The sequence below is a fragment of the Pelobates fuscus genome, chromosome 2, assembly GCF_036172605.1.
Source record: "Pelobates fuscus isolate aPelFus1 chromosome 2, aPelFus1.pri, whole genome shotgun sequence".
NCBI classification, from domain to species: Eukaryota; Metazoa; Chordata; class Amphibia; order Anura; family Pelobatidae; genus Pelobates; species Pelobates fuscus.
The window spans coordinates 250,052,992-250,502,410 of NC_086318.1; the positions used below are offsets into that span (position 1 = coordinate 250,052,992).

General features: G+C 42.9%; 1 protein-coding gene across 1 annotated transcript; it reads left to right on the plus strand.

Annotated features, from left to right (window-relative positions):
* Positions 1 to 38,907: 38,907 nt before the first annotated feature.
* On the plus strand, positions 38,908 to 402,188 carry SLC22A3 (solute carrier family 22 member 3). Its single transcript, XM_063443336.1, has 11 exons — positions 38,908 to 39,741; positions 174,510 to 174,613; positions 239,885 to 240,039; positions 308,507 to 308,675; positions 313,452 to 313,569; positions 355,175 to 355,272; positions 367,181 to 367,395; positions 383,751 to 383,859; positions 388,496 to 388,608; positions 389,653 to 389,752; positions 401,101 to 402,188. Exons 1-11 carry the CDS (start codon positions 39,316 to 39,318, stop codon positions 401,150 to 401,152), a joined length of 1,659 nt encoding a protein of 552 aa, XP_063299406.1. The 5' UTR covers positions 38,908 to 39,315; the 3' UTR covers positions 401,153 to 402,188.
* Positions 402,189 to 449,419: the final 47,231 nt, after the last annotated feature.

A 449,419-nucleotide genomic window follows, 5' to 3' on the forward strand; every position in this document is an offset into this window, starting at 1 on the left:
TCTGGCTGAAAAAGACTTATGATAGTCATAGAACGCATAATCACCATACTTGTAGGCTAGATCCACCAGTTTGTGCAAATATAGATCCAGCTCTTCTCTACGATGTGGGAAAGAAGAGCAAATTACATCCCTATACAACCCAAAAGCTAATACGAATTCGGGAATATTTAGCTTTTTATTGAGTCTAGGGTCTCTGGCTTTCATTACCACAGATATATCTTCAAAAGTATTAGATCTGTTCTCGATAATATCCTGTGAGGCAATGAGGAGGGAAGCTAAATTAACATCTTTCCTTTCTAGTATGTCCCGTTTTAGATTTTGCGGAATTACATAAACCGGATTAACAATATTAGATTTTTTTGGCAGGAATAGGAGTGGAGTTACCTCCTGAGCCTGTTTCTGGTTGTCCTAGTGGAATTTGAACTTCTGGAATGCTGGACTGACCAGTGGCTTCCAGGTTATCTAACCTGTTGTTAATGGTAGCTACGGAAGCTACCAGAGAGGTCATCATACTCCGTAGTTCTGCCAAACTGTTCTGTATAACACAATCAGAACTAGGTCCTGGTAATTCCTCCGCATTTTGGGTGTTAAGTAAGCGGAAGAGTTCGGATTTCCTGGCTGTAGCTGGAAAGGGAATGTTTCTTCTATTCAGCTCGGCCGTGATCTTTGGAATAGTCCAGGATCTGTAGCTGGATGAGGTACTGGGCTGTCTTGGCTAGGTGCTAGATCTGGACGGAGTGCTTGCAAGTGACAGTTCATCGTCCGGTACTGAAGCGTTAGACATGCTATGGGCATGAGAGGAAACGTACTGGTTAGGTTTTTTTTGTGTGTGTGCTGGCTGACTAGCTAGTGCCACTGTGGCGAAGCAATTACGCTAGGTTGGTGACTGGTGAGGTCCTGCTAAGTGCCAAGCAGCTTGAAAGGCTCTACCTATGAGTTGGCGCGAGGGGATTTGTGGCCACCGAGCGTTGTGGCGGGGTGTTGGCCTCTCGGTGAATAGTAATCATAAGATAGAAAGGGGTGACAGGTGAGGCCCTCTCTGTACCAAATGCGAGGCGGCTAACTATGATTTGGCCCGAGGGGCGTAGTACCTCCGAATTGAGGATGGGTGTTGGCCTCGCGGGACCACTGACCTAAGGCGAAGAAGCTGGGAGAAGACTACTGCTATTGGGCTCCTAATACCCTGACAACCAGCGACGTCTAAACTGGAGGGGAGAAAAAATGCGAGACTGAACGTATTTGTTTGCGATGTTTATTTTGTTTTGTTTGTTTGTTATCCTTACCTGAACGTGAATTAGTGACGAGTATTTTTTTTTAAGATGACCTAAAGAGTTATTTATTCTCTGTTGGCTTTACACTGTTGATGCCCCGATATGCAGAGAATGGACCCAGGAGAAGTTAGATAGAAAATAGAAAAGAAACAAGCAGTTTAGTTTATAAATTTTTTTTATACTATTTAAATTATAATGTTATTGACTAAATTGTGCTTATTTTAGGATTAATAAGTTTACCGACTTCTACTAGTTTAGGAATGTGGCAGAGAGGAATGAAATAGAGTTTTGTAGGAAGGAAGTATTACTAACCTAACCGTAATTAAGTAATTCAGCCTTAATTGAAAGCAATATAGCCTGGAAGTATATCCCTAGAAATGGAAAGAAAAGTGATTACAAAGGAGATCCATGAATTTGACATCTTATTATCAAATGAAATAACTTAATTGACTTGCAAATTGAAATTCAACTTTTACCTAGATTAACCCGTGAATTCCAGTGAATTTTTTTTTTTGTGACAAAAAAGCTTTAACATGGCTTGCTGCATATTGTTTTACACGAAATGTAACTTTAAACAAATGATTAGTCGAACAAAGTATGTGCCTATATACCCAAGACCATGTATGCAGCAAAAATAAAACATGCGAAACTGAGGAGGCGTATGAGTAGATTTTTTTAAACAAATTAAATTTACACGAATGATTACCGATCATTATTATGTTATTTTAAGCTAATTAACCGAACAGCGTGCAAGAAGAATTTCCCCTTTGTGACATATGAACTGATTAACAATATTGCCGAACAGTGAATTGAGACGAACTGGCTGTAAAGAGTGTTTTATACCGTCGAATGATGTATGCGTACGGAACGTATATTTATAACGAAGATTATTCGAATGGACTTACAGTTTGGATGTAACTGACGAATGGCTTCCGTGCGTGTGAAAATACTCACGAAAAAACTGGCGGGCTGTGTACGAGCGTCGCGGCAGATTGACGTCAGAGGTCTGTGAAGCAGAAATGAAGGCGGGAATTTCCGGAATCGACGAAGACAGGTAAGCAAGCGTTTGCTGGGTTTATTTTGGGCCTTAAATCCCTCCCACAACTTCAGGCATACGCCTTCTATATATATATATATATATATATGTATATATATATATATATATATATATAGTGGCAAGGTCAGAGAGGCTTTCTATGTTAGTAATAGATTGGAGCGCTCTCTATTCCCAGCATGATGGGGTTAATTGGGGGGAGTCACCCCTTGAATGTTATCAACCAGGTGAATGTAATTAGCCAGCACTAGGGTTTTTAAAAGGTTAGCCTCTGAAGACATCAGGGAGTATAACAGCTGGGAGAGAGGAGGTAGTTAAGCCTGAGACTCTGAGAAAAAGGTACTGTGTGAAACCTGCTTAAAGTGCTGTATTTCATTTTGTTTAAAACTGGGAACCAGATTAGCTGGCCAGTTGGATAGTTAGTAACACTGTTTGTGGGAGAGTACAACCTTGTATAAATTGTGGAAAGTGACAATTAACTGCAGTACTATTTTATCCTGACTGTTGTATTTGAAGTTTATTGTGAAGACCCTGGCCATCCTGCCACAAAATATATATATATATGTTTGTTTTGATCATATATACAGTCATAGGAAAAGGGAAGTACACCCTCTTCGAATTCTATGGTGTTATATAACAATCATCTGTTCCTTAGCAGGTCTTAAAATTAGGTAAATACAACATCATATGTACAACACATGACATTACACCGTGTCATTATTTATTTAACAAAAATAAAGCCAAACTTAAAAAAGCTGTGTGTGAAAATGTCATGTGTTGTTGTTCATCTGAGGTTGCATTTACCTAATTTTAACCCCTTAAGGACCAAACTTCTGGAATAAAAGGGAATTATGACATGTCACACATGTCATGTGTCCTTAAGGGGTTAAGACCTAATTTTAAGGAACAGATGATTGTCATGTCCTGCTATGTAACGCCATAGAATTTAAAGAGGGTATACTTTCTTTATCCCATAACTGTATATTATCATTGTGAAAAAACATATTCCATATTCAATATATATTTTTTTTTTTTAAATTTGACAATGTTTATTGTTTTGTGATTTATCAGAAACTTGGGGGGTACATAAAGAAGAAAAGGATGAGGGGTGTTGCAAGTATGTTACATGGTAATTTGAGTTATACAGTCATTGATCACATATCAAAGTATTACACAGCAATCACTTTTCATTGTTGTACAGTATCGGTAATTGCACAATATATTGCTGTATGAGTTGGTGTAGTAAAGCAAATCTTTAGCAATGCCGTGATCACGAACCTTTATCTAATCGCCTTAGAGCTGTGCGATATATAAGGTGGGATGGGTCATAGACATTTCACAGTGCTGTGGACATTTCTGTTTATCTAGTCTCTTTCTAACCGCCTAATATGGATAAGACATTCTTCAAAGTGGCATTGGTCTTATGCTTGGTCACAGATCTACTATATTGGGTATGAAGGGTAGCCTTGTTCTCCTATCCTAGTTCAGTGCTTCCTTGCTCCTGCGCTCTAACAGATAGGGCCATAAATTAGGTTTCCTGGCGTGCTGGGGTCTTGGTTGAGGGGTTGCCGTTAGTACCATCAGTACTCTGGTGTGTCACTTTGTACTTTTCCCAGTTTTCCCAGGCTATTTCCCAGTATCGTCTATACTCTTTATGGTGTTTGTTGGGAGGTGTATTTTGTCTCCTCATGGTTGTTTCAAAGTAGCTTGACTGGCTTATGTGGTGTATACACAGTGGAATAGGGGGTATTGTTTGTGATAGCCAATTCCGCGCCAATGCGCCTAAAGCTACTATGTTTATGTGAAACATAAGATATCTATCTGGTTTGGGTATCGACCCTGGGAGATCAAAGAGTACGAAGTGTTCCAGTTTGTGCGGCAAAACGTTCCCTGTGCTGTCCTTAATGAGTTTGGCTATGTCTTTCCAGTACTGTTCTAGAAGTGGGCACGTCCACCATATATGAGCCATTGTTCCTATTCCCACTTTACACCTCCAGCATTGTGTGGGGATGGCCGGGTTATATTTGTGTAGCTGCACCGGGGTTAGGTACCACCTATATAGCAATTTTTTGGCTAACTCTATGTGCTTGGAGCACAGTGAGAAATTTTTGGGGGTTAAGAACATGTGTTCCCATTCCAGGACAGTGAATGTCTTGTGGAGCTCATCTTCCCATGCTCTAGTGAAACAATGTTCATTCAGTGCATGTTTCGTGGGGATTGCTGCATAAATAAAGGATATGGTTTTCAGGGGTGGCTTGGTGTCAGGATCGGGACAGGGATCCAACACGCAAAGTACAAACAGGTACAGGGTACGTATACCGGTCCTTAGAATGGCCGGGCTAACGTACAGAGAGTAGAGAGAATGGTCAGAGACAAGCCGAGGTCGAGGGAACGAGAAGACAGGTAAGCGAGGAACAAGCCGGGTCAAGGATAACGGAAGTAAACAGAGTAAGGAAACAAGCCGGGTCGAAACCAAAAGGATAACTGAGAAACACCAGAGCACTGTGTGACTAGACAGGCTAGAACCACGACAGGGCAATGAGCAACAGGGCGAAGTATGTTTAAATACCCTGGCTAGAGAGGATAGACACGCCTCCGACGAAACCTGATTAGTCTGTCTCGGACTGAGTGACAGGTCGTTCCGGATTGGCGTGATGACGTCGGCCTCCGGGTACCATGCTACAAAAGGAAGAGACTCCCTCGCGGCCGGCGTTTGTGTGACCGGGTCGACCGCGAGGAACAGAGGAAACATGGCGTCCGGACGGATGAACGTCTAAGTCTCTACCTCTCTCGGAGGTAGAGACTTCAGGTACCCTGACAGTACCCCCCCCCTCAGATACGCCCACCGGGCGGAAGGAACCGGGACGAGATGGAAAGCGAGAGTGATACGCCCTGCGGAGACGAGGAGCATGAACATCCTCCTGAGGTACCCAACTCCTCTCCTCAGGACCGTATCCCTTCCAATCGACCAGATATTGTACTTTCCCCCGGGAGATACGAGAATCAATAATAGAGTTAACCTCATACTCCTCCTGACCCTCCACCTGAACAGGACAAGGAGGGGCTGTTGTGGAGGAGAACCTGTTACAAATAAGAGGTTTCAGCAACGACACATGAAACGAGTTAGGGATGCGTAAGGTATCAGGAAGAGCTAGACGATACGCAACTGGATTGATACGAGACAACACCCTGTAAGGTCCAATATAACGGGGAGCGAACTTCATGGAGGGCACCTTTAAACGGATGTTCCTCGTGCTCAACCATACCCTATCACCCGGAACAAAGAGCGGAGCCGCCCTTCTACGTTTATCAGCATGTTTCTTAACCAGCATAGAATTGTGCGTAAGGATTTGCCGAGTTTGATCCCACAACTTCCTCAGATTAGCAACATGAACATCAACCGACGGCACCCCCTGGGAAGGAGAAGCCGAAGGAAGAATAGACGGGTGAAAGCCATAATTCATGAAGAAGGGGCTTGAATGAGTAGAATCGCAAACGAGATTGTTGTGTGCAAACTCTGCCCAAGGAATCAAACCGACCCAATCATCCTGGTGTTCGGAAACAAAACATCGCAAATATTGTTCAATTTTCTGGTTGGTACGTTCAGCAGCTCCATTAGACTGAGGGTGATAGGCAGAAGAAAAGTTCAATTTGATACCAAGTTGCGAACAGAAGGACCTCCAAAAACGGGAAATAAATTGGGAACCTCTGTCAGACACAATTTGAGAGGGTATCCCATGTAGGCGAAAAATCTCCCTAGCGAATATCTCGGCCAATTCGGGAGAAGATGGAAGTTTAGGCAGAGGAATGAAGTGTGCCATCTTAGTGAATCTGTCAACCACGGTGAGGATAACCGTCTGTTTTTTAGAGATAGGTAGATCGACAATAAAGTCCATGGCCAAGCAGGACCATGGCTTCTCTGGAACTTCTAAGGGGTGCAGGAATCCACAAGGAAGCGTATGAGGTTGTTTGGTCTTAGTACAAACCTCACATGCAGCGATGAAATCCTTAGTATCCCTACGTAAAGCAGGCCACCAGAAATCCTTAGAGATCAACGCAAAAGTCTTGCGAATACCAGGATGTCCCGCCATCTTGCTGTTATGGAAACACTGCAACAGTTCCAGTTGAAGAGCAGGGGGAACGAAATGTCGACCCACAGGAGTCTGACTAGGTGCTAAATGTTGTAGCTTAACGATCTCGGCCAGTAACGGAGAATGAATCCTGAGATTCGTATTAGCAACAATATTGCATTTCGGAACTATAGAGGAAAGAACCGGCTCAGGTACAGTAGAAGGTTCATACTGGCGAGATAAGGCATCGGCTTTAGAATTTTTTGAACCAGGTCTATAAGTCAGCACATAGTTGAAGTGAGTCAGGAATAAGGACCAACGAGCCTGCCTAGAGGACAGACGCTTAGCCTCCCCAATGTAGGACAAGTTCTTGTGGTCCGTCAGGATAGTAATAGGGTGTAAGGTTCCCTCTAATAAATGTCTCCATTCCTTTAAGGCTTTAATGACTGCTAAGAGTTCTCTGTCGCCGATGTCATATCTGCTCTCAGGACCCGAAAGTTTCCTAGAAAAAAAACCACATGGGTGCAATGGTTTATCTACCCCCAATCTTTGTGACAGAACCGCCCCAACTCCTGTCTCAGAGGCATCGACCTCGAGCAGGAACGGTAAGGTCGTATCCGGATGGACTAGTATTGGAGCAGAAGCAAAAAGTTCTTTGAGACTCTTGAAAGCAGCTAGAGCCTCAGTAGACCATGTCTTAGTATCCGCCCCTTGTTTGGTCATATTGGTGATGGGCGCAATAATAGACGAGTAGCCCTTAATGAAGCGTCTATAATAATTAGAGAAGCCAATAAATCTCTGAATAGCTTTGAGTCCCTGAGGCAATGGCCAATCTAAAATAGACTGGAGTTTGTCAGGATCCATCTTAAAGCCCTCCCCAGAAATCACGTATCCAAGAAAGTCTATCTGGGTCTGGTCAAAACTGCATTTCTCAAGTTTGCAGTACAAACCATGTTGTAAAAGTTTGTGTAATACCTGTCTGACTTGTCGATGGTGGGTCTCAATCTCTTTAGAGTGTATGAGTATGTCATCCAGGTAGACAATAACACAATCATGTTGAAATTCCCTAAGAACTTCGTTAATCAAATCTTGGAAAACTGCAGGTGCGTTACAGAGACCAAAAGGCATGACCGTATACTCATAATGACCATAGCGGGTATTAAACGCTGTCTTCCACTCATGGCCTTGCTGAATTCTCACCAAGTTGTACGCCCCTCTGAGGTCCAACTTGGTGAAAATCTTAGAGCCCTTTAACCGATCAAAGAGTTCTGTAATCAGGGGGATAGGATAGGCATTCCTGATGGTTATTTTATTCAACCCTCGATAATCGATACAAGGTCTGAGTGACCCATCCTTCTTCTTAACAAAAAAGAACCCAGCCCCGGCAGGAGATGAGGATCTCCTGATAAATCCCTTCTCTAAATTCTCCTGAATATACTCCTCTAAAACAGCATTCTCTTTAGTGGATAGAGGGTATACATTGCCCCTAGGAGGCATGGTACCAGGTAATAGGTTAATTTTACAATCAAAGGACCTGTGTGGAGGTAGAGTATCAGCGTTCTTTTTATCGAATACTGCCTTTAAGTCCATGTACAAAGGAGGTATCTGTCTCTCTTTAGGTTGGGTAGTAGTGTCAGGTGTGTAAATTACAGCCAAAGGGGATACCTTCTGTAAACACCTCTCCTGACAACCCTGACCCCACGAGAGTATCTCCCCTAACTCCCAATCGATAGTAGGGTTATGTCTCTTTAACCATGGATACCCCAGGACTATGGGAACGGAAGGGGACGAAATAAGCATAAGAGATATACTCTCCTCGTGTAAGATACCAACAGACAGGCTCATGGATATAGTCTCACGAGTAATAACAGGCTCGAGTAGTGGTCTACCATCAATGGCCTCAACGGCCAAGGGGGTCTCTCTTAACTGGGAAGGAATAGTGTGCTTAGTGGCAAAGGCTTGATCGATAAAATTCTCAGCAGCGCCGGAATCTATCAATGCCACGGTCTTAAGCACTTCCTTCTTCCATGTTAAAGAAACTGGTAGTAAAAGCCTGTGATTTTTGTAATTATGCGTAGAGGACAAAATAGAAACACCCAAGGCCTGTCCTCTAGAGAAACTTAGGTGCGGGCGTTTCCCGAGCGAACAGGACAATTCAGGCGTAAATGACCTCTGACTCCACAATACATACACAATCCCTCCCTTCTCCTGTACAGTCTCTCCTCTTCTGAGAGACGAGTATTGCCTATCTGCATAGGTTCAGGAATCGGTGAGGTATTGGACTCAGGACTTAGAAATGCGGGTGCTAATTTAAAGGCAGGTCTTAGGTTCCTCTCTCGAGTGTTCTGTCTTTCTCTTATACGTTCATCAATACGAGAAATGAACGAAATTAAGTCCTCTAAATTCTCTGGTAGCTCCCTAGTAGCAATTTCGTCAAGGATAACATCTGATAACCCGTTCAAGAATACATCCATATAAGCCTGTTCATTCCACTTAACTTCTGACGCCAGAGACCTGAACTCTAGTGCATAATCCACTAATGTTCGGTTCTCCTGTCTCAGGCGCAACAGTAATCTGGCTGCATTGACCTTTCTACCAGGGGGGTCAAAAGTTCTTCTAAAAGCAGCTACAAAGGCAGTATAATTGTATACCAACGGGTTATCGTTCTCCCATAATGGGTTAGCCCATCTCAGAGCTTTCTCAATGAGTAAGGTGATAATAAACCCAACCTTTGCCCTATCGGTAGGATAGGAGCGAGGTTGCAATTCAAAGTGAATGCTGATCTGGTTTAAAAAACCACGACACTTCTCAGGTGACCCACCATAACGTACAGGTGGAGTAACACGGGAAGAGGCACCTACAGTAGCTACCTCTAGGCCTGAACCTACAGAGGAAATAGGAGTAGGACGCGTCTCCTCTGGAGGATTATTAGCACGAGACAACAATGCCTGTAGTGCTAAGGCCATTTGGTCCATTCTGTGTTCCATGGCGTCAAACCTGGAATCAGAGGAACCAACCTGACTGTTTGTACCTGCAGGATCCATTGGCCCTGTCGTAATGTCAGGATCGGGACAGGGATCCAACACGCAAAGTACAAACAGGTACAGGGTACGTATACCGGTCCTTAGAATGGCCGGGCTAACGTACAGAGAGTAGAGAGAATGGTCAGAGACAAGCCGAGGTCGAGGGAACGAGAAGACAGGTAAGCGAGGAACAAGCCGGGTCAAGGATAACGGAAGTAAACAGAGTAAGGAAACAAGCCGGGTCGAAACCAAAAGGATAACTGAGAAACACCAGAGCACTGTGTGACTAGACAGGCTAGAACCACGACAGGGCAATGAGCAACAGGGCGAAGTATGTTTAAATACCCTGGCTAGAGAGGATAGACACGCCTCCGACGAAACCTGATTAGTCTGTCTCGGACTGAGTGACAGGTCGTTCCGGATTGGCGTGATGACGTCGGCCTCCGGGTACCATGCTACAAAAGGAAGAGACTCCCTCGCGGCCGGCGTTTGTGTGACCGGGTCGACCGCGAGGAACAGAGGAAACATGGCGTCCGGACGGATGAACGTCTAAGTCTCTACCTCTCTCGGAGGTAGAGACTTCAGGTACCCTGACACTTGGTTCCCATGTACATTTTTTCGAATTCTGTCATCTGTTTGTCTTTGGTATCGATTGTGTTCTCTTGGTACTGGGTATGTAGCCACGAGGCCAGTTGGCGATACGAGTAGTGTGCTATCGTTGGTAAGTTATGAGATTCTCTTAATCTGGGGAATGTTGTTAAATTCTTATTGGCAATCATCTGGTGTAGGAATCGTATACCGTGTCTTTCCCATATTCTGTAGTTAAAATCTGGGATGATATGCGCTAGCGATTTAAGTGGCATGGCTTTAGAGATCAGTGGGCCGTTTGTGAGGGCAGTTCGGGTCGAGTCCCAGGTTTTGAGAGATAGCGTGGTGGTCGGTAGACAGTTCGGTATGTTTGGTCTTTTGTGTGGCGGGATCCACACTAAGGTGTCGGTGCTAGTGTTATCAGCCCATTCTGCTTCTAGTTGTTTCCATTGTGGTTCATGCGTCCCTGGTCTTGCCTGAATGACACTACTAAGTATTGTTGCGTGGTAGTATTGTTTAAAATTAGGCATATTCATGCCCCCTCCTTTCAGTGGCATTTGCATGACTTTTAGGGCTATGCGTGCCCTCCTGTCATTCCATACAAATCTAGTGACATAACGTTGGATTGTGCTAAAATAGGCAGGGGGTACACGGATCATTAGGGATCTGAATAAATATAATAATTTAGGGAGGATTATCATTTTAACTGCCGCTATACGACCAGACCAGGATATGAAAGATGTTTTCCAGTCTTGTAGCTGTTTTTTTATTTCTGTGCTTAATCTGCCATAATTAGCCTGGAATAATTCAGAGCGCCATTTTGTGAAACGTATGCCTAGAAATGTGAAGTGGTCATTTCTCCAGTCATATGTGTATGTGTTTTTCAGCCTATGTGTTACTTCTGGTGGGAGCCCTTTGCTCAGAGCTTGTGTTTTGGATATGTTCAGTTTATAGTAGGACATTTTGCTATATGTTTCTAGTATTGAGTGGAAGTGTGGCAAGGATGTCTCTGGATTTTGGATCGTCAATAAGATGTCATCCGCGAATAATGTGAGTTTATGTTCCTTACTTTGTGTTTTGACTCCTGTAATTAATGGGTGCCGTCTAATGAGAGTTGTAAGAGGTTCTAAGGCTAAAACATATAAAAGGGGCGAGAGGGGGCACCCCTGTCTGGTTCCATTGGTGATAGTAAAGGGGTCTGAGAGAAATCCTGCATTGGTTATTCTTGCGGTAGGGTTACTATAGAATGCTTGCAGGGCGTTCATGAATACTGTTGGGAACTCAAATTTTTTTAGTGTCTCCCTAAGGAAGTCCCAGTTCAACCGATCAAATGCTTTTTCTGCATCTAGTGACATGAATAAGCATCCTGCCTTTTGTTTTTGTAGGCAATATGTGAGATCTAAGACTTTCCTGGTGCCATCCGTGCCTTGTCTCCCTTTCACAAACCCGACCTGGTCGTCATGCACTAGCGTGGGGAGTATTGTGGCTAGTCTGTTAGAATAAATTTTTGCTAATAATTTAACATCCGTGTAACGGACCGTTTCACTTACAAGAGGATAAAACCCAGTTTAGGCGATATCCCCCTTTCCAGATGCACAGGCAGCTACTGCAAACACCATTCTCCCGACTGGAGACACCCGAACACTGGATCCGAGAAACCTTTTAAATTCTCCCAAGCATATGAACCTTCTCAAGCATAGGAATGCTGTAGACCATTGAATAGGAACCATACGAATAGGCTTGTACTCCTAGCAGTCAACTGGAACAGCATGCAATAAATCCTTCCCCCCAATAATGAGACGACACATCACTTTGAGGGTAAAACAGGAACTGAGGACTGGCTCATCCAGCCTGGCTTTTATTTCCAACTCACACATACAGGCCACACCCAGGGGGAGGCATAAAAGAACCAATGACATAGATGTTACCTCCCACACATCCCCTCCCCTTAGTGTGACACATAATCCCATTATACTTTTACACAACTTTCATAACTTTAAAACCATACATCACATTCACATAAAAATACATATCCACAATCAATCCATTCAGGGGAACATATTAAAAAATGGCATGAATCCGACCAGGGGTTCAAAAGTTACTAAAAGTATCTTTTGTTCCTTTCTGGCTGGCAGAAAACATCCCCACAATGCACCCTGGTTTCCTCCCTTCTGCCCTGGAGTTAATTGGAGAAGTAATCCAATTATCCAGGACTAAAGGCAGACTCCATTAACCACATGGTTGCAAAACGACATAAAACACTTTAAAATACATAAAGTCACATTTACACATAACACACAGACATTTCACCTATCCCCAGATAGCTGGGATCTGCACGCACAAAACTACCGAATAGCGCGCAGATCATACTCACACAGTACAATTGCCATGGAGCTAAAGTCTTTCCCATAGTCTTTCATTATATGAATAGGCTCCATGGTATGGCTATCTGGGGTATCACATTCCCATAAAGTCTGGTCCATAGTCCAAAGGCAAGAGGCGGGCAATCAGCCCCCTCCAAGGACACGTGGCGAGGTCGGTTTCGCCACAGTCACCTTTAAGGTTATATAGGGCATTGTAAAAGGTCACTAGTTCCCCATTCATGTCTTGTGGGTTCCAGAGTTTGTGGTTATCTTTGGAGAGGATATATGGGATTTTAGTATTAGATTGTTTCCTGCGTAGCAGGTTGGCCAATAATGAGCTGGCCTTGTTTCCATGCGCATAATGAGTCATTTTAAATTTTTTGTAGGGTGTATGCTGTTTTTTTTAAATTGGTGTTCGTTAATTTTGGTGGTTATGGTTTGGATTTTCGTCAGGAGGTCCGGTTGTTTTGTTTGATAATAGGTTTGGGTGGTGTCTCTTAACTCTTTGAGCAGTGTCATAAGTGCTGCTCGTTTTTTCTTGTTAAGGTATGATGCTCTGCGGATCAGTAGTCCCCGTATGACCAGTTTGTGTGCTTGCCACAAGATCGGGCTGTGATTTGGGGGTGATTATTGGTGGTGAAGTAATGTTCGAGTTCCTGGTTCAATTCGGAGGTGAAGTCTTGGTTATGAAGAAGTGAATTGTTTAATCTCCAAGACCCTCTACCTTTATATGAGAAAGCGTCTGAGAGTGTCAGAGTCACTGGGGCATGGTCAGACCATGTTATATCACCATGTGTGCATAGGTGTATTTGTGGTAGCCCTGTGCTAGTTATGAAAAAGTAATCTATTCTGGAATGGATTTTGTGTACATGGGAATAGTAGGTGTAGTCCTTATCTCTGGGGTGCAGCGTGCGCCATACATCGTATAAGTTAAATTGGGTTAAGAGTTTATTTAGTAGTGTGCAGGCAGGTATGAGAGATCTCGATCTAGGTTTGGATGTATTTAGCGTTGTGTCCATCTCGGGGTCTAGGATATGATTCAAATCTCCGCATTATATTAAAGTACCTTGCTGTACATTGCTTGCCTTGATTAGCAGGCTCTGCAGGAACTGTCTCTGGTTGTCGTTTGGTGCATATATGTTGACTATGGTGTACGTGACATTGTTGAGATTGCATATTAGTATGAGATAACGCCCATTACTGTCCGTGATTATTTTAATTGGTTCAAATGCCACTGATTTGTGCACTAGGATGCTGACGCCCCTGGATTTATGATCATGTATGAAGTGGTATTGGTGTGGGAATTGTTTAAAGCGGCACTGTCATGCCGAACTTACCTTTCCTCAATCTCTTCCTCTTCTCCCCCTCTCTCAGGATCTGTTATTCTTTTCTTCCTGTCTTCTTTAGTTTTCTTTAAAACCATAAGACAAAGTAGGGACTCTTTGTCTTATGGGATTCCTCCGCTTGACCAGCTCTGACCAGCGGAGGAGCAAAGTGTGCTTCATTTCCGCTGGTCAGAGCAATTTTCCCATGATCCCTAGCTTTCCTCCCAGTTCCCACAATACTTCCTGTCAGTATTGCCGAAAGTCCTGTCACTTAGACAGAACGCCGGCAAAACTGCCGAATTGCATCCTAACAGAATGAGCACTGTTTCTCCATTGGTGTTAGGATGCAATTCGGTACTTTGTTCGTATCGGAATTTCATTCTAATGAATGAAACTCCGATCCTATTCATTGCTGTGGCTGCATCTTGCAGCCGCTTAGTAGATAACTCCCTAATTCCCACGGTATCAGGGAGCTATCTACTAAAAGGCTGAAAGACCTGAATTGGTCTTTCAGCCAAATTTACTAACACCAAGTAAAAATGACTTGGTATTAGTAAATAATATGCCCCTACTCGCTATACCGCGAGTAGGGGCATGTCTAGTAAGCAGTGAGCAGCCTGTGGCTGCTCACTGTAGAAAAAAAATAAAAAAAATATTGCCCCCCACCCCTAAATGACGGGTGGGGGCCGTAAAGTAAAATAAGGGAGGGAGACCTATTGTCGTCCCCCCCCGGCCCCCACCCCTGAGCGGTGGGTGGGGGCCATAAAGATAATGAGGGGGGGGGACCTACTGTCCTCCCCCCCGGCCCCCACCCCTGGGCGGCGGGTGGGGGCCATAATAGTAGTAGGGGGGGGACCTACTGTCCTCCCCCCAGGCCCCCACCCCTGGCCGGCGGGTGGGGGCCATAATAGTAATAAAGGGGGGGGGAGACCTACTGTCCTCCCCCCCGGCCCCCACCCCTGGGCGGCGGGTGGGGGCCATAATAGTAATAAGGGGGGGGGGCCTACTGTCCTCCACCCCCCGGCCCCCACCCCTGGGCGGCGGGTGGGGGCCATAATAGTAATAGGGGGGGGGACCTACTGTCCTCCCCCCCCCGGCCCCCACCCCTGGGCGGCGGGTGGGGGCCATAATAGTAATAAGGGGGGGGGACCTACTGTCCTCCAGCCCCCGGCCCCCACCCCTGGGCGGCGGGTGGGGGCCATAATAGTAATAAGGGGGGGGGATCTACTGTCCTCCCCCCCCCCCCCGGCCCCCACCCCTGGGCGGCGGGTGGGGGCCATAATGATAATGGGGGGGGGGACCTACTGTCCTCCCCCCGCCCCCACCCCTGGGCGGCGGGTGGGGGCACTAAGTAAATTCCCCCCCCCCCCCCCATCAAGGTGACTAGGGGTGCCCAAGTCCCAAGTCCCTAGTCACCCACCCCCCACCCAAATAAAAAATGCCCCTACCTACCCCCCTCACCCTAAAAAATAGTGAGGGGGGAATAAAATTGCTAACCTGTAAAGTAAAATTAAACTTACCATTCGACGTCTTCTTTTTTCTAAAATCTTCATTTTTCAGCCCCAAAAAAGGCCAAATAAAAAACCATCATAGCCGTCGAACTAAAAATAAAATAAAAAACCAGAGCGCAAAAAAAAAAAAACCCGACGAAAAAGAAAAAACCCGAGCGCACAAAAAAATAATCCATCTTCACCCATGGAGGGCTCCGCGCAGACTGAGCTCCGCAGGGCGGGGCAAGGCTTATAAAGCCTTGCCCGCCCTGCAATTAGCCTAAGAACACTCTGATTGGTGGGTTTAAGCCAATCAGAGTGCTCTTTGTCATTTTACAAGCGTGGGAAAGTTCTTTGGAATTTTCCCACGCTTGTAAAATGACACAGAGCACTGTGATTGGATGGCTTGAAATCCATCCAATCACAGTGCTCTGTGTCATTTTACAAGCGTGGGAAAATTCCAAAGAACTTTCCCACGCTTGTAAAATGACACAGAGCACTGTGATTGGATGGCTTGAAATCCATCCAATCACTGTGCTCTGTGTCATTTTACAAGCGTGGGAAAATTCCAAAGAACTTTCCCACGCTTGTAAAATGACACAGAGCACTGTGATTGGATGGATTTCAAGCCATCCAATCACAGTGCTCTGTGTCATTTTACAAGCGTGGGAAAATTCCAAAGAACTTTCCCACGCTTGTAAAATGACAAAGAGCACTCTGATTGGCTTAAACCCACCAATCAGAGTGTTCTTAGGCTAATTGCAGGGCGGGGCAAGGCTTTATAAGCCTTGCCCCGCCCTGCGGAGCTCAGTCTGCGCGGAGCCCTCCATGGGTGAAGATGGATTATTTTTTTGTGCGCTCGGGTTTTTTCTTTTTCGTCGGGTTTTTTTTTTTGCGCTCGGGTTTTTTATTTTATTTTTAGTTCGACGGCTATGATGGTTTTTTATTTGGCCTTTTTTGGGGCTGAAAAATGAAGATTTTAGAAAAAAGAAGACGTCGAATGGTAAGTTTAATTTTACTTTACAGGTTAGCAATTTTATTCCCCCCTCACTATTTTTTAGGGTGAGGGGGGTAGGTAGGGGCATTTTTTATTTGGGTGGGGGGTGGGTGACTAGGGGCTTGGGCACCCCTAGTCACCTTGATGGGGGGGGGGGGAATTTACTTAGTGCCCCCACCCGCCGCCCAGGGGTGGGGGCGGGGGGAGGACAGTAGGTCCCCCCCCATTATCGTTATGGCCCCCACCCGCCGCCCAGGGGTGGGGGCCGGGGGGGGGAAGGACAGTAGATCCCCCCCCCCCCTTATTACTATTATGGCCCCCACCCGCCGCCCAGGGGTGGGGGCCGGGGGGAGGACAGTAGGTCCCCCCCCCTTTTTTCCATTAGGGCCCCCACCCGCCGCCCAGGGGTGGGGGCCGGGGGCTGGAGGACAGTAGGTCCCCCCCCCTTATTACTATTATGGCCCCCACCCGCCGCCCAGGGGTGGGGGCCGGGGGGGAGGACAGTAGGTCCCCCCCCCCCTTTTTTTCCATTAGGGCCCCCACCCGCCGCCCAGGGGTGGGGGCCGGGGGCTGGAGGACAGTAGGTCCCCCTCCCTTATTACTATTATGGCCCCCACCCGCCGCCCAGGGGTGGGGGCCGGGGGGGGGACGACAGTAGGTCCCCCCCCCCTATTACTATTATGGCCCCCACCCGCCGCCCAGGGGTGGGGGCCGGGGGGTGGAGGACAGTAGGTCCCCCCCCCTTATTACTATTATGGCCCCCACCCGCCGCCCAGGGGTGGGGGCCTGAGGGGAGGACAGTAGGTCCCCCCTCATTCCCATTATGGCCCCCACCCGCCGTCCAGGGGTGGGGGCCGGCGGGGGAGGACAGTAGGCCCCCCGTCCCCCCCTTATTACCCTTTTTTTTTTTTTTTTTTTTTTTTTACAGTGAGCAGCCACAGGCTGCTCACTGTTTAGTGGACCTGCCCCTACTCGCGATATAGCGAGTAGGGGCATTGGGGAGATTTTAATCTCCCTTGTGCTATTATGGGGGTCATATTGACCCCCATAGAGTGAGGGGGGGACCTGGGGGGCTTATGAAGTGGTGGGGAGCTCTGCTCCCTGCCGCTTCTATAGTTACATATTACAAGGAGGGAGCTGCACGCCGGTAGCTCCCTCCTTGTAATAAACTGAACGAACAAACTAACACTGATACACAGTGTTAGTTTGTTCGTCTGATTTTTTCTATTCATTCATTCGTCTGTCTGATGAATGAATGAATAGGTGAAATTCCCGTTCGCATGTCCAGGTGTTTCACTGGGCATGTGCGGGAATCTCAGGGCTATCTAGTGTGGGTAGATGACGTTTCCCACAGGGACTTCACCTACCCACACAAAGATGGCGGCGCCCTGAATAAAGATCGGGCAGAAAATAAAGAATAAAAAATAGGTAATGTGGGGGGCATAGGGGCATTTGGGGATGACTAGGGGGTCGAGTGGATGTAGTTGAGGCGGGAGGGGGGTTAAAAAAAAAACGGAATTCGGCATGACAGTGCCGCTTTAAGGCCCAGAGACGGCACTTTTGTTCGTTGGAAGTGAGTCTCTTGGAGGCATACCACATCTGCATCATGCTTTTTTAGTTCCGTTAGCAGTAGTTGCCGTTTTTGGGGGGTGTTTAAACCCCGGACATTATGTGAGTAAATTTTCATTAAGGGATTTGTTTGAGGTTGGTTCTGTGTCGGTCGTTGGGTGACATAGTTTAATGCTTTTTAAGACTTGGATTCGGCTGTGGCGTGCCAGTTGTAGTACATATTGGTTGTCGGCTGGTAAGTAGGTTCTTGGACTTTTGTGCATATGGGGCCTTGTGGCTGTTCAGGTGGCTTGCAACCGGGGTTGGGGATGGGTGTGGGGGAAACACGAGTCTCTGTGAGAACTCAACTATATACAACGTTGCCCTGATGTGGGGCTTGGTACTCCTTAGTAGTACCTGGGGTATGGTGAGCATGCGTATTGCGCTCACAAAAGAGGCTACTTGGGCTCCTTCATTGTTTAAGCTTTTTGAGGGACCCCGGGGTGTACGCCAGAGTAGTCACCCCTGTAATGTGTTTGCGTAGTTTGCCTTGGGCGTTAGTGGCGTGTTCTAGTGTGGGCATTGGCTGGGGAAAGCTGCAGGTTCAGGGGTTCGGTGGTGCAACCAATATAGGGGTGTGCATAAGTCACAATATGTACTTTCATACATCTGCTTAAAACATTATCATACATTAACATACTTTGATAAGGTGCGGCAAAATTGGTTCTGGTACCCCTGCTTAATCTATGCTGTCCAGACACGGCTGCTTCCAGCTTGTGGGGCACCAGCTTACTAGGTATGTATAGGTACATTTCCCCCCCCCCCCCTTTTTTTTAAATTTATTTATTTAATTATTTATTTCTTATTTTATTTTTATTTTATTTATTTATTTTTGTATTTATTTATTTTTTATTATTTTTTATTTTTTATTTTTTTTAATTTTATTTTATATATACCCCCTTCCCTAGCGGGCTTTTGGCTCTGCTGCTTATAGTTGCCGAGTGGCCCTTCATTTTCGTCATGGTGTGCAGAAAAAAATGGGAAATGAACTCAGTAATTTTTCCCGCCCAGGCATTGTAGGGTTAAGTGTAAGGTCATAACCCTCGTTTTCTAGATGATGAGTGTTGCACTCATTATTCCAGATGAGGAAATTGTACTCATGCTAGTTGGGGTGTAAGTTGTGGCGTTCCGGGGTATAGGTATACAGTGGCATTCTATGGGTATGGTTTGTGGGGTATTAAGGTTGTAGGTCAGATCGCATAAAACCATATTAATTAAACATTAAATAACATAACAGACAAAACATTTTGGTGTGTAAGTACATTACCAGCCAGTACATGCTGAGGCCTACTAGTTGTGCAACTTGGCTGGTATGAGTCCATAATATTTATGCCTTTCGCCACTCTTGTTGTAGCATGGCAGCTTCTCTCTGTGGCTTGCTCGGTAGAGGGAGATTCTATTCCCAGAGGAGCTTCTCTCCATCTTCCGGGGAGTGCAAGGCTGTCTTTACGCCATTTTTCGAAATGAGAAGTTTGAGGGGATATCCCCACCTATAGGCTATTTGGTGTTGCCTGAGGATGATGGTGATGGGCTGGAAATTCTTCCTCCTTCTCAGGGCTGCTGCTGAAAGGTCTGGGAATATTTTTATGTCGGCGTATTTGCTGGGGATGTTCTTATTGCACCTGCTTTGTTTCAATAGAAGCTCTTTTATGTGGTGATAGTGGGCACACAGGATAACATCCCTGGGTATGGACTCTGATAGGTGTCGAGGCTTTGGTATCCTGTGAGCTCTGTCCAAGAGCAGCATATCTGACGGTATATCTGGGGACAGTGCTCGGAAGAATTCATGCAGGTAGGCCTGGAGATCTGCGGGAGTTACCGTTTCGGGTATGCCCCGTAGCCTTATATTGTTCCTCCTCGCCCGGTCCTCGATATCCATAAGTTTGTTCTCCATCGTGTTTATTGTGGATTGTAGCGCATTTACTTGGTGCGATAGTTGATTGTGTGCGCCCTGAGTCTCGTCCATGCGTTCTTCCACGCGGGATGTTCTGGCCCCCAGGTCTCCTATGTCTTTTTTCAGACTCGACAGGCCTTCCGTCCAGCCTGCCATCATCTTGCAGGACAAGGCTTCCAGTTGTTCCAAAAAGAACTGTTTAGTAACCGGCTCCTGCATTGTGGGGTCTGTGGGGTCGGTGAAGGAGTTGCTGTCGTGCTGTTCTTCCCTGCCATCTTGTTGGTGCGGCTGGGACGCTTGTTTGGCTGATGCCGTGTTTTGGCTAAAAAAGTTTTGTCTTTCAGCCTTTGTGGCTTGTCTCTTTTGCTTTGGCTGTGACATAGTGGTTGTCTGTTCGTCTAGGTCGTCTGTTTTGAGTATTAATCGCCTTTTTTCGGAGCCCATGTGCAGGAGCTAAGAATCACACGTCCATCTTGCTCCGCTGGTAGCCACGCCCCCCATATTCAATATTTTAACATTTTTCTCAGCAAAACATGTCTTACGAAAAAACAACAGAAATAAATAGTTTTTCTATAAAAAAAATTTTCTAGGTGTTCCCATCTCTAATCTGGACACATTTCACCTTTGGGCACCATCCTGAGGTCCTACTGGCATTGTTGTCAGGCCTGCACTGGGAAGAAAAAGCAGCTCTGGAAAAAATCTATACCTGTGTTGTGCCAGCATAATGTGCAGCTATAGAGGTACTATATATATATATATATATATATATATATATATATATATATATATATAGTAAAGAACCTAAAATTGAAAACTATTACTCCAATGCAAAGAAAATAATCATAGGACTTCAAAATAAACCAAAAAGTGGATTCATTTGCATATAATCAATATTTCAGTTTTACTACCTTGACATATTAAAAGGACACTGTAGCCACTCAGACCACTTCAGCTCTTTGAAGTAGTCTGGGTGCTGTGTCCCTTTTGCACTTAGTGCTGCAATGTTAAACATTGTAGTTCCAGAGAACTGCAATATTTACATTGCAGCTATAAGTCTACTCTCAGTGGCTGTATCCAAAAGGAGCTTTGGTCCCTTATCTGACGCTGGATGTCCTCACGCTGTGCATGAGGACCTCCAGCCTCAGATTTTGCCATGCATTGCCGCTGGAATAAAATAACGGCCATGCTAATTTGCATAATTAATTATGTAAGCGTGATGTCACTGGACACAACGTCAACGGGATGTTGTGTAACATTTCGAAGAGGAAAGTTACATACAGACATACAGTGATATACAAACACAGACATACAGACAGTGTCATACACAGTCATACAAAGACACACAGACACTGTCATAAACAGTCGCACAGACATTCAGATACATTCATACAGACACTGTCATACATAGATATACAGACAGGGCCGGATTAACATAGGGGCTGATGGAGCTGCAGCTCCAGGCCCAGGCCCATGGAATAGGACCATTTAAAAAAAAAAAAAAACATTTTTTTTTTTTTTACACACTACTCTTAGGTTTACCACCTGACTGTTTTTTTTTACTGGCACAGCTGGTACTTGAGGCTGCCTGGCTGTGCTGGTATTGCAGTAATACCGGCAATACAAATACAGGTAATTTTCTCAGAATAAATGGAGATTACTCTGCAATACCAGCACCGGCCAGTAGGGGTCACTGTGTGTGGAGAGAGGCAGGGATAGGAAGTTAAAACATATCCCTGCCTCTCTCTACTACTCACTGACCATGGTCCAGACAGTCCAGACAGCAGCTCTACAGCTCAGGTAAGTGAGGAATGGGGGGAAAGGCAGCAGGGACATATGGGGACACTGAGACACATGGGGACACTGAGACACATGGGGACACTGAGACACATGGGGACACTGAGACACATGGGGACACTGAGACACATGGGGACACAGACACTAGGGGACACTGAGACATTAGGGGACATATGGGGACATATGGGGACACTAGGGGACACAGACACTAGGGGACAGATGGGGACACAGACACTAGGGGACACTGAGACACTAGGACACAGACACTGGGAGACCTGGGAACACTGAGGCACTTGGGGACACTGGAAAACATGGGGACACTGAGACCCTAGGGGACACATAGGGACACTGAGACACTAGGGGACACTGAGACACTAGGGGACACATAGGGACACTGAGACACTAGGACACACGGGGACACTGAGACACTAGGGGACACTGAGACACTAGGGGACACTGAGACACTAGGGGACACTGAGACACTAGGACACACATGGGGACACAGACACTAGGACACATGGGGACACAGACACTAGGACACATGGGGACACAGACACTGGGAGACCTGGGGACACTGACACTTGAGGACACTGGAAAACATGGGGACACTGGGACACATGGGGATGCTGAGACACATGGGGATGCTGTGAGACATAGTGACATTGGGAGACATTGGGAGACATTGGGACACGGATACACTATGTTCCCATGTCCCCCAGCCAGTGTCCATATTGTCTCAATGTCCCCAAGTCTCTGTGTCTGTGTCCCATGTCTCTCAGTGTGCCTAGTGTCCCTATATGTTCCAGTGTCCCCATGTCTATGTCCCCATGTCTCCAAGTGTCTGTCTCCCAGCCAGTGTCCCCTAGTCTCCCAGTGTCCCTAGTGTCTTAGTGTCCCCAAATGTTTTAGTGTCCCCATGTCTCCCAGTGTCTGTGTTCCTAGTGTCTCAGTGTGCCTGGTGTCCCCATGTCTCCCAGTGTCCCTATATGTCCCAGTGTCCCCATGTCTATGTCCACAACTGTCCCCATGTCTCCCAGTGTTCCCAAGTGTCTGTCTCCCAACCAGTGTCCCCATGTCTCCCAGTGTCTGTGTCCCTAGTGTCTGAGTGTCCCCGTTTCTCCCAGTTTTCCTAAATATCTGTGTCCCCATGTCTCCCAGTGTCCCTGGGTCTCTCAGTGTCCCCATGTCTCTCAGTGTCCCCAGTATCCTAGTGACATGGGGATACACTGAGACATTGGGACACTGGGAGAAATGGGGACACAGACACTGGGAGACTAGGGGACTGGGCAACATGGGGACACTGACACTGTGATACATAGAGACACTGAGACACTGGGTGACTTGCAAGACTGAGACACTGGGAGACAGGGAGACACTGGGAGCAATCCATCTATACAGCAGAATCAAACTGTGAGTAGTTTGTTGGTGATTTTACTGGATTTTCTCTGATGTCACTCCTTGTGATTTACATCATGTGATGTCACGCATAACTAATTAATTATACAAATGATTAAGGCTGGTATTTTTTTCCAAGAAATGTGGCAACCTTAACTACTCTTCACATACTCTTGCTTAACCCCTTAAGGACCAAACTTCTGGAATAAAAGGGAATCATGACATGTCACACATGTCATGTGTCCTTAAGGGGTTAAAGGAGCACTATAGGGTCAGGAACACAATCATGTATCATGTATTTCTGACCCTATTATGTTAAAACCACCACCCTGGCCCCTTCTTGCCTCCCTAATATAGTAAAATATTACTTGTATTTAAGTTTGCAGCTGCTGGCTCAGAAGTGGTGGTCTGAGCAAATTACAATACTTCCCCATAGGATTGGCTGAGACTGTCAACTAGGCAGATCAGAGGCAGAGCCAGCACAAGTCCAACGTAGCCCTGGCCAATCAACATCTCCTCATAAAGATAAATTGAATCAATGCATCTCTATGAGGAAAGTTCAGCGTCATTAGACAGATTTATGTCAAGCTCAAGGTGCTGCCTGCATAGTATGCCCTTAGTTGGACAGCCTGCAGGATTGGCAGGCAGCCTGACATGAATTCATGCCAGACTGACCTTCCAATTCTTTGGACAAACATGCTCCCTTTTTGGGCATGTTCACCACATTTGGCAGGTCTTGTCACGTGATTCGCGCCAGTGGCACACCCTTTTACCCCGCCCATTGACTTCCTGCTTCACTGGACACTGCTGTTAGGGGTTATGGATTTCCTTGAAAGATGAAAGCATAAATTAGAGAGAAATTAGCATAGAGTATGTGTTTGTTTCCCTCCAGCACCATCTCCATCAGATACATGACGCTTGGGAGGTATGACTGTTTTAGTGTTGTATGACTGTTTAGGCCCATCATAATTGTCAGCACCAGGCCCACTATGCTCTTAATCCGGCCCTGTATACAGATACAGTCATACAGGCACTGAAATACAAAGATATACAGGAACAGTCATACACAGATATTCAGCCTCGGCCATACAATTAAGAAATAAATATAAATATGCAACAAACATTTATTTCTATGTCCCTAAGTGCTCCCATCTTTATTACTGGCAGGTCTGCTCTCCCTCTATAAACCCTCCCTGCAGAGACCTGGCTACTTACAAATTGTATCTCTGTGTCCTATGGAGGGGTGCAGGGGTGAACACTGCAGAGCTGTAAAAATGTGCTCTGCATATACATAAATACCACACATACTGATGCATATACACACACATACGTATACACTGACACACATCCGGATACACAGACACACTGACACACATACAAATACACAGAAACACACACTTGCATGCATGCAGATAAACACAATGACACTCGTATAAATAATGACACACAGGTACAGAAACACAAAGATACACAAGGGTACACATTGACAAACAGATACACATACAGGCACACAGATGCACACATTCAGACGCATAAACACAGATACACAGACACACATACTCATACAAAAATAATAGATTCACAGAGACACAGATACATATACAGACATGGATGCAAAATGTACAAATTTTTTGTTAAAGCAAAGGTTCTATGTAATGTGACCATTATGCAAGTCAAAATAGACAAGAAAGAGGCTGCAGAGCTTACCAGGCCATCAGGTGGCCCTAATTCCATGGGCCACCCGATGGGTCCCCAGTGTGTGCATGCCCAGGTGCAGCCATGCTGCCATCCATTTCCGGCCAGTGCTCTTCTGCCCGAAGCTGATGTCACTGCTGAAGCGATAGGAGCTGATGTCACTGCTGTGATCTCACAAGATCAGGGGATCCTCCATATATAGAGCCAATTTCCTGCAACTTTCACTGATGATGGCTGGGGGAATGACACATCTTGATGATGGTAGCTGCACCCAGTGTCAAGAAGTGTCAAGTGGAGCAAAATTACTGAGAGAAAGATGTCTGTACTTTCTCTTGGTACATCTTTTGACTAGTTTGGAATTTAAGGGAAATTCCAACACAGTCAACATGAGTATTTTATAAATATCATATCTTTATGAATTACTAATTTTGTGTGTGTGAAGGGAGGGCGGGGAAGGAGGGGTTTATAGTGCTGTTTTAACAATAGAAATTTGGCAATCTGTACTGGATTGTTTATAAGTCTACCTTTGCTATATGTGTGCCCAATCTCTTTTGCAGTCATTGGACTCTTACAGTATTTAGAGGCAGTGGTGTATTTTGGATCTGTGCTGTCCTAGGCATGACAAAATCAGGCACCCACTAATTAAAATTTGCCCCACCCCTTCCTGTCAAGACAACACCTTTTCCTGTTAAATAACTAACACTTGGATTGACAGACACATACGGACAAACCCACTCAGTGACAGTCACAAACTCTCAAATACACTGACATACACACACACTCACTGATTTGATAAAATCTGAAAGACACACACACACACACAATCATTCACTCACAGACAAACTGACATACACACACACTTACTGACAGATACACTCACTGATAGACATGCACGCACTGACTGACATACATACATATAATATATAATCACTCAGACACACACACCCACTCACATTCACTGACACACACACTCACTCACAAACACACACTGACATACATACACACATTCCCTCAGACACACACTGACAGACACACACAATCACTCTCTCACAGACACACGACAGACATACACACACTCACAGACAGATGCTCACTCACAGACACATACTGACAGACATACACACAATCACTTATTTACAGACACACGCTCACTCACAGACACACTGTCACAGTCTGACAGACACACACATACTCACATACACACTGACAGCTTCACACACACGCATTCACTGAAAGACACACACTCACTCACAGACACGCTGACACAGACTGATAGACACACACTCACTCACTCACAGACACACTGACCGCTATACACACACACATTCACTGGCATACATATACACACACACTGACAGACATACACACAAACACACACACACACACACAGTAACTGGCATGTGTATACACACACACACACACACTGACAGACATATACACACACACATTCACTGACAGACACAGACACACAAATATTAGGGATGTGCATGGGAAAAATATTCAGTTTCGTTCGGCATTCCTAAATTCAGGACTTTGGAACTTCGGCACTTCGGTTTGGTACTTCGGACCTTCAGCACTTTGACACTTCCGAACTTTGACACTTCGGGTAAGTGTATGGTTAGGGTAGGGTTAGGGTTATGGATAGAGTAGGGTTAGGATTGGTTTAGGGTTAGGGGTAGGGTTGGGGTAGGGTTAGGGTTAAGGGTAGGGTTTTCGTATGGTAGGGTTTTCGTATGGTAGGGTTTTCGTTGGTTTAGGAGTAGGGTGAGGGGTAGGTTTAGGTGTAGGGTTAGAGGTAGGATTAGGGTAGGGTTAGGGGTATGGTTAGGGTTAGCATAGGGTTATGGATAAGGTTAGGAAAAGGGTTAAGGTTACCCTACCCCTACCCTAACCTTAATTCTCAGTTTGGTGAATAACCCTGTATGCATAGGTGTGCGCACGGGGTGTGCCGGGTGTGCCTGGGCACACCCTACTCCCCGCTGCCCGCACTATGTGCCTCCCTTCGTGGGCCGGTGAGGCAGATCAAAGATCTCCCTCACAGACCCACAGCAGCATGGAGGGAGGCAGGAGAGGACCCGGGGAGCTCTTGTCAGATCTCGCAAGAGTGGACTCTAGCCCCTTTCGGAGCTAGAGTTCACTCACCACTGGACCACCAGGGATGGCAGCAGCATGGTCCCCCCTCCCTACAAAAGGTAAGAAGGGAGGGGGATATTAACTACCCCACACACACACAATACACACATACAGCACACACACTTACAGCACCCACACGCATACATCACCCTTACACTAACAGCACCCACACACTAACAGCACCCACACACACAGAGCCTACATACACACAGCGCTCACACACACACACACACAGCAGTGTGTGTATGTATGTATGTATGTGTGTGTGTGTGTGTGTGTGTGTATATATATACGAGGCGTGTGTGTTTGTGCTTTAAGGTGCACACCCTTATGCAATAGGCTGCGCATGCCTATGCCTGTATGAATCACTGTGTGCAGCTGGAACAATATACAGGTGGTTATGCAAGATATGACAGTGACATCATATCTCCAATGGCTTTCCTGTTAATAGTCTAACTACTGACTGCAGAGTAGCACTGCACAGCATGAGAAGGGGAATTAGTGCATATGCTACTATATTGACAAACACCCATAGGGATATTCGCTAAAGTGATACTTGCCAGGAAGTTAAAGTGTGTTCAAAGAGAATTTCAAAATGTGAGTCAAAATAGACATCTTAGAAAAATTCTCCAAGTCAACTCTCAGATTGGATATTTTGGCCTTACCGTTTGCATTTACTTTTATTTCCCAGCAATTCTCACTTTAGTTAAAAGGACACTATAAGCAGCTAGACCACTTCATAGAAACATAGAAACATAGAATGTGACGGCAGATAAGAACCATTCGGCCCATCTAGTCTGCCCAGTTTTCTAAATACTTTCATTAGTCCCTGGCCTTATCTTATAGTTAGGATAGCCTTATGCCTATCCCACGCATGCTTAAACTCCTTTACTGTGTTAACCTCTACCACTTCAGCTGGAAGGCTATTCCATGCATCCACTACCCTCTCAGTAAAGTAATACTTCCGAATATTATATTTAAACCTTTGTCCCTCTAATTTAAGACTATGTCCTCTTGTTGTGGTAGTTTTTCTTCTTTTAAATATAGTCTCCTCCTTTACTGTGTTGATTCCCTTTATGTATTTAAATGTTTCTATCATATCCCCCCCTGTCTCGTCTTTCCTCCAAGCTATACATGTTAAGATTCTTTAACCTTTCCTGGTAAGTTTTATCCTGCAATCCATGAACCAGTTTAGTAGCCCTTCTTTGAACTCTCTCTAAGGTATCAATATCCTTCTGAAGATAGGGTCTCCAGTACTGTGTACAGTACTCCAAGTGAGGTCTCACCAGTGTTCTGTACAATGGCATGAGCACTTCCCTCTTTCTACTGCTAATACCTCTCCCTATACAACCAAGCATTCTGCTAGCATTTCCTGCTGCTCTATTACATTGTCTGCCTACCTTTAAGTCATCAGAAATAATCACCCCTAAATCCCTTTCCTCAGATGTTGAGGTTAGGACTCTATCAAATATTCTGTACTCTGCCCTTGGGTTTTTACGTCCAAGATGCATTATCTTGCACTTATCCACATTAAATGTCAGTTGCCACAACTCTGACCATTTTTCTGGTTTACCTAAATCATTTTCCATTTGGCTTGTCCCTCCTGGAACATCAACCCTGTTACATATCTTAGTATCATCCGCAAAAAGACACACCTTACCATCAAGACCTTCTGCAATATCACTAATAAAAATATTAAAGAGAATGGGTCCAAGTACAGATCCCTGAGGTACCCCACTGGTGACAAGCCCAAGCTTCGAATATACTCCATTGACTACAACCCTCTGTTGCCTGTCACTCAGCCACTGCCTTACCCATTCAACAATATTGGAATCCAAACTCAAAGATTGTAGTTTATTGATAAGCCTTCTATGTGCAACAGTGTCAAAAGCCTTACTGAAAGCTAGGTAAGCAATGTCTACTGCACCACCCTGATCTATAATTTTAGTTACCCAATCAAAAAAATCAATAAGATTAGTTTGGCATGATCTCCCTGAAGTAAACCCATGTTGTCTCTGATCTTGAAATCCATGTGTTTTTAGATGTTCAACAATCCTATCCTTTAACATGGTTTCCATCACTTTCCCCACTACTGAAGTAAGGCTTACTGGCCTATAGTTGCCCGACTCCTCCCTATTACCTTTCTTGTGAATGGGCACAACATTCGCTAACTTCCAATCTTCTGGGACTACTCCTGTTATCAATGATTGGTTAAATAAATCTGTTAATGTTTTTGCTAGTACACCACTAAGCTCTTTTAATAGCTTTGGGTGTATTCCATCAGGTCCCATTGACTTATTTGTCTTTACTTTTGGCAGTTGAAATAGAACCTCTTCCTCTGTAAACTCACGTGTAATAAATGACTCATTTATCCTTTTTCTTAACTGAGGTCCCTTTCCTTCATTTTCATCTGTAAATACTGAACAAAAATATTCATTGAGGCAGTCAGCTAGACCTTTATCCTCATCTACATACCTTCCTTCTTTTGTTTTTAATCTAACTAATCCTTGTTTTACTTTTCTTTTCTCATTTATGTATCTAAAAAAAGTTTTGTCCCCCTTTTTTACTGACTGTGCTATTTTCTCTTCTGTGTGTGATTTGGAAGCTCTTATAACTTGCTTAGCCTCTTTCTGCCTAATCTTATAGGTCATTCTGTCTTCCTCACTCTGGGTTTTTTTATAATTACTAAATGCTAACTTTTAGTTTTTTACTATTTTGGCCACATCTGCGGAGTACCACAGTGGTTTCTTGAATTTTTTGCTTTTACTGACAAGCCTAATGCAATTTTCTGTTGCCTTCAGTAGTGCAACTTTTAAATAATCCCATTTCTTTTGGACTCCATTTAAATTGCTCCAGTCTGATAATGACTCCTTTACACATATTCTAATTTTAGAAAAGTCTGTTTTTCTAAAGTCTAAAACTTTTGTTTTTGTGTGGTGTGACTCAGTCACTGTTCTTATATTAAACCACACTGACTGATGATCACTGGATCCTAAACTTTCATCTACAGTAATATCTGATACCAAATCTCCATTTGTTAACACTAAATCTAGTATGGCCTCTTTACGAGTTGGCTCCTCAACGACTTGTTTTAGAGACAATCCCAGTAGGGAGTTTAGAATATGTGTGCTCCTGGCACAAGTAGCTATTTTTGTTTTCCAATTCACATCAGGAAGATTAAAGTCACCCATGATGATAACTTCCCCCTTCATTGTCATTTTAGCTATTTCTTCAACTAGTAGATTATCTAACTCTTCAATTTGTCCTGGGGGCCTATAAATCACACCTACATGAGTTACTGTGTGATTACCAAATTCTAACGTAACGGACTCTATGTTCGCCTCACTAACCTTTATTAGGCTAGATTTTATGCTATCCTTTACATACAGGGCCACCCCTCCCCTTTCTTGCCTTCCCTGTCTTTTCTATATAAAGAGTACCCTGGTATTGCTATGTCCCAGTCATTTTTCTCATTATATGATGTCTCAGTAACAGCGACTAAATCTACACTATCAGTTGCCATTATTGCCACAAGTTCATGGATCTTATTCCCTAAACTGCGAGCATTTGTAGACATGACTCTAAGCTTATCATTTTTTAACACACTTGCTACAGGCACCTTCTGTCCTTGTTTTGGGGGACAATTGGATTGATGTTTTATCACCCTTTTGCCCCCCCCCCCTCCTAGTTTAAATACATCCTAGCAAACCCTCTGAACTGCTCACTGAGAACGTTTGTTCCCTTTTGAGAAAGATGCAAACCATCTTTTTTGTACAGTTTATTTCCATTCCAAACAGAGCTACCATGAGCAATAAAGCCAAATCCTTGCTCCCAACACCATTCACCAAGCCACAAGTTAAAGTCCCTAATACGCATCCGCCTGTCGTTCTGAGTGTTATGCACAGGCAGAACTTCAGAGAATGACAGTGTGGAAGCAACCTGCCGTATATCATTGGCAAAAACACTAAAAACGTCCTTAACCTCTGAAACCTCATTGCAAGCCAAGTCATTTGTCCCTAAATGGACAAGTACATCCAATTCCCCTTCCTGCTTTGCTTGCTTAACAATATTACAGATACGTCTCCTGTCTCTGTGTGCAGTAGCTCCGGGAAGACACCTCACAAGACCACCATTGTCCATCTCCACACCTCTTATGATGGAATCCCCCAACAACAACTGCTTTCTATTAGGCCTCACCATAGTCTTCGTGCTTCTCTGCACAACACCACTAGCCTCAGTGCCTCTCTGCACAACACCACTAGCCTCAGTGCCTCTCTGCACGACACCACTAGCCTCAGTGCCTCTCTGCACGACACCACTAGCCTCAGTGCCTCTCTGCACAACACCACTAGCCTCAGTGCCTCTCTGCACAACACCACTAGCCTCAGTGCCTCTCTGCACGACACCACTAGCCTCAGTGCCTCTCTGCACGACACCACTAGCCTCAGTGCCTCTCTGCACGACACCACTAGCCTCAGTGCCTCTCTGCACGACACCACTAGCCTCAGTGCCTCTCTGCACGACACCACTAGCCTCAGTGCCTCTCTGCACGACACCACTAGCCTCAGTGCCTCTCTGCACGACACCACTAGCCTCAGTGCCTCTCTGCACGACACCACTAGCCTCAGTGCCTCTCTGCACGACACCACTAGCCTCAGTGCCTCTCTGCACGACACCACTAGCCTCAGTGCCTCTCTGCACGACACCACTAGCCTCAGTGCCTCTCTGCACGACACCACTAGCCTCAGTGCCTCTCTGCACGACACCACTAGCCTCAGTGCCTCTCTGCACGACACCACTAGCCTCAGTGCCTCTCTGCACGACACCACTAGCCTCAGTGCCTCTCTGCACGACACCACTAGCCTCAGTGCCTCTCTGCACGACACCACTAGCCTCAGTGCCTCTCTGCACGACACCACTAGCCTCAGTGCCTCTCTGCACGACACCACTAGCCTCAGTGCCTCTCTGCACGACAACACTAGCCTCAGTGCCTCTCTGCACGACAACACTACACTCTGAAAGTGCAGAAAATAAATTATGTAGAGCAACAGACTGTGCAATATGCCTTTTATCCACAACTCCAAGTCTACCAGATCCTACAGTAATCCATCTGCCATTCCTAGTATGTCTCTGTGGCAGTGGCTTTGCAGCAGTTCCAGCCTGAGTTTGTTTACCAGATAATTTACAAATCTCAGACTTCAAAAATACAATCTCCTGCCGCAAGATAGAGAACTGTCTACAGATTAGACAACAACCAAACCTCCAAAAAGTGGAACGTGAAACAAATGCAAAGCAACTATTACACTGAACTAAGTCTGCCATTCCAATGAGGTGAATAATTTAAATCAAACAAACCTTAACTTTTTATTTATCCTCCTGAATACCTCAGATTACCTCCAGGTTATCTCCAGAATATCTCCAACCACACACACACTTAGAAGCAACACTTAGATGACGCAACCAAGCTCTATTCATGACGCATAGATGACGCAACCAAGCTCTTCATTTCATTGAATTGGTCTGGGTGCAGTGCCCGTTCCATTAACCCTGCAGTGTTAAGACTGTCTCCCAGACAGCCACTAGGAGCACGTCCTGGTGTTTCACAAAGTTTGACTCTGTAAAATAATGCTGTACGTACTCACACTCTGAATGAGAACATCCAGCTTCAGAGAATACCACATAGTATAGCATTGAGTCAATGCTTTCCTATGTGGAAGGCTTATGTGCTCTCAGGGCATGTGCTGTAGGTTCACCACATCAGTTGACGTCGGAGGAGGAGCCCAACACAGAGGGACCTCAGCACTTGAATCAGGTAAGTGTTTAAAGGGTTATTTAACCCTTTACATGTCTGAGGTGCTTGGGGCAGAGGGACACTATACTATTAGGAATACAGGTTTGTATTCCTTTAAGCATCCCGGTCACTGTATACAATCCAAAGTGCAGTGTAAAACAAAAGAAAGACAAGAAAATAAATTAACCATTAACATTTGTAAATATTGCTGGCAAAATTACTTAAATTAACTATTACTTAAAAGTATCCTAGAGCAGCCCCCGGGGGCCATGTGATCGCTCTCAAAGAGCGATCACATGGCCCCCTATAGCTGGCTGTAGATCTGCCAGCAGGGGGACTGTCTGAAATGTCAGACAGTACCCCTGCTGTTGGGAAGTTTTAAAAAAAATATTAAACATGTTTTAAAATAAAATAAATATATTTTTATATATATATATATATATATAACGTCATACAAAGTGTATTTTAATACTAAAATAAGTACATATTCATATGTAATTTCATTCTAATTGTATTTTGTTATTAATATATATCTATTGGTAACAAAATACACTTAGAATGACATTCTATATCTATCTATCTATATATCTATCTACTTTTAAGTAAAAGTGATGTTTTGTGCATTTTTTTTAAAAACGAACAGCACTTTTATGGACTATATTATTGTTGTAATATGTTTTACTGTTTTAAAACACTAATATTTGTGTTTAGTGAAGTCTCCCGAGAATAACAGTACACCCCATGTACTGGTTTTATGGTGTTTTGGAGAGTTAGAGAGTCACATATAAGTCTTTTTTATTTTTTTTACATCGAAATTTGCCAGATTGGTTATGTTGCCTTTGAGAGCGTATGTTAGCCCAGGAATGAGAATTACCTCCAAACACTGGCCAAAGTTAGCGTTCATATTTGTTTTTGTGTTAAAAAAGCAAAAAACGACTATTTGGACAGTGTTTGTGACTAAGTGGCTACTAAGAAAGACTGGACATACCCCACTCTGCAATACCTTGGGTTGTCTACTTTTGCAAATGGTATGCCATCATGGGGGTAATTCTCATTCCTGGGCTACCATACGCTCTCAAAGGCAACATAACCAATCTGGCAAATTTCAATGTCAAAAAAATGAAATGCAAGCCTTATATGTGACTCTCTAACTTTCCAAAACACCATGAAACCTGTACATGGGGGGTACTGTTATTCTCGGGAGACTTCACTAAACACAAATATTAGTGTTTTAAAACAGTAAAAGATATTACAACAATAATATAGTCCATAAAAGTGCCGTTCGTTGGTAAAAAATGCAAAAAACGTCAATACAATTTACCAGTTTGAAACACTAATATTTGAGTTCAGCGAAGTCTCCCGAGTAAAAAAGTACCCCCCATGTACAGGTTTTATGGTGTCTTGGAGAGTTACAGGGTCAAATATAGTGCTTGCGAATTAAATTCTTTGCACTTTCTCCCTGTGTTGTCAGGTATGTTAATCAAATTTGAATTAATCAAATCACCTAATTATGTTAAAAGATTACTTAAATATACACGTAGAATTTTAATATATATGCATTTATAGGTATTTAAATTCTACGTGTATACTAATGTAATCTTTTATGTAATTATATGTATTTATATATATATATATATATATATGTATATATGCGGTTATTTGCATTTTATATATAGATAGAAATATATAAAATGTCATTCTAAGTGTTTTTTGTTACCAATATATATATATTAATAACAAAATACAGTTAGAATTAAATTACATATGTATATATAATTTATATTTTGTTTCAATATTTTATTTATTTTATTATTTATTATTGTAATTATAGGTGTATATATATATATATATATATATATATGTGTTTGTATGTATATATCTATTATATATATATATATATAATATATGTATATTATATATGTAACGACATTCTAAGTGTATTTTAATACTAATATATGTACTTATATTAGTATTAAAATACACTATGTATGACGTTAAATATATATAATATGTATATATTTTATATATATATATATATATATATATATATTTATACTTATCTTTATCTTCTGTTCCCTGCACACACACTTTCAATCATATAAGTGCCTGGTGCATAACAGCCATAGCCAAAAAATAACACAAAAAATATTGAACAAAGGCTTGCACTCACGGTCTTTTGTAAAAGTTTTCTCTTTCTTTATTCCATAAATTCGTTAAAAGATCAACGTTTCAGCCATCGTCCGTGGCTTTCATCAGGATCAAATACAACAATAATACATATACTAACTAATGCTCTTATATAGCTAAACTAACTAACTAAATAATCATAAAACCACTCACCACCTGTACCGCTACTTTCTGGCGTCCCTCTGCTGTCTCCGCGCATGCGCGAACACATCGCGGTCCGGACGCGGCTTGATGACATCATTAGCCGTAACCAGGAATGTAACGTATTTCTTTCACCGTTCGTTGCCAGGGTTACTCAGTATGTGTACCGGTTCCCTGGCAACTAGGTGTATCTACTACTGTCAATTGTAACGTACAGGGGTGCAAACAAAACGGATAAACATTAAAACCAATCAAAGCTACTTCAATACTTAATCTCTCTTTATATTATATCATTCAAACACCTTTATTTCTCTAGTAGTGTTAAGATTTGGATCCATAAACTTAGTATTTAAATTTTTACTTTTTACATCCATCCTATTTAATACATATTTAAATAGGGAAATATCATAGGGATTCCTAATTATATCATAGGGATTCCTAATTATTATTATAATTACTCAATCATGGGTAATTTTTCCCTTTTAAATTTGTTCATATATTATTCTGATATATTATGTATTCTATTGGTAATATACAAAATAATATCCTATTGGGCACTTGCTTCTACTCATATAAATGAAGAATATGATATCATTTCATTTAGTCCACGTGGTGCAACTGTATCTAACTCCTGAATCCAAAATGTTTCTCTTCTGAGCAACATGACTCCTCTATTGCACTTTAATGTACATAGAGGCACATGTATCACTTTAATGTACATAATCAACACAATGCACTTTAGTGTATATAAAGGCACATGTATCACTTTAAGAAAGATTATAGAGTAAATATGCAATAACAGCAAGACCATAATGGAAGAAAAAATAATAGGAATGGTACATAGTAAAAATAGCAATGTAAATATCACTTTAAAAGAGATTAATCACTTATGATATTTCCCTATTTAAATATGTATTAACCCCTTAAGGACCAAACTTCTGGAATAAAAGGGAATCATGACATGTCACACATGTCATGTGTCCTTAAGGGGTTAAATAGGATGGATGTAAAAAGTAAAAATTTAAATACTAAGTTTATGGATCCAAATCTTAACACTACTAGAGAAATAAAGGTGTTTGAATGATATAATATAGAGAGAGATTAAGTATTGAAGTAGCTTTGATTGGTTTTAATGTTTATCCGTTTTGTTTGCACCCCTGTACGTTACAATTGACAGTAGTAGATACACCTAGTTGCCAGGGAACCGGTACACATACTGAGTAACCCTGGCAACGAACGGTGAAAGAAATACGTTACTTCCTGGTTGCGGCTAATGATGTCATCAAGCCGCGTCCGGACCGCGATGTGCTCGCGCATGCGCGGAGACGGCAGAGGGACGCCGGAAAGTAGCGGTACAGGTGGTGAGTGGTTTTATGATTATTTAATTAGTTAGTTTAGCTATATAATAGCATTAGTTAGTATATGTATTATTGTTGTATTTGATCCTGATGAAAGCCACGGACGATGGCTGAAACGTTGATCTTTTAACGAATTTATGGAATAAAGAAAGAGAGAACTTTTACAAAAGACCATGAGTGCAAGCCTTTGTTCAATATTTTATATATATATATATATATATAAATTTATTTTAATTTTACACATGTCTAATATTTATTTATTTTTTTTTACAGATCCCACCAGCAGGGGGGACTGTCTGACATTTTAGACAGTCCCCCTGCTGGCAGATCCACAGCCAGCTATAGGGGGCCATGTGATCGCTCTTTGAGAGCGATCACATGGCCCCCGGGGGCTTCTTTTGCCGTGGGGGGGGGCTGGCTGGGCTGTGAGGCAGTCCTCCCGAAGCGGAGCGCCGGTAAGGTAAGTATACCGGGCGCTCCAGGGCTTAAAGCCGTTACGGCGTTCTATGCCGCCGCAACGGCTTTAAAGCCCACTTAAAGCGGGACGGCATAGAACGCCGTTACGACGGGAAGGGGTTGAAGAAAAACCTTATTTTCTCACATTTTTTAAAATTGTATTCATATTAAATTATGTTCCATATATAATTAGTTAAAGGAACACTATATAGTCACCTAAATTACTTTAGCTAAATAAAGCAGTTTTAGTGTATAGATCATTCCCCTGCAATTTCACTGCTCAATTCACTGTCATTTAGGAGTTAAATCACTTTGTTTCTGTTTATGCAGCCCTAGCCACACCTCCCCTGGCTATGATTGACAGAGCCTGCATGAAAAAAAAAACGGTTTCACTTTCAAACAGATGTAAGTTACCTTAAATAATTGTATCTCAATCTCTAAATTGAACTTTAATCCCATACAGGAGGCTCTATCCTATTTTTTTCTCTTTCCCAGGAGCTCCATCTTCTTGATGATGATAATAAAATAAATAAAAACCACAGTTTGTAAGTCCCCACCTTCTTCACCAGCCCAGACTTATGTGGCTGTCCAATCACAGGCTTCCCAATGCAGCTCAATAAGAAATGTTTGTAAGGCAGGTGTTCTGGGCAATTGCTGTCTCTTGAGTTTAGCTCCTCTGGGAAAAGCAATCCATGAATTAACAGGACCTGGTGTCTACTTGACACCCAGGGGTATTAAAAAGGTTAATTTATGAATGTGCCATTTTTTTAAAAAAAAAAGAGGACACACTCTTCACACATAAAGCATTTCAGCAAGCTTGTTTACTTTAGTAGTCCAGAGTGTCCCTTTAAACTACAATAAGCATGTTCAGAAATCAGCCAGTATAAATAAGATAGTTTGTTCTAGTTATAACTTACATATTGGTTGCCTCAATTATTATTAGTAAGTCAAATAAAATGTACATCATTGCAGTTGCAGAGAAACTGCAATGTTTAAATTTTGCAGGATTAAGACTGCCTCTAGTGGCTGAATTCCAGACAGCCACTAGAGGTGCTTCCTGGATTCTAATGGAGTTTAACACTGTGAAATGACCTTGGACATCCTCACTCTTTGCATGAGGATGTCTAACATCTGCAAAGTTCACATGTGACCATTGATTCAATGCTTTCATATAGGGAAACGCCGTGCGGTGCTTGCAGTGCATGCACATTAGGTTCCCCCATCAGTATAACATCGCTGGAGGAGAAGACTGATCCAGTGCTGGGGGACGTTGGCACCGGAAACAGGATAGTGTAAAAAGTGTTTGACCCCTGCAATTGCTGAATGGTGGGAGGGGGAACCTAAAGAAATAGGCAGAGGGACACCTCAGTAATGGATCTGTAGTGCTATAATGTTCCTTTAAGCTTCCTCATTAATCAAGCTTTGTCAAGCATTGGAAAAATGCATTAGACAAAGTAGTCCATCTGTCTTTTGTATTTTAGGAGAAAAAGAACAGAAACAAAGAAGAATGGATTTGGCAAGAGAAAAAACTGAGGAAACAATAGAGGAAAGATACATTTGGATTGACAGGGTCACTTTAAATCCACAGTAATTGAGTCTATTGTGCATGTGTGTAGGGGTTCTGAAAATGCGAAGAAATTACTACAATTGAGTGTGGTTTTGCCAATTACTATAGTCTTGCAAACTAAATTATGAACGTTTGGCTTTGGATCAGTAATTTTGACCTGTAACTGCTGTAAATTATGGAAATTCTAGGCATATATGGAATTCTCAGATTCAGAGGTAAATAACTGAATAACTGTAATCCTGGGGTAAATTCCCTAGTTGCTTTTGTTTATTATCACGGGCAAAGTTGTGATAAAAAGTGTATTTAAAATGTATTTTTTATATTCTTCTACTTTATTCATGCTAATAGAAACCCTTATAAGTAATTTAAAATACATTTGTGGAAAAGGTGGGATTACAGATAAAAAACAGAGTTGAAAAACATTACTAATAAAAAACACAAAAAAAGCCAACGTTACCCTGATCTTTAGTACTAAAATGCAACTCACTAAAACAAATCTAAGTTGCATCGCTGTTAAGTAAATGTTGGTCAAGCAAGAAAACAAATTAATCTCTCTTTCCTAATGAGCCCTCATCTTCTGCTGGAGTTGTGATCAACAGAATTCCCTCCCCTCTCCCTTTCCCTGTACAGTCAGCTGCATCTGTTGGAACCTCCTCCTTCTCCACTTTCACTTTTTTATGCGAGAAGCCAGACGCACAGCTGCTTTGCTTTGGACCACAGCAGCACTCTTTCACTAACTACAAGGTGCTCCAAAACAGTTCCTAAAACTACTTTAACACTACATTTCGGAGGAAAACAAAGTAGCAAAGACACAGAAACAACAACTACGTGTTCACATCACTACCTTTGGTTTATTTGCTGGTAACGTTGAACCAATCTATATTTTTGTGTTTGTTTGTTTTTTTTGGAAACTCTTGGCAAGGCTCTCTGTAAAGCTCCTGTCCCGAATACCTTTTATAAAACGTCAGAGGAGTTTTCAGCACAAAGGCAAAGTTCTATTAAATCTTCAGGTAGCTCCAACATTCTGTTTCTTACAAGTTTGTAAGGAACTTATTGTAAGACTGTCTTTGATTGACTGCACCATCTCCACAAATTAGCTACTTATCACAGAGACCATGCCAACCTTCGATGAAGTTCTGAAGGAGGCTGGTGAGTTTGGACGCTACCAGAAGAGAGTGTTTATTTTACTCTGCATGACAGGAATAACTTTTGCTTTCTCGTTTGTGAGCGTGGTCTTTCTCGGACAATTACCGGAGAGCTATTGGTGCAAGACCCCTGAAGTGGAACGAATTAGCAAACTCTGTGCCTGGAGTCCACAAGAAGAAAGAAACTTCACGACACCTTGGAAGCATGTAGAAAAGTTAGACCAAAGTCAAAGCCAGTGTAATATGTATGATGTCAAATGGAACCTCAGTACATCACCTTTAAGCTGCGTTGATCCCCTAGCCTCCTTCACAAACCAGAGTCTCAATCAACTTCCTCTCAAACCATGCAACGGTGGATGGGTTTATGAGGAGTACAGTACCTCCATCATAAGTCAGGTAGGCATTGCATTTTAATAACTTGCATGGACATTTTGAACCAGGGGCCTATATCCGGGTCAGGCTTGGATGCAGCTAGTTGAATTAAAAAAATAAATAATAATAATAATTAAAATAAATAAATATATATATATCTCTCATGGAAACACATGTTGTGCCATGTGAGTGATATAGGTTAATAACAATGGAGAGAGGATGCGGTTAGAACATTGTAATTACTGCACGGCGTTCTATGAAACACTGCATGCCTTAAAAAGTTAATGCCTTTGGTGTGGTCAATTTCCATGACTTCCCCAGTCGACAACCTCCAGATATTTAATGCCCGCTCTTATGCCCTGCACTCATTTTCTCAGAAACCCTGGGATATCAGCAAGTAAATCACTTTCGTCTTCTAGGAAATAACGTTTTTTCTCTTCCCCTCGTTTCTCACTGCTTCCCCCACTTGTCGTCCACCCAAAGAGTTTATTTACTAGGGGATTGCGACATGACAAGGCAAGAAAAGGTTTATTCACTTAAAACTGGTTTATGTTAACTTCAAAAGGTTTATTCCCTAAATAGCATATGAAGGCGCTTTATAATATAGTTTATTAAATATATGCTGCATTCTGATTGTATTACAATTTTAATTGTGTTTTCTGTTCCATACTATTCACAATTTAGTGAACAATCAAATCAGTATATTATTAGAGAATGCAGGTACAATATGAAGGTGAGTTATGTACACAAAGGAGACGTATACCTTTCCATACTGTTTTTAATATGACTTGAATGTCTAATATACAAGATATGTGCGTGTTCACGGCAATAACATTCTGCTTTGTGGGGCTGAGACTCTCTACAAGCTCCGAGGGCCACATAAACATTAATCTCTCCAATTATTATAGATTTACATTTTATGGGGGATGAATTATAAGCATGGGGGTGCATTTTATTTATGGCCATATAGCTCTCCCCTCAGAAGTTGGACTGAGCCTGGTGCCTATCGGTGCCTCGTCCGTCTGTGCCCACAGGCCCCTCAAATGTTCAGGGTTCACGTATTGATGGGGTAAGGTTATAAAGAATGGCTGAGGTGCAGGATAAACAGCGTGGAAGTTGGAGAACAGAGAAACTATTAAATATTTCCTGGACGATGGATCCTCTTTTCTTGCTTACGTTCAGTGTTACAAAGAAAAGGGAGGAAAGTGATTATAGTGTGTATCGATATGCTGGGGGCTGGAGTAACAGAAGTTTTTTTTATAGAATATCAACAGCATAAAGCATTCACTGACAGGGAGAGGCGGTAGAAGATTGATTACCCGTCATGAGTTAATGTTACATTCATTGAGAACTTGTACCATAGGAGGTATCTTGAGTGACTGCGCATTGAACAGTGATACTAGTGTACGAGAATCTCTGACTATATAGCAAAACTTCCACAACACATGCCCTGTCAGTGAACCATCAACCACCCAGAGGTTCAGCAGGATCAGGGATCCCATTTTCAGGAGTTGTTTCAATAATATACTGCTTGTTTGTTTTTCTTCCCAGCATACTCAGACAGCATAGGCATGCACATTACATTGCATTAATGTGTACATCCAGAGAGAATTATTTTCTAAATTTTACTCACAAAATGCTAATTTAAAAATGAAGTGTAAACTATACATTTGGTCTAATAATGAATAGGTGTATATAGAGATAATGTTTTTTTTTCTTCCAAAACATTAATAAGCTCATCCAAAATAATGCAAAAGTGCCCAAATAGATCTAAACCTGGTACAACCTGTGAGGACAGCTATGTCAGCTAGGCTTTAATAGTAACATGTATTATCTCTAAATTAAATAAAAATGTATCAAACAAAGATTCCTTTGTCCATGTGTTCTTGCAATGAGATATACATTTCTATTTCCCTTGTATATAAAGTTTAGGGTTTATCATTTACTGTATCTTCCTTCAAATTCTGTTATCGTGATTTAAAAGATTTATCAAGTCATCTGTAATAGTTTGAAATTTCAAAGACCTCTTCCTGGCATTAACCTCTGTTTCTCCTTAAATGGAGCAATGGGTTGTTTAATCATTCCTCTGTGCTTGATTTTGAGTAAGTCTTTTAAAGCTGTTTCGTCACAAGCACGTATGTAGGTTTGGTTTGTAATTTTATTCTCTGTTCTTTCACATGATGCTGGTATGATGATTATTACCCTTTCAAGCTTATAATACCTAAAATAGCCTACCATTGTGAGCTATAATGCATTTATTGCAAAGTATACTGTAACAGAACTAAACACATGTTGAATCCATGAATTATGAACTGTTACTCAGATAATGGAAACACGGATATAATGTAAAATGTTCAGCTTTGGTAGAATCATTCATGGTTATTCCCTAAAGTGAGAATTGCTGGGAATTCCAAAGTGAATTTCATATTTTTAGGCCAAAATGACCAAATTGAGCACAGGATTCACTAGGAGGAGTTGTCTGTTATGCCTATTTTGACCTAACGTCAAAAATTCACTTTGAAATCCCAGAAATTATCACTTGTATAACCCTGAATGTAGTTCTGCTGTATCCAGCGTTCTACAAGAATGCACGATAACCAAAGAATGATGCCTATTTTATGCAGATTCAGTGTCCAGCATTGAAACCTAGTCAAAAGAAAGCTATTTTGAGGCACACATAGCAATGAATTGCTATTTTGTTCTTTTTCTTAAATGTGACCTGGCTTTATCCTGAGTAAATTGTTACTTGTGACATAAATTCAAATTGGTCAAGAAGGGGAATGAACAATGAACCTGCCCTTTAAGGGGACATATTTCACATTTATTTGTTTAGTTATGGTTTCTTAAAGTGTATGTCATGTGTTTTAAGGTACATTAAAGTAAGTGCACGTGCATTTGTTTGATTAATCTCTAATGTATAATTTTAGGACATAAAAATGTATTTCATTTACATCTATGTTTTTTGGTTTCTATACTACTCTTTAAAATAGTTATGGCCTGCAGGCCAAATCCAGCCCTCTAATTTATTTCTGTTGTCCAGCCAGAAAATTACTACAACTACTACTCATATCAGCTGGTTTGGGCAATGGTAACTTCAAATATCCCCTTTCTATAAATGTAAAGTGTTGCAGAATATGTTCAAATTAAAATACATGTTTTTAATGTCTTTGTAAGTCTTCACACCATGTGAGTAAATCTGGACTGGATGCTTTGGAACACTGAGTATCACAGTGCTGAAGGGTGAAAATAATATGTTGGGTATAACAAACGCTTGGTATTTAGTATACCCGTTCTTTGGTATGCCCCCAAAAGGCTAGGGACTCAGGGATTATAGCCCGTTCACCTGGAGCGCTGATTCGTACATTCCCGAAAACCAAAGTGCATAAAAGTAAATCCACCGGTTCGTCAGTCACATACCCAAACATCAGTCGAAACTTGATGAAAGGTACAACAAGAATGTTTTATTCTGGCCAGATGGCCTGCTTTTATACACATCAGGGTTACAGTAATATACGCCCATAACACTCCCACAACACGCCCCTGAATTTCTTAGTCACAATGACTGTGCATAAAAACATGAAATATTAAAAATACATAAAAACACATATACAACATAGAGGAACCCCCAGAAATATTATAACCCTGGATAGCTTGGATCTGAGCGCTCAAGTTGGTCAAATAGTGCTTAGATCCCACGAATACAGCCGAATCGCCACCGTAGTAAGGTTTTAACCGACCGCTCATGAAGCGTCTGCCCAAATCAGTTCCAGAGTTTCGGTGGTAGCAGTCGGGCATTTTTGGGAGTTCCAAACCGAACAAAAAGACGAACAGTGCTCTCCTGGTTTGTCGTGAAGTTTGACCGGTGTTCGCACGGTCGAGTGTCCAACTTAGGGTTCCAGACACTCGACGACCAAGTCCCGCTGCCTGCTCTCGTGTGACAAGATGGCCACACAGGGAGAGCACTTGACTATGTGGTTTCTTTGAACTTAATGAACCAGGGGGTGGTCAGTGTTCAGTAGTTTTATCTCCCGAACACAGAGAAAGTAACTTGGATAATCCAGCATACAGTTTTGTTACATTGCTCCTCCCCGGTTCAGGGCCGGACTGAGAATGAGAAGCAGCCCTGTAAAAAAAATTCTATACCAGCCCCATAATGCATCGCACCAGCATAGAGTGCAGATATGGAAGCGGAAAAACTGAAATCTATCACTCAAACATGACAGAAAGCACTCATAGGGCTTCAAAATAAACAAAAGAGCGGATTTATTGTAAGCAGACGTGCAATTGCATATAATCAATGTTTCAGTCCATTTTCTTGATATATTAAGTTTGGTCATTTGGACTGAAATTGTGAATGTATGGTATTGCACAGCTGTAAAATAAATTATGTTATCTTTTTGTTTTTAAGTAACAAGAGTGTACTCTTCACTTTGGCTTACAACTGGATACATTTCAGTCAATGCCAATTCAATTCCCATAGGAAAGCATTGAGGGCTATTGTGCATGTGTGGCAAAATGCTGTGCTTCACCGCATAAAGTAGCATCTCCTCATAGAGATGCATTGCATCAATGCAGCTCTATAGGGAGCGATCAGCGCCTCCATGCAGAGTGTGCAGCAGTGGACTAGGAAGCATCTCTAGTGGCAATCTGAGTGACTGTCACTAGAGATGTGCCAAGGCAGCAATGTAGACACGGCCTTTTCTCTGAAAATGTAGCATTTACAGTGCTCAGCCTACAGGGACAGGCTATAGACACCAGAACCACTACATTAAACTGTAGTAGTTCTGGTGACTATTGTGTCCCTTTAATACAACTTCTTTCTCTCACCGGTCGACTCTGAGTTACAGGGAGAGCAGGAAACACAAATGAAGATGCATTTTGTTTGTGTCTTTCTTCCCCAAGCCCCTTTCATGTGTCTCTTAGCCTCAGCCCCATTGTCTCTTTCTCCCTTTACCCAGCCCTTCTGCGAGTCTCTTTCGCAGGCCCCAGCACCTCTACGTGTGTCTTTCCCACAGCTTCTCTGTGTGTCTCATTCTCCCCTTTCCCAGGCCCTCTGTGTGTCTCTTGTTAGTCTTCGTCAGCTCCTCTGTGTGTCTCCTGTTTCCCTTTCCCAAACCCTCTTTCTCATTCTCCCCACACACCTCCGTGTGTCTTTTTACTTCCCAGGCCCTCCATGTGTCTCATTACCCCACAGCCCTCCATGTGTCTCATTCCATGCTTTCCAGTCTTCCATGTGTCTCAGTAGCCCCAAAATGTGTCCCATTATCCCCCAGCCCTCCGTGTGTCCTATTAGCCCCCCCAGCCCTCCATGTGTCCCACTAGCCCTCCCTCCCAGCCCTCCATGTGTTCCTATGCCCCATTCCAGCCCTCCATGAGTCCCTATACCCCTCCCAGCCCTGTATGTGTCTCATTAGTACCCCCATGTCTCCCATAGCCCCCTCCCATCACTCAATGTGTCCCATTAGGCCCCCTCCCAGGGGACAATCCATCAGCATTGCCGTTTTGTTTGCCTGGCCTGTACTGTATGGTGAAGTTGTAGGGTTGCAGGGCCAGGCTCCAGCGCAGCTAACGGGGGTTATCTCCAGCAACTCTGTTCAGCCAGATGAGAGGGTTGTGGTCTGTCATCAAAGTGAAAAGATGAACATAGAGATAGGGCTTCAATTTCTTTAATGCCAATACAAGAGCCAGGCATTCTCCATGTGGAGGTATTCTCCACGGTGGCATAGCTGACCTCCCTGGGTAGTAGTTTCCGGCTGAGATATGCCCCTGGGTGCTCCATCCTGTCGTCCCCCACTTTGCTTAACACGGCTCCCAGCCCAAACATGGAGGCATCTGTGTGTACAAGAGATTTTTTAGTATGGTTTGGGGCGGCCAACACAGGTGCCTCGTTCTGCGCTGTCTTGAGTCTCTGGAAAGCGGCCTCACACTCCAGGGACCACACTACCTGTTTAGGAAGGGATGTTTTGGTCAGGTCAGTGAGGGGCTTGGCACGGGCGCTATATTTTGGGACAAACTTGTGGTAATATCCTGCGGTCCCTAGGAAAGCAAGTACCTTCAAAGTGAGCCCTGCTGCCTGAATTCTCTCAAGTACCATAGATAGGTGCCTTAGATGATCCTCCCATGTGCGGCTGTAGATGGCGATATCATCTAAATACACACATGCGATGTCCCGAAATCCCTCTAGGAGCCCTCTAGAAGCTGCTGAAACGTAGCTGGGGCATTCTTCATCCCAAAAGGCATAACCTTAAACTGGTATACCCCAAATGGGGTGACGAATGCCGACTTAGGGATGGCCGACGGCTCCAAGGAGATTTGCTAATAACCTTTGCTCTGATCTATGGTAGTTAAGTAATTCCCAATTTCCCCCCAGCCATACGATCTATCCTCATCTATCTTGGGCATGGGGTAGGCATCAGTGACTGTCTGGTCATTAAGCTTCCGGTAGTCGATACAGAAGCGAGTCGTACCGTTTCGCTTAGGTACCAGCACTACCGGAGAAGCCCAGGGGCTCTGGGATGGCTCTATGACGACCCCTAACTTTACCATATACTGAATCTTGTTCAGCATGTTCTCTCTGACTGCTTCAGGGATACAATAAAGTTGTTGCCGTAGGGGAGTTTATCTCTGGGTCTCTACTCAGTGGACTGCAGCGGAGGTGTACCCAGGCAACGAGAAAAGCATTTCCCAGTATCCCTAGAGCAGCTGGGTGGCCTCTGCCTTTTCTAAGGGGTGCAGTTTTTCCCCTAAGCTGACCTGCTCTACACTACCCTGAGATGGAGCGAGCAGATCAGGCAGGGGAAGGCTCTCACTATCTTCGAAAGAGGGGGGCACATACCGCAACCACATCCTCTGTCCTCTCCCAGTAGGGTTTTAACATATTCACATGAAAGGATCAACATTTCCTTTCATCTGAACATTTCCCAACAATGTAGGTAGTGTCGCTTATGCGCTCCAATATCCAGAAGGGTCCCTGCCAGGCGGTCTGAAGCTTGTCTTTCTTAGTCGGCTTCAGAGCTAACACCTTCTGTCCTATTTCTAGGACCGTATCACGGGCACCTCTATCATACCACCTCTTCTGGCGTCGCTTGGGCCGCCTGCAGATTCTCCCTAACAGAGTCAGTGAGAGCATGCAGGCGATCCCTCAACTTCAGAACATAGGTACAATAGGCATTCCTCCATCTCCTGTGTTACCCTCCCAGTGTTCCCATATGAGGTTTAGGTGTCCCGGTACTTGTCTCCTGTATAGGAGTTCGAAGGGGGAGAACCCTGTTTTTTTTTTTGCGGTAGGCAAACAGGAGATGGGGAAGGAAACTTTCCCAGTGCCGACAGGAGGCTGTGCACATCTTAAGTATCTGCTTAAGAGTGCCATTAAAACGTCCACAGAATCAGTTCATCTGGTGGTTGTGAGAGAGAGCTAAACAGGGGCTTTACTCTGCAACTCTGCCATAATTGTTGGGTCATATTGTTGCCGTAAATTGGGTCCTCTGGTCAGACAAAATCTCCCTAGGAAAACCTACCCTAGTAACAATCTTAACTAGGGCCTCTGCCATAGTTTCTGCCTCTATATTTGAAAGGGCTATTGCCTTCGGATACCTGGTAGCATAGTCCCACCACCGTGAGGATATAGCTCTTTCCTGAAGTACTGGGCTTACTGAGGGAGCCTGTCAAGTCCACCGCTACTCGGTGGAAGGGTTCTTCTGTTATGGCCAAGGGGTGTAGCTTGGCCCTTGGGTGGTCACCCTTCCCTACCTTTTAGCAGGTGTCACACATCCTGCAGTAATCCTGCAGGTCCCGTGTGATCCCTGGCCAAAAGAAGTCTTGGTTAACCGGTCTTTAGTTTTCCGGATACGCAGATGTCTGGCTAGGGGAATGTTGTGGCTGAGCTTGAGTATCTCAGCTCTTTATTTACGTGGCACGATCAACTGTCTTGTTGCTATCTGTGTAGCCCCACTTTCCATTCCCCCTGTCACCCTGTATAACAAACACTTTCCCCACTCAAACCTTCCCTGGGCTATATCTCCTAGGAGGGACGCTGCCTCCTTCCTATACCCTTCTAATGTGGGGTCTACCCTCTGCTCTTGTTCAAAACCTTGGGGGTACCCCAAAACGTGAGGGTAACTTCAGCTATGGAGGTGACATAGGGTCCTACCTGAGAGTCCTCGGATTGCGACAGCTCCCCCAGGCGTGCTTGCAATCTGGTGGTCACCGGTATGTCTCCTCTGGGTAGGGATTTGTGAGCTAGGATGTCAGACAGCCCAGGTCATTTCCTAGCAATACTTCGGCTGGTAATTCCCTCATAATGCCCACTTCCAAATGTTTGGCTCACGAGCACCACTTGAGCTATACTCGGGCAATGGGAAGCTTATGGATGGCTCCTCCTGCCACCCTCACAGCAACGTCTTGTTGGTGCGGGCTTGGGCACTTATCTTGTGTGGCTGCACTAGGGTGAGGGTGGCACCATTGTCTCTCAGGCCCCTTGCCTCCTGTCCGTTGATGGTGACTCATTGCCGGTGATGCTCCCTGTTGTTGCCTGCAGCTACACCGGGACCGGGTTCGCCTCATTCAAACCACACAAAGACAAAACGAGGGGCAGTAGACTTACTGCCCCTCGTTTTGTCCTTGTGTGGTTTGAAACTCGTGGTGATAACAGTGAGTGGAGGCCCTGGCTGGTTATGTATCTGGCCATTCCCAGCTCCCTCTGTTTCTGCTTGGGCAATTATTTTTAAAATGCCCAGGTTGTTGGCATGTATGGCACAGAAATGCAGGGCATCGGATGGGTGTTGGAGTGGGTACTGGAGTGCAGGTAGAGGGTCTGGGTGGTTTTGGAGTACTTTGCACTGGATAAGATGGCCTGAAGGTAAGTCAACATCCCCTGGTTTCTACATTCCTCCCATCATGGTACTCATCGGCTAACCGGGCTGCCTCCTCCACAGTGTCCGGTTTCCGATCTCTCACCCAGTCTCTGGTTTCCGTTGGTGTGTGGTCGAAAAATTGTTCTAGTAGCAACAATTGTATAGCATCCTCCAATGTTGTTGCTTAGCTGCCTTGCATCCAATTCTTGGCTGCCCGGTGCATCCGGAAAGCCCATTCTGCAAATGAGTCTCTACCCCTTTTTCTTAATCCCCCAAATTTCCTCCTGTAGGCTTCGGGGGTTACAGTGTACCTTGCCAATAATACATCCTTTACCCCCTCATATTTATGGATATCCGAGTTGGGTACTGCCTGGTAAGCCTCAGCTGCTCTGCTGGACAACTTGCTACTCAGGATAGCAGTCCAATTGTCTCTGTGGAGTTCCTCTAGAGCACACTGCCTTTCAAAGTCCTGTAGATAGGCATCTATATCCATCTCCCCATCTCCAAAGCTATTATTACGGCTCTCTTTTTGTTACTTGCCGACCCACCCCTAGCTTCCAGTAAATCCTTTAGCGTTGTTCGTTTCAGCCTTTCATATTGCTGGGCCTTTCGCTAGTTTTCCTTATTCGGGAGTTCCATTCGAACGTTCAAATCCCGTTGCTTGCCACCAATTGTAACAAACACTTAGTATTTCATATATCTGTTCGTTCATTTGCTCCCAAAAGGCTAGGGACTTAGTGATTATAGCCCGTTCGGCGTTCTTCCGATTGTTGCATGACACCTAGAGCCTACCTTCCCCCCCACAGGGCGGTTTAAGTGATGATTCACAGTAGAGGGGGTGGGTTTCTCTACCTCAGCTGGACTGGGTGGGAACCTTGACCCTACTCAGTCCAATGTTATGGTCTACGGCCTCACGGTATTTACCCGTCCATGCACTTTGACAGACCCAAGTTCCCAAGCTTATATTTGCATTACATCTTTTGTTTTTTATCTTTAGCATGCCCTGTGGTGCCCCTCTCTTCTTCTAACTCCTGACTATGCTTAGCCGGTGACCCGGGTCAGCTTAGTATACCTTAGCTATAGCTATACTTAGTAAACTTACCAACCACATTTACTTGATGGGCTTTTATGGGAATAACTTCAATTGCAAATCTTGGGGAACTGCTAACCTCATTTACAAGTCAATCCCGTATCTACATGGCGCATACTTGTTGGGGCTGGAGGGTCAATACGTTTTCATAAAATACTAGACCAGAAATACAGTTTTGCCAACATCTATGCACCTAACTCACAATCAGGCAGGTTTCTGAGGGCCATGCTGCAGACCTTAATGGCCTTCATGGAGGGCTATCAGATATTGGGGGAGGGGATTTTAATATAGCCTTAAACCCAAAAGTAGATACCTCGACAGGCACATCAGCTATCTCTGACCACACATTATGGATGATTAGAAACGTACTCCACACTCACCGCTTAACTGACTGCTGGCGGGCAATGCACCCCGACGGTAGGGACTACTCACATTACTCTGTTTCCATATAGATTATTTTTTTTGTCCCCTACTACTACCTACATACTGTTACCCAAGCCACCCTCGGTGTGACCACTTGGTCTGACCCTGCTCCTCTCATACTAAGTCTGACCAGCCCACTTTATAATCCCAAGACGGTTAACTGGAGACTAAACAAGACTCTTCTTAGCGAACCGCTAGTCCTGTCGAATGCAAACACACTGACAAACTATTTTGCAGAAAACACGACGTCCGAGATATCTGCTCAGACCATTTGGGAAGCACACAAGTGCATAGTTAGGGGTTTCTTTATGGCCTGGGGCGCCCAGATAAAATGGGTGAGCGATGCAGGAGTATGACAGCTCACAGAGGATATTCTCAAACTAGAACAGGCCCATAAATTTAGGCCCACCTTGACCACCTTTCAGGAACTGGCAGCCCTGAGAAGGGACTTAGCTACCATCCTCCACAACCGATATCAATGATCCCTCATCCATACCAAGGCACACCTTTATCTAAATAGCGACAAATGCGGCAGACTGCTATCCCGCATCATCAACAAATGGAAAAACAAATTCACATATGCATTTGCGAGATCCCAAGGGCCGGGGACAACGCATGCCGGACTCCATCGCATGGGTAGCATGCTCCTTTTACGAAACCCTATACGCGTCATGTGGGGCACTAACTGGGTCCCAGACGAAGGGGAGAGGGTAAGCCATCCGACAATACCTGGAGACGAATGTCCATGCCACACTGGAGACGGAGGTACTCCAGGCTCCCTTATCCATTGAGGAGCTGGCAGAGGCAGTGAAGACCACGGAAACTGGTAAATGCCCAGGACCGGACGGATTGCCCATAAGTTATTATAAAAAGTTTGCAGACGTTCTATACCTTGGCTGTCCGCCTAAGTGTGTCGGTGGTGGGGGGGTGGGTATTCTCACTGTTTGCTTCTTCCTTGGTTGTATGTGGGGGTGTTTGAATGTGTAGTCGGGGGGGGCCTAGGGTGGAGGCCTAGTGTCTTTGGGGTTCATCCCGTCGTTGTGCGGTGCGGGATCCCGCCTCTGGCCTCGGTATCTGGTCTTTGTGGACCATTGCCGTGCCTGTTGTAATGGTTGGGGCCGTGGAGCTGTGCCGTGTTGGGTCCTACCTGTCTGGTGCTTAGGCTCTGGGCGGGTGTTCATCTTGGTTGGGATTCCCACCTTTGTCCCGTGTCGGCCCGTGGGGTGGCAGTAGTTCGATTGTTGTGGTCAGGGGCGGGTATGGGATCTGTCCCGGGGTGCCCCCTTTATTTCCTGGGCTTCCTCCTCCTCTAACAACTGGGGAGTCCTGTGGTGGGGTCGTGGGTATAGTCCCCCCCCGGCCGCCCGCGCCCGCCGGGGCCCCCCCTGGGGGTGGGGGGGTGGGTGAGGGGAGTGGGTTTGTGGGGTAGGGGTGCAGACGTTGATGGGTCCGCTGTGCGGGGTATGGACGTGCCGCGAGGTCCGCCAGGTGGTGGGGCTGGTGGGGCCACTGGAGCGCGCGGCGGGCTGGGGGGCTGTCGCTGTAATTGGGGCGGGGGGGGGTAACTGGGCTTATCAATCTGGCCAGTCGTCTGGTTGGCGGGAGGGCTCGGTCTCCTATCCACTTAGTGGGATTAGAAGGTGCAAGTCCTGAGGGAGGGTTTTGGCGGGTCGTGGCAGTTCCTGCTTTCGGCCTGCCTAGTACGAGGCTGTGTTGGCTGAGCTCTGAATGAGGACTAGGGGAGGGGTGCGGGGTTGTGTGTGAGTCCATGGTATCCGTGGCTGCCCTGAGTGGTGGGGGTAGCGTGCTCGGGGGCGGTAGCCCCTCGTCCTTGCCGTGGTGGGTGTCCCCGCCTAAGTTCCTGTGATGCCCGTGTTGTAGCTGTTGGTGCCTCTGCATTTATTGGTAGTGTAGTGGGTTATAATGTGTGGGGGGGTGTTGTTCGGGGCAGCTCGGTACCCGGTGTCTTCCTGTGTTTCTTGTTTTATGGGGAGGGAGGGAGGGAGGGGAGGAAGAGGGGGGGAGCACGGGTAGGGAGGAAAAGGTTGTGGCCTGTGGCCATAGTAGCTGGCCAACTGCTCTTCCCTAAGGTTTGGGAGGTGTTGGCGCCTCTTGTGGTAGTGCTGAGCTTAGAGGCCTGTCAGTGACAACTTTTCAACATAGTTTATGCAACATTTTCATAACATCATTAAAACATATTAGTTGTAGCTTTGGTAATATAAACAAGCAAACAAAGAACCTGGTCATTGCAATAATAAGCCTTGTAATATGCATGAGCAACCATCTCGTCACCTGATGTGTCGTGTGGTTTCCTGCGTGTGCCCAGGGCCGGATTAAGAGCATAGTGGGCCTGGTGCTGACAATTATGATGGGCCTAATTACGTAATCTTATCAACCAAAAACACTAAAACAGTCATACCTCCCAAGCGTCATGTATCTGATGGAGATGGTGCTGGAGGGAAACAAACACATACTCTATGCTAATTTCTCTCTAATTTATGCTTTCATCTTTCAAGGAAATCCATAACCCCTAACAGCAGTGTCCAGTGAAGCAGGAAGTCAATGGGCGGGGTAAAAGGGTGTGCCACTGGCGCGAATCACGTGACAAGACCTGCCAAATGTGGTGAACATGCCCAAAAAGGGAGCATGTTTGTCCAAAGAATTGGAAGGTCAGTCTGGCATGAATTCATGTCAGGCTGCCTGCCAATCCTGCAGGCTGTCCAACTAAGGGCATACTATGCAGGCAGCACCTTGAGCTTGACATAAATCTGTCTAATGATGCGCTCACTCCATGCTTTCTAAGGACTGCCCCCTAGCACTCGCTGGTCCACTTGTCTCCTTACCTTCTTACTAGCAGGCAGAAGTTCCTGATATATAGTCTGAGACAGAGAGAAGGTGTATGTAGTGAGTGTAGAAGAAAGGGGACATGCCACAGTGTTAGAGAGACCAACGTCTGCATTACCTAAACTAATTTTAATGTCAGCCAGTCCACACAAGTTTTGTTCCCATACATCGCTCTTAAGCTTCCAAACTTAAAGGGACACTATAGTCACCAGAAAAACTACAGCTTATTGTATTTGTTCGGGTAAGTAGAATCATTCCATTCAGGATTTTTGCAGTAAACACTGTCTTTTCAGAGAAAATAACTCCACTGGCCGCTCCTTAGATGGCTGCTAGAGGTGCTTCCTGGGGCAGTACTGCCTAGTGTGCAGCACTGCCATTCAGTGTCTCCACCCTCTGCATGCAGACGCTGCATTGATTCAATTTATCTTTATGAGGAGATGTTGATTGGCCAGGGCTACGTTGGACTTGTGCTGGCTCTGCCTCTGATCTGCCTAGTTGACAGTCTCAGCCAATCCTATGGGGAAGTATTGTAATTTGCTCAGACCACCACTTCTGAGCCAGCAGCTGCAAACTTAAATACAAGTAATATTTTACTATATTAGGGAGGCAAGAAGGGGCCAGGGTGGTGGTTTTAACATAATAGGGTCAGAAATACATGATTGTGTTCCTGACCCTATAGTGCTCCTTTAACCCCTTAAGGACACATGACATGTGTGACATGTCATGATTCCCTTTTATTCCAGAAGTTTGGTCCTTAAGGGGTTAAGCAAGAGTATGTGAAGAGTAGTTAAGGTTGCCACATTTCTTGGAAAAAAATACCAGCCTTAATCATTTGTATAATTAATTAGTTATGCGTGACATCACATGATGTAAATCACAAGGAGTGACATCAGAGAAAATCCAGTAAAATCACCAACAAACTACTCACAGTTTGATTCTGCTGTATAGATGGATTGCTCCCAGTGTCTCCCTGTCTCCCAGTGTCTCAGTCTTGCAAGTCACCCAGTGTCTCAGTGTCTCTATGTATCACAGTGTCAGTGTCCCCATGTTGCCCAGTCCCCTAGTCTCCCAGTGTCTGTGTCCCCATTTCTCCCAGTGTCCCAATGTCTCAGTGTATCCCCATGTCACTAGGATACTGGGGACACTGAGAGACATGGGGACACAGATATTTAGGAAAACTGGGAGAAACGGGGACACTCAGACACTAGGGACACAGACACTGGGAGACATGGGGACACTGGTTGGGAGACAGACACTTGGGAACACTGGGAGACATGGGGACAGTTGTGGACATAGACATGGGGACACTGGGACATATAGGGACACTGGGAGACATGGGGACACCAGGCACACTGAGACACTAGGAACACAGACACTGGGAGACATGGGGACACTGAAACATTTGGGGACACTAAGACACTAGGGACACTGGGAGACTAGGGGACACTGGCTGGGAGACAGACACTTGGAGACATGGGGACATAGACATGGGGACACTGGAACATATAGGGACACTAGGCACACTGAGAGACATGGGACACAGACACTGAGAGACTTGGGGACACTGAGACAATGTGGACACTGGCTGGGGGACATGGGAACATAGTGTATCCGTGTCCCAATGTCTCCCAATGTCTCCCAATGCCACTATGTCTCACAGCATCCCCATGTGTCTCAGCATCCCCATGTGTCCCAGTGTCCCCAAGTGTCAGTGTCCCCAGGTCTCCCAGTGTCTGTGTCCCTAGGTCTCCCAGTGTCTGTGTCCCCATGTGTCCTAGTGTCTGTGTCCCCATGTGTCCCCTAGTGTCTCAGTGTCCCCTAGTGTCTCAGTGTCCCCATGTGTCCCCTAGTGTCTCAGTGTCCCCTAGTGTCTCAGTGTCCCCTAGTGTCTCAGTGTCCCTATGTGTCCCCTAGGGTCTCAGTGTCCCCATGTTTTCCAGTGTCCCCAAGTGCCTCAGTGTTCCCAGGTCTCCCAGTGTCTGTGTCCTAGTGTCTCAGTGTCCCCTAGTGTCTGTGTCCCCATCTGTCCCCTAGTGTCTGTGTCCCCTAGTGTCCCCATATGTCCCCATATGTCCCCTAATGTCTCAGTGTCCCCTAGTGTCTGTGTCCCCATGTGTCTCAGTGTCCCCATGTGTCTCAGTGTCCCCATGTGTCTCAGTGTCCCCATATGTCCCTGCTGCCTTTCCCCCCATTCCTCACTTACCTGAGCTGTAGAGCTGCTGTCTGGACTGTCTGGACCATGGTCAGTGAGTAGTAGAGAGAGGCAGGGATATGTTTTAACTTCCTACTGGCCGGTGCTGGTATTGCAGAGTAATCTCCATTTATTCTGAGAAAATTCCCTGTATTTGTATTGCCGGTATTACTGCAATACCAGCACAGCCAGGCAGCCTCAAGTACCAGCTGTGCCAGTAAAAAAAACAGTCAGGTGGTAAACCTAAGAGTAGTGTGTAAAAAAAAAAAAAAAATTTTTTTTTTTTTTTTTTTTTTTTTAAATGGGCCTATTCCATGGGCCTGGGCCTGGAGCTGCAGCTCCATCAGCCCCTATGTTAATCCGGCCCTGCGTGTGCCATGTGGTGTTGGGTGGTACTGAGGTGCCTGTGGCATGACGTGGTGTTCGTCCGGCCCTGCCGTGTTTGTTTTCGTATGTGTATGTCAGCGGTGTTCTGCTACTGTTTGGGTTTGTTGCTTTGTGGTTCCCTTTGTCGGTCACCTGCCGTATTGATATCTGGGCTGAGGGTGCAGGTCAGTTAGCGTGGGTGCTAGGTTTGGTGTGTGCGTCTAGGTTGCTTTAGCAGTCGTGCCCCCCGCGTGGTGTTCCTGGTCTGTTGCTGGCGTCAAGCGCCTCGTCTCGCTGGTGGCCATGTGTGGGTAGGGCCTGAGCTCCCCATCTGTGTGTCTCCCCATGTGTTGTCACCCGGGTCCCGTATTGTCCTGTCGTGGTCTCTCTGGTTGGAGGTCAGGGGCCCCTAGTGGTGTCTTGTTGGGACGGCGGCCGTGGTTGTGGGTTCCGCCGGTGGTTGTCTGGGCTCCCCCGTCTAGGTGCTCAAGGTCCCCTGTCGTGTGTGCCCGTCTGGTGGGCGTGGGGTGGGGGTGTAGCGGGTGTTAGTTTGGCCCGTCAGCTGGTCTCTCGGTCGTGCTGTCTGTGGGGGTCGTGGTGTGTGTCTCCGGCCTTGTTGAGCCTGGGTGCCCATCCCGGAGCCGTCTGGTGACTCCGGTCCGCTGGCCCCCCTAAGACGTGCCTGTGGGTACCGCGTGAGCGGCTGGGTGTGTCCGGTCAGCTGGTGTCTGGGCTGGGCCCGTCTCTACGGGTTCCGTGGGTTGCATAGCGTATGAGGGGGGCCCCTGCTCTACGGTCCAGGGGGTAGTGGGCTATAGTGGCCGTCCGGTCCCTTCCGTCTGGTTGTGGCCCCCCGGGGAGCCTAGCTGTCTCGATGCCCATTGTGCTCCGTGAGGGGGGTCCCCTAGTCTCCCAGTTGCCTTCCGTATGTTCCCATGGTGGTAGGGGCCTGTCCATACTCCGGTGTTGTGGCGTCAGTGTTCCCCCCCAAGGTCTGGGTCTGTCTGGCGCGGCCAGAGGTGTTTGGTGACAGCCCACCGAGCCTGCGGAAGGGTGCTGGGCTCCCCTGTCGGGTGTGGGTGGCTGCCCCGGCTGTGGGGGGCCTGGCGTGGGGTTCCTCGTCTCCCAGTGCATGTGTGGCCTTGTTCACCCGGTATGCTTTGGCCCCTGTGAGCCCGTTCGTCCCCCCCATCCGCCCACCCGCTCCACATGTACTCCCGCCTCCCCCCCCCACCCCGGATGTCCCCCCCCTCCCCCCCAGAGAGTTCAATTACTGTCCCTGGTATCTTGCATGTATGTATGTATGTCTGCCCAGTTATACTTGCAGCCCAGAGTCCAGAGTCCAGTGTCCGTCTATGAAGGGCTTCAGAGGAAGCTGTCCATGTGGGTGCATGGTCGTCTGTTGCTGGCTTGAGCTTCAGGGGGCTGCGAGTGGGCAAAATGAGTGCGGTCTTCGTCGTGGCATCAGCTTCTGTATCCCAAGGGTGGCCACTGATGGCGGCTCTTTTGTGCCACGTGGGGCCGGCCTGTGTAGGTGGGTGGTTCAAGTCCTGGTGTCCGGTTGGTGCTCATGCTGCGTCTGTGGCCTGGTTCCTAGGTGCGTGCGATGCGTGGTCGTGGGATCCATCCCTGCGTCTGGGCGGCAGATTGCGGCTGGCTGCTGGTAGTGGTGCTGGGGGGCCTGAGGCCAGGTTGAGTGGCTCTGGGAGCTGTGGCAGGCCTAAGTGTTCCAGGAGGGCAGGGGCTTCTGCGGCGTGTGAGATTGAGTGGAACCTGCCCTCCCTGCGGACGATAAGTTTAAACGGGTGGCCCCAAGCATACCTGAGGCCGTGCTGAGTGAGGTGCTGCGTGAGGGGGCGCAGGTCTCGGCGCCTTTTCAGGGTGGTTGGCGCCAGGTCTTGATATAGCTGGACCTGGACGCCTTCCACCTCTATGGGAGTGTCTCTGGCGGCCCTCATTATGCGCTCCTTAACATGATAGAAATGGAGCCTCACGATCACGTCCCTTGGGGTGGCAGTGTTATTGCTGGGGGCTCTCAGTGCCCTGTGTGCGCGATCCATTAGCAGATCCGCATTGGAGGCTTCAGGCAAAAGGTTCCTGAATTTGTCTGTGAGGGTGTCAGTCAGGAGCTCAGTGGAGACTGTCTCTGGTATGCCTCTCACCCTTATGTTGTTTCTCCTTGTCCTGTTGTTCAAATCCTCATTCGATTCTTCCAGGGAACGCAGCTGTTCGCGGAGGTCCTGCAGCTCTCCTCCATGCGCCTGCACAGTCTCCATAGCCTCCGCCATTTTGGTCTCTGTGGCCTGCGTGCGGGCGGTTAGATCCGCCATTCCCGCCATGATTGGGCCCAGCTTCTTTTCCAGCTCCTCTGCTACTGACCTCCGGAAGTCGGCGAGAAACCCTCGCATGTCCCGCCGGGTTAGTGGTGCCTCTGCCCGGTCCGGGATTGCCTGACTGCTCATCTCAGAGTCAGAGTCCGTTGGTGAGTGCTCTAAAGATGGCGCCTGGGCCTTCTCGGCCTTTTGCCGGAAGATCGGCGCCACCGCGGATCCTCGCGATTTTCTGTTTCCTCCCATTGGGGGGTGAGTGGGGATGGTGAGGTGGGTGTCCGGGGTGTTTTTTAGGGGGGTTTGGGGGCTCAGGTGCTCTCGATGGCGTGTGATTGCGGCGAGGCCTTGGCAGAGCTCGGGGATTATGCCACCATTTCCCTGCTCGGTCAGGCTCCGCCTCCGTTCCTGACAGCTTTTAACTCCCTCATGGAAGGACAGTGGCTTGACACTCAAATGCAGGCTGCCAACATCACCCTGATCCCCATATATCTTCTGATACCGACCCATATATCTTATGAACTGTGACCTGAAGCTGTTCGCAAAGATATTGGCCACCAGACTGAACCCATATCTGCCCGACTTGGTGAAACCGGACCAGGTGGGATTTGTCCCTCACCGTGAAGCCAGGGACAACACCACGTGTGTGTTGTCATTGATACATCAGGCACAGATAACCGGCGAGGGCCTCCTCCTGCTGTCCACAGATGCGGAGAAGGCCTTCGACAGGGTGAGCTGGGATTGTCTCTTCGAAACTCTACAAGCCCTTGGTCTGTGTGCCAGAATAGCGGCCCTGTATGATAATCTGACAGCTATTGTTTGCATCAATGGGGCATACACAGAACCCTTTCAAATCCGAAATGGCACACGCTGTCGCCACTGCTCTTCATCCTTGTCCTCGAACCGTTCCTACAGGTCGTGAGGAGGAATCTGGATATTCTCGGTATTCGGGGGGGGACCGAGATGCACAAGGTAGCTGCTTACGCGGATGATCTCCTGTTCTTTGTGGCATCCCCGGAGATTACACTGCTGAACATCATGCATGAGTTTGTGTTTACAGAGACCTATCTGACTTCAAAATCAATTTAAACCATTGCCAGAGTTAACTAAAGAGGCTTTATTGATAGATTGTGACATATCAGCAGGATAACTTATAGAATGAAAAAATAAGGAGAAGGAAAAGGAGAAATAAACGCTAAGGCAATATGCCCTATATAGATGATAAACGGGTTTGCAAATAAGAAAACTAGATAAAAAAGGATAGAATAGTAAGACAGGTATAAGGAACAATAAGGTTTCAGGGTATGAAAATAACACCTTGTAAATTAGACTAAGCAGCAAAGTCCAGATAGCGGTTATGCAGGTTTGTATAATCCAAGTAAGCAGGATAAAGCAGAGTTGCAGGCAGTCCAGGTTGGCATGAAGCAGGGTTGGTATGGAGCAGGGTTGTAAGTAAACCAGGTTGGCAGGATAAAGCAGGGTTGTAAGCAATCAAAGTTGGTAAGGAGCATGGTTGGTAGCAAATCAGGTTGGAAGCAATAAAGGTAAGTCACAGGTTGTTTCACAGGAGCCAGGATCTGATCTTTTCAGTATGAACATCAGCTTCAATGTAAAGGCCACTTGCTTTGTTGGGTGTGGCCTTTTATAGCAGAACTTGATTTCGTGTTATACAGGTGCAATTCGGAGGAGACTAGTGGCTAGGAAGGCCACTAGAGGTAAGAAACAGGTACTGTATTTAAAGGAACAGTATTACATGGAAAAAGTCTTGCTAGTCAGGATAGGAACCTGACACACAAGGAGAGAGTTGGGAATTAATGGGTCGCCAACCAAGGGGTTAAGGCCACTCTTGAGATCTGACACAGGTTGGCCCCAAAATTGGGCCTTTTCTCTTTCCTGTCACCCCTGTACCCCCTCACCAATAACCCTGACTTCCCACCGAGCTTGGGGGGCAGACCCAATGTCTGCTTCAACATGCACAAGTCCAGGTCCGCCAAATGACTAAGGGGAATGGACTCAAGACCCTGGACGACTTATTGGGGTTTAAGTACGAACAGCTTAAAAGGTTTCTCGCCCACATACCTCAACAACACAATTATATAGACCCTGCCCCGCAACCTCACGCAGTCTCTTTTCTATACTCCCTACTCAAAACACAAGGGAACTCACCGGCACCTAGCTACATGGGGAAATGGGAAGTAGCCCTAGGGGAATCCTTCACAGACAACCATTGGGGGAAGATTTGGGATCTAGTGCATCACTGCACGCTAGCTAGCATAACTCAGGAGATGGCCTATAAAGTCTTATCACAATGGTATAAAACACAGCTCCTCCTCCAGAAGATTAACCATACCTTAGACGTGACTGTTGGCACTGTCGGGCAGCATTGGGCACAATCCTGCATGTATGGTGGGATTGCCCTAAAATCCAACCTTTCTGGATGGCAATTAGTGCCATCCTCAGGATGTTCTCAGACAACCCACCACCTTTCACACCGGCGCCATTCCTCCTACATCACACCACCACTCCAACCGCCAAATACATAGTTACATCCCCTGCCGAATGACAGTTGCGTGTTAAGGATGGGTCTACCCAGCCCCGCTTAATTGCACATAGTTAGGGTTTGTGGTGACGAATAAAACTTGTATTCACAAAAAAAAAAACACACACATATACAACATAGAGGAACACCCAAAAATATTAGTATATCCCCGGATAACTTGGATCTGAGCGCCCAAGTTGACCAAATAGCGCTCAGATCCCACTAATACAGCTGAATTGTCACCGGGGTAAGGTTTTAACCGGGAGTTCTAAACTGAACAAAAAGACAAACAGTTCCCCTGGCTCATAGGTAGGGTTTGTTCGCCTTGTTCATGCGAACAAACCTACCAAACAGTGCTCTCCTGGCTTGTCGTGGAACGAAGCAGGCGTATGTGAAGTTTGACCGGTGTTCGAGTGATCGAGTGTTAGACTTACAGTTCCAGACACTCGACGACCAAGTCCCGCTGCCTGCTTTCGTGTGACAAGATGGCCGCCATTTTCTCCAGCACGTGTTGTTCGGTTATACGAACAGGGAGAGCACTTAACTATGTGGTTCTTTGAACTTAATGAGCCATGGGGTGGTCGGTGTTTGGTAGTTTTATCTCCCGAACTCAGGGAAAGTAACTTGGATAATCGAGCATACAGTTTTGTCACATTGGGTAAGAGGTAGAAACAAATATGTGGACAATTAATTATAAATGTGTGAAAAAAAGAGAGAAATCGAAATAAGCATTGTAGTAATTCCATCTATATCTATGAATGGTGACATCATCCGTGCAATTATTCCACCTATTGATTGAAAAATAATTAACAATTTACCTCCCTACTGTTTAGGAGCTCTAATCTCAGGAAGACTCAGAGCATCCATGCCCTTGTCTTCCTTAGATTAGTGGGATTTACCCTCCCAAGCATCAGCTGCCATCATTTATTTTAAAGCAGCACTGTCACCGTCTAGGGAATTTGCAGAATTCGCAAAGACCACCGACTGTGACATCACCACTGGGGGTCCGGTGGCCAGGGGGCAGGTGAAGGTGAGTTCTAATTATCTTAAACTGTCCCTTGTTGGCCCTCTTTAGCTGCTGGCACTTCAGTGGTTGCACAATAGTATAGTATGGAAGTCTATGGACTTCTGCAGGATCTATTGTAGGCAAAGCCAATTCCTTGCAGCCATCACTGATGACAGCTCGGGGGATTGACACTTCTAGATGACCGAAGCTCAACCAAAGGTCTATACGTGTTGGGCATAGGTAATATAAAGAGTCAAAGTAGCCTCCACTTTATGTTTTATGGTTTTGAACAGTTTGACTTCCCCACCCCCACTGCAGTTGTCAGAGAGCTGGAAGCTCTCTGCCTGAGCTAAGCCAGAATTTTGCATTTTGTGAACAGATGACACTCTCAGGCAATGACTAACCTTATACTTCAGGATACATGGCAGCAGCTTCTAAGCAGGTGTTTCTGGTTCTGTGTTAGCTGTAGTAAAAGTGGTGAGTGGCCCCTGGTGGACAACATTTAGAAGTCAAACCATTCTTTAAGTGTTATGACTTTTTACAATGGGGGATCAGAGCACTCCTGGCATTATAATCCCTACAGATTGTTAAGGTGTTTGTAATATTCCTATCCCAACTATTAAGACATATATAGTAAGTAGTAGCACTATCCTAACTATTAAGACATACACTACCCCAACTTGTTACCCCATCCCTAAAACTAACCTAGCCCTAATAGTAACCCAAGCTTTAACCCTTAAACACGTTAATTCTAGCCTAAAATAAAATGTGAACTGTGGTTTCTATATACATTCTAGGGCAGGGATAGGCAGCCTTCGGCACTCCAGATGTTGTGGACTAAATCTCCCACAATGCTGTTACACCCATGATGCTGTCAAAACATCCAGGAAGGTGTAGTCCAAAACATCTGGAGTCCCGAAGGTCGCCTATGCCTGTTCTAGGGTATCATGCAAATGGGGCTCTGGAGACATTCATAAACCACTCAAATTTCCAGTATTGTGGTTATTATGATGTCTCCAGAACCAATATATATTATTGGCACTATTACATATCATATACATTTATACAATTACCAATGTGAATCTAGCTTGTTGTCATTAACTAGTAAGCTTTTTTATGGGACAAACTGTGTTGATATGAATACAAACAGAGTTTCTTTAGTAAATTGTATGCCAGCTATTTTGGACATACGTGGGAACTGTCTTTGACTTCACTTCAAACGTCTCTTCAAACAATACAGATTTCTTTGGTTAGTCCAGTGCATTATTTAGGTAAAATTGGGAAGACGAAAGTTGGTAAGACTAGTAAAAACTAGTGAGTTTTATTGGGCATGAACTGATTTTTGTGCTTTGTTATACTGAATATTTTACTGCTGAGCATTGTGCCATGATGCTGTCAACAACATGTCAAAATTTGTGACAGGTTTCTATAGAGTCAGTTGGTCAGATGCAAGTTCAAAGCATGTCACAATTAGGGCATGTTTTAAATCTGACTCTATAACTTCCGCCAAAAAGAGCTAAAGTATGTGTTGAGGTATTAGTGTACTCAGAGGATGTAACAGAATACAAAGTGGGAGGAACTGGTAAAAAAAAAAAAAAAGTGAACTATTTAAACAATATTGAAATTCACATTTTTAAATGTGATATGATCACAGAAATTTCCTGGAAAAAAAAAAATATTACCACAGCAACATACACAAAAACAGCTGGATGTTTTTGTAGATGTTAATGATGCAATAGTTAAATGCTGTCAAACATACAGTCTAAACAAATACACTTTTATATTTTAAACAGTATTTCCCTTTTTATACTGTTTAACCTATAACTTAAAAAAAATTCTTGGAAATCCAAGATGGATATGGTATTTTGAAGATCATGAAAACTATATTAAAGGACCACTATAGTGCCAGGAAAACAAACTCGTTTTCCTGGCACTATAGGGTCTTTGGGTCCCCCCCCACCCTCAGGGTCCTACTACCGCCGGGCTGAAGGGGGAGGGAGGAGTTAATTACTTACCTTACTCCAGGAAATCACCTCCCTCTTCTGACGTTAGCGCTGAACGTGCATGCGCGGCAAGACCCGTGCACGCATTCAATCAGTCCATAGGAAAGCATTACTCAATGCTTTCCTATGGACGGCAGCGTCTTCTCACTGTGATTTTCACAGTGAAAAGCGCGGAAGCGCCTCTAGCGGCTGTCAATGAGACAGCCACCAGAGCCTGGATTAACCCTACTGTAAACATAGCAGTTTCTCTGAATCTGCTATGTCTACAGCTGCAGGGTTAACCCTAGATGGACCTGGCACCCAGACCACTTCATTGAGCTGAAGTGGTCTGGGTGCCTATAGTGGTCCTTTAATCAATTTGAGGTAGCTTTCCTTAGTTGTGAAGAAACTATTACAAGCAAATTTACACTTTTTCTAACAATTTTAAAAATGTTTTATTAGATAGTCTATAAATATTTAATAGTTTTGGGAATTTTTTTTTTAGACAGGACAACTACAAAAAAACAACAACATATATATTGCTTTTCTCCTGAAGTGCATAGAAAAAAAACGTGTCAAGAAAAGGTCAATGACTTCATACCATTTATTAACAAGGGAGGTGTAATATAATGTTCCATATTTCCTAGGTATGGAATTTTTTTGGGGGGGAATTTTATTTCTTTAATTTTATTTTTCGTATACAAGTACATTAGTTAATACTAGTAGACTACATTATCCCTGATGCTTTGCCTAAATTATGGATGTACAGTGGGACCTCGGTTTACAAACGCCTCTGTTAACATAATTTTCGGTTTACAAATGAAAATCCATTGAAAATAATGCCTCAGCTTACAAAAATATTTCGCAATACAAAGCAAGTTTCCCCAGGATGCATTGCACCTGGGAGGTTTATAGCACCGCCCCCTGCATGCTGGAGCCCGTGAGTGGCACATGGCGTTGAGGGTGGAGGTTTTGGAGCGGCTTTTGCATCGAGTTCTGGAGCCATTCTGGAAATTGTTTGCAGTTGCTTTGGGACTTTTTGGTGCATTTTTGGTGCATTATATATATGTGTGTGTGTGTGTGTGTGTATATATGTGTGTGTGTGTATCTATATCTATATATATATATATATATATATATTTGTGTGTGTGTATATATATGTTAAAAGGCCTGAACTTGTGGAGGCCTGATTTTGTGGGAGGAGTAAGTCCCCTACTTAAACCTACTTGTCCCCATAGCAACCAGCACTTCCGGTCCAGCTTCCCGCCAGAATTTCTCCTGTTGCCAGCAGACAGACGTCCAGAAACAGTCCTCCGTCCGTTCGAGGCCTCCAATCCGTTTTCCGGTCGAGGTACCCGGCTTCCGGTCACGAGACCGGCACGTACACGTGAGTTAGGCGAATGAAATAGCGTCCCGCTATTTCCCGCCGTTCGGGCCTAAAAACGTGGGGGTAGGCTCCCGCTAAACTTACTCGTACTATTACATGCTCGTTTAAACGAATTCAGCGTTCGCACATAAACAGACGAACGCCCGTTACTTTTTCACCTCTTTTACATATTCGTACGTTATTTACCGAACTAGCTTTGAAGTATATACATAATATTATTACCGGTATTCTCTTATTCCGTTCGGTCACCCAGGACCACTATATTTCGTATGTTTTAAGTACGAACACTATGCTCTAACACATATTCAGTTATATCTTATTGAAATAGGCTACAGTATGCACTTAGGCCTATTTTACACGAATTCTACCTGCTTTTATGTATATTCCCTGTTCGGTTACTATTTGATGCCTACTCATACGTTTGGTGTTATATTTAACTTGTTTAAATACCAGCCTTTTGATTTTCTATCAATGTTAACCAGCTATATTTTTAGTAAACTAAAAAACGTCCACTGCTATTATTAACATACGGTTCTATACATATATTTATATACATATATTTAACTTATAAACCACATCATTTTTTAAAACACTGCCATACGTCACATATACAAATAAATAATTTGCCTAAACATAACACCCGGTACATTAAACACCTGTACTAAGCATTTCTCATATAATCACGCCGCCACATATTTTTGACTTTTACAGAGTGCTTCGGTTTCTCGCTTTCTGAACTAAAGTTGTTAGTTTCAAGGTCTTTCATTACAGGAACAGGTACGGTATTTCATCACTTGAGTCATCATGGTCTAAGCCAAAAAATTCATTTAAACTATTAAGTTTGATTACATACCATCATATCTGTTGTTAACTATGAAAATTTTCTTCGGTTAATCCTTAAGCTCCAGTATTAACCTAGGCTTCCACCGGTTCAACACTGTTAAAACCTACTACGTCTAAACAAAATTTCTGTACGTCTAACCAAGGTATAGTTCACTATTTCTACTTACAACTGTTCATACAAGACCTCACGTGGTCTCATTGTTTCATTACTACTTTTTCAAAGGCTTACGCCCACGGTACGTTAACTCTTTATTTTCTTCTACCCAGACATACGGTCATACGGCCTTCAGGCTCTGGAATAACACCAAATCCTGACCCGGTACTCAGCCATACCTTCAGGTACTTACGCCCTTCCCAAATACGTCCATTGTCCAACCCAAGGCCTCATTCAGCCTTCTCTAAAATATCTAAATCATCCCATTCACACACCATAAACCTTCCAGATCCCTCAACGCAGGATCACACGTGGCGCCCCTAACACAATACAAATCATACGCCACCACGATACGCATAAATACATCAACATCTGTCTTAAATCCCCAGGATTTTTCCTCGAGGACAACAAGAAGGCAAGACTCACTACATTTAAACTACCAAAAGGTTCCAGAGACCATTTGCGACCAGTCAAGGTTAGTATCCACACACCACTCCAGTCCACACATTATACCCTTTAGTATACAATCGAACTGGCGACAGGGTCTAGGCCAATGCCTTAGCTCACCCTATTAGGAAATCCTATCCCGCGAGGCCATCCATCCCCACCCCACCTCAACACGGAGGTACGGCCCCATGCCCAAATCATAGTTAGAAGCCTCGCATGCCCTACTATAGGGCTCTAGTCAGGGCCTCACCTGTCACGGCCACACGCTTTGATCTCTTTACTGTCACCGAGAGGCCAACATCCCGCCACCACGTCTGTGGCAACTACGTCATAAACCAAATCATAGGTAGAGCCTCTCACCGCCACTTGGCATTAGCAGGGCCTCACCTACCCGAAAAGTCAACAGTTAAACTCTTCGCTTCGGCATCTAGCATTACAGTCCAGTTCTTCCATTTACTCCACCCCCCACACACCCCCAACTTCCTTATTCCCTTACTAATATATCTTCACATAATAATTCATTTTTAGAATGTCCCAAGAACCAATGCCAACCGAAGAACTGACAGAAGATATACCGTTCACGCCAACCAGACCCGAGTCTCCAGGCGATCCACTCACCCTTTCAACCCCCACGTCCTTGAGAGCATGGACTATTCCCAAAATTACGGCCGAACTTAGGCTCAGGGGAATCCCCTTTCTGGCCACAGCCAGAAAAGCTGAGCTTTATAGGCTACTGACCCACCAAGCCCCCAAGCCTAGGCCAGGCACTAGCTCTCAAGGACAACCACCAAGCTACAGCACGTCCAACCAGGATACCCTGGCAGAGATCTTGGCCAATCTACAGACCCTCAATAACAGACTATCTAAGGTGGAGAGCGCCATCTCCTCCCCAGGTACTACCACGGTAGTCCCAGCCCCTATCACGGTAGTCCCAGTCCCTATCACGGCTGTACCCGACATACCAACATGCCCTCCCATACCCCCCCCAGCACCAGGCACAGCAATTACACCATTTGAGTCACCAGCACACTCCGTCCCTGACTCTATCAATAAAGATATCCTAGACGGGAAGGATGTGTGTCTGGTGTCTCTGCTCATAGCCTCTCAGGATGTTCTTGAGAACAAGGCTTTCAACTATGGTGACATTTTTGTGGTGCTCAAGACAAGGGATCCCAGGCTTAATAAAAAATTGTCAATACCCCAGTTTGTGATAGCCTTCGGGATATATCGAGACGTTATTTGCACGGTGTACCCCCACAGGAGAGAAGAATTAGACCTTTATCTGCACAAGGTGGTGGATCTAGGCATCAAGTACGGGGGCTCCTCTTTCTATGACTACCACAAGTCAGTGTCAGTGAAGGCGGCAACCCATCTGAAGCAGTTCAATATTAACATGAACTGGGGTCAGATGGACACAGAACTGTTCTGTCGCCACTTCGCTGGACTCAGGCCCCCGGCTTGTGCCATAGCAACTTGACATCCCACATGGCGGACTTATGTCCAGTCGAAGCAGATCCCACCACCTCCACCCCCACCTCTCACTCTACTTTCACACCTCACTCCACTTTCACCCCCTACAACAAGTCATCGGGTGGTCTTCGGGATAAGCTAGGTAGGCTCATCTCCTTTTTAGGGAAGGCGCAGGTGTGCAATAACTTCAACGCAGGCTCCTGCAGTTTCAGCGCCTGTAGATTATTGCACATCTGCTCCATATGTTTCAGGGCACATACAAAGACCATGTGCCCAGCCAGGTTGTCACCAAACAAATGACTAACCGACATAAACATCGACAACCTGTTTTTTTATCTAAGGTCTCACCCTAGCAGGCATGGTGGATTATCTCACCACAGGGTTCACTAAAGGTTTTCTCACGGGTATAGTAGCCATTCCACCAGGTACACTAGAATGCCCTAATCTCCAGTCAGCACGTTTAGACCCAGTCTCCACAGACACCCTCATTGCCTCGGAGATCACCAACGGGTTCATGATAGGCCCCTCTTCACCATTCTCCTCCTGGCGCACTAACCCCATTGGTATTGCTATTCACAAATATTCTAATAAAAAACGTCTAATTATTGATTTATCGGCACCGCACTCCTCTTTTGTTCCTAGCATAAACGCACTCATTCCAGCAGACGAATTTTCACTTCAATACGTAACCATCGACGACGCCATACAGTCCATCATATCATCTGGTAACCGACCCTGGCTTAACAAAAAGGACATTACAAATGCTTTTAAATTACTACCCATGCACCCCTCACTCTGGCACTTACACGGTATTAAATGGCGTGGGAAATACTAATTCTCTACACGACTCACTTTCGGTTCTCGTAGCAGCCCCAAACTGTTCGACATTTTCGCAGAGTCATTATGCTGGCTGCTTCTGAACATCACCAGTTATCACTCCGTTATCCACTACCTCGACGACTTTTTACTTATAGAGCCAGGGTCACCATCACCCACAGCAATCAAAAGCACTACTGCACTATTTGCTACACTTGGAGTCCCTTTGTTCCCAGCCAAAACTATAGGCCCCACAACTAAATTGACCTTTCTGGGGATAGAACTGGACTCGGTTAACCTCAGAGCTAGCCTCCCTCACGACAAACTGGCACGTTTGAGAGGGGAGATAGACTTGTTCCTGCGGAATGATGTTTGCACTAGGAAGGAAATTCAGTCCCTTCTCGGATCCCTGAACTTTGCCATGCGCATCATTCCGCAGGGAAGATCTTTCATATCCAGACTTCTTTGCCTGATGCACGGAGTTCCGGACTCTGGCACAGTTTCTTTGGACCACCACGCCAAGGCTGACTTAGCTATGTGGGGGAAGTTTTTGAAGGACTGGAATGGAATCTCCATGTTTATCCCCCCTCTCTCCACCTCTTCACCCATCATCCACACAGACGCAGCAGCCAATACCGGTTTTGCAGCCATTTTCGGGAACCACTGGTTCAGGGGCCATTGTCCCACTGATACGGATGCCTTGCCAGGATTCAGAGAGACCTCAGCACTATTTGAAATTTATCCCATTGTGGCGGCCGCACACACCTGGGGTCATCTCTGGTCTGGCAAGGCAGTCAAATGATACTCAGATAACTCGGCAGCTTGAGAAATCGTTAACAAAGGGCGATCATCTTCCCTGACCATCATGCGGCTGATTCACAAGCTGACCTGGTTGGCAGCATCCGGCTAGTTTCACTTAGTTTGTTTTCACATCCCGGGTATTCACAACACGCCGCTGACGCTCTTTCTCGTTCTCAATTTCAGGCATTCTCTCAGGCACTCCCAACGGCTCACCTACAACCATCCAGGACACCACGGTTCCACAAACTAATCCTGGATTAAGCACACTCTTGAACCACGCTAGAGCACTCACTCACCAAGCATTATCACCAAACACGGCTATCACTTACAATAGGGCACTTAATATATTTAATAAATTCACTGCAGAGTTCGGTTTACAAGGTGACTTCTCTATTCAAACCATGGTGGCTTTTGCCTCTTTTTGCCACCTACACCTTAAACTATCTCACAACACCATTAAACTTTATATCACGGGGGTCCAGCACCACAGCCTCACCTATTTTCCTAACAACACTCATTTCCTGTCTTCATACCCCATCAAAAAGGTTTTGAAAGGCATATCAAAGGTTTCACCTCCACTCACTTCCATTAGATTACCTATAGATGGGCCTATCTTCAGGTCACTTAGCAATCTCCTTGACACAGCCCCATTCGACATCAGCACAAATACGGTGATCAAATCTGCCATATATCTCGCTTTCTACGGTTTTCTCAGACCTAGAGAGTTCACCGTAATTTGTCAAGGAGATATTAAGCTAAGCCTTAAAATATCACATCTCACTAAAATAGAGGATCACTACCTACTTTCGATCCCTACAACTAAAACCAACCGGTCACAACACCCTACTATAATTCCTCTCTTCCCTACTGATAATGCCTGGTGTCCGGTAAAAGTACTAGACCACCTACGGTCAACTCTGCACGGTCACCTACCGGACTCTCCGCTCTTAACACTACAAGGGCACCCGTTAACCACAGCAAAATTGAGGGTTCATATCAGAACTCTGTTATCTAAGCTCGGACACAACCCGACTGCATTCTCCGGGCACTCCTTCCGTATAGGAGCCGCCTCTGCAGCCTCCAGCACTAACACACCAGTCCATATCATCAAGAGACTGGGGCGGTGGAAATCCTCCATATATACTGCATATATTCCACAGCCGGAGAAAGAGCTTCGCCAAGCTTTCAGGAACTTGGTCTTGTAAAATGCAATAAAGTGTGTATTTCTCTAATTTATCTTTTGCCCTCTTTTATTTACAGGCCCACTCGTACGTTGGTTTCAGCACACCACAACCAACTTTGCTCACAGTTACTATCCATTACGTATTTAAATTCCGAACACAAGTTAAAAGGCCTGAACTTGTGGAGGCCTGAATTTGTGGGAGGAGTAAGTCCCCTACTTAAACTCCCAGCCCCTACTCACCTCTGCCGTTCAGCTGATTGTCCCCACCCACCTACACCCTGTTATAATTACATTCTCCTTGGTGGGCCCTCTTTTATTTACAGGCCCACTCGTACGTTGGTTTCGGCACACCACAACCAACTTTGCTCACAGTTACTATCCATTACGTATTTAAATTCTGAGCACAAATATATATATATATATATATGTGTGTGTGTGTGTGTGTATATATATATATATATATATATATATATAATGTGTGTGTGTGTGTATATATATATATATATATATGTATTAAGGCCGTTTGGCCTGTATTTGTGGGAGGGGCTTAAATTAATTCACTCCCCTATATAAGGGACACCCCTTACCTGACTCATATCACTTGAGGTCAGCATCAGAATGATTTCCACTTCCGGGTCATCCAGACGCCATTTTACCTGATTACTCCATGAGGTTTTCTAAGCAGAGCTGTGTCAGGAATCCAGCCACAGGCTTTTCCGGCCTACCACCTTCTTTCTTCAATCCATCACCGTGGATGGTGTCCAAGTGACTCACAAACCGTAAGTCGACCTACCCGTTACGCCAGGCATCAGTCACACGGCACCATGCACGGGTCAGGTCCTCACTTTACGGCTGCATTTTGTCTAAGTCTGTTCTAAAACCATTGCAAGTTCATGCATATCATTCGTTTAAACCCCCTACCGGTCATTCGGTGTACTACAGGCTTTTCAGACATTATTGCATTTCATGTACAAACCAACTAACCACGGCATTTTCGCCTACACACTGACCCCTACCGGTCATTCAGTGTACTACAGGCTTCTCAGACATTATTGCATTTCATGTAAAAACCAACCAACCACCGCATTTTTCACCTACACACTGACCCCTATCGGTCATTTGGTGTACTACAGGCGTCTTAGACGTTTTTTGCATTTTCATGTACAAACCAATAAACCACTGCATTTTCACCTACACACTGACCCCTGCCGGTTTTTGGTATACTACAGGCTTCTTAGACATTATCACATTTCATGTATAAATCAGTGAACCACTGCATTTGCGCCTACACACTGACCCCTACTGGTCATTTGGTGTACTACATGCTTCTCAGACATTATTGCATTTCATGTACAAATCAACGAACAACTGCATTTTCGCCTACACACTGACCCCTACTGGTCTTTTGGTGTACTACAGGCTTCTTGGATATTATCGCATTTCATGTACAAATCAACGAACCACTGCATTTGCGCCTACACACTGATCCCTACCGGTTATTCGGTGTACTACAGGCTTCTCAAGACATTATTGCATTTTATGTACAAACCAACAAACCACTGCATTTTTCACCTACACACTGACCTCTATCAGTCATTTGGTGTACTACAGGCTTCTCAGACATTATTGCATTTCATGTACAAACTAACAAACCACTGCATTTTTCACCTACACACTGACCCCTATCAGTCATTCGGTGTACTACAGGCTTCTAGGACGTTTTTGCTTTTCATGTACAAACTAACCACTGCATTTTTCACCTACACACTGACCCCTACCAGTCATTCAGTGTACTACAGGCTTCTCAGACATTATTGCATTTCATGTACAAACCAACTAACCACGGCATTTTCGCCTACATGCTGACCCCTACCGGTCAATCGGTATACTACAGGCTTCTCAGACTTTATTTCACTTCATAAGCAAACAAACTAACTACAGCATTTTCGCTTTTATACTGACTCCTATCTGTCAAACGGTAGGATTAACTCCTTAAGGACATATGACATGTGTGACATGTAATGATCCCCTTTTATTTCAGAAGATGGGTCCTTAAGGGGTTAAAGGGTATTTTAACATACAATCAGCATTTCTGACCCCTACTGGTCAACAGCAAAAGCTGTCTTCACATGTCATATACAATTTACCAACCAATATAAATTATGCATAAGATTGTTTTAAACATAACCATAAACCATAAATTAAACTCCAGCACGGGCTCAACTTCAGGTTTAATTCACAATAATTTACATTTCACATCAAGACCAACAGTGGTTCTATCAACACTGCCACCTACAGGTCTGTCAAGTACGTTGACAATTTTCATGGGGTTTTACAAACACCAAAACACTGACACCTATAGGTCAACAGACAAAAAACATTTCACATACCAATCAGTATCCAACTACACTGCCACCTATAGGGCACTCGGCAGATCTCCAGTGCACTTGCATTTTGCAACACCATGTTCACTGACCCCTACCATTCAATAAGACATACAACAATTCACATAGCAAACACTATATCAACATCTGGTATAAATACATATATTATTACACAGTAGCAGACGCATCTGTATATACGTAAATAGTAATATAGTTCACATACATTTTTCACAGCACGCTGCTCACACAACAGACTTTCCCCTAGCAAGGGGACATACAACTTACAAGGTGGGGACAGACCACATTTTCACTTGTACATACGGCACTTAATGGGTTAAGATGGATACATATTTAACCAGTATGGCTACGATGTTTAATATTTACACATCACGGCACTTTACTTTTCACATATACTGTACGTTTAAGATAAGCTTGGTCTATGCCACATTTCCTTATGCCATACGGTTTTATCCATTCAGGTTACAGTTACTACTAAAAACCTATATGGATTGTCAGGTTCAATACCATACTACAAGGTACATACACCTGCTCACGTAGTTATTCATCTCTTACCTTCCCTTGAATAGTAATAGTGTACTGGCAATTAGGGCTATAGGGCCCAATAGGTATTACCCCCTTTTTTCTCTGCATTATGGTTCGGTTATTTGTCCCGCGAGGCCAACACCCCGCCTCACACTCGGAGGCATACACCCCTCGGGCCACTCATGAGCTAGCCGCCTCGCATTGTATCATAGAGAGGGCCTCACCTGTCACTCCCCTTCCTATTTTCTGGTTACTGTCACCGAGAGGCCAACATCCTGCCACAACATTCAGTGGCCACACAAAATCCCCTCGCGCCAACATCCTGCCTCTCAAGCCACTTGGCAACTAGCAGGGCCTCACCAGTCACCAAAAAACACCAAGCCTAATCGTTTCGCCTTACGGCTTAGCTAGCAAGCCAGTACAAGAACCCTGGGTACAAATAATAATTGCAATCTTTATTGTTATTTAAGTATTTCTTCAAAAGATGGTGAAGAATCACCTCTTCCTAGCACCCCGGCTAGAATTGATACACCTTCAAGCAGAGGAGATGTTGCTAGTCCAGCAGCAATCAGATCCTGGATGATCCCACACATTACCACCGACCTAAGGAGGTGACAAATCCCCTACCCTGCTACAGCAAGGAAAGCAGTTATTCAAACTCCTCCATACATCAACGGACAACACGGAGGCAGGGGAAGGCCCAGCTACATCAACTCAGGTGACACCCAGGCTATGCTAGCCTCACTCATAAACTCATGAGCCAAAAAAAATTAAAAGAAAATTATGATAGACTGGCAATCTCGAGTTGGTCACCACAGCCCTCACAAGGCTGGGCCTCACGCTACTCTACAACCAGCACCAACCGAAACTCGGTTACCTGCTACAATCAATTCTTATGACACACAAGACGTTAACCCTGCACGTATGATCCCAGCACATTGGGGAAGCAAGGCATATATATGTATGATGATGAATCGGTGATGGTCAGATCCAGGGATTCCAGGTAAATCGGGAACTGACCATCCCTTGGCTGGGTTGGCATTTGCAATATGTAGAGATGTTTATTTGTGCAGGTACCCATACAGAAGGGAGTTTGTCCCAAACAAATGGACGAGCACTCTCAGGCTCCAGGTACCAGCACCTCTGAACTACCAGAGACCATTGATATGAGTAGTTGCATTGCATATAGACTGTTGCATATATGTTCAAATGGTTCAGGGCACATGACAAACCATGTGTCCCAATACAACTTACAAATAACGTACTCACCATCTGTACACACTAATGCACACTAATGCACTACTGACTAATCACCCTTCCAGACTTGTAGTAGATTTACTAAAGCTCTGGAGCTTCAAAGGGCTCCCATACAGGTATCATAAACACACCTTCAAGGAATATAGCATGCCCTCACTTACAGTCAGCACAACAAAACCATTGGCTGTAAACACACTCATAGCCAAGATTTGCAGAGGGGTCTTCCAATCTCCACCATTTACAGCATGGCACCAAACACAAACACATTGGTATTGTCACAAGGAATCTTCCCTTAAACAAAGACTAACCATAGACTTATTGGCACCACACACCTCCGCTACCCCAAGTCTCAACTCCCTCATACCCTCCGAGGAGTTTTCTTACTATACAACACCTTGATCTATGTTTACAGCTACCACTCAAGCATGGGTTGAAGCTTGGTTAAGTAAGACCAATATCATCAACGCAGTAAACGGCTACCATCTACCCTACACACTGGCACTTACATGGCATAAATTGGGCAATCCTTTCCCTGCTCAACTTTCGAGCTACAGATTAGCCTACTATCGATATTCGCAGATACTCTGTGCTGGTTATGATAACATATCCAGAGGCCTTAGTCATACACTATCTAGAAGACTTCTTGTTGATCAAAGATAACATATTTTTCACTAGAAGCCTCACGGCAGCTTAGTCTGGTTGACCACTTGGGCGTCCCAGTACCCCATAAGAAACAGAAGGCTCAGACACTATCACATTACTGTGCATATGACTTGAGTCGGCATCCATACACGCAAGTTACCACAAGACAAATAGGGAACATTCTCAACTACATCAATCACTACCTCCTGCTTAGTACTTACAACTGCAAGGAACTACAATCCCTACCAGGTTCCTTAATTTTGCCATGCCAATCATACCACAAGACCACGCTTTCACATCCAGAGTACTTTCCCCTTTTTTCCACACTTCCAACATGACGATCAGAGGATGTCTCTAGACACCTCAGCAACAGCGGGCCTGCACATGGGGGGGAATTTCTTAACCACTTGGCATGGTAAAAGCATGTTCCTTCCAGAATTGTCTGACACTTCTCCAACCAGATGGTCAGATGCGGCGTCTACCACGGGTTTGGCAGCGATCTACCGGGAACAATTGCTTTGGAGCTGTTGGCCATGGCATCCAGGTTTGGAAATTTTTCCACCACCTCAGCCCCTTTGGGAGATCTACCCCCTTGTAGCAGCTGCTGTGGCATGGGGTAAATCAGGGTCATCAATCCGTTGTTACTCAGACAACTAGGCACATGTCATATCATCAACAAACGCCACTACTCATCCATAAGGTCATGATATTTCTGTACCAGACAGGGGTATACATCCCTGCCGACAATTGTCTAATTTATATTCCAGGCATGTTCATCATACGCTTCCTACAGCCGCCCATACAGTCACGGCCACTCTTTTGTTCCAGAGACAAAATCATGGATTAGACATACTCATGCAGCATAGCATGCACTATGCCATCTAGCACTTTCATCCCATACTTGTAGAACACATAACACAGCTTTTTACCTGGCTTAAAGAATCTCATTGGAACACAACATAGCTCAACCTGTGTCATAACATTTCTCCTAGGTTTTGCTTCTTTTTGCCACCTTAAACTATCTCACACACCATTAATTATATATTTTACAGGCATTCAACAACACAGGATAACCTATGGCCAAAACTACCATAACTTCATGCTATCATACCAGACAAGAATATACTCAGAGGTTTTCATAAATCCATTCCCCCACGATACTCTCAGAGATTACCAATAGCCATCCAACTTTTCATCCTTATCCGACCTATTAGATCTACAACCATTCAATTATACTACCAAGTCGGCCATTACCAGCCATGCACATTGCCTTTTATGCCTTTCTCGGGCCAGAGGTACCATCGGGCCAGAGGTACCATCGGGCCAGAGGTACCATCACTACCACTCAGACAGATCATTTTCTTCAACGATCCCACGTACCTATTGGCTCTACCACATTCCGAAACGAGTCAACACGGACCAACAGTAGAGATAACATACTATCCTACCCACAACAAATGGTGTCCACTTTCGGTCCTAGATTCCTACCTTCAAAGTTCTTCCAGGAATTAAATACTGTAATGCATTTAAGGAAATGTCTGGTTTATTGGTATATATTTGTTGACTGTATTAAATCTTTGGTTATTCATTTTTGCCCTCTTTATTTACAGGCCTACCGTATCGTCGGTCTCGGCACACCACAACCGACTTGCTCCCTTTATACTATCCTACGCTTATGCTGGATCCTTACTCCATATACGGCTATTTGCCCCTTACACAAGTATTAAGGCCGTTTGGCCTGTATTTGTGGGAGGGGCTTAAATTAATTCACTCCCCTATATAAGGGACACCCCTTACCTGACTCATATCACTTGAGGTCAGCATCAGAATGATTTCCACTTCCGGGTCATCCAGACGCCATTTTACCTGATTACTCCATGAGGTTTTCTAAGCAGAGCTGTGTCAGGAATCCAGCCACAGGCTTTTCCGGCCTACCACCTTCTTTCTTCAATCCATCACCGTGGATGGTGTCCAAGTGACTCACAAACCGTAAGTCGACCTACCCGTTACGCCAGGCATCAGTCACACGGCACCATGCACGGGTCAGGTCCTCACTTTACGGCTGCATTTTGTCTAAGTCTGTTCTAAAACCATTGCAAGTTCATGCATATCATTCGTTTAAACCCCCTACCGGTCATTCGGTGTACTACAGGCTTTTCAGACATTATTGCATTTCATGTACAAACCAACTAACCACGGCATTTTCGCCTACACACTGACCCCTACCGGTCATTCAGTGTACTACAGGCTTCTCAGACATTATTGCATTTCATGTAAAAACCAACCAACCACCGCATTTTTCACCTACACACTGACCCCTATCGGTCATTTGGTGTACTACAGGCGTCTTAGACGTTTTTTGCATTTTCATGTACAAACCAATAAACCACTGCATTTTCACCTACACACTGACCCCTGCCGGTTTTTGGTATACTACAGGCTTCTTAGACATTATCACATTTCATGTATAAATCAGTGAACCACTGCATTTGCGCCTACACACTGACCCCTACTGGTCATTTGGTGTACTACATGCTTCTCAGACATTATTGCATTTCATGTACAAATCAACGAACAACTGCATTTTCACTACACACTGACCCCTACTGGTCTTTTGGTGTACTACAGGCTTCTTGGATATTATCGCATTTCATGTACAAATCAACGAACCACTGCATTTGCGCCTACACACTGATCCCTACCGGTTATTCGGTGTACTACAGGCTTCTCAAGACATTATTGCATTTTATGTACAAACCAACAAACCACTGCATTTTTCACCTACACACTGACCTCTATCAGTCATTTGGTGTACTACAGGCTTCTCAGACATTATTGCATTTCATGTACAAACTAACAAACCACTGCATTTTTCACCTACACACTGACCCCTATCAGTCATTCGGTGTACTACAGGCTTCTAGGACGTTTTTGCTTTTCATGTACAAACTAACCACTGCATTTTTCACCTACACACTGACCCCTACCAGTCATTCAGTGTACTACAGGCTTCTCAGACATTATTGCATTTCATGTACAAACCAACTAACCACGGCATTTTCGCCTACATGCTGACCCCTACCGGTCAATCGGTATACTACAGGCTTCTCAGACTTTATTTCACTTCATAAGCAAACAAACTAACTACAGCATTTTCGCTTTTATACTGACTCCTATCTGTCAAACGGTAGGATTAACTCCTTAAGGACATATGACATGTGTGACATGTAATGATCCCCTTTTATTTCAGAAGATGGGTCCTTAAGGGGTTAAAGGGTATTTTAACATACAATCAGCATTTCTGACCCCTACTGGTCAACAGCAAAAGCTGTCTTCACATGTCATATACAATTTACCAGCCAATATAAATTATGCATAAGATTGTTTTAAACATAACCATAAACCATAAATTAAACTCCAGCACGGGCTCAACTTCAGGTTTAATTCACAATAATTTACATTTCACATCAAGACCAACAGTGGTTCTATCAACACTGCCACCTACAGGTCTGTCAAGTACGTTGACAATTTTCATGGGGTTTTACAAACACCAAAACACTGACACCATATCACTTGAGGTCAGCATCAGAATGACCCTCCCACCCACTCCTCATTTCAACACTTTCTCTTTTCTTTCCATTTACTTTACTTTCTTACTCCTTGGTGGGCCCTCTTTATTTAAAGGCCTACCGTATCGTCGGTCTCGGCACACCACAACCGACTTGCTCCCTTTATACTATCCTACGCTATGCTGGATCCTTACTCCATATACGGCTATTTGCCCCTTACACAAATATATATATATATAAACAAATGGAAACCTCTTGCACTCCAACTATAACAAATAATACCAAGTGCCAAATCCCAAATGTATAAAATATCAAATAAATACCGGCACTCGTGTGTTTCTTTCATCCAATTTATTGTAGGTAAGTTCTGCTAGGTCGACGTTTCAGCTCCCGGTCGGAACTTTCATCAGGACACCAAAGGCATATAACATGACAAAAAGCAAACACATATAGGACATATAGAACATGTAAACCAATAGACACTCACCTTATCAGCTGTATTCTGTTCACCCTGATGTTCGGCATGCACTCGGCGCAACTGCGCATGTCTGTCATCGGTATGAACTTCTGCAGCATGTGATCGAGAGGTCGGGTTTGCATCTAGGAAGCGTCACAGTATCTTAGCAACCGCTGATACATTCAGCTTAGGTTTCTACTGTGTTTCCAGCCATCGTCAGGAGAACATCTCCCTTCTAAAACAAAACCAGCCTCTCGGTGACATCGGGTTCTAGTATTATAATAACGAGTGCCTGCCAAAAATCCTGATAAACAGGAGAACTATCAGATACACCTATAAAATATGAATACAATTAATTACAAACACCTCCTGTCTATACAATGTAAAGCAACTATCATAAAAAATGATTGATAATAATAAAAAAATGACATAAAGGTGTAGACAATAAAGTGTAAAATCTGTGAAAAATACACAATGTGAAAATATATGTAAAGATGTGAAAAAATGTGTCTCTATTATGTCAAAAGGGTATACAGATACATATACAAGGGTATCTAAGTGCCTATATTTTATAATGATCCTAGGTAATATATAATCAATATTTACATGTGTAACATATAATAAAGGGGTATTCCCTCATTAATCAATAGTGATATTTTAAGAGGAAAAAAAATATATGAGACGTAAATACGTGCCAATAAGTGTATAAATATACTAAATATAAGTGCCAAAGAATTATTATTATGCCCCAAAAGGACAGACAGGTAGATAAGGGAAGGATGTTCATCAGGACATACAGATTCCACACAATCATGATTCAGATATGTAGATAGTTCTAGGTGAGTGTCTACAGTCATAGTTATCAACATTATTAGATGCATTTAATATTTTATAAAGTTAAAAATAAATTTTCTAATTTTTCCAAGTTTAAAAAAAAAAAAAAAAATGTTTTTAAGGAATTATTTCCAAAGGTCGCTCCCAAGAGTGACCCTCGGAAATACTCCTTCTTCCATATGATTGGAAAGAAAGGACATATATATCCAAAAAAGGAGGATAATATTGAACCTAAGAGTAGAAGATTAATTATAAAAAAGAAATAAAAGAACATTTTTCATTTAAGCCTTTAGGGAAAATGGTGTCAAGTTACATTATCCAGTAGGTTTCTCTTTGTAAGAGGAGGCTCCCTCTATCCCCACCTCTAGCTGCTATAGGCACATGATCAAATGCCACACAGCGCAAAGCAGACAGTGGATGTTGTTTTTCCAAGAAATGTCGGGCCACAGGTTTGTCCGACCTGCCATCACGATAGGCAAGTCGGATACTCGATCTGTGGCCCCTAATTCTCTCGCACAGTGCTGTCTCTGTCTTCTCTATATAACTCAGTCCACAAGGACATGTGAGTTTATATATAACAAATTCTGTGCGACAACATTTTTATAAAATATAGGCACTTAGATACCCTTGTATACGTATCTGTATACCCTTTTGACATAATAGAGACACATTTTTTCACATCTTTACATATATTTTCACATTGTGTATTTTTCACAGATTTTACACTTTATTGTCTACACCTTTATGTCATTTTTTATTATCAATAATTTTTTATGATAGTTGCTTTACATTGTATAGACAGGAGGTGTTTGTAATTAATTGTATTCATATTTTATATGTGTATCTGATAGTTCTCCTGTTTATCAGGATTTTTGGCAGGCACTTGTTATTATAATACTAGAACCCGATGTCACCGAGAGGCTGGTTTTGTTTTAGAAGGGAGATGTTCTCCTGACGGTGGCTGGAAACACAGTAGCAACCTAAGCTGACTGTATCAGCGGTTGCTAAGATACTGTGACGCTTCCTAGATGCAAACCCGACCTCCCGATCACATGACGCGGAAGTTCATACCGATGACAGACATGCGCAGTTGCGCCGAGTGCACGCCGAACATCAGGGTGAACAGAATACAGCTGATAAGGTGAGTGTCTATTGGTTTACATGTTCTATATGTCCTATATATGTTTGCTTTTTGTCATGTTATATGCCTTTGGTGTCCTGATAAAAGCTCCGACCGGGAGCTGAAACGTCGACCTAGCAGAACTTACCTACAATAACTTGGATGAAAGAAACCCACGAGTGCCGGTATTTTTTTGATATTTTATATATATATATATATATATATATATATATATATAGGCAATTGAAATAGTTGTCTGCACTCTCGTATTTCCTTAAAACGTAACTTTTATTGAAATATTTAAGAGAAGATCAATGTTTCATCCCCTCTTATGGACTTTCATCAGGATCATGATGAAAGTCCACAAGAGGGACTGAAACGTTGATCTTCTCTTAAATATTTCAATAAAAGTTACGTTTTAAGGAAATCTGAGAGTGCAGCCAACTGTTTCAATTGCCTGGATACTGGAGCCCTGGTAATGCACCCGGTCACACAACTTTGAAGCCTGAGTGCAAGGTACAACAGCTTTTATTTATATATTTATATATTTATATATATATATATATATATATATTGATACATTTCTTCTTCTAATTAAAAATATTAGTTCTTTCAGGGTAATTAAATTATACAGTAAAGCATACGCACATGCAGACACAGACAATCTTACTGATGCACACAAATAGGCTCATTGACAGACACTCTCAACGACACACACAGGCAAGGTTACTGGCACACACACAAATTTAGTACAGACAAACTCTGATACACACACAAGCTTACTACAGACAAGCTCACTGTTACACACACACACTCTCACTACAGACAAGCTCACTGATGCGCACACACTCTCCCTACAGACAAGCCCATTGACACACACATGCTCCCTACAGAAGAGCTCACTAACACACAGATTCACTACAGACAAGCTCACTGACACACACAAACTCACTAGCAGGCGCACACACACACAGAGGCTCCCTCACTAGCAGATGCGCGCGCACACACACACACACACATGCTCGCTCACTCACTCACTAGCATATGCACACACACAAAGGCAGACAGTCACTGACACCGAGGCAAACATCCACACATACAGAGACAGGCAGACAGTGACTGACACTGAGGCAAACATCCACACATACAGAGACAGGCAGACCGTCACACACACAGGCAGACCGTCACACACATAGGCAGACAGTCACACGCACAGGCAGACAGTCACACACACGCAGACAGTCACGCACGCAGACAGTCACGCACGCAGACAGTCACGCACGCAGACAGTCACGCACGCAGACAGTCACGCACGCAGACAGTCACGCACGCAGGCAGACAGTCACACGCACACAGACAGTCACACGCACAGGCAGACAGAGTCACACACACAGGCAGACAGAGTCACACACACAGGCAGACAGAGTCACACACACAGGCAGACAGAGTCACACACACAGGCAGACAGTCACTCACACAGGCAGTCACACAGACAGTCACACGCAGACAGTCACACACACATGCAGGCAGTCACACACACACAGACAGTCACTCACACACACAGTCACACACACAGAGGCAGATAGTCACACACACACAGTCACACACACAGAGGCAGACAGTCACACACACACAGAGGCAGACAGTCACACACACAGAGGCAGACAGTCACACACACAGAGGCAGACAGTCACACACACACAGTCACACACACAGAGGCAGACAGTCACACACACACAGTCACACACACAGTCACACACACAGAGGCAGACAGTCACACACAGACAGTCACACACACAGACAGTCATACTTACCTCCACATCCCTTGGAGCTCCTGGAAGCAGGTTGTTGGGGAAGCAGGGACTCCTTCCTGCTTCCCATGCTGCAGTCAGCCAGGCCCCTGCCGCACCACAAGCCCCGCCCCTGCGCATGCTAAGCCCTGCCCCCGCTGCACACTAGGCTCCGCCCCCGCCGGACACATTATTTTAAAAAAATTTTTTTTAATGATGTGTGAGCTGTGCCGGCCGCCTGGCTCCCCCTGCTCCCATGGGACCCTGTGCGGCCGCACAGCTCACACATGGCCGGCCGGGATCTCAAGAGCCTAATCACTGAATGGGGCTGTCAGCCCAGCCCCAGGTGCCTTGGCCCACCAGGAAATTTCTCGGTATCCCGGAGGGCCAGTCCGACCCTGCGGGGACCTAAACCGTTAACAGTGCATTATTGCATTAGGAATATACATTTGTATTCTTAACAATGTAGTGTTCCTTCAAGTCATTTTAAAAGTTTATCTAGAAATGTTAAATCATTTGGAAAGCTTATTGAGCAATATTAAATCAAGGACTTAGGGTGACATTAGCACAGTCTAGGATAACATCTAGGATAACTGATATTGTTGATGCAAAATGTTCTAGGCATGCCTTTGCACTCTTTTGACTAATGGCTCTTATTGGGTATTAGCACATATTTTTGAAGGGGGAAGAAAGTTTCTGACCTAGCTCACCTGCTAGATTATATTGAGCCAAATAACTGCACAAATTAAATATATGTGAATGATGGCAACTGACAAACCCCTACACCAATTAATAGGTTCTAATTGGAAACTTATGCCCAATTAGGCATTGAGAATATGGGAAATATTGTGTAAGTTTGTAAGTTTGCCTGAATTAATGCGACACTATTCTGGGAACTATAACAACTTAATTGCAAATACGTTTTTATGGTGTGAGGAGAATTCCAAACACTTACCTATAGGGTTTAAACCGCTAGTGAATGGTTTAACCACAAAGTCTCCAAGCAGCACGTGAAGCAGCTTCATCAGGAAGCCTCAAACATTGAGCAGAAGTGCAGGCACAGAGCGATCCTCACACCATAACAACTTTATTGTGATGAAGTTGTTATGGAGCCTGTGAACCCCTTTAAATCATGATTCTGTGGAACTGTTATTTAATAAAATTACTTTATAATCCAGTGACATTATGGAGTATACAGATATGATGTGGTAGCTCTACCTATTCAGAATCATTAATGGAACACTCAAAAAGAGAAAAATATATATTTTCTACAATTTAGTAGATATTCCACCAGTAAAAACATTTAGTTATGTATTTAGTTATGTATTGTTTTAATTGGGATATATGTAGAAACCGCTTGCAAAAGCCTTTGCAAGTCCTCCACTTCTTCCCCAGCACATATTTTCTGTGCATTTCAAGAAGCTAAAGTGCTTTAGGTGTGTGAAGTGTCCCTTAAATATTCAACCACTGCAGGGTAAGGGTAAGCCCTCAATATTGATGTTTTTATTTCTTATCATTATGGGTAAATCATATTATTTGGTTAAATATCCTAATAGTTGACATTCATAAAGTTTACTCAATGCACATTAATTATTAGTTTTATAGGTTTCTAATGAGAACCTCATCTGGTAAGTATATGCTATATGTTGAGCAATAAAATAAAAATAACAATGTGTTTTATTAGACAATGAGCATGGTTTAACCATGAAGGCTGTATTTTATCCACTAGCTACTACCTATTTCATTGATTATTTTCCATTTAAGTCTCCATTCATTCACAAAGTAAACAAACGTTAAGCCATTTAAATGCAATCACACTTTATCTTTTGTACTCTAGTTATAAGTAATATTCCTATTATAACAGGATATGGGGAAAATCGGCACTTAACCATGAGCTAGTTACAGTTTATTTAAAAGTTGAGCTGTAAAGTGCCTAATGATGTTTTAACTAGTGATGTCCCGAACGGTTCGCTGGCGAATAGTTCCTGGCGTACATAGCATGTTCGCGTTCGCCGCCGCGGGCGAACACTTGCAATGTTCGGTCCGCCCCCTATTCTTTATCATTGAGTAAACTTTGACCCTGTACCTCACAGTCAGCAGACACATTACAGCCAATCAGCAGCACACCCTCCCTAGCAAACCCTCCCACCTACTGGACAGCATCCATTTTAGATTCATTCGGAAGCTGCAAGCATTTTTTTTTTATTTATTATTTAAAAAAAAAAAAAATTGTGTGCATATAAATGTTACAAGCAGATACTCCCCCCAGACCCTCTGTGTTACTGCAGATACTCCCTCCAGACACTCTGTGTTACTGCAGATACTCCCTCCAGACACCCTGTGTTACTGCAGATACTCCCTCCAGACACTCTGTGTTACTGCAGATACTCCCACCAGACACTCTGTGTTACTGCAGATACTCCCTCCAGACACCCTGTGTTACTGCAGATACTCCCTCCAAACACTCTGTATTACTGCAGATACTCCCTCCAGACACTCTGTATTACTGCAGATACTCCCTCCAGACACTCTGTGTTACTGCAGATACTCCCACCAGACACTCTGTGTTACTGCAGATACTCCCTCCAGACACCCTGTGTTACTGCAGATACTCCCCCCAGACACCCTGTGTTACTGCAGATACTCCCTCCAAACACTCTGTATTACTGCAGATACTCCCTCCAGACACTCTGTATTACTGCAGATACTCCCTCCAGACACCCTGTGTTACTGCAGATACTCCCTCCAGACACTCTGTATTACTGCAGATACTCCCTCCAGACACTCTGTGTTACTGCAGATACTCCCACCAGACACTCTGTGTTACTGCAGATACTCCCTCCAGACACCCTGTGTTACTGCAGATACTCCCTCCAGACACCCTGTGTTACTGCAGATACTCCCTCCAAACACTCTGTATTACTGCAGATACTCCCTCCAGACACTCTGTATTACTGCAGATACTCCCTCCAGACACCCTGTGTTACTGCAGATACTCCCTCCAGACACTCTGTGTTACTGCAGATACTCCCTCCAGACACCCTGTGTTACTGCAGATACTCCCCCCAGACACCCTGTGTTACTGCAGATACTCCCTCCAGACACCCTGTGTTACTGCAGATACTCCCTCCAGACACCCTGTGTTACTGCAGATACTCCCTCCAGACACTGACACAGAGCAGAGCAGAAAGCCATAATTCATGAAAAAGGGGCTAGAACGAGTAGAATCGCAAACGAGATTGTTGTGCGCAAACTCCGCCCAAGGAATCAGATCGACCCAATCGTCCTGGTGTTCAGAAACAAAACAACGCAAAAATTGTTCAACCTTTTGGTTGGTGCGTTCGGCAGCTCCGTTGGACTGGGGATGATAGGCAGAAGAAAAATTCAATTTGATGCCAAATTGAGAACAGAAGGACCTCCAAAACCGGGAAACAAATTGGGGCCCTCTATCAGAAACAATTTCAGAAGGAATACCATGTAAACTAAAAATCTCCCTCGCGAAAATCTCAGCCAATTCGGGAGAAGAGGGCAATTTAGGCAGGGGTACAAAATTAGCCATTTTAGTAAACCTGTCAATCACCGTGAGGATAACCGTATGTTTTTTAGAAACAGGCAAATCGACAATGAAGTCCATAGCCAAACAAGACCATGGTTTCTCGGGAATTTCTAGGGGGTGCAAAAGCCCACATGGAAGCGTATGAGGTTGTTTAGTCCTCATACAGACATCACATGCCCCGACGAAGTCCTTAACATCCTTACGAACGAAGGCCACCAGAAATCTTTAGAAATCAGAGAACACGACTTGCGTATGCCAGGGTGTCCGGCAAATTTACTGTTATGAAAACACTGCATCAGTTCCAGTTGGAGTTCAGGAGGAACGAAGTACCGATCCCCAGGAACAAGTCTGGGAGCCGGATGCTGTACTTTCTTGATCTCAGCAAGCAACGGGGAGTGAATCTTGATGCTTGTGTTGGCAACAATATTACACTTGGGAACTACAGAAGAAAAAACCATATCAGGCATAGTAGAAGGTTCATGTTGGCGGGACAATGCATCAGCCTTAGAGTTCTTAGAACCAGGTCTATAAGTGAGCATGTAGTTGAAATGAGTAAGAACAAAGACCAACGAGCCTGCCTGGCGGACAAGCGCTTGGCTTCCCCTATATAGGACAAATTCTTGTGATCCGTCAAAATAGTAACCGGGTGTAAAGTCCCTTCCAACAAATGTCTCCACTCCTTTAAAGCCATAATGACCGCTAATAGTTCCCTGTCACCAATATCATATCTGCTTTCAGGCCCAGACAATTTCTTGGAAAAAAAACCACATGGGTGCAGCGGTTTATTCAAACCTAGCCTTTGGGACAAGATAGCGCCTATACCTGTCTCTGAGGCATCTACCTCGAGTAAAAAGGGCAAAGAGGTGTCAGGATGAACTAATATCGGTGCTGAGGCAAACTGTTCCTTGAGAGTTCTGAAAGCAACAAGCGCCTCAGGAGACCAGGTCTTGGTATCAGCACCCTGTCTAGTCATATTGGTAACAGGAGCAATAATAGAAGAGTACCCCTTAATGAAGCGCCTATAATAATTGGAGAATCCGATAAACCTCTGAATGGCCTTGAGTCCCTTGGGCAATGGCCAATCTAAAATTGATTGGAGTTTAACCGGGTCCATCCTAAACCCGTCTCCAGAAATAACGTAACCAAGAAAGTTTATTTGAGATTGGTCAAAGCTACACTTCTCCAATTTGCAGTACAACCCATGTTGTAGAAGCTTGCGCAATACCCTTCTGACTTGTTTGTGGTGAGTCTCAGGCTCTCTAGAGTGTATTAGTATATCATCCAAATAAACTATAACACATTCATGTTGAAATTCCCTAAGAACCTCATTAATTAGGTCCTGGAATACAGCAGGGGCATTGCAAAGCCCGAAGGGCATTACCGTATACTCATAGTGGCCATACCGGGTATTCAAAGCCGTTTTCCATTCGTCTCCCTGCTGAATTCTCACCAAGTTATAAGCTCCCCTGAGATCTAACTTGGTAAAAATCTTGGAGCCTTTCAGACGATCAAATAGCTCAGTAATCAAGGGAATAGGATAAGCATTTCTGATCGTTATCTTATTCAAGCCCCGATAATCAATGCAAGGCCGTAGAGTGCCGTCTTTCTTATCTACAAAAAAGAAACCGGCCCCGGCTGGAGAAGAGGATCTCCTAATAAATCCCTTGTCTAGGTTCTCCCGTATGTACTCCTCTAAGACTAAGTTCTCCTTAGTGGATAGAGGATATACTGTACCCCTCGGAGGCATAGTACCAGGCAGGAGTCTAATCTTACAGTCAAAGGACCTGTGTGGGGGTAAAGTATCAGCCCTCTTTTTATCAAAGACTGCCTTTAAATCCAGGTACTGAGATGGTATCCGTAAATCTGTGGACTGGTTAGAGTTACTTGGTGCGACAGAGTCACACACACAGGCAGACAGAGTCACACACACAGGCAGACAGAGTCACACACACAGGCAGACAGTCACTCACACAGGCAGTCACACAGACAGTCACACGCAGACAGTCACACACACATGCAGGCAGTCACACACACACAGACAGTCACTCACACACACACAGTCACACACACAGAGGCAGATAGTCACACACACACACAGAGGCAGACAGTCACACACACACAGAGGCAGACAGTCACACACACACAGAGGCAGACAGTCACACACACACAGTCACACACACAGAGGCAGACAGTCACACACACACAGTCACACACACAGAGGCAGACAGTCACACACACACAGTCACACACACAGTCACACACACAGAGGCAGACAGTCACACACAGACAGTCACACACACAGACAGTCATACTTACCTCCACATCCCTTGGAGCTCCTGGAAGCAGGTTGTTGGGGAAGCAGGGACTCCTTCCTGCTTCCCATGCTGCAGTCAGCCAGGCCCCTGCCGCACCGCAAGCCCCGCCCCTGCGCATGCTAAGCCCTGCCCCCGCTGCACACTAGGCTCCGCCCCCGCCGGACACATTATTTTAAAAAAAAATTTTTTAATGATGTGTGAGCTGTGCCGGCCGCCTGGCTCCCCCTGCTCCCATGGGACCCTGTGCGGCCGCACAGCTCACACATGGCCGGCCGGGATCTCAAGAGCCTAATCACTGAATGGGGCTGTCAGCCCAGCCCCAGGTGCCTTGGCCCACCAGGAAATTTCTCGGTATCCCGGAGGGCCAGTCCGACCCTGCGGGGACCTAAACCGTTAACAGTGCATTATTGCATTAGGAATATACATTTGTATTCTTAACAATGTAGTGTTCCTTCAAGTCATTTTAAAAGTTTATCTAGAAATGTTAAATCATTTGGAAAGCTTATTGAGCAATATTAAATCAAGGACTTAGGGTGACATTAGCACAGTCTAGGATAACATCTAGGATAACTGATATTGTTGATGCAAAATGTTCTAGGCATGCCTTTGCACTCTTTTGACTAATGGCTCTTATTGGGTATTAGCACATATTTTTGAAGGGGGAAGAAAGTTTCTGACCTAGCTCACCTGCTAGATTATATTGAGCCAAATAACTGCACAAATTAAATATATGTGAATGATGGCAACTGACAAACCCCTACACCAATTAATAGGTTCTAATTGGAAACTTATGCCCAATTAGGCATTGAGAATATGGGAAATATTGTGTAAGTTTGTAAGTTTGCCTGAATTAATGCGACACTATTCTGGGAACTATAACAACTTAATTGCAAATACGTTTTTATGGTGTGAGGAGAATTCCAAACACTTACCTATAGGGTTTAAACCGCTAGTGAATGGTTTAACCACAAAGTCTCCAAGCAGCACGTGAAGCAGCTTCATCAGGAAGCCTCAAACATTGAGCAGAAGTGCAGGCACAGAGCGATCCTCACACCATAACAACTTTATTGTGATGAAGTTGTTATGGAGCCTGTGAACCCCTTTAAATCATGATTCTGTGGAACTGTTATTTAATAAAATTACTTTATAATCCAGTGACATTATGGAGTATACAGATATGATGTGGTAGCTCTACCTATTCAGAATCATTAATTGAACACTCAAAAAGAGAAAAATATATATTTTCTACAATTTAGTAGATATTCCACCAGTAAAAACATTTAGTTATGTATTTAGTTATGTATTGTTTTAATTGGGATATATGTAGAAACCGCTTGCAAAAGCCTTTGCAAGTCCTCCACTTCTTCCCCAGCACATATTTTCTGTGCATTTCAAGAAGCTAAAGTGCTTTAGGTGTGTGAAGTGTCCCTTAAATATTCAACCACTGCAGGGTAAGGGTAAGCCCTCAATATTGATGTTTTTATTTCTTATCATTATGGGTAAATCATATTATTTGGTTAAATATCCTAATAGTTGACATTCATAAAGTTTACTCAATGCACATTAATTATTAGTTTTATAGGTTTCTAATGAGAACCTCATCTGGTAAGTATATGCTATATGTTGAGCAATAAAATAAAAATAACAATGTGTTTTATTAGACAATGAGCATGGTTTAACCATGAAGGCTGTATTTTATCCACTAGCTACTACCTATTTCATTGATTATTTTCCATTTAAGTCTCCATTCATTCACAAAGTAAACAAACGTTAAGCCATTTAAATGCAATCACACTTTATCTTTTGTACTCTAGTTATAAGTAATATTCCTATTATAACAGGATATGGGGAAAATCGGCACTTAACCATGAGCTAGTTACAGTTTATTTAAAAGTTGAGCTGTAAAGTGCCTAATGATGTTTTAACTAGTGATGTCCCGAACGGTTCGCTGGCGAATAGTTCCTGGCGTACATAGCATGTTCGCGTTCGCCGCCGCGGGCGAACACTTGCAATGTTCGGTCCGCCCCCTATTCTTTATCATTGAGTAAACTTTGACCCTGTACCTCACAGTCAGCAGACACATTACAGCCAATCAGCAGCACACCCTCCCTAGCAAACCCTCCCACCTACTGGACAGCATCCATTTTAGATTCATTCGGAAGCTGCAAGCATTTTTTTTTTATTTATTATTTAAAAAAAAAATAAAAATTGTGTGCATATAAATGTTACAAGAAGATACTCCCCCCAGACCCTCTGTGTTACTGCAGATACTCCCTCCAGACACCCTGTGTTACTGCAGATACTCCCTCCAGACACTCTGTGTTACTGCAGATACTCCCACCAGACACTCTGTGTTACTGCAGATACTCCCTCCAGACACCCTGTGTTACTGCAGATACTCCCTCCAGACACTCTGTATTACTGCAGATACTCCCTCCAGACACTCTGTGTTACTGCAGATACTCCCTCCAGACACCCTGTGTTACTGCAGATACTCCCTCCAGACACTCTGTGTTACTGCAGATACTCCCTCCAGACACCCTGTGTTACTGCAGATACTCCCCCCAGACACCCTGTGTTACTGCAGATACTCCCTCCAGACACCCTGTGTTACTGCAGATACTCCCTCCAGACACCCTGTGTTACTGCAGATACTCCCTCCAGACACTGACACAGAGCAGAGCAGAAAGCCATAATTCATGAAAAAGGGGCTAGAACGAGTAGAATCGCAAACGAGATTGTTGTGCGCAAACTCCGCCCAAGGAATCAGATCGACCCAATCGTCCTGGTGTTCAGAAACAAAACAACGCAAAAATTGTTCAACCTTTTGGTTGGTGCGTTCGGCAGCTCCGTTGGACTGGGGATGATAGGCAGAAGAAAAATTCAATTTGATGCCAAATTGAGAACAGAAGGACCTCCAAAACCGGGAAACAAATTGGGGCCCTCTATCAGAAACAATTTCAGAAGGAATACCATGTAAACTAAAAATCTCCCTCGCGAAAATCTCAGCCAATTCGGGAGAAGAGGGCAATTTAGGCAGGGGTACAAAATTAGCCATTTTAGTAAACCTGTCAATCACCGTGAGGATAACCGTATGTTTTTTAGAAACAGGCAAATCGACAATGAAGTCCATAGCCAAACAAGACCATGGTTTCTCGGGAATTTCTAGGGGGTGCAAAAGCCCACATGGAAGCGTATGAGGTTGTTTAGTCCTCATACAGACATCACATGCCCCGACGAAGTCCTTAACATCCTTACGAACGAAGGCCACCAGAAATCTTTAGAAATCAGAGAACACGACTTGCGTATGCCAGGGTGTCCGGCAAATTTACTGTTATGAAAACACTGCATCAGTTCCAGTTGGAGTTCAGGAGGAACGAAGTACCGATCCCCAGGAACAAGTCTGGGAGCCGGATGCTGTACTTTCTTGATCTCAGCAAGCAACGGGGAGTGAATCTTGATGCTTGTGTTGGCAACAATATTACACTTGGGAACTACAGAAGAAAAAACCATATCAGGCATAGTAGAAGGTTCATGTTGGCGGGACAATGCATCAGCCTTAGAGTTCTTAGAACCAGGTCTATAAGTGAGCATGTAGTTGAAATGAGTAAGAACAAAGACCAACGAGCCTGCCTGGCGGACAAGCGCTTGGCTTCCCCTCTATAGGACAAATTCTTGTGATCCGTCAAAATAGTAACCGGGTGTAAAGTCCCTTCCAACAAATGTCTCCACTCCTTTAAAGCCATAATGACCGCTAATAGTTCCCTGTCACCAATATCATATCTGCTTTCAGGCCCAGACAATTTCTTGGAAAAAAAACCACATGGGTGCAGCGGTTTATTCAAACCTAGCCTTTGGGACAAGATAGCGCCTATACCTGTCTCTGAGGCATCTACCTCGAGTAAAAAGGGCAAAGAGGTGTCAGGATGAACTAATATCGGTGCTGAGGCAAACTGTTCCTTGAGAGTTCTGAAAGCAACAAGCGCCTCAGGAGACCAGGTCTTGGTATCAGCACCCTGTCTAGTCATATTGGTAACAGGAGCAATAATAGAAGAGTACCCCTTAATGAAGCGCCTATAATAATTGGAGAATCCGATAAACCTCTGAATGGCCTTGAGTCCCTTGGGCAATGGCCAATCTAAAATTGATTGGAGTTTAACCGGGTCCATCCTAAACCCGTCTCCAGAAATAACGTAACCAAGAAAGTTTATTTGAGATTGGTCAAAGCTACACTTCTCCAATTTGCAGTACAACCCATGTTGTAGAAGCTTGCGCAATACCCTTCTGACTTGTTTGTGGTGAGTCTCAGGCTCTCTAGAGTGTATTAGTATATCATCCAAATAAACTATAACACATTCATGTTGAAATTCCCTAAGAACCTCATTAATTAGGTCCTGGAATACAGCAGGGGCATTGCAAAGCCCGAAGGGCATTACCGTATACTCATAGTGGCCATACCGGGTATTCAAAGCCGTTTTCCATTCGTCTCCCTGCTGAATTCTCACCAAGTTATAAGCTCCCCTGAGATCTAACTTGGTAAAAATCTTGGAGCCTTTCAGACGATCAAATAGCTCAGTAATCAAGGGAATAGGATAAGCATTTCTGATCGTTATCTTATTCAAGCCCCGATAATCAATGCAAGGCCGTAGAGTGCCGTCTTTCTTATCTACAAAAAAGAAACCGGCCCCGGCTGGAGAAGAGGATCTCCTAATAAATCCCTTGTCTAGGTTCTCCCGTATGTACTCCTCTAAGACTAAGTTCTCCTTAGTGGATAGAGGATATACTGTACCCCTCGGAGGCATAGTACCAGGCAGGAGTCTAATCTTACAGTCAAAGGACCTGTGTGGGGGTAAAGTATCAGCCCTCTTTTTATCAAAGACTGCCTTTAAATCCAGGTACTGAGATGGTATCCGTAAATCTTTGGACTGGTTAGAGTTACTTGGTGCGTCAACTACGCAAACCGGTGAGATTTTCTGTAAACAACCTCTCTGGCAACCCTGACCCCAGGAGACTATCTCACCTTGTTCCCAATCAATAATAGGGTTATGCTTCTTAAGCCAGGGATACCCCAAGACTATTGGAACTGAAGGAGATGAGATAAGCATGAGGGATATTCCCTCCTCGTGTAAAATACCAATGGTTAACTTAACTGGTATAGTCTCACGAGAAATAACAGGGTCTGATAATGGTCTACCATCTATGGCCTCAACGGCCAAGGGTGTATCCCTTAGCTGAGATGGGATAGAGTGGTTCGTGACAAAGGCTTGGTCAATAAAGCTTTCAGCTGCTCCGGAATCTATCAATGCCATAGCATTAAGTACTCCCTTTTCCCAAGCTAAAGAAACAGGTAACAGAAGCCTATGATCCTTGTAATCATATATAGAGGACAAGATAGAAACACCCAAGGCCTGTCCTCTTGAGAAACTTAGGTGCGAGCGTTTCCCGGACGGTTAGGGCAATTTAGGCGTAGGTGACCTCTTACTCCACAATACATACACAGATCCTGTATTGTCTTTCACTTTCTGAGAGACGAGTGTTACCTATTTGCATAGGTTCTGGGAGAGCTAGAGTTGTAGATTCAGAATTCTGAAATGCGGGAGCTAGTCTTAAGGAAGGTCTATGAGTTCTATCTCGAGTGTTCTGCCTCTGTCTCATGCGTTCATCTATTCGAGAAATAAATGAAATTAATTCTTCCAAATTTTCAGGAAGATCTCTTGTGGCAACCTCGTCTAGGATCTCATCTGATAAGCCGTTCAGAAATACGTCCATATAGGCCTGTTCATTCCACTTGACCTCTGCCGCCAAGGATCTGAACTCTAACGCATAATCCACAAGGGTTTGGCTATGCTATGCTGTCTAAGACGTAATAGTAAATAGCTGCATTGGCCTTTCTTCCTGGAGGGTCAAAAGTCCTCCTAAAAGCAGCGAGAAATGCATTATAATTATAGACTAACGGATTATCATTTTCCCACAGAGGGTTAGCCCATCTAAGAGCTTTGTCAATGAGTAACGAGATTATGAATCCAACCTTCGCCCTGTCTGTAGGGTAGGCGCGGGGTTGTAATTCAAAATGAATCCCTATCTGGTTTAGGAAACCTCAACAGGTTTCCGGAGAACCGCCATAGCGTAAAGGGGAAGTAACACGGGAAGAGGCTCCCACTGTGGCTACCTCTAGGCCTGTATTAACAAGAGAGATGGATGGTGTACGCATCTCCTCTGATTGATTACTGAGATGGGATAGCAATGCTTGCAGCGCCAGAGCCATCTGGTCCATTCTATGGTCCATGGCTTCAAATCTCGAGTCAGGAGAACCAATCTGAGCGTTTGTACCTGCAGGATCCATTGGCCCTGTCGTAATGTCAGGATCGGGACAGGGATCCAACACGCAGAATACAAACAGGAGCTAGGTACGTATACCGGACCTTAGAATGGCCGGACTAACGTAAGGAGAAAGCAAAGAATGGTCAGAGACAAGCCGAGGTCGAGGGAACGAGAGAACAGGTAAGCGAGAGACGAGCCGAGGTCAAAGGACACGAGAGGTAAGCAGGAACGAAAATACAAGCCGAGTCAGAACCAAAAAGACAAACCGTAATAAGAGCACTGAGTGACCAGACAAGCTAGAACCACGACAGGGCAATGAACCATTACACACATCCCTATTTTATACCTTGGCTCTTTAATTGATGACTCCGCCCCTGCCGAGCCCTGATTCGTTGTTCGGAACTAGATTGACAGGTCGGGACGTGATTGCCGTCATGACGTCGGCTCCTGAGCGCCGCGTCATAAAAGGAGGTGGGGCTATCGCGGCCGGCGTGTAAACGGCTATGAGAGCTGTGAGGATTGGGTGAGTCAGCCCCCCTGAGAGGACGGCCGTCTGAAAGTCTAACCTCCTCCGAGGTAGAGACTTCAGGTACCCTGACACAAGGTCCCTATCAAAGTGCCTAAAATGGCTGACAGGGTGGTGGGCTGGCTGAGCTCCAAAATGGCTGAATGGCCGGCCTATGGAAAATCTGGATAGATTTTGCATTGAAGGATTGCCTTGAGTTGATACTTTTATTTTTGACAGTTTTGTCTGGCAGTATGTAAAAGCCTATTTAATTGGCTCCTACTTTCCCACTCTCTTATAAAATGATACTGTGTTTCCAGTACCACCTGTCAGGGAAGCATGATGATTCATGAGCCCAAGAAACTAAGCAAAAGCAATGCATTGCATTTGCAATGTCATTCGACATGCGAATGACTATAGTAAGTGGTGTTCGGTAGTTTACTGATAGTGCCAATACATTTTCATGCGATTGGCAGCGTTCGCGCATTTGACGGTTCGGGAGTGAGTTCGGGAGTTTTAGGCGTAAATTAAACGACATACAACATTCAATGCCATGCTGTTAGATCAATGTACAAAATTTGGAACAAATGGTTATACTGAGTTCGGTTGAAGCTATTCGGTATTTAGGGATTAGTTAGGGAACATAGTTTAATGTATTCAATTCATTTGGTTCAATTAAATCGTGCCGAATGAACAAATGAGTTTATCCGAAACGAAAATATTAACGAATATCGTACGAAAACTAATGGAAGAATTGACGAATTTCAGGTTCTGACTAAACTAATTTGTTTTTTGTACGAATACATTCATACGAAACAAATATTTCTGAAGTGCCCAAGTCTAATGAGTAGTTTGGTTCGTTTTAGAGGTTTGTAGAGGAAGTATATAGTGATCATGATTTTTAGCGATATCCAATATTTTTAAGGTGGTCTCAAACAACCATAAAATGCTATATAAAATTTGTGGGAATATCGAATAGTCGTGTACAGTAAATCAGAGAGGGCTCAGAATATCGAACCATCGATCGGTAACCTGGATGAAGTAGGGGGTCTATCTGTTTTATTAAATACGTGGTAATATGCTTTTAATGGGATAGGACGTTAGGAAAGGTGTGTGATTGGGAAAAGTGGTTGTGGCTGTATTTACCTTATCCTGGGACCGACCTGGCTCCTAAGCTTAAGGATCACTCCTGCCTCCACACGAGCCACATGCGGCTTGATCTCCTCTTCTGACTTAGCCGCGTGCACTGACCGCAGTGATAGGTCACGTGGCCCGCCTGGCACTAGGAGCACGGCTCGAGTCACAAGCTCGCTCTAAAAGTGGCAGTGGGAGCCAAAAGTTTAATCAGTCTCCCATTGGCCCACGTCATTCCAGCACCCCCACACACGAACGTTTTGGGGGCGTAGGCATGACGTGGGCCAATCACTGGTGTTACAGTAGTGTACATTACAAAAAAAAACTAGAAATTTGACTGTGAAATAATAGCAGTCAGTTTCCTTCACACGTGTGCGTTTCAGGGCCTGCCAGGGCACAGTGTCACACCAGTGCAACTCATATCTGGTGTAACAGTAGTGTACATTTAAAAAAAAAAATACAGGGGGCTTGTTGTCACCTTTCGGGGACACTTGGTGTTGTACGTGGCTGGGTGGAGGAAGAGACCTTCAATGACATCAGTGAGGACAAGGAACGGGACATGGCTAGCTTGGTATCTAACCTTGTGCAAATGGGGAGTTTGCAGTTGTGCAAATGGACTGTTTGCGGTTGTTTGCGGTGCGTTAAACAGGGAGTTTGGTCTGTCACTGTGAAGCGGGCGTAACCCTTACACTACCTGATCGATACAACATCATACCTGATGTTTTAAAGCACGTTATTCCAAACAATTTTGGAATGTTAGGTGATTTATGCCCTTTATGGATTAAAACCAGACTCTGCATCAACTATGTAATTTTCCATGGGAGTTTTGCCATGGATCCCCCTCCGGCATGCCACAGTCCAGGTGTTAGTCCCCTTGAAACAACTTTTCCATCACTATTGTGGACAGAAAGAGTCCCTGTGGGTTTTAAAATTCGCCTGCCCATTGAAGTCTATGGCGGTTTGCGCGGTTCGCCCGTTCGCGAACATTTGCGGAAGTTCCCGTCCGCCATTCGCGAACCGAAAATTTAGTGTTCGCGACATCACTAGTTTTAACTAAGCTTTTTGTTTGGAATGGAAATTCTTTTAAATCCTATTCTTTTAAATATTGAGGTCTGCAAGGCTAACTAATCAACATTGATTTATTTAAAAAATAAAAATAAAACATTCAATCAAGCTGGGGTAATAGATATTACTTATCATTACTTATTATTACTTATGTAACAGCCAATAGTTACCGCTGCACTGTACATTCAGACAGTATCAAAAACAAAACAGAGAAGCATTACATAAATAGATAGGCATTGATGTAGCTAGGAGGTTATTTAAAAATTATCTGCCTGCCTCCTGTGAAACATAGTGGTTTAGTAATATGATAAATGGCAACTGGTCAGTTTCATAATTGAGCTAAACTGATTCAATTTTTTTTTTATATTTTTTTCCAGTGTTACTTTATTATTTAGTGTGTCTTTATTTTTCTTAAATCTACATTTAAAATCATGGGTATGTTAACAATTATTTGTGGAGATTTGTAAAAACTATTTTCCTGCTTCATGGGAATTTTCTCACAAACAATTGGTTTTTCCACAGAAAATTCCTTAAAAAGTTTGGTGACTGCATTTCCGCATGACTGACATTTGTAGACATGGGATTTACTTTTTCCTTTGTAGAACGCCCTTCAGGCTTTTCTTCAATTATTGTTTTTAATCTCAAAACCTTTGTGTAAAGACTTTGCTTTTGTTATAGTAGTATATTATTACGTTTGAAGAAATTGAGACATGTACAGCCCACTATTGGATGATTTTTGTAAAAAAAAAAATTGGTATTTTATAAGCCATGAGCTGGAATACATAACATTTGTCACGTTAATATTGGATGATTCTATTGTTTGTTCCACTTTAAATTTAAAAGAAAGAAATGTAAACTATAGGAATATTCACTCATAACTAGGTTTTTGTTTTCCTTGTAAGGATTATAGAATGTGTTTACAGTCAGAACTGTGTGATTTCTGAGTTAAAGAGGGATGCTGATGACTTGTGCCAAGATTAAAACTTTTCCTTTCACTAAATGACCTTGAAACTATTTCCCTGTCATGACCCCTTTCCTGGGTAGTGGCTTTAAAACCTTCATTGCTTGTACCAAGCACATAATCCTATTTTCTTTTTAAGACAAGATCATTATTTCTTTCTGCTCATGGACATTGGCTCTGTGTCATACATTGATTACAGTATATTATAAATTGGCTATTGTCGTGAAAATTATCATCTTATAATTGTAAATGTGCTGCCAAAATGCCTCCAAAAATAAATATAACTTCTAGAAAAAGTACTGCACATAGAATCTTCATAAACTAGCATATCTAGTTTCTCTTAGTAAATCAAAAATAGTCATTCTGTTAATCCATCTAGATGTGAAAGTTAAAATATCCAGTAAACAACTAAAATGTTAAAGCTTTCCTGGCAGATGTGCATTCTCCTTGATATAATGGTTATTCCACAAACTAGTTTGACAGCTGGTTAGGCTACTTTTCGCTTGATATGTCTCTCAATATAGTGTTGCTTGACGATTTTCTTTTTCATGTATAATTAATAGTAAAACCAAGGTATATTTCTGCTTACTTTGTAAACCCTGAACCTTAAAGTTTAAATTCACTTTGCATTTTCTTTGAATAGTGTCTGCATGGGTGCTGGGGGGAGGCATCATGGGGATAGATCATCCTAGATAACTTTGTAGGGGGTAGGAAAGACAGATTTCCCTAGTCATTATGGTCTAGCTCTAGCTTGTTTTCAACCAGCAGAGAGCCCCTTTCTAATCCGATCATCATCTCCTCCCCTGATCCTTCAAACAGGCATGTCAGCATGAGGCTGTGTCATATCAGATGTAGCTTCACGTTGACTGCACATGAATTAAGTTGTGGCAGAGAGCAGAAGAAAAACACCAACAAGGTTATTCATTAAATACTGAATGGTCCTGTAATTTTAACAATGTCCAGATTTTGCATTGCAGGCTCTGAACGGAACTGGGTTTCAGATAGACTGGACGGAGATGGATGGCTGAAATCTTTACCCAGATTTTAAAAATCTGGACATGGATTATCCATAACCTCCCATATGCCAACACATGCCATGAGACACATGGGGGCATATCTATTGAATGTTGAAAATAAGCAACTGGGCAGCCAGTCGTTAGTTAAAAATACAACAAATTAAAAATAAAGGTCCTCAGCACTCAGCAATAAGTAACATTTGGAATTAGTCTTGGGCAACAGCACCAAAATTTAGAATTTGCTCTGGAGTGCCTGCCACACACTGTTCACTTATTACTATAAACTTGGTCAGCTTGCATTGTCAGGCATACCTCTCAGGTAGGTGTAGTCAGATGGCTTATCCAATTTTAAGAGTAACTTCATCCCTTCCCTTATGAGTAGCTCCAATCCTTTTTAGCTTTAAACCATATGCACCCCCTTTTTGGCAAGAGTTTTTGAGGTGAAAGAGAAAGAAAGGAGCAGAACAACACTGTGGAAGGATGAAGATCAGTTTTTGCTAAGAGACAAGTATTATAATACTATCCAAAAGGAAGACTTTACCGGCTCTTGCCTTCCGAGTAGAGATGGCTGTGGGGGTGGTGTTAGAAAAACAGATCATTAGAGAAGACAAAATGTCTAAATACAGACACAGGCAACTTCTCCATAGACGGTTAAGAGGGGATCCTGCAGCTAAGACTTTTAAACAATTCCCATGGGTTCAGAAACTCAACATTTGCTGAGGTGATGGAGGAGGTACGGGTGATCGAGAGACATTATGCCTGCCAATCTTTGAATGGAGCTCCAACAAAGCAACTTTTCGAAGGACATGATAAGATCTCAAATGCTAGTGGCCCCACCTCCATAGAAACACAGGAAAAATCTCTGCACAAATGTCAAGAGGGACATCCGAAGGGCTCACCAGTTATTGATGCAAGCAGCCTGAGCACTACAGCAAAATTATCCAAATAAATGTGATACCATGGATATAGAGATGTTGGTGATAGACTTGCCTGGCAGCACCTCCGAGCCCGAGGAAGAGAAGCAACAACACAGGTCCCGGAAGGGTAAGAAAACCTTGCCGAAACCTGAGGGTTCATCATTGTCCTCGAAGGACTCCAAGGATAAGTGCACAATTTATAGTGACTGTCATTGTAGAAGGGGTCCCTGCTACAGCTTTACCAGACATGGATCCTAAGTGACTATTATATATCGCTCCTTCTATGAGGCCCACCTCAACTATGTCCCGATACTACCAGCTGATGTGGTTAAGCATTGAAGCCTTAGCACTAGTGAATACCCTGTGGAAGGAGTGATCCTAGTGCAAATCATAATTTAATGCTGGGAAAATTCACTGTATGAAAGTTAAAGCACTGGTTTGCCCTAACCATGGTAGAACATCTTCCTCTATTAATTTGGGCACTACAACAAGTGTGATGCAGGAAGTGTTCTGCAGTTATCTAGAAGAGATTGAATAGGCTTCATTTGTCTGTATAGTGGAGTTACCTCATATCTTAAGGAAAGAATGCTACAGATTGGCCCTTAAAGCTCATGTCTAACTCCTGGAGATACCGATAAGACAGGCCTCTGTAAAGATTCTCCCTGAACAGGACCATGTCAGAGGTTGGACTGTCATCACTGAAGTAAAGAATTGGCAAAGGAAGAAGACATCTTCAATGACTGTGTTAGTACAGAATGTATCACCTATACCATGGGTAGTTGTTTCAAATTAACAGCATGGAGTAGTTTATCCACTAAAAAAAGATTACCCCTTACACAAGCTTACTGGTTGAAACTACAGGTCAGCCCTCAGGAGGTTCTACACTACCAGATAAATGGAAGAATCATCTACTACACATTGTTTCTCCAGAAGGTATATCCACAGACCCAGCCATGAATGAGACTGTAGTTAGCTGACCTTCACCAACTAATGTAGAGGACTTATGTTATTTTCTTGGGTTCTGTTCTACTCTAAGATTTCTAGAAGCCTTCATGACCTCCTAAAAGTAAACCATACCCCACAAGAGAAGAAGTTAAACTCTTGTGAACATTTTGGGCAGATGTGGATGCCCACGTGTGAAGATGCCTTCCTGTTTCTAAAGAATAAACTAACGAGGCTCCAGTATTGACATATGCTGATCCAGAACAGAAGTACATCCTCCATGTAGATGTCAGCATGGGTGGTGGAGTTCTTCACCATGAGTATCCAGAAGGCTTAAGGCCTGTGCCTTTTTTTATCAGTCGTTTGAGATAGATGACAAACTACATAATTATCTGTATGGGGTACAATTTGAAGTGAGAACTAACAGTAATCCCCTAACATTCATCTTGATGACGGCCAAACTAGACTCCATAGGACATAGATGGCTAGCTGCTTTGTCTAATTACACGTTCTCCCTGAAGTATAAGCCAGGACCCAAAAATGTGGGTGCAGATGCCTTATCTAGAAGGACTGAACTTCCCCAGGCTCCAAAGTTGATGAGTGGGAGGAAAATCCAGGTCCTAGAGGTAAAGCCCCCTGTAAGACACTGTAAGATGAGACTGACACTGTAACTGTTCTCAGACTTACGCTGTATAGACTCCATGGGTTGCACCACTGAGGCCATACACAACACTGCTCTGTGATTAAACATTCAGAGTCACTGCAATGTCTTGATCATTACTGACCATTTCATTCGATGGCCTCAAGCCTATCCTGCCAAAGACCAAAAAGCTACCACTGTGGCTAAGATACCATGGCAGAAATTCTTTGCTTATTATGGCCTCCCAAAGTGCTTGCATTAAGATGAAGGGAGAGATGTTGAAAGCAAACTGATAAAGGAGATGCACTCCAAGAGGAGACAGAGGCAACACAGAGCACCAAGGAGGTTCACCTATATCCAGGCAGGAGAATGTTTTTATTCACAAGAGCCACACAAGGGTCGGCATCTCACCGGGCCCTGCTTAGTAAGTATGAGTGAGGGGTGGGCTCATATCCTGTATAATATCCTGGAAACCAACACACACAATCTGATATACATTGTATGTCAGGTTGTGTGTGTGATTTCCGGGATGTTCTACATGATATATGGATGTCAGGGAGCCAAATACAAAATGTGTGAGTCTCCCGTAACTACCAAGGGACTTGGGATATCTGGTGTGCAAATATAAATATATTTTTCAAAATTCAGATACATTGGTTTTTTTTTCAGTTTCATTCTTTTTTTTTTTTTTTTTTTTTTTTTTAATAAGCTCTATAATTTTTCCATTTAAAGGAACACTATGGTTTCAGGGATACCATCATGTAATTGTGACACTGTAGTCCTGAAGTGGCTGTTTAGGTAACTGGCCTCACTCTGAGCTCAGTAAAAAAGTGATTTTACTTACTTGTTCTCCAAAGCCACGCAAAACTTGCCACAGCTGGCCTCGCCTGGCTCTGCCTCTGAGATCTTAATACTTGACAGTCTCAGCCAATTCAATGTTTTCCCACAGGAAAACATTGGGAGGTTATTGGGCATGCATGGCAAAATGCCTCTCTGCACCAATCAGAATCTACTCATAGACATGCATTAAATCAATGCATTTCTATGGGGAACGCTCAGCATCTCCATGCAAAAGGTAGCATTTCCCGAGACTCCAAAACCATGATATTAAGTTGTAGTGGTTATGGTGACTATAGTGTCTCTTTAACTAAGCCCATTTGTTTACATCCATAACAGCTGTTTTATGCTGTATTTCCAGGGACATTACTTAATTTTGTCTCCCTTGTGTCAATACTGGCATTATCCCAGATTTTAATCACGCACTCTGTTTAAGCAATTTAAAGGATGTTTTCTACCCTAAAGTTAGAATGGAAAATAGGTAAAACTATGCCATTTAAAATAACACTTTAGTGAGATAATTGTTTCTTGCATGTGTAGTTCTTGGTATGTTTGCCAGTGTTAGCTGTAACTGGGGGTTTCATGATGTTGATACACTATGTCAAAGGGTTCCACAGGAAAAATTACTTGGGAAACCCCTAAACACTCCTCTTTTTTTCTTTTACAAAGAGAGCAGATTCAATAGAAATTGACACATTTATACATTAGTCTCGTTGCATCCCACTTGCTGCAAATCAGACAACCAGTCGTGTGGTAATCTAGTAGTACTGCTCAATTGAGCTAAACACAAGAGGCAGCAATTGCCCCCGAGCACATGTCTTGCAAAGACTTCTCATTGAGCTGCATTGAAAAGTCTGTGATTGGAAAGCCTCAGAAAGGCTGGGCTGGGGAAGAAGGGATGGGCTTGAAAATGCTTCAGACAAGAGATCTGTGGCTTTTGCAAGCTGTTTTTATATATACCCCCAGATGAAAATGCATAATCAACTGACTACATGTTTCATTGGGGTTCATTGTATTAAATAATGATTTTGTTGTGTGTATATGTATAGTAACATCCAGGATATTGCTATACCTGCTACTCTCTGACTGTCCAATCTCATGTGTGGAAGGTTTAGTAACCAATCAGTGAACATTATCACACATCATCTCCTCTGATTTAGTTTTGCAGATGGGATTATTGAAAATGTACAGCTGTATTTTTATCTTAAGTTTTCTCACACTTTTTTTTTAAAACATAGTTTTTAACAATATAAAAAAAATAAAAAAGAGTGATTTTACTTGATGTGCATACATTTATTCTCTTTGGATACCTGTTGTGTCCTTTTAATATTCCGCTACATCAAAGCGAGAATAAGGTTGACATTTAGGGACAGTTAGTGACAGTTTTAATGAATGTTCAGCTTTCATAAAAATTTTCCTTGCTCACTAAGAAGACCAGAATTACTTGCTGTAATTTAATTGTTCAGTTTGTGAGAAATATAATTCCCTTTTATCTTTATGTTGATGAATTTTTACAAAGTTATATTGATTATTTAATTTCTATTTTCAGGAACTTGCTTTAGAAAAAAAAACACCTGATTTTTTACCTTCTCCTACATATGCTTTGCTGTGTATCAAATCTAGTGATACACACAGACCTGTGAATAATATGTCTGTCAAATTGTAGTCTTTTACTTGGAACCAACTACTACATTTTTTTACAATATGATATTAAAGTGGCATTATAGGCACCAAGACCACCTGAAGTGGTGTGGGTGCAAAGTTCCTGTCCCCTTAATCCTACAATGTAAAACATTTCTGTTACAGAGAAACAGCACTGCTTACATTGCAGGGTTAATACAGCCTCTAGTGGCACGTCCTGACTTTTCACAGAGTTTAACACCATTAAACAACATTGGATGGCTTCATGCTTTGTGTAGTGGACCGCCTGGGCAGGGTCGGATTAACATAGGGGCTGATGGAGCTGCAGCTCCAGGCCCAGGCACATGCAATAGGCCCATTTAAAAAAACAACAAAAAAAAACATATATTTTTACACACTACTCTTAGGTTTGCCACCTGACTGGTATTTTACTGGCACAGCCGGTATTTAAGCCTGCCTGGCCGTGCCGGTATTGCAGTAATACCGGCAGATATTTTTCTCAGTATAAATGGAGATTACTCTGCAATACCAGCACCGGCCAGTAGGGGTCACTGTATGTGGAGAAAGGCAGGGATAGGCACATGGGGGGAGCAGCTACACAGCACAGAGAGTCCAGACAGCAGCTCTACAGCTCAGGTAAGAGACGGATGGGGGGGAAAGGCAGCAGGGAGACATGGGGACACTGAGACACTAGGGAACACATGGGGACACAGACACTAGGGGACACTGGGATACCTGGGGACACTGGGATACCTGGGGACACTGGGATACCTGGGGACACTGAGACACTTGGGGACACTGGGAGACATGGGGACACTGAGACACTTGGGAACACTGAGACACTAGGGGACGCTGTGAGACATAGGGACATTGAGAGACATTGGGACACGTAGACACTAGGGACACAGTGACCCCATTTCTCCCAGTGTCTATGCCGCCCAGCCAGTGTCCCTAGTATTTAAGTGTCCCCATTTCTCTCAGTGTCCCCATGTCTCTCAGTGTTCCCAAGTCTCTCAGTGTACCTAATGTCCCCATGTCTTCCAGTTTCCCCAAATGTCTCAGTGTCCCCATGTCTCCCAGTGTCCCCATTTCTTTGTCCACAAGTGTCTCCAAGTGTCTGTCTCCCAACCAGTGTCCCTAGTGACCCTCAGTGTCCCCATGTCTTCCAGTGTATGTGTCCCCATGTCTCAGTGTCCCTAGTGTCTCAGTGTCCCCATTTCTCCCAGTGTCCCCAAATGTCTGTGTCCCCATTTCTCACAGTGTCCCCATGTCTCCCAATGTTCCCAAGTGTCTGTGTCCCCAGGTCTCTGTGTCCCCATGTCTCACTGTGTCCCCTAGTATCCTAGTGACATGGGGACACACTGAGACATGGGGACACTGGGACACTGGGAGAAATAGGGACACAGACACTGGGAGACTAGGGGCTTGGGCGATATGGGGACACTGACACTGTGATACATAGGGACACTGAGACACTGGGTGACCTGCAATACTGAGACACTGGGAGACAGGGAGACACTGGGAGCAATCCATCTATACAGCAGAATCAAACTGTGTTTGTTGGTGATTTTACAGAATTATCTCTTATGTCACTCCTTGTGATTTACATTGTGTAAAATTATGCAAATTATTTAAGGCTGGTATTTTTTTTCCAATAAAGGTGGCAACCCTAACTACTCTTCACATACTCTTGCTTAACCCCTTAAGGACCAAAATTCTGGAATAAAAGGGAATCGTGACATGTCACACATGTCATGTGTCCTTAAGGGGTTAAAGGAACACTATAGGAGCAAAATCATGTATTTCTGACCCTATTATGTTAAAACCACCATCTAGCCTTCCTGGCCTCCTCTTGCCTCTCTAAATATAGTAAACTCTTACTTGTATTAAAGTCTGCAGCTGTTGGCTCTGCCTCTGAACTGACTATGTCTGCTGATATCATCAGAAGTGGTGGTCTGAGCAAATTACAATACTTCCCCATAGGATATTCTATCAACTTTTACAGCTGCCCTTTCCATCTGTTCTACCAATCTACCAATTTACCATGACATGTTCCTTTTTGTGTTCAAGCGCGCACTCTTTATACTTATTCTAAATATACCTGTCTTAATCCTTCAGAGATTTCCTTGAATTTTAATACCAAATTGATGTTGAGAACAAACTGATCTATTTCTCTTCCTTACTTGTATTGTTTATTTACAATCTCGTTAATAATGGCACCATACTACTTCCAACATCTGAAAAATTGAGCTGTTTGTGATTCACCACTCATTTTCACCACATTACGTACAAATTCTTGAAAAGTCAATCACACCTTCCCAACCAACCACGCAAGTCTACCTTTTTGGGGTTATATTAAACTCTGTTCATCAAGATTGACCTGAAGATGGAAATCAATGTCCCATACCCAACAGAGTGGTAAACTGCAGTGTGCTAGCAGGTTTCAGCTTGGGAGCAGTTTGGGTATATCCTAGAACTACTTCATATTATTCCATTATTCTAAATTGGCATCCATACAAATTACAATAACGTACATTTCCTAGGAATTATGTGGAGTATTCCCATACATTTACAGGAATATTCCCTGAATTTGGAATTGGACTTTGAAATAACATTCCCCAACCAAAATTAGCTTTCCTGCACAGCTATTTTGCATAAACGTGTAAATGCCTACTACAGGGAATAAGCCGGTGAATGCTCACTTACACTGAGTTGAGTATAAACACAGTCCAGTGGGTTTAATTAATTATAAAGGAGAGGATGCTAATGAAAACATTTGAGAAATATAAGTGGGGTAAGATATATAGCAGTTTAGCACATTTATTAGAGAGGGGACTGGGATGAGGGTGAAAATAGGGTTGTACTAAGAATGTATGTTTGTATAAATGTATGTGTGTGTGTGTATTGGTATATATGTATAAGTAGGCAAGTAGTCAATATTTATATATTGATAAGTATCCAGAAGCAAAAAACAAAAAAGGTATGGTGGGGGGAAATTGTGATTGGAAACCCTTTCCACCTTAAGTCTGTGGAGAGTTAATACAATGTTAAACAAAAATCTGCACACCAGTCAATTCATAAGACTTGCTTTTCCAACAGGAATCACAAATTTGCAGTAATGTTACTACCACAAAGGATTCTGGGTGGAAATATGCAAATTAGTTCATTTTTGCCTCATTCCATTTTAAACATGGATTCCTTTGAGTCTGTGTTTGCTGTATACAACAGCTTTGAAACACAACTTAGGAAAAGATGCAAAGCCAGTGAACCTCTCATGGACAGCTGTTTCATTATTAGTGCAAATAAAGATATATATTATATATATGATCTAAGTATATATACAGTTGCAAGAAAAAGTATGTGAACCCTTTGGAATGATATGGATTTCTGCACAAATTGGTCATAAAATGTGATCTGATCATCATCTAAGTCACAACAATAGACAATCACAGTAGCTTAAACTAATAACACACAAAGAATGTGTCACGGTAATATACCCCAACACGCAAGAATAGTCCAGATAGTCTAGAGGCAGAAAACAAGATACGTCTTACCGGACCTTAGAATGGCCGGACTTTGACGAGGACAAGAAAAGACAGAGTCCAGAACGAGCCGAGGTCAAGGGGATAGAGAGACAGCGAAAACTAGAACAAGCCAAGGACTGGTACACGGGTGAGCAAACCGGCGGACAAGACAAGCAAGGATAAAGAGAAAACGGAGTCAGGAACAAAGCCAAGGTCTAGCACCAATAAACACAACTGAACGATACAAGCACTAAAGGGAACTGAATCAGAAACCATGATAGGGCAAGGTACTAAGGGAAAAGGTGAGTATAAATACCCTAGATATCAATTTGATTGGCCCCTGTCATATCCACACCCCCAAAACGTGAGAGTATGGGGAATGTGACATGCCAGGGGCCAATGGGAGACCGTTTCATTTTTCGGCTCCCACTGTCCCTTTAAGAGCGCGCCCAAGACACGCGGTCACTGCCCATCTGTCTGAGATTGCCGTCGAATGAGCCGCGTGCGGCTCGTGCAGCAGCAGGACCGGGCGCGGCAAGAACAGAGTACCCCGGCCGGCCCCTGGAGAGGGTAAGTACCGCTACAGAATGAAATGTTGCCATGTTTTTATTGAACACACCATGTAAACATTTACAGTGCAAGTGGAAAAAGTATGTGAACCCCTAGACTAATGACATCTCCAAGAGCTAATTGGAGTGAGATGTCAGCCAACTGGAGTCCAATCAATGAGATGAGATTGGAGGTGTTGGTTACATGCTATATTTAACCCTGTAACTTCCCAAAACACCATAAAACCTGTACATAGGGGGTACTGTTTTACACGTGAGACATCGCTGAATACAAATATGTGTATTTTATTGCATTAAAAGCAAACAGTATTATGACATTCGCAGTTAAAATGTCACGTAGAACTAAAAAAAATAACACAATTTCTTATTTTCTCCCACTGTTTTCTATTTTATTCATATTAAATAATGTTTCATAGTTAAATACTTGATGCTTTCCCTGAATAAAATGATATATAATAAGTGTGGGTGCACTTAATATGAAAGAGGTGAATTACGGTTGAACAGACATATAGTCATATTCCGGGTTTTGTTTACGTTTTGTTTTGATCACAATGTGTACATTTGGCTCAGTTCTTAAGGGGTTAACATCTGGTACTAACCTTGTTAAAGCATTATAGGCTGCCTCCATAAAACATGCCAACTGTATTTCATGTACAAACTATAACTTGCTTGACAGCATCCTATTTGCTAACGACTTTTGTCATGCCAACAACCCAATAGGCAGCATTCCTAAACATTGCACCTTCTTTTTCAAAAAGGCTCTTTTACAATAGAGAAACACTAACATAAATGTGCAGGCATATATTTTCATATATTTTCCACCTTACATTCTATATCTAAAAGGAAATATTTTACTTCTCTAGAAATTACACCATTGATTAAAACAATTAAACATCACTTGTGCTGAACTTTTTTCAAATGATGCTCCAATTTTTTTAAATGTATATTAAAGATTATGGTATTCCAGTCCAGTTAATCCCAAGCACTTCCAGGGAACACATTACAATTCAGGAGTATCTCTTTGATTCATTTTATTTATACAATATGCTTATTTCTGTCACAGTTTAACATTTATTAGGTTATTATGAACATAAATTTCATGTGTGTGTATATATGTTTCATACATGATAAATCATGTATTGTCTTTATTTTAAATCAAGCATTTATTTGTTTTATTTATTATTTGTATATTGTTTATAAAATAAATAATAAAGAACAAATCCTCCAGATCACATTACAGTCATAAAACAACTTAAAAAGCCATAGTATATGATTTCTGCTACATTTGAAAGCGAACTATAGAGCAACAATGAAAAATGCAAGTCAGGAGTAAGGATAAAAGTAACCAATATAAAAAAATGCAAATAGCAAAGTGTAGTTGGCCTAGCTGGTGAGATGTAAAATTGTATAATCGATATGAAAGCATACATTTTTTTATGAGTGCATCAAATGTTGATATTGCTACAGCTACAGTGAATCAACAACTAGAGTCTGCAGAGTGTGAAAATTGGATTTGATAAGTTGTACATCTGTTACCTTACTTCCTCCAAGTACATGGCCTTTTACACACATCTACATTTCCTCACTCTAAGCTAAATTATGATCCCTTTAATGGATCTTCCTGTCAGTCACCTTTTGTTGACGTGCGTATACTCATTCAATGATATCTTTTGAGATAGTATTGATCCCACAAGCATGTTCTTCATGTAGTTGGCAATATGCATTTGCAGTCAGTGAAATCTAAAACAGGATCTGTGTGCATAGATTGTGGTTTACTATTACTGTAGATTGATGTGTGCTTCATTATATATCAGTATTGACGTATTCATAACAACTTGCACAATTACTGCAGTTATTGTTTGTGTCTCAACATGTTCCTGACATTCTGTAACACACGTTCTTTATTATTCTTTGCTACTTGTACACTGCTTAAGTCAGGTGACTCTAATTATTGGTTACCATTAAAAACACCATTTTGAATATTTAAAATTGGAATAGAACTAATTTTTTTTTTTTTTTTTTTTAAATTCTTTATTTTTACGTGCATAGTGATAACAGACACGCCGGCCCTACCACAACAGCAGGTGCCAGCCATTAAACGACCAGGGTTACATCTGCACATTTTTTGTTGTAAGTGTCATGCTCGATTCAGGATTAAACTGCAGCTTATGTAACAGACAAAATAAAGCATTGATGTTCTGGACAGATACTGACATTGAGATTAAGTAGTTAAACAATACAAGTACTTGGATTTTTAAACTGAAAAATAACTTGCTGTACAACATTAGCAGGTAGAGACATAGGAGAGACACAGATTCGGAGTACTGCAATTATGCACACAATAGCATGGGGTTTTCAACGTTATGTTTTTTACCTGACTACAGGAGAGACAAAGCAGCGAGTTAACCTGTGTTGCTCTCTACACTAGCCCCTTTCTAGGCACTGGAATGTCACAAGCTAATATTCGGTTAAGCTCATATTGAGTACTAAACTGTGCATGTTTATTTACGTCCGATGTTCCAGGCTGCACTATATATAACCGAAGCTGTTTAGCTAGATGGCAGGCATAGCTCTAGTCTGGCTAGGTATAGATTAAATGAATGTTATCCTCAGCGTATAAATCCATCCCATGCAGAACATGCGTATTAAGTTTGCATCGCTAGATAATGCTACTTTTGTTCAATGAAGTTAAGTAACAGGCTAATGGACTAAAATATTATAAGATTATAACATTATTACAGGAGCACAAAAGAATAAACGTTCAAGATATATCGTAAGTTGCTACCGTGAGGCCTTTGCCATAGGGGTTGTGCATTAAGTAAGGGTTGGCTTGCTATCTACGTGCTATATAAAGACATTAGTACAGGCTAGGTACAGGTCATGTTAAACAGCAGATAGACCAGTTACGAGTAATAATAATATTTTCGCTGTGATCTAAGGTCTTGGGTGGCATGCCGCCCTGTAAACTGAGTAGTCCCAGTTGTGTGTCCCGGTTGTTGTAAAGTCCCTTCATCCTATGCCTTCCTTCAGGCTGCGTCGGTCCCCTTGCTGTGGGTCTTTCGGAATCTGCACCTCAGTGGGCCGCGGAGGGGATTTCCACCCGCGCCGCACACCGGTATCCAGCCTCTCTGTCCCCCGGTCAGCGTCGCGGTTGCTGTTACATGCTGGTGAGGAGGAAGAAGCGCTCGGTTTAAGGAGGGTGGTTGGGGCTCCTGAGGAGTGGGCAGGTGGGGTATGCTGGTGAGAACTTCCCCTTGGCATTGGGGCGCTTGTGCCGGTGCCCCGGGTACCTGTTACTGCTTTTCGTTGTGCCAGCTCATTGGAGGTACGTGAGGGGCATCCGCCCAGACGGCGCCTTAGTGCCAGGCGAATCCAAGCCGCCACAGCTTTAATTGCCACCAGAAAGGGTCTCCTCTGGGCATGAAGCTTCGTCCAGAGTATAGAGCTGATCCACTCGTAAAACTCCTGTGTTTGTTTAGGAGGTTTAATTAATGCGTGGTTAGTAGCTTGCCGCTGCCGTGTCGCCATTTTGTTTGGGCCCAAGCAGTCTCGTGGTGCCTTAGGTGTTGGCGTTATAAGCCTGCTGTACGGGTTCGTCGCTTGTCTCCTGGGCGACCAGGTTTGGATCGGGATAACCCCCACTGATCCGGGGGGGGGGGGGGACATCATGCCACCGGTGCTGTTGACGAGAGAACGGGGAGATCGGCCGCCTCTCCCCTGTTCCCGCACCTGAAGGCCGCATTCCTGCATCCTTGAATTTTGTGAACCGATTCTCCCGAGACGGATATCTCCGTGTTCAGTGGGGCATACCGAGCTCAGGCAGGTTTGTCTCGGGGTGATGGGAGTGGAATAGAACTAAATTTAACAAAATGCAATTTAATAATTAGTGGAATCAGCATACAGTTAAACAAACCTTTATCTTTCGCACAGGTTGTTTTGGCAGAACCTTAATTAAAAAAAAATAAAAAAATTAAATTAGCAATTTATTTTCATGTCCGTATACTGTCGTGCACCCAAATGATCAGAATAATTTTAGATCATCACCATAAATCCTCATGTTCTATATCAATGTTTGAGTGAACAAGATTATTACCTTGGGTATATTTTAATATGACTGGTATGATGTCATGTAGTCCCACTACATATTCTTTCCTCCCACAGATCTGCAACTCTTAGGCAGGCATGATATCAATGCCAGACACAATGGCGACTATAGTCAAATCAGTGGAAAGTAAGGAATCCAAAATTAATATCTAATATAAATATTTTGCTGACACCTCCCTCTGCTGACACCTCCCTCTGCAGCTGACACCTCCCTCTGCAGCTCCAAGCAGGGTAATGTAATCCACAAAAATAGACAAAATGAGGGCAGCGCAAACAATTGGAAATGTGCACATGTGCAAATGTGCGTGTCTTTGCATTGATAAAGGGGATAACCCGAAAGGTTTGTACCTTATGTCTTTGAAAAAAAAATCTTTTTTTAGGACTTGGTGTGCACATTTGCAATTGTTTGTGCTGCCCTCATTTTTTCTATTTTTGTGGATAGCCCAGATTGAGATACTTGTGGCCCACTAGTGGAGTTGGCGTGTGAGAGATAGCCGCTCTATTGGCGTGTTACCTGGTTGATTGTATCTAGTTTTTCTGCTTCCTCCTTCCCTTTGCACTGGCATGGGTTATCCCAGTCCCAGGAGTCCATCCATGCCTAGCAGATGGCAACCGTGCTGATGGGCCCTCATGGTTCCGAAGATGGAGGAGGTTGAGTTTGGTACTCCAAGCACAGCACCTTTTGCGACTATACTGTCCAAGCTGTGCCACATCTTTGCAAAAATCCTGTCCCGTATAGTGGTAAGGTAATGGATATTACAATCTCCTTCACGCAGTCACTGAAAAGTAGAGAAGCAACCTACCTATGAACTTTATTATGGGGACTTTTGCTAGATATATTAAACCACTGGACTCTCTCCCCTACTTTTGGGTGCAGTGTTCAACTTCTGCAAGTACTTCTATAGCTGATATGCATGACACAGAGTCTGATACGGTTGGATACCCAGCATTCTCTCATATAGCATTCCAAGAGGGCGACTGCTGCAAGGGGTAGGCCACATTGCACTTGTGCGCCGTGTTACAGCCTGCTTAATTGTGCTACGTGTCTCACTTGCTCTGGTTTACAACTAACTAGTTGCCATCCCACGGATTGGGCATCAGACGATTTCATGCTGTATGCCTAGGTGTCGCTATTTATCCTCTTGCATCGTTAATCTGCTCAACATCTTACCTATTATAAAATGAGATGTTTTCGTCTACCAAATTGACCTGTACCATATAATGTGTTACTAGTCACTTTAATATTTTGCCATATGCTAGCACTATCTGTTGAGTTTTATATTATTATTTATATTCTAACATCTCAATAAAAAATGGATGGACAAGTAAATATTTTAGTCAGTGGTGTGCATATTTATATTATTGGTCTGATCCTCATCTATATTAAAACAGAATCAGAAGCCTGAAATACAATGAACAGTAGTTCAGACACAATAGACTCAAGTGCCTTACTGAAGGATAGGTCATACTAAAAACATTTTAGGGATTACTTTAATCCACTTTTTGCTGTGATTACTATAATAATAATACTCAGTGTGGCCCCTGCATCATTAGCCCATCAGTAGCTTAATGTACACAATAGATGCTTTGACCAGACAGATGTTATAGTATATCCACTAAATGTTAACTTCGAACAATTGCCATATTTTTAGCAATAACAAGTAAAATTACCACTTTTGTTAGTCATGAAGCTCTCTCTCATGAATGCAATCATCTTCTTTCTTCAGCTCTTCTTCAGTTTCGTCTGCAGGAACGCTCATCACTGTTGAACTCTTACACATTTGCAAGGGTGCAACACTGAAGTCTAGGGAGGAGACAGCAAGGCTGCAGTATCCTTCATAGAACCACCCTTAAGATGGGTCATAAGATGACCATTATCTACATATTTTGCTAGCAATGGCTACGGAAATCTTCAAAACCTGAAAGCAGAAGATATGCATTTTGGCAAGTTTTTCATTTTCAGGCTTGACCACTAGACAAAGCCTCACTTTGACTTTTGATATCTTTAGACTCCATTCAAAATTAAGTTAAATTGTAGTGCAGTCAATATGAGTAGATGATAAAGATTTTATCATTATCAAATACTCAAAAGTGAACTGGATGTGACAGAGACGCTTTAAATATAACTTAAAAATCAGTCATTATCTTATGAAATTGAATATTAGCTTCTACTGTCTCTTGCAATTGACCTGAACGCACAAAATAATAAAAGCCTCTGAAAAAATACTTTTAGAAAATCTCACAGCTCTTTTATTGATGTATTTTAAATTAATATATTTAATGAGATACTTGAAGCACAGAGATACTCTGAATCAGACAAGAGACTGAATGTGAAGGAGACTAGCTTGAACGACAAGAGCAAGCTGGGCATGCAGGCTATATTGTAAACAGACACTCTAAGTATGGTAACCTCTTCATCTAATTTACCATAACCACTACATTATGATATAGATATATAGCGTTATTGATCATGCTCCTGCAGTTTCACTGCAAAATTTTCTGCCATTAAGGAGTTAAAACTTATGTTTCTGTTTATTAAGCCCTAGCCTCACCTTTCCTAGTTGTGAATCACCTAGCCTCCATGGGAAATAGTTTTGTTTTCAATTAGATCTTACAGCACAGTGTGTTTAATTTACAATTTTCTATATTATACTCTGTTAATTGAACTTTAATCAGATACAGGACATTTGCATACTCTAGCATGTTTTAATGAAACAAGATAAGAAATTCTAAATTAAACACACTGTGCAATAAGGGAAGCTAAAATCGTTACAGTATTTTCCAGGAATTCTCAAAAAGGGGAGGTGTGGCTATTACTGCATAAACAAAGTAATTTAGCTCCTAAAAGGCAGTGAATTGAGCAGTGAACCAGAAGGGGCATGAGCTATACACCAAAACTACTTCATTAAGCTGCTTTTTTTTTTAGCCATTTAGAGTTACACTTATAAATTATTTTTGTAACATAATAATCCTTTCATCAAAATTTTAAATGAAACAGATTTGTTTTTAAATTAAGTATGTTGAAAAAAAAAGAGAAAAGAAAACATCCCTACCTTTAGTATATGACAAGATTCTTCAGCTATATACAAGCACATTGGGTCATAAAGTGTTAAAGGACCACTATAGTGTCAGGAAAGCAACCTTGTTTTCCTGACACTATATAGTCCTTAGGTCCCCCCACCCTCAGGGCCTCCCTCCCGCGGGGCTGAAGGGGTTAAAACCCCTTCAGCCATTTGCCTTCATCCAGCGCCGGGCTCCCTCGGCGCTGGTGACCTCTCCTCCCCCTCAGACGTCAGCTCCCGAGTGGAGCCGAATGCGCAAGCGCGGCCAGAGCAGTTTCTCAATGTTTTCCTATGGACGTTCTGCGTGCTCAATGCGATTTTCACATTGGGCATGGGGAAAGAGCCTCTAGCGGCTGTCAGGTAGACAGCCACTAGAGGCTGGATTAACCCTGCAATGTAAACATAGCAGTTTCTCTATGTTTACAGCTGCAGGGTTAAAACCTGGGGGACCTGGCATCCAGACCACTTCATTGAGCTGAAGTGGTCTGGGTGACTATAGTGCTCCTTTAAAAAACAGACTGTTAGTCTCTCTGGGCTTCCCTGCTTTGGTGCAGGGAGAGAAGCAGGGAAGACTATTGAGACTTAACTGTCTGTTTGCACTGTCCGACCAAAAGTGCATTTATATGGCTAAAGGATCCTGTTATATACTAAATGTAGGGATGACTTATTCTCTCTCTCTCTCTCTCTTTTTTAACATATACTTTACTAAAAAAATATTTCCTTTTAAAACTTAATGAAATGATTATTACATTAAAAAAAAATAGTTTTGAGGTGACAGTTATTACATTAGAAAAATTGTTTTGAGGTGACGGTTGTACCTTAACTGCTATTCTGTGTGCTAACAGCTCAGTGCTTCTAGCTGCCCCTCTTCCTATTTTACTGTGTTTCCACACAGCACTGTTACTGTGTTTCTTGATGCTGAATGGCATTGGCAGTTCCTTAACTGCCAGTTTGTTTTAGTGTCGTCTGTCAAGGGCAATTACTTAAGTGCCAATCAGCAACAAGAGGGCTATTTCGGTTTGTGGATGGGTTAATTTGTCTCTTCAAGTTTTCTTAGAAATCTGGATTGTTAATGAACTGACCTGAAATAACTTTTTCTGCTGACTTTAAAAAAAAAAAAAAAAAATGTAAAAAGAGATATTTAAGTGATCAGGCCTCTTGGGTCAGGTTTGAGGCAATACTCACCTGATCCTTTTGCCCGGCCTACATGCTTGGTTGGCGTGTGGGCGACGGCAAGTACCGTGCCGGCACACATAAGACCACCTTCCCTCCAACCTGGAAATTAATGCCCACCTTCATGTGGACTGACTAACACGAGCTGCTGCCCACCAGTGCAGGACTGTTTTCTGCCCACACACGGCGTTGGCTGACTGGCAACATGGGAGACAGTCTCCCGAGCATTGTGCTCCTTTGTTGCCTGCAGACACAGTTTGGACAGTTGCTTTCCATATACACAGCTCCCTCCTTATAGGGCCCAGTCTAGATGGCAGAATTGTTTTCCTCACCAGCTGATTACATCTCTTGGGTTGCCCTGCATTACTCTACATTATATAGCCTTCAGGGGGCCTCCTGGGATCTAAAACCCTGTTGTCTCCTGCTACATGACGTAGCCGGATCAATAATAATATACAGTGCATTTAACAAAGTCTAGTATTACCTTAGACTATACTCTAACTCTTATGTTTGTTTCACCTATGCATAGTCAATCAGTAGTATTTTAGTTTACTTAACAAGTTCAATATAGCATAGCATCATGTCGCAATCACAAATGTCTAGAAGTTCTTATTATTGAACAGGAGTTTTTTCACCCGTCAGAGCGAGACATATGTACCAGGCTTATGTTCACTCATACATAAACAACTATACCCTCTTGACAGTTATCATCCTGTCTAGCTTGTCAAAAATACTGACCAGATTAGAATGTAACTTGTGTCTAGACAGATTAGTCTAACCTAACCAAAATATAAAAAATGTGCAAGTTGTCACCATGCCTTACAACTGTATTATCTTGAACAATGTTTATCTTGCAGGCACTGCGAGACCGTATGCTTCTTTTTTTGTGCACAGAAAAATAAAGAATTAAAAAAAAAAAGCATTCAATCTTTAGAACTGGCCATCACGAAATCTGGCTAAATGTGTCTGACATTCTTTGCTGTTTTTGTGAAGGTGTTGTGTAAACACAAGACCCATGTCACATGTCCCCAAATCTCTCTGCCTGTAAGTAGAACAGAAGTAAAGTGATATAATTGGACTAACAAAACAACCTTTCTGTTGCTAGAGCAACACCGTATGCTGGTCATGGAAACACTCTTTTAAAAAGAACACTTAAAAACCTAGAAAATACAACAGCAAATTAGTAAAAAAAAAAAAAATACAAAATGTAAACACTGTATACAATCAAACTATTTACATTTGACAAAATACATTCCCTTCCAAGTAATAATGAAACGACCTTACAGTGTTTGCTTTTAGTATTTTTAATTATTGTGGTAGTGCCATTACATACTGAACCCGTTATATTTAATTTGTTCATTGGAATGTCTCATTGAGCTCACAGAAAGAATATTATAAATAAAATAAAGACTATACTCTCTTACCACTATATTCAGCTGTATACCTCCCTGAAGTTTCAAATTGTATGCGTGTGCATGTTAAAGGACCACTATAGTGCCAGGAAAACATACTCGTTTATATAGTGCCCTGAGGGTGCCCCCACCCTCAGGGTCCCCCTCCCGCCCGGCTCTGGAAAGGGGAAAAGGGGTAAAACTTACCTTTTTCCAGCGCTGGGCGGGGAGCTCTCTGCCTCCGATCCTCCTCCGTTCCGCCCCGTCGGCTGAATGCGCACGCGCGGCAAGAGCTGCGCGCGCATTCAGCCGGTTGCATAGGAAAGCATTTACAATGCTTTCCTATGGACGCTTGCGTGCTCTCACTGTGATTTTCACAGTGAGAATCATGCAAGCGCCTCTAGCGGCTGTCAATGAGACAGCCACTAGAGGATTTGGGGGAAGGCTTAACCCAATTATAAACATAGCAGTTTCTCTGAAACTGCTATGTTTATAAAAAAAATGGGTTAACCCTAGCTGGACCTGGCACCCAGACCACTTCATTAAGCTGATGTGGTCTGGGTGCCTAGAGTGGTCCTTTAAGCCTGCAATCATTTTGACTTACCAAATGGTCAGACTGTGTATTTACAAGGCAAGTGCTCTCTAATAAACAGTGGCAGGATTATTTACTTTATCTGGAATTGCACATTTCAGGCCAAAATAACTTAGTTTGAGATTTCTTTTTCAAATTCTGATATTTTGACCTATAATTTGCAATTCTTTTAAATAGCTTAAAAAAAAATTAGACCATGGGCTTGACAGTTTACAGTAATAGGCAAACAATACAAAAGGTAGTGTGGTTGACTCAGAAGAATAAATGGGTGACAGACAAAGTATTTACATTGGTTTCTAGTTCATTCATCACGGCCCAGCAACAGAATTTTTATATTTCTCTTTTCTATTCCAATGGTTAGAAAAGACAAAACCTGGAAAATTGCTGGCCCATGAGGACTGGTTTGGGAACCAATGCTGTAAATCCTTTAAACAAAATTAATTAGTCCATGTATATCAAGCAAATTAAGTAGCAGAACCACCTTCAGGATGTCTTTTTATAGAAGGACGAAACGCGTTGGACCTGTTTACTTAGTTCATATGAACTTTTGATTTTATTCATTTATTTTATTTTGACTGCTGCTATTTGTCTGTTATTTCCTGCTGTGATCCGATTGGCTGTTCTGCATGGAGACCACCTTGGTGTGGAGACAAGCTGTTTTTTATCTGCAACATTGTAAGTGCAATATTTGTAATAAATTGTAACACTTTTTATACAATCTGCACCATCATTTCTCCTCTTTTACTTTGAGTGAACCAAGAATACCGATTATTCTACATCTGAAGTTACATCGCTGGAAGCTCATTCCATTGCTATTATTCCCTATTAGGGGAGATACGCCTGAATCCATCTTAATTTTATATCTATATCCGAATACATCTTAGATATCCAGTTTGTATTAATTTTTATTATCACTTTAGGGTGAATCACACGGTATTTTTCCTTTTGGGTTTTTTTCTTTTCTTTCATTATTATACTGTGAGTGTTTATAAGGGAACACTTTAAAGACCCTAGGAATTTCTGTGGAATACAGCACTACAGTTAACTCTCCGTTCTTTCTATATTGACTGTTTTTTCCCAGCAGGGGGAATGCCTGTAATGACAGGTACTCCCCCTGCTGCCTGAAAAAAAAAAATTAAAGCCATTTAAAACAGTTTAAAATTAAATAATATATACTTAGATCATATATATTTCAAAGTCTAAGTGTATTTTAATATTAATATATATATATATATATATATATATTAATATCATAATACACACAGAATGATATTGATTAAATATATATATAATAAATAAATATGTAAATATGTAAAAAAATAAAATAAAAAAATTATAAAAAAGAAATAAAAAAACTATATATATGTGTAATTTCCTTCTAACTATTTTAAAATTAATATACATATATTGATATCAAAATACACGTAGAACAAAAAATATATATATATCTATATACATAAGTATATACGTATATATCACTATATATATATCTATACCGTATATACTCGAGTTTAAGCCGACCCGAATATAAGCCGAGGCCGCTAATTTTACCCCCAAAAAATGGGAAAACGTATTGACTCGAGTATAAGACTAGGGTGGGAAATGCAGCAGCTACTGGTAAATTTCTAAATAAAATTAGATCCTAAAAAAATTATATTAATTAAATATTTATGTACAGTGTGTATATAATGAATACAGTGTGTGTATGAGTGCAGTGTGTATATGAGTGCAGTGTGTGTATGAGTGCAGTGTGTGTGTATGAATGCAGTGTGTAAATGAGTGCAGTGTTTGTATGAGTGCAGTGTGTGTGAATGAGTGCAGTGTGTGTGTGTGTGTGTGTGTGTTGCAGAGCCTTGTTGGGGGGTGGGCATTTTTATTATTATTTTTTTTTAGTTATTTTAATAATTTTTGGGTTGTATTATTATTTTTTATTTTATTATTTTTTATTTAATTAATATTTTATTTTATTATTATTTTCTTTTTTTCGGCCCCCCTCCCTGCTTGATACATGGCAGGGAGGGGGGCTCTCACTCCCTGGTGGTCCAGTGGCATTGGCAGTTCAGTGGAGGGGGCTGGCAGGAAGCACTTACCTCTCCTGCAGTTCCTGTCAGCTCCCTTCTCCTCCGCGCCGGTCCGGTCAGCTCCCCTCTCAGCTCCCAGTGTAAGTCTTGCGAGAGCCGCGGGATCATAGCGCGGCTCTCGCGAGACTTACACTGGGGCTTGCAGAGGGAGCTGACCTGACCGGCGCGGAGGAGAAGGGAGCTGACAGGAGCTGCAGGAGAGGTAAGCGCTCTCTGCCAGCCCCCAGTCTGTATTATGGCAATGTAAATTGCCATAATACAGACATTGACTCGAGTATAAGTCAAGTTGGGGTTTTTCAGCACAAAAAATGTGCTGAAAAACTCGACTTATACTCGAGTATATACAGTATATAAATAAACATAATTTAAAAAAATTATATACATATATATATATATTTTGTTATTCACTTTTTGCCCTCTTTATTTACAGGCCTACCGTATCGTCGGTATCGGCACACCACAACCGACTTGCTCTTTTATACTATTCCAGTCTTACTGAAGCCTAACTCCTTATACGATTACTTTGCCCCTTACACAAGTAGTAAGGCCGTTTGGCCTGTATTTGTGGGAGGGGCTTAAGTTAACTTACTCCCCTATATAAGCTACACCTCTTACCTGACTCCTTACCGATCAAGGTCAGCATCTGAATGCCCCTCCCACCCACTCCTCATACTTACACAACCTTATTACTTTTCTTCTTCTTTTACTTTCTACTCCTTGGTGGGCCCTCTTTATTTACAGGCCTACCGTATCGTCGGTATCGGCACACCACAACCGACTTGCTCTTTTATACTATTCCAGTCCTACTGAAGCCTAACTCCTTATACGATTACTTTGCCCCTTACACAAATATATATATAGTACAAAAAATTATAATTTAGGCACTCACCCCTGAAAGGTTCCAATAAATCTTGCCTTAGGTGCATCCAACGTCCCAAATATACAACAAGCAATAAATAAGACCCTGAGGGGTCGAAACGTCGATTGAGATGTTTTACACATTGTTGTAAAATTGTTTGCACAATAAATACACTACAGAGAAGTCCTTTTGAGTGCTCCTATTTATCGCTTGTTATATATATATATATATATATATATATATATATATACATGTATATATATAATAATTCTATATATATATTTATGTAATAATTTTACATAATTAGGTCATTTTATTAATTACAATTTGCGGGACCTGCCTGACAACCCAGGCCGAAAGTCCAGGGAATTTTATTTACTAGCACTATATCTAACCCTGTAACTTTCCAAGACACCATAAAACCTGTACATGGGGGGTACTGTTTTACTCGGAAGACTTTGATGAACACAAATATTAGTGTTTCAAAACAGTAAAATGTATTACAAAGATGATATTGTCAGTGAAAGTTAAATTTTTTGCATTTTTCACACACAAATGGCACTTACACTGACAATATAATTGTTGTGACGTTTTACTATTTTGAAACACTAATATTTGTATTCAGCGAAGTCTCCTGAGTATAACAGTACCACTCATGTACAGGTTTTATGGTGTTTTCAAAAGTTACAGAGTCAATATAAGACTTGCATTTCAGTTTTTTCACATTGAAATTTGCCAGATTGGTTACGTTGCCTTTGAGATCTTATGGTAGCCCAGGAATGAGAATTACCCCCATGATGGCATACCATTTGCAAAAGTAGACAACCCAAGGTATTGCAAATGGGGTATGTCCAGTCTTTTTTAGTAGCCACTTAGTCACAAATACTGGCCAAAATTGGCATTCAAATTAGCTTTTTGCATTTTCACACACAAACAAATATTAACACTAACTTTGGCCAGTGTTTGTGACCAAGTGGCTACTAAAAAAGACTGGACATACCGCATTTGCAATACCTTGGGTTGTCTACTTTTGCAAAGGGTATGCCATCATGGGGGTAATATTCATTCCTGGGCTACCATACGATCTCAAAGGCAACGTAACCAATCTTGCGAATTTCAATGTGAAAAAACTGAAAAATGTAACTTGCTATATTTGACCCTGTAACTTCCCAAAACACCATAAAACCTGAACATAGGGGGTACTGTTTGATACGTGAGACATCACTGAATACAAATATGTGTATTTTATTGCAGTAAAAGCAAACAGTATTATGACAATCACAGTTAGAATGTCACGTAGAACTAAACAAATACTTATTTTCTCCCATTTTTTCTATATTTTATTTATATTAAATTATGTTATATACCTAAATATTTGATGTTAAATGAAAGCCCTGTTTCCCCTGAATAAAATGATATATAATAAGTGTGGGTGCACATAATAAGAAAGAGGTAAATTACGCCTGAACAGACATATAGCGCAAATTCAAGTTTTTGTTTACGTTTTGTTTTGTGTACATTTGGCTCAGTCCTTAAGGGGTTAAGGAGTTTCCTGTTACTGTTTTGTTTCTGAGGAAGTCTTATTTACAAAAATAAATGTGTCAAACATTTAAGAAACTTTATTGAAACTAACAACATCTGGACAATAGTATAGTGTGAAAAGAAACAAAGAAAGTACATTTTTTGAAATGGTGAATTTTCATGGAAAAAAGGAAAAAGACAAGACTACGGAAATAAAGGAAAGCATGATAATAGTAGGAGTAAAGGGAGGGGCAGTATTGCTAACCTATAGAACTAGATGACGAAATGAATGTCAAATGAAATGTGGAAGCAGGAGAGTTAGTCAGAAGGAGCATAATCATACGCTAAGTAGTAAGGGAAGTGGAAGAATATGAAAAAGAAAGTTTGGGGTTAGCACTGAAGGCAATAAAAGAACTTTTAGCCAAGGGATTAATCTAAATAAGTAAGTTGCTGGACATTCCCTCGAAAGGCTTATACCAAGTGCTCCATTTGCATGATCTCTGTGATTCCAGAGATCCACTGTAAGAGGGAGCAATATACATGGAACTACATCTTTCAAAATCTGGTTCTTCCAGACTACAGGAAAAACACATTTTGTTCATAAAACAAGAACATCAAACAATACACTGGTTGAATATCCCTTTACATTGATGTCAGAGGAATTAAGGAACCAAAGATGCTTTAAGAAGCATTAATCCAGTCTGTATGAGATGAGTAATACTGAAATCTACTTCAGTAGATAAGTGTAATTTCCAATCTTAAGCATGGATTTACTTAACTTTTACAGGTCAAACTACATCAATTATTTGACTTACTGCAAACCTGTAATTAATTTTGAGTTTGTTAGAATTTAATTTTACTTTTATTTAACTTCTTCACAGTCTGAGCTAAAAGCAGTGCTGAAAATGACCATGTTAAGCCTCATTTACATTTCGTGCTGCTCTAAAAGAAGTCTTCAGTTAGTTTTGATCTGGTTAGTCCCTCTGCACTCAGACACTCAGGAGTTACTCACAAGGCAGTTTTAATGGAGTATTGTATATTAAACAAGCGGCAACATTTTAACCTCTAGCTGAGATCATTCTGAGAACGTTGCTGCTTGCATTATACGCAATACTTCATTAAAACCGCCTTGTGATTAACCCCTAAGAGCCATTAAGGGTGTGCGCGCTGTGCCGCTGCACAGGGCGCCATGGCAGCAGGGGGCTCCATATGGTCAACACAGCTTACACACTCCCTGGGTGATAGGTGTAAGCAGGGACTTGTCTTCCGTGAGGCAAACAAGGCATCTGCCTTGGGCGGCCCTTTGCAGGCAGATCCCTTGCTTGCCTCGCTTCCTGGGGGGCTCAAGAGCCGGCCGGCTGGCTGGCCATTTTTGAGCCCACGGGCGGCGAGGGAGTATATGTGTGTGTGTGTGTCTGCATGAGTGTGTCTGTGAGTGTGTGTCTGTAAGTGTATGTGTGTGTCTCTGAGTGTGTGTCTTAGTGTATGTGGGTGTGTCTGTGAGTGTGTGTGTCTGTGAGTGTATGTGTCTGAATGTGTGTGTGTCCGTGAGTGTATGTGTCTGTGAGTGTGTTTGTGTGTATGTGTCTATGAATGTACATGTGTATATGTCTGAGTGTGTGTATATGAGTGTATGTGTGTGTCTGTCTGTGTGTCACTACATGTCTGTGTGTGTGTGTGTGTGTGTGTGTGTGTGTATCTATGTATGTCTGTATGTATGGGTCTCTGTGTGTATGTGTGTGTCTGCATGTGTATCGGTTTGTCTGCATGTGTGGAGGGGCGGGGATGTTTAGGGGGGGGCGAGGACGTATGGGGTGGGAGGTAGATGTATGGGGGGCCCCAGGGCAATTTCATAGAGAAGCATATGGTTGAACTGTTTGATCAGCTTGCACTGAGCTGGTAATTATCAGAGTTAAAGTGGGGTGTACAGAGGGAGGCAGGGTAAATTGCAGTTTAAAAAAAAAACCTGTATGGAAGCAGAGGGACTTAAAGCAAGAGGGGAGTGAGGTACTGCCTGCAAGGGAAAGGCTGCTTGCAAGAGATAGGCAACTTACATCTGTTGCCAGCGCACTATGCGTGATGACGACAGACGTACATTTTGCACAGAACTGACATTAACCGAGTTCAGGGCTGCCTAAGTCACGTGTGTTGGGGTGCAACTAACTCTGGTTTAAAAGTGCAAGTATCTTAGTATGTGCATCATTTCAAACAGAAACAAAGCACACACAGACTCCTACCACCATAAAAGGCAGTGGTCATGATGGTTGGAGTAACCCTTTCAATTGGAGTAACCCCTTTCCATATTTCCATCCCTATATACACACTAAACCCAACTATACCCTATTGCCAGGGGGCTTTGTGAGTTATCAGTCCACCCCTGCATGAAACTTTTTTTCACTATTTGTAAGATCTGCATTTACTTTACTATTGCTTTTGTTGCAAATGCTGTATGTGTGCTCATGTACCTGCTATTATAGTAGCATAAATTAAATAAAGTATAATACAGAGCTATTTACTACACTAGGTGTTTGAGAGAATTGTAAATATTAGTATAAAGAAGCCATATAAAAGTTACACAGTTTGATCATTATTTTAAATCAGCTCCTAGAAACAACCCCAATTCAGTTCTGGGGAAAGTATCCAATTTTTAGAGCATTGCAGAATTTAATAGATTCACTTGCCAGGCTTTTGACTAAAGTGAGAATTGTTAGAAATTCTTAAGTGAATTTCCAATTTCAAGCCAAAATTACCAAACTGAAAACATAAATGACAGAGGATTTTTCTAATTCCGCTATATTTACCTACATTTTGAAATTCACCAACATGATTGTTCGTGAATGGCCCAAATGGATCCCCCTTGATGAAGGCTGAGTGCTGAAACGTCGGGGCGTTGTGATCTCCAGCTCTATGTCAGTATACCTTATGTTAGATTGGTATGTGGGTTCATATTGATAGCACGTTATGTCTAGAGCACTTTATTGGTATCTATGCAGTTATGTGTATATTTGCATTTTCTTGCATTCTTGTTTTGCACATTTGCACTTTGTTGTTATGCATTTACTAAATTAAAAAAAAAACGTATTATGTGCAATACTTCTTGGTGTGCTTGGGATTTATTTTATTCTATGCCTTATGCCTGTGCTGAATCAGCCTAGCCTGGTGATATTTACTACAACGAACCAGACAAAAAAAAGATATTTTGTCAAATTATTTTTTTTAATGGAAATAAATACAATTTAAATTTGCTTTTATTATGCGTTTTATCAAAGTGCTTTAAATCAGTCCCATTACATTTAACACAACAGAAACTTGGATGACAACCTGTAGATGCGGTACTGACAAAATTGCAAGGCAAGGTGGTGTGCGGCATTTGGATTCCTGATGCTTTAGTATTTCGTTAAGTACTACGTTGTAAGGAGACAGTGCTATAAAAGAACTTAACGAGTGATTGCTATTTTTTTCATGTATCAGTACAGATATGGATCTCTTTAATATGTAGTGAATGTAGCAGAGCTCAGCTAAGTCATTTAAAACTTATTTGTGGCTACTCTGCATTTATAAGAGAACAAAGATAAAATGCTCAATGATGGAGTACGAAGAAACTAGAAATCTTGGTAACGATAATATGAACATTATTTCCTTTGATGTTTGTATGAGAGTAAGTGCTTCAAATGTAATCATCAGTGTGTTTTAATGGATACTGATAAGACTGACATAATATCTAATTTCTTGATTTTTAAAGTTGCTATTTTTAATTTTTTCCTCTGCCCAGAATGTGCTTCGGGGTATAACACTGTGAAACATTGGGTGACTCTCCAAATCTGTCATGCTTCATTTCTTGTGAAATCCTCCGATCTTTTGGTCACTAAATGAAAACAAAATCACCATGTACCATAATGAATCAGTCGCACAGGACAAAAGATTTTAATTAGGCACTGGATACAACTATTGTTACCTTTACTTTCTTTCAAAAGCCATTTTGTTCTCTATTTGTCGTGTTCCCATGGAAACGCATAGAAAGGAGTGCTCCTTTTAGACTGTGTGTAATGTTTTAAGGCATTTCCATGAATTCTAAAGAACGCATTCCTACTGCCCGTAGAGTTGCATGAGTATCTCTGGTATAATAACCACTTCATTAATGGAAGTGTAGTCATTAAAGATCTGTGTGTTTTTGTTCTGAGGTTTGATTGCAATTCACATATATAGCATAGAAATTGCACTGTTCATTGTTGCTGTGTGGTCTGGCCAAAGTATGGTTAAAAGTGTAGGTGATGAGGTAAATTCATTCTATTGCCGTGAATCTACTGACTTTTTTCTCTCCTTTTTGCATGCTAGTCCTTTATCTACCTTTTCTTTTATTTCAGGCCATTCATTTATCACCCTTAAATCCCTCCATGTTAACACCATCAATCCTCTTCTGTATGTCAGTTTCTTAAAGCGACACTGTCACCATTTGGGTGTTTGCAAAGACCCACGCTGCTGAGGCCATCTCCCTGAGCCTGTCCCTCGCAAGTGCCGCTATCTTCTTAACTGTCTAAATGAGTATTACCAAAAGATTGTTCTATCTTTATTAAATACATTTCAGAGGGGAGGAGGAGGGGGATAGTGCCGCTTTAACATCTTCTTTAAATAAAGAATAAAAGTGTTTTTTTTTCTTCTTTATGCTGGATGATGGGGCACCTAACCGAAATATGGAGATGCTTAGACCATATGTGTTTTAAGCGCATGGAGTTCAAGAACTATAAAAAGATGTGATTATTTTGGTGATTACCTTTAAGAGGATCCCTGTTTAGTCACAATTAAAGTACATCATATAACCTTTTGAGAAAAACTAGATCTGGTATACCTAATGAAACACACAGGGGAGAGGGAATAAGATTAGTACAAGGTAGCTGCAAACAATAGGCATTCACCAAAACCTATATGAAAAAATGACAGGGAGAAACACTCAGAAGGATAGTGCAGATAATCCAGGAGCTAACTAATATTAATGGCTCACAATAGAGGTAGAACTATCTGCTACCCTGTATCATATCAGGGAAAGTTTGTAATTGCACCTTCCAGTTATTTGTTGCACTTTGATCCACTGTTTTATACTCCATTTTTTTACTTCTTTAATTATTATTATTTTTATTTTTACTCTGTAATTTATCCATTATTTACTTATAAGACTCAGCTCAGACTTGCACGATTGTGTATTCACATCTCTTAAAGGTACAGTACCTATTTGAACAGCACCTCACCAATACTTATTTCATTATCTACCTCTATTCTGAGCCATTAATATTAGTTAGCTCCTAGATTATCTGCACTATCCTTCAGAGTGTTTCTCCCTGTCATATAACCATTTGAATTTAAGGAAACCCTATGGTCGCCTTGCATTGATTACTTAGGTTAAAAGAAAAACTCTGGGCACTCTTCATCAGAGTGAAGTTTGTTATGGTGCCAGGAGATCCATGGTGCTGGCTTACCTTTAGGGGTTAAACCGTTTGTGATGTTCTAAGCCAAATCAGTGGCTTCTCATTTGTAAAAAATGACTTGAGAAAAAAATTTAAGTTTATCAATCTATTCTGTGAATGGGGAGCTACTGACTGGCACAAAGCATAAGCTGACACTCTTAGACAATCAAGAGCGTGGAAGGATAGGGGCAGAGCTAAACAGTGCTGAAGAGATTTAGGGTTAAATATGTTTGTGAAAAATAACCAAACCAATACATCAAGTCCACTTTATTTAAGCTCCAGTGCCCAATTTTATTATCCCGAGGCAAAATGTCCACGTGTATCCAGGTAAAAGCAGAATAAAAAAATAAAAGGACTACAAAAAACAAAAATCTAAATTAAAAAAGTAAAAAAAAGATGTGTCTATCCATCCAGATTTCCAGCCTGCTGCAGATGTGAGATACTATTATCCAAAGGCACATAATGATGAGGGATTGGGATCACTTCTCATGTGTATTATCATACAATCGTATCATACTTAGTATTATCATACAATCTTGAATGATTACTATAGGTTCAGAAACACAAACATGTATTCCTGACCCTATAGTGTTAAAACCACCATCTAGACCCTCATGCCTCCATAAATATAGCAAAATCTTACTGTATTCAAGCCTGACGCTGTAAATCTGCATGCTGTTTGCTTCAGAAAAACAAGCTGTCTGCTAACATCATCAGAAGTGGTAGCCTGATCGAATCACAATGCATCCCCATAGGATTGGCTGAGACTGACAAAGAGGCAGATCAGGGGCAGAGCGAGCATAATCCAATCAGCATCTCCTCATAGAGATGAATTGAATCAATGAATCTCTATGAGGAAAGTTCAGTGTCTGCATGCAGAGGGAGGAGACGCTGAATGTTTGGATGCATTTTAGGCAGCCATGACCCAGGAAGGATCTCTAACAGCTATCTGAGGAGTGGCCAGTGAAGTTATCACTAGGCTGTAATGTAAACACTGCATTTTCTCTGAAAAGACAGGGTTTACAGCAAAAAGCCTGAAGGTAATGATTCTACTCACCAGAACAAATTCAATAAGCTGTAGTTGTTCTGGGGACTATAGTATCCCATTAATTTTTCTCTTTGTCATATGTGTTGTTGGAAAGCTCCATTCTGGCAAAAGTATGTATTTTGCTGTACAAATATAAACTAATAATAAGCACATATTACACAACCAGTATAAGATAGTATTTAAATGTACAGTAACAATCCAATGTGTACAAGCTGTCAGATGATTGCTAATAATGATAATAATAATAATAATAATAATAATAATAAAATTACATCATCATATAATTGCCATTATTTTAATTACAACAAATTCTGCTGCTGTGCAATAGGAGGGATAACAAACAAAAAGTTGCAACAAAACAAATTGACCTACAAGAGCAGTAAGTGTTATTGTTAAAAAGAATTAAAGTGTGTTGGAGAACTGCATAAAGCTATTGTAAAGAGCTAATACGTAATAAGGTTTTAAAATAGGTTGATTAGGCCAATCACTTCACATGGCATTTATGTCACAATCTATGTTTCTATTTAAAAAAACAAAACTCTTAGTTGAACAGGTAATTTGGAAATATTAACTGTTATAGTATGTGTCTGCTCAAAACTCAGGGCTGAGTTTACACTCCAGGCTGAGTTGACTCACCTTCAAAAGTAGAAATATATATAGTAATTCTTCTTATTATTATTTACAAAGTGCCAACAACTTCTGGGTGGACTAACAGCCACATATTTGTAAACAGACAAGTTGGACGCACAGGAACAGGGTCCTGCTCAAAGTAGGGCCCTGCTCAAATGAGCTGACGTGCTAGGGGGAGTAGTGTATAGTAACACAAAAGGTAAAGGCAAGGTAGATAATTTAGTTGCTAAAATAGTATTCACTGAGTATTCACTGAGGGCTTAGTGTTTTGTATTTTTTGGTTTTTGTGACAGTTGCAGGAGAGGAATTCAGGTGAGGGAGGAAAAGCTACTAACAGTTTCATTGATATGCTTTCTTGAAGAAGTCAGTTTTCAATTATTTTGTGAAGGAATGGAGAGTGGATGAGATTTCAATGGATAATAGAAGGGAACTCCACAGGAACGCTGCAGCCCTAGAGAAGTCTTGAAGTTGAGCATCAGAGGTGGAAATATGACAAGGATACACGTAAGTCTTTGGCAGAGCATAACTACCAAACAAGACATACTTGTATATTAGGGAGCATAGGTATTCTGGTACTTGCTAACAAATCTCTACATAAAGCTGTAGAGGTTTGTTAGTTAAACTATCTAACCTTTAAAAAAAATTCAATTTAATGCAGAAATTGAAAAACTCTCTAAATAAGCTATGTGTCCAGTTTTTCCCCTTTATTCCAGTCTAAATAGGGGACATTGTGTCCTATGTATAGTCCTGTTTATGAATATATTTCCAGACAATGGTTTGTATTGACCACAAATTAATTTGTGTAATACTATTATATCCCCTATGCTGGTGGTGCTGTTTTTTAAAACTACATTTTTTGAATATGGGAACCACATGTGTCTTTCTCCATTTCTGCGGTACAATTTCTGAATGAAAAGAACCCTGAATACACTTATTTCCACATTTAGGCCTCAATGTAATTTTTTTGCATAATTTTTTAAATGATTTAATATTTTTTGGATAAACTATTAAAACATTTTTTAACCATATATTGAAGAATCAAAAATATATCATATATATATATATATAAAAATGTAAAAGTATTATAACATTTTAATATTTTTCATCATATTATTTCATTTTAAATGTTTATCGAACAATATGAAATTGAGGACTTAACTCAGTGAATACAATCTTGAACTGCCTTTTCCTGATCTTCATTTACTAACACACACATCTCTGATTTCTTTATGTACTAAAATATTTTTTTGGGTCTTGCTCTCTTTAGCAATCAATTTATCATTTCTAGTTTAGCCCATCAAATCACTTTTTTTTTACAGGCATTATTGCCTACCTTATAACTTGTAAAAGGATGCCTCTGATTTGTCTGATTTTAATGCTTTAAAAGTCCTTTTCATATTTCCCATCTTAAATTTCTTGGCTTACCTTCCTACTCAACCACATTAGTTTCAATTTGCTTCTTTAATATTTGATACCAACTGGTATATACTTAGAAGTGTACCTTTCTAATATTTGTCTGAAAATATTCAATTTATCCTCGCTTTTGAATTCACTTAAGAGTTTATGCCTGTCAATGAGCTGTAATGCTGCCCTTATTTTACTGAATTTGTCCTTTTTTAAAACGATACGGTTTAGTATACCCATGTGCATTTGCTTTTTAGCGTTCATTTCAAAACACACCATATTGTGATCACAATTTCCCAAGTGCACCCTTACTTGAATGTTTGACAAAATATCAACATTTTAACCACAGTTAGACAAGTATCCTTTCTAGTTGGTGCTTCTAACAACTGTGAAATTAAGTTAATATGTTAAAAACTGATTCCCCTGGCTGAACTACTAGTCCCTCTATCCCAATTTATGTCCGGGACAATTAAAATCTCTAATAATGAAAGCGTGCAGATTCCCTAGAACAGCTGTTCTTTTTCATCAATATCAACATAAGGTGGTTTACATCATATTCTAACCAATAACTGATCTCCCCTCTTTTGCCTTAACTAGTTATCAACCAATAAGGCTTCCACATTTTCCTTATCACATACCACTTGCTTAGTATTTGGCTTTAACTCATGGTTGACATACCACCTTTTCTATTTTTTTCCATCCTACCTAAATCATGTATAACCATTTAAGTGCCCAGTCATGTGTCTAATCCGATCATGTTTCTGTTCTGCCGAAGACCTACGTCTATCCTCTGTCCGTACACATCTAGTGCTCGCCTCCAAGACTTCTCCAGGGCTGCACCTTTTCTGTGGAACTCCCTTCCTTTATCCATTAGACTTTTACCCAGTCTCCACTCCTTCAAAAAAATCTTTCAAAACACACTTCTTCAGCAACGCATATCATTTAAACTGTTAGCGGATTTTCATCCCCCCCCAATAACTCCTCTCCTGCAACAGTAAAAAATAACCTACTAAGTTCTCAGTGATTACTTTTCTAGCAACCTATTTCATTACTTCTACTTATACCCTTTGTGTTACTATACCCCACTCCCTCTAGCACGTAAGCTCATTGAGCAGGGCCCTCATTCCCTCTGTTCTTGTGCATCCATTTGTCTGGTTACAATTGTCTATTAGTCCACCAATTGTACAGTGCTACGGAATTTTGGCGCTATATAATAAAATAAAATAATAATAAAAATGAGCCACTTACATACCTATTCTGTTCTAATCTTGCCCCTTCCCTAATCTACTCTCCCTGTGTATCTAAGAGGCAGATCAGCACAATGCTCTAGAAAGCCAAAACCCTCCACACTAGCCACACATTAGTTACATAGCTGATATTAGACATTCGTCCATCAAGTTCAGCCTTTCTCACATCTGTTTTTTCTGTTGATCCAAGAGAAGGCAAAAAAAAAAACAAATACACTGTTTGAAATGCTCCTAATTTTGCAACAAATTAGGAAAAAATAGCTTGTTGACCCCAGAATGGCAGTCAGATATCTTCTTGGATCCAGAACCTATTACTCCACTAATTACAAATTATATCCCTGAATATTAGGTTTTCGCTTTTCTACTGTAGCACATGGCACAGGTAATATCTCTGTATATACTACCATGGAGGTCCTTTTCTTCAGCTCAAAGCAATTTCTTTATACATATGACTCCAAGTAAAGTAATGTTCCATTAAAAGAAAAAAAAAAAATACAGCACACATGGATATGGATAACTCACATTTAAAATAAAATAATACTCTAAAGTAAATTGTAGACTTTGAAAAACAGAAATCAATGAAATTATTATTGGCAAACAGTAAATGGAGTTTGCAAGACCACCATAATAGAAGTTTCCAGTATATGCCGAATTCATGAAAAACCTTGACCGGTGTATCGTCGCCATATGGGCATCCGGAACCTTGGACAAACCCCCCACATACCTAACCCCACTAGGACACTAGGGTATATGGGTAAAATTGTCCACAGCTTTATTAAATATGGAACTAATAATAACTTAACATAGAAACTTTGGGGTCATTGCCCTAGGCCCTGCCCTTACTTCCGTATCCTTCCGTTAGGTATAAAAGGCAATGACGTCCTTAATAAATAACATATATATATAAAACATTATACCAACATAACATCACTTAAAGTGCCAACCATTTATTATAATTTAACCATGGTAGGGGTATACCCGGATACCCCTACCCCACCAGGTTCTGAGCCTCCGACAGGACTCGAAACCTACCAACATACAAACAACCATTAACATAACCTGCCTACTGGGGAGCATATTTCCTCTCCTATAGCTCCCTATCCTGCCGCTGTGACAAAACGGGAACCACACTATTGCCAAAACCGAGGGAGGGAGGGTGGCACAAACTCAACCAGGCAGGCAAGTTAAAAGTGATTTTTCCTAAGATGTCTGCCTACTTATATAGCCCAGCCACTTAACCGTCCATTAACCAATCCCACTAGCTTCCTCCTATGCCTGCCTCCTAACCCTTGTCAAGGCCCCTTTCCACTAAGCTGTGCTTTTGTTACATGGGGCTACATGCTTGCAGATGGAAAAACCTGCATAATGTCTGTTAATGAAACTCTTAGTTAAAAAGTGTTATCCTGTTTTGCTTTTATCTGAGAACAAATGTGGATTACATAGGCTTTGCAGGAGGTGGGGGACAGATGTTCAGTGGTGAAATCTCAGATGCGGGGCTTTTTAACCTGGGATTGTTCTACAGATGGTGAACAGGATCAGGAGCATGTTAGTGTTTTTTTTATTTTTTTTTATTTTACATCAGGTAAATTCTTCTCAAAGTAGCTGCCTAGTATAAAAAGAAAGATCAGTAGTATAATGCTCTGCCAGACTACGTAGGGGGAGGGGATGGTGCTATCCAGATTACTGCCATGATGGTGTGCTGGGGAACCGAATTTTGCGGTGCACCTCTCTATTAAGCATGTGTTTGTTTCCAGCTATGCTTACAACGATCTCCCTGAGAGCATGCTGTTCATAGGTAGAGAGGAACAGATATAACGTAGAAAGGGAAGTACATATCTCTTTTAGAAAAGGGATGTTCAATTTTTTATTTGGGCTTCAGCCCAAGGTGTTTCTGGAAGCTAGCAATACCCATGGTATATTTTAATATAACGTTTAAAAGAACACTAAGGAGTTAGGAATACAAACCTAATGCGATCACATGGGATTTGGAGATGCTGTCAGGCAGTCCCCCTGCTGCTGTAAAATAAAAAAATTAAAATAACATACTTAGTGTATTTTTATATTAATATATAGATATTTATTTATTTATAAAATATTTTCGAGGATGGATACATTGAGATTTCTCTCGTTTTCATGTACCGTATATACTCAAGTATAAGCCGAGTTTTTCAGCACATTTTTTGTGCTGAAAAACCCCAACTCGGCTTATACTCGAGTCAATAGTCTGTATTATCGCAATTTGCATTGCCATAATACAGACTGGGGCTGTGGGGGCTGCAGAGATCTTACTTACCTCTCCTGCAGCTCCTGTCAGCTTCCTCCTCCTCCGCGCCGTCCGGTCAGCACCTCGGTCAGCTCCCAGTGTAAGTCTCGCGAGAGCCGCGGCTCTCGCGAGACTTACAGTGGGAGCTGACAGAAGAGCTGACCGGACGGCGCGGAGGAGGAGGAAGCTGACAGGAGCTGCAGGAGAGGTAAGTAAGATCTCTGCAGCCCCCACAGCCCCCCCCCCCCCCACTGAACTGCCAATGCCACTGGGGCACCAGGGAAGGAGAGCCCCCCTCCCTGGCCAGCTAGCAAGCAGGGAGGGGGGACTGGGCTCTATGAGTTGGTGCATGGGTGATCATGCACAGTGTACAAGCATTTGTAAGGGCAAAGTAACAAGTACAACTGCCTCCTCTGACAACTGCATTCATTTTGGGAGAAATGGGGTACCCTCTTTTTTTTTTTTAACCAAAATCTAAGCAATGAGTATATGATCAGCAGCTCTGTAGAGTCCCACAGAACAATCAACCCAGATATCTTTCTGGAAATTGGATCTGGATGTTTTGCATTGATTGATAGATATATATATAGATATATAGATACATATAAGTTCCTTTAACAAACCAACAGATCTTGCCACCATTCCACACGGCAGGCATAGTACTCTCCCAAACACCAGCATATTCAGTATTTACTAATGAAGAATAGAATATTGAAAAAGGTATCGATACAGTCTACGTTCTAATATACAGGACATGTTGCAATAAGTTCTGCTCAAAGCACAACATTAAACACCAATACTGGATAAGGGTAGCTAGAATACCAAGCAGCTTGCTAAGGGGTAAAACACAATGAGTAGATGTTGGCAAAATGTTAGAATTGAACCAATTCCTGTATAGAGTCAAACTGCCAGCATGAGCACACACTATGCTATGACTATATCCAACATTCATATACACACACACACACACACTGTAAATAAATATTCAATTAATATAATTTTTTTAGGATCTAATTTTATTTAGAAATTTACCAGTAGCTGCTGCATTTCCCACCCTAGTCTTATACTCGAGTCAATAAGTTTTCCCAGTTTTTTTGGGTAAAATTAGGGTCCTCGGCTTATATTCGGGTCGGCTTATACTCGAGTATATACGGTATGTCCTGGGTACACAAAACATTGCATTGTTACAATAGGATACAATATTACAAAATACAATATACAAACGTGTGTGTATATATTATATATATATATATATATATATATATATATATATATATACATACATATATAAATTAAATACATATCAGGTAATAAATATATTCAACCATGACAGATGCATTCTTTATTGAGGTATATTGCCATATATCTCTTAAAAGATTTTAGACTGAATGAAGAGTTGACTGTGTCCAGGGCCGGCCTTAGGTGTTCAGGCGCCCTGTGCGAGCTAATTTTGCCCCCCCCCCCCCCCCACGCCATCTTTGTTTGACACCCTCTAGACAATTTCAGGCACATTCACAATCGGTCGCCTGCACCCTCTATCACCAGCCCCCTCCCCCCTTATATCACCAGCCCCCTTCCCCCTTATATCACTAGCTCCCTGCCCCCCTTTATCACTAGCCCCCTGCCCCCTTTATCACTAGCCACCTGCCCCCTTTATTACTAGCCACCTGCGCACTTCAATTAAACGCAATCGTTTTATATTTATATCTATATAGATATATATATATATATATATATATATATATATAAAACAAAAAAGACAATCACTTACATTAGAGGCTGCTGCTCCCTGGATCCAGCTGTCATTTTTTCCTACTCTGCCTGACGTTGCGACTGAAGAGCACCTGCCGCCCTGACACCCACTGAGCGGATCCTTCCGACGGCGGGCCCCCACGCTTCTCCACGCTCCTCCTGCATTCTAATTTGGGCCGGTTTGTCAGTGACTGACTGCGAGCTGTGTTGGCCACCTGGCGCCCTGTGCGGCCGCACAGCACACACACCCCAAAGGCCAGCCCTGGTTACAGTCACACAAAAAGGCAGACAGTCAGGCACAGTTACAATCAGGTACAGTCTCACACACACAGACAGTCATACACAGAGTACAGTCTCACACACACACACACACACACACACAGGCAGACAGTCAGACACTGCTACAGACAGTCACACAAAGAGTACAGTCTCTCACACACAGGCAGACACTCACACACAGAGTACAGTAACACAGAGTACAGTCTCTCTCACACACACAGACAGTCAGACACTGCTGCAGACAGTCACACACACACACACACACACACACACACACAGGCAGACAGTCACACACAGAGTACAGTCTCTCTCTCTCTCACACACACACACACAGGCAGACACTGTTACAGACACTCACACACAGAGTACAGTCTCACATACAGACAGTCAGTCACACACAGAGTACAGTCTCACACACAGTCAGTCAGTCACACACAGAGTACAGTCTCTCACACACAGGCAGACACTCACACACAGAGTACAGTAACACAGAGTACAGTCTCTCACACACACACAGACAGTCAGACACTGCTGCAGACAGTCACACACACACACACAGGCAGACAGTCACACACAGAGTACAGTCTCTCTCTCTCTCTCACACACACACACACACACACAGGCAGACACTGTTACAGACACTCACACACAGAGTACAGTCTCACATACAGACAGTCAGTCACACACAGAGTACAGTCTCTCTCACACACACATACACACACACACACACACACACACACAGGCAGACAGTCAGACACTGCTACAGACAGTCACACACAGAGTACAGTCACACACACATACACACAGACACTGTTACAGTCACACACAGAGTACAGCTTCACACACACACACACACTACAGTCACACACACAGTTACCTGGAAGGGAGGAGTGGAAGCAGGGATTATTTTCTCTGCAGCAAGTACTTGGAGCTTCAGTTAGCTGCAAGCTCCGCCCCGGCTGCTTTTTAGCCCCGCCTCCTCCATGCGGTAAGCTCCGCCCCGCCGTCCGGTAAGCCCCACCCCTTTACTTTCATAGTCCCCAGTGGGAAATTATGAACTCTCCAACCAGGGACTTGCTTCAGCTCCCCCTGCACTCACCCGGCCATGTGCGAGCTGTGTCGGCCACATGGCGCCCCCTGCTCCATGGCGCCCTGTGCGGTCGCACAGCTCGCACACCCCTAAGGCCGGCCCTGACTGTGTCCCTGAGGTTATTCCATAATTGTGCTCTGTAGGAAAATGAGGATCATGCTAAATATCATGCTAGTACTGGATTGGAGGTTATAGGAGGTGGGAACAGCTGGGGCGAGCATGCTACTCAGGTAGGGTGGGAGCTTCCCAGAAATGCTCTTATGCACAAATAAAAATAACCACTATTGAACAAATAAATTATAATAGTGAAAAGTGTGTAGCACTAGAAAAATGATGACACTTACCCCTAAAGGTTATGGGATGAAAAAGTAGTTGAAAATAACTGGAGGGGATAATATAAACAGAATATAGTGAAATACAGTAGGAACAAGTAGCGACAATAATTCGTAATAGGAAGCACTCACATGGTTTAGAGCCTATTTAGGACCAGCTCTATTCACATCCGCTGTTGTGTACTTTAGGTGATACCCACCCTATACGTCCATCTTAGGAGAGACAGGGAAGCTTGCCCTGGTGTACAAATCCACAGTGAAACCATAAAATAATAAAATATAGGTTGCTTCTCACCTTATCAAGAGCCTATGACTAGGCTCTGAGTATACAGATTAATGTGTCTTATTCAGGGTGACACTACCCTTCTTTTCAGCAGCATAGATGATCCACCATATTTTATGGTAAAGTATAATTACCATTTATTTATATTCCAAAATAAAAACAATTTAAATACATACACAATAATGCTGGTGTTGTAGTCCAAAATGCGTTTAGCCGATTCTGCTCAGCTTTCTCAATTGGTGATGTTCATCCTGCTGATTCAAGTTTAAATAACCCTAACAGTGCGGTAATAGGTGGATGCAGTTCATGATACATCCAATCACGAGCGCTCCTATGTGGGGGAGTGTGGGGTACTGGCTGTTAGTAATCTATCCCTTAATAGTGATGTCTTTGCGCACTCCTGAACGTGATGAAATCTGCAGATTGGTCTAGTGAATCTATATTTAATGAATTCTATTTTAACTCATTCAGCATATATCTTCATCCGTTCTTTTTTAAATTCCTAGATTTGACTAAGTATGACGTTAAGTAATAATTGTATTAAAGATAGAGAGGCGAGCATTATCCCTCCCAAATGATAATTATTTCATAATTTTTGTTGGTTTATTTCCCTTTGTATTATTCAATTTTAGTTAAATTTTCTATTTACTATAATATTTAACATATTACACATGCATCTGAGCCACTTGAACTTTCTTCCATTGCTCCATGGTCCAGTTCTGACACTCACGTCCCCATTGAAGGGCTTTCAATGTTGAACAGTGGTCATCATAGGCACTATGACAGTCTGCAGCAATGAAGCCCCATATGCAGAAAATTGTGATGCAATGGGTGTTCTGACACCTTTCCATCATTGCCAGCATTAACTTTTTCAGCAATTTGAGCTACAGTAGCTCTTCTAAATGATCAGACCAGGTGAGCTAGCCTTCACTCTCCACATGTGAGCCTTGGGTACCCATGACCAGGGCCGCCACCAGAAATTTTGGGGCCCCTAACTCAGCTCAGGGTCTGGGCCCCCTGGGGCCTGCCTCCAAATATGCCCACTGGGTCAGTGGCGGATCAAGAGCCTGATCTCGGGAGGGGCACTTGTAGATTATTTAACTAAATAATCCAGACACAATAACCACTACAGCTCAGTGTAGTGGTTATGGTGCCAATAGTGCCGGGACTCTCTCCCAGAGTAAGTAGTCAAACCGTTTAAGAACAGTTTGACAACTTACCTGAGGTCTGTTGGGAAATGGGGCTGTCATAGGGCATAGGAGCAGTGGTGTGTGTGAGTGGTGCAATGTGTGAGGGGTGCAGTGTGTGTGTGTGAGGAGGACAGTGTGTGAAGGTTGCAGTGTGTGAGTGAGGGCGGCAGTGTATGTCAGGGGTGCAGTGTGTGTGTTAGGGGGGCAGTGTATGTGTGTGTCAGTATGTGTGTGTGACAGTTGCAGTGTATGTGTGTAGGGGGGGCAATGTGTGTATGGGGCAGTGTATGTGTGTCTGGGGCAGTGTGTGTGTATGGGGGCAGTGTATGTGTGTATGGGGGGCAGTGTGTGTATAGGGGCAGTGTGTGTGTATGGGGGGGCAGTGTGTGTGTATGAGGGGCAGTGTGTGTGTATGGGGCAGTGTGTGTGTATGGGGGCAGTATGTGTGTATAGGGGCAGTATGTGTGTATAGGGGCAGTGTATGTGTATGGGGGCAGTATGTGTGTATAGGGGGCAGTGTATGTGTATGGGGGGCAGTGTGTGTGTGAATGGGAGGGCAGTATATGTGTGGGAGGGGCAATGTGTGTGTAGGTAGATTCTTACCTTTACTGGGAGGAGGGGGGACATTTCTTGATCCCTGGTGGTCCCAGTGGGATTCATTGGTGGTTCCAGTGGGGAGAGTGAACTCTAGCCCGTAGCTCCAGGGCTAGAGTTCACTCTCGCGAGATTTGGAGCGTTGCCGTGGTAACCGCGGTAACGCTCCAAGCTCGCAAGAGGAGGACCCGGAGGAGCTGCAGGCAGAGCTCCCGGGTCCTCTCTCCCTTACCCCGCCGGCTGCCAGCATAGTGCCTGCGGACCGGGGAGAGAGATCTCTGATCTCCCCTCCGGTCCGCAGGCACATTGCAGGGCTAGCACCTGCATGTGCTGGCAGGGGAGAGGGAGACCGTCGGTTTTCTTGGGGGGGGGGGCAATTGCCCCGTTGCCCCCCCTCTGAATCCGCCACTGCACTGGGTCGGCCTCAAAATACCGCCCACAGGAATACACACACAGACACAAACACCCACACTGATACAAAAGGACACAGATACATATACTGAAACAGACATACACACATACAGGCATACATACTGACACACACATACTGGGACATACACACAGGCATACATAGTGACAGACAGACGCATACTAACATACATACAGACACACATGCACGAGGACATAAAGACACATACATACAGACACCGACATACATACATACACACACACATACATTCATACATGCAGACATACTGACAGACATACAGACACTGACATCCATACACACATACATTCATAATGGCAAACAGACATACACAGACATACATTCATAAGGGCATTCAGACTGACATACATGCATATATACAGACATACTGACAGACATACATGCATACAGACATCCATATACACATACACACAGACATACGTTCATAATAATATGTAGACATACATTCATACTGACTTACAGACATACATATATACATATATAATGACATACAGACATACATATATACATACATAGACATACCTACAGACAGACATACTTGCATACAGACATACATACATACATCCATAGACATACATTCACACACACAGACATACATACAGACATACATGCATGCATACAGTCAGACAGACATACATACAGACATACATGCATACATACATACATACACAGACATACATACACAGACAGACATACATGCATACATACACAGACATACATTCAGACAGACATACAGACAGCCATACACATACAGACAGACATACATACATACACATACATACACATACAGACACACACAGCTCATTTTCCAGCCACCCTCCTGTATCTTACCTTTTCTTTGCAGGAGGGTGGCTGGGGATGATGGGAGTCGGTGCGGCTGCCTTTTCAAAGGCGCGCGCGCGCTCCTCCCGCGCGGATCGTGCTGGGAGGAAGTGACCACTTCCTCCCAGCAGCACTTGCGGCTGCTTTTTTTTTTTTTTAAAGGGGCCCGGTCGCGCTATACAATGGCCACAGCGCTGACCGGGCCCCTGAAGATAAAGGGCCCATCGGGTGGCCCTAAGTGTGTGGGCCACCCAATGGGCCCCACATGTGGGGCTCGGGCGGCCGCGCCCCCAGGCCCGCCGGGCCCGTGACAACCGTTATGGTTGTCACCCCCTGATGGCGGCCCTGCCCATGACCCTTATGCCATTTCACCTGTTGTCATTCCTTGAGCCACTTTTGGTAGGTATTAACCACTGCATACCAGGAACACCCCACAACTGACTGTTCACTTGTTGCCTAATATAATCCTGATGAGTGTATGCTGAAAGGGTCAGCAAGGGGGACATATGTGTGTATGGTTCTTCATTCCAGAGGGCTGTTCCTGTTTTTTTTTGGGGGGGGGGGGGGAGGAGGGGGGGGATGGGCCAATTATGCAACTTAGTTTCCCATGATGGACAAGAGGTCTGAATTATGTGGGCTTGATCTGTTTTCCAATCAAGAGGTATCAAAAAAATAATGATTGATGATGAGGGGACATGTTAATGTTATTTACACTTCAAGTGAAAATAGACACATAGAAGGATAAAAAGGAAAAGCACTAAAATAATCTATACTTCCAAGCTGGATTTTTCCAGACCCTTTGACTACAGCTACTGAGGGAGACAGACCAGCAGTGATACAGTATGTTTTATCCTTGCTGTGCCTATGTGGGAGTAAGAAATAGCCTGGGTCTCTGAGGTCAGTTACTAAAGTGAGAATTTAAAGTGAATTTCAAATTTAAAGGGACACTCCACTGCCCAAATTAATTTAAAAAAAAATACTCTTGAGTAGATATGCATATTCATTTTGGATTCATCTTGAATTCTTACTTTATTGAGTAACCTTGATAGGCTACTGCCAGGACAAATTGAAACAACTTTGAGTGGGAGATACGACATTTACATTTTGTCATAGTTCCTAGTGTGAGACTAGGTTAACAATATACAGTTATTATTATTAATATTTTTGTTAACCTATGAAATTAAATACTTTTTTAGGGAAATGTGCTGTATTCAGTAACAATTAGAAATCATTTTGCCTTTCCTGGGCCATTGTTTCTAGTGTAAGAATATGCTTATCTTGCAACTGGATCAAACTATAGCTACTCCTGTGGGCACTTGAAACAACTTTGAGTGGGAGATATGAGATTAACAGTATTCCATTGTTCCTAGTGTGAGGTTACCAATAAACAGTTGTTGGAAGTCTCTTTTTTTGTAAATTGGGAAATTAAGTATTATTTTAATTTTTGTTTTCCTGAGTATGTTCAGTCCAATGTGTGTACTGCAAGTGTGTAAGGACTATACAGCATTTCTTGTATTGCTAAGCTTTGGTGTGATAAAAATAAAGAAAATATAAGTTTTACTTGCCCCTTTACTTGACAAATCCAATGCTCCTTTTAGAGGAGAATTCAGGACCTGACTCTCATACTTCCGCATCATGTGATTTCATGTAACTATGTAACTATGTGATTTCAGTATGACTTAACCCTGCAAAGTAAACATTGCAGTTTCTAAAAAAACTGCATTGTTTTACATTGCAGGGTTAAAAGTAAAGGACCACTGCTCACAGACCACTTAAATGAGATGAAGTGGCTTGGGTGACTTTAGTGGTATGTTAATGTCAAACACAATAATGTTACAATAGTAAATCCACCAAACACCAATCCATCTTGCATTTTTTGCCGCCTCCTTAAAGTGCCGCCCAAGGCAAATGCCTTGTTAGCCTTGTGGAAAATACACCACTGGTTTTGTTATTATGTTGCTTTCATTTTCTTGATGTAGTATGTGGTGTGTACTTCCCCAACATAAGCATTTCATTTTCTAACACAGTATCTTACTGATCAACGTACAGAAACCTTACAGATTGTGTCCATCTTTTACTGAATGATCACACATGAACCTGAAAGCAATATTTAGTATACATCTGCATTGCACAGATATAGCTGTCTAACCTTTTAAACTACAGTTGGGTAGGTAATGTGAGAACTGATTGTAGCAAGTGTCTTGTCTTCAAATGTGTTTGTAAACTGATCCGGACAAAACCTTTCTCAAATACACTATTAATAAAGGTCCATGCCACCTTTGCTCTGTCATTTTATTCTTCCTTCTTGATCATATAGTGTGAATGTGTGTTTTAATTGTTATGCATTACAAAATCAAATAACTTGCCCCAAGCACCCAGGGCCAGATTAACATAGGGGCTGATGGAACTGCAGCTCCAGGCCCATGGAATAGGCCCATTGATTTTGGGGGAAAAAAAAAATAACTTTTTTTTTTTTTTTTTTTTACACATTACTCTTAGGGTTGCCATCTGGCTGGTATTTTGTGGTATTTGAGGCTGTCTGGCCAGTGCCAGTAATGCAGTAAAACCAGCAATACAAATGCTGGCATATTTCTATGTATAAACAGAGGTTACTCTGCAATACCTGCGCTGGCCAGAAGGGGTCACTGTGTGTGGAGAGAGCCAGGGAGTTACAGCATATCCCTGCCTCTCTCTACTCACTGATTCGCGAGGGAGCAGCTACACAGCACAGAGAGTTCAGACAGCAGCTCCCAGCCTCAGGGAAGTGAGGGATGGGGTAAAAGCTGCAGGGAGACATGGGGACACTGGGTGACATTGGGACACTGAGACACTAGGGGACACTGAGACACTAGGGGACGCTGTGAGACACTTGGCACTTGGGGACATTGGGAGACATGGGGACACTGAGACACTGTGTCCCTAGTGTCTGTGTCCCCAAGTCTCTGTGTCTCCATATCTCCCAGTCAGTGTCCCTAGTGTCTCAGTGTCCACATGTCTACCAGTGTCCCTATGTCTCAGTGTCTCCCAGTGTCCCAATGTCTCCCAGTGTTCGCATGTCTCTTAAGTGTCCCCTAGTGTCCAAGTGACACTGGGCAACATGGGGACATGAGGGGACACTGGGAGACATGGGGCACTGAGACTTTGTGATACATAGGGACACTGTGATACATAGGAGACACTGAGACATGGGGACATGAGAGGACACTGAAACACTGTGATACATAGGGGACACAGACACTAGAGGATACTGGGAGACATGAGGACACTGTAAGACTAGGGGACACTAAGACATTGGGAGACAGGGAGACACTGGGAACAATCCATCTTTTATTCAGCAGAATAAATGTAAGTAGTTTTTTGGTGATTTTACAGAATTATCTCTCAGCTCACTCCTTGTGATTTACAAGCATACATAATTAATTATGCAAATTAGTAAGGCCAGTATTTTTTTTCCAAGAAAGGTGGCAACACTAACTATCCTTCACATACTCTTGCTTAAGTATGGAAACTTGTATGTATGGAAACAAAACTTGTTTGGACTGACTGACCATGAAATTAGTTAAGGTAAAGCTGACTTTGTGCACAATGCAAATGATCTTGCTGCTTCAGTCTCTCTAACACTATGGCATGTTCCCGTTCTTCTACACTCACAGCTTTTCTTTGTCCCAGATTGTATACCAGGAGCTTCTGCCTGCTCGTAAGAAGGTTAGGAGAGGAATGGACCAGCGAGTGCTGGGGGCAGTCCTTAGAATGTGTGGAGCGAACTCATCATTAGACGCATTTATGCCACGATCAGGGTGCTGTCTGCATAGTATGCCCTTAGTTGGCCAGCTTGCATGATTGGCAGGCAGCCTGACATGCATTCATGCCAGGTTGGCCTTCCAATTCTTTAGGCAGACTTGCCCCCTTTTTAAGGCATGTTCGCCTCTTTCGGCAGTTCTGATTACATAATTTGCGTCGGTGGCCCACCCTTTTACCCCACCCATTGACTGCCTGCTTCACTGGACACTACTGTTAGGGGTATGGATTTACTTGAAAGATGAAAGCATAAATTAGAGAGAGATTAGCATAGAGTGTTTTTTTCTCATAGCTGCATCCTATGAGTTTCCCTTCAGCACCACTTCCGCCAGATACATGACGATTGGTAGGTATGGATGTTTTCGTGTTTTTGGTCGATATGACTCTGTAATTAGGCCCGTCATAATGGTCAGCACCAGGCCCACTGGGCTCTTAATCTGGCCCTGCAAGCACCACAGTAAATGGTCACACGCCAGGATGGATCTGAATTCTTTCTATTTTCCCACTGCACTAGAAAATATTTATTCCCCACACTCCACCACCATATTCTATTGAGGAGTGTTTTCTGTTATTTGTTGAGGAATCTGAATCTATATTGTAAATTTAAACAGGTCAAGATTTTATGACCAGCTCTGCTTTTTCTTTATCTGTCCACTTCTTTGATCCTTGACATTGTTCCTTGGCTTCCAGAACAATTGTTAATTTCTCTTACCTGGATCACTGTTGCTGATTTTAGTTTGTGCACTTTGTACTCCTCTGTGATCATTGCTACTCAGCAACCTGGTTACAAACAGCATGTGTTCATCTGTGTTAAGGGATCTGTTTACATGTTGCCAAATTCACTTCTACCTTTCCCTATGTTTTAAGTGCATAATCCAAACATTCCAGTCCGGTGTGTTCCTGCCTCTACTGACCTGACTTCAGTAACTTAATCTTCCAAAGCTAATAATTCCTACAGTCCAGTGTCTATCAATAACCCAGACTAGGGTTACTATGGGTTACTGAAAATTCAAAATACAACACTACAGATAGGTTCTCACAACCTGCAAATTCCACTCCTTGTTTAATTTATTAACGTGCAATGTTAAGCTAGGAGGGATGGATTTGTCTTACAGAGGGATGAATCTTTATATGAGAGTGTAAATGGACTGTCCAATGATATGGTATAGCAACAACATGCAAGTTCCAACAGATTAGCTGTAGGGGTTCATTTCAGGTAATAATGGGCTGGCTAGCCATTGGTTTCTCTTCTGAGCAAACTCATATCGTGATTGGCAGAAAGGTGCACGAGATGCAGATAACAGTTTGTATCTGCCCTATAAATAGGGATAAACATGCTGGCTAAAATCATGACAGAATTCCAGTGGTGTTCAGTCGTGAATGCAAATGAGCTGCTATAATCGCACAACTTACTGTTATGTATTAATAGTAAGTGTTGGACTTGTGCATTTGTTTTTGGACAAATGCAAATTCATCCACATTTTCTGTGATATATTAATTCATCTGAAAGGTGAATGAAACAATCTCTTAAATAACATATTGATTCATGGCCAAAAGTTGCCATTTCTGATCTGTTTCTCTCATATAAAATTTAAGACAAAGTAGGGACTAAATACTTATGTAATTTTCCTATGCTTGACGATTGTAACAAAAGGGTGCAGTTTAAGGCAAGCTCCACTTCCTTTTTTTTAAGCTAACAAAGGGTGAAGCTTACCTTAAGCTCCCCCCATTGTCAAGATTACCAAATGGATGAAAAATACACAAGACAAACTAGTCCCTAATTTGTCTTATGTTTTAATAATAAATAGATCAGAAATGAAGAAAAGAAGAATTCAAAGGGTCTCCTGTTTTATTCCATGTATCAGTTATATATTTTACATATAGTGATTTTCTTTATTATACCCACACTCCCACAAGCAGGACCCCATCTAGCAGGGTGGCTGCAAATAAACAATGTGTCAATGTGTGTATATCTGTGTGTCAGGGTGAGTGTATGTGTCAGTGTGTTTATCTGTCAGTGTGTGTGTGTCAATGTGTGCATCTGTGTATCAATGTGTGTATGTTTGTGACAGGGTGTGTTTATATGTCAGTGTGTGTGTGTGTGTATCTGTGTGTCATGGTATCTGTGTGTGTCTGTGTGACAGGGTGTGTGTATGTGCCAGTTTGAGTATCTGTTTGTATCTGAATGTGCGTATATGTGTCAGTGTTTTTATGTGTGTATGCATATCTGTGTCAGTATGCATGCATGCATGCATGTTGCAGTGTATATGTGTGTGCATGCATCCTATCAATCCAACACCAACACAACATGCAAACACACACTTGGATTCAAACACAAACATTACATACAAACACTCCCCTTTATTCAAACAACAATACTACACACAACATTATAATGATATTTAAAAGCCAACACCACATACGAACACACCACAGCAAATAAATGCAAACATTACATACAAACACCCCCTGTATTAAACAACTAAAATTATATACAAACAGACCCTCAGTCAAAGATCAAAACTACACACAAAAACACACCTGCATTTAAAAGCCAACAGTACATACAAACACACAAATGCATTTAAACGCAAACATTACACACAAGTACACAACTGCATTCCAATGGCAACACATGCTCTATACAAAAATATGCTTACAAACACAGCTCGCAAATACAAACCTGCAAGAATGGGAAAATGGTAGATCCCCAGCAGGCATAGCATTGTGGAAGTTGTAAGAGGACCGATGGCGATTTAACTTTTAGCCACACTTGTGTTACAGGGAGGGGGAGCAAAATAATTTATTTCACAAGGGCCCTCTACATTAGTTCTGCCACTGTGAACAAGTGTCTGTGATTTAAGTGATTCTTCATTCTGCTTCTAGTTGCTGGACTGAATGAATCTTGCAGTTTCTTTCTGGTTTCTGAACATACTTTGGGAGAGGGCTGCTCACCTATGGGAACAAACAAATAAATTACGATATATATACACTTTTAATAATAGTGTAGTGCACAGCTATTACATTTATATGTTAAAATGTATCTTTTTACTGTTAATTCTGTTAACTTTAACATCACTGACTAACTGCAGCTATTTAAGATATGTGTCTATTTGTTATGTATGCTGTATAAATGTACAAAAATGTGTCTATAAACACACTGGGCAATTGTTGCATACTAGGAAAGTACTCACACATCTAGTGTACCCAACTAACTGACTGTGTTTGTAGATCAGTACACTGCTTTTATCCAGCATGCTCTTAGCATTGCATAGGTCTGTGCCTAGGTTGAAACATGAGTCAATGTAACTGTTGCTTGTTTGACGTTTGTCCGTTACACCTGTCAAAGTATGTGCGACTTGGCCTCAAGTTCCCAAACGAACAGAAAGGTCCACGCCAGATAAATAAATTCTATACTTGAAAGTACCTAGATTTCCAAAAAAAAAAAAAAAAAGGATATGTGAAGGTTTAATTAAATTTTTACAAACTAATGTTCATCAGATGTTTCAGAAAAAAATTTTTCACAGATTTTTTCACTGATAATGAGTATGGTAAAGAATACACTAGTGTGCACAGTGGTCTATTTTAGCTTTGCGCTGCCCTAGGCATGACTAAACCTGGGCACCCCCTAATCTAAATTTGCCACACCCCGTCCTCTTCCCTTTTAAACTACACCTTTTCCTACTACTTTAAACTTCCCCTTTAAACTACACCTTTTCCCACTACTTTTAGAGGGAAACTATAGTGCCAGGGAAGCAAAGCTGTTTTCCTGGCACTATAGTTCCCTATAGTGCCCCCCTCGTTAAAAACCCATTTGGTCACTTACCTGAATCCAGTGCCGATGTCCCTCGGCACTGGTTCAAGCTCCTCCTCTGTGCTTGCATTAGAATTCCCCAAAGGAAAGCATTGTATCAATTCTTTCCTATGGGGATTTAGCAGACACCTGATGTCCTCATACACAGCGTGAGGACGTCCAGCATCAGTTAGGCGACTTTTGGTAGCATAACCACCCTGAAGTCCCTCTGGTGGCTATTTGGTAGACCGTCACTAGAGGTGGAGTTCTCAGAAACTGCAATAATTACACTTGCAGGGTTAAAGAGATTGGGACACTGCACCCAGAACACTTCAATGAGCTGGGCTCCTATAGTGTCCCTTTAAGCACACACATTCACTGACACACACTGGCAGATACACACAATGACAGACACACAGATGTCACTGACAATCAGACACACTGATTTGACACACATTTATTGACAGACACACATTGGCAGATACACACTTACAGTCACACACATACACTCAATAATAAACACAGACTCACTGATTTGACACACACATACATTCACACATTCACTGACACACTCATTCATTGACAGACACACACACGCACACTGACAGACACACACTGACACTCATTATCAGACACACATGCACTCACAGACATACACACACACTCACATACATACAGACATACACACACTCACTCACTGACATACATACACACACACATACACTTAGACACACACTGTAATGATATTGATGTTACAAAGTTTTGGAGTCCAGTAGCCAGATCAGCAATGTTTTCTGCCAGAGGTAGCCACTCGTTACCCAGGTGGTTGAGCCCCTGAGCCTTGAGTGGCCTTCTGGTCTTAAGCAGAGATGGGAGACTGGAACAGAGAAATGATAATCGTAGTGAGGCAAGCCGAGGTCAGTGGGAAGGAGAAGCAGCAAAGTCAAAACGGTCCAAAATCAGCAACAGGTAGGAGAAACAGGAACAAGCTTGATTAGAGAGTTCAGGAACCACAATAATCTGGCAAAGGTACAGAGACAGGAAGTGGCTTTTATAGGCCAAGAGCCTATAAGGTTACCAGATCTCAGGTACATTTGCAAAAGGCAGGCTGGTGTAGTGGTAAGGAAGAGGTTTAGCAGCATGTAAACCAGGGTTCGAAACCCAGCAGAGTCAGTTCCTCACATTACTCCCACCTCTACAGGCGCAGCCTCTGGATGCCCTATTTCCTGGTTTAGCAAGGTACTGTGCATGGAAAGACTGAAGAAGATCAGGAGCATGAATATTGTCCACTGGTTCCCATGATCTATCCTCTTCACCATAGCCTTTCCAAAGAACCAAATATTGAAGCTTGTTGTGGAATATCCTGGAGTCAAGAATTTTTTCCACCTCGTATTCATTTTCACCATCAACGAGGAGTGGTGGTGGGGCAGGCAGGGCTCGACCAGGGAAAGTATTTTCATGAAAAGGTTTAAGCAGTGCAACGTGAAACACCGGGTGTATTTTCATGGGATCTGGAAGTTGCAGACGGAAGGTGACAGCATTGATCTGAGCGATGATCTCAAAAGGTCCCATGAACTTTTGACCCAATTTATGCGAAGGAATCCTAAGCTTAAGATTCTTTGTTGACAGCCAAACCTTGTCACCAACATGATAAACTGGGGCCTCCTTTCTATGCCTATCAGCAGCTCTTTTGTAACATTCCTGAGCCTCCGAAAGAGTCTTCTTCAACAGTTCTTGGGAATCTCGTAAGGCGGTTAGCCGGTCAGTGACTGCAGGAATGGAAGTAGTAATTGGGAGACTCACTAGAAAGGTTGGATGGTAACCATAATTAGCAAAAAATGGGCTCAGAGAAGTGGAGCAGTGTTGGGCATTGTTATAGGCAAATTCCGCCGTGGGTAGAAAATCCAGCCAGTCATCCTGCAGGTAACTAATATAGCACCGCAAATATTGTTCTAACGTCTGGTTGGTTCGCTCAGTCTGTCCATTACTTTGTGGATGAAAAGCTGACGACAGATTTACATTAATACCTAGAATAGAACAAAAATATTTCCAAAAATGAGATGTAAACTGCACTCCCCTGTCAGAAATGACTTCATCAGGCACTCCATGCAAGCGAAATATTTCCCGAATAACTAGGTCAGCAGTCTGTTTAGCTGAAGGGAGACCACGAGCTGGTATGAAATGACTCATCTTAGTTAACCGGTCCACAACAACAAGAATGGTAGTGTGTTCCTTAGAGGGAGGTAGTTGTACAATAAAGTCCATGGATATAGATCCCCAGGGACGATGAGGAATAGGAAGAGGCTGAAGCATGCCAACAGGGGATGAGCGAGGAGTCTTATGTCTGGCACATACATCACAAGAGGACACATACTTCTTAACATCCTCATAATATTTAGGCCACCAAAAGGATCGGGTAAGTAGTTCTTGTGTCTTTCGGATTCCTGGATGACCTGCTGGTTTTGAGTCATGGTAGAGACGTAAAACGTCCAGTCGCACTGATTCTGGAACAAACAGACGTTGTTGAAAAATCCAAAACCCATTAAGCATGGTCATATGAAGATCACGAGGAGGATCACGAAAAACTGGATCATCAGCGTAGCCCTTTTTAATGCGAGACATTAGATCAGAAGGAAAGGTAACTCCTAAAAATCTACTCTCAGGCAAGATGGTGGCTTTGGTTACTGTAGTATGGAGGGGGTCAGCTATCCTAGACAAGGCATCTGCCTTGCCATTTCTGGAACCAGGGCGGTATGAAATCAAAAAATTAAACCTTGAGAAAAATAGGGACCAGCGCGCTTGTCTGGCTGACAGTCTCTTAGCTGATTGAATACATTCCAGATTTTTGTGATCTGTGAGGACAGTAATTGGATGGGTGGCTCCCTCCAAGAGATGTCTCCATTCGGCAAAGGCAGCTTTTATAGCCAAAAGTTCTTTATTCCCTATGTCATAATTTCTTTCTGCTGGTAACATCTGGCGGGAATAGAAGGCACATGGATGTAACAACATCTTAGGTCCAGTCCTTTGAGACAGTATAGCCCCAACAGCTGAATCAGAAGCATCTACCTCTACAGTAAATGGCAATTCTGGCTGAGGATGTACCAGGATAGGGGCAGATGTAAACAGAGTCTTTAATCTGGAAAATGCAGTGTCAGCCTTATTGGACCACTGAAAAGGAGTCAGCAACAGGTAGGAGAAACAGGAACAAGCTTGATTAGAGAGTACAGGAACCACAATAATCTGGCAAAGGTACAGAGACAGGAAGTGGCTTTTATAAGCCAAGAACCAGACACATGACCAGACACAGCTGAAGAGACTTGTCACTGATACCAATGCTTATAGAGTCAAGGTTACCAGATCTCAGGTACATTTGCAAAAGGCAGGCTGGTGTAGTGGTAAGGAAGAGGTTTAGCAGCATGTAAACCAGGGTTTGAAACCCAGCAGAGTCAGTTCCTCACACACACAAGGACAGGCACTCAGACACACACACACACAACTTAATGTAATTAAGAATTTTCCACCCAGCCTCCCTATCTGGAGAGCTGGCATGGATCCGTCCTTGGGGTCCAGTGGGGCTTCAGTGCGGAGGGCAGCTTCCCATCGGAGGCGGCGAGGGAGCTGTGATCTCTCTGCTCCGCTCCCTCGCAGGCTGTCTACTAATGCCGGAAGCAAGAATATGATGTCATATTCCGGCTCCCACGGCATGCTAAGACCAATGATGTTGTGCCCATGGGAGAGGTGTAAAATCTATTTATTCTTTACAGTTCCATCTTACGATTTAGCAGTCAGGAGCCACATCATTGATATACTCTCACACATTCACAAAAGTACAAAATAGAGGATAATGAAAGAGTTCAAGAAGATGCCGTTACTTATCAGCCCTTGTGAGTGGAAAGCAGTTGAAGCACATTTTACTTTTATATCAAAGGACCACTCCACACCACAAGAACATTGCAGCTTCAGTTTAACCCACGTTTATAAAAGTCCCAATTTATTTAAGAAATCAGCACTTTTATAAATTAGCTATGAGTCACCGCCTGGCCATCAATCAAACAGCGAGAGGGGATTTCAGCCTACTTCTGTTAGCTCCCCTAAGCTAACAGAAGTGGCAGGCACACTCTACTGAGCATGCCTGCCTCCTCCCACACAGACCTCAGACCAGCTCCCACCGACCAAACATGCTTGCATGCACGAGTCGGCGCTAGCGTGCACATAGGCACTAAATTAGAGGTTCTCCTCTTTCAGAAAAAAAGGAGAGGACGTGCTAAGGCTGAAGTTCATAAGCTCTGCAACCTTTGCAAGCTCTTTTAAAATATACCCCCCAATGAATACATACATGAAACAATCATGCATTTATTTATTGGGGCATATCTATAGACAGTGATTTGTTTTTGCCCATTTGAGCAGTAGCGTGTTCCTTTAAATCATTTGCACTCTTCTGTGTTTTTCATAAAGGTGAAATAGTTCAGGAAAATGTATAAGTGACAGTGCTGCTTTATTTTTATTTTTTTCACTGGCTCCCTGTGACATAAAAATAGAATAATATCTATTCTTATGAATAATAATACAACTATCAAGAATGGAAAAGCAAAGCAAAAAGAAGATCAATCTAGTTCTAGCTGCATGATTATTTTTTGTAAGTAACCCCTTAAGGACCAAACTTCTGGAATAAAAGGGAATCATGACATGTCACACGTGTCATGTGTCCTTAAGGGGTTAAAGCCTTTGCTGACCAAGACATTCTCCAGGATGGTGCCCTACCTGACCCATTTATTTAACCATAGCTAGTAACGTAGCCTGAGATGCTCCTCACCCATATAGTTACTTTGCCCAAAGCTGGCAAGCTTCCCACTACTGCCAAACATTCAGGCCACTATCACTCTCAACCACGAAACTGTATGCCAAATTATTGGCTACCTGATACCTAATATAGCTCATTGCGACCAATCTGGTGTTATTCAGCCACACTAAGACACAGACAATACCAATGAAGCCCTTAATTTAATATACCATGTAAAAACTAATAGAGTTGGGGGCCTCCTGAATACAGAGAAGGCCATTGCCATGCTAAACTGGACTTACATGCAACAAGTTTGATTTCCCACAAAGGGGATTATGGTTTTGTATAGTTCCCCAGTTGGCCAAGTGTTCAGTGCTGGTTTCACCTCTGACATATTTTGATATTGCTATTGGGTCAAGACAGGGATGTCCGTTAACTCCTTTGCTATTGTTCTATCTCTAGAGCCCCTTGCCCATCGAATCAAGTATTTGCAGAACATTAAAGGAGTCTCCATTAACAACTCAGAAAACAAAATACCTTTGTTTGCAGACAACATCCTCCTCTCACTCACAGGACCACAGCTTTCATTGCCCAATTTATTATGTCTCTTACAAGAATATGGGGAAGGGAAGGGTAGGATATCTTCCTCTGTTATTGCCATTGTCAACTATATTACAATGGATATTTATATGTGATTTTGCACTCTGGAACAAATGGAAATCATACCCCAAGTGCCAAATTGTTTCATAAATGTTTGATACAAGTAAGGATTAAAAAAAAAAGAAAACAACAACAACAAAAAAACAAACAAAAAAAACAAAAACAATGCTCCTCATTGACCAGGAGCCCAGTCGGGAACTGCAGCCCTTTAATAGCGCACTGGACATAGCCGCTATTCAAACTGCAGTTTGGTGGGAGGGAGTGAGGTGACTTGTGAAATGAGCTGAGCACATATATGTCAGTGTCTAGTGGATTCTGGCAGAATACTTTGTTCCTTTACAGGTAATCCTAACTAGAATATAAATATGGATGAGTGAGGATTTATGGACTGGATTTCATACATCTAAAGACATGAAAACTATAAACTTTATACTTGATTTACGTGTTGAAGGGGTAAACCGCTCCATGCATTTTTGCCATTGAATGCTTCTATAATTTCAATTATATTTATAAAGCCAACATATTCCACAGTGCTGTACAATAGATGAAACAAAACAAACAATGCTAACAAACTCCATTTGACTAACTGGTATAGAGGGGAGAGAGCCAGGTGCATCTTGCAGCAACTCCACATGAATAATCCGCTAACTGCTGATTTCTGGCTACAAAAGCACGCTTACCAAGCCTCAAATATCTCCCCGAGTGCCTTACGTCATGGGGAAGACGGCAAAGAAATATCGAGCAGACCCGAGCTCAGGATCCAGAGATACTAGTACTTTTATGCGCACATGTGGTTCAAACAGCCACAGATGCTGCCCTGGGTTCGCTACAGTGGCAATGCAGTTGCCTTTTGGCACAATTAGCTAACATGGAAGATAGGGATAGGGAAGGCATGAAACAGGAGTGCCTGAATCAGTTACCAGTGCTGAATTGCCTGACTGTTGCTGGAGGCTCATAGCCACTCTATTACTGCTATAAAAAAAAAGTGAAGCAGCTGGGAGTCTATTCCTGTTTTCGCCTCCCCAGGTCTGCCAAAGCACCCAAGGATGCTCCTCATGATGTGCTCATCAAGTTTGTTCGGGACTCTGATCGGAGGCCTTCCGGCAGGAGCTATCCCAGCAGAAGCTTGTACATCATGGACTGTTGCCAACATCAATCACTTCGTACCTAGGGGATTGGGACCAAGTACATTTACCTACCTGAAATCAACAGCTGTTGATATCTGTGCTGTAATTCAATGTTTTATTTAGCTATGTTTTGTTTTTGTTTTCATTTTTTTTTTATTCTTATGACTAGTTAACAATATAACTCGCACCCTCTCGTCTGGCTCTGTAAGCTGATAGCCAGACACCTTGCCTAGTTAATATCCCCCCCCCACACACACACCTTTATCGGGGCGTGCACTACTCCCTTTCAATTCCACGAGCAATATACTGCACGTTCAGAAGCTGACCTAGCCGGGTCCACCATTTACCAGCTAACCACTGAGAGGGTCCCAAGTTATTGACAGCACTACTGGCCAAGCTTTATTCTTAAACTACCCGGGCTTTAAGCTTAGATATTTTCTGACATATCCCTTATTGTTAACAATGTGGGCGCATATCGTTATTGGCAAGCAACCTCTAGCCCAAAACCTAACTACGCATGGCTCAGATATGAGGGATTTAAGCTAGACTAAAATTAAAAAATGGGTTTACACATTACCTGTGTTGTTGTTCATGCTAACATGTATACTTTTTGTCTGATAGCTTATCATCACAAGATGTAATGCAATGTTTTTGCTTACCCGCAAAAATAAGGAATTTAAAAAAAAAAAAAATTGGACTGCTTTTTTAAGGCAATTCTACAAATAAAGCACGCACTTTATCTTGTTTTTGACATTTGCGATTTAAATATATTAGCAATTAAAGCCTGAGGAATTATGTTGTATGATATGTCCCCAAACACAGGAAGATCTCTCAATTCATAATTAAGTACAGTCAGTGACTGAAAAGGAAATATTGCCATAAATGTAGATTATAATATGTTAATTAATTGAAGATTAGACATGGAGTGTATTCATTATGCGTCTTTAAGCTCCTTCCCTGGGATCACTTGTCACAACATTCTTCATTCACCTGCTGCACTGGTCATACTGGGAAAGTAGCCCAGTTTAAATCTTAGCAGGCTCTCACTGCCTGGCATTCCGTTCCAACTACTACATAACCAAATAGCTGAACTGTGTTGCTTTATACTGCTGCCAAGCTACCCTTTACTGATGTGTCATCTTTATGCTTTCCTTTGATTATTCTTGGCCCCTCAAAGCTACAGTTCTAATGGTAGAGGTTAAAAGATCTTACTCCTATTTGTTCCTTTCCCCAGTTGTTTTAAAACCAGTGTTGCGGTTCTCTGATAAAAAAAAAATGTCTCAAGTAATTTAACTGTTTTACTGTAGCGTTGTAAATCCGTATACTCAATGTTTCCAAGTTTAAACAGATTTGTATAATTCTTTGAGCCATGCAAATGTAATTCAGAACTTGGAAAAGGAACTATTCACATACAGAATGATGATTAAAAAGAGAATTAAAGTGCTATTCATATTCATAATTTATTATTTTGGAAGAAAAGAGAAATTTAACAGTTTATAAATCAAATTCACTGCACAAAATAGACAATGTAGCAAGTCCCATTGTATGCACATATCTGTCAACATTTTTATCGATTTATTTAAAGCATAACCAGAACATGCCCTGCATATAAGCACTTTGTAGGTTATGATAATTTTAAATTTGTCTGAAATCATGTCTCCTGGTCATGCAAATAACAATGTATTAGTTTACAACCAAAACATTTATTATACCCCCCCCCAAAAAAAATAAATAAATAAATAAATAAATATCCAGCAATCCTTTTGCTGACTAGAAGCTGCACTGGCCAGCCCTTCTCAGGGTTTGCATGTTCAATGGTCTCGAATTGTACTAGAGCTGCACTTTTTAGGGAGCTATATCTGTTATCTTCAGAAGTGGAAAACCAGAGAACAAAGTTGGGATGTTAGGACAGTACCCCAAAGCTCAGTGGTCTATAGCTGTATCTGAGAATGTTACAACGTTTAGATTATAATCTCATTGATGATTTTGTTATGCACTTTGTGTACACAACATGTTAGTACAAGCTGGAAACATTAACCCCTTAGTGACCAGACCGCTTTTCAATTTTCTTACCGTTTGGGACCAGAGCTATTTTTAAATTTCTGCGGTGTTTGTGTTCAGCTGTAGTTTTCCTCTTACTCATTTAATGTACCTACACCAACTTGGAGTTTTCACAGCTGGTCATCATGAACCCATGTCCAATTAGGGAAATTTTTGAAGCCGGCCAATGTAATTTACCCCCATCAAACCATATATTTTTGAAAAGTAGACACCCTAGGGCAGTGATGGCGAATCTATGGCACGCGTGCCACAGGTGGCACACCAGGCCCTCTCTGTGGGCACACGGCCCACAGGTCACCAGGGGAGGGGGCCGTATTCAGCAGACTGTGCGTGTGTGTGTATTCAGTGGACTGTGTGTATGTATTTAGCAGTCTGTCTGTGTGTGTGTATTTAGCAGTCTGTCTGTGTGTCGGTGTGTGTATGTATTAAGCATAGTGTTGTCGCGAACCCGAAATTTTCGGTTCGCGAACGGCGAACGCGAACTTCCGCAAATGTTCGCGAACCGGCGAACCGCACGAACCGCCATTGACTTCAATGGGCAGGCGAATTTTAAAAACAACAGGGACTCTTTCTGGCCACAATAGTGATGGAAAAGTTGTTTCAAGGGGACTAACACCTGGACTGTGGCATGCCAGAGGGGGATCCATGGCAAAACTCCCATGGAAAATTGCACAGTTGATGCAGAGTCTGCTTTTAATCCATAAAGGGCAGAAATCACCTAACATTGACACCTGTCCTCAAAGCCCAGCCCTGATACACACTGACACAGAGCAGAATAGAGACTGTTCCCCCTACATAGGGTCACTTGGCAGATATGGATTGACACCTGTCCTCAAAACCCCTGATACACACTGACACAGAGCAGAATAGGGACTGTTCCCCCTAAACATAGGGTCACTTGACACCTGTCCTCAAAACCCCTGATACACACTGACACAGAGCAGAATAGGGACTGTTCCCCCTACATAGGGTCACTTGGCAGATATGGATTGACACCTGTCCTCAAAACCCCTGATACACACTGACACAGAGCAGAATAGAGACTGTTCACCGTCCACAGAGACCATGATACACACTGACACAGAGCAGAATAGAGACTGTCCCCCCTACATAGGGTCACTTGGCAGGTATGGATTGACACCTGTCCTCAAAACCCCTGATACACACTGACACAGAGCAGAATAGAGACTGTTCCCTGTCCACAGAGACCATGATACACACTGACACAGAGCAGAATAGTGACTGTTCACCGTCCACAGAGACCATGATACACACTGACACAGAGCAGAATAGGGACTGTTCCCCCTACATAGGGTCACTTGGCAGATATGGATTGACACCTGTCCTCAAAACCCCTGATACACACTGACACAGAGCAGAATAGAGACTGTTCCCTGTCCACAGAGACCATGATACACACTGACACAGAGCAGAATAGAGACTGTTCACCGTCCACAGAGACCATGATACACACTGACACAGAGCAGAATAGGGACTGTTCCCCCTACATAGGGTCACTTGGCAGATATGGATTGACACCTGTCCTCAGAGCCCCTGATACACACGGACACAGAGCAGAATAGAGACTGTTCCCTGTCCACAGAGACCATGATACACACTGACACAGAGCAGAATAGAGACTGTTCACCGTCCACAGAGACCATGATACACACTGACACAGAGCAGAATAGAGACTGTTCCCTGTCCACAGACACCATGATACACACTGACACAGAGTGTCCGTGTGAAATAGGGCCGTGAGTAATGACGTCACGGGTAGCCTGCCCATAGTATCGCATAGGGTGGAAGAGCTGATAGGACATCTGAAACGTATTGGGATGGAGATGCTTAATTGTTCTCCAAAATGCTTGACACCACCCCATAGTGAATCTCTGCAAACTTTAATACCATCAGAGGAGGAAGAATGTGGCAGCCCATGGGATTATTCGAAAAAATTCAAATTGATGATTTTCCAGACCCTGGGGTTGACATTAGTCCAGATTTACATCTAGTGACCCATGAGGATGTTCCAGGCACTACTTGTGAAATAAAGACAGATAATAAAGTGAATGATCCTTCTCCTTGGGACTTGCACCCTGTCGTTGAAGGTGGAGTAGGCAATGGCAAGAGCATGCTGTGGGTAGTCAGTGCAAACACTCTCTTCCCGGTGAATAATGAGGAGACTAACTATGATGACGTTATTTGCGTTGAAAGTAATGATGCCAGAGATCTTTTGAAACCATATGGAAGGAACAAATTGGTTAAAAGAAAGGCAAGAGACCACCTGCATATAGACAAGAATACGCATAAGAGAAAGAAGAGAACAGGTGAAAAAGAGAAGCTGCAGACTGCCTATTTGCAAATAGTTGAGTTATGTCCTGAAGATGTCCGTGTTACCACAGTGCAGACTCTGTTTGATACACTACTGAGGAGAGTCAGAGAAACCCCAGATCTTCACGTATTGGATGAGTCGGTGCGTGGAGTTGCAGAGAACGTAGAACAAGAAATATTTAAACTTTTCCTGTGTACTGACAGCAGATATAAGAATAAATACCGGATCCTCCTTTTCAATTTGAAGGACCCTAAAAATCAGATCCTGTTCCGTCGTGTGGTCCTTGGTGAAATCACCCCACAGTGTTTGGTTCTAATGAGTGCAACGTAAATGGCTGCACAGGAGCTGGCCAACTGGAGAATTCAAAAGAGAAAACATGCACTGGAACTAATCGAGAAAGAGGAAAGACAGCCATACCAGATTCAGATGACAAAGCTGACACACAAGGGGTTAATTGAAATTGATACCGTGCCCGATCAGAACTTGACCCTAGAGGATCTGTCTGATTCTGTGTGGCAGCCTCAGGATTCTCAGCAGGATTGCATCTCAGAGAAAAGGGACACAACATCCCAACACAAGAGCCACCTTTTAGATCAGGACTGCCTTATATGCAAAGGGCTGATAAACCCCCCAGGTGATGCTGACTTAAGCCAATGGGTAATTACCAAGAAACCAGAGAAAATATGGAAACACCATATAACTAATGGCAATCAACATTCTTTATGCATTGAAAAGAAGAACAAGAAATTGTATGATCCAGATACTAGACTCACAGATCCAGCAGACTCAAGTGTGTGGAAGGGATTCCTTCACATGTTCTCTATAAAGCAGTTTAAAGTTACAGCCACGCCAGAGTCTGGTTATAGCAGTCATCTTTGCCAGGATTTACCAAAAGTGTAAACATCCGAAGGATGCATTTTGCAAGAGTCTGTTTGGGAATATGTGGATCGTATCTGGCCAGAGTGCACCAAGGACATGTGTGTGATCCGACTGAATCAAAGAACGTCAAGTGATGCAGTTTCATATGCTCGGCTGTATTCTTATCTTAATCGGAAGCTGAGATATGCAATCATCAGAAGTCATGGCATGGAGGCGTTCCTAGTGCCTCTACCTGCCGGCCAACCCATCCCTCAAAGATTGCGTCCTTTGGGAGGTCCAGGTTTGGAAGACAACCATCCTATTCTGCTTCTGATCTTGCTTCTTCCAAGCCATCCTTCCTGGACAGCTTATCCCAAAAAATCTTCCAAGAAACATAAAGAAGGTTTGGATATCCCAGATGATATTTTCTCTGACATATTAGCAGATGTTGAACGAGAGGAGAGACAAATGGCCGAGCAAGGGCTCCCTCCTCCAGGTTTCCCAAATTTTGAGCAGTGGAATCAGAATTCTGAGGATACAGGAGAGGAAGTTGGCATGCCTGAGATCATGAATATGCTCCAAAATTTGAGCAATGGCCTTCAGTTCCCAGGAGAATTCTCTGTAATTATAGGAGAGAGTCAGGGTGCTAATATTATGCCACCTCTCCATGTGCCAAATACTGTTCCAGCAGGTCTCCCATATCCATCTTTTCCATTGTATCCAGAAGCAGCCTACCCTGGCTGGCATGGTATGTTGCCCCCTACTCATGCAGTAAATCCATTGTCCATTGACCCAGCCAATCTCTTCTCTTACCCGCTTTCACAAATAATACCACCTAACTTCTTATCTGATCAACATTTTACTGCAGGACCTCAACCTTTTGCATAAATGTTGTAGTTTTGTTATATTTACGTTTTTTTTTTTTTTTTTTAATTCTTTATTTTTGTAGTCCACGTATATATTACAGGCATGCCTGAGGTGCCCCGAAAGCAGTCCTCCGGCTTTTCCCACGCTTAACATGCGGGGTGAACGTTTAACTAGCACAATTTTTATATTTTATCAAGCTTAGGCAACATAGCATTAAAGCTTCGGTTCACATGAAAGTATTTATATTATGCAGACAGGTTTGGTTCATGCGTTTACTGTGGAGGTATCAGTATGTGTATTGCAGGTAATACAGTGCGACACTAAGGATATCCTTTAGCTTATAACCGGGTCCCTATTTAAAGTGAGGCGGTCCGCTTAAATTTTAAGACCTGCTGGACTAGGGTCGCTTATTGTACTAGTGTATGTATTTTGCGCTTAATGTGCCATATTCGCTTCTTAGGTATAGCGGTGAGATTAATCGGTTGACAGGTCAGTGTGGGTAGCTGTGTGCGATGCCTTTCAATCTAGTGTATTAGGGTACATGCCCGTCTTGCGCCTTAAATATAAATTAATGAGTGAACAAAACATAACAATGCATATGAGTGAGCAAAATAGAGAATAAAGCAAAAACAAAAATACATAGCACCCCAAGCCTGCCCGTCTCCAGTGCCTAATTAGATAAGGGGCAGATTTGTAAATACATGGCATAGTCACCCCTACTGATGTAGTAAAGTACTTGCAGTTGATCTGAACGTGAAATGAAAGTCACAAGTAACGAAACAAGTACTCAGCAGGTGTTGGAGTCAAATATGATAGTCAGGCACCATGCCAGGGACAAAGTCCCGTTCTCCCTTCATCTGACGCCATGCATGGGTAGAGCAAGGTTCCCGGGTTGATGGACTCTTCGTTAGGCTGGGAGGATACCTGGGATCCCTGGATGTTGCAGTTTAAGCCCTGCAGAATCTGCCCGGACCAGCCCTCCACACTTGTTGTAAGTCGATGTTTACATGCTTTATCCGGCAGGTCTCGCCGGACTTGCTTTGCGGTCGTTCATCGCGGTGGGTGGCGTGATTGCACATAGCTTGACGTTGCCGCCAACTTGTAGGGTAGGCCTTGGGGGTCTCGCGCTGCCTGCTCTATTTCTTCTATTCTCGGCCAGGGTGATGCGTGATGTAAGCAGATGGGCATGTAATTCTCCTGGTTCCTTCCTCTCTCTAGCTGGGCAAATAGAGCGGCTCTAATTTGCAGGCAAGTTGGGTTAGGTATTATGCGCCGCCGCCATCTTGAATTGAAGGCCTTTAACGTTCGGCACCACCAGTTTATTTCGCAGCCAACTCGGGTCTGTCACAGTGGGGACCGGGATGACCCCCCCGGTCCAGAGGGGGGGGAAACGGGACCGGCAAGCCCCCAACCTTTTAGCGTGTGGTAGTGTGGTAAGGAGACAGGGCAGCGGCCGTCCACCCCGCTCCCTCCAAAGTAGGCCGCAGCCTCCGAAGTCTCGTGCTTCCCGTGGGGGGTCCGAAACTCCCGATCTCGGGGTCCGCTACCTCTCCCACAGCTAGGTGAGTGTTTTTAAGCTCCGTTCCGGTAAGAGTAGGTGCCTGTTGTGGCTCAAAGGCCCGGTTTTGCCGGAGCCCCTCCGACATGCGACCGGTCAGCATGGCGGCCCGGCCCCGCCCCCTTTTGTTTTTTTTTTAACTGTTATGTTTTAGCGAAATATTGAAAAAAATACATGTAATGTGCTGAACATCAAAGCTGAAATTTTAATTTGTCTCAGTAAGTTGAAAGCCATGCTTTCTATGGGAGTTTCAAATGTTCAATAATTGTTTTCTGAAGAAAGCATAACTGTCTGTTTTTAGCAAGCAACAACCCCATATTAAGCTGTTTATTCACTGAACATCTATTTGTACTGAATTGAAAACTGAATGACAAAATGTAGGCAGAAAACGAATGATTTGAATATATTCTTCAAATACCAGAATTTTTTAATTTGTTTTTTAGTTCACTACTATTCTGTGTTTAGTAATGTATAAGTGTGCCAGATGTGACAAGTTTACATAGGTTAATTATAGCCACTGTTATATCTGGGCTACAAATACATGCATTTTGGCAAACACCTCAAAGCCCATGTAAGCTTTGTGTTGTTGAATTTCAGTGATTTCTTTTATGTTGCATGTGTACAGTTGTACTGTAAAATGGGTAAAGCATGGGATATGTTTTTACATTTGTATACTAAAAATGTTAATATACGTTGAAAAAAAAAAAAAAAGGACGCATGAGCCTACAGGCATTGAGCATGAGCGTCCAGTAACGTGGCAAAAAAATTCCCAGCTCCCCAGAGGCTGTCCTAGCACCCCGGTCATACAAATATTCATTAACAGCTTTTTCTTGTTGGAGCAGGCGGTCGAACATTAGGAGTGTTGAATTCCAACGTGGAGGGCTGTCGCAAATCAAGCGCCTCACTGGCATGTTGTTTCGCCGCTGGATATCGGCAAAGTGAGCCATGGCCGTGTAGGAACGCCTGAAATGGCCACACACCTTCCTGGCCTGCTTCAGGACATCCTGTAAGCCTGTGTACTTATGCACAAAGCGTTGTACGATCAGATTACACACATGTGCCATGCACGGCACATGTGTCAACTTGCCCAACTTCAATGCCGCTATCAAATTTTTTCCGTTGTCACACACCACTTTGCCGATATCCAGTTGCTGCGGAGTCAGCCACTTTTCCACCTGTGCGTTCAGGGCGGACAGGAGTGCTTGTCCGGTGTGACTCTCTGCTTTCAAGCAAGTCAAACCCAAGACGGCGTGACACAGCCGTATCCGGGATGTGGAATAGTACCTGGGGAGCTGGGGGGTGCCGTTGATGTGGAGCAAGAAGCAGCGGCACAAGAGGACTCAGCCGAGGAGGTTATGGAAGAGGATGGAGTAGGAGGAGTAGAGGAGGTGGCAGCAGGACTGCCTGCAATTCGTGGCGGTGTCACCAACTCCTCTGCAATGCCACGCATTCCTTGCTTGTCAGCCGTCAGCAGGTTTACCCAATGCACAGGGTAGGTGATATACCTGCCCTGACCATGCTTTGCAGACCAGGTATCAGTGGTCAGATAGACCCTTGCCCCAACACTGTGTGCCAGACATGCCATGACTTCCTTTTGCACAATCGAGCACAAGTTGGGGATTGCCTTTTGTGAAAAGAAATTCCGGCCGGGTACCTTCCACTGCGGTGTCCCAATAGCTACAAATTTTTTGAACGCCTCAGACTCAACCAGATTGTATGGTAAAAGCTGGCGGGCTAATAGTTCGGACAAGCCAGCTGTCAGACGCTGGGCAAGGGGGTGACTTGGTGACATTGGCTTCTTACGCTCAAACATGTCCTTGACAGACACATGACTGTGGGCAGATGAGCGGGAACTGCTCAAGGCGGGAGACGGAGTGGCGGATGGTTGAGAGGGGGCAAGAAGGACAGCAGTGGTTGACGTGGCTGAAGATGCTGGACCAGGAGGAGGATGGCGGCTTAGAGTAGGCGTGCTGCTTGTACTCATGTGTTGATCCCATAGGCGTTTGTGATGTGAGATCATGTGCCTACGCAAAGCAGTTGTACCTAGGTGGGTGTTGGACCTCCCACGACTCAGTTTCCTTTGGCACAGGTTGCAAATGGCATCGCTGTTGTCAGAGGCAGACACACAAAAAAAATGCCACACTGCTGAGCTCTGCAATGACGGCATTCTGGTGGTGGACACAGCATGCGTTGATTGGCGTGCTGTCGGGCTGACCCCGGGTGCCGATGCATGCTGTCTGACTGTGCCACTAGCTCCTTGCGACGACCCCCCCCTGCTTCCAACTCGTCTCCTCCTCCTCTCTGTCTCCCCATCTGAACTTTCATCCTGTTCTTCTTCTTGCCGAGCGGGCACCCACGTGACATCCATGGACGCATCGTCATCATCAACCGCTTCGCTTGTATCTGACAACTCAGAAAAGGAAGCAGCAGCGGGTACAACATCATCATCATCACACCGTACCTCCATGTGTTTAATGCTGCCTGCCTGAGACATATCCCTGTTATCTACATCCTCTAGCAATAATGGTTGCGCATCACTCATTTCTTCAAACGGGTGTGTGAATAACTCCTCTGACATACCAAGTAAAGCGGCTGTGATGCTAGTTTTGGTGGTGGCGGCAGGCAGGTGAGTGCTATCTTGAGAGGTGCCTGAAGCTAAGCTGGAGGAGGATGGTGCGTCAAGGTTCCGAGCGGAGGCTGTACAAGATTGGGTGTCCTGTGTTAGCCAGTCAACTAAGTCCTCAGAACTTTTCAAGTTCAGGGTACGTGGCTTCTGAAAACTGGGCATTATTCTAGGGCAAAAGGGAATCACAGCACCACGACCACGACGGCCCCTGCGGGGTGGCCTGCCTCTGCCTGTCATTTTTTGGGGGATTAGTGGTACTATGCGTGCAAGCTACTGTGAGACCAGATATGATTGGCAATGTGAACTGTAACAGTTCTGCAGAGCACACACTGTAGGCCTGAGACACCCGCTTGAAGACAAGTAACTGCTATTCAATCTATAACAGTGAAAAACAAATTTTGGTTTTAAAAGCACGCTATAGAGACACCAAATATGATTGGCAACTGTCAAAGCACGCTGGAACAGGTCTACAGAGCACACGCTGAAGTAGGCCTGACACCCAGACGCTTGCAGACAACTAACTGCTCTTCTATTACAGTGAAAAAAAATGAGTTCTTTAAAATCTAAAGCTTAAGCTATTGTTAAAACAGATATGAGTGGTGGCACTGACTGTGCAAATGGGCAAGGCATCCAACCTGACACAGAAGCTGGCAGGCAGGCAACTGCTCTTCTATTACAGTGAAAACAAATTATTTATTTTAAATGTAAAGCTTAACCAATTGTTAAAACAGATATGAGTGGTGGCACTGGGCAAGTAGGCACAGTATCCAATGTGAACCTCACACAGAAGCTGGCAGGCAGGCAACTGCTCTTCTATTACAGTGGAAACAAAATTTTGGTTGTAAAAGCACGCTATAGAGACACCAGATATGAGTGGCAACTGTCAAAGTACGCTGGCAGGGTTGTGCAGGGCACACGCTGAAGGAAGGCCTGACAGAGCCGCTTGAAGGACACTGACTGGCTGCTATTAGCTTACACTGGAAACCTTTTTTCTTTGTAAAAGCACGCTAAAGAGACACCAGATATGATTGGCAACTGTCAAAGCACGCTGGCACAGGTCTGCAGAGCACACGCTGAAGTAGGCCTGACACCCAGACGCTTGCAGACAACTAACTGCTCTTCTATTACAGTGAAAAAAAAATATTTATTTTAAATGTAAAGCTTAACCAATTGTTAAAACAGATATGAGTGGTGGCACTGGGCAAGTAGGCACAGTATCCAATGTGAACCTCACACAGAAGCTGGCAGGCAGGCAACTGCTCTTCTATTACAGTGGAAACAAAATTTTGGTTGTAAAAGCACGCTATAGAGACACCAGATATGAGTGGCAACTGTCAAAGTACGCTGGCAGGGTTGTGCAGGGCACACGCTGAAGGAAGGCCTGACAGAGCCGCTTGAAGGACACTGACTGGCTGCTATTAGCTTACACTGGAAACCTTTTTTCTTTGTAAAAGCACGCTAAAGAGACACCAGATATGATTGGCAACTGTCAAAGCACGCTGGCACAGGTCTGCAGAGCACACGCTGAAGTAGGCCTGACACCCAGACGCTTGCAGACAACTAACTGCTCTTCTATTACAGTGAAAAAAAAATATTTATTTTAAATGTAAAGCTTAACCAATTGTTAAAACCGATATGAGTGGTGGCACTGGGCAAGTAGGCACAGTATCCAATGTGAACCTCACACAGAAGCTGGCAGGCAGGCAACTGCTCTTCTATTACAGTGGAAACAAAATTTTGGTTGTAAAAGCACGCTATAGAGACACCAGATATGAGTGGCAACTGTCAAAGTACGCTGGCAGGGTTGTGCAGGGCACACGCTGAAGGAAGGCCTGACAGAGCTGCTTGAAGGACACTGACTGTCTGCTATTAGCTTACACTGGAAACCTTTTTTCTTTGTAAAAGCACGCTAAAGAGACACCAGATATGATTGGCAACTGTCAAAGCACACTGGCACAGGTCTGCAGAGCACACGCTGAAGTAGGCCTGACACCCAGACGCTTGCAGACAACTAACTGCTCTTCTATTACAGTGAAAAAAAAATATTTATTTTAAATGTAAAGCTTAACCAATTGTTAAAACAGATATGAGTGGTGGCACTGGGCAAGTAGGCACAGTATCCAATGTGAACCTCACACAGAAGCTGGCAGGCAGGCAACTGCTCTTCTATTACAGTGGAAACAAAATTTTGGTTGTAAAAGCACGCTATAGAGACACCAGATATGAGTGGCAACTGTCAAAGTACGTTGGCAGGGTTGTGCAGGGCACACGCTGAAGGAAGGCCTGACAGAGCCGCTTGAAGGACACTGACTGTCTGCTATTAGCTTACACTGGAAACCTTTTTTCTTTGTAAAAGCACGCTAAAGAGACACCAGATAGGATTGGCAACTGTCAAAGCACGCTGGCACAGGTCTGCAGAGCACACGCTGAAGTAGGCCTGACACCCAGATGCTTGCAGACAACTAACTGATCTTCTATTACAGTGAAAAAAATGTATTTATTTTAAATCTAAAGCTTAACCAATTGTTAAAACAGATATGAGTGGTGGCACTGGGCAAGTGGGCACAGTATCCAATGTGAACCTCACACAGAAGCTGGCAGGCAGGCAACTGCTCTTCTATTACAGTGAAAAAAATTATTTATTTAAAATCTAAAGCTTAACCAATTGTTAAAACAGATATGAGTGGTGGCACTGACTGTGCAAATGGGCAAGGCATCCAACCTGACACAGAAGCTGGCAGGCAGGCAACTGCTCTTCTATTACAGTGAAAACAAATTATTTATTTTAAATGTAAAGCTTAACCAATTGTTAAAACAGATATGAGTGGTGGCACTGGGAAAGTAGGCACAGTATCCAATGTGAACCTCACACAGAAGCTGGCAGGCAGGCAACTGCTCTTCTATTACAGTGAAAAAAAATATTTATTTTAAATGTAAAGCTTAACCTATTGTTAAAACAGATATGAGTGGTGGCACTGGGCAAGTAGGCACAGTATCCAATGTGAACCTCACACAGAAGCTGGCAGGCAGGCACCTGCAATTACATTACACAGGAAAAAAAAAAAAAGCAGCCTGATGTTATAGCCCTAAAAAGGGCTTTTTGGGGTGCTGTCCTTACAGCAGAGATCAGATGAGTCCTTCAGGATTGTAGTGGACACTGAATACCCTAGCCTAGCTATCAATTTCCCTATCTAATCAGCAGCAGCTAAACTCCTCTCACTAAGCATGCATCTTCCGAATGAATCGAAAATGGATGCTGGAAGGGAGGTTGGAGGGTGTGGAAGGGAGGGAGTGCTGCTGATTGGCTGGAATGTGTCTGCTGACTGAGAGGCACAGGGTCAAAGTTTGACCAATGATGACGAATAGGGGGCGGATCGAACTGCGCATGTGTCCGCCCGCCGTGGCGAACGCGAACACGCTAATTTCGCCGGGAACTGTTCGCCGGCGGACAGTTCGGTACATCACTAATTAAGCATATCGTGTGTGAATGTGTTCAGCAGTCTGTGTGTATGTATTGCATTTGTTGGAGATACTAATAAATATAAGCTTAATTTTATCTATTTATATCATTATTTAAAATTTGTATCATTGGACTCTGCTGTGTTCTTTTAAAACAGAAGATGTTAATTAGCTCGGACAACTGTTTTTTTCTAAACTTAAATCTCAGTATTCAGGTTTAATTGCCGTGTTGGCAATTTGATAAAAAAAAAGATGGCATGTATTGCGGTTTGGGCACTCGGGCTCAAAAAGGTTTGCCATCACTGCCCTTGGGTATTTCAAATGGTGGTATTTTAACACTTTCCATGCACTAATTCTACCACCAGTATTTGTCAAACTTTTAGGTAGTCATTTTTTTGTGTTATTTTCCTCTCACATTGAACTTTAGGCATGTATTCTCAGTTCCTGTTATGTGTTACTGACAAAGAACACCCCAATATGTGTTCAGCAACATCTCCTGAGTACAACAGTGCCCCAAATCTACATGTTTTATGGGTTTTTGCAAACTTACAGGGGTCAAACGTAGGGCTTCCTCCTTTTCCATGTTTGCACATTGAAATTTGCCAGATTGGTTTGCTGGGCCTATGTTGCCTTTGAGACCGAATAGCAGCCCAGGAATGAAAATTACCATTTGTAAAAGTAGACAACCCACAGTATTCAAAATGGGGTATGTACAGTCTTTTTTAGTAGCCACTTAGTCACAAACCATGGCCAAAATTAGCATTTGTATTAGTTTTTTTGCGTTTTTCACACATAAACTGCCATTTCACCGATGATATTATCAGTTTAATACAGTTTACTGCTCTAAAACACTCATATTTGTGTATAGTAATGTCTCATGAGTCAAGTACAGGTTTTATGGTGATTTAGTGAGCAAGTAGCTGACATAGGACATGACGACTTAACGGATGACACGAACGAATGAAAATAGCGAGAAACCTTAAGTCAAGACCGTGATGGATGAGGATGATGTTAGTAAGTTGTATCTTTGGATCCAAAGATCAAATCAAGCACAGCTACTGCCAGTCAGGATTTGGTCGCAAGCACTCGTATTCACTTCTGATTCCAGACCCGCTAAAATCACCATCCCGTGAGACCAGGGCTTCCCCTCGATGTGAGGTCTGAGGTGGAACGCACTGTGACACACATGCCATCCTCACCGGCTGTCAGGAAACAGAAGACAGACTTACTAACATCATCCTCATCCATCACGCAGTGGTGTATCTTGGTTTTGTGCTGCCCTAGGCAGGACAAAACTCAGACACGTGCCCCACCCCCACTCAACCCTTCCCCCCTGCCCCGCCTTCTATATACACACACATTCAATGACAGACACACACACACTAACAGACACACACAGTCAGACACACACTAACAGACACACACTAATAGACACACACAGTCGGACACACAGTCAGACACACACACACACTAACAGACACACACACAGTCAGACACACACACACACACACACTAACAGACACACACCCAGTCAGACACACACACACACTAACAGACACACACAGTCAGACACATACACACACTAACAGACACACACAGTCAGACACACACACACACACACACACACACACACACACACACTAACAGACACACACAGTCAGACACACACACACACACACTAACAGACACACACAGTCAGACACACACACACTAACAGACACACACAGTCAGACACACATATACACACTAACAGACACACACAGTCAGACACACACACACACACACACACACTAACAGACACACACAGTCAGACACACACTAACAGACACACACACTATCAGACACACACACACAGTCGCACACACACACAGTCACACACACTCACTCACATTAATACTCACTTCTCTCTTTTTTTTACCCCCCTCCCCAGCCTCCTTACCTTTGGGAATGCTGGGGGGGGGGGTTCTTCCATTCCCTGGTGGTCCAGTGGCTGCTGGGCGGCACTGGCGGGCGGGCGGCTGACGAGGGAGCACTTCCCCTGAGCTCTCTGCTCAGCTCCCTCGCGTGCCGCCCGCAGAGTGAGGCTGAGAGGTGGAACCGGAATATGACGTCATATTCCGGCTGCCAACCTCACTCTGCAGGCGGCGCGCGAGGGAGCTGAGCAGAGAGCTCAGGGGAAGTGCTCCCTCGCCAGCTGCCCGCCCGCCCAGCAGCCCGACCGGCATGTCGGTTAGCCGCAAGGCTAACAAGGCATTTGCCCTGGGCATTTGGGGGACGCTTTTTTGCCGCCCCCTGGAAAATGCCGCCCAATGCAAATGCCTTGTTTGCCTCGCGGCTAATACGTCCCTGCCATCACGGTCTGGACTTAAGGTTTTCTTGCTATTTTCATCTCCATTGTACTATGCTTTTATTTTTATCTCCATTTTTTATATTTTAATAAATATACTGGTTTTATTGATATTTCCAGTTGTTCTCTCACTTTTTAGTGTTTTTGCGATATTGCTACTATTGCTTTCAGCAACCAGTTTCATATACTGGTATGCTGTATTACATAAAGATATTATCCTGATCTTTTATATCCTTACAAAAGTATATTACTGGGGGATCTGGGGGAAACGGGAAGCAGCTCCATATTTTGGGGCCCCTTACACAGCTCAAGGTCTGGGCCCCAGGGCCTGACGGTAAGTATGCCCATAAGGCCCACCCATAAGTCCACCTACATGTTCCACCATGTTTGCTCACAGGGAGTTGAGTGTGTAGGGGGTGTGTTATGTGTTATTGTAGAGGGTCTAACGTGTGTGCTTATGGAATGTAGTGTATAGGGATACCAGTTAGTGTAGGTGATGCAGTGTGTATGTGTGTAGTGGATGGAGTGTGTTTTTGTGTAAGATATAGAAAGCAGTGTGTGTTTGTGTGTAAGGGATGTATTGTGTTTTTCTGGTTGTGTGTAAGGGGTGCATTGTGTGAATCTGTGTTTGTATGTGTAAGGGATGCAATGTGTGTTTCTGTGTATGTAAAGGATGCAGTGTGTGTGTCTGTAAGGGGTGCATTGAGTGTGTGTAAGGGGTGCATTGAGTGTGTGTAAGGGGTGCATTGTGTTTCTGTGTGTGTGTAAGAGAAGCAGTGTGTGTTTCTATGTATGTATGCAAGGGATGCATTGTCTTTCTGTGTAAGGGTTGCATTGTGTGTGGTTATTATTGCAGTTTATAAAAAAAACTGCAATAATTACACTTGCAGGATTAAGGGTAGTGGGAGTTGGCACCCAGACCACTCCAATGGGCAGAAGTGGTCTGAGTGCCTGGAGTGTCCCTTTAATCACTTTCATTGAATGAATTGTAATTAATTTGAAACTGCCAATGTTATTTTTCACTTAAAGTAACACTCCAAATAAATAAAGTACTTTAGCTTCCTGAAGTGCTTTATGTGTGAAGAGTGGTTTTATTTTAATTTTGTATTTTTCATTTTACAAAAAGTGTACATTTCAATAGAAATTGGCACATTTTTAAATTAACCTTGTTACACTCTCCTGGCTGTCAATCAGACAATAAGCCCAGTTACATCCTGAGTTTTTAGCTCAGTAAGCTAAACTCAACAGGTAGGTAATTGCCCAGAGCACCTTCCTTGGATATACTTCTCATTGAACTGTATTAGGAAGTCTGTGATTGGACAGACAAAGAAAGTCTGGGGTTGCGAAGAAGGGGTGGGCTTGCAAATGATTCAAATGATTGCAAGCTGTATATAGATAAACCTCAATAATTAAATGCATGGATATTTTCATTGGTGGTAAATTTACTAAATAATGGGTTTTATTTTTTGTATTTGGACATTTGAGTGTCTCTTCAAGCTATGTGATAGATGGCAGGCACAATTCCATATTTATCCACCCTTGTAAACTTAATACTTTATTACATACTGTAGAGAAAAAACAAAAACAAAAGCATCTCATTTACTTTTTAAGATTAATTCATGGTTTCTTTATTCCCTAACAGTACAATCTTGTCTGCTCTGATGCCTGGAAACTTGACCTAACTCAAGCCTCTCTCAACCTGGGATTTTTGATGGGAGCTCTCACTTTGGGTTATGCTGCAGACAGGTAAATTATACTTTTTGTTCACACTTAGCTAATATTTTTACAATTCAACTGTTATTGGTGAAGCAAATAGAAACTAAATAAACAATGTGGTAAAAGCGTAGAAAGGGAGCAATAACATTGTTTAGTGAATAGAATAAAACGGTAAATAACATGGATATTAAATTCAACAGGGTAGTGGTCAGCAGCCCAATTGTTCTATATTTTACAATACAGGCAGGGGATGAAGAATTGATGTTAAGAGAAGTTGGGAAGGAAAAGAAAGAGAGAGAGAAATGATTTAAAGGTGAGAAAAATGAGCAAGAAAAGGGGGAGAAAATGGAGAGAAAATAAATCAACACACGTATTGAGGAAACAAGACAGAATGTGGATCCATGTCCTCCAAGAATGCATGCAACCAGGGGTTTCAAATTTTATAAAATTGGATAAAAGGCCCTGTCATACCAAAATTAAAAATTAATGTATCCAGGAACAATACATTAGAGGGGAAAATTAACTCAGAAATCAAAATACACAAACCATATTAACATTCAGGAAGGTGAAGGAAAAGTAGACCCACCTCTGTTTTTCCATTTTAGTTTCATAGTGCTGTATGCTGTGCTGAATTCCTCTAAAAATGCCCCAACTGACAGAGGGGAGCACCAGCTATCTATTAAAGGGAAACTATAGGCTAGGAATACAGCATTTGCATGGTTAAACTGACAGGTACAGCGCACCTAGACCACTTCAATGAGCTGAAGTAAGGTAGGTGCCTATAGTGTCCCTTTAATACCTGGGTTGACTGGTTTGAGCTGAGATTTAACATTGCACACACTACATTGCTGTTCATCAGGATTTAAATCCTCATTGAAAGAGCTGCATGCCCTTTATGCCCTTATCCCCTTTATTGTATATTTTGTCGCTGGAACCCCTTGCTATTCATATTAGAAATAATTCTATGATTAAGGGTGTTTCAATAAAAGACAAAGACCTAAAAATTTCTTTATACGCGGATGATTCACTTATTACTCCTACCTCCCCAGAACTTTCATTACAACATTTAATGCAAGAAATAGTTAAATACTCAGGCGTTTCTAATTTTAAGTTAAACATATCTAAATCTACTGCGTTATATATGAATATGGATAACTACACTATAGAAACTTTATCCCATAATTTTAATTTTATTTGGACTAATAAAGAATTGAATTATCTAGGTTTAATTATTCCATGGAGAAACATTTCTTACATTTAATGAAACATACAAACTCTAAACTAAAAATATGGAAAAACCTGGAAATTTCATGGTTGGGCCGAATAAATATTATTAATTCATATATTTTATCAAAGTGGTCTTATCTTTTTTCTATGATTCCACTTAAAGTCTCCAATTTTTGGCTTACAATGATTCAAGTTGGTTTTCCCAAATTTATTTGGAAGAACAAAACCCCTAGGATTAGTCGAAAAGTTCTGTCAAAAAAACTCTCCAAAGGTGGTTTAAATTTCCCAAATATTACCTATAATTATTACGCCAATATGATTAGACATATACATTTATTACAAGATCCCTTGATGACCGAAGAACCTTGGTTTATTATAGAATCCGCTGCTACCCTTACCTCGAACTTGCAATACATTATGTGGACGGAGTATAATAACAAAGTTAATAGTTCTCAAATTAATTCCACTATTTTGTTACAATCTATAGAGGTTTGGGAGGAAATTTTTGGGGTTTTGGTCAACGTATCCTCAGATCGTCCAGACTTAGGTTACTAGTGTTAAATATTGAAGATCTTTCATTAAGCCATTAGGCAGACACGGATAAGATGAGAATTTCTGATATTATGCTAGCTGATAACATATTACCATTCCAACAGATTGTGGACACTTTACATATCTCTCCGAGGGAATTTTTTACTTACCTTCGAATAAAAAAATTACATCGATAAAAATGTCCTAAAGAGTTCCTCTCCACTCTCAATCCAAATAGAACATATTTTTAATTATAAATCTTTAAATAAGGTTACTTCAATTGCCAATAAGGTGATGGATTCTTTGAATGTCATTCCTTATAAGATTATTAAAACTTGGGAACAGGAGCTACAAATGGTTATTTCCGAAACGGACTGGTGTATTTCATTGACTCATGTGGCGAAACATGTCCACTGTTTGAATCTGGTGGAATGCCATTTCAAACTTCTTTTTAAATGGTATTTCACCCCAGTAAGAATTGCTAAGATGTATGAGAACTATTACCCCACATGTTGGAGATGTGGAACCCATATAGGGTCCTATATACACATGTGGTGGTCTTGCCCGATGGTTCGTCCTTTATGGTCCTGGGCATTTTCCATTTTTAGTACTTTGTCTTATACATCTATAGATCAAAATCCGGCAGCTGCCCTTTTGCATTTGAATTGGAACCTTAAATCAAAGGATGTTTCAATTGCTACCCATTGTTTTATGGCCGTAAAAATTTTAATTGCGAGGAACTGGAGATTATCTATCCCTTTTCTAAAAACTCTTCTAATTAAACAAATTTGGTTTCAGGTATCAATGGAAAAAGGCCTAATAAACAATACAGGTCATTCCTCCAAGAAGAAGGAACAATTGTTTTCTGAACTATTAATAAAGCTCTCTTAAAGTTAAGATAATTTGTTCTCAGGTATCATGTGTTTATTAGAGCTGACTGAAAATCAACAGAATATAAATACATCATCCCTTGGTTATATATAGATATATTTAACGGTATATAGGTATTAGGGCAAGGGTATTTTTGTGACATCCAAGTTAAGGTACTGCTCTGGACGTAATTGTTTTTTTTTTTTTTTTTTTTAAGACAGTATTCTGACACAATATGGCTATTTATCCTCTCCTGCTCTGATGGGGTTGGGTGTACTTTGTTTGTTTTTATTTTTTAATTTTTGTATCTCTGCTTACTTCTTAAAATTTATATAATATTACTGCTATTGGATAAACTAGAATATCAGATTTATTGTTAATGGAATGTGTATAATATACGTACTGCTGAGTTACCTATGATGAATTTTTTGTATATGTTATATGTAAAACACAAAAGAACAAAATTCTTAATAAATATTTATTACCAAAGAAAAAGAGAAAAACAAAGAAAAGGAAAAACAAAACAAAAACATTATCATTAGGTGTTATAGACTATTTAAAACAATGGTGTGTTGCAATTTGTATCTGACATTTCAAGAGGATGTGGATTTGAGTAAACACGTTTTTATTAGGGGAGAAAAAAAAACTGCACTAAATATAAAAAAAAATACAAGCAAATGGATTCACAATAAAATGGTTTATTAGATTGAGAAAAAAAAAAAAAAAGAAAGAGCTGCATGCCAATCTCACTTTTTCCTCTGCATGCAGCTCACCTGTCAATTTGGGGCAAATCAAAATGACCCCAGCTGACAGAAGGGACCCACGGGTATTGATACCTGGATTTTCTGGTGTGAGCAACCCTGCTTACACCGCATTGTAACCATGAGGATTTCAATCCCAATTTAAAGGGATCCTATAGTGCCAGGAAAACAAATCAGTTTTCCTGGCACCATAGGTTTAATAGGTCCCCCCCTTCCTCGCGCCCCCCCTCTCGCGAAGCTGGAGGGGTTAAAACCCCTTCAGCCACTTACCTGATTCAAGCGCCGATGTCCCTCCGCGTTGGGTCAGCCACTGCCCCTGCCGACGTAAGACCAAACCCTGCAACTTCCCTTAGATGTGGCAAATGCCTTTAACAATTATTTTGTCAGATGCTCTACTGCCCTGATTGCCAAGTTAATAAATGACACGCATACAAATGTGGATCAGGCACCACTAAATTTGCCTAGGCCCAATTTAGACAAGTTCCTTTTTAGACCTGTACTCATTAGCAGGGCTGCCATCAGAAATTTTGACAAAGCACAAGGTCTGCCCCCCCCCCCCTCCCTCCCGGGCCCGCCCACGCCCTACCTAGTCCGCTGACAACGATGCAGGACTGAATGTGGTGTGTATGGTGGAAGTAAATTAGAATGTGTGTAATGGATGTAGTGTTTGTGTGTATTAGATACTGTTTGTGCAGTGAATGCAGAGTGTGTGTTTGTGTAGCGGATGCAGTGTGTATAGTGAACATAGAGTGTGTTTGAGTAGTGGATGTAGTGTGTGTACAGTGATGTAGTGTGTGTTTGTGTAGTGGATGTAGTGTTTGTATGTACTATATGAAATGTGTTTAGTGGATGCAGTGTCTGTAGTGGATGTAGTGTGTGTATTAGACGCAGTGTTTGTGTATAGTGAATGCAGAGTGTTTCAATTTATGGTGGATGTAGTGTGTGTACTGTGAATACAGGATGTTTGTGTAGTGGATGCTGTGTGTACAGTTAATGCAGAGTGTATGTTAGTGTAGTGAATGCAGAGTGTGTGTCAGTATAGTGAATCCAGAGTGTGTGCATAGTTTAGTGAATGCAGAGTGTGTGTTACGGTAGTGTGTAATAAATGCAGAGTGTGTGTTAGGGTGTAATAAATGCAGAGCGTGTGTTAGTGTGTAATAAATGCAGAGTGTGTGTTAGTGTGTAATAAATGCAGAGTGTGTGTTAGGGTGTAATAAATGCAGAGTGTGTGTTAGGGTGTAGTGAATGCAGAGTGTGTAAGTGTAATGAATGTAGTGTGTGTAAATTTGTAGTGAATGCAGAGTGTGTGTTAATGTGTAGCGGATGCAGAGTGTGTGTTAGTGTAGTGAATGCAGAGTGTTAATGTGTAGTGAATGCAGAGAGTGTGTTAGTGTGTAGCGGATGCAGAGTGTGTGTTAGTGTAGTGAATGCAGAGTGTGTGTCAGTATAGTGGATGCAGTGAGTGTGTTAGTGTGTAGTGTATGCAGAGTGCATGTTGTATTAGTGAATGCAGTGTGTGTATTGTATAAGTGTATGCAGTGTGTGTATTGTATTAGTGTATGCAGTGTGTGTGTGTTAGTGTATGCAGTGTGTGTTGTATTTGTGTATGCAGTGTGTGTTGTGTCAGTGTTTTCAGAGTGTGTGTTGTGTCAGTGTTTGCAGAGTGTGTCTTGTGTCAGTGTATGCAGAGTGTGTTGTGTCAGTGTATGCAGAGTGTGTTGTGTTAGTGTATGCAATGTGTGTTGTGTTAGTGTATGCAATGTGTGTTGTGTTAGTGTATGCAGAGTGTGTGTTGTGTCAGTGTATGCAGTGTGTGTGTTGTGTCAGTGTATGCAGTGTGTGTGTGCAGGGCCGTCTTTAATAACGACTGTACCCTGGGCAAGCGCTTGCTTGGGCCCCCTGGGCCCTGCCGCCGTCGCCCCTCACTCCCTGGTATGCAATCACGGCATCCATCCCAATGCAGTGGCGGCACTAAAATAGAATTAATTTTATTGGGACACCCAATTGCAAGATTGGACTAAAGGTAGAACCCCATCTGTCGTGCAACTCCAACAATGCTTTGACAGCTGGAGCTCTACCAATTACCCATGCTTGCAGGGTTGTATTTAGCACTGTTTTGTGTGTTTGTATGTAAGCATGTGTTTGTATGAAGTATGTTTGTGTTAATGTGTTTGTATGTGGTACTGGAGTTTGAATGCAAGTGTGCATTTATGTGTAGTGTTTGTTTTTGAATGTAGGAAAGTACTTGTATGCAGTGTTGAAGTTTGAATGGAGGGGTGTATTTGTATATAAAGTTGCGGCTCGGATGCACAGGTACATACTCTGACACACAAGCAGATACACAGATACATACACTGACTACATACAGATAAGCAGGCACATACACTGACAGACATACTGACACACAGGTACATATATTGACACACACACACACATACACTGGTAGACGTACTGACAGACACACACAGGCTCATATACAGACATACTGACACACAGGCACATATACAGACATACTGACACACACACTGATCAACATACTGACACACATACACTGACAGAAATACTGACACCCACACACAGGCACATACATTGACCGAGATACTAACACACACACACACACACACTGACAGACACACTGACACCCATATACACTGAGAAATACTGACACACATCCAGGCACATATACTGACACACACAGACACATACAGAGACTGACACACACAGACACATACAGAGACTGACACATGCATGCACATGCACTGACAGACATACTGACACACACACATAGACATACTGACACACACACAAATATATTGACACACAGACAGACCTACTGACACACACAGATATATTGACACACAGACACACAGACAAACAGACATACTGACACACAGACAAACAGACATATACAGACACACAGACAGATATATTGACACACAGACAAATAGACATACTGACACACACACAGATATATTGACACACAGACAAACAGACATACTGACACACAGACATACTGACACACATGTAAAATGTACATTTTTAAACCCACCCTCCAGTTTCCTACCTTTTGCTGGAGGGTGGATTCCCTGGGGTCCAGTGTGGTGCCTGAGGATGATGGGAGTGAGGATCCCCCATCCTCACTCCCTCCCAGCCGGCTGCCGGAAAGCAAGGGGCCCGGTCGCGGTGTTAAAGGGAAAGAGCGCCCGACCGGGCCCCTGCTGATACAAGCCCTCCGGGTGGCCCTAAGTGCATGGAATTTTTTTTACATATTTTTTTTTTTTTATTTAATTAAATGGTTTCTCCCCCCTCCCTGCTTACCTTTGTCCAGGGAGGGGGGAGATTCCATGATCCCTGGTGATCCGGTGGGGGGGGCCCCCGGCTCCCTGTTACCGCAGAGGGGGCCCAGGCAGCACACAGCTTCTCTTCTCTCCTCTGTTCCAATAACTCTCGCAAGACCCGCGGAGCGTTGCCATGGCAACCGGGTCTCGCGAGAGTTATTACAAGAGAGAAGAAGCTGTGTGCTGCCTGGGCCCCCTCTGCGGTAACAGGGAGCCGGGGGCCCGCGGCTGCACACATAGATAGCGATATTCGCTATCTATGTGTGCAGGGAGGGAAAGTGGGGCCCAGGACTGCCAGAGCAGTCCGGGCCCCCCAGGGCCGCCGGGCCCGTGACAACCGTCATGGTTGTCACCCCCTGATGGCGGCCCTGCTCATTAGTGTCGTTAAAAAACACCTAAATAATCTAAAAATGAAAAACCAGTCGGGACCTGATCAAATCCCAGCAATGCTGTTGAAGCTCAGTGCGCCGGCAATTGCTAAACCCATCGCAACCCTAATTAACGAATCCTTGGTGTCTGGATACATACCCAAACGTTGGAAGACTGCGAGAGTAGTGCCTATCCATAAAAGTGGTGACACTACTTTGGTTTCTAACTATCGCCCAATATCATTGCTCCCGGTATTGTCAAAAATCTTAGAAAAATGTGTCCATATGCAACTATGTGAGTATTACCAACAATCAAACTATCTGACCTCTGATCAATCGGGCTTTCGCCAGAATCACTCCACTACAACTGCCCTCTTAAAAGTTTGCAATGACATCCAAACTGGCATGGGACAAGGAAACCTAACTAAAGCTATTTTCCTTGATTTTGCCAAGGCCTTTGACACAGTAGACCACGACATTCTACTGCACAAACTCAAAAACTCAGGTATTGTTGATTGTTCTCTAACCTGGTTTCAATCGTATGTATCGGATCGCTCGCAATATGTGTCCATATCTGACAGCGACTCCCTCCCTCTCCCAGTCACGTGTGGTGTTCCCCAAGGTTCCATTCTCGCCCCCCCTACCATTTACATTATTTATAAATGATCTCCCTAATGTCTGCAAATCCTCAAATGTACACATGTATGCAGACGACACAGTGATCTATGTGAGCAAATGCGAGCTACCGCAGCTTGAGGCTGTGCTCCAAGACCAAACTCTTCCTAAACACTGACAAAACTGTCACAATGATCTTTGGAACAGTACCTAAATTACACAAATTATACAATTCCCACCTATCCACCAAAACGAATTCAAATGGCACACTGACCGCAGTCCACTCTTTCAAATACTTGGGTATGTTGTTAGACCCCAATCTATCTTTTGGCCTCCACATAGAAAAACTTGAATCTAAACTTTATAAAAAACTAGGTGCCCTGTACAGAAACAAATCCTGCCTAAGCCCTACAGTAAAGGAAAAGATTGTACAGCAAATGCTGATGCCAATCATTGATTATGGGGATGTAGTATATGCATCTGCACCGCAATCCCACATTAATAAACTCAATACATTGTATAACTCGTTCTGCCGATTTGTGCTACAATTTAATTACAGTACCCACCATTGTGACATGCTAAAAGAACTAAACTGGCTGTCACTGGAATCCAGACGCACCCTTCATCTTTCCAGCCTTGTGTTTAAGAGCTTTGCTGGGAAACTCCCACCCTACCCGAGCAAAATGCTCTCCTCAGCTTTTCCCACGTCCTATAACCTCCGATCCAGTACCAGCACTTTATTTAGTCTACCTCAATACAAAAAGAAAGCGGCCCGATCCTCCTTCTCCTACAGAGCACCGCAATTGTGGAACAACCTCCCGCACACTTTAAAATCTTCCCCAAGCCTAGAGTCCTTTAAGAGATCCCTCTCTACTTACCACAAAACAGAATGCACATGTCATGGGTGATTATATACTTCCTACCTGTTCTATGGTAAATTTTGTATATATTGTGTATTAATATTGTTTTTGTATTTTGTATTTGTATTGTATTTGTATTTTATTGTACCCTAATGGAACAATGCAATGTTTTGTGGACCCAGGACATACTTGAAAACGAGAGAAATCTCAATGTATCTTTCCTGGTAAAATATTTTATAAATAAATAAATAAATGTGTATGCGTGGCAATGGGCATGCACGCATTAGACCACCCTATAGGAAAGCAATATTCAATGCTTTCCTATGGGGAAAATCTGACGCTGGAGGTCTTCATGCAGAGCGTGACGACGTTCAGCGTCAGGTAATGGACCAAAGGTCCGTTTGGATTCCAGAAGTGCCCCCAGTGGCTGCCTGGTAGACCGCCACTGATGGTAGACGTAAAGCTGCAATCTAAACTTGCCATTCTCTGGAACTGCAGTGTTTTACATTGCAGCACTAAGTTCAATAGGGACAAGGCACCCAGACCACGTCAATTAGCTGAAGTGGTCTGGGTGCCTACAGTGTCCCTTTAAATCCCTGATGGCAGCTCTCAATTTGAGCTCTGTGTTATGGATGTTATGTTTAGTTTACATGCAACTAACTCTATGGTTTATTCACTATTACACGTGTTTCCTGTTGGGGTGTGTACTTCCTTCCTGTATCTCCTGAAACATGGCTGCTATACACTAATACCTGGCAGTGTCTTTATTTATATCTCCTGAAACATGGTGTCAGAAGTATCTGAACCTGGTCTGCAGTGAGAGACTTTTTGGAAGTGATTGTGCCTCCTGTAGCAATTAAAGCTACTACTGTCCTGCAAGCTGAGCATTGGAAGCAAGAAAACCAGCATCATGGCAGCTGCTAATAGCATTCCACTACCTGAGGCAATGAGGGTGAGTGGGGATTGCAGCAGTAACTGCGATAACTTCAGAGCTGAGCTTGAGGATTACTCCCTAGCTACAGGGCTGAATGAGAAGCCTGCAGCAGTGCAAGTAGCCACACTGATGAGGGTGATGGGCAGTGAGTGCTACCATGTTTACAAGTATAATTTGAACCTCACAGTGGAGCAAATGAATGACACTAAAGCCACCCTTGATACATTAGAAGCTTTCTTCAGAGCTGCAAAAAAAATAATATATGAAAGATATATATTTGGCAGCTGCAATCAAGAAGAAGGTGAATCAATAGACAACTTTGTCACAAGGCGAAGAGAAAAAGCTGCAAGCTGTGAGTATGGCTCCTTGAGAGATGAACTTATTTGTGACAAAATAGTTATAGGTATTAATACTGAGAGTACCCGCCGCCGTCTATTGAAGGAACATGATTTAAACCTACATGCAGCAATTGAGATATGTCGCACTGCAGAAGTTACTGACAAACATTTGAGAGCTATGGAGCAGGATAAACAGACTGACAGCATCCATGCAGCCTTTAAGCAACAGCCAAGCTTGAAGAACCATCAGCACAAGCATCAGCACCAAAGCACCTCACCTGTGAGCAAGACTATATCATGCAAGTACTGTGGCAGGATACATGTGAGAGAGAAAGAACAGTGTCCTGCATATGGGAAAACCTGTAGATCATGTGGGAGGCTAAATCATTTTGCCTCAGTATGTCTGTCAAGAAGAAACACAATTGAACACAATTCTGATTCTGAGGAAGCACACCTGCTTAGCAATGATGTGATTTACCCATAGGAATGCATTGGTGCTGTAAAGTCTAAGGGCAAAAAATGGTTTGTAAATTTCAGACTGAATAATATATGCCAACCCTGCCAGCTGGATTCTGGTGCAAAATGTCATGTCATGAGTTTGAAAGACAAGATGAAACTGGCACCTAGGGCACCACTTCAGCCCAGCAGCACCAAGCTGAAGCTATATTCAGGGGCACTAATGGAATCATTGGGACTTTTCCAAACAGAGTGCAGCATATGTGAAAATATACACAAACTTGAATTTGATATTGTTGAAGCCAATCAGAAACCGCTATTGTCTGGTTAAACATGTGAGCGCCTGGAACTGATGCAATTCACAATTCCTGCGGAGCTGCACAATGTTGTTAATCAGCTTGCAAAGCCCTTGACTAGGCCACTGACAAAACTGCAAATCCTCAATGTCTATAATGATGTGTTTACTGGCCCAGTAGTATCTGTAACAGGAGTGGTTCATTTTGAACTGGATCCTACCATTCCACCAGTACAATGTGCCCCACGCAATGTGCCTATAGCCATTAAGCCACAAGTAAAAGCACAACTGGATAAGTATAAAGCTGACGGACATCTTACATCAGTATCAGAGCCAACTGACTGGATAAGCAACATGGTAGTTATTAGAAAGCCTGAAAAGATTAGAATTTGCATTGATCTGAAGTTTCTTAACATGGCACTGAGAAGGTCACACTACATAATGCCAACACTTGAGGATATTTTGCACAAACTGCCTAAAGCACTGGTTTTTACACTTGTTGATGCAAGAGATGCCTTTCTACAGTGCAAACTGGATGAAAAGAGTAGCTACATGGCCACTTTCTGGACTCCCTGGGGCTGAAACAGATGGCTCAAGCTGCCTTTTGGAGTCTCCGTAACCCCAGAAGTATATCAGCGAAAGCAATATGAACTGTTAAGTGGGCTCCACGGTACTGAACCAATAGCAGATGACATTCTTATAATTGGCTGTGGTTATACAGATGAGGAAGCTGAGCATGACCAAGATGAGAAGCTAGTAGCATTATTGGATCGCTGGAGGCAGGTAATGCTGAGACTCAGCGTAAAGAAATTACAATTCAAGGTACAAGAAGTCCGCTTCCATGGACATATCCTGTCTCAACAAGGCTTGAAAGCTGACCCAGATAATATTAGAGCCATTGTGGACATGCCACATCCTGGTGACACCAAAGCAGTGCAGCGTTTTATTGGCTTTGTCACATACTGTTATGTATTGAGGTTTATGCAGTCCACCTTCCAGTAGATGGCAGCATAGTGAAGTTATGCACTTGTTCTGTTGTGTTTAGTCTCTTTGGTGTTATGTCATTATGTGTGTGTACTGAAGTAAAGAGAAGTTCTATTTTACTACAATGTCTGAGAGCCATTTGTGAATATATAACATGCTAATACACTAAACTGGCGACGAGGATGGGATTATAATAAATGGACACTGCAGAATATATATAAAGGAAATGAAATCAGCCTGAGTGAGGAAGTAAAACTTTTATTTTGGAATTCTTTTATCTACAAATATTTCCAGCATGGCTTCTCTGGGACACATGGAGGAATTTGATCTGGCTAATCCAGCCTCATGGGACTCATATGCTGACAGGTTAGTGTTTTTCCTGGAAGCTAATAAGGTGGTGGATGCTATTCAGAAGAGAGCTGTGTTACTGAGTGTTATTGGATCCAAAACATTTGATATTGTACGCTCACTGATATCTCCTGCTAAACCACAAGACTACTCATTTGAAGAAATACTGGCACTGTTAAAACATCATTTAGCACCCACCCCATCTGAAACAGTGAGGCGTTTCCATTTCAATAGAAGAAATCAGAAACCAGGTGAAAGCATTGCAGCATACATTGCAGAACTGCGCAGGCTGTCTGAAAATTGCAATTTTGGTACCAGCTTAGAATCCTTGTTAAGGGACAGGCTTGTGTGTGGGGTGCAAGATGAAGCACTGCAGAGGAGACTGCTTGCAAGACAGAATTTAACTTTTATTATTGCACAAGAGGAAGCGCTCGCAAATGAGGCTGCATATGTCCATTCAAAAGAGATACAATCCTCCTCCAGCAAAGATAACTCACCTGAAGTAAATCTAGTGAAGAAGACTGATGTTAAATCAAAACACTGTTCACCACACACTGATGTCACAGCTCCATTTAAAGGAACTTGTTATAGTTGCGGTGGAAAACACAGGCGTAATACATGTCGTTTTCGAAATGCAGTTTGCCACACATGTAAACGTACAGGTCACATACAGACAGTTTGCCAAAGTCAAGCCAGTGGAATTCAGACCAAATATAAGAATGTGAATAAAATACAAACCACAGCGCACTCTTTTAATACTCCACAAACCGTTTCAGATAGTGAAATGACTGCAGGTGTTTACTCAAATGACTATATGAATAAAGTGGAAAATTCACTATCAGGACTGAAGATTTACACTGAAATTGTGCTTCAAGATGTTCCGTGCAAAATGGAAGTAGATTCTGGGTGCGCATATTCTTTGATTTCAGAAGAGACATTTACATTGTTATGGCCTCATAATTCTCCTTCAATAGTACCTTGTGATATTCATCTCGTGGACTACAACAAACAGGCTGTAGATGTTAAAGGGGTTTGTTTTATACCAGTAAAATATGGTAAATTCAGAGGACATTTACGTTTAATAATTACTAAGGGACAAAGAGCAAGTTTGCTAGGTAGAGAGTGGTTTGAACCCTTAGGAATTTCATTTACTGGAGTTAATAATGTATCCACAGATATTCTACAGAATGTGATTGATAAATTTAGTGCAGTCTTTGAAGAAGGTCTTGGCATGTTTAAAGGCCCTCCTGTTTATTTTGTATTAGATTCAAAAGTACCCCCAATTCGTATGAAGCCTCGCAAAATTGCATTAGCTCTCAGACCAAAAATAGATGCTGAGATTACACGTCTTGTGGAACAAGGCATACTTGAACCCATAACACACCCAAAGTGGTGTACACCCATAGTTCCGGTCATGAAACCAAATGGGGATGTCAGAATCTGTGCTGACTACAAATGTACAATAAATAAAGTGTTGCAAGAGCATCCCTATCAAATTCCAGCTGTTAATCAAATTCTTACTACTTTGGCAAAAGGAAAAGTATTTGCCAAGTTGGATATGGCTCAAGCCTACCAGCAGTTACCTGTGGATGATGAGGCTGCTGATGCACAAACGATAATAACAGACAAAGGAGCTTTCCGAGCAAGACGTTTGCAGTTTGGAGTTTCCATTGCTCCTGGCATATTCCAGAATTTAATGGAGGACCTCTTATCTGGACTTCCAGGTGTAGTGCCTTATTTTGATGACGTTCTTATTGGAGCAGATTCTATACAGTCATTGGCTGCACAGCTACAACTTGTTTTACAACGTTTTCTTGATGCTAGTCTAAAACTTAAAAAGGAAAAGTGTGTTTTTGGTGTAAGCAGCGTGGATTTCCTTGGTTACCGAGTTGACGCACAGGGCATTCATCCAACTGATTCTAAGGTTGAAGCTATCCATAGAGCTCCGGTTCCAACAAACAAACAAGAACTGCAAGCTTTCCTAGGGTTGCTTAATTTTTACCATTCTTTTCTGCCTGATAAAGCCACTGTTGCTGAACCTCTGCATCGTCTACTAGATAAAGATGCTCCATGGAAGTGGACTGACGTTCACACTACCGCTTTCAGCGCTGCTAAAAAACTGTTGTCTTCTGACAGTTTGCTTGTACACTATGATTTGGAGAAACCGCTCAACCTCACCTGCGATGCTTCTCCGTATGGCATAGGGGCTGTATTGAGCCACACTTTGAGAAATGGGGTTGAGGCTCCTATTGCATTTTATTCACGGACTTTATCTACTACAGAGAGGAATTACGCCCAAATTGACAAGGAGGCTTTAGCTATTGTGTCCGGTGTAAAAAAGTTTCATGACTATTTGTATGGGCGGAGGTTTACTATTATAACAGATCATAAACCTTTACTGGGTCTGTTCACCAGCAATACTCCCACTCCTCAAATAATTTCACCACGCATGCTCAGGTGGTCCTATGATTGTGAGTTCAAGTATCGTCCTGGCAAGGATATCACACATGCTGATGGATTAAGCCGATTACCTTTGCCTTCTCCTGACTTCCTTGTTCCTCCTATGTCTGAGGTCCTCATGTTGGAATCCATTCCAAACCCTCCGTTACATGCAAGTGACATTGCTTGTATGTCTGCCAAGGATCCTTTGCTGTCCCGTGTGCTCAACTGGGTTTGAAGGGGGTGGCCAAAATCAAAAGTGGAAGACAAGTTCAAACCATTTGTAGTGCGCCAACATGAACTATCTGCCTATAAAGGGTGCCTATTATGGGGAAACAGAGTGGTAATTCCAAATGCAGGACAAGCTCGAGTATTGCATGCTCTTCATGAAGGACATCCTGGAATAGTTCGCATGAAAGCTTTAGCCAGAAGTTATGTTTGGTGGCCTAAAATGGATGAAGTTATTGAAAAGTGGGTGAAGAACTGTGTACCATGCCAATCTACTCGTCATGCTCCACCTAAAGCCTCAGTACATCCTTAGGAAGTGACTAGGTCACCTTGGTCCCGTTTACATATAGATTTTGCTGGCCCTTTTCACGGACAGATGTTTTTTTTAGTTGTTGACTCCTTTTCAAAATGGTTAGAAGTTGTTCCAGTTACATCTGCTACCTCAGTCAAAGTCATAAAGATTCTAAGGAGGTTGTTTGCTACACATGGGTTGCCAGATACAATTGTGTCTGATAATGGAACACAATTTACCTCATCAGAATTCAAAATATTCATGGCAAGTAATCTTATTCGACATGTTACTATTGCACCATTTCACCCATCATCAAATGGTCAAGCTGAGCGTATGGTTCAGACTACCAAAGACTCATTAAAGAGAAATATTGAAGGAGATTGGAATCGTAGACTTGCAAATTTCCTTCTGCAACAACATGTGACACCTTGCTCAAGCACCGGTAGTAGTCCAGCAGAGCTCCTTATGAACCGGCGTCTTAAAACTTGTTTGGATCGTTTACATCCTGATTTGACAACTGAGTTACAAGAGAAGCAAGAATTGCAATTCAATAAGAACTATAATGCTTCTACTGTCAGAGTATTTGCACCTGACAGTGATGTCTATGTCAGGAACTATGTTTCTGGGCCTAAATGGATACCTGCAAAAGTACTTATGGCCACAGGACCTTTGTCATACAAAGTACGAATTCCTGATGGTAGAATATTACGAAGGCATGTCGATCAGATTCGGGAACGGAGTGATGAGATTGTGCCTGCTGCCAGTCCCAGTCATACTGGGTTTTCTGTGATACCAAATGATGTGGAACCACTGGATGATACAGGTCTCAGTTCTCCAGGAGTTGTTATTGAAGAACCAGTTCTGTGTGGTCCATCTGACAGAGCACAGGAAGAAGGGATGGGCACAACTGAAGGTCCAGGTGAAGTAGTTCCAAACACGGTTTTGGGGCGCCCAAGACGAAATATTAAACCTCCCAGTTATCTCAAAGACTTTGAGGTCTAGGGGGGAGGAGTGTTATGTATTGAGGTTTATGCAGTCCACCTTCCAGTAGATGGCAGCATAGTGAAGTTATGCACTTGTTCTGTTGTGTTTAGTCTCTTTGGTGTTATGTCATTATGTGTGTGTACTGAAGTAAAGAGAAGTTCTATTTTACTACAATGTCTGAGAGCCATTTGTGAATATATAACATGCTAATACACTAAACATACCTAGCAAAATTCATGCCACATTTGTCTGAGGTGTGTGAGCCATTGAGAAGGCTTCTAGTGAAAGATGCAGTTTGGATTCCCAAGCATGGCCAGGCAGTGGAGGAAATAAAACGCTTGATCACAGCTGCCCCAGTGCTAAAATATTATGATGTAAAAAAGCCTGTTACAATACAAAGTGACTCAAGCAAAAATGGCCTAGGATGTTGTCTATTGCAAGAAGGTCAGCCAGTTGCATTTGAAAAAATATGCTCAAATTTAAAAGGAATGTTTAAGCATTGTTTTTGCCTGTCAGCGTTTCCATCATTATCTCTATGGCTGGGATGCAATCATAGCTAAAACTGATGACAAATCGCTAATAGCCATATTCAATAAACCACTTTTATGTGCTCCAAAGCGTTTGCAGAGCATGATGCTTACATTGCAGAATCACAATCTCAATGTTGTGTACAAGCCAGGACTTGAAATGTACATCAGAGACACCCTAAGCAGAGCTACAACAGAACATGTGGTACCTGGAGGTGAGCATGAGCATCTTGCAGTTTGTTTGTTGCAGCAGGAACAGAATTTCTTTGCAGAAGTCAATCAAGCAGACTATCTTAATGTCACAGATCAGTGGCTACATCAGCTCATACAGCACACAGAAAGTGATGTAACTTTGCAAGCACTGAAGTCTATAGTTCTGATGGGGTGGCCAGATGAAAGGATGGAGCACCTGCAATTGTGAACGAATATTGGTCCTTCAGAGATGAGATCAGCATACAAAATGGTATCTTGTACAAAGGTCCAAGGGTCATAGTGCCGAAGTCACTAAGGGCAGAGATGTTAACGTGCATACACTCAAGCCACATTGGAGGTGAGGCTTGCTACAGACAAGCTTGTGATAATCTTTACTGGCCTAACATGCAAGGTGAAATCAAAGACTTTGTCAGCAATTGTCCCACTTGCAATGAATATGCACACTCGCAACAAAAAGAAACCATGATGTCACGTGAGATACCTACACACCCTTGGCAGACGGTCAGCATGGACTTATTCAACTATGCTGGAAAAGAGTACCTGCTCTTAGTCGATCATTACTCAGACTTCTGGGAAATTGAACTGCTTCCTGACTTGTCCACTGAAACGACAATTAAGCGATGCAAGGCACAATTTGCACGTCATGGACAACCAACTAAAGTAAATTCTGATAATGGTCCTCAGTTTGCAAGCTTACAGTTCAGGAAATTTGCTACTGAATGGGAGTTTGAGCACGTGACTTCTTCACCACGTCATCCACAAGCTAATGGCAAAGCTGAATCTGCTGTGAAAATAGTAAAGAATTTATGCAAAAAAGCAAAAGGTGATGGAAAGCCATCTTACATTGGAGAAACACTCCAACAGAGGGTATGGATTGTAGTCCGGCACAAAGACTGATGTCAAGGAGATTAAAGACCTCCTTACCAGTAGCCAATAAACTACTTGAACCCTCTGTGATGTAAGGTATACCAGAAAAGTTACAACAGAGGCAAATGTTCAAGGCTAGATGTGACTCATCTGCTAGGGATTTACCTGAACTTAATATAGGTGAACAAATCAGTATGAAACCGCTTCCTGGAGATCGAACAGGTCGCTGGAGAATGGGAACCTGTCTGCAAAAGGCTGCACCACGCTCTTACCTTGTGGATATCGAAGGAACTCTCTACCGACGCAATTGTGTGGATCTGCGAGTGGCCGAGAAGCCCGATTCTCAATATCCAGTTAACAAGCCAGAGACATCTGCTATTCCAAGCACACACTCACATGTCGGCAGTGAAGAGTGTACAGAAGTGATATGACAGACTAGTACTAATGACAGCCCTGAGCAAGCAGGACCTGACAGCAGTCAAGTTCAAAGCATGCCAGTAAGTGGTGGGAAGAGTCCAGTAACCTCAGAAAGGGCTAAAAGACTATTTGCACAACCTGGACCAGTCTTCACTCGCAGTGGCAGACATTCACAACCACCTAAGAGACTTAACCTCTAGAATGTTATTACAAGGACAGTGTTTCACAATGTTGATGTATTAATACTAAAAGAGGGAGATGTTATGGATGTTATGTTTGGTTTACATGCAACTAACTCTATGGTTTATTCTCTATTACACGTGTTTCCTGTTGGGGTGTGTACTTCCTTCCTGAAATATGGCTGCTATACACTAATAACTGGCAGTGCCTTTATTTATACCTCCTGAAATACTCTGCTTGTAGAGCATAGGTCAGGCTGGGGTCACTAATTCTAACCACAGCTGAGAGACAGGACTCCCAGGTATCTTTTAATACCAGCAGTGATTTAACCCCTTCTGGTACATTTACTGCATGACAGTCTATGCCTCACTGGACATATAAGCCCTGCACTGCATGACAGCATAAAACATAATGTAACTCAGAAGTCATTCATTGTTTATTTTTTACACTGTGCCTATAGACAAATGTGACAAAAATAGACTTTAATGTGTCACATTGCACAAGATGCAGAACCTCCCTCCATGCTGAGATATCTGCCTGGCAGTTGCTGTTTCAAAATAAAGGTTGTTGCTGTTTGTACCAATATAGAAGCTGGTTGTCTCTTTCCTTGCTTTAACTATCCAAGATCTGCTTTAATGTGAATGCTGGTGGATAAAGGGACTCCAAGCCCACGTCATAGCACTTGGTATAGTGATCAGCTGTGCAAGTTAATGGAAGTACCCACGGACGATATTAGTCTGTATCGTCACAACAGAGCATGCAGTTTGTAGGCCTATTTATAAAGAGAAGGTTGAGAAACCTCAATAGCTTGCCATTCAGTAGATCCACACTCAGATCTCAAACTTGTTTTGGTCACTTGAGAACTTATACCATTTACTTATCAGACTGATCCTTCCCATAAGTGCAGTCCAGATATGAAATGCCCTGACTACAAGAGGTACAGCTAAAGGCAGACATGGGCCCCATGCTCGCTGTGACTTTGATATATAAATAAACAAATATTTTTATTTTTGTCTGAGCACATTTTAAAGGGATAGTTTAGGCACCATAACAGCTTCAGCTAAATTAAGTTATTATGGGGACAGCAGGCCCAAAGGTGCACTCTACCCAAAGGCATTAAACCATTCTCAAATGGTAAAAGTTGCCTCTAGCACCGATTTCTACTCCCCCCAGGCAGCATCTGAAAAGTGGGTAGGTGCGCCGCTCACTGGCTGAGAGCAGTCAGCTGATGCTTTCAGTCTCCACTCCTTCAAAAAATCTTTGAAAACGTACTTCTTCAGGAAAGCATATCAATTAAACTGTCACCAGCTTTCCCTCGCCGCACCCTGATTCCTCTCCTGCAACTGTCATCAACCTACTTTGATACCCTACCCTTACCTTTTGTGTCACTATACCCCACTCCCTCTAGCATGTAAACTCATTGAGCAGGGCCCTCAATCCTCCCTGTTCCTGTGTGTCCAATGTGTCTGTTAGTCCACCCATTGTACAGCGCTGCGGAATTTGTTGGCACTTTATAAATAATAATTATCAGTGACTCCCTATTCATAAAACTTTCCAAACCAGTTTTATGAATGGAGAGTCACTGATAGAGTAAGAGTGTCAGCTGGCAGGTGCCCCTTCACTGTGTCGCTCTGCGCTTTCTGAAACCGAAATTTCAGTAGTCAAATGCCATCTGGGGAGAGTTAAGATTGGCGCTTACGGCACATTTTGGGTTATACTGTTCATTTAAATGAAGTTGTTATGATGCCTGGAGTGTTCCTTTGATTGTTTTGGGTGAGCAAGGTTTTAGTGTGGCGGGGGGGAGGGGGAGGATAGGGGCAGTTGTATGGGGCATTAAGGCATTAGTGTGGGGGGATAGGGTCAGTATTATGGCTGTTCAAGGCTTTAGTGTTGGGGGATAGAGGCAGTATTATGTGGCATGGAGGTTTAGTGTGGGGTAATAGAGGCATCATTATGGGAATGGAGGATTTAGTGTGGGGGTTAGGGGCAATATTTTGGGGGATTGATTCTTCTGTGGGGGGATAGGAACAGCATTGTAGGGGATTGGGCTTTTGTTTATTGTGATAGGTAGGGATACCATATCTACTGTGTTTTCTGGGATACATATCATTTATACAAATTGATGGGCGACATACAGAAAATGCAGCCCTGCAGTATGTAGAAGATAAATGCTGCAGGTAGTACATCAGGTGATATCAAAATAGTAAGTGAATAAAAATTGTATAAAACTATACGTGAATGCAATATCTCAAGTGTACCTCAAAAGAAACACCCACAAATACAAAATAAAGAATGTGTGAAAAACAAAACACATAAAATATTGATACAACCTGGAAAACTCTGGAAATAATCCAATAAGGGATATATGAATATCTACAAAATAATCACAAAAAAATACAAAGCGTAATATAATAAAAGAAAAAGACACCCCAGTGAGTAGGAGGTAGAACACTCACAAACACAGGTAGTTCAGGCTCACCACCCTTCCAGGGTACTGGAATTCAAGAATGAAGCATTAAAATATATTTGTCCAAAGAGTGCACAGTGAAAAAAAATAAATGGGTAGATTTTCAAGAACTCTGATATATTTTTCTTTTTGTCTAAGCACATTTTAATTATATTAAATTAAGGGTAAGTGGATGGATGAACACTTGTGTTTTGCATGTAAAGTATTTCCTCCCCATGACCTTTAAATATTGACTTTTTTGTAGGATGTTAATACAGATGTTTACTTAGTTAATGGTTGCTTAAGTGTAATGACTGAATGCCAGAGGTTACAAGAATGAAACTAATACAATTTAACTACATACTTTGGAGTAGCCATATTGGTTAAGTGATGCAAGAGCAAAATAATGGTTTATATCAATTTCTTGTAATTACTTTTAGTGGACTACCATTTATTAGTACACTTAAAAAAATAAGCAACTTCCTGAAATGCACGCTTTTAAAATAGAAATAGGCCTCAATTTAATATTTTTGTATAAGATTTTGGAATGATTTAATAGTTTTGGATAAATGTTTAAAATCATATAATATTTTGAAGATATTAATATTTTGATATTAATATTTTTTTTAATATACTGATATAATTTTATAGTTTTGCCAATGTGGCATTCAGGTTCAAGCAACTTTTGTCCATGCAAATGTTTCATAAAAATTGATTCGGACAAACCAAAAGGTCATGAGGATTTGCCACAGTGTACCGCAAAATACGTATATGATATACATTTTACTGCATTTTTTGTGCTTTTTGGTATGGTTCACAGATCAAGTGGAAAGAGGTATTAAATAGAGGGGAAATATATATATATATATATATATATATATATATATATATATATATATATAATTTTATTGGTTGTCCCCAATGTTTCATTTTTTCCACTCAATAATCTTTTTTTTTTTAATTCGTTTGTTCATTTTTGGTTCCACAGTGATCCCAAAACAAACAAAATAGTTCATCATCCATGTGCTGTTTTGCTTACTTTGTGATTAATTTCTATAGCATCACATAGTTCAGAATTTCAAATGAACTGCCCAAAATGTGATTTAATCACAATTAAGTACAGTATATATAAACTAGATGGCCACAGGTAAGTGTAAACATTGCTGACAAATATATATATATATATACATCAAGCACAATTTGTATAAATAAACATTGCTAGTAGAATTGCCTGTTCTGTGCTGCAGATCTGAGTGACTGAGTCAAAAAAGTACTGTTATAGAATAACATTTGAAGCACTGCAAAATAAGTTGGTGCTATAGAGAAGCTAATAATAATAATAATAATAATAATAGAATGCAATATTTTCAACAGTAGAAAAGTCCATCCATTCCTTCTCCTTTAAACACTGGTGTTTCTTGTTGAGCGGTAATGTCTAGGAGCAAATGTGTAATAGAAAAAAAATATAGGGTCGCACTCAGTCACAACATTAAACACAGGGTGCTACTGAGCATAGGTCAGCAAAGAACCCCACGGAATATATGCAAATAGAAAAAATCCCAGGCACTCACTTTGATTGTTCTCCAGGCAGATTTATTGCAACGTTTCGACCTATTCAGGTCTTTATCAAGCTAACACCACAGTGACAAAATTGCACTTATATACACACACAAGTTATGAACAGACAATCCATTAATTAAGTAAACAATTAGAAATTTCAATAAACAAACATATGTTAAAAATAATTCAATCAATATATCAAATTAATACATAAAAGTGAAAAAAGACATGATATGGAATAAGTAAATAAATGGCTGAAGTAAATAGTCAAAAAGAATAAAAGCAGTCCAGGTTTTACAAACAACCACATAAACAATTATCTATGCACATATCTTTCAAATAGAATGTATTACTAAACTTAAGTTATACAATTAATCATATTAGATTATACCTGGGAATCAATTAAGAGTGACACACATCTCGGAAAGACTGGAACGCCTCTCACACGTGACTGGACGCAATAGCGTCATAAGCCACATTAGAAAGTACGGTGGCCGCAGAGGGTATATGGCGTCTGAGATTCGACCCAGTCGCGCATGCGCGAAAAGAGATTCAGTCGCATTACACGATCATATATATATCCCCAGGCTAAACTAGCAGTTTAGTGTCATAAATGAAAACACCAGGACAGAAAGAAAAGAGAAAAACAAAAAACAAAAAATAAAGAATATATAAACAAAATATATAAATAAATAAGAAAAATAAATGAATAAAAAATGTAATTAAAAATAAAATGGAAAATAAATAAATAAAATAAAATTAATTAAATAATAAAAAATAAAAAAATAAAAAAAGAATAATAAATAAATAATAAAAGATAAAAAATAAATAGAAAATACAAAATAAATAAATAATAAAATATAAGTAAAAATAATAAATAAATAATAAATAATGAATAAAAGAATAAATAAAAAGTACAAATAAATATAAAAATAAAATAAAAATAAATGAGAATATGAATAAAAATAAAAGTAGTAGAAATGATACAAAAACCAGCCAAATACTACAATGTACACCAAAAGAAACAAATTTACTAAAGCTCAATCTTAAATATATATACACGCAAAAACATATATGTGTATATGTCCACAGAAACATACACATAGGTTTTTGAACATGTAGCATTGAAAGAAAGAAAGAAATATAAGACATAGTGTATATCAAAAAGTATAAGGTGAACACGAAAGATAGGAGACCTAAGATACATAAATATATCTGATAGAAGTATAGCCAGGGATCCACAGAGAAATCTTTATTGCAAAATCCAATATTATTTCCATATATCCAAAAGAAGATGTACATTGTAGTATTTGGCTGATTTTTGTATCATTTCTACTACTTTTATTTTTATTCATATTCTCATTTATTTTTATATTTATTTGTACTTTTTATTTATTCTTTTATTCATTTATTCTATTTATTTTATTTATTTTTATTCTATTTATTTTTTATGTTTTATTATTTATTTATTTTTTTATTTTTTATTTATTTTTTATTTTAGATTATTATTATTTTTATTTATTTTATTTTATTTATTTATTTTCCATTTTATTTTTATTTACAATTTTTTTTGGAATTCTTTATTTTTGCGTGCATGAAAGATACAAGACAGCTTACCACGCCACAACAGCGTTTGTAAGTCTAAACATATCACAGTTATCGTATAGTTATGGCATTGAAACAGTGCACAATTTTTATTTTTTTTGAAAAGACACAAGCTTATTCGTTTTAAGGCAGTATATAAACAATAAAGCGGTTAAGACATGCAAATTGCCAATTGAGTAAGCTAGAGGTACATAAAAGTAAGTCTGACAATGTTATAGAACTCATTTAAACTCTTAGAGTGATTAATACCGTTTAATTCTTAGCAGTTATCTCTTGTATTAGATTGGGTTATGCTTGTTTAGTTTGGGCTGTTAACAGGAGACATATACCAGGATACAAGTTGTAAGCCACTCGTAGCATAGTAGTATTAAATAAAATAAAATGAAGATGCTTGACAGGTTGGCTGTGTCAGAGTAAATATAAGGTAGGAACATTCACTTAGCTTTAAGTGGACTAAATTATGCTGGTACAATATACACATCTGATAGGTGAACTGAAGCTTGGTGAGTATTTAGTTTGTGTGGCGTAGGCTTAGATTAGTCGCTATGCATAAGTAAGTTAGGTAAGCGCGGCATAGGCTAGGTTACCATTTTTAAAGTAAAAGTTATAAATGTGTGCGTTTTACACCGGTGGATCCTGTCAACATTTACTGTGTCCACCTAGAAGACCACAATCTATTAGGCATTCCCAAAGCATAAGTAGGCTAAGCACATGTGCTGATTGTACATGGGGCTATATGGATAAGCGCACATTTTTAAAAGGAAAAAAGGTATATCTATCAAATCTGATTGACTAAAAATTTAGACATAGCTCGTGGATCCTAACTGTTAAGTGACATATTAATAAGAGTGCATTAACGTAAGGAAAATTAAGAAAAAATACAAGTAAAAATAACAAGGAACATGAGAGTATAGCACTCGCTGAAAGCTGGACTAGTCTAAGCATGAGTAGACTCAACATGCAGTCTATGGGCTACGGATAAAACATATGAGTATAATAACTTTTTTAAGTGCTTCATCCGGCTGGCTTACGAGTCTCGTAATATAGAGTTAGCAGCCGCTAATCTCTGTGTCCCATGCTCAGGTAGATGCAGCTTGATGGCCCCTTATCAGAACTCAGCCGATTCCTGCGTTTAGTCTCTGCGCGACCCGTTCCGGTCGGTCTGCGATGGGGGCTTGGCGGTTGCCCTGAGGACAACGGTGGGATAGTTGCTGCTGTAGGGCTCCGTCCTCCCTTCGTTTCGGGGAGGCTTTCCGCAGATGTCTGTCGCTGGCTTGAGTCTGGAGCGCTCGGATCTCTGTCTGTGGGGGCGCCTCTCGCCGGTGAACGGTTTCGGTCGCTGCGGAGTGGTGAGTGGACTTGGTGGTCCCGCTGTGTTGCGTGCGAGACTGTGTAACAGGGAAGGATGGCTTTTTCTTTGTTTCCCGCCACTTTGTCTCCCGGCTCCGTTTCTGGCTGGAGGTCGGCCCGGAGGCCCGTGTTGTGTTGCTGCACAGGCGCCGCCGTGTGCATGGCCGAATCCATGCTTTGTCCATAGGCTGTGGCATAGCCGGGCATAAAACTCCTGGGTGTGCTTGGGTGGCTGAATGAGGGTGCCTCGCGGCGTCGGGCGCGCTCTTGCCGCCATTTTGATTGTGCTTCCGTTGACTCTGTGGGGTGCAATCATATTTGCTTGAGTAGACTGCTTTTTGGGGGTAACCGTCCCCAGCGAGGACCGGGATATCCCCCGCCGGTCCAGAGGGGGGGTAGCAGGGCTGTAGTCATTGCTCGGTTGTCGGGAGTCGTGCCAGGGGGTCGGCCGCCTCCTCCAGGCCTCAATCTCCGCTCGTTTGTAGGCCGCGTGGCCGGTCCGTGTGCCCATTGTTTGCCGTGGGACATGACGGGTATCAGTATGCTCCTTGTGCAGTCCTGCTCCTTTTGTGGGGCTTTTTGTACAGCTATCATGGGTAGGTTTTGCAGTATTCGCCGTTAGTCACCCGTTGATGCAGGAGCTCTCAGGAAACACGTCCGGCCATGTTGGCTGTCAGGCCCCGCCCCCTTTATTTACAATTTTTATTCATTTATTTATCTTATTTATTTATATATTTTGTTTATATATTCTTTATTTTTCTTTTTTGCTTTTTCTCTTTTCTTTCTGTCCTGGTGTTTTCATTTATGAAACTAAACTGCTCGTTTAGCCTGGGGATATATATATGATCGTGTAATGCATTGCCTGTTGTTTTGGATATACGCGCTGTTTTATGTGCGCGTGCGCGACTGAATCTCTTTTCGCGCATGCACGACTGGGTCTCTCTCCGCGTATGCGCCCCGAATCTCAGATGCCGTATACCCTCTGTGGCCACCGTACTTTCTAACGTGGCTGATGACGCTATTGCGTCCAGTCACGTGTGAGAGGCGTTCCGGTCTTTCCGAGATGTTTGGCACTCTTAATTGATTCCCAGGTATAATCTAATATGATTAATTGTATAACTTAAGTTTAGTAATACATTCTATTTGAAAGATCTGTGCATAGATAATTGTTTATGTGGTTGTTTGTAAAACCTGGACTGCTTTTATTCTTTTTGACTATCTACTTCAGCCATTTATTTACTTATTCCACATCATGTCTTTTTTCACTTTTATGTATTAATTTGATATATTGATTGAATTATTTTAACATATGTTTGTTTAATTAAATTTCTTATTGTTTACTTAATTAATGGATTGTCTGTTCATAACTTGTGTGTGTATATAAGTGCAATTTTGTCACGGTGGTGTTAGCTTGATAAAGATCTGAATAGGTTGAAATGTTGCAATAAATCTGCCTGGAGAACAATCACAGTGAGTGCCTGGGATTTTTTCTAGGAGCAAATGTGTGGTATTAACACAGATAAGCATGTTTCAGTGTTATGGTAAGCTAGTGACTATTATGTTATTTAGATAGATGTTTCTGTAAGATGATCTACCAGGTAGGTAGAATATGTAAGAATATACTATTGGACAAGCTAGAGCATGAGAAGGATGACTAATGTGGGTCCGCAAGATTTGCGTCACCTGGTGCAGCCTTATTGTGTAAAGTACCTTCTCCAGTCCAGTCTTAGTAATAGGCACAAGGCAGTAATGTTATATTAAAAAAAATTAATGGAACACTCCAGGCACCATAACTAATCAAAATAAAGTTGGTATGGTGCCAGAAGATACCTGTCACTTTTGTGCATGAAAGGATTAAACTGTTCTCAAATAATTTAACCCAAAAGGTTGCCTCCAGTGCTGGATCTCCTTTCTCCCAGTGCCAAACGGCTTCTGCAATTGCAATCAGGAAGCGTGGAGTACCACCAGGCAGGGGTGCCACTGTTTGACTAGTGCGGTCAGTTGATGATTTAAGCCAATCAGTAGCTCCCCATTCATACAAGAAGGGTATGGACAGCCCATATGTACCTTGGTAAGGCTAAATTACATATAGTTTGTTAACATACTAAATTACATCTAGTATATTTTAAATCCAGTATTGCAGACTAACAATATATTAGCACTATCTGTGGGTAAAAAATGCAACAGTTTATATTTTTATTCATAGGAACAAATAAGAGTTTTACAGCTCACAATGTATCCCATGGGGTTTCATTGAAATATTGAAATATTATATAAAAAACTGGTATATTACAAGCTAGTGCTGTTTTAGTTCTCTATTTATTACAAGCTGGTGCTGATTTAGTTCACTTGTAAATTTCATCACACCTAAGAAACTGAGCCATAGTGAACTATAACAGTAAATATCCCCTTAAGAATGTGTGACCGAATTATTTTGTTATGATTGTCCTTCCCTCAAGGACCCATGACAGAATTATTCCTTCATGTGGTATTTTACCAGCAATGGACAGTGAACCCCTCCCATGGCAACCTTGGTTTAATACCTGCACACAACATGTAAAACAGTTCAGTTGATACCTGCGTCTCCCCTATGTGAGCTGGGGCCACAGTGTTGCATTGATTCTAGGCCAGCAAGAAAAGGCCATGACATGCCTCCTTTGGACAGCTTGCACGCCTTTCTTTTGACTTTGGTTGGTAATAGTGTGATCGGCAAAGAAGCCTCTCCCTGCCGATCACAGGGATGGAAAAAAAATGAAATCAGCAGAGCTATTTCAAAGATTAGGGTTAGAGTTAGAATGAAGGTTAGTTTACTATTAGGGCTAGGTATATGATTAGTGTTAGAGTTAGGATTAGGATTGATAGTTAGCAAAGTTATACACAGAGGGTATTGTTGTACTCAAGTGATATTGCCGAGTACATTTTAGGAAATGTTATAACAGTGACACACATGAGATTTTGAAAAAAGTAGCAAAAATACTTGCCAAAAAAATAGTAAAATGGTAAAAAAATGGTACTTCAATAAAACTCAAAATGTGTTACAAATTTGGAAATGGTATACAAAATTGCAATGTGCAAGTAAAAAAACACAAAAATCAAAAATAAGTACTAATAAAACTTTGAAAGAAATTGGTGCAAAAATGGCTTTACAATAAGACTTAGAATGTACTATATGACATACCCTGTGGGGTTTAATTTTGCAAATGGTATGCATTTATAGGGTAATTTGAACAGTCTTACTTCTTGAATGTTCCAAATTATGATATGGACCCATTAAATTCATTCATATTTTAACTTTAAAAACTGAAATAGTTAGGACTCTTACATGGCATTGTAACTTTACAGGACAGTGGTAAAGGCATATATAGTTATAGTTTTATGCAGAAGATTTTGCTGGCATAATTGGGAGGTGAAAGGGGGGTTGTCATAGTGTTGCATATCAGATTTACAAAATTTCCAGCAAAAATGTAATGTGTATGTAATAAAAAATGCAAAACTATTTTTTTGTCACAAGCCTTGACACAAACGGGTGGAAATGTAGTGGCATGTTAAAGCAAAATATACACTTCATGAGATACCCTGGAGTTTCTACTGTCACAAATGGTTGGCATTTGCAAGGTGATTTGAACAGTAAACATTCTATAATACCCCAGAATGAGACATAGCTTCATCAAAATTCTATCTATAAAAACTGAAATGACCAGGTCTGTTATGTGACGCTGTAGCTTTACAAGATAGTGGCAACGGCATACATGGACTGCATTGTTCTACTCAGAAGATGTAGAAGAACGCCGTATTTGGGTTTGTGCAGGAGTAGCACACATTAGGGTTACATATTACATGCAATAATGTGTGTACACAATACACATTAAATAAACTTACTGTGTATATAAAAAAAAAAGAAACAGCAAAAAACACAATCTTAAGCAGATTGTCTGCCATGTCTAGTTAATAAATTCATGAAACTCAATATATTTGCCTTTTTTGAATGGGAGGGTGGTGGGAGCCTTAAAATTCTATGCCTACAGGCACCTGATGTATAAGTCCTGTCCTAAGGTTCATCAACACCTCCCACCAGTTAAGTAAGTAAATAAAGAAATGCAAAATATGGGCTGAGTGGCATAAATACATGCACAATTGTGACTTTTGTTCACAGCAGCTTCACAGTATTTATACAACAATAATTATACAGCAAAATAAAGACAAGTTCCAACCTATCCAAATTCTCTCTGTAATGGCACAAGTTGAGCTAAAACTATCTTGAAAGCTGAACACGGACTGACCAAAGGGCAAGCTATTTGAATTTTGATCCTTCTCTGTATCCACTTGTTCTCTCTTTTGTTTTGTTTGCAAATGCTTAGGGTATCCATGAGGTAATTCAAGAATAGATCGATTTGCATTCTGTTCCTAGAAGAATATTAGCCACCACTTACTGACAAAACCTACCACTAGAGATTTTGGATCTGGATTGTCCAATTTAAGTAGAATCAATCTGATATGCATGTTATATAACCTCTCTGTAATGGCTAAAACTAGCTTGAAAACAGAAAGGGGAAGGCAAGTTATTTGAATAGTTTTCTTTCTGTTTTGATTAGATTGTAAATGCATGAGGTCATTTTAAGGGAATTTAACTTGTCGCTTGGTGAATGGTGCATGGAGCAAGTATTTGGCTTTGTTTCTCATGGTAGCTCTATTTGGAATAGAAATGAACTGTAAAAAAAATGGTTTGCATCTTTCTCAAAAGGGAACAAATGTTCTCAGTGAGCAGTTCAGAGGTATTGTTAGGAAGTATTTGTTACGGCCCCCCCAGTATGAGAGGGGTTACTGCCATACAGGACGTTCCCTTACCGAATGCAGAGGTAACCACTGAGCGCTCCAAACTGATATGCATGATCATACGTTTCCCTTATTCCCGTAAGCAGCCGAACAGCAATCATACGAATCCGTTATTCTCCCAATACTGACGAACAAGCATACTCCATACGAATAACCCCCCCAATGACGAGACAAAGCTCCGTGTTGAGGGTCAGCAGGAATCTGGTTTAATGAGGGCTACCTGCCCGGCTTTTATGCAGGTCTCCCACCTGGTGGACACTACCCTAGGGGACCAGATGGAAGATTGTGACAAGGATATTACAGTAGCCAATCACAGGGTATACATGTAGCCATTCCCCTTTTGTTACCCAGCGCCCTCTGCTTTGCTCAGGGAGATAATTGTTAAGTAATTAAATTATCTCCCAGGACAGAGCCTAACCGCCATTTTATATGCACAAAACAAAAAGACATAAAAATACATAACTGCAATATTTTCCAACATAATACCGGCATTCCACAGATCCCCAGATAGCTAAGATCTGAGCGCACAAAAGTACCGAATAGCGCTCAGATCCTATGCATATTCCTGAACAAAATGCCGAACACCGGGCTGTTCGTGACTTTTCTACTGAAAAAGAAGGGAGGTCGTCGGCTGCAGCGGTGTTCGTGCCAAAAAGTGTCCGTTGAATTAGGCGTCGAACACCGCTGTGTGTTCGTGGATTTAAAATGGCCGCAACCTCGTGGTCAGTATACGAATGGCGACCACCCAACTACCGTATCAATTAAGAGGTGTCTGCGGTTAACCTCAACGTTCTAATGGGGCCAAGAGGTTAACCAGCAGCACACATCTCTACTGGGTGGTCGGCCATTTGGTAGTTTTATTCGGTACATAAAAAGGGAACAGCATAGAGTCCACAGGAACGGAGAACCACGAATATAACTGACAAATGAATAAAAGGGTTACTCCAGTCCAGGACAGAGGGATCTGTCACAGTATTTAAACTAGGAGGGGGGAAAAAAAGGGCGATAAAACATCAATCAAATTGCCCCCCAAAACAAGGACAGAAAGTAACTGTAATGAGTGTGTTAAAAAATGATAAGCTTAGAGTATGATCCATGAACTTGTGGCAATAATGGCAACTCATAATGTAGATTTAGTGGTTGTTACTGAGACATGGTATAATGAGAAGAATTACTGGGATATAGCAATACCAGGGTACTCTTTATATAGAAAGACAGGGAAGGCACTAAAGGGTGAGGGATGGCCCTGTATGTGAAGGATAGCATAAAATCTAGCCTAATATAAGTTAGTGAGAGTCAATTTGGGCTATGTTAGAATTTGGTAATCACACAGAAACACGTGTAAGTGTTATTTACAGACCCCCTGGACAAATAGAAGAGTAAGATCATTTTCTAGTTGAGGAACTAGCTAAAATGACAATGAAGGGCGACGTTATTATCATGGGTGACTTTAATCTTCCGGATGTAAACTGGAAAACCAAACAGGAGCACACATATTCTAATCTCTCTACTGCGATTATCTCTAAAACAAGTCGTTGAGGAACCAACTCGTAAGGAGGCCATACTAGATTTAGTTCTAACAAATAGAGATTTAGTATCAGATATTACTGTAGGTGAAAATTTAGGATCTAGCGATCATCAGTCAGTGTGGTTTAATGTAAGAAAAGTGACTCACACCACACAAAAACAAAAGTGTTAAAGTTTAGAAAAACAGACTTTTCTAATATTAGAATATCCATAAAGCAGTCCTTATCAGACTGGAGTCCAGGAGAAATGGGATTATTTAAAAGTTGCACTACTGAAAGCAACAGAAAATTCCATTAGGGTTGTAAGGAAGAGCAGAAAAATTAAGAAACTACTGTGGTACTCTGCAGAAGTGGCCAAAATAGTAAAAACCTAAAAGTTAGTGTAGCGGGACGGCTTCCAAGTATCTCGCTCCCAGGCAGAGACAAGACTGAGCCCTGGAAGCTCTTAGTCCTTGCAAGGGCTTTTTCCCGTTGCATCCCCTGCAAGCTGGAACAGCAGACACAGGGGTTAAATCTTCCTTCCCTCCAATAACAGGACAACACACAGTTTTGGAGGTTTAAGCACTGCACTCTGCCAGACTATCACACACTTTATTGAACAAAGGCTTTGTATATGCACAGACCCCTGCAGCGGGTCTCTATTCCACACAATACACTTCCCTTAGTCCTAGGCTTGAGGGGGCTGGGTTACAGATAGCAATCTCCCGCCCTGGGAGATACCAAACAGTACACAGGGATACACATTAAACCACATTACATTCAGGGGTGTTACACTTTGGGGCTTGGCACCCCTAGAACGGAAGGGGTTACAGGGTTAAAACTTACATGGCTAGATAGCCCCGGGTTCCATCTGAGATCCCTGTCAAAAGCGGAGCAATCAGATGTACAGAGCCGGAGATATCTGTGTCGAACGTCTGGGGCTCAAGGCTCTGTACATCCCCGAAATTATTTCCATGGTGTTGCTTGGTTTAGTCGCGCCTAAATCAAGCAATAACCAATCAGCATTCAGAGAAGGAAGAAGTTTCACTGCCCAATCCGAAGAAAGGGAGCGAAACACGGCTGCAACAATCAGTGCTTGGGGAGGAGAGGGGTTCCGCCACCCAATCCGCTGAAAGGCGCAAAACTAATTTGCGCCAATCTGCGCCCTGTGTCGAGAGGGGTTTCGTTGCCCAATCAGATGGAAGGGCGTGAAACCCCGTTTGAACAAGCGCTCTTTCTCTGATTGGTCGCCCGCTTCCTGCGGCGACCAATCAGCTCTTGCTTGTGCTGACCAACCAGGAGAATGGCGCAAACCCAGTTTGAATGGGCGCTCCTTCTCCCATTGGTCGGAACGGACTTCCATGCAGCCTGCGGGACTCTGAGGGAGTGAGACCGACTCACAGCCCCAGAGATTCCCTGCTGGCGCACGTCCCTCTCTCTGGTGGACATCCCCACGCAGGTATCCACCAGAGAGAGCGCTCTCCTGGGAAGCCCCGAGCCTAGCCTCGTAGCTCCCATGTAGGGGAAAGGGATTTGTGATTAAGGCTCCTTTCAGAGTGGGTAGGGCTGTCCCCGACATGAGGACCGAAGACAGGGTGCGCAGGATGGTTCGGGATACGAATGCTGCCCCCTGGTGACGTTCGGCTATACGAACCGGCGGCCACCCAGGGGAAGCACGCGCCGCTTGTTCCCTTGCGGTCTGCGGTTTTCAAACCTCCGTGCGCCCCCAGGTGACTGAAACGTAAAATACAAGGGGAAATACATATTCAACAAGGGAAAATCATGCAATACACATTGGGGACACAACACATAGGCATATACAGTGGGCGTGGTACTTAGTGACAGTGTCCCGCCACACATCTCCCCCTTGTCCACTCCCGGTAGCCGCATCATGACTCACACGGATCAGCTGGCTGCTGCCCAGAGTGGACACAGTCCTTTAGTCCCCTGCCCTCTCCCCAACAGTACTTGTAACCGACCAGCCCCCTTTGAGTCCTAGACCTGGCCGGCATTGCACCCTGCAATGGTACAGGCTGACTTAAACATAAAGTCCTTTTAGCCTGGGGAGCCATCTGACCCAGGCTCCATCCCAAAGATGGCTATGCACCCGTGCAACCCCCCACCCAAACAAATGTGCCCACCCAGTCCTTCTGTCACCGGGGTCTTCTGGGTTTCTCCGACTGGCCGAGGATGATGGGAGTTGTCCGCTGGGCCCATCTTGGCTCAGCGTCTTGGGAGGAGAGCCGGCTGTGCTCTCCCCCTGGATCTCATGCAGCTTCTGGGGAGCTGTACCCTCTGCCCGGAGGCTCGCGCCTCCACACTTAAGGGATGCGAGGATATCAGGGGTGGATAGAGGCTGGCTGCTCTCTGTCCGGAGGCCTCCACACTCATCTGCTCCTGGCGCAATAGGGGTGTGCAGGGGATACCTGCACTGGGAAAGGAGTGAGAAGAGGCTGGCTGCGCTCTACTCAGGTGCCGGAGCATCCTTAAGGGAAGGGGTAGTGGCGGTAGCTTTGCCCGCTACCTGCTGACCCGACCATACCAGGTCTCTGGGCTCAGCTCCAGGGAGAGTCGGAGGAGCCGACTCTTTTACCTGCCGGGTGCCCATGGCGACCGGAGTCCCATCCACGGCACCCCCTTGGGGTGGGCAGAGGCTCCCTGTTCTCTGTCCGGAGGCCCGCGCCTCCACACTCATCTGTTCCTGGGGTTATAGAGGTGGGCAGAGGCTGCCTGCACTCTGCATGGAGGCCCATGCCTCCACACCAACATGCTCCTGGGGAATGAGCGAGCAGCTTTGCTTGGTGACTGCTGACCCGACCATACCAGGTCTCTGGGCTCAGCTCCAGAGAGAATCGGAGGAGCCAACTCTTCTACCTGCTGGGTGCCTGTGGCTCACAGTGCCACTGGGGAACGAGACCGGTTGTCTCTGTTCCCTGGACCTCACACTGCCACTGGGGAGGAAGGACGGAGCACTTCTCTCCCTGGACCTCACACTGCCGCTGGGGAGGAAGGATGGAACACTTCTCTCCCTGGACCTCACACTGCTGCTGGGGAGGGAGGATGGTGCTCCTGGGGTTGCATTGTCCAAAAGGGCAATTACTCTCGAGCCAGGCGGTGCTATTCTGTAGAGCAGGAATACATTGTCCTGTCTGATATCCCACTCCCGGCTAGCCCAAAATAGTATTGTTGAACATCTAAAATCACAGGGATTTTAAGATCAGAGACAACATGGGTTTACTTCAGGGAGATCATGCCAAACTAATCGTATTGATTTATTTGATTGGGTAACTAAAATAATAGATTAGGGTGGTGCAGTAGACCTTGCTTACCTAGATTTCAGTAAGGATTTTGACACTGTTCCACATAGAAGGCTCATTAATAAACTGCAATCTTTAAGTTTGGATTCCAATATTGTTGAATAGGTTAGGCAGTGACTGAATGACAACAGAGGGTTGTAGTCAATGGAGTATATTCGAAGCAAGGTCTAGTTACCAGTGGGGTACCTCAGGGATCTGTACTTGGACCCATTCTCTTTAATATTTTTTTAGTGATATTGCAGAAGGTCTTGATGATAAGGTATGTCTTTTTGCTGATGATACTAAAATTTGCAACAGGGTTGATGTTCCAAGAGGGATACGCCAAATGGCAAATGATTTAGGTAAATTAGAAAAATGGTCAGTGCTGTGGCAACTAAGCAGAGTAAATGGTGAGAACCACACTCATTCCCATCGGCCAAGGGTGCTCCAGAGCAGGACCAGCAATCCCAGAACAATAGGCAGAGAAGAAAAACTCACAGGCACTCCAAATGCCTGTGAGTTTTTCTTCAGTGCTGTGGCAACTGATATTTAATGTGGATAAGTGCAAGATAAAGGAAAGGAGTGTGGAGGCCTCCGGGCAGAGAGCAGCCAGCCTCTATCCACCCCTGATATCCTCGCATCCCTCGCAAAAACCCAAAGGCAGTGTATAGAATATTTGATACCCTACTAACCTCAACATCTGAGGAAAGGAATTTAGAAGTAATTATTTCAGATGACTTAAAGGTAGGAAGACAATGTAATAGAGCATCATGAAATGCTAGCAGAATGCTTGGTTGTATAGGGAGAGGCATTTGCAGTAGAAAGAGACCAGTGCTCATGCCATTGTACAGAACACTAGGAGTATTGTACGCAGTACTGGAGACCATATCTTCAGAAGAATATTGATACTTTGGAAAAAGTTCAGAGAATAGCTACTAAACTGGTTCATGGATTGCGAGATAAAACTTACCAGGAAAGGTTACCAGGAAAGGTTAAAGGATCTTAACATGTATAGCTTGGAGGAAAGACGAGACAGGGGGGATATGATAGAAACATTTAAATACATAAAGGGAATCAACACAGTAAAGGAGGAGACTATCTTTAAAAGAAGAAAAGCTACCACAAGAGGACATAGTCTTAAATTAGAGGGGCAAAGGTTTAAAAATAATTTCAGGAAGTATTACTTTACAGAGAGGGTACTGAACACATGGCATAGCCTTCCAGCTGAAGTGGTAGATGTTAACACATTGAGGGAGTTTAACCCCTTAAGGAAACATGACATGTGTGGCATGTCATGATTCCCTTTTATTCCAGAAGTTTGGTCCTTAAGGGGTTAAGCATGCGTGGGATAGGCATAAGGCTATCCTAACTATAAGATAAGGCGAGGCTCTAATTAAAAGTATTTTGAAAATTGGGCAGACTAGATGGGCCGAATGGTTCTTATCTGCCGTCACATTCTATGTTTCTATGTAAAGAGTAATTTAGTTGTTTAAGCCTTTTCAACTGTGCGTAGAGGGATATCAGCCACAGCTCACTGACAAGGCTCTCCAAGTCCAAATGATCATCTGATGTTGCTTTATCTTTTATGCTAAGAAAGCTTGTCAGCATTTTGGTTGGGATCAGTCAGATATTGGTTTGTTTGGTTTGCAAGTAAAATATATGTTTAGGAAATCAGCCCCCCTTTTTGGAAGGAGCACTGATAATGCAGGTTATTACTCTTTGCAATATTAGTTAGTATCGTAGTTCAGGTTGGTAACATGCAGGTTGGTAATAAAGCAGGTTGGTTGTGTAGATCAGGTTGGAATAAAGCAGGTTGGAATCATAAAGCAGGTTGATTGCGGAGCTCAGGTTGGTATGAAGCATGTTGTGAATAAAGCAGGTTAGTAACAAAGGTTGGTTTGTAGAGTAGTTAAGGTTGATATAAAGAAGCTTGGTAGCAAAGAAGGTTTGTTGTGTAGATCAGTTTGGAAGCTTGGTAGTGTAGATAATAAAGCAGGTAAGTTCATGGGAGCCAGGAATAGAAGTCTTTTCAGATTGACCATAAACTTCAATCTAAAGGCCCTGTATTGAGCAGGTGTAGCCTTTGTAGGATCTGTAATTAATCCTACGAAGGTGAGAATGAGTGAAAAAAAAGTTCAGAGCTAGTGGTTACAGAGGCCACTAGTGGCAAAACAGTTTTTGCAGGTACAAAATTGAGTGGAATAAAGTTCAGAAATTAAGGTTTGAATCCTGACAGTATTGGTATGCTAAGCACAAAGATGTCACTATTAACATTTTTAGGGACAGGGGTCCCAGATGGCAGCATAACGAGAGTGCTCCTGCGCATCCACCTGTAATCCTGCACTTGTAAGCAGCATCGCAACGCCAAACTCACCCCTAAATGTCCCACGCAGGACCTGGAGCCACCATGCGCTGAAAAAAGCGAGGAGAACCCAAGGATCCATCTCCCACAGTGGCCGACATGTTCGCCGTCTCACGCTCCTCACAGGCCGCACAAGATGGCTGCTGGGCGGGCTCCCGTGGCTCACAGTCTCCAGCTTCCAACGCAGATGGAGAGATGACAGACCTGCCAACTGGCAACACAACGCAGATCCTACAAAAATTGGTCATTCCTGGCTGGTGAAATCACCCGCAGTTCACAAGAGGTTAAGGCTGAAATACAGGCCCTGGGAGCATGTACCTCAGACCTAGAACAATGGGTCAAAATGATGGTACAGGCCCATAACTCCGTAGTTCAGCACTCCACCTCCATGGAACAACAAATCACTAACCTGGAGATGCAAGTGGAAGACCTCTCTAATCGCTCAAGGCAAAATAACTTAAGGATCAGAGGGCTGTCGGAGACACCAAACCCTCTCATACCAACCATGGAGGCCTTTAGCAACCTACTACCAGACATCCCTAAGCAACCTTTAGCAACCTACTACCAGACATCCCTAAGGACCGATGGGCGATGGATTGGGCACACAGGGCCAGCCAGACGGATATGCGGTGCTGTGTCCAGCAGCGGACAGAAGCTCAAAACCAGGCACCATGAGGTCACAAGGGAGGGGAGGACAGGATGAATTATTACACACTTTCCTGACACACACTGGACTCCTAGACGCGTGGCGGCTACAGCGCCCAGACACTACTGACTACACATTCTACTCAGCACCTACTTAATTGTCAGGGTCTTACCTGAGTTGGGAGTCTGTAGCGCAGATATGTTGCTCACCCTTGCAGATAGCCACAGGCCGAGGTGGTCAGGTAAGAATTCACCTGGCCTGTGGGTCTGTGCACGGGGGCTGTGCAGGATGCAGTACCAAATACGCAGGACAGGCAAGGACAGAACCAGCAGGATAGTCGAGGGATAGCCGAGGTCAAAGGATGCCAGAGGTCAGGAACAACGAGGAGTAGCCGAAGTCAAGGGATGCCAGAGGTCAGAATAAACGTAGTCAGAAGCCGAGGTCAAATATACGAAGCAGATAAACTGGAACACTGGTACGACACAGGAACACTAGATCAAAGACTTGACACTGAGGACAGGGCGAGGCTGGGTTTAAATACCCTGCTGATGATCGATCAGAGTCAGGTGAGACACAGACAAGTCAAGGTGCAGCTCCCGGTGTAGTAGCCATGCCAGGATGAACAAGACCGGAATCAGTAGTCTCTGTGTAAAGCTGCTGTGGCTCAGAGGCAGAAAGCAGGACTAGGATTGATAAGTTCCCTGGTTCAAGTCCCCTGTTGGGAATTCCAGGAGCGACCACGTCTGGCCGTCTGTCTCACAGGTGAGAACCCTGACAGTACCCCCCCCTTTAAAAATGACCTCTGGGCGTAAGTAGGTTCTCCATCGAAATAATCCGCATCTCCAGAGTCACTATCAGAATCCATTGAGTCCCCATAGTGAAAGTCCTCAGTATGGAATCCCTTATTAGCTCGGGATTTCCCAGTACCAGCTTCTGGTACGGCTGACGATCTGTCCAGGTTTTTTAGGTTCCGGGTACAGGTGGCAAGAACTTCCACAACTTCGGCAGGAACAGTGCTCGTAGCTAGCAGTGCTTTTTCGAACACTTCTAGGTCTTTTTTACAGACCATAATGCCATTAGAAGCAATGACACAATCCATAGGTAAATCCTTTTCAAGTGGGCAGGAAGTAGTGGTGGTACTACAGGAAGTAACTTTGGTAGTAGATGCAGACGACTCTGGAGCAGGAGGTGTAGTATTTTCCATGGAAGCCAAGCCTGGGCAGGAATAACGGCTCCCTTGTAGCTCTTTAGGCTGATATGCGGTGTACACTGGACGAAGGATATTATTACCCAGTCGGAGAGCTGGAGGTCTAGGAGGGCGAACAGGACAAAGCGTGATGAAGTGCCCTCTTTCTCCACAGTAGAAACACAGACCATGGCTTCTCCTTCGGTCCCTCTCCCTAGGTGTGACTTTGCAGTGGACAAGTCCAATTTGCATAGGTTCCTCAGGGTCAAGTGGAACACAGGATACCTCTGGAGTTTTCCTGGGAACTGGATCATAAGAGGGCATCACTGGGGTGTGGTGATAGTACTCGGTTCCTTGGTTACGTAGACTCCGCGATTTTTTAGTAGGTGGAGCTGGCTTGGGCTTAGTGGTCCTGCACTGTGAGTCCATAGCAATAATAAAGGATTCCCAGCTGACAAGGACAGGACTCTTCCTCTGCAACATTTGGTAAGACCAAACTTTGATGCGTCCAGACAACAGGTTGATAGCCGCTCTGACCCTGATGAAATCCGTGGCGTAAGTTCGAGGCTTTAAAGAAAACAATACCTCGCAATCCATCCTGAATGACTGAAAGAACGTGTAGTTACCATCAAATCTGTCGGGCATGATGACAAAGGGTTCCGGAGCTGGATGTACTGCGCCTTTAAGAGAAAAAATTTCTTGCTGCAACTCCGAAACAGTCTGGGCCAGGCTGGACACTTGCTGGAGTGAGGGTGAGCACATTTCTGCGGACTCCATATTGGTCAAGTCTTTTGTCAGGGTCTTACCTGAGTTGGGAGTCTGTAGCGCAGATATGTTGCTCACCCTTGCAGATAGCCACAGGCCGAGGTGGTCAGGTAAGAATTCACCTGGCCTGTGGGTCTGTGCACGGGGGCTGTGCAGGATGCAGTACCAAATACGCAGGACAGGCAAGGACAGAACCAGCAGGATAGTCGAGGGATAGCCGAGGTCAAAGGATGCCAGAGGTCAGGAACAACGAGGAGTAGCCGAAGTCAAGGGATGCCAGAGGTCAGAATAAACGTAGTCAGAAGCCGAGGTCAAATATACGAAGCAGATAAACTGGAACACTGGTACGACACAGGAACACTAGATCAAAGACTTGACACTGAGCACAGGGCGAGGCTGGGTTTAAATACCCTGCTGATGATCGATCAGAGTCAGGTGAGACACAGACAAGTCAAGGTGCAGCCCCCGGTGTAGTAGCCATGCCAGGATGAACAAGACCGGAATCAGTAGTCTCTGTGTAAAGCTGCTGTGGCTCAGAGGCAGAAAGCAGGACTAGGATTGATAAGTTCCCCGGTTCAAGTCCCCTGTTGGGAATTCCAGGAGCGACCACGTCTGGCCGTCTGTCTCACAGGTGAGAACCCTGACAATAATACATACTCCAGAATAGATAACATATTTCTTAATGGATCAGGGATGGATAAGGCCCTCCACACGGACATTAACAGCATCACATGGTCAGATCACGCAGACATAACAGTCACCTTAGGCAAACTACACTATCAATCCAACTGGACATGGAAACTTAACACTAACCTCCTAAACAATGACACCGTACAGGAAACGACCTGACTAGCTATCAAAGAGCATTTTGAGCTCAATGTGACCCCTGACACTAGCACCACTATGATCCTTCGTGGACACTTTATAAAATTAGCCACACATAAAAAACACACTAAAATTAAACTATTACTAGAATTACAATCAGCTCTCCGGAAAGCGGAGCAACAACATAAAACCAACTCGAAATGAAGAGATCTTAACGCCCTTAGACATTCAATAAAGGAACTGTCATTGGAAGCAGTTTCACGCTTCCTACTATGGTCTAAGAGACTATTCTATGAGAAAGCAAACAAAACAGACACCCTCATGAGCAAAGCATTACAGCCGAGAACAGGACGCAAAACCATAAAAAAAAATACGCACCGAAACAAATACTATCGCCACGACACCAGATGCTATTAATGAAATCTTCACCACATATTTCTCAGACCTATACAATCATTCCCCACACCTTACGACCAACAACAAAACAAATGGGGGGAAATCTATTCACAAACCAGACTTTACATAGGTTATAGGTTATAGGTCATGCGTTTAGACTGGACGAAAGAAGATTTTGTCTAAGGCAAAGGAAAGGTTTTTTTACTGTAAGAACAATAAGGATGTGGAATTCTCTGCCTGAAGAAGTGTTTTTTTCAGAGTCCATACATGTTCAAACAGCTACTAGATGCATACTTGCAAAAACAAAATATTCAAGGATATAATCTTTCAATGTAGGGTAATAACTGCTTGATCCAAGGATAAATCTGACTGCTATTCTGGGGTCAAGAAGGAATTTTTTTCCTAGCTTGTTGCAAAATTGGAAGTGCTTCAAACTGGGTTTTTTGCCTTCTTTTGGATCAACAGCAAAAAACAAATGTGAGGAAGGCTGAACTTGATGGACGCAAGTCTCTTTTCAGCTATGTAACTATGTAACACAACCTATATCGACGACATACAGAGGTTCCAATAGGAACTGGCCATTCCAGAAGTGAATGGAGAAGAGGCAGCGTTGCTGCGGGACCTGATTACACATTCTGAAGTGGAAACGGCCATCTCTCAAGGGTAACAAAGCCCCAGAGTCAGACGGTTATGACATCAGTTACTACAAGCAATTTAGAGACATATTAGCTCCTCATCTCACGACCCTCAGTAATCACTTTATGCAGGGAGGGAAGCCTGATGCAGACATGGCTATGGCAAATATAATACTCCTACCAAAACCGGACAAGGACGACACATTAGCCCCTAGTTATAAGCCAATATCACTCATTATCACTGATCTTAAAATTGTCGCCAAAATACTAGCCTCCAGATTCACACCCATCCTTCCACATCTGATCCACCCTGGCAATACCCGGGCGACAAGAATATGAGAACACCAGACAGGAGGGTAGACATTTTATGGTACATGGTGGAATCCAAAACGCCTTCTCTGGCGCTCTCTTTAGACGCAGAGAAGGAATTCGACAGGGTACTGTGGTCTTACCTGTTAAACTTATTCCAGGGGTTCCCTGAGCCTTTTGTGACAGCCATACAGGCGCTACATATGTACATACACGCACAAACGCTCATAACAGGAGCAAAGAGAACACCGTTCTCCCTTGTCCCCCTTACTATTTGCCTTGACACTGGAACCACTCTTACAAGCTATAAAGCAGCACCCGTACATCCAGGGAGTGGAGGTCATGGGTAAACCATTTACGGTGTCCGCCTATGCTGACGATGTCCTGTTAACCCTCAGAAACCCACTGGACTCCCTTCAACACTTAACGCTCCTACTGGAACAGTTTGGGTGTGTAGCAGGTTACAAGATAATCTTTACCAAATCAGTGGCAATACTTTTTATTTAGCAGCTCCGGATGTGGCGTTAATACGCAGCTGACATCATTTAACGATAAACCCGGAAGAATTCATGTATCTGGGCATCCATCTGACAGCAAACCCCTCATCACTCTTCACCCGTAACCACACGCCCCTGTTCCAAACCCTTACTAAAGAGTTAGACCAATGGACGGACAGACCTATTTCTTGGTTGGGACGCATACACTCCATTAAAATGAACATACTACCTAGGCTTTTATTCCTATTTCAAGCACTTCCGGTGAGAGTTACTCGAGGAGACATAGCAGGCATACAACGAGCGATAGATTAATTCATTTGGCACAATAAGCACCCGAGGCTAGCACGCCCTCTCTTATAACGGCCCAAACCGAGGGGGGTTTAGGTCTGCCTAATATATATATAATTATTATTTAGCAGCACAATTAACCCAGATTATACAATAGCACACACCCCCGGACAGGACGCACTGGGTTGATCTTGAGTCCCTGGTGACAGGGATGGATCTTCTGCAGTTCTTCATATGGGTACCCAGGACCCAGAGAGCTATCCTAAGAACCGCCAACCCAGCCATTCTTAACTCCATACAAATATGGGACCAGACTAAAAATAAATACTCCCTAAGCACCCCATAACCATCTGACTCTGGGGCTTTGTTACCCTTGAGAGATGCTATGGCCGTTTCCACCTCAGATTGTGTAATCAGGTCCCGCAGCGACGCTGCCTCTTCTCCATTCACTTCTGGAATGGCCAGTTCCTATTGGAACCTCTGTATGTCGTCGATATAGGTTGTGTTACATAGTTACAGAGCTGATTGTAATTCTAGTAATAGGGGTCACATTGGACTATGAAGGGATAGAGACCATGGGGCTACAGAGCTCAAAATGCTCTTTGATAGCTAGTCGGGTTGTTTCCTGTACGGTGTCATTGTTTAGGAGGCTAGTGTTAAGTTTCCATGTTCAGAACACCTGTACTCAGGAACAGAGCGTTCCAGCCGGGGCTGAGGGCATGGGACTATGGAGGGATAGAGACCATGGGGCTACAGAGATATGTCCACCTATATGTCGATCAAGACATAATCACGTATGCTCATCTGAACACTAAAGCCAGCGTTCCAGCCAGGGCTGAGGGCATGGGACTATGGAGGGTGTGATAAAGTGAAGGTAGAGAGGCCATTTAACTGCAGGGGGAGTATATGTAGTTTGTGTGTTGCACAACACAAAGCTATGTTTAGTTATGGGCCCCTGGGGTGGAGCATTTGGAGAGAAGGGTGGGCCAATGCTCCACTCCACAGTTTAGTGTTTTTTTTGGGAGACATAGATCCAGGCCAGGGTTTTTTGGACTGTCTCCAACCCACTGCTCAGCTGCAGATAATCAGCTGTAGACGTGGGAATAAACCCCTCCCTGCTAGGCAGGTAAAAGGGGGGATTGCTGACTTCCTCCCAGGAAGCAGGTAGGAGAGAGGCTGTTCTCTCCAGTGAGAGAGTCAAGGAGACTAGGCACTGGGAGTGCAGAACGGAAGCAGTCAAGGCTGGCTTGGAGCACTGGGAGTGCAGAAAGAAAAGCAGCAGGCTAGCTTAGAGCACTGGAGTGCAGAAAGGAGAGCAAAGTGTTGCTATCTAATAAGGTTGGTGCAACCCAATGATATGCTTTTGTTAGTTTAACCCTGATAGGGTTATCAAAAGTGAGTCAGTGCTCAGACGAGCTAGATTTTTGTTTAAAGGGGAAACCTGTTATATTTATGTTTTTGTTGTGCTGCTGTGTGGACTTGCCAATAAAATTGCCTGGATTATATGAAAACCAAAGGACTGTGCCTGTTGTTTACCCTAGAGGACCGTGCTATCTGCAAAAGAATATCACAAGGGATAGAGACCATGGGGCTACAGAGATATGTCCACCTATATGTCGATCAAGACATAGTCACGTATGCTAATCTGAACACTAAAGCCACTCTCAGAACGCGAGACTACTTTAGATACTTACAAATCCGAGACTTCGCACAGAGAGCTGAAGTCAAGGAAGCAGCCAACGACCTTCTTTGAAAAACTATGCTATAACGAAACCACACAAACCAAACTCATCACGCTACTATACAATCACCTACAGTACAGCTACTGACAAAGAGGGCACACTACAATACACTGACCAATGGGAGGCCGACCTGGGGGGGGGTATTGGAGGGAACAGAGTGGCAAGACATTTGGGAAGCCTGCACCAAAACTACAATATGTGTAACGCTCCAGGAGCAATTATACAAAACATTATTAAGATGGTACACAACCCCGGTGTCAGGGTACCTGAGGTCTCTACCTCCGAGAGAGGTAGAGACTTAGTCGTTCATCCATCCGGACGGCCTGATTTCCCTCTTCCTCGCGGTCCATCCGGTCATGCAAAGCCGGCCGCGAGGGAGTGACTCCCTTTTATAGCATGACGCCCGGAGGTCGACGTCAGGACGTCAACCCGGAACGACCTGTCACTCAATTGGTTCAGGACCAATCAGGACTCGTCGGAGGTGTGTCTACTTATCTGAACAGGGCATTTAACAGTGCTTCTTTCATTAGCTAATTGCCCTGTCGTGGTTCTAGCTTGTTCTAGTCACTCAGTGCTCGTGTTTTCTAGTTATCCCTTTTAGTTTTGACCCGGCTTGTTTGCTCTATTCTGCTTATCTCTGTTACCCTTGATTCGGCTTGTCTATCGCTTACCTGTCTTCTGTTACCCTCGACCTCGGCTTGTCTTTGACTATTCTCTACTGTACTACTTACGTTAGTCCGGCCATTCTAAGGTCCGGTATACGTATCTGGCTACTGTTTGTACTCTGCGTGTTGGATCCCTGTCCCGATCCTGACACCCGGTCAAACAGAAACATATGAAACTGAACCCTTCAGACAATTGCTGGCACATATGCAGTGGAAGGGGCACTTTATACACATGTGGTGAGAGTTCCCACAGGTGATGAGATACTGGCACAAAATAGTAGATTTAAGCTCGCAGATCCAACAGAGGAAAATGGCCCCAGACCCCTGAGCATGCCTGTTATCACGGCCCACAGAGGACCTCACCAAACACGAACAAAAGCTCCTAAATATGATTAATCAAGCAGCCCGTAGCGCGTTGGCACAGAAGTGGTCATGCCCAGATCTCCCCCAAATATCCCTGGTTAAAGCTAAGCTGAGAGATAATTACCTGATGGACAAACTCACCGCCCAAGTCAGGAACACGCTGAATACTTTCAATAGGGTATGGGATCTTTGGGAACAATACAATAGGTAAGGGACTCAGGCCCGCAACGCAAGGTGGCATCCACGCTAGCAACTAACGGCAGGAACAGTTGGGATACAATCACACTGACGTAGACACACCAGAACCCCGATGTGTGGTAGCGGCACCACTAACGGAAGGGTATCTGGCCAACGCTAAGACCCAGGACACAGGCCACTAAGACTCACACGAAAGATCGATACGTTCCTGGACTTGGCCAACTAAGAGATCACATATCTCTCTTCTTTCTTGTTTCTTTTTCTGAAGTTCTATCCTTTTTTCTCGCAAGTGCTCTAGACTTGCAATCCAGCAGCAGGGGGGGACTGGCAGGAATCCAGCTAATATATACAAATGGCTCCAACTAACTGTCATAAGCTGGTAAAAGCTCCATAGAATGACTGATGTAATCATTACGTAATGAAGGATTGTACCATGATCACTTGTAATCGTGTAATATCTGTCTTCAAGTACACGCCTGTTAAATGTAACTAGTCAACACAGCCAGCTCCTCAAAGTACTGCCACTGTATATAGTTAATGTAGAATGGAAAAACAAACAGCCTGATGACATTGCAAACAATTGTTGTTCATTGCATGTAAGATGACTACTGGACTAACTACACAACTTTCCTTTCTGTAACCCACAAGATAACGTGACTCTGTCATGGCTTTTGCATGAGCCTGTCTTGTCATACTATTGCATGTCTATCAGTGCAAAAATAAAGAATGTAAAAAAAAAAAAATAATATTTTTTTAGGGACAAAGCTGGCACTGTAGGAAGTGCACCCACATGGTTACCTGGTGAAGCTGTGGTGGAGTGGCTTCTATAGAAAATGGGTGTGGTTAAAAGTATTATTTTTGTGAAGTGGAAGAGTTAGTGATATAGCCACACCCACCTTGGAGGCGCCAACAACATTCTTGCTGCCAGGTGTCATTAACCATAGGATCGGCCAAGACCAGAAACCCCACTAATCTTATACCGATCCTATGTTACTCTTCCTGTAAGTCCTCTTTCCTCACTGTTCTGTGGAATACAAGCTCTGGGTGCAGTATCACTAAATCAACTGCTGTTCATCTCACATTCCCTAGATTCACTGGTATTAACAGAAACATATCTCTCTCCTTCTGACACTGCTACACATTCCTCTTTATCCTTTGGCTTCTTCGTTTAACTCACACCCCATGACAAGGTGACAGAAAGGGTGGCGAGGTAGGGTTTCTGCTTTCACCCCACTGCTCCTTAAATCTCTACCTCCCCACCCCCTTCTCTCTCTTTCTCCTCATTTGAAGTTCACTCAATAAGCCTGTTCAAACCAATTCCTGCAAACATTGCCGTTCTCCCTCCCCATTCTCCCCGGTTCCCCTCTTCTCTTCCTTGACCCTTTTGCTTCCTAACTTCCCTACTTCCTTTTAAGTAATATTCCATCTATAACTCTTGGGAACTTCAACATTCCAATTAACCTATTCCTGACCTCAGTAACCTCGAAACATATTATAATTACCTTTTACTTCCCAATGGGATAAATATCCCACACATGTAGCTGGCAATATATTCAATCTTATTTTTTCAGATACATGCCCAGTCTCTAATCTCTGTAACAATCCATTTTCTCTCTCAGATTACCACCTCTTACCTGAGCCTCAACTCAACAGAAACCTGAAACCTCCATCAACAACTCTCATCCATCCCTATCTTCGCCTGTCCCTCTCCTTCATTCTCTCCAAACTCTTCAATTCATTGCCCTCAAGTGGTTGTCATCCTATCTCTTCTAATGTTCATTCAGTGTTTCCTTTTTTAATGACACCTTCACATTCGTCTTGTCTCAGTTGGAGTTCCCCAAGGCACTGTTCTGGTCCCCCTTTTGTTTTCTCTTTATACTGCCTCTCTTAGCAAACTTATTATTTCTATCAAATTCTGCTACCACCTGTATGCTGATGACATACACACACTCCTAGAGTGCATTACCTGGTGCCTTTCTTCCATCTGTGATTGGATGTCCTCCCGCTTTCTGAAAACTCATTCTCTCTAAAAGGAAAATCTTATTTTAACTCCTCATAATGATGATCCTCCTCTTTTGCTCTCCCTGCAAATTCTGGCCTAAACTTTGCTCGTCACATCCAGTCTGTTGCCAAATCCTGCCTTTTACACCTTAAAATATTTTCCCATGTCCACCCCTTTCTTACACTGTCCACTGCTCATACCCCTACTGCAAACTCACTTTTGCAATACTTCTTGAGGGCGGCTCCATTCCTTTGGAACAGCTGGCCTCCCCCATCAGACTCTCCCTAGTTTTTAATCATTTAGTCAAGCAAAATCTATTTCTTCATAAAAGCGCATGGCCTCCCAGAGTAACTTCTATTTCACAAACTGTCTGTTGCACTCTCTTAACCCCTTAAGGACACATGACATGTGTGACATGTCATGATTCCCTTTTATTCCAGAAGTTTGGTCCTTAAGGGGTTAAAGGGCTACACTCTACTCCGGTTCCACTTAACAGAAATAATCTTAAATAGTGGCTCCAAAAGGGAGAGAAATATATATCTATGGACAAAATCAGTCACCCATAATTCATGAAATGTTAACGCTCTAAGTAAGGACCAAACTGACTCTTTACCCTTGCTCTAACATCCCTATGTAAGGCATCTCCTGATTTTAGCATTAGGAATATTCAGCCCAAGAGTTAATTCTAAGAGTAAGTTTCAGTTTTAGACATATTTAAAATATGGATAAAAGAAAAAAAAAAAAGGATAACATATAGAACTATTCCAGACATATGTTACAAAATGTTACAGTTGTTAAAGGTGGCTAGTACAATCTCAAACATTTCTCGTACCATCCGTGATAATTAATAGGCATTTGAGTTTGTTTCCTCATTACTTTGCAAAAGGTTGAATTCCTTGTTGCAACTAGTGATGTACCGAACTGTCCGCCGGCGAACAGTTCCCGGCGAACTTAGCGTGTTCGCGTTCGCCGCCGCGGGCGAACACATGGGCGGTTCGATCCGCCCCCTATTCATCATCATTGGGCAAACTTTGACCCTGTGCCTATCGGTCAGCAGACACATTCCAGCCAATCAGCAGCACTCCCTCCCTTCCACACCCTCCAACCTCCCTCCCAGCATCCATTTTCGATTCATTCTGAAGCTGCATGCTTAGTGAGAGGAGGGAAAGTTTAGCTGCTGCTGATTAGATAGGGAAATTGATAGCTAGGCTAGGGTATTCAGTGTCCACTACAATCCTGAAGGACTCATCTGATCTCCGCTGTAAGGACAGCACCCCAAAAAGCCCTTTTTAGGGCTATAACATCAGGCTGCTTTTTTTTTTTTTTTTTCCTGTGTAATGTAATTGCAGGTGCCTGCCTGCCAGCTTCTGTGTTCACATTGGATACTGTGCCTACTTGCCCAGTGCCACCACTCATATCTGTTTTAACAATTGGTTAAGCTTTAGATTTAAAATAAATATTTTTTTTCACTGTAATAGAAGAGCAGTTGCCTGCCTGCCAGCTTCTGTGTCAGGTTGGATGCCTTGCCCATTTGCACAGTCAGTGCCACCACTCATATCTGTTTTAACAATTGGTTAGGCTTTAGATTTTAAATAAATAATTTGTTTTCACTGTAATAGAAGAGCAGTTGCCTGCCTGCCAGCTTCTGTGTCAGGTTGGATGCCTTGCCCATTTGCACAGTCAGTGCCACCACTCATATCTGTTTTAACAATAGCTTAAGCTTTAGATTTTAAAGAAATCATTTTTTTTCACTGTAATAGAAGAGCAGTTGCCTGCCTGCCAGCTTCTGTGTCAGGTTGGATGCCTTGCCCATTTGCACAGTCAGTGCCACCACTTATATCTGTTTTAACAATAGCTTAAGCTTTAGATTTTAAAGAAATCATTTTTTTTCACTGTAATAGAAGAGCAGTTGCCTGCCTGCCAGCTTCTGTGTCAGGTTGGATGCCTTGCCCATTTGCACAGTCAGTGCCACCACTCATATCTGTTTTAACAATAGCTTAAGCTTTAGATTTTAAAGAAATCATTTTTTTTCACTGTAATAGAAGAGCAGTTGCCTGCCTGCCAGCTTCTGTGTCAGGTTGGATGCCTTGCCCATTTGCACAGTCAGTGCCACCACTCATATCTGTTTTAACAATAGCTTAAGCTTTAGATTTTAAAGAAATCATTTTTTTTCACTGTAATAGAAGATCAGTTAGTTGTCTGCAAGCGTCTGGGTGTCAGGCCTACTTCAGCGTGTGCTCTGCAGACCTGTGCCAGCGTGCTTTGACAGTTGCCAATCATATCTGGTGTCTCTTTAGCGTGCTTTTACAAAGAAAAAAGGTTTCCAGTGTAAGCTAATAGCAGCCAGTCAGTGTCCTTCAAGCGGCTCTGTCAGGCCTTCCTTCAGCGTGTGCCCTGCACAACCCTGCCAGCGTACTTTGACAATTGCCACTCATATCTGGTGTCTCTATAGCGTGCTTTTACAAAGAAAAAAGGTTTCCAGTGTAAGCTAATAGCAGCCAGTCAGTGTCCTTCAAGCGGCTCTGTCAGGCCTTCCTTCAGCGTGTGCCCTGCACAACCCTGCCAGCGTACTTTGACAATTGCCACTCATATCTGGTGTCTCTATAGCGTGCTTTTTCAAAGAAAAAAGGTTTCCAGTGTAAGCTAATAGCAGCCAGTCAGTGTCCTTCAAGCGGCTCTGTCAGTCCTTCCTTCAGCGTGTGCCCTGCACAACCCTGCCAGCGTACTTTGACAGTTGCCACTCATATCTGGTGTCTCTATAGCGTGCTTTTACAATCAAAATTTTGTTTCCACTGTAATAGAAGAGCAGTTGCCTGCCTGCCAGCTTCTGTGTGAGGTTCACAGTGGATACTGTGCCCTCTTGCCCAGTGCCACCACTCATATCTGTTTTTACAATAGCTTAAGCTTTAGATTTAAAAGAAATAATTTTTTTTCACTGTAATAGAAGAGCAGTTGCCTGCCTGCCAGCTTCTGTGTCAGGTTGGATGCCTTGCCCATTTGCACAGTCAGTGCCACCACTCATATCTGTTTTAACAATAGCTTAAGCTTTAGATTTTAAAGAAATCATTTTTTTTCACTGTAATAGAAGATCAGTTAGTTGTCTGCAAGCGTCTGGGTGTCAGGCCTACTTCAGCGTGTGCTCTGCAGACCTGTGCCAGCGTGCTTTGACAGTTGCCAATCATATCTGGTGTCTCTTTAGCGTGCTTTTACAAAGAAAAAAGGTTTCCAGTGTAAGCTAATAGCAGCCAGTCAGTGTCCTTCAAGCGGCTCTGTCAGGCCTTCCTTCAGCGTGTGCCCTGCACAACCCTGCCAGCGTACTTTGACAATTGCCACTCATATCTGGTGTCTCTATAGCGTGCTTTTTCAAAGAAAAAAGGTTTCCAGTGTAAGCTAATAGCAGCCAGTCAGTGTCCTTCAAGCGGCTCTGTCAGGCCTTCCTTCAGCGTGTGCCCTGCACAACCCTGCCAGCGTACTTTGACAGTTGCCACTCATATCTGGTGTCTCTATAGCGTGCTTTTACAACCAAAATTTTGTTTCCACTGTAATAGAAGAGCAGTTGCCTGCCTGCCAGCTTCTGTGTGAGGTTCACAGTGGATACTGTGCCCTCTTGCCCAGTGCCACCACTCATATCTGTTTTTACAATAGCTTAAGCTTTAGATTTAAAAGAAATAATTTTTTTCACTGTAATAGAAGAGCAGTTGCCTGCCTGCCAGCTTCTGTGTCAGGTTGGATGCCTTGCCCATTTGCACAGTCAGTGCCACCACTCATATCTGTTTTAACAATAGCTTAAGCTTTAGATTTTAAAGAAATCATTTTTTTTCACTGTAATAGAAGATCAGTTAGTTGTCTGCAAGCGTCTGGGTGTCAGGCCTACTTCAGCATGTGCTCTGCAGACCTGTGCCAGCGTGCTTTGACAGTTGCCAATCATATCTGGTGTCTCTTTAGCGTGCTTTTACAAAGAAAAAAGGTTTCCAGTGTAAGCTAATAGCAGCCAGTCAGTGTCCTTCAAGCGGCTCTGTCAGGCCTTCCTTCAGCGTGTGCCCCGCACAACCCTGCCAGCGTACTTTGACAATTGCCACTCATATCTGGTGTCTCTATAGCGTGCTTTTACAAAGAAAAAAGGTTTCCAGTGTAAGCTAATAGCAGCCAGTCAGTGTCCTTCAAGCGGCTCTGTCAGGCCTTCCTTCAGCGTGTGCCCTGCACAACCCTGCCAGCGTACTTTGACAGTTGCCACTCATATCTGGTGTCTCTATAGCGTGCTTTACAACCAAAATTTTGTTTCCACTGTAATAGAAGAGCAGTTGCCTGCCTGCCAGCTTCTGTGTGAGATTCACAGTGGATAATGTGCCCTCTTGCCCAGTGCCACCACTCATATCTGTTTTTACAATAGCTTAAGCTTTAGATTTAAAAGAAATAATTTTTTTTCACTGTAATAGAAGAGCAGTTAGTTGTATGCAAGCGTCTGGGTGTCAGGCCTACTTCAGCGTGTGCTCTGTAGACCTGTTCCAGCGTGCTTTGACAGTTGCCAATCATATTTGGTGTCTCTTTATCGTGCTTTTACAAAGAAAAAAGGGTTCTAGTGTAAGCTCATAGCAGCCAGTCAGTGTCCTTCAAGCGGCTCTGTCAGTCCTTCCTTCAGCGTGTGCTCTCCAGAACTGTTCCAGTGCACATTGCCAATCATATCTGGTGTCTCTATAGCGTGCTTTTAAAACAAAAATTTATTTTTCACTGTTATAGATTGAATAGCAGTTACTTGTCTTCAAGCGGGTGTGTCAGGCCTACAGTGTGTGCTCTGCAGAACTGTTCCAGTGCACATTGCCAATCATATCTGGTGTCTCTATAGCGTGCTTTTAAAACCAAAATTTGTTTTTCACTGTTATAGATTGAATAGCAGTTACTTGTCTTCAAGCGGGTGTCTCAGGCCTACAGTGTGTGCTCTGCAGAACTGTTCCAGTGCACATTGCCAATCATATCTGGTGTCTCTATAGCGTGCTTTTAAAACCAAAATTTTTTTTTCACTGTTATAGATGGAGTAACAGTTACTTGTCTTCAAGCGGGTGTCTCAGGCCTACAGTGTGTGCTCTGCAGAACTGTTCCAGTGCACATTGCCAATCATATCTGGTGTCTCTATAGCGTGCTTTTAAAACCAAAATTTGTTTTTCACTGTTATAGATTGAATAGCAGTTACTTGTCTTCAAGCGGGTGTCTCAGGCCTACAGTGTGTGCTCTGCAGAACTGTTCCAGTGCACATTGCCAATCATATCTGGTGTCTCTATAGCGTGCTTTTAAAACCAAAATTTGTTTTTCACTGTTATAGATTGAATAGCAGTTACTTGTCTTCAAGCGGGTGTCTCAGGCCTACAGTGTGTGCTCTGCAGAACTCTTACAGTTCACATTGCCAATCATATCTGGTCTCACAGTAGCTTGCACTTATAGTACCACTAATCCCCCAAAAAATGACAGGCAGAGGCAGGCCACCCCGCAGGGGCCGTTGTGGTCGTGGTGCTGTGATTCCCTTTTGCCCTAGAATAATGCCCAGTTTTCAGAAGCCTTGTACCCTGAACTTGAAAAGTTCTGAGGACATAGTTGACTGGCTAACACAGGACACCCAATCTTGTACAGCCTCCGCTCGGAACCTTGACGCACCATCCTCCTCCAGCTTAGCTTCAGGCACCTCTCAAGATACCACTCACCCGCCTGCCGCCACCACCAAAACTAGCACCACAGCCGCTTTACTTGGTATGTCAGAGGAGTTATTCACACACCCGTTTGAAGAAATGAGTGATGCGCAACCATTATTGCTAGAGGATGTAGATAACAGGGATATGTATCAGGCAGGCAGCATTAAACACATGGAGGTACGGTGTGATGATGATGATGTTGTACCCGCTGCTGCTTCCTTTTCTGAGTTGTCAGATACAAGCGAAGCGGTTGATGATGACGATGCGTCCATGGACGGCACGTGGGTGCCCGCTCGGCAAGAAGAAGAACAGGGCGAAAGTTCAGATGGGGAGACAGAGAGGAGGAGGAGACGAGTTGGAAGCAGGGGGGGTCGTCGCAAGGAGCTAGTGGCACAGTCAGACAGCATGCATTGGCACCCGGGGTCAGCCCGACAGCACGCCAATCAACGCATGCTGTGTCCACCACCAGAATGCCGTCATTGCAGAGCTCAGCAGTGTGGTGTGTCTGCCTCGGACAACAGCGATGCCATTTGCAACCTGTGCCAAAGGAAACTGAGTCGTGGGAGGTCCAACACCCACCTAGGTACAACTGCTTTGCGTAGGCACATGATCTCACATCACAAACGCCTATGGGATCAACACATGAGTACAAGCAGCACGCCTACTCTAAGCCGCCATCCTCCTCCTGGTCTAGCATCTTCAGCCACGTCAACCACTGCTGTCCTTCTTGCCCCCTCTCAACCATCAGCCACTCCGTCTCCCGCCTTGAGCAGTTCCCGCTCATCTGCCCACAGTCATGTGTCTGTCAAGGACATGTTTGAGCGTAAGAAGCCAATGTCACCAAGTCACCCCCTTGCCCAGTGTCTGACAGCTGGCTTGTCCGAACTATTAGCCCGCCAGCTTTTACCATACAATCTGGTTGAGTCTGAGGCGTTCAAAAAATTTTTAGCTATTGGGACACCGCAGTGGAAGGTACCCGGCCAGAATTTCTTTTCACAAAAGGCAATCCCCAACTTGTACTCGATTGTGCAAAAGGAAGTCATGGCATGTCTGGCACACAGTGTTGGGGCAAGGGTCCATCTGACCACTGATACCTGGTCTGCAAAGCATGGTCAGGGCAGGTATATCACCTACACTGCGCATTGGGTAAACCTGCTGACGGCTGACAAGCAAGGAATGCGTGGCATTGCAGAGGAGTTGGTGACACCGCCACGAATTGCAGGCAGTCCTGCTGCCACCTCCTCTACTCCTCCTACTCCATCCTCTTCCATAACCTCCTCGGCTGAGTCCTCTTGTGCTGCTGCGTCTTGCTCCACATCAACGGCACCCTCCCAGCTCCCCAGGTACTATTCCACATCCCGGATACGGCAGTGTCACGCCGTCTTGGGTTTGACTTGCTTGAAAGCAGAGAGTCACACCGGACAAGCACTCCTGTCCGCCCTGAACGCACAGGTGGAAAAGTGGCTGACTCCGCAACTGGATATCGGCAAAGTTGTGTGTGACAACGGAAAGAATTTGATAGCGGCATTGAAGTTGGGCAAGTTGACACATGTGCCGTGCATGGCACATGTGTGTAATCTGATCGTACAACGCTTTGTGCATAAGTACACAGGCTTACAGGACGTCCTGAAGCAGGCCAGGAAGGTGTGTGGCCATTTCAGGCGTTCCTACACGGCCATGGCTCACTTTGCCGATATCTAGCGGTGAAACAATATGCCAGTGAGGCGCTTGATTTGCGACAGCCCTACACGTTGGAATTCCACACTCCTAATGTTCGACCGCCTGCTCCAACAAGAAAAAGCTGTTAATGAATATTTGTATGACCGGGGTGCTAGGACAGCCTCTGGGGAGCTGGGAATTTTTTGCCACGTTACTGGACGCTCATGCGCAATGCCTGTAGGCTCATGCGTCCTTTTGAGGAGGTGACAAACCTAGTCAGTCGCAACGAAGGCACCATCAGCGACATCATACCATTTGTTTTCTTCCTGGAGCGTGCCCTGCGAAGAGTGCTGGATCAGGCTGTAGATGAGCGTGAAGAGGAAGAGGAAGAGTTGTGGTCACCATCACCACCAGAAACAGCCTTATCAGCATCGCTTGCTGGACCTGCGGCAACGCTGGAAGAGGATTGTGAGGAAGAGGAGTCAGAGGAGGAATGTAGCTTTGAGGAGGAGGAGGAGGAGGAGCAAGACCAAACACAACAGGCATCCCAGGGTGCTCGTTGTCACCTATCTGGTACCCGTGGTGTTGTACGTGGCTGGGGGGAAGAACATACCTTCAATGACATCAGTGAGGAGGAGGAACGGGAAATGAGTAGCTCGGCATCCAACCTTGTGCAAATGGGGTCTTTCATGCTGTCCTGCCTGTTGAGGGACCCTCGTATAAAAAGGCTGAGGGAGAACGACCTGTACTGGGTGTCCACGCTACTAGACCCCCGGTATAAGCAGAAAGTGGCGGAAATGTTACCGAATTACAACAAGTCGGAAAGGATGCAGCATTTGCAAAATAAATTAAAAAGTATGCTTTACACAGCGTATAAGGGTGATGTCACAGCACAACGGGAATCTAACAGGGGGAGAGGTGGAAGTCATCCTCCTCCTCCTCCCACGACCACGCCGGCAAGGACAGGACGCTTTAAAGACGTGTTGTTGATGGAGGACATGCGGACCTTTTTAAGTCCTATGCATCGCCACAGCCCTTCGGGATCCACCCTCAGAGAGCGACTCGACCGACAGGTAGCAGACTACCTCGCCTTAACTGCAGATATCGACACTCTGAGGAGCGATGAACCCCTTGACTACTGGGTGTGCAGGCTTGACCTGTGGCCTGAGCTAATTCAATTTGCGATAGAACTTCTGGCCTGCCCCGCTTCAAGTGTCCTGTCAGAAAGGACCTTCAGTGCAGCAGGAGGTATTGTCACTGAGAAGAGAAGTCGCCTAGGTCAAAAAAGTCTAGATTACCTCACCTTTATTAAGATGAATGAGGGATTGATCCCGAAGGGACTGACACTGGGCGATACATTCGATTAAAAAAGGCCTGATGAGATGAGCTGCCTTGGGCTAAAAATGGTCCACACGCTGCTGTATTTTTGCTCTGAATGACGTTTGACTTGCGTGACTTATCCGCCACCAACTAGGGTTCAAGTCGCCATGTTTTAGGGCACTTTCTGCCTGTGAAACAAACATCAATTTTTCTGGCCGCTGCTACAGCTGCAACAATACCAAATTTTTCAGGCATGTGTACATGCCTAATTTTTAGGCCCACTGGTGCAGCACTGTGGCTTCAAAAACCAAACCAAAAAAAAATCCTCCAAGATGGCACCAATATACCAGTGGTCTAAGCATCTTCCCACCTTGGCCTAAAAAGGGGAGGTGATTCAACAATTAAAAATCTCTGCCATTTACACGTCCACTGATAGGAGACATGGAAGGTATTAAACTGATATGAACAATACTAAACTCACCACTCCTATCTGGTGGCACATTAGCTTGCCCGCGCAGTGCCACAAATTTCAAGTAAGAGGACCGACCAAGCATCTTCTTCCATCTCCCTGTTACATAAATCAATGCCATATCCATAGAACTTGTAGAGAATATCCAGGATAGTTTTACAGGGCCAAATCATGTCGCCTGTTGAAAGAGGTGACCTTGCTCGGGTCCCAGGTGTGCGGTTCCTAAAATGGCTGCCATATACACGTCCACTGATAGGAGACGCGGAAGGTATTAAACTGATATGAACATTTACTAAACTCACCACTCCGAGTGCTGTTATTTATTAAATTTTTTTGTGGTGAGGCTTTACAGGACAGAGTGCTTCTCCACGGGACATGTTAACTCACGGGCAGCTGGCTCATCAAGGAACCAGAGCAGCTTGAACGAGGTGAACTTGCTCGGGTCCCAGGTGTGCGGTTCCTAAAATGGCTGCCATATACACGTCCACTGATAGGAGACGCGGAAGGTATTAAACTGATATGAACAATACTCCACTCCTATCTGTAGGTCCGTCCCATTGTGATTTATGCCCCCCACCCACTGCGCAGGGATGGGGGCCGGGGGGGAGGAAAGTAGGCCCCCCCATTGTGATTTATGGCCCCCACCCAACGCGCAGGGGTGGGGGCCGAGGGGGGGAGGACAATAGGTCCCCCCATTGTGATTTATGGCCCCCACCCACCGCGCAGTGGTTGGGGAGGACAGTAGCTCCCCCCAGTGTGTATCATGGGCTTTGAGGACAGGTGTCAATCCATACCTGCCAAGTGACCCTATGTAGGGGGAACAGTCCCTATTCTGCTCTGTGTCAGTGTGTATCATGGTCTCTGTGGACGGTGAACAGTCTCTATTCTGCTCTGTGTCAGTGTGTATCATGGTCTCTGTGGACGGGGAACAGTCTCTATTCTGCTCTGTGTCAGTGTGTATCATGGACTCTGTGGACAGGGAACAGTCTCTATTCTGCTCTGTGTCAGTGTGTATCTTGGTCTCTGTGGACGGGGAACAGTCTCTATTCTGCTCTGTGTCACTGTGTATCATGGACTCTGTGGACAGGGAACAGTCTCTATTCTGCTCTGTGTCAGTGTGTATCAGGGGCTTTGAGGACAGGTGTCAATCCATACCTGCCAAGTGACCCTATGTAGGGGGAACAGTCCCTATTCTGCTCTGTGCCAGTGTGTATCCTGGTCTCTGTGGATGGGGAACAGTCTCTATTCTGCTCTGTGTCATTGTGTATCATGGTCTCTGTGGACGGTGAACAGTCTCTATTCTGCTCTGTGTCAGTGTGTATCATGGTCTCTGTGGACAGGGAACAGTCTCTATTCTGCTCTGTGTCAGTGTGTATCAGGGGCTTTGAGGACAGGTGTCAATCCATACCTGCCAAGTGACCCTATGTAGGGGGGACAGTCTCTATTCTGCTCTGTGTCAGTGTGTATCATGGTCTCTGTGGACGGGGAACAGTCTCTATTCTGCTCTGTGTCAGTGTGTATCATGGTCTCTGAGGACAGGTGTCAATCCATATCTGCCAAGTGACCCTATGTAGGGGGAACAGTCTCTATTCTGCTCTGTGTCAGTGTGTATCAGGGGTTTTGAGGACAGGTGTCAATCCATATCTGCCAAGTGACCCTATGTAGGGGGAACAGTCTCTATTCCGCTCTGTGTCAGTGTGTATCAGGGATTTGACTATCTTTATTCAGATTCAAAAATTACAATTCCAGGAAAAATTTAACAAACATTTACAAGAACATGTTATGCACATCATAGAAACAACGTGAACCTCTTTAAAGCCACAAACTTAAGACAAAAAGTATGTACACACAATGTGTAAGGGTTTGAAAGAATATTCTGAATCCTTACATGTTTACTTTATCGTTTGTTTGATTTTTGTGAACCATATATAAACTACAAGCAGCGTGAAAACTATAAAAACTCAAGTGGCCATGCTGATCAAATTAAATAGTATGCTTTACACAGCGGATTAGGGTGATGTCACAGCACAACGGGAATCTAACAGGGGAAGAGGTGAAAGTCATCCTCCCCCTCCCACGACCCCGCCATATCTGCCAAGTGACCCTATGTATGGGGTAACAGTCTCTATTCTGCTCTGTGTCAGTGTGTATCAGGGGCTTTGAGGACAGGTGTCAATGTTAGGTGATTTCTGCCCTTTATGGATTAAAAGCAGACTCTGCATCAACTGTGTAATTTTCCATGGGAGTTTTGCCATGGATCCCCCTCCGGCATGCCACAGTCCAGGTGTTAGTCCCCTTGAAACAACTTTTCCATCACTTTTGTGGCCAGAAAGAGTCCCTGTTGGTTTTAAAATTCGCCTGCCCATTGAAGTCAAATTTCGGGTTCGCGACAACACTAGTTGCAACTTACTGTTGTTTACTCATGTATTTATTCAAAGGCTCCAAAACTTCAAATATGTTTTTTGTGCTATCTGTGTTGTGGACATAAATTCATATTTGTGATGTAGATTATTTTTTTCTATAACCTGGGTTAGCCTGGGACTAATTGCTTCCAATTAAACACTATGAGTCTCCTTATAGCTAAAGCAATTTGAGAAACTAAAACGTTTGTGTAATATGACATATCAGGAAATTTCAGAAGAATATATACCACTAGGTTAAAAGAGATATATCTTTTACACCAATATTGGTCAACAACTGGGCAATCTGTTTCCAAAGTGGTTCAAATTTCACATCAAGTACACCAGATATGTAACTACTTAATTTGTGTTGCTCATTCCCTCAGTAATTAAAACCTGAAGCATCAAAAGTGTAGTCTAATTGGATTCACCGGTACTGCATGTCATTCTGCATGTCTTGGGCTCACTAAATTAAAGGAAGACATAAAAAAAATCATATACAGAACAGTTAAGCTTCCTAAACTGTCACAAGATAAAATAAAGAAAATGTGCAAAGAAGGACATTGTGTATAACATGTGTTTAGTACATATGGTTGCAATATTGTACTCCCATGATGCTTAAAACAATGTGTATCAGTCTAGAATTTCAACCCCATGCTGACTTGAGGTATGCTACATTTATGACTGAAACTTGAAAAAAAAAAAAACTGTGATGGCTAACCCTGGCACTGCAGTTGTGTGCTAGAGTCCCTGTGCTCGTTAATTATCATGAGTATAGTGCCTTTAGTCATTTCTGATATAGCCCCCTTTTATATGTTCACATGATACTAAAATAATATCAGGATTTATCCAGATGTACAAAGAAATACTTTGTTTCCCATATTAAATAAAAACAAAGACAACATCTATCATGAGCTCTGCTTCATGATGACTTCATAAGATAAAATTATAACATTAAATATTTTTCTCAACCTTTTCTGGAAAATGATTCTTCTTTGCACTGAATCCCAGCATCTCATCAAAAAGGAAAAGCTGTTCCAATTTTTTCCAAGATGTCACTAGGTGACAAAGCAAAACAAATGACGTGTTTTCTAAAGCATTTTTTCTGGATTCATGAGTAAAATACTTTACATGAAGACTCTCACTGGTCATTGGTCAAATCTGGGAAATGCCTGCTCCCATCTTCGTTCACACAAAGACATTGCATGCTGGAACTCAAGTTATGAGGCTGTCGGAAAATACACAGACAATCCTTCACATGACCTATTATGATGTCAACAAAGGTAAAGGAGTGGACCTCTTAAACTAGAGGCTTCGCTCTTCTTGTTACTTTTACAAACATGAAAATCTATTAAGAAGAAGGAGAAGGTTTTGCAAAAGACCAATTTTAGTGACAGCACTGCAAATAAGTCTAGCTTGAGTTAGTATAACTTTTTACAGACATGCACTTTTTGTGTGGAAAAAATGTTAAAGACATTTAAAATTTAAAATAACATTTAATTATAATTTAGCAAACCGTAAAAATCACGGGGATAAGAAGGGTAGAAGAAGTTGGGACCTCACTGTACTTCACAGTCACATAATCTGATAACGTAGTCCATAGGAATTCTTGCGTGTGTGCTACACCTGTGGTAAATCATCCAGGTGTAGGCTAACATAACATTAATCACATAGTACTAAGCACTTTGTGCCACTCATTTTAAAGCAGGCAGGGGAAGCTGCTTCAGCAACTTTTTATGGAACTGGAATGGCCCACTGGATAATAATTGTATACTCTTCTGTCAGCTGTAGTTAGATTGTTTCTGGTGACTATGAGTTTAGTTTTGAACCCCCACTTATTTAACGACTGGAAATCATGTTGTTTTGCCACAGTACCAGGGGACATATCTGTAAATAACTGTATGCCATTTGAGCTCCATGAATGATAGCTAAGCTTCAAAGGCTATATAGGCATCAGACAAAGAGTTGTGACCTATAGGCATCAGACAAAGAGTTTTCACCTATGGCTTGTATATCTTTTTAATATTTGCATAATTTTGCTGAAAATTCAACACTATTGTAGATTTTAGTGAGTTGAGCATTATTTAGATTGAGCTGTCCATGTCAGGGACAGAATGGACCATAGATATAGATTTTTCATTGCTCAGTCTAGAGCTAGAGGCCAGAGAAAGCGTGAGGGTCTGGTGGGCACCATCTTGGGTTGGAGGGGGAACTGCTACTATATAGAGAGTTGTAGGCTTTGTTTTTTATTGTTTTGTTTTTTAAGCATGACCTGTTGGTCATGGTTCTGTCCCAGAGGTAAGTGTCTGTTTGTATTGGTTGATTGCCGATGTCCCATTGTATGTTTGAGAGTGAATTTTATGATTCCCCTTTACATTGGAGTATTGTAAATTGTTGTAAACAAAGATTTTGGATTATGCATTGCATTTTAACTTTCATATATCATACCTCACAGGTGTCCCTATTTAGGAAGGACAGTCCATATTTTGGACCCAAATCCCTCTCTCCCTCTTTCCTAATGTCCCTCTTTTATAGGCGCTCCATATTGTTGGTGTGTCTGAGTATATAACAGAGATCCACAGTAGTAAAACTCACAGTAATGCGTCTTTAAAGTACAACAAATGTGTTTAGAAATCACTCTATGTGTAAATATGATAGTGTTTTTGTTCCAAATTACATTTTTGTTTCATAAATTGTAATTTTTAAGTCACCTAAAATGTCTCAGAACAGCCCTGCCTGTGGTCACTTCCTCACTCACAGGCTTAAAGGACCACTATAGTGCCAGGAAAACAAACTCGTTTTCCTGGCACTATAGTGCCCTGAGGGTGCCCCCACCCTCAGGGTCCCACTCCCGCCGGGCTGAAGGGGGAGGAAGGTGGCTAAACACTGACTCTCCTCCTCCTTCGGTCATCATCGGCTGAATGCGCATGCGCGGCAAGAGCTGCGCGCACCTTCAGCCAGTCCATAGGAAAGCATTCTCAATGCTTTCCTATGGACGCTGGCGTCTTCGCACTCAATGAGACAGCCACTAGAGGCTGGATTAACCCTAGTGTAAACATAGCAGTTTCTCTGAAACTGCTATGTTTACAGCAGGCAGGGTTAATCCTAGATGGACCTGGCACCCAGACCACTTCATTAAGCTGAAGTGGTCTGGGTGCCTATAGTGGTCCTTTAAATTTAAACTGTCCCTCTTTGTCCATTTGAAATGTTGGTCGGTATGTAAACCTGTACCATAAATACATTCAGGGTCATTGTATTTCTGTTTTTACCAGCAATACAAATTCTAAAAGAGATCATTCACATGCTTGTTCACAGTTTTGATATGTTTTTGATACATCAGAGCACACAACTAATCAATGTTCCAATGTTCCTATAAGATAAGGCCACGAACTAATGAAAGTATTTAGAAAATTGGGCAGACTAGATGGGCCAAATGGTTCTTATCTGCCGTCACATTCTATATGTTTCTATGTAGGTTTTTTTCTTTTTTTTTTTTAGTTGTCACTAGCCTTTATAAGCAATAGATGTTGGTATTTATGCCTTCCACAGTTGCTTGATGTAAGACATTAAATATTTTTTGAATCATGTTCTGGTTAATGATTACTTGAAACAACATTGTATGACTGATTATTTCCTGGGGTCAGTTGTGTAGTAGAATTAGAGATACATTTACCTCCACTGCACATTTGCACTGAATGCCAAATAGTTTTGCAATTGGTACAAAAAAAAAAAAAAAGTAGAATGTGAATTTAGAGGAGAAAAAAAAACAAATAAAAGTTTGGGATTTATAAATTAAACATCAAATTTCCATTACCCTAGACATTTACAGCAATAATGCAGATGCTGAAGGTATTTGTCACTATCAAGGCACTGAAAGTACATCTACAATTTGAGTGCAATAGTTTGAGTAGGGATGGCGGAGACCCTTGTTCTCAGGTAACCAAAAAGAAGGGAAGAAATGAAGCTTAGCAAATCCACTTATTATTATAATTATTATTGGTATTGATATAGCGTCAACTTATTCCAGAGAGCTTTACAATTTTATGAAAAGGGGAAATTTAACAATAAATTCGACAATTAAAAAATGTTACAGGAACATAGGTGTATGGCATTTTATGTATGGCAGTGTCACATAAATCAATTTAACAATCTTAGTGCTATTTGAAGGGCCGAAACTGGGCGGGTGCACAGGATGGATCCTGCCCAGGCACCAGAAAGTGGGGGCACCGAAAGGAGCAGACCAATGACTTGTCACAGTGAGCCCAGGAGGTGGCTGGCGGCCAACATAGGGCACCTCCAAGCAGGCAATTTGTCAATATGTGGATTAGGCACCTGTTTAACTGGACAGCAGGTGCCTACTCTGCCAAAATATACATGGGATAGTGAGGAGGCAATTAGCGAGAGAGCGCTTATGTTCTTCTCATTTTTTATTGCCCCCTTGCATCCTGCTCGAGGAAACAGTGAGGTACTGAAAGATTATAGAAGCCACTGTACCCCAGGGAGAAGATCGCCACTGGACAGGTGGTAGAAGACCCGCACCAGTTCTTCCAAAAGTAGGGAGACTGGGTGGGCCTAAAAAAATAAAACCACAATAAATAAAATGTATGTGTGTGGTGTGTGCAAGAATGTGTAAATGTATGTATGTGTCTGTCATTTCAAATGAGTGAGATTGTGTGTCTGTTAACGAGTGTGTGTCTGTCAGTGAGTGTTTCAAATCATTGAAATTGTATCTGTTAGTGTGTGTCTGTCAACGCGTGTTTGTCAGTGTGTGTCTGTTAGTGAATGTGTCTGTCGGTGTGTGTGTATGTCTGTCAGTTTCAGTGAGATTGTGTATTTGTCATCTGTAGTGTATGTCAGTGTATCTGACAGTGAGTTTGTGTCAGTTAGTGTGTGTCAAATCAGTAAGAATGTGTGTCTGTTAGTGAGTGTGTGTCTGTGTGTTTGTCAGTGAGTGTGTTTCAAATAAGTGAGTGTGTCATTGAGAGGGTGTTTCAGTGTGTCTGTCAGTGAGTGTCTGTTAGTGAATGTGTATGTCAGTGTGTGTCTGTCAGTGAGTGTGTTGCAGATCAGTGAGATTATGTGTTTGTCATTTAAAGTGTGTGTCAGTGTGTCTGACAGTAAAAGTATGTCTGTCAGTGTGTGTCAAATCATTGAAAGTGTGTCCATCAGTAAGTGTGTGTCTGCCAGTGAGTGTATTTCATATCAGTCATTGAGAGTGTGTTTGTGTGACTGTCAGTGTGCGTGTCAGTGTCTGTGAAATCAGTGAGTGTGTGCCTGTCAGTGAGAGCTGGGAGGAAGTGACGTGAACTCACTTTGTCCCAGCATGCTTGTGGAACTGACAGGGCCCTGGTTCAATGTGCTATTTCAGGTCTGGTCTGATGCACACCTGATTAGAGATTTAGGCACCCAGTGCTGTGGGACCCTGTGTAGCTACACCACTGAGACACGGGAAAAACGGAGGGCCTGGTCTCACCCACAATCTTTCCTACCGGCTCTTCCAGCGCTAGTACAGCTTGGCTATACACACTTGATTTACTTATATTGTTCATAATGATTGCACATTTTATCACAAAGAGCAATACCCATTTTTTTTTTAAAATAAAGCAATCTTTCTTGCACATTCTTTGTAAGACAGTTTGAAATACACAAATGAAAAAGGCAGTTTGGAGTCTTTTAAAGTTGGATAAACAATGTGTGAAGATGGCGCCTAGACCCTCCTCACATCAATGTCATAAAGTTGAGCCTGGAGGTTTCCTTTAACTAATATCTGGATATTCCCTTTTAAAGTATAACACCTGTCTAGACCAAGGTGATGGGTGAAAAAAGATTTTTGAAGGGTATACTAGCAATGTACATGCAGTTGAGCCGACACACCATGCTTAATGTACATGAACAGGGGGGTAAGTTCTTGATCTATGCATGTGCAGGACCAATTTGGGCATGCAGAGGCTCTAGTAATAAGACAAGACTATGTAGTGGGAGTAACAACTAAGAAAGTATGTCTGCACTGGATCTTTTTCCTAACTAAGTACACATGCCTATTTTACTGTTCTAAAGTAACACATTTTTTTTTTTTTTTAATGGTTCTTCTACATCATTTAAAACATTTGTGTAGGTTTTTGATTGTTTTATGGAAGATGATCTGCCTCCTTATTTTTGTACTTAAATAATGAAACAGTAAATCAAATGCAATTATATATTTTTTATTTTTATTATTTTAACAACAGATATGGAAGAAAAATAACTTACCTTATATCGGCCTTTGGAGTTGGACTTTGTGGCGTTGTGGTAGCATTTGCCCCAAACTTTTATGTTTTGGTGTTTTTTCGCTTTCTTCAAGGAATCTTTGGAAAGGGAACCTGGATGACTTGTTATGTTATTGGTAAGTTTCCTCTTATTTGATATACATATTTAGCTTAGTTAATACATTTCAGATTTTATTCTGAAATCTCAGACCCATAATTCCCAGTCACTTACATTCTACAAGATCATTTGTTTCATTTATGTATATAGATTTCACATCGTTATTCTATAAAATAAAAATCATTAAAGTGAACCCTTAGAGAAAACATACAGCAGGCTATAAGTGTAAATTAAACTACATTTTTATGCATTTGTTTTTTATATTTGCAGATAGTACAACAGTAATATACCATATATTAATGTATGCATTTAAAAGTGAAGTTGGCTAGCAGTCTAATGTGCTTGTGATGTCTGTTGCTAATATACTTTTGTGATTAAAGTGAACTGTGCTCAGGGTGTTAGTTCCTGATTAATGTGTTATGGATGAATGCTTGAGAATATTGTGTAGCATGTTAAGGATGTAACTATTTGAAAAAGTATTTAAAAGAAAATTTTGATTTTGAAAACAAAAATTACAAAGTTTGTATTATAGTTATGTACAAAAAGAAAATGCTATAGCATTTTATTGCGATTTGTGAATGGCGTCATTATGGAGCTGGATAAACTTATGTACCCATTGGTCTCCTGACCTGTGGCACCTGTCATTATCATCTGCGAAATAAACATACAGAGCCAGGTTCTTCTTTCTGTGAATCATGTGTGTGTGTCGGTTGAGTGTGGTGTGAGTGAAGGAGTGTGAGCGCCTTGTGGGGGGGGGGGGGGGGGGCTGAGTGTGCCTGTGTGTGCTGATTGAAAGATGTATGTGTGGTGGCTAAAACATGTGTCTATGTAGGAGAGTCTGAGTGTTGTGTGTGTGTTTATATGTCATGTCTCCTCCTTTTGCCTACCTTCGTTGGTGATCCAGTAGGGTGTGAGCTGGATCCCTGGTGGTCTGGTGTGGGAGTTTTGTGATCGGGTGCAAATCACTTTTTTAGAGTTCTGATGCTTTGAGTCATGAAGCTGCTCCAAGGGACCGCAAGGGCAAATGGTCTACCCCCCTGCCCCCCCAAAAATACAAATATATATAAAACAGCAGCAAAAGTGAGCATTAACTCACATGGCAGTAAATGTGCTCCAACAGCAATGTTCCTCCAATTCTAAAAATTCTTAAAAAATTACCAATGCACATTCATTACAATAATATAACAATACAATATTATAAACATGGCATGCCCAACATTATAAGATGCGGTCATAGGAGTTGTAACTAACACATCTCTGCTCTGGGCATGAAAAAAGAGAGAGGGGACAAAAAAAATAATTAACCCCTTAATGACACAACTTCTGGAATAAAAGGGAATCATGACGGAATATATCCGTCGTCTGTCCTTAAGGGGTTAAATGAAACTGGGAACTGAATGCATTTCACGTCACTAATGGACGCTGTGGCGGAACCCACCTCGCCACTGGACATTGGAGGGGCCTGGCTGCCTGCCTCTTACCTGCTGACTATGGCCCCTGGAAAATTGGTACACTTAAAGATTTATATTTGGGCATATTGTACTGTATATTGCTGCTACTGGCCCTTTTAACAGCATCTATGGACACATTGGGACTTTTGGGACTACTGTCCCTTTAAGACTGTGAAGCATGTTCTAGTGTGCTGCCTGTAATATTGTATATGTATTCATGTGTTAAGTTTAGCCTGGGTGATATGTATGCAGCATTCATCTGATTGTTCGGTAGAATCACTCCATTCATTATATTGAGTGAAACTACCGAACAACCAGACCACCCAGGAATAAGTGTGCCTCCAATTACAGTTTGCAACAATGTTGCAAACGGGTAATTGGCAATCCGTGTAATGTATCCTTTGTCCTCTGGGTGGCCGCCATTCGGGAAACAAACACGTGGCGGCGGCCATCTTAAACTACCGAACAGCGGTGTTTTGCCGTCGAGTGTCTGGAACTAAAATCGGACACTTGACTAGGCAAACACCGCTGAGACCTCCATACTTCCAGAAATTCGTATGGAAACTACCGAATGACCCGCCGTTCGGTAGAAAGAACCCCACAAACAAGGGAATTCATTCAAACCCTCTCCAGGCTCTATAACACAGGCAATTCGCCTGTTTTCATTCCCTTGTTTGTGACCGACCGCAGGGCCAAAATGCATGGAACTGTTTTCGGATACTTTACCCATGCGGTCGGTCAAATCTTTGGAACCCCATATCTCACGAACCATTCATCCGAATTACTTGAATTTTGGATATGTTGTCCCCCTGAATAAGGGCTATCCAGCGATGCTGGATTTAAAGGTGTACTCCCGGGTTTTGGGGTACATCCAGAACTTGGCTGAAAAAGTGTACCGGATAATTGAGTTTAATGTTATCTGAGGGGAGGGGATGTGTGGGCTGAACCATGTATGTGATTGGTTATTTTATGCCTCCCCCTGGGTGTGGCCTGTATGTGGATTAGTGTAATAAAAGCCAGGCTGGATGAGTCAGTCCAGAGTTCCTGTTTTAACCTCAAAGTGATGTGTCGTCTCATTATTGGGGGAAGGATTTATTGTATGCTGTTCCAGTTGACTGCTAGGGGTACAAGCCTATTCGTATGGTTCCTATTCAATGGTCTACAGCATTCATACGCTTGGGAGAATTTAAAGGTTTCTTGGATTCGGTGATTATGGTGTCTGCCAGAGTGCTTGGAGTCCTCAGGAAGCACTAGGAGCATCCATTAACGGAGGTACCAAGTCGGGGTGCCAGGTGATCCGTTACATTGGTGGCAAGCGGTGGGATGGCGTCCTAGTGTGAGGTAAAGCAGCTCAGAGACACTGTTTGGATTTACAAATTGAGGGCAACGCTAGCAGTCGTGCAGCGCCCCTGGGAGCAGACAAGTATGGAAGGTTCTGGCTCTGGAGATGATTGGCTGGCCGAGGTGAGGCAGCGAGTGGCCGAGTATGGGGATGATATACCCATGGAGACACGCCGGGTGATCTGGAACCAGGTCATGGCTGAGCGAAACACAAGGCTGGACCGAGAATTCCGGTTGGCGAAAGAGAGGAAGTATGCTCAGCAGCAGGAGCGTTACAGCAGCCGAGTAGAGGCTGCATCCGAGGAGGTTAGCCGTCTTTCCCTGAGGCGGCGGGAGGAACCCGAAGTGGGGGTCCTCATAGACTGGTCCTGTGAGGAACCACAACAGGCAGGTAGAGATGGGACCAAGGTCTCTCCACCGGGATGCTGGGCAACCGGCCCAGATCCCCAGCAGCAGCCAGAGTTGCCAGGTGGGGAAGCAGGTGGCCCTTACTCACAAATGTTGAGGGGCCTCACGGATTGGTCCTGGGAAGACCCACAGATGGCAGGTGGAGATGGGACTGCGGTCTCTCTACCGGCCCTACAGGGATGCTGGGCAGTCGGCCCAGATCCCCAGCGGCAGTGTGAAGTGCAGGGAGAGGAGAGCAGCGTCCTCCCTCCCCAGTGGCAGGCTGAGTTACAGGGGGCAGAGGTAGTTGGTCCTACCCCCCAGCAGCAGCGTGATTTTTTGGGAATAGAGAGCCCAGTCTCCGTTCCCCAGCAGCAGGACACTGAATTGGGAGGAGAGACAGTCGGTCTCCCTCCACAAAGACTGAAAGTAGGCATGGGAGAGGAGATTGTTACCTCCTCTCCCCAGCGGCAGATCATCAATGGGCAGAGTGTTCTAATGGGAGAGGAGATTGTTACCACCTCTCCCCAGCGGCGGATCATCAATGGGCAGAGTGTTCTAATGGGAGAGGAGCTGGTTACCACCTCTCCCCAGCGGCAGCTTAATGTACCAGGGGGAGACTGTAAGCCCCACACCAGCACAGATGGGACCGTGGTCTCTGTGCCCAAGTTACAGGGAGCTGAAGGGGCCGTCCTCCCTCCCCAGTGGCAGTGTGATTTGTTGGGAATTGGGAGCCCAGTCTCCATTCCCCGGCAGCAGAGTGTCCAGCAGGGAAGAGAGAGCCCAGTCTCCTTTCCCCAGCAGCAGGACACTGTATTGGGAGTAGAGACAGTCGGTCTCCCTCCACAGAGTATAGAAGTATGTAGGGGAGAGGAGCTTGCTACCACCTCTCCCCAGCGGCGGATCAGTAAAGTGCAGGGAGAGGAGAGCAGCGTCCTCCCTCCCCAGCGGCAGCCTAACACACCAAGGGGAGACAGTAAGCCCCACACCAGCACAGATGGGACCGTGGTCTCTGTGCCCAAGCTACAGGGAGCTGAAGGAGATGTCCTTGCTCCCCAGCGGCAGTCTACGGTTCAGGGAGAGGAGGTTGTTATTCCCTCTCCCCAGCGGCAGCACAGCTCACCAAGGGGAGACAATAAGCCCCACAACAGCACAGATGGGACCGTGGTCTCTGTGCCCAAGTTACAGGGAGCTGAAGGAGCCGTCCTTGCTCCCCAGCGGCAGTCTACGGTTCAGGGAGAGGAGTTTGTCATCCCCTCTCCCCAGCGGCAGCTTAGCACACCAAGGGGAGACAGTAAACCCCACAACCGTGCAGATGGGACCGTAGTCTCTGCACCTACACCACTGGGGATAGGGACAGTCGGTCCTAGTCCACAACAGCCAGACAAAATATCGGAAGGGGAGACAGTCGTTTTTCCCCAACAACAGCTGTGTTCAACCAGGGGAGAGGACACCCTGGTTACTTTTTCCCCAAGCCTTGGACTTACAACTGGACACGAGTGGCAGGGGGCCATCTGGACAACTACCCCCTGTAAGGACAGCCAGCCGACTATCAGAGCCCCAGACCGACTGGAGGTCTGGAGTCTGGATAGTCTAAATGGGAAAGGGGAGAAATGTGGCGGAACCCACCTCGCCACTGGACATTGGAGGGGCCTGGCTGCCTGCCTCTTACCTGCTGACTATGGCCCCTGGAAAATTGGTACACTTAAAGATTTATATTTGGGCATATTGTACTGTATATTGCTGCTACTGGCCCTTTTAACAGCATCTATGGACACATTGGGACTTTTGGGACTACTGTCCCTTTAAGACTGTGAAGCATGTTCTAGTGTGCTGCCTGTAATATTGTATATGTATTCATGTGTTAAGTTTAGCCTGGGTGATATGTATGCAGCATTCATCTGATTGTTCGGTAGAATCACTCCATTCATTATATTGAGTGAAACTACCGAACAACCAGACCACCCAGGAATAAGTGTGCCTCCAATTACAGTTTGCAACAATGTTGCAAACGGGTAATTGGCAATCCGTGTAATGTATCCTTTGTCCTCTGGGTGGCCGCCATTCGGGAAACAAACACGTGGCGGCGGCCATCTTAAACTACCGAACAGCGGTGTTTTGCCGTCGAGTGTCTGGAACTAAAATCGGACACTTGACTAGGCAAACACCGCTGAGACCTCCATACTTCCAGAAATTCGTATGGAAACTACCGAATGACCCGCCGTTCGGTAGAAAGAACCCCACAAACAAGGGAATTCATTCAAACCCTCTCCAGGCTCTATAACACAGGCAATTCGCCTGTTTTCATTCCCTTGTTTGTGACCGACCGCAGGGCCAAAATGCATGGAACTGTTTTCGGATACTTTACCCATGCGGTCGGTCAAATCTTTGGAACCCCATATCTCACGAACCATTCATCCGAATTACTTGAATTTTGGATATGTTGTCCCCCTGAATAAGGGCTATCCAGCGATGCTGGATTTAAAGGTGTACTCCCGGGTTTTGGGGTACATCCAGAACTTGGCTGAAAAAGTGTACCGGATAATTGAGTTTAATGTTATCTGAGGGGAGGGGATGTGTGGGCTGAACCATGTATGTGATTGGTTATTTTATGCCTCCCCCTGGGTGTGGCCTGTATGTGGATTAGTGTAATAAAAGCCAGGCTGGATGAGTCAGTCCAGAGTTCCTGTTTTAACCTCAAAGTGATGTGTCGTCTCATTATTGGGGGAAGGATTTATTGTATGCTGTTCCAGTTGACTGCTAGGGGTACAAGCCTATTCGTATGGTTCCTATTCAATGGTCTACAGCATTCATACGCTTGGGAGAATTTAAAGGTTTCTTGGATTCGGTGATTATGGTGTCTGCCAGAGTGCTTGGAGTCCTCAGGAAGCACTAGGAGCATCCATTAACGGAGGTACCAAGTCGGGGTGCCAGGTGATCCGTTACAGACGCTTTGTCAACATAACACAACATTACCGTTTGTCTAGTCTGTATTAATGGGGGCCTAGGATTAAAAGGGATTTAGGGGATACCTGACTATTTGCCTAGCCCTGTGTCCACCCTAACCCTTAACACTTACTAACCCTAAACCAAAACATACCCCCAAATACTCTAACACTAGCAGCATCTAATGTACTAGCTAGTCCTAAACTCAGAAAGGAATACTCCATATTTTATTTTGGGGGGTATATCTAAAACAGCTTGAAAAATCTGCAGCCCTGCTGTATGCAGCATTTGCAAGCTCTCCTCACAGAACTGTATGTGCTGGGGAATACTCCAATCAGAGGCTTGTGATTGAGAACCTCTGTGCTGAGCCACAAATGTGTACCCACACAAAACTGCTGTGTTCCAATGCTTCTCAATGAGCTGTAGTATTGTTTATTGAGAAGGGGACAGGCCAGGGGACTCCTGACATGGAACTCCTAGCACCAGAACCACTACAGCTAAATGTAGTGGCTATGGTGTTTAACTGCCCCTTTATATTGTGATATTATGCGAATAAAATAGCCTAGCTGTGACATAAGTGGAAATTAAGAATTTTTCATAAATCAGCTATTTTGGCCTTACATTTGCAATTCAGCTCAATCAATTTTCAAAACACTGTTAATTGAATAAACACCAGTTGTAGCATTTTGCGTAGATAAAAACTTCCTTGGCTCATGAGCAATCTTCAAATGTTCTACACTTTATTATGAATACTTAAATTATCAGTGTTACTCAGTTCAGATTTACCCACTTTACGCATGAGGTATCACTGATGATTTACACCTCCTCTAAAATCCTTTTTACCAGTGCGCCAGTTAACTAATATAAACCACGCCTGAAACATAGATGAAAGCCTTCTTAGAAATTATACTATAATTCCCAATAGTAAAATACAGTAAGTCCAAGTTCACATATCCTATACACACGCAAACATATTTTGCACTGTAGGAGGATGTGATAAGTGAACTTGGCTTTATCACTGCAATAACATTGCATGAGAAACTGAGGTTTTAATGCTCAATAGATTTATGGTTCTTATCAGAGGTCTTTGCTCTTTTTATAAAAAACCCTCTAAGTTGTAAAGTGGTTTCACAAATTATTCTTGGAGGGGGAAAGGAGAATCTTGACACCATAACCACCACAGGAGTCTGTACTGGTTATGACTAGTGATGTCGTGAACATAAAATTTTCCGTTCGCGATTGGCGAATGCGAACTTACGCAATTGTTCGCGAACGGGCGAACCATCATAGACTTCAAAAGGCAGGCGAATTTTAAAACCCACAGGGACTCTTTCTGGCCACAATAGTGATGGAAAAGTTGTTTCAAGGGGACTAACACCTGGACTGTGGCATGCCGGAGGGGGATCCATGGCAAAACTCCCATGGAAAATTACATAGTTGATGCAGAGTCTGGTTTTAATCCATAAAGGGCATAAATCACCTAACATTCCTAAATTGTTTGGAATAACGTGCTTTAAAACATCATGTATGATGTTGTATCGATCAGGTAGTGTAAGGGTTACGCCTGCTTCACAGTGACAGACCAAACTCCCCGTTTAACGCACTGCAAACAACCGCAAGCTATGTTCGCCAGGAACAACCGCAAGCTATGTTCGCCAGGAACTATTCGCCAGCTAACCGTTCGGGACATCACTAGTTATGACCGTTGGGTAATCCTTTAAAACTGTCAAAAGGTTCTGAAAGAAAAGGATTTGGAATGTGTATGTGTTTTAACCCTACAGTAAAAACGAAACTTAGAGTTTTAGAATTATTTTTTTTACATATATTGCTGTTGTGTGAAACAGCGTGTGTTAATATAGGTTTTTCCTGGTATCATCTAAATGTGAATTAACACTCTATATTCTGAAAGAAGAACCAATGATTGTGTTGTTTTGGCTTTACACTCAGCATTTCTCGTGTCACCTTGACAACAGCAGTTTTCTTTCTTGTTACAACCAAGGCCTATCCTCAAATAACACACTAGTAACTGAAGTAGCTATAGCTGAGTCACTGTTAATACAAAAGGAGGATTTTCAATGTTTCCTGGTTATAAGCCCTGATTTGGATGGGGCTTTTAGGCTTCTAAATATTGGGGGAAAACATTACATTTTGTTGTTGGATTTCATAAATTCTTGTTACCTTCCAGGAGACTTGAGTCTTTGTTATAACATGTAAAAAGTTATAACAAGACAAAAAAAATATCAGATACAGAATGCACACCATAACAATCTCAAAAAAATATTTAAATTTTATTATATACAAAAAAAGTACCAGAATGTAAACATATAAGAAAAAATAAATATAAACAAAGTAACAGAAGTAAAGCCAGATACAATAAAATAATAGTAATAAATTACCACAAAAATCCTTACAAGCCTCAGAGAGAAACACGAGTCACCAAACCCCAAACGTTTCGGCACCAACTGGCTGCCTTTATCAAGGGTACCTGTATCCATGTTCAAATGTGTCTGCTTATAAAGCCCTCTTACAGCTGATGGCCATCAGCATAAGATTGTTACCAGCACAGGAAGTGACATCACCACCTCAAGTGCTGGCACAATATCCTGGTAATAGCATAGCAATATCAAATAAAACTATTTAAATGCACTGGAAACATATAGGGAGTAAAGAGAGACATGGGACCTAAACAGTAATAGCAGGTGTCAATATTCAAATAACCCACCTCTAAAGGCAATTAGTGTACTCACACTTTATCAAGCGACCAAAACCGCCATCTTGCTTGTTGGCAAAAAGTGGATATACTCCACAGTCATCCTAATTGCCGCCACACGCGACGATGATCTGTGCATGCGCTGTTTAATGAGCACTGCGCATGCATGCAGTAACCTCCCGTCCGCATGTGCATAGTAACTTCCTATTTGCGCATGCAAATATTTAAAGCACTTGAGGGAGTGCTTATATGGTTTGCACCTGGCTGTTCTTATATTGTTTTGTCTCTCCATGTGCTGTTGATTTGAAAAAAAATATCAGACACACACAAAAATACAGTTTTAAATTTTACAAGGTAAAATTTTAAAATTTAAAACTGTATTTTTGTGTGTGTACTGTTCCCTAACCTGTATTTTGTATATATTTTGGTCTTTACCCCACTTATCCACTATAGGTGCCCCTTTATGGGTGACTACAGGAAGGAATTGAGGAGAGTCTCTGGAAGCAGTTTAAGCAGTAGATATTGCAGTTAGCATGTTAAAATTAGTGTATGACCATCAATACCGTGGTCGGGGCCGGTGCAAGGATTCTTGCAGCCCTAGGCAAGAATCCATTTTGCCCCTTCCCCCCCCCCCCCCCCCCCCTCATGAATGCAACTACATTCCCTCAGATTTTTATTCACTAAACTCTGAATTGCAGTGGAGAAACATTTTGGGAAAAAGACGCACTGAATAGACATTAAAGGGAAACTATAGTTCCAGGAAAACAAACTTGTTTTCCTGGCACAACCCCCTTGTGGTGCAGAACGGGTTAAAAAACCTTTCTGTCACTTGCCTGGGTCCAAAGCTGATATCCCTTGGCACTGGCTCAGGTCCGCTGTCGCTCCTCAATGGCCGTGCTCGCATTAGGATTTCCCCATAGGAAAGCATAATACAATGCTCTCCGATGGGGTTTTGCGTGACGCTGGACGTCCCCATGAATAGCCACTAGAGGTGGAGTTAACCATGAACAGTAATTATTGCAGTTTCTTAAAAATCAGCTTAAGTGGTCTGGATGCCTTTAGTGTCCCTTTAAGTAAAAGCTGACGTACGGTGAGAAAGAATGGAAACAGCCTGGGGAGACATTTAGGGAAAAGATAGAGAGACTATTGAGATATTTAGGAAACAGAGACTGTGAAACATTTTAGGAGAGAGACATAGTGGGCACACATTTAGCGAAAGAAAGAGACACACTCTAGCTAACACACACTCACTGACATAAATAGTGTTACTTAAACACTCTCACTAACATACACACATTCTTACCGACATACACATTATCAGTTACACAATCTCACTAACACACACACACCCAGAGTCACTTAACAGTGTCACATGCACACACTCTCACTGACATACACATTGTCAGTTACACACTCTCATTAACACACACACCCAGAGTCACTTACAGTGTTACTTATACACTCTCACTAACACACACTGTCACTTGTACACTCTCATTAACACAGTGTCGCTTGCACACTCTCACTAACACACACTGCCACTTGCACACTCTCACTAACACACACTCTCACTGACATATACAGTGTCACTTACACACTTTGACTAACACGCACATATTGTCACTCAAACACAAACTCACATCACTTTACATAAAGTCACACATTATTTACACACACAAATACAGCAATTTAAAGTGCACACACACAAGTGTTTTTTTCTCCTGGGGGAGCAGGAGGGCCGTGCAGGATAGCAGGAGGGCCAGGATACGAGGTCATGTCCCAGCTTCCCATGCCTGCAGGAAGCACAGTGCTCTGCTTGGGTGCTGGGGTTACAGTACACCGCACTCCCTGAGCAGGTAATCGGCTGCAAAGGGAGCCCAGCAGGTGAATGGCTGCGCTGGGGGTGGCTAAGGATCCACTCACCCACCCTTCCAGCCCCAAGCAGCAGCAGGGCAGCCCACCAGGAAACTTCCCAGTGGGCACCCCCTGCAGGTCGGTACCCTGGGTGAATGCCTTATTCGCCTAAGGGTAGCGCCGGCCCTGACTGTGGTACTGTAAAGTAGTCGTGGGCTTAACACAATATGGCCATATGATGTAACTGAATCCCCATATTTGTTGGATGTAAAATGTAAAACTATATTTTTTGTGTGTGTGCGCCATTCCCTAATCTGTATTCAATAAAAATGTCAGTGAGCATCAGTGCGTATGTGTCGAAAAGTGGACCCATTCCGCAAAAAGATCATTTGAGATACATTATATATATATATATATATATATATACACACACAGTGCCTGGCCAAAAAAAAGGCTCCAGCCCCCCAAAAAAGTCACACGCTCTAATATTTAGTTGGGCTGCCTTTACCTTTGATTACAGCACGCATTGTGGCATTGTTTCTATAAGCTTCTGCAATGTCACAAAATGTATTTCCATCCAGTGTTGCATTACATTTTTACCAAGATCTTTTATTGATGATGGGAGAGTTGGACCACTGTGCAAAGCCTTCTCCAGCACATCCCAAAGTTTCTCAATGGGGTTAAGGTCTGGACTTGTCATCTTGGAAAATACCTGTGCCATCAAGGAAGAGAAAATCCATTGATGGAATAACCTGATCATTCAGTATATTCAGGTAGTCAGCTGACCTCATTCTTTGGGCACATAATGTTGCTAAACCTAGACCTGACCAACTGCAGCAACCCCAGATCATAGCACTGCCACCACAGGCTTGTACAGTTGGCACTAGGCATGATGGGTGCATCACTTCATCTGCCTCTCTTCTTACCCTGATGCTCCCATCAGTCTGGAACAGGGTAAAACTGGACTCATCATACCACATGAACTTCTTTCATTGCTCCAGAGTCCAATCTTTATGCTCCCTAGCAAATTGAAGCCTTTTTTTCCGATTAGCCTTACTAATTAGTGATTTTCTTGAGGCTACACAGCTGTTTATTCCCTTGAGTTTTCTTTGCGTTGTGCGTGTGGAAATGCTTTTACTTTCACTATTAAACACAGCGGTACTGTTCTACTGTTGATTTTCTACGATTTGATTTTACATAACGTTTAAGCGATCGTTGATCACGATCAATCATTTTTTTTTCCGACCACATTTCTCCCTCAGTGACGATGGTCCCCCACTATCCTTCCAGTTTTTAATAATGTGTTGAACAGTTCTTAACCCAATTTTAGTAGTTTCTGCAATCTCCTTAGATGTTTTCTGTAAAATCTGGTTGGAATCGATCGTCAACGTTGAATCTTCTTAATTTCTTCTTCTCTTCAGTTGATTGATATATATGTCTTTTGTATATATAGTCTTGGGCCAAATTTGCTTGCCACATTAATATATGTCTATATTAATGAAAAGTACTAATACGCAATCTGACTTACGGTTTCTTCATTTTTATTCTTAGTCACTGATACATAATAAAACAACAAACGATGTTACATGATAATGGACGTTCAACAGCAGATGGTAATTGCTGGACTCCTGACGGGAGAGTTACATCCTTACATCTTTCCATCAAGAGAGAGCCAGCGAGCGCGAGAGACCTCATGTTCAGTTACTATATAGATATGACCATAATGACGTCAGACTATAACTCTAGCCATATAAGGACAAAACCCCCAACTTACATTCCAGAGTTCTCAGACAAAGAAAGCCTTGTGACTTATACCATCTGTTACTTATGTCAATCCAGACATCCATATATAATCAATAGAAACATAGAATATGCAATATTCAAAATTTTCTCTGCTTGATGCATGCCAATGATTTGACCCTTTTCAAACAGACTGACATCTTTTCCATGACCATGGGATGTGTCTTTCGACATGGTTTTTAAGAAATGAGAAGCTACTCATTGCATCAGTTGGGGTTAAATAACTTGCTGCCAGCTGAAAGATAATCGCCCATGCAGTAACTATCCAATAGGAGGCTCTTACCGTTTTGCTTAATTAAATCCAGGTTGTGACTTTTTTTTGGCCAGGCAGTATATATATAAATAGATGATTTTTTTTTTCTAATTATGTGATTTCTGATAGCATTGTACATTTATACATATATACACATGTAAATTACTATATTTGTATTATATTCCTTTATGTGTTTATATATTATGCACTATAGTGATCCTTTAAGTCCTAATAGACATGTAGATATGCATAATGCACTCACAAATCACATAAACAAATATAAAATGTAACACAAGAGGGGCGGAGCCTGACCTCAGAGCAAGCCAGACGTGGCGAGCAGGAGCTCCCGACAATTTGGTGGAAAATCAAGCAAAAACCCAACAAACGCTGGTACTACACAACACCAAACGGGCCCTTTGGGTCAGGGGAGCCTAGACAAACTGACAGATACCTCACTTGAGAATCACGTCCAACGGGAACCTAGGCTTCTTGCCGCGGCACGGACCTGAGGGGAAGCGGCCGGTCCCCTCGTGCTTCGGACCGGGTCCTAGACTTGTGGCACCGGTGGGGGTCATCCCGGTCCTACTCAGAGCGACTCAGAGGCACTATTGGCGCCCGTAACTCTAACCGGGCGGTGCTGTCTAGAGTTGGAAACTCTAAAATGGCAGATGCCAGCACTCTGCATACACGAAGCGTGGGCCTTGAACGGAGAACACCGCAAGACGCCACTGCAGAGTCTCTGAGAAGACAAGATGCAATTTTCCAGTGCTTCTGGAGAAACATACAGCTCCTATGCGCAGCCACCAAAGATAGGCACCATCCAGAGAGCGGAGAAATCAGGCAAAAGCTGAAGAAGGGTCCTACCCACGGAGTTGCAGGGGGCAAAAGGCCTACTCACCCTCTTGTACGCCTCACAGCGAAGCCTTCACAAGCCTCAACACCAGGTACACGCCACTTACCCATGCAGAGAGCCTCAGGAACTTCACACCGACGGTACCAGACGAATAAGCAACAAGAAGCAAAGCCCGCACCAAAATTCAAGTGACTGGTTCACGGGGCCCGTCGCCCTACCCTACAAGCAAAGCGTCCGGACAGGATCAAATGGGGAAAGAAGCTTGGCAAGTTCCCCAAACTACCCCAAACCCACCCGGCATCGCGGAGAGCCTCAGAGTACCAGAGGGGGACACGACTTACCTATGTCATCGACGCAAGCCTCCACAACGGGGGACGGGCGAGCCAGCTAGTGGACCCAGCGGCGATGCACCTAGCCATGACCCGACAGGACTTACAAGTGTCCCAAAAGCCCGTCCCAGTACATGGCATAGGCTAACAGCGAACTCACAAGTCAGGATCCTGCAGGGGTACACAATCATAGCCTCTGCTACAACAGACGCTGTCTGTGCCACACTACAGCCTCCTAATCAGAGACTGACCAACAAAGCAGTACCCTAAAGAAATTACCTGTTTGACCGTTTTATTTACTGTTTGACCGCTTTTATTTAGTTAACATTCATGCAATATGCCTCTCACACTCGTGTAATGCTACACTGCATGCATCAGTCACGCACTCAAATAGCCTGTCACTTAATCACTTAGGGAAACAGAGTCCGCCTGCCTGGCACCACTCAAGTGTATCTCTCATAGGCAAGTACCATACCAACGCCACCATACAGATACACACATATCACGGCACAGTTTGTAATTTGTTTCTTACTAATAAATCTCACAAATGCCATTACACTCACCTTATCTGCAACAAATTAACTTACTACGTACACAACCTGTCTTGTGCAAATGTATATCGTCATGATTTTGCCTGCACTGTTCGGCCTGTGTCTGCTGTCGTGGCACCTCAGGCTTGTTTGTAAACGCCATTGCACCAAAAATAAAGAATTAAAAAAAAAATGTAACACAAGCTTCACACTCCTCACAAAAATTGTTTGTTGCCTTGGTGTTAAACTCCAGCCCTATTGTATATCAAACAAAGAGTGCTCTTATAGGATTTAGAACAAACAAAATAACTTCTTTATTTTAATCAGGGGTGCAACAGCACACAGTCAACAATCTTATTACTGGAATTTTCACAAGACAGCAAGGTAATGGGGCTGAAACATTGACTGCATGCTGTTGCTCATATCTGTTTAAAATAAAGCAGTTTTTGTTTATCCTGTGGTGCTCTCCTCTAAGTTTATAGTACTCTCAATTTAAAAAAAAAAAAAAAAAAATGTTTTACCTATATAAATACGCACTAGCATGATGTATTATAGGAATTATGGTTTTGTAGAGAGATATTAATAGACATGACTCTGGGTACCTTGTGACTTTGCTATGCCTCTGCTATAGTACATTTTATTTCTCACAAAATGGTCCAAAGGTTATTCAGCATTAAATACAATATTTCCAGGCCAGCTAATGCTAATTTTGTTAATTATTATTTGTACAGAGGGCCATTCAATGGTGAAAGCACTCAGCTGACACTCTCATCATGTGAATGGCCAAAGCATTTGCATCCGACTTCTGCAGTGTTGCAGAAGCCAGATGCTCATCACCCAGTATCAGGGAAGTATCAGTATCAGGATTAGTGCCCGGATAGGTAATAGCACAAACCATTGCAGTTTACGTTTTTGTAAAGATATTTTGTTCAACCGCTTCAGTTAGCAAACATTGATGTTTAAACACATAAAAGTATATGTATGCTATATAATGATGTTGTTTTAGTCAAACAAAACTATTTAAGTTGTTCTCCAAATATTAGTGATTAAACCTATTAAACTGGCAATAGATCAACTTACAATAATTTCATTATTTTCTACCTGTATTTCTAATGGTATATAACAAAATCAGTTATGATATAACTGTTAAACTAACCAGAAAAGATTATTGTAGTAAATATGAAATCTTTGTCTAGTTGCAAAAATTATAACAACCAGCAAGAATGAGTCTTACCTTTTAAAAATCACAACTTAAGTCTTACTGACTAGTGATTTAAATCGACTTGATTTAAATCAAATCCACTCTGAGTAGAATTGATGATAGTGATTTCATTGAAATAGGGCACAATAACCACTGACAAATGATTATTTAGGTGACAAATGACAACTGTCAGGTTCCTATCCTGACTTGCAAGACTTTTTCTGTTTAATACTGTTCCTTTAAATACACTACCTGTTTCTCGCCTCTAGTGGCCTTTCTAGCCACTAGTCACCCCAGACTCTCACCTGTATAGAATGAATCAAGTTTTGCTATAAAAGGCCACACCCGACAAAGCAAGTGGCCTTTACATTGAAGTTGATGTTCATACTGAAAAGACTTCAGATCCTGGCTCCTGTGAAACAACCTGTGACTTACTTCATTGCTTCCAATCTGATTTGCTACCACCCCTGCTCCTTACCAACTTGGATTGCTTACAACTCTGCGTCTCTTCTTTATCCTGCCAGCCTGGTTTAATTCCAAACCTGCTCGATACCAACCCTATTTAATACCATCCTGGATTACTTTCAACTCCTGCCTACCTGATTATACAAACCTGCATTACCACTATCTGGACATTGCTGCTCACTCTAATTTACAAGGTGTTATTCCCATAACCTGAACCCTTATTGTTCCTTATACCTGTCTCACTATTCATCTATACCTTTTATCTCTAGCTTTCTTATTATTTGCAACCTTGTTTATTATCTATATAGGGCATATTGCCTTAACGTTTATTTCTCCCTTTCCTTCTCCTTATTTCATTCTATAAGTTATCCTGCTATGTCACAACAAACCAATGAAGCCTTTAGTTAACTGTCAGTCGTCTCCTACCTGACCTGATCAAGAACAGGGAATGAACAATATGACCTTGACATTTAAACATTTGTAGGTGAGTCACTTTAATGTTTTCATTAAGCCAACTAAACACTAACAAATATTTGGCATTGTGTATAATAAAGCAGTAATTTGTATATATTTATTTTTCAAACCTCACATGTTCCTAAACATACCAGATAAGTAAACCTTGTATAAAAAAAATCTTGGAAAGTAAAGCTTTTTGTTTAAGCTTTATTAAGAAAACACATTTTAAATAATTGTCCATATATTAATTTTATATGTGGGCCAGTATGTTACAAATTCTGTAAATCAGAGTATGTACCGGTACGTAAAACAGACTCCAACTTTGAAAAGAATTTCAAGAATTATTTAATATCACTTGCGGGGGAATAGAGCATGCCAGTATAGTGGGCAATATAGAGATGTTTACATTCCAAGCAAAGAGGTTTTGTGGGAGGAAATTAACATTTTATAAGGTGATTTTGATGACCTCAAGAAGTGCAACAGATGTTAGACCTTGCTGAAGTACAGTGAACAGGAATTTAAAATGTTAAAGTAAAACTGTCACTTAAACATATATTTTTAATATAAAATCAAATATTGACAGGAAATTTTTTTTTCTTTTTTTTTAATGAAGCCTATAGAAAAAAAAATATTACTCCAAATACTAGTATATGACAGGATCCTTCATATGCATGCACCCTTGGTCGGGCACTGTTGATGTGGCAGCTGGCTAACAGTTTTTTTATTAACAGAGGGTTGGTACAGAGAGGTTTATTTCTCCAAGTAACATATCTTATGCGATATACAGTGACACCTCTCCTCATACACTCTATGTAATTGCCCCCAACCATGTCATAGAATGGACAAGGAAAGGGTTTGGGTCAGAATGGATATCATTCAGTCGTAGGAAAGCCCACGGTTGTATTTAGGTTGTTTCATGTGCCGTTTCCCGTTTGTTTCATGTCCTATGCCCATTGCGCTGAAAGGTTGCTAATAGCGTCAATGAACCAGCCCATCATAAAAAAAAGTAACAAATAACATTAATTCAACATAGCCCATGCCGTTAATGGTTAAGTTGTCCAGGTCCTCACCGTCTTCCCACACATACCCCCTACGGAATTTAGAAGTAGGTATTTTGGTCTGTCAGTAGGTCTGTTAGGAGAGATTAATGGTCCCTGCGCCCTTAATGTGGTTAGTGAGCTGCGGTGTAGTTAATCATGAGGTTCGGTTGTCCTGTATAAGATCCAAGGTTGCCAAATAGACCTGTATTTAGGTGATCGTCCTAAGGTAGACAATCTCAACTCCTCCAGTGTTCGTAAGTATTCTATTTTAGGTATTAACACCTGAATGGTAGGAGTTATGGTTGACCTCCACAAGCTGGTAACTATCTTTTTGGCTGCTGTCAGAATGAAAAAGGGCAGTGAAGCCTTATATTTGTGGTGTGGTATCTTTATGTCATGGAAGAGGACAGTGGGAATGCCCAATGTTATCTGGAGACCTGTGACCTTGATCAGGGCACCCACCTCCCTCCAGTACTCCACTATGAGGTCGCATGACCACCAAATGTGTTGGAGTGTTCCAGTATCCCTCTTGCACTGCCAGCAGATTCCTGTGCTCTCTGGATCGAACTTCAAGGTGTCTGATGGAGTGATGTACCATCTTGTTTATAGTTTGCCTCCACTAATTGGACGCTGGTATGGGTCGAAGCTCCTCTATGGAAAATACGGTACCAATCGCCATCTGACAGTAGGGGTGAGATATGGTCATTCTAGCTACAGGTATAGGTCGGTGGTCTTGGGTAGATTAGCGGTTGTAATAGTTTATAGCCTTTCGACAGTGATTTGGGAATAGAGTTGCCTATCGAGCATAGACATTCAAATTGTGTTTCCTCCCTGAGACTTGTCTCCGGTATTGGTAATGTTTGTATAAAGTGTTTCAGACGTGAGTAGTGACACATTTGTAGAGTGTTCGTTGTCAGGTCCGAAACGGGTTTCAGTTTGATCTGTAAGAGAGTGTTCAGTTGTGTATATGTGTGTCGTATGAAGTATATTTAAGCTCCTAGTTTCCATCGGGAATAGCAGGTTGTTGGATATCGGGTATTTAGGGGAGAGAGCGGGTGAAATGTCAGGGCGGTAGGCTAGTTTTTTTTACATCTGACTAAGTAAGAGAATGTACACCAGAATACACATTAAATATTCAACCAGGTTTAATAAACCAATAAACCAATATCAAAGTTAAGGTATAAATATATATACAGTGATACAAAATAGGCAAAAATACACAATGGATTTACCACACTTCTCACAAGCCTCTCTGGGCAGAAACTGGAATCACAAATAACCCCCCAACGTTTCGGCACCTCCTGGTTGCCTTTATCAAGGGCGTTTATCAAAACTCACCAACAATCCCTTTAAATACCATTCCCACATCTGATGGCCATCAGTCTGATAAAAAAACGAAACCGGAAGTGACATCGTCACCTCCCCCTTTGGTTTCATACATATAATTATAACCTCCTTTCACACAAATACATTAATCTCTAGCATATTATATGCATACCTTCACATAATGCTATAATGCATAGTCAATTAAGTTCAAATTTGTTCAAAAAAAGGTTCGGGAAAACGCCAGCGGTCTCGCGCATGCGCAATGCAGATAACCCTGCCAAGCTTACTAATGGAAGCCACCCTAGCTTTTTTTCCATACCTTAATGTAGGGGTGGCTGTGTATGCCCGAAGTTTTAGTTTGGGCAACTAGCCAAGGTAGAGCTTGCAGTGGGACATCTAAAAAAGATTGTTCCACCTATTTCCATTGTTTGGATGTGTGTTTGGTAGACCAGTTCAGTATCCACCCCATGTCGACTGCTGAGTGGTACAGCTCGATATGTGGTAGGCCAGCCCCACCCCTGTCTCTAGGTCTTGCGAGGGTATTGTATGCTATTCTCACACATATTGAACAAATTGGGATTTAATTTGGCGAAAAAAGGAATTGGGGACATGTATTGAGGATGTATAATATCTTGGGTAAGGTATTCATGGTGATAATATTTATCCTCCCAAGCCAGCGAAATTGTGGTTTATTCCACCTCAGTAGGTAGTCCGTTATTTCTCATAGTAGGGTTAAGTACTTAGTTGTGAATAGATCTGAGAGGTTTGGTGTGTTAGATCACCAAATACGTTATATGTCAATCTGCCCATTTAAACTGAAAGGTGCGTTTAAGTTTGTTAACTGTTAGTGGGGACATTGAGATTCAGTATTTCACTTTTATCTATATTAATTTTGAAGTTGGGCGGTTCACTGTATGTGTTTAGGTCACTCATCAACGGGGGTAGAGATCTAGTCTGCTCTATCAGGGTGAAAAGGAGGTCATCAGCAAAGGCTGAGACCTTATAATTATTGGTCTTGCTGTCGACTCTCCTTTTGTTGGGGTGGTTCCAGTACTAAAATGAAGAGTGGGGGTGATAGTGGACATCCCTGTCTCGTTACATTACGTATCTGGAAAGGTTGTGACAACTGTCGGTTAACCTTTTAATTTTGCGGAGAATGTCGAGCGTCGACATGAGAAAGGACAAGTCCACCCTGTCATATGCCTTTTTCGGCATCTATTGATGGTAAAAGAGATGGCATTTTGAGGCAATTTGTGAGGTGAATTAGATTATTGTTTTGGTTGTATTGTCTTTAGCTTCCCTTGTGCCAGGATTACAAGTTGATCCAGCATGCAGTACTGTGTCACACCTAGGACTAAAAATAACGTATGGCCGGACTTAACGTATCCAAGAATAGTTAAAATACTAGCTGAGGTCAGGGACACAGAATCAGACACAAAGATGAGGGAAAGCCAAAAGTGAAGGATACCAGATATCCGGGAAGTCAAAACAAAGCTAAAGTCAAATACCATAAAATCAAGATCAGGGACACTCTTGGATAACCATATGCATGAAACCACGACAGGGCACTGAGCAAGAGGAGAACTGGGCCTAAATACCCCTCCTGTGGATCCGATTGGTTGTAAGCGGCCTTTGACCCCAAAGGCAATTACCAGGTGTGCATGTTTGCTGCTCAGCTAAACCCTCCTGTGGATTTGATTGGCCATGACCTGCCTTTGACCCCAAAAGTAATTACCAGGTTTGCATGTGCATGATTGCTGCTTGGCACAACTTTTCCTGTCAGGACGGTAATGTTGCTCGGCACAACTTTTCCTGTCAGGACAGTAAATGCCATTAACCACATTTTTATGTGCGGATGAATACGTGACACCTTGTTGGTACAAAGCCTGTCTGATCAGGGTTGGATTAGGTTGCCTAGGTGAGGGCAACTTCTCATCGCCAGCATTTTGGTGAATAACTTTATGTCAACGTTAATGAGGGATATTGGTCGCTAGCTGCCACAAGATTCTGGATCTTTCCCTGGTTTCAGGATCAGGGTAATCGTGGCCTCGAGGCTAGATTGCAGGAAAGGCAGTGTGCATTAAATGCGCTCAGAAGATGTGGTGATAATTCGGTAAGGAACTTTTCTGTAATACTTATTAGCAAAGCCATCTGGACCCAGGCTTTTGTCCATCGGTGTGGATTGGGTGGTGGTCTTAATTTTGTCCTGCATGAGGGGTTCGTCTAGTGATTTGGTTATTGATGGGGTCAGGATCTTGTCGAATTTATCTGTAAGATAGTCTATTTTATCTTGGGCGGGGGGGAGGAATTCGTCTGTGGATGGTACGTTGTAGAGTGTTTGGTAAAAGACGCGGAAGGTGTCCGCTATCTCTGTAGTGGTGTGCACTAGCATGCCTGATGAAGTTTTGATTTTTAGGTATGTATGATTGTCTTTGTTTTGCCACATCTATTTCCCTGGGAGTCGAATTTTTGTTTAGTCCACAGAATTGTCTGTTTGGCCCCAATAGTATTTTTAATTCATTGTGAAGGTTGAGTCACAGTCATAACGCAATGTTTTGTGTGAGGCTTCCAGTTCAGCTATCCTAGTCAGTATGTCTTTTCTAGTCTGTGATCTTTCTCGCTTGAGGTGGGAACCCCATTTTATGAGTTCACCCCTAATGGCCACCTTGTGGGCCTCCTACAGTGTAAACATGTCTGTTGGGAGTGTTGTTATTCTGGAAGTAGAGTTGGATGCTTTTATTTTACTCATGTTATCATGTTGGAGGAGATGAGGGTTCAGTCTCCATTGTGCTGTTTTGATAGAGATCGTGGGTATATGTAGTGAAATACAGACTGGCCCATTGTTTGACCAGGTTATGTGCCCTACGCCTGCTGCGTTGAGCCAAGTGAGATTAGTGCGTGACTAATAGCATGTCAATCCTGGTATATGTATTGTTAGGTTTAGAGTAGAAGTTGTAATCTTTGGCAGTGGGGTGTAAAAATCTCCAGCTGTCCACTAGTCGATGTTGCGTTAGTAGGGATTGCATTTGAGATCTAGCTTACTCCGCGTGGGGGAGTAGGGGGAGACAGCCGAGGAGAGGTATCCGCATCATCCCCAGCCAACCTCCTGCAACTTAAAGGTAAGGAAGAGGAGGGTGGCTGATAAATTAGATATGTGTGTATGTCAGTATGCATGTGTGTATGTATATATCTATCTGTGTGTGTGTGTGTGTGTGTGTGTGTGTGTGTGTCTGTATCTCCTTATGCATGTGTATGTCTGTTTCAGTGTGTCTGTGTCCTTTTTCTGTCTGTGTGGGTGGGATTTGGAGGCGGACACCCGGGGGCCCAGACCTTGAGCTGTGTTAGGGGCCCCACAATTTCTGATGGCGCCCCTGCTTACACTTAAGGTCACAAGACATATTTTGCATTTTTTTTGCTGTTTGTATTCAAATGCAATTTGCATCCCTGTCATTTATTGCACCAACAGATATTATACATCGTTTTTAGAGGGCAAACAGGGCCTTAATTTGATGTTACATATACATAGATACATTCTCATTAATTATAAATGACAACTGCCAAAAAATTGAAAAATAAAAGCAACAAAAAAATACTTCCCCACAATTTTGGCAATAATAGCGTGTGCAATATATGTCCAGCTTAGAAAAAGTAATTCAAAATAAATTAATTTATGTATACCAATCAAAGGTTGCCTCTTTTTACAGAGGAGTGTGTATAACAAAAGTGCTCAAAAAAGTCAGAGTGATTTACAGGCAGCTCAATACACTGGTGTGGAAATATCCTCTATTCCACTGAATAAATTTAGTAGATATTGGTGCGGTGTAAGTGACAAGGACCTACACCTATAAGTGGAGCGCTCAAACACAGATAAATCTTACCAAAACGTAGTCTCATTCAATGGTAAAATATGGGGTACATGTCAAAGTAAAATACAGAAAATACAATATAGTGTAGATGGTACTGAAAAATGGCTTCACAGTGATTATAATGATATCGTGCTGAATATTACACTCACATTTCAAGGAGCCTGTATATAGAAAACACTGGCTCCGTATCAAGGCTTGTGTGCTGTTATGGTAGCACCACCCTCCTACTTCGGCTTGAAGAATTTCTCAGGAACACAAAAAAAAAAAAGGGAAGAAAGCAGACCAATGTGTAGACTTATGGTGATAAATGACACAGGTATATGTTCAATAAATGGGGTGCTCACCTGGTCCTGAGCCTACGAATCCCGGCTCTAGGTGTGTAGGTTTTGTGCCAATTTGAATGGGGATGGCACTTCCCCTGTGAGGATTCCTTGGAGGCTCCAAAAAGGACTTGGATGAGGTTTTGAATGAAAATGGTGAATTTATTGGTTTAAAATAAACATAAAAACAAAGATGATAAAAGTCCTCAAATAAAAGTCCTTTAAAAATGGCCAATACGCGTTTCACTCTCAAATAGAGCTTCTTCAGTCAGCTGTAATGTTAGTCCTCTGAATCCTCTATTTTAAATGTCATCTGGGTCTTCCCCTTTAATGAGTTAAGTTCATTCTGTCCAATCAGATTCAATTTCACATAATGTGTGTGTGTGTGTGTGTGTACCTTTAATAGGTTAATGATGTTAACGCCTTATTTGTCTATTTTTTCATTGGTGGGCAGCGTTGGTTGGCGGAAGTGCTTGTTTTCAACCAGGTGGTTGGCGGAAGTGACATCACGTAATCATGTGATCGCCATCCAGCCATAAAAAAAAAAAAACAGCTGAAAACAGCAAATAGAGCTGCAGAATTGAAATGACAGTAAAATTGCATAATGTCAAATATTGATATAATGTAAATAGTGGTGCATATAGACTAATACATACACATTGTTAAAGGTGCATACTGTGCTGGTGGTACTTATATTTTTAAACATTAAAAAGGTGATATTACATACATATGTGCTAGAATAGATATCCTTATTGGGTATTTAAATCAATATTCTTTAACCCCTTGAGGACGCAGGACGGTTCAGGACCGTCATCGGCATTTTTGCGTTGCCGACCGACGACGGTCCTGAACCGTCCTAAATTTAAAATGTACTTACCCGATCGCCGTCGTTCCCCCGGCGGCGATTAGCGGTGCTCCCGGTGTGGGGAGACTGCCTGCAGCCCAGACAGTCTCCCCATGGCGGTTTAGGACCCCTGGGGCCATGTGATCGCCCAACAGGGCGACCACATGGTCACAATAGGTGTCCTAGACTCTGCCTGCAGGGGGACTGTCTGTGCTGACAGGCAGTCTCCCTGCCAGTGTAAAATAAAAAAAAATTTAAAGTTATAGTTAATAAAAAAAAAATATATATTATTATATATGTGTATATATATGATATATAGACATATATTATACCTATATAATATATGTCTATATATCATATATATAATGTCATGCTAAGTGTATTTTTATATTAATATGTACATATATTAATATAAAAATACACTTATAATTAATTTGCACACGTATATATATAATATATATAATAACTATATATATTGTATATATATTATTATAAAATACGAATAATAAATAATTTAAATTAAATAAAAAAAATAAAAAATAATAATAAAAAATTGAGAAAAAATTGTATATCTATACGAAATTTTATTCTAACTGTATTTTGATATTAATATATATATATATATATATATATATATATATCTCTCAAAATACACTTAGAATGAAATTGTATATATATCTATGTATATTTAAATAAATAAAAAGAATGCGAACTATTCATATGTCGATATACAAAATTACATAAATAATTATATAAATATACACGTAGACTTCAAATATATAAATATGCATATATATTTAAATTCTACGTGCGTATAGCAAAGTCTCCTGAGTAGAACAGGACCCCCCATGTACAGGTTTTATAGCGTTTTTGAAAGTTACAGGGTCAAATATATAGGTCAAATATTTTTACATTGAAAATGGCCAGGTTGGTTACGTTGCCTTTGAGAGCATATGGTAGCCCAGGAATGAGAATTACCCCCATGATGGCATACCATTTGCAAAAGAAGACAACCCAAGGTATTGCAAATGGGGTAAGTCCAGTCGTTTTTAGTAACCACTTAGTCACAAACACTGGCCAAAATTAGCGTTCAATTTAGTTTTTTACTTTTTTCACACACAAACAAATATGAACGCTAACTTTGGCCAGTGTTTGCGACTAAGTGGCTACTAAAAAAAGTCTGGACATACCCCATATTGAATACCCTGGGTTGTCTACTTTTAAAAAAATATGTACATGTGGGGTGTTATTTAGCAATTTATGACAGATAACAGTGTTACAATGTCACTATTGATACATTTTAAAAATGTATGTTTTGAAACCGCAATTTCCTACTTGTACTTATAGCCCTATAACATGCAAAAAGCATGTAAACACTGGGTATTTTTGAACTCAGGACAACATTTTGAATCTATTTAGCAGTTTTTTTCATTCGCTTTTGTAGATGAGTAAAAGATTTTTCACATAAAATTCAAAAAACGTGTGTTTTTTTCAATTTTTCATCATATTTTTTCATTTTTTTTAAATTAAATTAGATGAGATTATATAAATAATGGTATGTAAAGAAAGCCCCTTTTGTCCTGAAAAAAACTATATATAATTTGTATGGGAACAGTAAATGAGAGAGCGGAAAATTACAGCTAAACACAAACACCACAAAAGTGTCAAAAAGATGCCTGGTCGCAAATGTACAACATCGCAAAAAAAGTCCAGTCCTTAAGGGGTTAAGTGGTATTCACAGTGTTTATAGTGTTCGGGCATACATAATATGCCACTGATTGAATATGAATAAGAAAAATGTATGAAAGAAAAACAAGGGGTATAAAAAGGGTAGAATGGATTACAATGGATAAATTCCATTGAACCCAAAAAAGGGGGGATACCCATTTAAATGAAATGGCAGAGTTCAAAGTCTATATTCAAACCCCGGGGCTTTAAAGTCCCGAGGTTGAATATCCACCTCATCTCACTCTGTCCCAATAATTTATTGAGGTCGCCTCCCCGCCAATTCCCCTTAACCTTTTGTATACCCATAAAGAGTAATTGGGTGGGATCACTGTTGTGGGCTAGGGTGAAGTGGTGTGATACACTGTGTCCTTCAAATTTTTTCTTGATATTTCTAGTGTGTTCCTCAATCCTAGTGTGTAAATTCCGTTTAGTGCGTCCCACATATTTTAAACCGCAAGGACATTCCAATAAATATATTACGTTGTTTGAGTGGCAAGTTATAAGTTCTTTAATAGGGAATTCCTCATCATTATTGCAGTTCTTAAAAGTCTTAATATGTCTCTTTTTATTATTGGTGTTCCTACATGCAAGACAAGTACCACACCCAGAAAGGGTTTTTATGGGTGTGGTACTTGTCTTGCATGTAGGAACACCAATAATAAAAAGAGACATATTAAGACTTTTAAGAACTGCAATAATGATGAGGAATTCCCTATTAAAGAACTTATAACTTGCCACTCAAACAACGTAATATATTTATTGGAATGTCCTTGCGGTTTAAAATATGTGGGACGCACTAAACGGAATTTACACACTAGGATTGAGGAACACACTAGAAATATCAAAAAAAAATTTGAAGGACACAGTGTATCACACCACTTCACCCTAGCCCACAACAGTGATCCCACCCAATTACTCTTTATGGGTATACAAAAGGTTAAGGGGAATTGGCGGGGAGGCGACCTCAATAAATTATTGGGACAGAGTGAGATGAGGTGGATATTCAACCTCGGGACTTTAAAGCCCCGGGGTTTGAATATAGACTTTGAACTCTGCCATTTCATTTAAATGGGTATCCCCCCTTTATTGGGTTCAATGGAATTTATCCATTGTAATCCATTCTACCCTTTTTATACCCCTTGTTTTTCTTTCATACATTTTTCTTATTCATATTCAATCAGTGGCATATTATGTATGCCCGAACACTATAAACACTGTGAATACCACTTAAAGAATATTGATTTAAATACCCAATAAGGATATCTATTCTAGCACATATGTATGTAATATCACCTTTTTAATGTTTAAAAATATAAGTACCACCAGCACAGTATGCACCTTTAACAATGTGAATGTATTAGTCTATATGCACCACTATTTACATTATATCAATATTTGACATTATGCAATTTTACTGTCATTTCAATTCTGCAGCTCTATTTGCTGTTTTCAGCTTTTTTTTTTTTTTATGGCTGGATGGCGATCACATGATTACGTGATGTCACTTCCGCCAACCACCTGGTTGAAAACAAGCACTTCCGCCAACCAACGCTGCCCACCAATGAAAAAATAGACAAATAAAGGCGTTAACATCATTAACCTATTAAAGGTACACACACACACACACATTATGTGAAATTGAATCTGATTGGACAGAATGAACTTAACTCATTAAAGGGGAAGACCCAGATGACATTTAAAATGGAGGATTCAGAGGACTAACATTACAGCTGACTGAAGAAGCTCTATTTGAGAGTGAAACGCGTATTGGCCATTTTTAAAGGACTTTTATTTGAGGACTTTTATCATCTTTGTTTTTATGTTTATTTTAAACCAATAAATTCACCATTTTCATTCAAAACCTCATCCAAGTCCTTTTTGGAGCCTCCAAGGAATCCTCACAGGGGAAGTGCCATCCCCATTCAAATTGGCACAAAACCTACACACCTAGAGCCGGGATTCGTAGGCTCAGGACCAGGTGAGCACCCCATTTATTGAACATATACCTGTGTCATTTATCACCATAAGTCTACACATTGGTCTGCTTTCTTCCCTTTTTTTTTTTTGTGTTCCTGAGAAATTCTTCAAGCCGAAGTAGGAGGGTGGTGCTACCATAACAGCACACAAGCCTTGATACGGAGCCAGTGTTTTCTATATACAGGCTCCTTGAAATGTGAGTGTAATATTCAGCACGATATCATTATAATCACTGTGAAGCCATTTTTCAGTACCATCTACACTATATTGTATTTTCTGTATTTTACTTTGACATGTACCCCATATTTTACCATTGAATGAGACTACGTTTTGGTAAGATTTATCTGTGTTTGAGCGCTCCACTTATAGGTGTAGGTCCTTGTCACTTACACCGCACCAATATCTACTAAATTAATTTATGTCTTGATTTATAGAGTGCATCATATGTATAGGATTTGAGCTTATTTTGAAAATTACAGGTCACAAAATACAAGGACTAAAATTAAATTTCAATTTGCAACAATTTTAGGAAGTTGGTATGTTTGTCTTGTAGGTTAAGTAGCCATCACAGAAACATTTTTTGCCACACAAAAGTTTATATTTATATAAAGTAGACCTCACAGGCTATTTACCTAAGGTTAGTTTGACACTTTTTACGAAGCCATTTCATCGCCAATTTCTGCTAAATATTGGAGTAAAATTGTGTTTTTTTTCTGTCATATGGTGGCAGTAACCTCTGGGTTTTGCTCCTCCCTGTGGACAAGACCTTTAACAAGCTTTTTTTAAAAGGATCCTCCCCCTTTAGGTATAAATACTGAACCCGCAAAACCTACCCCAGTCTTCTTTCTTGTCCCGATAGGGATGGACAGGACTTTCGTTGATGGTGAGGCACACGGGTTGTTGTCTGGGGGATCCGGTCCGAGAGCTGCCCGGGTGGTAGGCTGAGTGGCCCATGCTCCGTTGTCTCGCCGTTACGGAGTGAACAGAGGCTGTTGGATTTATGCCGAGAAGGTTTCCGGCAGAATGCTTCCGGGAGGCGGAGCTCGCTCTGAGCAAGCGCACAGCGGTGGAACGCACGCCCTGGTGGTGATTGCGTTCCACCTTAGCTTCCGGGTGCGCAATGACGCATGCGCAAACGGAAGCTTAAAGATATACACACAAAAAAAAAAAAAAAACTGAAGAAGAGTTTAGATTCTAAGAGCCTCCATTTATTTTTTCCAGATATGTCTAGTCCACCTGAGATGGATAAGGAAAAGCTAACCCCCACGCCTAGAAAGGCTACGGTGAAGTCCAAACATATTGTTTGCAGCGAATGTGCAACTCCTCTCCCAGACGGGTCTAGGAAGAAAATATGCAGTCAGTGTACTGCAAACTCTTTGGAAAGAGAAAAGCAAAAGGATATGCAATCTTTCCTATCCTGGTTCCAGGAGAATTTGTCCCAGACCTTGGACACGATTAAAGAATCTAAAAGGGTAGAAGCCCCCATTCATCAAAAGATTAATAAAAGAAAGAGAATTTCTTCATCTGAATCATCTTCGGGAGAATGTTCTTCTTCTTGCGAATCAGTGGATTCAGGTTCCTCGTCGAGTGAACCAGTGGGGTTTCCCTCTGAGGCAATCCGTAAATTTATTAAAGAAGTAAATCTTACAATCCTACCTCAGGGATCGGAAAATCCAAAGAAGGGCTTTTCTGTCCAACAGAGCCTAGTTGAATTTGTATTTAGGGAATGGAAAAACCCGGAAAAACGTGCCTTTATTTCCAGACACTTCAAGGATGTCTTCAGGCTGGCTGGCGACGTTATGTGGGAAGATCTCCCAAAGGTTGATGTTCAGGTGGCACAGATTGCCAAGAGAACCACTATCCCTATAGGAGAAACTGCAGCATTAAAGAATCCTATGGATAAAAGAGCCGAAACCTCGTGTAGGCGGGCTTATCAGACAGCTGGTTTCCAATGCAAAGCCTTACTGGCAGGAGCAGCAGTAGCCAGAGCAAATGAAGTGTGGCTAAATTTTGTACAGGAAAATTTATCGTCTGGTCATATTGAGGATCTAAGTCACATGTTTCAGAACATGCATTTGGCGAATGAATTCCTTTTGGATATGTCGACTGAGGTGCTGAAATTGGCCTCCAGGATCATGGGTTTGTCTTCTGTAGCAAGACGTGCCCTATGGTTGAGGTCTTGGTCAGCGGATACAGCGTCAAAGGCAGTCCTTTGTGAACTTCCTTTGGAAAAATCTAAATTATTCGGCGCCCCCTTAGAGGAAATCATAAGACAGATGTCTGAAACCAAGAAGGCACTTCTGCAAGATTATTTTTCTGGAAGAACCAAGATCAAGGTTCCTACTTTCGATTTACCAGTCTGCAAAAAAATCTCGAGCTCTAGATTATCAGTCCAGGCTGCTTCTACACAAAGAGGTTATAGAAAGAGTTCCAAAAAAACAGGAATTTCGGGGAGTCTATTCGAGACTATTTCTGGTTCCAAAACCGGACAACTCGTTTCGGCCCATTCTGGATTTGAAGAAAATAAATCAGTTTATCCCCTATCACAGATTCCGTATGGAATCAATCGCATCGATTTTTCCTCTATTACAAAAAGGCGACGTGATGGTAAAGATAGACTTAAAGGATGCGTATCTTCATGTTCCGATAGCCACCGCTTCAAGGAAATATTTAAGATTTGCAATAAGAAGAAGAAGAGGTCACATCCTTCATTTCCAATTCAGGGCCCTGCCTTTTGGTCTGTCGTCCGCTCCAAGAATCTTTACAAAGATCCTGTCTCCTCTAACTGCTCATTTGAGGGAAAGGGGTATTTCAATTATCCCATATTTAGACGACTGGCTTCTAGTGGCACATACCGAGGATCAACTACACGAGGATCTGCAGGTCACTATAAGGTTTCTTCAGGACCATGGCTGGATCTTGAATCTAAAGAAATCAGTTTGCATTCCAACAAGAGTTATAGAGTTTCTCGGTTTCGAGATCAATTCAGACTCCATGTCAATTTTCCTTCCCAAACGAAAGAGAAAAAAGATCCGAAAAACGATTTCCAACCTCCAAAGGATGAAAACTTGTTCCTTCAGAGAGGCCATGAGTGTGTTAGGCCTTCTTACGGCCACCTTCCCGGCGGTCAAATGGGCAAGACCAAAGGTCAGACCCTTACAATGGAACATCCTGACTTCCTGGTCAAAGAAGGAGGAAGATCTGGACAAAATATTCCTGCTGTCCCCTCAGGTGAAGACGCAACTAGATTGGTGGAAAACCTCAGAGTGCCTTTTAAAAGGTTTATCCTTTCTACCAAAGGTCTGGCTAATAGTCACCACAGACGCTTCAAACTCAGGTTGGGGAGCCCACTTAGGCTCCACCATGTTCCAAGGAAAATGGTCTTCCAAGGAAGCAAAGGAATCTACAAATTTCAAAGAATTATTGGCGGTTCTGTATGCTCTTCATCACCTCAGACCTTGGCTACTGCAAAGAGCGGTCAAGATACAGTCAGACAATCGCTCGGTAGTCTCTTATATCAATCGACAGGGAGGAACCAGAGCAAGAAGGCTTTACAGTCTTTGTACAGAAGTTATGGAATGGGCGCAGAGAAATCTAGAAGACATCGCAGCGGTTTACATAAGAGGCAGCGAAAATGTAATAGCCGACGATTTGAGCAGAGGGAAGTGGGACCAAAAGGAATGGTCTCTAAACCCAGACGTATTCAGAATCTTGACTGGAAAATTCGGAGTCCCAGAAGTAGATTTGATGGCAAGAGAATCAAACAAAAAGGTTTCCCACTTCGCCTCCCTTTTCAGAACGGATCAACCCAATTGGATAGACGCTCTATCGATAAAGTGGGATTTTCAGCTGGCTTACATCTTCCCTCCTCTGCCCCTGATCCCAAAGGTCCTCCTCAAGACACGTACGGACAAGGCGAGGATATTGGCGATAATCCCTTATTGGCCAAACAGAGTCTGGTTTGCGGCCCTAAAGAAGATGACTATCAACTATTGGGAGCTTCCCATTTCAGTTCATCTCATTGTGAACAGGAACCTACCCTTGAAAGTACTGGAAATGTTCAGGTTGACGGCTTGGCTACTGCAAGGCTGATCCTTCGAAACAAGGGCTTGCAAGATGAGAGAATAACAGTCTTACTACACGCAACTAGAAGATCAACTTCTAGGATATACTTCAGAATTTGGTCCAAATTTCTTCACTGGGGTAGGGATCACCGGGTCTCGATATTACAACCGTCTATAGATAACATTCTTCAGTTTTTGCAAGACGGCTTTGACGCAGGCCTGGAAGTCTCCACTCTCAAGGTTCAAATCTCAGCTTTGAATTTTTTTCTTATTAAGGATTTGGCAGCCAATGTTTTCGTCAGAAGATTTTTTAGGTCCATCAGCCTCAAGAGACCTCCTAAACGATCGGTGTTTCCGACGTGGGACTTGTCCCTAGTCCTTCAGGCCCTTAGTACTAACCCGTTTGAACCTTTGGAGGAAGTTCCTTTGAAAATTTTATCTCTTAAGGTATTGTTTTTGGTAGCCATCACGTCTGCCAAAAGAGTGGGAGAACTTCACGCCCTATCCTCCTCAGATGAATTCACCATTTTTCATGAGGACAAAGTGGTTCTTTACCCGAGACCATCTTTTCTTCCAAAGGTTTTATCTTAAAAAAATGTTAATCAGCCTATTATTTTACCTTCCTTTTTTTAGTGCGCCCTCATCCCTTCAAGAGCACAGATGGCAAAAGTTGGACGTCAGAAGAGCGTTATGTATATATTTAAACAGAACAAAGGAGTTCAGAGTTTCGGATCACCTGTTTGTTAATTTTCAGGGTCACTAAAAGGGCAAGGTGGCTTCCCGTGGGACCTTATCTCGTTGGCTTATTCAGGCTATCGATTTGGCATATTCTTCCTCAGGTCTTCAGTCTCCTGCTACAATCAAGGCCCATTCTACTCGAGCAATGGCTACCTCATGGGCAGAAAGAGCACTTGCATCTCCAGAAGTCATTTGCAAGGCGGCATGCTGGTCGTCCTTCAACACCTTTATCAAGCACTACCGGCTAGACATATTCTCTGCCTCTGAAGCTGCTTTTGGGCGTAAGGTGTTACAAGCCGTCGTGTCATAGGTCCCGCCCAGAGGGATTCTTGCTATATCCCAGAGGTTACTGCCACCATATGACAGAAAAAACAGATTTTTACTTACCGTAAATTCTTTTTTTCTTAATATGGTGGCAGTATTATTACCCTCCCTCTTTATTAAAGAATTTTTTGCATTGGATGTTTGCTTGTTCTGGTTTTCTTTACTTGTTACGTACTGGGGTAGGTTTTGCGGGTTCAGTATTTATACCTAAAGGGGGAGGATCTTTTTAAAAAAAGCTTGTTAAAGGTCTTGTCCACAGGGAGGAGCAAAACCCAGAGGTTACTGCCACCATATTAAGAAAAAAAGAATTTACGGTAAGTAAAAATTTCTGTTTTTCTTTATTTTGACATATAACAAGGTTTTTGTAATGTGTATTTCGTAAAGCTGGTGTGTGCTACTACTGCACAGAACCCCATATTGTGTTCAGCCACATCTGCTGAGTGTAACGATACCCCCATTTCTTTTTCTGTAAAGCTACAATGCCATATAAGAGACAGCTATTTCAGTTTCTACAGGGAGTGCAGAATTATTAGGCAAGTTGTATTTTTGAGGATTATTATTTTATTATTGAACAACAAGCATGTTCTCAATGAACCCAAAAAACTCATTAATATCAAAGCTGAATATTTTTGGAAGTAGTTTTTTAGTTTGTTTTTAGTTTTAGCTATTTTAGGGGGATATATGTGTGTGCAGGTGACTATTACTGTGCATAATTATTAGGCAACTTAGCAAAAAACAAATATATATACCCATTTCAATTATTTATTTTTACCAGTGAAACCAATATAACATCTCAACATTCACAAATATACATTTCTGACATTCAAAAACATAACAAAAACAAATCAGTGACCAATATAGCCACCTTTCTTTGCAAGGACACTCAAAAGCCTGCCATCCATGGATTCTGTCAGTGTTTTGATCTGTTTACCATCAACATTGCGTGCAGAAGCAACCACAGCCTCCCAGACACTGTTCAGAGAGGTGTACTGTTTTCCCTCCTTGTAAATCTCACATTTGATGATGGGCCACAGGTTCTCAATGGGGTTCAGATCAGGTGAACAAGGAGGCCATGTCATTAGATTTTCTTCTTTTATACCCTTTCTTGCCAGCCACGCTGTGGAGTACTTGGACGCGTGTGATGGAGCATTGTCCTGCATGAAAATCATGTTTTTGAAGGATGCAGACTTCTTCCTGTACCACTGCTTGAAGAAGGTGTCTTCCAGAAACTGGCAGTAGGACTGGGAGTTGAGCTTGACTCCATCCTCAACCCGAAAAGGCCCCACAAGCTCATCTTTGATGATACCAGCCCAAACCAGTACTCCACCTCCACCTTGCTGGCGTCTGAGTCGGACTTGAGCTCTCTGCCCTTTACCAATCAAGCCACGGGCCCATCCATCTGGCCCATCAAGACTCACTCTCATTTCATCAGTCCATAAAACCTTAGAAAAATCAGTCTTGAGATATTTCTTGGCCCAGTCTTGGCGTTTCAGCTTGTGTGTCTTGTTCAGTGGTGGTCGTCTTTCAGCCTTTCTTACCTTGGCCATGTCTCTGAGTATTGCACACCTTGTGCTTTTGGGCACTCCAGTGATGTTGCAGCTCTGAAATATGGCCAAACTGGTGGCAAGTGGCATCTTGGCAGCTGCACGCTTGACTTTTCTCAGTTCATGGGCAGTTATTTTGCGCCTTGGTTTTTCCACACGCTTCTTGCGACACTGTTGACTATTTTGAATGAAACGCTTGATTGTTCGATCACACTTCAGAAGCTTTGCAATTTTAAGAGTGCTGCATCCCTCTGCAAGATATCTCACTATTTTTGACTTTTCTGAGCCTGTCAAGTCCTTCTTTTGACCCATTTTGCCAAAGGAAAGGAAGTTGCCTAATAATTATGCACACCTGATATAGGGTGTTGATGTCATTAGACCACACCCCTTCTCATTACAGAGATGCACATCACCTAATATGCTTAATTGGTAGTAGGCTTTCGAGCCTATACAGCTTGGAGTAAGACAACATGCATAAAGAGGATGATGTGGTCAAAATACTCATTTGCCTAATAATTCTGCACTCCCTGTATAGTTAGAATTTTCGTAGATGATTTTGACGGGCCTATGTCATTTTAGGGTATTGTAGCAGTGTGACTGTTCAAATAACCCCACAAAGGGCTTTAATTTGATAAAGCAGACATCTCAGGGTATCTTATATGGTGTATATTGTGCCTTAACTTGCCATCATTTTTTCACCAATTTATGTCAATGTTTGTGGTGGGGGATGACATTTTTACATATATGTTGCATTTTTGCTGAGTATTTCTTACATTTTAATATGTACCACTGTCATAAAAATCCCCAAATTGTGCTCAGTTACATCTTCCGAGTAAAACAATATGTCCAATGTATGACCTAGACACTATTTTCTGTAGTTACATTCAGGGCTCGTATGCATATATATTTCACAGAAAATACAGTGCAACATTTATTGTAAAGTGCCAGTTTACAAAAACATCTCCAAAATTCACATGCAATAATAAAAATATATAGTTGTAACAAAATAAGTTAACTATGCAATAAATATAGAACAGTTGTAACAACAAAATAAGTTAACTTGTTTGTCATACTAACAGAATAATCCCCACAATGGGTGATGATCTTTCCCTCGGAAGGAATTTCTAAAACAGTGTATAAAAAACCAAAACTAAACACACAGCCCATTAGAAAATATTCCACAAACTGGAATAATGCTGCCCTTGCTGTGCAAGATTATGAACTTTTCGAGATTTAGTATCATCTGCGCTGCGATGTGTGGTCGGCCATTTTGTGACGTATGTTAAGGAATCCCATAAATGCACAGGAGGGCCAATGAGACTAATAAACAAAAAATAAGACTGGTTCAATGCCAAGCCCACTCCTAATGGGTGACATCACCAAATTCATTGTACTGAAACCACTTTCACAATCACCGGATGTCACTGGAGGACTGTTAACTTCTGTCACCACTGGTTTCAGATTTTCAGGAATCTCTGCACCATCATTATCAATGTAGTCTCTGAAACCTTCACAGATGGATGAATAGCTGAGACAGAATCTTTTGCACAGCTGCTCCAGCTTCACTTCACCTTCAAACCATGGACTGTCCACATTGATTGGCCAGCGTTGTGAATTCAGGATGTCAATTTCAGAGACAAAAGTTTCAAATTCACCTGACTGTGATGAAGCTGCAGGGCTATTGCTCGCAGTTAAAGCAAAGAGTCTGGAGTGTAAATTATCCACCAAACATTGATAACATTTATCCTCACTTGGCCTTTTGAACTCTCTGGATTGATGGTCACACCTTTAAAATTTCCTTTCTCCAGCGATTCCATGACTTCTTTCAGATATTTGCCAGGCATGTCTTTCATTTTTTTCAACTGCATGAACTGATCACACTTCCACAAGCTTATCAGCTGATTAATTGATGTCATCTCTTTATAGCGCTTTAGATAATTTCCGGAACGGCATCCACAACCCCTGCAAGGTTTAACAAATAATCTTCTGATGTCACGATCTTGTTAAGGCCACTAAATACAGTTTTCTGCTTACTGTTATTAGCTGAGCTTAAGCTTGCTTTCAAGAAATGACTGTGAAGTGCAAGATGTGACTCCCAAACTGCTCGTATAGCTCTCTGGCTTGAAGCAACCGATCTAACTGAAAAAAACTTTTCCAATTTTAAGAATTTGTACTTTTAATTCTTTCGCACATTTAGAGAGCTCTGCCAGATTTTTTTTACTGACTGATGATACACAGCATACAACTTCTCAAAAAATGATGTTACATGATGAAGACCAGGAATAGAATCAATTGTATCTGAAATGCACAATTCAAGCCTATGAAACAAGCAGTTCCATTTCACAAGCTGTGGATATTTTTGACTGAGTCGTTCCAGAACACCTGACTTTCTTCCAAGCATTACACTTGCAAGCCCCAATCCAGTTTTTGGCAAGAAAGTCATTACTGAACTCAAATTTAGAAAGACAAGCTAGAAGAGTGCTTCAATAGACTGTGCATCTGCTTTAGGCAAATCGAGAAAGAAAGTGATTGGGTCTTTTCCGTTAACAGAGGCACGAATATTAACAATTAACACTGAATGGGTAGAAACTGTTGTAGACTCCTCAATATAAACAGACATTTTTGGAGCCTGCTCAACAATTGCTTTGCAAAGTTTTTTTTTTTTTTCCTCATTTCACCATCAATGTAATCTGTCATTTGTGCTGCTGTGTACTCACTATGGAGAATATATCCTAAGTCAGCTCCATTTGCAACTTGCAAGCTGAGACGATCTCGGAAGTCTGTGAAAGGGTGATTTTTAAAATAAAAATATTTTTGCACAAAGTAGGCAGTGCGAAAGATCTTAGTGGTGGATGTAAACTAATACTTCTGCTGTTCTGCAATATTGGATTGCAGTATCTCCTTTCTGAATACTGCTTGGATATCTCCTGCCTTTAAATGTGCTTCTGAAATCTTATGTATGTGGATTTTTTTACGCAGTGAGGTCAACATAGCGGCAATCTCGGGTTAACTTTACCGCATGACCGCCGTTTTCTAGTCCATATATCAGTTCATATTGGACTCCGAATGAGAAACCGAAATGGCATGAAAACGTATAGAGAAAGCGAAAAACATGTATCAATGCTCAATATTAATGCAAATTTTCAAGTATAAATAAGCAGTCTATAAAATGCATTTGTATTTCGTATTTTGCAATTAATAAATGATTTATACTCTGTGTTTCTTATAGCAAAACCAGGGAAGGAAGGGGGGGGAGGGAGGTGGGGAATAAAAAAAGTCTTTAAATGGATTTTATATTCTGAACTTTATATCCAATAAGTTTAAAATGATGTTGCTTCTAAATCTCAAGTATAACATATCTAAATTGGAATAATAAACGTTTACATAGGTCCCATAATTTGGAAAAAATCAAACTTAAATAGTTTAAACTTAGACTAGAAAACGGCGATATTTGGGACTACATTACCCATCACTCCAGCGGTATGTAACCGGAAGTGACACCCACGAACGCAATGAACTATGGGACATGTAGTGAGGACGAACCGGAAGTGACGCAACACCTTCCCGGTCGCGTCACAGCAGATCATCACGGACCAATAAAGAAGAATTTTGGCGAGAAAATAAAGATTTAAAAGACACCGAAGACAGAAGATATCCTGAAGCTGACTGAGAAGCCGATTTTCGGTGAAACGCGTTTTGGCTGCAAGTGGACCTGTGACAGACCACTTAATACATTAGTATTATCTATATTTGTTGTTGCTAATTTTTTTTTTTTAATATATTAGTATGTATACATTTTAATATATTTTTAATATATTGCTAATAAATATAGTTTTTATATACTCCACTTCCTGCATCCGGTAAAAGTGATTCAAGAAAGGGATAGTGTCACCCTAAAAATTGACACTGAACCTACATACTTAGAGCCAGTTATTAAAAGGCTCTCAACAAGGTGAGCACTTTTCTGGATTTTATTTATATTGGTATACAACAGCACTTTAAAATACTGCACTTAGTTTGGATGTTTCTCTGTTTCAATCCTATACATTTTGGAGAGCAATATACGTTTCCTCGCTGTGAGAGAGGGGTTGTGTGGTCTACCTAAAAGACACAGACGCCTGGAAGTTTAGAGCCTTAGCACTGTAAAAGGCTCTAAAAAATGTGAGTTAATTCACGTCACAACTCACAATAAAATTAACACTTTTTTTGGGCATATTGCACTATTATCCGTATATATTTTTTCTTTTTCTTTATATATACATGGGAATACAAGTAACATTTAAATGGTAAGTGCTTTTTTGGCACTATATATGTATATTCACAACTTTCTATTTTATATTTAAGCGCTACACTCATGAAAATTGAGGGTTTAAAGGGATATACACCTGATAAATCCGAAATTTTTCATTGTTGTTTTTGGTGATTCTATGTATGTTGGGTTTTAAGGAGTACCCACAGAGTGTATAGCGGCTAAATTCACTTTAAATATCGCAATTATATAGCGCCACCTTTTCCACAACCTGTGTGTGTATATTCAAATTCTTTTAGAATGTGCCTATGTTTGTTTTAATATTTTTTTGATTTCTTTTTTTATTGTTCTAATCAAAAATTGGTGGGAGATAGAGTTTGTTCTTTTGATTTTTGAAGGTCTTTGATTACTTCTGATCTTTCCCTTTTGCTGATATCTTCAATTATAGTGTCTATATTTGATTAATCATATCCTTTCTGTACAAATTTCCTTTGTATATCGATGGCTTGTTTCTTAAATGTGGATGTAGTTAAACAATTTCTTCTAAGTCTTAGAATTTGGCTCTTAGGTACCCCTTTCAGCCACATAGGGTTATGGCAACTGTTCTTATCCATAACAGTATTGGTATGAACTTCTTTAAAATGTTTTTTTGTAAAAAAGGGTATTGTTCTCTATGTAGATATTTAAATCTAAAAATGTTACTACTTCTTTACTAAAATCAGCTGTTAAGACAATACCTTTTTGTTATTAGTAATTAAAAAAAATCTATTAAATTCCTAGCTTCAGATAGAGACCCATCCCATATAAACAGTAGTTTAGCGATATATCTTTAAAAGGACACGAGGTTATGTACCCAGCCATGACATTTCCAAATCATCTTTCTTCCCATTTAGTCATAAAAAGATTTGCATAGCTTGGTGCAAACCTGGTGCCTATAGTTGTCCCCTTTTTTGTAGATAAAAAGAATTGGCGAACCAGAAATTATTATTATTTAATTCCTTCAACAAGATTGTAGACCTACACAAAGCTAGAATGGGCTATAAGACCATTGCCAGAAAAAAAAAAGCTTGGTGAGAAGGTGACAACAGTTGGTGCGATTATTCACAAATGGAAGAAACACAACATAACTGTCAGTCTCCCTTGGTCTGGTGCTCCATTCAAGATGTCACATTGTGGAGTTTCAATGATCATGAGAATGGTGAGGAATCAGCCCAGAACTACATGGGAGGGTCTTGTTAATGATCTCAATGCAGCTGGGACCATAGTCACCAAGAAAACAATTGTTTTTTTTCACTACGCTGTGAAAGACTGAAATCCTGCAGTGCCCGCAAGGTCCCATTGCTCAAGAAAGCACATGCATAGGCCCGTCTGAAGTTTGCCAGTGAACATCTGAATGATTCAGAGGAGAACTGGGTGAAAGTATTGTGGTCAGATAGAAACATAGAATGTGACGGCAGATAGGAACCATTCGCCCCATCTAGTCTGCCCAATTTTCTAAATACTTTCATTAGTCACTGGCCTTATCTTATAGTTAGGATAGCCTTATGCCTATCCCACGCATGCTTAAACTCCTTTACTGTGTTAACCTCTACCACTTCAGCTGGAAGGCTATTCCATGCATCCACTACCTTCTCAGTAAAGTAATACTTCCTGATATTATTTTTAAACCTTTGCCCCTCTAATTTAGCTCTTTGGCATCAAATCAACTCCCATGTTTGGAGGAGGAGGTATGCTGAATATGACCCCAAGAACACCATCCTCAACGTCAAACATGGAGGTGGAAACATTATGCTTTGGGGTTGTTTTTCTGCTAGGGGCACAGGACAACTGCACAGCATCAAAGGGACGATGACCTTAATGACTTGGAGAGGATCTGCAAAGAGGAGTGTGAAAAAATCCATCCTGAGATGTGTGCAAACCTGGTGGCCAACTACAAGAAACGTCTGACCTCTGTGATTGCCAACAAGGGTTTTGCCACCAAGTACTAAGTTGAAGGGGTCAAATACTTAGTTCACTCGTTGACATGCAAATCAATTTAGAACTGTTTTGACATGCGTTTTTCTGGATTTTTTTTTTTTGTTTTTGTTATTCTGTCTCTCACGGTTAAAATACACCTACCATTAAAATTATAGACTGATCATTTTATTTCTTTGTCAGTGGGCAAATGTTCAAAATCAGCATTGGATCAAATACTTTTTCCCTGACTGTATTAGACTGTATTATTTTACAAACATGTATTGTTTTATAGTGAATTGCTAAGCGTACAGTTTACGGCTGCCACTTTACACAACAAATGCTATCATTTTTCAGAGTGCAGGGATAACATCTCATACCAAGACTACTACAAATCATGGTTTAACCCCTTAAGGACCAAGCTTCTGGAATAAAAGGGAATCATGACATGTCACACATGTCATGTGTCATTAAGGGGTTAAATACCCTTTTAATAGCGAGCTTGGCCCAAGACATTTAAGGAGGCATCAACATATTTTGACAATATGTTAAATATAATATGCAGTTACCCTAGTTCTTTGTAGTACACATTTTCTAAAACACAATTTAAATTGCTGGTTGCTAAATGTCCTGAAACATTCTTGCATGTAAAACTGCAACATGCATAATGTGGGAGTGAAATATATATCCATGCCTATGAACTCTTGGATTGAAAATAGGGTGATCTAAATTATAATAGATAACATTATGATGCAAAACAGAACTGAATGCAGGTGAGAACTAATTGGCTTGTTAAGTCTATCCATTTTTAATGTCATACTTTTAGACTTATTTTTATTATTTTCAGGGAATCTTTGAGCATTTCTATTTTTATTTGTCACCTGTTGTAAAAACTTATCGTAAAATAGTATTTTTGCATTTTACCCCTTCAGTGTTCCACCCTTTAGTGCAAGATTAAATACTTAATCTAAATACTTAATATTATAAAAATAACTTGGAGTATATCAAGTACCAATAGGATTAAAGGACCACTATAGGCACCCAGACCACTTCAGCTCAATTAAGTGGTCTGGATGCCAGGTCTCCCTGGTTTTAACCCTGCAGCTGTAAACATAGCAGTTTCAGAGAAACTGCTATGTTTACACTGAGAGTTAATCCAGCCTCTAGTGGCTGTCTCACTGACAGCCACTAGAGGCCGCTTCCGTGATTCTCGCTTTGAAAATCACAGTGAGAAGATGCTGATGTCCATAGGAAAGCATTGAGTAATGCTTTTCTGTGGGCGGTTTGAATGCGCACGCGGCTCTTGCCGTGCATGCGCGTTCGGCACTGACGTCGGCAGGAGGAGGAGAAAGGTAATTGTTTTAACCCCTTCAGCCCAGTGGGAGGGGGGCATTAGGGTGTGGGGGATGAGTTTGTTTTTCTGTCACCATAGTGGTCCTTTAAGGTAACTTGGAATAATCTTAAATTCAGCAACACTGGAGAGATTTTTGGTATACTGAACCTACAGTGTTATTTACAGAAGTAAGAATTCTGATTAAATTCAAAGCGAATTTCAAATGTAAGATAAAAATGGCCAAAGTGGAAAAATTCTCTCAGTCAGCTATGCTTTCTGTTTGGCTACTCCGGCCTTATATTTTAAAATTACCTTCAATTCTCACTTCAGCAAACCTCCCACCATTTTAAATGGACAAAGAGGGACATTGATTTTAAGGGTGTGAGTACCCCTCAAGGCTGTTCTGAAGAATGTTAGGTGGCTTACTGACAATTCCTTTGATTTGATAATGCCAGTGGAAGCAGGAACAGAGGATGTTTTCAGGTGAAACTCTGCTCATTATCCTTGAGCAGTAAATCTTGCCATTATATACATCATAAAACAAGGGATACACATTGAGGGAGATTTATCAAACCAAAAAAGCTATTTGTGTCCATATTAAAATCAGTATTTTGCAATAGGTGCTTTTCACAAAGTATAGGATTCCGAACATTTGTAATATTCTAAACTGAATGCATGATCTCCATTCACAAATTAACGTTCACTTGTTTTTATATAAGTAAACTATAATGCTAACATTAGTGTACTTATAATCTTAATTTTAGTAATGACAAGAGGCAAATATTTTGCTTAACTTCCTTTGTTACTCCTGCAGCAGCAATCATTATTCCTTGGTAATGAGGATAACCAATAAGAAAATAGAAATCGAAGCAAATAGACATATTTGCTCCTCTTTCTTTGTAGCGATGAATGCAAACAGTCCAAAACATGAATGGATAAATTCATAACTTTGCTGAGAAACTTCAGCTACACACAGTAACTGCGAAGGTGAACCTCATCTTCCACACAAGCATTTAACATCCTGTAGCAAATCCAACAACCCTAAGGCCTCATCTCACACTCGTACTCAGTGGAGCTCTTCATTTAACATCCTGCATCAAATCTTACAACCCTCATTCCTCATCTCACACTCATACTCAGTGGAGCTCTGCATTTAACATACTGCAGAAAATCCAACAACCCTCAGGTATTGACTGAAGCTTGGAAGATTCTCCACCTCATTTATTCTTGCATTGCTACCATAATATCATGTGTTACTATAGAATTGTTTCCAAATATACCTGTAGTTTGCCACTGTGATTTTCTGTGCATGCAGTTTGTATTATTGTCATTTAATGTTTCTGACCAATATTTCATGTACACAGTTATTAATATTTTGGGTGATAGAATTTGGTTGCTAAACTTTTTAATAGTTTATAACACATGGCTACTCTAACCTCCCTCTCTTTCCTATTCTCCTCCCAGCTGTAAATACCTTCATATAACTGTTCCATCTCTGTCCTTCAGGCCTCATCTCACATTCATACTCAGTGGAGCTCTGCATTTAACATCCTGCAGAAAATCCAACAACCTTCCTCCCACCAGGTTCCCCCTAAATATATCATGCTCCTCCAGCTGTTTGATATTCTCCCTCAATTACCTCTCCATTCCCTTTATATTTTACCAATAGCTGCTTCTCTCTGTTAACTCTTTTAGCCATTGTGACGAGACCAATCTCGCCACATTGCATTGGAGGAGCCTGGTTGGCCGCCTGTTGCCCTGTGACTATGGACCCTGAGAGATTTGGCCCGTTTAATTCAGTATGATAGGAGTTATGTATTTTTGTATTCTTTTGTGTTTTACTGGTAACATGTGCTCAATGGAGTCTGCCTCTATCCCTGGATATAATTGGATTATTTCCCCATTGTCTCCAGGATAGAGGGCTCTGTAAAACCGTACAGTAACCAATCCCGTACAGTAAAACATAAAACACACCCAGCACAAACACATAAAATCCTCCCCTCTGCCTGTGATATAATTACGGAACACAATGGGTTAATGTAATTTATCACAGGCAGGACAAATACAGTTTTTACAGCATATTCATAACTTCTAAAATATACATCACATTCACATAAACATTATATATTCACAATCAATCCATTCAGGGGAACAACATATCAAAAAATGACATGAATCAGACCAGGGGTTCAGAAGTTAGTAAAGTACCTTTTGGGGCCTGGCTGGCAGCATGGCTATCTGGCCCAAACCGGTTTTACAGAGCCCTCTATCCTGGAGACAATGGGGAAAATAATCCAATTATATCCAGGGATAGAGGCAGACTCCATTGAGCACATGTTACCAGTAAAACACAAAAGGATACATAACTCCTATAATACTGAATTGAACGGGCCAAATCTCCCAGGGTCCATAGTCACAGGGCAACAGGCGGGCAACCAGGCTCCTCCAATGCAATGTGGCGAGATTGGTCTTGTCACAGCCATCACCTCCAAATTTCCTCTGCTACCTCTTGCCTCAAATCCCCATTGTATCCTTTAGATTGTAAGCTCATGTGCTATCTAGCTAAGCACTTTGTATAAAAGAGCTCCAATAGCTATTTATTAGCTTACGGGCAGGGCTCTCTCGACCTCTTGTATTTGTCTGTCAGTGCTGCAGAATCTGTTGGCGCTTTATAAATACCAGTAATAAATAAGGATCCCAATCCAGAGGTCAAACTGAAAAAAAAAATCCATAGATGTGAATTAATAAATGGCGATGTAATGTTGATACAGTAACAATGTATACATTAACCTGAAATTAATATAACTTAACAAGTAAGCATCATATATCAGCAGTAAAAACAGTTAATGATACACAAACCACAATAATACATCAAAAAACAATAACAATATTATCGATTTATGGAGTATGCAAAAAAAAAAATACCTACCTCTTAAAAGAGGAAAGGAAGAAACATTTTTTGCCTCCTGTCATTACTAAAAATAAGATTATAGGTACTAACATTAGCATAATTTACAATTTTACCACATGAAAGGAGGCTTCATATTTTTGCTTTTCTTAACGCTCTGATAACAGAAAAAAGAAGCTTGAGAATATTGATGAAAATAGAAGGTCCAAAAAGTGTCAACCCTAGACCAGTCTGCTGACTAAAGAATGTCGGAGAAGTGAAGCTCAAGAAACAAAAGCCAATAATACTGCCACTCCACGAATGAAATGAGCTCAGAATGAAGAGTGTACTATGGCCAAAGACTAGAGCCACCAGATTCAGTGAGCTAAGGTTGTAACTAAAACTGGTTTATATGGTTTGACATAAGAAACTAATAACATAATAATATATTCCATTGATTAACAATGACACCAAATTAAATGCTAAGATTCTAGCTGATAGGTTAGCAAAAATTACTCCCTTTATGATCGATAGAGATCAAGTCGTATTTGTACATTGTAGACAAGCCCTAGATAGAACTAGGTGATTCATCAACTTAATAGATCAAATTAGAGAGTCATGTGTGCCTTCTCTGCTCCTTTGTTTAGATGCAGAGAAGGTGTTCAATAAAATCCACTGCTATTTGAGAAATGTTATGGAAACATTTAATATCCCTACACTGTTTATTTAGGCTGTATTTGCTTTGTATGGTCATCGGCATCTGGTTTCCTATCTGAACGCCGCTCTTCTCAGAAAAAGAAGGTGGAAGAAGGTGGAAGTCCCAGCGGTGTTCACGCCGTCGAGTGCCCGATAATAGTTCCATACACTCGCAGACAAAACACAGCTGTAGGCATTCGCGAGAACAAGATGGCCACTGCCTCGTGTTCGCCCATACAAACCACGGCCACCCAGCCGACCACTAGAATGTTAGGGTAATTGCGGTTTGTGAAGGTGCGAATGAGGTCAAGCAGGTCAATGAGCGGCACACGACTGTTCTGGGTGGTCTATCCGTTCGGTACTTTGTTCGGTTTGGGAACTGAACAGCCGCACAGACCGGAGACAACCCTGGAGCTTGTTAAGTCTAAGTGCTACATAGTAACAATTTCCACCTCCCCAGTGTTCTAAGTGTTCGTCTGGGTGGCCGCAATTCCTATGGACGACCACAAGGTGGCGGCCATCTTGTTCGTATGGTGTTTGGGCATGAATCTCATGGAATTGTTCGTCTGAACAAGAGGAACAAGCTCCAGGGTAAGACCAGTGACTATGTTCGGTAGTTTGTTCGTTTTTAAACTGCCAAACTAGACCGACCGCTAGCCCTGATTCTATGGAACTGGGCATGGGACCATGTGTGCGGTCGGTCAAACAAATGACTTCCAGGAAATTCCTGAACCCCTGAACTGATCTGGGTGATTTTTGGATATGTTGGTCACCCAGGTCAGGGCTATCAGGGTATGTAACTGTGGGGTTTTATGTATTTTTAGGGTACTTTTGGGGTGTTTTGGAAAAAGTGTGTTTTTCTGTGCTAGGAGATAATTAGATTAATACAGTTCATGATCCCATTATCTCCCAGGCACAGAGGATGGATTGCCTAATTTTTTATGGGAGTGTCCTGAACCTGAGAGCCAATGTAATTGCGTATTTGTTTCTACCGTGGTTTACTCTCAGGTCCAGGTGGGCAGGGGCGGGCTGGGCCGGGGGGCAGGGAGGCAATTGCCCCCCAGGCCGCCCGAAATTATTTTAGGACCGGCCGCAGCGGGCCGGCCCTTTAAATGATGCAGCCGCTGAGCGCTCTGTAAAGAGCGCTCGGCGGCTGCAGCTGCTTTTCCCTCCCTCCCCTCCCCTGTAGGTGGCCGAGCTGCACTCCGGTCCGCGGTCCCGGCCGGAGTGATGGAAGGTGCACACTGAGTGTGCACTTCCTGTCAGTCCGGCCGGGTACAGGAAACAGAAACTCCTGTTCCGCGCGGAACAGGAGTTTCTGTTTCCTGTACCCGGCCGGACTGACAGGAAGGTGCACACTGAGCACCTTCCTATCACTCCGGCCGGGACCAAGGACCGGAGTGCAGCTCGGCCACCTACAGGGGAGGGGGTAAGAAGAAGGGGGGAGGGGGGAGAGTAGAAAGAGGGGAGGGGGAGAGTAGAAAGAGGGGAGGGGGAGAGTAAAAAGAGGGGAGGGGGGAGAGTAAAAAGAGGGGAGGGGGGAGAGTAAGAAGAGGGGGGGAGAGTAAGAAGAGGGGGGGAGAGTAAAAAGATGGGAGGGGGGAGAGTAAGAAGAGGGGGGAGAGTAAAAAGATGGGAGGGGGGAGAGTAAGAAGAGGGGGGAGAGTAAGAAGAGGGGGGGAGAGTAAGAAGAGGGGAGGGGGGAGAGTAAGAGGGGGGAGAGTAAGAAGAGGGGAGGGGGGAGAGTAAGAAGAGGGGAGGGGGGAGAGTAAGAGGGGGGGAGTAAGAAGAGGGGAGGGGGGAGTAAAAAGAGGGGGGGAGAGTAAGAAGAGGGGAGGGGGAGAGTAAGAAGAGGGGAGGGGGAGAGTAAAAAGAGGGGGGGAGAGTAAGAAGAGGGGAGGGGAGGGGGGAGTAAAAAGAGGGGGGAGAGTAAGAAGAGGGGAGGGGGAGAGTAAGAAGAGGGGGGAGTAAAAAGAGGGGGGGAGAGTAAGAAGAGGGGAGGGGGGGAGAGTAAGAAGAGGGGAGGGGGGGAGAGTAAGAAGAGGGGAGGGGGGAGAGTAAGAAGAGGGGAGGGGAGGGGAGGGGGGAGTAAAAAGAGGGGGGAGAGTAAGAAGAGGGGAGGGGGAGAGTAAGAAGAGGGGGGAGTAAAAAGAGGGGGGGAGAGTAAGAAGAGGGAAGGGGGGAGAGTAAGAAGAGGGGAGGGGGGGAGAGTAAGAAGAGGGGAGGGGGGAGAGTAAGAATAGGGGAGGGGGAGAGTAAGAAGAAGGGAGGGGAGTAAGAAGAACACAGGGAGGGGGGGAGTAAGAAGAACACAGGGAGGAGGGGGGGTAAGAAGAACACGGGGGGTGAGAACACACAGAGGGAGGAGTGAGAAGAACACAGGGAGGGTGGAGGGGGGATGAGAAGAGCACAGGGAGGGTGGGTGAGTGTGAGAAGAGACCGCTAGGGGAGGGTGGGGGAGAGGAGAGACCACTAAGGGGCAGGGGAGAGCTCTAAGGGACAGAAGGGATAGCTCTATAGGACAGGGGGCAAGACAGGGAGCTCTATAACACTACGCGCACACACACACACACACACACAATGCATCCCTATACATACACAGAAACACACAATGCACCCCTATACATACATACATACATACATACACAGAAACACACAATGCATCCCTATACATACACAGAAACAGAGCATGCTTCACTTACACACAGAGAAACACACAATGCATCCATTACACACACACACACACACACACAATGCAACCCTTACACACAAAGACAATGCATCATTTGCACACATACACAGAAACATACAATGCAAACCCTTACACACACATGCAAACACACACACTGTTTTTCTTACACACAGAAACACAATGCATCTCTTACACTCAATGCACACACATACAGACACACACCTTGCATCCCTTATGCATACAAACACAGATTCACACAATGCATCCCTCACACACAACCAGAAACACATAATACATCCCTTATACACAAATACACACTGCTTCCACTACACAAACTGGTATCCCTATACACTACATATCATAAGCACACATATGAGATAACACATAACACATCCCCTATACACTCCACTCCCTGTGAGAGAGCTCATGGGTGGGTGGAACATATAAGTGGACTTATGAGTGGGCCTTATGGGCATACTCACCGTCAGGCACTGGGGCCCAGACATTGAGCTGTGTAAGAGGCCCCCCCAAAATGGAGCTGCTTCCAATTCTCCCAGAACGTTGAATTTTGTGCCCACAGTTGCAAACAGCCTCCAGAGGTCCTGTTCTACACCAGACCAGTGGAGCCAAACTGCAGCCCATCATCATCCTCATCTAATTGTAAGTAGGCAATCTAGTATATTATTAGTGACACTAATCTATAATTTACCTCACATTAAAGGGACACTATAGCTTAATGAAGTGGTTCTGGTGTCTATAGCTGGTCCCTGCAGGCTTTTTAATGTAAACACACACTGTGTGCAGCACTGGCGTTAGTTCATATGGCAGATCATATGGGTGGGGAATTGTGATGTCACATGGGGGGGGGCGGCAAATTTATATTTTGTCTAGGGCGGCAAAAATCCTTGCACCGGCTCTGATCCTGGGCAGGTGCACCAGTCTACTGGTGACCCACAGGAGGGGAGTGCACTGATTGCACTGCACTCTCCTCCTGCCCAGACCCGTCTTGACCACAGTGCAAGTGCCCTCTGCCCCTAATTTACAGTGGCTCACACTCACAACAAGCAGTGCCTAGAGCCCTTTGCAGAGACGGAAACAAAGAGGTTCTGCGGCAGCTGGCCGTCCTGCAAGCATTACATTAAACAGCTGTTCCCTATGCAGCCACAGGTGGCGTTGTGCTGGGAGACTGTGATTACTCTTCACTTCCTCCCAGCCTACAGAGCAGCGCATGGGGGAGAGAGGAGGAGGCATGATTTAATCTTGAATAAATCCTCTAAGCAAACCTTTATAAATTTGGGGGGATCAGCTCTGTTTCCACAGTTTATTGGTGTTTACTCTCATCTCTGTATTAATATTGAGGGATGTCTAAGTAGTAGCATCAGTGTGTGTCAGCAGGGCCAGCCGTTAGGGTGGGCAAGCTGTGCGGTCACGCAGGGTGCCAGGACAACAGAGGCGCCCGGCGGCCAACACAGCTCACAAGTTGGGTACACCAGCATATTTAATTTAAACGATTCGCTGGTGGTCCACTGGTGCGCACCAGCAGTAGGTGCAGTCAGATCAAATCCTCTCCCTCGTGGTTCCGGCGCTCAGTTAGTGAGTCAGAGCACAGGCTCAGAGATTCTCAGCCTGTGCTCTGACAACATTGAAAGTCAGAGCCGTGAAGGAGCGGGTATGGCAAAGAGCTACTGATTAGCATAACATCAATATCCGTTATAAAACCAGAAAAAGGTGGGCATGGATGGTGAACTGATTTGGTGGCGCAATGGGCCACTTGACTGGTTTTGCCCCCCAGGCCTAAGGCTGCCAGCCCTCCCCTGCAGGTGGGAGTGCCCTTGCATCAGGACATGCATATAAGGCAAGTTGTGGCTGCCATTAAAGCATTTCAGGACTACTTTTTAATCACTGTTCCAGTGTGGAGGATTCAACGGGGAAAGTCCTTGTAAGGACTAGAGCTCCCAGAACTGAGTGTCGTTCAGTGCCTGGGGGTGTCTAGAGTGAATTCTCCATTTGGCTCAAAGAGGTAGTGGTTCCCCGACCCCAGTCAAGCCACGGCGACTGAGGGCAGGAGTGCTGAGGTTTGTCCCCTGTTCCAGCTAGGAAGCAGTGGAAGCCAGGGGTACAGGGAGCTCCATTACAATGGTGAACTGAGTAGGGGCTTAATACCACAGACCTTCCAAAGCTGATGGGTAACAGGGGTAAGAGAGGTTTTCTTTTGGAAAACTTACTCTGGCGAAGATCTCAACCAGCGCACTGGCAAAAGTGTCTGTCTGGATGTTCAAGAAGGCCAGGGCTTCAGGGTAGCGGGTAGCGTAGTATATGCTTCTTACCTGGACTGGGTCTCTTCAAGGGCCCTACCAAATCGACTGCTATCCGGCTGAAGGATTCTTCAATAATAGGCATAGATAGCAGTCGGGCCTTGGGGTGATTACCCCTCTTCCCTACCCACCCACACATGTCTCAAGTCCTGCAGTATTGTCACTCCTGGCCAGAAGAAATTCTGGGCTACTCGATAAGATGTGCGATGTACTCCCAGATGTCGTGCCCAATCCAGAAAAGCTCCAACCGGTATTCCCTAGGAACAACCAGTTGGCGCTTCTGGGATGGGGCTGCCCTTGTACTGTGAGTCTCAGTTAACCTGTATAATTTATCTTGTTCCCAGATAAACCTCTCTAGCCCCTCTTGCTCAGTTTCTGCTTTGGTCCTATATTTGTGTAAAGACGAGTCTTCCCTGGTCTCCCTCCAAAACTGCTCTGGAGTGTCCCAGTCTAATGGGGTAAAGTCTACATTCGTAGTCAGGGTTTTGTTTCTCACCTAGGTCTCCCGGGCAGGTGAGCTGGCTTCTGCGGTTCTAGCCTGTAAACGGGTGGTAACCAGGTGTGCTTTGGCAGGTTCACTAGGGACGTAAGCGTAGGTTAAGGGACCCAAATCATTTCCCATTGAGACTTCCACTGGCAAGTTATTCATAATCCCCACATTCACGGTGCCTGACCCGCCCCCCAATCAAGGTAAACACGGACAGTAAGTAGGCGAAAAATAGCTCCCCCAGCTACTGTTTTCCCTGTGCGCTCCTTATCTCGCACCAAGTGTCGCTGTATTAGGGTCAGGGTAGCTCCAGTGTCACATAATCACTGGGCCCACTGCCCGTTTACCAACAAAGCTTGACGGTGGTGTCCTGGGTGGCTGCTTGCACAGGGTCAGCCTCATATAGTACTCCCAAATATTCCTCGGAGTTGACCTCCGCTTCCAAGCAGTGAGCGGCCGTGGTATGGGTGGGGCATGTTGGGGGTGCCCCCACGATGGACTAGGGGGTTCCAGAGGACAATTGCTGTGAACATGCCCCCACTCGTGGCAACGATGACATCGGATTCTGGGCGGGACCTGTTGAGATATGGGTGGTCCTTGGTGGGGCGTGGAGCCCTGAACTCTGGGCGTGGAGGGGTCTCACTGTGGTCTATTCCATCTGCCTAGCGTCCGTATACTCGTCGACAAGGCGGGCAGCTTCGGGCAAGATGAGCGGTCACCGGTCAGGGATCCATTCCCGCAGTTCTCGTTGGAGCAAATTTAAGCAGTGCTCTAGGAGGAACAATTGTACTACATCCTCTCCCGACACTGCTTGGCATCCAGCAACCCAGTGGGATGCCGTAAGGTTGGAGGCGACATGCCCACTCTGTGTAAGAGTCCCCACCTTTCTTCTTAAATTACAGGAACCGTCGGCGGTATGCCTCGGGGGTAACTGCATACCGGGCGAGCAAGGCTTCCTTGACCGCGTGGTAGTGTTGTATCACCTCGTCCGGTATAGACCAGAAGGCTTCAGCAGCTCTACCTGACAACTTGCCAGATAGAATGGTGATCCATTCGCCTGTGGGTACTCTGTGCAGCGCACACAGCCATTTAAAATCCGCAAGGGAGCCATCTATTTCTCCCTCTGCCCTTTGAAAACTTTTAAATGCTGTAAAAGGCACCTTTTTCCGTTCTGTAGGAGGTATAATATTTTTCTGAGCCGGGCTCCCTGCTTGCTGTATTTCTGCCAACCGTAGCTGGTATTGCCATTTCTCCCTGGCATCCGTTTCCACCGCACTAAACACTTGGTTGATAAGGTCGATGGGAGGATTTGGCCAATTTCAACAGAATGAAACATAGTATTTTGTCGTCTCCTGTGTTCTGGACAATTGGTTCAGCAATTGTAGTGGTTCGCCCTAATTCCATGAGTTCGGCAAATAATTCCAGTCGAGGTCGGTTGCTGGCTGTGCTCTCTAACAAATCCTTCAAAGTCCATCTTTTCAGCTTGTCATACTGATTCTCCATTCACTTTGCATTTCCTCCAGAGATGTCCTTTCCCCTTAGTACAAGTAATGCTGTAGTATTCCCAAGCAGTAATTCAAGCGGTAATAAAACAGGTATAGCTGTTCCCTACAATCACGAGACGAGGCTCTGTGTTGAGGGTGAAGTTGAACTGTTTTATTGGCAGCCACAACTGGCCTTATATGCAAGTCCCCATGCAAGGGGTTTCACATTACATATTCCAGAGGCATTCCCCACTGGACCTGAGAGGGGGCTACAATAAAAGAACACACATAATTATATTAACTCTCAGGTCCAGGACATACATAACAAAAACACCCCAAAATATACACTTAACAATTAGGTACCCCCTCAAGTCCTATATCCCCGGATAGCCTGGATCGGAGCACCCAACATATCCGAAAAGCACTCAGATCTCACGAACGCAGCCGAAACACCACCGGGGTATAGTTTAGACCGACCGCACACAAGACGCCTGCCCAAAAGGGTTCCATGAATTCAGGCGGAACTGTCGGTCTCTTTCGGGAGTGCAAAACATAATAAAATAATGAAGATAACTGTTCGTGCGTACACTGGCCGTGTGCCCCTTGTTTGGGAGTTTGCTCCCACCGAATGGAACCGAACACCTGTGGAGGTGGAAGTTCCAGCGGTGTTCACGCTGTTGATTGGCAGATAATAGTTCCATACACTCAATGACGAAACACCACTGTAGGCATTAGCGAGAACAAGATGGCCGCCGTGTGTTCATCCATACGAACAGCAGCCACCCAGCCGACCGCTAGAATGTTAGGGTAATTGCGGTTTGTGAAGGTGTGAATGAGGTCAAGCAGGTCAATGAGCGGCACACGACTGTTCTGGGTGGTCTATCCGTTCGGTACTTTGTTCTGTATACGAACCATATGGGGAAATCTGTTCAGTGATGTTCGTATACCGGACCATTCAATATAAAACAATAATTCAGGGACAGGGTGGTCTGTCACAGTAATAATAGGACATATTTTTATAGCCGCCACATCCTTCTTACCCAGATATTGGAAATTCCCTGCTATACCCTCAATAGTTGATGTACTAAAGTTAGCATTAGAAAACAAATCGTATGAGATGGCTATTCAACAGCCATCTATGAGATCAGCTTCACTATTTCTGGACTGAGCGGGAAAACAAGGTTAAAAAATCTTATCGTTTATAATTCAAGAAATTCAAACTGTAAATTATTTGTTGTACAAACTTGTTTTATTCGTTTTACATAGATATATTATAATTGTTTTATTATCATCGATAAATATAGACATATCAATATTTCACAAAAATCTTGTAAATTTGGATGGATACTTCCCCCAAGTTTCCCCTTCCCAATTTTTTTTTTATTATTGTTCATTTAATTATTGTCATTTGTATTTTATTACAATATTAAATACCTAATAAAAACTATTTGAAAAAACTAAAATTAATAACTGACTGGAGGAGGAAGACGTACAGACGCTATTACTGAAACATAAGTAACAAGGATAGAAACCACACATAGCTTGGGATCCTCTTGAAAGAAAGGATAAAAAACTGACAATGAATCCAATTTTGTGTGGCACGAGTTTAGAAAAGTAACTGTCCAGTGAAAAAAAGAGAGATTCAATGTTCAATGCTCGAATGTCCAAGACACTACTAAAAGAAACTAAACAAAGGGAAATAATACATTTTGTGGATATCATTCATAAAGGGAGGGAGTCGTTATCAGGCCAACTCCTCAAGAATTGTAGGACCAGGTTCACTTCCCATAATTAGAAATATTTAGGAAGTGAAGGACTCAGAAGACGACTACCCCGCAGAATGCAACAAATGTGGGGATCCTACCAACCAAAATGAGGATGTACGCAGTGAGATAGCTGAAGCTATAGGATTAATAGAGTGATAGGATCTATCTGATACATAAAGGAAAGACAGAAAGTTTCAAATGGATTGTTAAAGAGCTGTAAAGTTAATAATATCCTATTCCAAGCACAAGCTATTCCAGGAATTCCAAGACGAAAGGTAACATTGTCTGGGACCTGGGGCCCAGGAGTCCCACAGAAAGTAATTTATGATAATCCATCAACATTCCAGGATCCGCTGAAATTGCCCAAGCCATGAGATGCAGGTTGTCTTGGGGGACTAGAGTGTGAGCTTTAATAGGAGTGTTGGTGAAATTGGTATCCAGAGCGGATCCATGTAAGACATCTTCAGTAAGGCCTAAAGGGAGCAATGAGCTTCTGAGACACTCATTGATTCTGTACTTGTTGAAGTACTCTTACGATCATGACAATTGATGGAAATGAGTAGACTCCTTGATTCAACCACGTTTGGAGAAAGGCATCCAATGCTGTAGACTGGGGATCCAGAAGCCAACTGTAAAACAGAGCAAGTTGGCAGTTGTTGCATGATGCAAGAAAATCCACCAGAAAAGCCCTCTCATTGAATGAACGATTGTGAACACGGATTTGTTCAAACAATCACCCAGTTGCTGGTGTCTCTCCCAATACCTGAAAAAACAATCTGCTAAAAGATTGGGATTGCTTTTCAGGAAATGTTGCATTGGAATCAAAATAGGTATATGTATTTTGTGATATCCGACAGTAAACATGCGCACCTCCTATACAATGAATATATTGGACTGGTGAGTTATTGTCGATCCATAATAGTATGCAACAATTAATTTTGTCTCATGTCAGGCTGTGTATCGCAAAGGAGCTTACAATCAGCTCCAGACAATTAATGTGCAAAGTTCCTTCTGATGCTGCCCCACCCCCACAGGCTGATGTTGGATTCTAGAACGAAATCTGGAGTGCATGTGTAGTAACTACCACTGAAGTTCTGCTATTACATCACCAGACAAATGAACTGTCTGATTGCAGAATGATAGGACCCATAAGTGTTGAACTTTCACATGGTGCATGGCCCGATAATGAAGTGGGCCTGGGGAAAATCCTCTGTATGGAGGACAAGAGTAGACTGACCATGAGAGCCAACCACTGGAAGGGAATTGAAAATTGAACACTTGGCAGATCTCCTTCCAAATGAGTGTTATCTTGGCCATTGGCAGGCATAGAGTACATTTCAATCCCCAGAAACTGTAGGGGTTGATTTTTTTGTGATTGACCACAAATTCCCTTTCCACATGAAACGAAGAGTGGCCTTTTATTGTGGCCAGCCTAAGGTACTCCTTTGCAATAATCATGCTGTCTAATCAGCATATTGATATACCACCTGTGAGGTGGATGGATTCTCTCGGCAAAGGAGAAATGCTCACTAACACAGATTTAGACAGATTTGTGAACAATATTTAAGAGAAATAGGCCTTTTGTGTAAATAAAAAAAGTCTTCGATCTTTGGTTTCAGCTAATGAAAATAGAGGCAAAACCAAAAGTGTTGCGTTTATCATTTTGTTCAGTATATATAAAATTAACTTTGGCCAGGATTTGTGGCTAAGTGGTTACTGAAAAGACTGGACATACCCAATTTATAATACTCTCTCTCTCTTTTGCAAATAGTATGCCAAGATGAAGGTAAGTCTCATTCCTGGATTACCATATGGTCTCAAAGGCAATGTAGTACTGTGAAAGGAAAGTCCTATTTCTCCTGAACAAAATGATACATAATAAGTATAGATGCATTTAATATGAAAGAGGTACATTATGATTGAACAGACCTATAGAAAGCATAATAGCATAGCATTATGCTAGGTTTTGTTTTGGTCAGAACTTGTACAAATGGGTGCTAGCGCTGCCAGTGGGCAAATATTTTTTTATTCCAGGCCCTGATTTGAATCTTTCAGGTCCGTATTTCAGCCATCTGGCTTCAAAAGAGGCAATTGTTTCTGTTTCAGGTATATTAGCAAAAGCTATGACTTAAGACCTTACTATACGTAATGACAGAAATTGGTAGAAAAGCAAAGCAAAAGCAAAGGTCAAACATTCTGACATGCTTATTTTTATGGTTCCATGAAGTTGCATTTCACAGCACTCTAGGTGCTTACATTAATTTAAACTCATCTGTAGTTTTTTTTCTGGTCACTAACCATGATGTGAATTCTATCTGTATTCTGATTGGTTGTATGCAGCAATCGGCCAGTACATGCAAATGGGTCATTTGTTAAATCCTGACTCTCACTGCAGCTTTTTTCTTCAATACAAATGTTTTACTTACTACAATCCCAATTACACATAATAGTAGGACATTCACAATTCTAGCATTAAATAAAAAAAATCTGTTGCATGCTAAGAAACTTAATGACCATTAAATTTGCTTTATTTCCCTTCTGGCTGCTACTTAAGTAAATTGATTTCATGCCTAACCAACCACATCCAGCCACATTCATGCTTCATTTGTCCTGACACGGGACTTAAAAAATATTGTAAGACCTTCAAATGAAAACATCTTTTTACTCTATGAGATGGAATTTTCTATTGCCCTACTTTGTAAACAATTTACAAGTGAATAATAGGTATAATTAGCTCAGGAATTGTAATAAAAAACAAAACACACCTCACATTGTGCTGGATTTATTGAGCGGGCTCCAATTTGGGGATTCTGTCTTACCTTCCCAGGCTTGTTGTGTGGTGTTGTGCATGTTTGAAATAAACTTAGTGCTAGCATATTGTTACAGTAGATTTTTTTTCATGTTGTGCAAACTGTTCCCATGGCATTAAGCCCAATGTGAGAGCAATACAACAGTGCTCTGTACATGAGGTACCCTGAGTGTATCTGGTCAGTGTGACTTTAGAGTTGCCATCTTTCTTGGTAAAAAAATATCAGCCCTGCTAATTTGTATAATTAATTATATATGTGTGACATTGCATGATATGACATGACTGTATGTAAGTAATTTATTATTATTGGCATTTATTTAGCGCCAACGGAGTCTGTAGCGCTTTACAATATTATAATAGGGGGGATTTAACTATAAATAGGACAATTACAAAAAAAACTTACAGGAACGATAGGTTGAAGAAGACCCTGCTCAAACAAGCATACAGTCTATAAGAGGTGGGGTATAAGGGCAGGAAATAGCAATCAAATAAGATGGGAGTGAAGCAGAGCTGGAGGAGAGAGAAGAGTGCTGCCTTTTAAGAGAAAGCAAATGGCAAGTATGTAAGGTAGAGGTTACTCTGGAAGGCCATAAGCTTTCCTAAAGAGATGGGGTTTAAGGCACTTCTTAAAGGATTGAAGACTAGGAGAGAGTCTGATGGCGGTAGGCAGGCTATTCCATAGGAAGGGAGCCACCCGCAAGAGGTCCTGCAAGCTTGAGTTGGCCGTACAGGTGCAAGCAGCGGACAGGAAAAGGTCATGGGCAGAGCGGAGAGACCGAAGAGGGGGAAAACCTATGGATCTGTGAATAGATATGAGGGGCTAGAATTGTTCAATGCTTTATAGGTATGGATTTGTACTTTGAATTGACTCCTATAGGATACTGGAAGCCAATGTAAGGACTGACAGAGGGGTGAGGTGTGAGAGAACCGACTAGAGAGGAAAATCAGCCTGTCGGCGGCATTATTACAAACTGTAGTGGGGCTTTTGGGGAGACCAATCAGGTTACAACAATAATAATCCATGTGGGAAATTACTAGAGCTTCTTTCATAAGAAAAGGGCGGGTGCGGGCTATTTTTTTTTTTATTTATAATTCTTTATTTTGTCAATGACAGACATAAGTGAGTTATGCAGTTATGTGGCTTGCGCAGAAGCCTCAAAATCGTACAAGTGGTTTACATGACAAGCCATTTACATCATTTGTATTAAACATCTGTCTGTCATTGTTTTTCAATAATATGGTAAGAACAACACTTAGGAACAGATATAACTTAGCTTGTAACTTTTGACCAAATAACAAAGTTGTCGTTTTGTTGCAGTGGTTTGGGTGTGTCGAACTTATAGGCCGAGTTACCGGTAAGTTCGGCCTAGAATTGAGGGAAGGGGTAGTGGAAAAGAGGGGGGGGGGAGGAGGAGGGGGTGGTCTTGGACGTCACTCGTGGCTAATTAGTCGTCAGTGTAGTTATCCCATGGTTCCCATACCTTTGTGAATGCTTTCATAGTGCCTCTCATTTGGGCCGTTAATTTGTCCATGAGATGACACTCTTTGATTTTGTTGAGCACTGTGGACAATGGGGGGGGGGGGGGATAGGCTGCAACCATGTTTGGGCTAGTGCCTTTCTAGCAGCTAGAGCAATCTTGTTGAGCAATTGTTGTTCTGGTCTGGGCAAATCGTCAAGGGGTCTGGTTAGGAGGAAGGTCCACGGGTTTAGGTCTATTGGTCTATTTAGAATCTGCGATATAAGCTTCTGGATGCTTTCCCAGTAAATTTTGATTGTGGGACAGTACCACCACATGTGTGCGTAAGTCCCTTTTTCTCCGCAGTTATGCCAACAGAGATCTGTGGGTGTTTTCTTCATGTGATAGAGTTGGACCGGGGTAATGTACCATCTGAGCATCGTCTTATATGCCTGTTCTTGCATCATTACACAGATGGAGGTTTTGGCATTAGCTTCCCAAATATCCTGCCAGTCTATACCCTCTAGGGTTTCCCCCAAGTCTGTTTCCCATTTATCTGTGTATTGCAAGGCCCCCCATTCCCGTGTGGTGGAACAGAGGTGGGAGTACAGCTGGGTGATTAAGCCTCTTTGATATTGTTCCGCTAGGCAGATGCGCTCAAAGAAAGTTGGAATGGTTTTAGCGGCGGTTTTCACCGTCGCTTGGGCCGCGTAGTGTTTGAGTTGTAAATATCGAAAGAAGTCGGCTGGCTTCAAGGTTGTTCTGGATTGTAGATCTGGGAAAGCGACTGTCGTGTCGCCGTTGTATAGTTGGTGCACCCTCTGGAGTCCGGCGTGCTCTAGGCCTCTAAAATCCCAGGGTCTCATGCCTGGTGTGAATGCCCTATTACGGTATATTGGGGTGAGAGGGGAAGTCGCAGTGGTGAGTTCGTATTTGATGGCATAGGTGTCCCATAATTGGATTGAGTTGGTGATGGCCGGGCACGCCGTTCTCAGGAGCGCTCTGTGCTCCTTTGGTGTCCAGATGTAGAATTGCGGGAGATCGGATCTCATTAGTGCTGATTCCAGATCTACCCACCTTCTGGTCTCTGGGGGAGTGTGCCATAGGGCTATTTGGGCCATCTGGGCGGCTATGTAATAAAAGTGAAGGTGGGGTAGCCCCAATCCTCCTCTCGATCTAGGGCGATACAGTATGTTGCGGGCTACTCTGTGCCTCTTATCCTGCCATATGAACCTGTCTATTGCTCGTTGTAAGGGGATGAGGTTATGTTTCGTGATGGGGATGGGTAGAGCCTGGAAAAGGAATAAAATTCGGGGCAGGACATTCATTTTGATTGAATGTATTCTCCCTATCCAGGATATGGGTTTATCCGCCCAGGTCTCCATGTCCGAGATGAGTTTTTCTATCATAGGTGTGTAGTTCAGTCTGTGGAGCGTAGTTATGTCTGCCGGTAATTTGATGCCCAGATATGTAAGGCATGTTGGTGTAAAACGTATGAGGTGTTCTGAGGTGATTTTGTTTAAGTCCGGCTGTGTGAGGTTTATTGGGAGTGCGCTGGATTTTTCTACGTTCACTTTGTATCCTGAGATCGTCCCGTACGTTCCCAGGAGTGGGAGCAGGGCCTGTAGCGTGGGAGTGGGTTCAGTTATGGTCAGCAGGATATCGTCTGCGTATCCTGAAACCAGGAATTCCTGGTCGTCAATTTTGACCCCTTTGATTTGTGGGTGTTCCCGTATTGCTTGGAGAAGTGGTTTGAGTGTCAGCACAAAGAGTAGAGGGGATAGGGGGCATCCCTGTCGGGTGCCGTTGGTTATGGTGAAGGACGGGCAAGTCGTCCCGGTTATCTTTATTTGCGCTGAGACTGAGGTGTACAGTGCACGGATGGCTGTTATATACGTGGGGGGCATGTGTAGGTGTTCTAATAGGGTGAACATATAGGGCCATTTTACACGGTCAAATGCTTTCTCGGCATCAAGGGAGAGTGCCAGGGACGGTGTTTTTGTGGTTGCTAGGATCCCTATTAAGTCGATGTTACGTCTCGTGTTTTCGAATAACTGGCGTCCCGGTATGAATCCTACTTGGTCTGCGTGGACTAGGCTTGTCAAGTATGGGTTCAACCTTCCTGCTAAGATCTTGGCGAAGAGTTTGCTGTCATGGTTTATGAGTGAGATGGGTCGGTATGCTTCTGGCTGTGTGTGGTCTTTGCCTGGCTTTGGTAGCAGAATAATGTTTGCCCGTGTCATGTCCCCGTCTGGTGGGGTTCCCTTCATTAGGTCCCGGAATAGGGATTCTAAATGTGGGACGAGAGTTTCTCTAAAGGTTTTGTAGTAGCTGCCCTCAAAACCGTCTGGGCGGGCTATGTTTTTAAGTTGTAATCTACAGGTTTTGGCAGCATACTGGGGTAAAGGTGTGAGAGGACCGACTGGAGAGGAAAATAAGTCTGGCAGCAGGATTCGTTACAGATTGTAGCAGGACAATACGGCTTTTGCAAACACCAATTAGGAGAGGGTTACAATAATCCATGCAAGAAATTACTAAGCATCCAAATGAGGTAATACGTTTGCAAAGAGAGGCAGTATAAAGAACAAAAACAGAAGGGGACCAAGGACAGAGCCTTGGGGGACTCCAAACGAGACAGGACGAAGGAAGGAATTGTTTTTAGAAAAGTAGACACTGAATGAGCATTGGGAGAGGAGGAAAACCATGAGAGGACAGAGTCACAGAGACCAAGTGATGGAAGAGTTTGAAGAAGGAGAGCATGATCAACAGTGTCAAAGGCAGCAGAGAGTTCAAGAAAAATTAGTATGAAGTAGTGGCCTTTGGATTTAGCTGTGATTAGGTCGTTAGTAACTTTGATAAGAGCAGTCTCAGTAGAGTGAAGGGGGCGGAAGCCAGATTGAAGAGGGTCAAGGAGAGAGCTGGAATTGAGGAAGTGAGACAAATGGGTAAAGACAAGTCTTTCTAGAAGCTTTGCGGAAAAAAGGAAGAAGGGATATGAGATGATAGAATGGGAATATGGGTCAAGTTATGTTTTTTTCATGATAGGTACTACAGTGGCATGTTTAAGCAGGGCCAGATTAACATAAGGGCTGATGGAGCTGCAGCTCCAGGCCCGTTGGATAGGCCCTGACTGGTATTTTAAGGCACAGCTGGTATTTGAGGCTGCCTGCCCATTACGGTATTGCAGTAATACCGGCAATACAAATGCAAATATTTTTCTCAGTATAAATGGAGATTACTCTGCAATACCAGCACCGGCCAGTAGGGGTCACTCTGTATGGAGAGAGACAGGGATAGGAAGTTACAGCATCTCCCTGCCTCTCTCTACTCACTGATCCGCGGGGGAGCAGCTACACAGCACAGAGAGTCCAGACAGCAGCTCCCAGCCTGCAGAGACAGACTACAGCTCAGATATGTGAAGGATAGGGGGGAAAGGCAGCAAAGAGACATGGGGACACTGAGACACGTGGGGACACTGGGAAACTAGGGGACACTGTGAGACATGGGGACGCTGTGAGACATGGGTAGACACATTGGGACACGGAAACACTAGGGGCACAGTGTCTCCATGTCTTCCAGTGTCCCCATGTCTTCCAGTCAGTGTCCCCTAGTCTCCTAGTGTCCCCTAGTCTTCCAGTGTCTGTGCCCCCATGTCTCTCAGTGTTCCAATGTCTCCCAGTGCCCCCATGTCCACCTGTGCCCTTAAATGTCTGTGTCCCCATGTCTCCCAGTGTCCACATGTCTCCCAGCCAGTGTCTCAGTGCACCCATGTCTCCCAGTGTTGTGTCCCTAGTGACCCCCTGAGTCCCAGTGTCCCCATGTCTATGTCCACAAGTGCCCCCATGTCTCCCAGTGTCCCCAAGTGTCTGTGTCCCCATATCTCTGTGTCCCTAGTGTCTGTGACCCCATTTCTCCATGTATCCCAGTATCCCCAAGTGTCTCACTGTGTCCCCAACTGTCTCTCTGTGTCACCATGTCTCTTAGTGTCCCCTAGTATCCTAGTGACACGGGACACACTGAAACATGGGGACACTGGATGAAATGGGGACACAGACACTGGGAGACTAGGGGACTGGGCGACATGGGAACACTGACACTGTGATACATAGGGACACTGATGCCAGGCTGGCCTTCCAATTCTTTGGACAGACATGCCCCCTTTTGGGGCATGTTCGGCCCTTTTGGCAGTTCTGGTCACGTGATTTGTGTCAGTGGCCCACCCTTTTACCCCGCCCATTGACTTCCTGCTTCACTGGACACTGCTGTTAGGGGGTATGGATTTACTTGAAAGATGAAAGCATAAATTAGATAAAGAGATGAGCATAGAGTATGTGTTTTCTTATAGCTGCATCCTTTGAGTTTCCCTACAACACCAACTCCATCAGATGCATGACGCTTGAGAGGTATGCCTAGTCGTTTGTGTTTTTGGTCTGTAATTAGGCCCCATCATAATTGTCAGCACCAGGCCAACTGGGTTCTTAATCTGGCCCTGTGTTTAAGGTCAGCAGGTACAGCGCCAGAAGAGTGAGAGCAGTTGAAGATGTGTGTTAAGGAATGCACAAGACAAGGGGAGAGATGATCTGATAAGGTGAGATGAAACAGGATCAAACATGCAAGTGGTGGGGTGAGAGGACAGGAGAACAAAGCCACCTGTTCAGTAGCCAGGGAGAAAGTCTGAAGTGTAGGAAAGGCATAATTTACGTGTGGTTGAGAAAGAGAGGGACAAGGTGGGGAGAATTCTTTCCTTAGCTGTTCAATTAAAGTAATGTTACATAAGAGTAAAAAAAAAATTGCAAAGGAGAAATTACTGCAAATCACACAAAAAAAAAAAACTAAAAGAAAACTACATACTTCTGATGTATAGGGGGATTGCTCTGCGGTTTGGGAAGATTATACTGCTCTTATGAGTGATCACTCACTGGACACTGCAACAGGCTGTCTGCATCACATCCCTGTCTGCATCGTAGACAATATATACAAGTACACAGTGGTTTAATAACTGAACACTAAATTGTTATCAATTATAACCCAATTTGAAAATGCATGTTCAAATAGTCAATCTGTGCCTAGACTGAATTGGAGAATTTTGTCAAATCAATTATTTTTTTCTATAATTTACAATTAATTTTTCAGTTTGCAACATTTCAGTTTAATGAATAGACCTCTTTAGTTTATTCCATAAACTTAAGAATTTAGTGTAGAAAATTGAAAAACAAATTACAAATTTAAGACTAAAGTAATGGATTTGTAAAGATTTTCCAGTTCTACTATAATCTCATTATGGCTATTTATGGCTTGAATTTAGCAATTAGTGTTTTTATGTTTTGTTTAAATGCATTTGTATATTTATGCTTGTTGGGGGGAATTTTAGAAAGCATGATATAAGTACACTACAGACACAAAGCAATTTAGCTCACTGAACTGATTTACGTGTCTAGAGTTTGACATTTAAAAAAAAGTTTAAGGAAGTGCAGATTTCAGTAGAAACGGGCATTTTAAAATTGTTACCACCTCTCGGATGTCACTCTTACGTTCGCTCGAGAGAAAAGGCCCACCTTCCCTTCCTTCTCAATAAGCAGTGAGAATCATTGGAAAGCCACTATCATGTGCGATCATTAATGCATGCCTCCAGCAGAGGCCTCTGACTGGAGTATTCCTCAGCACAGACTAAAAGTCTGATGTCTTGCACATGCTACAGACAGCAAGTCTGCATCTGTGCAGAAAAAAATATACTTTTTTTGTGTGTGTGTGGAGGTATATCTACTAAATAGTTGGGGTGTATCTCTCCTCTTTAACCCCCCATCTGTATATATCCTTCTTTATCAACCTCCATCTGTGCCTTTCATTCTGTGCAAACCCTCATCTCTGTCTCACGCTGTCCAAACCCCCATCTGTGTTTCTCCACTTGCCCAAACCCCCCATCTGTGTCTCTAACAGTGTATTAACTTTCATCTGTGTCTCTCAGACTGTCCAAACCCCATCCGTGTTTCTCCACCTGTCCAAACCCTATCTGTGTTTCTCCACCTGTCCAAGCCCCATTTGTGTTTCTCCAGCTGTCCAAACCCCATCTGTGTTTCTCCACCTGTGTCTCTCTCCATTAGTTAACACCCATAATTTTTGTCTCTCTCCACTTGTAAACCCCATGATCTGTGTTTCTCTGAACCAGTTAACACCATCTCTGTCTTTCCTTGTTGCCCAGTGGGTCTCTTTGCAGCCTGTCCTCCCACAATCCCTCACTTACCTGACATGCAGTCTGTCTGCGGTCTGGGATCTGTTGGTTGATCTTGTACTGCTCTGTGCTGCTCCCCCACATATTCAGTCAGTAGAGAGAGCCAGGGAGATAATGTAATTTCCTATCCACCCTATCTCCACCCCTGGGCCATGCTGGTACTGCAGTCTAATGCAAGATCAGCACCAGCCTGGCAGCCTCAAATACCGGCAGTGCGGGCAAACTCATGGCCAGGTGGCAAACCTATCCGTGACTTTAAGGCCGACACACACCCATTCTGGAGGGATCACCCATTTAATTGCAGGATAGCCAACTATAACCTAATTGGTATGCTCACTATTGACTTGCCCTGCACCCAGTCCCATATTCATACCTCTCAATGTTTAAAGGTATCTTTAAACAATGATGGTTTATTTGTGAAGTATGTGTCCATTTAGTTTTCTATTACACTGCAATGTAAAATAATATGCATTACAATAATCTATAATTACTATAACCTTATCTCCAACTCATCCCAGCTCTGGTCTCTACCTGGTTGAGAAGTTGACTCAACCACAGATCATCTACAACATTAAAGCCACCTGCCTAATATTGTGGAGGCCCCCTTGTGCTGCCAAAACAGCTCTGATTCATTGAGGCATGGACTCCACAAGACCTCTGAATGTATCCTGTGGTATCTGGCACCAAGACATTAACAGATGATCCTTTAACCCCTTAAGGACACACGACATGTCATGATTCCATTTTATTCCAGAAGTTTGGTCCTTAAGGGGTTAAGTCCTGCAAGTTGTGAAGTGGGGCTCAATGGAATCAGATTTGTTTTTCCAGCACCTCACATAGATGCTCAATCGGATTAAGATCTGGGGAATTCAGAGGCCAAAGCAACACCTTAAACTCTTTGTCATGTTCCTGATACCATCACTGAACATTTTTTGCAGTGGGGGAGGCAGTGGCGGATCCAGGGGGGGGGCAACGGGGCAATTGCCCCCCCCCCGAGAGCGGATCCTGCTGGGTGCCTTCACGGACCGGAGGGGAGATCAGAGATCTCCCTCTCCAGTCCGCTGGTACATTGCTGGGCGGTCGGCATTGGAGGGAGAGGAGACCCGGGAGCTCTAGCTTGCAGCTCGCCGGGTCTCCTCTCACGAGAACGGAGCGTTGCCGCGGTTACCATGGCAACGCTCCGTTCTCGCGAGAGTGAACTCTAGCCCACGAGGTGCAGGCTAGAGTTCACTCCCCCACTAGAACCGCCAGGGATTATCCACGAGGACCACCAGGGCTTCACAGAAGGGATATCCCCCCTCCCTGGGCAAAGGTAAGAAGGGAGGGGGGATAATATTTATAATAGTAATTGCAAATATTTGTTTTTAAATAAAAAAAAAAATATGCTTTATATCCTCCCTTCCCTGGGCAAAGGTAAGAACGGAGGGGAGATATAAAACATATTTTTTAATTTAAAAAACAACAACACTTATCTGTTTTAATTAACCCCCCCCCCCCCCAACTACACACACACACTGCCCCACCACACACTTACCCCCACTGCACCCCCATACACACACTACCCCACTGCACCCCCATACACACACTGCCCCACTGCACCCCCATACACACACTTGCCCCCACTGCACCCCCACGCACACTGCACCCCCATACACACACTGCACCCCCATACACCCCATACACACACTGCCCCCACTGCACCCCCATACACACACTGCCCCCACTGCAGCCCATACACACACTTATCCCCACTACACCCCCATACACACTGCCCCCACTGCACCCCCATACACACACTGCCCCCACTGCACCCCCATACACACACTGCCCCCACTGCAGTCCATACACACACTTACCCCCACTGCAGCCCATACACACACTTACCCCCACTGCACCCCCATGCACACTTACCCCCACGGCACCCCCATGCACACTTACCCCCACTGCACCCCCATGCACACACTTACCCCCACTGCACCCCCGTACACACTACCCCCACTGCACCCCCCCATACACACACTGCCCCCACTACACCCCATACACAGTGTTCCCACTGCACCCCATATATACACTGCGCTCCCATGCACACACTACACCACTCACACAAACGCACAATGCCCCTCCTACACACAGTGCTCCCACTGCACACACACACACAGTCACACACACACCTACCTACCTAGAGGCCCTATCCCCATACTACAACCCCTATCCTGGCAGACCCCAGGTAAATTGTCAAACTGTTCTTAAACGGTTTGACTATTTACTCTGGGAGGGCACCACGGCATCCTGGCACCATAACCACTACAGAGAGCTGTAGTGGTTATTGTGCCTGGATTGTTTCTTTAAATTATATATGAGTGCCCCTCCCGAGATAAGGCTCTGGATCCGCCAGTGGGGGGAGGGTGCATTAGCCTGCTTAAAATGGCCACCACCATCAGGAACAACATTGCCATGGAGGGGTGTACATAGTCTGCAACAATCTCTAGGTATGTGGTACATGTTAAACATCCACATGAATGCCTGGACCCAAAGTTTCCTAGCAGAACATTGCCCAGAGCATAACACTGTCTCTGCAGCCTGCCTTCTTTCCATGGTGCATCCTGCTGCCATCTCTTTCCCAGGTAAACAATGCATAAACACCTGGTCATCCACCTAATCTAAAATAAAATGTAATTCATCAGACCGGGCAACCTTCTTCCATTGCTCCATGGTCCAGTTCTGACATTCACATCCCCATTGAAGGCACTTTCGGCAGTGGACAGAGTCATCCTAGGCACTATGACCGGTCTGCAGCTATGCAGCCTCATATGCAACTAACTGAAATTCACTGTTTGGTCTGACACCTTTCTATCATGGCCAGCACTAGGTTTTTCAGCAATTTGAGCTCCAGTAGCTCTTCTATGTGATCTGACTTGATGGCTAGCTTTCGCTACCCATGTTCATCAATGATCCTTGGGCGTCCAAGTACCTGATGCTGGTTCCTTCCTTGCACCACTTTTGGTAGGTACTAACCACTGCATACTGGGAACATCCCACAAGACTTGTCATTTTGGATATGCTCTGACCCAGTCATCTAGCCATCACTATTTGGCCATTGACAAAGTCACTCAGATCTTTTTGCTTGCCCATTTTTCCTGCTTCCATCACGTTAAATTCAAGATCTAACTTTAAATTATTTGTAATTGTTGGGGAAGCATAACAAGGTAGCTGATAAAACTGGACAAAAAACGGAACTTTGAATTTTACACCATTAAAAAAAAAAAAAATTGTAAATTGTAAATCTATAATGTACAATAATTGTCCATAAATCACCTGTTGCATACAAGATGAATAAACTGGACAGAGTATTACAGAATGTGCATGCTCTGAGCCCACAATGTGATGGGAAAAAGGAGGGTAAAAAAGGTGGAGGGAGGGTGGAGTAGGAAAAAAAATGGCTTCTACCACCATGACCAATACAAAAAGCTGAAGAGGTCTAGGTGGTTGGAGTAACCCTTCAAGATATATAAACATGTATATCCACATGGTGTAAAAAGCCTGTATTTTATTATGTATTTCTGTAAGTCTCTATACACTAAAATAGACTCTTGTATACCCAAGTTTTAGAATAACACATGGTTTGTGGAAAGTGTGGCTTTTTAAATGTTAATATGTTTCAACAACATTCTAAACAGATATAGAACAAGGTTTAATCTTTATAAGCACCAGTATTGCATTTGTATACCAACAATTTATTTACATTAAGTAAATTCTCCTTTTTTTTCTCTTTCTCTGTTTAGTAACTGAGCTGGTGGGATCAAAGCAACGCAGAATTGTTGGTATTGTGGTTCAGATGTTTTTCACCCTTGGAGTCATGATCATTCCTGGAATTGCTTACTTGATTCCTACATGGCAGGGCATCCAGCTGGCCATTTCATTGCCAAACTTCCTCTTTCTCTTCTATTACTGGTAAAAACAACACATTTTTACATAGTATATTAATTTTGCCATAATCTGTAAGGGAAAGAAAAGTCAGTGATAGAGATAGTAAGAGAGTAGTCAAAATTGGTGTTTCCAGTGCTCAATTACCTTGAGAAGTAAATAAAGCATTGACTCCCTTTTCAGAAAACTGGCTTGGAAAAGGTATGTTTCTTTCCAAACCAGTTTTGTGAATGGAGAGTTACTAATTGGCTGACCGTTCTCAGCCAATCATTGGCGTGCCTGCCCGGCGTCATGCCACGTTTCCGTAAACTAAAAATTTCAGAACCCAAATGCTGCCTAGGGGTAACTGAAGATTGGCACTTGGGGCGTCTTTTGGATTAAACCAAGAACACTTTAACCCCTTTAGCCCGGGGGTCTCCTGACACCATAACAACTAACTTTTGGATTAATTTATTATGGTGCCTAAAATGGCCCTTTAAATGAAATGATTAACATATAAGGCATGCATGGATATATCCAGAAAAAACAACCAAACAGGAAAAATAGAGAAAAATATAAATGACCACAAAAACATTAATTTAGTTATGATTTAAGTTGATGTGAAGAACTTAGCTTAGATCTCACACAATCAAGGCTGTTATAGAGTTGCAGGCTTTAATATCCATGTGTGAACCTAGATGAATAAGAAGAACTTTTGACCGGTGCCCTGGATTGTTGTCAAAAATGCTTGTGTCTCCAGGGGAAGTCTTGTGAAGGTCCAGACCTGAACTGTGCGCTCAAGATGTCTCTATCCCTTCAAAGGCCCTGGTGTGCACCACATACATTTCTATGTTGGTTATGAACTAGTTATTCCGGTGACAAGAAAGGTGAGGTTAGTGACAAACATGTGGAGACAGTGCATATGTTAGGAACCCAGAGTAAGGCACAGAAATCTAAGGTACCCCATATCCCTCATCATCCCTCAGCAGTTAAAGTAAGTTTAATGAATTTATAAACTGGACATTACAGACACAAACAAACAAACTGAAAAAACAACAACATATAGTGCTTTGTAGATACACCCCAATAACATAGTTTGCTTAGAGGTAACTACTGTTCATAAGCTTAAATATAACACAAAATAATCAAAATTAATATACTGTATTTAGATAAAAATTAAAAAAATCCCCACTAATTTAATGTGGAAAGCACACACTGTAAAGGCAAAAAGTTATCTGAAAAATGTATTACCTAAAATTCTTCAATACTGTAGATAAAACATAGGATGCCTCCAAGCCCTCAATAAAATACACAAAATACACAGACACATACACAGACAGTCATACACACAGACACACACACACACACAGGCAGACACACATTCATACACACAGTCTCACACACACACACACACACACACAGACACACACACAGGCAGACAGTCATACACACACAGGCAGACAGTCATACACAGACACACACAGGCAGACAGTCATACACACATACATACACACACACACAGGCAGACAGTCATACACACACACACACACACAGGCAGACAGTCATACACACACACGCACATGCACACAGGCAAACAGTCATACACACACACACACACACAGGCAGATAGTCACACACACAGGCAGACAGTCATACACACGCAGACAGTCACACACACACACAGACGGACAATCACACACACAGGCAGACAGTCACACACACAGACACACACAGGCAGACATCACACACACACAGACACAGACAGTCACACACACAGACACAAGCAGACAGTCATACACACACACACACACACACACAGTCACACTCACACTGACAATCACACATAGTTACCTCTGTTCATTGTGGAGGCAGTGCAGCTCCTGGAGACTGGTTGTTGGGGAAGCAGGGACTCCTTCCTGCTTCCCCTGCAGCAGGTATCCGGCACGTTTAGCTCCGCCCCGTCACACGGGAAGCTCCGCCTCCACAGCATGAGAAGCTCTGCCGCATGGGAAGCTCTGCCCCCGCCGCAATTTTATTTATTTTTTTTTAAATCCTGTCCGGCCATGTGTGAGCTGTGTCGGCCGCAGGGCGCCGACTGCTCCATGGTGCCCTGTGTGGCCGCACAGCTCGCACACCCCTAAGGCCGGCCCTGTGCATAGTTGAATTTGGCAGACATGTCAGAATTGAATGACTAACAAATGCAAAGCACTTGTCTTCTTATTTTTGGCGCTAATATGCAATGCCAACTTGATGAAGTATGTTCTAATCTGCACAGTGGTTTAACTTCCTACAGGAATTTCTAAGCAACATAAATATAGCTATAATGGAAATAATACCAGGGTACTGGATACCACCATTTACCATATGTTATACCATTGTTAAATCTTTTGCAACATCACAAATGATGCTGACTATGCATTTTTTTTTTTTAATTCTTTATTTTTGGAAGCGCAATGTTAAGTACAAGCTCAAAATAAGACATATGCATTTCACAGGGAGTATAGTCACAGGTATATGCGGAAAAAGTCAAGATGATGTGCGCTTTTTTTTTGTAGGCGTACAAGTAAGATTATACATGCAGAAAAAACAATTGTCGCTGAGTGGTCGATTAATATAAGATAAAGCATTCCTATCTAAGTGTTGCGCTAAGTGCATGCCTAGCGTGTGTAGTACAAGGTTTTAACGATATGCTATGTGGTACATAAGTAAGATTATACATGCAGAAAAAACAAATGTCGTTGGGTAGTCGATTAATACAAGATAAAACATTCCTATCTAGGTGTTGTGCTGATTTACTCATGAGTAGACATGTAAAAAGTTGAACAAATAGAAGATCGCTGGAGATATAACAGGTATAAATGTGAGTTATGCTATGCTGGGCAGTAAACGTATGTCAATGTCTGCTTAGCTATGTGTGATATGTGTGCCCCCTGAGCCTTGGTATGGCGGGGATGGACAGTAAGGTGCGTACGAGTGATTTGTGTAGTGTGCAGGAGGAGGCCTCCGGTTGTCGGTTGCAGGGTGTAAGGTATTCGTGCAGGGTGTAAGGTATTAGTGCGAACAAAAAAGAAAATTAAATTAAATTAAATATATAACAGTTTGAGTCCTCTCTTTGAACTGAAACGTCCGCCTTGCCCTTTACAGCGGTACCAACGCCTGTCTTCTATCAGCCGACTCCACACGTGGGCCACTTGAGATGGACAGGCTCTGTGACTGGCAGGGTTATAGGCCCCTCTCCGGTGTGGGTTCTCCTGGTAGTCTGCCGTACCGTATCTTGGTAAGGCTCTTTGGTCCCGGATTGCAGAGTGATGGCTTGCTGGCCAGAGATGTTGTGTTCTGGTGCATTGCTGGGGCTTTGTGGCTGCCCGGCATTCATGGACGCATAGACGTGGGAGCGGGTGCTTGGTTGCCGCCATTTGCCCTGCCGGGTGGCGGCTTTGTGGGCTCGTGGCAGGGGCCTATAGTGACGGCGCCGGGTTGTGGGGCGGATCCAGTGGGCCACCGTTCTCACTGCTTGGTCGTGGGTTAGCCCCTGTTGGCGGAGTAGTGCCCAGAAGCTCTCACAGAGCTGCTTGAAAGTGTCCTGGGACCCTGCCCTTGGTCTGGTGTGTTCGGTTTTAGAGTCGGGTTGCTGTTGAGCTGCCATCTTGGCCGGGCCTTTGAGGCGCGGATTCCCCGCGGGTGGGGGCGCCGGTAAGTGTGTCGGCTGCTGCCGCAATCTGCTTTTCCCGTGGGGACCGGGGTGGCCTCCGCCGATGTCTAGCGGGTCTCGTGGGGAGGCTTTCACGATGTCCGCCATTTTGATTGGCGCACCCAGGTAGGCCTCGGAGTTCAGGTCGCTTGTGGTGTGCTGAGCACTCTTTTAATGAGAAGCTTTGATCTGTGTGCGGGTGCCCTTATATTCCTCACTTCCTCACTTGGGGGTGTACCGGAGCCCCTTCCGCCTCCCATGTGCCGCGCTGCTGGCTGCAGGGAGACCGGCCGTATCTCCTCCGCAGCGCCCGCATGCAGGTCCAGAGGGAAGCTTCAGGTTCTGACCACTTAGCGAGTGACGGGACGTGTCATAAGGTGTCTCTCGGGGTTGCAGAGTGGTTCTAGTCGGATAGGAGCCCTGTTTCTCGGGTGAGAAGTCGTTTTTTGTATTAGTTTGCTTTCCCTTTGCAGGAGCTCCCTTCATGTGCGACTTGTCTGCATGGCGGTCAGGCCCCGCCCCCCGACTATGCATTTTTTAAAGTAAAATTAGTGTTATTTCCAAAAGCTCTATTGGTGGCCACTCACATACTGCACCCTCCCAATACTGGAGTCCATCCCAGCCATTCCTAATTGTGGGGTAGTAAGCTGTGTTATTTATACAAAGATACTAGAGCTACCTTGATTTCATCCTTAAAGCATGCAAGGATGTCAAGGAGCAGGTTTTTTGTCACTTCGCTGCTCCCATAGCTTTCTTTTCAGAAAAACACTGAGCAGGCATCTAGGAGTTGCTAGGAGTGTTGCTGCTCCCACAGGTTACTTTCAGAAAAACACTGAGCAGGCATTTAGGAGATGCCTGCTCAGTGTTATTCTGGAAGGAAGCTGCGGGAGCAGTGAGGTGGCAAAATACCTGCTCCTTGACATCCTTGCATGCTCCAAGCATGAAATCAAGGTAGCTGCTTTTGTTTTGGATTATGATTCCTAATTAGCTGATGATTTTAAAAGGCTCAATCCAGGGACAGATTCAGAATTCAGTTTTATTATTCTCATTCTGAAACAATACAATTTTTGTTACATGTATAGATTATCGCTCACAAAGATAACTATTATTTAATGTCCCATTTTTCTTGACAGGCTGATCCCTGAATCTCCACGTTGGCTGTTAATTCGCAAAGAAAAAGAAAAAGCAATAAAAATCATGAATGACATAGCAAGAGAAAATGGAACATATCTTGCTCCTAATTACTGCCAGGTATTCCATAATAACATTGCTAATACATACCTCCCAATAGTCCCTGTTTAGGAGGGACAGTTCCTGTTTTGTGCTCCATTCCCTCTGTCCTTCTTTTTTAGGCGCTCCATATGGTTGCTGTGTCTGAGTGTATAACAGAGCTCCACAGCAATAATAGCTCACTGTGATGTTTATTTAAACTATAATAAATGTGTTTGGAAATCATTTGTGCAAATAAGATACATTGTTCTAAATTACATTTTAGATGCATTAATTGTTATTAGTGGGTCACCTAACATTCTCACAACAAGATGCCCCTAGCCACAATCCACTAGCATGCTTAAAATTATAGTGCCTTATAGTGCCCCTCTGTGCATTTGAAATGTTGGAAGGTGTGCAAGCACATACTTTAACTGTAAACAATCACTTTAATATGTCTAAAGTGTAATATATGAAGCATAATATGTATAAAATTATTTATTTCTGTGAATGCATTTTAGAATCAAGATAGAAATCAGCAGGCTATGGAGCAAATATTCGGATCAGGGCCTAATATTGATGTTTGCAGGAATGATCAGAAATTAAAAGGGCAGATTTACAGTAATTCTTTGAGTAATCTCTCTCTCTGCTCTGTTCACCCACTTACTTGTATACCTCTGTCAATACGTTTTATTTTTCCCTGTCTTTCACAAAAACAAGTACCGTATGCTTTCTCTATTACAGTGTTTTTCAATTTCTATATAGGTTTGCTTTATATCTATAGAATCATGGTATCTAGATAGAGACCCATTGCACATGTGCTATATACATATGGTGTAGTGATCTATTTTTTTTTTTTTTTTTAAATAAACAAAAAACTAATTGCTGCAAATGGCCAGAAAGGATAATACAATTAGAAATTATATTAATAGCACAAATACAGATTTGATGCTGGACCAAATTACAAAAATCCTATGAATCGTTAGGGAAGATTGAGGGACTCTAACCTTGAATGTGGAGTCCTTTAGCCCATTTCCTTTTGATCTGTGTCACTCTCCCAGTAGTTTGCTTGATTTTGAAGCAGCGCAGTGATAAAAGCTCTGACACTATCATATACCGTGCATATCTCTATCGCTGCGATGCTCCTTCTCCCAACTGAGTTTTATTTAGGGAGAGTACACCAATCATAGGGGTCAGGAGAATAGCCAGGGGTACTACACAATGAAGTGCAGGTCCAGGGTGAGGCTTTGGTGAGGGGACGCCAAATTACTTCAGCCTCAACCCCCTAGTATATTTTTATACTAGCAACATCCCTGAGTTAAAAAATTACCAACTTTATTGTGGTATTATAAATTGCAATTCATTTTCTTAAGCTGTAGAAGTAGATACCACTAGTATGCATATTTTTGTTTTATAAATATCTATTTTTTAATAATTTACCAGGAAATAACATTAAAACACAAATACTTTAGTGAACATTCTCAGTTACATTGCAGTCTTTTCAAAGTATGCTTTAGCCTTCACTGCTATTCATTTCCAGTCAATTCGTTATCTTCTGTTAGTATTCGGCAGCTGCATCCTCTGACTAAACTCATTGATACAGAAGCAGTGTTATTAGAAACAGTAGCCTGCATAATATAGCAATAGATGCAGAGCAAGCCTGTGAAGTAAGCTTTACAAAATCTCAGGGTTTTTTGATACCACTCCAATGTCTCATTGGCATTATGGACAGCTCATTCAAGTCAGTGTCCTGTTCATCTACAATCAAGGGGATTCATTGCTTGTAAAATGTGCCATTTATGCTTCAATGGGAAGTGAAGCAAATTGTGCATCTATAGAACAGCTACAAAGAAGGTTATATCCTTATCAATCAATAGCAGTCATTTTTTTTTTTTTAATCAAATCTGAATTACATGATCAAGGAAAACACTTTTAGCGTGTATTCCTTTCCTAGTAATGAGTGAATCCATATTTTATTACTGCAATGTTTTCTGCATTTACTACTTTTTTGTCAAATTATTTGTGGTTATACTGATGACAGCTTTTGTATTTTTTTTTTTTTATTTAATATTATCGCCTTCTACATTTTCCTGCATTCATGTCAATACAGTGTCACTGAAATGGTTTAAATATGGATTTTACCTTTTTAAAAACACATGACCTATGGGAGTCTACACTTCCAACTCACATTTGACCTGTTAAGGACCAACAGGTTATCATGATAATCTGGATCTTTGGGTTGGTGACAGTTACCTCCCCAGTAAACACTGTTAAATAGTTTACTGGGTTGAAGTATGCTTTGAGGTAAGTAAAAGCAAGTTTGCAACTACGGCATGATCTGGGCATTGCATGTGGAAGATTGTTCAGGAGCATCAATCAGGGAAATATTATGGGAAAATAGCATTGAATGTCAGGGTCATAACACAGCAGCAGATCTGTATTTGTAGTTACCTTTAGATTTGTGCATAGTGGAAAAATTCATGTTAGACTTTGTGTCCCCTCCTCCTCCACCCCCCCCCCCCCCCACCCCAAAAAAAAAAAAAATTGAAAGGCAAAATGTATTAAATGACCCTCAATTTGCATTTTTTTTTTATCAATTAGGCGAAGACCAGAATAATAAGTATGGCTCACAAATTCCTATTCTAAAATTTTCAAAATTGTACCAGCCTCAATTAGTCTCCTTCCTTCTTTTTCAGGCTAGCATATAAAAGAGTTGGAATGAGTCATAATAACGATATATATCCGGATATCCCAAACCATCTTGTAACATACATTCTACTAGGGATCCTAGGTTTCTTGGATGCCCAGACAAACCTTGAAAACATCAGATCAAATTTTTTTTAGAATAGAATTCGAAACTTGATATGGTATAGTTCTAATCAAATAGTGCAGTTTTGGAAGTACATATGATTTCAAAACTCCAACCATGAGATTTACAATCTCTTCCATTGGGTCAATAATGTATCAAATTCCCCCCACAGGGTTCCATAATTAATTGTAATAGTTTCCAATATCTTAGGTCTGATCAAATTTCATATTTTTTTTATACATAGGCAGCCAATGGTTCGATTGATAAGGCATAAAGGAGAGGTGCCAGAGGGCAACCCTGCCAAGTGCCATTTTGAATGTTAAATGCGCTAGAATCAATATATGGGCCTCTGACTTTCAGAGTTAGATTCATTTATAAAGTCCTAACTTGCTCTAAGAACATACCATCTATACCAAACACCATCAGAGTCTCCAACATAAACCTCCAATTTACTCTATTAAATGCCTTTTTGGCATCGAGAGCCATTAAAATAGAGGAAGTTTGTTTAAGATTGGTCTCCTCTAGAATGTTGAAGACTCTGTGAGTGTTCTCCTCTCCCGATCTACCGGGCATGAAACCAACCTGGTCAGGATTGATAACGTCATGAATCACTCGTTTAAGTCTTTGGGCTAAAATCTTAGAAAAAAGATTTATGTCTAAATTAATGAGGGAAATAGTTGGTAACTTGCGTTGGATCTTTCCCTGGCTTTAAGATAGGAGAAACACGGACTCCATCATTTTTTAAAGGAAACCAGTATTTCCCCTAATTGAATTAAACATTCTACTTAAAAGAGGGGTAATAACTGGATCCAGAATTTGAAAAAATAAAGCTGAGAAACCATCCGGACCTGGAGCCTTCCCCTTTTTCATTTCCTTTATTGCTGATGAAAGGATAATTAAAGCTATATAATGCTTTCCAGGGATAAAGAGGGGAGATTCAGATTCTTCAGAAATGACCTCTATCCCCTCCTCTCTTCATCCAAGATCCCTTTTTTTTTTATCAGATATCCTCTTAAAAAAGCATTTCAAGGTACACCATAATGTATCTTTAACTTCCCCATTATCATTAACCCCTTAAGGACACATGACATGTGTGACATGTCCTGATTCCCTTTTATTCCAGAAGTTTGGTCCTTAAGGGGTTAAACTCTAAGAAATTGTTAGCCTGTTTAATCAGTTCTAGTTTACTCTCCACTGATTTTAATATAAATTCATTCATTTTCCATTTAGACCGAGAACCATATTGATGGTTGCTTTTAAGAGTTAAAGACGTTGGAGCATGATCTGACTATGTGATGTTTCCTATTCTGGATTTGATAGCCATCTCCAGGGTAGGACCAAGCATCAAAAATAAATCTGTTTGTGAATATGCACCATGCAGAGATGAATAGAAAGAGTAATCTCTTTCCTCTGGATGTTGGACCCTCAGCCTTAATGCTAACATTATTTTCATATTTACGATCTTTGATTAACTTAGCTGACCTTCTATCTTTGTCAAGGTCACAGATACTGTTTAGATCACCTCCTATTACCAACAAACCTTTAGAAATTGTCTCTATAGCTTCAATAGAGTGATTTGAAAATTTGAGTGAATATTCAGATGGTGCATTTAAGCTGACAAGGGTATACATAATGTCATTAATACGACAAATCAAGATTATTTATCTGCTTTCATTATCTGAATCATGATGTATATATTCAAATTTAATTTTATTAGAAACAATCGCAGCAACATCTACTTTCCTTTTTCCTATTAAAGAAGATGTATAAATATATGGAAATCTACTATATTAAAAATATTGATTTTGTTTCCGATGTATCTCTTGTATAAGAGCCACGTCAATATTTTCTTTAGTAAATCATATAAAATAAAAAACTAGTAGATCGTATAAAAATGATCTTTTGTATGGAGAATTCAATACCTGTGAGTTTAATGTAACCAATTTAAGAGACATCAAACATACTTGACTTGGCCTTCAGACCTCCTTTTAGTTTATAAACACATACCCTGAGACACCAGAGAACATTCCATTGGGGTAAAAAGAAAATCATATACAAAACTCATTTACACTTAATCTTCCGGCATTGCGGTACAGAAGTACATTCTGTCTCACAAGCAAAAGAAAAAGTCCCTAGTCTCCTAGTGCCCCCAAGTCTCTAAGTGCACCCATGTCTCCCAATGTCCCCATGTCTCCCAGCCAGTGTCCCCATGTCTTGTGAAAGAATTTACTTTGATTCCAAGGTTCAAGCTTATAGGTGTCATATTAGATATCCTATATTAAAATTGGCTAACTTGGACTCAGAGAATGCTTAATGCTTAAAGGAGCAATATAGTGCCAGGAAAACAAAACTTGTTGTAACGGATCGACGGGCACCCTGACTGAGTACCTTCGTTGATGGATGCTCCTAGTGCTTCCCGAGGGCTACAAGCACTCCACCAGACACCATAAGCACCGCAGACCCCACGAACCGCTGCAGCTTGGTTGAGGTCTCGCCGTCTCCTGCCCACCCTGAACCTACGACAAGGCTCCAGGGGGTAAACCTCTCCTCCAAGATAGTGAAGCAGGAACAAGCTCTTACAAGAGCTTAGTAGTGATTACAGCAAGGGAATATGCAGAGCATAGCAATTCCTTGTAGTAGATTCCCCCAATAAGAGACGACCCTTCAAATTGAGGGTGAAGAAGAACTGACTGCCCTGGCACACCCAGCCTGGTTTTTATTACAGTCTTGCACGTACAGGACCGCCCACAGGGAGGTATAAAGTAACAGTTACAACCCACAGTAAAGTCCTTCCCTCTGCCTATGATACAATTATCTTACACAATGGGAAATGTAATTATCACAAGCAGAGAAATACAGTTTTTACAAATATACTATAACTTTAAAACTATACATTACATTCACATAAATTACATATTCACAATCAATCCATTCGGGGAACAACATATTAAAAAATGGCACGAATCAGACCAGGGATTCAAAAGTTAGCAAAAGTATTTTAAAAACCCACTGCCAGCATGGCTTTCCGGCCCAAACCAGTTTCACAAGAGTCCTCTATCCTGGAGACAATGGAGAGGTAATCCAATTATATCCAGGGATAAAGGCAGACTCCATTGAGCACATGTTAGCAAAAGACACAAAAGGACACAAAAATACATAACTCCTATCATACTGAACAGAACCCCCACATTCAACCCATCCCCAGATGGCTTGGATCTGAGCGCTCAATATATCCAAATAGCGCTCAGATGCCACGAACACAGTCAAATTACCATGGGGTTTAAGTTTAGCATGGGCTGATGAGAGGGCCATAGTCTTAAAGGGACATAAACAGTCAAATAGAATTCCATATGCTGCTTAAAGGGCCAGTGGCAGCATAATAAAATACAGTATGCCCAAATGTTGCACTTGAAGGACCATAATCACAGGGCAGGAGGCGGGCAAGCAGCCCCCTCCAAAAACTCATGGCAACCTCTGTTAAAGGGGTGAGTTTGCTACATTTCTCCCCTTTTCCAAACAGACTAACAGGGTATATGACCTTCTTTCGGTTAGTGGCCTTGTTAGTCCAGCAACACTTGGTTACAACACCTGAGTAAGGGAGAAACTTGTCTATGTCCAGGTATCTCCCCACGGCTGTGCAGGGTACTGGTTGGCTTCCTTGGTGGGTTGCTGAGTGCGTAGAGACCAGCGGTACTCTGCCCTGGTGCCAGCGCTACCACGGAAGTAGGCTGGTTGGAGCCTGGTTGTCGGAGGGGGAGACTGACTGTCTCCCCTTTGGATACACCGCTCGGCTGCTGGAGGTGGAGACCGATTGTCTCCCCTTTGGACAAACCACCATGCTGCTGTGGGGGGAGACAGACTGTCTCCCCTTTGGCTAAACAGCCCTGTTGCTGGGGGACAGGACTGACCGTCCCTACCCCCTGTGCTGTAAGTGCAGAGACCAGGGTCCCATCTGCACAGTTGTGGGGCTTACTGTCTCCCCTGGGTATGTCAAACTGCCGTTGGGGAGAGGGGGAAACAAGCTCCTCTCCCATACATACTTCCAGCTGTAGTAGGGGGTCTGGGCCGACTGCCCAGCATCCCTGTAGGGTTGGTACAGAGACCTCGGTCCAATCTGCACCAACCATGCTAAATGGGCAGAGGCCAGCGGCGCTCTGCCCAGTTGCCAGCTCTTCAGCTGGGGAGGGGTCAGTGGGGTTTAAAACTTCACCCACTACCCCCAGTACTGGGTTGGGACAGGGCTGTGGAGGAGGGCTATCACTTACCCCCTCCTCTTGGTACTCCGGCTGCTGTGGGAGAGTGAGACCGACTGTCTCCTCTCCTATTAACACACTCTGCCGCTGGGGAGGGAGGACGGCACTCTCCTCTCCCTGCAATATATTCTGCCGCTGGGGAGAGAGACTGACCGTCTCCTCTCCCTGTAGGGCCGGTAGAGAGACCTCGGTCCTTTCTCCACCTGCCTGCTGGGGGCATTTCCAGTACCACTCTATGCAGTCCTCTACTTTGGGTTTCTCTGGTTTGTGTTGGAGGAGGATACCTGCTACCTCATCTCCTTGACCATGTCTCACCATTAACAGTATGAAGTCGTGCTCGAGATCACGTGACCTCTGGTTCTCTTTAAGCAGTTGCTGTGCAGCTGCATCAATAATCTCCTCCGGGGGATTCGAGCCATATTTGGCTATTCTCCTCAGTACCTCAGTAGCAAAATCTACGCCTTCGTATCGATAGAAAATGACTGATGGTGGGGTGTGGTCTGCAGCCGGAGCAAGATGGATGTGTCCAAGTGAAGCTCCGCTAGGACCACGAGGCCAAAAGCAAACTACAGCGAAAAAACAAAGACCTGAACGAGGCAACGCACGGGGGAGTCGATATGGACAAGCTGGACCCGAAAAAGCAGCCCAAGAAGCCAGCGGAACAGGGAGCCACGGTGTCTAAAATGTTTGTGGCCTCCCGCGCCATGCAATCTAGCACCCAAGATGGCGGACGGGAGAGCCCGATGGCGCCACGCTCGCCTCCTAGCCCAGGCGCGGCGTCGGCCTCGGAAGTCTTGGAGGCTAACACTGCACAGATCCTGGCTAAATTAGCGGAGGTCCGAAGCTATTTAGCTGCCGAAATTACCAGGAACACCCATGAAGTTAAGGCTGAGATCCAGGCCTTGGGCGTGAGGACGGCGGTGCTCGAGCAGCGAGTGGAGTCCACGGCCGTGGCCCACAATGCTGCTACAGCCCAGATTAACCGGCTGTCCTCCAGACTAACCACTGTGGAGTCTGCCCTGGATGACCTAGGGAACAGATCCCGGCGGAATAATATCAGGTTTTGAGGTTTACCTGAACAGGAGGGAGAAGGACCGCTGATGGAAGTGGTAACCAAGATCCTCAAGCCACTGCTACCCCAAGTGCCGGACCACCAATGGCACATAGAGAGAGCGCACAGAGCTCTCAGGGCAAAACGGGCAAATGATACCCGCCCGAGGGACGTTATCATCAAGTTCCTGTTTTACAGGACGAAGGAAGCCCTCATGAAGCGTAGCAGGGAAGGCCCAATCAGGTATGGCGGAGAGGAACTTACCCTATTTCAAGACCTGACACCTGCTACCCTCCAAAAGCGGAGGCTGTGGCGCCCGGTGACGGGGCTCTTGCAGAAACATGGAGTGAAGTACGCCTGGGGCTTTCCGTTCCGGTTGCTGGCGTTCAAAGATGGACGCAATAAAATCCTTTACGCTGATGGAGACCCTGTGGAATTCCTGAGGAGTCTGGACATACAGGACCCGGTCGTGATGGCGGAGCTCCCCCCGGCTGAGGAGGAGCTTTGTCCCCTCCCTCGCGACTGTTACGCGAGGCCCATAGATGTCGGCTGACATCCATTGGAGGACGGCGGGTAGGAGATCTCGGTGGCTGTCGCTCCTGGGGAGGGTACGTAGAATGCAGATGGGATGGCTGGTTTTGAAGCCTGGCTCACACCGGGGAGCACCTCATGGGGTGCTCAGATTGGGAGCAGCCGTTGGAGCTGCACGGGAAGCTCCCGGGTCCTAGCGGGAATGGGGGGGGTCTTCACCCCTTGTTGGGCGGTGTCACGTCTAAACATTTGTTATGAAGGAACACAACTGCAGATTTCTTATAGTTTGAATATTTATTATAAAAAGTAAAAGGTATTGACTTTAAGTCCAATTACAGGTACTGTAGCTTTAATTAGTAAACGATAACTGAAGTCCACAATTACAGGTACTGTAGCTTTAATTAGTAAACGATAACTGAAGTCCACAATTACAGGTACTGTAGCTTTAATTAGTAAACGATAACTGAAGTCCACAATTCGAGGCACTGTAGCTTTAAGTAGTAAACGATAGTAATTAGCAGACACTGAATCAGAAAGAGTCCTTTAGTAGTATTAATGATTTAGGTGAAAGAAGTTACAATAGCTGTTCCATAGACTTTAACTGAAGCAAGACAGATGCAGCTAACTGAGACAAAGCATGAGTTGAAGTTAGCTGTAACGGGTTTGTTTTAACGAAGGACTTTGGAGACAGGAAATAACAGCTTTGAGATGCAACGCTTATCACAGAGGTTTTACTTAGCTTCCGGCACATAGAACACTGGTTCCCGAGATCTCCTCAGAGGCGGTTTATCCTGAATGGTGAGAGTTCAGCTTTAGTCGTGGATGAGGAAAGGTGAAGGGAACTTGAAGTCTTCCAGTCCGGTCCGGTAACAGAGGCTTTCACAACGATGTTGCAGCCGGTTCGTGAGTACGGAACGTAGTTCAATAATCCAGCGTCGATCAGCTGGTGCGGTCGGATTAAATAGGGAGACCGTGTCATAAAGAGGTGTGGCTAAGCTCCGTGGAACCAGGAAGTAAGAGGATACCATAATTAAGGCATGACAGGCGGGTTAGGGCTGTTTTGCTGATATTTTCCATTATCTCAAATTATTTTTACTCCCTCTCTCTTACTTTTGAGTGCAGCGGGATAGGGTGGTACTGTCCTTTTTTTTGGGTGGCGGGGTTTTCTGAATGTAAGGGGATCGAGGCCTGAGGCCACTTCTTCACCCCACTCCCGCTACGAGGTGGGTTATGGGGATCCCTCGCCTTGAGGCATTGACTCCCCTTGGGGAACTGTTTATCTGAACTACACATTTACAGGGGGGTGGGGGGTGGCTGCCCATGAATACTCGTAGGCATCACACTGTATATATATTTGTGTCGCGTTAGTGCTTCGATTTTGTTTGCATAGGCACTTGGGTTCGGGGGGAGCCTGAGAGGCAGTGTTGTAACTGTCGTTAGGAGGGGGGGACGTTTAAGCTCGCAATGACAGTTCGGCCCTGAGCGGAGCTCCCCAACAAGCCAGCTGGCTTCCCGGGGAGTGAAGGCTACATAGCGGAATCCTTTATAGTCGGATCCATGATCGAGGCTGGAGGGGGGGGTGGACGCGGTGGCAGGCCCGATAGCTAGGGTTCGCTCTTTCGTCCGCCCGTGGGAGGGAGTGAGGGGGAACTGGAACCGAACAATAGTAATTAGGATCCCTTCGGTGGGATAGCGTAGTGTATCCCCTCCCCCTCCTGCCCCTTGGCTCTCATATAACCGGCTTAATACTGGAGAATAGCCCCTGGGGACGCCCCTCCACGCCGGTGGTCGTCAAACCCCATTTCTATACGTTGCCTAGATCTCTATATGTTTGCTTATAATGTACTTATGTGTATTCACGATAGGTTTTCTCGTTCCTGTTCCTAGACTCGCCTTATTTTTTGCTTTGAAAAAAAAAGAAAAAAAAAAGTTGTATATATATAGTGAACTGTACATGACAGTCTGTCCCCAGCTCTTACGATTCATGCCTCGTTAAATCTTATAAGGCTGCCCTTCATACCCTGCGTAGAAGCACAGGTTATAATGTGTTTTTTCTTATTAAGATCCAGTTGGCACTCAAGTAGTGCCTTTATTGGCTGGTCCATGTCCCTAACATCCCAGGGATCTTTTGACGTTCTGGGGGTGACGGGACATTTATCCCAAATACGCCTGGCGACAGGTAAGACCAGGCGGTCTTTGAACAAAGTGTTTTGTTTCATTCTTCTCTTCTCCTCTATACTCTTTATACCCTTCTTCCCTACTATCCCTATTCCTCATATATCTCCTCTGGGGGGGGGAATCGGAGGGTGCTCAAAGCATTATGACTACGGACAGATATGACGGTATGTTTAAATATAGAGATATCTTACAGGATAAAACATGCCTGTGAAACTATTATCCCTTAATGTTAAAGGCCTAAACGCCCCTAAAAAGAGACAGCTTATGTTTAGGGAACTAAAACGAAGGAACCACGATATAGCCTTCCTGCAGGAGACGCACTTGTCGAAATCAGAAAAGTTCGCCCTTAAGGACCATTTATTCAGAACCACATATGAAGCTAGTGCCCTTAATAAGAGGAATGGAGTCACTATCCTCATACATCATAGATGCCCACTCAGGGTCAGCATGGATAGTGCGGATCCGGGTGGACGCTACATATTGGTGTCGGGGTCCTTGCATTCTCATGCTATACATATCCTCAATCTCTACGCTCCTAACGATCCATCCAGAGAATTCTGGACGGAGCTGACTCACATAGTAAACACGCTACCACACGGCATAGTTATTGTAGGGGGGGATTTTAATGCAGCACCATCCCCGGCAATAGATAGGGGGCCATGTAGGGGAGTCCCACGGTCGCACAGAAGGGGTGGGCAAGATAAATTATTACATGCATTCATGCAACAATCTGGTCTGATAGACATATGGAGGGCTCAGCATCCAGACGATAACGACTACACGTTTTATTCGCCATACATATTCAAGAATAGACCTTTTTCTGTTGAACTCCCTAACTGTTCCCAATGTTTCGGAATCCAGGGTGGGATCCATAACCTGGTCGGATCACATGGATATCTCCCTTACTTTGGACAAGCTGAGCGTGGCGTCCCCTTGGACCTGGAGGCTAAATAGATCCTTACTTCAAGACCCAGAAATCGTTGAGATTATTTGTACGGAACTTAAGGAATATTTTGTCAGGGAAGCGGAGTCAGGGGTCTCGAAAGCCACGGTATGGGCAGCTCATAAGACTGTCATTAGGGGTATACTGATTAGAGAAGCGACACTGAAGAAACGACGTAAGTCTCAACTATTATCATCATTATTAGAAGCTTTAAGAACGGCGGAACAACGGCATAAGTCAGACCCTACACCTACTAATTTAACGTTGGTGCAGAACGTAAGGGATTCGATTAGGGAAACGCTCTTGGATGACACCGCGAGAGCTATAATATGGTCAAAACGAACCTTCTATGAAAAGGCGAACAAGATGGATACCTTGTTAGCAAGATCCCTTAGACCGCGGCAATGGGGCACACACATCACAAGGATCAAGAACGCAGCAGGAGACTATCAGACAAACCCCACAGAGATCGCCAAGGTGTTTACAGAATATTATACCAAATTCTATAACCACTCGACAGACAGAACCACGGACCCAAGACGGGAATTGGATGGGATACGGGCATTCCTCTCTCGGTTACATCTCCCCAAGTTAGATGTGGTGGCCTTGGCAGCCCTGGGAAATCCTATCACGGCCGATGAAATAGATGCGGCAATCTCCGCCTTAAAAAGCAATAAGGCACCTGGACCCGATGGCTTTGATGGAAGCTATTATAAAGCCTTCCGAGAAGAACTCCTGCCTCACATGGAACCCTGGTTCAATGACTTGATGGACGGGGGGACGCCTGATAGAGATATGTCGTTAGCGAATATCATTCTACTACCTAAACCAGGTAAAGACGACTCGGCCCCGGAGAATTTTCGCCCTATTTCTCTAATTAATCATGACTCCAAAATTTTTGCTAAAGTACTAGCAGGCAGATTGAATCCGATCCTTACAGGTCTGATACACCCGGATCAGGTGGGCTTTGTACCGGGCAGACAACTGTTTGAAAACACGAGGCGCAATATAGACCTTATAGGGAGACAGGCTACGAAGGGTACCCCAACACTGATGCTGTCACTCGATGCCGAAAAGGCATTTGACAGAGTCAAATGGCCTTATTTATTTGAAGTATTGCACCACTTCGGCATGCCGGCCAGGTTCGTAGCGACTGTTCAGGCTATGTACTCAAACGTCAGGGCGCAGATTCAGATTTCAGGAGCGCGAATCATACCGTTCCATCTGAGTGATGGTACGAGTCAAGGTTGCCCTCTTTCACCGCTGCTGTTTGTCCTTTCACTGGAACCCCTCATGCAAGCTATATGGGATGCCCCAGATGTCAAAGGTGTTACTGTTGGCGACACGCAATATGTTGTCTCGGGATTCGCCGACGACGTATTGCTGACATTAATAGACCCGAGGCCTCTATGGTAGCTCTGACTGGGATTCTGCCGGAATACGGCGAGGTAGCTGGCTATAAAGTTAATTCATACAAATCAAGCGCGATCCCCATAGGTATGATGGAAGACAATGCATCGAATATAGGGAGGACTTATCAAATACGAAAGGAGAAAGACCAGATTAAATACTTAGGCATTTGGTTGACGGCGGACCCCTCTCAACTATATCAGCAAAATTATGTCCAGCTGATTAGACATTTAATAAACGACATGGAGAAATGGGTTGACAAACCGATCTCGTGGATCGGAAGAATACATTCAGTGAAAATGAATGTGCTGCCTAGGATACTTTTCTTGTTCCAAGCTCTTCCGGTCCACTTGACTAAATCTAACTTGCGTCCGCTTCAACAGGCTATAGGCAAGTTTATCTGGCAGAATAGAAGGCATAGGATCTCACGTAATGTCCTTTATAGAGCTAAGGATAGAGGAGGCCTTGGCCTTCCAAACCTTTACTAATATTACGTGGCGGCTCAATTGGCCCAAATCGCACTATGGCACTCACCCCCAGAAGGTGGGTGGATCTGGAATCCTCCATGATGGGCCCAGACATGCCCCAGTTCCTTATTTGGAGTCCTAAGGAACAAAGACCAATTGATCAAGTGGTATGCCCAGCGATACGCAACTCCCTTAAAGTTTGGGATGCCATTAAATACGGACTGACCAATTAAGAAACAAGGCATTTTTCCCGGGCATGTGTCCCTGAGATTTCAAAGGTATTGAGAACACGGGGATGCAGAGACTGTGCAAAATGTTTGAAAATGGCTCCTTTATCACGTTTGATGCACTAAAAAGCAGAGCTCCACTACGTCCCTTTTGATTACTTCCGGTATCTCCAGCTTAGAGATTTGCCCAAGACCCCTGGATCAAAACGGCCGTGCTGACACAATTGACGTTTTTTGAAAGGATGTGTAAGAGGGAACAATTCCCAACAGGCCTAATTTCCGGTTTGTATTCTCACCTGAGCACACACACGCTAGAATGGGGAGATATCACATATACAAATCAGTGGGAAGCTGATCTCAATGAGGTTTTGGAGGGTATAGAATGGCAAGATATATGGGAGGCTACTACAAAATCTTCAGTGTGCATCTCCTTGCAGGAACAATCCTGTAAGACATTATTTAGGTGATACACCACCCCAGTGAAGCTGTACCGAATGAGTAAAAACGGACCTGTGCTGGAGAGGCTGTGGACTCAAGGGTACATATATACACATGTGGTGGGAATGTCTGGAGGCACAAACCTATTGGAAACGGATTGCTGCTTTGCAGCGAGAAGTTTTTGATAGAGAGGTGAAACTAGACCCATGGGTGTATCTGTTGTCCAGATCCATGGATGGTTGGACAAAAACGGAACAAACCCTTGTCCAAAAAATAAACCTGGCGGCTAGAAGAGCCATAGCGCAGGTGTGGCTGCAGAGGGAGACTCCTACAATAGCGATGGTAAAACAGAAAATAAAAGATACTTTCCTGATGGATAAGCTAACGGCACAGGTCACGGGGACAATGAAGAAATTCGATAAAATCTGGAGCCCCTTGACAAATAGCACTGCAAGCGACTGAGATAGAAAGGATGAGTTAGGGCATCCAAACTCACCTCTGGGGTCATTTGAGAAAGGTGGTGCATTATATTGACTTGACCTGGCCACAGGGATAGATAATACAGACTCCTATGGGGGAAAAGGATAGCACACTACTCAAGACACCTTTTTATCGGGCAACACTCCTCGGACTCTTCCCCCCCCCCCCCCATTCCCTCCACCCCCTTCTCTAAGACCTCGGACTTTCAAGGCACTCCCTCTATTCTTTCTTTCTCTTTCAACTCTTAGCTCCTTATTTTTATGGCCCGCTTGCACATATTGGAAATACAAGTGGGTAACGATAGAGTCATGGGAAAGATGATACACTCCTGTACTAAGCACTGTCGTTTTATCCCTATTATTCTCTTTGTAACACGTGTGCGGCCATCATTTCTCGTATGTTATCTGTTTACTGTTTTATTTACCATTAAAACCCAGGCGGGATATCCAAGCTTACATAGAGTTGCGACCTACCTTGAAAATTAGAGACGCAATTATACCTAGCAGTCTCTGGTTACGGGATTTGGGTGACCTTGCCTGTTAACTAATTTTGCTACTGTTACATGTCATGATCACAGTGTACATGCTTGTTTATTCAAAATCCTATGCTGCTGTATGTGTAGTGCTTGTGATGTCTTGTACTGGAATAAATAAAGAATTTAAAAAAAAAAAAAGAAAATGACTGCTGGTGGAGACGCTGTTCGGAGACAAGCGTTGCCCTCAATATGCTCTCATATGATACAACGTAGGGACAATAAGCAGTGCATAAATAACATATAAAAGTCACCACAAAGAAAAATATGCAAAGTCCCAAATCGCAATCAGCAGACGTGTTTCGACTCCTCCTGGAGTCTTCTTCAATGCTGATCTGTGCCTCCTCCTTACGGCATAAATATGCTAAATGATTAATCTTCATTATCTTCACCTGGCTTTGTTCCAACATCTCTTCCGGCAGGTAAATCATGCATTATTGTGGTGCACATTTGCATCACTTCCAGTTTCGGAGTGAGTCTGGCACAAGGGCGGAAGTAGTCCGGGCACCATTTTGCTTAAGGGGAAATAATCCTCAAATGAAGTACCGTATATACTCGAGTATAAGCCGACCCGAATATAAGCCGAGGCCCCTAATTTTATCCCAAAAAACTGGGAAAACGTATTGACTCGAGTATAAGACTAGGGTGGGAAATGCAGCAGCTACTGGTAAATTTCTAAATAAAATTAGATCCTAAAAAAAATATATTAATTGAATATTTATTTACAGTGTGTGTATAATGAATGCAGTGTGTGCGTATGTGTGTGTGTATGAGTGCAGCGTGTGTGTATGAGTGCAGCGTGTGTGTATGAGTGCAGTGTGTGTGTGCATGAATGCCGTGTGTGTGTGCATGAATGCAGTGTGTGTGTGTATGAATGCAGTGTGTGAATGCAGTGTGTGCAGGGCCGGTGCAAGGATATTTGCCGCCGTAGGCAAAAAATTTTTTGCCGCCCCCTCCCCCCCCCATATGTCCTGACTTCCCCTCCTCCTCCCTCAGTGGTCCTTACCTCCCCACCCCCGTGTTCCTTCACCCCCCCCCCAGTGGTCCTGACTCACCCCTCCCCTAGTGGTCCTTACCCTCCCCTCCCCTAGTGGTCCTTACTTCCCCCTCCCCTCCCATAGTGGTCCTTATCCCACCCCCTCCCTCTCATAGTGGTCCTTATCCCCCTTCTCCCTCCCATAGTGTTCCTTATCCCCCCCCATCCCTCCCATAGTGGTCCATATACCCCCCCCTCCCTCCCATAGTGGTCCTTATACCCCCCCTCCCTCCCATAGTGGTCCTTATCCCACCCCTCCCTCTCATAGTGGTCCTTATCCCACCCCCTCCCTCCCATAGTGGTCCTTATACCCCCCTCCCTCCCATAGTGGTCCTTATACCCCCCTCCCTCCCATAGTGGTCCTTATACCCCCCTCCCTCCCATAGTGGTCCTTATCCCCCCCTCCCTCCCATAGTGGTCCTTATCCCCCCCTCCCTCCCATAGTGGTCCTTATCCCCCCCTCCCTCCCATAGTGGTCCTTATCCCCCCCCTCCCTCCCATAGTGGTCCTTATCCCCCCCCTCCCTCCCATAGTGGTCCTTATCCCCCCCCTCCCTCCCATAGTGGTCCTTATCCCCCCCCTCCCTCCCATAGTGGTCCTTATACCCCCCTCCCTCCCATAGTGGCCCTTATCCCCCCTCCCTCCCATAGTGGTCCTTATCCCCCCCCTCCCTCCCATAGTGGTCCTTATTATTATTATTTTTTTATTATTTCTTCTTATTTTATTTATATATATTTTTTTTTCGTCCCCCCTCCCTGCTTGATATATGGCAGGGAGGGGGGCTCTCCTTCCCTGGTGGTCCAGTGGCAGTTCAGTGGGGGGGGAGAGGGGGGCTGGCAGAGCTGTAACTTACCTGTTCTGCAGCTCCTGTCAGCTCTCTCCTCCTCTGCGCCGTCCGTGCAGCTCCTTCTATCAGCTTACACTGTAAGTCTCGCGAGAGCCGCGGCTCTCGCGAGACTTACCCTGGGAGCTGACCGAGGTGCTGACCGGACGGCGCAGAGGAGGAGAGAGCTGACAGGAGCTACAGAACAGGTAAGTTACAGCTCTGCCAGCCCCCCTCTCCCCCCGGTCTGTATTATGGCAATGCAAATTGCCATAATACAGACCTTGACTCGAGTATAAGCCGAGTTGGGGTTTTTCAGCCCAAAAAATGGGCTGAAAAACTCTGCTTATACTCGAGTATATACGGTAATACATAAATATTGCCAGGGAAAAAATATAATGCACTAGGTTAATACTATATCGTAATAGCCCAAGTGTGCAAACGCTAAATCACAATAAATAGAGATAAAACAAGTTGATAAAAATACAAAACAACACAATACTCAAACAGTATATTAGATAAAAAGGGAAATTGCGTATAAGTTACCCACAAATGAGAGAAAATGGACCAATTCGAAATCAATATTAAGACCTTTTGGAACCAAGGTATCTAGAGTAAAAATCCATCTAGTTTCTATTTTGCCACGTTCTTTAACCCCTTAAGGACCATACTTCTGGAATAAAAGGGAATCCTGACATGTCACACATGTCATGTGTCCTTAAGGGGTTAAAATTATCTTCTCCTCTCCAATTAGGGACTTTTTTATAAATGGCCATAAAATGTAAAAGTGATTGATCCTTATTGTGAAATTTAGCAAAATGTGCAGATACACTATGTTTTTCGTACCCCCTCTGGATATTGCCCATGTGTTCCGCAATACGTGTTTTTAAATTCCTGGTAGTCATACCTACGTACTGCAGTCCACATGGGCACCCGAGGAGGTATATAACATTGGTGGAATGACAAGTTAAAATATCTCTGACATTAAAATTATTCCCTGATACTGACGACTTAAATTATGTAATTGGCGCCTTTTTAAAACTCGTCTTTTTGCCACCAGAGCACATTTTGCAGTAACAAAAACCAGATTTTTGATTGAATGTATTAGTAGTCTTACTAGGTTTAATACAACTCCTTACTAATTGTTTTTTTATTTTCTTGGCACCCGTATATATAATATTAGGTTTATCTCTAATAAGACCCGAAAGGTCACCACCTGTTTTTAAAATATACCAAAATTTATTAAAAGCTTTCTATATTCGGTGAGATTAGTTATTAAAATCTATGATAATGGGGACTCCTTTTTTTTTTTTTCCTTTCGGATATCTCATTTTCTTTTATCCCCTCTGTCTTTTATGATTTCATCTCTTTCAAGTGTTTTTACGTTCTCTAATTGTTGATTTAAAACCTCCGGATTATAATTTTTATCTAAAAATTGATGTTTAATAAAATTGGCCTGTTGATTAAAAATGTGAGCGTCACTATAGTTTTTAAGAATACGGACAAATTGTCCTCTCGGGACATTTCCAAGCCAGGGTCCAAAGTGGCAGTTGGTGGTATCTAAAAATTACACGTTAGTCTGGCTAAAATTTGTAGTAAGGACAATGTTGTACTCATTGGTGTTTACATTTTTTTTTAAATGTTCGAGGGAATCACCACTCCCCTTCCAAATAAAAAAGATATCGTCAATGTATCTGTGATAGAGGACCAGGCTGTCACCCCAGCTATCCATGTCAAGCAAAAATAATTGCTCCAAATAAGACATAAAAAGATTGGCATAGCTGGGTGCAATCCTGGTCCCCATCGCAATACCAACTAATTGGAGGAAGTATGATCCCTCGAACCAAAAATAATTATTAGTGAGAATGAATTGGATACTCTCCAAAATAAAGCTGATTTGAGTATCTGGAAAGCCATGTAGACTAAGGAAATGGTCTACTGCTTTACAGCCTGAGTGGGAAATAATTGTATACAGACTACCCACGTGGCAGGTGACTAAAAAAACATTCATTTGGTGTTAAATAAAGAAAACTACATTGCTGAAATAAATAGGTGTAATGGAGCGTTTCAGCAGACAAGGGGTTAAAATCGTTTAGGCGATAATCCCCTTTTCAAAGACAGACAAAGCTACTGTAAAATCACCAAAACTCACAAATTGGATATAAGTGAATGCACCAAACTCCGGAACTGCATACAAGGGAATAAGGTAGCACTCCAAACTCCCGAACTGGAACCTCACGAATAGCTGCTAGCAGACGAACAGGAAAAGCTCCCAAGCGGCTTACACTCCTGGCAGTCAGTCCCTATCAGCATACAGTGAATCCCCCCAAGAACGAGACGAGGCTCCGTGTTGAGGGTCAAGCAGTGGTCTGTTTATTGAGGGCTACCTGCCCCTGTATTTATGCAAGTCTCCCACCTGGTGGACACTCCCCTAGGGGACCAAATGGGAGACTGTAACAAAAGACAGACAAGTAGCATTTCAGGACACACAGAAGTAAAACATCCCCACAATGCATCCTGGCTTCCTCCCCTCTGCCCTGGAGAAGTAATTCAATTATCTCCCAGGACAAAGGCAAAACTCCATTACACACGTGGGGACACAAAGACAGACTATCACTTTAAAATACATAAAGACACATTTTATACATAAAACACAGACATGTAACATATCCCCAGATAGCTCAGGTCTGAGTGCACATTATTAGGTGAATGGAACTCAGACCACACGAATACAGTTTAATTGCCATGGAGCCAGAGTCTTTAATTACACAAATTGGCTCCATGGCATAGCTATCTGGGTTAACATTCACATAAAATAAACTACCGAATTTACATGCATTCGGTTAAATCTATACGAATTAGAACCAGGGGCTGGAGGTTCAGCGGTGCCTGCACATAAAAGTGTCCGGGTTTGGTGCATGAAAGCCGGGCAGAAAAGCGCTGGCTGCCCGGGGAGCTCCAGAACTCCGTCATCTAGTGGCCGCTAAGTGTAACCGCGGCCACCCAGTAACAATCAATTAAGCTGCGGTTAACCGCAGCTTCAGGGAGGTAAATGGAAGGCACACTCCAGCTTCTGGGTGGCCAATTAACAGCGCCGGACGGCTTCCCACGGCTCTGGGGAGTCTGAAAAGCGGCTGTTTGTTCGGTAGATAGCTATGCCATGGAGCCAATTTGTGTAATTAAAGACTCTGGCTCCATAGATAGCATCTACCGAACGGCTGTGCAGAAAGGGAAAAATAAATCTTTCTGCACAGTAAAATTAACCCTTTAGCTGCCGGTCCATAATCCAAAGGCAGCAGGCGGGCAACCAGGCTCCTCCAATGCAATGTGGCGAGATTGGTCTCGTCACAATAGGTTATTAGGGGACACTGTAACAGATAAAAAAAACTTGACCAGAACCCCTCAATTTCTATCTTTAATCAATATAAAGTTTTAATTAATCAAGGTCGATTACTTCATATTTTTAATGAGAAAGAATTTAAATTTTTAGATATTGGTGTTTACAAAATTCAATTTTTTTATGCACTCCCGAAAATTCATAAGAATTTACAAAACCCTCCTTGGAGACCCATAGTTGCAGGGATTGATTCCATCACCAGTCGTCTCTCGGAATATGTGGACAGGCTGCTGCAACCAGTAATCACTAGCCAGCCCGCATATTTGAAAGATTCCTCCCAACTCATTAGAGACCTAAAGAGTATTGCTTGAGGAGATTAATGTTTTTTAGTCACCTGTGACGTGGGTAGTCTGTATACAATTATTTTACACTCATTAGGATGTAAAGCAGTAGATCACTTCCTTTGTCTACATGGCTTTCCAGATACTCAAATCAGTTTTATTTTGGAGAGCATCCAATTCATTCTCACTAATAATTATTTTTGGTTCGAGGGATCAAACTTTCACCAATTAGTTGGTACTACGATGGTGACCAGGTTTGCACCCAGCTATGCCAATCTTTTTATGTCTTATTTGGAGCAATTATTTTTGCTTGACATGGATAGCGGGGGTGACAGCCTGGTCCTCTATCGCAGATACATTGACGATATCTTTTTTATTTGGAAGGGGAGTGGTGATTCCCTCGAACATTTTTTAAACACCAATGAGTACAACATTGTCCTTACTACAAATTTTAGCCAGACCAACGTCCAATTTTTAGATCTTGAAGTTTATATTGAAAACTCTATTATCAAGACCAAAACCTTTTTTTTAAAAGTGAATGTAAATAGTTTTATTGATACCACCAGCTGCCACTTTGGACCCTGGCTTGGAAATGTCCCTAGAGGACAATTTGTCCATATTCTTAGAAACTGAAGTGACGCTCACATTTTTAATCAACAGGCCGATTTTATTAAACATCAATTTTTAGATAAAAATTATAATCTGGAGGTTTTAAATCAACAATTAGAGAACGTAAAAACACTTGAAAGAGATCAAATCATAAAACACAGAGGGGATAAAAGAAAATTAGATAATGAAAAGGGAAAAAAAGGAGTCCCCATTATCATAGATTTTAATAACCAATCTCACCGAATTAAGAAAGTTTTTAATAAATTTTGGTATATTTTAAAAACAGATGGTGAACTTTCGGGTCTTATTGGAGATAAACCTAATATTATATATAGGGGTGCCAAGAATATAAAAAACAATTTAGTAAGGAGTTTTATTAAACCTATTAAGACTACTAATACATTCAATCAAAAATCTGGTTTTTATTACTGCAAAATGTGCTCATGTGGACTGCAGTACGTAGGTATGACTACCAGGAATTTAAAAACCCGTATTGTGGAACACATGGGCAATATCCAGAGGGGGTACGAAAAACATAGTGTATCTGCACATTTTGATAAATTTCACAATAAGGATTCATCACTTTTACATTTTATGGCCATTTATAAAAAAAAAAAGTCCCTAATTGGAGAGAAGATAATTTTAAAGAACTTGACAAAATAGAAACTAGATGGATTTTTACTCTAGATACCTTGCTTCCAAAAGATCTTAATATTGATTTTGAATTGGTCCATTTTCTCTAATTTGTGGGTAACTTATAATCAATTTCCCTTTTATCTAATATACTGTTTGAGTATTGTGTTGTTTTGTATTTTTATCAACTTGTTTTATCTCTATTTATTGTGATTTAGCATTTGCACACTTGGGCTATTACAATATAGTATTAACCTATTGCATTATATTTATTCCCTGGCAATATTTATGTATCAATTCGTTCAGGATTATTTTCCCTGAAGCAAAATGGCGTCCGGCTACTTCCGCCCTTGTGCCGGACTCACTCCGAAACCGGAAGTGATGCAAATGTGCGCCACAATAATGCATGATTTACTCTCCGGAAAAGACGTTGGAACAAAGCCAGGTGAAGATAATGAAGATTAATCATTTAGCATATTTATGCCGTAAGGATGGAGGCACAGATCAGCATTGAAGAAGACTCCAGGAGGAATCGAAACGCGTCTGCTGATTGCGATTTGGGACTTTGCAAATTTTTCTTTGTGGTGACTTTTATATGTTATTTATGCACTGCTTATTGTCCCTACTTTGTTTTTAAATTTGGTGTTATACCTTGTAATAAATATTTTTTATTATTCAACTGGAGCCTCCATCTTCAGTACTGATTACAGAAGGAAGAACCACACATCTCTAAGCCTATATAGGCACCCTGGAATGCAGTATATAAAGCCTGACACAGCTCTATACTTTGTGAGTTTTATTCCTCCTGCATTTTTTTGTTCTTTTATTATACATACAGAAAGCACTATGTGTTATTTTTTTCTTACTCTTTTAGATTTACCCTGTCCATTAGCTACACAGGGATAGGTATTATATTGTATGTGTATGTGTCTAAGGTGTATATATACAAATAAAGAATATGTACAGGCACTCTTCCATCCAAATAGGTGCTGGATATCTAGGTAGCCTACTCTTGGTACCTCAAAGTTATATACACAAAAACATATGATACCGCATTGAAGGGACTATTGGGTCCCGAGCGCGCCGGCGAGCACCCCATCGACGGCTAAAGAGACCCTCTATCTCAACCAGTGGATACAGGTGGACACACCAGGAAGTACTGAAGGAGTCTTTTCTCTACTTACACAGACCTGTAAAAACTACAGTCTCTTATTACCTTATCCTCCACAACACAAGATTCTGTAATTAGGCCCATCATAATTGTCAGCACCAGGCCCACTGGGCTGTTAATCTGGCCCTGGCTGCCAAGGCTGCCATGTCACAGCTCAAGGTCTGGGTCCACTTCCGACGCCGCCCACAGGGCCGCCTCCTAGCCAGCCCACGGGTCTACCACCAAGTCCGCCCACAGTGTGTAGTGTGTGTTTAGTGGATGTAGAATGTGTGTAGTGGATGCAGAGTGCGTGTGTAATGCAGTCTGTATAGTGGATGCAGGTTGTATGGTTGTGTAATGTGTGTTTCTGTAGTGGATTTAGTGTGTGTCTAGTGAATGCAAAGTGTGTTTGTGTGTATTAGATGCAGTGTGTGTGGTGCATGCAGAGTGTGTGTTTGTGTAGTTGATGTGTGTGTATAGTGAATGCAGTGTGTTTGTGTAGTGTGTAGTGAATGCTGAGTGTGTGTTTGTGTAGTGTGTGTAGTAAATGAAGAGTGTGTATAGTGACTGCATAGTGTGTTTGTGTATAATGAATTCAGAGTGTGTGTTTGTGTAGTGAATGCTGTGTGTGTTTGTGTAAGCATGGAGTGTGTATAGTGACTGCAGATAACTACACCTCCCATGGTGCTTTGCCAGCATTATTGGTGTAAGAGCATTATGGGGTATGTAGTTCACAACATCTGGAGTGCCGAAGGTTGCCTATCCCTGGGCTAAACAATATCAAACATTTTTTGCAATGCCAATTCTGAGTTGGCAAAATTCGATAATTATATATTTCTGTATTAAAAAAATAGGAAGTGGGAAAATTAAAAAGTCGCTCACCCCACTCAACAGAGCTTTCCCACACATTCAGTCTGTAGGGCATGATTGTCCAGTGTAGAAAAAACACATGGCCCAGCAGCTTGTACCAACTGCAACTGGGGAGGTAACCAGGTTAGTCACTCGCCAAAATGTATCCAGACAGGGCAAAACCATCACTATGAAAGGCATTTAAAATCGTTACAACCAGTCCATCACTAGCACTGCCTTTTAGAATACTTCCTTTTGAAATATTGAAAAATGATGGGAAAACCAATACTATGAAAGGCATTGATGGGGAAGGTCTGCAACAGCAGCATGAGCAATTGAATGTATTTATTTTAATCAGGTATATGAACAAGGGGCTGACCTGTCACATACTTTAGCTCAAGGTTTCTGCCACATCCCTAAATGAAATAAAAACTGACACTAGCTGTCCTATTATTGTCCAATCTTCACACCCAAGTGTAGAATCAACGCCAATGAAATGGTGAGAAAATAGACTATTGTTTGCCCTATTCCAAAAGTCTTTCCATCATGTATAAAGTCGAGATCCAACATATGCTGACATCCTGTCATAAACGGTGTTTAGGAAATCCTGCTTTCTCTTACTTTTGCCTCAATTGTTGGCTAGCCCTCACACTGCAGTGGATATATATATATATTTAAATTGTTTAGTGTACTGCTTGTTTTAGCAAAAAAAAATTATATCATCTCAAAAAAGTGCAATATTAACCAACTAACCTCAGATAACCCTAAATATCAGACATTACATAACAGGCGATGTGCCCTTCTTTTATGCCCATTCTCAAATATATATTTTCCTTATTTTTTCTTCAGCATAGTCTTATACACTTACCAAGCATTTTTGGGAGAATATTTATATTTATTGTAGTGGTTTTTGGTGGCAATGAAAATATAATGTATCAAGTTTCAATCCAAACCTTTAGGGACATAAAAGTTCATTACAGTGGTGTATAAAATTACTGCATATGTCATATGTACACATTGTTCTTTGTTTTGGACTTGCAACAACTATTTAGCAAACAAAATACTTTCCCCCCTATTTTATTTCCCACTAAACAACATACAGAGTTCATGGCAAAATACCCTTTAGAATATGTTTTTAGGGGAATGGGATACTTTGATTTCTGCTAATTTTTAAACTTAATAGCATTTAGTAAACCACAGAAACAAAGACTGTCCTTTTCCTACTTAGTAAGTATGTCATCAATCAAATATAGATATAATGAAATATCTTGGTTTGGCAAGTCATATCTAATGATGATATGAAATATTCTGTGAAATGGCATTGTTTGAAACATTTCACATACCTATAAATGTTACCATCACTTGTATATAATGCTGATATATGAATGCAGGAGGTCTGTTTGTTTGTAGTGTTTGCAATTAAATCAGGGGTGTTTGTAGTGTTGATGTTTGAATAAAAGTTTTTTTTTTTGTGTAGTGTTAGTGTATGAATGCAGTGGTGTGTTTGTCTGTAATGTTGGCATGTGAATGCAGATGTGTGTTTGTGTGTAATATTGTTGATTGCATATAAATGTACAGTCACAAATACATATGTACTTCCACACATATACAGGGGCACATTGCCATACACAGAAGTGAGGGGTGCAGTGTATGTGTTTTGTGTATGGGTGCGGTGTGTGTGTGTGTGAGTGTGGGGTGCTGTGTGTGTGTGTGTTCAGTGCTAGTTTGTGGGGTACTGTGTGTGTGTGTTGCAAAGTTTGAGGGGTGCAGGTACAAATGTTTTTTTTTGTCCCCCCACCCTTCTTCTTACCTTTGGTGGTCCAGATGTGAGTTCTGTACAGCTCATCTGGCTGCAGGCCGTCTCCTGTCCTTCTGCGCACAGAATGCTGTGTGGAGCATTGCCATGGTAACGTGCGGCAATGCTCCACACAGTCTGCTTGCGGGAGGAGCGATCTGCCTTACAGGTCGGCCTCTCCTGCAGCCCTGGGTCCTAGCTCCCTCTCTCAACAGAGATCTCCCTCACTGGCCCAAGGGTGCCCACAGCCAAAAAACAGGGCCGCCTCCCCATTGGTTGGCAGGGGAGATCAAAGGATCTCCCCTGTCAGCTGGGCACACTGGGCAGCGTAGTGGGGCCCCCATGCCTGTGGGGCCCCCTGGCTACTGCCCAGCATGCCAATATGGAAAGACTGCCCTGACAGACACACACACTTACTGACAGACACGCACTCACTTCCAAACACACACACTCACTTCCAGAAACACACTGGCAGACACACACTCACAAATTTATTTTATTAATTGTTGCTCCTACCTTTAGGGTCCAGTGGCTTTCATCATGATCTTCTTGCTCCCTCGTACTGTTTAGTGATGCGGGGCCGGCATCACCAGAGAGGGCGCGCGAGGGAGCAGGATGATCATCTGCACAGTCAGCGCTCCCTCGCTGCCGCCTGCCTCCTTGTTCAGCCGGACAGTATATTGCTGCAGAGTAGGCATCTGCCATCTGGGATCTACAGGTCAGCTGGCCACCTGCTTTGCTCCCTGTGACAGGCCATCGGCCTGCTCCGCGCGGCACTTCCTGGTGCCTGGGCGCAGTGCACCTGCCCAGGATCAGCCCTGCAGCGGCCGTTTTTCAAATTATTTAGGGCGGCCTGGGGGGCAATTGCTTCCCTGCCCCCCGGCCCAGCCTGCCCCTGATGGTGGGTCCCCTCTGCACTGTTGGTCTAGTGCTACACCCATTCCGGTAACTCTCTACGATATCCTCTCCCTTGCAACTATGACAGGCAGTCTCCCTGAAAGTGAAAAATCCTAAAATAAAGTAAAAGAAATAGCAATCAGTTAAAAAAAATATGTGTGTGTATATATATATATATATATGATATATATGTATGTGTGTATATATATATATATATATATATATATATATATATATATATATATATATATATGATATATATGTATGTGTATATATATATATATACACACATGTATTATATCTATATGTAATATGTATATATATCTTATATACATAATGTCAATCTAAGTGTATTTTTATATTTATATATACGTATATTAATATAAAAATACACTTACCATATATACTCGAGTATAAGCCGACCCGAATATAAGCCGAGGCCCCTAATTTTACCCTAAAAAACTGGGAAAACTTATTGACTCGAGTATAAGACTAGGGTGGGAAATGCAGCAGCTACTGGTAAATTTCTAAATAAAATTAGATTCTAAAAAAATTATATTCATTTAATATTTATTTACAGTGTGTGTATATAATTAATGCAGTGTGTGTGTGTGTGTATGAATGCAGTGTGTGTGTGTGTATGAATGCAGTGTATGTGTGTATGAGTGCAGTGTGTGTGTATGAATGCAGTGTATGAATGCAGTGTGTGTATATGAGTGCAGTGTGTGTGTGTGATGCAGAGTGTGATGCAGAGCCTTGGTGGGGGGGAGGGGGGGTGGGCATTTGTATTATTATTTTTTAATTATTATTATTTTAATATTTTTTTTTGTTTTATTATTAATATTTTTTTATTATTATTATTAATATTTTTTTATTGTAATATGTATAATTTAATTAGATTTTCATCCCCCCTCCCTGCTTGTTAGCTGGCCAGGGAGGGGGGCTCTCACTCCCTGGTGGTCCAGTGGATGGGCACTGTGTAGGAGGGGGGCTGGCAGTAAGCTCTTAGTTAACTTTCCTGCCGCTCCTGTCAGCTCCCTTCTCCTCCGCGCCCGTCCGGTCAGTTCCCGTGTCAGCTCACAGTGTAAGTCTTGCGGCCGCGCGTAGACGTCACATTTATAAATATGTATATATATATTAAAATTCTACATGCATATTTATGTAATATTTTTACATAATTAAGTAATTTTAATGATTGCAATTTGAGAAATATGCCTCACAACCCAGGCCGAAAGTCCAGAGAATTTAATTTGCTAGCACTGTGTTTAACCCTGTAACTTTCTATGACACCCTAAAACCTGTACATGGGGGTTACTGTTTTACTCGGGAGACTTCGCTGAACACAAATATCAGTGTTTCAATACAGTAAAACATATCACAGCGATGCTCTTGTCAGTGAAAGTGAAGTTTTTTGCATTTTTCACACACAAACGGCACTTTCACTGATGATATTATTGCTGTGATACATTTTACTGTTCTGATACACTAATATTTGTGTTCAACGAAGTCTCCTGAGTATAACAGTACCCCAAATGTAGAGGTTTTATAGTGTTTGTGAAAGTTGCAGGGCTTGATTTTACTTTTTTATTTTATTTTTTATTTGTCAGGTTGGTTAGGTTGCCTTTGAAAGCGTATGGTAGCCCAGGAATGAGAATTACCCCCATGATGGCATACCATTTGCAAAAGAAGACAACCCAAGGTATTGCAAATGGGGTATGTTCAGCCTTTAGTTAGCATTTTATACATTTCTAACACACAAACAAATTAGCGACTAGGTGGCTACTAAAAAAGACTGGACATACCCGATATTCAATACCCTGGGTTGTCTACTTTAAAAAAATATGTACATGTGAGGTGTGATTCGGGGATTTATGACAGATAACGGTGTTACAATGTCACTATTGATAAATGTAAAAAATATATGTATTGAAACAGCAATTTCCTACTTGTATTTATAGGCCTATAACTTTGAAAAAAAAAATGGAATAAAGCATGTAAACACTGGGTATTTTTAAACTCGGGACAACATTTTGAATCTATTTAGCAGTTTTTTTCATTAGCTTTTGTAGATAAGTAAAAGATTTTTCAAGTAAAAGTCCAAAAACATGTTTGTTTTTTTCAATTTTTCACCATATTTTATTAGTTTTTTTTAAATGATGGTATATAAAGAAAGCCCTTCTTGTCCTGAAAAAAACAATATATAACTTGTATGGGAACCGTAAATAACAGAGAGAGGAAAATTACAGCTAAACACAAACACCACAAAAGTGTCAAAACTGCTCTGGTCCTTAACGTACAACATCGCAAAAACAGGCCGGTCCTTAAGGGGTTAAATGCATGAATGTTTTCGTTGTGGTTTATCTGCTAAACACTGACCTTTTTTTTCCATTTCAACAAAAAAATTAAATTTGTTGTTTATAGTGTGTAGTCAAATTCTCTGCACTTGTAGCATGCTAAGACCATAGAAATAGGTACTTATCTTATTAAACCATTGCAAGAATAATTTTTCGTGCATTTTCCTTTTTAAAATCTTCCTGCAATTTGTCTTTAACCCCTTAAGGACTGATCCAAATGTACACGTTGTGATCAAAACAAAACTTAAACAAAAACTGGAATTTGCGCTATATGTCTGTTCAGGCGTAATTCGCCTCTTTCATATTATGTGCACCCACACTTATTATATATCATTTTATTCAGGGGAAACAGGGCTTTCATTTAACATCAAATATTTAGGTATGAAACATAATTTAAAAAAAATAAAGAATTTTTACAAATGTTTTAGTTCTATGTGACATTCTAACTGTGAATGTCATAATACTGTTTGCTTTTACTGCAATAAAATACACATATTTGTATTCAGCGATGTCTCACGTGTAAAACAGTACCCCCTATGTACAGGTTTTATGGTGTTTTGGGAAGTTACAGAGTCAACTATAGCGTGTTACATTTTTCAGTTTTTTCACATTAACCCCTTAACGCCGTTACGGCGCTCTATGCCGTCGCGGCTTTAAAGCCGTTGCGGCGGCATAGAACGCCGTAACGGCTTGCAGCCCCAGGAGCAGAGGTGTACTCACCTCCGCCGCGATCCTCTTCTGGGGGGCTGTCTGAGAGCCCAGGCAGCCCCCCTCCGGCAAATGAGGCCCCCGGGGGCCATGTGATCGCTCTCAAAGAGCGATCACATGGCCCCCTATAGCTGGCTATGGATCTGCCAGCAGGGGGACTGTCTAAAATATTAGACAGTCCCCCTGCTGGTAGGTAGTGTAAAAAAAAAAAATATTAAAATGTTCTAAAATAAATTAAATGCCTTTTTATATATATATAATATGTATATATATTATATATATATATATATATAATATATATACATATTATATATATGTAACGTCATACGTAATGTATTTTAATATTAATATTAGTATATATATTAATATTAAAATACACTTAGAATGACGTTACATATATATAATATGTATATATATTATATATATAATAGATCTACATATATATATTATATATATATATACGCATAATTACAATAATAAATAAATAAATTAAATAAATAAAATATTGAAACAAAATATAAAATAAATTATATATTCATATGTAATTTCATTCTAACTGTATTTTGTTATTAATATATATATATTGGAAACAGAATACACTTAGAATGACATTCTATATATATCTATCTATCTATATATAAAATACAAATAACCGCAAATATATATATAGAGATAAATACATATAATTACATAAAAGATTACATTAGTATACACGTAGAATTTATATACCTATAAATGCATATATATTAAAATTCTACGTGTATATTTAAGTAATTTTTTAACATAATTATGTCATTTGATTAATTAAAATTTGATTGACATGCCTGACAACACAGGGAGAAAGTGCAGAGAATTTAATTCGCAAGCACTATATTAGACCCTGTAACTCTCCAAGACACCATAAAACCTGTACATAGGGGGTACTGTTTTACTCGGGAGACTTCGCTGAACTCAAATATTAGTGTTTAAAACTGGTAAATTGTATTACAACGATGATATTTTAAGTAAAAGTGACGTTTTTTGCATTTTTTACAAACAAACGGCACTTTTATGGACTATATTATTGTTGTAATATGTTTTACTGTTTTAAAACACTAATATTTGTGTTTAGTGAAATCTCCCGAGAATAACAGTACCCCCCATGTACAGGTTTTATGGTGTTTTGGAAAGTTAGAGAGTCACATATAAGGCTTGCATTTCATTTTTTTGACATTGAAATTTGCCAGATTAGTTATGTTGCCTTTGAGACCGTATGGTAGCCCAGGAATAAGAATTACCCCCATGATGGCATACCATTTGCAAAAGTAGACAACCCAAGGTATTGCAAATGGGGTATGTCCAGTCATTTTTAGTAGCCACTTAGTCACAAACACTGGCCAAATATTAGTTTTTTGCTTTTTTCACACAAAAACAAATATGAACGCTAACTTTGGCCAGTGTTTGTGACTAAGTGGCTACTAAAAAAAACTAAACATACCCCACGTTCAATACCTTGGGTTGTCTACTTTTTCAAATGGTATGCCATTATGGGGGTAATTCTCATTCCTGGGCTACCACACCGTCTCAAAGGTAACATTACTAATCTGGCAAATTTCAATTTGAAAATGGAACGTTCTATATTTGACCCTGTAACTTTCCAAAACACCATAAAACCTGTTAATGGGGGGTACTGTTGTACTCGTGAGACATCGCTGATTACAAATATGTGCATTTTGTTGCAGTAAAGCCTAACAGTATTATGACATTTACAGCTAAAATGTGAGGCGGAACTACAAATTTAAAAAAAAAATTAAATTTCTCACAGTTTTTTTTAATTTTATTCATAATAAATTGTTTCATATACAAATATTTTATATGAAATTAAAGCCCTGTTTCTCCTGAACAAAATGATATATAATAAGTGTGGGTGCATTTAATATGAAAGAGGGGAACTACGGGTGAACAGACATATAGCGCAAATTCCAGTTTTTGTTTACGTTTTGTTTTGATCAGAACGTGTACTATTGACTCCGTCCTGAAGGGGTTAAAACTCGCCAGATTGGTTACGTTGCCTTTGAGACCGTATGGTAGCCCAGGAATAAGAATTACCCCCATGATGGCATACCATTTGCAAAAGTAGAAAACCCAAGGTATTGCAGATGAGGTATGTCCAGTCTTTTTTAGTAGCCACTTGGTCACAAACACTGGCCAAAGTTAGTGTTAATATTTAAAAATGCAAAAAACTAATTTAAACACCAATTTTGGCCAGTGTTTGTGACTAAGTGGCTACTAAAAAAGACTGAATATACTCCATTTGCAATACCTTGGGCTGGCCCTGGTATCACCAGGCTGGTGGGCGGGTGCGCGCGCGCGAGGGAGCACTCTCCCCTGAGTGCTACCTCTTCAGCTCCCTCGCGCACCGCACTGATGCCGGAGCCGGAAGATGACGTCATCTTCTGGCTCCGGCATCAGTACGCGGCGCGCGAGGGAGCTGAACAGGGAGTGCTCCCTCGCCCGCCCGCCTGCCCGCCCGGTGACACCACTGGACCCCAGGGAATCCCCTCAGCACTAGTGTGTGTGTGTTTGTGTTAGTGTGTGTGTGTTTGAGTGTGTGTGTGTGTGTGTGTGAGTGTGTTACTGTATGTGCCTGTTACTGAGTGTGTCAGTTTGTGTGCGTCTGTGAGTGTGTGTTTTGTGAGTGTGTATGTGTCTGTCTGTCAGTGAGTGTGTATGTATGTCTGTCACTGAGTGTGTGTGTCAGTAAATGTGTGTGTTATGGTGTGTCTGTCTGTTATGGTGTGTGTGTCTGTCTGGTGTGTGTGTGTTTGTCTTTGTCATGGTGTGTGTGTCTGTTTGTTTCATGGTGTCTGTCTGTATGGTGTGTGTGTGTGTCTGTCTGTGTCATGGTGTCTGTCATGGTGTGTATGTCAGTCTGTTATGGTGTGTGTGTGTGTGTCTGTCTGTGTCATGGTGTGTGTGTGTATGTCTGTCTGTGTCATGGATGGTGTGTGTGTCTGTCTGTATGGTGTGTGTGTCTGTCTGTGTCATGGTGTGTGTGTCTGTGTCATGGTGTCTGTCTGTATGGTGTGTGTGTGTGTCTGTCTGTGTCATGGTGTGTGTGTGTGTCTGTCTGTCTGTGTCATGTATGGTATGTGTGTCTGTCTGTATGGTGTGTGTGTCTGTCTGTGTCATGGTGTGTGTGTCTGTGTCATGGTGTCTGTCTGTATGGTGTGTGTGTGTGTGTCATGCTGTCTGTCTGTTATGGTGTGTGTGTGTCTGTCTGTGTCATGGTGTGTGTCTGTCTGTGTCATGGATGGTGTGTGTGTCTGTCTGTGTCATGGTGTGTGTGTCTGTATGGGGTGTGTGTGTCTGTCTGTGTCATGGTGTGTGAGTGTGTCTGTGTCATGGTGTCTGTCATGGTGTGTCTGTCAGTCTGTTATGGTGTGTGTGTCTGTCTGTGTCATGGATGGTGTGTGTGTCTGTGTCATGGTGTGTGTGTCTGTGTCATGGTGTGTGTCTGTCTGTGTCATGGTGTGTGTGTCTGTCTGTATGGTGTGTGTGTGTGTCTGTCTGTCTCATGGTGTGTGTGTGTGTCTGTCTGTCTGTGTCATGGTGTGTGTGTGTCTGTCTGTGTCATGGATGGTGTGTGTGTCTGTCTGTGTCATGGTGTGTGTGTCTGTATGGTGTGTGTGTGTCTGTCTGTGTCATGGTGTGTGTGTGTCTGTCTGTATGGTGTGTGTGTGTGTGTCTGTGTCATGGTGTGTGTGTCTGTGTCAAGGTGTCTGTCTGTTATGGTGTGTGTGTGTGTGTCTGTGTCAAGGTGTCTGTCTGTTATGGTGTGTGTGTGTGTGTGTGTGTCTGTCTGTGTCATGGTGTGTGTGTCTGTGTCAAGGTGTCTGTCTGTTATGGTGTGTGTGTGTGTGTCTGTCTGTGTCATGGTGTGTGTCTGTCTGTGTCATGGTGTGTGTCTGTCTGTGTCATGGTGTGTGTCTGTCTGTGTCATGGATGGTGTGTGTGTCTGTCTGTATGGTGTGTGTGTGTCTGTCTGTATGGTGTGTGTCTGTCTGTATGGTGTGTGTGTGTCTGTCTGTATGGTGTGTGTGTGTCTGTATGGTGTGTGTGTGTGTCTGTATGGTGTGTGTGTGTGTCATGGTGTCTGTCTGTTATGGTGTGTGTGTGTCTGTCTGTGTCATGGTGTGTGTCTGTCTGTGTCATGGTGTGTGTCTGTCTGTGTCATGGATGGTGTGTGTGTCTGTCTGTGTCATGGTGTGTGTCTGTCTGTGTCATGGTGTGTGTCTGTCTGTGTCATGGATGGTGTGTGTGTCTGTCTGTGTCATGGTGTGTGTGTCTGTCTGTATGGTGTGTGTGTGTCTGTCTGTATGGTGTGTGTGTGTGTCATGGTGTCTGTCTGTTATGGTGTGTGTGTGTCTGTCTGTGTCATGGTGTGTGTCTGTCTGTGTCATGGTGTGTGTCTGTCTGTGTCATGGATGGTGTGTGTGTCTGTCTGTATGGTGTGTGTGTGTCTGTCTGTATGGTGTGTGTCTGTCTGTATGGTGTGTGTGTGTCTGTATGGTGTGTGTGTGTGTCTGTATGGTGTGTGTGTGTGTCATGGTGTCTGTCTGTTATGGTGTGTGTGTGTCTGTCTGTGTCATGGTGTGTGTCTGTCTGTGTCATGGTGTGTGTCTGTCTGTGTCATGGTGTGTGTCTGTCTGTGTCATGGATGGTGTGTGTGTCTGTCTGTGTCATGGTGTGTGTCTGTCTGTGTCATGGTGTGTGTCTGTCTGTGTCATGGATGGTGTGTGTGTCTGTCTGTGTCATGGTGTGTGTGTCTGTCTGTATGGTGTGTGTGTGTCTGTCTGTATGGTGTGTGTGTGTGTGTCATGGTGTCTGTCTGTTATGGTGTGTGTGTGTCTGTCTGTGTCATGGTGTGTGTCTGTCTGTGTCATGGTGTGTGTCTGTCTGTGTCATGGATGGTGTGTGTGTCTGTCTGTGTCATGGTGTGTGTGTCTGTCTGTATGGTGTGTGTGTGTCTGTCTGTATGGTGTGTGTGTGTGTGTCTGTCTGTATGGTGTGTGTGTGTCTGTCTGTGTCATGGTGTGTGTGTCTGTCTGTGTCATGGTGTCTGTCTGTATGGTGTGTGTGTGTGTCTGTCTGTGCCATGGTGTGAGTGTGTGTCTTTCTTTCTGTGTGTGTGTCTGTCTGTCCGTCATGGTGTGTGTGTGTCTGTCTTGGTGTGTGTGTGTCTTTCTGTCTGTGTCATGGTGTGTGTGTGTGTGTCTGTCTGTCCATCATGGTGTGTGTGTCTGTGTCATGGTGTGTGTGTCTGTCTGTCATGGGGTGTGTGTCTGTCTGTGTCTGTGTGTGTCATGGTTTATGTGTGTGTGTCTGTCTGTGTCATGATGTGTGTGTGTGTGTGTGTGTGGGTCTGTCTGTGTCATGGTCTTTCATGGGGTGTGTATCTGTCATGGTATATGTGTGTTTCTGTGTCTGTCATGGTGTATATGTGTGTTTAAAAATAGCGTTTTTGCTCACCTTTTTTTTCCCCCACGCAGCGTGCTGGTCTCCCCTCGACTGGCCCTGCCTCTATGGCTGAGATCATCAAACTTAATGATCTCAGCCAATCAAATGCGTTGCCATAGGATTGGCTGCAAAACGCTACACCAATCAGCATCTCTATGGGGAACGTTCAGCACCTACAGAGTGTGGAGGCCCTGAATGTAGGTGCACTGACACAGGAAGCACCTCTAGTGACCGTCTGAGTGACTGTCACTAGCGGTGTCACTTTGAAGCCCAGGGTGTTTACGTTGAAAAGCCTGTAGGGACATGCTATAGACACCAGTACCACTACATTAAGCTGTGTGTGTGTGCATCTGCTAGTGAGTGAGCTTGCTTGCATGTGTGTGCCTGCTAGTGAGCGAGCTTGTGTTTTTATGTCAATGAGCTGATGTTTATCAGTGAGATGGTTTGTCTATGAGGCTGTGTATCAATGAGCTTGTGTGTGTTATTGAGATGTCAGTGAGATTGTCTGTGTCTGTATGTGAGTATGCTTACTGTATAATTAAACGTTTTACTCTGAAAGGACCAAATTTTGTTATTAGAAAAAGCAATGTTAAGATCCTTTAAGTAAGTTTTGCCATGTTCATCCAGTTTATTAACCCTTCTCTGAACTCTCTCCAAAGTATGAATATCCTTCTGTAGATACGGTCTCCAGTACTGCATACAATACTCCATGGGAGGTCTCACCAGTGAGACAATGGTATGAGCACTTCCCTCTTTCTACTGCTGATACATCTCCCTATACAGTCATAAATGCACATATAAATTCACTATTAAGCCTCTACATCTGTTAGCGTTCACCCTTTAAATGCATAGAAGAAACATACAAAAGAACAACATACATATACTACATCCAACACATACATTAATTCACATATGTTAAAACAAACTACTACCGATGTGACGAAACCAATCTCGCCACATTGTATTGGAGGAGCCTGGTTGCCTGCCTGCTGCCTTTGGACTATGGCCCTGGGAGATTGGGCCCTTTACAAACAGTGTTCGGCCCTTTTATTACTATGAGAGAAGAATTGACACTTTTTATGGGGCACTTCGGATGCAGCCGAAGTGCCAAAGTTACCGAAGTGCCGGAGTTTCCGAAGTTGTCGAAGTCGTCGAAGTGACCGGCATCGGACAAAGGACCACGTGGCGGCGGCCATTTTAACTCGAACACCGCCGACCCGTACCATCGACTTCACTTCGACACTTCGACTAAAGTCGAAGTACCGGCCATACTTCGAACGGGACTTAGCCGTTTTTATGCTAGAAGGTGACCGACCACACAGCCCAAATCCATGGAACTGTTTTGGGCAAGAAAAGGTGCTTGCGGTCGGTCATAAAAAGACTTTCGTGTAACTTTTTATTTACTGGAGGGATTTGTATGATTTTTGAGAGTTGTTATGTTTAAAGTATGCTGAGTCTGAATATGTGATTGTTATGTGGATACGATGTATGGTTGTAAAGTTATGAAAGTTATGTAAAAGTACATTTTGAACTGTACACATAATGGGATTAAGTGTCACACTAAGGGGAGGGGATGTGTGGGAGGGAACATCTATGTTATTGGTTATTTTATGCCTCCCCTTGGGTGTGGCCTGTATGTGTACTCATGTAATAAAAACCAGGCTGGGTGCCCAGCACCTCAGACCACTGCTTGACCCTCAACACGGAGCCTTGTCTCGTTCTTGGGGGGATTCACTGTATGCTGTTGGAGATTGATTGCTAAGGAGTGTAAGCTGATGTCTGATGTCTTTTCCTATTCATCTGCTAGCAGCGATTCGTGAGGTTCCAGCTGGAGTGCTACCTTATTCACCTATATCCAGTTTGTGAGTTTTGATGTTCTGCAGTAGCTGTGTCTTTCTAAGAAAAGGGGATTATCGCCTAAACTGGGTTTTATCCTCTTGTAAGTGAAACGGTCCGTTACAATTGGTGGCAAGCGGCGGGATCAGTCCTACAGCCAGAAGGACAGCTACAGAACACCATTGCTTTGGATTTTTACAATTTGAGGGCAACGCATGTCCCAGTACAGCGACCCTAAAAGCAACAGCATGGAACCAGCAGTGGAGTACGATGAGGGTGACATGGATGACCGGGATGCATTAAGGAAAGGCATCTGGTACCAGGCACTGGGCATTGTGGAATACCAACGAGGTGAGAGACTTCCCAAGGAAGATCAGCATTTGCAGGAGCGACTAGCCCTGCGGATGCCCTTCCTGGGAGAGCAGCCCAGGGAGGAATGGGTAAAAGAATTGGAGCTCCGGGTATGGCAGGAGATGTGGCTGGAGGATGCCTACCAGGCGCTTTGGTGGTATGTTGCACAGCACCTGCCCTGGACAGCCGAGCATGACAAGCCAGAGGGAGAGGAGTTTGATGGTCCTGGCTTGTTATGGGAGTCTTTCTCAGAGCCTGAATTTGGGAGCCCCACACAAGCCCGGTTCAGTGATCTCTTTGAGTGGAGGGAGAGCAGGTATGACTGGGACGACACTCAGGAGATAGAGCAAGACCTGGTCCCTCTAGTAACCCGAGAGATGGAGCTGGAACAGGGCTACCAAAATCTGTTCCACTCCAGTGAGAAGGCTCAACAGGGAAGCGCAGACCCAGATCCAGACCCCTTCAGCTGGGAAGATATTGTACAGTTTTACTGGGAAGAACCCCAGGTGGCCAGTGGAGATGGGACCGAGGTCTCTCCACCGGTCCGGCAGGGAATTGGGAGCCCAGTCTCCATTCCCCAGCGGCAGTGTAAAGTGCAGGGAGAGGAGAGCAGTATCCTCCCTCCCCAGCGGCAGGCTGAGTTACAGGGGGCAGAGGTAGTTGTTCCTGCCCTCCAGCAGCAGAGTGATATGCCAGGAGGGCAATGTAAAGTGCAGGGAGAGGAGAGCAGTATCCTCCCTCCCCAGCGGCAGGCTGAGTTACAGGGGGCAGAGGTAGTTGTTCCTGCCCCCCAGCAGCAGAGTGATATGCCAGGAGGGCAATGTGAAGTGCAGGGAGAGGAGAGCAGCCTCCTCCCTCCCCAGCGGCAGGCTGAATTACAGGGGGCAGAGGTAGTTGTTCCTGCCCCCCAGCAGCAGAATGATATGCCAGGAGGGCAATGTGGAAAACAGGGAGAGGAGATCAGCGTCCTCCCTCCCCAGCGGCAGCGTGATTTTTCGGGAATTGGGAGCCCAATCTCCATTCTCCAGCGGCAGTGTATCCAGCAGGGAAGAGAGAGCCCTGTCTCCTTTCCCCAGCGGCAGGACTCTGTATTGGGAGGAGAGACAGTCGGTCTCCCTCCGCAAAGACTAGAAATATGTATGGGAGAGGAGCTTGTTACCACCTCTCCCCAGCGGCAGCTTAATGTACCAGGGGGAGACTGTAAACCCCCCACCAGTGCAGATGGGACCGTGGTCTCTGCACTTACCACACAGGGGGTAGGGATGGTCGGTCCTACCCCCCCACGACAGAGCTGTGTATCCAAGGGGGAGACAACCGGTCTCCCCCCTCAGCAGAAGAGCTATGCAACTAAGGGGGAGACAGTCCGTCTCCAGCAAACAGGCTCCAACCCGACTACTCCGGTGGTAGTGCTGGCACCAGGACAGAGCACCGCTGGTCTCTGCCCACTCAGCAACCCACCAAGGCAGCCTACCAGTCCCCTACACAGCCGTGGTGAGGCACCTGGACATGGACAGACTTCTCCTCTACCCAGGTGTAGTAACTATTTATTGTGGGTGGGCTGTACTGTTTTTTTTGCTTTATGGGTGGGTTGCTGGACTAGAAGGGCACTGACCGGCAGGAGGTCAGGTACCCTGTTAGTCTTTTTGGAAAGGGGGAGAGATGTGACGAAACCAATCTCGCCACATTGTATTGGAGGAGCCTGGTTGCCTGCCTGCTGCCTTTGGACTATGGCCCTGGGAGATTGGGCCCTTTACAAACAGTGTTCGGCCCTTTTATTACTATGGGAGAAGAATTGACACTTTTTATGGGGCACTTCGGATGCAGCCAAAGTTACCGAAGTGCCGGAGTTTCCGAAGTCGTCGAAGTCGTCGAAGTGACCGGCATCGGACAAAGGACCACGTGGCGGCGGCCATTTTAACTCGAACACCGCCGACCCGTACCATCGACTTCACTTCGACACTTCGACTAAAGTCGAAGTACCGGCCATACTTCGAACGGGACTTAGCCGTTTTTATGCTAGAAAGTGACCGACCGCACAGCCCAATTCCATGGAACTGTTTTGGGCAAGAAAAGGTGCTTGCGGTCGGTCATAAAAAGACTTTCGTGTAACTTTTTATTTACTGGAGGGATTTGTATGATTTTTGAGAGTGGTTATGTTTAAAGTATGCTGAGTCTGAATATGTGATTGTTATGTGGATACGATGTATGGTTGTAAAGTTATGAAAGTTATGTAAAAGTACATTTTGAACTGTACACATAATGGGATTAAGTGTCACACTAAGGGGAGGGGATGTGTGGGAGGTAACATCTATGTTATTGGTTATTTTATGCCTCCCCCTGGGTGTGGCCTGTATGTGTACTCATGTAATAAAAACCAGGCTGGGTGCCCAGCACCTCAGACCACTGCTTGACCCTCAACACGGAGCCTTGTATCGTTCTTGGGGGGATTCACTGTATGCTGTTGGGGATTGATTGCTAAGGAGTGTAAGCTGATGTCTGCTTTTCCTATTCATCTGCTAGCAGCTATTCGTGAGGTTCCAGCTGGAGTGCTACCTTATTCACCTATATCCAGTTCGTGAGTTTTGATGTTCTGCAGTAGCTGTGTCTTTCTAAGAAAAGGGGATTATCGCTTAAACTGGGTTTTATCCTCTTGTAAGTGAAACGGTCCGTTACAACCAGAATAAACAATTATGAGGCAGAGGACATCTGGATTAATTTGTCTGTGGGATTTTGTGTTGGCGTATGTGAAAAGTCTATAGTTCATTAATGAAAGGTGCACATTAATTGTGGCCGCAAGGTAGAACTAAAAATCCCTTGATGTGTTGCTAGTTTACAAGTCTACCAAAACATTGTGCGATTTGCAGTTCTATAAGACAGTCTACCGTTTGACCATCCATGGTGTAGATGTTTGCAAACACTCCACTGCTGAATTTTATTCAATATTCTTAGTTCTTCTTTCTTACGTACATCTTAGCACAAATTATAATTTTTAATCACATGTTATACTCAACAAGCAGAGGCGTAACTAGAAACCACAGGGCCCCAGTGCGAAAATTGCCCTGGGGCCCCCCCATACATCTACTTCCTACCCCACACGTCCCCGCCACTCCACACATGCAGACAAACAGATACACATGCAGACACACACACACACACACAGAGACCCATACATACAGACACCTGTAGAGACACACACACATACCCTCATACACACACACTCAGACATATACACATGTACACACACATACACTCACACACACATACACTCACAGACACACATACACTCACAGACACACATACACTTACAGACACATACATACACTCAGAGACACACACACATACACACACAGACATACACATACACATTCAGACTCACACATACACACATACACTTACAGACACACACAAATTATTAATATTAAATGTCCACCCAGCATCCCTACCTGGAGAGCTGGCGTGGATCTGTCCCTGGTAGGCTCAGACTGACCATTGGGCACACCCTTTATAGGGCTTCTACACATAAAATAAATGATACCAGCAACATTTATTGTACGTGTAGAAGCCCTATAAAGGGTTAAATGTGAAAGGGTTTATAAAATACCCCTTCCTGTCTCATTGGAGATTCTTGGATGATATCAGCTTATCTAATGGCTCGTGTAGGACTCACCTTTTGGGGCATGCCTTAACGTGGAAGGTGAGCTTATATTCAAATGGCCATTGGAATAAAACGAAAGAGCCTCCATTTTGTTTAAATGTACATAAGGATTTAGAGAGCGCAGATAACGTTCTCTTTCTTTTTACTATGTATTTTATGCTGTTGGATACTAAGCTACTGCTGCTGCTGTAAGCGCATTGCTTTATCTTTGTGTTTGTAATAATTATCATATGTTGCACAATTCGTTATTTTGTCAGTCTGACTAGTAACCTCCAAACATGGTTATATATTAATATTTTTGAACTTATTTTCATGATTATAATATGGTACTATATTCAGTGTGCATTCATGTTGTTTGAGGATGTTTAATCTCTTATTTGACAGTTATATACAAAATATAAAAATGTACACATTTCACAGTTATCTGTTTTAACTTAGTATATATTTGTGTTTAGATAACTGTTCCAGATGAAGAAGTTGTCAATCCTGCATGCATGGATCTAGTTAGAACTCCGCAGATGAGGAAATGTACAATCATCCTTATGTTTGCATGGTAAGATTTTAAGTGGAACAAAAAAACTTTCTTCCAATGTATTCCTAAAACATAGAGTCAAATACTGTAAAACGTGAAGCCCTTCGTGTGTGTCTCATGGCAATTCAGTCCCTGGCCATAATTAACAATATTATCATTACTTACTTTTTCAAATAAAATATATTCTACTGTCATCATTACATGGACTACCATATTTATTCCTTTGCAAGTACACTAGTAAGCGCTGGTAAGGGTATAAACAGCAGTGCATTAGAACATGGAAGACCGACACTATGTGTAATGTCTCACTGAATTATTTTGGCACTTAGAGGACCCATTATTATGCAGATCAAATTTTGCATCAGTAGAATCCAATTTATGCCATATGTCTGTCATGTTTTTTTCAGCATGTATGTTCTACATATACATACCTGGAAAGTTTGCATTCGGGTTCATACAAGGACTCTACCGAAATCACTATTTTTCTGTATGTGACTTGCTCTCCAGACTTCAGTCAAAGTATAGTATTATGTCTAATCCACCCATGCTAATTCAAGTGGGGATAATTAGATTAAAGGGACATGTATCACATAATTTATATGCAAGCAAACACTTTTAGACAAATATACAAATCAAAACACAGCACGAAAAACTTTGAAAAGTATGTCATTAAATGGTTTTAAACCATTTATATGCAAGCAAACACATCCATCTCAGCTTCAAACTAGTCCATTAATGATAGAAACAGGGCAATTTTTGTTGACCAGCAGGAGAGAAAAACCTGACACCCGAGTTTGCTGTGCATGATCACACTGATCAGACTACCTCATGTGTTCCTCTGTCAGGATGTTGCAAGGTGAAGAGATTTTACACCTATCTGCCAGGCATAGAAACATAGAATGTGACGGCAGATAAGAACTATTCGGCCCATCGAGTATGCCCAATTTTCTAAATACTTTCATTAGTCCCTGGCCTTATCTTATAGTTAGGATAGCCTTATGCCTATCCCACGCATGCTTAAACTCCTTTACTGTGTTAACCTCTACCACTTCAGCTGGAAGACCTTTCCATACATCCACTACCCTCTCGGTAAAGTAATACTTCCTGATATTATTTTTAAACCTTTGTCCCTCTAATTTAAGACTATGTCCTCTTGTTGTGGTAGTTTTTCTTCTTTTAAATATAAAATAGAGTGGAAGCCTAGTATAGCATAGGTCGTTAGGGCAGTGAAGGGGTTAACCCTGATTGAGGAATACGAATAGAGAAGGAAAGAAACACTGTCCTATGTTAGGATTATGTTACGGTTGCCTCCAGGCTGGCTGGAAGTTGGACCGTAGAAAGGATGCTCCTAGCGCTTACCAAAGGACCATCAGCACCATAGCCACCATAAGCACTGCGAACTCCACGAGCCACCGCTGCTGGGCTGGTATCTCGCCGTCTGCTCTGCACCCTGGACCTACGACCAGGCTCCAGGTTCCAATAGGTGAACCTCTCCCTTCTGTAGAGCGAAGCAGGATCAGGAACAAGAGCTCTTACAAGAGCTCAACAGCTAAGGGAGTATGAAGAGCATAGCAATCCCTGTAGTGATTATAGCTGTCCCCTACAAACATGAGTCGAGGCTGCAAGTTAGAGGGTCAGAAGAGGTCTGAGATGCTGGAACACCCAGCCTGGCTTTTATTGAGGTTACATGCAAATAGGACACTCCCAGGGGGAGGCATAAAATCACCAATCACACATCTGGTGCAACCCACACATTCCCTCCCCTCAGATAAACAGTTAAACCAATTATTACATACAATAAAAATACAGTTTTTACACACACACTGTAACTTTAAAACCATACATCCAATTTCAATAAAAGCATACTTGCATATTCAGACTCAGCATACATCAAACATAAACACTTCCAAAAATCAGCCAAATCCCTCCAGTGGATCAAAAGTTAGCTGGAAGTCCTTTATGACCGACCGCAAGCACAATTTCCTGCCCAAAACAGTTCCATAGATTTTGGCTGTGCGGTCGGTCAATTTCATGCGAAAAAACGACTAAGTCCCATTTCGAACGGGACTTAGTCTCTGGAGCTGCAAGTTCCGTATGGGAGAAGGTAAGGGTCAGCGGTGTTCGGCAGAATGTGTAGCCGATTTTAGTTCCACAGAATCTTTAACATACACCGCTGACCGCATTCGAATGACCAAAATGGCCGCCGCCATGTGTTCGGCTGCCGAATGGCGGCCACCCAGCGCTCGGCAATTAACCTGCAGTAACCTCACAGCCTGGAAGGTAAATTGCCTGCACACTTTAACTTCTGGGTGGTCCGCCTGTGTGGTACTTGGTTCAGTAAGCCCTATTTACTGAACCAAGTGGGAGAGAGCCAGGGGCAAGTTATTTTACAGGTCTGGGGACATAGTCTTAAAGGGGCATTGTTCAGCAAAGTCACAATATGTCCCCAGACGGTTCTTAAAGGGCCATACACACCAATAAAAGTTAATACATTTTCAGGGGCACAATCTTCCAGGGGCCATAGTCATGAGGCAGGAGGCTGGCAAATAGGCTTCTCCACAATACAGGGAAGCAGGGCAATTTTTCATTTAAAGGGCCAGTTACAAATAGCCATTTGTAACAGATTATTTATTAAAACTTAACTTTTAATAGTAGAATAGATGTAAACAAAAAATAAATAAAAAATATAAATTAAAGTGTAGACAAAAAATTACTTTCAAAAACCTAAATTTGAGATAAAGGAATTAGAAGAGATAATATTTGAAACTTAAAAAAGAGTATTAAACTAATAGACACAATGTCTTTGGACAGAATGTCTATGTAGACAGACCTGAGGAGAAATATAGATCTTTTCTATAAATTCTGAAGTCTCATTTATTAGTACGGTATACAAATGTGTAAGGGCTAGACTAAGTAACTTGTAAATGTTGCAATAAAGTATACAATTGCTGTAGCAACATGAAGAGCATAGGTACAGATTGTCAGGATCCAAGTATTTATTGGCAACAGTTATATTAGTGCCAAGATCCAAAAGATAAGCCCAACAATTAATGTATTTCGCCTAAACCGTTATCTTTGTTATCAGGACAGTATGTACTGTGAAATGCCTGTCGATGAAATTAAACTTAACAAAAGAAATTCTATTTAACGGTATGCTTACTAACTCCAAGCATTTTCTGGGTTGCAGACAATGATGAAGATTCTGTTAGTGCTAGTTAGCGTTAGAGGTAAGATTGCAGCGTTAATCTATTAGATAAATGTGACTATCATCTGTGCCTTCAGGGGCAACTGCCAGTATTATCAGCTGCTAGGTTCGCTTCCTGACTGAAGATTCTGTCTGGTGCTAGCATGCATAGAACGAAACATCCAAAATGAATTCTGATAGATATATGAAGTACAACTGTGCCTCCGAGGGCACCTATGCCAAATAGTAACTGCACAGCTAGCTTACTAACAAGAGAAACCCCCTGCAAGACACAATACTGTATCAACTTAATAGCATATATTCGTTTGCAGTGTAAACATATATCTGCACTATATCAGCGCTCGCCGTGGTTTTGCAGTTGGCTTAATCTGTCCGAAGCCCCAAGCCACCATAAGTGTTTAAATAAATTGTCAAAGGAGATCCCAAAAATTAGTGTTAATCTAATGGAGAGTGGTCTAAAGAAATTTCACGATAGACTGAGGCTATCAGATTTCTGTGATCTCAAGCCCCAACGCGCGTTTCGCCGGTAAGCGGCTCTTCAAAGGGGAAAAGAATCTCTGTAAATTCAGGTTTAAATATGGCGCTCTAGATCATGAAAGGTGGATGTGGGTGATGAAATCACCAATTAGTATCTGACGTGGCATGGTGGTCAGAGTGGACCACAAAGGTCTTTATTGTTTACAAATGACTGTTAGTGCATTTATATTGATGTGAAAGCATATTCAGTTGCTATTGATTTAATAACAGTCATAAATCACATCAAATGACATGAGATATTTATAAAACTCATATTAGATGTTTGCAATTAACTAGTAGTTTAAATGCCAAACAACTTAAATAAAAACAACACTTGAAAATTAAAAATAAAAAATGAATGGGGGGCAGAGCCTGACTGCCGAGCAGGATAGACGTGCTGTACATCAGCTCTTGCAAGAAGCGACGATAATGGGGATAAATACCCCAAACACAAAACCACCCACCAGTCAGAGGGCATCGAAGGAACCCACAATCGAGACTCACACTGCCCGGGATCCCACGCAAAGCACAAGGGGCCTACATGCGGCCGAGCCAGGGAGAGACGGACGCTCTTCTGGATGGTAACACCGCACACACACCTCTCAGTGCTCCAGCCTTCCTCCCCCCGCCCCCTGGGCCGGCGGGGGTCATCCCGGCCCGCACTCGACATCCACAATCACCAGCTGAGACAGCAGTACAAGCAAGACTACAACCTCCTACAAGGCGCACCTAAAATGGCGGCCGGCAGCGGGACATGCAGGATGGCCATGCGCCCGACACAACCGCACTGGAGTGACCCACTGCAGAGCCTGGAGGCGATACCGACCCACTTCTGGGATATACTCACACAGCGGCAACAACCAACAGGGGAAGGGACCTCGCAGCGCTCCGGACCCACGTGCCACTCACTCAGAGCCGGTGACGGCTGACCAAGACGGAATGACCTAGAGACAGTCTGTGCCCCTGCAGGCCCTGCAGCAGAGACTCTGCAAGATCCCACCGCACAGTATGTCTCACACTGCGGTCAGAACTGGCCCTAACAACTCACAGCACAGACTGTTGTATACATATAGCAGGAGCGGAGCAAGCAACACAATATAAGAACCACAGGCAATTAGCTTGTTAACTATAGATTATTTAGCAGATGATTATCCATTGCAAATGTTTTCTATTGTATGTCAGTACTTACCTTTAAAAAATGTGCAGATTCCACTAACTGCTCTCAAATCTTTATGCATGATATATTCTCAAGTTTATATATTGTTGTTTTCTTTTTCTCTGCTTGTTCGTGAATCATATATAGCACTCAGTCAGCTATTAAGCCTCTCTCCTAAATATTATGTCAAACGTGCAAATTACTAGTTAGTTCTATTCCTAAAACTTACTCTCAAATAGTCAGCCAGCATAGCCTATGTTTAAACACTTACTGCACCACCGACTATTACTTTGCCTTTTACCAATGTCTCTACTGTATATAAAAAAAAAAAAAAATGTGCACTCATTTTCAATGCCACAACTGTTGTGCTTTGTTTCCTCTACAACATGTCACTGCTGTTGGGGCAAGACATGTATGATGGTTATGATAAACTCATGCACGGAAAAATAAAGAATTAAAAAAAAAAAAAAAATGAATGAAATTAAATACCAAGATAAGAATAAAATTAAGGAGAAGAGCGCTATATATGATTTTCATACAGTAATAATGGATATATCAAATGTTGAAAAAGTAATTATAGTCTCAAAAATAAATAAATAGAATATGTGGAATAAAATAAAAAGCAATAATATAAAATGATTATGATTAGTTAGTGTACACGAAATATATATATATATATATGTATTCATATGTCAATTAGGAACCAAACATTGGAATATTTAGAAAATAGGAGAGATCGTTAGTTAGGTAGATCCATCCATTTTAATGTATGAAATCATTTTAATTGATTCCCTGTGGGGTCATGGTCATAGAAAGAATAAATCCATTGGGATTCTTTTTGGAGTAGTTGTTGATTGAAGATTCCTTTCCTAGGGTTTGGTATCAGTTTCTCAATTGCCTGAAATCTCAAATTGTCCATATTGCCTTGGTGAAAGTTAGCAATATGTCTGGCTACTGGTGTTTTTAATGGAACCCACATGTTGAAGGACCCTACAGCGAAATTGTTGAAAGGTCTTGCTAACGTACTAGATGCCACAGCTACATGTGATTAGATATATCACCTGGGTGGTACTGCAGTTCACCAGTGAATTGGTTTTGATAGTGATTTTGGATTGTGTCGATGTAGTAGATTTTGAAGGAGTAATGAAATTGCAAGCCTTTCAATGGCCACATCTATAAGTGCCCTTGGTGCTTGTAAGCCAATTGGATTTAGATGAAATTGGATCCAGATAGCTATGCACTAGAAGATCTTTCAAGTTTTTAGATCTTCGAGCTGTTATTGATGGATGGGTTGGTAATGACTGCTTAAGTGTAGAATTATGCAGTAATATGGGCCAGTGTTTAGAGAAAGTCTGTGTCATTGTTGTCCAGCCACTGTCAAAAGTGGCTATACATCTGGGAGTCAGAGAATTTGGTTGACTAGGTGTAGATTTCAAACTTATGGTTCTATTGGTTTGGCTGGCACGTTGATAGGCTCTCTTAAGAACCCTGTTCGGATAACCTAAAGCTTTAAAGCGTAGTTTTAGGACTTGGCATTCTTGACAGCACGTAAAATCCTGCAAGCAATCCCTCCTTGCTCTCAGGTATTGCCCATATGGGATTTCAATTTGTTTTAGTTTTCTGAATAGTTCGGCTTGGATAGTGCCATCCTCCATTAGTAAAATCTTTAGGTCTAAAAAGACGAGTTCATGTTCGTCAATAACATGAGTCAGTGTAAGATTTAGTTTGTAACTGTTCAATGTAGTCACAAATTGTTCAAAATGTTGGACAGAACCAGTCCATAGTAGGAGCATATCATCAATATATCTGTACCACGTCAAAATATATCCATGGTACAGATTATATTGCGGATCTATCAAAACTTGTTGCTCCCACCATTCCAAAAAGAGATTTGCATATATAGGGGCACAAGTTGTACCCATGGCAGTCTCAGTCTCCTGCAAGTAGTATTTGCCATTGAATGTTAAGTAGTTGTGGGTCATATGGGGGATATGATAGAAACATTTAAATACATAAAGGGAATCAACACAGTAAAGGAGGAGACTTTATTTAAAAGAAGAAAAACTACCACAACAAGAGGACATAGTCTTAATTTAGAGGGACAAAGGTTAAAAAATAATATCAGGAAGTATTACTTTACTGAGAGGGTAGTGGATGCATGGAATAGCCTTCCAGCTGAAGTGGTAGAGGTTAACACAGTAAAGGAGTTTAAGCATGCGTGGGATAGGCATAAGGCTATCCTAACTATAAAATAAGGCCAGGGACTAATGAAAGTATTTAGAAAATGGGGCAGACTAGATGGGCCGAATGGTTCTTATCTGCCGTCACATTCTATGTTTCTATGTTTCTAATATAAATTCCAACAGAGAGAGAATGATGGGCAGATAAGAACCATTCGGCCCATCAAGTATGCCCAATTTTCTAAATACTTTTATTAGTCCCTGGCCTTATCTTATGCTTAAACTCATTCACTGTGTTAATCTCTACCATGTCAGCTGGAAGACTATTCCATACATCCACTACCCTCTCGGTAAAGTAATACTTTTTTATTAGTAATACCTGATATTATTTTAAACCTTTGCCCCTTTAATTTAAGACTATGTCCTCTTGTTGTGGTAGTTTTTCTCTACTTTTAAATATAGTCTCCTCCTTTACTGTGTTGATTCCCTTTATGTATTTAAATGTTTCTATCATATCCCCCCTGTCTCGTAAGTTTTATCCTGCAGTCCATGAACCAGTTTAGTAGCACTTCTCTGAACTCTCTCTAAAGTATCAATACCCTTCTGGAGATGCGGTCTCCAGTACTGAGTAAAATACTCCAAGTGAGGTCTCACCAGTGTTCTGTACAATGGCATGAGCACTTCCCTCTTTCTACTGCTAATACTTCTCCCTATACAACCAAGCATTGTGCTAGCATTTCCTGCTGCTCTATTATATTGCCTGCCTACCTTTAAGTCATCACAAATAATTACCCCTAAATCCCTTTCCTCAGATGTTGAGGTTAGGACTCTATCAAATATTATGTACTCTGCTCTTGGGTTTTTACGTCCAAGATGCATTAAATGTTTCCTCTTCTGCAACTGTCACTAGTCTAATACTATCCTTTCCTTTTGTGTCATTTTACCCCACTCCCTCTAGCATGTAAGCTCATTGAGCAGGGCCCTCAACCCCTCTGTTCCTGTGTGTCCAACTTGTCTGGTTACAACTACATGTCTGTTTGTCCACCCATTGTAAAGCGCTGCGGAATTTGATGGTGCTATATAAATAACATAATAATAATAATAATAATAATAAAATGTCAGTTGCCACAACACTGACCATTTTTGTAGTTTACCTATATCATTTGCCATTTGGTGTATTCCTCCTGGAACCTCAACCCTGTTACATACCTTACCATCAAGACCTTCTGCAATATCACTAATAAAAATATTAAAGAGAATGGGTCCAAGTACAGATCCCGGAGGTACCCCACTGGTGACAAGACCATGCTTTGAATATACTCCAACCTTAACTACAACCTTCTGTTGCCTGTCACTCAGCCACCGCCTTACCCATTCAACAATATTGGAATCCAAAAAGCAACAGTGTCAAAAGCCTTACTGAAATCTAGGTAAGAAGTGTCTACTGCACCACCATGATCTATTATTTTAATTACCCAATCAAAAAAATCAATAAGATTAGTTTGGCATGAACTCCCTGAAGTAAACCCATGTTGTCTCTGATATTGAAATCCATGTGATTTTAGATGTTCAACAATCCCATCCTTTAACATGGTTTCCATTACTTTCCCCACTACTGAAGTAAAGTTTACTGGCCTATAGTTGCCCGACTCCTCCCTACTACCTTTCTTGTGAATGGGCACAACATTCGCTAACTTCCAATCTTCTGGGACTACTCCTGTTAACAATGATTGGTTAAATAAATCTGTTAATAGTTCTTCTAGTACACTTATTTGTCTTTACTTTTGATAGTTGAAAAAAACCTCTTCCTCTGTAAATTCACATGTAACAAATGACTCATTTGTCATTTTCCTAACTGAGACCCCTTTCCTTCATTTTCATCTGTAAACACTGAACAAAAATATTCATTGAGGCAGTCAGCTAGACCTTTATCCTCTTCTACATACCTTCCTTTTTTGTTTTTAATCAAACTAATCCTTGTTTTACTTTCCTTTTCTTATTTATGTATTTAAGAAATGTTTTGTCCTCCTTTGTTACTGACTGGGCAATTATCTCTTCTGTGTGTGATTTGGAAGCTATTATAACTTGCTTAGCCTCTTTCTGCCTAATTTTATAGATCTGTCTATCTTCCAAACTCTGGGATTTTTTATAATTACTAAATGCTAATTTTTAGTTTTTTACTATTTTGGCCACATCTGCGGAGTACCACAGTGGTTTCTTGAATTTTTTGCTTTAACTGACAAGCCTAGTGCAATTTTCTGTTGCCTTCAGCAGTGCAACTTTTAATAATTCCATTTCTATTGGACTCCATTTAAATTGCTCCGGTCTGATAATGACTCCTCTACACATATTCTAATTTTAGAAAAGTCAGTTTTTCTAAAGTCTAAAACTTTTGTTTTTGTGTGATGTGACTCAGTCACTGTGCTTATACATGATCACTGGATGATCACTGGATCCTAAACTTTCCCCTACATTAATATCTGATGCCAAATCTCCATTTGTTAACACTAAATTAAGTATGGCCTCTTTACGAGTTGGCTCCTCAACGACTTGTCTTAGAGGCAATCCCAGTAGGGAGTTAAGAATAAGCTTATCATTTTTTAACACACTTGCTACAGGCACCATCTGTCCTTGTTTTGGGGGGCAATTGGATTGATGTTTTATCACCCTTTTGCCCCCTCCTCCTAGTTTAAATACATCCTAGCAAAACATCTGAACTGCTCACTGAGAACATTTGTTCCCTTTTGAGAAAGATGCAAACGATCTTTTTTTTGTAAATTTTATTTCCATTCCAAACAGAGCTACCATGAGAAATGAAGCCAAATCCTTGCTTCCGACACCATTCACCAAGCCACAAGTTAAAGTCCCTAATATGAATCCACCTGTCGTTCTGAGTGTTATGCACAGGCAGAACTTCAGAGAGTTACAGTGTGGAAGCAATCTGCCGTATATCATTGGCAAAAACACAAAAAACGTTCTTTACCTCTGAAACCTTATTTCAAGCCAAGTCATTTGTCCCTAGATGGACAAGTACATCCAATTCCCCTTTCTGCTTTGCTCGCGTAACAAAATTACAAATACGTCTCCTGTCTCAGTGAGCAGTAGCTCTGGGAAGACATCTCACAAGACCACTATTGTCCAGCTCTACACCTCTTATGATAGAATCCTCCAACAACAAATGCTTTCTATTAGGCCTCACCATAGTCTCCAAGCCTGTCTCCATAATACCACTACACTCGGTGCCTGAGAATGTCTCCATAACACCATTACACTTGGTGCCTGAGCCCGTCTCCATAACAACACTACACTTCATGCCTGAGCCTGTCTCCATAACACCATTACACTCTGAAAGTGCTGAAAATGAATTATGTAGAGCAGCAGACTGTGCAATATGCCTTTTATCCACAACTCCAAGTCTACCAGATCCTACAGTAATCCATCTGCCATTCCTAGTATGTCTCTGCGGCAGTGGCTTTGCAACAGTTCCAGCCTGAGTTTGTTTACCAGATAATTTACAAATCTCAGACTTCAAAAATACAATCTCCTGCCGCAATATAGAGAACTGTCTACAGATTAGACAGCATCCAAATCTCCAAAAAGTGGAACGTGAAACAAATGCATAACAACTATTACGCTGAACTAAGTCTGTCATTTTAATGAGGTGAATAATGTAAATCAAACAAATCTAAAATATATTTTTTGTCCTCCTGTATAACTCAGATAACCTCCAGTTTATCTCCAGAATATCTCCAATCACACACTTTGAAGTAGCAACCAAGCTATATTAGCCAACTAATTACCACAACCCTTATATAACTCCTAAGAGCACCACCCACTAGGAATTGTTAACACTTGGGTAGGCCTATGCTTATTTGCAACAATCAATAGCAAACACCTAGCTAATCAAATGCTTTACCTATTACCAACAGGAAATCAAACCTTGTGCAATCAGTAACCTTTTCTTATAGATGAATCTTACCTGTAACAGTAAAAAAGAAAACTCGTAGCAAAATCTTAGGCAGTTGAAGATTCTGTAAAACTCTCCAGAATATCGCCAATCACACTCTTTGAAGCAGCATTTAGAAGTAGCAACCAAGCTATATTAGCCAAGCTAATGACCACAACCCATATATAACTCCTAAGAGCACCACCCACTAGGAATGTTTAACACCTGGGTAAGCCTATGCTTATTTTCAAACAATAGCTAATTAACCAACAATCAATAGCAAACACCTAGCTAATCAAATGCCTTACCAATTACCAACAGGAAATCAAACCTTGTACAATCAGTAACCTTTTCCTATGGAGGAATCTTACCTGTAACAGTAAAAAAGAAAACTCTTAGACAGTTGATGATTCTGTAAAACTCTCCAGAGTACCTCTAATCACACACTTTGAAGCAGCACTTAGAAGTAGCAACCAAGATATCCAAATCACTTTTCCAGCATACTTAGGGATAGTACACTGATTGTTTAGATCAGGGCCTGCCCTAGAGTGGGTGTGGTAAGGGTAAAAAATAAGTAGTTAAATATGGAAAAAAAATATTTCCCTGTTTTTTTCAGCCTGCAGAATGAGGCAATGGTCTCATTCAAAACTAAAGCTTTTTAAATGAATGTCTCTTTAATTACTGAGATGCAACATTTTTAATAATAATCTTGTTATACAGCAACCTCCCCATGGTATATCTAAAAGTGAAGTGTAACTGAATTGGCATCTGGTAAGCTATTTTTACACAGCTCATTAGTAAACATTTTAACACTATTAGAATTAGGAAAGGTTGAGTCTATGAAGTTCTACTAACACCTAATATATTTTCAAGTAAATGTCTGTGTGTGTACAAACAAGTTTTTGAATTGACATTTTGTTTTATAGGTTTACAAGTGCAGTTATCTATCAGGGTCTAGTTATGCGCCTAGGAATTGTATCTGGAAGTCTATATATGGATTTCTTCATCTCTGCAGTGGTGGAGTTACCAGGAGCTGTGCTCATTTTACTTTCCATTGATCGGATTGGACGTCGAATTCCATTTGCACTGAGCAACGCTGGAGCTGGGATAGCTTGTCTTATAACCGCTCTTATATCAGAAGGTAATAAATATTCAATTAAATGATTATTAAAGGGTTACTCAAACTACCATGAGGACTTCTGCATTTACAACTGCACATCCAGAGATATTTGCAAATATGTGTCTGTTGCTAATTACACCCCCAGCACATGTAGCTTAGGCAGTCCTGAACAGAGTTACTAATATTAATCCTGTGCAAAAATTATATTTGTCATCAGCATGCACTGCACTCTGGCAAATGTAATGAGATTCTCTCTTGCAGACAGCACACCTGCAAGGGGAAGCCTACATATCCCCCCTCCCTTCTTTAATTTGATTCTTATAACATTAATGCTCATATTCTTTGTTTGCTTTTTTAAATGCTACTCCATCCTATATCCACCCAATACCTCTGAGCTGGTGAAAAGGTTCAATTAATTGCTTCTCTGTGAGAAGCAGTTGATTAGACCCAGCTAGGGAAGCAGTAACAGGGTGTGAAAGGCAGCACTTGTAATTTAAAAGCTTGGTCTTTGCAGGTCAATGTGCCAGACTCTAGCACACCCACAATGGACCCTGGAAAAACTAGAAACATGGTAAGCACAGATGAATGTGCACACATCCAGTAGCCAGAAGTGGCCATTTTGTTCAAATAATTTTTATTTAAGAATTTAAATTTTATTTTTCTAACAATATAGTGAACATTAATAATGACACATATAGTTTTTTCAATATTATATAAACAGAAATAAAACTGGGGAATAAGGATACAAGTTAATCATCCAGAAATGTATGTATATCAGTAAATTATTATGGTGTGTTATAAATGTTTATTATACCTTAAATATATGTAACTGGTCAAGTGGGATCAAAAGTGTGAAGTATATCTCTGTCTGACATCCTATTCCCAAATAATCCACTTGTGTCTTAAACAACTATTTGTATACAAATAATAAATTTAGTAAGCACTCTACTCCAGTAGGTAATCCCCTGTGTTATAAACATGCACTATTTAAAGCAGGGTGCTTTAAACCCTGTTACCATATGAAGATTATATCAAGGGATAACAACACACTAGAAGGACTTGGGAATTGTTATAGACAACAAACTATGCCTCAATGTTCAATGTCAATCAGCAGTGGCTAAGGCCAGTAAGGTATTGTCATGCATGAAAATGGGCATTATTCCCGGGATGAGAATATAATTTTGCTTCTTTATAATCGCTGGTAAGACCACATTTTGAATATGCTGTGCAATTTTGAGCACCTGTTCTAAGGAAGGATAATATGGCACTAGAAAGAGTGCAGAGGCGGGCTACAAAATTAATAAAAGGAAGTGGAACATGTTAGCTATGAAGAAAGGTTAACAAAGTTAAACCTCTTTAGTTTAGAAACACGCCACCTCAGAGGGGATATGATAACATTATACAAATATATCTGGGGCCAATACAAACCATTGTGTGGAAATCTATTCACAAACACGACTTTACATAGGACACAAGATTTAGTCTAAGGCAAAGGAAAGCTTTTTTTTTTACTGTTAGAACAATAAGGATATTGTATTTGCTTAAGTCTCTCTTTACTAGAACTCCACAGCAGCACAGAAAAACAACCAATCTGAAAAAAGTTAGGTACTATAAAACTCCCCTCCCATGCATCATTTCCTCTTTCAAGCTGCGACAAAACAGAATAAAAGGCAGAGAACATCATGGGGAAGAAACAAAGTCCTAGATACGATGAATATAACGATGTCCACCATCCGAGAGTAACCGTCAAACTAGATAGATAGTGTTGATGGACTGTAAACTGAAACGAGAGAAAAACAGAATCGAACAGGTTGATTATCCAATGAAATGTACTCTGAATAAACATGTAGGTACCCAATGTAGCAACCAAAATTAACCTTAATATGTAGATATCCCAACCGTACTTAGGAAAAAACACAGACATAAGGAACAAGCGACAGGTAGCAGAGACAACAAACAGAGTTGCATAGGTACCTGATAATCTAAACTAAAACATTAACAAGGGAGGGACAAGAATGGGTGGGAAATACTCGCCTCCTGTCATTAATAAAATTAAGATTATAGGTACACTAAAGCTAGCATAATCTACAATTTTATAACATGACAGGAGGCTTCGTATTTGCTGTTTCATTGCTCAGTTCACCAATCCAATGCTGTTTGTGTCGCTGGTACCTATGTCAGGAGATATCAGAATAATCCTAATTGGACTTACCAACTGCTACAAATGACAGAAGACGGATCAATGAAGATGCCATCTGCTGATAGATCCATTGTACATGGTGTTGTAACCTGTTTCCTAGCAGTCGGTCCATGAGCTGGCAAGCTGACCTATCAGCCAGTTTCCTGTAGTTGTAAAATATTGAAGGTCATTTGCGGACTTAGGGCCGCGAGAAGAAACTGCCACCATGTCTCACTCGATCCGTAAGGTGGTACCTCCGATCGTGCCAGGGTCATCCGGCGATGTGGCCTTGCAGGGAGATCTCCAATCTCAAGGAATGCGCCTAAGTCCACCACCAATATCGCAATAGAACCAAGTAGAATCTTTTGTTCCCTCCTGGTCTACCCGGTGAGATGTCTCATCCGAGAATGAATGTATAATGCAGGCAAAGGTGTGGTCAAACTCGCCGTATCCGAAGTGAATCCAATATTCCAAACGGACTTTGTAATCCCCGGCTGCAGTAGGGAAAAGACTCCAAAAGGACGTCTATTCAGGGTTCCGAACTGAAATTGTATGGAGGAACGGTGGTCGACTATTCTGGGAATAGTGAATCCCAGAAAATTACAAAGGGATGGGAAGCGTAAACCTGAGTGTAGAGTTCCATCCAGAGATGTAATCGTCTAAGAGCGAAAGATGTACAGATCCAATGTGATTGGGACCTGTAAACCTCGAAGAGTCCTCACGTGCTGTAGTGAGCAAGCAAAATACTCCGATTACCGTAGCACGATCTTGATCCATGCTTGCCCTGTCAAAATTTGTGTAGGGGTTCCTGGTATACACGCCCCTACAAGATAGGGTAAAATACAGTGAGATCCTTAGGCTCCTGTACCCCTGACTGTCCAGACACGTAACTTCCCAGAGTAGACCCAGGTCAAGGGACCCAGGAATGTGAGTTTAATAATCGAATTCAAAGTTTCCCTATAGAGGAATACCTCCCTTCTTAGCTTGGTGTCCCGCGAACACATAGCGTTCTCCAATGCGCAGGCAAGTTGTAAAGTCCCTCCGTCCAAGACAGGTGACACCCAAGAGCAGACAGCGAAAAAGGAAGGGTCTAGCATCAGCTGTCCGACATGTGGTGTCCTGCAAGAGAATGTCGGCAGCCCCATCTGAGTCTGCTACCATCCTGAGCCGTACTCCAGCGGTATGACGTGACCCGATATTGATGTCCGTGTAGGAGTCGGGGCACACCAAGCACCTCCATAGAGTCTCGTAGGTCTCTTTGATGGTAGTTGAAAAGTGGGAAGCGCGACTCCAAAACAAAAGGTTCTCATGAGGGACATAGAGTATAGACGGAGGGTCCCCCATCTCCGAATCTCTGAACACCAGGTAAGTGCTCCGAGGGGGTGGTGCAGTCCTGCCATCTAATCCCAGGATCGAAATGAACGGGGGACTGAAGACAACCGGGGTTTCCGGTCTTACCATGCGATCCATGCGTACGGTTTACCTTCAGACCGGGTAGTAGGTCTTCCCTAGTCTTGTTACCCGAGCAAAGGCAGTGCCTGTTTGCTCCATGAAGGTCTCCATATCTCGTGTCATCTTGATATGGGAGAAACTGAGTATGGTCGCAATGACCTGGATATCGGAAACAGAAAGCAATTCTCTGTTTATATGGTGCAGAATATACCAAAACCTGCACCCCAGGAGTGTGTGTAAATAAGTGGGAGTCTCCTCCCGTTATACATCTGAGTATTTCCCGCGAGTGGTACAGTGGTTCGGATCCAGTAGATCCATTACAGGAGATAAAATAGAGGGATCCAGTCTAAAAATGTATATCTTGCATGACCAGGCAGGCCTCTAGAACGAAATCAGTGGCACGGACGTCAGATCTAATTGAATGCAGGAGGGACGCCCCTCTAAGCAGTCCTCAAAGTCTTGCCTAGGTACAAGCCTGTGTAAAGAACAAATGGACGGCATCGTAGAGCATCGAGTGTATGAGAGAGCTGCGCTCTCCAATAATGTGATCGAATTCCGTGGTAGCGTCTGGCTGATAGCCTGAGCGGGCGGCACCCGTTAATAACCAAGTCTACATCCGGGACCGGTTCTGTCTATGAGAATGTGGTACTCCAAACATATCCTCTGTATCCAGCCCAGTATCCGGTTGAGGTTGAGGGAGGGCTGCGCCCTCTAATAACAAATCAGTGTCCAGTTCTGTATATGAGATGGGTTCGCACTCTGTTCCTGAAAACCAAATATTCTCGGATCGAGGTGATGGAGGGCCGCACCCTCCTGCGAACCAAACCAGAGTCCCTTAGAGACCCAGGGCGACCAACTGCAGGGTACACCAATATCAGCATAAGGCTGAGGGCAACCTTTGGAAAACAATGATGGAAAGCTACCAACTGACCGCCCGGATCCCGTGCGTGCGCGCAGGGTCCAGGATGACCGTTGGTAGCCTGAGGAAAGCTGGAGACGTTCTCCGCAATCCACGAGCACCCGGGAGGTCGAGGAGATCAAGTCAGGCCTCTCAATGACCCGAGTGAAAGGAAAAAGAAGGCACGAAAACAAAAACAATAATAAACCTAGATAAGAGTGAATACGTAACTTCTATCCCGGATAGAAGGCAAATAGCCGGCCGGAAGTCAAGACAAGTAAGCCCCACTGAACAGAGCCAGGAGTTAACCTACGCAGGAATAACTACCGATATCTAAATGGGTACCGGGAGGTAGGTAGAGATTTATTTGTTAAAGACAAGGAAACACCGCAGCCTCCTGTAGGTGTCTGAGTAGCGGTCCTTGCCTGTGTGAAGGTCTCCTTGGAGATGTGCCGTCGCCGGTCTGGTGTAAACCGCGGATGTTTGCCCGGGTCTTCATAAGAAACCTTGCCCTTCAGGCATGAGGTTTAGGGCCTTCACCCTTCCCACCAAACTCAGATGGCCGTATACTGGTGTCCTCTCGGATAGTATTGTAGTGGTGCTTGCCTGGACACCTGCCCATCTCCATGTCACTGGTGGGTACTGGGTTTTCCTCAGTGATATTCTCCCAGGCCTGCGGCCAAAGGGGTTCGGCACCAATAGAGAAGGCCCGTCAGAAGGGCAGAGGCCCAGCAGGCCAAACGAATGGACACAGAATGGCTGAGTAAATAGGCACAGACATAGCAGGTCATTCAAATAGGCACAGACATAGCAGGCCAATAAATGGGGCACAGACATAGCAGGCCAATCAATGGGGCACAGACAAAGCAGGCCATGTTAATGGACACAGGCCTAGCAGGCCATGTTAATGGGCACAGACATAGCAGGCCGTATTAATGGGCACAGACATAGCAGGCCATTTTAATGGGCACAGACATAGCAGGCCATTTTAATGGGCACAGACATAGCAGGCCATTTTAATGGGCACAGACATAGCAGGCCATTTTAATGGGCACAGACATAGCAGGCCATTTTAATGGGCACAGACATAGCAGGCCATTTTAATGGGCACAGACATAGCAGGCCGTTTCAATGGGCACAGACATAGCAGGCCGTTTCAATGGGCACAGACATAGCAGGCCGTTTCAATGGGCACAGACATAGCAGGCCGTTGTAATGGGCACAGACATAGCCGGCTAGTAAAAATGGCACAGACAGAGCTGGCCAAGCCACCTATCAGTGGTATATCATTCAGCGGCAAGGGTCCTTGTTAAGGAAGCGCTCCAAATCTGTGTCATAATAGGTCCTGGGGCACCATGCGAAAATGGGGCAGATGTAGGTCTCTGATACAGTAGTTATGGTGCATGCAGGTTACAGGCTCCCACTGGAAGCAAGTGCATAAAGTACGGTGTAGCACCCTGTGTGGGACAACTACAACTGTCCACCCCTGCACAACCACATGTAGAAACCAACAGTTAATCTGAAGGCAGGAACAGTATATTCACAGCCCACGTCCTTTAAAATTATGAATCACTACTTATATGTAAGTAAGTATGCCTTCACACCAGAGAAGTACTAAAAGAAGTGGGAACGAGGGGCGTGGTTTGCAGCCGATCGAGCTGGACGTGTCCGGGTAGAGCTCCGCTGCGACCACGGTGCCAACAGCCTACACAAGCCGAAATTCGACGCAAATTTTGATTGCCAGAGCGGGGGAACCGAGATGGACAAAAGGGCCCCGAGGAAGCAGGCGAAAAAAACGTCAGAGACGGCTACATCGGTCCCAGAAATGTTCACGGCTACCCGTGCTGCGCGACTGAGCACCCAAGATGGCGGACGGGACGGCCTGGGGACGCCGCGCTCTCCCTCAAGCCCAGGAAGCAGTGTCGCCGCAGGGGCATCAGACACAGACACGGGTCAAATATTGGCCAAACTGACAGAGGTGCACACTTACCTGGCCACCGAAATCGCTCGCAACACTGCTGAGGTGAAGGCCGAGATCCAGGCCCTGGGCGCGAGGACGGCGGCGCTCGAGTGCCGGATGGAAACCACAGTCTCTGCCCATAACGACTCTGCAGCCCAGATCAACACGCTGACGTCCCAACTGCTAACGGCTGAAGCAGCGATCGAAGACCTCGGTAACAGGTCTCGGCGGAACAATGTTCGTCTCCGTGGCCTCCCGGAACAGGAGGGAGAAGGGTCCCTCATAGACGTAGTCTTGGGCATTTTTAAGCCGCTTCTTCCTGAAGTGCCAGAACATCTGTGGCACATTGAACGGGCACACCGGGCGCTTCATGCCAGAAGGGCGGAGGATAGAAGGCCGAGGGACATCATAATAAAGTTCCTGTCTTTTCAGACGAAGGAGGCCTTGATGAAACGGGGCAGGGACGGCCCCATTACTTATAGGGGGGCTGACCTGGCCCTGTACCAGGACTTAACCCCTGCTACCCTGCGGAAACGGCGAGAATGGCGGCCTATCACCGAACTTTTGCAGCAGGAATCGGTCAAGTATGCCTGGGGTCACCCTTTTCGGTTGTTGGCCTTCAAAGATTGCCGAACCAAAATTTTATTTGCAGATGGCGACCCGGCGGGCTTCCTGAAAGAGCTGGGGATCTGTCCTCCAGAGGGCTTTGCGGTTCCGAGAGCGGCGGCAGAGGTCCTTCCTGCCCTTCCTCGTGAATGGTATGCGGCTGGCGAGTGAGGACGGTCTTTTCTACGCGGCTGTGGGTCGGCTACCGGCGGTTCCAGGTGGTGAGCTTTTCTGGGTGGGCCCCTGTTGTTTGGGACGGCGGGTTGCGGGGGTCATATATCCTCTCCTTAATTTTTCACTTAAGTCTGGCCCGGGTCTCTGATGTCCTTGGTGGGGTTCCCCAGGATCGGCTTTTCTCCCGGCCTCGGGCGGGTGCACTATATTTGGGGCGGGCTAGGGTTTTTCTCGTGCTGCTGGACCTCGCTCTCATCTCCTTGCGGACCCCTTGATTTAGCCCCAGCTCCTATCCGCTTCTGTGCCCCGGGGACGGGGGAGACCTGCAGCATGGTGTTAGAGGGTCCTGCCTGTACAACCCTGCAGGATTGCTATGGCAGTAGGCGATTTTTAATTTTTAATTTTTTTTTTTTCCTTTTAAGATGTTTATTTACTTGACTTTTGCATCCCTATACCAGGGGCCTTGGGACTGGACTAGGAGGTGGGTTGGGTTTTTTTTTTGTGTGGTTGGGGCGTTTGCTGTGTAATATGTTTTGACTGTTAACGGTTGCCTTGTCTTTCGGGACATAAGCCCTATGCTTTGTATCTGCCCCCCCCCCCCTTCTCTGGGTATGCTCTATACTGTCCCTTATTTTAGGAGCGCGCCCGCCCACCCGCCCGCCCAGCCGTAAAGAGGGAGAGCCAGGCAATGAAGAGGGAGCAGCGCCGACTCCCATCATCCCCAGCCACCCTCCTGCAAAGAAAAGGTAAGAGACAGGAGGGTGGCTGGAAAATGAGCTGTGTGTGTGCATGTATGTATGTATGTATGTATGTATGTATGTCTGTCTGTGTGTATGTCTGTCTGTCTGTGTCTGTCTGTATGCATATATGTGTATGTCTATCTGTCTGTGTCTGTCTGTATGCATGTATGTGTATGTCTATCTGTCTGTGTCTGTATGTATGCATGTATGTGTGTGTGTCTGTCTGTATGTATGTCTGTGTCTGTATGCATGTATGTATGTGTGTGTGTGTCTGTCTGTGTGTCTGTATGCATGTATGTGTATGTCTGTCTGTATGCATGTTTGTGTATGTCTGTCTGTCTGTATGCATGTCTGTGTGTCTGTATGCATGTATGTGTATGTCTGTATGCATGTATGTGTATGTCTGTATGCATGTATGTGTATGTCTGTATGCATGTCTGTGTGTCTGTATGCATGTATGTGTATGTATGTATGTCTGTGTGTCTGTATGTATGTCTGTCTGTATGTATGTCTGTCTGAATGTATGTCTGTCTGTATGCGTGTATGTCTGTATGCATGTATGTCTATGTATGTATGTCTGTCTGGATGCATGCATGTCTGTCTGTATGTCTATGTCTGTCTGTATGCATGTATGTCTGTGTGTCTGGATGCATGTATGTGTATGTATGTCTGTCTGTGTATGTATGTCTGTCTGCATGCATGTATGTCTGTCCGTATGTCTATGTATGTATGTCTGTCTGTATGTATATGTCTGTATGTATGTATGTCTGTGTGTGTGTATGTCTATGTCTGTCTGACTGCATGCATGTATGTCTACGTATGTATGTCTGTCTATGTATGTTTGTGTATGTCTGTATGCATACATGTATGTCTGTATGCATGTATGTCTGTATGCATGTATGTCTATGTATGTTTGTGTATGTCTGTATGCATACATGTATGTCTGTATGCATGTATGTCTGTATGTATGTATGTCTATGTATGTGTATATGTATGTCATTATATATGTATATATGTATGTCTGTATGTCAGTATGAATGTATGTCTGCATATTATTATGAACGTAGGTCTGTGTGTATGGATGTCTGTATGCATGTATGTCTGTCAGTATGTCTGTATATATGCATGTATGTCAGTCTGTATGTCTGTATGCCATTATGAATGGATGTCAGTGTCTGTATGTATGAATGTGTGTGTGTGTGTGTGTGTGTGTATGTATGTATGTATGTCGGTGTCTGTATGTGTGTGTGTGTGTGTGTGTGTGTATGTATGTATGTATGTCGGTGTCTGTCTGTCACTATGTATGCCTGTGTGTATGTCTCAGTATGTGTGTGTCAGTATGTATGCCTGTATGTGTGTATGTCTGTTTCAGTATGTGTGTCTGTTAGTATGTATCTGTATCCTTTTGTATCAGTGTGTGCGTTTGTGTCTGTGTGTGGACCCAGTGGGCGCTATTTGGAGGCGGGCCCCAGGGGGCCCAGACCCTGAGCTGAGTTAGGGGCCCCAAAATTTCTGGTGGCGGCCCTGCCCGCGGTCACATGGGAGGGGCAGACAAGACGAATTGCTTCGTTCCTTTTTGCACCGTACAGGTCTCATAGATATCTGGAGAGCACACCACCCTGATAGACGTGATTACACCTTCTACTCAGCGCCCCACGATACCTACTCTAGAATAGACTTATTCTTAGTTAACTCTTATTCCGCACCCAGAGTCTCAGGCACTGCGATTGGCTCCATTACGTGGTCGGACCACGCGGAGGTCACGCTGACCTTGGATAGGTTGTGTGTGGCCTCTCCGTGGTCTTGGAAATTAAACACCTCTTTACTGCATGATCCGGTTGTGGTAGAAACTGTTCGTCGGGAATTGCTAGAATATTTTGCAAGAAACACAGAGGCTGGAATCCGACCAGCTACGGTGTGGGCCGCGCATAAAGCGGTTATTAGGGGTATATTAATTTGTGAGGCCTCCCTGAAGAAAAAGCGTAAATCACAACTTTTGTCATCTTTATTAGAGGCTCTGGGGAAAGCGGAAGAAAAGCATAAAACTGCCCCATCATCCGGCAACCTGTCGGACGTACGTAACCTTCGATCCTCGATTCGTGACGCGCTTATAGACGATACCGCCAGGGCCATAACATGGTCCAAGAGGACCTTTTACGAGAAATCCAATAAAATGGATATGTTGTTGGCCAGGTCTCTCCGCCCGAGACAGGGACATTCGCATATAACGAGGATTAAGGACGCTTCGGGTAAGTTTTGTACGGATCCTACTGAAATTGCTCAGGTTTTTACGGAGTACTTTACTAATCTCTACAACCACTCCAATGGGACCGCATCGGACCAACAACGCGAAGCGGACGATACTCATGCCTTTCTGTCGCGCCTCTCCCTTCCAGTATTGCGGGGCGCAGAATCTGCCGCCCTTGGAGCACGCATCTCTGCTGAGGAGATAGACGATGCCATTTCCACGTTGAAAGGCAATAAAGCTCCAGGTCCGGACGGGTTTGAGGGCGGCTATTACAAGACTTTCCGTGAGGAACTCGTTCCCCACTTGGAGTCGTGGTTTAATGACCTAATGGAGGGAGGCATAACGGACCGGGATATGTCGATGGCGGATATCGTACTTCTGCCAAAACCGGGTAAGGATGATCTCACCCCGGGTAGCTTCCGTCCGATCTCACTGATCAACCACGACTACTCGAAAATCTTGGCAAAAATTTTAGCTACTAGACTGAACCCCCTACTCACACGATTAATACACCCAGACCAAGTGGGATTCGTACCCGGACAGCAACTTTTCGAGAATACTAGGCGGAATGTTGACCTTATCTGGAGGCAAACAATTAGAAAAATCCCGACGTTGTTTTTGTCCCTCGACGCGGAAAAGGCCTTCGATAGGGTTAAATGGCCCTATCTCTTTGAGGTCCTTTGACATTTCGGCCTACCGGACACTTTCATAACCACGATTAGAGCAATGTATACGGACGTTAAGGCACGGGTTCGGATATCGGGGGCGACACTGACGCCCTTTAACCTGGGGAACGGTACTAGGCAGGGATGCCCTTTGCCCCCCTTGCTGTTCGTCCTCTCCTTGGAGCCCTTTTTGCAGGAGATACGTAATAACCCAGATGTTCATGGGATTTTGATTAGGGGCCAGCGGTATGTCGTGTCGGGTTTTGCCAACGACATATTGCTGACCCTGACGGATCCGATTAGCTCAATGAGGGCACTGGCGGGAGTCCTTGATACCTACGGCGGGCTAGCCGGCTACAAGGTGAACATGCCTAAATCGAGCGCACTCCCTCTCTGCATGACTGAAACGGATATAATCTCTATCGGTGATACCTACCGGATTAGTATAGCGAGGGACCAGGTCAAATACCTGGGGGTTAGGTTGACGGCGGATCCTGCGCGTCTATATGCACAAAATTTCACACCCTTGATTCGCACCCTGATCACCGATATGGAGAAATGGCTGGATAAACCAATTTCTTGGATTGGTAGAATCCATTCGGTGAAAATGAACGTGCTACCCAGAATTTTGTTTCTGTTCCAGGCCCTCCCGGTCAGGCTGACTAAATCTGACCTAGGCGGGCTCCAGCAGGCGATAGGAAAATTTATTTGGCAAAATAAGAGGCCAAGGGTTTCCCGAAACATTCTCTATAGGGCTAAGACAAGGGGGGGCCTGGGACTCCCGAATCTATACTTCTACTATTTGGCAGCTCAGCTATCACAAGTGGCTCTGTGGCATTCCCCTCTGGAGGAAAGGCGGTGGGTAGACTTGGAGTCATCTCTCATGGGACCCGACTTACCCCAATTTTTGATGTGGGTCCCTAGGGAACATCGGCCCTCGACCCGCATCGAATGTCCGGCTATTGCGAATTCCCTGAGACTTTGGGATGCTACCTCGACTAAATACGGTTTGTCACCCCAACTTTCACCCCTAGCCCTTTTTTTGATAAACACAGCTTTTACCCCGGGACTAGATGCTAGGGATTTTGGGGGTATCGAAAGCACAGGGGTACAGCGTCTTTGCCACTTGTATGAAGGTGGCTCCCTTATATCGTTTGAGGATCTGAAAACCAGGGCTACGCTGCGCCCCGACGATTTTTTCCGCTACCTCCAGATTCGGGACTTTGCCCAAACCCCTTTGATTAAGATCAGTGCCCTGAAGCCGCTCACTTTCTTTGAAACTATATGCCTTAAGGAACGGATCCCTAGGGGTCTTATCTCCTTGCTATACACTCACTTAAGCTCGAGTACGAAAGAATGGGGGGAACTCACTTATATATCTCAATGGGAAGCTGACTTAGGAGAAGAACTGGAAGGTATTGATTGGCAGGAGATTTGGGAGGCTGCGGCCACTTCGTCTATATGTGTCTCCATGCAGGAACAAGCATATAAAACTATCTTCAGGTGGTACACCACTCCGGTGAAGTTATATAAGATGCATAAATCGCCCACAGATTTATGCTGGAGAGGGTGTGGTCTGCAAGGGACGTACCTACATATGTGGTGGGATTGTCCCGAGGCACAAAAATTCTGGAAACTAGTGACAGGGCTTTTGAAAGATATTTTTGATAAAGAGGTTAAACTAGACCCCTGGGTGTTCCTTCTGGCCAGATCTATAGACAACTGGTCCAGGATGGAACAAACTGTATTACATAAGGAGAACTTAGCAGCCCGGAGAGCACTTGCCCAAGTGTGGCTACATAATGAGGCTCCCCCACTTGATGTTGTCATACAGAAGATCAAAGATGCTTTCCTCATGGATAAGCTAACGGCGCAGGTCAGAGGCACCCTCAAAAAGTTTGACAGGGTCTGGGCCCCATGGGTGGATAGCGGAATGGGAGATTAGGGGACCGGACTGCTGGGACCTCTCCCCCGGGCCCCCGCCTCGGATGTCAAATCCTTAGCCCCGTTTTACTCCCTCAATATGACATCCTGCGATGGACCTCTCGAGACCCCGATGGGGTGGTTCCAACTTATGACCCGTGCCTTGGGCTCCTTGATCTTTATTACCTCCCATAGCTGTATCGCATATAGTCCACAGAAACTATCCATCATGATCGCCGGCTAGCAGTATATTGCACTCTCCCCTCCCATTCCCTTCCCCTCCCCCCCCCCCCAGTGGACAACCCGCCTCCTTCTTTAATCTATTTCTTTCTTTCTTTTCTACGATCGTTTCCATTTACACCACCTATCCCTTTTTACTGAGTTGCCTCTATGGACAAACTTCCACGATTTACGCATTGGGAACCGATGCAGCACTTTCGATGCGGTGGGTTTGATAGACCATTCTGATGATGCAGGGTCGGCTAGTCCACCTACGCAGGGGGCCTCGTATGTTAGATTGGAGATAGACGGTTTATTAGATGAGAGTACATGCCCTACATCTTAATGACCACGAGTGCTACGTTAGCTTGAACGGTGTATGGGGAATGATCGAATTTTTATATTACTTACCCTTAAAACAACAAGGCGCAACACCATGACCATCTAACACCTTTTGGACTATGGCTAAAGGACAATCATTCATTGTGACACCTTCAAGACAGTCTATATAGTTGTTTCTTTTACATTTTTAATATGCCTGTTACTGTTTTCGGTGTTCTTATATGCAATGTTGTATGCCATCAGATCCTGTTATTTCCTGTTGTTTTCTAAATGCATGTGGTGTCTTGCCTTGTAATAAATAAAGAATTTTTTTAAAAAATAAAAGAAGTGGGAACAAAGCTTCTCCATATGACTTAAAGAGCATAATGTATGACATAAAGTCATTTAACCAGCACCAGCATGGATACCTCATTTAACATGTGACTTGATCCTAAACAAGTCACAAAATAAAAATGCCAGTGGTGTCATTTGGAAAAATAAAATAAAGCTGATGCAGAGATAAATAGGGTACAGTATAAACACAGTATAGTATAAATTACCAAAAATTAAGCCATGTAAACTATCTCTAAAGACACAACATATAAAAATACTGCAGAATCTAAATTATGTGACTGTTTAACCAGACAGACCTGTCACTGGTGGAAATCAAAGGTACTTGCCGGCACCCTGGAGGGGAAGCCTGCCTCTGCCTTTAACGGCTTCCCGGTGCACCTCTGATAGTGAAGTGAGGTGAGGAGGGGATTTGGGGGGGGGGGCGAGCAGGTGTAATTATTCTCAATTCCCCCGGCGGACACATGCGGTCCGCGGAAGGCAGCCACGTGTCGAGACTCCGGTCGGCAGTATCGTAGCACCCGCGACCGGAGGAGGAGAAACCACAGGAGGTGGGGCAGCGTTAGTGCTCCCTACTCCCCCGGCGGACATGCGGTCCGCGGATAAAGCAGGCCGCGGCCACGTGTGTGAGTGGATCCGGCCGCCCGGTACTCGTGTCCGACCGCGAGTTACCCCGGGCGCCGGCATGCTCACACTGCAGCTCGGGAAGTCAGAGGAGGCAGCCAAACGGCTAATCTCCTGACACCCCGAGCGGAGCGCCCATAGCCCGCAGAGGGCTAACAGGCAGGCGCTTGAGGGTGGGGGAAGGGTGAAAAAAGAAGGGGGAAGCTGACTGCAATGGAACCCCCATAAACCACCACCCTGAAAGGAACACACCCCAAAGAAACAGTGGAAGCAAAGAGGAGGCAATAGGAAAGTTATACCAAACTGAAATAAATAGATACAAATAAGATATAACTATAAAGTCTAAAAAATAAATAGATAAATATAATATGACAACTAAATATAACAAAATATAACTAAATAATATATATATATATATATATATATATAATATGGATAATATAAAAAAATAATATGACAACTAAATATAATAAATATAAATCATAAATATATTATAATAAAATCCCAAAGCCACCCACTAGAAGCAGGAGGCAGTGGTACTCTGACCTGTACTGATGCGGAGCAGCAAAGAAAGAGGAAATTATGCATGGGGAGGGGAGTTTTATAGTACCTAACTTTTTTCTGATTGGTTGTTTTTCTGTGCTGCTGTGGAGTTCTAGTAAAGAGAGACTTAAGCAAATACGAAGCCTCCTGTCATGTTATAAAATTCTCTGCCTGAAGAAGTGGTTTTATCAGAGTCCGTACAGATGTTTAAACAGCAACTAGATGCATACTTGCAAAAACAGAATATTCAAGGATATCATTTTTCAATGTAGGGGAATAGCTTATTGATCCAAGGATAAATCTGACTGCCATTCTGGGGTCAAGATGGATTTCTTTTCCTAGTTTGTTGCAAAATTGGAAGTGCTTCAAACTGCTTTTTTTTTTGCCTTCTTTTGGATCAACAGCAAAAAAAAAAAGTGAGGAAGGCTGAACTTGATGGAAACGTGCCTCTTTTCAGCCTATGTAACTATGTGTTAGAGATACAAATAAATTCAATATGTGTAATAGAGTTGGTTGTATTAGCAGTCATTTTGGAAGTGATTTTTAGGTAAGTATGTCCTTAAGGCAGTGAAAATTATATTAAAGGACAACTATAGGCACCCAAACCACTTCAGCTAAATTAAGTGGTCTGTGTGCCAGGTCCCCCTAGTTTTAACCCTGAATCTGAAAACACTGCAGGGTTAATCCAGCCTCTCGTGTCTCCCTGACAGCCACTAGAGGCCGCTTCCGCAATTTACACGGAGTAAATCACAATTATTTGACTGTGGACGCCCTCAGAGTTCAGTGTAAAAAAAGATCAACATAGAAAAGCATTGAGTAATGCTTTCCTATGGGCTAGTTTGAATGTGCGCGCCCATCTGGCCGCGCATGCGCATTCGGCTCCACTCGGGAGCTGACTTCGATGGAGGAGGAGAGGTCACTGGTGCCAAAGGAGCCCAGTGCTGGATAAAGGTAAGCAAATAAATGGTTAATTAACAATTTATTCGCCACCGAACGGGGCCATAGTCACCTAAACGGTGACTAGGGCTCTACAGCGTTAGAAATACACATTTGTATTCCTAACGCTATAGTGTTCCTTTAACTCAATATTTAGTTTACATTTGAAAACCTACCAGAACTGAAATGAACTAACCATGTGTTTTTTACACAGATCCCTTAAAATAAAGCTAAGTGGCTCTATAGTAATATGTTTCCCTAAAACTAAAATTACCACAAAATAACAATCAGTAAAAAATTGTGCATTTTATATATTTATGATTTAAAAAATGTATATCATGTTTTGCAATGGTAAAGCTTTATTTGCACACATTCCTCAGCTCATATTAACTTAACAATATCTTAATGTTTTCTTCTCTGTAAAATGGGGGAAAAAAAACAAAAAACTGCCCAACTGTGCCCAACTGTGACAAATTCTCTGTCTTTGAAACTTTTGGATCAACTGTGTTTTCTCACAAAACATTTTATTGTTTGCAGATATACTATGGCTAAAAACGACATTAGCAACATTGGGAAGGCTAGGCATCACTATGGCATTTGAAATAGTATATTTTATCAATACAGAATTGTATCCGACAACATTGAGGTAATTCATGTAATCATTCTTATGATTTCTGTTTATATTTTCATGACCAGCAGTAGTTTATTGAAAAAAAAAAAAAGTTGTGACTGTCCGATTACCTTTTTAATTTATGCACCTGACCTGAAAAATGATTGTAAGAAAATACAATCTAAACATTGAATTTTAGTGAATAAAAGAAGACATTATCAAAATGTAAGCTAAAATACAGAAGGTGAGCTTAGAAAAAAATTCCATTGTCAAATCGCCACAATACATCAGAAAACCCTCCAACAATATTAATAATATAACTGTGACTATAGAATGAAACAAGCAACATAACCTTAAAAGGGAAGCTCTGTAATTAAACCTTCAATCACCCTTACAAGAGCTAATGCATTTCATAGACATGTATGTATGTATTATCCACATATCTGTCTTTTTTTGGCTTATTGACATCCCTAATCTTCCCCTTGTGATATCAGCAAATCAAGTCAATCTTCTTTCTCCAATAGGTATTAACTGGAGAACTGTGCACTTTGATGTCTCTGACCCAACTTGATTACTTTCAATAGCAAAGTTGCTCATATATTTATGGCACATATGCAATGGGTCCACATTTATCCAAAATAAAATTATTAGTTTTGGCTTTATGGTCACTGTAGACAAGAATGTGAGCAAAGAGGATGAGACCAAGGGATTACTGGATTGGGCATTTTCCTTCTACGTATTCAACATTTTCATAGTAATCAAGGTTAAAAAAGATTCAACTTGTATTAGCATGCACAACGTCTGAAATACTCACTACAATATTGTCTTGTATAATGTGTCTTGAGTACACCTGTATTTAGGACTCAAGCATCTGAAGTGTTATTAAGAGGATTATGGAGACCCAAACTTACAACCATTATCCTGAGTAATGTCTAGGCAGTAATTCCTTGTAAAAATAGAATCTAAAGCCCAGGTAGCAGTCCTACACTTTTTTTCCAATGGTAACAGATGCCCAAGATGTCGCTATTGCCCAGGTAGAGGTCTGTTGAATGAGTAAATGGAGATAATCTGTACTTGATAATAGTACGTAACCTCTAAACAAGAGAGCACAATGTCCCAGACTCTGATACATTCCTTTTAATGGATAATATCCATGTCTCTGAGGGTTCAGTCACTGCCACATATTTCACTGCTAGTTAGTGATGTCGCGAACATAAAATTTTCCGTTCGCGAACGGCGAACGCGAACTTCCGCGAACCGGGCGAACCGCCATAGACTTCAATAGGCAAGCAAATTTTAAAACCCACAGGGACTCTTTCTGGCCACAATAGTGATGAAAAAGTTGTTTCAAAGGGAATAACACCTGGACTGTGGCATGCCGGAGGGGGATCCATGGCAAAACTCCCATGGAAAATTACATAGTTTTAATCCATAAAGGGCATAAATCACCTAACATTCCTAAATTGTTTGGAATAACGTGCTTTAAAACATCAGGTATGATGTTTTATCGATCAGGTAGTGTAAGGGTTATGCCCGCTTCACAGTGACAGCCCAAACTCACCGTTTAACGCACCGCAAACAACCGCAAACAGTCCATTTGCACAACTGCAAACTCCCCATTTGCACAAGGTTGGATACCAAGCTAGCCATGTCCCATTCCTTGTCCTCACTGATGTCATTGAAGGTCTCTTCCTCCACCCAGCCACGTACAACACCAAGGGTCCCCGAAAGGTGACAACAAGCCCCCTGTATATATTTTTTTAAATGTACACTACTGTTACACCAGATATGAGTTGCACTGGTGTGACACTGTGCCCTGGCAGGCCCTGAAACGCACACGTGTGAAGGAAACTGACTGCTATTATATTACAGTCAAAGTTTTTTGTTTTTTTAAATGCAAGCTATTGTGACACCAGATATGAGTGGTGGCACTGGGCAAGTGGGCACAGTATACGCTGTGAGCCTGACACACACGCTGGCAGGCAGGCAACTGCAATTATATTACACAGGGAAAAAAAAGCAGACTGATGTTCTAGCCCTAAAAAGGGCTTTTTGGGGTGCTGTCCTTACAGCAGAGATCAGATGAGTCCTTCAGGACTGTAGTGGACACTGAATACACTAGCCTAGCTATCGATTTCCCTATTAAATCAGCAGCAGCTACACTGTCCCTCCTCTCACTAAGAATGCAGCTTCCGGGGGGCGGGGCCTAGCTGTCATGGAGGAAAGACGCACTTCGTGTGAGCTCCCTCAATATCTCACTTTAAGCAGCTATCAACAAGCGAATTTCACCCCAGAAGGGGATGACCCAGCAATGTTGCTCCTACCTGACCAACCCGACATGCCTAATAGCGGTCAGCAACTCGACAGAGTCTTACTTACCTCCGCGTGGCAAGTGTGGCCTGGTGCTCACCGAGCGGGAGAGGCGGCCGGTCTCCCAATTCTGGGATGCCCAGGAGCAGCTACTTCCCGGCAGGAGCTCACACTTGATTTATAACTAGTGGTGGAGCTGCTGATATAAATACACAGTTGATAACGTGCAAGCTACACCCTAAACATATAAGCAATCTTTCACAACAATGTACTGCTATATACTCATACCCTCAGTGCAACTAGCCATGATATACGCACATTCAGCCTAGCATGCTCAAATATAACACACTTCTGTCTAAAAAAAAATAATAATAATAAAAAAAAAAATGCAGCTTCAGAATTAATCTAAATTGTATGCTGTCTAGGAGGTGTGAGGGCCTGGGAGGGAGGGTCTGCTGCTGATTGGCTGGAATGTGTCTGCTGACTGTGAGGTACAGGGTCAAAGTTTACTCAATGATGACGAATAGGGGGCGGACCCAACATCGCATATGTCCACCATCCGTGGCGAACGCGAACAAGCTATGTTCGCCAGGAACTATTCACCAGCGAACCGTTCGGGACATCACTACTGCTAGTATATAAGTGTAGGAGAGATGATAGAAAAAAGAAAACACATATACATATTCCCAACATATATTGGTCACATGAAAAGAGCATTAAGTCCCTATACACCTTACACTGGACATTGATTCTGTGATACTGCAAAGTCAGATCTAGAAACAGACATCACATACAAGTTCTTAAAATGAAGATCTTATGTAATCAGCAGATAAACTCTACAAAATAAAGATGCAAAACACATTTAGAAAAATATATTATGGCTAAATAGTAAAATTCAGTCTAACTATATTTACATAGGTATAAGCAAAATATTAGCAACAGCTATCTTGTAAATATAAAGTACTGTTGTGGAATTAAATCTCATCAAACTACCTACCAATCTTTGGATACAGTGGTGTAAAATCTATAGCATAGGATAGGATATAGGTTAATATCAACCTATTTTAATAAAACCACATGCAAGTCACCTGAAATAAAAATGAGACACATTATACCATAAAGTATGTAATGAGACCTTATGATAACAATTTGAATTTTGTATGCATCTTGTATAGTTTAAATTGCTTAGTATAGATGTAAAATCCCGATAAACCTATTCAGACTTTGTCTAAAATTATAGTCATGTAGGAACTACCTTAGAATGCATAACCTAGGACAATTTCCTAGTCTCTTTTTAACCTGTCTTATCTGCTAAGATAGTAACATTAGTCAAAAACATCATACCAAACGCAGATATTGACATACTGAATTTAGTTTAAGGCAGGGCGGTCATTTGAAATCCTAAGCAAAAACATACCACCCTATGTTTCAAATAGACAAAGAGGGACACCTTAATCTTAGGGGTGTGGCTATTTTAGGTGACTTATGAATAATTTACATTTATAATTTTGAGCAAGAACAATGTAACTTAATTACACAGACTGATTTCTAAACAATTGTTGTAGTTTAAAGACATATTACTGGGGGTGTTATACCTGTGGTGCCCTGGTATACCCTCAGACATACCAGCTATATAGCGCTCCTAGAATCAGAGGAACATCAGGACATGGACAATAAGTCCAAACTAAATAGGGAGACTTGGTAGGTATGCAAAGGACCTGTAGTCCAAGACATAAAACATCTAACAGGATCAACAAAGGGTGTGTGTGTGTATATATTAATAATAATTACCTTGCAGGTTTAACTCCACCTCTAGTGGCTGTGTATTAGACAGCCACTAGAGGGCACTTCTGTGTCCCTAGCACAGGAAACCTCCAGAGTGTGAGGATCGAATTATGGGGATTCTACAAACTAAACAGTCTAATCTGCTTAAACTCAAGGCCTTCTTATGCACCCCATGTATCATTGTCATCTCCTCCAGTAGAGAGGCGAGGTCAGACCTCTGGCTATTAAACTCAGGTTGTCACCTTGCCTAGGTGTTTACTGTGTCTTTCGGGACAAGAGGCTGAACTCTGGCAAAGTTTTCAAAAATATTGTCCTGATGAGCATAAAATAAAACGTAGGTATTTTGCTAAAACATGTTTCCTAACTGCTGGAGGAAAGAAGAAAAAAAATAAAATAAAAGACTGTGCTGTCTACAGAAGGAGGTGAATTTATTAAGATTTGTTAATTGATACTTTCCTGTCCTGAATGCTGAGTGGCGATTTAACCCATTAGTGATGCTGTCATGTTGGCCAGGAAATGATTAACTATTTTTAAATAAATAAAAAATTATCTATATGCATCTTTTTACACTTTGCAGAAACTTTGGTGTGTCCTTGTGTTCAGGCATGTGTGACTTAGGGGGAATCATAGCCCCATTTCTACTTTTCCGACTGGCTGCACTATGGGTGGAATTGCCTTTAATCATCTTTGGTGAGATATGTTTTTATCTATTGTATATTAAAATTCCTAGTGTTATTCGTTTGTGTGAAATATTAGTTGGTCCATGATTTTCTGAGCAAACCTGAATTTATAATTAGCATTATAATAACAACAAAAACAACATTTTCTAACATTAAAACATAGCAAGTACCAATAGAGTATTTAAAAGAAACACTCGAGTTATGTCAACATAATTATTATACGAGGTCGGTCGAGAACGGTGTGTGCCACATCAATGTAACTTGGTAGCCAAGGACACTTTGCGTTAACAATAATTACTTCACTGTACTAGTCAGTGAGGATGCTAGCACCGTTGAGTGAGCATGTGTATTATGTGGTCGTCGCATTCAAAATTACTGTACGAGTAGAGCTAAGAATCTGCATCAAATTTTGTGTTAAGCTTGAACATTCCTCTATAGAAACTATTCAGATTATTCAGAAGGCTTTTGGTGATGATGCAATGAGTGCAACACAAATAAAAGTGTGGCGCAAATGCTTCAGGGATAGTTGAGAATCTGTTGAAATATTTGACACCCTGCGGCTTCTGGCTTTTCCCAAAACTAAAATCACCTTTAAAAGGGTAAAGATTTCAGACCGTTGATGAGATGCAGGTAAATATGACAAAGCAGCTGATGGTGATTCCAACAAAGTATTTTGAACAGAGACGCTGTGAGAACTGTGTGAGGTCCCAAGGTGCCTACTTAGAAGGGGACTGAGGTGTCATTGTCCTATGTACAATATTTATTTAATCTACTTCAATAAATGTCTCTATTTTTCATATTAGATGGCTGGATACTTTCCAGACAGACTTATTTTTTTTTTTTTTTTTAAATGCAGTTTTATAGTTTGTATTTTTCAATAGCATGAAGTGACATATAACCTCATTACAGAGCAAACCTATGCCATTTAGTATATTTTCATATTCTTAAAATCTGAGTCTGCGCACAATGTAAATCAAGTGATATGTTTGTATTACAGTAACTTGTATACCATTTATAAATACATACATTTGTTTAATTTCTAATTTTGTTTCAGCAATACTTGGACTTATATGTGGTGGTCTTGTGATGCTTTTGCCAGAGACCATGGGAATTTCGTTACCGGAAACAATTGAAGATGTTGAAAACCTTGCAAGGTGAAATTATACTAGCCTTTCATAATATATAAGCTTTCATGAAATGGTGTTCAGTTTATTCTAGACTGGCTCCCCAAATATTTATCTTACATATTGGCATATCCAGTGGTGTATCCTGGTTTTGTGCAGCCCTAATTCAGGCACTCTCTCCTCCCCCCTGCGCCTCCCCCACCCAACCCTTCCCCCCGCCCCACCTTCTAACTACACACACACACATTCACTGACAGATATGCATACACTAACAGAAACACACACTCACTAACAGACACTCACTAACAGACACACACACACACTAACAGACACACACACACACTGACACACACACACACACACTAACAGACACACACACTAACAGACACACACTAACAGACACGCACACACACTAACAGGCACACACACACACACACACACACTCACTCACATTAACACTTTTTTACTTTAACCTCCCCAGCCTCCTTACCTTTCTCCCTGGTGGTCCAGTAGCTGCTGGGCGGTCGGGGGATGCTGGCGGGCGGCTGGCGAGGGAGCACTTCCTCTGAGCACTCTGCTCAGCTCCCTCGCGCGCCGCAGAGTGAGGCTGGGAGCTGGAATATGACGTCATATTCCGGCTCCCAGCCTCACTCTGCGGCACGCGAGGGAGCTGAGCAGACAGCTCAGAGGAAGTGCTCCCTCGCCAGCCGACCGCCCAGCAGCCCGCCAGCATGTCAGTTAGCCGCAAGGCTAACAAGTCATTTGCCTTGGGCATTTGGGAGCGGCTTTTTTTGCCGCCCCCTGGAAAATGCCGCCCAAGGCAAATGCCTTGTTTGCCTCGCAGCTAAAACGTCCCTGGGCATATCCAGTTTAATTTTGAATAGACCAATAAAATTTCTCAAAGACAAAACAAAACCACAATATATTGTAATCGTATGGTAGGCATTTGTACAGTAAACGTGTTCTATTGTAAAAGATACATAATTGCAAATAGTTAAATATTTTAACAATTTTGTACTGGTATATTTAAAGAGGCAGTCTGGGCTGCCGGACCACCTCACGTCAATGCTATACGAAGAATATGAATTAACAATTATGCAAGTAAGTTAAATAGGGATTTATGGGATATGTAGTTTAGCACTCAACAGTTCAGAGACTAAGAATACATAATTAAATAGTCGTGATACCTAATAGACACAGCAGTGGAACGTTTCACAAACCTTCTCATACAAATACCTAAAAAAGACTTTGAAAAGTAATGTGGTCTTTTTTTCCTGATTTTTTTTTTTTCCAAAATATAAAGGTTAATTAAACTTTTAAGGATTTATACAGGAAACAACAATATGATCCCAGACATTAAATGGAAATACATATTTTGGTAATATCACGGAAAGGGAACATTGAATAAGCAGTATACAAAAGGGGCATAAACATGTTACACAACCGACTAGGATACAAAAGAGGTAGAAATGGGGGGCGAGGTTGGAAAGGGTGAGGACTGGATACATCAGTACATCAGATACATCAGTATCTGCTCTTTCAGAAGGAAACCTGAGAGCAAAAAGGATCCCACAATGATCACTCCTCTGTAAAGATCCAGTGCCTTGCAGTCTATGTGCCACTTCCTTATAGTTGTGGGGGGATTTCCCTTGTCTCGCAATCAGATTCTTCACTGCCATGAGGACATTGAAAATGAGATATATCACCAACTAGTAGGCACTGTAATAGTCAGTGAGGATGCTTGCACCGTTGAGTAAGCATGTGTCGTCACATTCAAAATTACTGAGTGAGTAGAGCTAAGAATCTGCATCAAATTTTATGTTAAGCTTGAATATTCCTCTATGGAAACTATTCAGATGATTCAGAAGGCTTTTGGTGATGATGCAATGAGTGCAACACAAATGTATGGGAGTTTCAGCCCGGTTATGGACTTAAGCAATTTCAGGACATTAGTTGTGAAGGGTTGTTCCATAGTACAACTCCAAAAAATATATAGAAAGCTAACACGATGGGCACAGCTCCTCAAGTAGAGATCTGAGGAGAAAAGCACCTTCCTTCCCTTTTTTCCAAAAAGAGATTAATATTCTGACACACTTCTCATGTTGGTAGCAGCTGGTAGCCAATCTTTTGGAGCAAAACATATTTACTTTTTTGGAAGGAAAAAGCACAGCTTTATGCCTTTGAACAAAATCATCTGGCCTATACCAGCACAATATTTTCTTCACTTATGTGACAACATTCAAGGGAGGAAAGCAGCTTTGTGCACCATAACTTTGCTTATGTGTGTGTGCCTGAGTTGTCTGTATCAGCATAGATGAAGCAGACATAACTGATTATTTTAGTAGGCATAAACAAAAAAGTAAAAAAATGTGTTTAACTTTTTCCAAATACCGTCCATTTATTAAAAACAATTCTGTTTGAAAAGATTGAGCAGTATCCATAAATTAATGTGAGCAAGGATTTAAGACTGAATGCGCCTACTGCATCGTAAAAGCACTGATTAATACATGAAGCATGGATTTTAGCAGTGGACATTTGGTACAGAACAATTAGATAAGCTTGGCAAGGACAGTTCTCTCCTTAAAGGACATTGTATTTAAATGGGCTCTATCAAAACAACCTTTTTTTAATACATAAAGCATGTTCTTCGGTTTAGATTTCTTTTCTTCAATTTTAATTATATATATCTTGTAGTTGTAGTGTCTCCGTTGTAAACTTGCTTGATGCCAAATTACACTATGAAGGAATGCACCATTCCAGAATGTGTAAAGACTGCCTTATTTGGAAGCAACTATAATCAATAATAATAAATACAAGTTCATTTTAAAAGAATGAAAAGTTGACCTTTGGCAGATTAAGCTGTGGCCTCCCTGTGTAACTGTCATTTCTCAAATGTATCCCTTAATCTCTCAATTTAATTAGAGAGTTCAGACTTTACTTCACTCCCACCTTGCAGTTTTACTTCTTTCCCAACCTGCCACTTGGTTGCTCTCTCTGTCATGATTACTGATCGGCAGCTACACTGTGCAGCACTTCCTGGTACACCGATCAGGCCCCGCCTATGCTTCTGATGTCACCCACACCTGAGTTAAAATGAAGCTGCAGGTAATCTCAAGTGCTCAGTCAATTTGTTTCATTTTGTTACAAAGTGCCGTCTGGGCTCGCTGTGTTACCAAGCTGTGTACTGAACCTCCAAAACCGACATTGCTGAACTCTTTACTCCCTGGAAACGGAACAGACTTTGACTACTCTAATCTCTTTACTCCAAACTGATATAGCTGAACTACAGACTTCTTAAACACGGAAAGGACTCTCTCTAATCACCAACCTCCACAAACTATCGTATATACTCGAGTATAAGTCGACCGGAATGTAAGTCGAGACCCCTAATTTTACCCAAAAAAACTGGGAAAACTTATTGACTCGAGTATAAGACTAGGGTGGGAAATGTTGCAGCTACTGGTAACTTTCTAAATAAAATTATATCCCCCCAAAATTATATTAATTGAATATTTATTTATAGTGTGTGTGTATATAATGAATGCAGTGTGTGTGTATGAATGCAGTGTGTGTGTATGAATGCAGTGTGTGTGTATGAATGCAGTGTGTGTGTATGAATGCAGTGTGTGTGTGTGTGTATGAATGCAGTGTGTGTGTGTGTGTGTGTATGAATGCTGTGTGTGTGTGTATGAATGCAGTGTGTGTGTGTGTGTGTGTATGAATGCAGTGTGTGTGTGTGTGTGAGTGCAGTGTGTGTGTGTGTGTGAGTGCAGTGTGTGTGTGAATGCAGTGTGTGTGTGTGTGTGTATGAGTGCAGTGTGTGTGTGTGTGTGTATGAATGCAGTGTGTGTGTGTGTGTGTGTGTGTGTATGAGTGCAGTGTGTGTGTGTGAGAGTGCTGTGTGTGTGTGTGTGTGTGTATGAATGCAGTGTGTGTGTGTATGAGTGCAGTGTGTGTATGTGATGCAGAGCCTTGGTGGGGGGTGGGCATTTTTTTTTTTATTATTTTAATATATTTTTTTTGTTATATTATTATTTTATTTTTATATATTTTTTAATATTAATATTTTATTTTTATATTATTATTTAAATTTGTATTTATTTATTTTTTGTCCCCCCTCCCTGCTTGTTAGCTGGCCAGGGAGGGGGGCTCTCACTCCCTGGTAGTCCAGTGGATGTGCTGTGTAGGAGGGGGGCTGGCAGAGAGCTGTAACTTACCTTTCCTGCAACTCCTGTCAGCTCCCTTCTCTCTCCTCCGGTCCGGTCAGCTCCCTCTGCAAGTCTCGCGATGAGACTGCCGCGCGAAGTGTTGACACGGTAACCCGTGGCAACGCTCTGACCCCGCGGCTCTCACGTGAGACTTACAGTGGGGAGCTGACCGGACCGGAGGAGAGAGAAGGGAGCTGACAGGAGCTGCAGGAAAGGTAAGTTCCAGCTCTCTGCCAGCCCCCAACAGGACCGCCGGGCTTGTAATGAGCCCGGCGGTCCTGGTCTGTATTATGGCAATGTGAGTTGCCATAATACAGACATTGACTCAAGTATAAGTCGAGTGGGGGTTTTTCAGCACAAAAAATGTGCTGAAAAACTCGACTTATACTCGAGTATATACGGTAAGTTCTTCTGTTATACTGGGATTTGCTGTATTGTTAAAGTCATTCAGTTTAATCCTCTCAAAGGGTGAATCCAGTCAATTCAAAAAGTCAGTTCACAGTGCTTCAATATATTCCTGTATTTAAATTGCAACATGAATATATCCTGCACAACTCATGCATATATACTACTTGTTTATACTCTGCATATAATTCTATTGGACATTGTTTAAGTATTCAAATAAGGATCTGCATACTAAAGATTGCATTGCTACTAAAGGTTATTCTGTTATATCAAGACCTAAGCAATAAAACACTTACTTAGGGGCGGGGCCTGACAGCCAAGATGGCCAGACGTGTCCTCTGAGGGCTCCTGTACCAGAGGGCACTCAAATGCACAATCTGCCTGATTTAATGCAAGCCACAACACAAGCTACCCAGGTATCGAACCGGGACCACACGCGGAGCAGAATGGTACCAGTCCGGTACCAATCCGCCACGGGAAAGTCCGCACCGGCCACGTGGCCTAAGCGGGGTCTGGAGCATGGAGGAGGCGGCCGATCCCCCGGCCCACAGCCCGCATACAAGCGCGGACAGAGCAAAGCCCTGCTACCCCCCCCCTTTGGACCGGCGGGGGTTATCCCGGTCCACTCTGGGGATGACAACCCCTTTGCGAGACCAAGCTACTACTAAACAGGACCCACGAGGTCCAAACAAGATGGCGGCAACCAGGCAGTCTGGGACGAAGCGCTCACTATACCAGCCTCCCGGGAACATAGCAGAGTTCTGCGGCAGACTCATTGCTCACCTCTGCACAAAGCTCCACACCCAGGGACAGGCATTCAGGCGGGCGAGGAGGGAAGCAGCGGCATGGATCCGCCCGAAGACAAGAAGAAGTATGAGCTGGAATCCTCCTCGGGCCTCCAGAGGGCGAATTAGGGGGCAACGCCGGCACTTCATAAGGCGGGAATCGACGCCAAGCCCCTCGGACACCGGCACTCGCTTCCACACAAGCCAGGGCGAGAGCTGCAGACATAACCAGCCAGAAGGCCACCCGGAGGCAACAAATCCACTGGGCCAGCAGCAGACTTCCCCAAATAAATGGACCCACACCGTCTGCAACGACGTACAACACCACCGGTTAAGTGCAGCAAGCGTCCGCACATCACGGACCCGCACACACACGCCAGGCGGGGGAGCCCATCACGAGGACCGGCACCGGGCGCAGAACAGCCAGGGGAAGAACGGAGACACCATACTGAGACACCTCACAGACTTTCTCCTGAAGCACATACACGGTGTCGGATGAACATACCGCGGACCTGAGTATGTCTGGAATGCACCCCTGGTATACCACGGTACAGCACATTACTGGACTCTGACAACCCTCCCAACGCCAAGAAAGATGACTGCAAATTAACACTGTTCTGTTATTGTCTCCACATTAGCTTAGTTGAGCATTATTGATTTCATACATACTGCATAAATGTCTAGTTGCATGCTTATTCTAAACTAATGCTGCCCCCTAAATATGCTAAAGTTTCACATTCCCCTAATGTCTACAGGTGAATAAGCCTACAAAAGCCAGGGTCAGTTCAAGCAACAGATTTTTGTTTTTGTTTTAACTTCAGTATAGCCTTAACGTTTAACTCATAACGATGCAGTAACTGATTGCAGACACTCAGCATGTTATTAACACGTTTGTTTACTTAACTATGCATCCTGTAGTCCTCTCAACATACCTGTCTAGGTCTATGCGCACAGCGAACTCCCTATTATTGTTGATGCTTTGCCTAGCTTAAAACTAAACCATTTAATTGTATATCCAGCGTAAAGTTTAAACGTGAATAACCTCAATATACTTATTTTAAAAAAAAGTGCACGGATTTATGTTAACCCCAATGTTAAAATGTTGATACTCAGCGTGCGGAATGCTGTTGGGGCACCACACGCCTGCTGTTATGGTCTTTATATGCACTGCAAAAATAAAGAATTAAAAAAAAACAAAACACTTACTTAACCCCTTAAGGACCAGACTTCTGGAATAAAAGGGAATCATGACATGTCAGACATGTCATGTGTCCTTAAGGGGTTAAAGGACCACTATAGTGCCAGGAAAACATACTAGTTTTCCTGGCACTATAGTGCCCTGAGTGTGCCCCACCCTCAGGGTCCCACTCCCGTGGCGCTGAAGGGGGAGGAAGGGGTCAATCCCTAACCTTTTCTCCAGCGCAGGGCTCCCTCGGCGCTGGGACTCTCCTCCCTCTTCTGACATCACCAGCTGAATGCGCATGCGCGGCAAGAGCCACGCGCGCATTCAGCCAGTCTCATAGGAAAGCATTCTCAATGCTCTCCTATGGACGCTGGCGTCTTCTCACTGTGATTTTCACAGTGAGAAACGCCTCTAGCGGCTGTCAATGAGACAGCCACTAGAGGCTGGATTAACCTATAGGTAAACATAGCAGTTTCTCTGAAACTGCTATGTTTACAGCAAAAAGGGTTAAACCTAGCTGGACCTGGCACCCAGACCACTTCATTGAGCTGAAGTGGTCTGGGTGCCTATAGTGGTCCTTTAAAATGACAGAATTTATTTTTCTAGTTCCAACAAACTTTTATTCCTAAGTATTGCACTCCCCCAAACTGCATTTCCAATTGTGTTTTTACACCCCACCTCCTCTAAACTGTAATCTCATTTTAGCCGTGTCCTTATCGACCAATTCCTGTTATTATAAAAAAAAATGTAATAGTTTGACTCATTTCTTAAATACCCCGCTTTATAATATTGTAAAGTACTGTGGAATAAGTTGGCACTATATAAATGACAGTAAAAATAATAGTTAATAGAAATTTATATGGCAAAAATTAGCCCAAAATAACTGATTTGAAAAAAAAAAAAAAAACTATTCTAATTCATATATAAAGGATTATTCACTAAGGTACGAAAGCTCCTGTACCGAATTAGGGAAAAACATCCAGCTGAGTATGGAGCTATTCTGACTGCAAAATCCAGACATTATTCAGACGATTTAACAATTTAGGCACCGAATTGGGTCTAGATTTCATTATGCTTGAATGCTGCTGGATTGGTGGAATCTAGTCCTGACTCTCGAAAACGGGCCTGAATTAAAAAAAAAAAAAATCTGAACTATTTGCCCACTGTCTAATAGCACAAACGGTTAAAAAGCATTGGCCCTTCAACAGGCCAGTTTCAATTCTCTAAAGATTTGAGAAGTGAGACTTACCTGTCAGTTTATATACAATGTTATTCACTAATGTGAAAATTCAAGATGAATTCAACTTGAATTTAAATGTTAATGCTAGGTTAGCTAAATGGAAAGCATAGCTGGTTTAGAAAAGGTTTCCAGTTTGTCTATATTGACCTTAAATATAAATATAATATACATTTTAAATTAACTTTAGTGAATAACCTTGATAGTAATAGGAAAGCCTACTATGCAAGCTTAGCGCTCACAGGGCAAAGATGGATTATTTTTATAGCAGTACATTTTTTTTTTTGAAAATCAGGTTTTTTGTGTTTTCTTCCAAAAAAATTTATTGCATATCAGCTTACCTTCCAGAGTTTGAAGCTGGTTTGTGATGGTAGCCTCGAGTGTTTTGGAGAGGAGAGCCATCAAGGCCTCTCAGTGAGCTGGGGAGGCTGGGAATTAAAGAGTCCTCCTTAGAGAGTAGTGTGGTATCATCTTGCTCAGGATCATTACCATTATAGAAAGTAAGCCCGATCTGCCTTCCCAGGCTTCAATTTTTTTCTTTGCAACATTCCAGAGGTAGCAGTAATTAATTATATTAAATAGCTGCTTGGTACCCTGCACAGTTTTGCTCTTCTCGGCTGGAAAGGACAGAGCTTCACCAAAGCACATCCATCCTGCTCCAACAATGCCCCAATTTTTTACTTTTTTAATGTTGTGACTGTCTAGCAAGCGCTGGCCAGGCACCAGTGTAATCCTGCAGTCTGTTTTACCTTTAGAATTATGCTTTGAACATAAAGCAATAGGGGAACATGGTTATGGTGCCTGGCATTTTTGGCAAAACAACAAACAACATAGGTCTGACATGATGACAGATCAGCAACAGAACAATTGTTCTGTCACAAACAACTTCTATAATTTCATTTTCTTTTCTGTTGCTGTACATGATGGATGAAACAGTGCCCAGTTGTTGAGAGTAATGCCACCAAAACATCTGCAGATCAGTTCTAACTACCTTAACATTAGACATTTGAGATGTTTGTTTATAATTGTGACACCCAAGAGGTTGAAGTGCAATGCACATTATGGGCTAAAGAAAGACTACTTGCAGCATAATCACACAGTAAGCTGTATACTATACATAGCATGTCCCTTTAAATGCAAAATAATAATTTAGACACTTCCACTTCATATAACAATAATTATATATCTTGTTAAATTAATGTAAATATTAAATACACATAGCTTTATTGTATTTAATAAATTATTAAATACCTCTATTTCACAACAATTGCAGTTTCTTTTAAAAGTTTCTCTGTCAGCAGAAATAGTCTGTGCATCATTATATGTCATGCTAACAACGTTGTGTACATTGTGTTGATTCATTTAAATAGAAACATAGAATGTGACGGCAGATAAGAACCATTCGGCCCATCTAGTCTGCCCATATTTTTTATATACTTTCATTAGTCCCTGGCCTTATCTTATAGTTAGGATAGCCTTATGCATATCCTACGCATGCTTAATTTCCTTTACTGTGTTAACTTCTACCACTTCAGCTGGAAGCCTATTCCATGCTTCCACTACCCTCTCAGTAAAGTAATACTTCCTGAAAATATTTTTAAACCTTTGCCCTTCTAATATAAGACTATGTCCTCTAGTTGTGGTAGTTTTTCTTCTTTTAAATATAGTCTCCTCCTTTACTGTGTTGATTCCCTTTATGTATTTAGATGTTTCTATCATATCCCCCCTGTCTCGTCTTTCTTCCAAGCTATACATGTTAAGTTCCTTTAACCTTTCCTTGTAAGTTTTATCCTGCAATCCATGAACCAGTTTAGTAGACCTTCTCTGAACTCTCTCTAAAGTATCAATATCCTTCTGGAGATACGGTCTCCAGTACTGCGTAAAATACTCCAAGTGAGGTCTCACCAGTGTTCTGTACAATGGCATGAGCACTTCCCTCTTTCTACTGCTAATACCTCTCCCTATACAACCAAGCATTCTGCTAGAATTTCCTGCTGCTCTTTTACATTTTCTGCCTACCTTTAAGTCATCAGAAATAATCACCCCTAAATCCCTTTCCTCAAATGTTGAGGTTAGGACTCTATCAAATATTCTGTACTTTGCCCTTGGGTTTTTACATCCAAGATGCATTATCTTGCACTTATCCACATTAAATGTTAGCTGCCACAACTCTGACCATTTTTCTAGTTTACCTAAACCATTTGCCATTTTGCTTATCCCTCCTGGAACATCAACCCTGTTGCATATCTTAGTATCATCAGCAAAAAGACATACCTTACCATCAAGACCTAGTGCAATATCACTAATAAAAATATTAAAGAGAATGGGTCCAAATACAGATCCCTGATGTACCCCACTCGCGACAAGACCATGCTTCAAATATACTCCATTGAATACAACCCTCTGTTACCTGTCACCCATTCAACAATATTGGAATCCAAACGTGAAGATTGCAGTTTATTGATCAGGCTTCTATGTGCAACATTGTCAACAGCCTTATTGAAATCTAGGTATGCAATGTCTAATCATTTGCCATTTGGCTTATCCCTCCTGGAACATCAACCCTGTTATGAAACCCATTCAGTAGTTTTATGAAAAATAAATGATTTACAGATAACCTTGGTCAATTTTTACAACCTGTCAATTAGTAGCTGTAAATTACTTCACAAAACACATTCTCTAATTGGCTGCTGTATCACGTATTATCTTTAACCCCTTAAGGACACATGACATGTGTGACATGTCATGATTCCCTTTTATTCCAGAAGTTTGGTCCTTAAGGGGTTAAAGGGACCTGCTAAACACCAAAACAACTTTAGTGTAATGGATAGCTTTAGTGAATAGATAGTGTCCCTGCAATCTCAAAGCTTAATTCTATGTCATTTAGGAGTTATATCATGATGTTTTTGCATCTTCAACCACACCTCTCTTGTCTATGAATTACGCAGTCTCACTAAACATTTCCTAAACAAACAGGTATCATTTTTAAACTTTCCTACTTACCCAGTGTGTCTACTTTAGAAACTCATATCTCCTGCTCTGTTAATTGCTTTATTGAGATTGCAGCCTATGGTGTATGATTACTTTTCAATCAACAGAGAAGGAAATAAAAACGTTTAAAGTGCACACAGTGCTGTAGAATATGTGCATTAACCTTTTTTTTTATTTATTGAGTCTGTGTGAGTCACATCCAGGGAAGATGGGACTCGGGTTGCATATACAAATGATACATAATTGAGCACTAACACTGGTATAGTCTACACACCAAACCTTCTTAAGCTTAAATTGTTTGAGTATCCCTTTTAACTTTCACTGAAAGTTTGAAAAGTGTGCTGTATTTCCAAGATGGCCACCTACATAGTACAAAGCTGGCAGATCTTCAACTGGTAATTCCAGCTAAACCTCCTTTCTGTGCTAAAATAAATAACGTTAATTTGCATTATTGTTTTAAACTGATTTATGGAATGAAATTTTAGATTACAGTGCTGGTTTACATTTTTCTGTATATTTGAGATATTATTGACAGATTAATGACTGACATTGTCATTGTGTTATTTTAGGCCAAAAAAGACTGAAAAGAAAAGGAAGAAGGATGCTTCTATATTTATATGACATCTTGATGATCATATAACAAGTGACCTCATAAAATAATTTCATCTTTTTTTTTTCAGATGTATGCAATGCCGTGTTAAGTTCTTATTTTTACATTTTTTAAAATGTATCTCTTAAAGTGATTATAAAGGTATTTCTAAATGCTTAAGCATTAGGGGTAATCAGCACAAAAAAAGTAATGTGTTACAACACCCTCTAGTGTCTTAGAGACTTATTATTTCATGTATTTTTATACAGTGAAACTAGAATGCCTATTTTTGTACAAAATGTATATTTTTCACTATCACACAACAATCAGTGCAAAAGAAAAATAATGTTTTCAAAAACGTATTGTACAGACATATGAGATTAATATAAAACTTCAAAATAATGTACAAATATTATACATGAAAAAAGTACATGTATTATAAACAATTCCAGTCACTGCATTTTAGTAAATTAATGCATTTTATTTTATTATTTCACATATCAATACAAAAGCCCTATACACTGTTTATCTTTGTTTTTGTGTTGTGTTATATTGTGCTATTTAATTATACTCATGATATATTTGCTCTGTATATATTGTATTTACATACATATTGGCCAGGTTCCTCTTGCTGTACTTCTGTTATTTTTATCAACAGGCCAGTATACTCATATATTCATATTCACAATCCGTAAAGTGTATATATAATAGTGTGTGTGTGTGTATATATAATGTATGTATGTAGGGAACAGCGCACAAAAAAAAAAAGTTTATATTTTCCAAATTTAAAATCACCAATCTCAGCATAGGGATTAATTTACGCCATATGGCACTATTGTATTAAGCCCACCACTACATCACAGGTTCCCAATATGTAAGTCCTAAATAGGAGATTTACACGCTAACTGCAATACTTACTACTTAAACTGCATCCAGACACTCTCCTCAATTTATGCTTTTTCCAACCATCAACTATAGGTACCCCTTTGGAGATGACAACAGAAAAGCATACATTGAGTAGAGTTTCTGATATCCGTTTAGCATTTTAAGTAGCCTTTTTTGTACCATCTGTATTTTGTATATATAGGTCTTTACAGCAGCACCACTACTTAGAAATGTATGTTCTGGGTGTACCTGCAATTCCCCATATATATATATGTGTGTGTGTGTGTGTGTAAATGTGTGCATATATATTTGTAAGTATATGTATGTATGTATGTATATATGTGTCTATATATTTATATATATAGATATATAGATATATGTATATAGTGTGTGTGTGTGTATATATATATATATATATATATAAATATATATATATATATATGTGTGTGTAAGTGTGTATTTGTATAGATAGATATATATAGAAAGATAATGCACTCACTGATCTTGCTCAAATATGCTTAAGTATTTGTTTGTATCCATTGTATTGCTTGTTATCGAAACTGGACTTTCAGCAGGATAACAAGCAATAGCAAAACAATGGATTTAAATATCCTGGGCAAACTCTACAAAAGTGAAAAATAGGCTCCTCATCCTCAGTATGAAATTAACGCCCCACCCCCATCACCATAGAAACTACCACTGAATAACATGAAGCACAAGTATACAGTGAGGGAAAAAAGTATTTGATCCCCTGCTGATTTTGAATGTTTGCCCACTGACAAAGAAATAATCAGTCTATAATTTTAATGGTAGGTGTATTTTAACAGTAACAAACAGAATAACCCCCATAAAGAATCCAGAAGAACGCATGTCAAAATAGTTATAACTTCATTTGCATGTAATGAGTAAAATAAGTATTTGACCCCTTTGACTTAGTACTTGGTGGCAAAACCCTTGTTGGCAATCACAGAGGTCAGACGTTTCTTGTAGTTGGCCACCAGGTTTGAACACATCTCACGAGGAATTTTGTCCCACACCTCTTTTGCAGATCATCTCCAAGTCATTAAGGTTTCGAGGCTGACGTTTGGCAACTCGAACCTTCAGCTCCCTCCACAGATTTTTTTATGGGATTGAGGTCTGGAGACTGGCTAGGCCACTCCAGGACCTTAATGTGCTTTTTCTTGAGCCACTCCTTTGTTGCCTTGGCTGTGTGTTTTGGGTCATTGTCATGCTGGAATAACCATCTACGACCCATTTACAATGCCCTGGCTGAGGGAAGAAGGTCTCACCCAAGATTTGACAGTATATGGCCCTGTCTATCGTCCCTTTGATGCGGTGCAGTTGTCCTGTCCCCTTAGCAGAAAAATACCCCCAAAGCATAATGTTTCCACCTCCATGTTTGACGGTGGGGGTGGTGTTCTTGGGGTCATAGGCAGCATTCCTCCTCCTCCAAACACGGCGAGTTGAGTTGATGCCAAAGAGCTTGATTTTGGTCTCATCTGACCACAACACTTTCACCCAGTTCTCCTCTGAATCATTCAGATGTTCATTGGTAAACTTCAGACGGGCCTGTACATGTGCTTTCTTGAGCAGGTGGACTTTGCAGGTGCTGCAGGATTTCAGTCCTTCACGGCGTAGTGTGTTACCAATTGTTTTCTTGGTGACTGTGGTCCAAGCTGCCTTGAGATCATTAACAAGATCCTCCTGTGTAGTTCAGGGCTGCTTCCTCACCATTCTTATGATCATTGAAATTCCACGAGGTAAGATCTTGCATGGAGCACCAGACCAAGGGAGACTGACAGTTATTTTGTGTTTCTTACATTTGCGAATAATCGCACCAACTGTTGTCACCTTCTCACCAAGCTGCTTGGCGATGGTCTTGTAGCCCATTCCAGCCTTGTGTAGGTCTACAGTCTTGTCCCTGACATCCTTGGACAGCTCTTTGGTCTTGACCATGGTGGAGAGTTTGGAATCTGATTTATTGATTGATTCTGTGGACAGGTGTCTTTTATACAGGTAACAAGCTGAGATTAGGCGCACTCTCTTAAATACAGCTTGTTACCTGTATAAAACACACCTGGGAGCAAGAAATCTTGCTGATTGATAGGTGATCAAATACTAATTTAATTAATTGACATGCAAATCAATGTATGACTTTTTTGACATGCATTTTTCAGGATTTTTTTTTTTTTATTCTGTCTCTCACTGTTAAAATACATCTACCTTTAAAATTATAACTGATCATTTCTTTGTCAGTGGACAAACGTTCACAATCAGCAGAGGATCAAATACTTTTTCCCCTCACTGTAATGCATAACGGTATCGTATAAAGTAGAATCTGATATGTGAAGCAAAGTTCTACATACCAGTCATCCATACAGATCAATGAAAAGGTGAAAATACTAGTAACATCCTAAGCACATCATATAGCGAGAAATGCCAATGTTACATAGTAAAAACATATTTACACAAAAATGTACCAGGGCTAGTTACCACCACACTTAATGAACATAGCTTCAGAACATGTATACAGGCACTTAACCCCTTAAGGACACATGACGTGTGTGACATGTCATGATTCCCTTTTATTCCAGAAGTTTGGTCCTTAAGGGGTTAAAGGGACACTGTTGGCACCTAGACCACTTCAGCTCATTGAAGTGGTCTGGGTGCAATGTCCCATGTCTCTTAACTCTACAGTGGTAATCATTGCAGTTTCTGAGAATCTGCAATAATTACTGAGAATCTGCAATAATTACTTTGCAGGGTTAAGTATACCAGACAGCCACTATGGGGACTTCCGAGTATTTAGATGACTGTCGGTTGTCTAAACAATGCTGGACATCCTCACGCTATAGAATCCCTTTAATATAATTTGTAACAAAGTAACTAACGGAGGCAACTCGCGTCATGTAGGAGTAGACCACCTAAACTGCTGAAAACTAAATACCTTACCAATGTGAAGCAAAAAGCAGCATGCAGTAAACAAACCAAATTACATTCTATGATCTGAACAAGACAGTAAATAATTAGTATTTTAGGGAAGAAGGTAAATCCTTCAGAAACACAGTGTCCAACTTAAAACTTTAATATGCTTCTTTTTGGGCAATTCCAAATCGCTCCCTCCACTCCTGCATGGAACTGGGACTTGGTCGATTCCTGTAAACATCAAAGTGGCCAGTTGATGGCCCATCTGTGCAAAATATCTTGCCACTGTTAGGGCTTCCCTGATGTCTTTGCATGCATTGCGGATGAAAGTCCTGTGATGAGCAAAACATTCCCTGAGACAATTTTTAGTCTTTCAAATATATGCTAACCCACAGGTGCATAAAATCCTTTAAATTACATATTGAGTCATGCAGTTGGTCAATTTTGTATGATTTTCCCAAATGAGGGTGATGAAATTACCTACCCTGGATCATATGGCTGCATGTGGTTCACCCTAAGCACCTGTAGCAGTCAGCGTTATTTTCCGTTTTCCCCCTCAGGCATTGGTAAAATTGATCTGTATGCATTGGTATGTCAGTGAGATTGGTGCACCTCTTATTAGAGAAGATCCGTCTGCTCCACTGCGTTAATTAATTGTGGAGCAATTCGCTCTCTAGCTCTGCCTATTGCTTTCAATTCTGATGCATCACTCGCTTTAATGGAGAGATGGGGAGAGACTGCTTAAGTCTCAGAGGATGGAAGTGTATTGCGATCAGTGGGTTTTCTGCATAAACTGTATACCAAGTGCCCATTGATTTGGCTAATGCTCAAATTCAGGAAATCAATGTTGTCTGTCTGTACTAAACTTATAAGTAAGGATTGCAGTGACTTCAAGTATAACAACAAATGTTCCAATTCATGCTCCTCCCCTTTCTACACCAAACAATGAAGTAGTTGAAATGCATGAAGGTGACGATATTTCGTGAAAATATATGAAATATCTGATCTCTCTCATATATCTACATGAAGGCATTGGTGTACATAAGCACCATAGCCGTAACCATGGACATGCCAGTTTGTTGTACATGGAATCTATCCTCAATTTGGAAATCATTAATTTTCAAGGTTAGTCTCAACAGTGCAAAAACAGAATCAATAGAATACTTTACTGGTTTAAGTGCCCCAGACAGCACTTCCTCCACAGCCTTGATCTCCCCTTTGCATGTGGGATGACCGTGTAGAGGCTGTACACATCCATTGTGACTAGGATAATTTTCATATCTGGTATATGTAAATCCAAACTTACAATACTGCTTATTCAGTCATTCTCCCAAACATATATCAGATTGACTGCACACACATGCACAAATAACCACTCCCACAACTTGCTATTCACACACAAACATAACTAGCCACTTACAGAAAGAAATGTTTAACTAGCCACTCTAACACCTAATTAGTCATTTATGCACTTACATAACTGTCCAACTATTTACATGTTAAGTTTTTGCCCAAAATAGCCAAATTAGAAAAAAAAACTCCTAATTTGTGGGAACTGGTGTCTAGTGTGGAATGGGCTGACATTACATGCTCCAACATTAGAGAGAACTTTCATACTCCCTTGCATTTCTTTGCTATGTTATTAAGTCAAAACACCTGGACAATTTCATGTCATATCACATCTTCTCTTTGCCCTAAGTCAGAATAGCACTCAGGAATGCAAGGGGAGTGCAAGAGGAGCAGTGAGAGCTATCTCCCATATCTGTATTGCCATGGCAATTTAAAAAAAAAAATGTTATATGCATGATAGCATTATATTGTGTAACTAAATCCTTATTTTTCAAACTAGATTTATTATGCAGTGTTAAAAATATATAACTTGCGTTGCATGGATGTGTGCTTATATGTATACATTTTATAAATATGTATATATTTTAATACTTTGAACTATCTGAGTTAGCCAAGTGATGTAAATGCTAAATGTATGAAAACTGTAGTACCTTACAATATCTGAGTAACCATAAAAGCTTACTTTTCCTACATGCTATTCAATAAAAGAGGTATTAGAAGATATTGCATTTTTCATTGTTTTACACTATATGTATAATTGTGGATGTATCAAATAGATTTTGTGTATGAAAATAATCCGTATACCACTATGTGTATACCCAGTATTGTCAATTGAAATAATAATCAAGTCATTCAATAAGTATGTCTAAGATTGTCTCATACCAATGAGACACCACCATTAAATGTGTTATATTTTAATAGATTATAGGTTCAAGTGTTTTAAAATATAATTATATTATTAGCTTATTTTTAGTTGCAAGATATGGATAATCCTGGTGCCCAGTCAAGTAATGAACAATGCTACACAGTGTTATTAATTAAATGGCCATTTTTGAGAAGTTTGTGAAATTTGTGTGAAAATAATTGGAAACATAAATGCCTTGGAGAATATATCCACTGTGTCTATTTTGGCCTTACAAAGTTCCCTAGTAAATGTCTGACAAAAATGTACACTTTAGTGGATAACATGGAAAGCGTTGGCTAATTTCCAGAAATTCCACTGTGACTGGGACTCATAAGAAAATTTAATTAAAAAGCAATTTTCCAATGTGAGCCTAGATTAAATGCAGTAGCGAGGAGAATAAAAAAAACAAAACAATGAAATATTGTGATGTTTTCATTTAAGAAGTCATCATTTAGATGCAAAAATGTAATCTAGGCTCTAGATATCATGAATAATCGCATGTCAATGGGGGATTCCCTGATACAAAGAAAATATTAAAATATACATATATGTAAAACCTTATTTTGTTTTAATATCCAAAACTTAAAATGTATATTTCTCAGAATTATTGTCACGGTTTATATTCTCATCACTGGATTACGCTATTCTTGATCACGTGTGATATCCTTTCTAGTATATATTGTATGTTCTCTTGATGTTCAATAGACAATTATATAGCATTTGCATAACATAATTGTATTCATTATTAAAAAATAGATTTGAAATGTGTCTATCTGTATGTTTTTTTTTCTTTAATTTAACACCAATATATAAATATGTCGTATATGTATATTAGCACAAAAATCGTATCAATAATATAAAAGCGCTAATCAAAATGTATCATAAATAAAAATAAACAAATAAAGATAAAAAATAAATAAAAAATAAAAAATACAAATACAAGGTGGGAGAGACAAAATGTGCAAACAATCCCTCACAAATAAAATAAGTATACTTATGCAGGTGGAGCGCAAAGTCAATTCCAAACTCTCAGAAAGATCTTGAGATTACTTCAACTCAGATATATATGGAAATAGAAAACATATAATAGTGAAGCACAGCAACACTTAAATACATTTATTATACACACTAGACATAAAACACTCCTATCCACATTCAAGGGTTGGAGTCCTAGATATAACAATAATAACAGTAAAAATAGCCTCTTACAAGGTTAAAAAAGTGAGCATATGCAGTCCCAGCTGCTACTCACAGACGCTTTGTGGTGCCCCTGCCTGGGCTCGATTAATACAACATCCGGCTTCCACATACCCTCCACGGATAGGTACTTTCGCTGTGTTTGCTGGTCTTCAGTAGCTCAGAGCGTCAGCTTGGGGTTTCCCGGGTGCCTGAATTGCTCAGCCCACTTGTGCGTCAATATGTAACCTACGTAGTTACGTCACTGCGTCGTCTACGCGTTTCGCCGTAAAGCTTCCTCAGGACATCAATCAGTGATACTCTAGTCCCTTGCAAGTCCACTATTTAAAGCAATCCTTTTGCACTCTATTGGATGAGTGCAAACAGCCTCATTAACATCAATACCGCTCCACATAAAAGTCCAATGGGCGGTCATTACCTAGACATTCAACCTACAGTCCCAGATATAAATTACATTGACAAAATAAAGAATGGCCTTAATTAAAATACTGTTACAATCATGGTAACTAAAAAGAATTATTCATAGTGCATCTTTACATTTACTCTTAAAGACACACATAACAACACATAAAACACCCTATTAATACAGAGGAAAAAGAGAAAAAACATTATTAATATTTAATTTACATAAACAGGGTCTTTGTGCTCCTACATAGATAACACCTTCCCAACTACGTATCAATACAGTGCATTTCCCCTAAAGTGCATACTCTGATAAAGTGCTCCAATTTAAAGTGCAGAGGGGAACACCAACTTTAAAGTGCATAATACTATTGTTTTCTTTTAATAAGGCACACGTAGTCAGGATGTTCATGCAATTTACAAAATATGTTGTGATACTCGCTATTATTAATAAACCTTGATCAAAAAGCTCGTCAATTCCAACAAAACCTACTAAAAAACCTAGTTAAAAAGGGAGTGGTTTATCATAACGATATAAAACCTAATTAAAAAGGAAGTAATTTATAAAAAGGAGTAATTCATAAAAAGGGAGTAATTCATAAAAAGTGACACAATTCAAAATCATTGTTGAGGCCAAATGGAATGAGGGTATTAAGTTCATAAATCCATTTCATTTCCATTTGGCCCAATTTCCTAGTACGATCTTCACCTCTCCAATTGTAAAGTGCTTTTTGGATGCCCAAAAATACTAAACCAGAGGGATCACTATTGTGGTGTTCTTTAAAGTGTAAGGAAACCTGATGTAATATAAAGCCTCTACGAATATTGTACACATGTTCCCCTATTCTGGTGTGTAATTTGCGTGTGGTACGTCCTATGTATCTCAATCCACAGATGCATATGAGCATGTAGATCACATTACTCGTATGGCACGTTATACACTCCTTTATCTTATAAGACTTAATTTGTGTAGTAAAATGATCCCTAAATGTCTTCCGAGACCCCGTGGTTCTGCACGCATTGCACATCCCACAATTATAAAAGCCATTCTTTAACCCCAGCGAAAGTACCTATCAGTGGAGGGTGTGTGGAAGCCGGCTGTTGTATTAATCGAGCCCAGGCAGGGGCACCACAAAGCGTCTGTGAGTAGCAGCTGGGACTGCATATGCTCACTTTTTTAACCTTGTAAGAGGCTATTTTTACTGTTATTATTGTTATATCTAGGACTCCAACCCTTGAATGTGGATAGGAGTGTTTTATGTCTAGTGTGTATAATAAATGTATTTAAGTGTTGCTGTGCTTCACTATTATATGTTTTCTATTTCCATATATATCTGAGTTGAAGTAATCTCAAGATCTTTCTGAGAGTTTGGAATTTACTTTGTGCTCTACCTGCATAAGTATACTGTTTATATATGTATATTATATTTGTGGTCGCAGATAAAAGCCAAAATAATGCAAAGTCGGTTGTGGTGTGCTGGAACCAACATACGGATAAGCTTGTAAATCAAGGTAGTAATATGAGAAAGAGGGAAGTGGTGTGTGGGATGAATCGATTAACAATGGCCCAGGTAAGGGGGTTGGCAGAGTTAAAATAGCTGGGTTACCCCTGGGTTACAATGACAGGCTACAGTCTATATTCTTTATATTTGTGGTCATGGAAAAAAGCCATAGTAATGCAAAGTCGGTTGTGTTGAAACCAATGTATGGGTAGGCCTGTAAATAAAGAGGGCAAAAAGATACCAAATTGCACACTATTGCATACACAACTAACAAGCCAACTCTTAATGCTTCCTTAACTCTTCTTGGGTTGCGTTTGTATTAGGCATGTGCATGGGAAAAAATTTCGGTTTGGCATTCCGAAATTCAGGACTTCGGCACTTCGCCACTTCGGCACTTTGACACTTCAGAACATCTGAACTTTGGAATTTCGGAACTTCTTTTGCAGCCACTTGGTAGATAACTCCCTAATTCCCACGGTATTAGGGAGTTATCTACCAAAAGGCTGAAAGACCTAAATTGGTCTTTCAGCCAAATTTACCAATACTAAGTAAAGATTACTTAGTGGTAGTAAATTATGCCCCTACTCGCTATACCGCGAGTAGGGGCATGTCTAGTAAACAGTGAGCAGCCTGTGGCTCACTGTTAAAAAAAAAAAAAAAAAAAAAAGAGGGTCCCCCCCTCCCGAGGTCGCAAGTGGGGGCTTTTTAAACTAAAGGGGGGGGGCTATTGCCCCCCCCCGGCCCCCACCCCTGAACGGTGAGTGGGGGCCCTAAATTAGAATGAGGGGGGTCCTAATGTCCTTCCCCATGGCCCCCACCCCTGAGTGGTGGGTGGGGGCCCTAAATACTAATTAGGGGGGACCTAATGTCCTCCCCCCCGGCCCCCACCCCTGAACGGTGAGTGGGGGCCCTAAATTAGAATGAGGGGGGGTCCTAATGTCCTTCACCCTGGCCCCCACCCCTGAGTGGTGGGTGGGGGCCCTAAATACTAATTAGGGGGGACCTAATGTCCTCCCCCTGGCCCCCACCTCTGAGCGGCGGGTGGTGGACCTAAATAAAAAATGACCCCCCCTTCCCCCAGGTGCCTAGTCACACACAATGCACCCCTTACATATAATGCATCCCTTACACACACAGAAACACACAATGCATTCCTTACACATACTCAATGCACCCCTTACATACACTCAATGCACCACTTACAGACGCACACACTGCATCCCGTGCATACACAGAAACACACCTTGCAGCCCTTACACATACAAACACAGATTCACACAATGCATTCCTTACACACATATCAGGACATCCCCTACACACTCCACCCCCTGTGAACAAACTCATTGGTGGAACATGAAGGTGGACCCTGGGACCCAGACCTTGAGCTGTGTAAAGGGCCACAAAAAATGGAGCTGCTTCCCGTTCTCCCAGAACATTGGTTTTTGTGACCACAGTTACAAACAGCCTCCAGATAACCTGTTCTACACCAGACCAGTGGAGCCAGACTGCAGCTAGAGCCCATCATCATCATCCTCATCTGGTTGTAAGTAGGCAATCTAGTATATTATTCGTAGCACTAATCTCTAATTTACCTCACATTAAAGAAACACTATAGTCCCCAGAACCACTGCAGCTTAATGTAGTGGTTCTGGTGTCTGTAGCCTGTCCCTGCATGCCTTTTAATGTAAACACGGCGGCACTGCAGCACTGGCGTTAGTTAACATGGCAGATCATAGGGGTGGGGTATTGTGATGTCACATGGGGGGGCGGCAAACCTTACTTTTGCCTAGGGTGGCAAAAATCCTTGCACCGGCCCTGGCCCCTGTCTCCTACAACTGCAGAGCAGCGCCTCACGCTTTCAGCCCTGAACCCTGAGCCCAGAGCACTGGTGGTGTCTTCAGTATTGTAAGTACAAGAAGATATATTACTTGTTTTATGGGGGTTAGGAGGCTAGGTGGTTGGAGGGGAGACGATTAGGGACGGGTGGATAGAGGGTTTAACCAGGGATATCATACTGATCACATGGAATGCTCACATAGTTACATAGTTACATAGTTACATAGTTAGATAGCTGAAAAGAGACTTGCGTCCATCAAGTTCAGCCTTCCTCACACCTGTTTTTTGCTGTTGATCCAAAAGAAAAAAAAAAAAAAAAAAACCCAGTTTGAAGCACAATTTTGCAACAAGCTAGGACAAAAAATTCCTTCTTGACCCCAGAATGGCAGTCAGATTTATCCTTGAATCAAGCAGTTATTACCCTACATTGAAAGATTATATCCTTGAATATTCTGTCTTTGCAAGTATGCATCTAGTAGCTGTTTGAACATCTGTATGGACTCTGATAAAACCACTTCTTCAGGCAGAGAATTCCACATCCTGATTGTTCTTACAGTAAAAAACCCTTTCCTTTGCCTTAGACGAAATCTTCTTTCTTCCAGTCTAAACGCATGGCCTCGTGTCCTATGTAAAGTCCGGTTTGTGAATAGATTTCCACACAATGGTTTGTATTGGCCCCGAATATATTTGTATAATGTTATCATATCCCCTCTCAGGCGACGTTTTTCTAAACTAAATAGGTTTAAATTTGTTAACCTTTCTTCATAGCTGATATGTTCCATTCCTTTTATTAATTTTGTAGCCCGCCTCTGCACTTTTTCTAGTGCCATGATATCCTTCTTTAGAACAGGTGCCCAAAATTGCACAGCATATTCAATATGTGGTCTTACCAGTGATTTATAGAGAGGCAAAATGATATTCTCGTCCCGAGAATGAATGCCCTTTTTCATGCATGACAATACCTTACTGGCCTTGGCCACTGCTGATTGACATTGCACATTGTTGCATAGTTTGTTGTCTATAACAATTCCCAAGTCCTTTTCGTGTGTTGTTATCCCTAATTCGCTTCCATTAAGGGTATACGTTGCTTGTGTATTCTTTACGCCGAAGTGCATAACTTTGCATTTTTCAACATTAAATTTCATCTGCCATTTGAGTGCCCAGTCCTCCAGTCTATCTAAATCCTTCTGCAGCAAAGTAATATCTTGCTCACATTGTATTATTTTACAAAGTTTTGTGTCATCTGCAAACACTGAAACATGACTTTCAATGCTGTCTTCAAGATCATTTATAAAAATGTTAAATAGAAGGGGTCCCAGAACAGACCCATGAGGGACACCACTTGCCACCTCTGTCCAGCTTGAAAATTTACCATTAACGACAACTCTTTGTATTCTGTTTTTAAGCCAATGTTCTACTCAAGAACAAGCATTTTCATCGAGACCGATTTCCTTGAGTTTGAACACTAATCTTTTGTGTGGAACTGTATCAAATGCCTTGGCAAAATCCAAATAGATCACATCCACTGCAACACCCTGATCTATACTTCTACTTACTTCTTCGTAGAACGCAATCAAGTTAGTTTGACATGACCTGTGCTTCATAAAACCGTGCTGATTTTTGCTGATAACCATATTCTTCTCAAGGAATTCTTGAATATTATCCCTTAATAACCTTTCAAATATTTTACCAGCCACATCTAGACAGGGATATCATTCTGAGCACATGGAATGCTCACATCCGGCCAGGGATATCATACTGAGCACATGGAATGCTCACATCTAGCCAGGGATGCCATACTGAGGACATGGAATGCTCACATCTAGCCAGGGATGCCATACTGAGGACATGGAATGCTCACATCTAGCCAGGGATGCCATACTGAGCACATGGAATGCTCACATCTGGATATGGATGCCATACTGAGCACATGGAATGCTCACATCTAACACTATAGTCACCAGACCCACAACGGCTAAACGTAGTAGTTTTGGTGTTTATAGCATGTCTCTGCAGGCTTTTTAATGTAAGCTCACTGCCTTTTCAGAAAAAGGCAGAATTTACATTACTGCCGAGGAATACCTTATCAGGCGGCCACTAGAGGTGCTTCCTAGTCCAGTGTTGCACAACATGCAGCACTAGCATTCACGCTGAACACTCCTCATAGAAATGCATTGATTCAACGCATCTCTGTGAGGAGATGCTGATTGGTGCAGCGAAGTGTTTTGCCACGCATTGGGTTGGCTGATATATATTCAAACACTGTACATTCCTGTGCATTGTATTTATGAGGTGATCTGTAATACGCTCACAAATTGCACGTTCCTGTGAGTTATTTTGCTGTAGAGCTTGTGATACACTCACACACTGCATTTTCCCATGCATTTTATTGCTGAGGTGTTCTGTGATGTACTTGCACCTCACACATTACTGTCAGTTGTATTGCTGTGGAGCTATGCGATACACTGATATGCTTCACATTATATTATTTCACACACACACACACACACACCTAAAATGTAACATTATTATTATTATTTTATTATTTACATAGTGCCATCAAATTCCGTAGCCCTGTACAATGGGATAAACAACTCCCAGTTTACTGAATAAGAATATACCCGGCAAGTAAGAATGCTATCCCCCCTAGATTTGTGGGGGTTCCTACGCCCATGCTTGCCCCGCCCTGCAATTAGGCTCAGAGCACTCTGATTGGTGTTTTTTTTTTTTTATTCTTTATTTTTGTTGTGCAGGTAATTACATGTTATCAACTTACGCCACAACAGCGTGTGTGGAGATGTATTTAGGTTTGACAGTGGCATGAGAGAATGCACATTTTTATATAAGTAAAACAAGTCAGGCTAAACAGCATAAGGTAGGGTGATCCACGTTTAACAGAGCTAGTTCAATTTTACTAGTGTAGTTGTAGTGTCGTAATACTCTTATATATGCTGTGCTGTAGGAAATAAAAATTTTTAAAAAGAAAACACGTAACAATTAACAATACTAGGGCTTTCCTACACCATAAGGTGGCGTCACTACACATTCCAAATGCTAATGCAAACAGTTGTGTGTTGATTAATCGAGGAAACCTGCGTGGGTTTGAGTTAATCTATACACATTCATGCTAATGTGTGGTCGCTTGATCTCAAGGAATTCCCTCTCTTTGGTCCCCTATTTGAGCTGTTGGAAGGGATGTGCAGGGATTAGTTGCTTACAGACAGTTATGGGAGGTCATCTGAGTTATGAAAAATTAGTAAAACAAAAAGAAAAGGAAAAATAAGAAAGGTGATGAGTCCTTTGCTAGACATTGAGTCCCAGTGCTGTGTGGTTCATCCGATGCCTTGTATGGGCTTCCCCTGTGCTGTCTGCTGCAGCTGTGTTGTGAGCTGCAGTTCTCCCGGTCCGGCAATGCATGGGTGGAGTGTCTGAGCGTGGGCCAGCATCTGCTGTGGTAGGTATGAATTGGCTCCGATATTGGGCTCTGCCCATCTGTGTGTCTGTAGGTAGTGTCTGTGCTTGTGGCGTCGTGCTATCGCGGTCCCCATGGTAAGCTTTGTGGTCTGTCGTTTGTTGGCGTGAATGGGGTGGTCCGTACCTCTCTTAGGCTGTTTCATGGCCGGGTGGTGAGTCTGGTTTCTGCGCCGCCATCTTACTCCGGTGCCCCCGGTATGTTTTACCTGGGTCCGGCTGTGGTTGCCCTTAGTGAGGCTTTGGGTCTCCGCTAGCAGGGTGGTCTTTCTCGGGAACCTGTGGGGTCCGGGTAGGGAGCCGGCGGTATATGCCGGGACTCCCACTGGGGTCATTCGTGCTGGTTCTCGTGGCTTGCCATGCGGCTGGGTCCCCGGCTCCGAGGGCAACACCAGTTTCTCCAACTGCTCCCAGAAGGAGTCAAATATGCAGGTGAGCCGGAGCTCCATGTCTCGCCTGGCCTTGTGAAGGACTGAGGCGTGGTTGCTGTCCGCCATTTTGTCAGTCTTGTCTGCAGCTTCTACACTGCGCGGTTGTTTCATCCGCTCATCTCCTTTCAAGGGGATCGTGAGGGGGTGGACCGGGATGACCCCCGCCGGTCCAGGGGGGGGGAACGAGGGCTCGGAGGCCGGCACCTGGCTGGTACAGGCAGCAGGAAATCGTCCGTCTTCCCCGCGCCCGCCATGCTGGGGCATCGTCTCTTGTGTGGTGTCTGTTTGTGCGCCCCAGTATCGCCTGTCGCTTGGTGGCCGTGAGGGATCATTTTAGTGCCTTTTTGGTGTCTTAAATCAGCTTTGGTTGCCCCGTCTTGAGTCTGGGTGCGCCTGAGGGGCATCGTCTCTTGTGTGGTGTCTGTTTGTGCGCCCCAGTATCGCCTGTCGCTTGGTGCCCGTGAGGGATCATTTTAGTGCCTTTTTGGTGTCTTAAATCAGCTTTGGTTGCCCCCTAGTCAACTAGGGGAAGGGGGATTCAATTTTTTATTTAGGCCCCCACCCGTCGTTTAGGGGTGGGGGTCAGGGGGGAGGACATAAGGTACCCCCCCCTAATTAGTATTTAGGGCCCCCACCCACCGCTCAAGAGTGTAGGCCAGATGGGAGGACATTAGGTCCCCCCCTCATTCTAATTTAGGGCCCCCACCCACCGCTCAGGGGTGGGGGATAGGAGGGAGGACATTAGGTCCCCCCCTAATTAGTATTTAGGGCCCCCACCCACCGCTCAGGGGTGGGGGCCGGGGGAGTGCATTAGGCGCCCCTCATTCTAATTTAGGGCCCCCACCCACCGCTCAGGGGTGGGGGCCAGGGAGAGGATATTAGGTCCCCCCCTCGTTCTAATTTAGGGCCCCCACTTACCGCTCAGGGGTGGGGCCAGGGACATTAGGTCCCCCCTAATTAGTATTTAGGGCCCCCACCCACCGCTCAGGGGTGGGGGTCAGGGGGGAGGACATTAGGTCCCCCGCTCATTCTAATTTAGGGCCCCCACCCACCGCTCAGGGGGGAGGACATTAGGTCCCCCCTCTTTCTAATATAGGGCCCCCACTTACCACTCAGGGGTGGGGCCAGGGAGGAGGACATTAGGTCCACCCCTAATTATTATTTAAGTCCCCCACCCACTGCTCAGGGGTGGGGGCTGGGGGGAGGACAATAGGTCCCCCCCATTATTTCCATTATTTTACTTTAGGGCCCCCACCCGCCGGGGGGGGGGGCAATCGGTCCCTCCCCTTATTCTAATTTAGGGCCCCCACCCGCCGCTCAGGGGTGAGGGCCGGGGGGGACAATAGGCCCCCCCTTCAGGTTAGAAGCCCCCACTCGCGCGGCACGGGTGGGGGCTTGGGAGGGTTTTTTTTTTGTTTGTTTGTTTTTTTTACAGTGAGCAGCCCTAGGCTGTGCAAATTATAATGCACTCACAAGATCTTGTATGATTTAGGCTTGTAAGGTGCCTCCCCTGATGGTGTGGGTGTAGCAGTACTTACCCTTTCCAGGGGCCGGGCGGGGTCCTCTGTTCAAGCCGCGCGCGGCCCTGCTGCTGCACGAGCTGCGCGCGGCTCATCAGACGGCTGCAACAGGAAGGCGGGCAGTGACCGCGAGTAGTGGTCACGTGTCCCGCCTGACTCTAAGAGCGCGCCGCGGGTCTCTTAAAGGGACAGTGGGAGCCTAAATTGGCAAAGACCTCCCATTGGTCCCTGTCATGCCACACTCCCCATACACTTACCTTTTGGGGGCGTGGATGTGACAGGGACCAATCAAAATAGATGTTAAGATATATATACTCACCTCTTTCCCTTAGTTCCTTGCCCTATCGTGGTTTCTGTTTCAGTTCCCTTTAGCGCTTGTTGTACTCAGTTGTGTTCCTTCGTACTTGACCTTGGCTTTGTTTTCTGACTACGTTATCTCTTTATCCTTATCTGTTCTGTTTGCCGGCTTGCTGTTGACTGTGTACCAGACCCCGACTAGTCCTAGTTTACGCTGTCTCTTTGTGCCCTTGACCTCGGATCGCTCCTGACTCTGTACTTCTCCTATATACGTCGAGTCCGGCCACTCTAAGGTCCGGTAGACGTATCTCCCCTCTGTGTTGTCTTCTGTTTAGTTGAATCCTGCGTGTTGGGGTATATTTTCATTACATTACGATAGGGCCATGGACCCCGCAGATTTAGCTCAGCAGATGGCGTCTCATGAGGCTAGATTTGTAGAGCAGGATCACCGTATGGATCAGATAGCCCAGGCTCTCCAGAAGCTCTTATCTAGAACTATTGCAGCAACCACAGCTAACCCTACTACACCTCTTCTTCCTGAAGTATCTACTTTGCCTAATACTTCGGCCCATTCAACACCTCCTCCTAGGTATGGAGGGGACTCTAAGACATGCAGAGGTTTCATTAATCAAATAGAATTCCACTTTGCGATGTATCCACGTTCCTTTCCCACAGAAAGGTCTAAAGTGGGGTTCCTTATGCACCAACTTACCGATAAAGCACTTGAGTGGGCAAATCCTATTTGGGAGGCTAATGGACCTATGGTGCATGATTTCAATAGTTTTCTTACGGCTTTTCATAGAACTTTTGACACAACAAAAAGGTCAAAAAATGCCGCAAGAGCATTAATGAACATTAAACAGGGTGCTAGGTATGTGGCTGACTGTGCTATTCAGTTTCGTACCCTTGCTTCACAGGTAGATTGGACCAACAATGGGTTAACTACTGCATTCATGGAAGGTTTATCTGACACTATATTGGATGAGGTAGCAGCTAAGGAGCTTCCTATTGCATTAGAGGACCTTATTGACTACCTCATTGATTTAGATAATAGGATTCGTGACAGGCTCTATACTAAGAACAGGAATACACCTATTAACCCCAGAGTTGATAAACCTGAGAGTGTTAAAGTATCTGAGGAGGAACCCATGCAATTAGGGGTTGCCATACTTTCTGATACTGAAAAATTACATAGGAGAAGGGACAGACTCTGCCTATACTGTGGTAGGAGAGACCATATGGTAAAGGAATGTCCTTTGCTTCCGGAAAACTCTCGCACCTAAGACCTTATAGGGGACTGGCCTTGGGTGTGATATCTAAGTCTCCTAAATTGCCTCATAACCGTTTGCTTCTCCCTGTTTCTTTACATATGGGAGAGAGTTTCATAGCTGAGCACATATACGCTCTGGTTGACTCCGGGGCAGCTGAAAATTTCATAGACTCTGGTTTTGTTAAGAAAAACAACATTCCCATCAGAGAGAAGGAGATACCCTTGGCCGTTGAGGCCATAGATGGTAGACCATTAAGTTCTCCAGTTGTTACTCATGAAACTGTACCGTTACACATGTATACAGGGGTTTTACACCATTCGGTTCCAGGTCATCACCTCTCCCTCTTCTCACGTCGTGTTAGGGTACCCATGGTTACGTGCTCACAATCCCATTTTCGACTGGGAGTCAGGGCAAATAAAATCATGGAGCGAAGCCTGCCACGAGTCTTGTACCATTGAAATCACCCCTTTGAATTCTATTAATGTTCTAACTACTCCTCCTTTGTCTACTGTAATACCCCCTCAGTACTTATTTCTCAAGACTGTCTTTGATAAAAAGGAGGCTGACAAATTACCGCCTCACAGACCCTACGATTGTGCTATCGATTTATTGCCTGGCACTATACCTCCAAAGGGCAGGGTGTACCCTTTATCTGTTCAAGAAAACCGTGTCATGGAGGAATATATTAAGGAATCACTAGAAAAGGGGTTTATTATGAGATCCTCTTCTCCAGCTGGAGCGGGGTTCTTCTTTGTATCAAAGAAAGAAGGTGATTTAAGACCGTGTATCGATTATAGAGGTCTAAATAAAATCTAAATAACTCTAAATAAAATCACCATCAAAAATGCATACCCTATACCTTTAACCCCTTAAGGACCAAACTTCTGGAATAAAAGGGAATCATGACATGTCACACATGTCATGTGTCCTTAAGGGGTTAATCACGGAATTATTTGACAGGCTAAAACATGCTACTGTATTCACTAAATTGGATCTTAGAGGTGCATACAATTTAATTGTATTTTTTTATTTTTTGCAAATCTGGTTTTATTGAGGAGAAGGAGATCAGATAAAGAGAGGCTCGCAGGCCTCAACGAAAAGCTGTGTTACAGGTTACAACATATGGTATTCATCAGGTTATTACAGTGAAAGGTTCATACAACGTCAAGGCTATTACACAACGATAGCAGTTTAAGGTATAGTTAGCATACATGTTGTTTGCACAAGTACATCACAAAAAAGAGCATTCTTAGTATTTGTTTGCAAGTCGTCATCTAGGATGTTTACATGGTGCATGTTCCACGTTTAGTGTTCGTCCTCTTAAATATGGTCAGACATATATTGCTTTCAGTCATCAGGCTAGTGACTTATATCCCTGAGGTATGGGTGAGAGAGTGGCAGGGAAGATTGTGTGTTGTAGGGAGAGAAGAAGAAAGTTAAGGAATGACATGTAAGTATAAAGAGAGCCTTCCCTGGTGTCCGCACTCTCATGCCTAACCGAAACGAGCTGTGCGCGTGCGCATGAGGTTCGGGTTTTCGTCAGGTTCTGTCGTAATGGCCTATGGTAGCATGTATGGTCATGCAGTGCGGACCTAGTCTGTGTTGTTGTCCGTCATCAGTGGGGTCGTCTGGGGTCCGGCCCAATAGGTTGTGTTGGGTCCTTCCCTTTGAGCGCCAGTCTCCTGTTTGCACATCCGCGTGATATGTTTTGTAGACTGCGGTGTAGTCTATCGTGTGCGTTAATTGGGGTGTATGTTTCGGGCGAGGTTTTGTGATGCTATGTTTTCGGTCGTCCAGTGTGTGTGAGTGTATGTTCGGGTTGGCAAGGGATCATGTGTTACCATGAGCTAAAATTCCTCCCGAGATGGAGTATCCCATAGGGGGGAGGGGGGGTAAGCACAGCCAGTAGAAGTGATGGGCCCGGGTCTGTCTGTCCCGCCCTCCGTTCCCGATGCGCCCCGCACGGGCCCTCTATCTATCTGCCTGGTATGAGAACCAGGGTTGCCACGTCTCCGTGTGCCTTGTCGAACGCCCCGCCAGGGATGCCCGCACTGCTTCCGCCGCTTGTATGTCTTTGACCCTATGGAGCCATTCCTCCGATGTGGGAACGGTTGGTTTCTTCCAGTGTACTGGAATTAGGGATTTGGCAGCATTCAGTAAGTGGCGTAGAATTGATCTCTTATATCTGGGAATAGGTTGTGAAGTAATATGTAGTAAGGCCAATTCTCGGGACCATTCTGTGCCACCCCCTAGGATCTCCTTTATTTCGGAGTGGATATGATCCCAGTATTGTGCGACGGCATTGCATTCCCACCATAGGTGTATTATGGTACCTCTCGCTTCCTGACATCTCCAGCAGAGTGGGGACGCCTCTGGGTAGATCTTCTGTAGGGCAACCGGGGTCCTATACCACATGGAGATCAATTTATAATTGACCTCTTGATAATAGGAGCTAGAGGAGCTTTTATACTGCCATAGTAGCGCTGTTCCCCATTGCGTTGGCGTAATAGGTATGCCTAGTTGTGTTTCCCATCGTCTTTGAAATTTATTATTGTCCGATGAGGCCCCTATCAGTAGGTGTTGGTAGAGCGTAGATACCGCGTTCTCGAGTGTGGAACCTCTGCAGCATATGCTTTCGAACCACGTAAGGTCTCTGTGTAAAAGGTCCTTGTGGGGTAAGGATTCGTAATAGTGTGCTAGTTGTAAATAATGGAGGGTCAAGAGGGGAGTCTGTGGTCTGCCAGCTAGTAGTGAGTTGAGGGACCGTATCTGACCTCCTTCCAGGATCTTGCACATTGGGATATATTCCCTTTCCCCCAGAAATGCCCAGGTCCTATAGGGGAGCCCTCCCCCAATATTGGGGTTGTGGGTAATTGGGAGCATAGGACTGGGGGTCGGGGAGACCTGTTCCAATCTTCTAGCCGATTTCCAGGTCCTCAGTGTCTGTGCCACCAGATTGCCGTCCTCCTCTGTCCCACACCGTCCCGACCCCTCCCTCCACACGTCGGCTTTAAGTTTGGTCCCCGAGTCTTCTCTGTCCAGAGTTACTCATTGTTTCGGATCCGCGGCTGTGTGCCACTCCAGGATACGTTGCATGGTGGTAGCTTGGTGGTACTTTTTGAAGTCCGGGAGTGCCAGGCCTCCTCTGATCCTGGGGAGGCAGAGCGTTTAGTGTCGAAGACGGGATCTTTCCCCTCTCCAAACATATCGGATGACCGCCGATTTCAGGCTGGAAAAGAAAGCTGCCGGTAACGAAATTGGGATGGTTTGAAATAGGTATAAGATCCGTGGCAGCACGTTCATCTTGAGGACCGCGCTTGAGGATGTGTGGATATGCCCAGCGGTCAAGGTCCGATGTTACTTGTCGTAATATGACGGCAAAATTGTGTTGGTAAAGGTCGCGTGGGTTGGTTGTCACCCAGGTGCCTAGGTATTTCATTTTCCCCTCACACCAGCGGAATGGGAAAGCGGCGCTCCGTGTAGTATATTCATTTGGTGGGAAGGTAACGTTGAGAACCTCACATTTCGTTAGGTTAAGTTTGAATCCTGCAATTTTGCCGAAGCGTTCAAATTCCAGGAGCAAGCAGGGCAGTGTGATTCGTGGATTGGAGATGAAAAAGAGAAGGTCGTCCGCGTAAGCAGCAACTTTATGTTCCGACCCCTTCCATGAGTAGCCATGGATGTCAGGGTTCTGTCTTATTGCCTGTAAGAGCGGTTCCAGTGACATTGCGAACAAAAGGGGAGATAAGGGGCATCCCTGTCTGGTCCCGTTGTGAATCTCAAAGCTAGATGTTAGTGCCCCATTCACTTTGACCGCTGCGCTGGGTTTATCGTATAAGGCAGATATCCACGACATCATCTTCGGTCCCATACCCATGGCCCTCAGCGTGTGCATCATGTCAGACCAGTTGACTCGGTCGAAGGCCTTTTCAGCATCCGTGGATAGCAGGAGAAGGCGTTCCTGCGAGGTCCGTGCTCGATGTTGTATGGAGAAGAGTCGGAGTGTGCTGTCTCGGGCTTCCCTACCAGGAATGAATCCCGTCTGATCCGCATGGATTATGCTCGGTAGTACTCGTTGTAGTCTGGTGGCCAGCTTTTTCGTAAGAAGTTTTGAGTCCACGTTTAGTAAGGAAATTGGCCGGTAGCTGCCACAGTGCTCGGGGTCTTTTCCGGGTTTGAGTAAGACTGCGGTAGTAGCTGCCAGTGATTCTGTGCCAAAGCGTCCCCCCTCCGTGACGTTATTGAATGCCTTAGTTAGCCAGGGTAAGAGTATTGAGGAGAAATGTTTGTAATACCCTGCTGAGTATCCATCCGGGCCCGGTGCCTTGCCCAACTTCGTGGCCTTCAGGGCCGCAGCAACCTCTTCAACGCTGATCAGTTTGTCCAGCATGGCCGTCGCGTCTAGGGTTACTCGTCTGCGTACGTTATCGCGGAGAAAGGCCTGGGTCGGCGTGGAGACGGTGTGTCCCTGCGATGTCTCATCCGGCGTGGGAAGATTGTACAGGGTGTGATAGTATTGGCGAAATTCATTTGCGATGTCCTCAGGGAAAGAGGATGTGGATCCCGAGGGGAGACGGATCTTGTGCACCCTCATGCGCGGGGTATCGCCCTTCAGGAGGTGTGCCAGAAATTTGCCTCCTTTGTTGGCGTGAGTGTAGAAGAAATTTTCTATATTTCCGTGTGATAAGGTCCCTGAGTTGTCGTCGGGCGTTCGTCAGTTCTGTTTGTGTGTCAGCAAGTTGTGTCCGTTTGTGTTGTAGTTCCAATTTTGCAATGGTTTCGTAGACTTTCGTTAATTCCCGCATCATAGCCCTCCTCTTGCGGGAGGCTATTCTGATGAGCATGCCTTGGATTACACTTTTGTGAGCCTCCCAGAGTGTGATTGGCGAGGTATTTTCCCCATCGTTTTCCCTGAAATGTAGTTCCAATGCTTGCGTGACTTCGCTTATTACCCCAGGGTCTTGGAGTAGGGACTCATTTAGTCGCCAGGTCCAGCGGGCTGGTTTGAATAACGGTGATTCAGTTTCCACTATCGTCGGACCGTGGTCTGACCAGGTGGCAGGGCCTATGGTAGCATTCCTGAGTCGCGACAATCCCTCCTGTTGAATCAATATGTAATCAATTCGCAAATAGCGATTATGTAATGCTGAGTAGTGGGTGTAGTCCCTGGAGTCCAGGTGGAGTGCTCTCCAGCAGTCCACCAGTCCCGCCTCGCCCAGTGCTTTGCGAATCGAGTGAATGCTAGAAGATGGTAAGCTACTATGGCCTGATGACGTATCTGTCTGGGGGTCTAGCGGGGCGTTAAAATCACCTCCCATGATGATTGCCCCTTCCGAGAAGCCCTTCAGTTTACGCAGGGTTCCTCTAATGAATCTAGCCTGGTTTGTGTTGGGGACATAAATCGATACGAATGTGTAGAGTCTGTCCGCAATGGTGCCTTTCAGGAAAAGGAACCTCCCTTGTGTATCGAACATCCTGTCTAGTTCCTTGAAGTCCAGGTAAGCCGACAAGATGATAGCAACCCCAGCTTTACGAGCAGTGTTGTGGTTGCTGAAGAAGTTGTTGGGATAGTACCGGTTCCGTAGTTTTGGTGAGGATCCCTCTAGGAAGTGAGTCTCCTTAAGCATAGCAACGGATATTTGTGTCTTCCTCAAGTCACGTAGTAGATGGGTGCGGCGTTCAGGAACATTCAGTCCCCTGCAGTTAAGAGTAAGGAAGCGTAGTGGAGCATTGTGGTAGGGCGCGGACATCCCTGTAGGGTTCCGAGAGCACGCGGAGAGCTCGGTGTCCATCCCCTAATCCCCTCACTATAATTAGCTGTAGGGACCCGTTAGATTCCTTCCCGTTTAGCGCTAGTGGAAACGCAGTAACGGGAACGGAAGGCTAGACAGCGCACCCCCAATCTGGATTCAGGGCCACCAATGCTAGGGTTGTCCTGTATGAGGGCGACCCCCCCGTCTGTCCCAGGTCCTCCGGTGTAATCTAGTTGTAAAGTCGCTACTGCGTTCGTGACAGTCAGTGGGGAGTATGACTGGTGGGAGGAGGATGTGGTTCCTGTTTATGGCACGTGTCCGTGTCGGAGTCAGGGAGGGGCCACCAGGGAAGTATAAGTGGTATTGGATATAGCGGGTAGAGGGAGATAGAACAAGGCCCCAAGTGGAGGTGTCCCTCTAGATGGGGGAATAAGGTGAGAAGAGGGTCACCTCAATACCTCCTCAGTGTTTGGAGGTAATAGGAGCTGCCAGGGGCCACTCCAGTAACCAGACCGAGATGTGGTCCACCAGGTGCTCCTCTGTCAAAAGGATTGCACGACCCTTAGGTGGAGTCAGTGGCTCCACTCTGATCCGGTGTGAAAAAGAAAAGTGAGAATGATACCAGTAGAGGTCTCCCCCACCAGCACCATAGCCTAGTGCCATATGAAGTTTCCAAACGCCAGGGCGCCACCTAACAGGAGTGGTACGGATTAACATGGGTACATTAACAGTTCAACAGTACAAGAATGCGAATACAACATGGAGGTTCATATCCTACAACATGAGTGTCCTATCGTACCTATTGCTCAAAGCCCCGTCCGTTCCCCCCTCCCCGTGTTCCCGGGCACCCCCCTCATGTGTGTGGCAGCCATTGTATGTCCCCCGAGTACCCCCCCCAGCAGTCCGATAGAGGGTCCCTACAGCGAGCGTTGTGCTTAGGCACGTCGATTTTAGCGGTCCCCCATCAGGGTCTTCCTCTAACATTCGGCCCCCCTCATATACCTGCTCCCCAATGTCGGTAGTGTTAGTGGGTCTCTCCGTCTCCTATCTATGATGCCATCTCCCATGTCGTAGGGTGTTAGGGTGAGTCAGGGCATACAATTTAATACGTATTAAGAAAGACCACGAATGGAAGACGGCATTCAACACTAGATCTGGCTATTATGAGTATACTGTGATGCCATTTGGTCTATGTAATGCCCCAGCAGTATTTCAAGAATTTATTAATGACGTCCTAAGAGACTTTATTCACACATTTGTAATTGTGTACTTGGACGACATATTAATATACTCTACAGATTTACACACTCATCACAGACATGTTACAACAGTTCTGAAGACCCTTCTTGCTAATGGTCTTAATTGTAAACTGGAAAAATGTCTATTCGATCAATCTGAAGTCCATTTTTTGGGATATTTGATTTCCGCTAAAGGTTTTCGTATGGATCCCCAGAAGCTTTCTGCTGTCATAGAATGGCCTCTACAACAAGGTTTGAAAGCCATTCAGCGTTTTCTTGGTTTCTCTAACTATTATAGACGCTTTATTAAAGGTTTTTCCTCTATTGTAGCGCCTATCACCCGTATGACAAAAAAGGATGGCAATACTCGTGTCTGGTCTCCCGAGGCACTTCAGACTTTTGAATTTCTTAAAACTACGTTCGCATCTGCACCTATTTTAAAGCATCCTGTCCCCTCACTGGCCTATATTCTTGAAGCTGATGCTTCCGAGTCGCCTGAAAAGCCATTGCATCCTTGTGGCTTATTTTCCAAACAAATGTCCAAGGCAGAAAATAATTATGATGTGGGTAATCGCGAACTCCTTGCTATTATTTTAGCTCTTAAAGAATGGAGACATTTGTTAGAAGGAACTAAGGATCCCATCCTCATATTTACGGATCACAAGAACCTATCCTACCTTAGTGAGGCTAAAAGATTGTCTTCTAGGCAGGCTAGGTGGTCACTGTTTTTGTCCCATTTCAATTATATTATCACCTATAGGCCAGGTGATCGCAACACTAAAGCAGACTCTGTCCAGACAGTTCGAAACTGCTGACAAACAGGAGCTTGATATTACTCCTGTCATTCCCCCAGACAGGATAATAGCTACTACTATTTTGTCTATTTCCTCGTCCCTCTTGCAGACCATACAAGCGAAACAAAGCATGGCATCTAGCGAGAGGCCTACTGATTAACTATTCGTTGATGTTCCCGAGAGACAGGATATTCTGTCGTTGTATCATGACACTAAGACGGCTGGACATCCTAGTATTTCCAAAACGGTGTCAGCTGTTTCTCTGTATTTTTGGTGGGATTCCTTGCGCAAGGATGTCACAAACTATATAGGTGCTTGTACTACTTGTGCCTGTATGAAATCTTCTCGTAGAGTTCCTTGTGGGCTGTTGCATGCGTTAGCCGTTCCCGAGAGACCTTGGTCTAACCTGTCCATGGATTGTATTGTTGAATTACCCCCTTCGAATGGTAACACAGTTATCCTAATGATAGTAGATCGGTTTTCCAAGATGGCTCACTTTGTGTCTCTTCGCAAGCTACCCACGTCTAAGGAACTGGCACTTATCTTAGCTAGAGAAGTGTTTTGGTTGCATGGCATTCCCATATCTATTGTGTCCGATAGGGGTAGCCAATTTATTTCAAGGTTCTGGAAAGCCTTTTGTTCGGAAATGGGTATTACTGTCTCATTTTCTTCAGCTTACCACCCCCAGTCTAATGGAGCTGCTGAACGTGCCAATCAATCTCTGGAGCAGTACCTTCGTTGTTTCGTATCCCACCATCAGAACAATTGGGCCGACCTTCTTCCTTGGGCTGAGTTTGCTCGGAATAACGCTACTCATGATTCTTCCGACAAAAGTCCTTTTTACGTTGTCTATGGCCAGCATCCCGTTGTTCTTCTGGCTGCATTCTCCTCACAGGCCCTTCCAGTTCTGGATGAGCATTTGGCTGGTTTGCGTAACACTTGGTAGCAGGTTCAGCATTCTTTGGTGGATTCCGCTGCTAGCCAGAAGGTGCAGGCTGACAAGCATCGCAGGGCGGCTCCTTCTTATGTCGTGGGGGACAGGGTTTTGCTTTTCACGCGAAATATTCGCCTCCGGGTGCCTTCTATGAAATTGGCTCCCCGCTTTATTGGTCCTTATCGTGTTTTGCATAAGGTTAATCCTGTTTCGTATGCCTTGGGTCTACCTAAGAATCTGCGTATTCCTAATGTATTTCACACTTCGTTGTTGAAGCCTTACGTACGCAACCGCTATACCCGGCAAACTCCTCCTCCCCCTCCTGTCTCTGTGGAGGGTCATGAGGAGTTTGAAGTTTTTGCCGTTCTTGACTCTCATTTCCTTAGAGGTCGACTTCAATACCTGGTGCATTGGAAGGGCTATGGGCCTGAGGAGCACAGTTGGATTTCCGCTGACGCTGTTCACGCTCCTCGCCTTGTGCGTTCCTTCCATTCTCGTTTTCCTGCCAGGCCTTGCCCTCCCCGCCCAGAGGGCGTGTCCTCAGGGGGGGTAGTGTAGCGGTACTTACCCTTTCCAGGGGCCGGTCGGGGTCCTCTGTTCAAGCCATGCATGGCCCTGCTGCTGCACAAGCCGGCTCACACTCGGCTCATCTGACGGCTGCAACAGGAAGGCGGGCAGTGACCACGAGAAGCGGTCACGTGTCCCGCCTGACTCTAAGAGCGCGCCACGGGTCTCGGGCGCACTCTTAAAGGGACAGTGAGAGCCTAAATTGGCAAAGGCCTCCCATTGGTCAGGCCACACTCCCCATACACTTACCTTTTGGGGGCGTGGATGTGACAGGGACCAATCAAAATAGATGTTAAGATATATATACTCACCTCTTTCCCTTAGTTCCTTGCCCTATCGTGGTTTCTGTTTCAGTTCCCTTTAGCGCTTGTTGTACTCAGTTGTGTTCCTTCGTACTTGACCTTGGCTTTGTTTTCTGACTACGTTATCTCTTTATCCTTATCTGTTCTGTTTGCCGGCTTGCTGTTTACTGTGTACCAGATCCCGGCTAGTCCTAGTTTACGCTGTCTCTTTGTGCCCTTGACCTCGGATCGCTCCTGACTCCTATATACGTCGAGTCCGGCCACTCTAAGGTCCGGTAGACGTATCTCCCCTCTGTGTTGTCTTCTGTTTAGTTGAATCCTGCGTGTTGGGGTATATTTTCGTTACAGTGGGGGGGCTTGGGAAACTTCCCCTTGATTATTCCACTCAAATACAGGACTCCGGGTATTTTATTAAAACAATAAAAGCAAATAAATGAATACAGTGGTCGGTCCTACGCGTTTCGTCCCTTTAACAGAGTATGGGACTTCCTCAGGGACCACAAAATAAAAACAGTTACACAAAATGGGGGAACTAGAGGCATTAGCATACACTAAACAATATGATATAATAGGCATAACTGAAACATGGTGGGATGAGACACGTGACTGGGCAGTTAACTTAAATGGGTACATGTTATTTAGGAAGGATAGGAATAACAAGAAGGGTGGTGGGGTATGTTTCTATGTCAACCATGATTTAAAGCAAAATCTTAAGAAAATGGGAAGCGATGAGGAAAATGTGGAAGCTTTATGGGTAAATATCTGCTTGGGGAAAAGAAGGGAAACCAACTATTGGTTGGGATATGTTATAAACCACCTAATGTTAATATTGACAAGGAACAACAGCCGTTTGAGCAAATTGAGAAAGCTTCAAATCTGGGTGACACTTTAATTATTGGAGATTTTAATTACCCGGACATAAATTGGGACAGAAGGACTAGTAGCTCAGCAAAGGGAATTAGGTTTTTAAACTTGTTAAATGACACCTTCATGTCACAACTTGTACAAGCACCAACTAGAATGGACGCTTGTCTGGACCTGGTTTTAACAAACAACGTTGATCTTTTGACCAACATTCAAGTAGGTGAGCACTTGGGAAATAGTGATCACAATATAGTGTCCTTTGAAATAAACTCAAAAAAGCAAAAGCTTTACAATATATTGACTGGCATAAACTCTTTAGTGAAATGAATACTGAGGATAAATGGATCATCTTCCAACAAATATTAGAAAGGTACATTTCTCAGTATGTACCATTGGGAAATAAATATAAAAGAAACAAATTAAAACCAATGTGGCTTAATAGAGAAGTAAAAAATGATAGCTAAAGAGAGCAAAACCAACCCCAAAGCATTTTTTAAGTACATAAATTCTAAAAAAAAAACAAAAATGAAAGTGTAGGTACACTTTAACGAAGACCAGGAAAAGGCAGGAATTTTAAATAACTATTTCTCCTCCGTATATATTAAGGAAGAACCCATGGCAATAGATGTGCAAATGATTGCTACTAAAAACTTGCAGAATAATTGTAATTGGTTAACTCAAGACAAGGTGGTGCAGCAACTAAAGAAAGTCAATATAAACAAAGCTCCAGGGCCTGATGGTATCCATCCACGTGTACTTAAGGAACTAAGTGTAGAAATAAGTGAACCTCTGTTTTTAATCTTTCAAGATTCTTTTCCTTCAGGAAGTGTTCCGGAGGATTGGAGGAAGGCAGATGTGGTTCCTATATTCAAAAAGGGTTCAAAATCCTTGCCTGGAAATTATAGACCTGTGAGCTTAACTTCTGTGGCTGGTAAAATATTTGAAAGGTTATTACGGGATAATATTCAAGAATTCCTTGAGAAGAACATGGTTATCAGCAAAAATCAGCACGGTTTTATGAAGCACAGGTCATGTCAAACTAATTTGATTACGTTCTATGAAGAAGTAAGTAGAAGTATAGATCAGGGTGTTGCAGTGGATGTGATCTATTTGGATTTTGCCAAGGCATTTGATACAGTTCCACACAAAAGATTAGTGTTCAAACTCAAGGAAATCGGTCTAGATGAAAATGCTTGTTCTTGGGTAGAACATTGGCTTAAAAACAAAGTACAAAGAGTTGTCATTAATGGTAAATTTTCAAGCTGGACAGAGGTGGCAAGTGGTGTCCCCCAGGGTTCTATTCAGGGACCCCTTCTATTTAACATGTTTATGAATGATCTTGAAGACAGCATTGAAAGTCATGTTTCAGTGTTTGCAGATGACACAAAACTTTGTAAAATAATACAATGTGAGCAAGATATTACTTTGCTGCAGAGGGATTTAGATAGACTGGGGGACTGGGCACTCAAATGGCAGATGAAATTTAATGTTGAAAAATGCATTTATGCACTTCGGCGTAAAGAATACACAAGCAACGTATACCCTTAATGGAAGTGAATTAGGGATAACAACACACGAAAAGGACTTGGGAATTGTTATAGACAACAAACTATGCAACAATGTGCAATGTCAATCAGCAGTGACCAAGGCCAGTAAGGTATTGTCATGCATAAAAAAGGGCATTCATTCTCAGGACGAGAATATAATTTTGCCTCTTTATAAATCACTGGTAAGACCACATATTGAATATGCTGTGCAATTTTGGGCACCTGTTCTAAAGAAGGATATTATGGCAGTAGAAAAAGTGCAGAGGCGGTATACAAAATTAATAAAAGGAATGCAACATATCAGCTATGAAGAAAGGTTAACACGTTTAAACCTATTTACTTTAGAAAAACGTCGCCTGAGACGGGATATGACAACATTATACAAATATATTCGGGGCCAATACAAACCATTGTGTGGAAATCTTTTCACAAACAGGACTTTACATAGGACACGAGGCCATGCGTTTAGACTGGAAGAAAGAAGATTTAGTCTAAGGCAAAGGTTTTTTTTACTGTAAGAACAATCAGGATGTGGAATTCTATGCCTGAAGAAGTGGTTGTATCAGAGTCCATACAGATGTTCAAACAGCTACTAGATGCATACTTGTTAAAACAGAATATTCAAGGATATAATCTTTCAATGTAGGGTAATAACTGCTTGATCCAAGGATAAATCTGACTGCCATTCTGGGGTCAAGAATAATTTTTTTTCCTAGCTTGTTGCAAAATTGTGCTTCAAACTGTTTTTTGTTGCCTTCTTTTGGATCAACAGCAAAAACAAATATGAGGAAGGCTGAACTTGATGGACGCAAGTCTCTTTTCAGCTATGTTACTATGTAACTATGTAAGGTACAATGTAACCAAAAAAAGGCTGCTTTTTTGGTTACATTGTACCTGTGTAATTGTTTTTATTTTGTGCTCCCTGAGGAAGTCCCATACTCTGTTAAAGGGACGAAACGCGTAGGCCCGACCGCTGTATTCATTTATTTGCTTTAATTGTTTTATTAAAAGCTGCTTTTTTTTCAACATCCACCCGGAGTCCTGTATTTGAGTGGAATAATCCAGGGGAAGTTTCCCAAGCCCCCCACACCATCAGGGGAGGCACCTTAAAAGCCTGAATCATACAAGATCTTGTGAGTGCATTATAATTTGCGCAGATTGTTATTTCATAACAGTATTAGAACAACAAACAATGAAATGTGCAAACAGTCTCAGTATAGGAGTGAGACTATCTGCATAGTCTGGAAATATATACAGCGCGGTAGAGTCTAAATGCAAAACCTGGCTAACAAAATGATAATATGGTCAAAGACCCCAATCAAACAAAGTATATACAAGTGATCCTATAATCCCCTGCCAACCCAAAGGAGTATAGATAAGGAGATAATTTATACTTAATGAATATCCTCACTCAACCATAGTTGTGAGCTTTATTGTGATCTGCTATAGGGGTATGAGTGCCAAATAACTGAATCTCCATAGTCTATATCCCCTAGGAAATGTCAATGTTAGGGTAATAAAGGCTCACAGGTTGAGATATCTCAAGTACAGAGAGAGATGGAAACTGATATATAGGTAAAAAGTCAGTCAAAATCAGACTGATAGTTTTAATTAAAAAGCCTCTCTCCCTGTAAAACTAACTAGACAGGCATAGGAAAGAAAAAAAAGGAAATTAAGTTAAGTGGTGATCATGGTGCTACAAACTCCAGTGCCCAGTGCAGGAAAAAACGCCCAACGTACGTTTCGGTGCTAAGGAGATGCACCTTCGTCAGGGGCCAACATAAGACTGATAGGAAGCCTCTTAAATACAAAATCTGCCAGGAGACATGAATACCTTATGGCCAATAGGATGTAGGGGTGTGTATCACCAGCTGTCCGTGATATCCTAACTGCCAGGCTGCGATCGCGTCAACCACGGACTGCGTGGTGAGCATGGAGGAGGAGTCCGAAGCCGGTCACGTGACCCGCCGTGCCGCGCGTCACGTGACACATCCGGCACTTCCCCAAATAGGCGGGGCCAACTCGGCAAATACAAATATGGAAAGACATAAGTATTGTGGAGATTATACATCTATCTCCATATGCCAATACTGGCATTCTGTGTTTAATGGTCTTTGTACGGTATTCATGTCAGAATAATAAAAAAAAAAAAAAAAAAAATTAATAATAGTCATAATTAGAGTAAAGTGTAAATAAAGAGAAGGAGGGAGGGAAGTTAGACTAGCCAGCTCCACAGACTCCTGTTAGGTTACCAGAGGTATAAAGGGGCTTAACCTCAGATAAAGTCAAAGGCAAAAAGAAGAAATGAGAACTTAAATGGAGAAAACAATCCCACTCAGTGAGTGTAGTCCACTCTCGTTCTCAGTTATATACCTCCAATTGTAAATGTCACATATGGAGAGGACGGGGGGGGAGGGGGTTATAATTTAAAATTTAAACCTTTATTTAGAACAAAAATTAGATATAATAAAAATTGGCAAAACAGTTTACCAATGAGTGATAAGACCTAAAAGGTGGGTAAGTGGAGCATAATCAGCATATTTCTGTTCGTGGAGTAACAAGTGTGTCCAGGATACAAATGAGTAAAGTGTACACATTGTGAAACAAAACACACGCTATATTTACAAATTTACAAGTGTATCAGGCCAATTAATCATATTTACCAAGATAAACATGTACATACATAACGTACAAGGAATAGAGACACAGATAAGTATATATGTCTCCAAGGTGGTATCAATAATCTGCAATGAAAGGTGTATATGAAAAACCCTCATTTAATCCAGAGGGTGACAGGGTTTTGAGCTTATAGATCCAGAAGCTCTCCCTTTGGAGTAATTTCTTATCCAGGTCCCCACCTCTTGGTCCCAGTGTGACCCTTTCAATGCCACTGAGTCTGATCCCTTCAGGTGAACCACCATGGTACAGTTTCAAATGTTTAGAAACTGGGGTGTCAATTTGTCTTCTGGGGTTAACTGAGTTAACATGTTCCCTTATTCTGAGTTTAAACAACCTTGGAAGTTTTTCCCACATAGAGTATTTTACATGAGCAGGAAAGCAGGTATATAAGACCCTTAGGCTGGCAATTAAAAAAGTTTTGCACTCTAAATTCCTGTGCTCCTGAGGAGTCTGAGAACGTTTTAGAGATAAACTTGCACGTCTTACATTTCCCACATTGGTATGTCCCTAAGACTGGAGACTTCAGCCATGATGTTTTCTGGGGTACACTTTTAAGATGGCTGGGGACCAAGATATCCTTGATATTGCGTCCCCTTCTTGCTGTCACTGAAGCCTTAGGTGTAATTACCCTGTGTAAATGTGGGTCCTGATGTAAAAGGGGCCAAAATCTATCCAAGATTTTCATAATTTGATGCCAGCCGGCATCAAAGTTCCCTATACATCTTATAACTTCCTGTGATGACACTGAATTATGTTCAACTAAAAGGTCTTTACGGTCTGACAAAACTGCCCGTTTATATGCATTTTTGAAGCATCTGTTCGGGTATCCCTTTTGTTTGAATTGGAGTTGTAAAACCTTGGCCTTTAGTTTGAAGTCATCGAGGGTAGAACAGTTGCGTCTAAGACGCAAGTACTGTCCAGTTGGAATCCCTTTCTTTAGGGAGGGGGGATGGTGGCTTGTCCAATTCAGCAAGTTGTTGGTTGCCGTTGGTTTACGAAACAGGGTAGATGTAAGGAAACCTTCGTCTGTCAGTGAAATGATGAGGTCTAGAAAATTAATTCTATTACCGCCAATTTCACTCGTCAATTTTAGATTAATGTTATTGGAATTAAGAATGTGAACGAATTCCAGAACAGGTCTAAAGCGAGCACTTCTGTCCCATCTGAACGAAACTCCAAAAGCATATTAAAAAGAGGGGTTTCTTTTTTAGGACAACCCAACATGGAAGAAAGTCTAGCCCCTCGGACAAGGTACAGAGGCAGACCACCCCAACAATTCATAAGGAAAAGATACTAGATAAGACTTCTGCAAATAACCAGATCATTAATTTGTCCTCCTACACTCAGACTAAAACAGAGCTACAGGTTTTACAACGGGGTATGTCCTTTGTCCCAGTTTCAAACTTTGATAAATTTAGTTGGACAAAGGACATACACCTGTTTGCGAGAAAACTGGCCCTGTATAAATTTCACCGTATGAAAGACGAAAAAAGGGCAAAAGATCTAGGACTACAAGCCTCTGACATGGGTGCACTAGATATTTTGGTAGACCTACTTATCTCCAATGATGAATCTGAAGAAAGATACCCCCCTTTTACACATCTGAAGAAGAAAAGCCTGTTTACTCCACATCTAGTTGACTTTAAATATATAGACCTATTTGTGGAGATGACATGCAACAAAATTGATAAAATCAATTATAAAGACCTTCCAACTCAGCCTAATAGCAATATATCCCCCCAAGAAAACATCTCTCTTAAAAAGCTTAAAGAATTGAATGAGGTAATTTTTAAACCCTCGGATAAAGGGGGCAGCACAGTCATTCTAAATAAACCTGACTATGTCTCAATGGTACATAGATTAATTGGGGATAGCAACACATATGAAGTTCTTAAGGGTGACCCCACTCAAAAATACCTGGCCGAATTAAAAATAATCCTTGATTCGGCATTGTCTCGATCTTTAATATCTAAGGATGAATACAACTTTATGTTTGTTAAAAATCCCATCACTGCCACATTATATGCACTCCCAAAAGTGCATAAACAACAACCTGTACTAAATGGGAGAGCTATAGTCTCTGGCAGAGGTAATCTGACCAAAAATATTAGTCTCTATGTGGATAAGATCTTGAGGAAACTGGTACTTCAACTTCCTTCCTATCTAAAAGATACCAAGCACACACTAAACATCATTGAAGGAATTAAAATCAGCGGCTATGCTATCTTATGCAGCCTCGATGTTGAGAGCCTGTATAGCTCAATTCCACATGAGGTTGGCTTACAACATCTCAAAGCAATTTTGGATAGTAAACCAGTAGTTTCACTACGACACAATAAATTTGTCCAAGATCTGATGCAGTTCATCTTAACATACAATAATTTTATCTTCCAGGGTAAATACTACCACCAGGTGAGAGGTACGGCGATGGGGACGGCTTGTGCCCCATCGTATGCCAACCTCCACCTGGGGTGGTGGGAGACTAAAATGGTATTTACTGAACATATGGCAAAATACACAAGGCATATTAAAATATGGAAAAGATACATCGATGATGTATTAATCATATGGACAGACACCTCTGACCTGTTTCTGGAATTCGTTCACATTCTTAATTCCAATAACATTAATCTAAAATTGACGAGTGAAATTGGCGGTAATAGAATTAATTTTCTAGACCTCACCATTTCACTGACACACGAAGGTTTCCTTACATCTACCCTGTTTCGTAAACCAACGGCAACCAACAACTTGCTGACTTGGACAAGCCACCATCCCCCCTCCCTAAAGAAAGGGATTCCAACTGGACAGTACTTGCGTCTTAGACGCAACTGTTCTACCCTCGATGACTTCAAACTAAAGGCCAAGGTTTTACAACTCCAATTCAAACAAAAGGGATACCCGAACAGATGCTTCAAAAATGCATATAAACGGGCACTTTTGTCAGACCGTAAAGACCTTTTAGTTGAACATAATTCAGTGTCATCACAGGAAGTTATAAGATGTATAGGGAACTTTGATGCCGTCTGGCATCAAATTATGAAAATCTTGGATAGATTTTGGCCCCTTTTACATCAGGACCCACATTTACACAGGGTAATTACACCTAAGGCTTCAGTGACAGCAAGAAGGGGACCATAGGCGTGCGCAGCCTATTGCATTAGGGTGTGCACCCTAAAGCACAAGCACACGCCGCATATATATATGTATATATATATATATGTATATATATGTATATATATATATATGTATATATATATATATATATATGTATATATATATATACACATACATACACACATACACACACTGCTGTGTGTGTGTGTGTGTGTGTGTGCTGTTAGTGTGATGTGTGTGTGACGGTGCTGGTAGTGTGCTATGTGGGTGAGGGTGTTTGTGTGTGCGCGCTTGTGAGGGTGCTGTTAATGTACTGTGTGTGAGGGTGCTGTTTGTGTGTGTGTGTGCGCTTGTGAGGGTGCTGTTAATGTACTGTGTGTGAGGGTACTGGTAGTGTGCTGTGTGTGTGTTTGTTAGGGTCCTGTTTGTGTTTGTGAGGGTACTGTTAGTGTGCTGTGTGTGTGAGGGTGCTGTTAGTGTGCTGTGTGTGTGTGAGGGTGCTGTGTGTGGGTGCTGTATGTGTGTTGGTGCTGTGTATGTCTGTGGGTGCTGTATGTGTGTTGGTTCTGTGTATGTCTGTGGGTGCTGTATGTGTGTGGGTGCTGTATGTGTGTGGGTGCTGTGTATGTCTGTGGGTGCTGTATGTCTGTGGGTGCTGTATGTCTGTGGGTGCTGTATGTCTGTGGGTGCTGTATGTGTGTGGGTGCTGTGTATGTCTGTGGGGGCTGTGTATGTGTGTGGGTGCTGTATGTCTGTGGGTGCTGTATGTCTGTGGGTGCTGTGTATGTCTGTGGGTGCTGTGTATGTCTGTGGGTGCTGTATGTGTGTGGGTGCTGTGTATGTCTGTGGGTGCTGTATGTCTGTGGGTGCTGTGTATGTCTGTGGGTGCTGTATGTCTGTGGGTGCTGTGTATGTCTGTGGGTGCTGTGTATGTCTGTGGGTGCTGTATGTCTGTGGGTGCTGTATGTCTGTGGGTGCTGTGTATGTCTGTGGGTGCTGTATGTCTGTGGGTGCTGTATGTCTGTGGGTGCTGTATGTCTGTGGGTGCTGTGTATGTCTGTGGGTGCTGTGTATGTCTGTGGGTGCTGTATGTCTGTGGGTGCTGTATGTCTGGGGGTGCTGTATGTCTGTGGGTGCTGTGTATGTCTGTGGGTGCTGTGTATGTCTGTGGGTGTTGTATGTGTGTGGGTGCTGTGTATGTCTGTGGGTGCTGTATGTGTGTGTGTGCTGTATGTGTGTGGGTGATTGTGGGGGTGGAGGTGGGGGTACATTACTTGCTATCCCCCCTCCCTTCTTACCTTTTGTAGGGAGGGGGGATCCTTGTTGCTGCTGATTCCATCCCTGGTGGTCCAGTGGTGAGTGAACTCTAGCCCCTCTGGGGCTAGAGTTCACTCTCGCGAGATTTGAGCGTTGCCGCGGCAACGCTCATATCTCGCGAGAGGAACCCGGCAGAGCTGCCGGCAATAGCTCCGCCGGGTCCTCTCCTGCCTCCCTCCCTGCATGTGGGTCAGTGAGGAGGGAGGCTGAGAGCAGAGCCGGCGCTCGGATAGCGCCGGCTCTGCATGAGCCGACAGGGGAGATCCTGAGATCTCCCCTGCCGGTCTCAATATACATAGGCGTGCCGCGGGATTAGGGTGTGCCCAGGCACACCCGGCACACCCCGTGCGCACGCCTATGAAGGGGACACAATATCAAGGATATCTTGGTCCCCAGCCATCTTAAAAGTGTACCCCAGAAAACATCATGGCTGAAGTCTCCAGTCTTAGGGACATACCAATGTGGGAAATGTAAGGCGTGCAAGTTTATCCGCCGACCCTCTAAAACGTTCTCAGACTCTTCAGGAGCACAGGAATGTAGAGTGCAAAACTTTTTTAATTGCCAGTCTAAGGGTCTTATATACCTGCTTTCCTGCTCATGTAAAAAACTCTATGTGGGAAAAACTTCCAAGGTTGTTTAAACTCAGAATAAGGGAACATGTTAACTCAGTTAACCCCAGAAGACAAATTGACACCCCAGTTTCTAAACATTTGAAACTGTACCATGGTGGTTCACCTGAAGGGATCAGACTCAGTGGCATTGAAAGGGTCACACTGGGACCAAGAGGTGGGGACCTGGATAAGAAATTACTCCAAAGGGAGAGCTTCTGGATCTATAAGCTCAAAACCCTGTCACCCTCTGGATTAAATGAGGGTTTTTCATATACACCTTTCATTGCAGATTATTGATACCACCTTGGAGACATATATACTTATCTGTGTCTCTATTCCTTGTACGTTATGTATGTACATGTTTATCTTGGTAAATATGATTAATTGGCCTGATACACTTGTAAATTTGTAAATATAGCGTGTGTTTTGTTTCACAATGTGTACACTTTACTCTAATTATGACTATTATTAATATTATTTTTATTATTATTTTGACATGAATACCGTACAAAGACCATTAAACACAGAATGCCAGTATTGGCATATGGAGATAGATGTATAATCTCCACAATACTTATGTCTTTCCATATTTGTATTTGCCTTTAGTTGAATGATAATATCCCTAAATACTTTGTAAAAAAAAATTGGATATACACTCATTAGGTAGCCCTACTACCATCTGGTCTTTTTTTGGATATATGACTACAGTTTACACAGTAGGGAGTATATATGGGCAGGATGTACCACTTTAATTGGGCATTCCTGCCTGTTTTTCAAGTGTTTAAGAACCACACAAACACCACTATATCTTTATATTTATTTTTATTATTTACTACTGTTTATACCATCTGTATGATACTATATACTGTAGACTCTATCACAGTATTCCTTAGGCACACCTGTTGGAGGGTAAGACTGGACATCCCACTTATTACATAGCATAGATATATGTGCTATGCTATGGTAAGGCATTGATGGGGACATGTGTATATGGATAGGGGTGCATCTATTTGCATTATGGGCACCTTCGGCTTGTTCCCCTATTGATACACTCCAGTTCTGCCCTGCTGTCATTTCGGGTCCGCCCACGTGAGGATGGTGGGCGGAGCTGGGCGGCGATGACGAGTTGGCCCCGCCTATTTGGGGAAGTGCCGGATGCGTCACGTGACGCGCGGCCTGGCGGGTCACATGACCGGCTTCGGACTCCTCCTCCATGCTCACCACGCAGTCCGTGGTTGACGCGGTCGCAGCCTGGTAGTTAAGATATCACAGACAGCTGGTGATACACACCCCTACATCCTATTGGCCATAAGGTATTCATGTCTCCTGGCAGATTTTGTATTTAAGAGGCTTCCTATCAGTCTCATGTTGGCCCCTGACGAAGGTGCATCTCCTTAGCACCGAAACGTACGTTGGGCGTTTTTTCCTGCACTGGGCACTGGTGTTTGTGATCCATGATCACCACTTAACTTAATTTCCTTTTTTTCTTTCCTATGCCTGTCTAGTTAGTTTTACAGGGAGAGAGGCTTTTTTAATTAAAACTATCAGTCTGATTTTGACTGACTTTTTACCTATATATCAGTTTCCATCTCTCTCTGTACTTGAGATAGCTCAACCTCTGAGCCTTTATTACCCTAACATTGACATTTCCTAGGGGATATAGACTATGGAGATTCAGTTATTTGGCACTCATACCCCTATAGCAGATCACAATAAAGCTCACAACTAGGGTTGAGTGAGGATATTCATTAAGTATAAATTATCTCCTTATCTATACTCCTTTGGGTTGGCAGGGGATTATAGGACAACTTGTATATACTTTGTTTGATTGGGGTCTTTGACCATATTATCATTTTGTTAGCCAGGTTTTGCATTTAGACTCTACCGCGCTGTATATATTTCCAGACTATGCAGATAGTCTCACTCCTATACTGAGACTGTTTGCACATTTCATTTTTTGTTGTTCTCTTTCTACCTGGGGTTAAGCCCCTCTGAGACATCTGGAGTCTCATATCGGTACATCTGTCTTTGTGTGACACCTGAAACCACTGCCCCTCTTTGGAGAGTTTGGGGTAGTGTGTACAGGTGGACACAGAGACATAGAACTTTTTTGTTCTTTGTGTTTTTCTCATAACAGTATTACACTATATTATTTTTGTATATTCCATCTAGATACCAGCTGGTTCCCTCTTTGTGTGTGTATATATATTTCTGTGGATAGCAGATTGCCAGCTGGGAGCGATCTGAGGGAGGCTGTAACCATTTACTACTGATAAGTATCCTAACATACTATTTGTATCTGTATAGGGTGCAAGTGTTTTTTTCTGTATACGTAGTATTAGTAAATTTGTCTGAAAGACCAATTCAGATCTTTCAGCCTTTTAGTAGATAGTTCCCTAATACTAATAATTAGGGAGTTATCTACTTATTCATTCCTGTCATTACATTGACAGGCTAAGTTACTTACATTTTATATGAATGTATGTTACTTGATTGTTGTAAGTGTTGCAAATGCTTACAGCTGAATCCTGGCTATGTTTGTATACTTTTTATTTAAAATTGTAACATTCTTCTTCTTCCACTGGGTAAGTATATTAGTACTTAGGCAATACTGTACTTCGGCACTTCGACACTTTGGATATTCGGCAACTTCGGGACCTCGGCACTTCGGCTATTCGGACATTCGGAAGTACCCGAATGTCCGAACTGCCTGAAATTTGTCCAAATTCATATTCGGACCGAAACGAATTGCACATGTCTAGTTTGTATCTATTTCCCAAGGGTTTCCAACGTTCTGTTCTATAATTATATGTACAAGAATATCCGTGTTAAAGTCATGGGCGTAGGAACCCAAAAAAATCTGGGGGGGATAGCATTTTTACTTGCCGGGTATATTCTTATTCCGTAAACGAGGAGTTTTTTATCCCATTGTACAGCGCTACGGAATTTGCAGTCGCTATATAAATGATTAAATAATAACATTAAAGGGTCACTACAGGGAAGGGGTTTTACTTACCCGGATACAGCGCCGGGATCCTCCTGATTAGAACCACCCCTACCCCTCCCATGAATATTAGAACCACCCCTACCCCTTCCATTCACAAAAGAACCCCACCTACCCCTTCCACGCATATTAACCCCCCTACCCCTTCTGTGCATATTAGTACATATTAGTACCCCCTTAACCCCTTCCGTGCATATTAGTGTGTGTGTGTGTGTGTGTGTACGGGGTGCATTGAGTGTGTGTAAGGAATGCATTGTGTGTTTCTGTGTGTGTAAGGGTTGCATGATTGTGTGATTGTGTGTGTGTGATGGATGTCAATCTCTCTCCCTCCCTTGTCACTCTCTTTCTCCCCCTCCCTCCCTCCCTTGTCACTATCTTTCTCCCCCTCCCTCCCTTGTCACTCTTTCTCCCCCTCCCTCCTTCCCTCCCTTGTCACTCTTTCTCTTTCTCCCCCTCCATTGTCACTCTTTATCCCCCTCCCTCCCTCCCTTGTCACTCTCTTTCTCCCCTCCCTCCCTCCCTTGTCACTCTTTCTCTTTCTCCCCCTCCATTGTCACTCTTTCTCCCCCTCCCTCCCTTGTCACTCTTTCTCCCTTCCCTCCCTCCCTTGTCACTTTCTTTCTCCCCCTCCGTCCCCCCTTGTCACTCTCTTTCTCCCCCTCCCTCCCTTGTCACTCTCTTTCTCCCCCTTCCTCCTTCCCTCCCTTGTCACTCTTTCTCTTTCTCCCCCTCCATTGTCACTCTTTATCCCCCTCCCTCCCTCCCTTGTCACTCTTTCTCCCTTCCCTCCCTCCCTTGTCACTTTCTTTCTCCCCCTCCGTCGCCCCTTGTCACTCTCTTTCTCCCCCTCCCTCCCTTGTCACTCTCTTTCTCCCCCTTCCTCCCTTGTCACTCTCTTTCTCCCCCTCCCTCCCTTGTCACTCTTTCTCCCCCTCTCTTCCTCTCTCCCCCTCTCTCCCTCCCTCCCCACTCTCTTTCTACCCCTCCCTCCCTCCCCACTCTCTTTCTCCCCCTCCCTCCCTTGTCACTCTCTTTCTCCCCCTCCCTCCCTTGTCACTCTCATTTTTCTCCCCCTCCCTCCCATGTCATTTTCTTCCTCCCCCCTCCCCTACCTCTATTGTAGCGTGGCCGAGTCCTGTATGATCCACGGGTACAGGGAGATTTTGTTTCCTGTACCCGGCCGGACTAAAAGGAAGTGCACACTCAGTGTGCACTTCCTGTTAGTCCGGTTGGGTAAAAGAGACAGATGCTCCCTGTACCCGCGGACCATACAGGGCTCGGCCACGCTACAGTGAGGGAGTGACAAGAGGTAGCGCTGAGCGCTTACCTCCTGTCAGCCCCTCTCCTCATGCTGCGTCCGGGCGGTGCGCCCTCATGGACGCACCAGCCCGGGCAAAGCTGCAGCCGCCTGAGGCTCTCTGCAAAGCGCTTGGGCGGCTGCAGCATGAGGGGGCCGGCGGAGCTGGAGGGATTTCCCCATAACCTGTCCCCCCCGCATGATTTGCTGGGGGGGATGTTTCCCCCTCATCCCCCCCGGTTCCTACGCCCATGCTAGATTGCCTACTTACAACCAGATGAGGATGATGATGGTCTCTAGCTGCAGTCTGGCTCCACCGGTCTGGTGTAGAACAGGCTCTCTGGAGGCTGTTTGTAACTGTGGTCACAAAAATCAATGTTCTGGGAGAACGGGAAGCAGCTCCATTTTTTGGGGGCCCTTTACACAGCTCAAGGTCTGGGTCCCAGGGTCCACCTTCATGTTCCACCAATGAGTTTGTTCACAGGGGGTGGAGTGTGTAGGGGATGTCCTGATATGTGTGTAAGGAATGCATTGTGTTAATCTGTGTTTGTATGTGTAAGGGCTGCAAGGTGTGTTTCTTTGTATGTACGGGATGCAGTGTGCGCGTCTGTAAGGGGTGCATTGAGTGTGTGTACGGGGTGCATTGAGTGTGTGTAAGGAATGCATTGTGTGTTTCTGTGTGTGTAAGGGTTGCATGATTGTGTGATTGTGTGTGTGTGTGTGATGGATGTCAATCTCTCTCCCTCCCTTGTCACTCTTTCTCCCCCTCTCTCCCTCCCTTGTCACTCTTTCTCCCCCTCCCTCCCTCCCTTGTCACTCTTTCTCTTTCTCCCCCTTCATTGTCACTCTTTCTCCCCCTCCCTCCCTACCTTGTCACTTTCTTTCTCCCCCTCTTTCCCTCCCTTGTCACTCTCTTTCTCCCCCTCCGTCCCCCCTTGTCACTCTCTTTCTCCCCCTCCCTCCCTTGTCACTCTCTTTCTCCCCCTCCCTCCCTTGTCACTCTTTCTCCCCCTCCCTCCCCACTCTCTTTCTCCCCCTCCCTCCCCACTCTCTTTCCCCCCCTCCCTCCCTTGTCACTCTTTCTCCCCCTCCCTCCCTTGTCACTCTCTTTCTCCCCCTCCCTCCCTTGTCACTCTTTTTTCTCCCCCTCCCTCCCTTGTCACTCTCTTTTTTTCTCCCCCTCCCTCCCTTGTCATTTTCTTCCTTATTGTAGCGTGGCCGAGCCCTGTATGATCCGCGGGTGCAGGGAGATTTTGTTTCCTGTACCCGGCCGGACTAAAAGGAAGTGCACACTCAGTGTGCACTTCCTGTTAGTCCGGTCGGGTACAAGAGACAGATGCTCCCTGTACCCGCGGACCATACAGGGCTCGGCCACGCTACAGTGAGGGAGTGACAAGAGGGAGCGCTGAGCGCTTACCTCCTGTCAGCCCCTCTCCTCATGCTGCGCCCGGGCGGTGCGCCCTCATGGATGCACCAGCCCAGGCAAAGCTGCAGCCGCCTGAGGCTCTCTGCAAAGCGCTCGGGCGGCTGCAGCATGAGGGGGGCCGGCGGAGCTGGGGGGGATTTCACCATAACCTGTCCCCCCCGCATGATTTGCTGGGGGTATGCGTCCCCCCCTTCCTCCCGGTTCCTACGCCCATGGTTAAAGTAGTCGAAGCTGCACCGATACTGAAAGAATATATTGTAAATGTGGAAGGGTCGGGGTTGAGTCTCAAGAAAATAATCCTAATGAAAAATGATTTTGCTGTGTGGCATTGTGCATAGCAGAAGGCACGTATTCGCTAGACAGCCTATTATTGTGGGGTCTAGCAGTAGGGGTCTAGTGTTTATTAGGCCCCATATTTGTTGGATAAAAGGGGGATTCTACTGGAGGGCCCTTTGATTGGTATTTAGTGTTTCAATATGGGGTACTTAATGAACCCCGATTTTAATACGTTCATAGAAAGACAACTGGATAAATCAGATTTATGGCTATTAATATACGATTAGTTTCAACTAATACTGTCAAGTATCTGAAGTGCACTGAATTTTGGCTTGTCAATAGATGGTGGTTTGGGTGTTATGGCTGAATTAGTCGTTATATACCATTGAGAATGTTCAATAGGGCAAGTAAGCACAATGGTTGTCATTATGTAGTAGAATGTAGTAAGTAAATGATGTTGAATACCTGTCATATAAAGTTTATAGTATTATGTAATAGTTTGGATTAAGGTGTCAAAAGGAAGCAAACACCATCCTAGTCTTGATGGAATAAGATTTGGTAATCTGACAGTTGGATACACATATGCTGGAAATAAGTTAGAATGTTGCATTTTTTTGTGGTTGCGGATAGAGTAGCTTGGGCCGGCAACCTGCATTGACCAGTAAACGGGTTAGTTCAGCATGCAGACTTTGAAGGTTGAGAATTTTATGTTTTTTTCTGACAGTCAGGTGGAGTTTGAAGAAGTCACTGAGTCATGACAACAAGATAAGTGAACACAAACCAGATGAACTGATGGTCAGGTGCCAGTCAGGTGAATCTCCGAACAATCCTCTTTATTATTAAATGAGGATTGTTGTTAATGATATTGCACGCTGCCATGTCTGAGCGGCATTGACTACTTACCCTTGCCATATGTTTCCCCAATTGTGAATTACTCCCAGGCATCTTATGATATTGAGGATGATCTATCTGATGATTGCACAAAACGTAAGATAATTAGGCTTTCCTTGGCTTCAAAAGTGAGCCTAGAAAAAATTTTGTAAATCTTCCCTATAATTCCTCTCCTCGCTCCAAAGTCTGTGAGATACTACAAATAAAAGACATGTAAGAAAAAGTACCTGAAATGAGAACCTGTAATGAGAAAACACCACATTGTCATTCTCGTATAATATAGGACTGGAATACTGGTCTTCATGTTGAGGATGAGATTTGGCTTTGTACTATACAAAACATCCGGGGGTGAAGTTGGAGTGCCCGTCTTCCACAACAACCGTGATTATAGTTCTGACCTGGGAGGGAGCGAGATTCCCGTACTCTAGCTTGCCATCCATCTCTATTGTTGCACTGAGAGCCCTGTGCCTTCTCCAGCCATTGTTCCTGAGGATCCCGTTTAGGGTGAGGATACTCCTTTCTGTGCCACATCCCTCTTTCTTCATCCCCTGGATTGACGCTAGGCGGCACCGCATAATTTGAGTGTGCCGCTCAGGGACCGCCCCTTTCCTGGAGGAATAGAAAGGAGCGAGGGACGGTGATGGCAAGGGCATGAAGGGCGCTGGGAAATTCCATTGCTGGCGGCATGGACAGGATGAATAGTGGAGAGACAGTAGTGAGAAGCAGGCAAGAATAATCGTTCCATAAATTGATCAACAAAGGCTCAGGTATGGGGGTTCACTGGGTAAAAATAGCTTCCACAATTACAGGCTACTATATATCTATACAGTTGTAAGGAAAATTATGTGAACCCTTTGGAATGATATGGATTTCTGCACAAATTGGTCATAAAATGTGATCTGATCATCATCTAAGTCACAACAATAGACAATCACAGTCTGCTTAAATTAATAACACACAAAGAATGAAATGTTGCCATGTTTTTATTTAACACAACCATTTGAACATTCACAGTGCAGGTGGAAAAAGTATGTGAACCCCTAGACTAATGACATCTCCAAGAGCTAATTGGAGTGAGATGTCAGCCAACTGGAGTCCAATCAATGAGATGAGATTGGAGGTGTTGGTTACAGCTGCCCTGCCCTATAAAAAACACACACCAGTTCTGGGTTTGCTTTTCACAAGAAGCATTGCCTGATGTGAATGATGCCTCGCACAAAAGAGCTTTTTCTTGCAACTGTATGTAAACTAGCTGGTGTACGATACCAGAATGAAATTATTTTATGAAATATAAGAAAAGCGGTGTATGGGATAAAGTGCTTCGATAGTGCAGGCAGGCCACTTCAAATAAGGGATCACTCCCAATCCCTAAAGATACACAAATAGTTCTCCTTCAGGGTATATGAGGATGAACAAAGATGTCGGCACAGAAATGAATGTGGATGGATCAATCTTGGGGTGACACCGGCAAGCCTCTGCGCTCACTGCGTTTCGTCCCAAGGACTTTCTCAAGAGCTGTGAGTCCTCATTTGCTTCCGGCTTTTTAAATCCTTAGATTCGTGCAGCTTTTTCGGTGCGCGCATGTGCACTGCGGCAGACGTGACGATGCACGTCAACGTGCGACTTAACCCAGGAAAGGGTTGACAAGCTCTTTTGTACAAATTGATAAAGGTCCATTTGTGCCAACATCTTTGTGAGTGTACATATTGTTAATTTATCATTTTGTGTGCCGTTAAATACTTCACCATAGATGTTCTCTACTTTTATCTTTTATATGTCCTCCATTGAATATGTATGGTAAATATACACACCATTGTATACACGTTTTGTGATTGTGGCGCCCCCATCTGGTATATGTTCTTGGGAACTATACTCCTTTTCTCATTTGTGAAAATATTTTATAATTTGTTTCTTGAGATTTAGTAAAAACTTTACTATAATTATTACGTGTAAAAATCTTAGGAATTCCTCCTGCAAAATCTGGATTGTGCGTAACTGATGTGTATTTTTTAATTTGGAACCAAACTTTCAATGTTGCATATATAGGGGTAGATGGGATTTTAGGGAATTTTTACAGTTTGTAACTACGTTAAAAAGCCATTAATGGGGCTCCATGCCTTTTCCAAGACCAACCATGGCTATTATTTAAATCTGTAACATGCCATTCTTGAATTTGCAACATATATGCAGCTTGATAATATTGCCTAAAATTGGGGAGGGCCGAACCTCCCTTTGATTTCGGAAGACATAAAATGTCATATCTGAGATGTGGGCGAGAACCTTACAATACAAAATTTATAGTAGCATTTTTAAGGGATGCAAACAAAGATTGTGGTGACTCAATCGGAATTGTCTGGAACAAATATAACATTTGTGGTAGAAAATTAATTTTAAGGACATTAATAGGCCCGAACCATGAAATAAATTGCGTGTTCCATTTACTAAGGTCTATCCGAATTTTATTTAATAGCCGTAAATGATTACTCTGATAAGTTTGGGATGGGTCGGTGGTTATCCAGATACCCAGAAACTTGATTTGGGCCGTACACCATTTAAATGGGAATTGCGCTGCCCAGTTATTTTCTTGTGCTGAAACTGGGATATTTAATACCTCACATTTTAAGGCATTGAGTTTAAGATTAAATAAAAATTAAAATGTATTAAATACTGCGATCAAATTTGGTAGTGATTCTGGGTTTAGTAACAAAAAACAGCATGTCATCTGTGTATGCAACTATTTTATGTTCTGCCTGTTTGAAATTATAACCGCTAATAAGAGTTTCTCCTCACAGCTTGTAGTAAGGGTTCGAGAATGAGGGCAAATAAAATTGGGGAGAGAGGACAGCCTTGACGGGTTCCATCATTTATCTGAACTATTTTAGAGCAAGCTCCGTTTGCATTTATCAGGGCATTTGGGATGGAGTGTATAGAGATCTTATCCACTGCCTTGTTTTTTCTCCAAAATCCATTTGCTTTTAAGTTGCCTGCATAACGGTCCAGTCCACCCTATCAAATGCTGTAGATAGCAACATTAGTAGACATTTCTCTTTTCTTGCCAAATATATGTATGATGTTGTATACGCTATAAATACTGTCCCTTGCTTCCCTTCTTGATATAAAGCCACTTTGATCAGGGTGGACTAGATCCTCAACACAGACCTGCATCTTTGTTACTAAGACCTTTGTTTTTTTTATCCAAATTCAACAAGAATATGTGTCTATAGCTACAACATAACTCTGAATCGTTTCCTTCTTTAGGAAGGATTTTAATATATGCAGATAAGCCTGCATTAAACTTCCCACTCCTTGAGATGGAGTTATGGGCATCAAATTGTTCCAAATTTCTTATAGTACAATATGCCAAAACCATCTGGCACTGGTGCTTTTTCCTGGTTTCATCGATTTCAAGGCGACAAATAATTCCTCTTTTGGTCTATCAAGGGATTCAGAGGCTGAAGGTACTACCACCCTGCTTAGGGATTCAGCTAAGTATATTTGCATATCTTCCTTTCGTTCACTTAATGGGGTTTTACTTGCTATATTACAAAGAGATTAATAATATTTGTGAAATTCCTCTTTATGCAAGAGCATACATTCTACACCATAACTGGTTACATCATTAAAGAGAAGTGCACTGATTATGCTCTATTAAAGTAATTCCAGCCTTGCTAACTGCTAACTACAATGACAA

What these genes read in the sequence shown, in the direction of transcription:
- SLC22A3 (XM_063443336.1), top strand. Translation starts at nt 39,316, where the DNA reads ATGCCAACCTTCGATGAAGTTCTGAAGGAGGCTGGTGAGTTTGGACGC. An exon ending in GATGACTTGTTATGTTATTG is followed by an intron (nt 240,040 to 308,506) that starts GTAAGTTTCCTC and finishes TTCTCTGTTTAG; the next exon opens with TAACTGAGCTGGTGGGATCA. An exon ending in ATTGCCTTTAATCATCTTTG is followed by an intron (nt 388,609 to 389,652) that starts GTGAGATATGTT and finishes ATTTTGTTTCAG; the next exon opens with CAATACTTGGACTTATATGT.